The sequence below is a fragment of the Nyctereutes procyonoides genome, unplaced genomic scaffold (assembly GCF_905146905.1).
Source record: "Nyctereutes procyonoides isolate TBG_1078 unplaced genomic scaffold, NYPRO_anot_genome, whole genome shotgun sequence".
Classification (NCBI taxonomy): domain Eukaryota; kingdom Metazoa; phylum Chordata; class Mammalia; order Carnivora; family Canidae; genus Nyctereutes; species Nyctereutes procyonoides.
Window position 1 is genome coordinate 11,448,522 of NW_026575047.1, and position 576,716 is coordinate 12,025,237.

Below are 576,716 nucleotides of genomic sequence, written 5' to 3' on the forward strand. Positions count from 1 at the left end.
AGAATTGATAAAGATATTTAAATAAATATCACTTTCATTTATATTTAAAGTTATAATGTCTGTTCTTGTCGTTATGCCAAATGAAATTTTATCTGAAATCACATTTTGGTTTATACTTCTTAAATAATATATACTATTGTGTTATTTATTAGTTTTATTCATCTATTTACTTATGCCTCCATTCTACTTCAGGAACTTTCCATAGTAGTGAAATTTCAATGCAATAAAAATATGGTTGGTAATTCATCAGATACGAAACAGTAAATAGAAATGTATATAAAACATTAACAATGGTCTCCAAAGAAATCATATCCCACCTAACCACTCATGATGTTTGAATGAAAATAAACTCAATTCAATGCTCTAAAAATCTATTCAACACACACACACATAGTCTTTAGTATATATATTTTTGGTTTTTTCAAATCAACGCTTCTCAGTGCCTAGAATAGCACTGGTAGACCATAAGTACTCAATATTTCTTGTTAAATTATTACTACAGGAAAGAGAAGATAGAAAGAAAAACTAGAAATATCCAAACTTAAAGAATATATATTCAGTAGTATGCCCACATTATTACATGAATTGAATAAAAATGTTTTGTTTTGATAATTTGGATAATTGATTAACAATGGCAATGATTCAAAAGTAAAAATTGGCTAAAGGACTGTCTGTCTAAATTGCCATATTCATTATGAAATAGTGTTTAGACATGCAGTTAATCTCATAGTTGTTCTTCTGGTTCTTGAATAAATTTAATGGAACCAGTAACATATTTCCTTGGTTTTAATTGTGCACAGTGTGTATTTTTGATGTTGCCAATTTCCCCCAAAGAATAGCAAGTGTTGCCTTTTACTCAATAGCTTTGATTTTGTGCATTATATGCTAAACATTTTCTTTTTCCTATAGCAACTATTAAGCATACTGACACCCACAATGTCCTAGCATCCCAGGCATCCCCTGGGATATCTTTAGTAAGAAGAACACAATTTTAAGTGTTCACTTAAAAAAAACAGTATATAATTATAACTTATGTTAAATATTAAAACTAAAGCAATCCTAATGGAAATTTGTGAGAAAGAGATGGTGGAAACATCTAGTGCTGACTTTTAAAAATATCTGTGCTTTGAACCCTGTATTCTTTTTCTCTTTTACTGTTTATTCAAATATACTTGCAGATGCCTGTATGATATGTGGGTCAGTGTATTTGTATGTGTTTGTGTGTGTGTGTATGTGTGTTTGTGTATCTCTGTGTGTGTATCTGTCTGAGTGTGCATCATGGAGGCAGCCAATTTTATTGTGACTCAGGTATTCAAGGCATCATTCTTATAAGATGCCTTATTCTTCGGAAGTCATGGTGTTATTGATGTCTGTTACTGATGTACTGTTACTCAATATATTGGTTTATACCCTTCCCCTACTCCCAAAAGTAAAACATTCTCTCCATCTTGATTTCTTTCTCCCTCACATATTCATTCACCGACAAGCTAATAAATGTGGACGTAAAGCTAAAGTATTACATACATTTAAATACTGTTTTATGGTGTCTTCTGAATGATCATTCATTCCCTTTGCTTTCTGAATAATGGGAACACTATATGAGCTACATAAAACCCACATGAAATAGACATATTTCAAATTAATGAGGATGACCCTTTTTTTCTCAAGTAGCATCAAGAATTGTTAAGAAACTCTAGACAAAGTTTTGTTTTAATTACTCTTTCTAAATGCAACTCTCCAACAGCCTTTCTAAAACCTTATCCGTAAATGTCATGGTCAGTTGTGTGAAAACATTTACAAATGGCTTTGTTCCATGGGAGGCAGGTGTCAGGAGGAGGAAAAAGGAAAAGCTTTACCCAAGGTCTCAAAATGCATGCGAGGTTCTCAGTGTTGGAGGAGTCAGAATCATATATTAAAGTGGAGTGCAAATTGGCAGTGTGGTTCAAACATAAAGTCAAACTAAAATAGAAGGGACTGTTGTGTGTGGGGGCGTTAGGAATAGATCATTTGCAATTAAAATATGATAGATGATAGATTAGATAGACAGATGAATAGGTAGATGAATACATTCATACATACGTAGACTAATAGACTTGGAATTATATCCAAAAAACAGACATAAATAAGGTTGAGAATTCAGGACTCCGGGAAGGAAGTGTGCTATTTTAGCTGGTTTCCAATTCCTGTTGCTAAGGCTGGCTGACATGTAGAAAGAAGCCTCATAGGTGAATATTAACAGTTCATATAAAATTAATAATAATTCTTTGAACACATATATATGCAAATACTGTGCTATATATTTTATCCTTAATCTTTAACAATAGTATTGCAAGGGATGTACCAATTTCATCTCCACTGTACAGATAATGAAACAGAAGCTTGAAGAAGTCAAATATCTTGCTCGAGGTCATATAGCTACTAAGTAAATGGCAGAGTCACAATTTGAACTCAGGTCTCTCTGACTCCTGCACTGTCAAACACTCACTAGCCATGTGTGGCTATTTATATTTAAACTAATTAAAAGTCAATAAAATTACAAATTCAGTTCCTCATTTTCAAATGTTCAATAGCTCAATGGGTTTAGTGATTCCTATATTGGACAGTCTAGGTATAGATTCTCTCTTTACATAAATCCCTTGCATCAGTGCTGCAATAGACTGAATTGCTTGGTCAGAAACTACTAGTCTCCTACCTGATGGAATAGGGCTTATTTCAAAAACAAATAACTCCCATCCTTCTCCAAAAGGTACAGTTCAGAATGACATATTCTCTTTCCCTATTCAGGGCTTCTCAGTCTCAACACTATTGACATTTGGGGCTGAATCGTTCTTTGTTATGAGAGGCTGTCCTGTGCATTGTAGGATATTTAATAGCAGCATCCCTGGTCTCCATCACTAGATGCCAGTAGCATCCCCTCCTAGTTGGACAGTCAAAAATATCACCAGAAACTGTCAAATATCTTCTAGGACCAAAGTCATTCCTAGTTGAAATCCACTTCAGGGGCAGCCCGGGTGGCTCAGGGGCTTAGGGCCATTGCCTTTGGCCCAGGTTATAATCCTGGAGACGTGGGATCGCGTCCCATGTCAGGCTCCCTGCATGGAGCCTGCTTCTCCCTCTGCCTGTGTCTCTGCCTCTCTCTCTCTCTCTCATAAATAAATAAAATCTTTAAGATTATTATTATCATTATTATTATTATTATTATTATAAGAAGAAGAAGAAGAAGAAGAAGGAGGAGGAGAAGGAGAAGAAGAAAATCAGAGGTACCTGGGTGACTTAGTCAGTTAAGCAGCCAACTTTTGGTGTAGACTCAGGTCATGATCTCAGGGTCATAGGATCAAGCCTTGCATTAGGCTCCCCACTCAGAGATCTCTCTCCCTCCGCCCCTCCTGCTCATGCTCTCTTTTTCTCTCTCAAATAAATAAATAAATCTTTAAAAAGAAAATATAAAAACATTGGCACTGCCTGTGCTGTGGAAGTGGGTAGCCAGAGACAGGGAGGCCACCAGAAAGCTTCTTTTCTCATCAACAGTTGCAGCTCTCAGGGCTGTGCTGCTCTTAGCCAGCCTGCTGGACTGCTGTCTGAAACCCTGTGGATCTGTGAAGTGATACACTGACCTACTAACTTCAAAAAATGAATCAATGAATGAAAAAAAAAAAGAAAGAAATGTACAAATATGTACCATGTGCCAGGAGCTGACTCTCTGTGACCTTTTCACAATAAGTTGTGTTCTCATAGCATCGTTGTTAGTTCAGTTTCCCCCAGAAGCAGACCCTGAAACAAGGGATTTGTGTGCAAGTCGTTCCTGTGGAAGGTGGTCTCAGGGAAAACCAACAGTGGAGTGGGTTGGAGAGCTAAGAAGGGAATACAAGAAATACAGTGTGTGTTACCATAATGGGTAACTGGAGTGTAATCCCACTAAGCCATTCTGAGTCAGTGAGGATTGTACCTCAGGGTTATCCTACACAACTCATACAGGCGGCAAGAGAACTAGGGTGTTTGTACACCAACTCTAGTCAGCCACAAAGGGAAGACTCCAAGGATGTGGCAGGTCATTTATCAATTCTTCAGCACCTCTAGCTTACCCTGGACAAACAGAAGAATTCCAAGTCAAAGAAAACTCTCTGGTGGTTGGCAGTCCCCATGTAATTAAAGAGCTCCAGGCCATGGGGCAGGGCACAGACAGCCTATGAGAACAGCCAACAGTAAGTAGAATAAATATTATTGGTAAACATTTCTAAATCTCTATCTATAGATCTACCCCGGACGCAGGTGATTAATATAGAAGTCAACAATATGTGATGTCAGACCCAGATGCAAGTCTTTAAAGCACTTTTCTTGGTGCCTGGCATACACTGAGCACTAAGTAATCATGTCAAGGGGGGGGGAATCTTCAAATAGAGAAGACTCAGTGCAGATCTTTATCTCCTGATGCTTCCACCCTGTTCTCCATATGCTCAGGCCAAATTAGGTTCCCTCTTGGTTGTATCTGTTTTGTACGGATTACTGCTATTCAATCATCACAATCTCTAGGGTGGGCGTTTTTGAGATCATAATTTTTACAGATGACCATATCAAGGCTTAGAGTGGTTTGTCAAGGATCACACCACACAGGGTTCACAAGGAACAGACCTCAGGAATCTACCCTGAGGAGCCATGTTCTTTTTGTCTTCCAGTAGAAGGAATGGATACATATGGTGAATTATGCTGTGTCGAATGAGTAAGTGATGTCTGGAACCCTTGTACCACAGAATGTCACGAGCAAGAGAGACAAGACACACAAAGAATCTTCAGGGTCAGTACAGAAAAGAAGAACCTAGTTTCCATCTTTGGGAAGAGCTGTATCTGTGGGGTCAAGATGTGGCAGTCAAGGAAATGAAAATGACAAAACTTAAGACAGAAGGCTTCAATTCAGAGCGACAGTTAGACATGTTTAAGCAAAATTGCTGCATAAATATTTTAAAGTATGTGATAAGTGTCATTCTTAAAGACTTCCTCTCCAGGAAGCTCTAGACCCCTCAAAATATGAGGAAGAGAGTGTCCCACATTCATAGATTTAGGGTACAGAGATTCAGGACATCAGAGCAGACAGCAGACCATCCACTGAAAATCAAAAAGCCAGGAAACCAGGGGGCAGATAGGCTGACCTGGGGAAACTATCACACAGGGAAGGTCTTCTTCCAGGAAAGAGAAGTAGATTCCAGGATTCGATATTACAGGCGGCTACACCTCATCCCCTATTCTTACGAAAAAGCAAAGACTTTTTTCATCTGGAGAGCACAACAAGCCCAGGTCATACTTTATTCATATCTCTTGCCCTTTAATGTTTTGCAGGTATACATCAAGCTCCAGGAACAGCTCCAGAGTCCATGGTTGCCCAAGGTATGTGTGCAAATTAGTGCTTAATAATGGCCCTCTACTGAATATTTAAATAAAATTTAAATAACATTTAAATGGCTCTCAAAAATATAAGCTGTCCACTAAGAAACAACAAGGAAGGTCTTTAAGGATTTCTCAGAAATAATCAGGCTTTAAACGTCTGTTTGAGCCACAATATTTTGACAAAGTGTCAAAAGGAGTCAAATTATACATAAGCATCCCCTGCCCCCTCACCCCCGGCCCCACAGGCATCCGTCCACTTAGCTGCCTTTGCCTTTCCTGCTGGCATTTTACCAGGGTTTTTGATCCTAGTTTTGTGACACTCAGGAGTCTCCAAGTACCTTAAGGACTATCAGATTCCCATAATGAGATTAATTTTAGTTCCCTTCAATTTAAAAAGCAAATATATGTCAGACTGTACTTTCTGGAAGGGAAAATGACACCATGAAATTAAAGGTCTTTGCCTCCTGGCAGGCTGACAGGGCTGACCTTGAGCAGGAGCAGACGATATTTTCTCTGGGGTGTCTTTCCCACCTCATTCTAATCAGCATCCACTTCTCAGGAGTCTACTGCTGTCCCTTGGCTTGCTAGAACTGCAATGACTGGGACAGCGAGTGTTCATGCGACATTACTCCATGCTAGGTGCTGCCCTAGGAAAGCCACATTTCTCATCCTCACAGCAACCCTGCAAGTCAGCAGTTGAACCCCCATTTTACAGATCAAGAAAATCTTTCAAAGAAGTTAGTCATCTTGCCTAAGGGTCTTGAGTCATGAATGCATTGGCTAGGAATGAAAAATTCCTCTGGCTCCAAATCCCTTCTTATGTGCTAATGAGGAGAGAAAAATTGTTAGTTATTGTTCTTTTGCTTAGTAAGAGCTAGTTATACATTACAGTCTATCTCCAAAGCATTTCAAGGCAGGCTAGCCTTTCCAGAAATCCCAAACAGAAGTGATGAAAAATTAAGGTTTGAAATCAAGAAGTCAAGCACAATGCAGGTTGATTGGTAAGGTATAGGATTCCTTTAGAGCATTCCCCATACAGCATTCCCCTGACACACAGGACTGGTACGGAATCTGGAACTGAGTAATCAATAAACTAAAGAGCTTCAACCTAATGTTCTTCAAAAGGAAATCTCATAATGGAGCAGAAGCAGCAAAGAGGAAGAGTTTAAGCTAACAGAGTTGAGAGGCAGACATGATTAGAAAAAGTAACGTTAGGCTGATGAAAAGTCAGGGGGAAGAAAGCAGGTATCACACCACCAGCTCTCATTCAACGAGTACTTACAATGCATCAGGCTCCATGAACCACGTTAACGTTCATCATCTCTTACAACCATCAGAAATGTTATTAGAATGCCCAAGGCTCCTCTGCTGGGGTTTGAACCTAGATATATCTGATTCCAGGATATTTCATAACCCCCACAATAATTAGAAATGGAAGAAGGTCCACTAATGAAATCAGATTTAAAAATGATCAATTCTTTTGTGACTGGTCCCTTTAAGGGTACAGATAATGAGGAATCAGCTCCCTTATACTATGTAATCATGTTCATAATATCTGAATTTATTAAAAATCTCATGTCACCAGGCAAAGTTTGTACTTTGTGTAGCCACCTTCTCTTTCAAAAGAAAGAGTTTCATCTAATGTACCTAAGAAAGTTTTCCATGTTTATTATGTTTACTTAATATTGACACTTTTAAAAACAAACTTCAGTCTGGAGGAGGAAGTCAGGGGTGACTTTTTTTTTTTTCACAGCTATAGAGAATAGTCTTCCACTGTGGCTGAATAACATACCTCATTTACTCCTGGTTCTTTATCTCATATAACAAACCCTTGATGTTCCAAAGCTCAAATCAGAATCTAAGTCTTAGGCTCCTCTGTAGCTGGGTGCAGGCACATGACCAAGCTGCTGACAGTTAGAAGCCCCCATAGAGACATGGATTTGGAGGAGAGCAACAGAAAAGTAGACACAGGGGCAGCCGATTTTTGGACTACGGAAGTCTGCACCCCCATTCACCTTACTTCTACCCATTTCCACCAATGCCCTCTCCTTTCATGGTTTGGCATCTGTCATAGAGGAGTAACTTCCTAGTCTGGCTCTAGCCCTCCAGGAAATTCTAACCTGATAGATATATCTGCTTAAACCTAATATATTTGTCTGCTTGATGTAGCCAGCAGAGAGTCTACTGTTTATAGCAAAGAACCCTGTGACCGACTTTCAGACACAGCCTCATAAAAGAGGTGCTGTCGACCTAGCTTTTGAAGCACTAATGGATCAAAGGAGGATACTGGTTAGTGAAAAACATGATTTCTGGACATAATATTGAGGAAACATTCTGTCTTAAGATTTTAAACTCATGGAAAGTTGGGGTCTTAAAAGATTTAAGTGATTGGCCTAGTTTTTAGACTCTTGTTCTATGGACTAAAAGTACCACAAATCAAAGAGATCCAATGACTTGGCCAGAAGCACTTCCACGGACTTCACACAGAGCAGGAACCAAAAGCCAGTTCTGTGACTCGTGGTTGGCGTTCTTCTTTCTGCTGCCCATGGGTCCTCTACTTTGCTCGGGTTCAAGGCTGAATAAGAATCACGTCTTCAAGTTCTTTCATTGAGGTGAGCTCAATATGGAGCAACTAGGGCTCCAGAGAAAACTGCCTCGTTTCTGCTATTGATCCCAAATTACTTGATGGCATTCTGTGATTGAACTATAAATGAGTAGAAAGACATTCAAAGGGAAGACCAAAAAATGTGGGCAATGAGGAAACGAGGTGTTTTTTGTTTGTTTCTCTTTTTTTTTTCCTTAAAGTACAAGGTAAGTTCCTGAGCTCTCTATGGAGACTCAAATCTATATAAATTAAAGATGTCTGGATGTGTCATTTTGTTCATCACAGCCCCTTGTCAGAATGTGTGTGGCTGTATCTGAAGATTGGTGCCAGCTCCTATCAGATGGAGCATTGGAGAAGAGATATTACCTAGGATGCTGGGACCCAGGTATTGGGTGCCAGAGTTACCTGTGTCCATAGAAAAAAGAAAGAAACACATCTCTGCTCGCTCGACTGCGGAATATCCCATTCCTGGGGGTCCACATGCCCATGGCACAGAAAGTCGGAGTGCTTGATCCAAATGCTCATGAATGTTCCTTCCTCCTCCCTTGATTGCGTTCCAATAAGGACCTAACAGGGTTACAGCATTAGCAAGTTCATCTTGTCTCCTCCAGTTGCTTCTACGTTCATTATAATAAAAAGAGGAGATGAGAAGAGCATTTAGGTTAGATATGAGTTATATTTATAGAGAGCAGCACACTGTTTCCATATATCAGAGGTCACTACCACCCCAGGGAGAGGATGGCACCGCCTTTCACTTTGATTGATAGGGAGAGTTCTATTCTATATCGGAGGGAACACATTGCATTGTGCTTAACAAATGGCTCAGGACCTCTATCAATAATTAATTATGTCCCCTTGAGCGTGTTATTACTTAGTCTTTTGCAAGCCTTGGTTTCTTTCCTTGTAAATTGGGACTAAAATATCACTTATCTCATAAAGATATTTATGAGAAACAATTCATATAGAGTGCCACATATATAGTAAGCACTTTACAAATGCTGGATGTGCTGTACAAATATATATTTATAACAGCCATTTACCTTCTTAAGCAGTTCTAATTTAACGTTGTTTTGAGAATACGCCTGCCTCTCTGATCTGCTACCACAGCATCTGGCCAAGTTCAGGCTACATGTAGCAGGCAGTCTCTCGCTTAGAATACATCTAGAATATTGTAAATTCTCCACAGCTGCCCTGTTCCCCGGCAGAGTTTGCTCTGACAGCTCTGTACAAGGAACAGTGGGCACATGGGGGTGGAATGGGGTTAGGTGGGGTGGGGGGAGGGCAAAAGCAATTTCAAACATTACACATAAAAAAAATGTTTAAGCTCTTAGACCCATTGTTCCGAAGATGCCACAGTTGGGCACCAATCTTTAATGTGACAACAATAGTCAATACCACTGTACACAGATGTTTGGCTCTGTATTGAGTTAGAATAAGGCCATAATTGCCTAATTTAGGTAAGACTTCCCTCCGCATCCGACATGACTTGAGTATGAGGCTACATGTGCTCTGTCTTTTCTTCCAGTCTGCAGACTTCAATGCAGAGCCCTGCTGAGTTGGCCTTCTCATCCTAGGGCTTTTTACCTTGCTTACTAAAGTGAACTTTCCTCTCAGCTATAGAAAAGAGTAGATCAGAGTAGGTCAGGATGTTTACCAAAGGCAGGTAAATGTCCTCTTTACCAGGCTGTAACCTTCCCTAATAGTACAGAGGAACAGCAGCCAACCTTTCAGAGGTTTGGGCTGCTGGCATGTTCTGATCAGATGGACACACATCTTCGTTATGCAAGATTCGTAAAGAGTAAGATGATGTGGCTTCTCTTAGTAAGATACTATGTTTAACAATTTGCATTGTTAGAAAACAGCTGGTTTAACTTCCACCAGCCAGTGATTATCCATACTAATGAACCAGGCCTAGATGTCAAGAAAGTTAGCTTGAGTATATTTAGCAATTGGCAAATTTTGGTGTATATATACTTGTTATTCTTGTTGCCCACAAGCCTAATTAATCTGTGTGTAAATTATAACCCGACTTACTTCTGTTTCACTGTGAGGATTTTCCCAGCATCACCATTTACACTAAGGAAATAATTTGGTTTGGAACAGTCTTCCTTGTTGGCTGAAGTTAGGCTTGAATTTACAATCCACTTTTCTGACCCGTATCTTTCTCCTTTGTTATGCATCTAGATCTGAGCTCCCCAATACAGTAGCCACTAGTCATATGTAGCTATTTGTGTTTAGATTTAAATTAATTAAAATGAAGTAAAACATGAAGTGCCTCAGTTGCACTAACCACAGTTCAAGTGCTCACCAAGCTGAATGTGGCTGGTGGTGGCTAACTTCATTGGACAGTACAGAAAACATTCCTATCAAAAAAGAAAGAAAAGAAAATAAAGGAAGAAAGAAAGAAAGAAAGAAAGAAAGAAAGAAAGAAAGAAAGAAGAAAGAAAGAAAGAAAGAAAGAAAGAAAGAAAGAAAGAAAGAAAGAAAGAGAAAACATTCCTATCTACAGAACTTAGATTCAACAATATCGTTCTAGAAGATATGTGAACAACTGTAAAAGCAAAGTGATAGTAATAACATTAATTTAAAGTACTCATTATTTGTTAGGCAGTTGAGAAACTTACTACAGCAATTCTGCGGATGGGATGCCATTATTATTCCCATTTCAGAATTTGGAGACCCATGACTAGTGGGACATAATTCTGAACAATTTAAATTGTATCTCCTATTATCTTCTAAATACACTCAGTGGGGCTGTTCTTATTTTTCTCATCTCCCATGTGAAAGCTGAGACTAGTTTTTCTGGTCACTCTAAGAAAATTGGACAATGACTTTAATTTACAAAACACAGTATCAATTCAATAACTAGAATTTCTGATCCCAAGTAATTACCAAAGCTCTGATATTGATTTAAGGAGTCTCGGTGTCCATCGAAAGATGAATGGATAAAGAAGATGTGGTTTATGTATACAATGGAATATTACTCAGCCATTAGAAACGACAAATACCCACCATTTGCTTCAACGTGGGTGGACCTGGAGGGTATTATGCTGAGTGAAGTAAGTCAATAGGAGAAGGACAAACATTATATGGTCTCATTCATTTGGGGAATATAAATAATAGTGAAAGGGAATAGAGAGGAAGGGAGAAGAAATGGGTAGGAAATATCAGAAAGGGAGACAGAACATAAAGATTCCTAACTCTGGGAAACGAACTAGGGGTGGTTGATGGGGAGGTGGGCGGGTGGGGGTGAATCGGTGACGGGCACTGAGCAGGGCACTTGACGGGATGAGCACTGGTTGTTATTCTGTATGTTGGCAAATTGAACACCAATAAAAATAAATGTATTATTAAAAAAATAAATAAATAAATAAAGTTGAGGCTTCTCCCCTGTTGGGGTTTAGGCCCATAGTTGGCAGAAAGACGTTATGTGATAAGGGGAGTTTGGTTGGCTTCTCCTTTTCCTCTGCTTAGCACAGCTTTTCCTCCTCTTTCAACTTGAATATAACAGCTGGTTGAATATAAGAGATAACATGTCTACTACATCTCAATGTCTGTGTCCCCCAAAATTCATACGTCGAAAGCTATGTTCAATATGACTGTATTAGAAGGTGGAATTTTTGGAAGGTTGATTATATCATGGGGTGGAGCCCTCATAAATGAGATTGGTGCCTTAATAAAAGCAGCTGAGGAAAGCTCCCTCCCCCCTTCCCCTCTTCCACTCTTCCACTGTGTGTGGTTACAGTTGGCACCAGCTATGAATCAGGAAGTGAGCTCTCATCAGATGCTACCATGATCTGGGACTTCCCATCCTCCAAAACTATGAGAAATAAATATTTGTTGTTTATTAGCCACCCGGTTAATGATATTTTTGTCTTAGCAGACTGAACTAAGAGTACTTTCTTTGACATTTCTATAGGTGTTCTAGTGATTTCCCTCCCCATAGTTCAGGACATTTCTACATCTCCTTTGTCAAGGAAGGTCCAATACATATCTATGCCATGAGTTGAGGGGATGGGATATAACTTTTTCATTTTTGTTCCTAGGAGTGTGCCTAGGGTCCCATTTCCTCTGTGGAGGTCTGTTTGTCCCTCCAGATAAGGTAGTTTCACTAGGACAAGGCCAGCGATTATTCTATATCATATTCTTCATGCTCATGATTAACCTCTGATCATTAGGAGACTGGGAGACATTCACACATCCTTTTCCCTGAATAAACTCAACTCCGGCTATTTCAATTACTAAATAAAGCAGCAAGCTCTCCTCTATTTTTACCATCAGAGTGGCTAGCCAGCCAGTTTTTCACCCTTTAGATTAAACAAACTTGTTGCAGATACCCAGCCCACTGTGTCCTCCAAAATCCTGGAGATACATGTTAATAAGTCTTCAGAATAGTTAATAAGCCATTTAACAGGGTTTTTGAGTAGATCCTCTTTTTTTTAAGTTTACACTTCAATAATTTTTAATGTAGTCAGAGACTTGTGCAACCATCACCGTATTAAATTCTACATTTCATACCCCAAAAGAAATGCTGCATACATTGGTATTCATTCTCCATTCCTCTTCATTGCCCCAGCTCTAGGCAACAACTTACCTACTTTTGCCTCTCCAGATTTCCCTATTCTGGATATTTCATTTAAATAAAACATACAATATATTGTCGTTGGTAACTGGCTTCTTTCATTTAATCGGGTTTTCAAGGTTTATCCATATGATAGGATGTTTAAATACCCCATTCTTTTTCATTGTCAAGTAACATTGCATTGTATGGACGCACCACATTTTTGTTACCCGTTATCAAGGACATTTAGGTTGTTTCCACATTTTGCCTATAATAAATGGTGCTGCTATGAACATTGGTGTAAAAGTTTTTGTGAAGACATATGTTTTCACTTCTCCCGGGAATATACATAGAAGTAGAGTTGTGGAGTCGTATGATAACTCTATGTTTAATATTTTGAGGAGTTGCCCAAGTGTTTCCTAAAGGATCTATGTTGTTTTACATTCTGATCAGCCACGTATGAAAATTTTTATTTCTCTATATCCTTGTCAGCACTTATGATCTGTCTTTATTATAGTCACCCTAGTGAATGTGAAGTAGTACCCCATGTGGTTTTGATTTGCATTTCCCTTTTAGCTAGTGATGTTGAGTATCTTTTCATTTGCTTATTGGATATTTGCATATCTTCTTTGAAGCAATGTCTATCCAGAACCTTTAGCCATTTTTTTTTAAATTTACTTATCTATCTTCTTAAAATGTATTAAAGTTTTATTTATATATTCTGGATATAAATCCTTTATCAGATACACGATTTGCAAATATTTTATCCTATGATGTGTGTTGTCTTTCTACTCTTGATGATGTTGTTTGTAGCACAAAGTTTTGGTTGTGGCAAAGTCTAATCTATCTACTTTTTCTTTGGTTGCTTATGCTTTTGGTGTCATATATAAGGTTTGCCTAACCCCAGGTCACAAAGATAAACTCATAATTTTTTAAGAGTCTTATATTTTTAGCTCTTATATTTAGGTCTTTGATCCATCTTGAGGTATTTTTGTATCTGATTTAAAGAAGGGGTCCAACTTCATTCTCCTACATATGGATATCCAGTTGTCCCACTACCATGTGTTGAAAAGACTATTTTCTTTACCATTTTGAATTGTCATAGCACCCTTGTTGAAAATCATTTGACCATAAATATAAGAGTTTATTTCTGGCCCCTCAATCGTGTTTCATTGATCTATATGTCTGTACTTATGCCAGTACCATACTGTCTTAATTGCTGTAACTCTGTAAGAAGTTTTGAAATCAGGAAGTGTGAGTTCTCCTACTTTGTTCTTCTTTTTAAAGATTACATTGACTATTCATTTCCATGTGAATTTTAGGAATGGCTTGTCAATTTCTATAGAAAAGGAAATTGGAATTTTGATAGGGATACATTGAATCTGTAGATTATTTAGAAGAATACTACTATCTTAATAATACTGGTTCTTTGATCCAGGAATATGGAAAGTCTTTCCATATATTTAGGTTTTCTTTTATTTTTTAACAATGTTTTGTAGTTTTCAGAATACATATTTTATATTTATTTTTTGTTGAATTTTTCCCAAGCATTTTATTTTTGATGTTCTTTTATAGGAGACTTTCTTATTTCATGTTTTGGTTGTTTTTTTCTAGTGTACAAAAAAACAAATGATTTTTGCATACTGATCTTGCATTCTTCAGTCTTTTAGAACTCCCTTATTATTTCAAATAGTTTTTTGTGCATTCTTAAGGATTTTTTTTTTATATTCAAGATCATGTCATTTGCCAGTAGAAATAGTTTTCCTTCGTCCTTTCATCCTGAATGGATGAATGGGTGGATAGATTGATTCATTAATTCATTAATTTATCTGAATTACCCTGCTGGAACCTTAGCACAATGTTAAAGAAAAGTTGTAAGAGCAGAGTACCTTGCCTTGTTCCTTGGGGAAAGCACACAGACTTTCATCAGTTTGTATAATGCTTACTGAGTGTGTGTGTGTGTGTGTGTGTGTGTGTGTGTGTGTTTAATATATGCCTTTTATCTGGTTGAGAAAGTATCCTTTTATTCCAATTCTGTTGTGTGTTTTAATCATAAACAGCATCAGATTTGGTCAAGTGCTTTTTCTGTTTCTACTGAAATGATCATGTGTTATTTTTGCTTTATTCTGTTATATAATGCATTACATTAATTGATTTTCAGATGATAAATACTCTTGCATTCTTGGGATAAACCTCACTTTGGTACAGAGTATAATTGTTTTTACACGTTGCTGAATTTGATTTGCTGGTATTTTGCTTAGGATTTCTGCATATATGTTAATAAGGATATTTGTCAGTAATTTCTTTTTTGTAATTTTTTTGGTCTGGTTTTGATATTGGAATAATATTGATCTTAAGGAATGATTTTAGAAGTAGTCTCTTCTTTATATTTTGAAAGTTTGTTGTGTTCATATTAATTGTTCTTTAAAAATTTGGTAGAATTCACCAATGAAACCATCTGGGCCTGGAATATTTTATGAAAAGTCTTAAAAATTACCAGTCTCCTGGTGTGCCTGGGTGACTTAGTCTGTTAAGCATCTGCCTTTGGCTCAGATCATGATCTAGGGGTTCTGGGATGGAGGACCCATTTGTTGGGCTCCCTGCTCAGTGGGGCATCTGCCTCTCCCTCTTCTTCTCCCCCCACCCCGTGCTTGCTCTTTCTCTCTCAAATAAATAAAATCTTCTTAAAAAATGGGTTCTTAAAAAAAATTACCAATCTCCTTACTTGTTATAGATCTATTCACATTTTCTATTTCTTCATAAATTGATTTTTGTAGTTGTAATGTCTGCATGGGGACTTCTTCTGTGACTTATCCTACATAACCCAGCACCCCAACCTGCACGAAGGCAGGAAGGCTAAAGCATGCTGTTTGTGAGACAGGCCACATAAGTGACATCAGGAGCCTGGCTAGTTGATATTAGCGGGCTGCCAGGTCAGAAATGGCCCTTCTGATCTGGATGCCAAGAGTTATAAAATTTGCCTTGCATCTCCTCCAGCTCCAGGCTGGGCTGCCCTCCCACCCCTCCACCCCCAGTGGAATCCTGGCAGAGGGTGGGAAGGGGGGATGGCAAACACATCTAGCTCAGACTCCCTGAAGATATAAAGACATGATAATATAGGAATGCAGCTCGCTCGAAACTGCATGTAGGCAAATACATGATTAACTTTGGACTCCATCATTTGCTCTATAAGTACGGACTTGATGGGGATGGTCCAAAGGCCTCTCCATAGGGACCTGAGCCTGGCTGTCTCTTCGGAGCTTCCCCAGCTGATGAGGTTGGAGGTGGTTAAGAACCCCATCTGATGTAACTTTGTCTCATTCTCCTTCACTGCTCACTGTTGCCCTTAGCTATGTGTAGATTTTTCTCTTCTTCTTTCTATTTCCACTAGGTTTTTACTTTATAATATCAATAAAATCTTTTTTCCCCTTTGAAACGGAGACTAAGGCTGCTGGGAATCTTTTCTTCAGAACAGTAGTTTGTACTTTTCTAGGCATTTGTCCATCTCTTCTAGGCTATCTCATTCTTTTGGCATACAGTTCCTTTTAAGATTCTCTAACATTGATTTTTATTTCTGTAAGGTGGGTAGTAATGTCACTCTAATTTCTGATTTTAGTAGTTTGAGTGTTTTCTTTGTTCTTAGTCTGTCTACCTAAAGTTTTGTCAATTTTTTGATCTTCATAAAGAGACAAATTTCATTTTCATTGATTTTTTCTGTCACTTTTCTAAATTCTATTTTCTTCATTTTCACTCCAATCCATATTATTTTCTTTCTTCCATTTGCTTTAGGTTTTATTTTTTTCTTCTTTTTCCCAGTGTTTAATGGTAGAATTATTATTTGAGATACTCCTTTTAAATTAAATTTAAATTTCTCTCAAAGAACTCCATTCATTGCATTTCCTAAGTTTGGATTGTGTTTTAATTTTCTTGTGTCTCAGAGTATTATCTGATTTCCTTGGTGATTCCTTCTTTGATTCACTGGTCATTTAAGATTGTATTATATAATTTCCATGTATTTGTGATTTTCCCAATTTTTCTCTTATTGATTTCTAACATACATTATATGATTTTATCCCTTTTAATTTATTAAGGCTTTTTCCTATGGCTTTGACATAAAAACATCCTCCAGGTTCTATGCTGGAGAATGTTCCATGTGCATGTGCACTTTCGAGAAAAAGTGTTTTGCTGTTTTGAGGTGTAGTGTTCTATACATATTCTACAGATATCTATCAGGTGTAGTTGCTTTCTAGTCTTGTTGGAATCTTCTATTTGCTTACTGATATTCTCCATAGTAGTAGTTAAATTCCTTATTAAAAATGAGATACTAAAAAATGAGATATTGACATCTCCAACTATTATTAGTACATTGTTTCTTTCTTTCTTCAATCCTATCATTTCACTCTATTTGGGGACTTAGCTACATGCCTATGTGTTGTTAAGATTTGTATCTTCTTGGGCAGCCCTGATGGCTCAGTGGTTTAGCACTGCCTTTGGCCCAAGGTGTGATCCTAGAGACCCGGGATTGAGTCCCACATCGGGCTCCCTGCATGGAGCCTGCTTCTCCCTCTGCCTGTGTCTCTGCATCTCTCTCTCTGTGTGTCTCTCATAAATAAATAAATAAAATCTTTTAAAAAAAGATTTATGTCTTCTTGATGGATTATCCCATCTATAAATCTTTGAATACCTCCTTTGAAAATGTGCTCCATGGTCTGAAACTACATTTTGACATATGGTGCTTTGGTACATTTCATTTTAACATTCCAATTTAATATTCTGTGATAGAGATTGTTACTTGCCTAGTGTTTGGCACCTAGAAAGGAAAATAGGTTACCTACTGCTGTGCTAATTATTTATATAGCTCCTACTTTTTCTCTGACTCCAAGCCATTTGGTGAGAACCTAAATATCTGACATCACTTAATGTTCTTGGGAAACAATTGGTTGCAGTTGAATGAAAATGCTTTAGAATCAAAGGCTTGGATGCTCATTCCATTCCTTTATGTAGTGATCTCTTCATTCCTTCATGTATAACACAGAAGAAAAAATTATCCTTCTTAAAGTCCCTATGAGAGCCACATGAAATAATATATGTAAGATTCATAATTTATCAAAGTAATTTGAATATCATAATTCATAAACTATTAGTGTCCTTGACATTTCTTCTTATCTGGGCTAATCACTCTAATTTCTTTATTACTTCAAATTAAAAGAAAAGAAAGTGATATAAGCAAGATAGAAAAATCAATTGAAGAATACATTGAGATTTGATCAGATATATATTAATCTGTGACAAAGAGTAGAATAAGTAAAATTAAAAGACAATTTCTGGGAAACATGATTATCAGCGTATTTCCTCAAACATCTTAGAATCAAAAACAAAATGCAAATGACTAAAAATAAAAACTGGAAAAAATAAAGCAGGGATTTCAGAGAAGGAAAAATGCAATGATATCATGAAAAAATCCTAGTTTTTAAAATAAAATATATTCATGCAATAATATACTAGCAAACAATTAAAGATATAAAGAATATACAAAACAGAACATAGGGAAATGGGAATTCTTAGATTTTTATAGAGGAAATGTGCATTGCTTAAGTCAATTTGAAAATTAATCTGACATACCTATTAAAATTTAAATTGTTACTATATTTTAGTCACTCCCACTTTTGGAACCCATCCTACAGAAGTAAAAGCACTAGCAATATACTGGTATGGAAGTAAGCATCTTTTCTGGCATTAAAATCCTACCAATATATTGAATTCTTTTTGTATGTAGAATGAATAAAATATAACACATCCAGACTATAGAATATTACACATATTACACTATAATAAAATAAGCTCATATTGACTTGGAGGAAGTTTCATTTGTAAGCAAAGAAGGAATTTTATTGAGCACAGTGTTTGATACAATTTATTTTTTTAAAGAATAAGAATGTGTATATATATGTATATATATGTATATATACATATATATATATACAACTTGTATGTTTGTATGAAATTAGAATAAAATGGAGGAAAGCTACACCTCCAATGTGTTAGCATTTGTTCACTCAGAGGATGACACTAGAAGAGAAACGGATATTACTTATTTATTTTTATTTTATACATTTGTATTCTTGGACTTTGATAATAAGAAAGTATTATAACTTAAAAAACCAATATATTTGTTAAAAAAAAAGAGGAAGAGAAGAAAAAGAGATGAGGGCAAAGGAATAAAGAACAGCAGGAGAAGACAATAAGAGAAATATCACAAGATAGGCCTAAATCACAAGATAGGCCTAAAATAGAATGGAAGTGAAGTCTGAAAAACTCAGCGCTAGATCATGCACTTTGAGTCACTTAGGACTGTCAGGGAGGAAAGAGGAACATCTAGTAGTGATCTTCACTTGGAAGATTTGCTTCAGCTACTGTGGACATCTCACCATACCTATAATCTTGCATTTTTACTCTGCTCTTGTCAAACAGTACTTCTGATTTTTGTGGCAAGTGTTGTTCTGCATTTCACTGCCCTTGAAGAAAGACACTCATGGCATCAGAGACATCAAATTCCAATCAAGTTTCCTCCTGGAAATTAAACACATGAGCACTTGGTTTTTAAATCAATCAATAGGTTTCCATAAGAGGGGACCATCATGGAAGCTAATTTGGTAGCTGGTCATAAATCTCAACCCCATTAGATCTGTTCATCCCTAGATGATATTTAAAAATCATGAAATATTAGTCTGTCTTTTGCACTTAAAAATGGCAAAGGCAGTAAAGAAAAGAAACAAGGGACGGGCTTAATATGCATTCATTTTCTCTGAAGCATCCCTACAATAACAATTGGCTTATTATTTATCAAAGCAATACACACAGGGAGACACACACACAATATCTACAAAAAAAATAAGCTAGAAGTATGCTTTTGCAGATTTGAAGCATTAACCATACTGTGTCATTAAATGTTTTTTTTTTTTCATTATAATGTTAAGGTGTAGAAAAGTCTTTATCTGGAAAGTGATTTTAGATACTATATGGAAAAAAAGAATATCTTTTCTTTAGCACAAATATAAATACCATCTTTTACAAATATTAACATACAGTGTTATTTAATAAATGTGATACAAGTAATTTTTATTTTCATCTTTTCCAAGAAAAGTCATTAGGAGTTTTTCCTTAGTACAAACACATGTGGTTCTTATAGATCTTTTGGAATCAAGAGTTCTGATGCAGGCTAGAAAATGCCGAGAAACAATTCTAGTGGTAAGTGCTATGATTATTTTAGTATAGTTCTTCATATTTTTTACTTTATATATTTCCACAAATGTATTTATTACTTATATTCACTTTTTTAAATGCTCTAAAAAATGAAAACAGCAACAGTAGTAATTAGTGTTCCACTAATTTTTTAAAATGTGATTTAGCTTCTAAATCAAATTATGCTTCCAACATATTTTAAGTCCTATCTTGTATCTCAATATTTACTTATGATGCTCCCGGTCTGTCCTTGTCAGAGTGTTGATATTGTGACTAAGGGTTCTTTCTATTCTTAGTAATGTCTCTTATATGATGTTCAAAAGTATCATTGACTCTTTTACTCCATTCCTTGTCTGGGATAACATAAATCACAGTTGCTTCTAGACATAATTTCCTCCAAATATAAGTATTTAATACTTTTGAGACTTCCCATTTAAATATATTCACAAATAAATATATGTATATATATTTAGGTGTATCTAAGTACTACAAATTCAACAAAATATCTTGATAAAAATATTAACATTTCTATAATTAGGTGACAAATTGCCCACAAACTGACACAGAAGGAAATTTCTAATTTAAGATGGCTGGCAGGGATCTTAAATTAGATCCCTGGGTGGCTCAGTGGTTTAGCGCCGCCTTCAGCCCAGGGTGTGGTCCTGGAGACCCGGGATCAAGTCCCACGTCGGGCTCCCTGCATGGAGCCTGCTTCTCCTTCTACTTGTGTCTCTGCCTCTCTGTGTGTGTGTGTCTCTCATGAATAAATAAATAAATAAATAATCTAAAAAAAAAGCTGACAAACAATACAATTCAAAAAGAATAATACCATCTTCTAAAAAGAAATCAAAACACACTTAAAATATGCCAGAACCTTTCTGGTTTATAACTTCTAGTTCACAATCAGTCCTTTTACTTGCCACATGATCCCGTATATTTGTTCTTCTGTCGGTGTATATTGTTAGTATCACTAATTCATATTCACAGCTGCATTTTTAATTCGTTTTCTATCTTCGTTTATTTCCAGTAACAGTTGTGCTTCCTATGCTAGTGATAGGATGATAATAACAAAATGAATTGAGCACTGTCAATGGGCCAGCACAAGTTTACACACTTTATATAGATTTTATTTTTTGTTTGTCCTGTGGCTAGTTTCTATATTTATTATTTCCATTTATAGATAAGAAATCTGAGTCACAGAGAAGTTGAGAAAATTGGCTAAAGTCACAAAGTTAAGTATCAGAAGACTCTACTCCAGAGCTTCAACAACTGGTTAAAAACTAAGATCTAGGGGCTCCTGGGTGGCTCAGGGGTTGGGCGCCTGCCTTCCGCTCAGGTCATGATCCTGGGATCGGGGATGGAGTCCCACATCGAACTCCCTGTGAGGAGCCTGCTTCTCCCTCTGCCTGTGTCTCTGCCTCTCTCTTGATCTGTGTCTCTCATGAATAAATAAATAAATATTTTTAAAAAATAACTAAGATCTACTATATGAACTAGATGCCTAAAGTATAAAGAATTTGTAGTCCTATATATTAGATGTCTCATTCTGTTATAACGTGATACCCCAAAACTTAGTGGCTTTGATCAATAAAATTTTTTCACCTCACAGTTTCCCCAAGTCAGGAATGTTGCAGTGGCTTAGCTGCTGCCTCTGGCTCAGGATCTATCACAATAGTACAATCAAGACTCTGCTTATTCTCAATGGAATGTGTGACTGGGAAACAATCTTCTTCCAAGCTCACTCACATGACATTTGTCAGGCTCAGAGGATCCAAGCTCAGCTATGTGACTGTTGGCAGTCTTAAGGTCCTTGCTAGATGTTGGCTAGATGTAATAGTTCATGTTCATATGGGCCTCTCCACAGGGTTACTCAAAACATGGCAGAGGATTTCCTCAGAGAAAGCAAAGGAAAGAACAAGAGAGAGTCTAAGATGAAAGGCACAGTCTCTTTTTAACCTAATGTTGGAAGTGATATTGATTACTTTCACCATAATCTGCTTATTAAAAGTGAGTCACTAGGTCCAGCCCACACAACAAGATACTATAGAAGGACATAAATACCAAGAGGCAAGGATAATTGGGTGTTTCTTTCAGGCAATCCACCAATCATGGGATTTTTATTTTGATTTAGACTCTGGTACAAAATAGTTTTATGACTTCAGTAAGTCACAGCCACTAATTTTCTCATCAAGTACTTGATGATAATAACTTGCCTGACCAAAGTCTTGGGGCTATTCAAGGGATAAAAGAAAAATCATAGATATGAAAAGTTAAGAGCTTGATATAAATATGACTTTACTATATTATTATTTTTCAAAGACAAGGGATTATGACTAACTCATTTTGATTAGATCATATCTCTTCTCTATTTCTTTCCTCATTATACTGCACATCAATGCTAAATTATTCATTTTCATCTTATATCCACAGCTATGCAAATAATCAGCAAACGTGTGAAATGGCCAGAGGAAATAAAACTAATATTTATGGAGCATAAGTCATATGTTGATTTCTGTGCTGGACATTTTATATACATGATTTCATTAAATCCTCATAATTACACTCTTAGGGAGTAGCCCCTCTATTCCTTCTCCAGGACGCTGGTTCTTAACAGAGTACATGGAATACTTCTATTTTCCCCTTCACTTGCTCTCCAAGGCAAGTCCATAACACTATCTTTCATTTGTCCCATTTAGAAAGTTTTAGAGGTGTAGAAAGGACCTCATATTACTCTTGTTAATTTTTTAATCTCCAGGCAATACTATAGCCAGAAAGAAAGAAAGAAAGAAAGAAAGAAAGAAAGAAAGAAAGAAAGAAAGAAAGAGAAATAAGAGGAAAACAAATCAACCAATAAATATCCATCTGTTGTTTTCTTTAAAATCTCTAGGAGGGTGGGGATCTAGGTGGCTTAGCTGGTTAAGCATCTGCCTTTGGTTTGGGTCATGATCTCAGGGTCCTGGGATTGAACCCCACTTTGGGCTCCCTGCTCAGTGAGGAGTTGTTTCTCCCTTCCCTCTGCCCCTTCTCCCAGTCATGATTTCTCTCTCTCTCTCTCTCTCTCTCTCTCTCTCAAATAAATACTTAAAAAATCTTTTAAAAAATAAAACAAAATACCTAAAGAAAGAAACCTCCTTGTTTGATGTCATACCACATTGGTTCAATACCAGCAGTATAGTGGCTCAGGCTTCCCTATATTTTGCTTTGTATGTATTTATCTCTTGGTTCCTCAAGTCAAATCAAAATGCTTCGAGAATAGAGATAACACCTTTCATAAAGTATGAAATAATGAATCTCTCTCTCATACACACATATACTCGCACACAACATTCATTCTATATACACTCAGATGCACACATACAGTTAAATCAATCTTTAGATGATTAACCATAAATAGTCTGTTGGATACTATAGGTGATTCCAATGATTCTGATATAATTTGACATTCCTAAGGGATACTCTTTTAATGATTACCTTCAAAACCACTTTTATAAACCATGAAAGACTCAAAATAAGACATTTCAACTTATCACTTGAATAAATGCAATATTGTCCAGTTCTCTTTCTTTTTGTCCAGTTCTATTACATTTTTAATTCACATAAAAAGACTCTGAATGGCCATTTCTAGTAATCAATAGCACCTTCAAAGGATGAAAGCAATAGTCACAAAAAGGCCTCAAGTACTCTGAAGAGGAAATCCAAGAATGCTCAGAGCACTTGCAGTGTCATAGGAGTAATTGCACAACTTCTCAAATGACAAATTTGAATCGTTGACTTAAGAGATGATGGATCCCAATTTGCTAGTTCTTAAGAAGCAGTCTTTAATAATTGATATCTTAGTTAGCCCTATCCTAGAGGAGTGCTATTCTCCAATAAGAAGACAAAGTATGAATTCGTTGATATTAACCAAATTAAATGTGTGATTTCTGTGCGACTATATCCCATGCTAGTTAAGTTAAAATTAATGAAATTACCTTAGTCACATGATATACTTCCATATGTCCTATAGTACTTTGCTAAATTCTAGGTGCGAAGTAGGTAAATAACATGAATTTAGATTGAATTTTATGTGTGAAACTATTGACCAGCTACTCGGGCATTTTCAAATGATACACCCTAAACATTGCCGTAACAATCAATTAATTTCAAAATCAAAATCACTCCCAAATAAGCTTTATATTTTAACGTTTGTTTTGAAGCATGGCTGAGTTTAAAAGAGCATGAGTCAGTGTAATGGAAAAGATTACTAGGTAGATAATTAGAAAACCGTGGTTCTGGCCCCAGAATTCCATCTAACGAGCTGAGTGGCCTTGGGTATAGTTGTTTTGCTCTCACATGATTGAGTTTCTGTTTTTGAATTTGGGAAACTGAAAATCATTGAATGCAAATTTTGTAAGTGACCTTAGAAACATGCAGTTAAAATCCCACATCTTACAGATTAAAAGATTATAGCCATCAGAATTTGTTAGATCATGCCCCTGAAACAAATATACCCTAAATCTCAAGAATGTAAAACAGCAAGGGTTTATTTCCCATTTCTACAAAAAGTATTTCAAGTTTGCCTGACTATCCAAGACACCCATATTAGATAACTTACTAAGGCTATAATTAATTAGGTACTACTAAAAACCCCATGCATTTGGGTTTTTTTTTTTTTTTCAGTCTTTCATCTCTAAATCCCATGTTCAGTTGATATAATGTAAGACTTAGGGAAACTGGGCTATTTGAGTGGATTTGTCATTTAAGACCTACTCATCCACAATGGAGAGGTCCAAAAGACACCCTTTTCATTAATATTTGGAGTAAGGTGAGGGGACTATCATTATAGAGCTCTATCATTACTCTTCTCTGCAGGCCAGACCTTAGAGTTGGAACTGTGGTCACTGGATTGGGAATCCTAAATGCAAATATCAGAATTGGATCTTCCAGTGACAGGGGCCAAGTGGCGTGCTCAACTGTCAAAGGCAAGGTGGGAGTAATTACGGTAATAGACAGGGGAATCAAAACAGCAATCAGAATAGTCTGACTCACTCAGACCTAAGGTATTGACTAGTTGATTTTGGGATTCCTAGAAATGAAATAAGAAGCTTACTAAATTCTTACTTATTTTGTATAAGCAGAAAAGTTCTAAGTGAGCAAAAGCCAAACACGAATCACAAAAACGGGGAGTAACTGCCCCTCAATCAATCCCCAGACATAAACCAGTTTATAAACCCAGAACCAGGGCAGCCCGGGTAGCTCAGTGGTTTAGCGCCACCTTCAGCCCAGGGCCTGATCCTGGAGACCTGGGATCAAGTCCCACGTTGAGCTCCCTGCATGGAGCCTGCTTCTCCCTCTGCCTGTGTCTCTGCCTCTCTCTCTCTCTGTGCCTCTCATGAATAAATAAATAAAATCTTAAAAAAAAAATAAACCCAGAGCCATTTGAATTATATGGCAGACAGCTGGGTCCCCTTGCGGAAGGACCCACTACACCACCCAAAATGTGTACTGTTGGAGCACCTGGATGGCTCAGTTGGTTAAAGCATCCAGCTCTTGGTTTTGGCTGAGGTCACCATCTCATGGGTGGTGAGATGGAGCCCCAAGCCAGGTTTCCCACTCAGCAGGGAGTCTGCTTGGGACTCTTGCCCTGTGTCCCCACCCCCATTTGCACCCTAAATAAATAAACAAACAAACAAAAAATAAATACATATTTTTAAAAAATGTGTGCTGTTAATTTTTCTTCCAGCCTTTTCTTCCTATGACCTTTACCAAGGCAGTTCTTCACTGGGAAAAAGGAAATAATTGGAACTTTGGGGAACTACTGGGCACTGGCTCTGAATTGGCATACATTTCAAGAGACCCAAAACATCACTGCAGTTCACAGTCAGAATAGAGGCTTAAAAGGTCAGGTGATCAATGGAGCTGGCAAGAATGGGGAGGTGGACATTATACCTTTATTCTCCTACCTCAGAGCTATAACAACTCTCGTTCTATGCCGCAAATTAGTTCAGAGATTTCGATCATCTTTCCCTTCGGTGTAGTATCATACTGGTACGTTACATTGATGCTCTTATGCTGATTGGACTAATGGCCAAAAGTAGAAAATACTCTGGACTTATTAAGACATTTGTGCATCAGAGAGTAGGAAATACATCTGACAAAAATCATGGGTCTTCTACCTCAGTAAGATTTCTAGGGGTCCAGTGGTTTGGAGCATGTTACGATATCCCTTTTAAGATGAAGGATAAGTTGTTGCACCCGCTTCTACTACAACCAAGAAAGTCACAACACCTAGCAGGCATCTTTGGATTTTTGAGGCAACAACTTCCTAATTGGGGTGTGTTACTCCTGCTAATTGACTGAGTGACCCAACAAGCTGCTAGTTTTAAGTAGAACCGAGAGTAAAAGAAAGCTCTGAAACAGATCCTGGCTGCTGTACAAGTTGTTCTGCTATTTGGGCCATATAATCCAGTAGTAACTGAAGTATCTGTGGCAGATAGGAATACTGTTTGGATCCTTAGCAGACCTCTATAGGTGAACCACAGCACAGACCCTCTGGATATTGGAGCAAAGCCCTGCCATTATTTCCGAATAGCTACTATCCTTTTTAGAAACAACTCTTGGCCTGCTATTGGGCTTTAGTAGAAATTGAACAATTGGCCATGGGCCACCAAGTTACCATGTAACCTGAGCTGCCAGATTGAACTGTTACCTGACCCACTAAGCCATAAAGCTGGGTGCATACAGCAACACTCTATCATCAAATGAAATGGAATATGTAATCAAGTAGCAGGCCCTGATGGCATAGAGAAATTACATAAAGAAGTAGCCCAAATGCCCATGATCCTCACTCTTGTCACCTTACCTTCTCTCTCCCAGTCTGCATCTCTAGCCTTATAGGGGGTTCCCTACAATCAGATGACGGAGGAAGAGAAAACTTGGGTATTTATAAATGGTTCTGCATAAATTCAGGCACCACCTGAGAGTGCGTGGTTATAGAACTACAACCCCTTATGGGACATTCCTAAGGGAGAAGGGTGAAGGGAAATCTAACCAGTGGTCAGAATGTTAAGAAGAACACCTGTTTTTCACTTGATACAGAAGAAGAAATGGCCCAGTGTATGATTATATTGATTCATGAGCTATGGCCAAAGGGTTAGCTGAATGGTCACAGACTTGGAAGGAACATGACTAGAAAACTATAATAGGAAAATCTGAGGAAGAGGTGTGTGGATAGATATCTCTGAATCAGCAAAGAGGAAGAAGAAGAGAAGAGGAAGAAAATGAAGAAAATGTTTGCGTCCCATATGAATTCTCACCAAAAAGTGACATCATTGGAGGATGATTTGGACAATCAAGTGGATAAGATGACCTGTTCTGTGGCTACCAGCAGGATTACGTTGGACTGCTTCCATCATGGAAGGGGTGCTGTTTTGTTCTTACCTGAACAAACAGTTACTCTGGATACAGATTTGCTTTCCCTGCACACAGTGCTTCTGCCAAAACTATGATCCATCAACGTACAGAATGCTTACCCACCATCATATGATCCACGCAGCAATGCTTTTGATCTGGGACTCACTTCACAGCAAGTGAAGTATGGCAGTGGCTACATGCTCAAGAAATGCACTGGTGTTATCATATTACTTATTTGGAAAGGCAGTTTCATGTGTGCAGTGTCTCTATACTTGCTGAGCCACATAGAAATGGGCCTTGGGGCCTGAAACACTTCTTACAAAGAGAGAAAGAGCCCACACAGCCCGTGCCAGACGTATCGCCATGTGTGAGAATATATGTCTCTTTCTGCCTCAAGAAGAGTTCCTTTTTCTTTTTTTAATTTTATTTATTTAGTTTTCAGAGAGAGAACAAGCAGGAGGAGGAGGAGAGGGAGAAGTAGGCTCCCTGCTGAGCAGGGAGCCTGATGAAGGGCTGGAGTCCAATCCTAGCACCCTGTGCTCGTGACCTGAGTCAAAGACAGACACTTAACCAACTGAGCCACTCAGGGGCCCCAAGAGTTCTTTTGTTCTGCTTAGGCGCATATATCAGTGGCTTTCAGGCAGGTGTCCTCATTTTAGTACTTCTGATGCCACAGAGGAAGTGTCAGAGTCCTTCTACTGCAGCACAAGAAGTGTGCATGTATGTATATGACCCTACGTCAGCCGCTGAGGTGGTGAGGCGAGGGTGGCGGGGGGGGGGGGTTGTACTGGCTCTTAAATATCTCTGCTGGGAAGAGATCCACATCATTTCTGTTCAGATTAGCTTTGACCAGAGCAATTCACATGGCCACTGACTTCTAGATATCATGGAACTCTATTTCTTCTTATGCTTGAATATAGTCAGGAATGCACTTTGGAGTATAATGAATAATGACTAGCACGGAAATTTAGGCCACTTACGTATAAGACACTCCTGGTTTGCAGTAGACAACTGTTCCTGTCACATTACTTGTCTATCCTTCAGGCATATAATGAAGGTCAAAGCCATAACAGAAGATGTGGACTCAAAAGGAGGCCAAAAAGTAGAAAGGTACATACAAATTAAAGGCTTATGAATATTAATTCACTAGTATCTTTATTAAATATTTTAATATATGTAAAGAACTAAGGGGCACCTAGGTGGTTCAGTCGGTTAAATGTCTGCCTTCAGCTCAGGTCGTGGTCCCAGGGTGCTAGGATCAAACGCCATGTAGGGCTCTCTGCTCAGTGGGGAGTAAGCTTCTTCCTCTCCCTCAGCTCATGCTCTCTCTCTCAAATAAATAAATAAAATCCAAAAAAAAAAAAGAACCCAAAACTTATTTTAAAAAAATAAGAAACTTAGAATTTTCCCTGGTATATTATGTGTCCAATCAATATTGCCAATTGCTCTTATCATTGTTACAAAATGGTGCTCTATAGACAAAAATTAGATTATCAGTAACCCTCTTAAAGAAAGGCTCTTTTGAAAAATCCCAGGAGAACTCACTATAACACTATTTGTGTGGCAGGGATCATCACAAAGATAAAGAAAACATTACAGTAAGGCTGAAATGAAATACCAATGAATGACATTTTTCCATAAACATTGATTGTGTGTCATCTTTGGAAATAAAGCTCCTTGGATTGAGTATTTCCTTTAAAACATTTTGAATTAAGTACAGTGCCCTTGAAAGTTAGGGACAAATGGCACATTTTCTGTGATCTGACATAAAGGAGATAGGCGCATTTAAATACAGCCCTCCTCTGGGTTTCAGTCCACAGAACTCTGAGCAGATTGTCAGTTAAAGTCAGCTGCACTGAAGACAGATTTTTATAAGACAAACGCATAAGATTAATTAAATAAAGTAATATAAACAAGAAAGACGTTTGGTGCATGTGCTTACGGGTAAAACTGCATAAACTAATTAGATCAGTTCCCCATTATAATGTTAGGTATTATTTATAATAGATCAGAGCCAGGGTTTTCATTATGAATGAATTGAATTGGATCCCCCAGCCTCAGGCACTTAGTAACTGTGATATCTCTTTATTCCTTAACCTTTTCAACCTCCTTACATCTCAGTGTCCTCATCTTACTATGGATAAAATAATCCTTGTAATCTAATAACTTCATAGGGTTATTAGGAACTTAACCTCCTTAAGTCTCCATCTCCTCTTCTGTGCCACGTACAAAATAATCTCCATAATGTAATAACTTCATAGGGTTATTAAATGATAATCTTCAAAGATTAAATGATAACCTTATGAAATGGGTTGAGAATGGTATCTGGTACATAGAGGAGCCACAATGCAATAGCAATTATCATTATTAAATCTAGAACTGACATTCAGCCTCCATTAAATTTTCAAACAGAAACTCATGTTCCAGCTATCTATTGTTGGGTAACAAACAACCTTGAAATAGAGGGCCTAAAATAATGATAACCTATTATATCTTACCCGTATTTGGTGGGTCAGAATTTGGCCAGGGCTTAGGTGATCATTGGCTCTCTATGATGTTCACTGCAATATCAACACTCAGTGGTATTCAGTTGCCAGGTGGACTGGTCCAGAAGGTCTAAGATGGCTTGACTCACGTGTCTAGTGCCTTAGAGGGGATGCCTAGAAGGCCAGGCTCAGCTGAGAGTATCCCCTACTATGCATATAGGCCATGGGACCTCTCCTCTCTACCATGATGGTCACAGTGTAATTGGACTTTTCATATGACAGTTTACTGCTTCTGTGAGAATGTTTCATCAGACAGGAACTGGCTGAGTGTTACTCCCATTGTGTCCAACTGATAAAATCAGTCACAGAATCTGTCCACATTCAAAGGGAGAGAGAATCAACCTGTCTGTGGGAAGAATTAGTATCTTTAATGCATTACAAGGCACACAATAGGTTCTTTGTGTCGTAATGAAGGCAGCATATTACTATATATGGGTTATGTAATGTAATGTGGGGTACACTTGAGTTAGAGCTTAGTGGATCTGGAGCTGTACATCGGAGCTTAACAACATATATTTCATCTGTGCACTCGCATGTCATAGTAGTTCCTTCCTCACAGGTAACAATGAACCACTGCATTTTTCAGTATTGTCACAATACTCATGAAGTTGATATTCCAAAGCAGGTGTCAGAAAACTTCTCCTGTTAAGGGCCAGATAGTAAACATTTTAGGCTTTGCAGACCATATCCTGACCCCAGTTCTATATTATTTGTTTTTTTAATGACGTTTTAAATGTGTTCAAAAAATTAAAAATAAACAACCCAACGCACGCCAAACCTTCATGGTTTAGGAGACCATACAAAAATAAGCCACGGGCTAGATTTGGCCTCTAGGCTGTAGTTTGTTTACCCTGAACAAATGAGGAGCAGTGTAAATGTAAATAAGTAGAATTCTAAGCTATAAAAATGCACACAAAATAGGAAAATCCTACAAAATCTAGGACATTTGACCCTAAGTCTGTAGAAGACCATTGGGAGGAGTACAGAATAAATAACTTTCATTAAGAATTTAATTTGTTTCTGGCAGTGTTAGGTTCTCTTATAAAATTATCATATTTAGGGCACCCCAGGTGGCTCAGCGGTTTAGCGCCACCTTCAGCCCAGGGCCTGATCCTGGAGACCCAGGATCGAGTCCCACATAAGGCTCCTTGCATGGAGCCTGCTTCTCCCTCTGCCTCTCTCTCTCTGTGTATCTAATGAATAAATAAAATCTTAAAAATATATATATATCATATTTACTACCCACAACAACTTTAAAAGTGACCTACTATTCCCATTATATACATAGAATTAAAATATGAACTATTTATTTAAGGACAAGGATTTGGATTTTACAAAATCTAACACAGGGTCTGATATAAAATAGAATTTAAATACATGCTAGAGGAATTGAATTAAATGATAAAACATGGGGTCTTAGGGAGATTTATCAAAATCATAGAGGTCCAAAATGAAGATCTTGGAATTCAAAGCCAGTTTCTTCAATTCCCAATTCTGCACCCATCTTTTTTAACCCCACTGCCATTTCCGCGAGTTCTAGCACCAACGATGTAGTTCAATAATTATTCGTTATAGCAATATGTTTATTATCCTTAGGAAAATATCATTCAGCAGTATTTGTTTATAAATTTTGGTGTGTAAAGTCTTAACATTTATTTAATTTTGTGGAATTTAATTTGTGGTTTTGGGGAATCTTTGATGTCCACGTTTTACTCATTATAACCTCTTAATTGTTGCACACAAGGAGAGAATCAGGTTTTGTAGGGCCTGAAGTTTATATAATCTGGTCGACCTTTTTTAAGAAAAAGAATATGAAACATGATAGAAAAATAACTACAAAATAAATACCTACTTAAAAATCGTAAAAATGTTACAATAAACTTCACATTTAAAAAATCCAATTAGGGATGCCTGGGTGGCTCAGAGGTTGAGTGTCTGCTTCGGCTCAGGGCCCAATCCTAGGATCCAGGATCGAGTCCCTCCATGGAATCTGCATCTCCCTCTGCCTGTGTCTCTGCCTCTCTCTCTCTCTCTCTCTGTCTCTCATGAATAAATAAATCTTTTTTAAAAAATAAAAATAAAAAATCCAATTAAAAAAGCATCAAATGTCTTTCCCAAGTCATAATTTCCTAATTAATATACTGACACATCTCTATAGTTCTCCCTTTTTTGAACTTTGGTGTGAAAAACACTTCTTAAAAAAAGATATATAGACTCAGTCCGAAACTAAGACGTATAGAAGAGCAATTGGAATTAGCTTTTAAAGCAATGCACCATAGCCAGGTTCCTAATTGTGTAAATACAGCATAATTTGACTTATTTATGAATAGTTGTAAGGGTGCCACTGAAACACAGTTTTTTTTTTTTTTTAGGATATCTTTACTGCATTGGTAGATATAGGGTGTCATTTTATAGCAAAGTGCCAGACAGTCAGAAAAAGATATCTATGTGCTAACTCCAATATACAAGGATGTAAGTCACCCACTACACATACACACACATACACACACACACACACACACACACACTTTGCAGTACTACTATATATTTGTGCCCTCAAACGCAGGTATGCTGATAAATTCTGTATTTACACAATTTCTGTTTAGAAATTGCACGCACGTGACTCAAAAGCATAATATTTTTCAATTGTGTCTTGTGGTTTATCAACTAATTCCTCACAAGAGAGTATTTTCGTTTTGATGAGACTTGAGTGAGAAGCATATTCTTCGCTTGGGATTTAACATGTTCAACGCAGGTTTTCCCTGCTATCCAATAGTAGTGTGTTCCTATGAAAGCTTTTGGAACCTGGAAAGGCAGAAAGTGAAGAAACAATTACCATTAATTTCTTTGGAAAGAATTTTGAATGTTCCTAGCCTCAAAAAATAAACTCTCTTAGGCTTTTCTGATACGTTAGGACATATCTCACTAATGGATGCACAAAATAACTTGCAATAAAGCGTAGATGCTCACCGACACAGTTCAAAGCTATGGCAGCTTGAGGCTGAGAGTGTAGTTCCTGGGGAAGGACGCTGGTGGTGCCACTCTCACATCTGCCTCTAGAACGGCTTGCTGAAAAACAAATGCTCGACTCCTTTTGCTTTCTTTTATAAGGCAAAGATCCTCTTTGGATTTCTTTTGTTAGTGAAAAGAAGGGCTAATGGAGGTCTTTCATAAAAGCAAAGTGGTGTAACTGGAACTTTGAAAAACTGCGGATAACTGTAATTGGAAGATCTTCTTCTACAGACTTGTTTCTGGCTGCACACACGTAAGCCTTGATGCCAGTTCACCTCACCACCCTTATACCTCCAGGAACCCACGCTGGGGGAATCTTCTATCACTCTAGAACCTCTCGCATCATATCTTTGTGCCAATACAGTGGATGTTGAGCAAATTCTTGGAGGCCTTGGTTGTCAGCAATGACTCAGCTATGACTGAGAGATTGAATCCACAAAACTACACCTTAACACACCCAAATTAGATGTAGCCCCAGCTTAAGTTCCCCTTAACTATTCTGTGTCCCCATCTGAATTTCCCCATAACTAGATCCCCAATGTGCTTGGGACACCCGGACACCATTTAAAGGAGAAGTGTGATCAAGGAAATTGGAGTGGATGGGGCAGTGTTCTGAACATATTGCACTTACAATTCTGACTGTTGCAAATTTCAAAACCACGAGGCTGTGCAAACACAGCACTGCATCCTTCTCACCCCAAGGTCTTGGAAGAGGTTGATCAAAGGAAAGAGACCCTGAAAGCTTAAGCTTCATCAGCATCACATTAAGCCTGCCTGGGAAAGTAATTCAGAAACTAAAGAGCACTGATCAGGACACCAATAGAGAGGAACTTTGGGTCTTTGAAGGTGATATTGGCTTATAGATCTTTGGCAAGTACTATTTTACATGGCAAAACAAAACAGAAACTGGGGCATGTCTTGAGTTTGGCCCTACTTTTTTTTAAGTTTATTGTGTTTTTCTCTCACCTTCTCTCTTATGTTTTAAATAAATCTGTTTGACCAGCAAGATAGAAGCAATGCTTCCTCTTTGTTAGTTGAAAAGGGAAACTTTATATCAGATGTCACCAAAAAGGTAGGGGTAGATACTATCTCTGCCTTCCAAATAGGCCGACATGATTAGGCTGTACCTAAAATCTGGAGAGAAACAAGGAAACACTCGGAAACAGAAAAATCTAGTAAACCTCTCAGTGTGGAGTTCAGATATACACTATTGATGATATGCACTGTTACTAATCATGGCTGTTAGCTTCATAATGCATCAAAACACTTAATATTTTATACCGAAGTTAGCTGAGTTAAAAGCTTATATTTACATCCTTATAGAGGGTTTTTTATCCGGTCATTTTGGAGACAATGATGATAATCTCTTTATGCAGCCAAACGGGATATAATAACCATAAATACACAGAAGAGTTATTATCTTTCCATCTCACTGCAAGTCAACAGTACTTTATCAAAAGTCCTGTTCAAATCATTAAATAACGCTACACCAGGTACTAGGGGAAAAAACAAAAACAAAAACAAAGTATGTTTTTTTAATATTAAGAATCACCAGATACAAATTTATACAGCTTTATGAAGAGCTTGCCTTGCTGATGGAACTGTATTTTCACCTGGCTAAATAGCACAACTGGTGATTTGTAGGGTTTACAGTTGAAACACATATTGTCTACTTTGTAAGCCTTTCAATCAGATTTACTTGAATAACACATCAAATAAGTATTTAAATGGCATTGAAAACACCACTAGCTTCAAAAGTGAGTATTAGTCTGAAGTTTTTTTTGACGGGTTCCAGGTATTGGTCCTAGGTCAGGTTAATAATCAGTTTGACTGATGAAGTTGAACAGTGGTTCATTTCAGGCATCCATGTTCCCTTTGGAAGCGAACCTAGGCTTCTACTCCCGGTTGCCCAGACCTAGTCAATGGCCTCATCAAGGCACAAGGGGGCCAGGAAGTGCAATCCCACTCTAGGTCCAGAAGTTGGAAGTATCTGGGGAAAGGTCCAATGATCTCCATGTACGGATCAACATCTATGATTGGAAAATTCCATTGCTGTTAGTCAGTCAAATTCACGAAATTACCTACTCTAGATACATTTCATGTTTTGAATTTTCTAAATGCAACGGGTTCAATTTGATCGACTAATGAACGTTTTGTGCCACCTGGTATTGGTAATTAACATAAGACGTGATCTGTTAGCATAGGTCAATGCAGTCAGGGGCTAAAACGTACAAAGCTAATTCATAATTTTCAACGATTCTTCCTACAAGCAAGGCCATTTATTTGAGTATTATATTCATACAAGCCATTATAATGAGATTTTCCCCCCAAATCCTCAATACATTATCTAGCTTAGAGGTCATTATTCACAGCAGCATTTGATATATCCTGCCACGGTAGTAAAGAAATGCCAAATGTCTCAAGTTCATGCTGCAAAGGGCATTGGAATGTTCAATTTTACCGTAGATAGTGACAGAAGAGCTTCAGATGACCACAAATAATAGGATGCACGGTCCTGACCCCCCCAGGGTCTTTTTCCCAGAACTCACCCAGATTTTGCAAAATACTGTATTTTCCTCCCAAACTTGGATTTTTGTGACTATATAAAAATTAGTATAAAGTTGGGATAAAAATCACAAATCATCTTGTAAAAGACCATGTGTTTGCCAGCTATCGTAACTGACTAGATTTTTATTTACATATAAACTACAAAGCTATGCTGCTTATGTTTTGGCATTTTAAAACTTAAATCGATAAAAATCAACCATTAATCTGTGCGTAAAAAGTGAAAATCATTTCTATTAAGTGGCATTTTAAAAACTAAGGCATTCTCTTCAACAGGCAAATCATAGACCCTATGAATTAGTACTTAAACACTTAAAACATTACTTTCTTGAGTTTTTTTTTTTATTCTCCGTGAAGTTTTTTTTTTTTTTTTTATACTGTCCTTTTAGGAATGTTTTCTTGTTATCCAATCGATGGTATAAATCAACTTAGTTTACTTCTCGTGTTGTCTCTTATCAATACGTTGTAATACTGTATATGGCTTCGCATAACATGATTGCATGATTTAAACAGCACAACTGATTCTCCTTCTTGGCTGGAGACCAATTAAATAACCACTGAGGCAAGCAGTTATTACCTGCTTAAAAGGAAATCTGTGGTTTCCTTATTTAAACTGCTGAGTTTTAATGTCCATCAAAAAGTCTGTTATTGCAATGAATAATTTAGCTTTTTCAGTCTGCTACTCATTTTAATACTACAGGAATGGATTTAAGGCTGCAAAATCTGCCCAAAGTTTCTCAGAGCCCCAAGAATCAGAACCAAACTTGCTATAAGGCAAGAGCCTTGCAGTTACAGTTTACTGCTTCAAATATGTGTAAGGTACAATAATTTCTAATAATTACTTGGAAAAGGGAGACTACAGTATCAACTTTATCAAAAGTAGCGGAGAAACGATTGATCACAAAGGCCTCAAAAACGTATAGGCACGTGCAAGTGGATACAGAGGACCCTTTTTTAAAAAGACTAAAGGTCAATGGATTTGCAGATCTAGGAGTGTCATTTCCTCTGTCTGTCCCTTGGTGGAGTTCTCGAGTCACTTTCTCCCTTCCCGTCAACCTGCTTTATATTTCTTTCCAGAACTGGCTATCATGTTTACTGTATTTAACCTTTTTCTTGTACTATTGTGAATACAGCGCCCATAATAAATGAAAGCCCCCCCCCCGGGATAGTATCTCCGGCACTTACTTCTTGATATCCTTACCCATACACTTTTGTGGTCGTCCCTTCTTCCCTTCCTGTCTTCTTGAGGCTTAAACTACCCTCCCGGACCCGGAATGCTGTTTTTCAGCTCACTCACCGAAATTTCTCAACTGCAAAGCAGTTGTAAGATGGCAGGGTTATAGGTAGATTTAAAACAACAACAGAAAAACTACCGAATACGGTGAGTATAGGGCAGGATATTTGGCAGAGGAAAAAAAGGAAAAAAAAAAAAAAAGAAAGAAAGAAAGGAATCGTTGGCCAAGCTTTGATCAAATGTCTATTGGAACGGGGGACAGATAGCATTGCTGTTTTAATCAATTTTAATTTTCATATCTTGGTTGCAGGGGGTCGTTTCCCTTTGCATTTCTTTTAAAGAAAAAAAAAAGCAACAACAAGGAGAACATACACACACGCGCGCCCAACATTTCAACCTTCTCTCAAATACTTGGCTTGGTGCAAGCGGTGAGGAGCTCGCGCTCGGATCACCTCCGGCTTTAGCAAACTGTGATCTCGACTCCCCTCCTGGGCTCTGGCCGCCCGAGCCGGCCGCCGCGGGCTCTTTAATTTATTGCAGCCGGTTACACTTTCGATCCCATTTCCTTCGGAGCCCCCTTCCTCCCAGGTGGAGAAGAGAAAGGCCGCCGCGAGTCTGAAAACCCGGGCGGGGTTTGCGGGCGGGAGCGAATCCGGATAGCACGTTCCCGCGGTGAGGTCCGGTACCGGGGGGGGGGGGGGGGGCGGGGGGACCGAGTGTTCCCCCCCCCCCAAGTCGCATTTAATGAAACTGCTGAGCGCTTGTGACACTATAGCTGTAAGGCTGCGGAAATGGGGCGGGCGCGGGGGCGACAGCTTCTCGCCTCCATTCATCCTCCGCGCCGGCGGGAGGGAGGCTGCAGCCGAGCGTCAGTCCCCAGACAGGGGGCGGAGGACGACCGGGGGCTGCGACCGCGGCCGGGGCGCCCCGCCCCCACGCCCCGCCCCGGGATCGCTCCCCGGGCCGAGCAGCGGGCGGCTGGTCGCCCCCGCGGACGGGTCGCGGGCGGGGGAGAGCCGGGGGGAGGGGAGAGCCGAGGGGTCCCCGGCCCCGGCGGCCGTGCGCGCTGCTCGCCATGCCGCACACGTCGGACCCATTTCCCACGCCGGCTTGGCTCGGCGGCGGAGTTGGTAGGGATGAGCAGGGAGGGCGGGCTGGAGACCGCCTCCGGCTCGCGAGGGGGAAACCACTCCACTGTGAAGGACGCGCTGCACCCCCCCCCCCGCCACCACCCCCACCCCCACCCCCGGGAAGAAATCCGCGGCGCTCGGGGCGGGGGGAGCCTCCCACTCCTGCGCCCTCGCGGGGGTGCGCCCGAGGGCTGCGCGCCGCAGCGGGGGGTGGGGGGTGGGTGGGGGGCGAGCGTTCCCCGAGCCCCCGGGCTTGCTCAAGTTGCGGTCTGGCGAGGGGAGGGGGAAGCGGACGACGCTTCTGCCCACGCGGCTGCCAGAAGTTTTGCAGAATCTTAGTCCGGGCGCGCAGGGGAGGGAGCGCACTGCACCATATTGCCGCGCATCGGAATGCACGGGCGCAAGGCCGCGGAGGAGAAACGGCTTCCCTCGTTCGCCTTGCACCGTGGAAAGAAAAAAAATAATAATAATAAGAAGAAGGTGGGGGGCGGCCGGGTGTCGTGGGAGGCAAGGATTCTGATAAACCAGAGTTTTCCAAATAGAAGGGGATTTAGCACTACAGCCACTTGGCGGGCCAAGAGAACGCTGCGGCGCCCGCCCCCGCCCCCGCCCCCCGGCTCCAGACTGCGGCGGTGCGCACTGAGTCTGCGCGCCGGGCTTTTCTCGCTGATGCTGCAGATCTGGAGCCGGGAGGCTCGGGAGGCTCGGGAGGCTCGGGAGGCTCGGGAGGCGGCCGGCCTGGGGGATGTGGGGGTGGCCGGGGGCCTGGCCCGGCCCCGAGGAGAGGCCACTACGCCCTGAGCGCAGCTGCCTTAGCGGACTGGAAAATACTCGCTCGCTGGCACTTTGATCCCCCGCGCCGCCACGATCCCCTACAGGGAGACCTTGGGAATCTCAGCCGCCTCCCCCCCCACCCCCCCACCCCCCCACCCCGGCTGCGCCCGCCCAAACAACCGCGCGCTACAGCTGCTCGTAGACTTTATTGGTGTTTGTCTTGTTTAAATCATTTCGCCTCCTCGCACCGGTCTGGTAAAGGCGGAGTACCCACTCTGGACGGATTCCTTTCTCTTTTCTTCTTTTCGTCTTAAATTTTCCTTTAAGGGGAGGCCCTTGGATGCCTATAGATCGGGCAGACGAGCTGAGGACCGGTTGCAAATCGCAGCGGCAGCCGGGTTTCTCTTTAGAGATGCTCAGAGTGTCCCCAAATATCTCCTGCCTGCCTCAGCCCCCTGCACCCTGGCGGGCCCCCTTGGCCACTGAAATAAAAGGATGAGCAAATGGCTACAGTTTAAAAACAACACACACACACACACACAAACCCACAACCAGAACTGAGATCGGCTGAGGCTGGCTGCGGTGGCAGCGACTGAAAACCGGGGAAGCCTCGCGTGGGGGCGGGGGGGGAGGGATACCGTGTACGACCGAGTGGCACAAAGTCAAAAGAAGGAGAGACGCGGAACTAGGGACGCTTCGGTACACAAAGTTGCCATCAAAGTTTATTTCCCTTTTATCCAGATAGGTGACGCTACACTTTGCCAGTCACTAAAGGCTGCAGGTTTCTGCTCGGAAAATAACACCGAGGCTTCCAACATGTGTTTGTTCCCCAGGCGCGCGCGCACGCCCGGTCCACCCCCAAGGCAAGCGCGGAGCCACGAACGCCAAGCATTTCAACAAAGACAGGCACCACCCCAACCCCCCAACCCCAGCCCTCGGGAGTCCGCACTCCCCAAAAAGGACCCCTCGCTCGCTCGCTCGCTCGCGCTCTCCGGAGTTCGAGGTTCTCTCTTAACCACTGCAGCCCATCATGGTGTCTCCGAACACCAGCGTGGCTCCCTGGGCGCACGAGGGATCCCCCAAGCCAGCGTTAACCATGCCCTAACCGAGATGCTAAATCGCGAAACCGAGACACGGGGTGGAGGGGGGGGGAGGGATAGGGGGTGGGGAATGTCGTCTGAGAAGGGAGAGGAGAAACAGAAACCTTTCCCGGCGCCCGCTTCTGCGCTCCCGGGCGCGCACTCGGCATCCGTCAGGAGACGAGGACATTGAGCAGCCCCGGGGAGGGAAAGCGAGTCCCCCGGGAAGACGGCGGCTGCGCTCGCTGGGGGGACGGGGGAGGGCTTGGGGTGCAAGGGGGACGGGGCCGGCTGGGGTTGCGCCCGCGACGACTGGCCCCCGGGGGTGACGCTGGGCTTTCCGGAGCGGGGCGGCCGGCCAGCACCCCCTCCCGCCGGCCTCCCCGCAAGCCTGCTCCCCCCCGCCCCCCGCGAGCGTGTAGTTTCCGCGGCCAGGCCGCCGCCGCCGCCGCCGCCGCCGCTTAAGGGACCAGCTCGAGCCGCGAGCCAGCCAGCGAGCTCCCGGCAGCAACCGCCACTTTGGGCAAACTTGCGGGTTTCCGGCTCGCGGCCAGCGAGCGGGAGCTCCCCCCTCGCCGCTCGGGGGCTTGCAGCCCGGGCAGCCCGAGGGGCGGCGAGCGCGCCCGCACCAGACTCTCCCAGACGCGAAAGGGGACGAGACAAGTGCGGAATTCACCCGCCGTGCCAGGGCACTTCCGAGGCAACAACCGACTGGCACTTTTTCTCCCCTTGGCAAACTGGATTTTTTTTTTTTTTTTTTGAAAAAGCTACTTGGCAGCTGTCTCTGACTCCACCTCCCGCTCAACCCGCCCCCCCCTCCCTCCCCAGTGCCTTTGGGCTTTTCTTCGGAAATCCGGACAGCATTGGGCATCTTTGTTTTAATTGCCGTTGGGGGAGCCCGGCCGGCCCCGGGGGGGCTTGTCGCCAGGCCAGCGTCGCCTGAGCACCGAGCCTGCTTCTTCGCTCACCTTTGAACTGCAAAGGGATCAAGTTCAGCTCGAGTTGCCAGCCCTGGGACTGGGAGGAAGGAGAGGGAGCGTGCAGGAGAGAGAGAGTGGGAGAAGGGGAAAGGGGAAAGGAGAGGAGGGAGGAGAGAGAGAGGAGGAGGAGGAGGAGGAGGGAGGAGAGAGAGGGAGGGAGGGGAGGGATCGAGAGAGAGCGGGGAGAGAGGGAGCGAGAGAGAGAGGCTGCAATCTCCTCCCTGAATCGCGCACAGCGCTGCAGATCCCAGGGCTCCGAATTGCGGGCCGAATGCAGGTGAGGAAAGGCGCGGACTCTGCGGCTGCGAACCCAAACTTGGGCACCGCGCGGTGCGCACGGCTCAGCCTTCGCCCCCGCGGGCGCACGGCTGCTGCGGTTTCAGGCGGCGGCTTCGTGACTAATGACCTTGCGCAGAGTTGTTAAGAGAAAAAGAGAAACCCGAGCTCTTGGGGGTGAGAAGGGACTGACTCTCCGGGCGTCTCTGAAGATGGCTCGGGCTGCTCTTCGGCGCGCGGGGGGGACCCGGACGCGGACCGCCGAGTGACGCGAGTGGTCTCCACTGCACGGTGCCCGAAGCGACCGACCTGCCAGGGATTTTTTTTTTCTTTCTTTTTCTTTTTTCTTTTCTTTCTTTTTTTTTCCCCCCACCGTTTCATTCTCGATCTGTTGCCTGGCTCCCCCGCTGCCAGAGCGGAGTCAGAGTTCAGACCGGCTTGTTGCTGGCCCCGGCGCCTCGTGCAGGAAGCAACTCACGTTTGCCTGGGCAGCCGGAGCAGGAGCTGGGTCTGGAGTGAGCGGCTGAATCGTGAATTGGACTCAACTCGAGTAGCAGCGACGACGAACGGGGTTGGCAGGCGGGGGAGGAGGCTGCAAGCTCGCTCCCCGCCGCTTCCCGGCTCCAGCGCCCGCCTGCCCGAGCGGTTCCGGCCCCATCCGGCCGAGCGCGGCTTCGGGAGCCCGGGATCCTCCGCCCGCCGCGGGGATGACTCTGGAGGGGGGCGGGGGGGGCGCCGAGCCCGCGGCGCGCAGTGTCCCGTGAACTGTGAGTACTGCGCCTGAACGGCGGCCGGCGAGCGGGCGATTAGCACCCGTTGCATGAATTATGGAACAATAACTTTCGGAAGAAGCAGAAGAAGGCGGAAGAAAAAAAAGAAGAGGAAGAAGAAGAAGAAGGATCTGTCGCCGGTCCCCCCCCACCCCCCGCGCCCCGGCGACTCCGCACGCTGCTCTCGCCCCCTCCCTCCTCTCCCTTCCTCCTTTCCCGGAGCCAGAAGAGGACCGGGAGGAGGGCCGGCGGCCGGCCCCGGAGGAGGGGGGCGCCGAGGGGGCCGTGCCTAGAAGGAGCAGTAGCAGCAGCAGCAGGAGAAGATGCTGAGGATGCGGACCGCGGGGTGGGCGCGCGGCTGGTGCCTGGGTTGCTGCCTCCTCTTGCCGCTGTCGCTCAGCCTGGCGGCCGCCAAGCAACTGCTCCGGTACCGACTGGCCGAGGAGGGCCCGGCGGACGTCCGCATCGGCAACGTCGCCTCGGACCTGGGCATCGTGACGGGCTCGGGCGAGGTGACTTTCAGCCTCGAGTCGGGCTCGGAGTACCTGAAGATCGACAACCTCACGGGCGAGCTGAGCACCAGCGAGCGGCGCATCGACCGCGAGAAGCTGCCCCAGTGTCAGATGATCTTCGACGAGAACGAGTGCTTCCTGGACTTCGAGGTGTCGGTGATCGGGCCCTCGCAGAGCTGGGTGGACCTGTTCGAGGGTCGGGTCATCGTGCTCGACATCAACGACAACACGCCCACCTTCCCGTCGCCCGTGCTCACGCTCACGGTGGAGGAGAACCGGCCGGTGGGCACGCTCTACCTGCTCCCCACCGCCACCGACCGTGACTTCGGCCGCAACGGCATCGAGCGCTACGAGCTGCTGCAGGAGCCCGGGGGCGGCGGCGGCGGCGGCGGCGGCGGCGGCGGCGGCGGCGGCGAGGGCCGGCGAGCCGGGCCTGCCGACAGCGCCCCCTACCCCGGGGGCGGCGGGAACGGCGCGAGCGGCGGCGGCCCCGGGGGCTCCAGGAGGCGCCCGGACGCCGCGGAGGGCGGCGGCGGCGGCGGCGGCGGCGGCGGCGGCGGCGGCCCCCCCAACCCCAGCCCCGGCGGCCGCAGCAGCGTGTTCGAGCTGCAGGTGGCCGACACCCCGGATGGCGAGAAGCAGCCGCAGCTGATCGTGAAGGGGGCGCTGGACCGCGAGCAGCGCGACTCCTACGAGCTGACCCTGCGGGTGCGGGACGGCGGCGACCCGCCGCGCTCCTCCCAGGCCATCCTGCGGGTGCTCATCACCGACGTGAACGACAACAGCCCCCGCTTCGAGAAGAGCGTGTACGAAGCCGACCTGGCGGAGAACAGCGCCCCCGGCACCCCCATCCTGCAGCTGCGCGCCGCCGACCTGGACGTGGGGGTCAACGGGCAGATCGAGTACGTGTTCGGGGCGGCCACCGAGTCGGTGCGGCGGCTGCTGCGCCTCGACGAGACGTCGGGCTGGCTCAGCGTCCTGCACCGCATCGACCGCGAGGAGGTGAACCAGCTGCGCTTCACCGTCATGGCCCGCGACCGCGGGCAGCCCCCCAAGACCGACAAGGCCACGGTGGTGCTCAGCATCAAGGACGAGAACGACAACGTGCCGTCCATCGAGATCCGCAAGATCGGGCGTATCCCGCTCAAGGACGGGGTGGCCAACGTGGCCGAGGATGTGCTGGTCGACACCCCCATCGCGCTGGTGCAGGTGTCCGACCGCGACCAAGGCGAGAACGGGGTGGTCACCTGCACCGTGGTGGGGGACGTGCCCTTCCAGCTCAAGCCGGCCAGCGACACGGAGGGCGACCAGAACAAGAAAAAGTACTTCCTGCACACCTCGGCCCCCCTGGACTACGAGACCACCCGGGAATTCAACGTGGTCATCGTGGCGGTGGACTCGGGCAGCCCCAGCCTCTCCAGCAACAACTCCCTGGTCGTCAAGGTCGGAGACACCAATGACAACCCGCCCGTCTTCGGCCAGTCGGTGGTGGAGGTCTACTTCCCCGAGAACAACGTCCCTGGGGAGAGGGTGGCCACGGTGCTGGCGACCGACGCCGACAGTGGGAAGAACGCAGAGATCGCCTACTCTCTGGATTCCGCCGTGATGGGGACCTTTGCCATCGACCCCGATTCTGGGGACATCCTGGTCAACACCGTGCTGGACCGCGAGCAGACGGACAGGTACGAGTTTAAAGTCAACGCCAAAGACAAAGGCCTCCCAGTGCTGCAGGGCAGCACCACGGTGATCGTGCAGGTGGCTGACAGGAATGACAATGACCCTAAGTTTATGCAGGACGTCTTTACCTTTTATGTGAAAGAAAACTTGCAGCCCAACAGCCCTGTGGGGATGGTCACGGTGATGGATGCCGACAAGGGGCGCAATGCGGAGATGAGCCTCTACATAGAGGAAAACAGCAACATTTTTTCCATCGAAAACGACACGGGGACCATTTACTCCACCATGTCCTTCGACCGGGAACACCAGACCACATACACGTTCAGGGTCAAGGCTGTGGATGGGGGAGATCCTCCCAGGTCGGCCACGGCCACCGTCTCTCTCTTTGTGATGGACGAGAACGACAACGCTCCCACAGTCACCCTTCCCAGAAACATTTCCTACACTTTACTGCCACCTTCGAGTAATGTCAGGACAGTGGTAGCCACCGTGCTGGCAACGGACAGCGACGATGGCATCAACGCAGACCTCAACTACAGCATTGTGGGAGGGAATCCCTTCAAGCTGTTTGAGATTGATTCCACCAGTGGTGTGGTTTCCTTGGTGGGGAAGCTCACCCAAAAGCATTACGGCTTGCACAGGTTGGTGGTGCAAGTGAATGACAGCGGGCAGCCCTCCCAGTCCACCACGACTCTGGTGCACGTGTTTGTCAATGAAAGTGTTTCCAACGCGACTGTGATTGACTCCCAGATAGCCAGAAGTTTGCACACCCCGCTCACCCAGGATATAGCCGGTGACCCAAGTTATGAAATCAGCAAACAGAGACTCAGTATTGTCATTGGGGTGGTTGCTGGAATTATGACAGTGATTCTGATCATCCTAATTGTAGTGATGGCAAGGTACTGCCGGTCCAAAAATAAAAATGGGTACGAAGCTGGCAAAAAGGACCACGAGGACTTTTTTACACCCCAGCAGCACGACAAATCTAAAAAGCCTAAAAAGGACAAGAAAAACAAAAAATCTAAGCAGCCTCTCTACAGCAGCATCGTCACTGTGGAAGCTTCTAAACCAAATGGACAGAGGTATGATAGTGTGAACGAGAAGCTGTCAGACAGCCCAAGCATGGGGCGATACCGATCCGTTAATGGTGGGCCTGGCAGTCCTGACCTGGCCAGGCATTACAAGTCTAGTTCTCCATTGCCTACTGTCCAGCTTCACCCCCAGTCACCAACTGCAGGAAAAAAACACCAGGCCGTACAAGATCTACCACCAGCCAACACATTTGTGGGAGCAGGAGACAACATCTCAATTGGATCAGATCACTGCTCTGAATACAGCTGTCAGACCAATAACAAGTACAGCAAACAGGTAAGATGTGTTCCAGATACATTTAAGTATCCCAGAAAAAGGCTAATAACTCTGAGACAGAGCACCTTCTGTGAAGTTTTGTTTTCTCTCTCTTAAAGCCATCATTTACAAATTTAATAGGGGTAATTTAACGTTAATTCATTAGATCATCAGTTGGGTACGAGCCATCTACGCGAGGTGCACCTCTGTATTTTGCAGGTGCCCAGACCGGTGTAAGCTACCAGGCTATTCAAAGCCAGGCAGTGTCTTTGCACATCTCTTTGTGCTTGCCAGGACTAATTCATCCTAGTTTTCTGTTTTCAGGATAAATGTGTATATATTGTTTGGATGGTGAGCTTTAACCCGAAATTATGGTGTTCTGTGGCTGCTTAGTGGGTAATTACGTCCAGAGAGAAAACTTCTCAAGTTACTACAGGTGCCTGTGCAAACTGGACACTCTAAAAGTTTTAGCTATGTTATGTGTTATGGAGGATTTTACGGGATCATGGAGGCTGGTTCATGCAAATAGAGTACCAAGTCTGAGATACTTAAATACTACTTTGACAAAAAATGTTGGGTTAAAGATATGTGATGATATGCAAATACCATGCAAAACTACATTTTTAATAACTTCGCTCTCTGTAACAATTAGACTTCTGTGGGGATACACAGTTAGCACTTGCATTCCTCGGGTTTGGTATTAAAAGCCCGTAAGCAAAAGTAAAGTGCATTGACCCATTTATTATTTAAGCCAAGCAACAGAAGTGTCCTTGTTTGGTGCACTGTGTGCCAGAAAATTTCGGTCTGCGTTGTGATATCCTGACGCTGTGAAGGTGATATGGAATATTTGATACCGTTGTCTCTCAGTGAAATGTGGAAACAGTTTGAAAAGGCATGTGAACTTTGAGATGAACTTCAGAAAACAGAAAATTTATTCTCAGAAGTTTTGCTTGTGTGATACATGTAATGCTCACAGAGTTCACTTTTCACACCCACCAAGGTCTGACCCTGAGCAAGTAAAATCTTTCGGAAACTGCTGTGTCTGATGCTGTGGCAACCCCATTAATAAAATACCACATATATCTTATCAAGAGAACTCATCTCAAAAAAACACTTTTATGACTGTCAAATAATATCCAATCATAGTTATTCTATTAAGTATGCTTTGCGTGTGGACGTGTGCAATCTGAGAAGAATTAAAGCAGAAGAAAAACGTGTTTTATGGCATCATTAAAGATGTTATTGATGGGCTCATTTAAGATGGTAAAGGAAAGAGATATTAAATCCTTACTGCTCTCATACTTTTAAAAATCAATTTCCTAAAGAGATATTTGGTACTTATAGTACTCTACTGCAGCTATTTGGATAAGGAGAAAGAGACCTAACATGATTTTATACCCAATAATCAAAGCAATCCAAGAAAATACAGGCTTGGACTTCATTAAATGGCTTTCGAAAATATGTGATGCCCTTGAGCCGGAGTTACTTATTTCTTTTAACCGGAAATTTACTACCTGGAGGGTTTATATCTGTTGTGTTACTGCTTTACCTGAAGTTAGAAGGAGATTTTGGTTTTGGTTTTGGCACTTTTATTGGTTTGGTAAACAAGGACCCTTCTAGTTACAATAATATTACTTTTCCAAGATGACTTATAAACACAGACAAATAAATTTGGATCTATAGGAATGTCCTTGGAAAATTCTGTAGCGCAAAAGTGTGTGAAGAGATCTTTCTGCAGAATGTTTACTTTTTCCGCAGTCAGCCTGATGGGATGTTTTGTCCCGTGGCTGAATGACATTTGCATTCTAAATTGTGTAATCTTAAACTTTGGAGCGGACGTGTCAAGTGGCAGATTTATAGATATTTTATACAGCCACCTCATATGTTCTGTGCTGTCACTTAAGCTTTATTTGGCTCATCAAAGGAGGTTGGCTCTATATTCTGATTATTTAAGACAGCCAGTATGAAGACTGTTGTGGCATGCTGTTTAAAAGGCAAAGTGATATGCTTATAAATAAACTAATGTACGGTGTTAGGCTCTTCACAGAGCAAAGAAGTTCATATACCAGAATAGAAAACCTGCGAAGCCATCATTATACATCATGCAGTTTGCCAGAAGTAACTGGACAACTTACGTTGTCGTCGTTAGGTATTCAAAAGATGTGCAAAGTTTTAACCATAATGAATAGCTGAACCAAAATAAAATACAGGAGAATGAAACACATCCCCCTTAATGTGATTAGTAATAGTAATTGATACTCTTCATCTCTTCCAATATTGCTGTCAGGGGACAAGGGATCCATTTACAAAGTTACATTCTGTTTAGACATCTGACATAATAAACAGGATCTTTTTTTTTTTTGTCCTGATTTTTGTTTGTACCACTAGTAGATGATTTTCTATTTTTATTTTAAAAAATAAAGTGTTATAAAGCTACCAGAATGTTTTTCTTTTCTGTGATTAAATTTGATATAAGATAAAATAAAGAACACGAGGTTTTGTTATAATTCACCCCTTTGATACTGAATTTATCTAGGGAAAACCCTGAGGGGATGCCATCTTTTAATTCCTTATGGTAGGGATTAATTAAAAATCAGAGATTTCATCGGACATAAAGACTTCATTTTATTTATAATTTTCTTGAATTGTCTTATCATAGTTCTTTGCTTGTGATATAATGGAAGTGGCGTCTGTTTACAGTGTTCTTATCCTTACGAGAATTAGACATTTCAAAGTGTTGCTCCTAAATCCTGTTAATGGTTATATTCTAATAAATTAAGCAGCTTTGGGGAAATAAGTTTGTAAAAACTGCCCCTCCCCCCTTTTTGGTTTGTTTTCACAGGATCTAGAAATTTTCAAATCAAGCTTCTGTACTTAGTCCTTGGCAGAATGCAGATGTATGGTTGCGGAGTTGCTATATTTTCTTTTTTTTCTGAAATTCACACCTGAGCAAAAGTGATGATATAACCCAGGTTTCCATAGCTCAGACCTTTGCAGTTCAAACAAAAGTCTTTGCTCTCAACTAAGTAATGTGTCTAGTTGAGCAGAATGTGGATCATTGACAGCATTATTGAGATTAAGTGTCCACCTTTCCTTTGCCTGGTCTTAGTGGTTGCTCAGGTTTTGTGACTTGAAAGTACAATAGCTCATTTGACTTGTAAAATAAAGACAGAGGCATTCTATATTTCTATTTATTTTTAAATCTTCAAACTTTCGCTATGTGTTAAATATTTTTCAATTTTCTTAAAGAACGATGTAATTCTAAAAGATTGATAAACATATAAAAGTATAGTTACTACTTTATCGTTTTCAGGTCCTGCTGAGTTTATTCATGCCATGCTATTATTATTTAGGTAATGCACTGGCAAGTAAAAATTTTATTGTATTTAGTAAATGGAAAGTAAAGTACTTTATTTTTGGCAAGAGTAGGGAAGATACAGCTTGAATAAACATTAATTTAAAAATCCATTTGTAGCTCATGCAGAAATACTCAAGAAAAATTCATATCAAGTCCAGTGATAGTTTCCCTTGCTTCTTTGGAACTGTGGAATGTAGCCTGAATAATGTTCTCTTTAATTGATCAAATTGTGCCCAATATAGTCATTGTATACTTTGTAAAAAAAATATGGCAGAGATTATTTTTTAAATTACTTGTAGTCTGGAAACAAATGGATGACTTGCCATCAACTATTAGGGCTTTCAGGACTGAGAACACTAAGTATCAGTTTGTTGGTGTACATACATTACACCATACATACTCTAGTGGAAATGCATCTGCAGAGTGATGCCAGCTACAGCTTCTAGTTTCAATTTGATAGGCATAATTTCTACAATATGATGCTTCTGTGTATAACCAAAAACACCCTCAAGAGGTACAGTCAGCCTGCATATGGTGGAATTTCTGTTACATTCGGCCTGATAATAGACAAGAGGCTAAAAACCGATGAAGGGTTATGTCTTCAGTCAGGAGAGATCTACTAAAGCAACATTACCCGGATCTCTCGATGTCTATGAATAAGGATGGGGTCATCCGCTGATTTGATCTACTTTGAACATAGACATTTTTTATGGAAGACCAGGTATAACAGTTTGAAACTTATCCCAAACTTATCCCACATTGGAAGACCAGGTATAACAGTTTGAAACTTATCCCAAACTTATCCCACGTTGATTAGTAACTTAGACATGAGACCACAAAGTCAATTTATAGATTTTAAGTCAATCATCCAAGTCAAGTTGGATAAATATAGCAAAATCATTCTCTCGTGTCATCTTTTCTATTTTTGAGTAATTACATATCTTATATGTGGAAAAGTATACACCTGGTATCTCTTTTTCTCATTCTCCACACACACAAACACATGCAGATATATTCTTATAAACCAACGATGGGGCCTTTAGACTTTTATTTCATTGTGATATTCATACATTAACATATGGAACATATTTGAACTTTAAACACATTCAAAACTGAAATAAAATGTCATCAGTCATTCAGTGTTTGTATCTAAAATCACTGGAGTCATCACATTTTAGAATTAAAAGATAGCGTTCAAACCAGTTTCCTCATTTTATATGAGGAGACACTGAGGCCTTTCTCTCTCTGAACCTTTGGGGTGTAAATTTGGTTGTCTGCTGGTACCTTGACTGATGCAAGGAAATTTAAGAAGTTGAGGCCTTTATGAAAAAGTAATTTGGTTGAGATCACAAGATTATCGAGGATACAACGTGGATCCAAGTCCTGGAATGCAGAAGCCACTGTTGTTGGTTTTGATCATACTACCCCTAGGAATAAAATTGAATTTATGTAACTTTGTACGTATTTCAATAGAGACAAAAATCTGTTGAGATTTACCTTTGTAAGTATAACTATATATTTGGCTATGAAGACTGAAGTTTTTGTAAGAGATTATAACTCTGCTTTGGGCTCTAGCTTTTATCTGTAAATTGCTGGGGACATTATAATTCAAATTTTACAGATTTTCAAAAGAAATTGATGGTTCTTTTCCCCTCTGTAAACTAGCAGTTGATGACACACTGAAGTAACTTAACATTGTTTAGAACATGTATGCAACAAGTTAATTGACATGATTTTTAGTTTAGCAGAATCTTGATAACAAATGTAAGCTCCTATCTGGGATTAGTATATCCTCAATAAAAACATAATTTTATAATAATTTGGAAATTAATAGAAGTTTTCTATAAAATGTGTTGGAAAGTTTATATGCATTCTAATTGGGATAATTTCTTACTTTTTTCATTGATATGGATGATTCTTTTTGGCTTCTATGCTCCTTTGCATTTTGCCAGCTTTGCAGGCGCACTCTACCTTCACAGCATCCTTACCACACAATCGTGAACTAATTTTCCCTCTAAATTTGTTTTCTAGCAAATTTTTTAAAGAATGTGACATTTTTAATTTTTTCAGTTCGATTGCCTCCTAGTGTATTGTATTTTAAATTTAAATAGTGATAAAAATAAAAATGCTAAGGATTGAGTTTATTAATTTCAAGAATCAAATTTGAACATTTTTAAAAACAATATAATGTGACGAAACCATTGCTTCACCATAGCCACCAATGCTATTAGATATTTTACCCTCATTTCTTTTCCTGGGAGAGGATGGTGGTGGAGGTTATGTTGGAAATTTGATATAATAATTGTTTAGAGGTTTATATTTAAGCTGTATGTAAGCAATTCCGAGGCTGTAGCAAGGTTCCCCATCCATTTATTTACTATGACTCTATAGAAATAGTAAGATCTGTTCATATAGATCTTGAGTCAGCTTTACTTTTCTCTCTTATTTATTTTAAAAGCCCTTAGAATCTTTTCTAAAGTAGGGACTCTGTTTCGGAACATTACACAGTGCTTTATTTAGCATTAGTGTTGTGGGAGAAATCACATTCCAAGAAGAATTGAGCTGAAACCACTAAAACTAATCTTAATTATCACTTCTGGTGAATTAATGTTTTAAAGGCGGAATAAAGGTTTATTTTCAGGAATTTGGTGATGTTTGTATTGAACTCTGATGCTGTGTACAAACAAAAAAAACTGTTAAAGCTTCCGAGTAGGATTCATCTGACAAGTTAACTTTTTTTTTCCCCCGAGCATATTTATTATTTACAAACACATAATTTGTAAATAAAATTTCTCTGCACCAAAACTTCTACTACAGCATTCTGATTGGGTATAAGACATTGGGGAGAAATTTTTCATCGCACTTTTTTTTTTTACCTGCATAAATCTTTATTTTCCTTCTTTCAGATGCGTCTACATCCATACATTACTGTGTTTGGCTGAATTCCACTCTAATATGATGCTCCATTATGCACCATACTCTGATGACCTTGCTACTACGAAACCTGCTGGAGCCTGCCCTTGGCCGTGGGGTGTCAGCCAATCACTGCTTGTTTCACTTGTTGTACATTTGATTTTCAAGGTTTTTTTTTTTTTTCCCTCCTCATATAAGGAAAAATACTATTGAAATAAATAAACTTATAAAAGAAACAGTATTAATAAAGAAATGTGCTACTAATGGATGTCTAAGTCACCACTAATTCCATTCTCAAAGAAGTGGTTAGCAGAAATTAAAAAATATATATATATATCCCAAGGCACATTTCAACAACAATTTTGAGATTCTAGCATTGTGTGGACCCAGGAAAATTAAGTCTATTGAGTGTTTGTCTGTAGTACATGAAATACTGACTTTTGCTAAAACCTTAAACTGAACATTATTAAGGACTGTGGAACCACAATCCTTCCAAGCCAGTGAGATAGTGTGTTAGAGGAAAAGACAGTGTCTGTTGCTCCTTCTGTGTGTGTATTTCTAAATGTCACTGTGTGTATTCGTGCGTGTTCCTACACATCTATATGCAAGGACTTTGAACAATATTTATAGAAACTATTGTCTATAAAACAAATTTGAGAGATTAATTTTGTATTAAGCACTTATTGCCAATGGACTGTTTTTTCCTTAATCTTGAGATATTGACCAAAGATTCTGTACTATCTATAGAATTTTTACGTTTTTGTTGTTGTTGAATTCCTTAAGAAAATTTGGAATCTTTCAGTTAGATTTACTGAAGTCACTGTAGTCACATTCAGAAGGAATTTGTGGCTTTCTGTTTTTGTGGTACATTTATCTGAAGGCTATTCTATTTGATGTCAGATAACATAAATTCAAGCTACTTCCGAGAACTCAGAATTTAGATATTGTTGAGAGAGAGAGAGAGAGAGAGTGGCTGAATTTTAGTTTTGTAAGTAATATTCTAAGTAAGTCAGGCAATCCCTCGGGTGGTCCCTCCAATTATCTATGTTTATATATTTATGTCTCTATTTATTGTATGTGTTTTTGCACCTAAAAATAAGTGTTCCGTGTGTAAAGTTTGATAAATTTATAATACACTTACCACATCATCTGCCCTACTAAGTTTTCCACAATTTTTGAAATACTAAGTATACCAGATTCTTGGGATTTCTTTTGGTGAATTATTGTCAATAGAAGAGACCTTTAATAAAAATAAAATAAATACTTGAAGAATACTGGGGCGCCTGGGTGGCTCAGTGGGTTAAGCGTCCAAATCTTGTTTTCAGTTCAGGTCATGATCTCAGGGTCATGAGATAGAGCCTCATGTTGGGCTCCACACTGGGCGTGGACCCTGCTTAAGATTCTCTCCCCGCCCTGTCTTCCCCTACCCTCCACCACACGCACACATGCACATGCTCTCTCTCTCTTTCCATCTCTCTCAAAAATAATAAATAAATACATTGGAAGAATGCTAAAACATAGAGTGATAGGACATGTACTCTAACCCATGCAAATCTCTAATGTATATATTTCAAGATTTTTATTCTATTAGCCGTTTAATTTTGCAAAAATGAAATTTTCAGAAATATTGAAACTGTAGTGAAATTCCTGAATAAAACCTAATTATCCTCAACTTCTCAATTTGTTTTGAGCACAAGTACCAGTGTAAGAAGCTGGCAAAAGAAGCCTTACCACTCTTTGATTCTTGAAGATGTCATGTTTCCTTATCAAAAGTAGTAAACTTCCTTACGTGTGCTTAAAGTGTGAATCGTGTAACAAATCATATCAATTCAAAATTATAGAGGGAAAAAGTCCAGAATTTTGAGATAGTCTAAGTGCAACCACATAGAGAGGAGATACATAAATACTTTCGGAAAGAAGAACATTCTAAGGCAGCATTTTGAAAACTTAGGTTGCAACACATTATTGAGGCTTGAATCAATTTAGAGCATCTCCACCACAATAAGAAAAATACGAAATGAAACAGAACCATTCCAAGTACATCACCCGTACTGTAAGGTAAATGTTGTCCTGTGCAATCCCTATTTCAGTTGTGTGTGTGTGTGTGTGTGTGTGTGTGTGTTCCTGTTCTTGGTTGCCATGGAAAAAATGTGTTTTGTTGCGGAAGCAATTGAAAAGTGTTCAGAACCACCACTGCAGTTTGTTTGGGGTGGAAAACTATGGCTGTTATTGGAAAAACATAATAAATCAAAACAAAAAAAATAACATTCCCAAACATTTTGATGTACTATTTAGCTGACTCTGAATAATCAACAGCAACTATTACAGCAGGATTCATCAACAGCAAAAAGCTATTATCATTTCTCTGTGTGTGTGTGTTTTATTCTTTGAACATGTCACCGTGTTCCTATTTTGCACAGACTTCCCTTCTTTCCCCACCTTCTTGCTCCCAATTGGCATCCACCTCAGGTCTCCTGATAAGTCTCCTTTGTAATTCCTGGAATTCACCGCGTAGGGATGTGCCTGTGGATAGATGGAGTGAGACTCAGAACAAACCATCTATTACCCTGTAAATTCAGCGTTTGGACATTTTGTTTTAAATGATAAGATAATAATTTATTTTCCATCACAGAATCGAAAGAAAAAATATGAGAATGTTAGAGGTTGACTTAATATCTTTCAACACATCTACTATCAGCACTGGTACTGAATATTCCAAAAGTAATAAGATACAGTCTTTGTCCTCATGGAATTAATATATTATATAAAAGATTAGGGAGCAGAAAATGATAGATTATATTCGCATCATGCTTCTTAAGTTTCAAAACGTTGATTGCATGTTTGCTCATTTGCTCCTCAGAGCAATCTGTGAGGAAAAGCGCCATTGTTATTTCTGAGGTGAGGAAACTGAAGTAAGGAACCAGCTTATTGATGACTGATGGAATTAGCTTCAGAACTTTATAGAGTCTTTTAATAAATATCAGGTCAGATTTCAAGTGTACTGCAAGCACTTGGGGAAAGTTGTGAAATCTGTGCTTTTGAATACAGTCTTGTTTTCTGATTTATCTGGGTAAAATCACCTCAGAAGAACTCCGTAGAATATGCCTCAGGTTTTCAAACTTTTTTGCAGTCATAAACTGCAATTTAATACTACCAAAACCAAACCAAAGCAAACAAAAAAGCTGTGGGTATAACGTGCAGATCTAATTAATTAACTGGATTTGTACATAACCCCATATGTGATTTAAAAACAAACAAATCCCTTAAGAATTGAATAAGTCACTTTAACCCTAACTATATTTTTGAGGCTGGAAATATATAGCCTCTGGAAAAACTCAAGACCCTTACGAAGTAATTCCGCAGTTTGAAATATGTCTCTGGGAGTGATTTTCAATCTATAACTTTGCAAAACACGTTTCTTGGATGTCTGTGAGTTTTTTTTTTCCATTCCTTTTATAGAGATTGTGTTCATTTGCTCTATCTTTAATACACAGTGCAAGGCTTTGGGGTGTAATTAAAACGATGGCTAGAACAAGTCTCTTTATAGATAGGCCAGTGCAAAAATAGGCAAAGTAGGCAAGATACATACATGAAACCCACAGGGCCTGCCTCCGAGTCTGTCTTGTCCATCAATGGTATTCTCAGTGCTTAGTAGAGATACTCCTAGGAGCCCATGGGAGATACTCATAAATATTTGTTGAATGACAAACAAGAGGCCTGAGCTTTGGTGCTAAATAGCCTCAAGATCCCTTCATAGTGAAACACTGGACTGTGGTACCTCCACTGTTATATCAGACTCTGGGCGTCCTAATTGTTATTTTCTTTCCCTGCTGGGTGGATGTCTCCACAATAAAAGGCTACCTGCGGTGCTGGCTAGAGTCCCTGCCCTCTCTGTGTGGGTATGACTCTCATTTCAGTAGCAAATGAGCAGTGCTCATTTCCTCTCCTTACTCCTTGGTGGTGTTGTTAACACCAAACCCTTAAAAAAAAAAAAGATAAAATTAAACTACTAAGCAAATATGCCAGGCAAGTAAGGGAGGTACTGGCCACTCAGTAGGGTTCTGATATATTTTGAAGGGGTATGAAGAAACAGGCAAACGTACTGGTTTTCAGTATTTTTTCTTGAGATCCTTATTCTAATCTTCTACAGATTGTAGAATCTGTTTTTTATTGTATTTATTAATTTGAGAGAGAGAGAGAGAGCGCACAAGCCAGGGGGAGAGGCAGAGGGAGAGGGAGACACAGGCTCCCCACTGAGCAGGGAACCCACCATGGGACTCTATCCCAGGACTCTGGGATCATGACCTGAGCCACCCAGGTGCCCCCAGATTGTTATCCTTATCTTTATCTCTTTCCTTATGGGGAAAAAAAAAATAGGTACATTAATGCCCAAGCACAGGTGCAAGTATCTGTCAGTTTATATGTTCTGGCAGATATTGTCCATTCACTGAACCAACCCATGCTCACCAATAAAGGGTGAGCATTTTCACATTTCCATTTTTATTCTGAAAGCCCATGGTGAGCATCACTTTTAAAGGTGAGAGTCTAGAATATCAGAGAAACATGCACTTAGTTTACTAGGGAAAGAAATCTAGAAGAGAGAATATGCTTGCTCTTGGGAGTGGCAGGCACTGAGGTAGGAGCTGAGGGATGTCTTACAACTCCTTCTTGTTGAATCACTATGTTGTACACATGAGGCCACTATAACATTGTGTGTCAACTCTTCTCAAACAAGCAAACAAAACAGAAGGGGGTGGGGAGGAGGACAAAAAGAAGAAAGAAAAAAAACCACAACACCTTAGGAGCCCATATTTGAAGGACCACTCTTTTAAATTGCAAATGCAAATTGCAGTCTTCTGAAGGAGTTGGGTTTAGTCTTTGTCACACCCTGGTGTAAGTTGCTTAAGCAGGTAACTAGGTCAGCACCTCACAAAGATCACCAGTCCTAAAGAAATGCAGATTCTGCACTGAGGGCCTTGGAGAAGGATGAGTAGCCTTCAGTAGTTTCAAAGCCCAGAGCTCTGTTAAGGCACCAAGTGTCTCCAACCCTAGCTAGGCTTCCAGGAAATAATGAGATTATATCAGAAAAAGGAATTTCAAGTTTGACAAAAGCAAATGTTTGAGGCCTTGAATTCTGGCCCAAGGCCTTGGTAACCCTAAGAGTGGTACATGGCTCAATATGATTGCAAGATTAGTGTCAAAAAGTAGTAAACATCTACTTCTTTCCATTCAGACCAGGTGTTTTGGTTTGGTTTGGATTTTGGTTTTAGTCAGGAATATCATCATGTCCAACTCCTCTGTTTCCATTCATTTGCTGCTCCTCTACTTTTGATAGAAAGATAAGAACACAGAAGGGGGAAAAAGGAAAAGAAAACCCACAATCACTGCATAGCAACATACTCTCCTCCTCCCTAGTATTATTAGACTACTGTAATAATAATAATAATAATAATAATAATAATAATAATAAAGTGGCCACATTATTGACGTGTAGTTGATTCTTATTCTAATTTCATTCAATTCGGGCAGCCCGGGTGGCTCAGCGGTTTAGCGCCGCCTTCAGCCCAGGGCCTGAACCTGGAGCCCCGGATCGAGTCCCGTGTCGGGCTCCCTGAGTGGAGCCTGCTTCTCCCTCTGCCTGTGTCTCTGCCTCTCTCTTTCTCAGGAATAAATAAATAAAATCTTTAAAAAATAATAATAATTTCATTCAATTCTCAGAAATTGAAATCCTAGTAGGTCTGTACAGAAACCTGAATTTTTAACACTTACCCGTCCTCAATTCTCATTACAGATTATAGGTCAAGCTACAACAATTTTGGGTTAGAGCCCCCGAAATTCCTAACTTCTGTTTCATAGCACACTTCTTGAAGGCCTCTGGCAAAATAGAAAATGAACTGGATAAGGCAATCTGAACATCTGCCTTCTTGTCCTGGTTCTGTCCCTGATTGGCCAGTGTGACCTTGTGTAAGGCCTTGGAGTCCAGAAACCTGTTGAAACTGTCCTCTTGTCATTTTACATAACAACCCCTGCTCTGATTACATGACAGGGTTTGGGGCGGGGAGGAGTCACAAAAAACAGTTGGGGCTTTGTAAAGCATTACCACAATTTAAGATAATATTTCTAGTCATCCATGAATTTCTCTACACCTTTTGAAGATGCATTTACACTTTTGGAGTATTTTCAGTACCATTATATTAAAAAGTTTCTTCATTTTGTTTTTTTTTTGGTTTTGTTTTCTTTTGTTTTGTTTTTGGGGCGGGGGGTGCTGTTTGTTTTAATTTGTCCTACTGCTTGTTTGAGGCATCTCATATTCTCTTGCTCTGATTCATTTCTTCCAAGTTATACTGATCCCCGATCAAGGTGCAACATATGGCAATAGGCCCTGTAGATAATCAGAAAGGCTTTCGGTGCCTGCTGAGGTCTTGATGGTGAAGGGGGAACAGAAATAGCTCATGGCTGTAAAGCAAGTGGTTTAGGAATGGCTTGTAACAGTTTGATATTATCTGACATTATCCATTTTGACACTTAAAAAAGATTCCATCATTTTTTTTTTCAGTTATTTCTTCTTCCGTGCAATCTTTCCTGGGAATTTTTAGTTCACACATCACACCCAGTGTCTAAGAGCCACGAGTTACTGAGCTTTTATTCTGTGGCAATCACTCTGCTAAGGGGTATACTACATTATTTTATTTACCCCTTTCTAATAACTCTGAGAGGCGAGTCCTATTATTGTCTCCATGCGACATATGTAACTGGGGAAAAGCAAAACAGAACTTCTCCTAGATCCCATCCACTCTACATACAACAGGGTTCGCTAACTACTTAAAGTCATTTCCCCTCCAACATACTGCTCTCTCCAAATCTGAGAATTTTTATTAGGATAATATCCCTGAGAGATTTTAATGTACATATTTAGGCTGTGGTTTGCATTGTAGTCTAGCCCACAATACCTCCTATGCATTCTTAGCAGGTTGAAAAGAGAGTCCGTTTCAGCTTGCTAGCACTGCCATTCAAAATACTGTAGACTGGATGGCTTAAATGGCAGAAGTTGATTTTCTCACAATTCTGAACACCAGAAGTCTCAGATCAACATACTGGCAAGTTCCACTTCTGATGAGGACTCTCTTCCCGGTTGTAGGCCACTATGTGCTCACTGTGTCCTCAAACGACCTTCTTTCCTCCCCTCCTCTTTCTAAGGACACCAGTTCTATCAGATGAGAGCCTCACCTTCCAACTTCATGCGACCATAATCACCTCCAGAAAGGTCATAACTCCAAATCAGTCACATTGGGGTTTAAAGCCTCAGCATATGAATTTTGGGAGGACACATTTGAAGTTCATTTTTTAGCTTATAACCTTTAACTTTTTACGCATATCTTTGAATGCTTTCTGCAATTTTCAGCTTTCACAGGGATTTGAGCTATTAAGTAACATCTTAGTTATTTTAATTTTGCCAACCGATAAGTGCATCTAGGTGTATTAATTGAGGTAAGATAATATTTATATTGAAAAGTCCAAGATTTTTTCCACAAATGTAGGAGGTCTTTCTTAATGATGATCGTAATATGTAGTCTTACATTTCTAGTGTATTTTCAGCATTAAGATCCAAGTGAAAAGCAGTAGGAGTTAAGTGGAGAAGGAGTCAGTTGAAACTATAATAATGTAGGTTTAATAATCTTTCTTTTCTAAGAACAGTCTCAGTGGATTTTCATGCACAGTGGCATAATTGGTCTGACAAAGACCCAATGGGTCTGATTTCTCATGGCCTGTGGAAACTGCCAAGCAGGTACTGAGGCTGGCACCACACTCTGAGTGACTCTTCACCAACTATTGATATGTAGGCATCCAATATATTGCATCATTACACAATCCATGGACACATTGAGGATTTTTTTTATTGTGCTTTTTTATTTACCTAATAAAATTAAAAATTCATGTGATAAAATCTGTAATGAGCAGTCTAGGAACTGTATATATGTCCAGTGAGATGTAGGAAGTGGTGATTTTGTTAGGGTAATACAGGGTAAACTCATCAAAAGTTGGGAAAAGGAACTCCTTCTTTTCTGCCCTTTGGTCAGAATTTCTAGGCAGTGGACCATAACAGCCGAATAGACCTTTTCTAAGAATTACCCTTCTAAGCTTCTAGAGCTGATTTTACATTTGACCTCCTATATAAAAATGTCAGATTAATCAGTCCTTTTTTTCAGGAAAATGACAATAATTATGGCATGAACTTAAAGGTTGTTTTTTTTATTGCATCTGAATCTACTTTTGATTGAATTTAACTGTTGATCACAAGGTTCAATTTTAGATAGAGATGGCATTTCTATACGGCATTAGGAATGAAAAATGGTAATACCTATTTTTTCCACACCAGTGCACACACTATTAGGTCAGCGACATTTAATTTATTTTATTACAAAAACTTCTTGCCTTTTTCTCTAATGTTTTACCTTTAATAAGAAATTAGCATCTCTGTGCATGTACATGTGCATATCCTATGTGTATGCATTTATACATGTGCGTACACAGAGGTAACGCAGTTACCATTTCAGAGCAAACCCTGAATGAGTGATTACTGTATGCCAATCATGTAATTATCTGCAAAGCCTTGTTCTGAACACTGGAGAAGCAACAGTAATGAAAACAGGCAAAAATCATCCCCCATTGTGATTCAATTTCAGTGGGATACTACATAAATAATAATAGCTAAACTTACATTGCATGCCATATCCTATGCATGGGTCAGCATATTTTACATATATTAACTGGTTAAATAGGTGATAGAGCTAATTATTTTTATTTTGTAGATGTGCAAAGGGACACACAGCAGGGTTGACTGATCAACAGTTTGTACAGTGGCCGAGCAGAGGGTCAAATACAGACAGTGTGACCACAGGGGCCATACCCTCAACCACTGCGTATATGTGAACACGTCTAATTTAGAGTCAACTAGTTCTCGGAGAAGGAAATTGGATTCACCTATTTCTCATAAAGTCCTCAGTGATATTTCAACCTTCTTATTTTAATACCTTTTATACTATGTTTGTGAAATTAGGTCACTCAGTCCAGTGTTTTTAACAGTACCGTCTTATGCCTTAGTCAAAGTTAAAATCAAAATACGGGAAGGTAGATTTTAGACTAGTAGGTGCTTCTTCCTTCTACCCACTCTCTGCTTTTGGGAACACCTCACAAATATGTTTTCCTTTTTTGTTATTTAGTATTCTTCACTTCACTCAGTATTCACGTAGTCTGTTTTGTATATTATTAATACAAGTAGGAAACATAAACTCATTATTTTTATAAATCACCATTTTATTTAGGATAGGAAATGTCTTTTTATAGAGAAAAAAATTGTACCTTAGAGGATTTGTTAGATATTCATTTTTTATTTCTGTTTTACCAGAAAGAAAGTACATGTTTTTATTTTGAGTCTTTGGTTTGTGTTTTCTAAATATTCACAACACTTGAAAGACAGCAAAGTAGAAGTGAATTCCTTAAAATTTTTTTTTGATAATTTTTTCTGGTTTTCCTCCACTTAGTTGCTCATTATTAAACATTCATTTATTTTTTTTTAATTTTTATTTATTTATGATAGTCACACAGAGAGAGAGGCAGAGACACAGGCAGAGGGAGAAGCAGGCTCCATGCACTGGGAGCCCGACGTGGGATTCAATCCCGGGTCTCCAGGATCGCGCCCTGGGCCAAAGGCAAGCGCCAAACCTCTGCGCCACCCAGGGATCCCTAAACATTCATTTAAAATATGACCTACATCATGTCATAGTTTTCCTTTTAAAATATATTATTATCCTATTTCTTTATGAAACATGATTTCAGTCCCCTAAAATGCGAGTGAGTACCACCAAAGCCCATTTGAAATACATTCTTTATGAAAATAATTATGTGTTAACTTTTTGCTATGACAGCGTTTTCTTAATGTGTTGATTACACTTTTATTATAGGATATTTATTCAACTGAATAAATGTCTCTGAACATGTATCTTTGTACTATAATTCTGGGTTCTGTTATATAGTAATTCTGTATCTTATGCTCTGAAATGATCTTTGCATACTACTGGAATGATTTAAACTTTTTAAGCTTCAAAAACTATTGAAGCAAATTGTTGAGGTGCTTGTTTCCGTAGTCTAACTTAAAAATTTGTAGGACTTTGTTTCATCAACAATAGGTATTAAAAATGTTGCCAACATTACAGTTATTGCTAAATATATTTGGGAAAGAAAGTAGGATGCAATGGGAAGGAATCCACCTCCTCTCTTCTGGGCCACACTTGAATTCTTATGGAACCCAAAAGACCGCCTCTTTAACATTCTCTTAAAAGCTTCACTCTTCCTTTGGAAACAACCAACTTAAAGCCAAACTATTCTGGAAATTAGTCTCTGCTTGTTAGTGGCTTACTGAATGCCCGCATCATTAGTACATTCTAAAATTACTACATCAATAGCTTATAAGTAAAGTAGGTACAGTTTGGTTTGAAGTAGAAAGCTGTTTCAAATTTAGTGTCTGAAAATAGACAATCAGTTATGAAATCTATAAACATCAATGTAGATATATTGGTACACTTTCAGGGAGGGAAAAATAGAAGAAAACACAAAAGAGCATAACCACATTACAAGAATGTGGAGAAATTCTATATATGATGCCATCACTCTAAAAAAAATGTTTCCTGGATACACTTTGTGAGTTGTGATTTTCTTTTCTATTCACATAGACAAATGAGGGTTGTGTTGAGTGTCCAGGATTAAATAGTATGAATATTTACTTTAAACAGTAAGCAAGTAATAGTAATGCGTGTTTATGTGTCCCTGAGAATTCACTGCCATTAACTTTTACCTTTTTAATTTTACTATTATTATTATTATTATTAGTATTATTATAAAACAAGAGCAATTGTTGCTACAGCACGAAAGCACGAGGCAGGGACTTCCAACGGCAAAGAAGCATTTATAATCATGCAACTGCTCTAAACAGCCAGAGAAGTGGTTTCATGTAGAACTATGTTTTCCTGTATGTTTCTAGTTTCAAATATTACATATACTATTGTTTTCTAATCCTTAGACGATGTTACATCCTTGAGGAGTGTAAAGTATCTTACGTCCCCACTGTGTCACATTGCAGTTCATAGAGATACTCAGTGTGAAGGAAGAACGGATATGGCTTATAAAATAAATTCACTCGTACATAGTACCTTTATAATCTACATAAATATGTCTGTATACCTTTCTCTCCTCAACATCAGCAATGCTCAGCTCTATATTTCAGGTACAGAGATGCCATGCAAAGAAAAGGAGAGGTTTGTGTGAAACCTAAACAAAGGACATCTAGCCACATTTCTAGCCCTCAATTATTGTGTCCTGCATGCTTGTGCAACTTACCTTGTGTTCATAGTTGACCTGTGTGGTGCTTTTCGGATTTGTAGCATTAGTAAGAGTGCTGCCATTTGAGCTGTGAATTTAGTTTTGCTTTTGTTAAGGGTCAGAAAGAAAGAAACTATTCATCACATTCTGCTTCCTATAAAGAGACATTGAAATGCAGAAAGATCCTCACATCTAAAAGCATGCCTTACCATACAATATGCCTCCGCATTAGTGGCTGCAATCTGGCTGAGAGGCAGATGCAGATTTTATAAGATTTATTTTGGTCTCGATCTCTGAGTTTGAGCCGATCACTCAACTTTATGTTGTGTTTCTAACTTCTTTATCACTCCATGGGAAATGTAAGACACTGGAAAAATCAAACAGCGAATCATTGGCTATTGGGTGAATGTAATTTTTATTACCTATTACAGCAAACAAACTGTTTTTGAGGAGGTTGGAGGGAGATTAAGCAAAAATGAAGTGATGGTGCTAAAAGCTGCAGCCAACCTATTTTCTTAGAAAATTTAGGGTCGTTTTTTTTTTTTTTTTTCTTAAAGACTATTTTGCTATCAAAAATAAGTGTTATGTTGTCATTTTATTCCTAGCACTCTACTGCAGGAGAATTGAAGACATATTATTTTATCTGGTTTAGTAAAAGTAGAAATGTCCTATTGAGGCGGGAGAAAAAACATACTTCAGAACTGGAGAGGAAGGCCTCAAGGTGCAAAAAGAAAAATAAAAGGAGGGTTTTGTTCAGGGAGCCAAAAAATATTTGGCTGATTTCTTATTTAAACTGGTTTCTTATTGGTCCTGTTTATTGACTGATTAAAAAAAAAAATGGGTGGGGAGGAAGTTTTTCATCAAAGGATAGTAAAAAATAAAAGTATGAATGCACTAGAGATAGGAAGTTGTATCTTTTTGTACTTCCATGATTGTCTACAATGCCTCTTTAAATTTATACTTGAAAAGCTCTGGAAAAAAAAAAAAACAAACTTTGAGGAAAGTGCTAGAGAGTAAAAGATAACATTCTGTGCTTTTTCACCCCCCCAACACACACTCAGAAGTGCACAAGTGCATACCCTCACTAAGTCAAGCTATTTTGTTTTAAATTAGTCACACATTTATTTTTGCAAACTAAAAATAAAAATAATAATGATAATGATAATAATAGTTCAGTGACCATTGAAATTTTGAGGGCATACTGAGTTTTAGAAAGATGCTTTTAAAGAAAAGTTATTAGCCATCTCACTAGGTTTCAAGTTGTGGAGGGAGATTGCTAGAATAATGATAGGGAAGTGGACTTTCCGTACTCAGCAGTCTCCTAGAAGACACTAGACTGCAGGCAATCTGTGTCTCCTTCCATCCTTTAGCATCCTCTACAGCAGAATCAGTTTACGATATCTGAGATATCTGCTCTTTTCTTTCCTCAGTGGCATCCTGAACCTTTACACTTTCTTCATTTTCCCCACCAAGCAGGCTGAGTTTTCTCACTGTCTCAGAGGAAGTCAGATGTCAGTAAGTACCAGGCAGAGAAGTGATAAGAATATTTTAAAAACTGAGTGCTTTTTTTTTTCTTAAGTTTTTGTATCTCATCTGCACTGAGAAAGCTACAAAGGACTAACACGTGGGATTTGCAATATTCCTTGATGGCATAACTAAAAAATTTTGAAAAGCAAAGAGAGAACTCAAAGTTTACCTAAGATGTATTCCCACCAACGTCTATGATCGTAAATCATGAAGGATGTTGAGTAAGACCAGCAGAGGTTACATGTCCTAATGAATCTTGTTCATTCATTTATTTAATGCCCGATTATTGATGTCCCATTATATTTGGGACAAAGGCAGGGACTCAGAGGAGACAGACTTGCAAAGGAATAATTATACTGTAGTATGGTTGAGGGTTATAGTAGGAGCTACAGGTACCCTGGGAAGGATGTAGTGACTCCTGGGGATGTTGGCAATTGACCAGGACCCCACAAGGAGGTTATAATGTCGCTTTAATTTATTTCTCCTGCGTCAAGTCTTGCAACCTCGGCCATAAGGCCTTAACTATTCCCCTTGGAGCTGAATTGGAATGCATTTTCTCCACACCCCATCCTCCCTTACATTTCAACAGGTTTTTGCTTTTGATGCATCTCTAATGGATTTTTTTCCTTGATTGTTAAAATTAGAACCACTTAATGAGCAATTCAGTTAGCCTCGCTGCTTTTTTAGTCATTCTGCGACTTTGACCAAAAAACGAACTTATTCACTGTACTGTTCACTCTGAATTCTTCACACTTGGCTCTGAATGACTTTTAGTAATTTGCTCATGTCAAATCACCTTCAAATGGGAACTATTACTATCATTGAGGAGATTGAAAGAAAAGAGACACAGGCTGCCAAGTGATTTCCAAAAGAGGAGTTATATAGATGCTTTTAATCACGGCAACATTACTGGAATATTTACACCCTCTCCAGGCAACTTTGAAAAATACAGCCACTCATCTGAGTCATATTTTCCTAAAAATAGTCATGTAAGCTTGTATTTTTATACCTTGTATTTATTTTATGCATTGATTATCAGAGTGTCATAGCCCTGGGATTTCCCAAGAAAAATCATGATGATTTTTTTTTATTACAATTTCTAATTATTTTTAGGTCCTTTTTATTTCTTCTCATGGTCTCCTTGTTCCATGTGCACCTTTCATGTCTTCTATTAGCACTGGTACTTGTTATCAACTGGCTTTCAGATAGTCATGGTTAAGTGACTGGTTGATGACAGCTTTTAAGATGTTGCCTCTCCAAGTTATATTTCTAATCATGGTGGATTCTGGATGAACAAAAAGCGTGATGTGAGGCTTTCTAATGAAAAGATTCGTATGAGACACTATCCAGAATACAAAGGAAAACACTGGAAGACTAAACAACCCTGGTTGAATTTTCTCCTATCATTCTTGACCCTCTGATCTCTTAAAGATGTCACTTTACAACAGACCTCTGATTTTGTGTCCAGGTGACAGAAAAATAGTCCTTGTTTAGTGCTGATGGCACTTAGATACTCAGGGTCAAGTTACACACTCATGTATATACATATACGTATATATACTAGTTCACATAAATATAAATATAAACATAGACATAAATATATACACATAGATAATTATTCTCCTCTAAAAAAATAATAGTGCTTTTTTAAAATCCTAGGGTAAATTTTGGTCTGGGAGCACCATACCTCTAGGAGGTAAGAGAGGCTGATAACCCTCACTTAGATGATAATTTAAAAATTCTAAATATATTTCTATCATTTCTAAATAATATTAGAAAGAAGGAGCAGCAGGACTACATTTGTAAAATGTCCTCATTCAGCCTCATAGTAAAAGACCCAAAAAGGAAGTTACTTATTGGAAGAACAACCAGATTGATTTTGAGGGAATTAGCTTCAGTTGTGAGGCCTGCGGCATGAAAAGAGAAAACAGGAGTAAATGTTCTGGAATGGGCAACACAGGGGAAAAAAAATACCCGATTATCGATGTCCCATTATATTTGAGAAAAAGGCGGGGACTCAGAGTCTTGTAAAGGAGACAGACTTGCCAAGGAATAATTATACTGTAGTATGGTTGAGGGTTATAGTAGGAGTTAGCCTTGGTTGTAATCCTTCCTTTAATTTTTGACATCTCTGGGACGCCTGGGTGGGTCAGTGGTTGAGCGTCTGCCTTTGGTTCAGGTTGTGATCCCAGGGTCCTGGGATCGAGTCCTGCCTCAGGTTCCCCGCAGGGAGCTTGCTTCTCCCTCTGCCTATGTCTCTGTCTCTCTCTGTGTGTCTCTCATGAATGAATAAATAATCTTAAAAAAAAAAAAAACATTTTGGCATCTCTGTTCCATAGTGTTTTAAAATTCTATGATATCCACTTCTCCAGTCTCCTGAGGCTTTATTTTCAGTAACTGTTCCTGAAACCTACCTCATTTACTTTCTACAAAACCTTGCAGGATCATATTCTATTAAGAGTACATTTACACTGGTGGATTTGTGGTTTAATATGCTAATATTAATAGCAACTATTTGTAGGCATTGGAAATTAATTCACTTGCAAAAACAGTCCAGCTAACAATGGCTACTTCAACTAAGTCTGGCTGAAGGAAGAAGCATCTTTTTTTTTTTTTTTCTTTTCCTTCCTTCCTTTCCTTCATTCTTTTTTCCCTTTCTTTTTCTCTTTTTTCCAAGTTTTTAATTGGGTAGAGTCTAGCAAACCATACATAGATGTTTGTTGCAGTAGACTTTTGAAGATTTAATAATCCAGGTTATTTTTATCACTGGGTCATTTATACCGTTGCTATCATGGTGGATTCTTTCATGAATCATAATAGAGCAGTATAATTAATCATTTGAACAAGATATATGATGTGTCTTAATACTTTAAGTATTTCAATGCATTTTTTAGTGTTTCTCCATTATGGCAATCTATATTATGGTTTTTAAGAAAGTGTTGGCTAAAACCATCTGCATAAAGATAAAATGGTGCAATATATTTTATATAGTTAACTTTAAACTGTGTCGAAGAAAACAGAGGCATTGGGGTACAATTTAACCAGGAAACTCTGTCCCCTGGGATGTTGGCTGATGTATCTAATCATAATTTTCCAGGTGTCTTCCAGGCCTTACTGTAGTGTAACATTAGTTTCCCACTGTCCTTGTGACAAATTATGGTGAACATGTGGTTTAAACAACAAATATTTATTTCTTGGGGCTCTGATGGTCAGAAGTCTGGAATGGATCTCACTAGGCTGTAATCAATGTGTTGGCGGGGCTCTGTTTCTTCTTTGGAATGTGGAGGGAAGAAGCTGTTTTATTTTCTTTTCTAGCTTCCAGAGGCGGCCTGCATGCTTTGGCTCTTGACCATCTTCCATCTTCATAGCCGGCAATAGCTGGTAGTCTTTTTCACGTCCGTACCATTCTGACACTGTGCTGCCTTTGTTTCATATTTAAGGGCACTGTGATTGCATTGGGCTACTTGGATAATCCAGGAAAATCTCCTTATTTTAAGGTCAGTTGTTTAGAACTTTAATTCCATCTACAGTTTTAATTCCCCTTTGTCATGTAAGGCAACCTATTCCTACATTCACAGGATAGGATGTGGACACCTTCACCATGGGGAGGGGATGCAGTGGAGAGCAGGAATCATTCTGCTCACTGAAGGAATGATTGGCAAACGTTCCAAAAATTTGATAACCACGTTTTATCAACCACAAAATATTATTTGGGCAGTCTCTAGTTCGACTTTTTTTCTTTGTGTAATCTCAACCGTTTTATTTATTACCCAACAGATATTTTATTATCACCTCTAGCATATCTTAATTTTCCCCCAAAACAATTTGTCTGTATTTGAAAAAAGTTTCATAATAGAAAAAGCTGAAATGATCAGTTTTCTTATTTCGGTAAGATGAAAAGCTTACTTTCATAAGTAGAGCCATCATGTTTTTCAGATGTGGCCAGAAATATGATACCCAATTTCGTGATTTCGCCCTTAACTGTAATAGGATCATAAGACTGGGGCAATTTTTCAAACTGTTTATTTACTCAACATATTAAGTGTCTATCATGTACAAATAATACGGTTGTTGATAGGTAGGGTCTGACTTACTCAACCAGAGGCAGTGAAGGGGTGAGACTAGTCTTGAGGTAGAGTAGACCTGAGTCTTCTTTGGACTTCGATATCCTAATCTGTAATTGGAGTATACCAATGTCTGCTTTGTAAGGACGTTGTGAGGGTTAAATGAGATGATGGCTACACAGATTCTGGGACATACAGCAACTCAACAAAGGAGAGTGACTTTACTTTCTAGGATCTGACCTGACAGTGATGCCACCAGAGGGACAACATGAAAGCAGGGCTATCTTGAGGGCAGGAGGTTGTAATTATATCTGGCACTGGTCATAATTTCTCTCTCTCTAACTACCCTGGCTTATGATCTGTTGGACTGCAGAGCCCATACTAACTATGACTGGACTAGTAGTTATCGACAGAGGAAATGATAAGTTTTGACTTAAAAAAGACCATTCAGTCACAGCTTACATGCATTCAGTTTGCTCTATTTATTTTCTTTGGAGACTGTGAATCCAAGATAGTGACCCACTCCAAAAGAAAGAAAGGAAGAAGAAAGAAAGAAAGAAAGAAAGAAAGAAAGAAAGAAAGAAAGAAAGAAAGAAAAAGGAAAAAGAAGAAAAAGAAAAGTTGACTCTGGAGTAAAGATTTGGTTTCACCCAGTCTCATCAATCAGTACTCCCTGAGGGGATCCCTGGGTGGCTCAGTGATTGGGGATCCCTGGGTGGCTCGGAGATTTAGTGCCTGCCTTTGGCCCAGGGTGCAATCCTGGAGTCCCAGGATAGAGTCCCGCGTCGGGCTCCTGGCATGGAGCCTGCTTCTCCCTCCTCCTGTGTCTCTGCCTCTCTATCTCTCTCTCTTTATGTCTATCATAAATAAATAAATAAATCTTAAAAAAAAATCAGTAGTCCCTGAGATCCTAATGGAAACATTACCTCCTCTTCCTTTGATGTCTAACCTTCTCAAGGCACATATGTGCTAACATCACTTAGTTTCTTAAAGTCCAATAGCAGATTTTGTCTCTGAATGAGCAAATTTCAATGGGTCCAAGTTTTCTACAATAGTAGTAGTAGTGGGCAGAAGACAGGAAAGATAGAAGCAGTCTCTGAAACTCGAAAATGCATTTAGCATCTTTCTTGATTTAACATAAAATGATCAAATATGTGAGCATGCCTGGAGTTATTTTTCTATTGTAATCCTGGTGGGCATTTTTGTAGACGAGGTTCAGAATACATTACCTTTGAAGAAGACTCCAATTGTCAATACAACATGACTGCAACATTATCCATCTAAGCAGAAGAAAAAGGGATAATAGATGGCTAACTATATGACTCACATTTAATATAATGTCCAGAGAACTCCATTATGACTTTTGCATTTCATATGAAACTTAATGGCCCTAGTGATGCCTGGAATTTAGGTAAGTAGTAATATAAGGATGTTTAGTTCAAAGCGAGTATGAAATGAGATTATTTGGATAAAAGAAATTCTGTACATATTATTGCTTTATAGGGTTTTTAGGTATAGGTTTGTTAGTTACTGTATATATGGGTTTTCTCATTGGTAAAAAAAAATCCTTTTTTAAAAAAAATTTGTGTTTATTTTAGAGAGAGAAAGAGAATTGTGGTCGGGGGAGGGGCAGAGGGAGAGGGAGAGACAAAATCTCACGCAGTCTCTACGGTAAATGCAGATCCTACATCTCAGGATCCTAAGATCATGACCTGAGCCAAAACCAAGAGTCAGATGCTCAACTGACTGTGCCACTCAGGTGCCCCCCCAAATAAACATTCTAATAATATTTTAAAGAATTATTAAGCTCAAGTGATATTGAATAGGTGAAAGTAATCTATGAGTTGTAAATTGCTATACAAAGATTATTTCGATCTATTGGGTTGATTCCAGGGATGCCACTAGACATCCTATAGGGCACAAGATTGCTTCTCACGGTATTGAAATATGGTGCCCAATTTGGCAATAATGTCAAAGTAGAGAGCTCCCACCCTAAGTGGTCCTGTAGGCTGGGAGAATGAATACTCTGACTTTGTTCTCCCTTCTTTAGTCTGGACCAGGAATTCCCATTGGCCAAACATAGCTATAAACCAGAGAAAAATTTGTTCTGTGAATGCAAGCAGCATTGCTCAGCCTCCTAGGTATGGAGCGTGATCGTAATGAATAAGGACGAGACTGGACAGGAACAGGTGTGTGGGTAAGGGGCAAAAAATAGAAAATATGTAACCCCAACCATCAATTGCTGTCTCAAATTAGTATTCACATCTGTGAGTCCGTGAGGAAACGATGTCTGTGAGTAGGTTCATCTGTATGCAGACGGACAAGTCAGCCATGGGTACAAATTTGGAGAGTAGGGAAATTCAGAAATACATCTGCAATTACGTGCTGCCCCAGAGATATTTTGTGTTTGTCCATCATATTAAAAACACAGTAAGCATCTGGTTTTGCCTTTTTCTATGATATGCCTTTATCTATTTACGTCCATTCATTCATTTACCAAGTTGAGAATATGCCGCAGCCAGGTATTGCTTCTAATACAGAAAGTACAACAAATAGGTATGAAATGTGCCCACTACAGAAGCTGCTTTGAATGTAGCAGAAGACACCATCCTATAAACAAATGGCTGCAACTCTTGGGACATTTATGTAGAAAGTAGCAGGGGAGAGAAGGGAGCTACTAATTTTTCCTGGAACGTAGATAGACCTTGCAGAGAAGTGACCTTGACAGAGTCTTCAAGGCTAAGAAGGTGCTTTCCGGACAGGGAAATGGAACAGTTAGTATATGACTTAGAGGTGTCCTTTGTGATGGAGTGGAAACACTGAGCAATTAAATGAGGTGGAGTTTCTATTTCTAAGGACTTCATATGCCATGCGAAGATATTGGAGCTGTAACTTCAGAGTAGTCGAGAATCATTGGCTATACGAGCAATGCTTGTGCAAACTGACTTAATTAAAAAAAAAAATTCCAACTTCTATACCCTTGTGTGATATAAGCCATTCAGAATTTTGTCTTTAAATTAAAATCTTTTAAAATAATATCCTAAAATTGATGCTGCACAGATTCAATTACTTCTGGGTAAGCTTAATTTAGTGGAGATTTTACTGAGGCATTTTGATGTTCAAAAGTGAGAGCACTTAACAAATGTCCTTTGCTGGACTATTCTGATTAGAGTGTTAGAGGATCAAAGATCTCAGAAATATGTTGAGCATAAGAGTCCCTCTTCTGTTTCTCAACTATTAACATCCCTTCAATCATCACATACGCGCTGGGGAATATTTCTTACATCGTTGTCTTTTAGAAAGTTGTGAAATAATCATAGTGAAATAATGATAGTGAAATAATCATAAATCTAATAATCAATATTAGATTTAGAGAAAGTTTATAAGATATAGAATTAGAACCCTAGTTTTATATTATGTGGATGCTCCTAAATTTGATGGTATTTACATATGAGTACATATCTATTTTGTTTGGTCTGTATAAAATTTGTTAAGCATTGTGTACCTCACAGAACTAAGCCCTTCATTTTGTGAATGAAGATGCTTTGTTAGTACTAAATGATGATTTTGCCTGGGGTGCCTGGGTGGCTCACTGGGTTAAGCATCTGGCTCTTGATGTTGGCTTAGGTCATGATCTCAGGGTCATGAGATCAAGCCCCATGTCGTGCGTGCTCTGTGCTCAGCATGGAATCTGCTTAAGATTCTCTCCCTCCCCACCTCTGCCCTTCCACCCGTGCATGCTCCCTCTCTCTCTCTCTCATAAATAAATCAAATCTTTAAAAAAAAATGTTTTTGAGTTAACATTGTAGACCACTTTCAGGAAACATTTAGATAGTGAAGGAGCTTCCATTTAGAAAGTATCTTTAGATAGCACTCTACATTTTTTCCCCATAGGATATCTATTTGTATATCTCCCATTTGCCCAAGCAAATATTGGGAGAGGGGGCAAATTGAGGAATATGTTTTTGTCATGTTGTTTTCTTCCTTCCCACTACCATTTTTAAAATGCAATTTTTCATTGTTTTAAAATGGTGAACCTGTGCCCATAAGGATTTTTGAGGGTAGAATATGGTATGTTCTGTAGTTTATGTTAGAGAGGACACTGAAATAACTGAAATAAATAACATGATTCTCTTTAAAGATGAAGAGTATATTTAGTTAGTTCCTACTCTTCCACTCCTCTCCAGCTACCTTCTTTACCTTGTTTTCTGTGTTGGTTGGTTTTCTTGGCCTAATAGAGCAGAGCCACTTATTTTTTCAAATGTCTCTAAACCAGGGGTTGACCCCAGGAGTGAGAGGGTAGCAGCAATTATCTGCTTTCTCTTCTTTATTTTGGAACCTGAAACTTGAAGAAAAAAAAAATCCTTGCAATTGAGTAATTAGCCTCAGTATGTCCACTTCTTAAAATAATAAATGTTCAAACCCATCTTTTGATCTGAAAGTGAGGAATGTTAAAAATGCAAATAAATATTAGAAGATGTGGGCTCCTTCTTTGCTGTTGACACTTTTTGCAAATCTTTCTTACTTGTCTGTCAGTGAAAATCAGAATGTTGATGATCTCTGGTGGCTGCAGAAATTTGACCCAGATGCTTCTAAAACTAGTCTCTTGTTTCCTCTTACATGTTGCTTTCTTGTTTGGGGCTGAAAATACTTGGAAATCAATGAGACAAATTTTGTGAATGAAGATGTTTGGCCCCACACACTCTGTTGTTATTTAAATCAATGGTAATTTATTTTGCAAGGGGTGAAGTAAATGACATCTTACTGTAAGTCAGTTGAAAATATTGGGGCTTCAGAATGGGAGCATTTGAACTTGGTGTCATGGATTTTGGGAAGTTCTGAAAGGAATAAGTAGTGTTTAGATTCCAGGAATCTCTGATTAAAATATATTAATGAAAGTGGAAGATTTCTCAGCTGGTTGGTATGGAAGATAAAGTACCATAAATGTCAGCTTCATGCCTGAGCAACTCTTTAAGTCATTATAAACAATAATGGGCACCATAAAAGACAAGGTCAGAGCATTTCTCTTAACTCTTCCATACAGATTCTTTTTATTTCTGGTACATATCTCATTTCCTTTCAAGTATCTTTAACTGTAAAGAGAGAGATAACCTTTCTAACTCCCTCTTTTATTGATAAGGCAGCAGAAGGAAAGTCCTTCAGTTTATACACAGTTGCTGTAATCTGTGTACAGCATATTTTCCTGAGCAGTAATATGGTTACGTGAATGAGAATCATATAAGAAGTATGTGTTCACATAAATTACAAATTTTGCTAAGTTAATGTGTGTTAGTGCATTGTAGGCAAACAGGGACATTTTTTCAGGCAGGCAGTTAATACAGGGGAGAAGAACAGCAGGACACTAGCCAAGGTTGCATCCCATGTGCCATGCGACCTCTGGCTTTTTAATACAGGGCTCAGGCTCAGTTTGAGATGGGCTTCCATGACAATGACCTTTCTAGGCTCTGTTAGAAGACAAATGGGGAACCTGGGTGGCTCAGTGGTTAAGCGTCTACCTTTGGCTCAGATCATGATCCTGGGGTCCTGGGATTGAGTCCCACATCAGGCTCCCTACAGGGAGCCTGCTTCTCCCTCTACCTATGTCTCTGCCCTTCTCTCTCTGTCTCTTATGGATAAATAAAAATAAAATCTTAGAAAAAAAAAAGAAGACAAATGGATTCTTCTATCATTCAACAAATATTTATTAAACACACTCTTTGGGGGCCCATCCCTTATATTCTAATTTAGAATGAAGACATAAAAAATATTACATATGTGATGCATTAAAAAAAAAAAAAAGATTGTGAAGGAGCCTCTTCCAAGTATTCTTCCCAAAGGAGTAATTACTAGTACGTGCTGACTTCATTGAACCTGTAAATAAGGAGTTGTATTGGAAAAGACAAATGATATCTAGAATTCAAAATAAGGTCTGAATTAAATTTGACTGTTAGGAAATTTAGAGATAGAAACCTTGATTTTTTTTTTTCTGAAAGTGTTTCTGATAATAGAAACTACAAAACTTAACAGCCCTCTGTTTCAGAAAAACATTTCCGTAAGCTACGTTGACCGCCTTTCTATCTACAGGCTTGTCAAATCGGTCGGGTTGGGCAGTCAGTGTTAACTTAAATTTAAATCTCCTCAAGCTGCTAACCCTTCTGAATTCCTCAAAACCATCAAGATCTGATGCAAATACTGGGCAGAGAGAAGAGGCAGTAGCAGAAAGGGTTACCATTAGCCTCTACCATGACTCATTAGAACATGTCCCGAAATAAGTTTAGCTCCCTATCAGGCAAGCGACTGAGCATTCCCTAGTCGTTTATCAAGTGAAAAGGAAGAAGGTTGTCATATCCAAGCAGCCCTAGCAATGTAGCAGAAATGTATCACTTTATTATTTTCCCTTTCTTCTGCAGAAAACATGATATATTGATTTACTTTAGATTGTTTAGGGTCTAAGGTGTTTTATGCTTGCAAAAATTACGTGTTAAAAGCCCTAAACTGTGAGGTGTTAATGGGAATGAAATTCACACCCGACGCAGGAGATCTTAGTTGGAAACAATAAATCTTGTCAGGATTGAGGTACTTTTATTACTGTAAAAAAAAATGAAGGTCACAAGATAATACTATTCAGGGACGTATGTAAGACATTTAAAGAGATTCATCATTTTTCATATGACATACAGATACCCTTTTAAAAGATTTCAATATTTTATCTCTGATTTGATTTGGTATTTAAATATTTTAAGTCAACCCTTTTAGAAACCCATATGTATTTTTTTTTTTTTACATTATCTAATTGCGTGGTTTAACAAGTAGATGGGTGGTCAGGATTTTGGATGGTGTCCTTAATTGTTTGGTGGTGTTCAGATGGCTTCAACAATTTTATTTACAATGATCGTTTAGGGAAATCCACATTGACAGAGGATCTATTATGTACCAGACACTATGCCACATGTGTTGAGGCTGAGCAGGTCATCTCATTTTTATGGTGTTGAAGGATATTATTTTTGTGCCATCTTCTCAGGTGAAAAAAACTGAAGCTCAACGTTTACTAACTTGGTAAGGTCATGTAGTTAGTAAGGAAGAGAACCCAACTGGAGGCCCAGGGCTCTGACTTTAGAGCTTCCCTCGGTTTAAAATTAGTGCCAGGCCTCACATGGCACTTGACAGTATTTGTACTCATCCGTAACAACAATGGGGGTAGTAAAGCTCAAATGTACTTGATCTGAGAAGTCTAAACAACCCAAGTGTTTACAATTACAAATGCATCTCTATTTTTAAACTGGTAAGAATCTGAAGGCTCTGTGTGTCTGTGTGTAAAGCAAAATTTATTTTTATTAATTTTACACCAAGCTACTATTCTCCCCATCTGTTACTGGTGGCTGGAGGTGATGGCACCATTTGGGTTATCTCTATGATTGTTTATAGGGATAGAAATTTAGACATGAAAGCCTGTTACATATAAGCTTCCCCATAGACCCTGAATGCTGCTTTCACCTTCCCACATTCCTGCCTCACTGTTCCTCACAGGAAAAAGAGAGGCTTCTAGGCCTGAACCTTTAAAATACCTTCACCCTCCTAAGTTATTGTCTCAATAGATACTTAGATAGTGATGAAGTAGTGGCAGACACTGTCTTAAGAACTTTACAGGAAGGGGGCTGACTCTCGGGTTCTTCATAACAGCCCAGTGAGTAAGGAGTCCTTGGCATCCCCACAGAGCAGACGAGGAGGCTAAGGCACAGGGAGTTCAGTAACTTGCCAATGCCTATGTAGCCAGGAGGTGGTAAAGATGGAACTTGAACCTAGCGCATCTGATGCCGGAGACCTGGATCTTAACCATTACTCTATGCAGACAACCTCAATGATTGCAACCTCTTCTTACCTTGTATTTTCCCATATCAGGTCACAAAAAAAAAAAAAAATTGCTAAAGCTAAAGTCTTTATCCATGTATGTCATGCCACCCTCTATATTTGTTCTCCAATATTGCTTCGTTAATCATTCTCTACCTGAGTTATATTCACTCTTTCTCTCCGCATTAGTTCTCTTTCCTCTACTTGTAAATGTGACCAGATGTCTAACATCTTAAATAGTATCAACTTCTTCATATCCCTCTGTTCATGAAACAGAATCTTTAACACATAATATTCCTTTCTTCTTTTTCCTTTCAGCGGTCACCTGTCAGCTCACTGCTCTCTGGTTTATGCCCTAACCCCCGCTCCTACAACTCTTCTTGTTAAGCCACCTCCACCTGAGAAGTTTGTGCCTTTCAACTTTGCTGGACCACAGTTTTTATCAAGTTCTACCCCGAGAGCATACAGTAAGAGCTGTCACTACATACTAGGTGTACCCAGACGTCCCTGGACGTTTCCTCATCTTTCTCATCCCTTTCATGTTTTGTCGCCAAAGCTTCTATCAAGGGTTACATGCTTTATTTTAGAAGTCACTGCCTACCAGAAGAGCTGTTTTCAAATGACAATTGGTTTCTATATTTCTGTCCCTCAGGTCTCAATGTAAAATGTGCAAAATTGAACTCATTATCTTCCTTTACCAGAACATCACCTCTGCTTCTCTTTCTGGCGTTCATCCACAGACCATCGATCTTTCATGCTGCCCTCACAGTGATCATTCCAAAAAAGAGATCTTGCCTTCTGGATCACTCAGGTAGCATCTCTGTGTATAATCCTCCAGGAGCATCTATTGGATAAAGTGAACACTGATGAGCAGAGCAAATAGATTTTTAGCAAATGAAGTAATCCATCTATATTTCTTATTTTCCAAGTATTCTTTGCTCTAGTCACACTAAACTATTTGCTACTTGTCCTACTTTCCTTTAAAAAAAAAAAGTGTGTGTGTGGGGGAATCCCTGGGTGGCTCCGCGGTTTAGATCCTGCCTTCGGCCCAGGGCGTGATCCTGGAGTCCCGGGATCGAATCCCATGTCGAGCTCCCTGCATGGGGTCTGCTTCTCCCTCTGCCTGTGTCTCTGCCTCTCTCTCTCTCTCTCTCTAATGAATAAATAAAATCTTAAAAAAAAAGATTGATTTGAGAGACAGAGAGACAGCATGAGCAGGAGGGACAGGGGGAGAGGGAGAGAGAATCTCAAGCAGACTCTGTGCTGAGCATGACAGAGCCTGATGAGGGACTGGATCTCATGATTCTGAGATCATGACCTGAACCTAAACCAAGAGTCGGTTGCTTAACTGACTGTACCACCTAGGTGCCCCCATCCTACATTCCTTTTATCAGCTCGAGCCTTGGTACATTCCTTTTTCTCTGTCTACAGTGTCCTTTGATCCTTCTTTATTCCTCAGAAACACTTATATTCATGACTCAGTGACTCAGCTCAAATGTCACTTCCTATGCGATGCTTTCCCTGCCTCCCATACTTCATGGGTTGTTCTACTTTTGGTCTTTATTCAACATACACTAATCACTTTGCTTTGCAATTAATTTTTTATACTCCTATTCCCACAATAATGTGACCTTTGCAGGAAAAAGGAATTATATCTAATTTATTATTGACTACACAAAGCCCTCTACATACTAGGCTCTGAGTGAAAGCTTGTAGAATGGTTTGTGTGACCTTCTGTGTGTATGCAAGCAATACATTTTCGTTTAATACGTATTAACATGCTCTGTGCCAGGCAGCACTGAAGGCACAGAGATATGGCAAATCAAGCACTGATAAAAATCGCTGCTATCACCTGCAGCTTACATTCTACTGGAGGGATGCAGACAATTATTAAGATGTGCATAAATAAAGGGTAAACTTAGATGGTGCAAGTACTGTGTAAAAAAAAATGCAGATGCAAGAGATGAGAAATGCCAAGGGACAGTGAGGGAGGGCTGTCATTTTCAATATGATGGTCAATGAAGGCCTTAAAAAAGAAAGTCATACTCGAGAAAGACCTAAAGAAGAAAAGAGAGGACACTATTTAAGACTTGAAGGTCTCTCCAGGCAGAGGGAACATCAAGGGTAGTTTAGAAACATGCATAGGATACTTGAGGCATAGCACCAGAGACATGATAGGAGGAAAGGGGGAGTAGTGGGGGCGGAGGGGGTGCAGAAGCTGTATTACAGATCAGGTCAGAGAGAACCAGAGGCTAGATGGTTTTACTCTGAGTACATAGGAAGCCATTGGACGACTGGTAGACAAGTGGGATACCTTGAAAGAATTTAAAACATTTATCTTACAGTGCCATTATGAGCTGTTACCGCGGGTAAATTTGCAACATTGGTTGTGAAAATTGCCTTGAAGGCTCTTGATATTGCAGTTATTATCCTCACACATATATATTTGAAGAAAGCCAATATTCACAAAGATAAAAACCGCATCTCCATCTGCAAGAGCATGACAGCTGTGTGCGTAGTTAAGGGCAGATAGGATAAATGCACCTGTCTGCTTCTGCGGACACAGGAAGGGAGAAAAGCATGGCTGGGAGTGTGTGGGATTGCACTGATGCGACTTAGCAGCTGTGGATTGGTTCCTGCTCTTTCATATGCTGTTTAACTTGCAGGGAAGAGAACATGCTGAGAAGTTATAGATGCAGTTATTCTAATTAATTTAATAGATGTATATCTTAGAAACTCTAGCACATTCAGATAAATTTTTTGTATCTGTGTTGCTTTCCTTTGTTTTATTTCTTTGGCAGGAGCTTTTGAGGTGATCATATCAAGGATGTCAGCATTCTTCTTTATGGATAGGTACAGAAATCATTCCATTTATTCTCTATCCTGATTCCTTGTTGCAATTTTATAGTTACTTTGAGGTCATACATTTTTATGATAAAACAGAGGATATTGAGTTTCCTAGAATTGGATGGATCAGCTCTTAGGAAATTCTGAAAGTAAAGGTTCTTTGAAAGACAAAAGATACCCAATCAAACAGCCAACTTTATGCTAATCTGTGTTCTATAGAGAAAGATAAAGCTCCTGTTTTCTAGGAAGAGTCAAAAGATAGAACTTGAATGTGAAATTATCAGGTACTAGAGGTTTATCTTTATGTGAAGAGAAAAAAATGAACTGTAATTTTTTTGTTGTCTTAACTATAGCTTTATAGAAATATAACTAAATGCATTAAAATATATAAAGTATAGTTGTATGTACATATGTTAAATACATACACCTAGAAAGAATAGATTTCAGATGATTTTCTGAAAAGGTATAATCTAATTTAGATGAAACGTTTTTATATGAGGTAATGAGCAAATGCTAGATTATTTTAAAAAGTACCATCATTGTATCTGTGACGTATGAATCTGCATTGTTTTTAAGATTTTTATTTTTAAGTAATCTCTACACCCAACATGGGGCTCAAACCTACAACCTCGAGATCAAGAGTTGCACGTTCTACCAACTGAGCCAGCCAGGCGCCCCTAAGTCTACATTCTAAGGACAGATTTAAAAAAAAATAAGAACAGATCTATCCTACATGTTATTTTTGGATCATAGAGTGGCTCAAAAGGTTAGGGTTATATTTCCCTTGATTTAATCCCCACTCTCCGAATCCCCCATAATGAAACCTAGGCCTATCTTTTCATTAAAATCTTCCTTGAAAACATTGGCATCCCCTCTCTGCAGGAGAAATAGATGGTCACAGTATATCCAAAGACTGAAAAGAAAAAAACAAACAAACTCAAGAAATAGATCAGTTAAGCGTCAAGGTCCATTGTTTCCTTCTCAAGGTCAGCATTCCCCAGCATTTCTACATATTTGTGGTTCTCTCTTTGCCAAAATTCCTCCCATGATGTCTATCTTACAGCTCTTACTGAAAGGGTGGGACATTTAAGAGGAGGAACAGAGAAATTGGGAAAGGGGTTTTCCACTCACAAAACACGTGTCAACATTAGCATCCCCGTGTCATCACCCCACTCTGCTAGCACAACCTCCTGAGAGTTGTGACTCTTCTTTTCTCCCAGGATTCTTATTTCCTTGTCTCCAGTCTTCTCTCCATTTTCCAAGAATCTAAGAAGTTGTTGGCTACCATTAGACTATCTTGGAGAAAAAAAAAAAAAAAAGACTATCTTGGAGAGAATGTGGAGAATGTGCTGGCTTCTCTCTTGATCAGTGACTGCGTCTCTTTATGTTGATGGCAGGTGGTTCTGATAGTATCTGGAATTAGACTGAGCTATTCTATGTCTAAAAAATACTACTTTTCAATTTATCGGAACAATAATGAATATATATTTTTTAATTTTTATTTTTCTTCTATACATTCTGCTTATGCTTCTGCTGCCTCTTATCACTTCTTTGCTGGTTCTGGCACATGAGAGAATAAAATACACAAATTGAATAAACAATGGGCAAACTTGTATTTTGCTTGGAAAAACTGAGACCTTTTCTCAAGTCACATAATGCTTGTCATACAGTTTTAAATTGAACAAGTTTAATATATTAGTTTTTTACCTGTAAATTGTTTTTTATTCTTAATTAGATTAACTTCTAAAAGACTTCACTATACTAGGATATTCCTCAAAGGACAGTGACACGGGACGAACCCTCCCAACCAAGCACACGTAAGAATCACAACTCCTACAGCATCTATTTGTTTTGACTCTTCTCGCCTCCTTTTACAGCTCAACCATGTGTCTTATGCGGAAACATATCCAGCAATGTATCACGTGGGATCATACAGATTGCCCCTTCCCTATCATCCTCCTTATAGTTCTTTTTCTTTTTTTTTTAAAGATTTTTATATTTACTTATGATAGACATAGTGAGAGAGAGAGAGAGGCAGAGTCACAGGCAGAGGGAGAGGCAGGCTCCATACCGGGAGCCCGACGCGGGATTCGATCCCGGGACTCCAGGATTGCACCCTGGGCCAAAGGCAGGCGCTAAACTGCTGAGCCACCCAGGGATCCCTTCGTCCTCCTTATAGTTCTGTTTGTGCCCTATCTTAAGAAAGATCCGCATATTTCAACTTAACTTGTAAAATGAGATGTCTTCAAGTTCCCCTTAACCTTGAGGTTGGCTATTTGATTGGGTGCTTGCCTAGAGGAACTGCCTAGAGGATTCAATAGACATCTCTGACTTGAATCTTACTCTAAACTCATTAGACATTAAGTAGGAATAGTCAAATCTTTCAGGACTCTTAGGTAGGTCTTAGGTGAGGCTGGAATCTTGGCAACATCCAACGTGTGAAAACCTCAAGAAATGGTTTTCAAATTTTTGTCTGCAAAAGCTTCACAGGGGAGTTTTTAGGAAATGCAGTTCCATTTTTGTGGACCTCAGATAATGCACCTACATTAAAAAAAAAAGTATCCTGGGTCATTGTTATGGAAAATCTTTAGAGCAACATTGTCCACTATGAATAGAATGCAAACTAAACATGTAATTTTATATTTTCTACTAGCCACATTAATACAATTAAAAAAGGAAGCGAAATTAACTTTATGTTTGATTTAGCCCCATATATCAAATATTATCATTCAATATTTAATCCACACAAAATTATTAATGAGATATTTTCCATTCTTTTGTAAAAATAGTCTTAAAAATCTGGTGTGTATTTTACAATGACAGTGCCTCATCTCATCTCAGACTAGCCTCATTGCAAATGCTCAATAACCACATGGAGCTAATGACTGCCATATCGGACAACACAGCTTTAGAGAATTGCTTTCAAATCTAGTAAATAAGCTTGTGATACTAAATAAGCATATGCTTTATTTTGTGCTTATCATGTGGTTGGCTCTAAGCTAAGTTCGTAAAATGCATCATATTATAAAATTCATGCAACAGAAATGTGAGTTGGGTATGCTATTTTACCTATCTAGTAAGAGAACATACTCAAGTTTCAGAGTTTGGTATGTACATCTAAAACTGTGAATGAGGTGAGAAACAGAATCACTTTGACACGATCTCAGGGCACACTTGCTAACCCCCCGAGCATGCCCTTTCACACTATGCTGATTTCTTACACAATTAAATGAAATACACGCTTCTTTTTTTTTTTTTAAGAATGTATATATATATATATTTTTTTATTTATGATAGTCACAGAGAGAGAAAGAGAGAGAGGCAGAGACACAGGCAGAGGGAGAAGCAGGCTCCATGCACCGGGAGCCCGACGTGGGATTCGATCCCGGGTCTCCAGGATCGCGCCCTGGGCCAAAGGCAGGCGCCAAACCGCTGCGCCACCCAGGGATCCCCTACACGCTTCTTTCTAATAGTAAAGTCTTAGATATACGTGTTCAAGGTATTGTGCATTATACGTATATCATAAAATAGATTTCAGAGGTAACTGGATTATACTTATATATTAATCTTTCATGTCACTTAACCTCCCAGAATTGGAATAAGCATCCTTGGCATGGGATGGTAAGGAGAACTTAGAAAACATGAAAAGAGAGAAACTTAACAGGACATAAAAGCCATGTATTACAAAAATGCCAAAACTTTACATGAGTGGCTTTTTCTTAAGAATTTTGATTTTTTTTAAGATTGGGGCTTTTTTATTTGGGGGCAATAGGAAACATTATAATCAATGGACATTACAATCAAAGGCCACTTACTGACAATTATTCATTATCTTACATGTATGAATGAACAAATAAATAACTAGATGGGGCCAATGTGTAATAAAACTATTAGAGCTACAGCTTTTAAAGGGCAGCATGCTATCATCATTTGTTCAAAGAAGTTTATTTGTCTAAAGTTATTTACTCTTCTTTTCCCTTGCTTCCTGAACTCATGTTATGAATATCTTCATTTATTTTAGTTCTAACTTGGTTGATTAAAAAAAAAAAGGCTCTCTTTGCTTTTAATATTGCTGAATATTTGAAGATCAATTGCAGCTATTAAATTAAAATAGTTTACCCCTCGAGGACTTTCAAAGACCAAAGAAAATATTATCTTAAATGGAAAACATTAGTCTTCTATTATTACTGTCTTGGACTGGATTGCATTAGATCTTCAGATTAAGGCAGCAAGTACTTTGAAAATTTAAAACCAGTTGTAAAATGTGAAATTAAAGTAAACACACAATCTAACAAGCTGGTTATTTCTCGCTGTCATTTTAGGCAGAATCAACCTTCTGGATCTGTACTTATCTATCATTAGAATGAACCTACTTACAATCAAACATCCCAAACTTCGTTATTCTCCCTAATAAGAAGGGCGTAGGTAATTGGCAAATAGCGATTGGGCCTAAAATGGGCATATCGTTTTTCAGTTTTCATTTTCTAATCCTGATTGTAGAGTCATCGGGCAGATGAGTAAGATTTCTTAGAAACATACCAATATAGAGGAAGTCAAACTCGACTTCCATGTCTTTTTTTTTTTCATGTGATTCATAATGGGGATCGCTCCTATGTAGACAATTCAATGGCGAATATCAATGGCTTTCTTAAATTGTTCATATAAAATCATCTACCCATCTATAACTTGAATGTGGAGGCTTCGAAACCTTTCTTCATGTTGAGTCTGCATTTGTTACTGAGTCAGTAAATCACAGTGTTACATCAAGTGCCCCTGTTACCTCATGGGTATAGCTGTCTAGTCAGAAGTAGGAAGTATAATCCCAGAGTGCTCTGTTAGCCTGGGATTTCAGGATCAGTTTTGTTTTTTTTATCCCGGTATTTCTCAAATCCCTTTTCATTAATGATGAAATAGGGTCTCAATATCCTAAGCTGCCATTTGGAAAGAGAAAAAGAAAGATTATGCTGTTCACATCCTAGCTGCATGCAATCTAAGTTTCTTCATGCTTTGCTACAAATACTTACTTGCATTCTGGTGAATTTACACATTTTTAACAGGAATTCACTATACATAACCCTTTACTATTTGGGATAGGAACGAAATTTCGGAAAAAAAAAAACAAGGAGGAGCACTGAGTAATTAAAAATAGGTGCTACCAAATGTACTTGGGAAACCTCTCGTAGTTCACTTCTAAGTCCTCACTTGGAAACTACTTACTGAATCCAGACTTGTACCAAATATGCTTACTTATTTTCCCACTCCTAACTTGGTTAAAGTAGCCAGTTATAATCCAAATGAAGAGACATTCATAAGGCATACATGTATCATGACATCAGTAGTAAATGACACTCAAATGTAAAGAAAAAAAATGGTATCCTAGAGGGAATCTTTATCTGATCCAGAAAGTAAAGTCACACATATTATCATTGATGTGTGATAAAGTTAACTCAGGTAGTTTAGTTAGGATTTACAATGACCATGGAGTCTTCGTGCATCCTATAAGAATTCAGGTCAGTATGGAACAGCTTTTGGGAAAATTTCACCCAAAATAGTTAAATGTGTGCTCAATGGCTATGTTACTATATAGACTTAATTTTCATGAGCATCAATGGTCTATCCTTATACCTAATTTTAAGTAATGATTCAAGAATTTAGTATCATAAAATGTTTATAGCATATAATTTACTCTAACATATGTATCTATGCAACAATTCCCAACCACTTGGTGACTGAAGATTTTTCAAAGATGTAAAAGTAAATGTCACCATTAAATCTTTATATGAAACTGAAAGAAATGAAGTGTGTGAGTGAAACGTGTCAGCCTTAAAATCCTGACCTTAGGTTTCACCACATTTTTATTGTCATGCGAGACAAAGACCGCAGTCCTAATTCTACTTAAATGGCCACAGTCGACCAGATTTAATGTTGGTCTTTTTATTTCATCTGTATTTTTGCATGTATGATCAGCTCAGGGAGTTTCTTTTGCAATTAAGAAGAGGTGGCTTAAGGAAAAGAAGAGTGGTCTGCAGATACACTGGATTCAAGTACCTGGGTCCAAGTAAGAAGCATAGTAAAGTGGTGTTTATGAGTCAAGGTGTCTCCTTTCCTGCATCTTATTTCTGCAGACTATCTGGAATGATAAACTTAAAGTCGAGGATACAGTTGGATAACCAACTTGAAAAGGCCTCCAATCTTGATATTCAAATCCCATTTTTCCATTTTAAGTTGAAGAGCAAATGGCCTCTTGTCAATGGTATCTGATGGTTTTATATGTAACAATCATAGCCTTCTGGTCTGAAATAGAGGCTATCAGTTGTCTCATGGAGATTTTTCTCTATTTTTAGCACTCTGAAATATTTATTTATTTATTTATTTATTTATTTATTTATTTATTTGCATTTTGATAGTTATCTTTAGGTTCTCATAACCTCTGGCACCTTTAGGTATTCTTCAGAACGTCTGGTACATGGTTCTGTTCTTCCTGATTATGTGTTTTAAGGGGCTTCTGTTGTTCTAGCAGAGCCTTTGGAATGAACAGATACTCCATGAACCAAAGGAACACACTTTTGTTTATGATCACAATTGTATTTTCTAGACTTTACAATTGTTTAAAACAGAGGGCCCAATGGTAAAATCTAGGCTGCCAAGGGGAAAAAAAAGTCGGTTATATACGTGTGTATGCACATGTATTTTATCTGAAAAATCTATGCAATTTTAAAAGCCTGTACCATGCTCTCTGATGAGAGTGTGGGGTGTGCAGGTGGGCAAGAGGGTGGGGGTGTTTTAATAGGTGAGAGAGTTGAAAAAGGTACCCAAGGATTTGAGTCAATAATGAACTCACATATTGAGGTTGATTAATTAGCACTTCCTCTCCCACCTGTTGTTTGTGGCTTACTAGAAGATAGTCTGTTTCATTTAGTCAGCACGTGAGTCAAGGGGGTAGATCAATTATCTAACCTGCATATTTATAATTGGGAGGGAATGGGGAGGAGCCCAACTCCTTTGAGACAGAGAAGAGAAACAAATGACGCCTGATAAAAGACACTAGTGGGCTTGGAAAAGACGTCACCAGAAAGAGTAGCTGGGGACTCCATACCAATGGGATCTTTCCCTTTACATGTAGAAAAAAAAATGAATCTAATTTTCATGACCCCCTTTAATTATAAAATGTTCCTGTGTTATAGGTTTGATCTCATACTACAACTATCAAATTTGAGAGAGTATTTCTATACAATTTTAAAATAGGCAACTAAAATTCAAATTTTGGCTACTATTTTCTTTTTCTTTTGTAAGAATTGACTTGCAAAACAATTTGATCTAACAGGAGTTGTGATGTGCTAAATGACAATACATGATTTGGAAATTTAATTATATGATAACTGCATTAGTGTGTGGAGGGCAAACGCATGTTTTGAAATCCACCCAACTGAGATACTTGTTTTTATAAATATCATATAATAATGTCTTTTTTGTAAAATTACTGTATTCTCTAAAATCTCAGAGGACACATTTGATATATATAGATGACATATGTATATACATATATAGGTAAACTAGGAAAACAATGACCCATTTACATGTGAAAGAGCAAGCAGAAAATTGTCTTCCATATTTTCGTATAAATATTCGATTAAAAATATGCAAAAAAGGCATTTTCTAGAATGTTACATCTGATTTATTTGTATTGCAGTTATTGCCATTTTTATCACATTCTCTTCACATTACAATAGTTTGGAATTAACCAGTAGAATTCTATTTCAGTTTACAAATATGTATAAAAATGTACTGTCAAAAAGACTTTAAAGGATGGATTTACAAGTGGGAAAGAAATATTTTTTTAAAGATTTTATTTAGTTATTCATGAGAAACACACACACACACAGAGAGAGAGAGAGAGAGAGAGAGAGAGAGAGAGACAGGCAGAGGGAGAAGCAGGTTCCATGCAGGGATCCCTATGCGGGACTCGATCCCAGGTCTCCAAGATCAGGCCCTGGACTGAAGGCGGCGCTAAACCACTGAGCCACCCGGGCTGCCTCCCCACCTTTTAAAAAATATTTTATTTATTTATTCATGAGAAACACACACAGAGAGAGAGGGAGGGAAATTAATATTTTTGATGGTGTTTAATACTCTCAAATATTCGATAAATTATTTAAAAATCTTTGTTGGGTGCGTTTGGCCCATAATACATTGTTATTGACATAAACCTGCTGCTGGTACATTTTTATAAGGCCACATCAAGTTTTAAAATTAGTAGTGGGCTGTTAATAGCCTAGCCAGTAGGAATTCCCATAGTAATCACAGATGGCCCCTGAAATCTTTTTAGTATCTTTCCCCTGAACAGCTAAACTCAGCATGGTTTCACATTTAATGATACAATAGCAAGGTATAGATTTGTTCAAAGGGAAGATAAAACATACTTCTGAATATGTAGTCTTTGTTCACTATGTTGTCAGGTAAAAATTAGCAGACTGCAGTTATCCACTTTAAACTATGATCTAATCGGAACTCAAGAGCTAAATAAAAACACGGGTGATTAGCCCTTAGTTGGTAGGAACCCCTAGGGAAAACTTCAGTGCTACAGGAAGTGATGCTAATGATTTATCAAGTGGCACACTTGCCTCTGAGAAAATACTGAACGGGTAACTTCACAGCACAGGGTAGTGTCTATTGGATATTCCAGCCCATCTGAAATCCTTTGATAGCAGAAGTCCAAGGTACATTTTTAAAAGGGAAAGGGATGGTAACATGAGCTGTGAAGGTTTGTTGGTAAAAAGTCAGACTCTGATGAAAATCTTCCTTTCATTGGAGCTACAGATCTTTAGTCGCTCTGCCAACAGCCAGGAAACCCTTACTCTCCCAGAGGCACTCAGTGAAAAGGGGTTTTGGAATGTAAGTAAAACAGCAAAATCAGAGCTTACCAGCAAGACAGGATTCATTATTTATCGTGCAACTTAGAACACTGAACTGGAAACTCGAGAAAATTAAACTTCTTAGAAAAATCTTCTCATCGCCCATCTACTGGCGAGACACATCGTCAGAAAGGAAAATTAAAGCTGGAAGACTCTAAAAACCGTTAAGGGAGCTGGCAAATTTCCAATTTGGGTAACTCATCTCCAATCCTTCTTTCTTCTTAGGTTCATCAGTCGAAATTGATATTTACTTCCGCTTTATGTTGGAGATGGTTGTCTAGTAATAGTACCCTGGCAATGTGATAGAATCAGAAAGACTAAACAGAATAATGAAAAAAAATATATAGTACATTTTTACCTTATTTTTGGATAGATCAGTCTTAGTAGATGTACATATGTGGCTGCCATTACAATAAATCTCATGACATGCACCAATCAACTGATGAGCGGTTAAAGAGCCGGCAATTGTCTCATTTGATTTCCGAATTTATTGTTTCATGCCCCAATTGGATATGCATTTACTAAATTTACTGGCTATCACAAGTTGTATGTTTACATCTGCATCTTTTATTTGCTTAACCCTGGAAATGCGGAAATATGGGAACCTTTGAAGAAAAGCGAATACAATTTGTCACCAAAAGAAGGTCAGGTGAACAGCCCCAGCTGTGAAACATTTGGTTCTTTTTCAGCTTCCCCGGGAAGCTCCATTTGCAGAGGAGATATGAACAGAAGACTTCGCTCAGCCTGAATCTGAGATTAACTCCCTGCAATTCCGTCAATCCTAAAGCAGGAAATTGGGCTCAATAAATATCGTAACTAAGTGAAAGTTTCAGAGTAGGAAGTTTTCAAGTAAGAGAAAAGTGTTTTACAGACACTATTTTGCTTTTTACGATGCCAATGAATATATTTAACCAGATGCTGGTGGGTTATATATATTTTTTCCATCCTACCCATGACTTGATTTTCAATTTCTGTTATTCTGCTCCTTCCCATGCATCTTTAAAAGCATCTAGAGACCTCTCTTCAAGGGACTTGTGTTTAGCCACACGTTTGGACCAATGGGGCCGTGATACTTGCTGTGAAAACAAATTGAAATAAAGCATCATTTTAAACGAAAATTTCTAAAATCAAGTATTAGGGGAGCAAATCATGTTTAGGAGACAAATACCCACCGTTTGCTTCAACGTGGATGGACCTGGAGGGTGTTATGCTGAGTGAAATAAGTCAATCAGAGAAGGACAAACATTATATGGTCTTATTCATTTGGGGAATATAAAAAATAGTGAAAGGGAATAAAGGGGAAAGGAGAAAAATGAGTGGGAAATATCAGAAAGGGAGACAGAACATGAGAGACTCCTAACTCTGGGAAACGAACTAGGGGTGGTGGAAGGGGAGGTGGGCGGGGGGTGGGGGTGACTGGGTGACGGGCACTGAGGTGGCACTTGATGGCATGAGCACTGGGTGTTATTATATATGTTGACAAATCAAACACCAATAAAAAATAAATTTATAAAAAAAATCATGTTTAGGAGGTGATGACAGTTTCAGGTGGCTTTAAAAAATGTTGGTTTCTTTTTTTTTTTCTTTTTTCTTTTTTTGCAGCCAAACGAATCTAATATTGGCAATGAGCTTATTTCCACCCTCAGGTATTATTTAAAGGAATTGGATCTCGTGAGCAACGTGGATCCGGGTCAAATACATGTTTTCATAGGAACTATTGGCAGACGTTGCCTTTCTGTTACGTTCCCCCCAAATAGGAATATAATTTGCATCCAGTGAAGTGTCGAGGAGTCCAGTAGCGGGTTTTGATGTTTATGTGGTTCCGCAGCCCCACTTGCAGAGCTGCAGGCCTGCGGGCCCAGGACTTCCCGCGCACACCTCCGGGCCTGACACATCTGCCCAAGGACCCCGCTGACTTGGCTGCGGCGTGGCCCCGTAGGCCCTGCTGCCAGGTCAGGTGTGGAGACACCGCCGAGCTGTCACTCCGCATGGTTTCCTGCAAGTCAGCTCTCTCCTTCCCATCTGTGTTGATATTCTTTCAAGGCTTTTTTTCCACCGCCTGCCTGGCACGCATATATTTGTCTCTTAGCCTCAGTTTGGCTTTCCGACTTGCCTTCCCAGGTCTCAACGCAAAATGAAATTTCTCCATTGGGTGTGTTTTCCCTTTCGTCCTGTTCATTATTATTTCTGGATTCTTAGTTTTGAGATGCACTCTCTCATGTCCTCTCGGGTCCTTTTGTATGTCGTCTGTCCCATTTTGAGGATCTCAACCCGTGACGATCTACCGTGTAGCAAGGTGTGTGTGCTTTTCCGAAGCGTAGTCATCGCAAAATGAGAGGACTTAAATATATAATGGCAATTTTTTTTCCCCACTTCACCTTGATCTTGCATATTTCTCTGCAGCCAAGAGGTCACTTCTCATGCAGCATTTACTTTTCAGCAAGAATTTATTTGGATAGCTTTGATTGTTAATATTCTGGTGTGTCATCTTGCAGAGTCAGGGGTGGATTACCTAGGTGATATTTTTAGTCCGTAAAGGGCTTTTCTGATAGCTGAAGTTTTATTATTTGTGCTTTGTACTATTAATTGGCATTTGCAGCGATATTCCTGATTATGCATGGCAAATATAGCCTGAAAGGTCCATTCCTGAAGGTTTTGTTCCTGCAAAACACCCACTGAATTTATGAAGCGTGGCGCACTTATAATGGTCACTGCAGCAGGTTTAGTAGATGATCTGAGTTGAAAAATGAAAGGATGGGTGATATGATTACTCCATGTTCTGATTAGACGGCTACAAACAGCTTCCTCCACTTGCAGATTAACACCATTTCACGCTGTTTTCAAACAAGGAATATCTGTTCTAAAAGTAGATCCCACAGATCCTGCTAATGCACGAAGTTCCACTTGTCTTTGCTTGAAATAGTCCAGTAGCTTCTCTTTTCTTTCAAGAAATAAATCATTACTGTTTTCACCTATTTGGGCAGATTTCCTTAGTTATGGGCTGCGGTTTGAGACTGGTTTATGACTTCGTGCTTCTTCACTGTAGGACCTAGCACTGTTTGTCTTAGCCTCGTTACCCAATGTGTTTGTTATGGAAACTGTTTGGGGTGAAGTAAATCGGAGGAGAAATATGAAACTCAGGTGGGAATATAGTGCTCAGTGACAGCGGGCACTACTTTTCTCTCTTTATAGAGTCATCCACCCCATGAATACTAATTGAGTGTCTGTATCATGCTAACTACTTCTCTACCATAGAAGTTATAATTACAGCTGCAATCTGTGCTTCAGATCATTATAAATTAGAAGACTGTCAAAATTGCTATTAAATACATAAGAACACAATTGGAAAATTGAACAAAAGGTTTATTGAATGATTAGCACAAGATGCCATCGGTTATTGCTGAAATTATGCAACGAACCAAATTTTGAGGGGAAAAAAAACCAAAGATAGTTTGTCTTTCATTCGTCTTTGAGAAACAATCGGTATACACGTCAAGATTGATTATTGCAGAAGCTATGCAAGGTATAAGCTTCAAGATTTCTGTTATATCGCTAGACTTTTTTGCCAGTGAATCCCAAAAGTGAGCAGGTGGCTTAGATCTAAGCTGTGACAATTGAAAGTGAGTGTAAACACACTAAATATGGGTCTTCTCTGTTTCAAGAAGGTCGTGTCATAAAACTTCTCTCCACCGGAAGCTAATATTTCTTTGACAGAATAAGTTACCCAAATGTCTTGAACAGGACATATGTGTTCTTTGATCTGTTTATTGTCACCAGATGGAAATATCCCCCCACATTTTTTGTATTTAATATGTACTTCTTATTTTGAACAAATTTATGATTTTGTTCTGGTGACATAAAACTGTCCATATTTGACCAATACTACATCTGAGAAATGACTATTGTTAAAGTAGGATTATGGTGAAACCCAAGAGTTTTTCTTCACTGTCAACAAAACAAAACAAGGCCATGCACATAAACCCTCACATTCTGGGACTCCATCCAAAAGCATTTAACAGTTTGGCTGTGCTCACCTTCAGAAAACCCATACTTTGATTCTAGAGTTTGGATACCAAGGTGTACTCAGAGGATCCTACCATTTAAGAAATAGGGAGGGCTTTGAAATTGGCCAGCTCCATTTTTCCTAAAATCTCTATTTTCTTTCTCAGGCTGCTTGCTCTTCACAGGAGAGGAAAGTGGAAAATTGTATATATAAGTGTGGTTTTGTTTGATTTATTTCTCAAGAAGACACTCGGATTAGAAATTTCAAGGCAATACTTCGCACCTTCAGGATTTTAACTAATCTCATATTTTCTTTAATGATTGCAGCCATTAGGAATGACAAATAAATCGGAAAGTACTTTCCGTTTCATATCGTATATGTCTTTTTTTAGTAAAATCCTTTATGAAATCAAAATCATAGAGCTCACATAAAATTGTAGAAACAGAAAGGAATTATGTGTGACCTTATAAAGCTTTCATAGATTCAGATTTTTTGTAACTGACTTGGCAACGCATTTCAATGCCAAAAGCCAAAACAAATGTATTTACTTAGTTAGCAACTCCTTGATTGCCAGTAGAGAAGTTAGCTCTAGATTTATTATGGTGCCATGAAGAATAGATGGGACCCAATCTTCAGAAGCGAATTGGAGGTTCAATTCCACCAGCACCGCTTTCCAAAAATTTCCCTGACCCTGCATCTCTTATGTCTCTGCATTCACTTTCTCTCCCTGCATTGGAGATACCTGTTTTATTTTTTTCTACTCTACTCTTGATTGTAAACTATGGCCGACAACTCCCTACTTCCTGAATGCGCATGCTCCCCCCCCCATCTACTAATAAGACTAGTACTTTTTCTGGGTGCCAATTTCAAATGCCAGAGAGAGAAACTCTGGCTCTGCCGAGTTTAAGAATTGACTCTTACTTCAATCGACCATGAGCCAGAGACATGAGGCAGAAGGGATATGCTGAGGGTCTGCTTCTGTGGCAAGATATTCTAGAAAAGAAGATAATATACACAGACACTGTGAAATCCTAACAAGAGTGATAATAATAATATATAAGCATCTACTGTGTTTCAGACTTAAGTATTTTTACTTATGTCATTTCATATAAACGACTACTGGCAAAGCACTTAGTTGTCTCTGCACACTTTGTATTGTTAATCCTAACAATCTCCTTATCAACTAAATGCTATGACTTCCATTTCATATTGCAGGAACTCTTGCTAAAAGTTAAGTGAGTTATTAAGTGACAGAGCCAGAATTAAAATGCATATCTTCTGATTCTTGGTTTAAAGCTTCTTACACTGAAAAGCTGCCTCCTTTCTGCAGAGCATCAGTGATATAAAATTTTGTGAAACGTGGTAGTTGATCAGACCAAAGTCACCTACAGCTTTGTATTTGGTATCTAAGAGTAATATCAAGGGCCTTACAATCATATTTTTCATAATTTTTTTCTTATTTTTCTTTTCTAATCCTTCTGTTTTTTTTTTCTTAAGCACATATATCATTTAATAATGCACTCAGCTGCAAGTAATACATTCAGCATAATCAAATGAGGGGCTTACTTTTCCCTTATAGTAAGATTCAGGAAGTCATCAGCCAGAAAGTTCTACTGAGCAGTCATGATACTGCTGTCCTCCTGTTCCACTATCCTTGGGTTTTGGTTTTCCCTCCTGAATTCCCAAATTGGTTGCTGCCTCTCTAGCCACTCTGTCCCTGTTTCAGGCAGGGAGAAGGAGGAAGTACAATAAGGAAAAGGAGAAACTTTCCTTGATCGCCTGAGAGATTTCCTTTATATGGACTTTTTTTCTGTATCTTAATTGGTCAGAATTTTGTCACACAGCTTCCTCTAAGGGAAAGCTGGATGGGAGTGTGTTTCTCTTTTTAGTACCATAGGAAGACAAGGGAGTGAGCCAACTTGTACTGTCTGCATTAGTGGGACTGGAAATAGTAACTCAGGTCTCGGTACCACATGCCTGTAAGACCCCATCCCTAGTTTGCTTCACTTGGGCATTTTCAGTGTTTTCTTTGTTCAGTTGAAGAACTCCAATTTCCTTTAACTCTTTTTAATAAGATTGCTTTCTAGCTTTTCTCTGACCTGTAGAGCCACTTTCATTGATTTCTTTTGAGTCTCTATCTCACATACATATTCCCAAGAGTGTACCCAAGGACCATCCTGTTCTCTCGATATCCCTCCTTTACATTTTATAGATGTGACTAGAGAGGTCTGGAGAGGCAAAGTTCCGTAGCAACTTAGTGAACCTGAACTACACTCCATGTGTCCTGACTCAGGCCTGGCTCTTCTAAGCTTTACAAAATAATAAGTCTTTGTGCTTATATATGTCAGAATTTAGGAGCAAGATAAAACCACTGATATATAAAGTATATATTACAGAAAAAAAAAACCCTTTCGAAATCATCATTCTATACTTGCAATTCCACAGAGTACTAGAAAGTGACTAGTAAAAGAGGAGGCATTCTCTATCCATTCAAAACAAACGCTTATTGAGTACCTGCTATGTGTGAGGCACCGTGGAAGCCACGATACAGCTGTGAACAAGAAAGAAGAAGCCTTTGCCTTCAATAGAGTTTAGGTACCAGATTACATGTAACACATTCATTGATTTTCATATGCTAATGAAATACATACTAAGGGCTTACTCTATGTAAGCCCTAAAAAATGGTCCATTCTAGGTACATGATATATAGTTTATAACAAGAAAGACAAGGTTCCTGCTCATTCTGAGCTGTGAAGCCAACAGTTATCCTATTTTCTAGGGATACACAATAAAGAAGTCAGAAACCATCCTTTCCCTGCTGGTTATTAACTAACGCAATGAAGGAAACATAGACACACGTACGCACGTAAAATTAATTAATAGTGTTTCTTAATCTGGGGATTAGGGGAATTTCTAAGCTTATTTTTAATTTCTGGTACGTACCTTTTGACTGAGTGTGAAGTTTAGTTGGATTTACAAATGGATCTAGATTTCAGTGTAAATGCATTGGACTGAATTCTAACAACTTTGCCTCTCTCTACCTTTATTCCTTTGTTTTATTGAATTTAACTTGAATGAAATCTTTTTTTATTTGTCTAAGTCTATTTCTGTCTAGTAAGGAAGTTGAAATTGATCATGCCTTGACTTTGTGGGCCATCAGAGAACCATGACATTCCAGGGTATTGATTTTGTGGTGTTAAAGGGTGACAGATCTAGTGTTAAAGTGCCAAGAGAGAACCGGTTTCAGATTGTAGACCATAAGCAGTCTTGGCTTTTGCTGAGACATGACTAGCTTTTTAAAGTAATGGAAGGAATTGAAAGTCTTAGGTAATTTTTACTGCATAAACTTGGAGAGAGAAATTTAAGCCAGAATTGTGTAATCATACACACATGGAAAAAGGTTCACCTGTGATAAATATATATGCTACATATCTAAATATACACAACTGAGAAAATGTATGTGTGCGTCCAGAAAATACACTCTGTGTTAAGAATATTGAGTCGTATTTCAGGTCAATATGACTGAATCTTTTAAACACATGTTTCTTCTCACATATTGGAAGTTGCTTAGTAATAACTGAAGTTTTCTTGTCTTTTAAACCATTTTTGGAATCATTATTTTGCATTTTGTCTATGCTGTGTTTTCACTTAGATATTGTAGGATCTGAATTATGCTCACAACTCAGAAAAGCTAGAGGTCTCCAAGTGTAATGCTTGGCGATTTTCTGTTACCCCCTGGGACAGAGAATGTTGACAAGTACATTATAATAGCTGCTACAGACATGAATTGAGGAAGAGTATCCATGGTCATCTTTCAATGTCCCATTTTCCTCTGAATTTGTTCTTTTTCGATTTAATGACCTTTAGTGAATGCAATGAAAATAACATTTTGATTATACGATTATTGTGTGGAAAACTCTACTGAGCTAAGTCCAAGTGTATCTCTGGAAACTAATCGGAAGTGCACCAGATTCATTGACTTAAGCCAATCCATCATAGTCATCTTTTAATTTATTTCCACATGCTCTTCCAAGTTCCCATTCTTGAATGAGACTTTGACCTGCAAAAAAGAATAGAATGTATCTTATAATGTATGTTTGTTCTGTTTTCTAACAACATAAGTATTTTGCTTAAGCAGATTTGCTAGGAAGTGACAGCTTTGAAAAATTGGACACAGGAGCTGCTGGAAGCATTTCAGTTCCAGGCAATCTAAATAGTGCAGAGGGGAAAATGAAATATCACCGTGTTTTAAAGATGACAGTTTTGTCAAAGATTCCCTTTCACTCTTTGGCTTAAAACAAATGGAGTAAATCAAGTGTATCTGTTCACAACATACATGTGCACTCACAGAGGAAGCACTTCCTAGGAGTCTTTCTTTAGAGGGAACCAATGAGAATTCTCTTCAAAAAAATGTATCATGGGTTGGGAAGACTATCATTTTCTCGGCCTAATGATCAGTTTGGCACCTTTGACGATCAATGAGATTTCATAAGATCTGCCTTTAATAAGAGAGCAAAACATAGTCTCAACACTGAGTATAGCATTACACATATTGGGGGTTCTTCAGAAATGTAATAATCTAATTATCATTTTGTTGTGGTGTGTGTGTGAGTGATTAAGAGAGAGAGCAAGTGAGAGGGAGTTTTAATAAACCTAAGATTAGATGCTGAACTTTTTATGGATATAGTAAAAATTTGACAATATTCTCTACCTAAAAAAAAATGCTGTTTGGTGTATTTGAAAAAGTATAGCAAGTTTGACAAAGCCTGCTTTAAGAACAATGTCATCACTAATTGGAGAGACAATGGAGTGCAGTCTAGTTAAGAGCAAGATACCAGGTTGAAACTTCTTGGCTTAAAATTTCAATGCTGCCATTTTTTTTTTTTTTTTTGCTGCCATTTTTTTAGATCTGTAATTTGGAACAAGTTAATACCTCAGTTCCTGAATCCCTTCCTTGTTAAATGGGGTTAATGATGGTATCGACTTCCTAGGACCATGTCAGTTAGCCTGAGATCTCATAAACATGCAAAAGAATGTTAGTTATTATTAGTAATTAAAAACTTTTAATGTTATGAGTCCAAGAATAGAAGCAGAAATTTTTAAAACAATGCAATTCAGTAACTTAAGTTCAATTTTCCAGAAGTCTGTAATATATAGATTATATTCATTCTAGGATAGTATAGTGATCACATTTTTAAATTATTTTTAGCAAAAGAAGCACTGCTCATTATCACTTATGTCCTATACATATTCTATAATATACTTTAGGAATTATACTGTAAGAAAATCCTGGTAATTTCCATCTTTAGATTCTAAAATTAGTTAATTGATTTCATGTTCACAGGTTATTCTGTTTTTGTTATACTATGTTGGAGGTGGTTATGTCTTGTAAATGAATGCATATTTTAATTATTATTTGTTCCAGCTCACTTTTGGAAGAAGGGTTATGTTAATCTGTTACTTCCTGAAACAACTTCCATTGAATATGATACATTTATTAATTCTCTGTTCATTGTGTCCTTAATTTGTCTCTTATCAAAGAGATACTTAGTAGTATACTTTATCTGGATTATCACCTAAATCTGTCCCATAAAAAAGATTGATTCATTATGCTTTACACTAAAAAAAAAACTTATAACATGATCTATTTATACATTTTACTTCATTTTAGGGCCTATCAGCTTTTCATATTAATGGGATTGTCATTTTTATATATCGTAGGATTCTTAGTATGGTTTGGCTCTGTGCCATAATATTACCTATCCTCTTAACTCTTTGGAAACATTGACATATTTTCATTGCATTAGTGCAGGCTTAATTTTATTTCATGTCCAAGATGACAAAGGTCACTTCATTAGGCACCCCATTTGCCTTTACTCTCTGTAGTTTTCTGGTATCTTATACTAAGTATCATAAAAAAAAAAAAAAAAGTGTTCTGCTTCCATTAACAAAAAGTGAGCAGGGAACAAAAAGCCAATTATTTGCAGCACATAAAATCCTTATGATAATTTGGTAGACTTTAATTAAACTAATACATCACACTGCACTTATAAGACAAAGGAGCAAAAGAGAAGCAAATAATCTTTTTTTTTATTCAGTTAGGAAACACCATATTGCTTTTTGATTAAGTGCTTTAAGACGTGTGACCTATTTTAAAGGGTAAGATTTACTGTCCTTTTCATACAAGGCATATTAAAAAAGTTCTGTATAATGGGAATTGGGACCACACCCCCCAAAATCTGAAATAAAACCATAAAAAAGTTTGGCTTAATTTTTTATTAATTTCTTAAGCATTTTCAAATTCTTCAAAATAAAAAGAGAGTCTAAAAAATAAAAAGAGATTCTGCAAATTTAGCACATGCAGATATGTTTTTATTACAAAGAATTTAGTTTTGGTATTTAACGTATTTTGCTGGCTTTCTCTGCATTGCCATTTGTTCTTTTTGATGAACCCACTGCCATTCTTAATGTCAAATGTAGTGTGAATTACAAGGATGTCTATGCAATTTATACATCTTCCTTGCATTTCACACCTGAAATGTAGTGGAATTAGAGATACTGCATCTTTAAATAATCTCATTCCAAAATCTTTTTTTTTAAGTTGTCATTTTCATAATTTAATTGGTAATAAATTGCTGAATTGGAAGTGAGGGCATTTAGTTTTAATCCTAGGCCTGCAGCATAATCCTGAATGTGTTTTGTCACCCTTCTGGGCCTCAGGATTATTATTGGTAAAAGGCAGTTGGTAGAAGGTGATTCCAGGTGACTTCTTTCTCTCTGCAATTATATGTGTACATTAGCTATTAATGAAATGTCTTTCTGTGTACTAAAAGTCAACATTTTAATATGCTCATATCAATTTTTAAATCAGTGCTACTTAGTATTTACAAAAGTATTTATGAAAACATTTTTAGAAATTTCTAATTACCAGAAAGCGTAAAATTTTGAACCTGTTCAACCACAAATAATATTAAAAGAGAATTATATTCAACTTAGAAATTCATCAATTATTAACCAAAGGACCACATAATCACTGGGCCAATTCTTAAGCTTTCAATGTAGGTTCCATAAGCAGGAAACTGGATGGCTGGATTTTGTAATTTTGTCCGATCTCACATTTACTTTTTCGAGACTCAATTAACTCCTTGGACATTTTACTTCATTTCCTTGTTAGTGGATCAAACTCTTAGTGAGTTTATCTATCACCTGGTAACATTTTGACTACTTTCTGCTCCTTTCTGTGGGTGTTTAAGGCTCCCCAAGCAGCTCTCAATTTTTCAGGCGCACGATTGCAATTTCAGGAGCATTTAAGAACAGCCGAGTTTGCTATTCACTTCATCTTCTCATTAACATCTAGTCCCTGTCCAGGGAGCTTATTGCTTTGGCACATGAACACTAGCCAGTACTGCTCTTGTTTCCAGAGGTGGCCAATATTATGGTCTGAAGAGGATAATGATGATGGCTTAAGTTTGCAACATTTTACATTTTTATTATGAGCTTTAAAAATGGAAATACATTAATGCTCAATTTTGGCCAGATGTAATTGGAACTGTGAAGCTGGGTTCCATTTTAGTGTTTTTGCTTCTCTAGTAGTCTTTTTTGTATTGAGCTCTCTTGCTCCCTGGTTTAGGAAACGTGTTTCTTTAAAATATTTATTTAAAAGAAAAACAAGAAAAAATAAAATAACAAATTAAGACACACAGGATTTAACATTTAAGAATAGGCTATTCTAGAGCAGGGATCCTCAAATACATAATTAGTTTTAACAAATAGTTGTTTTAATGGCGTACTCTGGCTTTTGACAGTTAACTTAGTTTATGTATGTCTCTTTTTTTTTTTTCAATGAACTTAGGATTTTATTTCCTTTTTACATTTGCTTCTGTGAATGGACCTTTCATCTAAAGTTTGGAATATGCAAATTATATATATTTTAATACAGTTAATTTGCATTTACAGTCAGACAATTATTCTGGTAAAACTTACTGCATTAGGGGCGCCTGCGTGGCTCAGTTGGTTAAGCATCCACCTCTTGGTTTTGGCTCAGGTTATTATCTCAGGGTCATGAGATTGAGTCCTACATTGGGAGGTCTGTGCTCAGTGGGGAGTCTGCCTGAGATTATTTCCCCCCTCCCTGTCCCTGCCCCCCTGCTCCCCCCTCCCCTCTCTTACACACTCTCTCTCTGTCACTCCCTAAAATAGATAAATAAAAGTTTTTAAAAACTACCCGAATTGTCTTTTTCTTTAGTGGGTAAAGTCAAGCATAGTCTTCATCCTTTTCTCAGATGACATAACTATTTCTAAAATGCTAGCAGGAGGCTTTTATAAAGAAGACATCTTTGCAGACAATATACATTTACTTTTCCTCTCCAAGACTCTTTACAACTCACAGCAGGGATCTGAATTTCTATTTACTTACTTATTTTTTGTTTATTTTTATTTTTTAACTTTTTTTTTCTGAATACTGAAGTAATACACAGTTGTTATAACAATTTAAGTAGAGAAATGTGTATCTTAGAATGTAGAAATCTGTTATCAACTCCACCCCCAAAAGACAATTAATGTATATATATATATATATATATATATATATATATATATATATATATAAAACAGGTGTATGTTCTATTTTTTTCGATGTTAATACAGGTGACCCTTGAACAGCATAGGTTTAAACTGTGTGAGTCCACTTATGTTTTTGCCGTACAGCACTGCAAATATATTTTCTCTTCCTTATGATTTGCTTTTGTTTGTGTGTTTCTAATTTAGGTTGTTTGTGTGTTTCTAATTTAGGTTGTTAGAGAGTTTTGTCATTTGTTTTTGTAGTTACCAAACTGGTTCTTCATTACATGAAGACTTGAGTTAAGTAAAGAAAGTAGAGAAAATACCTTACAATGGCGTTGGGTGGAATTCTGGAAATCTCCAGGGTTGAGGCAGAGGAATCTGTTCACTCTCTCCTGACTTCACGGGTATCTGCCTCACAGCTCCACCTCTTCTTGACCAGTTTCCCTCACTTGTGTAGATATTAAGCTAACCCTTCCTGACAGGCCAAGTTTAGGTTCAGTCAGTCAGTGAGCACTCTGCCTACTGCCCTCACCACTGTCCCCTCTCACTCTTCGGAGCTCTCACAGTTTTACCTCCTTGGCTCTTCTCTCTTCCTCCCACTGCTAGTAATCTTTTGATGTATGTGTTTGTATGTCTCTTCAATTAAAAAAAAAATGCCTCAGAATCAAGACTGTGCTAGTTGTTGCTTTGGATTTCTTTCCACATCTTCCATACTGCCTCTTACATGATTGGGCTCTGTAACCCCTGGCATTCTTCCTAACTCTGAGATTCCATGATTCTCACAGGCAGTCAGTCAATAAATATTGATTTCTTGGCTGTCCAACCTAAGGCATTCTTTTGTTAGGCCAAATCATCCATTTTCTGAAGTCAGGGCAAAGTGCGTAGATGAAGAATTGATACGAAAGTATCTATCCCCTTTCCTTCCATGGCCAGTTCAGTGGTGGACTCACAGTAGAAGAGGCTTCTGTTCTTAAGCATGTTGTTCAAACAGGGCTAGTGAATGGCCTATGTGTGTGTGTGTGTGTGTGTGTGTGTGTGTGTGTTCTCACATGTAAATGGGTATAGGCTTTCCTTTGGTTGGATAGAATTTGTCTTGTTTGTCTTTTTCAATTTTTTTGGCAATTTAGATAACTTTTGCGTATGTTTAAGTGGTTTCTTGCGTGTTCATAAATTTAAACAATTATGATAGAATCCTGAGTATGATAAAAACATAGTTTAGGAAGCTTACATAAGTTTGCTTATTATTCCTTACACCATGGCGAAACTGGAGACATTTGCAGTTGTAACTTAGCTTGCGTATTTTTAAAAGATTCAAAGTTGGATAAAAAATAATTATGAGAAAACATAATATATGGAAAAAATATTTGATTAGGCACCAAAAGTCTTGGTTTAGAGCCCTGATTCTTATCTGTGTGATTTTCTGTAAGAAGATTAAGCTCTCTGAATTTCAATTCCCTCCTATGTACAAAATTACAATTTCTACTTCACGTGTACTTTGCGAAGTAAAATTAGTTAAGTGCAATCTGGAAATAAACGTTCCTATGGGTGTTGCAGTAACTAATAATTATTATAACTTATGGTTTAGGTATATCACTTATAAAAATCAAAAGGAAGTAAAAGGCAAAATACTGTCCAGAATTTTCCTTCTCATAGTCCTCCACACTCACCAAAACCCATGTTTCTGTTATGTCCCATTTTCTGTATCAAATGATTTTCTAATATTTTTAAAAAGTAACAGATAAACTTTCAGTGCTGTTAAGTGGCTGTGCCCCGATTCAGCTACTATGATGTACATTGATGCTCTAAAATATGAGTATCAACTTCCTATTCCTGGGTTACAGAAACTACCATCAGTCGGCTTTCTATGGCATGGTATAGACTCTGCTCTTCATATGATACCTTTCTCTTTTCTCCAGATTTGAGCAGCAGTGAAAGAGAAAATCATGAATATTCATAGCATCTTTTACATATCGCCGACTATATGCAAACAAGTGCAACAGATACTTGTACATAATCTCACCAATTACATAGGTGCATGATTTAGTTTTGAAGTATGTCTAATAAAAATAAATAGAAAAACTGACATATATTCCTTTCAAAATATGTATTTCCTTATGGTTTTGAAATGCTTGTTTTTTTGTTTTTTTATTTTTATTTTTTTTTTGTATTTTTTTAATAATAAGGGCATGTCTGTCTGTTCCTATATATGAGGGTTGAGAGTATTCTTGAACCTAAATCTGAACCTTATTCTTATTGTCTGCATAATTCAGTTTCCTTTTCCTAGCACACTAGTCACCCCTTGTTGGGAAGTCTGAAAAAGAAGAACATAGCTTTGATAAGTTGCCTTTTTACCGATAAATTTCATTAATTAAATTCCCAGGTTATTTCAGTGTTTTTTGGTCAGGAAATGGAAACTGAGCGAGATATAAGGATGGCCTTGTAGAACATTTTCCAGAATGACTTGATTTCATCTTGCTCTGTGTGTGTGTGTGTGTGTGTGTGTGTGTTTGAGAGAGAGAGAGAGAGATAGACAGACAGACTTGCAGACTTGTTGCCTGGGTAATAGAACAAATTGAGGAGCAAGGTTGAGAAGCAGAGACAAAGGCTATGTCTATTCAACCTCATCTGAATTGCACCTGACTGAAAGGTTGGTTTGGTCGGATTTACTGGAGCCTCTCTCCTCAGTGGCAGGGATCTGAAAATCGCTTCCAGGGCCATTTTAATTAGCTGATTCAAATCAAAACAAATACATCCAGGTAACATCCATTTCTACTCTGACCCTCACCAATGACAGTTTTCAGAATGCTGATTCTTAAGTAGTTCTCCACGAACTCAATAAGTGATCTGAAGTATGCACCTTTGCTTTTAAACATTAATCTTTAATGGTAAGGAAAGAATCCATTTTTCTTGGCTTCAGTGACAGGTGAATATTAGTGCACAGATGCATTTGTTCAGTGCATCAAAGCTTAAAACGACAAGAACACGAAACCTGCCCCTACATAGTTAATTTATGAAATGAAACTTATGAAACATTATTCCTCAATGACATATTAATATAAGAATTTCATTAGGCTGCATGGCTCTTTGGTGACTTTATTACTTCAGTGCATTCTATTTCTTGGGTGTGCTTTTAAGTTAAAAGTATGTCAGGTCTTGAAAACAGAAAACAAAACACTTTGATACTTCTGATTTCCAGTGTCTGTCTTAATTGTTTTACCTGTGTATTTACTTATTAAAAACCTTGTAAGCAATTTTATGTAGTATATTTCCTTGGAGAAAAGAAAAGAATATGGGAAAGGATGAGGAGGTCGTGAAATTTTAGAAATTTTAGGTGGAAAACAGTTTAAGACAGAATTATAGAAGAAAAAATGGGAAAATTAATATGCTAGTAAAATAAAGAGCATTGGCTGCAATTCAAGAAATATCTGTTCCATAATCATATGACAAATAATAGAAAGTCAATGATAACCACATGACTTCAAAATATTAAAATTAGATAATGCGATACTATGATGTGACAGTATGATTTCCTTAATTAGCTATTCTCAAACATGCATTCATTCATTAAATCAATTTTCACTGAGGGCCAACCATGTGCCAACACTGAGAATGTAGCGATAAACAGAATGGACATGACATTTGCCTTCAGGGAGCACATCGTAGCCTTGAATAGGATGTGAGAATTAAATGAGGGACTTCATGAAAGTAGTGAAATATTTGATAAATGCTATCCCAAAACATCACAAACAGTAAAAGTACATCACAGGAAGATCACAGGAAGGTCTAATGTAGTCTTGGCATGCATTATGGCTACATCATTGTGGTTGGTTTGGGAATAAAAAACAATATCTGAAACTTTCAGATATTAAACTTTCACTTTTTATAGGCAGTTCTGAAATGAAACATGCAATCATATCACTTGTGTAAAATAAGAGAAACTGTTTATCTTAAACTTATAACTTAAATTATGAAGATTCACTTATCAGTGTGCCTTGGTAAACATGTGCTGCTTGTGTAGTTGGCCAGAGCATCCCAAGTGATGTTAGCTTTTAGAGCTGCTACACAAAGAAAAAAAAAATTCATTTCTAGGAAAAGATAAAAATTAATTTTAAAAATGAACACATTTTAAAGCTGCCTAAATTTATACAGCTAATATTAATAATCTGCAATTAGAGCAATGTTTAAATATTTTCTGCTCTTGAATCTGAACAATTTATTTCAAGATTAGACATCACTTGTTTGGCTTTTTTTTTTTTACACCATTTTTTTTAAAGTGAATTGGTCCATTATTATTGAAATAGATCATTTACTTCTTTTCTAACTTTGATTCTTGTGTCCTGATGCATTATTACATTGGAAATTAGGTGGAATATTTCTCTTTACTGATTTTAATTCTTAAAGGTATATACTTTTAGTAGTGGACAGTAGCATTTTTATTCTATGGAAGTGATTTATTATCTATTTTGGCAATATTCAAACTTAATAGAGATTTTACTAACATGAAATGTACCATCAAACTAGAAGACAATACTCTGTGTACCTTTTGGAGCTGAGAGCAGAAATCAGCCTAATGGTCAAATTCAGAGAAATATTTAACACTATTTAAAACTCACATAAGCACCAAAATATTTTGGAAGAATGTTGCCATCACTTTTATTTGTGCAGCTAGATACAAAGTTGGAAAACATTGTCCTTTTAGGGTCAAGACTTTGAAGGGGAGACTAACCCATCCTTGCCCGGATATCAGCAGACCATTTGTTGATAGCATGCAAATTGCTCAGATCTCTGTAAAGAGACCCTGAGCTATCTAAAGATTGTGTTTGGAGACAAGAGAGCTGCTTTGAAGAGTGTGAACACTCCGATCAAGAGCACATCCCAGAGATCTTAAGGACTTGCAAATTGTAAAAGCTGCGACAACAATATTACCATTTCATTTTTCTTTGTATTTGTAGTGTAAACAAAGCCAGCAACCCTCACTAGCCCTCCACCCCTTTTCTGGTGACATTTTCATAGCCTTGAAAGGCTTGAAAACCTGAAAACACAATTAATTCAATGTTTCTTTTACCATGCAAATATCTCTTGTCAGAGATAGCATCCCTGAGATTAGCCAGCAGTGTTGATTTAGATGCCCCAGGGTGGTTAATTCTAGGGAACTGTTCTGTCTCTATGACTTCTCAGAGGTGATGGCCATTGCAGATACATCTTAAAGAAGGAGTGAATACTGTCAGCCAAGATGTGCACCCGAGCTTTGGAACTAGGCTCGCAAAACCCTACTCACATCCCTGTAAAGCAGACATATATTTTTGTATTTTTTATAGGTGGATACAGTGCAGACCACGAACCCCCCCTGGCCACATTGAGGAATCGTGTAAAATGAATGTATATGCTCGTAAGTGAAATACATGTAATGTTCCAACTCAGTGTGTTGGATCCTAATAGACCTGAATTGTCTTGTGTAAAAACAAATCGATTCCCAAGGGGCAGGACCACTATCTGATTAAAATGAAGCTCTGATTTTGAAGGAAACAAAAATGGACTTAAAATAAAATCTCTGCACAAAGGAATCAAACTATACTTGGCAAACAAACTGAAAAAAAAAATCAAGCTCTCAATATGGAATAAAGGAGGGATGTGAGAGAGGTTTTGCAATCTTATCAATTACTGTGGAGAAGCAGAATCAAATATCATCATACTCAGGAGTGTGAAAAGAAGAACAGGAAATCCTCTTCCTTCAGTTTGCACTTGAATGGACTCAAGCTAAGAGTGGAGACGTATCCTGTTACTGTTTATAGTTAATAATGTGGAGATTAGTATAGACGTGATTTCATTTGCCTTGCTTGAACTAATTGGATGCATTATGTAGAAATCACCTGAGCCTGTGCTAGATCAACAAAGAAAGTGGAAATGTATACCTCAGGACTGAATTCCGGGAAAATCAGACTGTTCAATGCTATTTAATAAGGCGTTAAGGAAAAATACTACTGCCAGTCAGGGAAAGTAGAAACTAGTGGACAGGAAAGAAGATAAAATTTAGGCCGTTCTGATACTTGCTGAAATATAATTTATTATGGTGTAAATGCAGAGGATAGATCACAATATATCTCACAGACATTTTACACAATTTCTGCTTGAATTTAGGGTGAACCACGTACATGTTCAAGGAATGTATGGCCATGATATCAATAGGAAACTGGCCTTTAAAATCTGCGGTCCTATGCATTCACGTATGCAGGGAAGGGCTTTTGTGTTTTGTTAAGGATGAATTGCATGCAGGAAGTACCTCTTTGCATTGTAGCTACTTGCTCAACTGAAGATACTGTATAAAGTCAAATTTTTGTATGAGTGTGAATGTATGTGGATGCATTTGTGTGTATGCATATGTAAGTGGAAGGAGGTAAAATTTAACGGTTGACATTTGCACTTTGGTTTGTTACCTAGAATGTAAAGAGGTAGAGTAAACTGTCTTAAGCCATTTCATATGTGGTGTCATTATTAAAGATAGTTATTCACAAACGAAGCCATTCTGACCTAGAATGGCTACTGCAAAGGCTCTCCAATTAAGTATAATATTTATGATCACCGAGCCATTTAAATTAATACAGTTCCAATGTCTGAAAATAATGAGAGTAGGCTCCTGTGAAATCAGTTTGAAGACAGTTGGAAAGTCCGTGATAGTCCTTCGGGCTACGTCCCTCAGTGACAGTGGATGTGCATCATGGATGCTCTTACAGAAGAGATTTGGGAAATATTTGTTTTTTAACTCTTTTTAACCTACCTATAGGTTATAGTTTTTTTCACTTTTCCTCAACCTAAATTAATAACAGGTAATCATATATTAACATAGGTAAGACAGTAAATATTTAAAACAGATTTACATATTTTTTTGTAGTCACCATGTGCCATAATAATTTTGGAACTATTGTTCCCCGGTATTTGTATTCAGTTTTCTTTATCTTGCTGATTAACTTTATAGTAGAAATTTTTACCTCTTCTTTCTATGTGACAATCACCTAAAGTTGATACCCTATCTATACTGTTACAGGGATTTTTGTCTTTATTTATGCTATTATAATAAATTATAAGTCTATAAACTGTATAATTCTATGGTATTGAATATTTTTCTGTGACCAAAATAATAAAAAAAATCCTGCTTTATAAGATGACTATATTTCCTGTTTTAATACTCTCTTAAAACATAGTGTGACATAAAATAGGCTCATGTTGCTGGGTTTTGGCATATAGTCGCCTCATCTTCACAATTTGAGAGTGAAGAGTTTAGCCACTTTAGATTAAAAGGTTTGACAGAGATGATTTCAAGGGTGTGAGAAGAAAAGTACCCTGAATTGACTGACTCAGGAGTTTTGATGTCAAATTTTGCTCTACCACTAAACAGCCAGATCTGATGAAGAATTTTTGTTTATTTTTTAATTTTTATTTCATTTTATTTTTTGGTTGCTCGGATTTCTTATCTATAAAGGATAGATTTGGATTGTGCTGTCAATTTTTAGATCATTTTCATTCTAAACCCCTAAGGTTTTGATAGCTTGGAAACATTACAGGGCGACACTTAATACGGATCATATTAATACTCAATAGTGATCATTAGTATTAAGGGAATGGCATGCTGTTTTCCACTCCAAGTGACCTAAAGCTGAACGTGTGCCTTTAGAGCAAGGGAGGATACTAATTTACAGTTGTTACTGTTCATCCTTAGTTTGACTTAATGGAAATATGTACTGAAGTATAAATAATCATGTACTGGGATCAATAGGTATCTCTAAGCTAATTGAACCAAGAGGCACCCAAGTACAAAATCACTCAATTTGTAACAGAGAAAATCCTTTTTTGTTCTGCACTGAGTTGAATGCCTTCCCTGGCAGATTGTTAAAGTGCCAGAACCAGTTTTTCTTGCTCTTTACCCCCCAAGGATTGATCAGCACATGAAGCTCTCTTTGACTTCAAAGGCATTCTGGACTTGGATCTGCCTGGTTGGGTTCAGGAGAGAAGGAAACCCTAGCCCCTGATATTTACTGCTGTGGGCCCTTTCATCCTATAGTCCTCTGCTTGGGGGAAGCAACAGGCAGAGGAGTCTTGCAACTGTTATAATTTCGGGATTAATGTTTAGTCACAAAGTGCCTCACGCAGAAAAACAGTGCTTTTATTTCAGTTTCCCACTGCTACTCCAACTGGGAAAGGTCAGAGGAACAGTATGAAGCAAAATGAGAGCATATACACTATGTCAGTTTTGGGGAGGAGGGCACATCCATACTTGCAAGATGGTGTCACTTTCAAAATCACAAAGGGGGCATGGATGAACTTCAGGAATCCTTATGTAAAGAACTGGTCACACTGAACATTTTTTTTTTTTCATTTTGATGAAACTTCTGGTCTTTTTGGAACAGATTTAGGTAATAAAATTTAACTTTGCCAGTTTATTCTTTGTTATACGAGATTAGAAATTTAGATGGGAGACTACCTACCAAGCATCTCCCATGACCCACTCTCTTTAAATAAAACGTTTACTCTTGCCTTTGACTGTTCCCATCAAAGAGACAAAAAAAGGCATAAAGAAAGAAAGTGGTTCTCAAGAGACGCGTGGAGCAACTGTGAATGACTGTCATCTGAAAGTTATGTTCAGAATCCATCATCAGATTGGACTCACATAAATAAAAATTTCACTGAAACATAACAACAAAAGCTTTCAAAAATATTATTGAGGATTAAAAGACTGGCTTTTTGTTTTGTTCTGGTTATTATTTTTTGTATGCTACTATTCCACTTCCTGGTTTTGATAAATATTAATTGGTTGAACCGATGTTAATATTGCTTTGATGATGTAGTCAATTATTTTTTAATGTTTGGTTTTCATTCCAATGGAGTTAAAAAAAAACAGTTATATTTGTTTCAAGTGTTCAAAATAGCGCTTCGACAGTTCCATATATTAGTCGGTGCTCATCAAGATAAGTGAACTCTTAATTCCCTTCACCTGTTTCACTCGATTTATGTTACCAAGTGTTGACTCTATGCAGATAATATATTAATTGCTCTACTTAATATTCATATCAGCCTCATGAAGCAGGTATCATTATTGTCATACCATCCATTTTACAGATGAGGGAAATTAGGCACAGGGAGTTTGGGTAGATTTGCAAAGATACAGAACCAGCAGGAGGTAGAACTGGGCTCCCAGGCCTGCCACTCTGGTTGCAGAGGCTCCACTTGGCAGGTGCATCACGGAGCTTTCTGGCCAGACGCTGTAAAAGATGGGGGTACAAGTTAGGTTCTGGAATTATTTCACGGTACAGAGGTGGATTTTTTGGTTCTTTAGATCACGCACCTGTTAATGTGAGTGAGGCAGATTCAACAGGCATGGCTTGGATGTGAAAGGCATTCCGAAGTTCTAGCACATAGAAGTACTGGATACGGATGGAATCTGTGATAGAACGTTGGTTTCAAATACTGGTTTCAGGGAAGAAGAAATTCTTTTCTAACTCACTTGCTTTACAGGCTTAAAATATGTTACTACCTATTTGCATCAAACATTATTTGAAAAGGAAGCCTGCCGTGGACTGAGGCCAATAACAACTGCATTCTTTGGACAAGAGGAGCTCACGGTCTAATGGGAATTCCAGCCACACAGGCTAATTATTACAATGCCATGTGCTACGTGAAGGACTATGATAGTGGCTAAGAGTGCAGTGTCTGCAATCCAGGTTGCCTGGGTTTGAACCATGATTCAGACACTTTACCAACTGAGTGGCCTTTGAACAAATTACTCCACTCTGCCTCCATTTCTTCAGATGTAATATAAAGGTAATAACAGTATCTACATCATACATTGATTGTGATTATTAAATGAGAATTAGCCAGGTGATGTGACTATGGCATGACAAGAACTCAATAAATGCTGGCAATTGTTAATTTCCTTGTTGTTGTCCTATAATTAACATACGAATAGACTGTAGTTGTTCCTGACTGAGATGTTCAGGGGCTAAAATAAACTGAATATCACTGTCACTAATGAAAGAAAAGGCACCTCGCAGAAAAGCAGCGCCAAGCCCTCGACATACTTCATATACTATGGCGTGAAGCTCAGCAAAATTGTGCAGCTATGGGTTCTCCAGGGGCATTCATCAGTTACTGGTCTGCTACAATTCAAATCTTAGAGCTCTCTGAGCTGTAATTTTTTTTTTTCAAGCATAGACAAGTGAAAGGAAGCTGTGAAAACTGAAATCAAACCTGTCACAATCCAATGATGAAAGTTGCTAAAAGGTCAAAGAACAGTTTTTGAAGGATCACTTTATCTATAATCATAAGGGAGTATAATTTTCCCCAATTCTTAGTAGCTTAAAAATTATGAAACTTAAGAATGATAAAGTATTTGTCAGATTATCCTAAGAACTAAGGATGATGTTGATTTGATACCCAATCCATAAATAAGTGGCTGTTATTCTTTGCAAATGTTTAATAAGTATCTATTAAATATGATGAGAGTTTTATTTTCAAAGTCCTCTATTAAGCAGAAAATGTGCTTTGTAATAAATAATAAAGATGGGATTCGAATGTGTGGAATATAAACCAAATAAACACTGGCTACGTTGAACTGGATAATATTTAACACTTGGAAAGTCAGTGGCTTTCATTTTAAACATTGTAATTGGCTAACTAAGCATGCTGGAGAGGATAAAACAAATAAACTATCATTGAAAATGCTGTTTTGCCCATCTGAAACTGCATTTTGGATAAAATGCATCGAATACCAATTGTGACAGGAAAAATCTAGACCTCAGAAACAGCTCTGTGTTCTTGGGCACACACAGCGTTGCTTGTGAAAACATGAGGAAGTTGTATTTTTATTTCACAACTTAGGAACTGAGCATCTGAAAAGAAACAAAGCCAACTACAGATTTTTCTTAGGGTATATACTTCAATGATTTTACCTTTTCCATGAAAGGGCGGGCGACTCTATAGTTTTATGGATGTTAATACCGCCATAGTAACCTACCTCATGCTTCTTTTTGTGCATTTGTAAAGAGGAGTTAAGATTAATGTAATTAAAAATAAATACCTTCCTGGATTGTATCCCTAGATGTTAGGTGGGAAATGAACATGTCCTGTTTTAAGAGACTGGAGTTTTGAGAGCAGGTCCAGCTCAGCCTGTTTTCTAATTGCTACTGCCCAACAGTGTCAGTGGAAATTCTGCTGTCTCAGTAGCTCATGAGGGGGACCCAGGTCTCTCATCTTTCTTCCTCTCTCTGTGTCTAGCTGTTAAAAGGCGGGTCTGGAAGGATTCTTTTTTCCCCTCTTATGTGTCAGGCTCATGAAAGTAGCAGATATTTCGTATATGCATTCTAGAAAGATCAGAAACTGGCTGCCTCCTGATAATACATTTCAAGCGGATATAGTGCATTTTAACTTTATGCTGGTTGACTTTTTAAAGTCCCTGCATATTTAGTACGTAAAAATCTGCCCTGTCTTGAATCCCAAATTGAAACTTGATTGTTAAAGTCATGTAACTGAAAAACAAAAAATCCGTGTTAAGAAAGACACCAATAGCGTTAAGGAAACAATTTTTCCCATGAGCCTTTTTAATCAAAATTCTATAATGGCTCGTCACATAAATGCCTTACTAGTCACATGGAGAAGTTTGTGAAAATGTTTATGAGGATGACTTCCAATTAGTCCTACTTTTTTTTTAAATTTTTTTCAATTAGTCCTACTTTAAGAGAGGTTATATTCAAATGCATATCAAGGATCTATAAACATAAGATCTTTTTACCTTTCAAGAAACCATTTTCAATACCAGGAAGAAATGCAACACATATCTTGTACCAAGACCTCCCTAATAATCACGTGCTCTTGTCATCTGAGATTAACATTTGGATTAAAGAACATGATTAAAGGATGCTAAATTAGTGGTTACCAAGTTGAAATGGCACAAAAGTTAAAACGGTGTAATACAGCAATCTATTTCATGTGATATATTGCTTATACCAATTAATTAGTTTAATTAGCATGATGTTTCATGTTGTGACCTAAGCCATTGTACTCCCCGTGGGTCTAATGGAGACAATGAAGGAAAGAAGAAAGCTTCAGAATTGTTGATGGCTATCTCACATGGCACCAGAATTAAAAATAATTCTTCATTTAGGGATGCCTGGCTGGGTCAGTCTGTAAAGCATGCAACTCTTGATCTTGGAGTCTTGACTTGGAGCCCCACAATAGGGGTATTTTTTTAATGCTTAAAAAAATTCCTCATTTTAAAATAAAAGAATATGCATATGCTTTTTTCCCCTCTACTCAGAACATATTTTTTAACGCATTTCAATGGTATGAAATACATGAATTAAAAGCATATCAAGTAACTAAATGTGCAATAGCATTAAATGAACTACATTTGAAGCAGCAAGTGACCACAAATAACTGCCTAAAGGCTTCACTTGAATAAAACAGAAGTACCTCTCACAATTTTGAGAGCAAACATAAAAGATATGTATTAGGGTGATCATATTTTTGAATATATAATGTGATTCAGAGGATTCTATTAAGGGCCATTGAAATTACTTACAAAGGATTGCATTTTGGAAAGCCACAATGGAACTCTGCCTTTGGATAGGCCCGAGCAGAAAAAAAAAATATGCATCTTAGAAATAATTTATCAAGTGCATGACATGAAAGGGGTCTCTCATCCTTTCTTCCCTCCCCAGTGAGAACATATTCAGATTGTGTGTGTTTGTCTTTATCACATAAAATGAAAGTTTCTGCAGGGCCAAAGACAGTCATCCGGCAGCAGATTGGTTCTGCCTTTTAACAACACCATGAAGAATGGGCACAGTTGTTATGAATATGGGGCTAGAAAGCACAACAAACCTTCTGGAGGTGCTTTTATACTGCTGACAATTCAGAATATACAGAGAAATAAAATAATTTAAGGATCTGACTAATATCCCTAGATTTTGTCAAGCTCTCTTTCCCAATCACTGAAATCTGTTGGCTTCTTTCATGGCTATATAATTAGGCTATTCGTTTCCTTTGAGCTTGCGTACTACACTAGGTCCAGAGGGCTCTTTTTTCCCTTTCAAAAATTGTTCCGTAGCCTCTTTTGGCAGTTAATGTATGGATGCCATTTGGAACATTGCTGGTTATTATGTTGCTCACAAATATTTTATTGTACACAGAACTGAGTATTTATGGAAGTCTAAAGTCTCTGTTATGCAAAACCTTATAAAGAGAAAGCTGTTTAAGCTTTATTTTTTTTTCGAAACCCTGACTCATTCTCTCGTCTAACACATCAATTCAAATTGCTCCTTTTTCATTTAGTAGAAATTGTTGGCAAATGGAATAGAAAGCATATATAAATTATGGAGTTTTAATTGATAATATAAAATCACTGGTAGCTTCTACTTTCTAAAATAAGGACAAATTTGTAGTTGTGGTGCAAAATAATTCAGCAATCGTGTTCCTAAGATGTTCCTAAACTTTTCTATTTCTTTTTTTTTTTTTGTAGTAGTAGTAGTATGTCTTCAGGTGATCAGAATATTACAATTTAATTTTTGCTCTGATAGTTACCTGGGAATAATCTGATCTGAGTGATCTTTTAGTTTGTATGTATTTATTAAGAATTTGATTTGTTCCATTTTGTCCCTTCTTGGATTTCCTATGAAAATACACAATTTAAAGGTATATATCATTTATAAATTAAAAGGGCACCAATTATGTACTAGTCTTTGAGACTTTGAATAACTTACTTAATCTTTCCTGCATTTAAATGAAGATAATAGTCTCATAGCATTATTGGGCAATGAGGATGCATTAATATGCTATGGAAGTTATATGTCATATAATAAGATATACCATTTATTTAAAAAATGTATACCATTTGCTGCAACTACCTGGCATAAAGTGAGCCAGTGTAAATTACAGTACTATTAAAGAAAGGTTCAGAAATGAGACACAGCTCACATAGCTTTTCACCAGTGAAAAGATCCTAGAAGTGGTCTTAATGCAATACAGGATGGTGCCTGCCACATCGTGGCTGTCTTTAAGAGTTATCTGCTATTAAAAACAGACAAATAGGTTTTTCCAGATGTCTTATACTAGTCACAAGTTAGACTAAGGAGCCAAATTGCAGATGTGTCTGATTTTAAACCCTGATTTCCTTAAAACGTTGCAGGAATCTAGACGTGATTTTAGGACTATTTGTTGGTAGAGACTTTACAACTTTTATGAACAAGCTTTCTGTTTAGCGTGGCTTTGAAAAGATGTTTTTGGGAGTTATTTAGAAAATGCAGACAGTTTATAACATATGAGAATATAAATATAATTTAAAATAGGATCTATTATCAATGAATACTCTGAGCTGTTCTTTACGTATCTCTTTGGATTTAGAGAGGATTATTTAAAACAAACACTGGGAAGTATGAAATAGGTTTATTTATTTTCTAGTAAATTGCAGTGGAGTCTTTAGGTAAACTCATAATCCCACCTCCACGTCCACTGTCTTTGAATGTTTGGAATTCCACTAATCCACGGTGTCAGGCTGCATTGGGAAGCACCTTTAGCACAGTGATACGCTCTTTTAGGTTATTGCCACGTCAGTTGTGTTGCCATTCGGTTTGTTTGACTGTGAGGTTTGGGAATGCTTTATTTCAGTTTTCCTCAAATATTTTCCTGCAATTTTTTTTCTTTCAACTTGTTTTAAAAGATATGTTACCATTGGATCTTTAAAATTGATTACTTTTCATGTAGGTGGCTGTAAGGTCTACCAGCGTCCTCCAGTAGTTGCCATTACTCATTGTTTAGTTGAATTTGAAATTGATACACCCTAATGACTGTTATTAGAAATTATCCCATTCACTGTACCATCTAGGAATATTGGATCATAACAATATGTATTTAAAAAGAAAAAGCTCTCTCTCTCTCTCTCTCTCTGTGTGTGTGTGTGTGTGTGTGTGTGTGTGCTACTAGTAATTGTTCAAGGCTATAAAATAAAATAGACCATGGATAGGCATGGAAAGTATAGTTGAAGTCTTATTCATGTTTGTGTACAAATTACACACAGCGGATTGAGATATTACAGTGAAGGCTGAAGTATTGAGTACAGTGCTGCCCAAAGTCTTGCAAGGACAGGACAACTACTGCTTCTTAGGCCATGCTCAGGAACACTAAGTGCCTATAAATTTCTAGTAACTAAATTTCAGATCCCTTAATTTAGAATTATATTCCTCTGACTCTAATTCTCCTCTCCCATTCTTACTTTCCATTCATCCTTTCCCTGAACCCTATTTTCCAGCTAAGCCTGGTGACTTTCAAGTGACTTTACCCTCTTTATGCTTTCCTGCTAGTTCATCTTTTTTTTTTTTTCCTGCTAGTTTATCTTAACCTATACTACTACTCCTACAGCAATTCTCTGGCTTTCTAACTTTACATGCATGAATCCTACCTTCCCTCTTTTCCTGGTGAGCAAGTTGTTAGTGATAATTTTAAGCCACTTTCCTCTGTGATTTTACGCTACCTGACTCTTCCCGTCTTTAATGATGGAATATTTTGTGCTTATGCATATTTCTTTCCTACACTATAATAATCTCTTCACTGGGAAGGTTCAAGTCTGATTCATATTTACTGTCTCCTTCCAGTTTTTAACAAAGTGCCTTGCTTATAGTAGATTAGCAGATGCTTGATTGAATTCATTTGATACTATAAATGGGAATTTTATGTGATTCTTAGGCATTCAATAAAGTGTATAACTATTAGTCATTCAATAAATATTTATTGAGTTCCTACACTAGATTAGGTAGTGGGGATATTGCCTTAATACAAAATATTAAATGCTGCATAACCCAGGTGAGGTAATATGCACATATTTATATGTACCTACATATATCCCAAATCACATGAACACTGTTAGAGCTTGCAATCCTCTGCGTCACCCAGGATCTACTTTATTGCAGGAACTCTGTTGCTAGCAAGATAAATTTGTGTTTCCCAGATGTGAGAACTACATGGTGCTGAAAGGAAGGCATGTCCTCTGGTGGACAACGAGCGGCTGCCAAGGCAGGATGGTATACAAGGAGGCTGGAAAATAGATCAAAATGTATAAGGCATTAGATTCATGTTATGGAGATACAACTTGATGTGAGGAGAAATGGAGTCCAACAGTTGAGTTCTTTAAAGACAGGGGAGCGGAGATCCTGATTTGTTAGGGAAATTACTTTCAAAGCAGTGTGAAGGAGCCCCAGAGAGAGAAGAAACAAATAAACCTAAAGGGACTTGGGTTGCACTTTAACTGAAACATATTTCTCTTAGACTCGGAACGCTGTGCCATTAGTTGCCATACTTTATGTGGAATATGAAGTTGTGGAGACTACTGCTCTCTTTGAGCCTTTCTTAGCACCAGTATAGTGCTCTACCCTAGAGACTTATTTCTGTAGTAGAGGGATTAGTAGAATTATTACCAAAATAAATGCATTTTATTTATTTAAATATTTTATTTATTTATTTGATGGAGAGAGAGAGAAAACACAAGCAGGGGGGTGCAACAGGCAGAGAGATAGAGAGGAGCAGTCTCCCCACTGAGAAAGGATTCCTCTGTGGGGCTCCATCCCAGGACCCCGGGATCATGACCTGAGCTGAAGGCAACCGCCTAACCGACTGAGCTATCCAGGAGCCCACAAAATACATTTTAATGCATGGTTTCTAAAATCAATATACACAGAACCATTCTTTGCACATGGAGTTCAGTTCAACTTGAACGGTTTATGTGTGACAATATGCCAAGTCTCTGATATTTCAGGATAGACATAAAGCATGATTTTAACATAAATTATTTTTCTCTAATACTGTCAAAAGAGACTTTCCTTGATGTCAAGCTATGATCTCAAATGAAGTCATGCCATGGAGGCTATCTTGAGGTGGAAGGCAAAAGAATCGTCACTCATCAAATCTATGGAATCTGTGTTTACCTCTGTCATTGCCGAACTCACTGCCCAAGTTATAAGCTGGATTTATTTCACACCTTATCCAGAAGTATTTTTATTTGTTTTTTATTTTGCAGCATATTATTAAAGTATTTTCAATGATTTCTGTTTGCCTTTTGTGCTTCATAGCATTACAAAAAAAGAATTTATGCCACAAATAGTGCGGATATGATTTTCACAGTCCTGTAGTTTATGGGATTTGCTGTTTTCTTTGAAAAAAAATTCATAAGATTTCATTTGTAGTAAGACAATTCTGGCAGTTCCATGACAGTGAAATTTTAAGGATCATCAATATTGAAGGGCACAGGCTGTGGAGTTACTCTTTTTTTTCCCTCTATTTCTCTCTTTTCACCTTTAATTCCAATTAGAAGATATCCTATTAGATTAGATGCTTTTTGCCTGGATGTTTTCTTTCTGGTCTTTGACTTGCAATCAAGGAAAGTCAGCTGCCTCCTGTTAGAGCTGAAAGGGCCCAGAGCCTGCCAGGGGCTATCTAGTGTTTCAAGAATTTAGTAAACCCTGCTCTATGAATAATGATTAATGTGTGGTACTTATATTGTTAAATCTTTCAAGAAAAGTGTCTTGTAAAGTCATTCTGTGTTGCTGAAGCCATTATTAATATTCCACGTATTGCAGAGGTTGCACATAATGTATGTATGCAAAGTGTTTAACCCGTGATTCTATATATAAATGTCCACATTTGTCATATACAATATTCAAAATACCTGTTTTATGCTTTATCATGAAATTTATGTAAAATCCTGTATAAATCATATTCGGTATACTTTATCATATAATTTTTTACAAGAGATGGTATTTTTGTTTGAAATGTTTATTGTTTTTGATGGGTTTCAGGAGGAATGCCATCATGCCTTTAATGTTGCTGTCACCTATGGTGTGACAATTTAAAATTTTCTAGCTAATATCAGTATGAAAGGGTACAACCTCTGATATAACATATTGTCAGAATATCTTATCATTGGGTACAATTTAGGATTTCCTTAATGCTTGGTTTGCAAATTCAGAATATAACCTTTTTTGGTATGTATCATCAGTAATGTCTATCAGGAATACTAATGTCTGTGTTTAGTCACTTATTGACTAGCAGAAGCATTAACCAATGGAATATAAAGGTATAAACGTGTTAGATTATTTTGGATGCACACACAGTATCTATTTAGATATCTATCTGTATAAAATATTTTGAAACATATATTTCCTTCACATACACCTTCCGTATATATTCAAATGTATATTTGAATATGCATTTATATATATTTCAGAATGTATTTTTCTATTCTGAAGATCACCAGACTTGATAGTATTTAATACATGATTTAGCCCAGAAACTGTGCTTGAGGGTGGAAATATAAATATGGGAAAGATACTATCTATGCTTTCAACAAACCAAGAGAGTCAGATGTGTCATACATATAGGACGACAAAGTTTAAGAGGGAAAGTGAAGACATTTGGGACATATTTCATGTCTGGGTGGCTCAGTAGATTAAGCATCTACCTTCGGCTCAGGCCATCATCCCAGGCTAGTGGGATCGAGCCCTGCCTCTGGCTCCATGCACAGCCTGGAGTCTTCTTCTTCCTTTCCCTCTGCCCCTCCCCCTCATTTGTGTTCTCTCTTTCTCTCTTGGTGGCTCTCTCTTTCTCTCTCGGTGGCTCTCTCTCTCTCTATCTCTCTCTCAAATAAATTTAAAAAAATAAAAAAAGAACCTATTTAGTTGGACCCTCAATAGTTAATAGTTCACTTACACTAAGCAGGAAAGAAAGACATTTTAACTGGAGAAGATATCAGGAACAAAATAACGAAAACATCAAAATTCTTTGTATATTTGGTAAAGTTACATAACTCAGTGTGGTTGGAGTGTAGGAGACATGGGATGCATGACTCAATATGAACTGGAAAGAGCAAATAGATTCAGCTGAAGAAGAGCCTTGAATTTTATGTCTAGCGGTGTGGGTTTCTACTATAAGTATTTGAAAGTCACTGAAAGTTTTCGAGCCAAGGTATAACACAGTAAGTGTTTTAAAATGATGGCACTGTTGGTGGAATGGAGGGCAGTTTATAATAAAAGTGATAGAGAAAAGAGACTTGTTGAGGGACTAGTACAATTGGATAAAGCCTCTCATGTGATTCTGTTGCATGCTGTGGACATAGCTCAAGATGTGTATGGAAGGAAGGATACACAGTATTTGGTATGTGATTGGAGGTTGGAGAAGAAAGAAGAGAGAAAAATAAGATGGAGAAGAAGTTTGTTTCAGATTTTCATTTTGAACGTTTTAATTAAAAAGTGGAATTTGAAAAAAAAAGGTGGAATTTGAAATGTAGGAAGGTAAGATTGGGAAGGGAATAAGTTGAAGAGCTTATGTACATTTAGTGACAGGTGACTCCCTACAAGTATATGAGTGCCCTGGGGAATATAGGCAGAGGGTGAAAACGGAAGGAGGCAAAGGGCCAATCTCGATGAGCCATAGCGAGGATCACATAAAGGAGAACCAAAGTAAATGTGGAATCTGGAGAAACTGTGTGATGAAAAGCCAAGGTGGAAAGTGTTTCAGTATGAGTGGAGTAGACATACTATTAATAACAATATCAAAAACAATAATAATAGTAAAAAATGACTTACCTGTTATTAGGCACTGGATTTTACACTAAAAATATTGCACAGATCAGCTTGTATAGTACTAATAACACAATTTGTGTTCAAGCAATAGAAACCAAATTTAGAACTTAATGTTTTAAACCAAAGATAGCTTTGGGAACAATGAGATGGACCTCTAATGGTACTAATGGAGGATGAAGGAACATGCTCTGGAAAATGAGGGTGGAGATAAGTTCAGGGTTTAGTAGGAATTGGTAAACTCTCTCTTTCAGATACTACTCCTGGAATGGCCTAAAGCCAATTATGCTAATGTATTTCATCACTATGTTTACTTTTCAGGCTCCAAAGAGGGAATGCCAAAATGTCCTTTTGGAGCGGCTTATCAACCCTTTGGTTAAGGAAGGGCAACACTGAATAACAGTCTTTTTTTTTTTTTTTTTTTTATTTATGATAGTCACAGAGAGAGAGGCAGAGACACAGGCAGAGGGAGAAGCAGGCTCCATGCACCGGGAGCCCGACGTGGGATTCGATCACGGGTCTCCAGGATCGTGCCCTGGGCCAAAGGCAGGCGCTAAACCGCTGTGCCACCAGGGATCCCTGAATAACAGTCTTACTAGCCTGAATTCAGTGGGTAAAAAGTAATTTGCTCAATGAAACCTGGCTATCTTTAAAAGTGACCCATGCATCTCTAATTTAAAAATGAGGGAGGTAAATCTTAGAGAAGTTAAATACCTTGCCCAACTTTAAGCAATTAGTACGTGAATGAATTGCTGTTAAAACCAAACTCCCAGCATTCAGAATGACAAAATTGAAGAGTGAGAAAACACTCCTAATACAGCATTTCTAATAGATGGACCAGTATGGCAGCCAGGTAAGAGTACGTCGGGTTTCATGGAGACAGTTTTAAGTAAGCAGAACCACTGAATGCAAGGTATTTTGCCAAGAAATTTGCAGGAGGGAAAAGGAAACAGCAATTTGGTGGTGGAAAAAATGAGGAAGATTTTTTTTTTTTACAAAGTAGAGAAATGTAGATAGGTTTATAGGTTGAAAGAAAGAGGTTTATAGGTTAAACAGAAAAGAGAGCCCAGTGATGAAATAAGATCCTGTCAGAGGCAGTAAGGAGTGGAATCAAAAGGTCAAATGGATAACATAAGGAGGATTCTTCTGAGTTGCAAAATGAAGCTCCAATGAGTAAAGATGCAGGCAAATTTGGAGAAGTAGAGGACGGAAGTGGAGGGGGGTTCACGCCTGATGGCCACAATCTTCTCAGCAGTAGGAGGTGAAATAGTGTGTTGATGTTGAGGGGAGTGAGGGTGAAAGGGGAGCATCTGATGAGGGTGTGGTGGGAACAGCTGCTCTGTGGAATGGGGAGGCCAGCCAAGTAGGAGTGAGTAACAGGGCTGCTGAGCACCGAGAGTTCAGCTGACAGTGGAAATCATAAATTTGTAGCAGAGTCAATCAGCGTGGTTATTCGATTTTCTCACTAACTCTTGGCAGTCTGGGAGGAGGAGGAGAGCAAACAGATGGTGGTATGATTTGGTAATGGGATTGGCAAGGCAGCTGTGAGAGGAGGTCAAAGAAGGGAAGAATCAATTGCACCCATGAAAGTATGGTGTTTGGGGCAGTCAAGCCAGGAAGAATTGGAGATTGCCAGAAAATGGAGAGGCAAAGCTTCTGAAGCCTATGAAGAGCTTTTGTGGGTGTGAGCAAGTGGGGTAGGGGATTAGAGGAGAGAATTGCACAATTATGCATATAATAGTGGAACACTTTTTGTGTAGAAACACTCCATTTTGTATCTATGGATGTGGATTGTCAAAGCTGAGCAGAAATGATTGTCACTAGAATATAGGGGAAAAAGAATTTTGAAGCTAAATAGATGAGTGAGTCATCCAAATTATCTAGCAAAGTGACAAGTGATAGAAGGGGGGAAAAAAAAGACGTAAACAAGCCAGTCCCCAAATTAATCAAGTGAATTGATGAAATACTTGTAGATAACAAGATTTTGAAGAGAGTTAGACAGTTTGATTGTTGGGGCTTTGTAGATATAGGGCTTATTGAATTAAGATAATAGAACAAAGTCCCAGTTCAAGGGAATGCCCCTCTTTCTTTTATGGCCTGAGATAGGAAGATGATTACTGGTTTCAACAGTGTTCTAGCATGTAGTGAAATCTACGTGAATAAAACTTAACACTCCTATACATGGAATTCCCATGCATCGGAAACTTAATTTGCATTCACCCTAAGATAGGTTCTAGTAGATACATTTCTTCTCTGTTAGGTCATGCTGATTTTTATTTAAACATGTGGCGGTAACCTATCTTAAACACAAAGAAGCCAAGTAACCATACACACGTGCACACCGATCTGTCACTTAGGTGCCCCCTCCAGTTACAGTTTCTGATTTCCTTCACCCAAACTTGTCAGAGTGGTGCCCACATGGTCATTCCCCACTTGCTCACATAGGAAAGTTTTGAAATCCATGATATGGGTGTCTGGTCTTTCCATTCCACTGACTAGGCTCTATCAGGTTCATCAGAATTTGTTGTACTGAATCCGGTGGTCAATTCAGTCTCCCAGTCTAAATCTTGGCATTTGAACCCATTGTTCACTCCCTCTCCCTTGATTAATTCATTTCACTGCATTCACTTGGTTTTCCTCTTCCATTGCGGACTATGGCTGCTTAGTGCCCTATACTGCTTCGATGAGATGTATAAATCGTGTATTACTCCAGGATTTTGTTCACATATATCACCATCCCAGATTTCTCTCTGGGATCCATACTCAGCGCAGCTACCTACTTGGATTTTCCACTGGTAAAGGCAGTAGTTTCTACAATAGTTCTAGGCGGTGCTTCTGGAGTAGGTTCTGGCACCAGATTCTGCTTGGCTGACTAGGGCACGTTTCTCCATACTTTCCTTTTTTTTTATGTCTAAAATGAGAATAACAATAACTACTTCCCAGGGTCCTTGGGAGGATTAAATAAGTAAGCAACATAAAGTGAGATATATATATATATTTATATTTATAATATAATAAAGTAATAATATTTATAAATAAATCCACTTGACTTAGAATATTAAGTGCTCGACCAATGTTAGTTTTTTATTTTTTATTTTTTAAAAAGATTTATTTATTTGTTTATTTATTTATTCATGATAAACATAGAGAAAGAGAGAGAGAGGCAGACACACAGGCAGAGGGAGAAGCAGGCTCCATGAAGGGAGCCCGATGCAGGACTCGATCCTGGGACTCCAGGATCGTGCCCTGGGCCAAAGGCAGGCGCTAAACCCCTGAGCCACCCAGGGATCCCCTAGTTTTTTTTTTTATATTTTATTTATTTATTCATGAAAGACACACATACACAGAGGCAGAGACATAGACAGAGGGAGAAGCAGGCTCCATGCAGGAAGCCCGATGTGGGACTCGATCCCTGGATTCCGGGATCATGCCCTGAGACAAAGGCAGGTGCCCAACCACTGAGCCACCCAGGCGTCACCAATGCTAGTTATTAATGTCATCACCAACACAACAGATCAAAGGCAGAACCATTAATTTTCCCCTCAATTACCTTAATTTGTTCTCTTCATAAATCTTTCTGAGTGCATAGTACTGATATCCTTTGGCTTTGTTTAGGGTAACAAACAAACAAACACAGAGATCATCTTTTGTTCTTTTCCCTCTGTAATGCCACCCCAACCGATCAGTAGTTTCTCTTACCTTTACCTCAAAAACCTATATGAAATCTCATCACTTTTCACCACCTCAGCTTCTAAACTGTAGCTCAAGTCACCAACATCTGTTGTGTCTCTGATTCTACTGTAATGGCCACAATACAGTCTCCTGTGGAGTGATCCTTCTAATGTGTCAATGTAAATTTATCTTTCCACTATTTAAAATTCTCCAGTGGTTTTCCATTGCAAGGAGAATAAAATCCAGTCTCCCAAAGTGTTCTGCAAGCATGCCCTGGTTGAGACGCAGTGTGCCTCTGAGACCCCAAGTCTTCCACTGTCAGCAGAACCACTCTGACTCTTTTTTCTGTCACTCAAACAGGCCAAAAGATTTCCCCTGTCAAAGCCTTTGAATGTGGAATTAGACTTTCAAAATGGAATCTGAAGCCACAAATACTATATATCTGGATTCTGGTTGTTGATTTAAAAATCTGATGAAGCAAAGCATTCTGACTAAATATTGCATTCCTAGGCCTTACCCAGCACATATTGTCACAATCTCCAATCTATTTGTGAAAAGGGAAATTTGGTGATTCCTGGAACGTTTTCAAAATTCCAATTGAGGGAAGCTTCCTGATCTGAAATATTTTGTAAATTCCAGAGTGAGATGCCTAAATAGAGCCTAATTTTTTGAGACTTACAAGCAAGGGAGGTCTCAACCTAGGTCTTTTTTTTTTTTTTCCCAAAAGGACAAAAACATGTGCAGTGACAGTGGGCCCCCTGGGGAGCCTACAGTGACAGGGGTGGTTTCTTTTCTCAGCTGATGTGGGAGAGAGAGGTGGGCAGACATGGAGGCACGTCTCTGTGTTGGTGTCTGCAGAAGATGAGTGAGCGCCAAACATGTACAAGGGCTGTGGGTTGGGTAGAAGAGATGCCAGCACTGAAGAAATAAATAAGCATATCAAGAAGAGGTTAAATGAAATTATCATTGATTGGAAAGAGAGAGAGAGAGAGAGAGAGAGAGAGAGAGAGAGAGAGAGAATAATTGATAGATTTCAAATATCACAAAAAAGTCACTCTAAGTTGTATTTCCTGGTCTAAAATATTCAGTAGTTGTTTGTCTTTTCTTTTCTTTTCTTTTCTTTTCTTTTCTTTTCTTTTCTTTTCTTTTCTTTTCTTTTCTTTTCTTTTCTTCTTTTCTTTTCTTTTCTTTCTTTTCTTTTCTTTTCTTTCTTTTCTTTTCTTTTTCTTTTCTTTTCTTTCTTTTCTTTTTTTCTTTTCTTTTCTTTCTTTTTCTTTTTTTCTTTCCTTTTATAGATTTGTTAAGATGTTTGAATTAGAACTGTTTTCTGCTTCTTTATTGACAAGTAAAGCAGAAAACTTTTTCAGGGCATCCTGTTGGAGTCTCCCTCTCTTTCTTCTTATTTTTTTTTTCCCTTCAGGATAACTTAGGCACAATTCCTAAAAGAACACCATTTGGCCGATTTCCATCTGGCATCCTTCCCCTCTTATTTTCGCTGAAAAGTGTGGAATCGAGTTTTTAATGCTATTTCTGACTAAACTCAGGCTCTCAGTTCAACACCCATCCTCCGCCTGTTTTTCATAAAAGCAGTTACCTCTTTTTGTGGGAAAAATAAACACAACTCTGGACTCTGGGTAGAATGAGATAAAAACAAATTGTAGAAATATGGCCTCACTAATTTCTAGTAATCTTTTGTAGGCTTTGGAGTACAAATGTGTCATGTGAGAAGTTCCGTCTCTGCAGAAGAAATTGAGTGTTTTACACACAGATAATTAGAAAATTGTCAAGACATATGTTGCTTTTTACAAACGTTTTTGTATTTATTGTTTTGCAGATGATACCAAAAATTATCATAGTGCTGAATTATGAAAAACCTCTCAACTTAGAGGTCTTCATCAATGACTAATTGCTACTATTTGTAACCACTTTAAAAGCAAATAAAGCACCCATCTGGTAATTCTATTAATGGTTTCCATATTAAATGGCTATTGGCCCCCAAAAAGAAAATATGCAATTATGAAATATTCATATTTGACTCACTATTGAAAAGCTTACAAATGTATCTGGAAAAATAGAGTTTATCATTTCTTTTCTCATTCCCTATTAAGCCTCTAACCTTTGAAAAAAATCAAATTGGATTAATGATGTAGCTACATATACTCAACAAAATGGAAGATTAAAGGAATTATCTAAATAAATTAAGACAAAGAATGTTCAAAATTAATAATTTGGGGAGCAGTATCAGCTCCCCCCTGGCCTCCAATTCTCTGAGTTTTCCACTGCAGGACTCTTAGGCCTTGAATATTAAGGTCTCTGCACTGAAAAGAGGGAAAAGGAAATGCTAGTTCTGATTCTGGTAGTTTGAAACTCTGACCTGGAGCCAAATTCTGCACTTCTCTGAGACTTCATTTCTGTGATGATCAAGTGGGATGAATCTCTCTGCTAGTCTTCATTAGTTTGAACTTTTACTTTTTAAAACTAGAGCAGTTGACCATTTTATCTTCACATTTCATAATACAAATGAAAATTGGTGTTTTTTTTTTGATCCTGCCAACTTCCCTGAAAAAATTGTTCTCTCTTTGATAAGAAGGGGGAACAAGTCTTCCTTGTCATGCTGTTAGAAAACACCCAAGGCTATAACACCATGATCTCCTGGTGAAGTAGAACAAATAATATAAAGTAGGTGTAGGGGTGTGTAGGTGGCTCAGCTGGTTAAGTGTCTGCCTTCGGCTCAGGTCTTGACCCCGGGGTCCTGGGATTGAGCTGGGGGTGGGGGTCCTTGCTCATCAGGAAGTCTACTTCTCTGTCTCCCTCTCTCTCTCCCTCAGCTGGTGCTCTGCCTTGGTCTCTCCCTCAAATAAATAAATAAAATCTTTAAAAAAATGGATATAAAGAGGTTCCATCTCTGTCTGTCTGGTTGAGTCATTCCTGGCCAGGTGGGCACCATCATGGGACAGGGGAGTGGTCTCATCTTTGGGAGCTCCAGCGTCATTGGCATATGGCCTCCCATAGGCAGCCTCATTCCAGGGGCAGGTCCCACTGGCATCATCGGAGGGGGAGGAGGGCCCTTCATTGGCATCATGGGAAGTCCCCCTATATAGGGTGCTGGCTTCATACCAGGGTGAAGAGGACCCAGGAGACTGGGAGGTGGTGGGATCATTGCCCCTGCAGGAGGAGGAGCAGCAATGGAGTTGGGAGATAGCTTCTCCTGCTGCAATGCAGTGGTTTTGTTGATGAGGCTCTGCACCTGCTCCTCCATCCATTCCTGACAGTAGTCTTTCACAATTTCTTTGTGTTTCCTATCACTGCAGTGTGTCTTTCTCACAGATGGAGGTTCACGGTGAGGTATGTGATGCAGTAGTCACAATAAAATTTAGGCATATTGCTCTGCAGGCCGCTGGCCCCTCGCTCCCACCCCCCAGCCCCCACCTGCTGCCCGGAAATGACCTCTCTGTTGGTCTTTAGTGCTGACATGAAGAATTAAGGAAATGAAAAATGTGAACGTATTTTGTAAAAGTCCCTTGCAGAAGGCAGAGAGAGTTATCACGCGCGGCCTGCTGAAATAGGACAATCTTCATCGTCCGCCTCGCCTGAAATATCTTCTCACCGAGGAGGAAGAAGACGTAGAGTTGCTCCAGCTCTGCTTTATTCTGAGCTTTGGTCCCTTGGAAGTCTGTGAATATTCACTAACTTCACCCCTCCTGAGGCATGGGGGGCTTTTGTGCAGACCCACAGGGAGAAACCAATTCTCCTGCTTGCCTTCTGCTTTGATCCCAGAATGACCCGCTCCACAGAGGCTGAGTGGGTGGATCTGGTTTACATTATATATGAGGCCGACTATGCCCTTGGCTCTAATGTTCTAGCACCTTTTCTGGCTTCGTGATGCCATCCCTTGCCTATTTGCCTTTGTACATGCCTGGAATGCATATCTCTTTTTCATTGTTCTTCAGTATGTAGCTCAAGTCTGTATGGTGGGATTAGGTGACAAGTTTTTTCTTCTTTATACTTTGCTTTTTTAGCTCTTTCTTCATGACTTTTATAGTCAGAAATGTCATTTGATGGTTTAAAAAAACAAACAAACCTGATGGTTTTGGAAGAAAAAAACAACAGCAAAAAACACCTGAAGTTCCCCACTTGCAACTTGAATCAGAGTTAGGAGCTTCTCATGTTTCTCCGGCACAAATGTTCACCTCTCCTAATAATTATCAAAATGTAATGCAAGGGACTGCTTGTCTCACTGGATTGAGATCTGTTATAACATGTAATTCTTCATACCTGCCATGATACCTGTAATAGGCATTTATTACATGTCAGTTAAATGAATGAGTATACAAGTAGGTTATGTATGTAGTTTATTTTATTTTTAAAGATTTATTTATTTATTTATTTATTTATTTATTTATTTATTTATTTATTTAAGAGGGAGAGAGAGAGAGAGTACATGGGTGGCAGGAGGGGCAGAAGGAGAGGGAAAGAATCTCAAGTAGACCGCCTGCTGAGCGCAGAGCCCATGACGGGGGTCAATCTCATGACCCTGAGATCATGACCTGAGCCAAACCAAGAGTCAGACGCCCAACCGCCTGAGCCACCCAGGAACCTGTGTAGTTTATTTTAAAGTAGTAAGTTGATATAGGACAATGTTAAATAGCTCCTAGTTAATTAGATTGGCAGTTACTATTACATCCCACATACAAGATCTTAGATATTTTTTGTGCTTTTATACTCATTGGAAATAAATGATAAAAATAAATTTTATTATTATAACGAATACATAAATATATAATAAAGAATCGATGCGAGCTCTTGTAAATTATAAGTTGTAAGACAGTTTCTCATTCTGTCATTTCTTTTTTGTATTTTCGTTTTGAGACTTATGGCTAACCCTTAGCAGTCAAGGTAAAGGCACTATGGCGATATAAGGACGTGACTCATAAAATCCAGTGATGACTCTGTAATGGATTGCAGCTAGGAATAATTTCTAGCTGTTCGGCCATTTCAAGTCAAATCTGGGGTTGGGACAACTGAATACATCTGATTGACAACCAGAAACTTCACACATTCCTCTCAATGGGAAGGTTGCTGTACCTTCTACTTGAAAGAATATTTCTTTCAGAGTGGCAGTCAGTGGCATCTGGTAGGAGTTGGCAGAGATAAGCACAACTTCATTCAATTTGAATCAACAGATATTTACTGTATACCAAATAATTTATGAGTCTGTAGATATACAAAAGTGCATAAGGCCTTGGCCCTTTCTTTGCGGAACTTACAAGTTTTAGGGAGGTAAGACATAATCATTACCTATTAAGAAAGGGTGAAATATTGATCAACATTCAACAAACATTTCTTAGGGGCTACTCTTGGCTTGGCACTGTTCTGAGTACTGATAAAGTGCTTTGGGGATAACGTCGTGTAGAATCTTTAACTCTGGCATCAGGAGGGATGTACTGAGGTGTCTTTCCTTGGGCGTGGTAGGTACAATATTTGGACCCACAGTACTTTTAAAAACCCATGACGATGATTTAATTTATTTTTTTAAAGAATTTATTTATTTATTCATGAGACACACACACAGAGAGAGAGAGAGAGAGAGAGAGAGAGAGAGAGAGAGGCGGAGACACAGGCAGAGAGAGAAGCAGGCTCCATGCAGGGAGCCGGATGTGGGACTTGATCCCAGGACTCCAGGATCACGCCCTGGGCTGAAGGCAGATGCTCAACTGCTGAGCCACCCAGGTGTCCCCATTTAATTTCTTTTAAAATCATAAGAAAACAAGAACTTCTTAGGTCAAATAAAATGTTTTAATATGCAATATTAGCATATTCATCTTTATATCCACAGAATCATAATATGTAATTTGTAAGATTTTCTAAAGATGAAAGTATTTCACAAAGGCAAAAGAGCCGAGGGTCTGTGAAAGTCCCACTATGGCTCTCTTTGGAGACAAGTGGAAGTCTGAAAGGGGTCAGGAAAAGATTCAGAGCACCTGCAGGGGACCTTAAAATAATAGGACCATTTCCCTAGGAAGAGGACAGGAGAAAGATTAGACAAAGCCAAGGCCCAGACTTGCAAAAGAGTAGAGTGAGATAATTAAGAGGTGCACAAATCATGTCCCCTAATTAATGTTTTCAGTTCACTGGACAGAAGCAAGTATATGCAAAGGACAACGTACATAAGAGAAGACGTGCCTATTCCAAGAATGGGGAATAAAACACCTGCTTCTAAATCTTTAAGATTCCTGAGAATTAAAGCTTTAGAACTAGATGGTTAAAGCAAATACAACTGTTTAAACGTCTACCATTGGAAAATTCTCAATTGTCTCCTCTGTGACATCTGTTTGGGAGTAGGGTGGGTGGTATAGTATGGCTTACAGACTGTCTTCAAGGCCCAAAGTCTTTACATATCAGTAACTATAAGTTTACCACTATTTATCACTCTCCATATACATTTTGGAAATATTTCCAACACTGTAGCATCTCAAAATTACATTTAAGGTAATGAAATCATTTTTGCCCCAGAAATTCAATCGGAATTACCTCAACGCTCTAGTCAAAATATGAATTCTTATGTATATTGTGTACAGTGTTTGCTAATAAATCAATGAACTTTCTAGGGCAAATTCAAAACCCAAATTCGACAAGTGAGTCCTATCATAGTTTATACTGGTAAATTCTGTTAAGCTATTTTCAAACTTTTAGAGCGTAAAGTAAAATTTCAATCAAGCTGTAAACTATTGTTTTTATTCCATTCCAGTTTTACTTAGTTCCTTGAAAGGTATCTTCTCTCCTCATTCTCTAAACCCTATTCTCTGTCCTCTCTTTTCTTTCCCCTCTCATGTAATGAAGGGAAAACATTATTCATCTCATATATTTTGAGAGAATAACATTAAGGCTACCTACATTTTTCTTATTATTATAAAAGTGGTAGTGAATAGTATGTGAGCTGATGAATTTCATTTTTCGACTAAGTACACATGCACATGCACATATTAAATTCTCTGTCATAAATATAATCAGGCTCTTAATTAGAAAATGAAGGAAACATAATTCTAAGCATTATGAAGATATATTGGGCTACTGGTGGTGAACACATCTAAGATGAGGCAACTCAATCAGAATCTTGTATTCTAGTTCTACTCTGAATAGAACTTTTACAGCTCTGTCATACTGAGTGTATAGGGGAGCCAAAAGGCTGTGCCATTTTTATGGTAGGTGGTAGCATCATCTTCAGACCTAAAGGATACTAGCCCTTCCTATGAAAAAGTAATTGGACTGTTGGTTATTGAAATTGATGTTTTTAAACATGGAGAAAAATCTAGTTTTTTTAAAACATTACTTTTCATTGGTTGCATATTTATTTGCAACTCTGAAATTTTTAAAAGGGAGGCAGACCAAGGCATTAGTAAAAAATTGAACTATTCATTTTGGGATGCCATTCACTGAGTAAGTTTGCAAGAATTCTATCAGTCTCTGGTTCCCTCTAAGTAATGTCATCTGTTTACTCCAAAAAAGTATGGACATAGTAAAACATTACACTAGAGATAAGGAGTGTAGGGCTGTGTAAGGCACTATCCCTGCATTCAAGAAGTTCATAACCTCAGTAGGGGAAACAGAGCACAATGGAAACATTGTGGACGTCACTAGGAGAATACCCCTAGTACTGCTTCCTAGAGTGTCGAGAAGAGACACTGAACTGAGGTGTATAGAGCAGGGAAGTAAATTTCACTCTGTCTACATTTTTTTTAAGACTTGGGTAAATTTTTCAAAGTCACATAACTAGATTTATCTAGGTCCGAACTTAGCATAAAAATTTAACCTCTGCTCTATATTATTTTTCATATTTGGATAAGTAGATGTGCTTTAATGCCATAGTTTCTTATTACCTGTTTTTTCACGTAGGTAAACTTACTTATACTACATATGGCTACTGTTTACATATGTATGTAAATATCTATATTTACATCTATATTACCGATATAGTTTTACATATATAGATTTTATGGGTGTATACATATATTAAGTGTGTAATGCATATATATGCATATATATATGAAGAAAGCAAATGACATTTGAACTACACTTTGAAAAATTTTTCATTATGGTTTTCCAAATTTTTCTGTGAGATTTAAATTACATACAAGATCCACAGTAAAAATTTCACTCATCATATGACTTTCTATTGTTGACTCATTTAGTTATGATTTCCTTTAGTTTCATTATTCAGTGAATTGTTTTAAAATGGTGTGAAATGCAGCAACAATTCAGTTTTCTCTATTCTTTCTTCTCTGAACATAATTGTTGGTGGTACTTTTGCTTTGTTCTGGCATACAAAAAGTATTTCCTTTACCTACTAATTCTTTTTACATGAAGAAGCCCTTTTGTATTAGAAATCTCTGTTGACTCTTGTTTCGTATTCATTGCACTGTGCTTAATAGCTGGTACAAAGACATATGGAAGCAAATCACGTGGATCCTAACTCCTTGTGAAAGATATCTGAGGCTTAAAATATGATATAAACTTTATGTGAATTTATTAGCTAAATATATTCTTCAGGTTTTGGAATAAGTTACTAGCTCTTCACATTTAATTCCCAATTTGATTCCCAATGCAAGGGTAAAAGAGTAGATTAGAGTCTATTTTTTCCATAATTTTTATTAAAACAAATGTGTTAATTAAGACTCATGAATTTAGCATCTGCTTTCCTGTATTATGTTTGGCGTGATGGGAATGTAAAAAATAGTGCAAGACTCTATCTCTGTACTAGGTGGGCTTTAGAGAGTACAGCTTTGAGACAGATTAACAAGTATGAAATAAATAGCACTACAGTAATAAAGAGAATAAACCTAACTTGTAAGTTATATGAAGACCATAAAAATGCATGTGTGTGTGTGTGTGTGTGTGTGTATGCGTGCATGTATATATAAAATACAATGAAAAAGTTAGGGAAATAGATGCAGGATCTCACTACAGATTGAACTTTGAGAAAAGGTATTAAAGCAATGCAAATGGATTCATTAAATGTATTACTAAGCAGATCTCTAAATTATATAGGGGCAGTGTCCTGATTAAGTATTAATTATTAAATTATTAATTTGCAATGGTTTGTAGGTGAATCAGTTGTTTTATCCCTTAATATTGTCTTTTTTTATAGTGAACTCAGAAAAAATACTTCCAGTTTAATTTTGCCAAATGGTCTTCAAATGTATTTTAAAATATATTGTACACATTTAAAGAGATTCAAATGATGTCAGGTTCTCTCTTGAGTTTTTGTATAATGCTGCTAGTAGCCTATTTTGCTTTAAGATATATTTTCAGTTCTAAAATCCCTGAAGTACTTCTCTCCTGCAGTGACTGACTTTGTAGAGAATGGTTAAAGAGGAATTTAAATTTAAAAGGTGCAATTTGAAACACATTTTCTTGTGTCAAGTTTTGACACTGACCTTTTAAAACACATAAGCAGGGACTTTCCTCTTTAATTATGTTACTTCTTTTAAATTAAATCTCTATTGAAATTCTTTTACAAAATAAAGTAAAATTTTAGAATGATATTTATTTTACCTCTCTAAGATTTGGGGAGTGGGAAGAGTCTATGTCTATCATGGGAATTCAGCATTATTATCATTATTTTTAAATATTTTATTTATTTATGAGAGAGAGGGAGAGAGAGAGAGAGAGAGAGAGAGAGAGAGAGAGAGAGAGAGAGAGAGATACAGGCAGAGGGAGGAGCAGGCTCCATGCAGGGAGCCTGACTTGGGACTCGATCCTGGGTCTCCAGGATCATGCCCCGGGCTGAAGGTGGCGCTAAACCGCTGAGCTACCCAGGCTGCCCTCAGCATTATTTTTGAAACTTTTTTTTTTTTTTTAATCTCTTCATTTAGGTAGTGGAAGACAAAACATTTGTTCTCCAAATCATGGAAATTTACAAAAATGTATACCTGCCTTTCAAGATAAGTTTCAATTAAGTGAATTTAAATCAGGATTTTACTATAAAGAGCTAGAAGAGAAAAAAAGATACTAACGGATAGGACATTCTTCAGAAAAACTGGAGAAGGGGACATTTTGGGAGTTTCTCTTCAATGTTTTTATTAATGGCCTTTTGTTTGCATTTAAATATAGAGGAACCTCATCAGCCCGCTTCATCATGAGTTAGAAGAACCTCTGTTCCTGCATCACGTTGCCTGAAATACAATGAACAAACTAATAGAACACAGATTGGCCAAATTAAAGCCAGTTATGGACAGTACTGACCATTATTAGATATTAGGTTGTTTGGCCGTGCAATCTCTACTTTGAGAAAACTTATAGAAAAAAAAAATGCCTTAAGAAAGACCATGGCAGCTGTGATATAAGAGAAGAAAACAAGATCTAGAATTAGACACCTGGATCTGAATCAATGTCTGATATTTACTTGCTCTGTTATGTAACATCTTGAAGCTTTGGGTTTCTCATCTCTATTTGTCTTCTAGGATTTTGCAAGGGCTCAATGGAGTATGGATCCTGAGACTCTTACTCGCAGTGCTTAATACTTTTACATCCTTTCTTTATGTTCCAGTACCCTGAGTTGTTACATACGATTTTCATATTTTAAATTTAGTTTTTAGGCCTTACTTTATTTTTTTATTTATTTTTTATTTTTTATAATAAATTTATTTTTTATTGGTGTTCAATTTACCAACATACAGAATAACACCCAGTGCTCATCCCGTCAAGTGCCCCCCTCAGTGCCTGTCACCCATTCACCCCCACCCCTGTCCTCCTCTTCTTCCACCCTTACTTTAATTATTAGTGTATCCTGAGACCCGAGAGGCTACATTATACATAAAAAAGCATTTGGATTTCAATTTTCCCTTTTGTCTGCATGTATCTGCTTTATAAATTTCATTATGTAGGTATAGAAAAATATACGTGGGAATGCTATAAAGCAAATCAAGGATTAGGGACTTAGATCATCTGTTAAAGAACTTGCATTTTTAAATCCACATTGCCTTTTCCCTTTCAGTATGAGTATTCATACCATGAGAACATTAACTGGTCAGTGATTCCAATTTTTCAGGATGCTGGGGATTTTTGTTAAACAGCTTTTGTTGTTATTTTGTTTTGTTTTGTTTTTATACAGGGGCATGCATGCTATTGCATTGTTTTGTTTAATTTTCTGCTATCTCTTCCGCATGGCAAAAAGTGTCTAAAGACTCTTAATTAGTCTCCCTGCTTCTAACCCTGACCCCTGCTGCAATCTATTTTTAAAACTGTAGTCAGAGTAATTCTTGCAAAATATGATTCAAATTGCTCCTCTGTTCAGAAGCCTCCAGCGACTCCCCATCTTACTTCAAGTTAAAGCCAAAAACTTCAAGACCCTGCATGATTTGACTCACATCTCTAAAGACATCTCTGACCACATTCCTCTCATTCAGCTTCAGCTACACGTACCTCTTCCCTCTTCTTGCAGCAAGGCCAGGTTCACTTGCTGCTCCGAATCCTTAAATCTGCCCTGCTTCCTGGGGTGTTTCTTCCAAATTCCCACATACCTCAGCCTTTTTTCTTCTTCTGGTCAAGTGAGGAGTGAGGACTTCCTCACCTATTTTATTTTATTTTTTCTTAAAGATTTTATTTATTTATTCATGAAAGACACACAGAGAGAGAGGCAGAGACACAGGCAGAGGGAGAAGCAGGCTCCATGCAGGGAGCCCGATGTGGGACTGGATCCTGGGTCTCCAGGATCACGCCCTGGGCCAAAGGCAGGCGCTAAATCGCTGGCTGAACCCCCCAGGGATCCCCTCACCACCCTATTTAAATAGCACTTTCCTCCTGATCCCAGACACCCCACCTTTCTCCTCTTCCCTTCAATCCCGCTTGGGATATGAATGTATGTATGCATGCATGCGAGTATGTGTCTATGTACTGTGTGTGCGTGTAGAATATTTACAAAATAAGTTTGGCTTATTTCTCTCTCCCTCATTGGAATGAAAGTTTAAGCAGTTTAAGATGTTTTGTATTATTTTTCACTGCTGTATCCTTCATATACATGGCAGTACCTAGTTGAGAGTAAGAGCTGATTAGTAAGTATTGTGTTGAAAAGGAAAATTATTTGTTTTGAAGTCTCCATATCACCATTTTTAAATCAACTTAAGGAATGCTTTGGAACTCACAAAGTGAGCTTTTATATTTTATTTTTATTTATTTTTATTTTTATTTTTAATTTTCCATAGTATGAAGTTTGGCCCTTGTTAATTCCCCAACACCAGATGATTTCTTTCTGCAATGAGAGAGCAGCCCTTTCCCTTTGAGGAGAACCCAACAATTGCATTTGTCATCATTAATTTCATATATTTGTAAATGTCACCAGATAGCTAGCGTAAGCTATCAATTGACCCCACAGACCTGGCCAGTCAGGATTTCCTTACCAGTAAATAAAAACTTAAGGAAGTATATGTCTAAGGCCCCTGTCTCAAACATACCCACTCTTCTGGGGGAGTTGAAATTAGAGTCTAGAACACCAGGTTCCCAGGGCAATGTTCTTTTCAATATTCGTAGCTTAATGATCCCAGGGAACCAAGGAACCCTGAAGGAATAGCATGACTAATAAGGAAAGATGCCAACACCTGGAAACCAAAAAATTACTTCAGGAAAGATTGCAAAATAGAGCCCAACAACGAGATTTATAACCTCTTCTTTTTCCCCTCTGCCTATAGTCGTAAAACTTACTCTTATTGATTTTTACTGTAATTATTTCTATTCCTAACCGTTTTGGGTTTCTATATGCTGACTGGAAAAGGAAGGACACTTTTCAGAGTCCATCATTCCTGGTGTCACAGGATGAGACAGAGGTGGTTGAGTGATGGCCCACAGAACACAGAACACTAATGAGTGGTTCTTTTCTTTCTTTTTTCTTTCTTTCTTCTTTCTTTCTTTCTTTCTTTCTTTCTTTCTTTCTTCTTCTTCTTTCTTTCTTTCTTTCTTTCTTTCTTTCTTCTTTCTTTTTCTTTCTTTTCTTTCTTCTTTCTTTCTTTTTTTTTCTGAAGGTGATGTGTTTCTTGTTCTTTATGAAGATGGAGGAACCATGCCTCATCATGCATGAGCTCTTTTAGAAATTTCCCATCATACTCGTACCAACGCCTTCAATGTAAACTGTTTTCCAGGGAGCAAAATCAGTATCAAGAGTATAAAAGGAATGATGGGGAGTCTATGTCTGGCTGGCTGTGCTGCTGCCTTGAAATTAGAGATTTAACTGGTTGGCAGGGCTGTGCTTCTTTTTCTACATCATTTAGATATGCCCTGATTTGAATGTGTTGCATAAAGACTTTATTTAAGTGTGTGTGTATATGTATTACACACACACACACACACACACACACACACACACTTTTTCATCTCCTGGGATCTGATGATGTTTGGGTGGATTGTGTGATTGATTAAGTGCAGATGGCTTTGTGCTTGTACAGGAATTTCACATTGTTAGGGGGAAATTGAATAGATAAAGTAAAAATAGACTCCATTACTATTTGGCTAAGGATATGTTAAGTGATTCATCTTCGGATTGTCTATCCCTGCCATTAATTTGATGGGGGTGTTATGTTATGATAATTCCTTGACTAATGAAGTTAAACTTGGTTATGGGATCATTTATTTGGTGAATTTTGCTTAAAAAATTTTCAGTATATAAAACTTTTCTCAAGCAAGGTATGGTGAATAAATTCCTATAACTGGGCTTGACCAAAGAGCTCATCTCTTTTTGGAAAATAAATCCTCCAGAAAATTATTTGGGAAGGGGTTGGGGCTGAAAATGGGTAATCGGGCCTTTTCTGCCTTGCAGTGAGCTTACCAGAGATAGTTTATTGTAAACAAGTTCTGAATAGGGCCTGCATGGAGGCATAGGATCCATAACGTGACATGCCCTGTCTTTTAAAGGTGTTCCAAATGTGTTCATAGCATCTTGACTTCTAAAAACATTGACCAGAACAATTAGGATAGTAAGCATTCTAAAGGGTTAATATTTAATATATAAAGTCATACTCTTGGATTTATTTCATTTAGCAATTTTAGGTAGCTTGATAATAGGAAAATATTTCTGTTAAAACAATGGTGACATGGGGCGTCTGTGTGGCTCCGTTAGTTAAGTGTCTGACTTGGTTTTGGCTCAGGTCATGATCTCAGGGTTATGGGATCAAGCCCCACTTTGGGCTCTGTGCTCAGTGAGCAGTCTGGTTGAGATTCTCTCTTCCTCTGTCTCCCCCAATTCTCTCTCTCTCTTTAAAATGAATAAATAGGGATCCCTGGGTGGCGCAGTGGTTTGGCGCCTGCCTTTGGCCCAGGGCACGATCCTGGAGACCCGGGATCGAATCCCACGTCGGGCTCCCGGTGCATGGAGCCTGCTTCTCCCTCTGCCTGTGTCTCTGCCTCTCTCTCTCTCACTGTGTGCCTATCATAAATAAATAAAAAAATTAAAAAAAAAATTAAAAAAAAATAAAATGAATAAATAAATCTTTAAAACCGCAGCAGCAATAGCATAATAACAAATAAAATAGCACAAAATAGAGAAAAATATAAAATAATCCGAGCACTTTCAAAACAGTTGCAAAAGATATAATAAAATGCAATACATTTCTGTAGAGAGAATGTCTCCATGTATAAAATGTCCCAGAAAAAAAATGCAAGTCCCTAGTTTATCTTTGTTTTCATACTTTTGACTCAGGTACTTTTTTTAAAAAATGAAAACAGTTCTTTTTGCATCCCTGAGGAATATCTAAAAAGTGACATATTAACCCAGTGATTTCTCAAATTTATTTAAGTCTGACCCTGAAAAAAGATTCTGTTCTATAAGGAGTCCTGTATTTGACCAGCACTTGCCTATGAATAACATATGGGCAACAACATGTGAAATATGATAGATCATATTCAAATTGATTTAAAAATAGTGATATTATTCTGATGAGAAACTGAGCATATTACTGTGAAAAAAGAAAACTTATGCTAAGTAAACAGCACTAGTTTTTTTTTTTTTTTTAAGGAATAAAGAAGTTTTGTGATTATGTAGGTTAGAGCCAACACAACCAACACATCTTATGTAAAAATGGCATAAGAATATCAAATATACAGTTCATTTCAGAGCAAATGGGGTTGTGGGGAGGGAGGGACACATTGTAATGTGAACGTGAAAATTGTGTTTGAAATGCGATCTGCTGATTATTTGGCACATTTGCAAAAACACAACAGACTACAGGGATTTACTGGAGATGACACTTGAGGGAAATGCAATATTTATAAAAAGGAACAACAGTGGAGAAAAGTCAGGAGGTCATTACAGAGTTTTGCAGGGTATTTTAAGCACGTGGTCCCATCATCGCTCTCCTCACAACTCGATGTATTTCTAGGCCTCATTAAAAAAAAAAAAAAAAAAAAAAGATGAGTGGACCAATGCTTGTTTTTTTTTTTCAATGCTTGTTTTGATATTACAGTATCCTCGTGACAGTGCAGATTCCTTGAGCAGGCATTTGTGCTAGGACCCCTGAATCGTCACAGTGTTTGGCCCACTTTACAGATGACATTAAGTAACTTGTCCTACAGCCTGGAACTAGTCAGTTGCAGTGGTGGATTCAAACTCAGGTCTGTCTCATGGCGAAGACATCTGCAGATACTGGGAAATCACCAAAAGGGATTTCTCTGCATTCTCAGCCAAGCCCTGGTCCAAAAATCAGACTTTCATCCCTTTCTTTGTAGTTCCGGGCTTCCAGAAGGGGTGATACCATGCAGAGGAAAGGGGTCAGCCCAGGTTAGGTACCAGAGAGGGGGACGTGCAGTTCCACTTGTGCAGTTGACTCATGGTGTTTAGTGTGTCTCTAGCTTGGCCCAATGTCCAGAAAATGTGAATGTGGCTAATCTGGTTTTGAGATAAAGCAAAGGACTGTGGCTGGGCATAGATAACCCTGTCCACTGAAGATTTCCACCACTTAGGTTCGCCTGAAATACATATAAGGGAACAGTCCTCTGCTGCAAATACACTTGTCTTCTTAAACTTAAACAAAGAGACACCTGTGTTTCCTCCAGGATTTCCTTCATAATCTCTGGTGACAAATGACCTGTGTTCGTGGATGCCCACGGTTTCCCCTGTGCTGGCGCTATACGCATGTATGAATTGCCAGAATTTGCAACTCCTGATTTAAACCCAAACCTATCTTTCTATGTACAGTGTTATTGTGTCTAGGAATATTCAGTTGAAATGGCTTCTGCATACTGATGTAACCAGAATAGAAACAGTGGGAAGGATAAAATGTGTATCCCAGAGGCACTATTCCGAACCTCGTGAGCTATGTTCCTTGATGCTCAGCTTTTATTAACGGTTAAATTAAGAGTTAGAGAAATCGAGTTAAGCCCCATCACATAACAGCATAGTAACTGATGAAGGCGAAGGATCAGTATCTCAGATATCGGGTGATAACACAGAGTAAGTTCTTAAAGGGCAAGCCAGTAACCCGAGAGTGTCCTCCCTCTCCCAGGCATGATTAATTAAACTCTTTGGTAGTGAGGTCATGGGAGTGCCCTCCACCCCCACTCCCAACCTAAGCAAATCCATTTTCAGAGAGCATCCCCCCTTTTTTTTTTTAACATTTATTCGCAGGAATCTTCTATTATTTAATTTCATTTTTTGCTCACAATGATGAGTAAATTTGAAGCTGTGCCTAACGGGGGGTTGGATGCTATAAATGTTTTACGGTGCAGGCCAGGGAATGGTAGGCTTGGAATGTCACCCGCCACATCCAGAAACATTTTCTCATTGTTGTGTTGCATTGAACAGCCCCAGCCTGGCCCAGACTAACAGTGAGCTGTGTAAAAGGTCAGGTGTTGTGTTTTCATCTTTTGTTTGTGTTATTATTTTCCTGGCTGATAAATGGTACTGCAAGCCTTAAATAGCTATTTTGCATTCCTGTGGGGATACCGTGTGCATTTTTATGAATCCATCTCGGTTTACTTGTTTTGTGCTTCTACTTCTTTATATTAAAAATTTATGTTTTCAGTGAGACATTTCAAGTACGTGGCTTTTAGGCATCGGTGCTTCTTGTGGTCATTGCCCAGGGACCGTGCTTTATTACAGAGTGCAACTCTGGGGAGTGCTGATGAGCACCTACGTGAAGATAACCCGAGGCTTTAGGATCCTGGCATTACTCCTGGTCTGGCTCCCAGTTTTGCAGAAAACCCGTGTGATCCTCCTCCTTCCAGTGGTAGCAGTGGGAGCCCTTAGAAAGAGCGTGAAGAATGAACTCCCCTTTAAAAGCAACAGAATCTTTCTCATGCATTATCCTTCCCTTCACTTGCCTGGCTTTGGGTGTTCTACATGAGCAAGAAGAAGCAAGAAAAGTAAGCATTACATAACAAAGATCGGAGCCTCAGAGCAGATGACAAAGCAGGCATGCCTAGAACTGAGCCTTGGCCTGCTAGTCACATAGTGAAGAATTTGGTTGCACAGTGTGATGTTTGTAGCAAATGAAATGTGGTGATTGTCCTGAGCAAGCGTTTTGGCACACTTCTGTGTGATAGGTCTGATAGGTGGTTCACAGAGTTAACTGTGTTAGATTTGATGACATGGTTAACTTAACTTTCAGCCAATAAAAATGTGGAGGCGTGATTCAGGTGTTCTGATTTATCTCCTTTTATTGTGTGGTTGCTCTCTTCTTCTCCCTTCCACTCTGATGCTCCTGTCCTTTGGTATTTTTCATAGCTTGACATGCAGCAGTAATGGTTCTATTAGCTGCAGTGAATCTGCTGAGCTTGCCTTTTCCAACGAGCATGGCGTCACCGGTACCTTTTTTGCAGTTCCTTATTAGTACGTGCCCTTTACTGACTCTGCAGGAGCCATCACCTAGAATTAAACATTTTCTGCTAGACCTGTCCTTACTCTGTGCAAAATGATTATAGTCCATTATACCACCTTCTTGCTGACAGCCAGATACTGCTGAGATTACAATAAAGTCCCTGCAAATTTAAATATGATGCCACCTGGGTGGATGGGGGTCTTTGATAACAGGAACCATTTGAAGAAATGACACTCAGAGAACAGAATGTGATGGAGCCTCCTGGAAATCATATTATGGAAACTCCTGTTTTCTATTAACTTGAAAATATCAGGAGCCAGGATCTTGGTGTGTAGAGTAGTTGAAAACCTAACATACCCCCAATGATCCCAGAACGGGACAGGCTAACTCAGAACAGGTTCTGAGAGTGCTCCCTCTGCAGGATGTCCGGAGCACCCAAATAAAAATGAGAATTTTCAGTTTCTCTAATTTTAGGGTTATCATCTCCATCTCTCTCCAAAAGCGATCTCACTTTTCTTCTTGTTTTGCTCATCATCATCAGCAGCAGCAGAGGATTCCTTTTTATTCTTCAGCAAATTTGGAGTAAAGAACCTAGAATCTGGAATGGCCCATAAGTCAGGAAACTTCTTGAGAAAGCTCAATCACAGCAAAGGCAACACCTCTCTTGATGGCTGCCTGTCTGATCCTGTGTGATTAAAATGAGGTTTCTTTTCTTTTCTTTTCTTTTCTTTTCTTTTTATTTCCCCCATATACATGTTTCCTCCTTCACCATCTGGGAAATGTTTCTCATTTAGCTCTTCTCTGCGACAGCATTAGAAGCCTTCATTATCGTTTCTCAGGGTCATTGCCCGCCCAGTGTTCTCTGGGTCATTTGCCCACCAAGGCTATGTGTGTTCTCTGTCCATTCCGAAGAGTGGACAGTATGACACTACATGCTCTGAGATCCAACCTTCCGTTCTTCTGGAAAGCCTCAGATTTGTGGTTGCGGTATTCTTCAGACATACAGTGAAGGCAATTCAGAGACATTTTTTTCCCTTAAAAAAATGAATAAGCAAAATTGTGCACTCCTTCTGTGTAAGGGTGGTGTACATTCCTTTGGCGAGTCAGAGATGAAGCTCCCCAAACCTACCACACCCTGTTAATAGAGATACATGCCAAGTTACTGAAGGACAGAGTCATGAGCTATTGGCTTGCCTTGGGGGAGAGGTCTGCTCCAGAGATGAGAGGAAGAGAGGGTACTTGACCATGACCATGAGTGAAATTTTATAAGACAGAGTCAGAGGAAATAATAAAAACACGGTTTGGGAGCAGGGAAATGGTTTTGAACTCTGAGTGTTCTGTGGTGCTGAAGGAAGCTGAAGTGTAGGTCACAGTATTGGGGATGAGACCAAGAGGTAACTGGGAACCATCTGAGTACCATGAAAAGGTGTTTTGACTTTATCCTGCAGGAAACAGGAAGTCATCAACAGTTTAGAAAGAGTAAATATTTGACATGTGTATTCTAGGAAGATAATTCTGGCAGCAGATGGATTAGGAGGACTAAGATTAGTGGCAAAGAGACTAGAGTAGGCTACAGGAGACATACGATGAGTGACGTAACAGATCTAGTGGCGATGGTGAAGGAGGGACAGGTGAAGGGGGACACACACAGGCACATGTAAAGATGACTGGATGGAGTTTGGGCAGTGGATGGGGATATGTGGTGTCCATGAAGGCAGATTCATAAAGGTCATTCTGTGGTTCCTATCTTGGATGATGGAGCAGATGGTGATGCCAATAACCGAGTTGAAGAGGACCACATCAGACACTAGGTCATATTACCAGTACATTTCTTTCTCCATCTCCTTATTTGACCTGGTTGAACCATGTCTGGGCCTATGGGCAAGGCATGTTATTCATGGGACTCATTTTTCAATGTTGACTTGGAGCATCTGCGATAAGAACCAAAAGACTATTCAACCATGTTGTATTTACATGCAGAGTAGCCCAATTTCTAATCTGCACTTTACAGAATGTTTGTAAGTGAGCCCTTAGTTGGATACTAGGCCCTCCTTTGGCTTTTCCTTCCCAGCTATGAGTTCTCTCCTAGTGCATCACCCAGGAACCTTTAGGAACCCGAAGATAGTCCAATGCTGTATTAAAATTTGAGGAACTGCTTCATCAAAAACCACATGTTTCATTTCCTGAGGATTGTCAGCAAACCAGGGAAAAGAAAACATGTTCGATCTGTTTTGCTGTGGCTGGTGCTTCTTCTTGAACTGCTGCTTTGCCATGGGGTGGCTCTGAGTAGCTGCTCCTCTACAGAAGCCCAAAGAACACATGCGGCAATGAGGAAAATGTCAAAACTTTGTTGGGAGTTTTGAGAAAGGGCGACAGTGGTTTAAGCGCTTAAGCCCTTGGATCATTTCAAACATATCAAACAATATTAATGTGCTTTTGTGTGGCTATTTTTTCTCTCTCTTTTTTTTTTTTTTTGAAATTCTAAAATGGCAGGTCAGACTAAGCCAAGCATTGACTGGGTTTTTGAATTAATGTTTAATAAGATGAAGTGGCTGCCAGCACCTTAAAATAATAGGGCACGTGGCTTGGGCAAAGATAGAATTTTCTTCTAATTTGGCTTCTGGTTTGTATCTGACTAGAGAAGCTATTATTTTCTTCTATCTTCCATCCTGCTTCTTTTTTCCCCTCTGTCTCTCCCTCCCTTCTTTCTTCTTTCTTTCCCTTAAAGCATTATTCTTATATCCTTCTCATTATTCATGCCCCATAGAGGGCCTCGCTCTGGGCTGACCATTCTTTAAAACCTAATGGCAAATCTTAAGTTCTACTCCATTTGATAACCTCATTAAAGGCATGGAAGCACTATCATGTATTTATTTATTTATTTTGAGGACCTATATTGAGTTTTAGAATCATAAATATTCATTGTGAAGTTTTTGGAAGGGAAGCAGGACTCACAGTAAGTCAGCATATCGTGTCATTTTGTGGTCAGGAGTCTCTGGGACAGGGATCATATACGCAAATAAAACAAATGCACCGACATTGAGACAAATTGGAACAGCACCTTATAGGAGTAAACGTACGCTTTTAAAAATGCATCACAGTAATACAGTTTGTCAATAATCCATCATTAGTGCAATTGAGACTCTAGCATATCTAGTATATTAAAAGCCATTCCGGAGCTTATTCCTGGCATGCTCCTCTTTAGGCAATATTGACTTGTAGCATCACTCTTGAAAATGAGAATCAGAAAGTTTCTTTTTTTGGACCTGTACCCAGAAGTGGATCCATCCCATCTAAGAACATCTAGAGATTTGCGAATCACCAAACGCTGCAGACCATGCCACTTAGAAGAGGACGTCATTAGAGAAATCTTAGGGGTCCTGTTATCTGATTAGTGGCTATTCTCAGGAAATTTTAATTTTCAACTTGATGCCCCGGTGCTACTCTAGATTTTTCTCTTATGTGCCCCACCTCTAATGGTCAATGTGTATATAAGCAACACAAATACGTTTCCACTTTAGTATTCCAAAGATAAAAGTATAGAGAAAATTCACATAGCCAGCCCAAATAAAGTTACAGCTAAACTTTGTTCACACATTTAATGGTTTTAAATTTATATCTCACCAACCTTATAAAAGCCTGTGAAGCAATTAACACACTTACTATATGATGCTTACTTTCTGCCCACTATTATTTTGTTTTATTTACTCCTCCCCACCACTTTATAAGTAGCTTTTGGAATTTCTGTTTGAAAGCTAAGGCAGGGGCACGTGGGTGGATCAGTGGTTGAGTGTCTGCCTTTGGCTCAGGTCGTGATCCCGGGGTCCTGGGATCGAGTCCCTCTGCCTGTCTCTCTGCTTCTCTCTCTCTCTGTGTCTCTCGTGAATCAATAAATAAAATCTTAAAAAAAAAAAAAAAAAAGCTAAGGCAACTGAAACTCATAGAGGTTAAGTGGCTTTTCCAGAACACACAGCTAGTACCACTCACATTACTAGAATTGCAGCGCAAACCAAGTCAGTAAAGGTGGCAGTATTTATTTTTCAAAAAGTACAAAAATATGAATATAGGATCATCAGGGCACTTTTTAAAGAGTAGTTTTGGGAATATTAAGTGCAGAAAGAGTGGTCATTGGTATCTAGCTGTTATCTACTCAGAAATATAAATAAATAAGAGGATAATTAAACTGGTATTTATATGGTTAAGCATAAAATATTCGATGTATCTTAAAGTTTTAAAGTTAAAACATTATCTTTTTGGGTGCCTGGTGGCTCAGTTGGGTAAGCAGCTGCCTTTGGCTTAGGTCATGGTCCCAGGGTCCTGGGATTGAATCCTGCATGGGGCTCCCTGCTCAGTGGGGAGTTTCCTTCTTCCTTTATCCCTCTCTCCTGCTCATGCTCTCTTTCTCTCACTCGAATAAACAAAATCTTTTTCTTTTTAAAGAACATTATCATTTTGCACTATACTCACAAGACCATCAATCTATATGGGCATCTGTGTATCTACCATGTGTCTGCTGTGTGTGGATCAGTGTAGAAGTACCCTAGAAGAGAAGACCATGTAACAGAATATGGTTTGTGTACTCAAGAAGCCTCTGGTCTAGTATGTATATAGATATAAATTCTGGAAAGTTCTGGAAGAGGTGTTTAGGATCAAGTTGTTGGAGGAAAATCCACGCAAATCTTTGTGAAATGGCAAAGCATGTTTGCGTGGTTAAGAAGGTAGGCTTTGGAATTAAACTGCTGGTGTTTTAAGTCTAATTCCAGCACGTGTTAGCTCATGAGTTCCTTAATCTAGCTCTGCTACCATTGCCTCAATTGTAAAATGCGAATAACAAATACAACCTATTTTATATGATTGTTTGGCAAACACGTACATAGATAGCAATCTCTATGTTCTGTGTAGTGTCCTGAGCACTCTCCAAATTGCAAGCTATTGAATTCTCAAAAGTACTAGGTAGATATGATTATTGCTAGTATTGAGAGAATGAAAGGAGTTGATGTGTATAAAGTATTCAGAGCAATGCCTGGCACATAGTAAGTACTCAGTAAACATCACCTCAATAAATATTATCTGAAGCAAAGAAGCAGGAAAAGATATTGGAAGCAGAGGAAATGTCATGTGCATAAGCTACAGAGACGAGAGTAAATACAGAACATATCCTTGCAGAAGCCACAATCATGAATTTGCTTTTGGTGAACAATAAAGAGAAACTCTCAAGTGGAATGTGGCTCAATGACCTTAATTTCCATTGTCAATATTTGAGATATGCCCAGTTATTCACATTTTAGTGGCTCGAAAGCAATGCCAATTATCTCATTTATATATTTCTTTTTGGTTAAATAGCTAATCTACATTGTGAAAATATGTGTATTCATCATGGAGTGTTACAGCGATGTGAAAGAAAACAATGAAAAAGATGTGGCTCATAGATGTGTGTTTCTCTGAATTAACTCATGGAGGGAAAAAATAAGTGACTAATATTGCTGACTAAAGTTCCAAGAGCATGGACTTCTAGTAGAGTGGCTCTTTTAAAATGATTGTTCACTTTCCTTGACGCACAATATACACATTTGCTATCAGGTAAAATTGTGGGTACCCAAGATATTTCCCGCTTTGCCGAGCATTCACAGGGCTCTGTCCCTTTACTTTGACCCTGAATTTTTTAAAGTATTTTATTTATTTGAGAAGAGAGAATGTGTGTGTGTGTGTGTGAGAGAGAGAGAGAGAGAGAGAGAGAGAGAGAGAGAGCGAGAGAGAGCGAGCACACTAGCAGGGTGAGGGGCAGAGGAAGAAGCAGACTCTCTGCTGAGCCCCACATGGGGCTCAATCTCGGGACTCTGGGATCATGACCTGAGCTGACAGCAGATGTTTAACCAATTGAGCCACACAAGTACCCCTTAACTCTAGAGTCTTTGTGCATTTTTTATACCATAGATATCAATAGCTTTCTTATTCATTTGTAATAGTCATCTGTCTATGTTTTATAAACATTCACAATGGCCTTGTGAGAGCTTTTTCAATATTGCCATTATGACTTTTTTTGGGGTGGTGGTGGTGGTTAACTAGCTTGGACACGGAGCTTGATGCCTGAGTTTAATCCTGATCTAACCCACATGTGTGCAGATGCGCATGTATCTGCTCTTTGTTTTGTTACTTCATCTTTTCAAAGTGGAGTAATCTGTCCAGCCACCATTCTGTTCTATTTAGTTCTGGATGGAAAGGGGGTTGGGAGGAACTGATAGTAGGATTTGCGCGTGATGAAGCAGAGTGGACTCTACCTAGGGAACCCCATTATAGACAGGAAAAATGAATGTATAATTCCACATGTCATCCCACAAGCATTAGTTAAATATCTGATGTAAATTAAATATATATAAATTTATGAGTATGGAAAATAATCCCTTTGTTTTTCCTAGCACCAAAAGTAAAACCCCGTTGTATACAATAGATTGAGAAAGTAAATGGTATGGATGGGCAGAGAGGAAGCTCAGGGGTGGTTTTCACATTTTCCAAATTGTAAGCAAATCTGGAGGGTAAAATTTCGATGAATAAATCAGATTTTGCTCTTCAGAAGTAAAGTGGTTGGTGGGTAGAGTATCAGCATATCCATATTAGGAAGCAACAGCCTGAGCCCACAGATACAGCTTTATTTCATGAAGCAATTGGAAACAGTAAACTAACGGATGTCTGCAAAGTAACTCTTCAAATGCCAACCATTAAGAAACATGCTCAGAACTCTCAACAGCCATAAAGAGTAATTCTTCTACATCCAGGTGTCTAGATTGAAATCTTACCACGTGTCATAATTTTAAGTAGGCAAGAATATTACAATACTACCAACCTTAGTTTTTAATAAACTGAGAGAAAAAAAGAACCAAATAATTTGCATGGTCCAGTTTTAAGAAATATGGCTACTAAAATGTCGACCATTATCATCTTATTGCACATAGTTTGCTCTAAAATAGAAGGGGGATGGAAACATGTTGAAGATATATTGTCATGTGGGCCACTTTATGGCCTGCATTCTTTATGATATGACAGTTGCTCCATTGACACCATGTTATTTATTGGCTAGCAGAGCAAACAGGCTAGTAAATCATGATTGCATGTCTAGCCAATCAGAATCTGCCCTGGTTTCGTGGCACGCTAATTTTTTTTTAACTTATTTATTCTGCTTCCTTTCATTTTTCTCTTTATCAGCCTCTGTTTTATGGCAATCTTTTCTTTAATAGACTCTCATCCTGAGACATTTTAAAATGCACTGCATGTCAAATCCAATTCAGCTAAGATACCTAAATGCACGTTATTTAAATTAAATATGAATGCTTTGAAAAGTGTATACTTATATCATAATTGCCTGAAACTACATTTCCACATTATGTATGTTGTAGACTTGAATCTTGTCAATGCATTCAAGACCCAAAGTTAGGTTTAAAAAAACCCAGAAAATAAATTATTCATATCACATACGTCTATACATCTGATAGTGTAATTAGCAATCAAAAGTACTACATATGGTGATGTAATAGAGACATTATAATTTTGTACATCCTGCTGTTGATGGATTTAGGTACCACATTTTGCACATTTTCTATTTCATTATTTTGGGCTAAAAAAAGATAAAAATAAAATAACATGTTTTCTTTATTTTAGTTCCTTTTTAAAATCATCCTTCATGCTTTTTTTGCTTTCCTTCCATTTCTGGCTCTCATTTCCTCAGTTTAGGTAGGACTTATTCTTCTTCATTTCTCTTTACTATTTCCTGCTCTGCAGCACTAATACTAAATAATAACAATAGAAATCTTGGGCCCAGATCTGGGGGATTTCAGAGGTCACTGAGGTTATTTCTCTGCTTTTAGTTAGCTTTCTAGCCATTTCAGAATGAAAATTGTTTATGCTCTTTTCAACATCCCTATGAATTTCTTGTATTTCTCAAAAATTGTTTGTTCTTATTTTTCTAAATGTTTTATGTATTCCAACATAACTTTCTTCTAGCTAATATATTCCACTCTAATTCTTATTTCCTCATAATGCCTCCAAAATGTCACTACTTTCTTCTGCTTCAACTCATTTCAATTTTTCTCTGTATTTACTAGATTGTTGAACTTCGTTGTATTTAGTAAAAGTGTCATCGTTATTAGCAAAGTGAGAACATGTCATCAAATCATCTTTCTGAAAGTGTATGTATGTTCAGGCATCCCATTATCTCACATTTTCCCACAAGCAGCCTTATGTTAGTGACTGCACTTTTCTTTGCTCTCATTTGCACGGCTGGATCTCTTGTTCATCCATCCTGTTATCTGTGATGTTTCAATTTCCTCTCCAACTGACCAGATTTTATCCCTCATAAGCTTCCTCCATTTGTGCCTGAGCAATTAAAAAAAAAAAAAAAACAAAGAGAACCATAATTGGAATTTAGTCATATGAGATATGCTTCTGCTCTATGCTGCCATCTTAAGAACTACTCTAGAAAGAAAGAGGAGTATGGACTTGATTAGCTCAAAGAACTGAGTCCAAATTTTGATCCTGACATTTAGGAGCTATGAGATTAAAGTCTCTTCTGTGAAATGGGTGTAACGGTTTTGTGTGGAGTAACATAAGTTTTAAACTGAATGAGGTAAATAACTTCTGTAAAATTCTGGGCTCAAGTTCCTGGTGTGACAGTAGGGTCATGGATATGAGTATGCCAGTCGATTTTAAAAACAAATTTTCTTCCATCGTTTCAGCATTTGATAAGATTATTCCTAATTGATTGGTGAAAACAAAAACAAGTATAAAAACATAAGGGCCTCCACTCATGGTGAACACCTTCCCTCAGGCTGACTCTGAACCAAGAAGAAATGAATTGGAGTCAGACTCAGCGACAATTTACCCAGTAAATAGTAGGCTGTTGGAAGGCCCATTTTCCTTCCTGCATGTAGGAACAAGTCTCATCTGTGTAAAAAGGCCATGAAACACCTATCCATAGGGTCATTACTGATACGGCCATCAATAAAATGTCTTTGTCATGCTCTGCTAGGAAGTGTTCTTTCTGCTAATGAATTCTGTCCCTAAAATGAAAGTCGTATAGATGGTTCCTATTTCAGATGTCTTGTAATTTTCATGTTTAAAAAAACTTTTTAATGTATGCTCCCTCATTGAAATCTAGCCACATGTGAATCAGTACTTAAGGGATTTGTCATTTTAGTAAACACTCAAAAGTGGCACTTCGAAAAAACACAGTAACTGACACATGACTCAATGGGACTTGTTAAATTTCTTTTGGAGAAAATACAAATTTATTCACACCTAGAAGTGAGCTCAGCATCACAAGTTTAGGCAGAATTGTGAGCTTTTGTTTCTGCTGTGGCTGAATGAAACTGGGTTTTGGCTAAAAATGATACAACCTATAACATAAAAATAGATCCTGCAACTCTACTGTTGGAGAATTTTATCTCACTTATCCATCTACATGCAGTAGGAACAGTGTCTAACTTTTAGGCTCCTGAAAATATTTTTTTTTCTTCCTTTCTTTTACATGATCAGGTGTGTTCTGCATACCCTGAAATTAGGTATCTTGTGAGCATTGGCTGATTTTTGGTTAATGTGTTGTTATATTAACTAAGAGCAGTGAAGCCTGTTGCTCTTTTATTGATCACTTCAAACTGTGATTAGAAAGCTCTAATGATTCCTGGTCACAAGCCTAATATTTCTGAATCTAACTTTACTACCCACTGCTACCATTACTGACTAACATAGTGCTTATCTCATAACATTGTTGTTAGGAATAAATAAAATCAAAGTATAAATTTGCCCTGATGTATATGTGGGCACACATGTGCCTGCTTAAAGAAATTTTTAGCCATCCATTCATTAATCTAAATCAAGAAATATTGATGAGTCTGGTGTATGCCAGGCATTGTCATGCCATGAATATGAAGATATGAATAAGGATGCAGTTCCTTTCCTGCAGGCTATCCCTGTCTCGTAAAACAGATAAGGATATTGACCATCACCTAATGTGATCAACACAGTAATGGAGAAGTAGATTCAGTGCAGTAGAACCAGTGTGGAGGGTCAACATTTTCAGTCTAGGTCAAGAAAAGCAGACTGTTTGCATTCTCTACCACAATGTATCTGTAGCCTAAAGGTAGAAGCTTGTTGGCATCTAGTGAGGAGGGTGATTCCTCACTGACTGAAGCGAGGGCAGTCTGCATTTATGAGGGTGTTTACTGGACCTTCAGGACTGCCTTTCTCAATGCTCAGAAGTATGTCTGGAGTGTGTGTGTGTGGCTGTGTGTGCACGCGTGTATGCATAGATATACACGGATAGATGTTTTGTTGCTTTCCTATTGCTGCTGTAACAGTTACCACAAATTGAGCATCTTAAAACACCCCAAATATATTATCTTAGAATTCTGGAGGTCAGAAGTCTGAAATGTGTCTCAGTGGGCTAAAATCAAGGCACAAGAAGGGTTGGAGTCCTCTCTGAAGGCTTAGGGAGAGGATCTGTTCTTGCCTTTCTAGCTTTTAGCTCATGGCCACATTTCTGGGCTCAGAACCCCTTCCCCATCTTTGAAATCAGCAATGGACAATGCATGGCCATGGCACTGATGTCTTGGGCCTCCTTTTCCATATGGAGGAGACCATGTGGCTACAGTAGCCTACTTGGGTAATGCAGGGTAATTTCCCCTCTTACGGTCAGCTGCTTGGCAACTGTAATTCTGACTGCAACCTTAATATTACCTTACCCCCAACTTCCAGATAATGCCACATGACATATTCATGGATTTCGGGCTTATGGTGTGGACATCTTTGAGTGGGCTTCTATTTGGATACCACAGAAGTGTATTTTTTGTACACTTCTGGATTGGACATTAGGGAGAAAATATGAAATAAAAAATAATAAGCAATGAACTGAGAGTACTTTCCATCTGCACAGTAGAGAGACCAGGACTTGGAATCTCTTGTTAAGAAACTTCCCTGTTACATATACCGTGTGCTATGCTGAGACAAAAATCATGCAGGTAAACATGGAGGGTGTCATATAAATCTCATAGAAAAAGGATGGAACTCACATTCTGTGCATTTGATGTGAAGGACAGATACAGAATGACCTCTGGGAAGTAAATATGAAGTGATCCCTTTTAGTGATGGGACCTCAAATCCAGGGCAGATGAGAACATTGTTAAAAATTTTAGAGCTCATTCAAAATTGAGATCTATCCTGCATTTAAAAAAATATTTTTCAAAAAAATTATTTTTCTTTATATTTTGTACATGTTCAGTGAAACTTCAATATTAATAAACTAACACTACATTATAACACTCACCAAGTGCCAAGCATTTTTTTTTTAAGATTTTATTTATTTGACAGAGAGAGAGAGAGAGAACATAAGCAGGGGTAGTGGCAAGCAGTCAAGCGCACATAAGAGGGAGAAGGAGAAACAGTCTTCCTGCTGAGCAAGGAGCCCAATGTTGGACTTGATCCCAGGACCCTGGGATCATGATCTGAGCTCAAGGCAGAGGCTTAACCGACTGAGCCACCCAGGCACCCCTGCCAGGCACTCTTCTAACTGCTTTTTGTATATTAATCATTTACTTATCACCAAGTGGCTGGCTGCTTAGGAATCAGCTGGGTAGTCACGCAAGGCCCCTTACTGAGATGGGTCTCTACCTGGTTTAATTCTCTGTTTTCATCATCTTGAAATTCTCAATCATTTTTGAACAAGGCATCCTTTACTTGCATTTGGCACTAGGCCCCATAAATGATGTAGTTGGTTCTGCTCATTGCAACAAAGCAATGCACTAGATAAAATTATTATCAACATTCTGTAGAAGAGAAATTGAGGCACAGAAGGATTACCTTGCCAAAGTTAGCCTGTTAGTCTGCAGGAGAGCCGAGATTTGAACCCAAGGAGGATGAGCTCTGAACCACTCCCAATTTCCTGCTGCTTTGAAGGCAGAGATAATGTCTTTGGAAGTATGTCTCCTTCCCAACTGTGACCCACTGTCTGCTACATGTTTGGCTTTCACTAAGTGCCTGTTGAATTGAATTATATTTGATGGGCTTTGGTAAAAATATTCGTTTCATTTTCAATAGAGATGAAAGTTAAAAAAAATCCTGAAATTCTTCCAAGGCATTTGTTCAAACAGACCCAAATCGGCTTTTTCCCTTTGCATAATCATCTGTCTAAGGATATTCCCTTGTTCAAGGTCCATTATTTATTATTTATTAGATTTATATGGCAAGATATTCTGGAGAAATCTGATAAAACTGCAAAAAGCAGCATTTCACCGCTGTCCTAATTTATCCTTGAAATATTTAGACCTTCGGGGGAAAATATTTAGACCTTAGAAACAGTGGTTTTATAGAAATCCATTAATAAAATTACTTTGAGAAGTGTAATTACATGTACATTTATTAGGGTGAGACACAGAAAAGACATATATAATAATAAACCAGTAGGTGGGAGGTACAGTTGAGAGAGTTTGTTGGTTGTTAGGCTTCCAATAAATTTAATATGCATCTTCCGGGGTCTGTTATGTGCCACATGCTAGGTTGTGTGAGGGAAATTTAGTGATCATTTTATTAGTAATAACAATAAAAAGTCATCCTCAGGGAGCATAGACTCCCAGGGGCGGAGAGATTCGATCAAACAGAGGTCTCATCACAGAGTCTATGCAAGTGCTGGAAGAGAGGATATGGTAAGAGCCCTGGGCCAGGACTTGGACTTTTTAATGTTTATTCTACTCATTGATAATACAGGTCAATTTGGGCAGCTCATAGCCATTCTTTATCTCTGTTTCATCATCTATAAAGTGGGGCTAATATCTGTTCTACCTATTTCACGGGGTGATGTATGTACTAAATGGACCCATGAATATGAAGGCATCTTGACTATTTTTTTTTAAGGGGAGGAGGAAGTAGATGTTAAACTGAGGCATTTTTTTTTCTTTCGCTAGGTATAGTTTTGAATAAGACACGGGCAATAACATCACAAAATATAAAAAAAAAGAGAAGCCTTATTTCACATGAAGCACAGCTACATTATTTTAATCCCTACTTTACTACCTTATGTAATCTATATTTGGTTGACTCAGATAGTTATTGGACCAAAACAAAAAGATTGAAGATGTTAGCAGTGCTAATTTATTTTAATCCTTGATTTACTGTTTTATGTGATCCACATTTGCTTGACTCAGATAATAAAGCCAAAACATGAAGCCAACTTATTTGATTTATTTCGTCACTTTCTTGAGTATTTATTTTTTATAAAGTACTGCAGGTAAAGCAGAGATGAATAAGATGTAGTCTATGCTTTGACAAAGAGCACGGTCTACTTGGTGATAACAGAGACAAAATGCATGCATACACAACTTACCGTATTAAGTGCTATGGAAAAGAGATTCACAGGATGAAGTGAGCATATGAACTAGAAATGTATATAACCAACAATCTGGATGTTATATATATATGTACTTGTGGTAAGAAAAAAAAAAACAGCTTAAAATCAAGCAGTGTAGAAGAAGCAGAAAGTGTAGGGGAAGGTACTATCATGTGATTGAAAACTCCTATTATTTTATAAGGAATAACCAATGCTGCCCAGGAGATTATACGTATTAGCGAACTCTTCCGTAGCAACATTTACTGTGGTTTGTAAAAATTTAAATTTCTCTCCTGAAAGTTTTATGGTGAAGAGTAATAGTTCTGAAAACGTGATCAGTAGATCCAGGAATAAAATAATATTATGATAAAAACCCATGGCCTGGAGGTTATGATAATGGAAAAAAAATATTTAGCTCTCGCTGGTTCAGATCATTTCAAGATGGTATTACAATACTTGCAGGTCTCAGGCACCAGAGAGAAAATCGCTGAAGAATACACCCATTTACATTATTGTGACCTTGAATACATGTCAGATTTCTTTGCAGGTTAACTGCAGGAGCTGCCCCGAGTGCCTCGGCGTTCATGGTAGCAGACTCACTCCCAGCCGTGCTGGCTAGCACGGTAGGGCATGCTAGGCTCCTCATGGACACACAACACATTTAACACCGAGAAACTAGCCTTTTTGGTTGTCAGTATTTTCGAAAAGAGACAACCAAGTGACAGACACATAAAGTCTAGAATAGTTGGGAATATAAGAACTGCAACTTTTTATTAATTTTTTAAGTGATGAATCAGCAATTGTATGGCAAGTAGTCAAACAAGGATTTCAGCAACAAATACTCCCCAAAGCAGCGGATTAGACCTGTACAGAAATTATTAAAATTACTTGGGGCCAAGGGCTTTGTTCTTGCTGGCCACCTGCAGTGTGTGGTAATGCCCTTTTAACGTTCTATCAGGAGCCCTGCATGGACTGTCTGACTTGACATTGGACATTACCACGAGGAGACAAGCATGTGGGTAGAGTGATTAATGTAAGCCCTTCTGGAACTAGCCAGAGGCTTAAGGAATTCTTTTCTGCAGCATTCCAGAGATAATTGCCCACCATTTTATCCAGGAAAATGTTAAGTCATTAAAAAAAAAAAAAAAGAATATAGCACACTGTGACACTCGAGACCTTAGTGTTACACAAGGCAGGAAATCAGAAATAAAATGGAAAAGGGGGAGGGGAGTAAAAAAAGGACATACGTGAGTCTGTAGACTCTTTGAGGGTGGGCAGAGTTCATTTCACCAATGTCCATCAGTTTTTCAGATTGATAAGCTCGGAGGTGTTGTGCAGTTTGTCCTTGACAGCCTGGCAAACTTGCCTGAGTTCTCTGAAGAGGTACCGTCATATAAGGTGAATCCAGTATGCTTGCCAGGAGACAACTGCTTATCTCAAAATTCTACGAATTAATTCTCACTCTATTGTTAATGTCTCTATGAATGAAGCTGGAATGCAAGACACTAAAACGAAGTGCAGACTTTAAAGGTAATTGATTAGAAGACGTATGTATGACATTATTGTGTTCGAATCTATTACTGTCTTACATGAGACTAATTCGGTTCCAATTTGGCATCCACAATCCATGAGAGCATCTTAGGTTCCAAAATATTGTAGCCAAATATCCTCTTCATCACGCTGGGGCTGGGGGCTAGGGGAGATAATCGACTTCAGTTGTGTTCTGAATGCCTGGGCGCTCCATATGGCCTATTTTCCATTGGCAAGTGAGTCCTTAAAATCTTAGGGGATTCCACTACATATGCATAAGTATTATAAATTAATGTTCTAATGTGCTTTGAGGCTCTTGCTGGATGAATGGCAGGCAAAAGGAAAGAAAACGAAAAACATATTTTTTAAAGAAACCATAGGCATGTGGTTCTCCCCAGGCATCGGAATTAGGGAGTTTGAAGAGACTCAAGAACTAGATCCTTCCTTTTCTGGAATTAACTCTTGGGAGATGGATAGAAATAATGCAGTTTCTTGATACTTTCACTTTCAGAAGTGCTGTGATCATCCCAGACTCCTTGCCTCATTCTTATCACCATTTTTCAAACACATTTGAAAGGTATTTTTTCTTTGCAGTGTTAAATAAAAACAGAAAAAAAAATGCATTTAGCTGCATGGAGAGGATCCATCAGAAGGCTCATTTGGGGGAAAAAAAAACAAAACCTACACTTATTTAACAAGCTAGTCCCTGGCTTGAGTAAAGCAGCCGAGAAGTCCAAGAATCCTTTCTTTTCTCCCTTCCCTCCCTCCCGCCCTCCCTCTGTCCTTCCTCCCTCCCTCCATCCCTCTCTTCCTCCTTCTTACCCTCCCTCTCCCCCTCCCTCCTCCCTCCCTCCCCTCCTCTGTTCTTTTCTGTCTTTAGCAAAGATTCAGATTCCTTCTCTTTATATGCTCCCTGGAACTGTAACGCACCGTGGATCTTATTTTTTGTTGCAGAACAGTGACTTATGGGGAAAATTCAACAAAGGACCATCAAATAATGTCTAGCATCCAGGAGTGTACTCTCAAATCAGGGGCCAACTTTTCTTGCAAATGAATTGGTCATCGAGGCCTTTAGAGATCTAACAGTAACTTACAGACTGTGGGAGCAAAGCAGCCTCCCTTTCTTTCTTCTTCTGGGTATTTGTTTTCAAGTGATACAGCAATAGGCATAGACCAAATAAAACCAAGTGGCAGTGGAAACTAGTGCTGTAGGACCAGCCTGAATTTACAACACTGTATCACCAATTAATAATTTATATGTATATGTTACATGTGGGATTATATAATTACTATATATGTAGTAATCACTGTATATTATAAAGTGTACATAGTTACTATATATAATATAACCAAAGAATTATAAACATCTTGATCTTAATTATTAGATCTTAATTATTTACTAGCAGATATCCAGTTGCATCAAGGAAAGAAAAAGGGACTTGTGGTTTGTGGTCAGGCCCATCCCAGTTCAAGTCCTCAAACTTCTTTTTTTTTTTAAGATTTTATTTAGTCATTCACGAGAGACACAGAGGCAGAGACAGAGGCAGAGGGAGAAGCAGGCAGGGAGCCCGATAGGGGACTCGATCCCAAGAACTGAATCAGTTGCTCAACCACTGAGCCACCCAGGTGTCCCAGGTCCTCAAACTTCTTGAGCCTCATTTCTTCATCTAGAAGACGAAGTTAACTATTCAGAGTTTGTATGGCTTGTGGTGGGGTTTAAAAGCCACAAAACAGGCTAAGGACCTGACATAGCTCTGGCTCATGGAAATGCCTAATAAATGGTAGATAATATTACTATTTCATATTATGCAAATTGAGTGATAATTACTAGTCTCCTCAGTGCATCCTTAGGGGCGTGGGTCGGGGTAATCTTTATTTTTTGCCATAGAAACTGCGATGAGGGAAATGTAACACTTACTCAAGGTCACCCAGTAAGTCACTCTCTGTCATTAGGACTTAAGGGTTTTCAGCTTCCCTGTCTAATTTCAGTCCATTAGGCCACAAAGTCATCAAAACAAACCAGAAAAGAGCACCATCAAAAAGCAAAAGTAATAAAATCAAAGGATCCTGGAGCAGTATTGTACTAAAAGCCATCTGCTATCTTCGTCCGCATTCTCAACCCTCTTGAAATGTTATTTGTAAGGTCTTAAAAGGCTTGACTGGAAACCTTCATGCCTTTTTAAAGATACAGTATATCTTCTGCTGACTCATGCATGCTGAATAAAGAATTGTAATATAGATTTTTGAATATACATCAGAGAGATGTCAATACTTTTTACATTGCCAAAGCCCTTAGGCTTTTGCTGTTCAGAAAGCAGCTTTATGATTAGCTAAGCAAATCATCGTTGATACGGCGGCGATGGGGATAGGGCAGGGGGGTGTATTTGGGTGTGTGCTAGTGTGTCTGTGTGTGGAGGTGTGGGGATGATTGAATAAAATATCGGGAACATTTAAATGATTATAAATACGGTCATGCATATTATTTCCGTTCTTTTTTTACATCCAGTGTTCTTACCAGTGTGCTAAAATTTCTGTGCCATAATCAGGTGAAGGGGAAAAAAAGGCACAAAATGCTGTCTTAGCATTTCCACTTGACTTTGGTGCCTTGTCTGCCTGCCTCGCTCTCTCAGATGCCCTCATTCGTCCCACTCCTTTCCTCCTTTGGGCTTGGCAGGAACACTTTTGCTTGGTGCCAGTGTGGGAAGCTTAAACTCGCTTACTTAAGTGGCTGATCTCATCTCTTCCTTTATGTGGTTTGTGGGATCCCCCCCCATTTGGGCTTATTACTTCCTTCTACCCCCTTGTAGATTCACCTCTCTCATTGTATTTCCATTATTGTGTTGTCTTTTAAAAATAAAACAATAAATATTTAAAACGTAAAGCCTTTTTAGTTTCAGTTGTGGGGCAGATATTTTTATATGAACAAAAATGAGGAGGGGAAAAATGGATTTCTCCAAGGTTTATAAAGGCCCAATGAGGCAAAGGGCACATTCTCAAGTTACAGGATTTTACTTGTCCTATTTCTGAGGAGCAGAGCAAAAAAAATTTTTTTTTGCAGATATTTTAAGAGATGGCAAAACAGGGAAGCAAACCAAAGTCATCACAAAAGGCTCCCAGTGTAGACCCAGCCATCTGCATATAGTTCACAGAACTCTTCTGTTTATTTATGAGTCGTGGAATGTGTAAAGCCAACTTCTAGCTGTAAAAGGACATACAGTTGCTCTCATATAATTTCTTTGGCCTTTTTTTTTTTTTCTGCAAAATCAAGAGTTTGCTTTCTCATATGTAGGAAAGCACTGCCATGCATAAGGACCTGGTTTTGGGGAATTAGAATTTCTTTCCTAAAACATTTAAAATGATTAATAAAAATAAGCATTTTATGTGTTTAAAACATGAACATAGAATTCAAATTAATGCAACTGATCTTGGTATGTACACACTGAAGTACTGCACCTGCCAAGAATACTTTAGACTTGCTCTAATGTACTCCTGAAAAGAAACAGAATTAAATTGAAGATAGAAACATTAATTTTCTGCTATAATTTGGTTCTTTTCAAGATAACAATCTTCGATTAAGACAGGCACAAAGGAAGACAATGAAAGAAGCTATATATTTTACTTTAAGATTTCACAATCTGTTTCCTCGTAAGATTTTTCCAGAGGTTTTTATAGGGAAAAATGATTTCTCAAATTTCATCATGGTATAATGAGTTCATGGAGCTAAATTGTTTATACATTAAAAAATTAAATGTCTCTGCCATTCTCGTTCAGCAATTCTGTGCTCTTTCTAGTTAAAAAGAACATTATGTTTTGCAGGCCAGCAACTTCCTTGATATGATGTTTTAGTTTAATCCATCCAAAACATTACCCTCCAGACATTCTAAGAAAGTTGTTTCTCTGACATGATGTGATTTTATGATCTCTTTGAAACATTCTCAGCCTTAAGCATTAAACACAAATAGATGGAAGTAGGTGATAGCTTGAGTGTTTGACCTCTAAACGTGGGTTTGGAATTACCCCTCTGAAGATGTGAAAACGTAAAGTGATACATATACCCAGGAATATCAGAATATAAACAAATGTCGTATCAGGCCAGGCCAGATTATCTAACTCGTAATCTGAAACCGAATTTTCTTTGTCTCCCTATAATTTCCAGTGGATCTTGGCCACCATCTAGGGATGAATACACACAAAGATGTCACTTCCCACAAAAGGGGGTGAAGTGAGTTTAATAGTCTCCAGAGTTTTCTATTGCCAGACAGAAAGTCTTCCTATCTATACATCTAAGACTTTTACCCCTAGAGGAGGTGTCAACAGGTAGATATACATCCTTTAGGAATGCGGAGTCTGAGGAAGAATTTCATGGAACATTGGAAGGAAGACATAAAGACCATTGGTCACATGAGTTGGCTGTGATATGGAAAACAAACATGACAATAGTAAAAACTAGGCTTCGCTTTTTCTTTTCTTTTCTTTTTTTTTTGCCTCTGCTTTTAGCTGCAATCTCAGCTACCTATAATATATTAGGGATGATATAAAGCCATTGGAAATTATTACCTTATCATTTGTAATATTTTATATAGTGTGGTATGTACTACGTTGTGGAACCAGAAATAACCTGCCTTTGAGTGCAGAAATTTATTGAACATTGAACACATAGAAACACATTGTTAGGTTATATTAAGATACATGCAAGCAGATGCCCAGTTGTTACTTCTTCCAGGGTCGTATCCCCTTTTATTCATTTTGATGATACCATTTTTCTCTTTTGAAAGACTTTTCACATCAACAATTAGTAGTTTCTTTGGGATTTGATTAATGTCTGTTTTCTGTACCTGATTGTAAGTTTTTGTGATGGAAAGGACCATGAATATTTATACTCAACATGTGTCTGCAGCACATACAGACATCCCAATAAAAATCTTTCTGAATAGGTGAATATATGAAGGAATGAAGGAATGAATGAATGAGTGAATGAAAGTTCTATACTATGTGACACAGTACACTTCGTATGGAAGATGAAGTTGGAAGGGGACCAGGTAGGAAAGTCAGTTTATGAAGCATCTGGGATACTCTAGGTATTAGTTTGTGTTCTATAGGAGGCAATAGAATAATTTTAGCAGGAATGTGACCCAATGAGATTGATGATTTAGCGCCCACCTTGAAGGTTATGAGGAGAAAAAGTTGTGAGAATGATGGCAGCGTGAAGCATATTGACAGTGTACCTGCAGTGATTACTTTTTTCTTAGTACTTTCTACTCCCTGGTATTTGCTTATTTATACCCTTATTATCTCCCAACTCCTGCTTATCCTCCTATCAGAGAAGAGATAGTGTCTCTGTCTCATTAGATGCGATAGCCCCAGGGTCTCCTGAGTGGCTCAGTAGGTTGGTTGAGCATCTGCCTTTGGTTTAGGAGTCCTGGTCCAGGGGTCCTGGGGGTCCTGAGATGGAGCCTCCTCTCTCAGCCTGCTACTCCTCCTGCTTGTATTCTTTCCCCCTCTCTCCCTGTCAAGTAAAATAAATAAAATCTTTAAAAAAAAATGCTGTAGCCCCAGCAATTACGGCTACTGGCATAAGGTAGTGCCTCAATTAATGTTTATTGAATGAGTGAATACTTTTTTTTTTAACTGGAACATAGTGAACAGTTTTTAAATGTCAGCTGAGCTATATATCTTATTTCTGCCTATCCTTTTCTTAAGCATTCACTTTTTTTTTTTAAGATTTTATTTATTTATTCGGGAGAGACACAGAGAGAGAGGCAGACACACAGGCAGAGGGAGAAGCAGGCTCCTTGCAGGGAGCCCGATGTGGGACTCGATCCCAGGCCCATGATCATGACCTGAGTCCAAGACAGATGCTCAACCACTGAGCCACCCAGGTGGCCCTTGAATATTCACCTTTTTAATCTACTTTCCATTTTTTGGATGTGGGGTGAGGAGCTCTGGCATTTGTTTATTTATTTATTTATTTATTTATTTATTTTATTTATTTATTTGAGCTCTGGCACTTTAAATAAAATAGGCATAATTTTTTTTTTGCAGTTGAGGACATAGCAATTATTTTCAAAGACTGTCACAGTTTCTGATTTCTGTCTTCATGTTTCTTTGTGTTCTGTTAAACATGAAGCAAACAAACAAATTAGCTATCTGAGCTAATTTTAACATATAATTCTAAAGAACAAGCTTGCTCCTGTAGCCCCCTGAATGTTTTTCTTTAGAGATGTGTGGTACATTTGGGCTGAGATTCCAATTTACCCTTTCATCAAGATTAGAATAGCTTCTTCTTACCAGTACAAAAATCTGTTTATAGAAGTTTACGTGAACTGAACTTCCTTCTGGTGGCAAAAATACTTCTCTGTGCTTAGACACTTAAAATTCTTTTAAAACCTCAGGAAGCAATTCACAATGGTGATTTTCTTGCAGGTCTCTGTGGTAAAAGGAGTCATGGTGTCCAGAAGCAAATAAATGATCTTGACAACCAAATTCTATTTCATATTAAAAATCACTGCATGGGATGCCTGGGTGGCTCAGTGGTTGAGCATCTGCCTTTGGCTCAGGGTCTTGGGATCGAGTCCCACATCGGGCTCCCAGAGGAGAGCCTGCTCCCTCTGCCTATGTCTCTGCCTCTCTGTGTCTCGTTAATGAATAAATAAAATCTTTTAAAAAAAATTACTGCACTGTGTGGTTCTATTTTCTTCAATGTCTAGGAATTTTTTAGCTGGAAAGTTGGGAAAATCAGTTTCTTTACAAACGTGGCTCATTTTGTGGATGAGTCTGTCTACATTGTGGATGGTTCCCAAGTACTAGATTCTTACATGTAGTATGCAGACATATTTGTTAGCTCTTACCAGATAATTACATATAAACTAAATATGGGCAATATGATCTGAAAAACTAATATATGTCTTTAAGTAGGTTCCACGCCCAACATGGGGCTTGAATTCACAACCCTGAGATTAGGAGTCACATGCTCCATCTACTGAGCCAGCCAGGCACCCCAAAAAACTAATAATTTGTGTAGCTTCCTGAGTCTTGTAGCATTACCAAGAGACACAAATAAAAAACTTATTTTTGCAAAATTTCCACTGTGGGAGTAATCAGAGTATAATAAACAAATTAATTTTTTCTATATAGTTGTCTATAATTATCAGAAAAATAAGCTTTCAAATAGTTACATTTTATTTTTTTATTTTTTATTTTTTTTAAATTTTTATTTATTTATTTACGATAGTCACAGAGAGACAGAGAGAGAGAGAGAGGCAGAGACACAGGCAGAGGGAGAAGCAGGCTCCATGCACCGGGAGCCCGATGTGGGATTCCATCCCGGGTCTCCTGGATCGCGCCCTGGGCCAAAGGCAGGTGCTAAACTGCTGCGCCACCCAGGGATCCCCAAATAGTTACATTTTAATCAATTATCTATGAACTCTGGATTGTAGGTATATATTGAATTTCATGATTTTCATTGGCTACTCTTTATTTCACACTTGGGCCTTCCTAACTTTTTAAAGCCTAACTGGAAAGAAGTTCTGGGAACATATAGTTTTAAGTTTTTTTTCCTCAAATCAAGTATTCATATGATTCACATTATCTGCATGTGTGTGTCTATCTATCCAAAATATCCTTTGTTTCAAAAATAATTTGAGCATACTTAAATTTGCATATCATGAAATAGGAAAACTTTTTTGGGAGTAATGATGGGAAATATTGGAAAAAAGTGAAAATGATTATAACTAATATAACTAAGATTTAGTCATTCCAGCTGTGTTCCAGCGGGTTAAAATCCATGCTACCTCTGCGTGGAAGTTAGAAGCACAGCAGATGTCCTTACAAAATCTGTGTATGATTTGGCCACTAAAAGTGCATCTTAGAATGTGAACTACCCCCTTCTCCTTCTTTTCACCTACCACGGGCACCAATACTACTAATCTTTGGGAGAATTTTGTAGATAGTCATTACTTTATCAGAGAAGTCCTTCTAAAGAGCTTAAATACTTAAGTGATTTCCCTTGGAGCAGTAATGGTGAATTATGTGGTGCTCTAATTGTGCTATTAGTTTATCTAAGCTAAAATGCAATCTACTTAATTTGAGGGTTTTATTACACATTGGTCTCAAAAGGTGAAACACATTAAAAGCATATTGGTTCTTCTAACAGGAGGTTAAGCCTTTTCAGATGCTGCATTTGATGGAAATATTGTCTCTCCCATTTACTGTGAATGTTAGTGTGAGATGTTTTTATTGATGCAGAACTGTAACTTGGGAAATTTGCAGCTTACTTGTTTAATATTTATTAATTTGTTATCATCTGTGGAGTCAAAGTTATCGTTCTTTTGGTAAAACTATTCCAACCTCATGGTACATCTAATTAATATATGAATTTATTATGAAATTATGCCACTTAGGTTGTAGTGTGTTTAAAACTTAAAAGCACAAGTCTATTTATTCCAAAGGAAATTATGTGTAAACAGAGCAGAGAGGATTTTTAAAGCAGTTTACCTATTCTGTGTGATATTTTAATGGTGGATATGTGCCATTATAAATTTGTCAAAACCCATAGAATGTATGACACCAAGTCCTAAGATAAACTATGGACATTAGGTGATAATGATGCATTGATGTAGGATCATAATTTGTAATAGATAGACCACTCTGGTGGAGGTTGTTGATAATGGGGCATGTTGTGTGTTGGGGGGCAGGAGATACATGGAAATCTCATACTTTCTGCTCAATTTTTCAGTAAACCTAATACCATTCTAAAAAATAAAATCTTATCTTTTTAAAGGAAAAAAAAACAGGTCTACATAAAGTTAAAATGGAAGGAGAGATTTCCCATCTCTTCTTATCTGAATACTAGAAAATTAGAAACTGACTCAGCCCTGAAATTGATTGACTCAACGCTATGCTTTAAAAATGCTGTATTTTTAAAATTTTACTTTCATCTTGAAATTATCTTTATTTATTTTTTAAGATTTTATTTATTCAGGAGAGACACACACAGAGAGAGGCAGAGACACAGGCAGAGGGAGAAGCAGGTTCCTTGCAGGGAGCCCTATGTGGAACTGGATCCCAGGACCCCGGGATCATGACCTGAGCCCAAGGCAGACGCTCAACTGCTGAGCCACCCAGGTGTCCCTTGAAATTATCTTTTAAATGATAATTGAGTTGGCAGACATAACATTTATCAATACACTAAATTTTTACTTATGTAGTGACACTACAGTACCTGGGGGGTATAGCTCAGGGGCAGAGCATTTGACTGCAGATGTAGTGACACTACAGGTCTGAATATGTTTACTGTAGTTTCATAGTTATAAGTTATTGTTTACTATTATAAATCTATTGCTTGTAAGTGGCTGACCTGTGTATCATACGATGTTTAGTGGCACCCTTTGGTATCTATTTATGAGATGTCAATAGTGCCACCCAAGTTGGGAAAACCAAAACTGTCTCCTGACATTGCCCATGTCACTTGAGGGGAAATTGCCTTCTGTCAAGAATCATTGTTTGTAAGGTAAATGTACACAAATCTTATTTTATTGTTCAAAATATGTAGTGTGTACATATGTGTATGTGTATTTGGCTTCACAGTTCTTAGTGTATAAATCAGGTTTTGCAAAAACAAGAGTGCAGACATAAAAAGGAAATTCCTTTACTTTGTTCATAATTCATAATGTTACTACTCAAGGGTGCCTGGCTGGCTCAGTTAGTCGAGCATGTGACTTCTTGACCTTGGGGTCATGCGTTCAAGCTCCACCATGTTGCATAGAGCTTACCTTAAAAACAAAACAAAAACAAAAAAGAAAAGAAAAGAAAGAAAAGAAAAACAGTACTGCTTATAATGCTACTGTTCAGATTATGTGCTTTTAACCTCTCTTTGTAAATTAACAAAGAATGGGTACACATTTGTACCCTCTTGCTCAAACAATATACACAACTGAGCACTCCTCATTAGTAGTTTTAGCTTCCTGCATTAGGGGCTTATTCATGCTACTTTTGCAGCAGACCTCCCCTTGTGCTTCACACCAGAAGGCTTTAGAATAAACATTTGGCTGAAAAGTCTTTATAGGACTCATCCAGCTGTCCTGTGAAAGAACTGTTGCCCACACTCACATGCATTAATGTATGACTTGCCAAAATGTTTGTTTGCCTTCACATAGACAAAGGCACAATGCAAATGTGAAGAGTATACTGTTAAATTATCACTTCTTGAGCCAACCAAGTGAACTTGGAAGTTTTCCATATATAAGATAGATAGTTTACTAAACCATTTTTTAAAAGAATGATGGAGATTATTAGCTAACATTTGCTAAAAATTATAATTCTAAATTAATCTTATAGTGGATTTTAATAATGCAAAGGAATTTTATAAATAAACTACCATATGATTTTTATCTCTCTTTTGGAACTACATTATGTATTCTACAGAGAGTTTTCTAATTTTTCTCCTATCTTCTTAGTCTTTCCTGTCTCCCATCTTTCATTTATTGCTTTGCTCCTATTTCTACCATTGAATCTTTACAGGTAGTGATATATCAATACGAACTTGAAATTTGGAACTGACCCAAAAAAGCTTGTATATGTATTACTTTAAAGTAATTTCAAGATAGAAATGCAAACCTGTTTCCATGTTGCTACTATTAATATATATTTAATGAATTACCTTGACATATGCCTGCTTTGTCTTTAATGAACAATACTAATTTCAGTCCCATAAAATATACATCCAATCAATTGTATATAAATGATTAATTTACATATGCTTTACACACAAACTTACACAATTGTGCCTTCACATTACCTTCTTCACATCAGCTGCCTTCTGAAATAGTTTCAGGGTGTGTAGCAGCACCAATCTGAAATCTTTAGTAGAACATAAAACGTTGCAGGGAGCTAAACCTTTGACTAGGTAGCAACTTTAAAAAACATTTTAAAATTGAGGATTATTTGTTTTTCCCTGATGGCAAGTGATGCAGAGCATTTTCTCATGTGCATGTTGCCATTCTATGTCTTCCTCTTAATATCTCTTCATGGTCGTTGCACCATTTCAGATTGGATTGTTAGTTTCTTGGTTTGATTTAATAATTGTCGTTATAATTTTGGAAACTAGCCCTTATCTGTTATGTTATTTGCAAAGAGCTCTCCCATGCTGTAGTTTTCTTGATTTTGTTGACTGTATCCGTTGCTGTGCAAAAGCTTCGTATCTTGATGTAGTCCCAATAGTTCGCATTTTTGCTTTTGTTTCTTTTGCCTTCGTGATGTATCTCAAGAAGTTACGTGGCCAAGTACCAAAAAGGGTGTTGGCCTGTTGTCTCTCTAGGATTTATGATGAGTTCTTGTCTCAAACCATTTACATCTTTTTTCATCTCCCATTTTGAGTTTATCTTTGTGTATGGGCAAGAGAGGGTCTAGTTCATTCTTCTGCATGTGATACCATTTGTTCAAACCACAATGAGATACCACATCACACCATGCGAAAGGGAAAATTAACAAGCGGAAACAACAAATGTTTGAGAGGATGCGGAGAAAAGGGAACCCTCATACACTGTTTGTGGGAATGTAACTGGAGCAAAGCCACTCTGGAAAACTTGTGGATGCCTCCAAAGAATTAAAATAGCCCTGCCCTACCCTACCCAGCAATATCGCACTGGTTAGGATTTACCCCGAAGATATCATATGCAGATGCAACGCCGGGCAAGCCCACCTGCACCCCGATGTTCTAGCAGCCATGTCCACAATATACAAAACTGTGGAGGAGCCTCGTGCCCATCGAAAGATGATGGAATAAAGAAGAAGTGGTTTATGTATACAATGAATATTCCCCCATTAGAAACAACACTACCCACCATTTGCTATCAACTTGATGAACTGTAGGTATTTATGCAAGAGTGAAGTAAGTCATCGGAGAAGGACAAACAGTGTAAAGTTCTCACTTAATTGGGGAATATTAATAATAGTGAACGGTGAATAAAGGAAAGGAGAAGAAAATGTGTGGAAGATATAGAAAGAGACAGAACAAAAGACTTCAACTCCTGGGAACTGAACTAGGTGGTGGACAGGGGAGAGGGCGGGGGGTGGGGTGAAATGGGTGGACCGGGGCACTGAGGGCACTTGACGGATGAGCACTGTGTGTTATCCTGATGATGGTAAATTGAACACCAAAAAAATTACTTTATAAAATAAATAAATAAATAAAATAAATAAATACATAAATAAATAAATAAATAAATAAATAAAATTTGAGGGGATTCGAGAAACAACGATGAGACCCCCTATTGGAAAACAAAAGAAATGGTTAAGGTGATATATCATCAGGTAATTCTCTGGATAATTATGTTTTTAATGTGTATTTATCACGGTGCCAGCATACTAAATGGTGATTTTTGAGCATTTTTAAAGATTTCTGTAACAAAGAGCGTTCCTTCCTTTTTTTATTTAGTTTTTCTTCTTTTCAGATGAGGACAGATGCAGTGAGGGCTGTGTGCCTAAATGAACACTTTTACTAAATTAGTCTGGCATAAACACAACACTGCTAGCTTTCAGTACAATTGAAAATAAGCGTGGGGGTTTAGAGGTCTTTCTTTTCATAGTTCTGTTAAATCATGCTTAAAGTTCAGTTTGTATTCCAACAGTAGCATTTAAGACAGCATAGTTAAGAATCTCTTAACATTTCCATTTACAACTTCCCTCTCCCTCTAACATTTTCTTTAATGATTGTAGGATGTTTCATGGTAACAGCTCATCGGCAGTTAGAGCCAATGACCTAAATATGCAATTAAAATTGCAGTAGCCTTGCTAGGTGATAAACTGGCCCTCACTGTGGGCTTTGGAAATACTATTTTCTTTCCTCAAGACCTCTTCTTTTTACTATTTATAAAATGGAAAAGCACACTACTGGGGCTGAATCCTCTCGAGAAATCACATTAAAGGGTCTTTACAGATTTAAAAATGAAGCTGTTGAAACGTTTTTTTTTTTTTTTTTTTTTTTACATTGTTGATAAGACTTACTGGCCCTGGATATACCCTTTAAACTAAAATCATTCATTTATTTGTAGTTTGTGGGTAGCAAAAGATGGCATGGGGATGTCTGTGCTTTCGTAACTCAAGGGGGCACATGTAAAACTGCCATCCTGGACAGTGTGCCTTAGATGGCACTTGGCCTTTTGGCAGTCATGTGCGTGTGTACCAGAGAGGACTGACCCTCCAAACACCATGCTTGGGGAAATCATGGGCTCTTATAATGAAGAATCATCTTAGTTCAACTTCCTCTTTTTAACATTGAGGCGATTTCCTTCAGATCACGCAGATAATGGTATAGGAGCTGTCAAATCATAACATGAGTTTCCTGATTCTCAATACAACCTCTGGTGCTTCAGGGCTTTATCTTTTTCCATTTCATGTTACTTCCCGCCTTCCCTCTGACTGCCATAGGTATCATAGGACAGATTTTCAGCAATTTAAAGGATTCTACTTTATTAATGGTAGACACAGACTTAGACTATAACGTGTGTGTGTGTATGTGTGTGCAGGCACGCAGGTGCGCGGTGATACGAATTAGATTAGTTCTAGGTGTATAACTCCTGCTTACTCAAAATAAACTGGCTCCATGATTTTGTTACCTTATTTTACCTTTTTGGTTTCATTTCCTGGGTGTGTAAAATATAACCTGCTGAATGTACTGAGAGATCTAATTTACTAAACTCAAAGCATTGATAATTTTCTTCCACTAACCATACCCTTCCATGTGAGGCTCCTCCTCCTCAAGCCCCAAACCACTTGAGGTCACTGTTCTTTCCAGTTATTTCTTTGTTGATGTCTCATTCCTGAACCCTAAGCAGAATAGATCTCCGCTGTCTGTGAGCACAGATGTGTCTGTGTTAGTTTGGGACCTAGATCTGTACTTTGCAGCTTCAATTTAGAATCAGTGTCTTGAAAGCTAAAATTCTATAGAGTTCTTAGTCTCGTCCACAGTATTACTCTGCCCATAGCATAGTGTTCTTTACTGTGTGAAAGAACAAGTTTCCTCTGGTTCCTTTGGCTAGTTCTTCTCTTCCAGGTCCTTTATTTTCTCCTTACCTTGTTTTCACACAGTTTCCAACTGTCTTTCTCCATAGACACTAACTATCATCTCCTCTTATATAATCCTGGATTATTATAAGTTAAATTAAGTTACACTTTTTTGAGTGTAAAGACTTCAACTGAGAAGGTATTCAAGATGCATGTACATATTATTTGTGGTTGGAGGGCATGGTTTTACTGTATCTTGATGTCTGTGCTCGGTCTTCAGGGAAAAAAATGGGAACGGGCTTTTAAACTTCAACTTGATGGCTAAGCATCGAGTCTGCTTTGATACCTTCACTCTACCTTCAATTTTAATAACTATTCTTCTCCTCATTCCTCTGATCAAGTCATAGTCTAGTGCTAGAAATAGCTTTTGAGATAATTTGCTCTTATCTCATATATATGAGAAAACTGAGATTCAGAGAGCCTAAATGATTTGTCCTGAACCCATTCAGTCAAGTCAAGAAATCAGGTTTTTTTGGTTTGATTTTATTTCTAGCATTTCTAACTGCTTATCCTCTCTAGCTCTGTATCCTTGTGCTGTATCTAGTTGTTTAACCAGGCTGCTACCTTTGATATATATTTTTGATGCATGATTTTTCTCTTTCTGAGCTTCAGAGGAATAGGGAGCCTATAGCAGGACCCTACCCCATGGTTGCGGACTCAGCACCAGGCACTATACCTCATGCCCACTGCCTCCTTACTTCTAGTATGTGGACATTCCCTTCCTGGTAATTCTATGTGGGCTCCATGAGGCCTTCTTGGTTTTATCCCAGTATCACCTGCCACAGTACCTTAGATACCATGCTTCCTTTCCTGAATTCTGAATTCTCTCCAACTGCCTGCTCAAGAGAAATATTATGTATTTCCGGCCTCTACTTTTGATTTATCTCTTGTTCTAACTGATGAAGAAACAGAAGGAAACCAAGGGACTTCCCTGGAAATTCTTTTTGTAAAGGGACTTTGAGATTGCTTTTGGAACGTGCAGTCTTGTTCCGGATGAAGAACATGTTTTTCATGGTCTTGCAACTCTCCTTCAGTTCTTCTGAGACTGAGAAAGTATGCGTGTGTGTGTGTGTGTGTGTGTGTGTGTGTGCTCGCACACACACTTATGTTCAAATACCACAAAAGTGACTAAAGAAAAACTTATGTCATTGGAGGAATTCCTTTGAAGGCATTATGGTATGATGGAATAAGTTTGGACCTGGGATCAGATTCACCTCATTTAGAAATGAGTTCTTCTAATTACTAAATATCTGACCCTGAAAAAAAAGTTGTATATTAAATCCCAGAGTGAGAATTAAAACACAGGTTTACCAAGCTCTAAAATTTGTTTTTTATTCACCATGCATAACACATTCTCTGCTTCAGAATGTTCATTCAACATAACTGACAAGGGGAATGTTCCTGTTTTTCTGTCTTTAGCAGGAAGGGCCAATGGATTTTATCTTGCCTGAAGGTCAATGATTAAAGGCTGAGTAGTCAAATTATGTTATTTTTTGAAGATTTTTTTTTATTTATGTGAAAGACAGAGCATGTGCAGAGGAGGGGGCAGAGGGAGAGAGAGAAGCAGACTCTCTCCGGAGCAGGGAGCCCAATGTGGTTCTCAATCCCAGGACCCTGGGATCATGACCCCAGCCAAAGGCAGACACTTAACGGGCTGAGCCACTCAGGCACCCGGTCAAATGATTTAATGTCTCTAAGCTCCAGTTGCCTCAGCTGTACCACTGAGGTAAAGATAGTTGTATGGCTAAAATAAGATCATTCATGTGAAAGATACATTTTAGAAATAGCAGTAGTAGCACTATCATTCTACCTTTTCTCCATCTTAGGAACCTGAGTAGGGTAGAGTTTTCTATAAGTAATGATGATGTCATAGTCTGTTCAGGCTGCTATGTAACAAAATACCAGAATGAGTAGCTTATAAACAGCAGAGATCTATTTCTTGCAGTTCTGGAGGCTGGAAGTCTGAGATCATGGTGCCAGCATGGTGGGATGGGGACTTTCTTCTGGGTCACAGATTGTTCATTGTACCCTACCGTGGTAGAAGGGGCGAGGACGCTCTGTGGGGTCTCTTTTGTAAGACCATGAATTCCATTCATGAAAGTGCCACTCCTGTGACCTGATTACTTCCCAAAGGCCCTACTTCTTAACGCCATCACCGTGGGCATTAGGATTCCACCATGTGAATTTTGAGGGAGAAACAAACATTCAGATCATAGCAGGGTGTAACATTAATTTTGGATCCTTGAGGTGATCAATCTGAGGCCGCTGACGTCAAATACATCACTACTGAGAGATATTTAGATAGGGATGGTAAATTACAATAGTTTACTCCTGAAAACTCACACTCAGATATACCTAAAATCAGCTTACATGGTATGCAGTTACCCGTTATTACTAGAAGTAATGAAATTTAGTGTTTTTCCTTCAAAGAAAACCTAAGTTATAACCTAGGAAAAGAGATTTGTGATGGAAAGTAAATGTGATAAGGAAAGTAGATAAAATATGCAGAAACTGCCATTTCTGCTTTGCTATTTTATGTTGTTTACTTCAACAGAACACCTAAGAATAGTGTTTGCCTATCTAAAAAGGATTGTGATGTAAGCATCTCGATTTATGGCCAAGGAGCTGGGTGTCTTTAATGTTTTATGTTAAGAGGCTATGACAAAATACATGAATTAGCAAGTTTTAGAGTCCTATCAGATGCAATTACAGCTATTTGTTTATATGTAGATATATGCAGATTCACGTACTATGCAATTTAGCAATTGTGTCAAAGTCAGGGAAGCTGGCTGGGTGTGGGGGAGAGGCTGAGGTGGGTAGAGGATGGGAAAATAATTATTCCCAGACCTGAGGCAGTAGCCCAAGCTTCTAAAGGCTTCGGATACGTCAGAGGAGAATCTCTCCTTCAGTAATATTACTTCATCTAATCAGCCGGAATCCTAATCTCTTGAGACTCCTTGAAGGAGTTGCAAGTTATTAATATGTTAACCAAAACAGTGGTAGAGTAGAAAAACCTCTTGGCGATCAAATCAAACAGCACTACTTGATGATCTTTATTGAATCATAATAGTCCTTCTGAAAAAATCCCCAAAGGAGGAAGGATTTTGAAACTTTGCACATGAAACACATTTAATAAAGTGCCCTCCAAATTCGTATAGACTTCCTCACAGAATTCCAGTTACTCTAGCCTGAGTAGACTAGAGGCTACTCAGTGGGAGGCTAAGGTGAAGCAATTCGGAGAAATTAATCTGGAACAGTCAGAACCAGAGATTAAACTCAGGTCTACTGATCTCAAGGAAAAAAAAAAATCTATTCAAGAATGTTGATTCAGCCTTACTGAACAGCAAAGTGTTCCTCGTTTATGCTCTAATGTTTTTCAGAGATGGCAAATAGGTTTCATTCAACCTGTTGCTTCATAAGGATTGATTCATAATGGCCTCTCAAGTGGCTACACTGAGAAGGACTTTATGATGGATCCATATTATTGGGAAATTGACCTTAGTGATTATAGAGATGTGCCTTGAAATGGGAGGGGGTGGATGCCTGCCAGTATTTGCCATTTCTGGGTTAGAAATAAAATGTCTAGGAGAGTGCTTGGTGAATATTAGGTATTTGAGACATGTTACTTCTCTTCTATTTATCGTTGACCATCTCTTCTAGGTATAACCACAAGACCCTTCTTACAGTCGGTATCGGTAGTGTCCAATCTGAGAGTCCCAGAAGGCTTAGTTGGTTGAGCCAGAAATTAGACACATAACATGGTGCCATGTCAGCCACCATACTGGCTTCTAAGAGGACTAGTACACGTTTCATATATTTATATTTGTTTTTTAATCAAACATGGATACTCATAAGAGGCATATTTTCTGAAATATGGACAATAAGTTGAAGCTATATTTTCTTCTGTGTCACAGAATGCTTAAGATATTCAGGACAGATATCCAGTGTAAATGATGTTACATTCTATTCTTCTATTAGCATTTTTTTTTCCTGACTTAAAGTTAAAAGTCATTTTAGATGTAAAAGTGTAACTACCAAATCAGCCAAGATTTTTTTTTTTTTTTTTCTAAATCATTGTGTACTCAAAAGCCTATTTTCCCTCTGAGGAGCTATGGAAGAATGGACTCCTAAGAGACTAGATTAATCAAATTTAAAAGCAAATGTAAATTTAAATCAACCATGGAGCCCTGCTGTACTGCAATTAACATTTCAAGGTAAATGAAATGTGATGATAGTAAATACCAGTTCTATTCAGAATTGGAAACATATTCTGTTTCATGGTGTATTTGGGCAGAGAATGGAAATTTGAAAGGAAAACCATTGTTAACACACTAGCTTTGACATTTCAGGTTGTAATTTAAACTTGATTACAACTTCTATTAAAAAAAAATCGCAATTTCCCCATCTGATAGTCTAGAGAAGAGTTTCTCAGTCTTGGCACTATTCACATTTCTGTGTATTTTTTTTTCTTTTGGGGCATATAGGATATTTCACAGCATCTCTGGACTCCATGCACTAAATATACCAGGAACAATTTGTTCCTTCCTACCATTAGCAGTTGTGAAAACCAAAAATGTCTCCAGATAGCAAGCACTGATTTGGAAATTAAGAGAACTACATTACCGTTCATTGGCTTTAACACCCACTAACTGTATAATTTTTTTGTGGTTACCTATTCTCTCTGGGCCACATTTCAACTTAAATAAGTGAGGAATAGTCTCATCCACTTCTAAAATTCCGTGGTTCGATCTTCCTATCACTCTCTTAAAAGATAAAACAACGTTCCAGAGTCAGAAAGTCCTTGGGGATAGTCCTGGGGGTGACACAGAAAGGTCTGTGAAGAAACAGGTTAAAATTGGTGCAGCAAAAGCAAAACTACTGGAGCCGTGCAGGTTTTTTATGAATGTCACCCAGGAGTCTGGGTTTTTATAGGTCTTATTTACCATGGAAATGTGTTTGAAGAAATCCAGAGAAGAAGAAGGGGAGGGTGGGAGGGTGTAAGTGGGTGGGAGGAGGATAATAAACTTGTAGGAACATTCGAGAAATAAAGAATTGCCTTTTATGTAATGTTTGTAGTTCTTATTCTTGTTTGCAGACAAAACAAGTACTATCAGTTATACCTTCCTGATTAGGATCTCTGTGGTTGGGAGGTAAGGGACTCACCTAAAATCATGATCTAGCCATTACCTGGGTTCAAGCCTCTTTTCTTCTGCTCAAGCAGTGGAGGTCGAGCATTGGCCTTCTGAAGCCGGAAGGCTCATTGCTGATTTTCAACGTCCACGAAATCTGCTGTTGTGTTATTTCTGGGTCTGCTGACAAGGACAGGAAGCTGCACGTCGGTGAGGTGCCTGTGCATAGGCAGCACTATTGCTGGATAATGGAGATTCTAATTTAATCAGCCTGAGTTAGGGAAAGCTTTCTAAAGATGTTTAATTTGTCATGCTCAGAGCAAAACATCAAGGTAGACCTGCTGCTTCTTCATTTACAGTTGGGCTTTGTGTCTGTTTCTCAACCCTTGTCCTTTCCTAAGACATCCGTTACCCATCGTCTCTTTAGCCAGACGCTCCAGCATGACTGTGACCCGCACATTTGGTGTGGCTGTCACTCACAGTCTGGCTGGCCGGTGGGCACTTTTGCTTTGTGCAGCAAACACGCTCTGCCTCCCTGATGAGAAATCACTTTTACTGCAGGTTCTCCTTAATCACCAGTCAAATGAGCCTCTCCTGAAATCTGGCCTCTCTGTAACCTGCTGGTACCACCTTACTGTATTGGCATCGGATAGGGTCATATATCAGTGCAAGTTAATTTCTTGAAATCTGTTAAATAGCATGATCTTTTGCTCCGTGGCATGCAGATTATGTTGGTAAACTTGGTAATAATACATGAGAGTTAGCACAGGGATAGTCCAATCTGGCTCTTTTTCTTGTTACAGAGCTAGGGGACAGGTAATTTATTATACACTTATTCACCCTGAATAGGTCAGAACCATGAAATTTGAGAATCCTTCATTGGAGGCTAGGGAGAGATTAAATCTACATTCTGCTTTAATCTGCTGGATGGCCATTGCCATCAGTAAAATGTCCGATCTGTCGGCATTGTTAATGTAAGGGGCACTGTCTGGGTAATCATCAGCGGAATGCGGTGACAAGTAATTTTATTGAAGGACCAAGTGAGAACTTCACCCTCTTGGTTTTTTTTTTTTTTTTTTTTCCTTGAACCCATTTTCTTGCTTTTGACGGAATGAGGACATTTTTAGTAAATACAGTGAGTTCTTTGTTAGAGTTAAACAAAATGTTTCTCACTCTTACACCTAAATTTAGTCCCTCTGAGAGGTCATGCCAAGAAAAATTAACAGATTACAAAAAGAAAAAAAAGAAGAAGAAGAAAGTAATTTTACAAGGTTCAAAGCACTCTCTTTCTATTTTGGGCTAAAATCACTATTTCTTATCGTGATCTTTTGGAATATTTACATTTTATTTTTGAACAGAGTGGAGCTCTTCCCCTGCCATGGATACAGAGGAGTTGTATTAATCTTGGATATTGCTCGAAGCAACTTTATTCTCTTTCTTTTTTAGGCTGAGAATTTAGGCAGGTAAAGAAGAAACTATAGATTAAATTTGGAGCTTCTTAAATAATTCAAGATTATGAGATGTTCCCAAAGCTTAGAAGTCAGATATTGAAGACAAAACCCATATTCTGCAGTTGTCATCTACCAATATAAGATTGGTAACACATTTTTGTTTTTAAAAAATGTGAAATAGCAATTTGATGCATATGTGTATATGCATTCTGTTAATGCTCGAGAAATTATAACTGAGGTGAATTTTAGGTCGTTTTACAGGTACTTGCTATATTCCGATCTATATGTTTTAAACCGGTGTAAACCAGGACTATAATTTGTTCACATAAGATTAAACAGAGGTGTGTGTGTATATATATATATATATGACTTGCTGAAAACATGAGCCTAATGACTCTCAAAACTCAGATTTTTAATGCTAGAAAGAAAAAATAATTCGATTTAAATTCTAAACACAAAATCTTGCGATATTTGACTATATTTGATATTGATTGATATTTGATATACAGTACAACTGTATATCTGACTCTTACAATAATTTTAGGAGCTTTTTTTAATTTTTTTTGAATTTTCAAGTGACTCCGCTTTGTCAGGTATTTCAATTGCCAAAGAACAGCGGTGGTGGTGGTGAGTCAACGGGAAGGTTGAAATCGAGAGGTAATGAAATACTTTCTGAAATTAGAAAACAAGTTTAATGGTGATGTTTGAATGAAACCTTTTCAAACCCACTGTCAAAACATAACTTCTTTTCCCCTTTTGTTTGAATCTCATGGCAACCTTGTTACCTTTTACAGTGACTTCTCTTCTGGGATGTGTTTTCTGAATGCCTTTCATTTAATAGGCATATTTTAGAAATCTAATTTCACTGTCTGCTTCAGTTCAGGGATGCTGTGGAAACCTAACCATTTTAGACTGTCTGGATGCTGTTTTCATCAAGTCATTAACATTATTATTGAGGGTGACACTGGGAAGTTATCTCCCCTCACTTAGAGCGTCTTATTTGTTAAAGACCACAACCTCTTAACCTTTATAAAGGATGTGGTTTCACCAAGTTAACTTTTTATGTGGAGCTGTTTTCCACTATAATTTCAGTTTATTTCTGTCTGCCGTGCTTCCTGCAAAACTTACAAGGTTTTTTTCGTGTCAGTAAAGCCTGGCTGGGTTATGAATAGGTGTTTTGGGGGTCTTAGCTCCTTATGCAACAGAATGGAGCCCAGACACCTCATTTCAGAGATAAGGGAACTGAAGCCCAGGTTGTCCTGCTGGGTAGCATCATCATAACAAGGTCAATTATGATCCGTAGTGAGTATGCCAGTATTTCATAGAGCGCTTCACCTCTTCCACATCTTGCACCTTTGCACTAGTCTTAGCTTTGTTAGAACTTTAGTTTGAGACCTTGAAAACCAGGTAATTTCTATTAGCCCTTTTGTTCTTGGACCGTTGCTTTTTTGCTTATGTTGAATTACAGCCTTCTGCTCAGTCTTCTGCTTTGTGCCATGGTTCATTTGGGCTGAACTCTAACAAGAACAGTTGCAGTTCATTATACAAGTAGCATTATTGCTTTTGTGAAAATGATACATACTTGAGTATAGATTTAAAATCTTACAAACTTCAGGGGTGTCTGGGTGGCTCAGTGGTTGAGCCTTTGGCTCAGGTTGTGATCTTGGGGTCCTGGGATCGAGTTCCGCATCAGGCTCCAGACAGGGAGCCTGCTTCTCCCTTAGCCTATGTCTCTGACTCTCTCTTTGTGTCTCTCACGAATAAATAAAATCTTTAAAAAAAAATGTTACAAATTTCAATGAAGAAAATTCTAAAAATGGATAGAAATTTACACCAGTCACTCCAACCGGAGGGTAATGTTTTGGCCAACACAGTCAGTCATATCTTTACTAAGCAAAGATTTACTTAGTTATGTACATAGGAATTTTGTCTGCACTGGTTCATACCCTAATACAGCACCAATGCCCGAGGGAGCCATTTCTTTTAAAGTGTCTCATATTGTTAATATTTAAAATTTTGACCATTCTGACCTACATCAAGGAAAAAAAATCTCTTTCTTCTTCTTTTTTTTTTTTTTTAATTGTACCTCAACAGAAGCCTTTACAATCACCTTTTCATGCCTTTATGCTCTTATTTCTATTGGCACAACACTGTTGTTCTTTTAGTCCTTATTGACTTGGAATATCTCTCAGTTATTAGGCTATTTACTTTATATATGTGATATTTTCTAAATATTTTTCTCAGCTTAAAAAAAAAACATTCCAGCTGGTTATGGTTTTTTTGTTTGTTTGTTTGTTTTTGGTCTTCTGTGTTTGTCGTTTTGTTTTGTTGCTATCTATTGTAAGTTTTCCTTTGCAGTGAAGACAAAGTTTAGTATTGTAAATCATGCAGGTAATTAATTCCTGAAATTGTATTCGAAGGTAGGCCTATGGATGAGCAGGTTAATAGTAAATAATACCATAAATTATTTAAAAAATATCTGCGTGAGTAAGTAATATTGCTAATATCTCTGTTAGAAGGAGAGGGTCTTTTATTAAGTAAGAATGGCAAATGTCCAAGTATAGGTAACCAGGCTAATTAGCTGTTTACTGATTTCCTACAACTGGGTTAGTATCCCTTGGGCATTTAGTTCTTTATCTTGTTATTGTGCTAATACTCCACATGAAGATTTTTTTTTAAGTGAGCCCTGTGTGAGAGTAGTTTCTGAGCTGAATATATTAAACTCTTGTATTGAGTTCTTTCAACTTACCATAAGCAATTTTATTATTGAATAATGGAAATAGCATCATTTGCCTAGAGGAATTGTGCTTTGTCCAAAGGACAGTTGCCACAGGTAGGTTTGGCCAACAGTGTGAGTGCTCTGTGTCTTTCATGCTGAACCCTACATCTTATAGGTCTTGATGCTTCTTACCAATAATTTTCCTATTTATCCTTTTCTCTTTCATTCTTTACTATTGTTACTTCTGTTGTAGTGAAGTTAGTTTGTTTTTATTATTCTTTTTTTTTTTTTTTTGGACTTTCTTTTTGCCTATCCAAAACTTTGTTTTTTTCATCCTTGGCTCCTTCCAACACCAGTGATGTAAAGTTGAATGCTAGTAACAAAAACACGAAGGGTTAATGTGTAATAATGATTCAGCATTTAAAAATGTTATCAACTTTTTGGTTACAATTAGTAGATCACATTGACATCAGATGATGCCAATAAATCTGGTTTAGTACTTGCAGACTGCCCTCTCAGCGTGTGATATTAAAAACAATAGCTATTGGGACACCTGGGTGGCTCAGTGGTTGAGCTTTTGATCCCGGAGTCCCAGATGGAGTCCCACATTGGGCTCTCTGCATGGAGCCTGCTTCTCCCTCTGCCTATGTCTCTGCCTTTTTCTCTGAGTGCCTTTCATGCATAAATAAATAAAAAATATTTTTTTAAAAATAAAAAACAATACTATTAATTTTGTTCCTCTGTCTATGCAATGAAGAGGGCTCTGATTCTTTAGAAGGCAAAATCATTCCTGGTTAGAAAAACAAAGACTTAGATCATTGAAAGGAAGCTAAAAGCCAGCAGGATTTTGTTTCCACCTGATACAGGAAAGTGTAAAGGCTGAGTAAAGCTCAGTGAGAAGAGAAAGAAGTCTCACAATGAGTTGGTACTTTGCTAGTTCAGAAGAAAAAACAACAAAAAGTAAGCTTTTTATGAAGATGTGACTGAAGCTGGGAATCTTTTATGTTTTCTAGATGGTAAATACTAAAATTAGTAAACGAGAGCTAGCATTTGTTGGAGCATCTAGCATGCGTTAGATTCTTCTCAAGCCCAAATATGAATAAGACATTGGATTGTTAGAACTCTAAAAGGTGGCTCTCACTAATTCCATTTTGCAGATGGGGAAATCCAAGGTCAAAGCTGAGGTCAAAGAGGTCAAATACTTTGCAATGTGTTTGGTTAGTAGTGGAGTACCAGGCCTCTCTGATTTCAAAAGCATGACCTTTTTGTCTCCACCGAAAGTCTTAGAAAGAACAAAATTTCCCAGGGAACAAACAGGTTTGGTAAATTCTCTGATTGTTAAAGCGTGTACTCCTGAGGAGGGGAAAAAAAAATCTCTTTAGGATACTAAGAGGGGGTATTGATAAGTGTAAATGAATGATCACTTAGTTTTTTCTTACTTGTTTCCTTGTTTTAGTATCACCTATATTTCAAACTGGAAAGTTTCAGGTTACATTCCCCAAATATGGTGTGTCTATTCATGGAAATTTTCAGATTATGTATCGTTCCTCACATATTTTGGGAGTCCACGTGAACAAGCACCAAATGTTATGATATTCTGCTTATCTGTCCAGAATCTTCTCTTCCCAAATGATTGCCTTCTTGTTCAATCGATCTCAGACCCTAGATCAGTATCATCTGCTCTTTTTTTAATATTCAAATTTTGAGGTGATAAAAATCTGTATTAAAAATTTTATGTGACAATAAATATGAATGTATTAGCTTTTTTTTTAATCTTTCAAAATTTAACATGTGACTCACAGTTCGGGATGCAGGCTAAATGCAGTTTTGATTATTAGGTTCTAGGCTCATGGAAGAAAGTAAACATTTTATACTCGTTTGAATCTCTAGCACCCAATATGTTGCCATCTGCTTTTGAATTGAAATTTTTTGATGCTGTTTAAATAGAACACTTTTCGGAATCAAAATCATTAATGTAAAACCTCTGGTGATCTACATATTATACAGTATATTAAATGCACCGGGTTTAGATAGACCTTTGGAGTTTGTGGCTAAAAGATCTTGCTTCATGATGATTTAGAAAAGGTGACTGCAAAGTGGCAAGAGAGACAAGAGACATTCATGGGTGGTCTACTGAATCAGTTGTATTACTTGACAGCCTCACCTTATACACTTAAAGTGCTGTTCTTTGAATGTGAGGATGATGCCTCTAATGATTCAACATCAGCATTACACGATCTTGAGTTGTTTTTCCGGTAGAGGTAATTACTTTTCCTCTGATTCATCCCCACTCGCTTGGTTCTGATTCCCTAGTGATATACTGCAAGCAGTATAACATCACTGGCCAGGTGATGGTTAGATTCTCTTGACAGTGCATCTGAGCAATTAATGCATGCATGCTTTTTGTCTTCACATTATGTTAAAATAACCTCTTTGGCAAAATAGCCATATATATGTGCGATGTTGAAAAAGCAACAGAATGTCAAAGAAAAAGACTAAAAAAAAAAAAAAAAATCCTTATTTTCTGCTGTGTAGCTCTTGTGTCATACCCAGCAGATGAGGGATTTAAATTAGATATTTTTTTACTATTCTCAAACTCTAAAAAAAAAAATTATTCAATGTAGTTTAATTAATAGATTAATTTCCACTCATTGTTTTCTCATGAAGCCCTATATTATTTAATATTTTTAGAAACTTTTGTATTCGTTTCTGTTCTTCTTTAGAAAATAATGCTAGCATTTCCTTTGGATAGATGTACATGTCAAAATAACATTTCCTGAATTATTTGTAGTTGGTATATTTTAAATGGTAGAAAAGAATCACATTTTAGCCAGAGGTCATGTTTAAGTAACATGGAAGTGGAGTGTTTTGTTTGGGTTTTACTTGATATCTTTTTTTTTTTTTCAAAGTTAAACTTCCGATTCACTTTGGCTTATATTAGTTTAAATGATAAGCAATGTATAATTCTGAGCGTGGAAACATATAATCTTATTAAGGGCGCTTGAAGGAGTGTGGTCTTCTATCTGCTAGTAAGGCTGAAAAAGTTCATGGAAATGATAGATACCTTTTAACTCCTCACTTTATGAACAAAAAAACTGAGGTCAGGATTAATGTACTGCTAGTTGGCTTCCTGAGTCCTCTGAATTCTAATCTTTAGTCTTTCAGTTTATCCAGGATACATTTCTTTAAACTGGGAAATAATTAATAATTAGGTGTTCATGATGATTAGTGTACAAACCCCGTGGAAATGCCTAGCAGTGATGCAAGCCAAAAATTGCTCTGTGCTCTCCAAGAATTTCAGAGAGAAATGCCAACAGTGTGAAATTCTCTGTAGCTTAACATATTTCCCTTATAGGATCCAGAATTCTCAGAAACATGTTATTCTCCCCACTTATAACGTCCTTGTCATTTACAACCTATCCCTCACAATGTATAAAATGGTGCCCAGGGTCCCCTTTTCATGTAGGCAGAGGGTTACGTCCCAATGGCTTGGCCATTTGTGAAATGTGAAAATTTCTTTCTGAAATAGTCCGTTTTTTTTAATAGTCCTTTTTGAGTGTGTGTATACTGAGATATCACAGAATTATATGTCAGAATTAAGAGTGTATTTTGTCCAGTGTTTTCACCAAGGTAACAACTTACTGCCAGTTGCAAATATCTTTTTAGGGTTTGCTGCTTCCGCTGAATTTTTAGTTACTGCAGGTTTTAAATAAAAACAGTGGGAAAAATCTTGCCTTTTGCTCTCTTTCCTCAGTAGTTTCTCTCAGCTAAACAGCAGAAAGGTCATAAGTGATACCAGGTGGTGCATCACTTGATTTAGTCTTTCTTATTTGAAATGAAAATACTTGTTCTCCTGACATCCTGATGTTTGCGGCACTACATTTGTTAAGGTTTAATATAGTACCATGAGGGTGATTTAGTGTAGCTCTGAACCACATGATTGTGGACACATAATTCTGATCATAAGAATTTACTGCCTAAAGTGAGTTAAGGGAATGAAGAAAAAACATAATTTTCTGATCTTATACAAGAGGAAAATACTAAAGTAAAAGAAATTCTTTCATATTTATTAAAACCAATTTGAGGAGATTTTTTTTTTTTTTGGCTTGAAAGGTTTAACATTATCAATACATATCTCCCTTTTGCAGCTTCAAAGCTTTTTTTCTGGTTTATATGTATTCTGGGATCAGAGTGCCACTAAGAGAAATTGGACTTTTGCCTGTTAGTTTTGGAATAACTTTCCCTTGCACCAAAATATTATGGAATGAAGAAGATATTGTATTGGTTTCCTGCCCGGAAAATGATGCCTCATTCTCTCATTATACACTTAGCTATTTTATTTGGTAACCCCAGATTGTTATATGTGGCTCTAAGGCAGTGGTTCTCAACCAGGGGTGATTGTACCCCTATGGGAACATTTGGCAATGTCTGGAGTCGTTTCTGGTTGTCACAGCCAAGGGTGGTGCTGTTGTCATTGTGTGAGTGGTATACTGTTAGACACCCTACAATGCACAAGCCAAACTCCTACAACAAAGAATTATCCAGCCCCAAATGTCAGTGGTGTGGAGGCCGAGAAGCCTGATCTGATGTTTATCGTAATGTATCACAACAATTTGTTTATATGTGTGTCACTTCAACTGGCTTGTAAGAGTTTTACTGGTCAAGGAGTAGTCTTCAGCTTCTGGAAGTATTCTCGTTGTGATAGGCATTCCGTGAATATTGAATGTTGAATGACTCTCAGATATAAGTCTGACTCACTGTTTTGTGTTTATATTTTTTCTCCGCATACTCATTGGTGAGGTTTGTGATACTTTTATTTTGACATTTGCACACAAAAAATTGCACAGACCTTAAGCGTACAGGTCATTAAGGCATCAGAAAATGAGCACATCAATTGAACTACTTCATAGACCAACATATAAATGAGGTCAGCCTCCCATAAATAATGTTTCCCAAACACTGCATCTTACCTCCTCTCCACTGGTAATTGCCATCTTGATTTCCAATACTAATGTTCCTGTCTTAAAAATTGCTTTCTGCTTCAAAATCATAGCATGTCTGTGAGATTCATCCAACTTATGTATAGCTCAGCTGTATATTGTCCATTTTCATTGCTTTAGACTTTACATATAAACATGATAATAGTGCAAGATGAGCAAAACAGTCCTTTTTCCTACTTCAGCTTAGGTATAACAAGGAATGCACTGCTACTTGTGAACTAAAAAAAAACCAAACCAACCAACTCTAATGTCAGTGACTTAGATAGAAATTTAACTGCAAAAGAGGCTTGTGTTTTATTATCTTCACAGGCTTCCGTTGTTTTAAGCCTTTCTGATTCTGCTGTGATAACACTGGCTTAGTCACTGTGACTTGGTTTCACAACAGCTAATGTTAAACAAGGGGCACTTATTACTTGATTTATGTCAATCAACCCCCCCCCCCACACACACACATAAATCTCCACTGTGCTCAACTTACTTACTGACCTATTTGGAACCTTCTGACCACATGTGTAGACCATTGTTTTTTTTTTTTTTTTTTTTTTTTTAATTTTCCTTATTCAGATCATCTTTTTTCCATCTCCTCAGGGTCATTAGTTCTTTTTTTTCCAATTCAATACTGTACTTCTACAGCCATAGATTAATAATATGTAGCATCTATGTATACATGGGGAGAGGAATCATTTAATATGTAGTGTTTAATTTCATAATGACTACCTAGAACATTATAATTTTATCATATAATACAATCATAGCATTTTAAGGCTTTATAAAAAAGACTTATGAGTAAATTAGCACAATACTCTAATTTTATTGTGGAAACCCAGGGGAAAATTAAAAGTGGCTTGCCAAAAAGGAAATGGCTACTCAGTAGAGGGACTGGAACCAGGACTCTGGAATTTGGACTTTTCACCACAGGTTCCTTCAAATTACATGAGAATTACAGATAAATAAAATGTGATGGAATGGCATAAAGGAATTATTTAATTTCTTAGAGAATCACATGATAAATAAAAAGAGATAGAAATGGCGTAAAGGAATTATTCAATTTCTTATGTAAAAGGCCATAATCTCTAGTAGCCAGAAAAAAATAATTGTGGAAGGAAATATGTCTTTTTCCACAGAAACAATAAACAGACATTTTTAATAGCTTTGCACAACTATAGGTACAGAATATCATCAGATTTAAATAACACACACGTACACACACACACGCACAATTAAGTTACTGATGCTGGAAGAAGAAATTCCAAAAGAGAAATGAAATTGATTTTTTTTTTCTATTTTATCAAGTATGTGTGCCTGTATGTAGGGGGATGGTAGTGGTGATAGTAAAGTGACCTGGATTACATTCTGAGGGTTTGTTGTTATTGTTATTTTTAAATGAGTGATGCTTGCACAGATCTATTTAAATAAATTAATTCCCCCATTATTATGGGGTCTTTGATGAGGACCATTAAAATCAAATTCAAATAGAAAAATAGGAAGAGGGACTAAAGGGTTTTAAAATTTCCCATACTAGCATTTTCCCTTTGACTAGCAGTTCCACTCAACAATTTAATATTTGCCACTGCTTATAGTCTAGAACACAGATAGAAAGTAGGCTTATTTTCCAATGCCAACTTCCTTCACTTTGCAATTGTTACAGGGTATGCTATTTTGAAAAGATTTCTGAGGCCAACTGCAAATTTATTAGGAAGGAGTGGCAGCAGACATGCTAAGTATGTGCCATCTTGCTGGAGACTAAAAGGCTAGTGTTTCAGTTTTGTTCGGACTGTGTCTATATGAATTTCTCATGGGCATCTCAAATTGAGCAGATCCAAAAAGGAACCTCTGATCTTTCTCTTGGCTGCTTCACCAACATGTTTTCCATCTCTATACATGTGTGAAACCACTGTCCATGTCATTCTTCATACCAGAAACTAGGAGTCATTGCTGCCAGCCCTTTTCTCATCCCACCTTGTAATAATCACCAGCTCCTAGAGAACTCTTCTCTCCAACTGATCCTGAATCCATCCCTTTCTCTACATTTTTTTTTTTCTGCATCTACCCTAGTACCAGCCTCCAATACCTCCTCCCATCTGTACCGGTGGGAGAGATCGTGCCCATCACGATCTTCCCATATTTACATGCTCTTTCTCAATTCAATTCATAAACCAGGAATGAACCCAAATGATCTTAAAATGCAAATCTGGTTCTATCTGTGTCCTGTATAAAGCCCTCTGAAGTGTGCAACTGACCAGAGGGTAAAGGTGAAAATCTGTAATATCGCCTATAAGGCCTTATTTAGTCTGATCTCCAGCTACTTCCCTATCATTGCCTTAGGCCTCCTCTCCACAGAAGCACTTTGCATCATCCCTACTGGCTGTTCAGGTTGTGAGTAATACCAGCTTTCTTCTCTCCTCAGATCATTCATGCATGCTCTTCTCTCTCTCTCTGCAAATCTCTTCCACATTCATTTCATTTAGTGTGAAATCTCTTTCTTCTCTTTCAAATCTCAGTTTAAAATGTCAGGGAAACTTTTCCAGAACACTGCCACTTCAGTAAAAGTGTTCCTAAGTACACACACATAACATTTACTTGCAGTCTTTATTCTACTTTATACAGTTGTGATGAATGTCTAATCTGATTGATGATTTAAGGGTTTTTTTTAATTTTTAAAGATTTTATTTATTTATTCATGAGACACACACACACACACACACACAGAGAGAGAGAGAGAGAGAGGCAGAAGGAGAAGCAGGCTCCCTGCATGGAGCCCGATGGACTCCATCTCTGGACCCCAGGATCATGACCTGAGCCAGAGGCAGATGCTCAACCACTGAGCCACCCGGGTGCCCCTATTTAAGGTTTGTATTAGTCTCCTATTGCTGCTTGAAAAAAAATACTACAAGTGTCATGGTGGCTTAAAACAACACAGATTTATTATTTCCCAGCCCTGTAGGTCAGAGAGCCTAAATGTGTCTTACAGGACTGAAATCAAGAGGTCGGCACCACGGTGTTTCTTTCTGGAGGCTATAGGAGAGAATCCAGTGCTTGTCTCTCCAAGTTCTAGAGGCTTCCAATATTCTGTGCCGTGGCCCCTTCCATCTTCAGAAGCCGCAACGACCAATCAAGTCTTCCTTCTGATGCCACCTCTCTGGTTCTGACATTTATGTGACTGTCTACCTCTTTTAAATACCCGTAAGATTACATAGGGCCCCCTCAGATAATCCAGGATCATCAGCCTATAGTAGGGTCAGTAAGGTCAGCTGTTTAGGAACTTTAATTCCATCTGCAACTCACTTCCCCCCTGACGTGTACATCACATGATCAAAAGTATCAAAGATAAGGGACATCTTTGGGGGACCTGTCCGCCTGCCCAGGGTCTACCTCAGTAGTAAATTTTAAGCTCCCTTAGGGCCGGAACCATACTTGTCTTGCCCATGCTAGATGTCTGACACCTAGCCCATGGCCCAGCAGAGTGAAGCACCTCAAAGCTACTTGTTGGATGAAAGACTGAATTAATAAAGTATACGTGTTATCAGTTATCAATGGCGCTAGAGGCAGGTCTCAGGGTGGGAAAGAAGCTGCGTGCTCTTGCTCATTATGCTACATTAAGTTCAATTGTTTGAAACTTTCTATCCCAGTCATCTCATATTCTTTGGGAATTAGGAAAACCAACTCTGCAGTTTATTTTGGAATGCTTGGTGGTTCTCTTCAACCCCCACTAGAATGGATTTCATAATTACATATTCTGTACAGAAATATCAACATAAATGTGCTTTCCTGAAGCGGGCAGCTGCTATCACTGAGGCTGACTGAAACTCAGACATTAGGCTGGGTGGCAGCAGATAAGTTTGGAATTAGTTGTGATAGGTAATCCACAAAATAGCTGGACCGCGTGCCAGTAATCAAGAATTCACTGTAATTACTTTAATCTGTAATCGGCTCAACACAGTGCACAAAAGACTGGCAGAGGAATTCTGCAACCAGAGAGGAAGTTGGTTAATTATTCCAAGACCATTTCTTTGTTCCCATATTGATTTTGAATTATATGACCTTTTCATTCATTTATTTATATATTTATTCATTCAGTGGCATGTATTAATTACATTAGGAGCATATTAATCACACTGGAAACAAAAACCAATAAAACATGTCCCCTCACCTCACAGTACTTCCAGGCTCATAATGAGAGACAGACTCGTAAATAAATCCATAAGTGCAATCTTAATTCCCTTTCTTCCTTCCTTGGAAAAAAAAAAAAGAGGAAGTCGTAGGCTCAAAGTTAATAAACAGTTACGCTGAGGAAATCCTTTAATTCTGTATTAGAAAGACAAATTATTGGAAAACGCGCGCGCACACACACACACACACACACACACACACGTGACAACACATTGTTGCCAAGGCAGCAGCTTAGTTTGCTGGAGAAAATAGTGAGATTTAATTTTTTCTTATATTCTTGAATCTGTGGGCTATCTACTGTATACTAAACTTAAACAGATGACAGGCTATTTATTGCACAATACAATCAGTCCATACAAATCAGGTGCTTTTGTATTCTTCTCTTCAAACAGCCGTCTTTCACTGTTAATGGAAAAGTTTGCATTTTCCAAGTTCAGCTGAGGAAACTCCTGATGCTCCACATTCCAGGGTACCTAGTAACTGTGGCTTGGTCCAAAACATCTCGAAATGAACAAGTACAAAAGTTCTTACAGGCTGGATGGGGGTGGAGTCTTGCAAGATGCTCTTTAATATGGATAATAGGAAAAAAAACATTTAGAGGCAATGTTTAAATGCAGAATGAGGGAGATAAACTTTAAAGGCAACATGTATGAAAAAATCTTCAGAACTTCATAGGACCATATAACACAAATTAGCACTGAGTGTAGCTTTCGCCACAAAATGAGCTCATGTGATTTTAGACTGCTTGATTGAGATGATAGCACATGAGAAATAGATGCTGATAGGTGGTCCCATACTGGTCACATCCTACTAGAAGTATTGTTTTTAGAGGTCATAGAGAGCACATGACCACTGCTTGACTCGCAAGGTAGGCTCAGGAAATGAGACTTGTCACCCCCTCTCCTGTCCTTGGAATGCATGATGTGCTGTTTCCATTGTAGAAGCCATTTTCACTGATATAGCTTTGAGAGAACCATGTATAGTTGAGACTATCAAGAGGAATGTGGATTGAGCCCAGGCAAGGCCTCTGCATAAACTTTTAAGATTCTGGTGTTCTGGGCAGAGATCTACTTGTCTTGTGTCAACCCAAAACAGGCCTCATATGTAGGTTCCCTTACTCATTAAACCCATTGCCCACCAATCTGGAGTGATCTGCGTCTTTCTTTCAACTCTGTCTGCCCTCCATGTATGGGGGCCAGTTTACAAACTTCACCTGGAAAACTCCTGAGCTATCAAGCTAACAATGGTGCTTATTTTTAAGGATCTCAGCAAATTATATAATACATTAAAAAATTGGAATTATTTTTAAGAGGTAGGAAAACATAGTGGTGAAAGGGCCATGCAAAGAAACATTAAAGATGTTAATGTTTGACTTGGAGAATATACAACTTGGGATGTTTATAAGGCATCATTTGTTTGAATTTCAAATATTTGAAGATTTATCATGTTCAGGAGGAATTAGTTCCTAGTGCACAGGGTATTAATAGAAAGTTATAAGAAGAGTATCATCTGATCAGTATTAGAGCATTTAAACCTGACGTTATCTAAAAATGAAATGGGAATCCTGGTAAGTAGTGAGTGCCCATCCCTTAGGGATTTTAAACAGAGGCTGGACTATCATTTGGTCTACCACTGAGGTTCAATGAGTCTCAGAGAGGGCTTGAGCATCTGAGCAACAGTTGCTTTAGTGATATTAAACATCAACTTGTAATCTTGTAGAGCCCTAAGAGCTCATGAAATTTAGGCCATGAGGGGTGACAGGTGGCTCCGTTGACTGGGCATCCAACTCTTGATTTTGGTTTGGGTCATGGTCTCACGGTCATGGGGTTGAGTCCCACGTATGGCTAGGCGTTCAGAGAGGAGTCTGCTTGAGATTCTGTCTCCCTCTCCCTCTGCCCTTCCTCATGCTCATGCACTCCCTCTGAAATAAGTAAATCTTTAGAAAAAAATTAGGCCATGAAACAATAGTTGAAGGCAAATGGTACTTTATAAATATTCTTAATGATTTATAATGGCATCATAGTTTGAGGAAAATTACCTTAGAAAACCTCATAGGGGACCCGTGGCTGGCTCAGTGATTGAGCGTCTGCCTTTGGTTCAGGGTATGATCCTGGGATCCTGGGATCAAGTCCCGCATCGGGCTCCCTACGTGGAGCCTGCTTCCGTCTCTGCCTATGTCTCTGCCTTTCTCTCTATCTCTCATGAATTAATAAATAAAATCTTACAAATAAAGCACCTCATGGAAGAAGAACTGTTAGAAATGTACACGTCTTCTATCTTTCCAACACAGCCAATTATTTTCTGTAGTAATGAATAAATAACTCCAGTTAGGGACCAGCTGAAGTAGTTGGCATACATGTAAAATACAGTTCATGAAGCTATGTGTTTTTTGACAATTGAATCACACTTGGCATGGAGAGAGTCTCTCGTGCTGGGCAAAGGATAGAAGCAAGGTGACTGAAGGAAGAGCAGATTTGTTTCTATCATCTCACTCATGTGGGCGATATATACTCACACAGTGGAATATTGGACAAAATCTTGTACACAGTCCAATCTTTCTCTTTTTTTTTTCTGACCTCATATATCTAAATTTCCGTTTGCTAAGTAATATCTACTCTTGTCTTTTTAAAGTTCTCTTATTGGGACACCTGGGTGGCTCAGTGGTTGAGCATCTGCCTTTGGCTCAGGGCATGATCCTGGAGTCCCGGGATCGAGTCCCACATCGAGCTCCCCTGCAGGGAGCTTGCTTCTCCCTCTGTATGTCTCCTCTCTCCCTGTCTCTCATGAATAAATAAATAAAATCTTTAAAAGAAATAAAGTTCTCTTATTAGCAGGTACTCTTGAACTATTTCTGCCCATTATCACATGTCTCCTTCCCGGTCCTTCCATTTCCCTCATTGCTTTACTTGGTACAATGAATGATGCTGCTATTTCCATGCTGAAGGACTGTATCAGGAAGCTTAACTTTATTTATATGCTGGTAATGAGGGGTTGGTTGAGAAATTTAATTTCACTTATTACATAACAGGTTTACTTACTACCTAACAAATCTAAATAATTTCATTAACTTCTCAAACTTCCCCAAGAAAGAAGTATTATTATTACTATCATTGAAAATTTAAGGTAATAGATGCTTAGCTAGTTTGTGGAGCTAAGTCTGAACCAGAAAAACTGAGATTTGTTTGATCCCAAAGTCCATGTGCTTTCCATTACACACTGCTGCCTTCCTTATTAGACTTAGGCGTTTTTAATAGACACATTTTTAGGCTGATTGGTATAATGTTAGAGCAAATTTGCTGCAGTTTCTAACATTTCTGTTCAATTTTTTCAGGTTGCATTTTTGTGAAATGAAGTGAATGGGTATTTTGCTTGGCGAAGCAATAATTTGCTTTCTAGCCATGACCATAAAAGGAAAATGCTTTCCACAAATAGAATCTTGGGGAAAAAAAAAAAAAAAAAAAAAAAGAAAAAAGAAAAAAAGTATTGTTCCTTTTGATGTGTTTTTACTCCTTTCTCTGTAATCCTTACATGGTAAACTGGAATAAGACAATAGCTTCCAGAGAAAGAGGGCTTGAAAAGGGCCAATAAAGCCCTTATCAGTGGCCAATAAAGATGTTTCTGCATGTGGCCTTCATTTGATAGGAAGGGAACTGGCTGTTGTCCCCCCTCCCCCACCAGTACAGAAAGCTAGAGAAAAAGAGAAACAAGGAAGAAATACAGCCCTGCCCTTAAGTGTAAGTTAAAACTAAGATCCATGGGGTAGAAACGGGAAATTTCTTTTCAGCACCTTTCCTTGCTACTATTTAGATGGAACTGGAGAATCTGTTTGCCTAGGGTGATGAGATCAAATTGATATGTCAACCCAGGCTGTCTGTGCAGGTCCTAGATCAGAGCTCTGTGGCTTTCCAGAAACACAAACCATAGATTGAGAATTATTGCCGGTTTGAACTTTCAGTTCTGATTTGATTCGTTTATCCCAAGTAGAATTAGCCTCTTTGTGTTCAGGTAGGAAAAGGTGGGGCTGGAGGCGAGGGGCCAATTTAATTTTTCCCAAAGGCCCCCTTCCAGGAAATTATTTTATTTTTAAAGAATATCTTCCAAAGCAGGGAGAGAGAAAAAATTATATATATATATATATATAAGGTTTGTGATAAGCTTTGTGATTATCTAGAACATTTGTCACACGATCCAGGGCACCTAACAATAAGACAGTTGTTTTAACAAGAGCAATGGAAGAGCCTCTGTTGATATGGTGCATGATATATTCGATAGCTTTTGCATTGATACTTTTCATGTTTTTCTCCTGGGTTTCATTACCTAAGCTCCGTGGGGGTAGGAAAGGCACATTTTATACATCCGTGTATCCATCTGAGAGACTGGCACGGTGCCTTCCGCTTGGTGGGAGCCCAAGAAGGTTTGGTGATTCATTGGTATTGCCATTTTCCTTGTGGGAAAGGAAAAGACAAAATGCACGGAGTGGATGTGGAATATGCCCATTTTCCCCCATCACCCATGTGGATCACCTGCGGGAAAAATAACATTCATTTTCTAGTCCGATTGCAGGGCTATTGAGAAAGGCCGTTTGAATTTTATCGGGGATGGAATTCACATTTTGAGGAAGTAACATATAGTCCCAGATTAGGACGCGGTTTAAAAATTGCATGGTATTTTTAATATATGTTAAAATTTAGGGCTGTCAGTCATGCTGGTGTTTCTATAAGAGGATGTCACAAAACCTTTCTCAAAAGGAGGCTCAAATTTGAAGCCACATTAGTTATTATTAATAGTTATTATCCATCATTACATGTCTTGTAAAATCCATCATTTTCACTACTTTTCAGTTAGTGCTGTCAGAAATGTACTCTGACAGAAATAAAAATTCATGCGCTACTAACTAAGACTTCAGTTAATGATACCAACTGTTATGAATATTCACTTTTTAAAGCTACCATTTCTGGCGAAATTCTATATGCCAGGCATGGTGCTAAGTGTTTTACATACATCACCTCGTTTAATCTCTATTATAATGCTATTTTAAAGATGAAGAAATGGTGGTTTAGGTTCATTTGCATGTTAGGATCCTACAAAATGGTACAGCTTGCAAAACCCCAATGTTAAACATTGCACTGTTGACTTAAGTTCCTTGCTGAATTGTCGGCCTCTTCCTGAGAACATAGGGGCGGGAATTGTCTATTTTCTTTTTTTTTTTTTAATTTATTTATTCATGATAGTCACACAGAGAGAGACAGAGAGGCAGAGACACAGGCAGAGGGAGAAGCAGGCTCCATGCACCGGGAGCCCGACGTGGGATTCGATCCCGGGTCCCCAGGATCGCGCCCTGGGCCAAAGGCAGGCGCCAAACCGCTGCGCCACCCAGGGATCCCAAATTGTCTATTTTCTGATTTAGCTACTTAGAGGAGTTACCTTTGGTGCCTTCTATTTTATGATGCTTAGTCAAGTACCTCTGTTCATGTAATGACAATTCCTTGTGGTTAATTTTTTCCCCTATCCTTTTGTGCCCTGTGTGTATTTAAACCATAAAACTGAATGATAAACCCTCTGATGGAAAGAAGATAAATCTATGCTTATGTAAGTGAGGCTGATGAAAGCCAGTATCTAATATTGAAAATTCTTGATCCCTAGCGTAGGCCTGTTGTTTTAGAATCAAGAAAACAAAAACAATTTGTTCTTTTACTCAAGAGCACATCCAACGTAAAGCTGTCAAACCCAAAAGTGTTGCAATGCATCTGCATAGCCATATGTTGACAGATGTTTTTGTCTGGAGCTCTAGCTTCCCGATGTATAGTGTGACTTCCACTCAAAGATTTTTTTTTCTTTACTTTTTCAGGTTTTATCTGCAAAAATAGTTCACCCATATGAAAAAGAATTAGTAAAAAAGAAAAACAGTGAATTAAAAATATACTAAATCAGAAGAAAGCCAAGGATGTTAAGCAACTTTTTTTTTTCTCCAGCTAGTCATGGAGAACAACATGATAATCTTGGATTCCTTCTGTCAGATAGCACGGAAATATTATAAGATATTGTGCCAGTTTCAGGGTGGTAGTATAACCGCTGATTCTGCAGCGGCATGCCTCCCCAGGAATATATAAATCTGTCATCTCTTTAGGACTTATTCTAAAAAATAAAATCTGTCACCAAGGACAAGGGAAATCTTATCAAAAAATCAATTGATAAATTGTAGTTTAGCCTATGCAAATTCAGAAAATAATCAAGTTGACTTACTCTAAAAAAAGATCGAAACTTAGAATATCTCGTTTGCAAATGTTTGCATTTGGCATCTCATCTTCCTTTGTTCAAGGCAGATAAATGTTCCTTCTAATCTTAAGTAGCTTCCGTGGAGTTGCAGGTTAAAGACCCATCCTTGACAGACACTGCTCTCTAAGTGTGTTATTCCGTCTAGGAAGTACAAAAATAACATCAATTCGTTTCCCCATTACACCCAGGGGAAGATCACATTTTGGTGGCATCACTTGGAAGCCATTGTTTGCAGAAGAGGAAGCTGTCTGTGACTCATTTATCCTCACCTCTTGTCTAGCACTGGTTTCAAGCAGTCTTGGCTGTGCATCACATTGATCTTTGGGCTGCCTTTCTTTTTCAGTTGTCCACAGCTAAGTCATATTGCTAGCTTTTGAGTTTCATGGTATCGGTCAACATCTCCGATGGTCAAAATTCTGAGTTCTCAGTTTTTGTTCACCATAGAGCAGTTCACCTGTCATGTATTTTATTTGGCTCCACTACGGGGTTTCTGTTGATGGCAACTGTTGCTTGAACTTGGGTTATTATGCTCGTGAACTTACATTGGCCATGTTCTTCCTCATTTGGTTTTAAAAATATTTGTAGGGCAATCATAATATAATCCCTATGAAGAGTTCAAGTTGAGATGATCAGAAGCTGAGTTTTCCGTTTCATAGTTAATATAGTTGAAGTAACGTTAGCTGATATAACGTAAAAACATTTCAGGGGCTGAAACTAATAGAAGTTTACTTTTCTCCTGCATAGGGACCCGTCGGCAGAGAGTAGAGTTTTATTTTATTAATATTTTCAGGGTCCAGCCTCCTTCACCTTGTGACTCCACCACTCCTAGGGCTGGTGAGCCATCTGCTAGATCTTCTGCATCCAATTTGAAGAAAGTAGATTGCTTTCTTTGTTGCTTTGGCCATTTTGTTCCCATTAATCCTCTGTTGACAGGTGTGAGTTACATGGCCTTGGCTAAAGTCAATGGCAGTAGACACAGATAATCTCTGGCTGGGAAGCCACCTCTTTATTATGAGTCTACTGAAAAATACAAATTATTGATGGGTAGCTGACAACCCTTTGATAAAGGGTTTAAAACAAGTAAGGTAGTGCTATTTCTGTCTCTACCGTTCCTAGAGGGCATTTATGTTAGTTTCTTAGGGCTACCATAATGACCCACCACAAAAATAGTACCTCAAAGCTGCAGAAATTTCTTTTCATAGAGCAGTTCTTGAGGCTAAAAGTCTGAAATCAAGGTGTCTCAAGATCATAATCCCTCTGAGACTCTGGATAGCATCCTTCCTTGCCTCTTACTAGCTTCTGGTAGTGTCAATCCTTGGAGTTCCTTGGCTTGTAGCTACATTAGTCCAATCTTTCCCTCCACAATTTCATGACATTCCCTCTCTGTGTCTCTGTCTTTACATGGTGTTTTCTTCCTATAAGGGCACCATGTTGGATTAGATTCCTTCATTTTAATGGCCTCATCTTAACTTGATTACATTTGCACAGGCCCTATTTTCCAGATAATGTTACATTTATAGGTAGGGGAGTGTAGGACTTAAGCATCTCTTTTAGGGGGACATAATTCAACCCATAATAGGCATATTTGGCTCTTTTGTTTCCTCTTCTAAAAATTTATTTAGTTGGGATGGCTGGGTGGCTCAGCAGTTGGGTGCCTGCCTTCGGCTCAGGTCGTCATCCCGGGATCCAGGATCAGGTCCGGCATCGGGCTCCCTGTGGGGAAACTGCTTCTCCCTCTGCCTGTGTCTCTGCCTCTCTCTCTCTCTCTCTCTCTCTCTCTCTCTCTCTTTTTTTTCTTTTTATTTATTTATTTTTGTATTGGTGTTCAATTTGCCAACATATAGAATAACACCCAGTGCTCATCCCATCAAGTGCCCCCCTCAGTGCCCATCACCCAGTCACCCCCACCCCCTCCCACCTCCCCTTCTACCACCCCTTGTTCATTTCCCAGAGTTAGGAGTCTCTCATGTTCTGTCTCCCTTTCTGATATTTCCCACTCATTTTTCTTCTTTCCCCTTTATTCCCTTTCACTATTTTTTATATTCCCCAAATGAATGAGACCATATAATGTTTGTCCTTCTCCGATTGACTTAGTCTGTGTCTGTCATGAATAAATAAATCTTTAAAAATACAAAAATAAACATTTATTTAGCAATTTTGCCTACTAATAAACTACATATAAAAGATGGTGATGATAATCATAACACAGTTCTTTTCATTTATGCGAGGATCTAAACCAGTGACATCCTAGACCAAGGGTCAGCAAATTTTTTTTTGGTAAAGATCCAAACAGCAAATCCAAACAGGCTTTGTGACCCATATATTCTCTGTCACAATTACTTCACTCTTCTATGTAAAGCAACCATAGACTGCTAACAAAGTGAGAATGGTTTATATATGGTTCAATAAAACTTTATTTACAAAAACTGGTGGTATGCTGGATTTGGCAGGTGGGCAGTAGTTCTCAAACCCCTGAACCAGACTCTGGTCAATTAGAATCTGCTGTGAACACTGTGAAATGAACCCCAGCTTTGAATTCAGACACACATACATTCAGATTCCAGCCAGCATTGAATAGCTGAAAGGCTTAACCTTGGTCAGCCCATCCTTCATCAATAAAATGAGGACAATTCGCATAAATCATCTACATATTGCCTAACTCATTGGAGGCATTCACCTGTAGCCATCTACATAGATCTTCCCCTGCAAAGAAGGCAGCATATCAAAATGAATACAAAGCAAGAACTGTGAAGCCAGAATGACCCTTTCTGGTGTTTGATCTTGGGCAGGTTCTTTTATACCGCGGTGCCTCATTTTTCTCATTATTAAAATAGCGATAATGATAGAGCCTACCTTTTAGCTTGCTTGTGAGAATTCAGTGAGTTAATTCATGTAAAGCAATTAGACCAGTGCCTGGCACTTAATAAGCACTCAGTAAATGTTACCTGCTCATATTGGCCATCATTGTTATAATTGGCATCCCTTGTCACTCAGCAATAGGATGCATTATTGAATTTTATTTTTGTTGAATTTATGTCAAAGAGTGAACTCACTGGTTATATGATGATTGTTGGGGCTTAAGTAATTTTGTTTTTCTGATTTATCAGTTATATTACAATGAAAGAATAGTTTCTCTTTTATTCTCTATGCTACTTCTGCACAAGGGAGGATAAAGGCATTAGACTGTTAAGGCAACCACTTTGAGTTCCAGCTACATGATACCTGAAGTGTTTCCCTTGTGTTACAATAAGGATTTAAAGGAAAATGGAATTCAATGAAATGAAGTTTCCTTTCACGAAAATTTTTAAAACAGTATTTATCTATTATTATCTGAGGATTTTGATGCCATTTTAAAGTCCTTTCAATTAAAACAAATGTATGAAGTTGGATAAAATTTTGCTAACGTATACTTGAGAAGTCTTCGTGAATATATGACAGAGATAAACCTCTCAGCTACTATATTTTCCTTTGTTATGTTGACTTAATGATCTTCAGAAGCTTGCCTTCTTCTATTGGAAACAAATGGGGATAAAGATTTATCAGAAGAATTAGGGTATAATTTAGAATTAGAATGAGAGTCGTAAATCAGAAAACTGCTGATTAAAAATGTAAAATTTGATATTAATAAAATAAAAATATAAATCTAATATAGAGATATGTATTTCCTTTAAAATTTGATTTCATCTAATTAAAATTTTATTAGTGAAAAATAGTTGACATACAATGTTATATTAATTTCAGGTGCACAGCACAGTGATTTGACAATTCTGTAGATTACACAGTGCTCATCAAGGCAAGTGTAGTTACCATCCATCACCATATAACATTATTCCAGTACTATTGACTTTACTCTCTATGTCGTACTTTTCATCCCTGTGACTTATTTATTTTATAAACTGGAATTTTGTACCTCTTAATTCTCTTCACCTATTTCCCCATACCCCAGCTGCCTTCCTTCTAAAAGCCATGAGTTTGTTCTCTCTATTTATGAGTCAGTTTCTGGTTTTGTCTGTTTGTTAATTTGGTTTATTTTTTAGATTCCACCAGTAAGTGAAATCGTATGATATTTGTCTTTCTCTGTCTAATATGATAATATAATATAATATAATATAATATAATATAATATAATATAATATATATTCCATATCTTCTTTATCCATTCATCTATTGATGGACACAGATTATTTCCATATCTTGATTATTGTAAATAATGCTGCAATTAATTTAGGGGTGCATATATCTCTTTGAATTAGTATTTTTGTTTTCTTTGGGTAAATAATCAGTAGTGGAATTATTGAATCACATGATATTTCTATTTTTAATTTTCTGAGCTATCTCCACAGTGTTTTCTAAATATATTTCTAAATAATGAGAACTACCTACAGAGAACTAATTATGATGATCATTTACCTAGTTTCTCACTTTCCTTAAAGTGAGAGGAAATGTTGGACATATTTCCTATTGTTCAATCGGAGGTTCAGTTTAAAATAAAATATTTCTGTTTCTATTTGTTGAATATGACTTGTAATATGACCCATGTTCATAATATAGATCCACCTGGCACTGGTTTAGATAAATTTAAATCCATAGATATGCAGTTTTGTGTTCTTGCTACTTATTTATATTTGGGGATTTTACAAAAAAAATTAAGGAATAAAAGTTTGAGGGACGCCTGGGTGGCTCAGTGGTTGAGCATCTGCCTTCGGCTCAGGGCATGATCCCGGAGTCCTGGGATCCAGTCCCATATCAGCTTCTTGCGTGGAGCCTGCTTCTCCTGTCTCTGTCCCTCTCTCTGCCTCTCTCTGTGTCTCTCATGAATAAATAAATAAAATCTTAAAAAAAAAGGAATACAAGTTTGATTCATCTTAATAGTACTTGAAAGCTCTCTATAAATTAATGTCTCAGAAAGTCCCTAGTTGTTTTAGTTGTAGTAAGTAAATTTTAAAATATTGAACCTGGAAAAAAATTAAATATTAAACCTATTGTTTACTTTGTTTGGAGAATTTGTGACTCTTTAGCTATCTTCTCATGTTGATTTTTTAAGGCATCTCCCCATTTCTATCACAGCAGATACCATTTTTGGCTACTTTGGCCTCATTAAGAGCATTTAGCATTTGCTCTTCATTTATGGTCATTGGAGCTTTGTATTAATCCATTTATATTATTTGTTCATTTGTTTGTTGACTGTGGCTCTTGAATATATATTATTGCTTGTGTTAGCTCTCAGACTTAGTATATCATACACATCCCCCCATCCTCACCCATTATTTTTTTTTTCTAGTCTGCAGTCAATTGTTTCTTGTTTTCTTTTCTTTCCATTCGTTGAAATCTCAATTCCTCCTGAACCATAGTATTTTAGAGTTAGAGAATTCATTAATTTGCTAGGGCTGCTATAACAAACTACTACAGACTGGGCATTCTAAATTAAAAAAAATATATTTTATTTTTAAGAAATATCTACACCTAATGTGGCGCATGAACATACAACGCCGAGATCGAGAATTGCACACTCCACCAACTGAGCCAGTCAGGTGCCCACAGACTGGGTGTTTTAAATAACAAAGATTTATTATCTCACAGTTCTGGAGGCTGGACATCTGAAATGGAGGGCTGGTTCCTTCTGAAGGTTTTGGGGCAAGGGGCTGTTCTGGGTTTCTCTCCTTGATTTGTAAGGCCATCTTCCCATTCATGTATGCATATATATCTCTCAGCCTCACATTTCCCATTTTTAAAAAGACTTTATTTATTTGAGAGAGAGAGAGAGAGAGAGAGAGAACATGGGGGGAAGAGAAGAGGGAGAAGCAGATTCCTGCTAAGCAGGGAGCCCGACATAGGGCTCGATCCCAGGACCCCGGGATCATGACCTGAACTGAAGGCATGTGCTTAACCGACTGAGCCCCCAAGGTGTCCCTAAATTTCCCTTTTTAATTTTTTCCCTTTTTAATTTTTTAAAAAGGTTTTATTTTTTATTCATGAGAGACACATAGAAAGAGGCAGAAACATAATATCCAACTTATTTTGAATTACAGTTCACCCTTATGAGCTCATTTCAACTTGATTACCCCTGTGAAGACCTTATTTCCAAGAAAGATCACATTTTGAGGTGCTGGGGGTTAGGACTTAACACATGAATTTAGGGGAGGCACAATTCAACCCACAACAAAAACTCCATATCTACTTCTTCAATGTTAAAGATGAGATGAGAGAAGCTAACTGACTTGTTGAAGCTTACACATTCTGTTTGTGGGTGAATCAGAATAAGAATCTCCAATATTTTTACACTTTCCAGAACATTCTGTTGCCCTTCTCACAGATTAAAGTATCAGTCTATTCTACTCAAAGCTGAGGGCTTCTCAGCACAAGACTCACTCAGGTAACTTTGAATTTATATAAAAGTGATTGAGGGTCTTTTGGATCTACATTTGCTTTGTGGGTTCTTACCTTAAGATTCTTACTTAGAGAATTCATTAATCCAATTCCCTGTGTATCTTCTATGCATAGTTACCCTTTATTCATTCATCAGAGATTTATAAAGAAGCCAGTAGTCCTGGTGCTGGCTAGACATTAGGCTTTTAATTTCAACCGGGCCTGTGAATGTTCTCCTCTGTCATATGCTCTTCTCTGTAAATAGGGTGAAAATTAGTTTCACTGGTTTTAAGTAGCATGCTATTGAACAGTTATGTAAGTAGTTTCTGAGCTTGTAATTGTTCTCCAAAGAGCATGTGTGACTTCTAACCAAGAACCTAGGTAACATTCCTAAATACTGATGGTGCTTCTGTGACGTCTGTGAAACATGCCAGTCATCTAAAATTCAAACCACCTCATCCTTGGCCATTCACATATTTATCAGCCAGAGAAGGTATAACAGAGTGCAATATGCATTAACATCTACTTATTCTATTAACACCCTTATTTTTTATCATCTAGGGAATACTAGGAAAGCACATTAAAATGGAAATGATTGGGGATCCCTGGTGGCTCAGCGGTTTAGCACCGCCTTCGGCCCAGGGCCTGATCCTGGAGACTCGGGATCGAGTCCCACATCGGGCTCCCTGCATGGGGCCTGCTTCTCCCTCTGCCTGTGTCTCTGCCTCTCTCTCTCTCTCTCTCTGTGTGTCTCTCCTGAATAAATAAATAAAATCTTTAAAAAATAAAATAAAATGGAAATGATTTATAGGCAAATTTGCAGTAAACATATGCCAAGTGTGTAGTATCTTAAATGTATACTTATTTGGTGCTTAATGTACCTAGGATGTGAGAACTCAAAACAACTGTTTTTATTATTACTTTTTTGATATTTAAGATCCAAAAATATATTACAGACTGTGTAGCTGATAATAGTGTAGACGTGCCCATTATGCTTAACACACCTGGAAGGATAACTTGTTATAATACTATACATTTGCATTATAATATTATATGCAAATTTTAAGGTACATTTGTTAAGAGCTTTAGTTTAAAAATACTTCAGACCCCAGAGAACAGATATTTACTTGTAAAACGTAAGATAGAGATGTACGTCATTTACATGTGATGCATATTTTGTAATATATTCTGCACCACCCCTGACAGATATAAATGTTTTCTTGTTTTCAGTTTCTTTCCTTCATAAAGTCTCCTTAGTAATGATTGAGGGATATTTGAAAGGTCAAAGAAGTGTCTTGTGAGGACACAGACTATAGCATATAGTTTTGGGAGGGGGACAGGAGTAAAAGCAAAAGGAGAAAAAGAAAAAAAAAAAGAAGAAAAGAAAAGCTTGACAGGCCAGGACTGAGCAGAAGAGGTTGGACCAATGTGTGGAGAGCAAATGCCTGTTAGCGAGGACAAGAACTCTCTATCTTGTGTCAAAATCAGAAAATAATTAGGGAAGAAATGTGAAAAGTGTCAGGAAGTGGTAAGAGTCTTATAAAAAGGAAATTACTCTGGCACCTCATTGTGTATTGATTAGTGAGAAATGAGTGGTAAGAAGAGGAAGTTGTAGGTATCAAAGAAAAATATGCCTAAGGCAACAATGCTTGTGCTTAATAAAACTAAACTAAAATAAAATAAAATAAGGCTTGACCTGAAAGAAACTAGGCAGCAAGCCAATGATGAAGACAGATCAGTGGTCTCTGTCTCTTCAGGCCCTGCCCTCTGTCCACTACTGTAGCTCCACACACATAATGTAAATCTTGGACACTAGCGCTCAGGAATATTGCTTTAATATCGGTATCCTATTCCCTTTCTCATAATCTATTTTTTTAAGATTTCATTATTCTTATTTTTATGCTGGTTGCTACGTGGAATTTGGTAGAAAATTCAGTACGTATAGCTTTAGGCAAAATTTCTCTCTTCAAGACACTTTACCCTGGAATCAATACTTGGGGATGGAAATACGTCACTGCTAATTCTTGCCTGGATACAGAAATTCGGTTGATTAGATAAGTAAAATTTTGGAGACAATTATTTATTTGGAAATGGAAATTCTAAATGTCTAAGGTGCTTTAATTTATTTTGCTGATAGCAGAGACAATCTAACATGAATAAAAGGGATCACTGGAGCTCGGAAGTTCGCTCGCATTAGGAGGAAGACAGTGTGAGGAAGGGCAGCAAATACTATATTGATGCAAAAGGATATGGGCTTATTTGTTGTGGCACATGCCCAAATAATGTCTGCTTAAACAAAAGTAGAATGTTCTTTCTCTCTCACAGAAAAACACAATATACTGGTACGATTGCTTGATTCTATGGTGGTAGGCAGTGGGCTCCTGCTTTGATGCTTCCTCGCCTATATTGGGTTGCTGTGGATCTCATGGCTCTTTATGATGTCTTTATCTCAGCCAGGGGTAAGAGAGTAAAAGGCAAGGGAGGGTACAAGGGAGGGTACCTCTGGTCCTTTAGAAGCATGATCCAATGATCTTGTATTCCGTCTACAAATGTGCCATTGCCCATAAATTAATCAAATGATTTTACATACCTACAAGGGAGGTTGGAAAATGAGGTCTTTCTGACCTTTCAGTGTATTCCTGTGTTGAAGAAGAGACTAGAATGGATATTGTAGGATAGCCAGTGGCCCTGGCACAAATCAAGCTTTTGGACGGTGTGGTAGGAGAATCTGGGCACCCAGTGACCAGCTGAACCAGAGCTAAGCTACCAGCTTGGATCACTTACCTCTAGAATTTGATATAAAACAAATAGACTTTTTTTTTTCTATTTTAAGCGACTTTTTTGTTTTGGTTTGGTTTGGTTTTGGTTTTGGTTTCAGTGGCCTTGTCACCAGGGTCCTAACTAACCATAGCTAGGTGGGCAAAATTATCAAACGTATATCCTTTAACAATAATCAGTAAAGTATATTAAATATTATAAGACAATTAGAGAAGGGAGCAGGGATACCTGGGTGGTGCAGCGGTTTGGCGCCTGCCTTTGGCCCAGGGTGCGATCCTGGAGACCCGGGATCGAATCCCACGTCGGGCTCCCGGTGCATGGAGCCTGCTTCTCCCTCTGCCTATGTCTCTGCCTCTCTCTCTTTCTCTCTGTGTGACTATCATAAATAAATTTTAAAAAAAAATTAAAAAAAAGAGAAGGGAGCAAATGTAAAACAGCTAAGCTTAGAAGAGATGGGAGCTTCTCTGCAAATTTGTGGTTAATATAAAATACACTCTCTTCCATTATTCCTCCTTCTCTCCACAACTCCTTCTTCCTCCCTGTCCCTCCCCACCCTCTCTTTCTTTCTCCCTTCCTCTGTCCATCTCTCCCTTCATTCCTTCTTTCCTCCCATCTTGTTTTTTTTTTTTCTTTTGTTCTTCAGTAAATGACTTGAATCAGTGATCTGACCCTGATTTCAGGACATAAAAACACCAAGAGGGATTATTTTCCAGGATTAACATATATGAATGCCCATGAAGAAGAAAATCTTTATGTAAGCTAATTTTAAAGTTTAGAACTATAATCACATAAGTCATACTAGTGTATTTTTGCAAAATTTCATCCTCAAGTACTGGATTCTTACCATTTATGTGCCAATATCCTTGAAAGTTTATAAATTGGCCTCGAAGTTTCGGGTCTGTCTATACTGAGCTTAATTGTGATATCATGGAGATATGCTTCTTGCATTTAATTCTCATTTGGATTATGCTTCCTGGCAGGGACCCTGACCACTGAACAATAAAGCAATTATTGCCATGATGATATGCAATATTGAGCAGATTATGTCATGGTGAATTTTACATATTCATAACCCTGCCACCTGCAGATACTGACATTATACTAAAGCTGGTTTTCCACAAGATAACTAGAAAATGGAAATCTTGAAAACTGTAGCCTCCTTTTCCCCTTGATTTTCTCTTTAAAGATCAAAATTCCTCTGCTTACTCCTATTTAATAACCTTTCTTTCTTTCTTTCTTTCTTTCTTTCTTTCTTTCTTTCTTTCTTTCTTTTCTTTCTTCTTTCTTCTTTCTTTTTTAAATTATAGACCTTGAGAGTTTAAAAAATGCTAGGATCTTTCCCCAGGCCGGTAGGGGGGGTGGGGTGGGGGTGTTGGCGTTGGGGCGGGGAGGAGGAGAGATGACCAGGCATACAGTTCTGAAATATCTTTCATACGACTTCAGTGGTTAACATATTCCAGAAGCCTGATTCATAATTTCCATTTCAAAACCTAAAGTTGGGAACCCCCACTCTTAATATATTAAATTGACTGATGGAATATTCAAATGCCCTTTCGGATTAATTTTAAACTCTTGGCAAAATGTAATACCTAGGACTAGTTAAAAAAAAGCTGAGGTCTCAACTAACTATGCTAAAAGAGTCAGTGAAAAAAAATGGTCTATACGTGGTTCACTATAAGGGTGTGTAATGTGTAAATTGTTGTCATCCATAGTACAGAAAAAGACAACTATGTAGGGAAAAAAAAAACAGCTTTTAAGTGCTCTATAGAAAGTTAATATTGCAAAGGACTTTTCATACAAACAGCTTAATTAAAATAGTCTAACTAACCAAATCTTCATGTAGAGTTTTAAAGCCATATGTGGAATTTGTGTAACTGTTATGGGACACAGAGGTATCATAGCTGTGATTCATGGAAAAACAGTGAAATCAGTATTAGCATAGTTCAATATAAACACCTCTACATTGAATTCCTAATAAAGTTCTGTATCCACTGAGGTATCATTTGCTTTGTGTCATACAACTTGAAGCAAACAAAACAAAACAAACACAAGAGCAGGAGTTCTTTTATCTCATGAGAAGTTTGTTTCTGTATTTTTCCTTTATTGCCCTACTTATTTCCTTAAGTTCCCTGAAGCCTCATAGGCTAACCAATCCTTTTTAGCAAAGATGCAAGCAAATAGTTTACTCTTTGAGTAACAAAGGGAAAGACAGAATAACAACAGTCCGAAGAGAGAGAAGCAGAATAGTATAAAGCAAACACAGAGGGTACCTCGTTGAATTGACTGGCAAACTTAAATGAAAGTCTGGAGGCCATCTTGCCACAGGTTGGCTGGATGTGGGGACACAGACAATACCCATAAGACGTGGCAGCTTTCTCTGTTCTCCTCCTCTTCTCCGTGTTGGCCTCTCCATCTCTCTTCCATTGTGGTGTCCATAAACCCAGGTTTATATCTTCTCAACTCCCAGAACATCAGATTAGCTTTCTTTTTTCTTTTTTTTTTTTAAACAATTCTTTTTTTTTTTAATTTTTATTTATTTTATGATAGTCACACAGAGAGAGAGAAAGAGGCAGAGACATAGGCAGAGGGAGAAGCAGGCTCCATGCACCGGGAGCCCGACGTGGGATTCGATCCCGGGTCTCCAGGATCGCGCCCTGGGCCAAAGGCAGGCGCCAAACCGCTGCGCCACCCAGGGATCCCAGATTAGCTTTCATTGAACCAACGCAGATCACATACCTTCTCTGGATCAATTTATTTGAGCAAGATCAGTATGGATTAGCAGGACGTTTCCTCAAACTAGACTAATCACTGTGGCAAAGGGGATGGGAAGGAAAGATGGACAGGTACTGCTGTACATCCTGGGGGTGCTACTGGGATCAGCACAGCATTACCGCAGGCCCAGAGAGTAGGAAAGGAGTGGTTGAAGTCTTGTACCAGAACAAAAAAGATGGCTGTGGGGCAAGTCAAAAGAACAACCTTCCACCCATGGGTGGAAATAAACATACACATTTTACAACAACCACAGATCATTGAAGGATTTGTGTTAACCCTCACCCAAATTAGGAGGCAATTTCTCTGAGTTCTAGTTGTCTTTTGCCACCATTTCTAGCTCTGTGACTGCAGTTAGGTCTCTTAACAGCTTTGGAAAGAGATTTTTGTGTGCCTAAAGGAGCCCTTTCATTTAAGAAATTGCTTTGCCCAGAAAATTGAAAAGTACTTTCAATAAGTCACACCATCTGCTGTTCTCATATTAAGTTAAAACTGGCTAAAATTGAATCTTCATTTATGTGACTTGTACTTTTCACCTTCACATTTTTTTTTTTTAGCAGTGTGTTTGAAACTCTTTAGAAATAGTCCTTAATTGATGGGATTGGGTTTTTGCACATTTTCTTGAATCTGAAGTTATTGTGGTTTTCCCTCATCTTTTTTTTTTTACTTTTTTTTTATTTTAACAAGGCTGAGATATAAATATGGATCATGTATAAAGTAACATAAATTTTTTTTAAAAAATATTTTTTATTTATTTGAGAGAGAGTGAGCACAAAGGGCAGGAGCGGGGAGAGGGAGAGGAATAAGCAGAAAGAGAGCAGGAAGCCCTACACCAGGCTCTTTCCCAGGACCCCAGGATCATGGTCTGAGCAAAAGTCAGACACTTAAAGAACTATACCTACTCAGGTTCCCCTGATAAAAACTTTTTTAACACTAGGAACATAACTGGCCAAAAAGCAGAAGGATAGACTTAGAGGCCACCAAATGGAGACCTTAGTTACTCTGGAGGCTGAAATTTGAGGCCAACAATGCTGGGAATGCTTATTCTCCATTGCTTTAGAGGATTTTAGCTAGAAACCATTTTTCTTTGTAGCAGTTGGTAAAATAAATAAAATATGCACTTGGTGAATCTACCCTCTCTGAGCTTTAGTCATGTGGGGAAATCAATCTTTCATTGCATGCTTAGTCTTTGAAGAGTTGAAAGAAGATAAAGACGAAGTAAAACTTTTGCTTACGGAAGTCACTGCCTTCCAAGAGCTGCAATTACTGAGGAGTGAACCCATGCCAGAGGTTAGCAGGCAATGCTCTCAGCTGGCAACCAATATTTTTCCACACCTGTGGGGACCACCTCATTTCACAAGCAGTTTATATTTTCTTTTTTTTAATAAATTTATTTTTTATTGGTGTTCAATCTACCAACATAACAGATTTTCCAGTTTATTACCAGTGACTCTTGCTGTCCACAAGTCTAGCCAGATGAAGGGATATCTCACGATCTCAAGAAGCTGTGATTTCTCTTTCAGTGTGACAGAAACTTTGGCTTGTTATCATACACTTCGCCGTTCTTCTTGTCAGCATTGGTGTCTTCCAATTAAGCCTGTGTGTGTGTGCGCGCACACACACACACACACACACATGCACACACGCATACACTCATACCTCTCCCTTGACTGTTTCTCTAAATCACTGCTCTGACTTTTGCCTAAATAGCTCAGAGTCCCACGGAGGTAATTAGAAAGAAGGAATTGTTACCTTCTTTTTTTATAGAGGAAAAACTCAAGGAACATAAAATTTAATAGATGTATCAACCCACTCAGCTTGTTAGTGACTGTATAACCCATCAAGGCAAATTTTCCTCATACTTCCTGAGAATGTGAGGCAGAGCAGAAAGCTACGCACTATCTATACGCCTGTCTGTGCACCTATCTGTACATATTTTGATTTTTTTTCTTCTTTTTCTTGAGATACTTTCAGAAAATGTAGAGGTTTAAGCAATTATTGGATCGTGACCTCAGTAGTTTGGGCACCAACCAATATCTGTTTGACTGTTATCAACATGAGGAATGGGACATGATACTATGTGTTTCTAAATTTTTTTTGAATGCTGCAGACATTGAGAAATGCAATTTCCATGGCAACTCAGTCGACCCATGGATATACACATGCACATGAGTTCAACACTTCCATCAAATAGCGTTTGCTTTTACTTCATGTGATGCGCACTAATGTTTTCTCCTGTCTTCTATTTTTTTTTTAATCCTGGCTGCAATCTGTTAAAATGATTTTATGATTCTCTAACTTGTGACCTATAGTATGAAAAGTACTGGTGTAGTGAGAGAATAAAAGCTGTGATATCAGGGATATAGTTTCAGATCTGCCTGGTTTTGCCATTTACTGACTGTGTGATTTTGCATAATCAACAAGACTCTGTTTTCCTGAGTGTAATGTGGGAGCAAGAACAGTTTTGTTGTAAGTTTAAAGTGAACAGTAGCTGTGAAAGGCGCCAATATTCTATACACTGTCCTTTTTATTTTTTAACAGTTTTTTTAAAGTAGGCTCCACACCCAATGTGAAGCCCAACTTAGGGCTGGAACTCACAACCCTGAGATCAAGACCTGAGCTGAGATCAGGAATTAGACACTTAACAGACTGAGCCACAAAAAAGCCCCACTTTGTTCTCTCTTGACAAATTGGTTTTCTTTACCATTTTCTCTCTCCTTTTATAACTTTTTATTCCTATGGAAGGAAGGAGAAGAAATATTTCCCTGTGTATACTTCATTTTCTATTTATTTTAATATTATATGAGACATACGGTGGCTGCTTTCTTTCGGAACAAATTCTAAATACCGTAACCTATGTTTGGGCATAAAATGATAAATATGATAGCTAGCATTTTTGAACACCTCACTACTTGCCAAATACTATACACACCGTTTTTGTAAATCCTTACAGAATTTGTGTGAGGCAAGTACTGTCAACATCCACATTTTACAGACAGAAGGAGACATGAAGTATATTGCACAAGGTCACAGAGCCAGAATCCAGCCAACCTGACTCCAGTCCAGATGACACATTTAGTTGTTTCTTTTTTGTTTCTCACTTACGTGGTGTGATTAAGGGGCAGTGTGCCATAGTGGTTGAAACACAGACTCTGCAGTCACATTGCCAAAATGTGTCTCTTATCAGTGTGAGACGTCAGACAAGCTGCTGAAACTGAGTTTTCTTATATACAGTAATTTGTATCATGATATGTATTGTGTTCAGTAAATTAGATGAGTTAATAGGGGCAAAACACTTGTAATAACACATAGATCACAATAAGCCATATGTAAGTGTTATTATTTTCTCTGTCTCTTGTCTCTTTCAAGGAATTTTATCCTCTTTTGAGGTGTGTGTGTATGTGTGTATCAGATTTAAGAGCCATGAATAGTTTAAAATCTTATTCTTGGCAAATAAGGCAGTAATATGATAAGGTAGTTATGATTAAATAATAATCCTCTATTGATAGCAAGAATATCAGGTTTCTTGAAATAACCATTGTTTCTCTTCAACCTGAATCTTCGAAGCTGAGGTTGTTATAAGCACATTGATACCATAGTAGGTCTGCAGCAATCATTCATGTGTTTATATTTCTTTTCATACTATACTGAATACTTCTCAAGTTCATCTTTATATTCTCAGAGTCCAGAACAGTAGAATACAGTAGGCTTTCAATAAATGGCTATTGTCCTGCCCCTCACGTAATGAACCACATTGTCAAGTGTCAAATGCAGTTGAAGGCTATAGAAAAAGTGAGATATATATTCATTATCTAAAGTACACCATGTTTTGCCGTAGTACTTCATGAAATACATAAGAGGCGTTCCGTCCATTTTTAGGGACTTTTTTTATCACCATAAAAATTTTTAAATATTACTATGATTTGGTCTAAATAATTTTGTTAATTTCATATTCAACACTTTGGGTGCAAATTCAGTCTTGCCTATGAAAGTTTTGGTATGCCAGAATGTGTAGAAAAATTAACTTGCATTCAGTAAAATTTATAAATCTACATTCATGTAGCACTCATCTTATTTTCATAATAGAAGCAAAAAGGAAGTTTTCTAAATGGACTTATGTAATGGATTCTCCACAATTTAAAAATTCAAACGTTGGAAATATTGTAGATACTTCCTCTTAAGTAATGTTATAAAACATGTACATGATCTGATAAGCCTATATATCCATAGAGTAGAGGTAAATGTTGAACTTGACCATGAGAAGCAATTAGCAAAATCTGGACTATGAGGTAATACAACTAACCAATAGATAGATAAATAGATGATAGATAGATAGATAGATAGATAGATGATAGATAGATAGATAGATAGATAGATAGATAGATAGATAGATAATAGATCTGTTTCTCTTCAAAAAATAGGTGGCAGGATGAAAAATAGAGATAGAAAACCTATAATTGAAAGAGAAATAGCAATCAATTCTCATGTTATCACATATGGAATTTATTTTAGTTCTACTTAAAAAACATAGAACAAATTATTACATATATGACACAATTGGACATGTGAACACGGACTGGAAATTTGATGATATTAAGGAATTATTGTTAATTATTAAAGAGTGATAATGGTGTTGTGGTTTGGTTAAAATAGTGCATATTTTATAGATACTAGTAGTAAAATATGGATGAAATGAAGTATCTGAGAGTTGCTTCCAGTCGTTGCGAGTAAGAGAAGTGTACAGAAGAGAGATTAGGGCAGGCGTGCTCTTGAGATGACACTTGTAGGGACTGGCCAGTGTATGCATGGGAGCATATTATACAATTTTGTTGTAAATTGTATAATAACTTTACAATGTTTGAAATTATCCATAGTAAAACAAGTTTGAGAATATTAGGGTTTTAGTTTCATCTTAAATTGACTTGACTTAATAAATTTAAAAGGGACAACACTTTAATGAAACACAGGGTAGTTTGAAAGTAGCCAGGTATTTGATAAAATAAAGTAAAGGTGGTTCGGGAAAAATAAAGGCAATATATTTCACTACTGGTTTCTTTACAAAGGAAAAATAAACTATGGCAAGTTGATCTTAGACCACGTTACAAAATTTTTGGAACCTAAAATACTAAAAATACTAAGAGAACTTTCTTAACGATGCTCAATAGAAGAGACTTAAAGACATTTTAATAAACTTCATAGTGTTATACTACAAAAAAATGGAATATCTGTTTTGTGCTTGTTCAGCAGCAGATAAAAAAAATGGCCCTAATTTTACTAAATGAAAAGTCATAGTGGGCAGATAAATGATGAATAAATAATTGCAAGACAATGAATAAGTACAGTAATAGGGCTGTGTATAGAATATAGAAGAATGATCAATGCAGCTTGAGTATTAATATAGACATCAAAGAAAATATTACATGTTTTTGCTATATTATACGTGCAGCTTTTGCTCGTGGTGATTTAAACCGTAAACTAAGGAGACATTGTTGGCAGACTTTTAGAAATAAAAACTTTAGAGTAAAATTTGCCACTGACCAGTATTTATAGGGATATCCTTTAAAACACACAAAATAAAAATCACTGCAAAGAGAGCTATAATTTATATGCCAAATGTGTCCGATTTTCATTTAATGCAATTCATACTCATTTAATTTGAAGAATTCTGAAGCTGAGGTGATAGAAAAAAATGTCCTACACACTTAACATACTTTCATTTTAATTGCATGCTCAACATAAATACTCAGACTACCACATGATTTATAATGCACTTTGTTTTATGTGTCTGCTAAAACATAGAATTGCATTAGATTTCACCATTTGTTATTTTTCTTAATCATTGTGTAGTCAATATTGACTGCTGAAAATCAAATGTTTTGAACACTTAGCCCTAAATACATGATCAACTCTATTCCTGTACATTTGAGAATCTTCTAAAAGAGTTAATCTGTTTTGATGCACATTAATGGAGTTCAAGTCACTAGTTTATCTTAATGGTTTTTCAAGGTCAGAGGGAAAAAGGAATCGATAATCTGATAGATTTCTTGGAAAAATGGCATGCGCAACATATTTATGTAGAAGTGCATGGTACAAACACTCTTTTCAAAATCATATCATTTCTAAGGATAGATTTAAAACCTTATATTTACCTTATTTAATAAATGACTATCAATATTATGTCAGTAATAGCCCCTAAAAGAGGCAACATTTTTTTTTACAATTATTGTAGCAAGCCAGTTAGGTGGAAGCCTCCATGTTACTCATCACACTGAAGCAACATGGATAGAAAGTTCCTCAAGATTAGGCATAGGCTCACAGTGGCTGCTCCACAAATGCCTGATGAAAAATGAAAGCTCTCTTTGTGTCCATACTTGGTACATCCTCTGCCTGCATTTTTTTTTAAATCACTTTCTCTAGTTCTGTTTAAATGAGAGAGAGGCCTATAATTACCAACTGTCATTTTGGATCCTCTATTAACCCCTCTCTAGTTATTACAATCGTTAATTGGGTTGCTAAGTTAGTTTAATCTCATGATATAGTAAACAATTTATCTCCATCTTACCAGGGCTAGGAGAACACATTGATTACATTTTGGAGGCATGATGACCGTTTTGAGCCACTCAGGAAACAGGAGCAGGCTCTTTACTAAATGGACTGAGAGTGTTGCTTGCTTTTCTCTGAAAGGATCTGGATTCTGGTGCTGTAATTTCAGTCTTTCATTTGTCAATATGCATTGTGGCGTAGAAATATTAAGCCTGCTTTTGACCTAAGCCAGAAAGCCATTTACTGCAGATAACTATGTGGAATAATTTATATAATTAGAACACCGAGTTACATGTGGATTAAGTGAATGATTGGTTAGGCCCTTGGCATCTGTAGACTTTCTCTCCCCCATAATGAAGAAAGGATGACTCCCTGTGAGTGAAAGCACCACAGTGTCTGATCCAAATCCACTGTTTTTTAAACTTTAACTGAGTAAAACAACTGCAGCAGCAACAAACTTTACAAAGGAGGAAAGATGACCAAAGGTCACTTACTGATTAATATGAAAGTCTTAACTACTTACATGTAACCAGCTGGTGGACTGTGTACCTGCCTCTCCCCCTTCCAGTTTATAGTCGCAAATTTTTATTAAGAATTAAACTGCACTTTCCAGTTTCCTGCACATAAATCACTTCAGAAAAACTCTGGGGGTGATTTTATTATTTTGTACCTATGTGAACTCTCAGACCTTCAGTCAATTTGTTCAGGGGAAAATTTTCCCAAGAATTTACATGGACTGACTTGCCCTTTACATGGAATTACATTGGGAAAAGAGAGAGGTTCTATTAAACAAGTGTGAATGTTGAAGAAGTTAATGGCTTTTTATTTGGTATTACCCTAAAACATCTTATTAGGCAAAATACAGAAATTATTAACTGTTGGTTGTAAAAAGGACTAATGTGGAAAGGCAGGCTCCCTGAACTGCATATTGATGCAGTGTACCTGAAAAGAGAAGAAAATTCAGAAGAGTGATCCCATATCCAGCTATTCCCCAATTAATTGAGAAGGTATTAAAACTTATTGGAATGTTTCACAGTGAATTAGAAACCAAATCAAATAATGCTTACAGAGAAAAATAGTCACTCTAAGCAGAATTCTGAAGTGGAGCTTTTTTTATGCAATAAATTGTACTGCATAGATTTGTGGAGAATTGAATATTTTAAGAAATTATATATTGAAGTATATATTCATCAGTAATTTTTTTCTGATGAATTTAAACAGTGAATCAGTGGTAAATGAAGAATCTATTTTGTGAGATGAATAATCACATCCTAGTATGTTATTCAGATGTTTTTTTCTTCATATTGAATATGCGTGTAGGAAATGAAATAACACAGAACTTGTCTGTTTGTTTGTTTGTTTATTTATTTAGTGATTGTATCCTGTTTCCCAAATGGAGGAAACATATATGATAGGCTCTTTCATAGATTAGGACACAGAACAAATGTCAGTTAAACAGTATTACTGACCTCTCCCACCGATTTGCTATTTTTTTTTTACCTCAACCATTTCTTTTTGCCATGATTTAAAAAAACAAAAACACACATTTCTTCCCACAAATAATCACTCTGTGCCATTTGGTTGCTTCCTACTCATCAAATCTGACTATTCAATTGAAGTGTGATTATCATTGTTTAAAATGTTATATGTGTAGAGTCATTTTTCCGAATACATGTTATATGTTATTTATAGAAAATTATATTTTATTACATTCTGGATGTTGTTTTTAAAAATATTTATTTATTTATTTATTTATTTATTTATTTATTTATTTATTTATTTAAAGAGAAAGAGCATGTGCAAGTCGGGGGAAGAGAGAGAGAGACAGAGAGAGAGAGAGAGAGAAAATTTCAAGCAGACTCTGCGCTCAGCATGGAGCCGGAAGCTGGGTTTGATCTCATGACCCTGAGATTATGACCTGAGCCCAAATCCAGGGTCAGACACTTAATCAACTGAGCCACCCAGCACTCCACATTCTGTATGTTCTATGTCACATCCTATATAGTCCTAAAATTGAAAGTTTCAGCTAGATTGTTTTCCATGACAAAAGGAATAGACAATACTTTTGTCTAAAAAATAATTTTATATTTTCCTAGCTGCTATTGTTGCTGTTTTCCAAAGTATGTGATAATTTAATAAATACGTTCCCACCCCCCCAAAAAAATCTAACCTAAATTAAGCATGTAGGAATTGGCATTTATTTGTCCTGATGGGTGTGTGTGTGTGTGTGTGTGTGTGTGTTTATATGTATATATTTGGAGTGATATTTATATATACACACACATATATTAAAGTTACTTGAGTCACTATTAAATTTCAAAGTACTACCAAATATCAGCATTCAGGAGATTGCAATGGAGGTAGCAATATCTATCTTCCAAATTCTTGACTCACTTAAGGCTACTTCCATTTTTGGATTTAAAGTTAGCAGTTTAGCACATACTCAGGTTTGCAGATATGTGAGCTAATACCCTGCAGAAATGTGATTTGCTGTATGTGTGATCTGGAAGGTTCATCTCCTGGAGATAAGGCTCATTTAGCTGAGTATGAATATCTAGCAAAGAAATGCTACCATGCTTCCAGAAATGATAATCCCATTTGTGGATTAAAACCATAGGTGAATTTCATTTGCAATAAAATGTCCTATTTATTCCACTAATTGGTCCTCCATGTATTATTTCTCATTGCAGAGAAAGAGGCAAAATTAACTTCCATATGAAAAATGGACTCTACTGCTTACATATACCTGCTTTTGTCACCATGGCTGAATGTACTAGATTAAGTGTCCAGGAAGTGGTAAATTTTAGGTCATTGTAACTAAAGATTTGGGTAATAAATATGGTAGAAGAGGGCCACTGATGGCTAAAGCCAGTCATATTCCTCTATGTGACAGTGAAAGGTACTGAGCAGACATCTGTATGCTCCCTGGGAGAATTGGATCTAGAGTCTTTGAGTCTTTTTTTTTTTAATTTTTATTTATTTATGATAGTCACACAGAGAGAGAGAGAGGCAGAGACACAGGCAGAGGGAGAAGCAGGCTCCATGCACCAGGAGCCTGACGTGGGATTCGATCCCGAGTCTCCAGGATCGCGCCCTGGGCCAAAAGCAGGCGCCAAACTGCTGCGCCACCCAGGGATCCCGAATCTTTGAGTCTTGATAATGAATTATTAACTGCCTGGGCTATTTTATTTTGTTTTAAAGAAATTATTCCTTCAGGAAAATGAGCCTCAACATTCTAAAGTATCATTCCAGCAGAAGTGCAGGATGTTTGAAGTTTACTTTGCAGCCAGTTTACCCAGGCTTTGGAATGCCCTCAAAGCAGAAAACAGCACCCGGGAGTTAACTCCTACCTCGAAGAACAATTCTGCTATATTAAAGTCTTATCAAGTGTGGAGTTGTCAGGAGAAAATCTTCGCAATGTCTGTGGCAAAGGAGGCACCAGTGAATAATATTTATCAGTCTCCCTGAAATTTCAACTTCCCAGAGAAACTTAATTGATTAGAATGTGATATTAGTGAGGTCAAGGCCATGACCTAGAGACCAGTTGCCTTTGGGAAAAGAAGATCCTGTGTTTTAAGGGTATAATCTTATTATTTAATCCAGGTATATGATCCGCTAATGTGGGCATTGGTCACTAGCAATATTTGATGAAAAAGTACAGATTTTTTTTTATATGGACCACATAACTGCTGCCAGATTAGAGACCAGCTCCAAAGGTGGAATGATCCAGAACCTATCCTTGCATTTTGACCCTGCCCCTTTCAGCTTCAATTTTAGAAGATTATCCAACCTCTCTGAAACTCAGATTCATCCTCTAAAATGGAGGTAATAATTCATATGCCATATGGTTCTTGTGAGAAATAAACGAAGTGACATATGTAAAACTTCTAGCATTATACTTAGCAAGTTTGTAGGTGCTAAATAAATTATACTTATTTTTATTATATTGTTATTTTATTTTTATCATAGTATTATGTCATGCATCAATTTTGTCTTCTTATACTAAGGGGTGATATATATCCTCTCTACTGAATTTTAAATCAATATATATTTTTAAGTTTAAACAGATTTTCAATATGAACATGAACATTTCAGCAAAAACAATGAGTATTAACTCTGTGCCAATGGTGGTGGAGGATACAAAAGAAGACAAATCTTTTTTGGAGAATCTTTTAGTCTATTCAGGAGGACATATATTACATAATCAGGTGTATGTTTCACTATTTTACTGTACCTTCTTTTGCATTGATCTGTAGTATCCATAACATGATCTCAGCTATGGAGAGCAATAGAAATACTTATGCACCCTCTGTAAAGTAATCAGAAAATGCAAGTGTTATTTTAAATATCAGTATAGTGCTTTGAAATAGATTGGCTGTAAGAACACAGGATGCATTTCCAAGGTGTGGTATAGTATATCTGGATTTCACAATAGTGTCCATCTCAACCAGTTTCCCACCTACTTTCACATTGCGAATGTGATCTTTCCCTAGTTATTATGCTTCCAAGAGGAGGCAAACAGCACTTCCTTTTTTAGATAGCCACTGGCAAAAATTTGAGGAAGTCATTTTCTGTCCTGCTACCTTGCAGACCACCCCAGGGTGTGGAAAATACAATCCCCACTCCACTCACAAAAAAAAAAAAAAAAAAAAAAGAAGGAAGGAAGGAAGGAAGGAAGGAAGGAAGGAAGGAAGGAAGGAAGGAAGAAAAAAAGAAAGAAAGAAAGATGTAAGAAAACTGATACTAGTCGCCCTAAGGACTGGCTTTGGCACCTCATTAGATGTCACTTTACTCAGATTGAGTTTATATGACAAACACATCTAAATGACAGAGTGAAACTGAGCACATGAAGGGAGATGGGCAATGAAGATGCCTGCTTTGTGCAATGAATATATCATGAATTCAAAACCCTATAAGGCTTTATTTTTGCCATAAGGGACCCGACGTGGAACTCTGGCTCAGTGTGAAAGGTATTCAAAGGGTCCCATCCAATCTTGTAAGCAAGAATGCTTTATAATCCATAAGTGATAAGGGATTGCAAGGGTTATTATTTCTTTCCGAACTCCATGACATAACTCTAAATATCCTAATGACATTTTTCGCCTTTCACTATATCATAAAAAATTTCTGGCTAAATCCGATTATATTTGCATTTTAGACTGCAAATTTGATATGTCTAGAGAGCATTTAATTTACAATTTAGTTATATGGGTTTGAACAAGCACTAAATTCCTACTGTGAAATTGGAAACTAAACAAAAAATAAAACACTGTTTGTTGAAATTTTTATTTATTCCAATGCAGCTTAATTGCGTTTGTTGATTTGGACAGCTATTCCAATGCTGACCTCTCAGTGTGCTTATTTCTATAAATGTTTTTTTTTCCTCTTGGGCTTTAAAACACACCATGATAATAAAAATAACAAAATTCCATTTTTATAAATGTTATGAATTATCTTGTACTTTGAATGTGTAGTACAAATGTTATCACTGGAACAAAGAATGATTTTTTGTCAAGTCGTACAGATGAATGATTTAGATAGCAATTTAACAAATCAGGTATAGCAAAATCACACTAATTCAGACTAATTGTGTGGAAAATTTTAATGAAGAAGTGAAAAATTTGATAAAGAAGTTTTAAATAAAGTTTTATTTCTTCAAAATATTTACTAGATCTTGTAGTAATAGATAATTAGGTGTCATTATACTGAATTTGGATCCTTTAAAGCAAACGTGAATTATTGCAGTTTACACATATCTTTGACCCTACACGGACAGTGGCATGCTTTTGAACAGTAGGCAAACACTTCCCACTTCTGCTCTCTACCAGTCCTTTTGTTTGCGCCACTAAATTGCCTTACAAACTCCTTTTTAATAGATATTGCAAATATTTAAAATGCTAGAAGATATGAGGTTGAAAAATCAGTTTTCTCACTTGTTACTTCATTCAACAATATTTTTTGGTACAACGTACTAAATCATGACCATGATTTAATAACTTTAAATATTTTCTCTATGCCAAATTTTGTGGCGATTTTGAGGTGATTCTAAAGAACTCCCAGTGTAAAATGTTTCTTCAGCTACATAATGATCTCCTTTAATTATTCATATAAAATAACTGCTTAATCTAAATGTTTTAATAAGACCATTCAAAGTTATTTGATTTAGGTATTAGTTGGGTATATTTCTATCGATTACAGACTTTCAATAGACGGATAAACCCCTATTTTCCTAAATTCCTTAACAGAAGCTATGTGAGTTCATAATTTTGTTCTTGATGATAGAGAGTGTATATAATCAGGCAAGCTAAACTGATTAAAACACATATTAGCTGTTTGTCCCTCTAAAGTCATAAATATCAATATTGTACACAAATACAATGGATTGTATTTACTTTTCTGTAGTGATATGTGAATGGTAGCAAAATTGCTTGTAGTTTTATTTGAGAAATTGTTTCAAATTTTAGCCAATTAGTTCAATATATGTGCTTCTCTGGCAGTAATAGGAAATGTCTTTACAACTTGTGGTACAATCACCTCTCCAGCCCTATAATCCTCTCCTTTACATGATACTACTCCAGAGTACACTGGAAATGCTCTTTCTTTCCCCCAAAGGTACATTTGTAGTTGAACTTTAATAAGAAAATGGAGAAGTTAAGTTTCCCAATTTGTGGTGAGATAAATATACATTAAAAGTACAGTTTGGTCAAATTGGTTTAACATGTTTTTATTTGCTACCCATAGAAGTAGCCTCCAGGGAAACTCTGCATGATGTAAATCATAAATTGCATTTGAGAAGATTTTGGTTTTGCTTTTGTTTTGTTTAATGTATTATCGAGATCTGTGAAAGAATTTAAAAACTAGTGGATTCTGAAAAGGGTTGTACACTATATCCAGGACTTCTCTCTGGGGCTCAGTTTATTCATCTGTTAAAGATGGTGCAAGGTATGGGGTTGAGTTAGGTCTAAGGTTGGCTCCAGTTCTGTTTTATGGTAGAGGAGAAGCATATATGAACAGGAAGATGGAAGGCTTCAGGCAAAGGTGAAATCACCTTTGAAATCAGCTTAAACTGAATGCAGTTTTTGACTCTATAGGTCACAGTATTTCTAGAAATCAGAATCACCTGAGACGCTTATAAAATGCACATTCTTGACTCCTACCCCAGGACTGTTAAATGTCTAATTTGAGACGGAGCTGGGGCTGAAATCTCCATTTTTAACAAATGCCACTTTTTCTTACACTGTAGTAAAGACCCAGTAATGGGGGCAGCCCAGGTGGCACAGTGGTTTAGCGCCGCCTTCAGCCTGGAGCCTGATCCTGGAGACCCGGGATCGAGTCCTAAGTCAGGCTCCCTGTATGGAGCCTGCTTCTCCCTGTGCCTCTCTCTCTCTCTCTCTCTCTCTCTCTCTCCCTCTCTCATGAGTAAATAAATAAAATCTAAAAAAAAAAGACCCAGAAATGGGTCATACAGTTAATTTAGTGGATCTTAACCAGTATTTTTAAATTAGAGAATGGAATGAGCTGGAATATGGCTATATACGTACACACACACACACACACACACACATATATACTTATGTATATATATCTATTTATGTACATATTATATATATATATATATATATATATATATATATCTCAAAGTGCACTGCATGAAGTAAAGGAAAATAGGGATTGGCGCCTGCCTTTGGCCCAGGGCGCGATCCTGGAGACCCCGGGATCGAATCCCACGTCGGGCTTCCGGTGCATGGAGCCTGCTTCTCCCTCTGCCTGCATCTCTGCCTCTCTCTCTCTCTCTGTGACTATCATAAAAAAAAAAAGAAGTAAAGGAAAATATCATATGATACTTTCCTCTGTGTGTGTGTGTGTGTGTGTGTGTGTATACAGGATAAGAATGTGAAATGTATTTCTTACTATTGGTAATGATCAAAAAACAAAAACAAAAAAAATTTGAAAGCCACTACTCCAGGGTTTACTTACTCTATAGATTTTGAAAATGGCTATCTAAAACCATGCAAATTCTCAGACATTCCTCCCTTACCCACTTTGAATATAGCCAAATTCACTTTATTAAAGAGAAGTCTTTGAGACATTACAGCATGCCAGGTTTTACAGTATAAAAAGTATTTTTACTTTGACTTTCCTGGCATGTGTATTTTGTACAGATGTAAAATTTTTTTATTGTTTTTGTTTAAATAATCACTCCTTGCTTAATTCCCCATGCCTTTGTGATCCTCAGTTCCTTAGATGACAATATGTAGGTCCTTCTTGTAAAGCAAATCCCATCTGATCCTGCCCTATGTGAGGTAGGATCTCTCTCATCTGCCATTGCTTTCAGTTAGGCCTTTCAGCCTGTAGGAAGCAATAGTGTGTCCTCCAGGACAAGGCTCAGTCATCAGGTCATTTCCAAGAGGTTCTGTTTTGGACTTGCCTCTGCTGTTGACTACATCCTTTGATGTCTGTCTCCCTAACTTTCTCCAGAATCTTTCTAGACTAAAACCCATTTGGCTATGCTACTGTACCCTGCTGTATTTCATCAACTCCTCACCACATACATTTGTATGTCTGTGTGTTGGCAAGGAGGGGGTTGAGGGAGCAGTAAATGACTGCAGTTCTTTGTATCGGTTTTTGCCATAACTAAATTTCCTGGCAATGGGTGGCCCTGACTGCCTCTTTTGCTCGCTGTTAGGAGCATCTCAGTGTTAGCCGTAATAACGATGATGTTGATAACAACTGTAATACTGATAAAACAAATAATGGGATGAATGTTTTACATGATTTTTATGAGTGATTCTCAAAAATTGGTGTGTGTCACAATCATCTAGGTTTTTGTTTGGTTGGTTATTTACCCAAATGACCAGATTCTCTGGTTGTGGGGCAGCAGGTTTTGAGTACTGAACAATTTCCTAAGAGATTGCCATGCACACAAAGAGTAGAACTCACTAGATTGCCTAACTTAAATCTCTTGGGTATCCTCTGGTATAAGTATTCCCAGGTTTCTCCCACACTGGGAGTTAGGAACCAGACTCAGGGGAATTAAGGATCTTGCTTTATATCATAGAGCTTATGAATGGTAAAGCCAGTGTGAGCAAAGTATAGAGATCTAAGAAACACTTCCGAATTGCTGTTGAAATGAGAAGGTTTAGGTATCAACTCCCGTTCCAGTGCTATTTTCAGTTGAACAAAGAATAGGTGAAATAATTATGATTTGAGGAGTTCCATCTACCTCCTCAAATTCTCCCAACCCTAATATACACAATTCTTGAAATATATACCACTAATGAAAGATTTTTCTTCAGGCATAAGTATTTTAATTAGATTAAGACACTGTTATCTGAGGGGAACAACACACTATCTATAAGGCAATATAAATATTCTGGTTATTATTTCCATAGATATTCACAAATTAGTGCATGGAAATCTTGGAAATCACAGAACAGAGATTTGTCCTAGATTATTGATGCAGTATATCAGCAGAATGACTTAAGCTACATGAGAGAAAAAGAAAGTGAAAAAAAATGGCATAAGAAATGCTGAAAGAAGGAAAAAGCGGTAAAGACATGGTTTTAGGAAGACTTCATAATGCTGCCTAGTGATGGCTTCATGTCTCAGGATTTCCTAGTGCTAAAGAAAGAATTAATATATAATCATATGGAAATAAAGTCATGGATAGCAATATACATTTGAAACATGATGATGAAAAACAGAGCTATCACCAGTCATACAAGACTAATTGGTAATTGAGGAGCAAAATAAGTCTTATATATCTCATGATAAGTGTTAGAAAACTTCATAAAGATGAATTTCCCTGTGTCTCTAATGGCATATTGGTCATTCCCATACTAACTAATAAATAAAACTCTATTAGTCAATTTTTTTCTGCATAAAACCACAAGTATGGCTGATTTTAATTACAAATTACTTTCTCTAAAATATAATATAGCTTTAAAGAAAATAACACCCAAGCCATTTTTCTCCAAAGCTGCCAAAGTGAATGATAAATAACTCATTTTAAGTTTTTCTATAATCATTTGCAAAATGTAGGTTATCTGCCTCCAAAAAGATTGAGATATTTTACGATAAAACATGTAATGAGATTATTAAAATAGAATGAGCACCTCAGAAACCACATAGAGTGAATAAGAAAATATACCTATCCTACTTAGGCTTATAAATATATGGTAACTGAGTACTGAGATTCCTGGCAGCCAAAGCAGATGGAAAGTAGGATGATTTCCCATTATATTTTAGGATCAGAGTGAATTGTCAACCCTGCTGACATAGATACCGAGCTCTATCACAAAATAATTTTGGGATGTAGTTCAAGCATAAATTCTTTAAATTTCCCAGAGAATTCAAATATGCAGCAAGAGAAGGGGACAGTTGTCCTGAGTAGGGCAAGGAAGGGAAGGAGTTTATTGTACTTAAAAAAAAAATAGACTTAATCTGACATGGTGAAAGGTGAAGTATGTATCTTTTGCTTTAGAAGTGGCTTAAAAGCAATGATGAACTACAGAGGATGTCCAGTGGGGTTCAAATCTGAATGTCTAATTATTGAGCCTAAGGAACCTGTGAAAAACCAAGATCAGAAGTGGCTGAAATAATTGATTTTATTCTGTTGAGGATTTATTTTTTGTGTAGTCCAGGTTTACTTTTAAATTAGCTCATCTGGGGACACCTGGGTGGCTCAGCGGTTGAGCATCTGCCTTCAGCTCAGGGCGTAATCCCACAGTCCTGGGATCGAGTCCCACGTCAGGCTCCTGCATGGAGCCTGCTTCTCCCTCTGCCTGTGTCTCTGCCTCTCTCTCTCTGTGTGTGTCTCTCATGAATAAGTAAATAAAATCTTTTAAAAAAAATAGCTTGTCTGCGCTAGATTATGTTTAGTTATACCAGTGCTCTGGTCAATATATGCAGAAGTCTCATTGTCTGTTTATTAACTTCTCCGGATTCCATCAAGGCCAAACTATTGCTTGGTGAGTAAGAAACAATCTGTGGATCACTTAGCACCTGTGCGACTAGGAGCAAGTTACTTCCAGGGGCATTGGTTTCCTCATTTATTCCACAGTGCTATTGTGACAATTAAATAAGCTTTTAATGGGCACATAGTAAGCAATTAATGAGTGTTAGAGAATATCACTATGCATCTTTTTAAAGATTTGTTTATTTTAGAGAGACAGTGTGTGTGTGTGTGTGTGTGTGTGTGTGTGTGTGTTCACTTGAGAGAGCAGGTTGAGGAGGGGTAGGGGGCAAGGAAGAGAGAGAATCTTCAAGCAGACTCCCCCACTGAGTATGGAGCCTGACACAGGGCTTGATCCCATGATGCATGAGATCATGACCTTAGCTGAAACCATGAATCAGAGGCTCAACTGACTGAGGCCACCCAGGTGCCTCAGCTCCCATCACTATGCATTTTAAGTACACTTACTTTATCAACTAAATCATTAAGGAGGCTTTGCCTTCTTTCAATTTATTGAAGAAAATGACTGCTACCAATTACTGATTACCCCCTAGAAGGGTTTCTCTTTCTATTGATCAATTGCAATGTGTAAGTCTCTTGCTCAGTTGTGTTTTACTTCAGGGTTCTCTGTCAAACTGGGCAAAGATAACACATGCCATCCTTAGTGAATTCACAGTCTTCCCATATAAGTAGTGGTCATTAAAAAACTGAAACAAGAGAGAAAGAGAGGTGCCAAAACTGTATTGCTTCTCCCCGGATATGGGTTAACTTAATTACATAGCTCATTATTGCTATTTCTTAATACATAGAATGCATATCATGAGATCCAAGGAGCAGAAGCATTGGTGAGTTGAACACTTTAATATACCATAATGTATTTTACAAACTGTGGGTGCCTCAAATGTAATCATTTTGGCGCTTCTAAAGTGAAAATTAAGAAATCATTGAAGCAATGTGTACAAAATGGCAATGTATATAAACCTCTGTGAGAGGAAAAGAGTCAGAGATTTGAAAAAATCGTAAGGTTAAAAAAAAGCAATAAAAACATTTTAATTTTGATATAGCTCAACAAGTACCTCCCAAATATGAAATGTAAAAATGCTTAGAAAGTCAAACAGTAGTAGTAATAAAATATGATTGGGCTATAACATTATTGTCTTGTGAACTTGCTGGTGTTTCTCTCATACTTAAAAATGCTCCTTATCCCTAAGACTAAGAATTAAGTCATATTTTCTCAAGAAAGCAGTAAATGAAATAAGTTGTTTTTGTGGCATGTAACATTAAAATTATATATGGTGAATATTGGACAATCTAGGTTACATTCTCAAATTATGCCTAAAAATTAAATTCCTGCTAGTGTCTCTGAAAACCTGTCATACTACATAAGAATTACTTTTGAAGCTTTCTGTTAGGGTCAGGTTGTGAGTATCTTCATTTCCCCTAAGGAATCATGAAATGCCAACATGCTAACTTATTACTTATTTGGTGAATTCATTTCTTTCCTTTCCTCTGAAAAGCTTAAGTTGTTATACAAAGAATTCAACCTCCTAAAAAGTTTCTTTAATATACAAACACAAAACAAAGAGGAAATAAGAAAGAAGATAGCAGACAAGAGGCAACGTCTACAAATATGGTAACTGCAATTTGGCACCAATTAGGATTTATTAACTCTTCCCTTGTAGATTAAGGTGATTTCTTGAAAATCAAGATGTCCATTATCAGGTTTATTTTCTCATGTTAGTATGGTGGGAAGCATTTATTTCTTCCAAGTTCATGGATTTCTTCAGTGCCTCTATCTGCTCCTAAATCTTTGGCCTATTCACAATTTTGGGCTCATTCACCATTATCCTTTATGAGCACACTCTATGGCACAAAATCTATTACATGTAGGAGATGAAATTGGATCTTCATTGCATCTTTAAAATAGATCATCCTTTGAAGTGGTTTTCCCCCAAATGTCTAAGTGGACAGGGAGTTAGTCTGCTTCATTTTTTGATTTGTTGGTTTGGTATTGGTATTTTCACTGTAATCAAAGAATGACAAATGTGAAAATAGGGTTAAGATAATTTTATCATGTTTACCCTTACTGAGCCCTCTCAACATAAAATATGCAACACAGTGTATTTGAGTGTTTTATAAAATAAGTATAATTATTAGAATGACATGCTAATTCTCAGTGGTCCTCTAGGTGGGGTGATCCAGGAATAGAACACCGATGTACATTTGACTTATGAGTCTAACCTCTTTCATAAACGTAAACCCGAGGCCCTGATGCTTCACTTCTACTCCCTACTCCCCCCCCCCCACCATATGTCAGGGTCATGGTTAACTCTCTAAGTTTCCTATTGCTGCTGTGACAAATAGCCTAAAAATTAGTGGCTTGAAACTGTGCTAATTTGTTATCTTATAGCTTTTCAGGTCAGAGATCAAAAATGGTTCTCCTTGGGCTAGAAATCAGGGTGTTGGTAGGTAGTGTTTATTCTGGAGACACTGAAAATCAATCTTTTCCCTTCTTTGCTTTAATAATAGCTTCTAGAGGCCACCTGTATGACTTGGCCTGTAGCCCCTTCCTCTCTCTTCAGAGCTGTCAAAGTAGAGGACAGTTCCCCACTGAATTGTTGATCTCCTTTTCTGCCTTTCCTGTCTATGTTTTAAGAATCCTTGAGATTACATTGGGCCCACCAGGTAATCCAATATAATCTCCTAATTTTAAAGTCAGTTGATTAGCAACCTTAATTCTATCTACAATTTTAAATACCCCTTTCCACATCAGGTCACCTCTTCACAGGTTCCGGGGATTAGGGCCCATTAGGGTCTATTTCTTTGCCCACCACACCCACTTCCACTGATTTTTCTGTAATCATTTGACTTGTACTGAGGAATAAAAATTACCATATACTGGCCATTGAATACTTTTTTTTTTCCTTGTGGACACAGGTGGTTTTGCTTTTTTAACAAAGTGCAGATAAATCAAGATAAAACAAGTAAGCTGGCAGGAACAGCAGAGAAAATGGGTTTACCCAGGTAGCAGAAAGTTCACCTGTGGAGCAGACTATTCTGGCTCAAGCGTCAGGTCTCAACTCAGTTTAATAATTAAATGTTTAAGTAACATTTCAGAGCCTTACTCCATTTGTCTGTCTTGTTTCCTGTCAGACTTTCTAATCCATCCAGACCAAGGAAAACTACGTTAGGACCCAAAACTTCATTCTGTAGAAAAGGAAAAAGTAAATGTTGTTAAATGTATAGAGTTTCCCAACCCGATTTGCCAGGTGCAGTTTGGATGAAATGTCTAAGATGGAAAAGAAAAAAGGAGACAAGAATCCGGAGCATCTGTTTGAGGGCATCAGAAAATGCACAATTCATTTTCCTTCACTTCAGCCCAGGAAACTGAAGCCGGGTGCTCAGAACTGAGTCGGGTGCTCGTGAGGCAGGCTTCTATCTGCGCTTCTAAGCATCTGTGTATTTTAGGAGGTAGCTTTTGAAAGGCTATTTTTCATTTTTGTTATTGTTGTCTATTTGTTCATTTTATGGTGTTTTAGTAGGTGGAAACCTGGGCGGTTTTCCTGCAGTTCCACTTGGTTCTTCAGCCTTGCTCCCTTGAACTGCTACAGACTAACTCCAGCTGCGTAGTCTAAGACATAGGTTTATCGACCTCATTCAGCTGCTTCTGGAACTCCATGGGTGTGTAGAGTAGTCATGCAAAGCAACTGAGCGGCATGTGAGCTGAGCTTTTGATGATTATCACAATAGCAAAGGAAAAGGAAATGAAAAAGAAAAAAAAGAAACCTTTTTTTCTTGTATTCTGAGTGCTTTTGCGTGATTAATCTACACTTACCCAACTGAGCTTAATGCCTGAAATTTGCAGCATGTAGATTTTTCAGCACAGTGGTAGGCACAAAGCAAGTGCTTAATAAGTCTTTGTTGGATTGAATGTCATTGTGAAGACAGTGTTTTTCTCATTAGTTGCTTGTCAATATTCTCTTTTCCTAACTAGGACTCCCTCTGATTTCCTGCTTCTCTGTGAGTGTAAACATAGGAACTTACAAGGGTCTAGGTAGGGTCTCAAATGAAGTGGGAGGTGTAATCCAATCAGGGCCCAGCATGCCTTCACCATCCTATTTCGTACCAACCTTGCTAACCTCTGCCATCTGAATCATACATTTGAGAGATGAGCGAGATCTCTCAGCCTTTAGCACATGGTAGGAATGCAACATTTTTTTTAAGATGTATTTATTTGTTTTATAGAGAGGAAGTGAGAGAGAGAATGTGCACCCAACCAACAAGAGGAGGGTCAGGGGGAGAGGTAAAGGGACAGAAGCAGACTCCTCACTGAGCCCAGAGCCCCACCTGGGGCTCAATCTCAGGACCCTGAGATCATGCCCTGAGCCACAATCAAGAGTTGGACTCTCAAATGACTGAGCCACTGAGGCGCCCTGGAACTCATCATTTTCATGTGGTTCAGTGAAGAAGTGGTTTCAGAGGATAGGGAAGAATTAGGCCAAAACATATGTCATGGAGCTGACATTTCAAATGAATGTTTCTACTTTTCACAAAAATGGTAAGCCTGAGGGAACCAAACCATCTTTGTAGCTTTTCATTAAGGTAATTGACTAAAATGTTTGATTATTATGCGTATTTTTGTACATGATCTTTATTCGATGAGTAAATGCGTTTCAATATGCATTAGTATTTGCCTGCAGTGTTCTAAGGAATTCCTTAATGGGTGAGCAGAGTCTGTTTTAAAATCACTGATTTCAGCCATTAATTCACTGATCCAATACACCTATCTTCTTACAGTTTCTGAGAATTAAAGAACTGGAAAAGATATTAAATATCATCTGTGGTACTTCTTCATTTGAAGGTTGAAGATGCTAAAGCTGAAAGATGAGTCTTTTCCCGAGATTTCACACTATCAGAGCCAGTACTTGAATCCAGTTCTCCTGATTCCCCAGTTCAGTTATTTCCAAAAAGGACAAGAAATATCAAAGTGTGTTCATAAATGACAATCAAATATAAACTGTTTTCAAGGCACTGTCATTGAAACAGAGGTATAATGGGTAAACAGTGTTCATGAAGCCTTTACACACTAGTTGAAAACTCTACAATGACGTTTACAAATGTTTCTACAACAGCAAAGTTGTATTTTTTACATTTAATGTTTTACATTTTTAGATGGTTGAAAAAAATTTTAAAAGGAACATTTCGCAGAGTGGGAAATTATATGAAATTCAAATTTCCATTTCCATAAGTAAAGTATTATTGGAACACGGCCATCTGCATTAATGCATATATCTTCAGTGGCTCTTTTTGCACTACAACAGCAGAGTTGGGTAGCTGTGGCAGAGACCTATGACCTACAAAGCCTAAAATATTTACTTTCTGGCCCTTTACAGAAAAAAGTTTGTTAATTCTGGGCTAAGTATAATAGAAGGCAGCAAACAGAGCAAAAGATCGGTCAAGCAAGTGTGTCTGCAGTATGGGGGACCCACAATTTGTGTTTTAGAGCAAAATATCTATTTTCAGAGTTTTAGAAAAAGAAGGTTTGCATACATTTACTAAGAATTTTAGGCTCTGGCTCTTCTGTTTGCTGATGTTTTTCATTATGGTGGGGGGGGCGGATAGGAGACCCATTTATATTTTAAGGCTAGAGTAGGTCTTGCAATAAATACCCAAATTCATTATTTTTTCTCATTCCCCAAATCAGAATACAATAAGACCCACATAAGGATAGCATGAGGAGAAGTGACAGCATAAGTAAAATAAATAGCACTGTTCTAGTACATTGTGGCTGATGTTTGGGTACAATTTGATAACCTTTGTTTTGTTTTTTTTTGTGTGTGTGTGACATTAAATATTATGTAATCTACTGGACTAAGAACTACCAAGTATCATCTGCATTTTTAGTTTCCTGTGGAACAAATATACACAATAATGTCCAACATGAAATTGCATGCAGTCAAAAGAAATAAATACAGTTAGTGGCCTTCTCTTTCCCCAAATGAGTGTCTTAATTAACCAGTCCAAACGTTTCAACATGTTTCTTTTTAATATCCTTTCATCTGCTATTGACTTGAAAGAAAGGAAAACTGTTTGAAGTATGGAAAAATGTGGAGATGTGAGCAAAAGAAGATGCCCTAAAAAGTTTAAAAGACCCGATCAAAGTTTGTTTGAAGGTCCTGCCAGACATGCTCCATCTTAAGTGCTTTGGAATCCTAGATATGTTTGCACGGTAGCCACTGACGTCAGTTGAAAATGTTTGCAGATTAATCAACTACCTGTGCCCGTGCAAAAGAAGAGCTCACAGTCTTAGATAGGTCCTCTTTAAAAAGAAAATGTAGTGTTTCTCGTGAATGCTGCAATGTTCTGCTGCATGACTGTTTCAGGGCTTTATGACTGACAAAGAGAGTCATTAGAAGTCTGTTTGATGGACGTAACTAAGTGAATTGGAAAAAATAAAAAAGCCTTTTCAGCCCATTCAGAAATAATTGATGTGACGGAGACAGCTGTATGTGAGTTCCAGATAAGGAGGCGATTTATGAAGAAGCTATTGAAGCTAAAAAGGAAGGTGCAGATTTAAAGTTCTCAATAAAGTTGTCTGTAAGACACAGAACAGTATTCAACAATGAAAGACATTTAACCTGAAGTTCTTTGCACTGGCATCTCTCTGTAGGGTCCTTTCCTCTTGCAAATAAAATCCCCACAAACGTGGTGTCACTAGGTTATAAGAAATGAACTGCAAGGGGAAAGTTTCTGCACTCTTAGCCCAATGCTGTGTTTTCCCTTTTACTGTAAGTAGAGTCTATGATGGGATTATCCTGAAGCTCACCTTCTGATCAAAGAAAACAGTCAGTTTTTATTGTGTGGGTTGTAACTTGGAAGATTTTGCAGGTAGAAGGCAAAGAGTTTCAAATATGTCTGATTGTGGGACGTAATATATGCTTTTTTTTTCTGGCGTGGTAGTCACCGTTTTAATCAATCTAACAAGAATGAATAAAAACAGGGTACCTGGGTGGCTCAGTGTGAGCATCTGCCTTTGGTACAGGTCGTGATCCCGGGCTCTCATCGGGAGCCTGCTTCTCCCTCTGCATGTATCCCTCTCGCTGTGTCTCTCATGAATAAGTAAATAAAATCTTTAAAACAATGAATAAAAATAAAAGTTTTGTTATTGCCCATATATTTGTGAATATGCATGTGGTCTCTATTGCTTTTCTTAGAAACTATCAATGGACTTCCTCATGAAGATTTTTTTAAAAAAATAGGCTGCACCTAGTGATATCATATATATTTGGCAATGATTATATTCTGAAAACAGAATGGCATATTCATTAGTTTCAAAATTAATTTTCTCCAAGTTTCAGGTTATAAGTAGTGCATGTTCTTATGTCAATACTTTCAAAAAGATGTGATTTTATAGGTCTTTAAAATTAAACAGAAAATAATGATCCTGCAAGATAAAATAAAAATGAGGCAATTATACTTATGGTAAAATTTGACATATGCTTTCTAGATAATTTTTTTTTCTTTTAGAAAATTGCTTCAGTCCTCTCTCTTATGAATGTGACATGTATTGACTTGACCTCCTTGGAACCCTCTGAATACGAGCAGGATGAAATCTGGTGGTAGTTCATATTTGAAATAGAAAGTGTGATAGCATCTTGTGTGACCTGTAAACCTGTTAGACTGCCTAGATTTAAGTTTACTGTTTGGTAATTTGCACTATCAATTAAAGAGATGCAATTTTATAAAAAAGAATAGTGAACCAAACCCTCACCACATTTTCCCTTCGTGAATCCTTTACTCATAATGTCATTAGATAATAAGCCTTATTCTATAACTAAGATATAGTCTAGCTCCCTTCCTCATCCAGCAGGCTATCTTTCTCCTAATCCTAAATGTACTGATCTATCAGTTTTTGCCTCTGTTCACATGTTCCGGGGAAAAAAAGTATCAAAAATCTTAGTGAGCAAATGCATTGATTGAATATGCTGCATTGTGTGCTCCACAGCACCCAACTTAAATACTTATTTGCTGTGTTCGTCTTTTCCAGTCTGTGAGATTAATTTCATATAGAAATGTTCACTGCACTCATCCATCTCTTAAAACAGAAGCTCAGGAGCATTTCCAATGAATAGGGGAGAGAAGAAAAGGGGCACCCATCTTGGGCTCTCCTCAGCAGACAAATAGAAGATAGAAGACTCCCCATCAACACTTCTGCCTATTTCCCATGTGACCTCCAAATTTTCAGAAAATAAGATGAATACAATTATACAAGAATGGAGAGTGCTTATTCTAAGTCTGTAGGACTTTTTTTTTTTAATTTTTATTTATTTACGATAGTCACACAGAGACAGAGCTAGAGAGAGAGGCAGAGACATAGGCAGAGGGAGAAGCAGGCTCCATGCACCGGGAGCCCGACGTGGGATTCGATCCCGGGTCTCCAGGATCACGCCCTGGGCCAAAGGCAGGCGCCAAACCGCTGCGCCACCCAGGGATCCCTGTAGGACTTTTTTTTTTAATATTTTATTTATTTATTCATGAGAGACACACAGAGAGAGGCAGAGACACAGGCAGAGGGAGAAGCAGGCTCCATGAGGGAAGCCCGATATGAGACTCGATCCCAGGACTCCAGGATCACGCTCTGCAGGTGCTCAACCGCTGAGCCACCCAGGCATCCCTAAGTCTGTAGGAATTCATTTATTTATTTATTTATTTATTTATTTATTTATTTATTGGACTTTTTAAAAAAATAAATTTATTTTTTATTGGTGTTCAATTTGTCAACATACAGAAGCCAATTCGAATGTACTTCTGTACGCTGGAGATTAGGATGACAATGAAGATACATTTAATGCCCCAGGAATTGTATATTATTTGAAGCTACCTTTGAATATATTTGTAACAACCTCTAAAATATCTGAGAAGTCCCTATAGTGGGGTGTGTCTCCAAGTGAAACTCTCCTCTGTTTCATAATGGGGACAAAACACTGTTGATAAATGACATTCCAAAATAAGTGACTGTAGAGATAGTCATGCCCAACAGATGATTAGATTCAAATGCTTTTTGAAAAATTGACGTCACTGTATGCACATATTTGCTTTACAAATAACTTGCATGTAGAACTATCAAAGCACCGCATTAACAGATTTAGGTCTGAAATTTCATACGAATTTAAAAAATTCCATTTAGAAACTTTGTGAATTACTGAGCCAGCTCTATATTAAAAACAACAATGATGACAACAAAAACCACAAACATAAGAAAAAAAAAAACATAATGGGACGTATCGCTCTAGTTATATAGCTGTGGCCTGAGGTATGATACCTTTTATAGTATATGTCTTTGAGGGAGCTTAAGGCTCTTTTTATAAACTATCTCATTATTTCTCAGAGACTTTAAGTTAGTGAGGGGCAAGTATTATTAGCTCCATTTTACAGACCTTGAGCCTACGGCATAAGAACCAAAGGTCAGCTAACTTCTCTGAGGTCAACCGAGAGTAAATCTAGAGGGTGGTTTGGAATAAAATCCTTTCCTTTTTCTATTATTTCTAACAAACCATTTTTTTCTCATTACACACACACACACACACACACACACCATGCATGCAATTACTCAACGTTTTACTATTTACCTTACCTTTATAATTTTATTTTTAATTTCTCTCTTAATTCTTACTTATCTTCTCTGATTTCATTCATTCCCAGTGCACCTTATGTTATGAGGCTTTTTGCTTGTGTCTTCAAATATTTGTCTTAAAGCAGATGTTTTCAGTAATAATGAAGAAAGATACAAATAAGCATAAATAAATAGAACTCTTTATGCAAGTCTTTCTTTTAACTGCAATCCTACTTCTCTCTTATGTCACGCTTTAAAAATTAGTAGTCTGAAAAAAAATAGTAGTCTGTCCCCACTTGTTCCATTTCCCCCTAAATTGACAAATTGATCTTTTACATTCTTTACTGTTATCTCATAGAAGTATTCTCCAGATTTTAGAGACTAAGATTAAAGACGATGACCCTCCAATGGATGAATCACCTCTGTGCTGTCCTATGACAACTTCTGGTGGAACCAGCATTTGACTACAGTTTCTAAGTTTACTACTTTCACCTAAATATCACCCTCTTTTCTATTTTTATATCAGAACATTTCTCATAATTTCTTATATACTTTCCTTTGTCAATCTATTAGTACAAATTATGTATTTCTGTCTTCCTTTTGCTCTTTCCTCTTGGGTTAATGAAGACTGATTCTAAAAGATTTGAGAATCATTGAAGTAGAATCAAGGAAAGCATGTGACCCAGCTTTCTGTCCCTTTCTTTGTATATGTATATATAAAGAATATGTTCATATATATATTAACCCATTGCTATGTCTTGAAGTGATATGTCTGAATGACCATTGGAGTTCTTTCCTAGATTCAGCATTGTTATTTAAAGCTCATTGTTCAATGGTATTTACTGAGTATCTTCTTTGGGCAGAACAATGTGGTTTTAGGAAAACTATCACAGCCTTGTTTCTGAGGTGAGACTGAAGAAATCCAGATAATATGCTGGGAGTGATAAATAGGAAAAAAATTAAAAATATATGCACGTAAGATAAAGCATAGTAAACACAAACTGATTTCTATACTTCCTTATCTATGTATGAAACATCGTACTATTGTAAAGAAATGTGAGAATTATAAGTCAAATAACCGTAATGTTTCTAGAATTTATCGCCAGTAAATTTGGGACCATGATGTGTATATTATTTGCACCTCCAATTCAGTGAAACATTATAAAGAAGAGAATATGCTTTAAATATTTTCCTTTTACGATGATTCAGTGGTTTTAGAAGTTTGATTTTGAACTAGAATAAGTGATAGGATTTTATAAAGACTGTACATGCCAAATAAGTACATGGAGGGTAAGGTACTGAGTTAGAAATCCCAAAAGTGGACATTATCCCTGACCAGTCTTCTGAAACAAAATAAAAGGAAGATTTGCAGAAGCATGTATTTTTCTCTAGCAACACCAGTTTATAAATTTGGGGGAGATTCCATAAATCTTCTTAGCTTTCCCTTTAATAGCCTACCTGTGTAGATTATCCTTAACACTTTAAGAAACAGACTGGTCCCAGTTATGACTAGTAATTTGTACCATTAGTATTCAAGTTATAAAAATGCACTATTTTAGCTTTCTCACTATTTTCTGGCAACATTAGTTTTATGCCTCATATTAATAAGAACCAATCTGAGTTATAGATTTAAAAAATACATATGGCATTTTCGAATCATCCAAGTGTTTTTAATGGATATAATTATCACCAAGAAAAATCTCAGACACATATTGCGGAATCTTTTTGTATTTTTCCCCCAAATACTACGTATGTAGCACGATCAATGCATGACATTGGTTCCCTTAGTGAGTCTAAAGTTTTAAATTTATTTAATTTATTCTGTAGCTGCAATAATCTGTAAATTCCATACATAGTAAATCTTCAGTGCAGCCAACTTCAGTATCACAGCAATTTGTGAAACCCAACTGGTTAAGAATAGGCAACAGTTTGAAGATAGAACTTAAAGACAGTACGTTATATAACTTTTTGTTTTTGAATATTAACAGTCATAGTAAATGCATACAAGTATGCTTTTTGGTTTATTTTCTACTCCCTGGTGAAAGAAACTTTTATCTGTTATTTTAATACCACCCTTTCAATTTCAAGGTCAAGGGGTAATATTTTTCATATGAATAAAGTAAGAAATATATTCCTGTTTCCTAGCTCTGCATCTACATTCCTATTTATCAGTTGTACCTTTAATAGCTTAAGTCAACTGTAAGGACATTCATTTGAACACCATTATCGCATACAGACAAACTTTTTAAAGATCAAGTCTTTAAAAAATGAATTCTTAACAAAGATGACATCCATATTTACTGCCTCCTGAAATCAGTGACACTTGTTTTAGAGAGTCTATTTGAAGCGAAGACTACAGGATAGAAAATGGTTGAATATGTGGTACTAACATTGGCTTCAATGGGTGTTTGAGTGGAAATTGCTGTTTTCTTATCTCTGTCTCAGAGGGGGAATTTTTGGGTTTTTTCCATGCTGAAATCACAGTTCCAGGCCTTGCCACAGATAATGCAGTTAACTGCCTCGCTTTCAGCATCCTCTAAGCATTTGGTATTGTATTAGTCGTCAGTAGTCCTTGATACTGTATGTAATTGATGTGTTTTTTTGATAAGATCGTTTACAGTCTTATATTTTAGTGACATTCAGAATCTTTTCTTTTGCAGCCATTTCGTAGAGTGACGTTTTCTGTTGTGAGTCAGCCTCAGGACCCACATCAGGGGTCACTGCAGAGTTGCTATGACAGCGGGCTGGAGGAGTCAGAGACACCAAGCAGTAAGAGCTCATCAGGGCCAAGGCTGGGTGCCCTTCCACTCCCAGAGGACAACTATGAGAGGACCACGCCGGATGGCAGTGTTGGTGAGGCAGAGCATATGGAAAATGGTAGGGGCAAACACAGCATCCACACACAGAATCACGCTAGCAGCCATCAGGAGTAGACTCGCGAGGGTCCGTCTAAAACCCAAGTAAAACAGCTGACACTAAAACAATTCCATCTAAAATAAATAAATAAATAGTTGCTAAAGGACAGAAATGCCAACTAAAGGAACATAACCGTAGAGATAAAATTCACCAAACTTGCACCATCATTTTAAAACAGCCTGATCAGAAATAAACACATTGCCCAATAAATCAGAGTAGTACCTGCTATGAAAAACAAAACAAAACAACAACAACAAAACCCTAAATGAATTCATAATACCTAAACAACAGCAACTGAGAAAGGTCTTGTGTTATTGGTTTCTTCTGTTCATTTTTGTCATGCAACTATTTCTTCCACTGCGATTGTCCAGCCTTAGTGAAAGGGAATGGCAGTAAGCACACCCAGCTCTTTCTTTTCCTAGGTATTTATTAAAACATTTCGAACTTCTCCTTTCGAGTATAGCTGAAATGGAGTCAAACGAGGAGAACAGTGTTATCTTACTCTCCAAAAATATATTGTAAATACCATTATAACTCCCCTCTCATTTAAGTATATGTTGTGATTTTTTTTCCCTCATTTTTGTGCAGGGGGAAGAGAAGAAAGCCAATTTTAGCCTTATGTTCTTATCCTGTTGTGAAATGATTCTCATGAGGACCACAACAATTGGCCTCCTGTACACTTCCTTTTAGGTTATAAAGTTAGACTGCAAACAGTATTTATAAATCTTTTCACATTTGTTTATGATCCCCTAAACAATTAAATGATGTGTTTTTTGGATTTCAGGTTATAAGGAAATGCCTGAGGAGTAGATTTGTGTGAAATAATGGAATGGTAAAGTTCATACTAATTTTATTATTATTATCTCAAGTATAAAAAGAGACTCAGTTGTATAGGAAAGAGAATTGCACACATTTTATCTCTAGTGAAAACTCGAAATGGATTTGTCTTTCACTGTCCTGTCCCTTAAATGAAATAAGACATTCTACCGTTCTGTTATATACAGTTTCTTTAGTGATGGTATGCAAATAGAGCATATTAATGCAGGAAAAGTCTGATTTTTTTTCTTGAAGTTTACCTATGAATATTAAAATCCAACCTTAGAGAGTAATATATTATAAATGACCTGAAGTGAAATTATGGCTAAACTAAATCACGTTAAATAATTATTTTTCCACATTGTTATCTGGGTGAGAGGATGTGATATCAGGGTCTGATGATTGAAATCCCTATTAATTAATAATCCAGAGTTCAAATGGCATTTTGCCCTATGGCTATAAAGGCATGCTTATTTGTGTGTATGGTGGTGTATGCATATGTGGATGGGAGTTTGATGTGGTTTTTAAGAATTAAGTTTTTTAGTATCTATTTAAAAATTTGGAATGAATTGCATTGGTCATGAATATATTTCTAAAGCAAATATGTTTGAAATTCTTTGCCCCAAAGTAAAAGTTAAAATAGTATAATAATATTACACACACACACACACACACACACACACACACATACACACACATACACATACACCCCCCTAGGAAGGCAAGATTGATCTAATTTAAGGACATTCCTATACCTTTTGATGATATAATATGATTTTATTTGTGTTTTTAAAAAGTATTTATCTCACAATAAACAATATAAAGTATAATTAAGGCTTTATTTTTGGTTGTCAGCTATATTAACAGAAAGGACTTTATATCATTGGCATTATAATCACATTTTAATGTTTTTTTTTTGAGTAAGAGGGGATTCAGCACTTTTAAAATAAGTCAGAAATGATGAGTTATAAACATAATTATATATGTCAAATGCATATTGGTTACTTTTTAGGAAAACATACATGATAAACTTAATAGGTGAGCTCATTAGGAAATTAGAAAGTTTACTGAGAAACATTTCCCAAATAAGGCTTTTAGTTATTTTTGATAATCATGTTTTCAGTCTTGTCAACAGTAAAGACTATTATAATAGAACTGATTTTTCTGATTTTGTATGTGACTGACACTTGAAATTCAGTTTTATATAATCATTTGTCATCTGCTAGCTGTGATTCATGTTAGCCCTAATCTATAGGTAATGACAGAAGGGGATGTGATTCACTTTGGGTGATCCAAATGTAGCAATTGACATTTGAATAAGTTTTGTTGGGTCCAAGTTTTCAGACTACTATCTAGCCATAAAGTACAATTGTATTGCTTGAATTCTGGTAATTTCATCTTCAATATTAATGGATCATTCTGACATAAATAGAATTGGAATTGAAACTTGTCAAGTATTCATTTGTCACATTTAATTGGAATCCAGGTAATCTGCAGCGTTTTGCTTGGTTAGGTTTTAATCAGGATTTGTATTGGATTTTCCATGAAAATACCATTTTGGATGCTGTACTAGTTCCTAATTATTATTACCTCAAATATTTTCTTTGAATTTTAACCTGTGTGAAACAATGCAGTTATAACTGATTTTTGGATTAACTTCCATTGTAAAGTTTAGAAGGTAATTTTCAGTACAATAATATAACATCCCAATGTCATAATGCTACCTGGGTATACGTTAGAACAGCTAATGATAAAAATAAGTTGTCACAGACTCTGTAGTACAGAACTAACTAAAAATAACTAAAATAACTAAAAGGAAAATTTAAGTAGATAAGCAGTGAAATGCACTTATGTTTTACAAAAGCTTTATTTGCTTCCTATGCTTGAGCGTAATAAACACAATTCCGTAACGAGGGCCTGTGGATTAATAAGCTTTATAATCAGCCTTATCCTACATTCCAACCCACCTTACTGCCAGATGATGAATGATGTTTTATTCTCTTATTAATTTAGGAAAAAGAATACATTGTAAGAATCAACATAATTTCATGAAACTTGAATCTAATCGTTGGAATGAGTCCCACCATTTTCATAATTTCAGATCTGGGTACTTACATCCATGGGTCTCTGGAAAGCAGTAATGGAAATGATCTCATTAAAAATATTTTAAGAATTCTTTTTATGAATTCTTTTTATGAAACATTTATTCATGAAAAAGATCACTAATATTTTTTCTTTGTTCTTCATTAATTCTTATCAGTATTATGATTTTGTGTTGATTCTTTGATAAGATTGGGGAAATTGGTTATTTATTATTTCAATAAGATACACCTGATGGGATTAGATATTTTATTTTATTATTTATTATAGAGAGAGGGGCACAGGGAGAGGGAAAGATAGAATTTTAAGCAGGATCCATGCTATGCATGGAGCCTGATGTAGGGCTCAATCTCACAGCCCTGAGATCATAACCTGACCCAAAGAGATATTTTAAACTACTTGTTCATGATAGGAAGTTGAGTAATGATAAAATATTTGATAATGAAAATGTTAAAATTATTGAAGCCTACTGCAAAGAATTTATAATTCAGGTAAAAACCAAGTATTAAGCTTAACACCATCATCACATTAAGGGCATAAATTGACTATGCAAGAACTTGCCCTTGTCTACATCATGCAGTTGTCTTCAGATTTTTTCTTGGAGTGGTATTTAACAGTTTCTTTAGTTCTATTGTCAGTGTTTATCTTGGCCTTTGAGTTCATGCCATAGTCTACTTATTCTTCTCAGTCACCTCCTGAATTACCTTTGCAAGTCCAGTTTGGCTTTGCTATGTATCATGTAACCATATATAGTGTTTAACAACTCAAATATAAGAAACATCCCACTTGCCCTTCAATCCCAATTTTGCCATTGGGATTGAGTAGGTCACTTACTTCTTCTGGATCTGCTTCTAATCATCTATAAGGCAGTTAATGCTCTTAACTAAAATTTTTATTCAGATCCAACAATCAGTGATTTTCTCTTTATATCCAATTTTTCCTATATATTCTACTCTCCAAATCAGAAAGAGAACTTTGGGTCTATTAGTGAGACAGCAAATGAATTTGATAATATGTGTTAATGTGCACACATTAATTCTAGGCATTGTTATTAATTCTAGGCATTCCTTGCAATCTGCAAAACATATGTACACTTGAGTAGTAAATAATGCATGTATGATATAAGAAGTGGACTGAATGAAGTTGTGTGATTTCTGGTGAGGTGGGGAAAACGGTTGGCACCCAGCAAGCCATGTGGGAGATAGTTTTGGAGCCCCCTTCAAGTTACACCATGAGCAATCTATAGATTTGATCTGGCCCTGGGTGTAATGCCTTTCAAAAACATTAATTGTAATTAAGTGATCTCACAATAGAATAAGCATGTTTATTTTCTTGTTTGACAGAGTAAACTTTGGTCACAGTAAAAATGAACAAAGGGTAGAAAACAGTTTATATTTTCCTCTACATAAACTTCCAAATGGTATAATATAGAAATAAATTAAAATTGGAAAACAGTAGTTGATCTGTAACGCAAATTTTAAAAAGTTAAATGAGGTAAAAAATTTGGCCACTCTAAATGCCTAGTTAATTTTATGTCTCTTGACTTTCTCAGACATTTAAAAGATAATTTTGATTTTTATACACTCATATTTCTGAGCCCCCCAATTCGTACATTTTCAGAATTATGTGTTAGGCTTGATCATTGTTTTATTCATTTTATTCATTTTCCTCATTCCACATTCAATACTGCTTAGAGTACGCTTTTTTTTTTTGAGGGTTAAAACATGGTATAGTCCATCGTGAACCCATTTTTGTCTCTGCCATAGACTTTTCACATTGCTTTCAGAAATAAAAATATAATTGAAATATCAATTGGAAATGAAGCACCATTTTTATATGACCAAGAGTAATGAGAATGGAGACTAAACTCAAATTTTGTGTGGGATAGAGGGTGCTCTCTCTCTACTTTCCTCCCACCTACCCAATTTCCAACAGTCATTTTTAAGGCCCTGCCATTAGTCATTATGGGTTTGTACTGTTGGCATTTAGATTGAATTAAGTAGCAAAATTGTGTCTTTCATCTTTCCAGAGATGCTCAAACACTTGTTCACGGTATAAGTGTAATACCTTAGGACAAGTGCCCTGCAAATGCCTTATTTTTTTTTTAATTTCTCCAGGAAGAGACTAACATACCCTGAAAAGGATTCATTTCTATGGTTCTGCTTTTTAGCATGGCATATGGACTCCATTTTCTACTTTTCTAGCCAACTGTGAAATGGCCTTGTGCTTCCTAAGCATTCCCAAGGCCACGTGTCCCCACTTCCAGAGGGCTTTCCTCACTTCTGCTCCTTCATGGGGATTCGAGGTAGAAAGTAATTAGAACACTTGTCTCCAGTCAGAATGTGAGCTGTAGCAGTCTTCCAGTCCACGAGCAGAACACTCTGAAAGAATCCAAAAAAAAAAAAAAAAAAAAAAAGATACTATCCTACAGAAGAGGCAGTATTGTGGACAGAGCATAGTGGTTTAAAAAGCAGGCTTTGAAATCCAAAGACGTTGGTTTGATTCCTGGTTATTCTTCTTACTAGCAGCACAACTTTCTGACCTCTCTTAGTCCCACTTTTACTAACGCATATCATTGGGGAAGCAACTAAATGAAATAATAGCACCTAACGATCTATAGATAAAGAACGAGTAGCAATAATGTCACCATATTAATTGATGATAGAATTATTTACTATACTCAACTAGTAATGATAAGTAATTTTGTCATTAACTTCAGGTAGATTTGACATAACCTAGTAACAGTGATGAACACATCATAAAAGTGTTTAGTCTCAGAAAGGTAGCCGTTCCAAAATTAGCGGTAGGAACTGTATTCTCACTTTGGATACCAATTAGTCAATTTCTCCTTTTTGGGTGGCATCATGGGGTAGCACCCAGGAACAAATATGTTTAAATATATGGAAGATCTAAACTGAAGGGAAAAGAAGAGTCTATCCTCTGGCATCAAATCAACCCTACTCTTTGTGCTCTTTGTCATTCAAGGTGGGGAGACACCATTACCTTCCTATATTCTTTTCTCACTTTTTAAATGTTTTTATATTTATACTCAGGGTTCTAGTTGAATGCATACTCTTCAGGTACATATTTCCCTTTGAATCACTGTAAAATATTCACACTGACAGGGAAAACAAGCTGAAAAAGTCTCCAATTAGTATGCTTACCGAACCCTCAGCCCTTTCTTTTTTAATCTCAGTATTAATAATTAACACTGATAAAATGTGTGGCCATATTACCCTTTTATTCTAATTTGGTCCTTTAAAACTAGATCATTTTGCTGAACCCTTATGACATTTGAGGACAGAATGAGCTCTCATCAAATCTCAAAGTGACTTGCAGGGTCAGTTTGTTGCCTCCAGACTCTCAAATCATTTGCTTATCTGAATTTTAGCACACTTGTAAGATAATGCATTCTATGGTTAGCTCCTTATTTAGTTAGGGTATTATCTCCATATTTTTTGCATTCTTTTTTTGCCGATAGACTCTTTATACTTCCATTCCTTCTCTGAGGTTTTTCTAGAGATACGTCTAAAAAATTTAGTGTTGCTGAAATATGACAACACTCTTAACCATCTTTTATGTGGTAAAGAAACACTAGAACTCATCTCTTAAAGTATAGTTAGCACTCAACGTCAGAGGTTAGTCCACTTATTGAGAAACTGTTTTACTGCAATATTCCTCTTCGAGGATAAAACACTCTCTACTGCTAGCTCTTCTACTGCAGGGATTTTTCTTTCTCTTTCTTTCTTTCTTTCTTTCTTTCTTTCTTTCTTTCTTTCTTTCATCTTAAGTAAAGGAAGGTGGAATAATATTATTCCTGGCTCTTGTCTAATGTGGTAATTATATATTGACAAATCTGCAGTTATTCATTTGGTTCAACAAACATGTGTTGAAAATAAAATATGACTGAGGCTCTCTGAGGAAGTTGAAGTGAATGCGGAAGAGTCTCTGCCCTGATGGTGCAAGTCCTTATGTTGAGGAGATACAACCTCGATTTCAACACATTTACTATAATGTGAAAAGGAGAAAACTCACTTGAAAAGTTTAGAGCAGTGTGAAGTACAGAAAAGGGAGAGGAAAATTATACAGAAGAAATGATTTTAAAGGCACTAACTGAAATTTTTCCATTATAAATAATATCTTGCACTGAAAGAAGGCCTTGAAATGGCATCTGCATCAAATGCTCTTACTCTACCGACACATTCTCTACATCGCTTAAAAATAATTATGAAATTGACCAGGCTTCATGTTAAGCTAAATAAAGTGAAATTATTTGTTTAAATTTTCTTATCAACTAATTGTTTTTTTTTCTTTTATCTTCCTTTGGTGGTTGTTGTTGCTAAACATAATTGCTTCAAAAACTCTACAATTTATCAGCGATGAAATTGGCAGTGCACACTAAATGCAGGCTGAAACTATAGAACAGATTAATTTTATGTCTCTGTTCTCTCTCTGCTTATAAATATGGATAATTAATAAAAAATATATGTGTTTTAAATAAGGTTTTCAAACTTAGTAAGGGCCTATAAATAATCTTTTGAAGTTATTGTTATTTATTTTCAAAAGACCAATTATATTACTTACATTAAGTAGATGATTAGACTAGATTACAGGAGATTGGAGTAGATGAGTTTTATTTTTGCAAAACTAATGCATTCCTATGCTTAAAAAAAAAAAACTAATGCATTCCTTGTGTTGTGGTTGCAAATTGTTTTTGTGATTTCTATTTTAAGATTCAAGTTAAGTTCATGGATATTTGTCTTTATCTCACATTTCTAGCTGAAATATAGACAGTAGGTTGCCTTGTTTTTAAATCTCATTTCTGGTAAATTTTTACTTAATTTATGGAGGTTGATTTTGTGTTTGTTTTTTTTTTTTTGACATTATTCTTATTATTTTGCTTACCTTCTCATTACTTTCTGGGAAGTAGAATTATAAGTTTATTACAAAATGAGAATATGTTTGATAGACATGCAAATTTAATTGCTTCCTTTAGATAGATTTTCAACTACTTAAATATGATAATCTTAAAAAAAACTGAATTTTTTATCATGGGTGTTCAGACGAAACTGTGATGAGTGCTAGAAAATGTTTTGGTAATAAAAGATGTTAGAAGAGTATCTTGCTGCTTAAAAACTACTAATTAATTTCTATTGTAAGATATATTTTTAAAAATTTTATTTCTAAAAAAAGTATTTCTGCTCTACAATGCTTACCATCTATGCTGATGAGGTAATCAGGGGACCCACATATGATCTGAGAGTGGTATGCTTCTCTGAGGTAACATTCTTATGAGCCATAGTGCCTAGACTTGAATTATGCCCATTGTTTTTATTCAGTATGAGGCTGCATTTCACCAACCCAGCATTTGTAGCAAAAGGTCATAGCAGTCATAGCTGAAAACTTTATACAATGAACAGGAAATTTGGACTACTATGAGAATTCATTGAGTTCAATAACCTTTTGTTGAGCATTTACTCTGTGCAAATTCCCATGAAGGATCCAAAGGTGAATGAAACATCTTTTCTGCCTCTTAAGCATTTGAATATCATGATGAAGAATGATGTGTACAGATACTTAGATATTTAAAAGTAAAGGCTCTATGGAAAGGTTAAATGCTACCAGAACCACAGTATGATGAATTGGGGATATGAAAAACCACAACCAGGCTTTGAAGGATGGGTAAGTAAGGATTTGATAAGGGAACTGTGGATAAAGTTATAGAGACTAGTGAGTGATGCCAAGGAGACCAATCTGAGAGGGTGTGGAAAGAATGGTACTATTTTGTCAACTTGGGAAAAACAGAAAGACTAGCACATTTCCAGGAAAATGAATCTGATTAAGATATGTGGAGTTTAAAATACCTTTGAAAAATTCAGACAGTATCTAGCAGGCCATTGAAAATGGACATCTGAAACTGGGGAGTATACACAAGTAGTGGAAATATAGCTTTAAAAGCTATTAGCACCCTAGTGATTATGAAATCTTGGGAATAGTGAGATTAGCAATGAAGCCTATGCCACTAAGAAGAGATGATTCCCAAAACTGAATCCGAAAAAAAATATATAAAAGAACACAGAGAAGTAAATTACAGTGACGGTGCCTGAGAATGCTATTTTTTTAAAAGCAAAAACATAATGTGGCAGGGTGAGGGGAAATTTAGAATTAGGAAAGTAGTGGGTATCAAATATCCAGTGATGCAGACACATGATCATGCAGATCTTGATAAGGGGGAAAAATGACAATAACAACCCAGAAGACCCAACTGAAAGATATACTGCTTTTACATTCTTCTCTCCTATGATGCTGTAAGCTGTTTGAGGACAGAGCCTTTGACTTGTTCACCATAGCATGATATAACTGGAATAATCCCTACGCAGAGGTATCCCAAAAAAAAAAAATTGAATTTAGTTTCATGGTCTAAGGATCCAATGTTTCTGATAGAGATTCAGTAGAAGTAAGCAACTGAGAAAGCTGAATACCAGTAAATATAGTGTCAAAAAACACACTTGAGAAGACTTTTTTCAGATCAAACAAGCCCTTATAATGTCATTATCAAAGGAGGGGCATGGTTGTATCCCTTGAGAACAATCTTATTGAATTTTTTTAAAGACTTATTTATTATTTGAGAGACAGTGAAAGAGAGTAGAGGGAGAGGACAGGGAGAGAACCCTCAAGCAGGGAGAGAACCCTCAAGAACCCTTGCTGAGCAAGGAACCTAATGTGGGGCTCAATTCCAGGACCCTGAGATCATGACCTGAGCTGAAGCCAAGAATAAGATGCTCAACCAACTGAGCCACACAGATGTCCCTTAATGAATTTCTAATCAGCTATGCTCCCATTGTTCAGAATTATTATTTTATTTTTACAAAATTTACTGAAAGTCCTACCAAGTCTGAAATCTGTGTAATAGCTTTTGCTATATCTCCTTGAGTGATTTATTAATTACTCTTTTTTTTAAGATTTTATTTACTTATTCATGAGAGACACACACACAGAGAGGTAGAGGCACAGGCAGAGGGAGAAGCAGGCTCCATGCAGGGAGCCCGACGTGGGACTCGATCCCAGTTCTCCAGGATCACGCCCTGGGTTGAAGGCAGGCGCTCAACCGCTGAGCCACCCAGGCGTCCCTAATTACTCTTTTAAATGAGCTTTGACCTGTAATAAGACTTTTACATTTTACTTTGTACAAGGCCATCATTTGTCCATCTCACTGGCTTGAAATTTAAAGTATCTGACTAGTGTCACTTTTGTTGAGATCTGGTAATTGATCACATTTTCCTGGTCATCAAAATTTTTTATTTTGTAATTACAGGACTCCTGACACTGTAAGAGTGCTATCAATTGTTGGTACTACTGTGTAAATAAATATGCTTCAAAACAGAAAATAATGAAAATAGAATTTGCTTGACACATAAATTCAAGCAACATAGTACAAGGACTGTCTAAATCCAGTTTATTTTGTATGTGAAAAATACCACAGAAATTCAATGTCAAAGATGTTGACCACAGCTAGTACACCATGCAAGGGAAGAAATGTCTCCAAATATATTATGTGTGAAGACTTACTAATAATGATTTGCCAGGCAGATGTCACTTTTGACATTGTTTTTATCTAAGGAAGGTCAGAGGTCAATGCCAAATTTATTCTCCTTTCTCTGTGTTCATTGTTGCTTTGTAGGAATTATAAATAAGACTTTATTAATAAAACTTGTCTTCCAACCCAAGATAATCTAACCAGTTGCTGCATAATAATTTCCAAATAAAAATGCAGCTCCTTTAATCACACATATATTTATTTGGTTTACAAGATATCTCTAGAAATATCTTTTTTTTTTTTTTTTTTGGCTGGCATGTGCACTCTCCATTGTCCTGAAGCTTTGCATAGAGTATATGGAAATGTAGAGTGTGCCAAGAGAAGGCTACCTGTCTGGTTACCAGGTAGACTCTAGGTGGTACCTGGAACTTTTTTTTTCCCTCAAAAAAAATCAAAAATTTATCAGTGCACATGATTGTACAGAGACAAGATCAGTTCTCAATAATATTGCAGGATACCCATTTCAAACTTGAGCATTAGTTTCTTAAATTTTGAGCAGGAGAGTATCCCATTCAAAAAAAAAAAAAAAAGGAAAATTCCTGCTTCTTCTCCCTAAAGAGACCCAAGGCAAATAGCATACTTCTTAAAAAATTGCCTGGTGAGGGTAGAAGAGGGACTTCATCCTGACCCACTGAGGCCAGATGAAGTCTGCTGAAACACATCCACCATTGAATGATGGATCATGTCCTAAAAAAAAAGAGATTGTTTTGGCTCCCTAGATTCAGGACATCTTTTAAGACTGGGCACCAATTAAGATCCTGTACCCCTAACTTGTGTTTGTTGTTTTTGTTGCTTGTTTTCTCTTCTCTTTAAGGTCATCTCTTAAGGATTTTGCATATCTTTTCTTAGAATATGTAACTTATTTTTCCAATATCAACTTTAAGCATGTTTATATAGCTAGACTCCATTCCCCTCCTGGCTTCTGGTCCATTCTATAAGATGTCTTTGCATTACTAAATGTTCAATCAATTAGTCAAGTCTGTTGTTTACCTAGACTGTTACTTGCTGTTACTCTTGCATGCCTGATACTTGACACTGAAAAATGTGTAACAAAAACATTTCCCAGACTGATACGTAATTTTTAACATTTAACATTGTTATTTCTATACTCATAGTTTCTCAGATGATTCTCACCTACAATAAATTCAATCTTCAATTATACAGCTACTTGGCAGAAATTGAGTTTTAGGGACCAATCCTTATTTTTTCCCTTTACTTTGGTCAGAGCAATGTTAACCATACATCATCTTTAAATAGGTGATTGGGAGCAACATGTTCACACAGAACCATATTTTATCAGAGCTCTTCGCCTTAAGCTTCCTCCCTTTTATTCGGTGTGATCAATTGTGTTCAGCCTTCACTAGTTCTTTGAGAATTCAATTTTGAGAGGCACTTCTAGTCTCCTGGACAACATTGGTTCGTCTCTTTCTCCCGGAATAATGAAGATCTAAAATCTAATTCCTGCCTATTTCAGCCCCAGACTGTTTTTATCCTCTTTTGTGAAATCGAACCCACATGCTTTTCTTTTGTAGCCCATGTCTGAGTATTACCTATGTCCCCAGGATCAAGTAGCTATTAAATTAGTTCTATCAATTGTCCATGGGTTTAGAGGTCCCCATGTGTGTTTTTCTTAGGTAACTACATTTTATTTCAGAGCACAAAGTACAGGACTTTTGACTTGATTACTTAGCCTTTGCTTTTTTCTTTTATGTTTTTGAGAATATTAGGAAAAATACATTACTCTTCTTTACCCAAATGAAAAGTTCTGAGTTTCTCTGACATTTCATTCCTGAAGGAGGATTAAAGGACTGTCCCACAGATTGACTCTGAGGTTTCTTTTTTATTATTATTATTTTATGCATTCTAATAACTTTACTTCTTTTCCCTTTCTCAACTTCACTATCCCATGCACATTTTCTCCATTGTAGTACCTCATCCATGACACTTCGAGGGTCAAGTGATTCATTTTCTCTACCGAAAGTCATTATATTTGAGTCATTTCAGACTACCAACTTTTTGTATTCCTTTTGGGATAGCTTTTAGAAAAGTCTGTCTTATCACTTCTCAATTTTAAAACGTCCTTGCTAAATCTAACTTAATTCTTCTATGTTATAATATGTAATGCATAATAATCATAAATAATACATATGCCAATATTATATATAATTTTTATATATGTGTATATAATATATATATGTATATATTTGCAGAGATAGATGCCAGAAATTTGAGTCTTTGTTCAAGCTCCACCACATTTTCAGGGAGGAAAACTGGATCAATACACATATATCTCACTCACTGATAAAATGGGAACAAGAATTATAATAATTACTCTCCTGTCTTTCCTAAAGAGTCGTTGTACAGTTATGCATGAACATTTATTTTTAGGTAGTTAGAATTTAATAAAGTTATATCAAGTTACCGATTTACTATATTCACTTGTTTATGTATACTCTATAGTTTTTTTCTGGTTCTACAGCTTTTCCTTTTCCATGTCAAACTTGCAATCTTCATAATATTTCCTAAGTACATAATTGTTTTCTTCCTACAAAAATGTTCACATATTTTGCCCCAAAGGTAAGTTGTTTCCTGGCCCTTTTTGAAATCCGTATCAGTTTTTAAGGTTAAGAGCACACGGTTCTCTATGTACTGTGAATAAATGACAATATTTATAATATGGTTCTGTGAAAACCATAGACAAAGGAAACTTAGGAACAGTTTCAAATTTATTTTCTGCAGCTAAATGGCTTCTGTCTTTAAGAGGCCTGCATATATTTTCCTGGATTTATTGTGAAAGGGTAGTAAATGACAGAAACCAGTAACTCACAGAGATATTCATCAAATAATTATTAAAGATCATTCAGTGCCCAGCAGCAGAACAGTTCTCAAAACTCTGAGATTACAGACGACTCTCAAATATTCATGGCAGGAAGAAAAGCCTTGTAAAGATGATCGCCAATCAGAGTATGGATAGATTCTGCTAATTAGGCACCGATTCATAGCACTTATTCACTTCTTCACTTAAGCTGCTAATTAAGCCAAATATATTTATAAATGTAGAAATCAACTTTAATGGAGTATTTGAGATCATTTTCAGAGTATAGTACAAAACACCCCGATTACAATACAATTCAGGCATAAAGGACTGAAAGGATTTTAAAGGGAAGTCATCATGAAGTATCTCTAATGTCAGAGACAATTGAATTACAGACTTATTCAGTCCGTCTTGCACATAAACACACAAAGTGAGAAACACCAGAAAAGAACAATCTACCATAAAGTGGGTGTTACACCTACATTAAGGCGTATTGGAATGATGAAACAATATCCTTATTAAGTATCGAAAATATGATAAAAAGGGTAAGGAAAATTGAAATAATAAACTAATACTTTTATGGTACATTAGTGCTAACCTGAGGATTCTACATATTTGCTTTGTAGAATCACTGAGGAAGGTAATATTATCTGTATTTTATAGATGATGAGACTGGGAAGAAGGTATGTAAAATTATGGTTAATAACTGATAACACTAGATGTTCAATACATAGGAGCTTTTATTATTTATCATTCTTGCTTTTTGCTCTTAGCTCCACAGGGCTATCTTTGCATGATGGCATTCAAAGTTCCTGAGACCTGTTGCAGCTATGATAACTATTTCTATTTCAAAAACACCTTTAAGTAGAAAATTAGTTTTGTATTTAATAGAAGCATTAATTTATCATGTAGTGTTGAGCAAATCATTGATCTTGTGTTATTATCTAAGGCAGGCAGAAAGCCATTCCTTACCCATTTTTCAGGGACATTAAGAGAATCTCTCTTTTTATTTGTGTGACTTATAAAACACAATGCATTTCTTTTGTAATTTTGGCAAAGCAACATCATATTTCATCATTAAAACCCACTCTAAATCATGGTTTGACATAGATATTGAGACCTGTGAAATAGTGACATAGTCAAGTTTTTATATCATAAAAGTCAGGAAAAAGGCTAATAGATTATTATTTTTTTTCTCTTCAGAATAACAGAATGATAGACTCAATAACATGAGCTGCTTAAAGAAATACAGTATTCAAAATAGGGTAAGGATTAATGCAAGGTGCTCTATTCACTGGTTAAACTTGATAGTTCTGTTCCTTATGCTTGTATCTCATTGGTAGTTTGTTCTACACACACACACACACACATACACATGACTGTGCACACACACACGAGTTGATCTCATGACTTCCAAAGATTGTAGAAACAAGCAAATTAACTTTTTTTTAAGATTTTATTTATTTATTCATGAGAGACACAGATAGAGAGAGACAGAGACACAGGCAAAGGGAGAACCAGGCTTTATGCAGGGAGCCCGATATGGGACTTGATCCCAAGAGCCCGATGTGGGACTTGATCCCAGGACCCCGGGATCACACCCTGAGCCAAAGTCAGACGCTCAACCACTGAGCCACCCAGGCGTCCCAAGCAATTAACTTTTTAATTATGCAAACCATTCAATAAAGTAAGCACTAAAAAGATGTTTAAACAGTTTAATACTTTTTTTATTATTGTCTTAGTAATGTTGGAAATTTCAAAATAAGCTAAAATCTTGCACTAAATGCATAAACTCTCAGAGTTTTTTTAAAATATCCTCTTTGCAGAATAAATATAGGAAAAAATACTTTCATACCCATATTGCTACCTTCCGAACTATTAGTTTGTGTTCAATATGATTTGTACATTATATAATCAAATTAGAAAGTATCCTAGCTCTTTCAAGACCTGGGCACACATATTTTTAACTGCAACACAAGCCCCTGGCCTCCATAGGGAGTATTTATCTTAAATATGCTTATCTGTTGCTCTAAATTATTGAACTTGATTAAACTTGTTTAAGAATAAGAAGGTTTCTTAGGTACAGTAACAAATTAAGATAAATTGGAAGAGAATTTTGAAATCACTGGCATAACAAGTTAAAGGGCATATATATCATCTGCAAGAAAGAATTTCCAAGTTCCTCTTACTCAAGTATTATACCCTGTTAAATCTTTCAATAGTAGCGAGAAGAGATGGTTTACAAAGGTAGGTTAAGGACTCCATTGGTGCTAGCATTTATAATATTGTAATTTGTTTTTTATACTAAAATAGACTATAAATTCTTAATTTGACATATGGAGTCACTTCATGAATTTAGGAATATCTAGGCATAAAAGATGGTGCCTATTTCAATGTGGGATAAAGTAAAATTATCTATTTTCACTGAGAAGTCATGGCATATGTAGTTCCCTAATAATTGACCTAGTCATTAAGGAACTGAGAGCCCCCAGCTGCCCCTGCTGCTCATTTTAATGATCATATATGTTTTAGCATCAGTACCATGGCCTTCATTTCCTTCTATGGGAAGAAGCCATGACATTTCTGAAGTGGTTAAGGCAGTTCTCTTGCCTCGATAGGGGAAAAAAAGAACAGAAATGTAATATAGCTACATGGAGAGATGCCTGCCTCTGAGCTTTTTTCATTTGAGCAGCTCAAGAAATATTGCTGCGTGTTACTGCTCAGACACACATTCTTTCTAAATGCAGGTTACTATCATTGATTTCAAAGAGCAAAAGGATCCATTATAATATTTTTTGCACTTCATTTAGCTAGTCTCCTTATTGATTGAGTTTCATGAACTACCTTCTACCTCATGTGCCTTCCTAAACAATTTTGAGAACAAATATTTTACTTAATGGCTCCACATGTGGAGAATTTGACTTCCCAGTTACTGTATATTTTAGATGCTCATTGTGAAATTTATAAGCAGACTTTAGGAAATCTCAGCATTCCTCGCTTGGGAAACACATACACAGACACACGTACACACTCATGCATATGCACGGATTATCCTTGATATGCGGGGCTGAGAAGGCTAAAGAGTATATTGGAGATAATTTAAATAATAAATTATGCCTTCAGGAAGATGTTATTTTAGAAATGTTCTTTTAAAGTTAATGCTTTCACTAGTTGTAAACTCTTAACATATTGAGATTTTGTATTTTAAAATGAGTAATATTTTCTCTATTAAAGTAAATTTTATTAAATTGCAAACAGAAAGCGTGTAGTACTTATTTTTTTTACAGTTTGGATCATTTTCTCTCACTGCTTAACATGCCAACCTGGAATTCAATATAATTCTTTAAATAATATGCCAACAAAAAGGGGATCCCTGGGTGGCTCAGCGGTTTAGTGCCTGCCCTCATCCCAGGGCGTGAGCCTAGAGTCCTGGGATCGAGTTCCGCATTGGACTTCCTGCATGGGGCCTGCTTCTCCCTCTGCCTGTGTCTCTGCCTCTCTCATTCTCTCTCTCTCTCTCTCTCTCTCTCTCTCTCTCTCTCTCTGCCTCTCATAAATAAATAGATAAAATAACCAACAAAAAGACTGTAAGGTTAACTTATGGCTATGGTTTTCTAATGCCTTCTACTGCTTTTCTCCTCTCAAGAATAAGGTATATATCTATGTTTTCACAATAGGAATTTATGGATTGCGCTGGTTAAATTAAAATAGCTGTATGCTAATTTAGGGTATTCCCAAATGTTGCTTCAAGGTTTTTTCACTGGATTGCTCAAATATTTCATCATTTCAGACTATCCTTTATACCTAAAGGCCCGGTTTTCTTTATAAGCCTAAAAGAGCATGTAGGCCTGGCACCGCTAATACTGAGCAACAGGTCTCAACAAGAAACTGTGCCTGAGACTAACTGGAGCTGACGGAATTTGTATTTCAAGTTTCTGTTGAAAATGTATGGAAATATGATGTAAATGTACCAGTTATTTATAATAACAATTTCAGCATGATGGCATATTAGGCTTTTCATGCTCTTTCTCTCTGCAGTAGAAGCCAGCCCTAACTGTCCTTGGCTTCTGCAGTGCTTGTTAAAATAACGTCCTTCTGATACTACTCGTAATAAACCTTCATGGAGGCAATCCAAGATAGATCCTACTGATAATGGAGTTCTCTTTAGTAGTGAATTGTATTCTTGTGAGACTCCAGCATAGTTATTTTCTTTAGGAGTTAAGGGTTTTATGTTGAAATCATATTTATTTATTTATTTATATTATTGAACAGTCTCACTGCTATGACTAAGAAAATTGCTCCATAAAATACTTGGTAATGTAAATGTGAGAATGAAAGTTATATATCTGGTGATTTATTAAATTTATGGCTTGTAGGAACATGACTGTCTCTATAAAGAAATCTAATATACACATCGGAGAATATTCTAGTAATGCCTTGTAAAAATGGGATGGTGTTGTAATTTGAAATCTCAAAAGCATGAACCACTATAGAGGTATGCCTTCAGCATTTCTAATCATGCACGGCCTGACTTTGCAAATCTAAATTTGATGTAGGAAAATTTAGAATATGCATTTATTTTGGAAATACTTGCTTTCCCACAGAATGTAACATTCATATGTTCCTCTCTTTTGATGTACTGTATTCCCTTACCTGTTTCTTTTATTGGCAAGGAGTAGAAGGGTCACCCAAGAGTAGGAAGTTAATTGGATTTATGTGAGAGGAAAAATGGACGAAGGTTGATGAGCACAAGCCTAGAATTTGAGACCAATGATTACCCCAGAATGAAGAATATTGGCCTGTAGGCCAAGAGGGACTCAGGGCTATAACCAGTGCTCTGGAAGTACATTTGTCACAGCGAAATATCTTTAACTTCTTTCTTCATCTCCTAGGAATTACTTTAAAAGTTTTAGTCCACATTTCTAAGACTATATTTTGTTTTGTCTTAAACTTTTAAAAAGTTTTTATCATCACATTTTCTGAATTGATTTTGAGTGAAACTCTGTTGAGAAGTTTAGTGTATTTGGCCAGTAAAATTTTAACTTTCAAAGAAGTGACTTCATGATTCTTAAAATGAACCCCCATTAATTGATATATTAATGGAGTATTTGAAAGACCCAAAAAGATTTAGCCACACAACATAAGATTTTATAAAATTGTATTTTTATAAACAGAAAAAATATACAACAGCAAAATACAAAAGCATATTTGTGCATTATATACAAATACAGTACACCACAATAAATATTTTGTTTCTTTTTATGCAATATGCTTAAAATAAACATAGCTGTGCTTTTTACAATAAAATCCACGTGGTATATGGTTTATTTTCAAGTCCCCCTCCCATCCAGGAAATGTATTACTTAACTGACATATAAAAGAGCATATATGTTGGAGGTGAGGAAGAAAGAACAGGTTCTTCACATATATTAGCAGGCCCATATGCTGTTTATTGAATTTGATACTAGTCAACCAATTCAGAGAGCTGATTGAAATAAAAAGAAATCCATAAATTTGCAGAAGTATGAAAACATGTGCACATGTACTGCTCATGCAGTTTTATCATCTGTCAGATTTCTCAAGAGTATACCATATTTTATAGGTTTGAACTAAAACATTATGAATTCACCCATATATAATGGAACAAGATATATGCTTTGAGGGAATAGCATTATCCATAGTTGACATTTTACATCCTGTCATTTAAAAGACAGTATTAAAAAAAAGGGTGTTCTTATGTATTAACTGAATTCTCTTTGATTGTATATGAATGTGTTGAAAAGAAAATACCACAAAAAAAGAAAGAAGGCTTTTGCAAGCATCTGAGATGTTTCATAGTCAAAGAACAACTTGTGTTTTAAAAATAAATTAAAATACATTAGGAACCGTATGCAAGTATTTCGAATAAAGGATAGGGTGAACAGACTGTTTTATTTTCCTTCCATTCTACATATCTATGAATCATCATTCCTTGAGGTTCAAAATTATAAATAACACTACAGAGTGGAGTTATTTCAACTTTCCAAAGGAAATCATCCTTTTTTTCATGTTTATATTAGTAAACTCAAAATGGCTTTGCATAGTTTCTGGTAATTTTATTCAAGACTGAAAGGTTTTTGGCAGAAAATGTTCCCTGATTTTTTTTTAAGATTTAATTATTTATTCATGAGCAACACACAGAGAATGAGGCAGAGACACAGGTAGAGGGAGAAGCAGGCTCCATGCAGGGAGGCTGATGTGGGACTTGATCCTGGGACCCTGGGATCATGACCTGAGCCAAAGGCAGATGCTCAACCACTAAGCCACTTAGGCATCCCGTATTTCCTGATTGTTAGTAGATTATTACATTTATGTGGCCAAATTCACTCAGAATTGACAACTATTGCTTGACTTGGCCAGGTTACAATATGGCAGTTGGTACTAAAAGGGGAGAAATAGCAAAAATGAGTTGTAAAGAAAAAAAATTCAAGGAGTAAATTATTAGCAAATCATGCTGTAGGGAAGGATGGTTAAGTAGGGAGATTTTTATACTCTAGTTATCACTGAAAGTTGGTAATATCAACCCCTTATATACAGGCACACAAACGTGATACCAGGAAATGAGGGTAAAAAATTATCATCTATTATTTAATTTCAGCTATTAGGACGCTCATTTATAGGTCTTAGATGATGAGAGCTAGGTGGAGTTAGGTACCTGCCAATTTGGATACAGAGCTTTATTATATTTACAAAGTTAGGATTTGAGAGGTTATAAGGAACATTGTTTAATTTTTATGATATGTGATTTTTGCTACAAAATTCTCTTGAAAATAAGCTCTAGAATTATTTATATATGCATTGAGTAGAATAGAGGTCTTTCCTTTCTTTCTTTCTTTCTTTCTTTCTTTCTTTCTTTCTTTCTTTCTTCTTTCTTTCTTTTTTTTCTTTCTTTCCTGATTCTTTTAGTAAATATCTTACCATCTAGACTTTATGCTACAGGAGGACAAAGACCATGTTTTCATGTTTATTGTATCTCCAGCTACTAGTGCAGTGCCTGGAAAAGAGTAGATGTTCAGTAAATATTCACCAAATTAATTAAAGAATATATTAATATTTTCTGGGCCAAGGTCTACCCGTGATTTCCATTATTACCTTGGATTTTATGCTTTTTCTTTGCTTGTTCTTCTGATAAAGGTGTGTACTGAACTGTGGTGCTGAAGAAATCAACCAAAATGAGTAGTATAAAGCATACCATATCTAAAAAGCGACAGGATAATTATAAAGTCTTTGTAAAGTATTACAAACCTCCTCACCTAAAATTCATATTATTCTTACTGATCATTGGTGTGTACTACAGGTAGTATTTATACATGAGATAGGATATTTATTATTTTTCATAAAGTTCTAAACCTGGGCCTTGGGCAGCCCGGTGGCTCAGCGGTTTAGCATCGCCTTCTGCCCCGGGGTCTGATCCTGGAGTCCTGGGATCAAGTCCCGCATCGGGCTCCCTGCATGGAGCCTGCTTCTCCCTCTGCCTGTGTCTCTGCCTCTCTCTCTCTCTCTCTCTTTCTCTCTCTCTCTGTGCCTCTCATGAATAAATAAATAAAATCTTAAAAAACAAAAAAAAAAGACCTAAACCTGGGTCTTGTGAAGAGTATATTCTTTATTTCAAAACCATACTTCTCCAAGTATATTTTTTCTCCTTTCTGTCCTAGTTGATAGAACTAAGGTGTATTAACAGAAATCTGTATTTTGTAGTTGAGAAATTGTTCTTTTGTAGCCATCTTGAACATCAAAGATAGCATCTGGATAGTATATACCTAACATAGGGAAAAATTGTAATATTCTTTACATACCACACTCAATAAAAGTGTTTTCTAGATAAATTGACATTAATTAGTGGACTTTATGAATCTGCTAATTATCATCTGAAAGTTGAGAACATCACAATTGCTAGTTCAAATTCTTAATAATTTCTCACATGGGATTAACTATATTTTTATTTATATATTCATTCATTTATTACTAAAATATAATTGAAATCTGATTTCAAAGACAACTATAAAATTCAGGTCAAGGACACCTCTATAAGCCATAGATAAAATTTCTGATTAAATTTCTGTTTTAAGTAAATTTTCTATCATCTATGTTATTCTTTACATATTTCGTTCTATATTTATGAAGATGCTGGAATATGCATTTTTCTTCTAAAATTTCAGTTTGTTTTACTTCCCCCCCTTCTCTCGTCCTCCCACCCCCACCCCCAGGAGAGGCTAGGAAGACTGGGCAGAAATTAAGATTTTTGATGGGTTTGAAAAGGTCTGCATGAAAAGTGGTTCTCTTTGAAGTTTTCAAGGTAATTATATTTGTATCACTGTATTTCTGGGTTTTTTAAAAAGTCATTTATGTCCACCTTGAACCTGTGTAACGGTTCTACTTCATTGCTGCCCCTTTCACTCTTGTTTAAAACTTCTATCCTCTCTCCTTCACCTCACTGTATTCTATATTCTCTGCATGGTAACCAATTCACTATCCTTAAATATACAACAAAAGGGATCCCTGGGTGGCGCAGTGGTTTGGCGCCTGCCTTTGGCCCAGGGCGCGATCCTGGAGACCCAGGATCGAATCCCATGTCGGGCTTCCGGTGCATGGAGCCTGCTTCTGTCTCTGCCTCTCTCTCTCTCTCTCTCTGTGACTATCATAAATAAATAAAAAAATTACAACAAAAATGGTATATTACTTAGTGTGCTGCTTAACTGCCACACGTGAAAATACATCTTTTAATTCTTAGAACATTCCTAATACATAGATTTTATTAGTTCACAGGAGAGCAAATTTTGGTTCATCACAGATATTAGGTGATTTGCTCAAAGTCACACATCCAGCAAGTAGCTGAGATAGAGTTTGAAGAAAATCTGTCAAACAAAAGCATGTGTTTTTTCTATTACAACCTGCTGTGTCTAGCCGTGCCCTTCTTTCACTGAAATGGTCTTAATCTCTTTCATCTGCATCACTTTCCTATGGACCATTTTTTTTCTTTAAAGTTGACTGCAACTATGACCTCTTCTGTGAGGCCTTGCTGATGCTCTCATCCTTAGCTCAATTGTGTATCACACATCTGTATTAACATATATCGCAGTGTCATTCTTATGGAGGATTTTTTGGTTTTAAAAAATGTAATATTTTTTCATAAAAATATTTTATTTATGTCAACTTCTTATGGGTGCTTTGCAATATATTTACAATTAATTATTTTCAAGTGTCAAAATTTAGATTTTGTATATGATGAGAATCAATGATGATATACTTCGCATAAAGACAAAAAGCACTTTGAGTCCTCTGTTTTTCAGAGTTTAAAGATGTCCTGAAACTCAATGTTTAAGTTCCACTGACTAAATCAGTGGGTGGCACAGATTGAACACTCATGAAATATGTGATGAGCAAAATTGAATTATCAAATTGATATAATAACCTTCAGTTGCAGAGGCTATAAATGTCTTGCATGAGGACTTAGTCTTTCTATAATTTTATAAATTGACCAAGCAATTACAAGTCAAGAAGAGAATGAACAGAATCCACGTTAAAATATATTTTAAGTAAAAAGTAAACTGAATATTAATTATATCAATGGAATGAAATCATGTATTAATTAAAATTAAAATTGTAAGTGAACATTATTCAATGCATTAATCAACAATTAACCAGGTATTCAGAGGCTATTACCTTGTCTAATGGACAGACTGTTTCCTACTATTATAGCTATTATACAGTTTTAGAGACAGCAGATCTGTAAAACATTAGAAATTTGAAAATAAGCAAAATATTATAGATTTGCTAGAAGCTCTATAAAATGTTTTTAATACAACTAAATATTGAAATTTTAATAAAATTGTCAAAAAGTGTATCACAACTCCAGATCTGTATATAGCAAAACTCTAATTGTCATAGTTAATCTGTAGAAAGTAGAGTGTAATATTGAATAAATGGATGAGCATCTTCATTTAAAAATTTAAAAAAGGATATTTCATATTTTTACTCCAGTGTTAAGAAAACTTACACATCATATGCTAGCATGAATATACCCTACTTTAAATGCATATATATCAGACTCATTTAAAATTTACTTCAGAAAAAAAATGTACTTCAGTATTAGTAGGTAAAGTTTTCACTTAAATTTTTTTTTATGGGAGATCCCTGGGTGGCGCAGCGGTTTGGCGCCTGCCTTTGGCCCAGGGCCCGATCCTGGAGACCCGGGATCGAATCCCACCTCAGGCTCCTGGTGCATGGAGCCTGCTTCTCCCTCTGCCTGTGTCTCTGCCTCTCTCTCTCTCTCTCTCTGTGTGACTATCATAAATAAATAAAAATAAAAAAAATTTAAAAAATGTATGCTATTTCCTGATTTTTTCATTGTACAATCATTTTACCAAAGCTAGATGCTAGTAATAGTAAATATTTTTACTTAGGTGATTTTGATTGCCACGAAGCTATACAGTCTATGCCTTTAAATCTTAGGCGTACAAAATATAATGCAGGATTCTAGAAACACATCATTAGCACTTACTAATGAGAGCTGAATAAAGGATTAACAACTATTCTTTTATCTTAGATCACTTATTATTTTTACTGATTTAAAAAAAAAAAAAAAGCTTCAGGTGATACCTACACAGTAACATTTTTCCCCTTCATGTTTTCTGGTTTTTCCTTCCTTGTGGTCTCAATAGTTAAGTTTGACTAATAACTTCATTCAGGGCTTATATGGTTGTTTATTGTATACTTAAAAAGTGCATTGGGCGATGTCATATTTGCAGTGGTGCAGTTTCACGAGTGCTGTAAGAACACATAGGCTTCCTTTCTCTGGAAAAGTTCCCAGGTTCCACCTCTTTCCATGGCCACCAGGGCAGATTTTAATCCTGTCACTCAAGACTTGGCATAGCCAGGTTAACCTCTCTACACTCCAGCCTTTCCCTTCCACACTATGGACGCTAATATCGTGACTATTAAAATGCCCCTTTTGATCGTTGCTTAGCCACTCTTAGCAAGAAGGAGGATGAAAGAAAATCAGACCCATCTCATTGCCTGGAGTAAGGCTTCCTCATAGGAAGAGGCTGGATGGCTCATCTTCAGCAAGGCCCTAGGTATGAGTGTGAGAGACATTGGGAAGCTTTAGAGCCAGACTCAGAGTTAAAATATGTCTTCTAATTGTTAGAGAAAATTTGCTTCTAAGATGGACCTTACAAATAGGATAACGAAAGCAGTACTATTATCAGGAATGTTTATGCAATGTGGCAATAGCCTTTTCTCCTATGTCCTTGTACCAGGCACACTGGGATTTGAGAAAGGCTTAAGACATTAAATAAGTAGAGAACAGCAGTATCACGGCCTAATCATTCTCTTTATATTGTTTGATGTGTCTCCTCAACACACCCAGCTGTCTTCTACTGTTCCTTCCACCGCACAATCCATTCTGGTTGGACTCACTTCAGACCTGCCAGCCCTCCATGGCCTCTTTGCCACCATCCTGCATTAGATTGCATCAGCTTCCCTTTCTGCAAACTGCTTCTTTTCTTCTTGTACCCATATCCTTCTCAGTCGTTGAGAAGAAGCTTGGTATGTGTCTTGTCAAAGACTGCTCCCCTCATCTCTTCTCTTTTAACTTCCAAGCACTACACTGTGTGACCCCTCCTTTGGTTCCCCACCGAAAGATTGTAATCTTTTGGGAAATGAAGCAAGCCTTGAGCCTTATTCTTCTCTGTGACAGTTCAACGTTGGGTGTTTACTCAATCACACAACCTTTAGTATCTGTAGCTTCATATCAGCTTTACCTTGATTATGCATTTTTCCAAAAATAGAAATTAGAAGTCTGACTTTACAATGGGTAGACCAGTAGTTTTCTCTAGGATGTCATTGCCCTTTCATCTACATGACAGAGAATTCCGATCCTTTCGGAATACCAAATTCATTACAAACTCTGTAATGTCAATGCTGTTCAACGATAATCTATCCACTTTTCATTTTCATGTATTATATCCCCCCCCCTTTTTATCCAGGTGAAAATCTAGCTCACATCATTGTCCATAAGCAGATTCCTACCATATACCCCTGTAGTACCAGGGACCATTTTATTATCCTGGCCTTTATCATTCATATCTGAAGGAGAATATGTCCTAATTTCATATTTCTTAATCCATAAAGCTCTGTTCTCCACTCCATGAATTCATGACTCTTTAAAATTCTAATTTAATCATTTTGATGACTATTCTATTTTGTTTCAGTTATTTACAAACTCAGCTATTTATAAAATCATTTTATATTACTTGTTACATCTTGATGAATTGTATTATTAGTATTTTTCTGTGTCTTATGTATGTGTATTTATTTTCTAAAGTTTTTCATAAGTGTACCCTTGGTTATTTTTTTTCTCCCACAATATAGTACTAATTTTCAAATATATTTATGATATTCAAATATCATAACAATCTGCCCTTCTTAAGGTCAAAGTAAGAATTTACTATATGTAAAATCCTTAGGATATTGGGGAGCCATATACAAAAAAGAAAAAAAATACTGTATTTCATGCTGGATGCAAGAATCTTGTCCCAAATTAAGAGCATGTAGATCTTTATCCTTCTGTCTTGCAAAATTCCCACATGTGATTCTTCCAAAGACAAAATATTGATCCCAAAATACTCACTCAGGAATATTTAAATATAGGAATATTTAGGTTTACTTTTTTTACTTTGATATTACTGGAATATGTAGGTTTTAATTTTAAAGGGGGATTTAAATTGTAAAATATTATGTGTAATAACAATATTTTAAATATTAAATACAAAATAAAAATAAAAAGTTATAAAATATCACGTTTAATCATATCAGATAAAAATTAAGTTTTCTACTTTGAATTGCCTTTTTTTTTTTAAATTTCAACAGGCCTAGACTTCATATGCCTTTAGAATTCTTTGATCCTAATCTCTTATGATAACCAATTAGTTTCTAAATTTCTCAAGGGCTGACTAATACTGTTGCCTAAGCATTAGGTGGGTCATGTTATTTTAAACAGAGATGATGGCTAATAGTAAGCAGTGTGTCAAGGACCAGAGGAATTGAGAAATTGGAAAAATTTGAGACATCTTGTCTAAACAAGATTAAGACAAGACCAAAAGGATTATCATGCTTCTAACCCCAAAGATCGTTGTGATAGCTACATTCCTAAACATCAGGATTAAAGGGTAGAATCACATTCAGAATGCAAACATGTATTCACAAAAATCCCTGTCTTTAAACAAAAATTCAAGAATGTCCCAGACTGTCCATAAATAATACACTGAGAAACACATTGAATGAGGGGTCAGATGTTTTAAAAGTTAATTCCCACTTATTTTTAAATATTTTCCAATATTTATTTACCATTTTTTATTAAGACTTAATTTTTAAAGGAGTTTGGCTCACAAAGTTGAGAGAAAGATACAGAGATTCCCCTTATACCCTTGCCCCTACACACGCAGTCTCCCCTGTTATCAGCATCCCCCAAACAGTGGCATACCTCTTCTTTTCCTCATAAAATATACATATATTTTATAAGTTTATTTCCACTTTTATAAGCTTTGTAGGCTTCTCTAGGTAGTGCAAACCATCATTTTTCCTATGTAATTTGTATCTAAATCTAAATATACAAAGCTAAAAATTTCTTCAAAAATATGTACTAAGAGCAAAATCAGGTAGCAGTGTTTGGTATTTAGGTGTGGTATCCTCTCATATATTGATATTATTAAAGCAGTTGATCATTATTAAGATTCAGATCATATACTGTTATCAACTATTAAACATTTTCATTCTGTTTCTTTTTATACATTTCTATATATTCACTCTTCAGAATTTACATATAATCTAGATTAAATCATGTCCTGGGAACATATAATTAGAACATGAGCTTTTTTGCAAGTTTGATTACTTTGATCTCTTTCTAAATCTATTACATTTAATTCTTTTTTATTAACTTACCAAGTGAAAGTTGTTTTGATATCAGAGCTACATACCCTTAAGAGAATATAAAAAGGAAAAGTGTATCGTGAGCCAGTTATATAGCAAGGAGGTAGAGAAAGAACGAGAAAATGGTAATAATCCTGTTGTGGAGGGGGGCAAAACACGTATATATTTGGTATTGTTTATCCTACATAGTTTTTTCTTAAATATATTGTTAAAAAAAATCTATACCTACACCTGTATATCCCAATGAGAATAAGATAGTAGTTCATTTTTATGATTTTTAAAAATGTATTTATTCATGAGAGGCACAGAGAGAGAGGCAGAGACATAGGCAGAGGGAGAAGCAGGCTCCCTGCAGGGAACCTGATGTAGGACTCGATTCCAGGACCCAGGGGTCATGACCTGAGCCAAAGGCAGATGCTCAACCACTGAGCCACTCAGGTGCCCCAAGATAGTAGCTGATTATGTGTAGCAGCTCCCTGTGTCCCTAGATTTGGATGATTCTTGTAAGAATGTTTGTATTGACAACTTCCGAAATAACTAATTTGCATAAATTATGTTTGAAATGCATCTGGATTTTTTTAAAAAGGCAAGAAAGAAACTGAACTCAGGGTTTTTGGAAATTGTTTTATTGGCCAGATCTATGGATGGTCACCATTGTATAGGGGCTGCTGATTTTCCCTTCACATCTTTCCCCGTCTCCCTTCCCCAGGTGTTGCTGCCATCACTACCTTTCCCTTCCTCCCCTTTCCTCATGGCAAGACGCATGGAAGAAGAGTGCTGTTAAGGCCTCTCCATTAATCAACAGGTATGGTGGTTCTCATGAAGCAGTACCGCTGCCCCTCTTCTGCACTCTTCATTAAGAGTCTGACTCTTTGACATTCAGAAGACGCATTTATACACTACACAGGGTCTATTGATGTGGAGGATTTATTCAACTTGCGTATATATATCTTTACCCATTTCGGCATACTATGCATTTCAGGATTCCCTGCACAGCTAGAATTTTTTTTTTTAATGTAAAGACTACAGCAGAATTGATGATACAGTTTTCAGAGAAGGGTGTTACACAGTTTCCTCAACTGATTATCTAGGAAAGAAAAGGAACTGGTATGTGTATGCTACTTTCAACCTTCTACAAACAATTGTTAGATAACATACCTTTAAAAAGTACAAAATGAGAATGTTGTGTGAATTTTAACTCAGAATTCAATTATTATCACATTTGGATTTTTGAAGGCATTGTGCAAAATTGCATGCACATGAATAATGCTTACTCATTTGCTTATAGAAAATGAGATATAAGCCAGATCAAATAAGTCTAAAAGCCCCACAAAGCCCTGTCATTCAGATGTGAGAGCCAAATGTATTCTAATCGCTTTCTGAAAAAAAAAAATTGTCAACCTAGTTGGTGGCATTTGAGGGAGATGAAGGCAACGGTTTCCTCTAGCAGTCTCATGATTACCTCTGTTCAGGTTGCTGTAGTTTGAAAGGAGCTAGGTCCCTCAGGGCTCAAACTCCAGCAGAGTCATAACCTATAAAATATAAACACTTATTCATCACAGGGAAACACCCACTTTCTTGATTTCCTTTTTCACTAGAAGAACTGGTCCTTCTAGCTCCTGCAGGGGCTTGTTTTGGGGATGTGTCAGGTTCTGCGTTACACCTTTGTGACTCTCTCAGATTTTTGAGACATGTGACTAGAACATTACCTTTGGGCTAGGAAAATTATTGGCACACGCTCTAAGATAGTAAGGGTGTCTCTAGGTGTGCATTTGTGGCACCATTATTTGTGATGTTCTTTAAAGTGGTAGCATAATTAAGACTTGTTTGTGTCAGTAAACAAAACAAACCATTTTTATTTACGAGCACTTTTTACCAATGAGACCCTTCGCCACTGAAGGCTGAGCCATTAATCTTTATTCAAGAATGTATAGTCTCTTTTTGGATAAAGCTCTGAAGTCATTGGCTGTCCTTCATAATCCTATTTCTATACATGGTGTTGGTCTTTCATGTCCACAGGCCTTCGCATAATTGGGTCTCTCCATCTGGAGGGCCTTTTTCCCAGGTCTGTTTGGGAAACTCACAACAGTAATATCAGACATGGGCTGAGAGTTTAATGTGTGTCAGGCATCATGTTAATGAGTTTAATCTCCATTTCCTTAATTTATCTACACAAAGGAACATAGAGGTAGATGTTATTATCATTGTCCATATCTAATAGGAAAAAAAAATGAGGCTTGGAGAAATCGAATGTGGTCAGGATGACTCAGAATTGACAGAAGTGGGATGTACCTTCTGTAATTTCTCCTGATTCCTGCCATGCAAAGCTGCGACTCTAATTCACGCTTGACTCTTGAGTTACTAGAGGGCAATGATTTCATCTTATCTTTTCTAAACTCTTCTGTGTCCACAGTGTTTGTTACTCACTAAATATTGGACAAATGAGTGAATGTTTATAAAACAGTCAGCTTTTTTTACCTGCATATGGATGCTTCCCCTCATCCATACTCCCCTCAATTCTGTTTTTATTTCCCTTAGTATGTGCCTCTTGACCATTGTTAGCCTCACAGATTACTCACAATGTATTGTAAGAAATATATTATGCAACGTAATTCATTATTTTCTTCCAAATTTGGGACCTATAATTAAAAACCAAGTAGTATTAAACAATTGCAAATGCAGGAAAAAGCTAATTTAAATGTTATAAAAGTTACCAAATCTAGAGGTAAGAAGTGTAGATATACTTGTATCTCATATGGGAAAGAAAAAAAAATCAACCAACACATCCTAAGATTTTGTGGAAAGGTAACCAGAAAAATTCTTTTTTACATTATAGGAAAATGAAAGAAATACATACCATATAGGTAAGCACCTTATCAGTCTACCAGAAAAGGAAAGGAAAAAAAAAAGTAAAGATTAAAATATAGATGAGATTAAGAGGATTAATCATGAAGGAAAAAATTTGAGAAAAAATAAACCACAAGATTCTGGAAAAATGAAAAAATTGAAAAGCAATAAAAAATTGAAGAACACATATCATTGAAAACCACAGACATTGAGAGAACTTTAAAAAAATATGAAATCAAACTAGGAGGGAAAACAAAATCAATGCAGGAAGAGAAAAAGACCTTTATTTATGAATTTGTATTTCCTTCATCCTTAGAAAACCCTTTGAAGTAAAAGTGCTGGAAAGAAAAAGAGCAAGTTAAGATACATTGATTTGGGAACACTGTATATTTATAGCACTTTTTTCTAGTGCTTTTGGGAGCAAGATAAGGGTTTCAGCCTTAGCTTGGAGTATTTAGAACTAAAAAGATTGTGCCTAGAGAATACAGTTGAGTCAAAGCTTGATGGAAAATTAGAATACAAGTCAAAATATCCTTCCTCACCATACTTTCTAACAAGATAATCATGGAATTAATATCAATCTGTTAGTTCTGTGAATATTGTTCCTATCTTTTTTTCTTTTTTTTTTCCTTTTTTTTCTTTTAATGTGGAGTGCCTAGAACATAGAATAAGTGTTTGCTGAATTAGTCATGGGCGTTTCAGAGACATTATGGTCAACCAGTCTAGCCTTAGATTGTGCATGCATCCCTTAACACCATTGTAAGGATCACTCATCTCTGCTTTAATAATTCCAGTGACACAAAATCCAGAGGTAGCTCACTCTATCTTGGGACATCTTTAACTTCTCAGCTTTTTCTTATTTTCAGTCAAAGTCTGTCTTCCTGTAACTTGAATCCATTTATCCTGGATTTCCTCCTTGGGAAAACACATAATAAGTTATATTCCTTTTCCAAATGAAAGTATTTCCAAGACATAAATTCAGACATGTCCTCTGTTAGAGTGTCTACATATATAGTGTCTCTTTATATATTATTTCCTAGATTAAAGCCCCAGTTCGTCTAATTGCTCTATGTTGCTTGGTTGCAAATCCTTTCAGCATTCATTTAGTGCAAATATTTTTTTCTTTTTTTAATAAAACAAGGAATTCAGGATGGGCACCCACAGTTTAGATTCTCATATTTGGTCAATTTGAAGAGCCTAGAAAATCAATCTAAATACCTTCAGAAAAAAAAAAAAGAGAGAGGTGCAGTTTAAAACACCATATGGGGGATCCCTGGGTGGCGCAGCGGTTTGGCGCCTGCCTTTGGCCCAGGGCGCGATCCTGGAGACCCGGGATCGAATCCCACATCGGGATCCCGGTGCATGGAGCCTGCTTCTGCCTCTGCCACTCTCTCTTTCTCTCTCTGTGACTATCATAAATAAATAAATTAAAAAAAAATAAAACGCCATATGGCTTTGACCTGAATTTTTACATTAATAAAGGCATGGTTTGGATAGTGTATAGTATTGTATGAAAATAAAATAAATACCACTATGTATAAAAAGGGCTGGAAAAAGATAGGAAAATGAATTAATATTTGAAAAATAACATTTGATGAAGGTAAAAGAATTTTCAGTCTTTTTATTCTTAATTGAATATATATTGGTTGATGCCTGAGATAGAAAACCTGAAAAACCTGTTCAGCATTCTAATAAATTTGGCCCCCACACACGAAAAATCCCTAAGTGGATAATAATATAAGTGGATCAGTAGAGGTAAAAGACAAAACAGAATCAAAACAAAACAGAAGCTATTTTATTTTCTCAATAAAATTGTTGATTTTATTGACTAATAACATGTGCTAACATGTAACAATAGGTTACACAGAGGTCAAAGTAGAACAAAATAAGATTGAAAGATGTATAAAGGACTCCCTGTCAGATATGGACTTTCCCTAATAAAAGTTACTGCAAAGTAAATTTTTCATTTATGTAGTGTTCCTTAATGCCAAACTGCTGTCAATGTTCCTTGGTGAGTTCTATTTATGAGTAGATTATGGCAGTCTCTCAGAGGCCCTGCACATCTGACTTTCAGTGAATGCCTACACAGAATATATGGCCTTTACTAGAACCTGGAAATTTAATTAATTTGCTGGCAGAGAATATTTTTTTTATGCCACATGGCTTTTTCCTGACCCTACCCAAGATTTCCATTTTCAGATGTGGTTCATATATTATGAACCTATATAATCTTAATGAACATTTTCCATATGGTAATTATAATGTTTGACTTTATATTCTCAGAAGCTCCGGTGCCTACATATAAAGTCTTTCTCTTTAATACTAAATGTTGCTTTGTAAATTGTATGAATGTATGCCCTTCATTCTGCTTTTCTTAGATTCAATTCCCAAAGCAATATCCTTGGGTTATTTGATTATATGTAAGATTCTTAAGCAATATTCTCAAGAACAGAAAACCTCTATCTGCTTTGTCTATCGCTGCTATTGAAGATTGTATTCTATGCGCAACATGTCCAATTTAATATCTTTCACTCTGTCTTCTAGTATTTTAGAAAGAGGAGAGTGAAATGCAGGATATTCGAATTAATCACTTAACCTCTCAAGACCTCATGTACTTCACTAAAATGAGGAATTTGACTAGCTTGGTTTTAAAGTAAGTTCCAACTTTCTACAGAATATGGGAGACAAGGAATTTTTAGAAATTAGAGTTTTGTTCTAGATTTGCCAATAAACTATATATCACCTCCCAAAGATATAATTTGCTCATCTGTAAAATACAATGACCAAGTTAAATCAGGGATGTAATATTTAAGGTTAACATATTCTGACTTATTTTTCTTTCTGGAGCTTTCTCTTGAGAAGGATTCTGATAATTGTGTTTTTAAAAATAGATGAATCCAAGAAAATGTTTGGTGCTCTAAGGAAGACAGGTTGAAGAGAGGACCACCACTTGAGATCATTGAAGGACTTTAATGCAAAAAAGGGACAAAGGATTGAACTCAACCTTTGTGATTTTTGAGGGTGGAAAGAATTCCAGTAGGCTTCAATGGGAGAAAATTGCTTCCATATAAGGATGAAATTTATTACCTTATGAAATAATAAAATCCGCTCCATAGAATAGTCCGTGTTCTGAAATCGTATCACTAAGGATGTTGAAACTAAGGTCGCATGTTTAACCTCTCAAAACCATTATTAAAGGAACTCATTCATAAGATAGCAAGTTAGACAAAACGAATTCCAATGCTAATGGTCTGTGATTACATGATAATCATCAGACGTAATAATACTGATAACTTTGTCCTGGAACTTAGTAACATAAGTCTCAAAGATTTCACTGGAGTTGATGATTGATAATTTTCAGTACAATTCATTGTAATTTCAGCCAATGCCCGTAGTGTCCTAGAGAAGTGCTTTTATCTTACCAGAGCTAGTATTCTGGAGAGAAAGTCACTAATTTTTATTTGTGGAACCATCACTTCTTTTGTATCCAGAGACTCTACCTTCTATCGTTATTGTGGATGCTATTTCCTTATTGCAATGTAACTGGCTATAATAAAAATTGTAATAAAGACAGCTTGCAAAAGTAATCTCATGATTTGTTGTTTTCAATTTATTAAGGTGTGGAACATAAAGCATTCACATAGAATCATAAATTATTTTATCTGGAAGAGACTCTGAAAATTCCTCATTTTGAAATCCCAAACTAAGTAACTTTTCAAGGTCATTCAGTTAGTGAGAGAGCTGTGATCCAGATTTCCTGAATTCCAGTATGGAGGCAACCAAATTTATTGCAGTAGCTCGCTTAAAAGTATAGATCTTAGTGAGTTGACACTTTCTTTTGTGTCCTTAGATGCACTACTTATCTTGAATCAGCAGGATGAAATAGGAAAGCAAACACACAATTTTATTTATAAGAAACAGAAAAACACTAGGTAGTACACAGCCTGCTGTGTTCCTGGAGGGGCATGGAAGTTGGCATCCTTTTGTAAAGCTTGACATGACAAACATTCTTTGTAATCGACTAACAACTTTTGCCAGAAGTGAACCCAGTCAAAAATATATTCCAACTTAAAGTCAGGAGCTGCATAATATGATCTTATCACCACAATATTGTGGCTGGAGACACCACAATATGCAACATCCCCAGAGTTTATAGTCAATAAAGCAGAGCAAGTTACCAAAGATTTCCGATCATAAGCATTAACCAAATTCAACTATCATTATTTAAGCTTGCCTGTCCACTCTAATCAGGACAACAGGCATCAATTAAATAAATACAACATCCGATTATAAAGAGAATTGTTAACACAGCCACATTAGCTGATTGTAATGGGATATTAGCTAATTGACCGGAGAGGGGGAGATATTCTTACACACCATATGCAGATTGCACAGGATTTAATTTTTTGTGATCATTGTTGAGCATAGCTAGCACCATGATAAACCAGTGTGTTCAAGTAATACAGAAAATGTGAATGAATATTTTTAAAATAACAAAAAATGTAGATCTAATTTTGAAATTGTGCCAATCTTGTGAGGTAATTAAAAATGTAATCATTATGCTAGTTTTATTGATTTCTGTATTTTTTTTTAAAGATTTCATTTATTTTCAAGAGAGACACATTGAGAGAGAGAGAGAGAGAAAGAGAGGCAGAGACACAGGCAGAGGGAGAAGCAGTCTCCATGTGGGGAGCCCGATGTAGGAATCGATACTGGGACTCCAGGATCATGCCCTGGGCCAGAGGCAGGTGTTAAACCACTGAGCCACCCAGGGATCCCTGATTTCTATATTTATAACAAGAACAAGAAAATGAGATTGGGAGGTCTGATGGCTTTACAAAGGTGTTTTAGATTATTTATTTTATTTTATTTTATTTATTTTTATTTTTTAAGATTTTATTTATTTATTCATGAGAGACACACAGAGAAAGAGAGAGAGAGAGAGAGAGATGCAGAGATATAGGCAAAGGGAGAAGCAGGCTCCACGGAGGGAGCCCGACACGGGACTCGATCCAGGGTCTCCAGGATCAGACCCTAGATTATTTATTTTAGTTTTTACCAACAAGTCACCATACTGTCAGTGACTTTTCTCCTTATTTCTGAGCTGGTTATCAAAAAGGCATACATTATAAGTCTTTAAATATGTGAATTTAAAAGGTTTTGCATAGTATCTTCCAGTATATCTAGAAGACATTTTCTTCTGAAAGACTGAAGTCTAATTTTATCACAGAAATCAACAGAAAAGTAACTTTCAGATAACATACTAATTTGCTTTACTGCAAACTCTGCTGGATTGCATTAGGTTAGAGGAGAATATCCAAATATTTTTGGCTTCAGTAGGAGTGAGAAAAGAAGCAAGAATCAAATCATTTGGTTATGTTTTCCAACAATTGAACTTAAAAAAAATGTGGTTATGCCTCAGATACTAAAAACATATGCTGAACTGTGATAGGTAGAAGATATTTTTATAAGAAAGTGAAGAGAGGAGGAGGTAGATTAAGATTCAGCAGCACAAACTACATGTGCATGGAACAAATCCTAAGTGAAGGAGGCAGGAAATTTCTAGTACCCTGTCAGACCTGCCCAAGGATCCTTCTTCAACGGCTTTATGGCTCACTGGGCAGAAAGCCTCTTTTTTACATTTCCAGAATATATGTCTTGGATATGTGAGTGTTATGTAAACATAACAACATATCAAATATCTATAAAATACATGGACTCTATTTATGACCATCCACGTTGCCTTAATAGTGGTATTAAGGTACTATATATCAAAAAAGAAATACAACCATGGATATTTAAAGCTACAATTCATTATTTTGGATTTAAAAAATAATGAAAATTTAGAAAGTGAAATGTATTTTATGTACAAAAGCCTCCTTTTAACAAGCCTTTTTTATTTTTTTTAAATTTAAATTTCAATTAGTTAAGATACAGTGTAGTATTAGTTTCAGGCGTGCAATGTAGTGATTCAGCACATCCCTACTGCACCTGGTGCTCATCACAACATGTGCCCTCCTTAATCCTCATCACCTATTTCACTCATCCCCCCACCCACCTCCCCTCTGGTAACCATCAGCTTGTTTTCTGTAGTTAAGAGTCTGTTTCTTGGATTGTGTCTCTTTGTTTCCCCCTTAGCTCAGTTGTTTTGTTTCTTCAATTCTACAGATGACTGAAATCATATTGTATTTGTCTGTCTCTGACTGACCTGTTTCACTTAACATAATACTCTCTAGCTCTGTCCATGTCATTGCAAATGGTTAAGATCCCATTTTGTTTTTTTATGGCTGAGTAATATTCCATTTAACAAGCCTGATTCAGTTTTCAGAAGAGTTTGTTATAAGTTATGAGATAAAAAAAATATGTAATTTTGGCCAAGCATTTTAAAGTTCTAATAATACTTTAACAGAATAAACTAGTTCCATCTGGAAGTGAAATCGTTTACAATTGAATAAATGATTATGAGCTATCATAGTCCTTTTAATGACTATAGCATTTTTTTCTGTTTTTTTTAAGAGAGAATTATGTTTATATCATTTAATCAAGAAAAAGTATATCAATACTTTTGTATAATAAATCATCACTATCTCTAAAATAATGACTGGCCAAAGAAGGTAATTAATTATTTTATTACTAATTTAAGAATACATTTTTAAGAAAGAAAAAGCATAATGAACAGATAAACCATGAAAGTATTTTACTAAGTATGTAATAATATATCTTTCCAAACAAAGTTATATATACTCACCATTTTATTTTAATGTAATCCTTCAGAGTGAAGACTACTTCAAAAAGATATCAATTATTTAAACGTTTGTTTGCTTTTTTTTTTAGGGGATAAAAAAGCCTGCATACTGTTTCAAGAGTGTGAAGCTCAAAGCATCAGATTAGTAAAATTAGGTGGTTCAGAAAGTGTAAGAAAGTAATGAATCATCTACAATGTGGTATAAATATCACATTTTCCAAAGATGTCATTTATTCAGGCATTGCGATGATGCCTTCGTATACATTCTGCTTTTACCTCCAATTGCAGTTTGTTAATGAGATTCAGTAATGAGAATGACTATGTTTTTTGAGTTTTACTCATAAATTGAGGGGCACTAAAGCGAGCGTTTTTGTAATATGGGATTCTTTTTTTATATACCAAGGATTTATTATAAATAACTGTGAGATTTCAAAGTGGTTTTCTCTAAGGAAATATGCGATATATACAGCACCATTCGTAATTAAAATGATGAACTATTTTCAGGGCTCTCGTACAGTCCAAATGTCACAGATATAAATTATTCTGTCTTATTGTATGAGTTACATTTTTTAAAAAACAGAATAAACCTTGTAACTACTCATTGCCAGAGCATTTTTGGGAAAAGAAAAAACACAAATTACTACTGCTAAGTGTTACAGAGTTTACTCTGTCATGAAAGCATGTGTCCTGTAGTTGAATGAATAATGTATTTATAAGGGAAAAATATATTTATTGTTCCAGAACTCTAGTGGCATTAAATCAATTTTCAAGTGTTTGTGGGTTACTCTAATACTTAGGACCTGGCACCTAAGGATTTACTTTGTTGGCAGTGAAACTCTTAGAGAAGCTACAAATGGAAGTTGTTTTTTATCTGAAATAGTTTACGGTGCTAAAAATGTGTACCTTTATCTATTTTATGAAGTGGTTATTTATCTCTTTTACTTTAAATAATTGAGTTTCCTTTTTATTTAGCATAAATCCTAGGTGAAAGGAGACATAGACTTTATGAGTAAATTGGCTTACAGAGTGAAACACTTGCATTGAATTGTCATCTATTAAATTTTGATAGACAGTCTAACTACTCCATGTTCTGTTTCCTCACCTGTGAAATGATAACATAGTAATATACATTAAGTTCCCAATAGCTCATGTGGAGCATTATATAAATGGCTTGAAAGAGAGTGAGGGAAGGAGGGAGGGATAGAAGGGGAAAGAGAGGGAGGGAGGGACAGAAGGGAAAAGAGAGGAAGAGAGGGAAGGAAGGAGGAAAGGAGGAAGAAAGAAATGAAGGAAGGAAGAAAGGGAGGGAAGGATGGAGGGAGGGAGAAGAGAAAGGATGGAAGGAGGGAGAGATATATTTCTACTGATTTCCTACTGATATATAAAAGAGTCAGTCCCCCAGTGCAATTTGGAGAGGTTGCATCCAAGTGGAGAGGGCATAGAAAATGCATATAATAGAATATTTTTCAATTAAAAAATGAATCTCTATTTGATGCATTTGAGAAATGCTTTTAGAATGAATTGGAAAATGAGAATTAGCTGTGGCCAGGTCACGTTACAAGGCACTATTCACACCTGTAAGCCAGCAGTTTATGAATCAGCAAAACGCTGCCCTGTAACACTACTTCTACTGCTAACAATAGGTGGAACCCCTTTCACATGGCCACCTTTTTTTGGAGAATTCTTACACAATAGTTACAGAAAAGATCTGGTGAAGAAACTACAGGATGAATTTCATGCTAAATGTTACAGGAGCAATCCTTACACATGTGATTGCTTATTTCTGGATAAAAGAAAATAAATCAAGTGTGAAAAATGTTGGGGTACAAATAATTTGCAAATATAGATAAATAGAAAAAAATGTAAATGTGAGACTGAAAATTAGGTGAGAACTGTTAATTCTCTGATAGCAGTTAATTAAAATGTCATTTATCTTTCTTTCATCTCATTTTCTGTCTTTGGATTTACTGGATGTTATTGATGCAAATCAACTTTGGCTGCTAAGGCGACTGCAGATATAGTCACATGATTTTATACAATATAAAGTGAGAAAATCACAGTTGGACTGTAAATAAAACCGAAACTATCTCTACTGAGTTGAAGAAAAGGGAAATAAAATTCATGTTTAAAATGTATTTATCTGAGTAAACTGAATTAGAGCCCCTTAAATATAGAATTTTTAAAATTAGAGTTGATTCCACAGGGAAAAAGAACGCATAGCTGTGATTTGACATTAAAATGAAAATATATGGGTTTATAGGTCTTCTAGGTGGACTGTTTTATCTTTTAACTGATCTTCTTTTGCCAAATGAATAGTCACTTATGTCTTTTATGTGATCCTTTATAAAATATTTACTATATTCTTAACACTTTTAAATTGATGTTTTCATTCATATTCTATCTTATTCAAAAAATAATTTAAATGTAAAATATTGACAACTAGTCATAGGTACATTATGATTGAAACATATCTGAGTCTACCAAAAACACCCTGCTCTTTCCCCCGATGTATTCTTCTTAATTTGAAAATGTAATCATGTCGATTGCTCGCCATATAAGAGTGTTGTCAACTGATACTGATAAGTATTGCGCTTCTATAAAACTTACGTTTTAGTATCCTTACCTGATATTATCTCATTGTTTTTACTGTCATCTGTCTACTGCAAAAAGAACCAAACCAACTCACCTGTCCTAGAGGATATATATACGATGTCTGCTGCTACTTTGGTCAAATAGAACATGCCCAGAGGGTGTTGTTTCAAAATTTGTCTCAATGGCTTTAAAGCAGTTTCTCTGACCTAACTAATCTCCCTCACTCACCTCTGTACCCACAACGTAATCTGTTTTCCAGGGTTGGTAATTTGCGTCTTCCTTTCCTCAGTCAGCACACACATTTATGTGGTGCCAGAAACAACAGAATTCAGTTGGACAAATGCACATTGGGTTTATGAACAACTCGAGTTGCTCTTGGAGGAAACAAATTATTGGAGCTGAATTCCTTCTTGTATATGAAAGACTCTTAGGATACTGGAATAGAGATATTTGCAGTTTAAAAAATATTTACTAAACAGATGTCTCTCTAACTGATAGAATTTGAAAAAGTGTGCGAAATGATGGGGAAATTTATGATATTGGGTTAATGACAGCACCAGAGGTGTGTGACAAGGGACATCAGCTAGACTTGTTCAGGTTGTACAGCCGAAGTCACTGTTTTCTTAAATTATTGGCCTTCAGGTCCTTGAAGATCTACAAGATGTATATGTTTGTGCACATGTTTGTGCACTCATGCATGTATGTTTCCAACTGAGGTAGGAAGGTGTTCAGTTAAGTCATTCTGTGTAAATGGGAGCAAGAGACTTGAGATTGCATTGAGAGTTTTGACTTCATGTTAATATTTCTCTCAGTAGCTATTCCACTTGTGCATTGTCTCTGCTTAAGCAGTAGCCACTCAGCTGGACTTCCACTGCGCAGGTCATAAGCTTGCAGACCAAGTTGTATTATCAATAGTCTTCTAATCAACAAAGTCCTCTTACCACTTACATTTCAGGTATTTGTCAGTCATGGGAAGTGGGGAAGTAGGATGTTATTATAGCTTTTGGCAGGGTGAGAAACACAGGAGAGGTAAGCCATTGACCCACTATTGAAACCAGCACATGAAACTCAAACCTTGGCTAATGGCAGCTATAATCAAGAAGATCTGATAGGGGCTCTCTAACAGATTCTTCTGGCTTTTGGTTTAAATCTGGTCAACCAAAAAAAAAAAAGCCTTCCGAGTATAAAATACCATGCCATATGTGACTAAGCATATGCTTTGAGGCTAAAAAGTCATTGGAGATTTCCTATGCCTTTCTAATTTTGCTGAGTTTCTTTTCCTGGATAATATAATTTTGTCACTTTTCATATATATGCTACCTATCACTCTTTGAGATCCCTAAATTGTGAATATGGTCTCCCAGTTCTTGGTGATTGTTTAATACCAAGTAATACATTTGCATTGTTACAATGATATGCCTTTTCAAAAATTTTGGTAATTAAATACATCTAACAAGAATAAAATACTTTCTTTATGCGTAATCTGTGCTACGTGCTAGATTGAATTCATAGGATTCATTCTATTGCTTATGTTATTTCCCTTCCGCCCCCTCCCCCTTTTTTTCTGTTTCTTACAAATGGATTGGCTGGTTATTCCTGCATTTTTCAGAGTTCATAGATGGTGAAATGATATAGATAGTGCATTTTAGAATTTAGGATACTTGCCAAATAGGACTGAAATGCCAGAAAAGAGTAAAAAAAGAAACCGCACAACCAAGCAAGGTACCCCTTCTTCACATTTCCAAAGTAATTTTTTTAGGCCTAAGGAAATTTTGACATGAATGAAAACCTTTCTCAACTCTGCAAACCAAACTTAATTCAGAAGATCACTCTGAGTCTTATGGATTGTGACAGTATCAGAGGGGCCATATTTTTACATGGAAGAACCACAGCAGGACAATTTCGGAAATATATTAGACACAAACATATTACCTTTCCATCTCAAACACATATGTCTTATCTTGGTCCCTTGGTGGATCTTCAGCAAATGCCTGTATTCTGGCTTTATAAGAAATAGTCCATTTTCAACTAACATTAAATTGTCTACACATTATCTTCTCCCAATAACGGTGTAAAGCAGAGTCTACCCTGTACTTCAGACTTCATTTTCTTTGGGGAACGTCTCATTCAGTGTTAGTTTGCCATAGGAGAAACGACAGAGCATATTAAGCTCCTTCAGTGGCAGTAGTTATATTTATTTATACTGCATTTCATTTTTCATATATTTGCATAGAAGAACCTCAAATGTACTTTCTTTCCCCTACCCCCCTGGGGTAAGCAGAAATAATAGTAGAAGATATGCAGTTTCAGCTTTGCACAACAAACGTGGCAGTACTAGGAGCCCCAGACTATCATAGACTAAAATGTCATTGTTCTACCCCCATGTCTACTAACTCCGGCAATTTAGGCAGTAACTAGGAAGGCCTTTCCCTTTTCCACATTTTCAATGAAGTGCTGCGAAGGGTTTGTTTTTTTCTTTTGTTTGTTTCTTAATGTGATTCCCAGTGATGGAGAGTAAAGGGGCTCTTTCCATCCACTCCCTAAAATTCCCTTTCAGGGAAATTGAGAGATACTCAGTTACTGCTCTAACTTTTGCTCAAGTGCTTGTTTTTATATTCATATTTATGCCATGCCTTTTCCACACAAAGGACTAGAGGCATTCTCTAGAATCTATAAGAAAGGAATATATGTTAATTAGCTTATATTCAGCTATTTTAAATTCAACAACTCTTAGTTTCCCTTGGCTGGTATTCTAATATAATTTGCAATCCTTGTGTGGTATATTTAGTAGGTGGTCTGTAAGGTACAGACATTTATATTTTATTTATATATGAGTATATGTAGAATAATGAAATACAATAGGTAGTTTCTGCAATGTAAATTTATGTTTGACTATCCTGACTCACGGTGGAAAACAATAAGTAATTTGGATCCACCAAAGCACACAGATACGGGAATTAATTCAGCAATCTGTAGTTCCATAATTTGACATCTTTAAAATAAATGGCTAATTTTGAGAAAAAAAACATGAAAGTTCATTTTTCTAGCCTTTTTGAAGTACAACAAATGACTGTCACCAAAATAGTTTTATTTTGAATGTGTTTGACTAGAGTATTTTATCAATCCTCTCCTTTTACCTGAAGCTATTACCTCTGTAGATCACATAAGATATCAAATCACCTTGCACCAATCATGCAAAACCAAAGATCTTCAAAATTCTAAGCACTTCTCCCTCCTGAGCAATGTTACCTCACGCTGGTGAATCTTCCTATGCAGATTAGGTTTCTTCCTCATTCTACACCAGCCCTGAAAGAAAATTAAAGAGAAGAAAGTGCAGAACTTGCCAGTTGGAGCTAGTCATGTTAAATATTTTGCCCTTTTGTGTTCTTTCATCTGTATCCTTCCATCAAAAACAAAATAATCTTTGAAGTTTTGTGGAACTTCAAGAAGAAAATTTTTAAAAAGAGAAAAAAAATAATCTTATCCTAAATTCAGAAGCAGCCACGACCAAATTATTGTGGATAATCTTCAAGCAATATCCAGACAGGATGACCATTTTCACCCAAAGTATCAGTGTGGAGTAAAAATGCATCCCCCCCCCCCGGAGTCTTTCAAGACAATTATTTTGCGGTGTACACAGATGATTTAGGTGGATAATCTGGCTGTGTTAACCGTGTACACGGTTTCTGACCATCAACATTATAACTCATCAGGCTTTCCAAAGCAAGAGCTGGTTTAATCAAAGGACTTTCATTGCAGATCCCTGACTGTTGCTGGCGAGATGTCAGAGCTTGGAAGATACTTGCTAAGTAATTGTAAAGCACTGTTCTCAATCAGCATATATTATTGCAGAGCCGGAATTACACTGTCAGAATTTCTATTGAAGTTATACCTCGATCATTTGAACTTTGAGTCACATGTGCTTCAGTATCTCTACTGGATTATAAGCATGTTACATCCTTTCCATTTTATAATGGTGTTTAGGACAAAAATGCACTTTTTTGAGTTCCCTAGTAACCCACTGGGGATAAATGTCATTGTTTTTGTGATAGGATTTCATATCCATAAAAAGTTTCATGATTGTTTTCATGTTAGCCTTCAAACGTAGAGGAAACACTCTCAAAGGACAGGAAAACTTGAAGACCTCTTTGAGTTGGACAGTAAAGGTTTGGTTTGGTCTTTTGTTTATTAATTTTTTTTTCTTTTTTTGAGGGGAGTGGGATAAGGGTTGAATAAGCAGGTTTTTTTTGGTTTGGGTTTTGTTTTGCCTCCAACTCTCAAGGAAAACTAGGAGAAATCACACATAGAATCCCCATCAACCTTCTCCCAAAGGCCTCGTGTCATTAGTAGTAGAAAAAGAAGGCGAGGTACCCTATGTTGAGACTTGACCCTGTTGCAAATAGGGAGCAAAGGGTACTTGGAGATCATGTTAAAGCTGAAATAAAAGTCCAGGTTATCAAAATTGCTTTCGGGACAGAATCCTATTATTCCTGTGGGAGAACGTAATTTAGTAGGAAGAGCACCAAAATGGGAACTAAGAATCTTCATTCTAATCCTTCTTAGGAAATAAACAAGGCAATAAATCAGCCTCTCTATCCCTCAATCTCCATATTGTGAAATTACAGAATTGGACTAAAGACTTGTAAAATCCACCTCGTTTCAAATTTGACATTTTTCTATGTGCTGTGTATTTTTAAATTAGCCAATAGTGTACGTATTTAAAGTAGAAAAAAATTATCATAAAAAATTATAATAATTTTAAAGTGGTTTTAAATCCACATAAGGGTTGTGACTGAGAAGAATGTCAAACTGCAAGAGAAAGCAATGACTGACATTACAAAAAGAAAAAAAAATATGTCTAAGTCATTAACGCAATTGATTTTTATCCTCTTGCTTTTTTGGTTTTGTTTGAATTGTAATTTCAGACTGTATTTTCAAAACCAATCATAAAAGAGCCTAATAGCTGGCAATAGATATTTTCAAAAATCGGGCCAAATATAATTTCCTGCACATTTACAATCTAGCAATTCTTATAGTTTATATTATTCTCTTCAATGGACAGTCTTTCTGACTTTGTTTTCTCTGTGTTTAAAATTATAGTTTATGCTTTACCAAGAAAACTACACAGGCTGTGATTGGCAGAAAATACAGACAATTGTATAAACCAAAGTACTTTCAACTGTAGAAAACAGCTAGTCCTAAAGAAGCTCATAAGATCCTAGCAGTATTCTTAAATATTCTTCTATCTCTCTCTCTACACACACACACACACGCACACACACACTCAACCTGAACCGTTTAACAATAACATTAAAAATAAATACATTAAAAATAAATAAATTAATTAACTAATATTAGCCTTCAGAGCCAAATGCTTTGAGTAGCATTTCCCAAACCCAAGAATCAAAGAATTTAATAAATGAGGCATCAGTATCCTCTGAGTTCAAACATTCAGTGTCTAATTTATAGGAGTATCCCCACTGAAAACCCATTGTTGCAGACTTTTGTCCTAGAACCAATGAAGTGAACTGCACAGCTGCATTTTAAACATACTTCCTGCAAAGCCCAGATCACAGCTCAGATGAGCTTTGGTCTGTGTGTCTGACTCTTGCATTAGACTGAAAACCTTGGGAGAAGATACCCTGTCTCCATTCACATCACATTCTAATAGTTAGAAGATCCTAAAAAGTCCCAATATACATTTGAGGAATAGATGCATTTCCTTTTTAAAAAATATGTCTTTAAAGGGGCGCCTGGGTGGCTCAGTCAGTTGGACATTTGCTTTCGGCTCAGGTCATGGTCCCAATGACCTGGGATCGAGCCCCGCATTGGGCTCCCTGCATGGTGGAAAGCCTCCTTCTCCCTCTCCTTCTGCCTGCTGCACCCTCTGCTTGTATTCTCTCTTTCTCCATCTGTTAAATAAATATCTTTTAAAAAATATGACTTTAAAAAACAAATATAAGACAAAAAGAACATTATTCTCTATATAGTCTTTACTGTTCCTCTTTGACTTTGTTTTGCAAATATTTTTTGAGTGGACGTTGGGTTCCAAGAATCACTTAGCCTCCAGGAAAACAAAAACAAAAACAAAAAATTATAGAGTCCTTGTCCTGTGCAAATTCAGGATTCAGTGGGAAGAAAACATAAAAAATGTTATTAGGAAAAAGTTGTCATCATAAATGTATAGAAAGGAGATTATGACAGTAAAAAAAGGAATGGTTTGTAGACTTTTTGATGGGGAAACACATAAGCATCATCTTTTTGCTTCTTTCATATTTTAATCTCCTAAAATAACCTTTAGGCCCCATACTTCTCACCCTGAATATTCTATTCACATATTTATGTATACTTTTTTTTCCACAAAGAATCATTAATTTTTTTTTAATCAGGGATTTTGAAAGGCTAGAAGTTCACTCACCAGTGACGTTACATTGAGCTTTCGTAAGAATTGACTAAAATTATAAATATTTATGCCTCTGTGTGAACAAGTATGTCACCTGGGTTAAAATAATTCTCATTAAATGTGGTAGAACCAAAAATGGCACATAATAGTCTATGGTGTCACAAGATAACTCCAAGTTTCTCAAGCCTGTGTGTGCCTGCATACCTCTGTGTTTCCTTTGCCCTGTTACAGTGTTTCTCTGGTTCTTTCTGGACAATTCCTATTCATACATTAATGTCCACCAATATTATCTCTTCCCACGAACTTATGTAACAGCTCCAGGATCCTGCATAAAAACGATAATCTCCCCTTCTCTTTATAACATTTGGTATGCATCTCGGTCAGGGAATATTTACTGAGAGCCTGTTTTGTTTAAAGCACTGTGCCAGAAACAAAGAGTCATTTCAGCCCCACAGACAGGGCTGTTTTAGGTCAGAATGCAGAGCATAGACTTGCTGGTTATTTACAGCCAGTGTCCATTCTGAATGCCCCGTGCCCTTGCTTTACCAGTTTGTTAAATATTTTGCATGTCGCCCCATGCAATGCATAAAGAGTCCCTGGACCCTTTCAGACTTGCCATTCGTGCTTCTGTCCTTGAAGCTGTACTGCAGCTCCCCCAATTCTTAGATAAGAAAGTTTAGTTTTGTTTCACTTTTTCCCCTCAGAGGTTCCCCAGAGGAGTGTCAATTCCTGTACTGTGAATCCTTCAGGATCCAAAGGAAACTTGGAGAAAGCAATTTAGGAAATATGTTGACAAACCCCAAGGAAGTGGCGTGGGCGCCTCTACCTAGAGTCTTCAGTGAAGACTGACACATTGAAAAAATGCAGGGATCTAGAAGCTCATCCACATTCGCAAGCCATTTCCTAAGCCTCATCTTTAAGAGCATATGCTGAATTTATGTTGAGTCTCATGAAGTCAAGACTGCTTGGGAAGAAAGATGGGAGAGGTGGGAAGGTCAGAGTAGGAGAGGGGAGAGACAGAGACAGACAGAAGAAATACCTGTAGCTAAAAACTCTGAAATACGTGGTTTTATTGTAGGCCCATTCACTTTGCCTCCTTCACCTGCCAAATATTTTCACCCCGGGTGGTCAGATCACAGAGTCTGCGCTTTCCCTGCTCCTGAGTCTCACACATGTCTTTCATGCAGTACCTGGCACATAGTAAGTGTTGTATAAATAGGGTTTTTAAAAATAACAATTTTGAAATAGATTCATTATGCCCCAGGCATTATATTGTAAATTATGCAGCACAGAAGTGTGACAAAGTGGTAGTTTCGCTTTTTTCCTGGCACAAATAATACTTCCCATGAGTTGAATGATACCGTTTAAGTACCAGACTTATTTATTTATTTATTTATTTTTAGATTTTATTTATTTATTCATGAGAGACACAAAGAGAGAGGTAGATACACAGGCAGAGGGAGAAGCAGGCTCCCTGTGGGGAACCTGATGCGGGATTCGATCCCGGGTCACCAGGATCACGACCTGAGCTGAAGGCAGATGCTCAAACGCTGAGCCACCCAGGTACCCCAAGTGCTAGACATTTCCCCCCTCCATTGCATTTTAGAAGCTGAGGAGAAAGCATTGTTTTCTTTACTACTTCTATGTATCCCAGGCTCTCAACACTGCTTTACAAAACATATTTCTAACCATTAACTAGATTTGTCAAGTGGAGGAGGGATTTATTATATTTCCTATAGCTACAGAGCACTATAAAAGGGTGTCATTGTAGCATGAAGTGTTAAGAGTCCAGGTTTTTAGATACTGTTTTGTGAAGTAGTGAAAGTCATCACATCTCCCTAAGCTTCAGGTTCCTCATATGTAAAATGTAGAGTAGGTTCAAACACAAATGACATTTCTAGCTCTAAGGTCAGTGGTCCTGTAGTTTGGTAGGTGAAGTCCTGGGAAGAAATATTACATGCTCCTCATTAGGATTATTCAGGTTATCCAAATATAGAATTATCTACTTTTTAAAGTTATCAGATCCACATTATTCGAAATACTCAAAAGAATCCCCAGCCAGAGCTGATTTAGACGGTACAACTGTGTGGAGTTGAAGGGTGGTAGCTCTTAAAGAAAGTTTGCTTCTGAGTTTCTTAACTTTTTTTGTATGAACTAAATGCATAGATAGTCAGAGAAGCCTTAAGAAAGGACAAGCAGAGGTGATATTCAGGTCTCTTAGTCTGGGAAACAAAACAAAACAACATCCCAAGTAGACTGAAACCAAGGCTCCAATTACTCTGCAAATTCTGGCAGCAAAGCAATAAGAAAATAAACACCTGCTGTGTGTTTATGTAAATCAAGTTTAGGCAGGATTATTTCTCTAAAATATCCCAGGTAATTGTGACTCAGTAATTCCAGCTTTATCGGTAACTACTGTAAATTTGATCAGTGTTTTTTTTTTTTTCTTTTTTAAATGTAGTCCTCAGGCCATCTGCATCAGAATCACCTCATTAATATTGTAGATCCCTGGGCCCCCCAAATTTTGAATCAGAATATCTGTCCCTGTCTCTCTCTTCCTCCTTGCTCCCCATCTCTCTCCATCTGTCTCTTTCTCTTTGCTGAAACAAGCATCCTTGTCAGTGGTTTTTACATATTTTTGACCAAGATGCCCAGTAAGTGGCACATTTTAGGTCAATATCTCCTTTTAATGATGGCCTGGCAGCAGCCCCATGAACCATTAGTTCCCCATTAAAAGTCAATAGTGATTAAAATAGTAAGCTACAAAGTTCATCTGGCTAGTAAAATATTGAAATGACTTTACTTATAATTTGCTTAACATTTATGGAAAATCTAAGAAGCCCTAGTCTCTGTGATAATACATGTTTCTCATATCACTTTTTTAGGACAAAAGAAAGATCTCTTTATAACTAAAATAATTCTCTCTGTAATTGTTAGAATTCTTATTATGGAAATGAAAAGTGTCCTAATTTTCCCTTTATCTGAACACCAATATTTCATTTGGGGTTGCTAAAACTTGTGGGCTATTAAGGCAATTTAACATAGCGTTTCTTTTGATGTGAGTCAGTTCGCTGACTTGGTACAGATGGCTTTTAACTTTACAGGCATACCTGAGAGATTGTGGGTTGGGTTCTAAACCCCTGCGATAAAGCAAGTTGAATGGACTTTTTTGGTTTCCTGGTACATAAAAATGTATGTTTACGCTCTATTATAGTCTCTTCGGTGCATAATGGCATTATGTCTAAAAACAATGTGCATATCTCAATTTAAAAAATTCTTTATCATTAAAAAATACTAGCCATTTTTTGAGCTTTCAGCAAGTCATAATCTTTTTTGCTGGTGGAGGTTCTTGGAGGGTCTTAGATGTTGATGGCTGCCACTGACTGATGAGGGTGGCGGCTGCTGAAGCTTGGGGTGGCTGTGGCCAGTTCTTCAAGTAAGACAACACTGAAATCTGTCGTGTCATTCGACTCTTCCTTTTAGGAAAAATTTCCATGGAGCACGGGATGCTTCTGATAGCATTTCACCCCCAGCAGCACTTTTTTTCATAACTGGAGTCAGTCCTCTCAAACCCCGCCCCTGCTTTCTCAACTAAGCTTGTGTGATGTTCTAAATCTTCTGTTGTCTGAAATGACAATGGATTCTTTCTAAGAGCAACTTTCTTTGCTCATCCATAAGCAACAGCATCTCATCCGTTCAAGTTTTATCATGAGGCGACAGCAATCCAGGCCCATCTTCAGGCCCCACGTCTCATTCCTATTCTCCTGCTGTTTCCACTACAGCTACTTCCTGATGTCTTGAACCCCTCAATGTCATCCATAAGGGTTGGAATCACCTTCCCCCAAACTTCTATTAATGTTGATATTTTGATCTCCTCCCATGAATCATGAATATTCTTTTTTTTTCTTTATATATATATATATATATATATATATATATATATATATATATATATTATTGGAGTTCAATTTGCCAACATGCAGTATAACACCCAGTGCTCATCCCATCAAGTGCCCCCCTCAGTGCCCGTCACCCAATCACCCCATCCTCCCTGCCTACCTCCCCTTCTACTACCCCTTGTTCATTTCCCAGAGTTAGGAGTCTCTCATGTTTTGTCACTAATGGCATCTAAAACAGTGAATCCTTTCCAGAAACTTTTCAATTTACCTTGCCCAGATCCATTGGAGGGATCACTGCCTGCAACAGCTATAGCTACAAAATGTGTTTCTTAAATAATAAGACCGAGAACTCAAATTTATTCCTAGATCCATGTGCTATAGAATGGATTTTGTGTTAGTGGGCATAAAAACAATGTTAATGTCATCCATTCCATTAGAGCTTATAGGTGACCAGATGCATTGTCAAGGAGCAGTAATATTTTCAAAGAAATATTCTTTCTTTCTTTCTTTCTTTCTTTCTTTCTTTCTTTCTTTCTTTCTTCTTCTTCTTCCTTCCTTCCTTCCTTCTCTTTCTTTTCTTTCTTTCTTTCTTTCTTTCTTTCTTTCTTTCTTTCTTTCTTTCTTTCTTTTTTTCTTTCTTTCTTTTTTTTTCCTAAGCAGTACATCTCCATAGTGGGCCTAAAATATTCAGTAAACCATGCTATAAGCAAATGTGTTGTCACCCAGGCTTTGTTGTTCTATTTATGGAGCACAGGCCCGGTAGATTTAACATCATTCTCAAGGGCTCAAAGATTTTCAGGATGGTAAATGAGCATTGCCTTCAACATAAAGTCACCAGCTGCATTAGCCCCTAACAGGAGGGCCAGCCTGTCTTGAGGCCAGGCATTAACTTCTCTGCTCTAGCTATGTAAATCCTAGATGAAATCTTCTTCCAGTAGATGGTTGTTTCATCTACATTGAAAATCTGCTGTTTAGTGCAACCACCTTAGTGAATGATCCTGGCTAGATCTTCTGCAGTTTCTGTATCAGCACCTGCTGTTTCACTTTGCCCTCTTCTATGCTAGAGACGGCTTCTTTTCTTAAATCTCATGAACCGACCTCTGCTAGTTTCAGACTTTTCTTCCGCAGCTTCTTCACCTTTCTCGGCCTTCACAGAATTGCAGAGAGTCAGGGCCTTGCTCTGGATTAGGCTTTGGTTTAGGGAGCTGTTGTGTCTGATTTGATCCCTCCAGACCACTCAGATTTTCTCCATATCAGCAAGAAGGCTGTTTTGCTTTCTTATCATTTGTGTGTTCACTGGAGTGGCACTTTTAATTTCCTTTAAAAGCTCTTCCTTTGCATTCACAACTCAGTTAACTGGGGCAAGAGGCCTAGCTTGCAACCTGTTTTGGCCCTTGACAAGTCTCCCTTAATAAGCTTAATCATTTCTAGCTTTTGATTGAAAGTGAGAGATGTGTGGCCATCTTCCTTTCACTTGAGTCCTTAGAAGCCAATCCTAGAGTTACTAACTGGCCTCATTTCCATATTGCTGCATCTTGGGGCAATAACACAGCCTGAGGAGAAGGAGGAGGATAGGGAAACAGTCTATCTGTCAGAACATACCCATCTATTGCCTACTTTCCCCATCTTACATGGACATGGTTCATGGCGCCCAAAGCAATTATCATAGTAACATCAAAGATCATTGATCCCAGATCACCATAACAATTTTAATAATAATGTAAGACTTTGAAATACTGCAAGAATTACCAAAATGTGCCCAGAGACATGAAGTGAGCAATGCGGTTGGAAAAAATGGCTCCAATAAACTTGCTTAATGCAGAGTTGCCACAAACCCTCAGTTTGTAAAAGATACAGTACCTGTGAAATGCAATAAAGAAAAACCCAGGAAAACAAGGTACACTTGTATTGGTTTTATTTGGTTTTTTAATACTTTGTGTGTAAGTTTGTTTCCCCGGCCCTCGAGGCTATTTCCATTCTAAGTCTCTCCCATAGTTAAGATGGTGACTGTAAGAGGTAAACATCGGGAGGCCACCTGTCATCTAGAAAATAAAGTTTAGTGTGACCTATCCAAGTCCCTTCCAAAGTTTAAAGTCAGGAACACATTCAACAGATCTTCCAATGAGCATATACTCTTACAAAGAATGAGCTAATCGAAACTATTATAATGCCCAGCCTATTTTTAATGTAGTTGCCCTCTACAGCACAAATTATCTCTAAAACTCTGTTACACTTCACAGATCTTATTTTGCTCATAAAATCACTGGCCTCACCCACATCATCCCACACCCAAAGCTTTATACCACCTAGCATGACATATAATTACTTAGGCACAATCAGGCCTTGTCTATCTCATCTGTGCTCCACCCCACCCCACCCCACCCCACAGAGTTGGACTCACTTGACAGCATAAACTCATACTCCTCTTCAAATGAACTAATTCTAAAATGTACCTCTCACCACCTTGTGTGCCATTGTGTTTATTTCGTCCTAGTGTAGGTAGTTTCATTCTTACAAATATTTCTTGAACACATGCAAATCAATATTCAGTGTGACTACAAGATGTGAGGAAATGGTTGAAATCTTTGCTGACCTCTCAAAAGATGACACGATTGAGAAAATAAGACACTCAGCAACAAATTCCCTAAAATATATGGGGGCATACTGTTGGCCACAAATGAAACTCCTAGTAAATTTGCTCTTAAGTGACCAAGTATATGATAGAGACAAAAATTAAAAAGGATGGCAAGTGTAGGGAGAGATGGTGGGAAATGCCAGAAACAGCCTGGCTAGGATGTTGGATAGGTGAAAGGTTAAATGGAAGGGACTCAAAGAGTGAGTCTAAGCGGAGTTTGGGAAATGCTCTGATATATTGGAGAACAAGAGGGGAGATTGGTTTGGAGAGAGTAGTATTTGGGGAGATGAGTTTGGATAAATGTGTTTCAGTTAAAACCTAGACCCCTTCACAGGACAGCAAGAGGATTAACTTTGAGTCTGATGAAGGACAGCCTGCAGTTCTTGAAGAGAAAACTATGGTATTGGAAGTTTAGGCAGATTGTTTTCGTTGCATGCCAAAAGAAAAATAAATCATAATTGAGACTTGAGGAGGGAGCCAAAAAATTGAATGTACTAAATGGGAGGCTGGTGGTGGTAATGGCAGCAGGGTAGTGGGTAAAAGGATGTAAGTGTGAACAAACTGCACTGAACAAGATTTACCAGGACCCCTGTGGTACTGGAGGTCAGCTCTCCCATTCTTCCTCCCCCTTCTCTCTCTCTCTCTCTTTTTCTCCCTCTCTTTTTCTTAAAGCTTAGTTCGTATCCCCTTGTATCTAGTTTATACTTGAGGGTGGAGATTTTAGTAATTTCTATTAAAATAACTCTCCATTTTGCCTTGGCAAAATTACCCAAATAGGTTGAGTTACTTTCCCTCTAAGGAAAAAAAAAAAAAGTAATAAATATCACCTGAAATTTGCTGGAAAACATTGCTTTTTCCATCTGTCTTTTAGAAAAAGCAAGGCTTGTTCGATCTCTAGCCTACCAGCAATGACAAGGAGTATCTATGGGGGTGGAAGGTCCAAACCTGTGGCAGATACCCCTGTCACTTAACCCAAGTGTCCTGGACAATCGCTTTGAAGAAAAAACGCTCCTACATGCCTTCTTGTTTCTCCAGCCAAGTCCTAAGTTCAGGTGTCTGTGGAAGAAATCTGATCCTGGCACTCTTCCTTTCTTTCTTTGTTTTTTAAATGTGGCCTCCTCTCTTCTGGTCACCAGAAATATAACTTTGGGTCAGCTGGGGAGGAAAACAAAACAGAAATTCTCCGTTAAAGCTTAATACTTTCTCACTAAATATGAAAGATTTTTTTTTTTTAATTCGAGCTGTCTTTATTTCACAGCCAAAGTTAGATATCTAATGAAATAAATTGGCTCACAGATGCTTTCACCTCGTAAGCTTCCCATTTTCCTTGATCATGCTAGGAAGTAGTGGAAGCCGTCAAGGGGCTGGCCTAACTAGAAACGACCAGTTGTGTGTTGGCTAAGTAAAAAAGATTAATCTTTCCCTCAAGCTAATTTCTGATAATTAACCAAAATATCCAGGAGTGCCAAGGCAAATTAAGCATGTGAGTTAGTATTTTACAACCTCCTTTGGAAAGGAGAGGCCCACTCAGAAGTCTCTGTAGTGGGGCTGCATTTAATGTAAGCAAACCTGTAAAAAATGCTGGAGTATCACTCTTTTTTAATGATATTTTATGGGGGCTATTTTGGAGGCAGAGCTGTTGGGGTGGGGGGGGCAGGTGGAGGACAAGAAACTGGAAGGAATTAGTAACAGCTACACAAGAAAGAGTCCCTGTATTTAGTCGGCTTCTATTTCTCTCCTAGTCTTTCTTGCTCTTAATAGCTTAAGTTCAGCACAGAGATGCTATCTCTCCAGAAGAATCATCAGGGCAAGGAGGCAGCTGCACTCTACTTCTGCAGCCTGTGACTGTCTGATTTTGGAGCTGTCAGCCAGCCTGACTGTCAGCAGAGAGATTTCAAGGAGCAGAACAATCTTCGGAGAAGTGGAGAGACAAAGGAGCACTTTTCAAATCCATTCTGGTTTTTTTTTTCCCCTTTCATTCACTCTCCCTCCCCTACCTGACCCCTGCCTGCCTCTCTCTCTCTCACTCTCTCTCTCTCCCCCTCTCTTCCTCTCTCTCTCTCTCTTTTTCCCCCTGGTGTGTGTATGTGTGTGTATCCTCCCACCAGGAACTGGGGAAGGCTTAAAGTTCACTTAAAACACTGACTGCCTCAAACCTCTCCTAGATTGGCTTATAAAACAGCCCTGAAGAAGATCCCCAGAGAGGACGTATCCCTTTGGCATGCTCTAAAAAAAGGAGTAATTACTGCATATTCAAAATCACTCAAATCCTTTTTCTCTGTGATTACTAATAAAAATACAGGCCCTCTCTTTACAGGTGGTGGGGGGGAGGGAATCATTGTGGTCTAAGAATACTTTTACTCCTGCAAACCCCCCCTGATACTCTCAGCGTTTTTCTATAGCCCAGGAAGTCTTCTAACTGTCCATGCGATCAGCAGCAGACGTTCCTTGGAGGTGATAATATTACCTGTGCCTCTTTGTTTTATGTTTTTAAGCTACATGTATTTTACAAAAGAGATGATCCTAGTTTTCCCGACTTGTCTTGTTCATTCATTCATTTTCAGCTACTGAACACTTCATACTCTGATAGTACCTTAGAATCGATTTGCTTTTCATGTCACAATTGTGAAAAATGCCCTTTGACCTGCCTGAAACTGCAATTATTTTAAAATTTATCAGTGCTTATTGTCTATAAATGTTAAAGCTGCCCCATCCTACACGTCACTGAGTGTATTTAAACCAGATAGGAACTTCAGTGCTTCCCAGGCAGTCCTATGTTCTCTGGCCACACACCCCCAACACCCCTGCAGCATTTCCATTAGTCTTTCAAACCCTTTCAGCCTTGGTCAATCCCTACTTGCTCAGGTGAGCGTTTATCCTACTTTGAAAAAAATCATGACCCTCATAATGTGTTTATTCATAAGTGCCCATCACCTGGCAATTAGGATTTCCCTGGTTAACAAATGCAATAGCAGTATCTCTGGGCTTAATATCTAACATTTCCAAAAATCAATCTCTTAAATCACACACTGATTTGTAGCACCTCCAGGAGGGCTGATATATGCTTTTAATATAAAATGCCTAAGGGAAAGCCAGTAAATACAACTCCATGGGAAAATGTTTGGTTGCCATTGACAAAGTCCTATAGCCGATATCTAATCTCATTCTTAGAATTACAACAAAAGTCATTGTTAAGTAAGAGAAAAGCAATTCTAGAGCTTGATCTTCAAGAATTGTTTTATTTCATTAAAGATCATTAATAGCTCACCTGGAAACTGAGTAACTGCTAAATTAAGTCAATTTATTAAATTTTGTTTCATAAGGAATAGCAAGTTATTTAAATACACGCTGTGTTTGTCAGTTTTCATTGCCAATGAAAATGTGTGGTTATTTTACTTTTATCTGGATAAATTTAAGTTTAAAGACCTCCACCTCATGAAACAGATGATATTGGTAAGTAAGCAGGCACCATTATTTTCCTTTAATAGCCTCCAGTATACACAGATATGAAAAAAAGTCCTAACAATACTGAGATCAGTTTTTGTATCTGTAGAAGTTAGAACTAGGTTCCTTTCTCCTTGTCACCTTTGTATTTGTCCTAAATCTTCTTAGCCCCTCTTTTCATTCTCTCTTGTCCCTCTACCTCGTTCCCCAGGTCATTTGGCTGGCCCACTGCCAAATGTAGCGTCCCCAGTTAGGTGTTTTGAAGTCAGGGTAGGACCAGTCTCATCTAACAAAGGAAGACTTTCTTCTGGAGACAAGATTTTTCTTCTTCCTCTCTCTCCTTACCTCCCGTATCTGGGTGGAGTGCGTGTGTTTGGAAATTATGACTTGAGTTTCAGCCAGCTTTGGAATATGGGAGTAGTATAAGAGATAAGAAATATCACAAATGCAAAACTGCCAGCACTGTGTTGTTCTCAGAATGTCTCTATCTGAATTCCACTTCAGGATTCCAGTTACTCATTCTGTCTTTTCCTCATTACAGTGAGAGGCAGGGAGGTTTCATGGAGGCCTGTGGCTCTTTATCATGAAGCCTAAATTCTGGTTTTCTCCTCCTTCCCTGATCCTGTCAGTATTGCTGGCAAGTTATCTAATCAGATGCTTTCAATGTGTTAAGAACTTTGAACAATTGTCTTTTCCCTCTTAAAGACCCATGTTAACCATTTTGAAATGAGTATTATTTGGTACTTAAATAATATGGTGGTGACCATTGCACATATACTGATGGAGACATGCATGGGCCCCTTATCTTCATGTAAATATGAAACTTTCTAGTTCATTATTTCTCTTGGATACTCTGAATTTTTGTTGCTGATTGGCTGTATTTTATGAGCATCATCCAAAGGTCATTTATAATCCTGCATTGAACTAAATGTTACATATATGGCCCAATTTATATATATATATATATATATATATATATATATATATATATATATAGTAGGGGTATTATTTTAAAAATCTGAGTTCACATGTTCTGACTTTCTTATCCTATGAATGCATAAGAAAATCTATTTTAAATTTATCAACAGCTATTAGTACCCAGGAGAACTGGTTTTCAACTCTGGCTCAGCCTCCAGAATACTTGTGACCTTGAGCAACAGACTTACCCTTTCTGAGCCTGAATTTCCTCATCTGTAAAATGAAATGAATGTCTATAGATCCCTGATTATTTTCCAAATATCGTTTCCATACCACATTCTATGGTAAGAAGTATTTCAAGCCTCAATGGTAGAACCTTAGCACTGGGTTTGACAGTTGATACAACTGCACTGTCAGAAGAATGCAAACATTTTTATTTATGAAAATATTCTTGTATTGAGGGGTCCTGGGTGGCTCAGTTGGTTAAGTGTCTGGCTTCAGCTCAGGTCATGATCCCAGTGTCCTGGGATCAAGCTTTGGGTCAGGTCTGGCCCTCTGCTCAGCAGGAACCCTGCTTCTCCCTCTCTTTCTCTCTCTCTCTGCCTGCTGCTCCCCCTTCTTGTTCTTTCTCTCTCTTTCTTTGTGAAATAAATAAATAAATAAGCAAACAAAATTTTTGAAATAAAAATAAAATATTCTTGTATTGAAAAGTGCTGTGATTTAGTGAGAAATGATGATTTGGTTCAAAGTTACCTATGTTCAAATCTTAGCTATGTGACCTCAGGCAAGTTATTTAATCTTTCTGAGCTTTGATTTCATTATCTGCAAAAAAATTGGAATAATAACATGTTCAAAGTTGTGAGGGTTAAAAGTACCAATCACATTATGCAATAATATCTAGCATTTAGTAAATGTCCATATACTTCTTTTGCTTTAGCAATGTCTGTAATAAAATACATCCATAATTAATATATGACATGTGAATGATTGCCAAAAATTCAAGCTATTTTGTTCACTTTTTGGTAAATAATAAAGACTCAGCTTTCATGGAAATTAAATAAAGGGATGAAAAGCCAGTCTTAAATATAGCAAGAGAAATTATCTCCAGATATTAATTAAAATAATTTCATTATTAAGCAAAACCACAAAACAAATTATGTCTAATATTTGGGACTCTTCAGTTTTTATGGATGAGGAAAGATCAGGGCATCATCAAATAGTTGGAATGAAGGATCCCTTAAAAAGTATGTTGGCTTGACCTGAAAGCTGAATCTTTGACTGATAATTTGTTTAATACTATTGCCAAATAAGAAAATGTTAAAAATGAGAATTGATCATGAGATGACCAATGTCACAAACTTCAGTGCTGGTTGACTATCACAATCAGAGGTCAAAAATGGTTTGAGTTTTGTATTTTAATGTAATCTAAATACAAAATATAAATTTCTATTTAGATAATAGAAAAATGTGTTCTGTTCCAAATCACACCAGAGACTTTGTTCACTCTCAGACAATACTCTCCTGGCACATACCGTATGGCAGGCAATATCATATGATCTGGAGTTCCAGTCTTGATTTTAGTCTCATTGCCTAATATTTTTGCCTACTCCTCACTTCGTGTCCAATTAGATGGAAAGGCCCTCGAAGTCAGGCACTACTTTATTACCTTTGTATCTCTCCCAGTATCTGATCATAAGCCTGCACACAATGAATTATGTTCTTTAGTACTTGTCGGACCACGCTTTTCAGTAGTGAATGTTCTTTCCACACAGACTGCTTCTCCTGTTACCCTCTAGCAAGTTTTTAGTCACAACCCTCAGTCCGATGATGTTCATTTTCCTATACCCTGATATGGCATAACGGCCCCCACCCTGAGAACATGTTGGAACATTGCTATAAAAGATAATTGTTGCCACAGTGATGTTAACAGTTGTAACAACTGTACCTCCTGTGTTTGGACTATTAGATCAATAGTGTTACTCGTTTTCAGAAATAAGAGACCTTCTGATTTCTTTGTTTCCTCATATAGAGGCTAAAGATGCTTCTGGCTTTAAGATAATATGGGATGTTAATATTCACTTAACACTTTATGAGCCTCACTTAAAATAACAGTAGGTTAAAAGTATTCAACATGACTATTTACACTAGAGCCTTATGGTAACAAAATACATATTTTCCTAAGTATCAGACTAATAATTCAAACATGCTAATCTGAAACTCACAAGATCATTATTAAAACTGAGATGTTATAACGCATATAACGCATAGTTTTTTACTCTTTTTTTTTCCCCTGAGAAGAATATATTTAGCTACTAGGGACAAACATGGGATTTTTTTCTATGCCTCACAAAATTTAGTCTAGGCAATAGATAGTGACAGATGTAAAAGAAGCCAAACATGAACATTAAGATTTGTTCCTAATTTCAATATTCATATTGTATTTTCTTCAATGGATTCTGAAGAGAAAAAACACAAGGCTTATAAAGAAAAGAATGGGCTACCATAGTCACCCAGATACAAGTCAATTCATTCATTGTTGAGGGGAGGGGGAATTCATAATTGTAGTTAAAACTGCTTTTTTTTTTCATTCCTAAAAGTTACTTCAAGTTTTTCAACAATTCTTAATTTTGTTTAAAAATGGAATCAATTTTGGTTAATTTTGTGTAGACTAAATAAAAATTCTAAGAGAATGTGCATTTACCCATGATTTTGTTTGTTTATAATTATGAAATATTAAAGAAAAGTAGAATTCCAATGGCTAGAACAAATTAATCCTCCCCGTACCTCATCTTCCTATTTGTAGATTATTATTACTATCATCTTCAACTTTCAAGATCAATAATTTATTTGAGAAGCATTTTAAAACCACCAGAAAGTGGTGTATCATTTGAAGGCTTTATTAAGTTTATTGACAGTAGATTATTGTTAGGAAACATATTTCATTTTTGGATGCCTAGATTTATGACAGATTTGGTTACAAGGGAAATGAATTTGATGGATAACATGGGAGGCTTTGAGCTGCATGAAAAAGTACCACAATTTTTCATAATATTACTGTCTCACATTGAACTATCTGCTGCCTTGCTGCCCAAGGTTGAAGCAAATATTTTATTAGAAATCAAATCAATTTTAGACAATAAAAAGCCCGTCTTCTATCACTGAATAAAGTACAAGCTCCTCAAAGATCCTCTTTTAAATTAATAGAATATATCAGTTTATGTATTATAATACAGCATCCAAGAATAATAAAGGATTCAGTCTTCACCCTTCTTAACCTTGATCCTTTCTGTGAAGACTTCTGATGCCAATGCCGATCTGATATGGAAAATGCTTTGTGCTCTATGTCACTGAGGTTTTCTTTTTTTTAAATGTTAACTCTCATTCATTTTATACCCAGCATAGAGATAGGCAGAATTCATATCTTTTGCACTTTAGAGTAGCATTCACCTTTGTGGGCCAGGCTCTGTTCTCTTTCTATTGCTGGTGCACAAACAGAGAAATGCAGGGGCATCAGAGCAAAGGGGAGTGTGCGGAGGAAAAATTGGAGAGGCCGGTCGAGTCATTCTCCACTTTCCTCCCTTTCATGAACACCTCTCCTTAGAAATCTTCACAAGCTTTTCCAGCAAGTTCCCCCACCTCCAACTTCTCTCCCCATTTCTGCTCATATCTCTCCTTCATGTCACTTTTCCTGGTGGGTCCATGAACGCTCTAGTGTTTCCTGTTAGGAGGGTGTTTGGTACTTTCTCATCCAGCTGAGGCAGAACCCTGGTCCCACTCAGGCCTGACCCTGAGGTTTGATTTGATCTTCCTGTGGAAGCTCTCATTACTACTCAGACTTCTAATTCCGGAATTGCTTTTCAAATGTTCTCCTCTTCAAATTAATTAGCAAAATGGCTCCTAATCCTTTGCCTAATGTGTAAGACATGCTCTACGTAATGTGTAAGATGCCATGGAGGGTGTCAGCATTTCTGGGTTGTGTTTTTTTTTCCAGCAACTTTACTGACCTCACTCACATTTAACAGTAACTTCCCCTCACCTGCTCTTCCCCTACTGTCATCTCTTCTCCAGTCTTTCACAACTCCAGGATTGGACAAACACTTGAGTCTAGTTCTGATAAGCACCTAGAACATTCCTGCCTCTACACTTAATCCAGACATCTTTTGCCTCTTGCTAGGATCAGGAAGGTAGCTGCAGGTGCCCCTTTTGTAGCTTTACTTTCAGTTCTGACTACTTCTACCCAAGAAGTTAAGTTGGACTTACACTGGCCAGGTAACTTAGAAAAAAAAGATTACAACAGTTCTTATAGACACACAGATATCTGTATGCATGCATGTATATTTTCATCTCTCTCTTCATCTGTCTAATCTATAATTTAGTTTTATTTTCAATGGAAAAGGAAAAAAGTAACCGTTTTATTTTAAACTATGCTTTCTATGAACTAAGATATGTTTGGTATTCACTGGACAAAGATGAAAACTAATCTCCAAATATTTAAGGGCCAGTGATAATTCTAAAGTCAGTACATGGGTTACCATCAAACCTTCAAATCAACTATACTGTTTGTCTCCTAAAGAGGTAATTTAACTTATGGAATGTCAAAAACTGTCCATTGTCACTGATTGTCATCAAAACTCCTCACTGATTTTACATTTTCCAAAATAAAAGGAAAGCAAACTTACCAGGATGAAACCTTTAGACAAATTGCATGACAGGAAACATTTTCTATTCAGAAAAATATTGTCATTGTACATTTGGATTATCATTGATAGTTTTATTTCTCATCAGTTTCTTTTTTTTATTGCAAGCAATGTAGGTGAGATTTCTTAACCATAAACTGTTAACATATTTTTATTTCTAAATGTATATATCTGACCTAGTCCAATCAAGTGGCCATAATCAGTATGCATTTCTTGTAGAATGGAAACATAAGTGACATTTTGAAATATTTTAATTGCATGTTCAGAAGTGCTAGTGGATATGCCAAAGTGAGAATAAGATCTTGAAACTAATTAATGTGGCTTCATTTATCAAGAGCACTAGAGCTGTTATAAATACTAATAATAGCATTGTAACAGTATATTTCCGTTTGTCTGTTGATAGTCAGTGCTGTCATGGTGCACCACACCACTGAGTTGAAGAAAGTCTTTGCGTGGATTTAACAAAAAGCATTCCACTTGCTCTGTAATAAATTCATGAGACTGCCTATACAAAGGCTTCTTACGGTAGCAAGTAATGATCTTGCACTAGTATCTATGGTGCTGAGATTGTTGGACTTGAAGAAAATAATTATGTTCATTGTTTACAGAGCTCAAGGATTAAGGGAATCAGTAAAACACACCCTAAGTTCAAATACATTAATTGATAATAGTATATAAAATACACAAAATAACTGCATGACTCTGAGGGAGGTAAAGATGAGCTGAGGGGAAGGGATCAATATGCAGAAGTTAGTTTTAATGTAGAGTCTGGTGTTGTAACCAGAGACTACACTGAAGCAGAAAAGTCTCTGAAGTGGATAAAGGTTGGCCTTCATTTCTCTCCTATAAACATCTAGGTATCTTTGCCATTGGAGTGTTTTCCTACCCCTGCTGTTGTAACAACATGTACTGGATTAGGAACTCTAGATTTGGTCTTGAATCTTCTATTTCTTGGAAATGCATTGTACCATAGTTCCTACCACAGAATAGACCATCACCCATTCTCAGTTGATTTTCCTTCAGCTTACTGATTCTCGTATCAAAATAAGCATAACTCCCTATTCCTGGAATTAGTAAAACTGTGATTGATTCCTGGCTCTGCTGTAGGATGTGTGGCCCTGAGCAAAGCATTAACTATTATGGCTTTCATTTCCTTTGCAAAAGGAAAATTTGAGCTATCTAATCTTAAATAGTCCATTACCTTGTCATCTTATTTTTATTTTTTCTAGTCTATTTAGTTTTTTAAATAACCAATGAATGTACTACCATTTTTCTATCCTGTGATAAACTACAATGGTTTTCAATGCAAAACTTCATCATCCAAGAATGTACTAATTATTGTAACCTTTTAAACCAAAGCTTAGTCTTATGTGAGAATCATCTTGAAAAACTTCATAATTTCTGCTTGGAATAGTCAAGAGATTTGAGATGGGTATTTTTAATATTTCTAAAAACAAGAAAAATTTAATTCATATATTGAGTTCTTTAAAAGCTGAAATTTCCCTTCTATTATTAATAATTTCTATTGAGTTGTAGACATCTAAGTTTCAGTTTTGTTTGGCCTGCAGTGGATTTTTCCTTGTCTTCTAAGTGACAGCTACTGATTACATTAATATGCATATCTCTGTCCTGTCTTCCCAAAAGGTCAATTTTGGTCTTTTTTAAACAATTGTCTTCATATTCCTGAGAATAGAATTATTATTATCTCCCACAAAAATGGCTGGTAGCCATGAGGGTCTTAGGTAAAGCATACAAACAAATATCACTGTTATATTAAAATCAAATCAAAAGCTGTGAGAAATGTATAGACAATCCTTACTCACTTGCCTCCTGCCAAAAAACAAATAAATAATTTTATATCATTATGAAGAAATGGTTGAACAATGACAAAGGTGATCCTTGAACAATTCAATTTTTATTATCTAAAATTTAAAATTATTCTAATATAGTCAGAATGCATTTGAGAATATCTTTGTCTTTGGGCTTAAAATTCCATAATACGTTGTGATATTTCACACCTACATGGAAATTAGTCTCATAGGTTGTAGATTAGAGAGATTGATTCCTTCAGTCCATTCCTTTTTGATTTTGTCATGGAGAAAACTAATTAATGTTGTTCTACCAAACCCCCATATCTTCCCCTTTTCCAACTCACTGGGAAAAGCAAGCAAACAAACAAAAAACAATAGCAATAGTAACAAAACTTAAAGGATAAAATTATTTCATTAATAAGTGAAAGTAATACTCATTATTTTGCCCTCTTATCCATCTGAATATTATTTAATAACTTACAGAGCACTTGAAAACTGGAAGTTAGAAGAAGGTGATAAACTGTTTCTATTTTGTCCCAAGTTTCCACTTGAAAATCCTTTATTTTTCTTGTTTACTTATTTCTGATATTTCTTTTCTGTAAGAACACCTGGCTAGTACCTCAAATGTTTCCAATTATAGATGTCAAATTAGCTCCATGAACCTCATTTAGTAGCTATAAAATGTTATGGATACTATTTATAGTATCTCTGGGAAATTTTGTCATTAGCATATCTCAAATTATATGTTACATAGTTTAAAACCACGAGAATGGCTCATAAAATAGCATTTTCTTTCTTTTCCAAATACACACATAATATTAAAAAATAAAATATATCTGAATACATTTAGTTATTTTGTTTTTTAGATATATTTCAAAGTAGTACCATAGGAATATGTTTTAGTTTAAATATTAGAATATGAAACAACAAAGTAAAATATTGGTGCACAGTTATTTACTAATGACCTAGAAAATACTTCTCATACATATTAGGGTAATTTAGGAGTGTATGCTAGGGAAGAAAGAGCATAATGCCCCCTAGATACATTAAGGAATATTTAATTTCCAGGGAAGGCATTATATTACAAGTGATGGTCATTCACTAAATCACTGTCAAGATGAGACTGAGCTAAAAGAAAGCATGAATGTGAATTATTTTAAAGGACAAATTTGCAGCTTTGAAAACATGTTATTCCTTAGAAAGCACGTAGACATGAACTGCACAAAAATATCCATTCATAAAAATTTTGTGTTTCTCCCAATTTGGCCATATGAATTACCACACAAGTAGGGAATATGAAAACCTTAGTCATTGTGACAAGCAGATGGAAATTTCATGAAAATCTCTGTGATAAAAGGAGGAATCCTTTTTTTGGAAATCACATTAATTTGGCATGTTTATCCCCACAACTATTTCAAAGCCATTATATGTCCCCACATGGTGAAATATTGAGAATAATTAGGCTCAAAATACTATGCGCTAGATAGAAAATAGATATATAGATATAGAATTATCACCTACATACTCTGAGTTATCACCTACATACTCTCGGTTATAAATAGCTGTAAACACTATAGTCTGAATTAAATTTAAACAATTCTCAGAATATGAGAAACCCAACATTTTCCATATGCACTGTCATATTCCATTCTTTTTCTGATATTCATTTTTCATTAGCATTTAGTACATAGGCCTTGAGATTTTTTTGAAAATATAAATATATTTAATTTTGATATTTGTGAACTATTTATCATTTAATTTACCATCAAGGCCTACTTAATTTTGTTTAAGACCCTAAATTAACTTAAATCCCACCTCTTTTACTTTTTGATATGCAAATATTTTTACTTTGATGTTGTAGCAATACAAATTGAAGTTTGCAACATGAATCTCTAATTCTAATTTGATTACTTCTGTATTAGTGTTGAGTGCTACAAAAATAGCAAGATATTGTTTAAAAAATGAAACTGGGAATGGAAGAACTCTTTCTCTGCAGGCCCTCTGCAATGATGGTAGTATTAATGCATGTACATTAATGCTTGATGATTCTCATAGAGCAATGAATGCAATTTTGAAGGCAAGTAATTTAGGATTTTTAGAAAACTTGACAACTTGATTTTTTCTTTAAATTTGATTTCACCAAAAAGTCCTCATTTACTTTTTAATAACTCAGAGAGTTTGCATCTATTTAAAATATTTATTGCAGATGATTTAGATCATGATTTATTTTTAGCAGTAAAGATGTTTATCTAATATAGTGGAGACAATGTGCCTGAAATGTGCATTTAATACTTTTTGGATGTAAGTGAATCAGGCTTTCTTTAAAAATAATTATTTTAGAGAAAACGAACTAGGATTGATTGATTGATTGATCTATTTATCTATTTAATAAAGTTGAGGAGATTTCTAATGACTTGTAACAAAAAGGATAATATAAATATTTGGTTGCAATGCAAGCTAAATATATACTAGGATACCTAAAAACTGTTGAAAAACAATTTTCTCCCTCTTTTAAAAATAGTACTTGAAAATGGTATCTCACTAAGTTGGAAAAAAAATAGATAATATATTTTTCTGTAAGATATGCCAATGCTAGAGCTGCAGTAATATCTGCCACCTGTAGTGTGCCTGCAGCGTGCATGTTGCTTGTCTGTATATCGATGTCTGTGTAGTGTCTGTCTGTAATTTGCATTATGCCTGAAAGTCTCTATGCTCATTAACCTTTTCCAGGTGCCGCACCATTCCAAGGAACTGCAGGTACTAAAAGAATGGGCAGTACTTATACAGGCAATGCACAGCACATATGTCAGTTCCAACCTCTCCTCATGCCTACCCTCTGGCAATGTTTTGGAGGCCACTCAATCAATGAGTTAGACATTTGTGACCAAGGAAATAGAGGACTATTTAATAATTGAATGAGGCAAACGTTGTATATTTCCAATACACTACCAAGCAACTTTCCAATATAAAAACAAAAAAGATTTAATATAAAAAGAGAGATTGAGAGATAACGGATCAATCATTACTTTATGTAATCATCACAAATTTTTCTTCAAGATATGACTAGAGAAATATTTTAGAATGCATACACATGCTATGTGATTTTTTTAAGTTTCTCAATAGTGTATGTAGTATATGAACATACAATGCAGGTATTATACTATAATGTTGATGGATAGAGATTAATAGGCTAACAGATCATAAACAAAGTTAATTATATAAAGGATTAAATATTGAATGTTGTTTGGCTCTTTCTGTTTATAATTATAATAGAATTTTCATGAAATGTAGTCAATTAAAAAATACCAAGCATTAGGCATTATTCCGCACTTATGGAAATTCACAACTTGTATATGAGGGAGGAAAAATGTATACAATGATAACCTCAAAGTAGTAGGGCAATATTTATACACACACACACACAAACATACTATAGAAATGTTTTTAACATAAAAACCTTAATAGCAGATAATTTCTTCCAGCGTGCTGTGGTTTTGACATAATATTCTTAACTTCCATGTGAAGAAAGAAAGAAAGAAAGAAAGAAAGAAAGAAAGAAAGAAAGAAAGAAAGACAAGAAAGAAAGACAAGAAAGAAAGAAAGAAAGAAAGAAAGAAAGAAAGAAAGAGAATTCTCACACATTCTAACCACTACCTCCAAATAACCAATTTTCTTTTTCTTTTGAAATAGACACAAAATCTTTTTTTTTGAAATTTATTTTACAAATTTTTAATATACTATACAATGTTTTTTAAAGAATTTAAGTCAAACATCTTGCATAAAAACCTTATTAAGTAGATATTAAATAGACTTAAGCAAACCACTTGCAAACTCCAAAGCCCTTATTAGAGTTGATGAATGTTATTGTGATTATCAAAATCATTAATGCTATTTAGAATAATGATGCCACTGATACCAGTCTTTATCACTGAAACCACTTTCAACTCCTAAAAATGGGACAAAGCATAACATGAGCCTACTCCTGCTTAATGGGTTCACAATCTAAATTACCATCTTGCTCAACCTCCCATTTTAAAAATGCAAACTCCTTTATAACTCATTTATAGAAATTGTTAAGTATAATAATCCCATCCGCTTGTTTTCATAATGGGTATAAAATAATTATCTAACATTCTTTACATGTATAATAAAAATTGGGATTGAGTAGAATAAGGAAAGAAGCCATCCTATTTACCACACTTTACAAAAAGATTTTATAGTTGTAAATTCTCATTGCTTTGTTCATCTCTGCATCTTGTTCTTACCTCACAGTATTTCTTTCAGTTCAGATGTCATGCTTTTCAAAAAGCTGTCTGTTTTGAAACTCTTCCTCTTCCCATGTAATCTGGAAGCACTCAAGTCACCAATGAAATATGTGTTCTCAATGATGTCTCCTGAAATATGCCATTGGCTGATGTTAAAAGAGCCCCAGTCCTCACCCTTAAGTCTTAATGTCAGTTCCTATTTTGCCAGCCTTTATCTTCATTTGAACAGACAACTTGTCCACTGGATCCTGTTAAAGATAATGTGAAAATGACAAACAGTTTACTTCTTCCAAAGGGCGTAGCTGTGAGAAGGGGTAGGAGGACAGAGACTGTGCATGGGGGAGAGACATAGGGTAGAGCATCCTTGATAAAAGCATTACTTTCTTAGTTCTTTGTTCCAATTGGATCAGCACTTGTATGACTGAAAAACTAATGTTTAAAAGTTTTATTCTGGGGATCCCTGGATGGCTCAGCAGTTTAGTACCTGCCTTTGGCCCAGGGTGTGGTCCTGGAGTCCCAGGATCAAGTCCCACATCGGGCTCCTGCATGGAGCCTGCCTGTGTCTCTGCCTCTCTCTCTCTGTGTCTCATGAATAAATAAATAAAATATTAAAAAAATAAAAATAAATAAAAGTTTTATTCTATCTTACTTTAAATTTAAATAGCCACATTTGGCCGGCGGATGCCATATTCGTATGGATTTAGATACATTCTTATCTTACTTTAAAAGGGAAATATTAAATGTTTCAAATTTAGTGAATTTGAAATCAACCCCAAAGAATAAAACTGGTCATCATTCTTTTGGAGATTCAGTGTTCCTTCTGCTGATTCCAGATGACTTATATTGGTTTCTGCATGTTTAATCTCCTCCTTCAGCGAACATAATTAAAATACATCTTTCAAATTAGGATTATATACATGTAGAAGTGTATAATTATATGTATCTACAACTTTTCTCTCTTAGTGGAATTTTGATAAAAAATTTATAAAGGTTGTTTTTTTTTTTTTTTTAATTAGCCATGAAACTGTCCTTAACATTTCTCTGGTGTGAGGATTAAGACCATGGCTTTGGAGTCAAACAGACATGGGACCAAGTTCTAGTTCTCTGACCAGTTGAGTGACTTTGGGTGAATAAGCTTTTTAATTCCTCCATTTCTTTATCACTAGAGATAATAATGCTTTATACGTTGTAGAATTGTGGTGGAGATTAAATGAGCTAGTAATAGAAAGCATGGAGCATGGTGTTTATTTAGTAAATGTCAGCATGTCAGCTGGTCTCATTCTGAATGCTATATAAAGGGTCATGAGTACAACATGTCCTCAAAAGGAAAATTTTTTTAGGTGGCTAAAAATTCCTAACCCAGCTAAAATCAGTGCCAGTAGGTTTTAGCATTTCCTTCTCTGCAGCCTACACAAAGATACAGGGTGATCTTAAAGGCTGCTTCAGTATAACAATCTTGTACAGTTTGGGGAAAATGATACTATTTTCAAGTATTTAAAGAATTGTCCCAAGAAGAAGAAATGAATTTAATACAATGATGCTTCCTCTTGAGCTTCTAGTTTTTACTTCTAGTAGTAAAATTGTTGAGCAATGTACCCCGTTGGCTTTCAGATAGGACCAATTTCTTTATTATAGCCAAACTTAGGGAACAGTCCTCGTGATATGAGAGGGCTTCAAACTGTGATCTTACAAGTCACATCAGCTGAAAGGGAAGGATGTGACCATTTCCAACTGGAACAGAAAAAAGGAAAAAATGACTAACCCTAAAACACATATAATATGTACTTCATTCCCACTCCTCTAACTACTGTCATTAATGTCAATGCCCAATGAGGGCAATTGTCTCACTCTTTTTGAACAAACAATCCCCGGGTCTCCAACAGCGATTCAGAGCTTTCTAAGATGTTCACTTCTGCTCACTTCATCTGTGTGTAAAGATGGAGGAACTGAGATAGAGGCCAGCGTATGCTTCTTCTGACCCGAGTTTCCACATTTCCCATGGATAGAAACTACTTGACATTTTTTTAAGTAAATCTAAGAAATAAGGTGTTCATATACTTCGAAATCAGGTTGTGATGTTTTGCCTTTCCAAAGTGAGTCATGGTGCTCAGTGTCCAATGAATCCATAATCTAGACTGAATTAAAATATATAGAGAAATATATAGAGAACCATCAAAATAGCGAAATACTATGGAGACTGATAATGATGATGAATGACCTCATTCATAAAGTGTAATACATTCTTAATTGTAGGGTAAACCTGTTCCTAACACATGTATTAGACAATTGTCAAAAAACAGCATGTCCGTATCTGGGGATCAGATACACGCTTAGATATTATTACAGCTTTACAAGAAAAGTAAATTAAAGCCAGGTCCAAGAAAACTAAACCAAACCAAACCAAAAACCCATGTAGGAGTTTATTTTAATATATTTTTACAGAAAAGAAAATATTTTAAGAGTTTTGAAGAGCACCTTCGATTTAAGGGTTTTGTCAAATAGTGATGATGCTTAGAAAAAAAAGTCTAAGGTTGGAAGATTTAGTTCATTGCAAATTAAATAGAAGATTAGGATAAACTTGAAATAAAAAAAACAGCTGTACTGCCCAACAAATGTTTAGAAGAGGGTGTGCCTGTGTGGGTGTATGTTCACAGCTTATAACATCCCCCCAAATTTTTAAATACGGAAACTAGAAAAGGTAAAAAAAAAATGCTAGGCTGCTAGTTATTTGAATAGAATGTATACATAGGCAGTGAAAAAGATTGCATTGCCTGGCTGATATTTTCAAATACTAGTAGAATTATTTAAAATGCTGGTAGAGGGACGCCTGAGTGGCTCAGGGGTTGAGCGACTACCTTCAGTTCAGGGCGTGATCCTGGGGTCCGGGAGTCCCACATCCGGTTCCCTGGGGGGAGCCTGCTTCTCCCTCTGCCTGTGTCTCTGCCTCTCTCTCTGTGTCTCTCATGAATAAATAAATAAAATCTTAAAAAATAAAATAAAATAAAATAAAATAAAATAAAATAAAATGCTGGTAGAAGTATCAGCACTATTTAGAAAAACAAGCAAAATGGGGAAAATCCTCATACCTGCTTCCATTGAAATAAAATTCCTCAGAACGATTATAAATTCTCATAATCTATAATTACTATTTTTTTTGTAAAATGTCTAAAGTCTCACTAAGAACAAACTATGCATTTTGTCTTTATGTAAATTATCCCACATTATAAGATTCAGAATCTGTGGAATTAGCACCCATGGGAGAGGATGAAGTATCTTTTTCACCTGGAGTACTCTGGGTATTTTACCTTCGTCTCTCTGAATAGACACCATGACCCATGACAGCTCTGTGGCAGCAAGGCTGTGATATGAATAAGCGGCCATTCAGAAGTAGATATAAAGAAGCAAGTTCATCTTATTTTAGTTTATTTTGTGCCACAAAAATGTGATTTCTAGCTTTTAAGAGTGAAACTAGAGTAGGTAAACAGAAATTCAAATTGGAAAAGATAAGTGATAAAAAAACAAATTTGAATGAAACTCAAAGATCTGCTTTCCAGCATGCTCACCTAAATGCATACCATAAATTCCTACTTAGTTATTTGAAAATAATTCATAGCTTGAGATGGTCCTGTTAGCATTTTGTCAATGTTTGGACAAAAGTCAAAGTGCATGCACTTTGAAACATATAAAAAGCCACTATCTTTTATTAATAACAGATACATTATTAAAATTGTAGTTTTAATTATATTGATATATTCAAAACCATCACCAAAATTGGCTTCAGAAAGCTAAAACATCTCTCTATATAGATCTGTGCTGTCCAATACAGCAGCTATTAGCCAATTTTGACAACTGAGCAATTGATAATGTGGCCAGTTCAAATTCAGATGTGATATGAATATAACACACATTTCAGATTCAAAACACCTAGTAGAAATAAAAAGAATGTAAAATATCTCATTAATAATCCAATCATGATTACATATTGACATAATAATATTTTGGATATATTAGGTTGAATAAAACACATTAGTATTAATCTTACTTATTTCCCCTTATTTTTTTTTAATTTGCTACAAGAAAATTTTAAATTATGTTTGTGGCTTTTATGGGTGATCTGTGTTGGTCAACATCGATTCAGTGTTTATCCTTAATCACAAAAGGATGAGTAAACAATGAGGCAAGTGTACATATGCATATGTCCAATTTAGTATTGCTGCTTTAACAGATTTTACTACAAACTTAATGTCTTAAAACAAAACAAATGTATTATCTTACAGTCCTGGAGTTCAGAAGCCCAAAATGGATCTCACTGAGCTAAAATCAAAGTATCAGCAAAATTGTATGCCTTTTGGAAACTCTAAGGTAGAAGCCTTTTTCTTGCCTTTTCCAGCTGCTAGTGGCCACTCCCCACATTCTTCCGCCAATGGCCCCTTCCTCCATCTTCAAAGCAATGTTGCCAAATACTTCTAAGGCTGTCATCCTTTAATTCTTTCTCTGGATTTTTCTTCCACTTTAAAAGACATTATTATTATTACATTGGGTTCATCTGGATAATCCAGGATAATCTCCCCATCTTAAAGTCAAGTGATCTGCTATTTTAATCCTCCTCTTGCCATTAACCTGAAGGACTCACAGATTCCTAGAATTAGACCTGGTTAGTCTGCCTACCACAATGTGTATGTATACATATATTTGTATTTATTTATTTATTTATTTATTTATTTATTTTTTTTTTTTAATTTTTTTTTTATTTATTTATGATAGTCACACACAGAGAGAGAGAGAGAGAGAGGCAGAGACACAGGCAGAGGGAGAAGCAGGCTCCATGCACCGGGAGCCTGACGTGGGATTCGATCCCGGGTCTCCAGGATCGCGCCCTGGGCCAAAGGCAGGCGCTAAACCGCTGCGCCACCCAGGAATCCCATATATTTGTATTTAAAGAAATATATAAATATGCAAAAATCTATCTACCTTCCTGTTTGTCTTCTCCATTTCACATACATATGCCTGTGTGTACACACGCACAAATCAATGTATTTCCTTAGATTCCCCCCCCACTTTGTTTTCCTCTTAGTACTACATTTTCCTATCACTTAAGTCTCCTAAAAACTTCACATAGTTGTCACCTCCACCCAAACAGTCTTAGCCAAAGGCCAGTGCACAATGACATAGGAAAACTGAGTTGTTCATTTTAATTTGCTGATTATAATTAGGGAACATCTCCTCAGAATTTGGAATCATTTGCTATGTTCCTAACTAACACAGCAGCCATACAAGAAAGAAAGGCATCCAGTTCCTGTCCATTTTTTTTTTTCCCCAGCATGGATAGAAAGAGGATAACTTCCATGAAAAAGAAAAGGCTCTGAAACAAAACCAAATAAAGGAAAGAGGAAAGGCGATTTTCTGCCTCTCCAAGAGACTTCGTTAGCTTAACACACCTGCTCAGACCTTTTGAGATGATCTTGGGCCATGCCACTGTTAGTTGAAGAGCAGCTCCAGAAACTAAAAACATAGCAGAGGTTTGGTAACACCTTTTCACCTTGTCAGATACCAGAAAGATTCTGTCTTAGTTGTAAATATAATTGATTAGACGTTGTTCTCACCATTGCTTTTGTAATATCGGGAAGTAACACAGCTCGATTTTAAGATAAGAGATGAGCGTAGTGGTTAAGAGTTAGAATTTGGCTGTTTGTGTATTTACATCAAACAACTCAAAGACTTTTCCAAAGCTAATGATTTGGAGTTTTAAATCAAACCCATCTTTTAAGATACACTGTGAATTGAAATACGTAAATTGTTTTCCTCTTTTCGATGATGAAAATGGTTTGACTGGACTCAGAAAACCTTGATTTACACTATGTATTGGACAAAGGTAAAATGGCTGCTAATTGCCACAGACATATAACAATAAAACTAGTGAACTTTAAACATGATATAAACACATGCTGGGCATTTTCTTTCTTCCTTTTTTTTTTTTTTCTTCAAGCCAGATCAATTGAAAGAGCAGTTTTTCAGAAACCTTATTTTTGAAAGCTTTATATTATTTCCATGCAGGTAACTTTTATTGGAAAATGTACCAGCTAAAGATAGATATAATAAAATTAAATGATCGAGGAAGACAAAATAAATTTATTTTACAATTTTCTGTAACTTATATCATTCTTTTTAGCATTTTATAAATAATATTAAAATTATAAGAGTAATATTAGTAATAAGTTGTGATATGGAAGGAAATTATTTTTGCTATAAATTTAGTCCATAATAATTTCAAGCCCTGGTTGGATGAAGCTTTCATTAGGTTAAAAATGCATTTAGTATAGGAGATGTGTTTTGATAGACTGAGTGTTCAGACTTTGCCTATATTGTGTAAAGTATAAATGTGGATGGCAGTAAATTTGACACATTCATATATCAGGTAAAAATCTTAAAACTGAGGGTGTAGACAGGCCAAATCTTGAAGCACTGATCAAGACAAAATCTGTATATATTAAAAGACAGTGACTTAAATTACACAAAAATAACTATTGATTTAGATATTTGCGCCTCAGAGACACATGCCTACACAAGTTGTTTTTCTAAAATCATGCAGATAATGTTGAACTCTTTCCTCAGTACAGTTCTGCATTAACATAGAGTGTTGGAGGTGATAATGTATGCTGAATGATATATTTGTAATCAAGACATTTTTAAAGAACACTTAATAAAGGAAAGTCAGCAGGCCAAACAAATGATCTGTTTTTTCTCCTAACTTTTATTGGGCAATGGGAGACAGAAGTAATCATAAAGTACCCAGAGAAATTTATTTTTTTTTTTTTAGTGGAAGATGAGGTACATAAAAAAAAAAATCCTTAAAGGGACCAAAGTGATCATTAAACACAGTATGATTCAATTGAACTAGTACTAAGCACAGTAGGAAATCAGTGTAGGGCATTATGAACTTTGCCAAGGGAGTCTGGATATAGTCCTCAGAGAATATGAAAGGTAAGTATGAATGAGATTAAGGTGAGCACTTTACGCAAGGGAAACATCCTAGACAAACAGAAGAGCATGGTAGATGAAAACTATGAAATGAATGTGATCATCTTGCTTTCTGGGCAGTGATGTACCATTGGAGAGATCCAAGAGATGTAAATTAGTTTGCTAAACTTATCAGATTAGTGGTTTTATGTAGTAAAGTTGTACAAGATGGATAGGAGACAGGGATGGGAAAGGTGATGATTGTTTTTTGTGGTTGTCTGGCCAAGACATGATGAGAGTATGATGTGATACTGTGGACAGGAGTGAAAGGGTGCCCTAGAACAGTGCATATTCTCAACATGTGGTTCTCGGACCAGAATAGCCATTACCTGGCAACTTGCCAAAAACACCAAATGCCTGGGGAATCATCCCAGACCTTATTGAATCTAACTTCTGATGTGGGGTCCAGCAACTTATTTTTTAGTCATAAATGGATATGCGAAGAATTGTATATGTTCAATGTATCCATCTTACTAAGTTTGGACATATGAATATACCTGTGATACCATCACCACAAACAAGGTACTAAACATATCTATTACCTCCAGCAACTTATGTTTTAACAAGTTCTCCAGGGAATCCAAAGCACATTAATATTTGAAAAGAGCTGCCTTAAATATATATTTCCAGAGTTGAACCCCCAGAATTGAGGAATTGATTGGATTTGAGGATATGGAAGATGGAGGAATGAGGAACAGCTAAAATTTCTCTTAGAGGCAACTAGATGGAGAGTGGTATCATTCAATGAGAAATGATATATGAAAAGAAAGTCAGATTAGGCCAAAAAAAGTAGTTTTGAAAATATTTAATTTAAAAAAAAGAAGAAAATATTTAATTTTTAAAGAAGCTGTTATTCTCCCCACAAAATTATGGGTCTCTGGTCAAATGCCAGGAATTGATCTTGATTAGGCCAATTTTTGGTCTTTCACTGGATAGGAAAGCTTGTTATTAATTGTTTATAGTTTTCCTCTCCAAAGAATGGCTGGATAGAGGCTGGAACACCATCAGAATGGTGTAGAGGAAAGAGCCTCGGACCTGGGGTCAGAGGACCTGAACTATGGTTATGACCTAGAACATCTATAACACTAGCTGGATGTGAACGTGAACACTAGCTATGTTACCTTCAGAAAGACACTAAACTTCTCAGAGCTCTAAGTATGTATGTATATATGTATTTATTTCATTTTTCCTCCCATCAGAACAATAAGGAAATATTGCCTGTCTTTCATACTGTGAAAACATAATGTGTGTAAAACCAACTCAGTCACTGGCGTAGCAGACATTTAATAAATGGTAGATTCCTTTCTTCTTCCTTGGCAATTACATACCATGCCCTTTGCATCACCCCAAAATTTAGTCAAGAGTTGGTGAATTTCAAAGAAAAGGGTGGAGGAGCGAGATATTTTTTTTTTTTTTTTAGGATATTCTCAAACATTCACAGGAACTCAACACCAAATAGTTACTCAGAAACGTATTTGAATAGTGCATCCTTAATATAGCCTCACATAGTTATTTTCCTAAAGAAAATTCTTGAGCAATACATCTGAAAATATTTACTAAGGGATTGCAGAAAAAAATGGGTAAGGTTCTTTTGGAGAGACATGAGACCAAAAGATGTATTACATTTCAAATATAAAATAGCAATGCACTGTAATGTTTTGCTATCAGCTACACCAATTAATGCAGATGATGCTAATTAAAAGTAAATTTAGAGAGTGATTAGGTTCTCTCACCATTGTTAGGGAGAATTGATTCTTCTATAGATCTAATATGTTAAAGTAAGAAGTTAATGATATATTGATGCATTTTAAAGCACCTAATTTAGATTATAATTCTGAGGAAAACATTTGTGTTAATACTGAATATTAAATGACAAACGTTTTCTCTTGGAAAAGGAATGGCACCATTTGTGTAACCCTAGAGCAACGCACATGTTGATGTTTCAAATAAATTATTGTGTATGGCTGTATAATCTCAATTTTAGTCTTATAAAACTTATAATACAAGAATTCGATTGCACATGTGCTCATTTATATGGCAGTATACAGCTGTGTGTGGCATAATAACTTTATTGAACAAAATTATGTGCTGTAGAACTTGCTGCAAAAATTTCATGGTTCCATCTGGACTAACTTTGCAATTGAGAAGGCTGAAGTGGGCAAAGATTTTATGGAATTACAGAAGACAGCAGTAGATTTCTGCTGTCAACTTTAACAAGGCTAGTAGGTATTCAATCTAAAAGAATGTATTTTTCATCCTGAAAAACGGTTCTCAATTTGGAACAAAGGTATTCTCTAAGAGGCCTCAAATATAGATAGGTATCTGGTTCATATCTAGGTGAATTTGCCTTCACTCACAATGCCCCTAACACCTTCTATCTTAAACACAACCAGCTGATTTTTATATTTTACCAACATAGGCAGTTAAAATATCTAGGATCCTGGAAAACTATTTTCTGAAGACGTCAACTTGTCTAACATTATATGGGACTTAATTATGTGATTTGGTTTTTGCTGGGAAAGAGGAAAGGCTAAAATAAGTCTACGGTCGATGAGATGGCAATATACAGCCATTCATTGCTTTCTTCTAGTACTTTCCAGCTTACTTTCATTCCCTTCTGTCCTTCCATTCTCTTTACCTTCCACTTTCCATCTTCCCAGAAAAACATGTGACACAAAATAAAGGAAAAAGGAACAGCACAAGGTCCATCTACATAAAATCCAGTAAAATTGAATTTGAAACAAGAAAATGGTGTATTTTTAAAAGATGATTTTTCTTCTACCTAGCAAAATGGTAACGAGATGGAGGTGCTAATGTTGTCTTCAGTCTTGACCAATTTTTATATTGTGATGGTGTATTTGAGGTTTTGTGGAGTCTATGTATACACATATATACACTTTCTTGAATATGGTGAAACCAGAAAATATATTAATTAGATGAAGCTAGGACTGTGAGCAGTGGTAGAGTGAACAAAAGCACATTGATGATTAAAACATGTGTCTAATAATTTTGTAAACCCAATATAAGCTACTATTTTCTTTTTTTTAAGATTTCATTTATTTATTCATGAAAGACACACACACACACACACAGAGAGAGAGAGAGAGAGAGAGAGAGAGAGAGAGAGAGGCAGAGACACAGGCAGAGGGAGAAGCAGGCTCCATGCAGGGAGCCGGACATGGGACTCTATCTGTATCCCTGGTCTCCAGGATCAGGCCCTGGGCTGAAGGCAGCGCTAAACCACTGAGCCACCAGGGCTGCCCTAAGCTGCTATTTTCAAGGTTTATGGTAAAGATAAATTGGCTAGATATAAAACCACTTATAAAAGAGGCCTGTGGGGATCCCTGGGTGGCGCAGCGGTTTGGCGCCTGCCTTTGGCCCAGGGCGCGATCCTGGAGACCCGGGATCGAATCCCACGTCGGGCTCCCGGTGCATGGAGCCTGCTTCTCCCTCTGCCTGTATCTCTGCGCCTCTCTCTCTGTGATTACCATAAAGAAATAAAAATTAAAAAAAAAAACATTAAAAAAAATAAAAGAGGCCTGTGGGTAAAAAAAAAAATAAAAAAATAAAAAATAAAAAATAAAAAAATCTTTGGGTTAAAAAAAAAAGTTCCACAGCTTGACTCATATGCTCTCATTAAAAAATATTAAATTAGACAAAGCCAGATAATATATTTTATTATAAAAACAAAATAATAATATAAATATTGTGTATTTATAAATACAAGCTCTGATATTTTCTTTAGAATATATTTTAAAATTGGTTTCTTTTTTATTTTTTTAAAGATTTTATTTATTTATTCATGAGAGACAGCGAGAGAGGCAGAGGGAGAAGCAGGCTCCACGCAAGGAGCCCGATGTGGGACTCATCCCAGGACCCCGGGATCACACCCTGAGCCAAAGGCAGATGCTCAACCACTGAGCCACCCAGTCGTCCCTAAAATTGGTTTAAACGTTAGTTTAATTTTCTCATGATAAAACATTAAACACACAGTTGTATATACATAATGAGATTAATAAGAGCATTTGTGTATATATATATATATATATATATATGTGCATATATACCCATAGACACCACACACACACACCATCACATATAGTCAATGTATAATTACACTCATACTTAAGGAGTGCTTTCACTGAATTGGACCTCAAATTTTGTTAACTTTATGATGTTTTTATGTATATAGATACATAACTGATATGCTTGACAATCATCCATATATATACTTTTCAAATATATAGAGATTCACACACTTTTATTTAATCAAACACAGTTGGCACACACATTTACCAGTATGGATTTACTTTTTATTTTATTTTTATTTATTTATTTTTTTAAAGATTTTACTTATTTATTCATTCATGATAGAGAAAGGCAGAGACTCAGGCAGAGGGAGAAGCAGGCTCCATGCAGGGAGCCTAACGTGGGACTGGATCCCGGGTCTCCCGGGTCTCCAGGGTCTCCAGGATCAGGCCCTGGGCCACAAGCAGGCGCTGAACCACTGAGCCATCCAGGGATTCCCCATGGATTTACATTTTATTTATTTATTTATTTATTTATTTATTTATTTATTTATTGACTGGGTACAGTATACTTTATTGATGGTACATGACAAGGTAGGGCTCCCCAAGCCCCTCCCCTTCCTCGGGGTCTAGGATGTAAATTGGAGGTCAGGAGATTCTCAGTGTGTTGGGGGATTAAGTTGGGGCAGGGACTCCCCAGCAGCTGAGGGCCTCTCTCTTCCTCTTGTTCTTGCTGAGGCTGGTGGTCCAGGAAGCTCTTACTCCTTGGAGGCCATGTGGACCATGAGGTCCACCACCCGGTTGCTGTAGCCCAATTCATTGTCATAACAGGAAATGAGTTTGACGATGTGGTCATTGAGGGCAACGGCAGCCCCTGCATCGAAGGTCGAAAAGTGGGTGTCACTGTTGAAGTCACAGGAGACAACCTGGTCTTCAGTGTAGCCCAGGATGCCCTTGAGGGGGCCCTCCGATGCCTGCTTCACTACCTTCTTGATGTCATCATATTTGGCAGCTTTCTCCAGGCGGCAGGTCAGATCCACAACTGACACATTGGGGGTGGGGACAGGGAAGGCCATGCCAGTGAGCTTCCCGTTTAGCTCAGGGATGACCTTGCCCACAGCCTTGGATTTACATTTTAAAAGGAAGTTAAAAAGCACTCCTACTAACACATTCATTAATGATGTAGGCTAGGTGCTAGGGTTCAAAGCCAACAGCCAAGAAAGGATTCTTTTTTTTTTTTTTTAGATTTTGCTTTTTGGTTGTTTTTTTGTTTGTTTTGTTTTGTATATTTTTTTATTGGAGTTCAGTTTGCCAACATATAGCATAACCCCCATCCTTGAGACATCTTGGGTGCAAAAAGGTGGTGTTATTAAAGCTCGGGACAGAGCCCAAGAGCAGAAAGAGCTCCCCTGGGGTCAGGAGGAGTGGCCAGTTATATACTTGCAAGTTGGAAGGGGGTTAGGGCCAGAACAAACCTCCAAGGTATTTTGGAAACAAGGTTTCTAGGACCCTGAGGGGGCTAGCTATTGTTAGGAAAGGTAATTTATTATTATTTAGTAAACTCTCAGTCCTGAGACCCTTCAGATGTTTATCAGTGGGCCTTATGCTTTAAGGATGATTCCTAACAAGTATTTGGAGGTGAAAGCTGGTAGAGATAAAGGGAGCTTCCAAAGGAATTTCTATATATTTAATTTCTATATATTTAAAGTAGATCTCAGGATCCTGGAGGGGCTGGCTAAGACTGCCTTTAGCTCTTAGCAAAGTGTCAACATCCAGGCAGTTGAGTCCCTAGACGAATGTCACTCTGCCTGTTTCAAGGACTTGTCAATGAAGGTAGTAAGGAAATTCAATTTTTCTTTTGCCTTTGTCTCCCACATCAATTAAATTACGAAGTGAAGAAAGAGTGAGTCTTCTGATTATAGAGAAGCTATTTGGAACAACTTCTTGTTGTTATTTTTATTGTTGAGAATAGTTACATAAGTGAAGGGGAAAATCTAGTAATATGTTCATATTTGATGTTGGGAACAGAAATATTTACCCCTGCTTCTCTGGTCAACAGAGTAATTATTTTCTTAACAAGTATAATATTGAAATCCAATTAACCAACTGTACACAACAATAAAACAACAAAAGCATTGTTTGGATTGTACTACTTAAACTAATTATAAACTTCTAAAAAAAAATGAGCCAGTATGATAGAATATAGCTTCTTCAAATATGTAGAGCAAGCTGCTTTGCTGCTGTCAACAACCTTAGCAAACCACTCCTCCCCCACCCCTGCAAATTCTGTTCATTTGGCTTTTCATCTAATAGAGAATAATCCACATACTGATAAATGCACATATTTTTAAAATGCTAACTGAAAAATAAATGAGATAGTCTTTATTTGATCTATACAGGCAAAAAGAATACACATGATTTGGGTCAAAATTTAGTTCTGGGGTTATTTAACCTCTCAAGACAATAAGAAGATAAGCTTTCGGGCACAGTGTACATTTCACCAGTGGGACCTATTCACACAGTTCCAAATCAGTCACATTGTACCTACTAGAAACAATGTGCACCATTGAGTATCATTGAAAAGCCCAGAGATTTCACTGCACCTTTGAAATTACTCCAATATTTAACTTAGACCTGTTTTTTAAAATAAATTGGTATAAATAAGCCTGCTAGAGTTATAAGCTTTATTTAGATGGGTCTTGAGGATAGAGGCCAAGATTTGCAATTATGGTAAAAAAAAAAAATTCTCATGCATGCCTTGAATAGAAATAGAGATATAATCCAAGAAAACTGGAAAATATACTAAACCAATAACAAAATTTCATTAAAGTAGAATATTTCTTTAAATGAAACAATGTTCTACTAATTAATGCAAATTTTACTGCAATTTTGGCATGAAATAATTATTCTTTGAGGTATTCTCAGCTCAACTTAATAGAAAAATCAAGGGGGTGAATGATGCTCGTGTCTGTTATATTGATTCTGTCTTTAGTTGTAGCCCCAAATATTTTGACATGTGCATTCCTGTAATATGTGAAGCTCTGCTCCATTTATAATCATAATTCTCCTGCTGAGACCACAGCTCGAGCTGCTGCCAGCCTGTGTCTCTCTCCTTGAGGTCACAAGAAAAGTAATTTATATATTTTAATTAGTTTAAACTTTAGCTCTGAGTAGAAGACTTTATCTTAAACTATAACACTTTCATAATAAATGTACCCCTTTTAAAGTAATAACTATTTTCACATTATTCATTTGCATGTAGCATTTTTTAAAAGTCATAGTTCTAAGAAGAAATAAGTCATACTTGTTTAAAATTTCTTTTACAATACCTCCCGAGTATTTATGTGTATTAAGCCTCTTGATCACCTCCCAACCTCCCTGCCAGAAGCAGACTTTCATTTAAATGTGTCACTTTTAGATTCTTTTTCTTTGCCGCCTTTCCAGCTGAAAGATTTTACTTTTAAGGACAATGAATACGTACAAAGTGAATCTTAAATAGTAGTATCTGCCTCACTAAGAAACTTTTCTGTCTAGGGCGATAATGACACCTGAAAGAAGCTTCCACACTATAAATAAACATTTCACCATAAAAAAAATGTTAAATGTTTTTATTTAGAAATTTCAACTTCTAACCATTTTTTTTTTTTACTGCCCATAAACTATATTAAACTAGTTCCTTCACTTTAAGGTAACATTCATCGAAATAGTTTATTTCTTTCTTCCTGTCTTCCCTCCTTCTCTCTCTTTCTTTCTTCCTTTTTTTTTTCTTTCTTTCAGATCCAGCACTAGGATTTTGGGTTGTATAGGCAAATACTATTCTCCTCAAACTCATTTGAGACCCAGAAGCATGGATATAAAAACCTTGCGAAGGTTTTGAATGAAGAATTTCTTTTTAGCCTTAAAGCTTTACTTCAGAACTACCAAGACCATATTTCCTATTGTCTAATGGCTGAGGAAAATCTTTCCCGTCTATAAAAAATGGCACATTATACACATTTAATTTTACTCTGTATATAATTGGTGGTTATAGTCTATGTGCTACATTATACTAAGTTGTACAGTATGTAAGTAAATAATAAATGGCAGAACTCTGGCCTAAAATAGAAATGCTGCAAGAAATCATACTTGCCCATGGTAGCTAATTCCCAATGCAAGGCAGAGTATCCTTTATTTACTAGAGTATGGGGTATAGATGGTACAAAACAAGGAGTGAGACTAATAAGAATAATAAAAGCCACAGCAATATCCAATGTTTGATGAGCATTTACTATATGTCAGGCTCTGTTGGATGTACCTCCTATTAACTCAATATTCTTAGCAATTTTATGAGTTAGGAATTGTATCTTTTGTATTTTAGAGATGAAGAAACAGAAGCTCCAAGTGATTAATTACTTTGTCAAGGTCACTCAGCTAAATGGTTGAAATAATAAAAACCAGACAGTCTAGCTTCAGAGCACACAGGATGACCTAGTGTAAGGAGGGGTCAAAGTGAAACAACAAAAAGCAAGACTAAACAAAACCCTCTTAAACCTTTACTGGTAACTTCACCATGTGGAAGTATTTCTGTGAAAACTGGGCAACTCAAATTTCTGAGTGTGACTTCCACCTCAAAGAGGAGTTTAGTTAATCATATTTGGCCTACTGTTTGCAGGGTTTCTTGGCTTTCTGATGGGTGGTCTTTTAAGAGTACTGGATAAAATCGCTCTGCAGATTTTAGTTGTTTTATCTGTTGTTGAAGTTTTTTTTTTTTTCCTAATGAGGAACTAAGTGTTGCTTGGACTATTTATAATGAGAAGTTTTGGGAAGCTGGAAGCCACACTCTTTTGCATTTCTTTGCTCTGAACCTCTCCCTTGTCACAGGGTTTAACAGGGGAAGGAAGGTGGAAGGAAGGAAATGCACAGGAATGGAGGTGCCACAGGCTCCCACTTTTGCAGGGGAGCGGTAGCTGTCTTTCTGCAAACGCGTAAGGGACCTGCCTCCACTTCTGCATCACTGCCCTTTTCTCAAGGAGGGATAAGTTTTGGAAGGGAAAAAAACAGGTTCCAAATAAGTTTTATACGAAAAAAAAAAAAAAGGTTAACCTAGGGAAGGAATGATTTTTAAGGATTTCCACACTAGGAGCATATTCTGTAAGGTTATCAGCATGACATGATTTCAGACATAAGATTTTCCCCACTATGTTAACATTGTTTTGTCGAGAATCAGATGCAGAACTTTAACCATTTTACTAGTAGAAGCAAAAACGGGCCCGATGTATATATTTGTGTAAAACAAAACAACAAACGGTGTCACGGCACTGTTCAATGTGGTAAACACGAGCCCACATACTGCTATTATTTCTGAATTAATTAAATGCAATTAAAAATTCATTTCCTCAGTCACACTAGCCACAAATTTTGTAGCATTCATCACTGCAGAACCTTCTTACTGGATGGCCTTTGTATAGAGTTAAGGTTAACAGATCGAGCTGGAATCTAATTTCCTGGGCTTCAGTGAAACTTCATCACTTACTAGCATTGCGACCTTGGTCAAGTTCATTGGGAGCCTCATCCTTCATCTGCAAAACAGTGAAACCTATCTCAAGTAGTTGCCATGAGGATTAAATGAGATAGCGTGTGTAATACTTAGGTATCAGTGTGCAGCATAAAGCATTTAATACATGTTGGCTATTATTTTTAGGGATTATCATGTATTTTGGAGTCATGACGTATCATTAATTGGTTGAGAAGGATCAGCTGTGCATTTTAGGATTCAAATCAATAAGATAGGGGCACTTGGATGGATCATGGGGTTAAGTGACCAACTCTTGATTTTGGCTCAGGTCATGATTTCAAGGTCATGAGATAGAGCCCTGTGTAGGCTCTACTCTCCCTCTCACTGTGCCCCTCCCTCCCCCTCTCTCTTCCTCTCTAGAAAATGTAATACATAAAATAATAAAATAAAATTGATAAGATAATAGGCCCTATAAAGTTTAGTGGTAACACATTTCGCTTTCATATATTCATGTATTTTGTGCCCATTTTCTAAAGATATTTGATGCTAAAAAATCTCTCAAGGACAAATACAAAAGAGCTGAGTAACCTAATTTTATAAAGAAAAAAAGAATCGATGATGAAGGTGGGCTCATATGGAAGACCACAGTTGAAGGAAGCTGTGGCAACTGGACAACAAATCTTTACTGAGGCTGCTGGTAGCTCTGGGCAAAAGATGTCTCTGTTTAGGCACAGTCTCAGTTTAACTTCTTTTATTTTAATTGTGATTAAGATCCAAATAGAGGTGAGGAAAGCTTCAAAGTTACATTCACTTTCACGATGTGAATCTGATTTATTTATCAGTAACAAAACCTTAAAGAATTGGTAGAAACATCCAGGGGATCCCTGGGTGGCTCAGCGGTTTAGCACCTGCCTTCGGCTCAGGGTGTGATCCTGGAGTCCCGGGATCGAGTTCCGCATTGGGCTGGGCTCCCTGCTTGGAGACTGCTTCTCCCTCTGCCTGTGCATCTGCCTTTCTCTCTGTGTGTCTCTCGTGAATAAATACGTAAAATCTTTATTAAAAAATCCAATTACACAGAACTACTTTAATAATCTATTATTGCTCATGGATTTTTTTTTAAGCAAATGTAATAAATAAGTTCTACTCATCACCTAGGGGAAAGCTACCAGAAATTAGCTTGGGGAAATCTGAAATATCAGCTTAGACATGGGGACTAGTAGAACACAGTGGTCACAGCGCTGGGTGTAGCGTCCTCTTGGACAAAATCATTCTCCTCGGTTCCAAGATGAGGAACCTGGAAGACTCCTTACTCTATCTGTATCTCAATTTCCTATCTGTAAAATGGAGATAATCGATGTAACATTCTTGTGAGCTTTTGTGGAAAGTTAGTTAACTGATGCTAATTAGGCAGACTGCCTGATAGTGCAGAAGCAATACGTGCCATTATTCAATATTAGCAAGGATTATTGCATGGCTGACTATGATTTTGGAGATTTCTCTTAATTCTGCTCTTCCTTCATTTTCCTCCCGAAAATTTGGTGAAGAAGCAGACTTTTGTCAATTGCCTGCACTGTAAAAATTATCACAGTATAAAAGAATACATGGTACAACTTTAGCGTGCAACTGTAAGAACTTAAGCCCAGTTTTAATTTTCATATTTTTCCTAGAAACGTGATGCAGTATTTCTTGTGTTTTCACGCAGTTTCTAGAGGATACGGTTTTATGTGCTTTTGCTGTTGTCTTGTTTCTATTTTTTAATATTTGGGCACACTTTGGGATAATTGTCTGAAGAGTTTTTCAACTTCAGGGAAAAAGGAAGAGAGTGAAAATGTATGCTAATGGAAATTACTCAGAGAAACCTGAGTAAATCTCGTAATTGCATGCCATCTGTGGTAAGGAAATTAAATAGTGCACTTAAAGTGATTCAATAATTAAATATGTATTTATTAAATCATTTGTAATAGCTTTAGTATATGACCTCAGGACTCAAAGGCAACCACATCATGATTACCCTTGAAGCTTCTCTGAAAAGTGAATTACAGAATCAGCTTTCTTTTCTTTTACTGCCTGCACATGCTTTACCTTGAAACCTCGTTGTAAAAGGAACTTTCCTGTTACAACTTTGGCACAGAGCTTCATCACTGCGGTGTGACATGGGGTGGGAGTTATGGGGCTGGGGAGGGGGAATGTCATGAAAAGTTGACAATAAACAGAAACAGTCAGAAAATTACCTGTGGGAGATGGCAGATGACGAGATATTAAGGCAGAAGGCAGACACTCTGCACAGCAGCTGGAGAGCAGAAAAAGGTGCATTAGTCAAATGAATTATGAAAAAAAAATGAAATCAAATTCCAGAGAGGTGCTAACATTTTCTTCACACTATTGGTTTTTTTCAGACTTTGAGATGTATTCATTAGTCGGTTCTTTTGTTTTGTTCTGGTCAGTGTGTTACTTATGAAAAGAAAGCAATTTGAATTTTAGCTTTTGGGGAAGAATATGGAACTCAAGTGATTAATTTAGGAAATGACATCATGTTTCATAAAACGTAGCCTGATTTTAACTTGGTTAACTCAAATGATTCACTTTTAAAAATCACATTCTCACAAATCATGTCCAAATGTTTATATTATAAATCCATGAATTAACCCTCAGGGTGCATTTTCTTATGTCGTAAGCAAGATTTCCAGGGCAATATGGTGAAAATAAAAGTAGTACAGTTTTTAAATGAATGCTAGTGTTTCTTTCCCTTCCGGACTTTCTCTTGTTAATTTACAGGATTTCCTCTTAAAGAATAACAGCTATAAAATATCCTTTGAAGCTCCAATTTAACCTATTTGTCCTATTTCCTATGACTGAATGGACAGTGTTTTATTACTCAGTCCTACACCCATGGTTTCCCATGCTAGTTTGTCCATCCTCTTTATTTTCTACAGCTCTACAGTGAAGTTTCTATTAAGGGAAATCCTTTCCAAAAGTAATTTTAAGGAAAAAGTTTCCCTTAAGCTAATATAGTTTGTATTTCTTCTATTTTCAACTTCAGCACTTAACTTCTTTCCACCCACATTCTCAAATTTGGAGAGTTATATAATTTTAGGTAAGTCTCTTGACCATTACCTACCTACTGTGCCACACTTTACATTCCATCAAATAAGATACTAAATCATTCTGTAGCAATGACACAGTTCAATCTTGGTGCTTTAATAATCAAAATAAAGAGGTATTTCGGAAAATCATTGACATATAAGTGAGAGTCATTGAAAAGGAATCCAATTTTCTATAACACTGATTCTGTGCAATTAAATATAAAATAGTGTTGACATTGAAATGTTGTGTGATGTCTAATATCTTATAGATTTAAAATGGCAGATCAACTTAAGCAATACATTGTCAAACATACCACATTTTAGCAAGACAACATTTCTTTTAGGATATTTATTCTAGTTGCTTCCACTTTTTGATATTGGAAAACCTCACTTCAATTAGTGAAAATAGTGAAGCAGCTGTGTGCAAAGTCAGAGAAATATTTTTATTTTTGTTGAAAGCAAGTAATTGATTCATATGAAGATTAAAGTTTCACACACATGCAAACACACACACACACACACACACACACACACACTATGTATCTTTGTTAGTATAAAGAAAACAATTTCTGCACAAGACCTGACTTGAGCCATAGCAGAAACCACTATCAATGTGATAGTAAGTTCAGCAACTTCTAATTGAGCAAAATTCCTATCACTAAACTAGATATATCCTGAGAATTGGAGGTTAGTCATTAATTTGAATTAATTACATTGTTATAAGGAAGTCATTTCCTACATCTATGTATATTTACCATCTCCACTCCTGGTCTACATAGCAAATATGTATTAGGATATTTTCAGATAATTTGATTTGGCTGACTTCCCTAATAACTAGCCATAAAGATTTTCTCTGACCTGAAACAAACCCCACCTTTAGTTTTGCCCGAATTATATTGCTGCCGATGGTAAAGACAGAGCTGAATAGTTGATATTCATTGACTGCTGAGGTAAAGATGAATTTCCCAGTAAAACTCCAGAGAGCAATTCTTAGGAGGTAAAACTTCTTTATTGACATAAGGCCACAGGTGAATATTTTTAGGAGCTTAGATAAAGCTAGCTTTGCCACTCTTGAATTATATGCTAGAAAGGGGGTAGGGGGGAGATGAGTTCCCTACTAAACCATAAGACTTTTTTTGCCTGCAAAATTCAAAAGTGCCTTGTGGTATAAACCTCAAACTTGGAATATTGTCCTCCTTATTGTATTGAGAAAAATGTATTGAAAGCAAAAGCAATCCACATTCACATTTATAAAGCTGTGAGGGTTTTGAAATTCATGCCTGGATGAGCACCCTATAAGCATTTTTCCTGACTTCTCAAACTGGCATTTCTACAATGGGACTGTATTAAGCATTAGAAACTTCAGGAGATCAAAGGTTTAAATGTAAAGAACATATTTGTGCAAACTCCCTTTTGTCCGGACCTAATGGAGTTTTTAATTTATTTACATGTTTTGTGCTTTCTGTACATATTTACAGTTTTCTTTACTTTTTAAAAATAAAATAAGTAAATTAAGTCAACATTTTACTTAATGATTGCAACAGGTCTAAATAAATTGTAATCTGTAAGGCTATGGGAGGTTCATCAGTAAGAATCAACTTGAACTTGATTATCTCTACTGTTTGACACAGTGAGTTAGAAGTTAAAGGCACATTTTTAGAAGGGCTCTAAGAGCTTGTACTTTTATATTAAAAACATATTTGTATTTCTTTAAATGTAAAAGCAATATTCATAAGCAATCTGGAAGAAAATTTGTCTGTATCCTAACCGTCTCGTTTTCAACTTTTGTCACATGCTTTAAATAGATGTAATAGTTTCTAGTTTCAAAACAGTGTAGCTTAGAAGCATGTTTAATGAGACTTTCATTGACAGGAAAAATAAGAAAAATGGGGAGAAAATAATTTGGGAATTTTAAGCCTCATTTTTCTCAACTATATTTAAATAAATAAAAAGATTAGGATGATAATTCTAACCTTTAGAGCAATTTGGAAATAAACATATTACACAGACATGAGAGAAAATAAATACCAATTTCTTTCTCTTTCCCTAATAAATATGTGGAAACTTTTTTTTCTCTCTATCTAAATAGCTGACTTCTTTCCTCTCTTGGAGCTGCACAAATACCAAGCCTATTATCTTTTGGTGGGTTCTTGTAAAATACATCATATCTTTCTGTTAACCATTGTGGTCAAAATAAGTCAAGGTAAAGAGCAAGTAGTAGGTTCGATTGACAAGGGCAACCATAAGGTCATAGTTTTGAGGCAGGTGTGGAATATATTGATAGATTATCCATCAAAGAAATCAAATAGGAAGATAAAAAATGCATTAATCCATTTTATAAGAATGTATTAAAGAACTGGGCTTTTATAAGAAATTGTATCAAATTGCTTTTTCATTCAGTACGTCAATTGAAGTATGGACACTATTCTTGGAACTTGGTCTGTTTGTAAAATTCAACAGGGATCTTTTATTCCTGATATTTGGCTCCTTTCCAAGAATGAAAGTGTCTGGTAAAGTATCTTGAATTACAAGCTAATAACTGACACTTTTAATAGAGTCCTAGGCCTTAAGACCATTTCTTTTCCTCCTCTTCTTTGCTCTCCTCTCCCTTCTGCTCAACAAAGGCATTTTCTAATGTTGAATTACATTTTAAATCAGAAACTCTATAGCAGATGGAGGTGGGAACCATGAAATGAGAACCACAGAAGAGAATAGGGCATAAATGGATTATTAGAAATTTTTAAAAAAATGAATAATCAAGCACATTTTAGTCAACTCTCGACTTTATAAGTAATTAGCTTTCAAATAACTACCACATTTCAAAATTATAGACATGATTCATTTTCTTAAAATTAATCTTTGAGACTCTGCTAGTCAAGGAAATTTGCAAATCATATCTGGAAAAAATACAACATGTTTCCTAAATTCTTGAGAGAAGTATACCTTCTATATAATGATTTCTTGAGGTCCATTTTCCAATGATAATGTCATTTGAATTAAAAGAAAGGAAGTATCATTTTTATGATAACACTCTTGCCCTTTAGTTAAATACTTTAATTATATAAGCATTTACTAAGAATAGCGTATACTGTATTCATGCCTGAAGTGAATTCACAACATTTGACCATCACCTGACAGTCTTGGTAGAAACTGTAGTTTACAGTATTAAATTCAATGTTCTCATTTGAAGTTTCAAAAAATAGATTAAGAGCTGGATAACAGTCTCTTGTTAGACTTTGTTCTTTGTGAGAGATATGTTTATATACACACACACACACACACATATATATATATATATATATATCATGATCTTTCACTGGGAAAATAAACTAAAATATACACAAAAAGCTAGTATGACTAATATGTCACATACATTTTATATGTCTATTACATGTTTTATAATTACCATGGATATATGTTAAGGGAAGACCCTATCCTGAAGAAAAAGAATAATTCTGGAATTTTATAATTTGCATATAGAATAAATGAGATTTTAAAAAGTATCCCTATCACGAAATTTCATTGTTACTTCCATACTCATGTTGCTTATGACCTCTTTTAAGCGAAATAGCTTGTTTCCTGAGTTTTTCCAGTTTAGGCTATGATTTGCAACTAATTATCTCAGGATTTTAAGCCAATACTTGCAAAGGAATAATAGAGCAAAGAAAATGTATGAAAAAGTCTAAAAAATTGTTATTTTAACTATGATATGGGGGATGATAAGTTTGTTTTCAGTGCTAAAGCACATAATAATATAGTTTGAATTCATTTAAAATCCTGATTGATGAAAAAATTTACATTGCTGTAGAAAAGAGGAAGTGGCCTATTTAAATTTTAGAGCAAAAATCTAGCCAGGGGAAAAGAGCAGGAAAAAAAAAAGGAATAAAAAAGCATAATTATAAAAATGTTTGGGATGCCACTATTATGTATTAGTAAAATACATATAGAGACATTTAACTTGTGTATCATAAAAAGGGACATTAATAGTGATGTATACTTGGTTCTTTTTCAGAAGGCAAATGAAATCATCTTTGTACGAATTCCCAAAAAGGCTTATACGAATGTATTTTGAATTTTTGTGGTTTTATATCAAATCTAGTATAAGCAGCTTGAATTATGCCTAGTGAGATATTTAGAGAGGAAAAAACAAGAAAAAGAAGAATGTACAAAAAGACAATAGAAGAGAAGTGAGGAAGAGAGGGGAGAGGTAGGCAGTTGCTGGCCTTCAGAGAGAGGAGGAAAGGGAAAGGAAGACATAACAGCAATAAATTAGCAGAAGAATCACACATTTCTTTTGCAATTCTACATTCATTTTATCTTTAAAAATTTATGGCCAGGGGTACCTGGGTGGCCGAGGCGGTTAAGGGTTTGACTCTTGGTTTTGGCTCCCGGCATGATCTCAGGGTGATGAGATGGAGCCCCACGTTGGGCTCTGAGCTCAGCATGGAGTCTGCATGGGATTCTTTTCCCTCCCTGTGCTTCTCTCCCTGCACACGCTCTCTCTCTTTCTAAACTAAATAAATAAATAAAATCTAAAAAAAATATATGGCCAAAATATTAAATGAGAATACATTTTGTTCTATTACTTCCTGATGATGCTCAGAAAGTATGTAAAACTTGAGAAGTGTAACATTTCTTAAAAACATACTCATATACTTTCCTTAGGTGATCTCACAGGAAAGTTACGTGATAGACAAAACAGAGATATTTAGTTGGTAAGTAAACATCACTATAAAAAGGCCTCTCTGGCTCTGATTCATTTTCCATTCTGTTACCCAATTTTAACTTTCTATAAAGAATATATCACTACCTGGTAAATATTTGTTTATTTATGTATTTTTTATGAGTCCACTACTAGCATGTAGGCTAATGAGAGGAGATAAATTGTCCTGCATGGCCTATTTAAGACAATCAATATTTATTGAATGAATGGAAAAGATAAATAAATATATATTTCAAAATTTGACTCAGTTCCTTTCCAATAAAGATGCATTTTGCCATGTCATTGATGCTGGTACCTTGACACCATTTTTGTACCTGAATACGCATTGATGGCTGACTCTCCAGATGGGTGTTGAGAAAGTTCTTTTAGGTTTCCTATCTGTTCTTCCTCAGTACGGCAACAGCTCCACTTCATGTCCTATCTTTTAATGCCAGAAAATCAGAACGCATAAACTCAGCAAACTACCAGTTGCTTTATTGTGCAAACAAATACAATCTGGCTATTCTGGATTCGCATCTGCACTTTATGATGAAATGCCAAATCCATGACAGTTGTATAATACGATCTTAGAGAAGTGTACTCTGAATGCCCAGGTGATGATTTCCAGTGTGTTTTGGAGATTTTATTGACATAATAAATGATATGTCTGTCAAACACAAATGCACAACACAAACCATGCAATACTTTGTCCCTATCAATCAAGAATTGCCATGAAAATACACATATGATAACATATTTTTCAAACTTGACATAGAAAATCCATGGGCATCCATTAAGACCCCGTACAAATTTTGCCTCTTCCATTAATTCTTCTAAAATCTTACACTGCCTGGAATCTGTCTCTCAACTCCCACGTAAGCCTTCATCTATGTCTGCCTTATATCACCTAACACATTCTTTTCTAGTAGAGTAAAACTATTAATATATGATTTTTTTGTAAAACTAGGCCTTTTCACGGTAGTATAAATCCTTAAAAGTAGTGACTGTGCTGGTTTCATCTTTGCCCTTCTAAAGCTACCTCGCATAATTTCTTATCCATAGGAAGATCTTTAGAAATACTTAATTGAATTATGGATCACATGTGTAAGAACAGATTTCAGTTAAAACATAAAATGTCAAAATCTAAAAAAATAAAATAAAATAAAATGTCAAAATCTAATTTACATTTATTTTACAATAAAATCTATTAATTATGTTCATATATGCAGTCATTAATTTCTCCAGATTAATTCTGTGGTGTGATTATGGTTACCAAGATACAAAGCTTATGGCAGCAGAAAGAATGGACCTGGAATGGTGGGTGTAACATAATCCATTATATTTTGTGCAATTAAACTACTCCAGGCCAGCATTCCACCTGCCAATTCCAACCAATTATTACAAAAATGTAATGAAGTGGTTTTTAAATTTCCAAGGATATTAAAGCAAAACCTAGTAGAGGCCAATGTTCAGGTTTTTCTTACAAGTTCAAGTTAATGTGCAAAACATGTTTAAATTCCCAAATGACCGAATAAAAATATATGTATGTGTATATCTATAATTGGTAATGCTATATCTACACATATTAGATTGCAAAGATAATATGGGTTTTTAAAACCACTTCATAGAGAGAGTGATTTGAATAAGAAGTGGGTTTTGAAACATTCTTTTGGGTGTTTTAAAATAATACTTTCTATAAATTGACTGCTGGTATTTTTATAAGCATATGATCTACTATAGGAGCTTGCAAAACAAGTAACTGAAAAGACAGCCGCTGTTGAGAGAGTACCACTACTGAATTGGGCCCCAAGAGAAGGGGCATCATTTGAGCCTGTGGTTCACCTATAGGTTGTTCATTAAACAACTCCAAGGGATGCTATTTATATAGGCTAGAGGCACCCTTGGATCCATACAGTGCAGTGACTTCAGTGAGAAGTGAGCAGCTACTATGAGTAGTGTATAATAAGATAGGGAGGATTTGTTGAGGAAATTATTATTTTGTTGTCTCCATATGTCAAATTAAATTTAAGAACCTTGGAATCAATCTATGGGATAATTTAGATGAAAAAAACTCTTACGTATACCATCTCCGTACAGTGTTTCAAGGCAATAGTTGAGTATTAGGTTTATTTTGCGATATGTGGGAGTGTCTGTGTGTGTGTGTGTGTGTGTCATATTCCTTTGGTTTACAACACTGAGCTCTTCTATACTGTGTATGGCTTATCACTTTTACTTAATGTGAAAGCCCACTTAATAAAAGTGATTAGAAATCTGGATTTAGGTGTAAGAAAGCAGGGCTGGCTGGTGAACACAGTGTAAAAACTACCCAGAAAAATATTATTATGCACCTTCTAGGCATTTTCTAGATGCTGCTATCCTCCAAAATTCTACTTTTAATTCTATCTTTTGAATTATATTTAACAGAAGAGATTATTTATGTGGCTAATGAAAAATTGAACTGTGATTGTTATTATTTTTAAATTATTTAAATGCGTTTTGTGCATGGAATTGTAAGGGCTATAATGTAAGCTCAGTGAGGGCCTGGACTTTATTAGCTGTGCTCACTCTATACACAGGTATGTATGAGAACATATAAACCGTTACCAGTACCTGCTGCATTGTGGGCACTTAGAATCACTTACTGACTGAAAGAAGGTATTCTGAATAGGAGAAATTAAGGAGAGTATCTTTGGTTTCCTGAAGCTTATGGTATACAGATACATTTAACATATATATATATATTTATAAAATATATATATAATATAAATAAATATATAACACATATGTAATAAATATATATGGATACAAATAGATCAGTTAATTGATAGACTCAATTATACATGATGAGGGAGGTCTATGTAATGCATGTCACCTGACACTCTAAGTATGAACTCACACACACACATACACACAAAAAAAATTATTTCATCAAAATGCAACAGTATGCACATTCATCATCATCACCACCACCATCACCATCACCATCCAACAATTTTACAACACATGGGGTGTGGCTTTTTGGTTTAGTTGCTGTGATGAAAACAATATAGAACAGAAAGATATAAAATAATACTTAGATCAAAGTGGGAACAAATAAGAATTCTTCTAGAGTTGAATTCACTTTGATTTTGTCCTTGAATATAGGTACAATGTTGATCTCTATATAGCTTGTAATGGTGGCAGTACAAAAGTGTAATTACTATTACAAGAGACTTTATTTCTTACCCAAAATAAATACAATGATGTTTCTACCCAATAAGGTTACAGCAATACAACTTTTCATTTACCTAAGTAAGTTAAAGCCAGTTTTAGCCTTGTTTTAATTAGAAATTAGACAGTTTTAATAATTCCCAGATTTGTAACATCAAAGCATGGAACTTTATTTTTTAAACCTTTGGCATTTATGAATATTTGGAAATCTTAATTAACTTGGTGAAAAGGCTGGAAAAGAAGATTATCAGCATGTGGTGATTGACAGGATAATGAAAATTTTCTTCTGCAGAATTCTGATATATTTAGCCTGACTTGGGTTTCTTCCTGTATCATCAGTCATCTCAGTTTATTTTTAGTTCAGCTGAATCAATAAAAGGAAAATACTCACCAATGTAATTTGTGAAAAAAAATTCCGATTAGAAAACAAAGGTCACTGAACCTAGAGCAAATCACAAGTATAGGTGAACTAAGTTTGTTCACGATTACATTTTTGATTCTTCTCAACATTTTTTTCTTCCTTACTACCAGCATTTCCTCTAGTACTTTTCCACAACAGCTTCACTGTCATGCACCTGTCTCCATACCATGACCCGACCTAGCATCTTTCATTTCAGGACCTAGAGATGACATCTAGCCTTCTCCTCTGTTGTTTTACTCATTTGCAATCTCACTTATACCAAAGTAAAACCTTGAAACTGTGCTAACTTTTCTCTACATTTCTATAACCTTTGAGCTAAAGTATTGATAAGTTAGGTGTATTTTGGTGAAATTAGAAATTTGACCCAATATCGGCAGCCAGCCAGGAGTTTTACATAAGGGCTCTAAATTCACTGAAACTTATAGTAGCTCACATATGTTACCTGACACAAATTGAGGCAGTTGTTTCCTTATGAATTTGGTTTTGCAACTTGCTTCTCCATGATTTTCTTATATCTCCTATCCAGTTCGTGAAAAGACCAGGATATATTTTGAAGCTAAAGTAATCTGCAAGCACACACACATACATGCGTGTGCACACATGCACACACAAACTCAGAAAATGCTGCAGAGTATAGGAATATAACTGAGTATCTGTAAATCTGGATTTTTCTCCCACATAAATAACAAAGGTGCAAAAATAGGTATAGTTTCCAGTTACATCAGAACTGAAGAGATAAAAAAAAAAGAACTGAAGAGATATAGGCACTTTCATTTATAGTTGGTGAGAATGTATAAATCTACACAACCTTTAATGGGATAGTTCAAACATATGTATCACAGGTAGGTATGTATGAATATTAATACAGCATTCCAGTTTGAGTCATTTATCTTAAGAAGGAGATAAGTGCTCAAGAATATATATACTAAAAAAATTAAATTAAATTAAAAAAAAGAATATATATACTGGTTTCCAGTTGTTAGTAACTGAAAAAAAAAAATAAAGAAATCAATGTCTATGTGAGAGCATTGTTAAATAGATCACAATATGTCCACAAATGAAATATACAATCTTAAATTTTGCTGAGTTGTATTTATTGACATAAGACATTTTAAACGATTTTAAGAGGACAACTAATTATATGTCATTAATTTAGTCATTAAAAATATTTATTGTATTCTACTTTGTATCAAATAATATGTTTTGTAAACAGAGTTGATGGAGAGAAGTGTGTCGGGATGGGCTAAATGAGTGATGGAAATTAAGGAGGGAACTTGTGATGAGCACCGGGTCTTATACCTAAGTGATGAATCACTAAATTTTACTCCTGAAAACAATATTACACTGTGTGTTAACTAACTAGAATTTAAATAAAAATTTGGGGAAAAGTGGACAATGTGTTCTGTACCAGAAGATAAATGAGGGCTTCTGCTTTTGTGGAGCCCAGAGTTAACAAGAAGAACATATATTTCTCACACGTAACACAACACAAATTAACTTAAGAGTAAAATTTTGATAAGTGCCTAGAAGAATAGCACATGGTATGCTAGGAAAAGGGAGCTTGAGCTCCTGACCAGAGAAGGAAAAATGAAGGTGGATGTGCAGCAGGAGAAAAGTTAAACTAAGGTAATGGCAGGAGGAGTTCTGGAAGGCTATTTACCTAAAGTTTAATAGGACCTCTATGGGGAGTTGGATTTCTGATAATTTTCACTTGTGAAAACACTTTCGGTGGTGTTTGACATTTCAATAGTGAGAACAGATTGTATTTATAACCAGAAAAGTATTGTTCATCTTGATGATAGTTTGGTAAACAATATGATATAACGTATTATTAAAATCAGAGATAATTATTTTTTAAATATTTATTTATTTATTTATTTTAGTGTGGGGGGTGTAGAGGGAGAGAGAAGATCTCCAGCAGACTCCCCACTGAGCCCAGAGTCCAGTGAGGCCCAGTGTCAGGACCCTGAGATCATGACCTGAGCTGAAATCAAAAGTCCATACTCATCAACTGAGCCACCCAGGCACCTCCAGCTTGGTGCTGACTTAAAAAGAAGAAAGGTGGGGTGTCTGGCTGGCTTGGTCGGAAGAGCAGGAGGCTCTTGATCTCAGGGTCATGTGAGGTGTAAATATTTACCCATGTGAGGTGTAAATATTACTTAAATAAAACTTTAAAAAATAAAGATTTTAAAAAAACATAAAAAGAAGAAAGGTAAAAGTTGGGGTACCTGGGTGGCTCAGTCAGTTAAGAGTCTAATTCTTGATTTTGGTTCAGGTGATGATCTCAGTGCCTTCAGATCAAGCCCCAAATCAGGCTCCACTAGGTGTGGAGTCTGCTTAAAATTCTCTGTCCCCCTCCCTCTGCCCCCCCCCACATAACCTCTCTCTTTCTCTCTTATAAAAAAAGAAAAAAGAAAAAGAAGAATGATATATGTTGTCTACATGTAAAAACGATATAAATAGGCTCCCAAAGCCTCATTGGTTCTGTGCATCCCAAAAACACAAACAAGAAGGAAGTTAATTCTGAATCTACATCGTTATTTCAACGTGGTAAAAACTGACCAAATGTGAGCATCAACAGTGACATTCCTCAGAGGGTCCAAACACACATCAGAATGAATGGACTCTCTTATTTGCGGATCCTCTCATTCGGGAACTACACTATCTATGGATATTAAAGTAGCTTCCAAAGGTGCTATGGGAAATCAAGCTCCATTTCATCATTTAACAGTGAACTTGGGAGACACTGCAGCTGGCCATGGCCCTTGAGCTCTCTCTCCAGCTTCCAGGGCTACCTTTTAGAACAAAGAAAGCAATGAAAGGGCCGAGAAATACTTCAGGTTTGCAGAGGAGGTGTGGAATCAGAAGCTACATTTTCTATCGGCTATAAAGTGGCACCACCTGTAAGACCCCAGCAGTCTTGGTTTAGTAAATTAATAGTAGGACTCTGTCCGCTTTAATACAGATGTAATGTGGGCCTCATTACAGTCGTTCACAGCAGCGCTAACCATTTGTTTGAGGAATGCGGGCTGTATATATTCCCACTGTGAAATCTAGGTTTGACTAGGATTCACATTGATTTTTACCCACTGATAGTGTGCAAATATTCTAATCCAAATTGATTGGGTTTTTTCCTCCTCCCCCTCCTCCTTCCCTTTATCTTGCCTTCTGAATGGTAGGATTCAAGGATGGTATTTGCGTTCTTCAAAAACATTATTTATCTAGAAAGGCTACATTTAATAATAAATTAACTCAATAGAAAATGATTCTGAGAAATGCAGGGAACAACAAACATCTCACACACATTTAATCAAGCTGTACTGATAAAACCATGCATGGCAAAAGAAAAACAAAATCTCGATGTAAATTTGCCAGTTTTGTGTGACAAGTATTGGGCATGAGCAAGGGGTCCAATGGCACAAGGCCCAGAGAATTAGACGTCCTTCCTTGTAATTCATTAAGACACTTTGAATTGTTTTCCTAAGTGGACTCATGCAGCCTCTAGGGAAATGCACGACTAACATATACTAGATCCATTGCAGCTCAAACAAAAACCTGTAATTTGCCCATTCCCCTTTCAGACATTCTTCAGGGAATTATCTATAATCAGAATGGACTAGGAAAAAAATCCTCATCAAATAAGAAAACTGCATGCCTTTGAAAAGCATTTCTGAAGTTTTAGTGGTCAACATAGATTAACTGTTGTATTAAACAGTCCCACTATTTAGGGATTTAACCCAATAGACATTGATTCTTTGTTTACATAATAATCGCTGATATTCTGGGAGTGGCTTTTCAGTGGGTTTAGAGACCCAGGCTCTTTCCATCACGTAGTTCCAGCCTCCCTGAAGATCTTAGTCCTTTTTTATTCCTCAAGGAGATAAGGAAAGAGAAGAGAAGCAGCACCCTTGCCTTTTTTTTTTTTAATGGGTCAGTTCTGGAAATGGCACACATCTCTAGGCCCCCCATCTCGTTAGCTAGTCAACCATATGCCCATGTCTGATTTCAAGGGAAGTGGGGACATATGATCTAGGCTGGAGCCCTGAAAGAGGGGAAAAAAATGGTTGGGTGAGCATCTAATTAGTTGCTATCACAAAAGAAAATTCTTTGAGAAAGTTATTTACTTTTTTAAAGGAAATAGACACAAAATAAACATTTTTAATTTTTATGAAGTATATCTCTAGTTGTTTTAAAATTATAAAGTGCATGGGTCTTGGATTAGGAATCTCGCACATTTTATTTTGTTTAATTGATGTTTGGGGGATAATTATTTTTATATAAAGATGTGAATTACAGAACATTTCCTTTGAATTACCTTTTATGAAGCCAGTGTTTAAATTGGGAAGGCTTCTTAATAGTTAATAGCAACGAGTCTTTGATTTTCTGTAGTGACAGACTCTGCTTACAACTGATTGTTTCAGGTGCATTTTGGGTATTAATAATAATTTTTACAAGTCTTATGTGTTCTGCATGGAAAATAACTCCTAAGTTTACTGATAAAGGTATTCTTGGCACTGCAGAGATTTTGTGATTTTGCACAGTTGATGTCTGATTATTTCTAATGGTAGAGTACGTAATGACTTTGAAAATTCACACTATAAGCTCTAAAATTCCTAGTGTTTAGTTTTATTGTACATAATTTTGCTTACTCTATAATTAAATCTATTTAGGTAATGAAGCAAAACATTTTCTGAAGCATGGTGGGAAAGTAGAAGAATACATTAAGAATAACGCATGACTGAATATTTTGTATGTTTCTTATATGTTTATTTCATAAAAACACACTCTTGGATGAAAGGTAGACCACCTGGATGTTTAAAGTGATCGCAATCCGGGATCCCTGGGTGGCGCAGCGGTTTGGCGCCTGCCTTTGGCCCAGGGCGCGATCCTGGAGACCCGGGATCGAATCCCACATCGGGCTTCCGGTGCATGGAGCCTGCTTCTCCCTCTGCCTGTGTCTCTGCTTCTCTCTCTCTCTCTGTGACTATCATAAATAAGTAAAAATTAAAAAAAAAAACATTGAGCTCCTTAAAAAAAAAATAAAGTGATCGCAATCCAAATATTTAATCTTTAAATAGATCTATAGTTTGTCAGTTTGAGAAGTGGAATTTTTAAATTCTCTTCCATTCATAAGCTTAATTTTTCTCAGAAAGTGACATGTAAATACTTAATTTATCTATATTTTGGTGAGTATTGCCTGCAAACTTAGGCATAAGCTTCACATTAGGCCTTGAGAGAAATACAATACGGAATCAAACTTGGACCTTGCCTTTCAAAAGTAGTAGAAATAAAAAAAAAATAAAAAAAGTAGTAGAAATAACATATAAGCACCATAAGGTGTGGTGCAAAGTAGACATGATGAATATGATAAGGAGAATGAAGAGAATCAATTAAGATTTGAAAAGAAATAAAAGGATGGGAAGATAAAGGGAAAAAAGAACATTTGAGAGAAAATATAAGTTTGAAGTGACAAGGAAATGAAAGTAAGATGATCAGGAAAATAATGTCCAACATCTTTGCTTAGAACAAAGGGCTTGAGTCAGTAAGGCAAAGCAAATGCAAATCAGAAAGTAGAGAGTTTGGCAACAGACATTGGAACAAAATTTAGGAAATGTTAGCATAACACGTACAAATTTAAGGAGACAGCAGGTTGGGTGGTGAGATCAAGGTCTAACAGGAGAGAATGAACTGATCAGGCTGTTGCAGTCAGAAGTAGTAGAGTCTTGGACTCTCACATTTAGACTTGATTATTGGCAAGGCCAGAGCCACTGATTGCATGGAAGCTGGCCATGGTTCAAAATGCTCTGACCATTGTAAAACCAGACCATGGAACTCAGATGAGGCTCCTGCACATAGTGTATGTTCCATCATCTCTATTCTTATCCTGACATCTCACCTTCCCGCTTCTAAGAGAATTGGCAAGAAGAATAAGAGTTTAGGGGACAGATTGGGATCAAATGCCAGCTCTATCATACATTAACCGTATATTTCGACATTTCTTTTTCTCAGCCTAAAATTACTCTTAAATAAAACTGAGGAGAATTCCTAATTTGCAGGTCTGCTGCTTGGAGTAAGTGAAATAATATGTATGTGTGCAGGAAACAAACCAAAACAATATAAGGACAAAGGCGTTCTGGAGTAATTTCACATTCTATTGCTTGCTTACTTTCACAAGGCTCTTTTTTTCCTTCCTGCCTTTCTGCCTTCCTTCCCTCCCCCCCCCCCTTTTTTTTTGGAATTACAGAAGAATGGCCATGTGTGAAATATATGCTACAGGTTTTCTCTGGCTTAGATTACAGTAACAGAAGACTGAATCCAAAGCAAAACTCTTAGGAATTGTACATGGGATTTAGCAGGAGGCGGGTACAGAAGAAATGCCCAGAGACATATAAAAGGCAGAGAGTTCTAAACCCAGCAAGGATAATGTCTTAGAAATCAAGGTCACAGAATGTAATGAGGCATGGCTTAAAGAGAAGCCCTGTCAGTAGCTTTGTAGACCTTGGTGTCCATTTGGACAGAGCATGGATTGATGCTTGTCAGTAAGAAGACCATTAAAACTTTGAAATGATAATTTCTGCAGTGTGGATGGGTGGTCAGTTGAAGAGGAAAGTTCTATGTTTTAGGAGAGATAAACTGCAGAAAATTGAAGCGGTGTGGAGAACTGTGGAAAGTAATATTTGAAGGGCATGTACTTTTTTGGAGGAGGGGGCACTACCAGTCATTGAATAAAAAACATAATTTCCTTTAATATTTGAAAAAACTTGCTAGGTAGATATTGTTTATATTTTAGTTTCCTTTTTCCTCTTAGCTTCAGTTTCAATATCTGTTTAAAAAAGATAGGATAATAATACCTATTTAACAGGCTTATTGAAAAAACTCGAGTCTATTATGCACAGCACTGAATACAGTGCTGAAACATATTAGGTTCTCCTCAATAAATTATAGTTTTTATAATTATTCATGTTATTCTTGTTTAAGAAACAGAATCTGAGGCTTAGGAGAACTTTATAACCCAAGATCATGACACCAGTAAATATCAGAGTCAGTACCAGAATCCAAACCTATGTGAGTAAAATATTTGTACTCTTTCCATCTTATCACATATATTTCTTACTTTCTGGACTCTCTTAAAGCATTTAGGCCTTGAAACTATCCACCAAAGCAATATTTTTTTTTCCACCAAAGCAATATTACTCAGAGGAAGGATATGTGCTTTTACTCAATAATTATTAAGAAAATTCTAGTAGGTACTTTGGCTTTCTGTGATTATAGATCTTGTTATATAATAAATAATTTTGCTAAAAAATTATTTATGATGCTGGTAGTATCTTGTCCTTTGGGGAGGGCAGTTTAATGAAATACACAATTTGAGACCATTTTTCTATCAAGAGGTATCCAAGGAAAGAGTGTAACATAAATTTCACAGAATTTTCAGAGAAAATGCCTCACATACAGGACACATTGCATTTAACATCTTGCATAGCATCTGCCCTTAATATTCAGCCATGAGAAGCTAAATGAAATGGCTATTAGCGTGCAAACAGACTAGAAGGGTGACTTGTTTCTCAATGTAGTTCTAGTAAGAGTTAGAAGTGGGGATCCCTGGGTGGCTCAGCGGTTTAGCGCCTGCCTTAGACCCAGGGCATGATCCTGGAGTCCTGGGATCCTGGAGTCCCGGGATCGAGTCCCTCATTGGGCTCCCTGCATGGAGCCTGCTTCTCCCTCTGCCTGTGTCTCTGTCTTTCTGTCTCTGTCTCTCTCTCTCTCTGTCTCTGTGTCTCTCATGAATAAATGAATAAAATCTTTTATTAAAAAAAAGAGTTGGAAGAAATCTCGACTCTGGCAAAGAGTATAAGGATTTGGAGGAATTTTTGTTTGCTTGTCATTCAGCTGAAATGTTTTGATCCCATTTAGCTAGGATTTAGTGTCGTATTGTTCTTTAATACCAAGCAAATCTATAAGATTGTTTTGGTAGTGGATGACTTATTTCCTAATTATTAGATTAGCACGTTAGCAGATGAATGAGGGAGAAATGTTTTCATTCGCCTACTATGTAATAGAAAATTTCTAAATTTCTCTATTCCTGCTATAATATACAGCCCCAGATACTTATTTTTAAGTCATTCTTTCCCAGATAAATTAAGATACAGTGTCCCCATAATTTCATAGATTGTAAACCCAGTGAATTTTAATTATAGTTGGATTTTGGAAGTCCAGTCTTTAAGTAAAACAACAATATATTCTGTGGCACCACTGAAAATCTGAATATTCCCCAAATCTTTCATCTGCTAAAATCTTTGGGAAGCATGCTAATAGTTTTCACGCCATACACTCCAAAAAAATAATGGTGTTTAACAGGTGAGCTACAGATATTCTTAGACAACCTCTTGTGAATGTATACAGGTTTCTAGAAATTCATACAGTTAAAGGCAATAGTATATATGAAGTAGTCTATCAAGCACTGTTATGTGACGTGTCTTACACTGACATTATTGACAATCCAAGTAGCATTGAGGTGTCATTGACTTGGCTATACCAAAATATTTGCTATTTCCCTTTATGCCCGGTCCTGTGGGAGAGTCTTCTTGCTCCTAATCCTAGCCATTTTGTTGGAATTTGCTTTCCAAGTACAGTTGTATCCTCCTCTACTTTGTTCAAGTCATACCCTTGATATATTTAAATTTAAACTTCTCATTTTGATGTGAAAGTGCAGGAACAAGAATTCCTCAGGCTATGATCTGAAAGCCAACAGTCAGGCTTAGCAGCAAGAGAAGTCGAGATAACCACGGTGGGCACACCAAAGTGAGCATGCTGTTAAGACACGTGTTCCTCGTTTTATGAACATATTATGGAACTGACAGATGCTATGATAAATTCGTATAAAGACATTGTCTGCAGCATAATTTTTATGTATTCCCTTTAAAGCTCTAAGTGCATGTGTCTGTGAGCAAATATGTATTAGCATACGTGCCGTGCTGCCTGCCTCGTTTTCTTTCTTTGGGACACAACATTCTGCTACCTTGGCATCCCACAGAATTAAAAAGTCTCTACACATTGCTGATACTTGTAACACCTCTTATTTCCACCAGGAAAATATGTTGCATTATTTGGCTTCTTTTTTGAGGGTGGGGGGGAGAAGTAAAAACACATACATGCACACATAACAAACACACACACACCTGTGGATTTGTGTTCTCACTTCCTGGCCTGATGTTGCACGTCCACAGTGTTAAAAAAAAAAATGCATTCAGCGATGCCACAAAGCTGATTGGTTTGGGCTGATTTGCAATTTGGTTAATTAATAAAAGTAATCTGCCTGATGGCCTTCTCACAAGAGCTTCAAATTACTGAATATTAAATAAAAGTGAGAGTAAGCAGCTAATCTCTAAGCTTTTTTAAAAAGGCGAAGCTAATGTGATTATGGTGCTGCAATCCTCTACCCAAGTCACACAGAACTTGCATGATTTGCCATACGACACCCAGCCCTAGCTTTGCTGACCCTTAAGATACAGTTATCTTTTCCAGATTCAATGCTCAGAGCCTCTCTGCTGAGTCTTGAAGTAACTAAATTAATCCTTTATTGCCAGTTGAGCATCTTTGGGACCTTCTCACAAATAGGCATTATATTCTGTGTGAAGAAAATTTTGCTTTGCATTGCATCAATCACCTTGGTTACTTGGGTGTTGATATAGTATCCTACACTATTCTTTACTGTATTCTATATTATTCTTTTTAAAATTTCTGAAAAATCCCCTAGGTTTACATTTATAAATATGAATATATATGAATGTATATATATATATATATATATATATAAATACATATAAGTATATACGTTCACTATAAATGTATGTTATATATATATATATATGTATTTCCATTCATTAAAATGTATTATTAAGGTGACCATGGCTCTGACTGTAAGCTCCATTACAACTTTTTGCATTGTTACCAAACTTGCTTTGTATCAGTCCTGATTATTCTTTATTGGTGTTTCATTACCTTGATTCAATTTAACTGAAGAAATGTTTGAATTTCCTGTGGAAATTAAATTATCCAATTGAATTTTAGGTATAGTGACTCTATTTATATTTAGGTGATATATTAATGGCCATAATCTTGTATATCTTTTATTCCTTTTAGTATTGATTTAATTTTTTTCTTTTAAGGTATAAGAGAAGTACTCTAGACAGTGTTCTTTGTCCAGCCAAATTATTTATATTGTAGGATATTGACTTTGAGTAGGTTAACATAATGTCCACTAACATGGCGAGTATATTAGGACACATAAAAATTTGATATCATACGTAGTGTTATACATAGAGACATTCTTGGAGTAAAAGAGTTTAAGGAAAGTCTTTAAAAACCCTGTTTGTTTCTTTGTTTCAATGCTCTTGCAGTACATCACACTCAAATTTGATTATTTAAATGTGAAAATTTCTTTTAAATAAGAAGAGAGGAAGATAAATATTTCATTTCATAATTACCCCAAATTTAGGATTAATAATAGAGTTGTCTAACTGGCATGTTTTAATTTTAGCCTTACTTCAACTACAGTTCTTCATAATAGAAAACACATGAGATAAATAAAATTGAGAAATGCGCTAATCTTGCAAAAAAAAGAAGCTAAGACAGCTTATTCAAGAATAATCTGAAGATTTGGGAAGTGTAATGGGTGTGGAAAAAATAGAAAAAATCCTTATGTCACAAAACATAACTACGCTGGTGATCAGAAGCAACCCCAAACTGGTTGTGTGGCTTTGATTTATTTTGATAATTGACTATGCCCAGAACAGCTAATTAAGCAAGTCTGCAGAAATGTTGTAATTTGGTACAGGTGGCAGTAATTTTCATAGATGATTACAAAATTTTATCTTCTACCCTCTGAAATGTAGCAAATATTAAATATATCTTTGATTTTGAAGGCCTAGCTAATTCATTTTGCTTTTAATCACTGGTGTTTTTGTGACCAGGAAAAAACAACTTTACCAAAAGTAAAAGCATGCAAGTCAGTTTTTTTGGTGTAGAAATGCTATGCCTATTTTAATTAACATATCATTAACTGATCATAAAGTAAAAATGGTAGTCTTCTGAAGATTGTGTGTCTTAAATATGAAAACAGGGTCAGCAGTGTCCTAGACATCCAGACATCTGGTGAGATCCCCACAGATGGGAGCCGATGGAATCTACAGGAAGTTCCTTTGACTCGGGTGGATCCGGGTGCTGTGTGAAGACTTGATATCTGCAAGCATAGCTGGGGGTCTTGAGGGGACACAACTCCAGCATTATTGGGAGAACATAGCAGCCCTCGGGTATTACAAGGCTCTTAGTATTACAAGACTTAGTTCCTAGCTATAGCAAGGAAGTTTATGGAGAACTTTGAATTCAGGTATATTTGGGTTTGCACATAAGATCTGCCACTCTTAATTTCTATTATGTTCCATGTGACGTGGTTCAGAATTCCAATAATTCAGTACAATGCTGGTATAGGGAACCTAGGCAAAACTTGGAAATCCCAGGAAGGCAGATAGGTCTGATAGCGGAGAAGAACTGGACTTGGATTCAAGTACAAGAACTTAGTGCCTCGGAGTCATATCTTGGTGTAAGCAGATTTTGGTATCCAGGTAGTTTAAGAGAATAAAGAAAGAGAAACAAAGACTAATAAGAGAGTAGTTTTGAAACAAAACAATACAATACAAAGGTAACTACTATACCAGGGGTAGGTTATACTAACTCTTGGAAAAAAAAAAAAAAAAAAAAAAAAAGCTTTGTTGTCTAGTCATGAATGAATCAGCTCCCCCAAAGACCCAATGTGAGTGGCAAACTGAAATTTAGTATCAGTGGCTGTGACTATGAGGATAAACTGAGTCTTCCTTGGGCATGTGTGAGGTGGGTAGTTAATGGCAAGATTGCTGTTTGTACTCACTTGTTCTGTAAAACCCCAGACTTGTATTTTACCAGCAATCCTTCATTGTACGCTCAAATTGCTTTGTCTTCCTTGGGGCTCTCACCTGGGGCTAGAGAACCTGGAAACCACATCCTTCACCTGTGTCAATATCCATAGAGGGAGGGGGCTGAAAACATCCCTCTTCTGGTTCCTTCATTTGTTTTAAAAAAGACTTACCTAACCTTTCTTTTTCCATTTGATTCAAAACTTCATTCATTCTCTGTCTTCCCCCTTTAACCTGATTTCAGCAATTACCTAGATCTTAGTCCTAGGATGTTGTTTCTTCACAAATAATAGAGCAAGACATGAGTTATCTGCTCTACGACCTATCATAAGCCAAAGTTCTGTATTTAAGAAATCTATCCAAGCACTAACCAGGCTTAACCAAAGACTTAGAAAGAAAAGGGAAAAGAGAGAAAGAAAAGAAAATGAAGTTTGTTATCCAAATTATTTGTCTTCAGGCTAAAAGCCATGTTTCATTTTTTATTCATATATATATATATTTTTAATCATGAGCAGCATAATTTCATCTTATTTTAAATTGTTAGTGCTTAGAAAAGAACAACTGGAAAAAAAAGACTATGAAAGTTTCAGTGAATTCCAATTACTTATGGCTTAGCAGCAGTAATTGAAAAGCTAATTTGTTTAGTAATGAACTTTATCTGCAGAGAGAAAAGACAACAAGACCATTACTGAATTCAACAGCAATGACTTACTCTCCAGTTTTAAGAAAAAAAAAAAAAAAAGGAATAGAATTTCCCTGTACCATTCTTCAGATTGGTTAATATTAATAATGTTCTGCTTTTTCAAAATCTATGGTACGTACATTCCCTGGTCAGTTTCCTATAAAAGCCCTCAGATGCAACCCTGTCGGGACTCCTCTTACTTCTAAGAGCTTTCTCTGTATCTCTGCTTAATAAACTTCTTTGCTTTGCTAAAGAAAATTAAAAAATTAAAAAACATTAGGGTACAGACAGTGACATAGAGGCTCAGAATATTTTGGTGATAATAATATTGACTGCTATAGAATAAATGCTCAACAATTTTTCAGCAGTTACGAGGTATAGGGCCTTATTCTGAAATCGCTTCCTAGGAGGTACCAAGGAAGAAAATGTGTGATCCCAACATTCAACCAGATTTTGTTCTAATGAAGTAGATAAGATTTGTACATAAATACTTGTAACATAAGGCAGAATGAGCTAGTTAGAATAAGGTACAAGTGGGAGGTAGTATAAGGAGGATGGGAAGACCATATTTGATCTTGGTCTGGAAGGAGAAGGATGGTTAAGGGGATTTGATAAGTATGTACCAAGGAATTAAACAGTGATTACTGCCAGGAGGCAGTTTTGACCCACATTCTCCCCTCCCATAAGGAATATTTGGCAAGGTCTAGAGACATCTATGTGTGTGACAACTGGGAGTATTGCACATGGCATTTAATGAGTAGAGGTCAAGAACGCTACTAAACATCCTATCATTCATAAGACAGCCCCCCAACCAGAAAAAATGACCAGGTCCAAATTCTCAATATCCTGAGATTGAGAACCCTGGGATAAAGAACATCCCAGGTAGTAGGACTAGGAACTTTGGGAAATCACAAGTGGTCTAGTTTGCCTGAAGTGTAGACTGTATGTATAGTTTAAGGTAAGTGAAGTCCGGGAAGGTTCCTTACTACCAGATGTGAACAAACTTGATGCCAGATTAAAGCATTTCAATTTCTTAGTTCTTGGTCTTCCAGCACCACTAATGAAAATGTTTCACATCTGATAGAATGCAAAATATTATCTGTCATTATTTTTAAAATATGATTTCCAATATTCAATAGACTTCATTATTTTCAAATATTTCTTCCTTTCTTAGTGTAAAGAATTAACAAGGCATTTGGAAACATGGTCAAATACCTCCTTGGAAAAATACTGATATTATGTGCCAGTTTCCTTCAAAATTATTTACGAAGAAGAGATTGTTTCCTCAGATACATACTAGAAATCTAACTTAAGACTTTCATGATTGTGGCATGACTTTCTTCTCTTAAATGTTTAATTGTTTTTTATGACATTTTCATGATTATTTTAATTATACATAAGTAGTGTGTAGTATCTATACAGGGCTAACTAGTTTTGTTGCTCAATCTCAAAAAGAACCAAGATAAAATGTATAGTTACTTGTTTCATTTCCAATTAAGTTAAAAAAAAAAAAGCTTTACCATATCCGCCTTAGTAAAATTATTTGTTCATGATTATCTTTATGTGTCAAATTATGATAAACAGTCTCTGAAGATCAGAGAGACTTTTTATCAGATGTACAGTCTTCTTAAAAGGCTTGGCCTCTAATTACAGAATTATGCATGTGTATATTATATATAATATCATATATCTAGAAAGTTCTCATATGGCCCATATTCTCTTTCAAAAAACAAAATGACTTTTATCAATATATAAGTATGATGAGATTTAGGAAATAATACATGTCATTTTGAACATTTATCTTTATACATATTATTAAATCAAAATACATTATTTTAAAACTAAAATTTAAATGTTAAACTTTTTACATGAGATTGGAAGATCTAAATTTTGCCATAAAATTAATAAATGTTAAAAATAATAAGATGTTAAAAAAGATAAAATGTTTTATCTTAGACTCTACATAATAGACAGTAATAAAAAATAGTAATAAATAACAATTAATAAATGTTAAAAATAATAAGATGTTAAAAAAGATAAAATGTTTTATCTTAGACTCTACATAATAGACAGTAATAAAAAATAGTAATAAATAACAAATAGATTATATGCTTCCTATCAACAAGATTGTGTCTTTTTAGATATTTATTTGCATAATAGTATTTATTATTTTCCTTTGAAATTCCTCTCTCTTGTCTTCTCTGGAAGATAGGAAGCATGGTTAATTTAATAGCTAGTGTTCATAGACATTCAGAAATGTTTACAGAATAAATAATTTTAAAGTGATGTTATCTGTTTTTTTTCAAAAGACAGTTTTCCAAAAATGCAAAGTGTAAACATTAAATGCAAAATAATGATATTGAAGTTTCATTAGTCCCCTTTTCACTTAGTTATTTTTCAACTTGATGCTGTGGAAAGCCAACGTGTTTGTAACTGAATGTATTGGTGATGGGCCTCAGATGATGATAACTCAAACAACATGCATCACTAATAGATCTATCAGACCATGTGAAGCAACCTAATAATAGAGCTATGAAATATTGCTCATAGTTATGTCGTTTACAACAGTGCTGAGAAAAAAATACTAAAATTGGAGACTTTTTACTCTGATAATACAAGTAATGTTTCAGCATGTTTATCTCTATTTATTTACTTTTTAAAATATTTTATTTATTTATTCATGAGAAAAATGGAGACAGAGAGAGAAAGAGAGAGAGAGGCAGAGACACGGGCAGAGGGAGAAGCAGGCTCCATGCAGGGAGCCTGACGTGGGACTCGATCCCAGGTCTCCAGGATCAGGCCCTGGACTGAAGGCGGCACCAAACCGCTGAGCCACATGGGCTGCCCCTGTTTCAGCATGTTTTATTTAAAAAATAGAAATAGAGTAAAAAAGGACCATGGAGTGGAAGACACAGCAGAGTGGATTATTTTTGCTGTAGAATTTGCTGTGGATGCTCCCTTGAATTTCATCGTGTTATACTGCTGGAATCTCCATCTGCTTCAAAAACTCTATATGAGATCTTAAACTTTCTACAGTTCCTTTGATTCATCTGTCCCCCCTTACGTGCATCGTCAATTTAACAATCATAGGCATTAATTTCGGCCCTTTATGTTTTGCAATTTTTTTTATCCAATCCTTTGTTCCCACAGTCTATGCTTCCTAGAGCTCTCACCTCCTCTTTTATAGCCACTCTCATATCCAGCTGCTAGCTTTTCTGTAGCTCTGTTTCTTTTATATTAAAACCTGTCTAGGTTTATCTCATCCAGCAAAAACCCAACTCCACTCTATTGCCCTGGTAGTCCTCATCCTAATCAATTTCTCCCTCCTCAAAGTGTGACTTTTAAGTCTCTGTTCTACTTCAATTGGGTTTTCAAGCCTTCCCCTTAGAAGCCTATTGAATATGCCTTCCTTTTTTGTAAAGGACATCTTTACAGTTTAAGGGAATTCCTTTCTTTTTCATCAGTTGTCCCAATTTACCATAATGCTCCATGCCTTCCCTTTCTCGTCCTATTCCTTCCCTTCTTCACACCAGATTGGACACCTGGACTTCAAAGGTACTGCATTAAAATGCATCTCTTCACAGAAAATTATCTCCCCTCGTAATCAACCTCAGGGATGAAACAGAGTTACTTAATTAAGAAGGGAAATAATTACTCACCATTAGTAAAATATGTTAACAACGGTTACGATGTAAACGACGATTGTGTGCATTAAAACATTTAGGTATTTGACTTTCACATTTTATTCTAAATATCCGCATGAGCAATGACGTCTATTTTAAAAACACATTTTTAGAATGAGGGCGACTGAAGCCTCGATGCTCAGTGCCTTTTCAAAAATGCAGATAAACATCTGAATTTAGAAATTGCCATTATCTAAGTCTCATTTACCTACTGGTAATGCTATTCCCGAACTTTTTTAGGGTTGTAAAAATCTATCGTCATTTCCGTGCCCATTGCTTCCACATTCATCCTGTAATCTCGCCATCTGTTTCACTGAAATGGCAGACCCAGAGGGCAGGGAGCATATCTTATCTGTGCAATGCGGTATGTAAGTGTGAATTCTCTGTCAGCATTTAAAAAATAATAGAACTTCAAATAGGGTTGATTTAAGCCTCCCTAGTCAGCATTTAGTCTTGGTGACATGAATCACTCTTTCAAATGGTAATTTGCACCTGTTACCTTCATCCACAGGTTGGAAAATGCTTACACCTTAATTAATTACACCCTTGCAATGTGGGAGATTGTATCCTCAACTCAGACAGGGAGGCTGGGCCATAGAGAATCAACAGCTTTTCTGATATTTCAAAGCAGATACTTGGAGAAGAAAATTAGAATTCAGGTCACTTTTCCTTAAGTGATCGATGAGGTTCTTTAGGAATCTGTGTCTCCTGTGGCAGAAAACATAGTGATCGCATCCCTTCCAGTAAGAGATGTGCTTGTCCTTAGCTTATTCCGTAGCATCAATTCACTATGACCTCAGAGAACATCTATGCTTCCTAATGACACCCCCCCACACCCCCCATTTCTGCAGTGGCTGATGTCATCCACAGAGCCAAAGAGCAGCTGCCATGCAAATTACTTTTAGGTGAGCATGACATTAGACTAGAATTCCCCAAATGGTGATGCTGCCTTGTAATTAAGGGACTAAGTGACCAGTATCTGACATCACCTAATCATTTAATAGAGGAAAATGAGAAGCAGCTTGTTATCTTGAGATGTATTTTCTTAAAATTTCCTTGAGGGTGTGGAAGCATTTTTGGGGGGCATAAAGATGATCTTAAAATATTTGTGTGTAATTATTTTTGGCATATTTAGTGAAATGTTTATGATAGTGATAAGTGTTTCCTTGGCATACATACATAAAAGTTGTTAAGTGGACTTTTGCCTTTGAATTTTTTACTGTGAGGGAAAGTGCTATCTGGATTGATATGCTTTTTTCATTCCTTGAAGTTGAGCAAAAGCCTTAGGAAGTACTAAGATGGACTACTTATAAGGTATTACAAGTATCTTTGGCATCAATATGTGCAGTATGATATTATGGTTTTAATTGAAATGACCCCTTAATCAGTATTTTCCTCCATAGCATTTGGTCTTTTTCACTTAACTTAGAAGCAAGAAATCATAGTACTTAAAGTGTAATAATAGTAGTAGATTCCATCTCCAAAAGACTTTGAAACTAACATTTTAATATATATTAAATTTGTTAAATTATAAAGAAGAAAATTGAGCTAGGAAGCAAACCATGTAATACTCATTCTTTCATTAAAAATATTTCTCTGTAATGAATTACATGCAAAACGCTGCCGTAGCAACTCAAAATTAGACTTTTAAAATTCCGTACTCATTGCCATCTTTCCCTCTCATCCCCTACGTCATCCCTCTCATTTTGAATTAACTTTAGTTAGTCCTTAATTATCTTGGCGCCATTTTCTTCCTTGTTGCAAATTCCTTCTCTGCGCCATCCCAAACCCTGTTCTCCATCCCTGAAAACTCTTACTTGATCTCTGAAACTCACTTTCTTCACCTGCATATTGGGAATAACAATGCAACCTAACAATCACTTGGGAATTAAATCAAATCATATTTAAAAATTATTTGACTTAATTATTGGCAAATACTAGTTAGCAATTATTTGCAAGTTTTATTGCCACTGTTGATATTATTCACGATTCAGCTTAGATATCATGAACTCTCCTGGAAGGGATCTCCCCAGGTCTTCACTGTGCTGTGTTCATACTTTCATGGCAGTTCTAGCCAAGTTCCACATTATTCCTCTCATGTAATTATTAATGAGCGCCTTGAGAGAATGGGCCTAGTGTTATTCATCTCAGAACTTTTAATGATTAAAACATTCAAGAGAAAAAAAAAAAAAAGGATCCCTGGGTGGCGCAGCGGTTTGGCGCCTGCCTTTGGCCCAGGGTGCGATCCTGGAGACCTGGGATCGAATCCCACATCGGGCTCCCGGTGCATGGACCCGGCTTCTCCCTCTGCCTATGTCTCTGCCTCTCTCTCTCTCTCTCTGTGTGACTATCATAAAAAAAAAAAAAAAAACAAAAAAAAAAACATTCAAGAGTCTCTAAATGCTGGTTAATTAAATGACTGAAGAAATGCTCTTAAAAAACTACCTAGAGCTGTCATTAGTTGGGAATATTTCTACCTTCTCATATAGAATGCAATAATTTTCTCTTGCTTATTGCTTCTTTTCTAGAAGAAATGTTGAAGAGTGCTCTTCAGAGAATATTTAGGCAGTTGTCACTTTCCCCACCATTTCTCTGCTATATGCCCCTCATTTGCAGTGTAGATTTTGCTTTAAATGGTAGAAACTCAGATGAACTATGATATCATGATAGTGTATTGATAAAAGGAGACAGTGGCTTAAACAGGTAGATGATGGGTGACATGTGTTTCTTAGCTGATGATCAGATTTCATTCACAGAAGTAGATGGCAACAAGCAATATTCAGAATTTGGGGAAGCAAGTAAATGGATTCAGTCATGTCTGGCAGCCGATGGATGGTTGGGGCCCAGGCCAAGACTTCTGAGAGCAAGCCTTGGACCTGCAATTCTGGAAATATGGTCAAAGCAGAGATCTAGCTGTGAGACTAAATTATAAGATATGGAAAAGAAGGGAGTTATCAAGGATTTAACTAAACTACTTGACCCTGGGGAAAAATTTACAGCAAACTGATGTCTACTAAATCATTCTATCTCAGGCTTTGACACTAGCAAAGGAACTTGGCACATACCATTTTTAAACATTGTCCCACATGCTTAATTTCTGATAGTTTGTTAAAATTTTACTGTAATTATCACTTTTACATTTTCCACGTATGAATTGCATATAGATGTTATCATACTTTACATATTCTTCTATGACTTGATTTACACACCAGAAATATTTTTTCAGAAATTTTTTTTTATGATATTAATCCATGTTGTTAAGGGTAGCTAGCTGTGGTTCACTGATTTTCAGTTGTAGGTCATGTATCATTGAAGGCCTATGTGAGAGTTTATCAACTCTTCTATTGACGGACATTAGAATTATTCCACTTTTTTTCTATAACTAACAATGTTCCTATGTATACTCTTACACAGTATTCAGGGCCCATACATTTTAATATCCCAGCTCCACCACAGATCTCCTGTTAAACCGGGGATAAACTACTTAATGTCTCTGAGCTGCATACTCCTTGTGTGTTATTTAGGAATGATCAGAGTAAACTACTACATATAGCTTTTGCAAAGAAAAATATTAGATACTATATACCAAGTACTTAGAACAGCACCTGCTCATAAGAGCAAAAACACATATTAACTTTCAAGAGTAGTATTACCTCAAAACCTTGATAACATTTCCCTGTGGATCAGTGACCCTAAAGATCAGCAGATACTAGCTTTGTACTCAGTGTGGTTTGAAGCAGCAAAATCATAAAGTCAATTTGGCATTTGTCTTCAGTTTTTTAGAGGTCACTATATTTTGTGAAAGTATGAGGATATTTGAGAGTTCGTCACAACTTTCTCTAGCTGTGAACATTATAGCCTTTAAAGTCTGAGGGCCAGCTGAAGGCTCTTCCCCCGTGGGAAGAGGGGACATGTCTTGAAGGAGAATAATCTGTTGTCCACAGCTTATAGCTCTGATGTCTCTTCTCGACAGACCCAAATTTACCTCCTCTTTGCCTTCCACATTCTCATCCTTACTCTTATTTCTTGGACAACATAAAAGAAGTCCTTGACTCTGTGCAATCTAACTTTGTTAGAAGAGTAATTGAAAGGCTTATTTTTTTTCTACATGTTTTGCTGATTGGGGTGTGTGTGTGTGTGTGTGTGTGTGTGTGTGTATGTAAGCATACTTCCTAACAGAAAGAAAGAAAGAAAGAAAGAAAGAAAGAAAGAAAGAAAGAGAAAATTCAGCCACATTTCCTTTTAAGCAAAGAAAGTAAATTAGAAGCAACAGTCGGATGATTATCCTCAAAGCAGGATAGGTACATACATTAATGCAGGAGCCAACAGACAGGTCTGTGAGGGGTTGCAGACTAAGGTCATGATCCTCTAACCTAGAATCTGCACTCAGTTTAAAAATCATTGGCTTAGATATATGCAGAGCTTCCAAAAGGGTTCTAGTATTATATGGTTTTGCCTTCAGTATCAGGACAGCAAATGGCCAGGGCTGGATTTTTTTTTTTAATAAATCAGGTTTATTAAGTTGTAATTTGCATAACATACAATTAAATGCACAGATTTTTTTTATTGTATGTCTTGGTGAGTTTTGACAAATACAACCATATAACCACCAGTCAATCAAGATATAGAATATTTCTATCACCTCAGGGAGTTTTTTACGGCCTCTTTGCAGTCTCCCCTCCATCCCTCTCCACAGGTCTCTCACCAATCTTGGCAGTCACTATTGTAAGTTTTATGACCATCTACAAGTTGTATCTGTTATCCTGTTGTGGAACTTTGGGCAAATGGAAGCATACTTATGTAAACTGTTTTTTTTTTCACTAAAGAAATTGTGTATGGCATTCATAAAAAGAAAGAATGCTTTTTAATTGCCTTTTGCTATAAAAATATATTCACTTAAAATTTGTACCTGTATCTTTATTTAAGTCACTTTAGTTCAAGTCACTTTGGTATATTGAATTAATTGAAAAAATGACCAAGTGCTTCACTTGAGTGCATAGAGCATATACCCCTTTAATCCAAAACTGAAATGTTTCTTGAGTTAAGTAGGCCAAACCAAAACAAGGCAAAAGTGTAGCCATTCAGCAATTCATTAGGTAGGTCTTTATCATCTCATGCTCTATCGTCCTCAAAATTTGGTAATATTCTCATAATCTGAATCACTTAGGTTAAACTACTGTCATTAAAAACACAAATTGCCCAGATAAATAGCTTCCTGTATATATATATATATATATATATATATTGGTTTGGAAAAGAAAAGTCAGTGGCACCTGGGTGGTTCAGTGGTTGAGTGTCTGCCTTTGGCTCAGGTCGTGATCCCTGGTCCTGGGATCGAGTCTCACATCAGGCTCCCTGCAGGGAGCCTGCTTCTCCCTCTGCCTATGTCTCTGCCTCTCTTTCTGTGTCTCTCCTGAATAAATGAATAAAATCTTAAAAAAAAAAGAAAAGAAAAGTCAAATGAAGAGAAACTAAATTATATACCACTTAGTAAGGAAAAGCATTTTTCCCAAGTCATCATTTGGATAACATGTGTGATATGAATATATCCCTGGACCAGAAAAGCACATGGGATAAGGAGTGAGGTTGGAAAGAATATCTCAACTTTTCTGAGAAAGGAAAACCTCAAGAGATTTTTGGTAGTATGGACTTCCATTTAACAGGGCTCACGTTATGATATCCATGATTAAACGTTTGAAGTTCCATAATGCTAAACAAGTTAGGAACAACAACTCTGTGGGGAATTTGTTTTGTGTTTGCTCATCCATTTATATGACTGGTAGGATGAAATTCTAAAATCAAATGCTGCTGAAAGAAGATGCAATATACATTTGCTTCTGAAATGTGTTTCTTCACAAGGGGATTACCTAGTGCGTGGGACTATCTAGCTAAGATTACTATGGTTTGTTTGGTTATTCTTCTGGGTGTGCTTTAGGAGTGATGAAAATATTCTAGCAAAACATTGACTTAGTATTCAGACGCCAGTACTTTTTTTTCTTCACGTCACTTTCTCTTACTCAGGGCATTTTGAGAGCAAGCTCCTTGTTTAACATGTTGAAATCCAATCACTGCTAATTATCACAGCTACAATTTTTAACCTCACTAGTGAAAATCAATTCATGGAGTCTTGAGTACTGGAAGCCATGTGATTCTAGGAAAATCCCAGAAGAAATATAGCATAGCATATAAGTTAAAGTCCAGTCAGTCAGGCCCTTGCATGGAACAGTCCTGCAAAGAAGAGAATTGCCCCCAAGAGGACCATTGCTTCAGTTGGCATTGCTTCGTTAGTTACTCGCATTTTCACTAGGCAGGAAAATTTCCCCTCGACAAGCAGTTCCAATTTGCTTCTGTAGCTTTTTAACCCAAGCAATGTGGTTCTTCATGTTGAAGAAGATGTAGAAATGCCAAGGAGTGATTTGAGCTATTTCTTGAAAGGTAATTCTGCTTTATAAATGCATACTTTAATATTTCTAAAGAATAAATAGATGCCATCCCTGGGGCATAAAAATAAACCAAGACTATACAAGCTTTCTGTTCGTGGAAGTCTTTATTTTTTTTCCTTCAAGAGTTGTGTGGGACAAATGGTAGCAAGGGGAGTATAGGAAAGTTAATCCAAAAGGTGATCATGCGTATCCAGGCATCATTTTCACTGCAACTAGACACTAGCATTTCTGATCAACAGACCGTTTAGTGAGTTAGGGCTCGGAGGTTCCCACCAGCTAAGTGCAGATTTCTCTCAGTAATGTAGAAAGGTAGAGTGTTCAGTTCTTCATAGCATTTGTATATGTGTAAGTGTTGCAAGGCTTCTTTTCTACTCACATATTTTTGAGTGATTGCCATTTTCTTTCTTTGTTTTTAAGTAGGAACAGAAGAATGCAAAGCCTAGCAATGCTTTCCCTGGTAATCATTAAATTCTTAGAGTAAGAGTAATAAGTCTTTTCCCAACAGAAGTGTCTAATTTCCTTTCAATCTTTGTATATTGCATTGAAGACTGTTAATTACACTGACATGAAGCATATGTGACTTTTTCGATGAACAGTGTTGCGGTAATTCATCAAAACCATCATATGTATGTAAATACATATGATATGCACATATATGTATGTGTGTATCATATTTATGAGTAGTTTATGCAGTTTGTTTCAAATAAGTAGAGACTTGTAAATTAATTCCAAGTCTATTTTCTTTGGAGCATTACACTAAGCATTGAAGAAAGAGAATATATGGATGTTAAGTTCAAGGATTTTATTCTATCGGGAGAGAAAACCACAGAAAAATAAATGTGATGCTCAGCAAAGTGTAATAACTGCCATAAGAAAAGCACGGATAATATGCAGTTATGGATAACAGAAAAATGAGATTGCTTTCAATAAAACATGCACAGAAAAAACTTACTGTGCAATGCTTAAAGTAGTGTGAGTAACTTGCATTCTTTTACGGCAGGAATTAAAGATGTTTTCATAGCGTAAGTGGCATTCACCTGCAGGAAAAAAAAACAAAACAAGACAAAAACAGAATTAGGATAGGTGAACATTGAGAAGGGCATTGCAATAGTCAGGGGAAGCTTGGAAAGATGAACAAAGGTGAAGGGAAAACACTGAACTTGTGTCAAAGGATATTACATTTGCATGATGGCAGGACATACAAAATATTGAAAATGTAAAATGGGGCTGATTATACAAGATCTTGTATGTCAGCTTAAAGACAACTGGACTTTAACTTATATGCAATAGCAGGTTGTTGTACATTTCTCAGCTTTAGAAAGACTAATCTGACACCCATAATAGACGAAATAGAGTGGAGTGAAGAAAAACATGAGAAGGAAGGCTATTTAGAAGGTATTATAATATTTCTGGAAGAACGCGGGAAGACTATGAAACAGTAACGAGGTAAGAGGAAATTACATATGAGACAGGTAGTAAAAAACATACCATGGACAAAATAGGATAGCTCATCTGAGAATGACAAATTAAAGGGAAATTTCCAAGAAAATTCTTGGTGTTTTGATGGCCTTTAAAACATTTCAAGAACAGGAAATAGAAGGCTGATTTATGGAAGCATTTGGTGTATTTAACTTTTGATATAGTATTTGAGGTATATAAGCATGTTGTAAGCAGAGACAGATCATCTGGAGAATAGGGAAAGGATGGGGAATAATGAACTAAAATCTAAGACAAAGGTACCTTTAGAGGGGCACCTGGGTGGTTCAGTCTGTCAAGCCATCTGCCTTCGGCTTAGGTGGTGATCTCAGGGTCCTGGGATGGAGCCCCAGGTCAGGCTCCCTGCTCAGCGGGAAGTGTGCCTCTCCTTCTCCCTCTTTCTGCTCCTACTCCAGCTCATGCTTTCTCTCTGGGTCAAATTAATTAATTAATTAATTAATTAATTAATTAATTTAAAAATTCTTAAAAATTTCAAAAGATACCTTAGAAATATAGATATGCAAACCCTCTTCATGGAAGCAGTGTTTGAAGCTATAGCATTGCTAAAATGATGATTATAGAGAACAGAAGAAATATTACAGAGAAGAATTAAGCTTAGAGTATGTGTGAGGTGGGTGGAGGTGGGTGGAGATTGGCACTGGCGCAAGAGGAACACTCAAAGAAGGAAAATCAGGAAACTATGATGTCATGAAGGCCAAGGATTTTTCATCTCTTTCAATATTTTCAGGAGATTAAGAGGGTATGAGACTCGAACAACTATTGAATTTATAAAGTAGATCCTTGTAAACCTTCAAGGGAACAACTCTGGCAATCATAAGGCAAAGGTCAAAGGGTAAAGAGCTTAAAATTTATGAGACATGAGAAGATGGAGATTGTGGGATGGAGTTTACATTTCTTTCAGGATGTCTACTGATCAGGCGAAGGAAAGAAGATGCAGTTTCTATTGAAACCCAGGCCTGAAAGTTGCATGTTCGTTAATAGACAATATCTGCCTACTTAAATAAAGAAATAAATAGGTAAGTAAGTAAATAATAATAGTAGTGCCTGTCATTGAGACAAAATAATGAGAAGATTCATGGACTAGAACAGATTCCATATTTTAGGAGTGGCAAGAAATTAGCAGTTTGTGCAGAAGATCGGGTGTTCTCAGGATTCCAGAATTTTTGTTCAAGGCTGTGCAGAGAAAAGCCAAAAGGTATAGCTCTACTGACCAACATTTAAACAGTGCACTTTTAAAAATCAGTATATTATTAATCTCACATCCCACATTTCTATAAAAATAGGAAGTATGTGGCAAAAATATATCATGTTTCCTCTCTTCTCATTTGTTTTCTTAATTTAATTAGCAGCAGCCCAAACATATAAATAAAAAAAAAAACTAACAAGATACTTGTTTCATATTTTGTTGTTTTATATTTTTATGTTTCCTTAGGCTAGGGGGCCATAGACTCTCAATTTTATGTATTTTATCTGGATTTTAAAATATAATAATCATTTATTAAACCCAAGATAATTAAGTACTGCCATATTTGTAAACTATTGAGTAATTCCTAATACTAAGTGGTGAAACCATAAAAATATGTTAGTGTTCCTAGCAATATAATTTGCTGTTTTAAGACATGATAATAAAAGGATCTCTAAGATAATAAATTGGCTTTTTTTAATGAGCTTGGAGCAATTTTCCAGCACTGAAATTCAATGAACAGAGAAAACATAGTGGCTTTTGGCCTTTTGCTTTTTTGCCTCAGGTTTGATGCCCAGCTACCGAGGTTTGGAGAATGAGTTCCTCCCAAGCATATTGTTTTAGCTTTCACCTCTTTTATATCTCTTCCATGGCCTAGAAGAAATCTGGGTAAAGACCTAGATTTTTCAGGAAGTAAGCCAGTTTACAAAGGAATGACATGTAATTTGCACGCATTTTATGAAATTGTTCTAGAACAGGTGACACATAGGAATTGCGGTGACTTTAAGAAAAAAGATCCACTTGAATTTTAGAGTTTCTTTCCCTGCTTCTTAATTTTTGATACATTCCCTCCAATGGAATCTCTAAATCCCTGTATTTTTGAAACAACTGAGACTGCTTTTTATTTTTTGTTTCCTCTTTTTTCTTTGCAGTTTTTTTTTTAGATTACTCCAAAGTTATTTCATTTGTATTTGTATTTTGATTGTAAACCTTCTATGATATCAGATTTAGGGAGGAACTGTACTGCGTGTGTGTGTGTGTGTGTGTGTGTGTGTGTGTGTGTCCAGGCAACAATATGAAGAGCCGCAGTACACTCACTTCCTATGTAGGAGGCATAGAAGATCTAGACCAAAGAACTAAGAGTTTCACAAAACATTCACACTGGCTGTTACCTTCTTCCTGTTACAAATCATAGCATGATAAACAGAATCACAGGCAAATACAAGTAACATATTTGGAATCTTTAGTTGCATACAGTCCCTGATTTGCTAACATTTTTAGCGTGGATATTTGATAAAACATTTTTGGTTGAAATCCTCAGTACTGAGACATACTGCTCTCTGTATGTTCAATTATTCCAATGTACCTTTCCTATAGTTATGGAAATGAAAACTATACCATCTGTACCCGTGCATTAAATTTGATAGTGAGTGTTACAAAGTCTGGCTTTTGATGAAAAGTTTGAAGAACCAGTGTGAGCAGTTCTTTCATTGTGCTATATACTCTTAAAATTGAAAGAACAAAAGGCAGCAATTCCATGATATAGAAAAGAATGTCGATTTACTTGGAGAATTCTTGAATAGGTAGCCGGTGTCAGATTTCAGTAGTGTCCTCAAGAGGGCACTATCACCTGTTTTATATAGTTTATAATGTGTATCTTTTATTGATAAGACCCCTTGCAATACTTGAAGAGTGATTTTAATCTATTTCTATCTAAAAGGCAATGTTGCATTCTATACATCAGACACGATCCTTCCGTCTATAGCCACCCCAGTCTATCCATTATTACATATCATAGGCGAACTTGTGTATCAGTAAGTTAGAAACTTTTGACTGGCTTTTTATTGGTGACATTTTGTAGATCGTTCAACCTATCAAGATAGTGAAGACTATTTAATCTTAACTATCAACTAATCAAAAAGCGTATTCTGCGTACCTTTTCTATTTTATTTGTGAAATTGATATGGGTTAGGTAGTTCAGTTCTGTTTATGAAATTTGAGGGTTTACTAGAATAAATAGTCCAGTGTAGGCCTGCTTCTAAGGTACTTTTGAAACATTCCCACTTAACATTGATTTTTTTTCCCCACTTTTCTATTAGGATGTAGCTTGTAAACGAATTTACTTTCCGTAACATGTATACACATGCCATGCTTGACTCTGGAATCAGACTTCTTGTGTTTAAATAGTAGCACCACTATTTAGAGAATGTGAATATAGTCAAATGACTCCTCTTTGGGTTGTTATGAGGACTATATGAGTTTTATTTGTACTATATTAAGATAATCTCATCAGTATCATATATTTTAAAAGGTTCTCCACTGCCCTTACCATAACTCAAATCATCAAGCTTGTGGTTTGTGTAAAGTGTCGTTAGTCTCAATATTGAAATGGCTGATTATTTTTTCAAACTATTATACAGTGCTTTTAATTACTTAGGCATAGACTTAAAATATTCTCAAGTTTTGAAGACATTTCTAAAAGTATATACACATGTATACTATGTATATACTATATATATGATGTATATATGACTGCATATATATGTACACACACACACAGTTTTGTGGAGATTTTGTTCTAAAATGACTTAGATGTAGTTATTTAAGAAGCAAACCAACCCCTTGGGAATTATGTATTCCAAAGCGTAAAATATTAAACATTTTCAAATTATTTTTGTTTAAATTATATCCATCACAATACAGTATTTCCTTTACAAATGGTATATAATAGGGAGAAAATTCTAACATAAGTTTTAGTTTTGCACAGAAATAGCTATAAATTCATACATTATAAATCCAACATAAATTTATAAGCACAGACATGGATTGTTTATTTAATAATTGATAAAAAGAGATAAAAAAGAATGAAAGGATTACAATTGCTGCTATAACTTTCTGTACACAATAATGCTTGTTTATGTTAACTTTTGACAGAATGTGGATAGTCAGATTTTAATGGTTTAGAGTTAGCTGATACACTTAAAATTTAAAAAATATGCTTAATCTTCAAATTGTCTAAACTTTTTTTTTTTCTCTGATTATACAAATACTACATTACAGCAGTTTTAAAAACCAGATGAAATGGACTCGAAATGTTCTTGAAGATTAAACTAATGAATAACTTCACGTGGGTTTCTCCTCAGCTGTTGTTGAGGGCAAATATTCATAAGCCAATCTCCCCTGCATCTGTTCACTATCCTAGAACATGATTACCAATTTATAAACTTCAAAATGCAAACCAGTGCTCTCAAACCTTGGTCATCGCTTACACTTTTTTTCGTTTTTTAGTTTTGGGATTATAAATCGTGGGGCATATACAGCTGCATCTTTTGGACAAATGCTCACTGTCATAGAAGACACTGCCTCTGCCTTTCCCCAATTATGTAATTTCTATTTCTCCAAAGGAGTTCAAACAATTGTCATTTCTCCTTTCTGGAAATTCACTTCTCAAAATTCACTCATCTATATCGAAAGAGAAGTGCCCTACAATTGAGGAGCAAGACTGCTCAGTTAATGTATTGATTGATTGGATGGCTGATTGATTTCAGAGCCTCTTTTATGAGTTCATCATTTCTACATTTGGAAAACAACGTTGCTTTATCAAGTTCTAATCTAGTTGTATTTAATTGAATGTCTCATGTTTGTAAAGGCAAATGAGTCAGATGTCTTTACCTACACTTCATTCATTTTGACCATTTTTTTTCCTTAAGGCTGGTACTTATTTCTGCACTCAGAACTAACCCAAGAGACTTTCTTAGACAAGTGGTAGGTTCCCATTCAATAGAAAGTCTGTTCAATTTAATATGTGTAGTGGCTTCTTCACTTATTTTAATTATTTTATTATATATTTCTATATTACATGTTGATGTATTATTTTATTTCACTTGAATATCTTTTAATATATAGGGTTTTCATTCTGGCCCATATTTTACATGTTAGTTTATATTTGAGACAAATCTTGCTTGCAAAGAAGTGGCACCACAACCCCATATTTGTTTTGTGTTTTTTTCCCAGGTTTTCTAGAGTCAGGGATTGTCAGCACTATGAAGGAAGAGTAAATAAGACTCTGTTTTTTTCCTGCTTCTAGCCATCCCTCTTTAATGATTTACTCTGATGCTTTGCGTTCTTTACTTCATGCTTGATTAGGACTATACCATCATGCCTGATGTGGGAAACACCACTTAATCTATCTCAGTCAAAAAACATTCAGATGAATTCCTCCCACCTAAATTTGTTGACAAAATTGTAAAATATTTATTTATTTTTAATTGTAAAATATTTAAACTACTCCAATTAACATTTTTAAAGTTTCATCAGCATAGGTGATTTGTGACTTGCTTATGTATTTTAACAATAATAAATATAGTTGCATAGTATTTGAACTCCTCTAAACTTTAGGCAATTATTTGTGTGAGCATTTCTGGAAATGTGTGTTCCATAAGGAATGGGACCCTATCTTTCCCTTTCACATAATTGTATTTATACTATTCAGTTCAAGATTGGTGGTAGTAATGGGTGCTTAATAAACACATTTTTAAATAAATAGCTGTATAACAAAACTATTTCTAATTACTAAACACCATTAAATGACAGGTAAAAGAATAAGAATATCTCAGGAGTTTTGAAAATTGGGGTATTAATGGAAAATGTTTCTGGCTTTTTTAACTACACCTGAGTCTCCAGTTAGGAAAGTGTATATTTATCAAGTCCAAAAGTATGCTTATAATCAAAGTATTATAATATTGGGTATAACTCATTCTATTTTTAATAAAGATTACATCTTCTGAAGGAATATACATAGTGAGACTTTCTAATCCATAGTAATACAATTATTACTAGTCCTTAGGCTTGATGCCAGTTAGAATCTTTCCATGTCAGTAGAATCCAAGACTAATTTTCTCTGATTAGCAGAGAATTACTTTGTAGACTTTCTGTTCACTTATGTAAGGAAAAGACCTGTTAATTCCAACCCAGTGAGCTTATTATTGGATGCCCGCAAACATTGTCAGAAGCCTCAAGCGTTTACTACAAATAGTTGATGTTTTCATATGCCAGAGACTCAGTTTTTCAGAAGAAAGCATCCCACTGGTGCCGTTGAGAAAGAGAAACAATGATAAGCTTAATTCCTTAAGTAAGACTGCTGTTGACACCCAACAAAGGAAATGCACTTAACCCATTGTAAGCTTTTCTTCCAAAAGATCTAGTAAAAAACACCATACCGGAATGTTGTCCTAACAGAGCTCCACGAGGTAAAAAGACAAAATACCCTTTGAGAACAAAAATACTAGTGAGAGGAGAGACAAGAATGAGGACATGCTATAATACATCTTTAAACTAGAAATGGAAAAGCAGGCGTGGGTATAATTTAAAAGCATATTTTTTTATTGCCACTTGAAAGGGGCTTCAAGGCAAGCAAACTAAAAGGAAAAATGAGTAACTCTGAGTCAGGTCACATGAAAGACCATTCGGTTATGAATAAGCATCACTCGTTGTCAGCACAGGATGAAGCAGTTTGGAGATGGCCTTTGAATGGGCTTGGAGTTGGGAGGAGCCAGCTGTGGAGACACAAGAGGGCCTCAGACAATTCAGGGTAGCCAGGGAAGGTACCGTCAAGAAAAACAAAACAAAACAAACAAAAAAACAAAAAAACAAAAAACAAACAAAAAAACGTATTTTGTTGTTCTTGCTTGCAACAGGGTTAAGAACCTAAATTGTCAATATTGAGTGTACCTGTTGAGTTGTAAGTGACAGAAAACTGACCCAAATTAGCTTCAATCGCATGGAAGTTCATCATCTTATGTATCTGAAAAGTTTGGAATTTGACCTTGCTCAACTGGATATATATGGTCAAATGTGGTCCCTAGGGCCCTCCTTGCCTGTCCATCTCTTGGTCTCTGTTTCCATCCTCAGACAAATCATTTCATTCTGCAATTCAAACATAGTAACTGTAGCCTTCCAGCACAGTCCCACTGTCCCCAGCAGGGCCGCATGGACCTACCTGAACCCCTAGCATGCGTGGCAGAAAGTGATATTCTTCTGGGTGGTTTAGGCCTGAGTCCGGTGTCTACCTAAGAACTCGGGATGGAACTAACCCCACAGAAACAGCATGGGCTAAAATCTGACAGGGAATAGTGTATTCATCCTAAAAATAGGGGAAGTGGTTGCCGGCAGCAAAAACACAACAAATCCCTACTACACCAGTCGATAAATCCATACTTACCGTGAGGGACCACCTCTGGCTGTGACACTAGGTGCTCAACATTTTCTTTTGAAGTTCTCTTGTTCAGTCTCCGATGTGGCTTCAAGAGTATGTTTCAGGAAGATGGAGACAGAGAAAACTACCCTCAGGCAGGCTCTTGCCAAAAGCTGGGTTTGTGTCAGATTCATTGTGCATCAGTTTCAAGAAATATCTTCTAGAAATATTCTATTTTGGAATTGGGTGTTGATTTTGTCACTCCTGCTCTCTGTCAGGTAGACTACAATGTTATTATTTGTTATACTGACTGTATATGGGTAGGAGTAAGCATAAAAAATAATTTTCATATGATATAATAATTGTGCTTACAAAGGCATAAGATCATAAATAAAATAAAAGTCCGGGAAAAAGAAAAATATATGTACCAAATTAGATTGCAGGGATGATAATCTGTTCAGGTGCTACTTGGTTGTAAATGATATCTCCTAAACGTGATCCACGCTTTATCCTGAATTGCTCTTGTTCAAGAATTAATTAGCTTCACAAGTATTAATGGCAATAACATAATATGAAGAGACGTTACTTTGTGACCCTCATGTTTTACTGAAATAATACTTATGTTAAAAGAGAATTGTGAAATTTGCCTCTTGGCCTTGCTGTTTCTAAGAAGCACATCTTCATAATTAAGTGACCGTGGCTTCTAACACTCACTAGACAAAATTGAGTCTAATTAGGTAAATAACATTTGTAAGGTGCTTCAGAACTCACAGAACAGATTCATATACTTTCCTCAGGAACCCTGTGCATCCAAATACTTAATCTACATGTTAGAAAATGAAAATGGAGCTATATAAATTTTCCAGGGCCACTTCACCATCCTGCATTTATGGCCAAGTCTTTTGCCTTCACGTCCCCTTCCTTTATTATTCACCCGATTATTATATTTCAGGCTGGATATTTTTTTTGTGACTCGCACGTGAACCTTGGTCACTTAGTTCATCTAACTATTTATCATTTTCTTTCATTGATTTTTATTGAACCTGGCCTTAGAAACTCTAATTCTTTCTTCAAAATATTGCTCACACTCCACTATTCTGTTTCAGGCTTCTTGAGTCCCCAAGCAAATGTGCCTTGTCTATCATCACAGACCTATTGTACAAGCATCTGTCAGCACGTCTCACTCTATTATAATGATTTGTTTACATGACTGTCTCTCCACCTGAGCTGTGAGTTTCTTGAAGACAGAGATTGTGTCTTACGCATCTGTGCATCCCTAATTCCTGTACTCCAGGAGTTTGTCACTTGAGGGTTCAACAATCAATATATGATGAATTAATGAATGAACCAGACGTATTGAAGACAGAGTCCCAAAGCTATATGAATAAAGTGCCCTTGCTGGAGCATATCGAAGTGAGAGATGAGTGATCTAATTTCTAGCCAGCATGCAATAATCCCTGAATTTTATATGTGGTCTTCTTTCCTATTTTTTCTCATATTGTTAAGTTGCCATCCCAGAATTATACTAGAATGTGATTCTATTTCTTAATCTAGATATTAAAGCCTGGAGATAATGGCCTTTGTTTTAAATTTAATTCTTAACAAGTACAATGAAACAGCACTAAATCACATGTTTTTCCTGCATAGCAGCAGAACTTAAACCTTCACTGCACAAAAATAGCAGCCTTGAGTTGACACTTCATCGGGTACACAATCCTCTAAAGAAAAATCTTACTTATTGTCCTCAGTAGGAGCAGCTCTGATTGTTATAAAACTACAGTATTGGTCTGTGTCTGGAGTGGGGGGGGCGATGAGGGGGACAGGAGCCATGAAATTTAATTCATTTGATATATTTTCAGCAGAAAACCGATGACCTCTAGTTCTGCGATGCTTGTATTTTACTATTATGACATTAATTGGCTGATCAGTGGTATCCTAGTACACCGTTTTCTATGGTTTCCTATAAAGAGATGACTGTTAATTCAACAAGTATATAAACTAAGTGTGAAGGTTATTGTTTTATATACTAGTAGGAGGTTAATGGGATTTTGTGCCTTGGTACTGAACACAACTGCCAGTTTTGTGTTTAAGACACTAGAAAAGTGTTGAATTGGTGTAGGAGGGAAAGTGTCCTCATGCCAGTCCCTTATCAACCTTAGCTTGATCAACAGTGTCTTTTCCTTGCCCTGATCCCAGGACCAATGTTTTGAGTTTTTGTTAAACTGATACAGAATTCCTTCTATGCTCAGTAGCATCGACCTTTGAGTAGCAATATCATCCTCACCACTAAACATTTCAGAACTACACAAAGGAATTTATCACTGTACTATTGAACATCAAGAATTTCATAGACTCTTGCCTTGGAGTTTGCAATGTAGATGAGTTTCTTGTTTGTTCGTGTTTGTTTTTTTGCCTTTATTGAGAGACAGTAGATAATAATGCAACGAATTCAATCTAAAACCATTTTGTTAATAAAATACTTAAATTACATATATTTTTTTCCTGAAGGACATAGAGTCCCAATATTCTATTCTTTGCCTCAAGTCACTCTGCCAGATATAAAAGGCTCTTCAAGAAACAAAAATATATATTAGGTAACCAGGAATCAGAAAACCATAACAAGCACGAGTGATTCTGAAAAATCTATATATAATGCAATTACAAAGGGGCCTTTGTTACCATCACACTGTAAACATTGTTGAATATGATGAGCTTCTGATGATGCTAGCAACTGACTGTGTGGCTTATCATAGCGATCCCTTGTATTAGACTCAGTTTCAGGCTCTTCTAAAGGAAAAGAAAAAAAAAATGAAAATAATATCATCAAACTATGTCCCTTAAGAATAAAGATAAGCATTTCATAATTATTTATATTTAATGATTTTTCTCCTCTTCTACCTCAACTTTTTTTTTTTTTTTACTTTTAAGTAGTCAAATACTATGTTTTGATTCTTATTTATTCCTCAGGAATTGAGTTACATTTTTAGGAGAGCTTTAATAACTTTTTTTTTTTCAATCATTTGTCACATCCCTTGCTTTGCAACAGTTAAGAAACTTTTTCTATTGGCAATTTATGGTTTTCTTTATAGATTCTAAAAACTAGATATGTTTGATAAAAGCCAAAAGGAAGCCGCACACTCTGTTTTATCTCATGCCCTTCAATGCCCGATGACCACATGTATTCTTTCAGAGTCCCCCAGGCAGCCTCCCTACAACCCCCTCCTCTCAGTTCCCCAACTCAGCATACCAATTGCCATTTTCACAGAGCAACTCCTTACCCGAGTCCTTCACTCATTGGTGTTGTGCAATCCCCATCGTGTATGTAGTCCTTCGGACTCTCCCAGCCTATCTTTCCAAACTCTAACCTGTCCTTCAGTCATAACTCTTCTTTTGCTTCATTGCATTTGTTCCTGATGTTTCCCCATCCTACACCATCCTCTCGACACTACAGACTTGGATCCTTTGTATATGTCAAAACCCAGTTTGATTTCTTAACCTTCTGGAGGTATTTCCCTGCTTTCCTCATGCCACTGCACTCTCTTTTTATTTTAATTTAATGGTCCTCTGTAGGTTAACACTTACTTGCTGTTTGTCACCTACCGACTATGACTGTCCCACTGCCATGTAAGCATGTTCCGTCCTTACAAATGAATTTCATTCCCTAAGAGTTGGTAGATACATTTTATAATTTTGTTGATCCCCCTCTGAGCCATTAAGTGAAATGTATTTTAAAAAATAATAGGTTGTCCAATTAAAATGTACTCGTTATTTGAAATTACTTTCAGCGGTACTGATAATAAAATCTTCACCTGGAACCGAAAGAACACTAGAACAGCTTTTGATCCAACAATCAAAACACAATTTCTTGGGAGCAACATGCAAAATGAAAATAGCCAGAGTAAATTTAACATCTCTGAGGAGTGAAGATAAACATGTTCAGGTTAATATGTCCAAAAAAGTGTTGATGGCTATTAATCTTACAGCTGAAGTTACAAGAAGCAAGGTGATACAGACTGACCTCTTGTAATGGGTAGAAATTTCAAAAAGTGAGAGAGACTTCTAGTTTAAACCAAATTTTAAATCAACTTTGTAAGGAGCTGCTTTGCTTTATAAATATCGAGGTCCAGTGCTTCGAATATATTTTTAAAATGTTCAGTGCCACTGTTCTGTGTAAGGAGATAAGAAAATAACAGAAAAACGAAGCTTGATTGACATAAAGAAAATAATTTGAATGCCATTAGATCAGCAAGACTAAAGATTCTATTTAGTTGCCATTATATCAGCAAAGCAGAATGGTGAAAGGTGCCAGATGGGTGCATCTGGACTGATATGTCCCTCAGTGCCTTTTTGTTGATCCAATTAGGCTAATTTATCTGCAGATTTCTCTTTACATCTGCAATTCATTTGAATATTTTCTGTTATGTTTATTATTTAACATTTTTATCTTATTTTTTAAAATGTGGAGTGTAAGGTATTTATCAAATGTTTCTATAAACCTGCCATAATTTTACTTCTATCAGTGTCTTATATTGGCTATTTTTCTTATTATTAAATATGGAAGTATCTCTACATGTTTTGTCCCTAGATGCCATGGAAACATATGAATAACAAAACACATATTTCCTAGTAGCAAATATGGATTTGACATAGAAACCCACTAATTTGGAATTCACATTTTTGCTACTTTTCTCAAGTGATTTTTTAATTTCTTCCTTTGTGTGATTCTTCTTCAAGTGAAATATTGTTTTTATACCTTCCTCCCACAAAAAAAAAAAGTGTTAGCTTTGTTTTTAGACACAATATTTTTCAGGTGCATAAAGCATTTTCTTTGTTAAGTTTTTTTTTAATTTCAGAGAAATTAGTATATTCTAATTGACATACTAAACTCAAAATTTACAAATACTTATTTTTAAGATGTCTTCTATAGAGCTGTATATTTTGAGGCTGAAAAAAAATCTTTGGTTGATGATAGGTTTTTAAAGATCTAATTATGGACTGCAATGGCTTTGAACAGTAGCACATTCTTAAAAATCTCAAATGGCAACTATTTCATTCACCTCAGTAAACATCGGGATTCATATCAGGTCCTAGAGTTGAGCCTTACAATGTTAAGAATATAATATAAATATAATTTTCTTTAAGTACTCTCACAGGAAGCACCTCCTTACATTTGTTAAAGAGGAAACACTAGACAAATTATTGCACAGTAATATAATTTTCACATTTTAGAACTAAGTTATAGTCACTAGTGTTTTTTTCTTTGAGGATAAGAATGCATCCTCTAAATGAACTAATGAAATAATGAATCAAAAAGATGTGTTTACTCACTTGCAAATTTCACATTATTTTTAAGGTAGATGAATTTGAGATGAAGAGGATATCCAGTGTTTTTGTTGTGTCTTGTTTATAAAAGAAAAGTTAGATTTCCACTTAATTTTTCATGTTAGTCATCACTGGGACTCTATTTGGAGATAATTCACCCACTTGGAATATACCTGAGCTCAAGTGGAAAGAGGAGACATGTATTTCATGCAGATTCTAGATGTCATCTTCATCTTTACAGACATTAGGTGTCTCTATTCTATATCCATGACATTTTTTAACTTTCTGTCCATTAAACAAAAATCCAAATGAGATGAACCTTTATAAATAAGTGTTCATCAAAGAATATCCCAATTTATCTATTTATATATTAAGAATTTGCTTATTTTTGAAAACTTTAGTATTTACAAAAATGTTATTTAATATTGAGTTTGGTCTCTGGTTAAGCCCATTTATAAAAGCACAGCCAAATGTGAATAAACATTGTCATTTTTAACAGTACTGTTTCAGAGAGAACCCAGGCATTCAGGGGTTAATTGCATGAATTTCTACTCATAAACATATATTAGCTCCTCTGTGTTGGTGATAAATACATCAGCAAATAAAACTTTGCTGATGAGTCTGTGAGTTCAGCTCTGATGATACACCTTCACCTCTGATGTGAAGTCCACAGGCCAGTTTGCTCTGTGGAAATTCAATGCTGTCACTGAATTCAACCACCAAAGTAACAACACATACTCTAAAAGAAAACTAAAACAATCAGAAAAAAATCCACCATTTAAAAATTTTGCTTGGTTTAGAAGAATTCTTGTATGAAAAATCACATTAGTAAATTCACTTGTATATATATATATATACATATATATATATATCCATCACCGCAACCAGTTATTTCTCCATCCATTCTTTTTTTTTTTCTTTTTTTTTAGGAAGTACCTACTCAGTACCTACTGAAAACACAAATACAGTCAGAATGGTGAAGTCTATGAACACCATTGGAAGGGTCCTTACACTCTCAGAAGTGAGATGCACCCCCAAAAATTAAATTTTCTAAATACCCCTAAGAATCATAGAAAGGATGAAAGGAGTTAAAGAAGAGAGAAATCTAGTAAATACTCACAGGAAATTATTAGGATTTAAATACCTAAATAAATGAATTTTGATAACAGAAGGCAGTAAGATTACGAACAAGAATCTGTCATGAAACAAGAATTTGCAGCACTGAACATTTTTGTATAGGAGCACTAAAGGAAATTTTAGCTTGCTGTGACACAGCAGAAATCTCCTCCACCTGCCCCTCCCCACACTCATACAGAAAAAAAAAAAACCGACAAAAAAAAAAAAGACAGAAAGACTTCCACAAATTAATTCCATAAAAGACATATACCTGCAGTAAGAAATTATGTAATTTTCACTTAAAGAGTTATTACTGTATTTGTTTTAATCTATTCTGTTTAATAGAATATTCCCCCACAGTCAGGTTCTTTGGAGTTCATCCCAAATAGTGTTGATGGTTACTGTAAGTAATATTAATTTCTTTGCTAGATATTCATTTACCTGTGCCAGTCCTTCAAAACAAATTTTAACCAAAAACTTATAAATCCAATATGCAAATGGATACCCATCATCTCATTAAGCAGAATGCCTTTACCTGAGAAGTAAATGATATATGACATTTAGTTACAAAGATGATTTTATAAATTTTTATTGCTTTTATTTTAATGACCTTCCTGAGGACAATAAATATAATCTGACAAGTGCTTTAATTAAGGAGGTAAAAGACCTTCTTATAATCTAGGTCATATTTTTGAAAATTACTGAATGAAGTTAATTGCCTGGCAGCCTTTCGCACCAACTGTGCTGGCAATCTAGTGGCAAACCTAATAAATACTCTCTCATGTAGACAAATGTGCTTCAGATAATGACAGAGTCTTTGAGTAGAGGAGTCTAGATACAGTCATTCCAAGGGGGGACAATAGAATAAGCAAATCCAAGTAGAAGAATCAACAGAGGCAGTGATGCACAGAATTGTGAAGCTATTTGTGGACTGATACTCACTGCCACATGTAACTGGCTGCAGACTGAGAACTTTTGTTCCATTTTTATTGGGCAAATAACATAGGCCCTGGTACAAGAATCAACAGAAAGTGAAACAACTTCTCTTACACAGAGGAGTGCAATGATTAGGAAACATTTCAAATTTCTCTCAGAATTTACTCTTGAAAATTGAGATGTTTGTCTTGACTTTACATATCATGCCATTATTCTTTAAGACCATTTTCGTATTTGCTTGCTTTCATTTTTATTTTAGGAGTCTACAGTTATATATATTTGAATTAACTTGAAATGGCAATCAATTTTGATGGAAATCTTCAATCTGAGAAGAAATGTCCCATGAATCCTTGAGCACAATTAGCATCCATATGACTTTCAAAACTTAAGTAGTCTGTTCTTAAAACAATATAAATGGAACAATTTTTTACCTAATAACATTTCTGACAGCATTGTGAAATTATTATTGTCTAAAAAATCATTTTGGATATAGTCCTTCTACCTTATTTTGACACTCATTAAGAACATGATTGTAGAATTGTATAAAAGGAAAATACTTGTCACATTTATTTATAATCTCCATTATAACTTATGTAAAAATTTTTACTTCTAAAGATTAAGCTCCATGTCATTTCCATGTTTTATTTGTTCCCCAAATGATACAAGTTCAGTAGTTTTGAATATACAATAAAATAACATAATCCTCATGGATTTACATGAACATCATTCTGCATATTTACCATGTAAGCTAGTATTTTCCTACATGTATAATATATTGAGCTGAATATAACCTTTGAGATCATTTATACTAGGTTTCTTCTACAAATTGAAGAGATTGAGGAATTGCAAAGCAAAAATACTTAGATAACTACACAATTATTCAGGCATAATGAATGCGACAATCAGCTTGCCTTTCTGTGATCATAACAGCACATGCGTGTGGTCAGGCATATGGGACCAAAAAATGTAGGGATTGTGTTAATTTCCATTAAAAGGAGTACTTAAGGGGCACCTGGGTGCCTCAGTAGTTGAGCATCTGCCTTCGGCTCATGTCGTAATCCCAGGGTCCTGGGATGGAGTCCTGCATCAGGCCCTCCCTCCCCTCTGAGGGAGCCTGCTTCTCCCTCTGCCTGTGTCTCTGCCTCTTTCTCTGTGTCTCTCATGAATAAACAAATACAATCTTTTTTTTTTTTTTTCAAACGAGTCCTTAAGGGTTTGTACTGGTTAGGCTAAATTCTGTCAAGAATAAATCCACTCTATCTGCTAGCAAGTTCAGTTTGCCTTTGCTCAGATTTAGAGATAAAATGTAGATTTTTTTTTTTTTTTTGTGGATGCACAGGCTCCAAACTTGGTTATGGGACTAGATATTTTCCTACGATAATAAATTATTTCCCTTAACATTTAAATAACCAAGAGCCCACCCACAGAGAGTTAATTTATTTAAGGTCACTTAATTATACTTTTGCTAGCATTTAATTTTCAAAGAAACCCCTACTTCTTGAATCTCCAAAGAACTCTCAGTACCATTAGGTTCTTAAATGGTTTTGTCTTGTGTAATGCCATATTGTTTGGATAGCCCTTAGTGGCCAAACATTTAATTAAAGTCCCTTGAGAGGACAGTTTTTATGATTTGTTATTGGATATATGCCAGAGCTTGTTTTACCAAGTCTTTGCCATCTACTTAGGCTAATTCTTAGCATATTTTTAATACTCTCCATATGCCTTAAGTTTTAAAAACTCCCCAAGGGCCAAGCATTTCATACCATCTCCAAAACCTAAAAATATTCAATTTCAGCTATTTGAAGGCTACTGTGTAATTTCGTCTTATAATCTGATTATAATTTTTTAATTAGTAATTTTTCATTATGGTTTTCTTAGAAGAACAAGAGCTCTCCTTCATGTTAATAAACTGTTGATTTATTTAACTTACATAATGTCCCATTAACGATAATAGCTATCCTTTATTGAATGACAATTTTAAAACATTCTCTGAAATAAGCACATGGCACACATTATTTTTGCTTAAAGATCACTACAAATTTAGGGAAAGCTTTCATATTCTCAAGAAAACCAGACAGGCTGTTAAATGCCTCGCTCAAGTGTATGGCACTTAAAAGAGGAAATCTTGGGGAGGGGGGTGTGGGCTGGGTTGCTCAGTTAAACATCTGACTCTTGATCTCAACTTAGGTGTCGATCTTAGGGTGGCAAGTTCAAGCTCTATGTTGGGCTCCATGCATAACATGGATCCTACTTAGAAAAAAAAAAAAAAAGAGGAAATCTTGATTTCTGTCCAGACAGAAGTCCAGGCAGTAACCATGTCACAGTACAAACTTCTTTGAAAGAACATGCCTGTGCTCTTCACTGACATCCATTTATTGTCAGGTTGATTTCTATGGAATGTAAATTTTTAAAACATGCATAGTTTCCAAGAAGGCATTAAGTTACAGTTTTCATGTTATCTTGCAAGTTTGTGTTTTATGTATTTGTTGTGTCCCCTAGATTGCATATTTGTGATCTTATTATAAATCTATTTTAGCAGAAGCTACCTGGTGGTAACAGGTGCATTAGGTTTGTCTCTGACCAATATGAATTTTTTTACTTGCTTATTTGATGATTTTTAAAAATCATATAAATTTCATGTAATGAATTTTTTTACTTGCTTATTTGTTTTTTTTTAAATCATATGATGTAAATGGTATTCAGACAGTGATATGATGATGCAAAAATCCAAAGATTATAGGTTTTATTTTCTGTTAGAGGGTTATTTTTTTCCCTAACAGATCTTATCTTTCTTTGTCTGAGACTGTAACTATTAGAAAATATAAAATCTGAGATCAGAAAATATAAAACCATACTTGTTTTCTTTCATTATAAAACTTATCCAGATTTTTCTTAAAGGTCAGTATGTCTGCTTGCACTTGAATTAATTTTTCTTTTGCAGTAAAATAATATATATAACATTGCAGTGATATTAAATATAATATATGTGCATATCTATATATCTATATCTCCTGAGACAAGAAGGAGTAAAAAGAATCTTTTACAAAACAAATCTAAAACTCACTAACCTTAAAACTCAGTATTACATAATTAGAGTGTTTTTTTCTTCTTCTTTTGTACAGTAAGTAATTGCATCACCTGTAATAGTCAAAGCACACAAATTGAAAGTGAAAGTTTTTACTGATTTTCTTTGAATTGATTGCTGGTTTGACTGAGCTGACCTTTGCTTTAAATTAGAATTGATTGACCAATTGAGTCAACATGGTTAAATTGGTTGTGCATATACACAGAGAGTTTGTTTATTGAATTTAGGATATTCTGAGTAACATAATTTCCCTCTGCTTCTCTTCTGCTCCAGGAAACACTCTGCTTTATGATTGCATTTAATAATGTGTCAGAAAGCAAATGGAAATAGAACCATACACAAGGGAGAGTAACAGTGGATTCTGCAACTGTTTAACATCCAAAGAAACAATCCTTACAAATCGTTTCAGATTCTCATATAGTTTGTGTGATACTCTTATTTGTTATATTAAAGATGGTATCTGAAATTTGGCTTTTGTAAAGTTATCAGAAAACCAAAAGCCAATGGCAGTGTGATAACCATCTATTATAACTGTATAATTTCCAACATTTAAAAAAATAGAGTGCATCCTAGAACAATAGGATAAATCTGAATGCACTAAGGATATTACATTTTATCTCTATGTTTCCAAGTCAAATTTTTATTGTTGTAACAGGGTAGCATTGTATGGGAAAAAATTAAATAATATATAAAAGAACCAATATAGATTCTAAGATCTTGGTACAGGATGTTTCTAAAAAATAATAGTTTTCTTGTTCATTTAAAATACCTAGTATCCGTTATTTTATCCTGGTTCTTATCACTTGGACATCTGAAACAGGCCTGAGAGCCAGAAATTAATAATCACAAGGATATGAGAGCCAAACTTTTGAGTCATAAAGGTAACCTGCTTCTCACTGCCAAATCAACTGATTTCATAAATTTAGTCCTCATGTTATGAACTGTACTGCCAATGAAAATCAATAAAAACAATTTCTTTCTACATTCATGATCCTCTCCTCATACTCTTTCTTCATATTCTTTTCAGGACCATTTTGTCAAAATGCCACAGGGCCATACAAAATGTAATTTTGTGTTTCTATGTGTATGTCCCGTGAAACCTGATGTGTGTGTGTGTGTGTGTGTGTGTGTGTGAGAGCACTTTTTATCAGTATGAAGTGCCAGGGAGGCCTTTGGCAAAAATTTTTTTTAAAAATCATGCTTTCATACAACATTAAAGTAACCGTCAGGTTTTGTGGTTGTTATTTTTGCATAAAATTTGAGGCTGCATATAACTTATATACCCTGTATGGTATATTCATATAGAGAGTATGTGTATGTGTATAATTATATATGTGCATATTTGTTGAGTTAATCCTTAATGGATGTCTAACATGAAACTGAGAGAACAAAGATTAAAATGCAATTTTAGGGACACCTCGGTGACTCAGTGGTTTGGCACCTGCCTTCTGACCAGGGCGTGATCCTGAAATCTCGGGCTTGGGTCCCGCATTGGGCTCCTTGCGTGGAGGCTGTGTCTCCTTCTGCCTATGTCTCTGCCTCTCTGTGTGTGTGTCTCTCATGAATAAATAAAAAAAAATCTTTTAAAAAATGCAATTTTAAAAAGAAAGACCTTGGTGAGCCTACAAATCTTAAAGCTAACTGAAAATTCAGATACCACTAAACACATTATTATTCACTCATTAGTTCTCTCACTTGTGAATGTATTCACTTATTCAAAACATTTATCACAGCTGTGGACTCTGTAGATTACTGTAATGGCAGGAAGTATATATGTATATCTTTTCTTTCAAAAGGCTCATTTAGATATTTAGAAGATAGTATAATTCAAGTAGGTACATAATATTTCTTGTTTTCTTATACCAGCCAATTACTCCACTAGATTCATGTGGTTCTCCTATATTTAACCCCTAGGGATTTATTCCTCAAAATAATTTGCAAATATTTTGCAAGAACTGAATCTGCTACTATGTGTACAGTGTTTAATCTAGGGCCTAACACATCATTAGGACTCAATATATAATAGTAGTTGTTAGCATTATTATTATTATTCCAAAACTACTCAAATGAAATAGGTATTTTTTTTAAACTTCATAGTTGAGCAAACTGATTCTCAGGGTAAGTAACTGCTAAAAGACCACAAATTAAGGGCAATGCTTATATTCAAGTGATGGATAATTGATTTTAAAGAATGATGTTTTCTCCTTCATGACAAAAGACTAGATATTCAAAGTACTATGTTCATTATTTAAATTGATTGTCCCACTCTAGAGAGTATAATGGTATCTACTACTTAATGAACATATAAATTCATTGGATATAAGGTGGATAGTGAACTAAGCAGTTCCCATATGTTATCTCTTTTATACATCATGACAACTCAGGGAGTATAGGGTTTTTTTTTTTTTAAATAAATGTCTAAATTTTATATATGAAGAAACTGAATCTCTTAGGAATTTGCCCCAAATCAAATAGCTGGTAGTAACTGGAGAAGAGATTCAACCCAGTTCCAATTGAAAAGTGTATATTACTATCAAGCTTGATGTTGTTCTGGCACGAAGTCTATAAAAATGTATTGAAAGATCAAAACAGTTTAAGGTGTCTTTCTTTGCTTTTGTTTTTAATGTGACGACTACAGTATACTATGTATCAAGCAGCCGGTAAAAAGGCCCAACAGTATGTTTTGGGCCATGTAATAAGTATTAGTACTGTTTTCAAAATGAAAAGTTAGGATGTGATCTACCAAGACATGTAAGTCATCAATAGAAGAAAATCAGATTAAATTGTGTTTCTGCCCCTTTTCCACATCTAAGACAAGCCCTTCTTCTATGATTGTTCATTCCTTCTTACTTTATTACAATAGAATTACATATTTAATATGGACAATTTGGAAACATATGTTCAAGAAGCCACCTTCCAAAAAAAATTTAAAAAAAAACAGAAAACAAAAACAAAAAGTCACCTTCCCTCCAATCACACAGAGATATCAACTTGTAACATTGGCACATGTCCCTGTAGTCTCATATACACCAATGATATGAACACGATTAGAAGCTCAGTTTACATATTATTTCATAGCTTTTTTTTTCCTCCTTGTCTATTGTGAATGACTCACATTGACATTAATTAAGATAATTACCTTTTGATTAGAGTTCTCAAGTTGACTTACTTTGATTTTGACTGTGGTCGTTAAAGATTTTTAATTTAGAATTTCATTTGTCAAATAGTGCGGTAATGTATTTTATCACCCCAGGGTGCTTTTGCGAGGAAGTAGGACACCTCTTTGAGGGACGTTGTGTAAACCCGGTGTGTTATTATTTTCCTCTAGCAATGCAAGAACACTAGACATTTGACTTAGTCTCATCCTTCCCCCTGCATATTGGCAATAAATATAAGATCCATGTGGCAGTTCAGTGTAGTGTACTTGGCTCTGAGTCATTGTAACAACCAGGAGAGCAATTCTTGGTGAGGTGGAATGAGCAGCACTTTAATAGCAGTGCTTAGTGGTAAGGCTGTCTGAGAGGCAGAAAAGAGATTTTAAATTAAATGGACTTTACAGAAAATTGTCTTCACTTTGTAGTTTGGAGTCAGGGTTGCAATTTTCAACTTTCTTTTCCTTCACTTACCTGTTGCTAAGAGATCACATTCAGGGTAAAATTAATGCTTCTCCAATTACAAAGCATGTCGCGGGCAGCGGGAGAGGCAATGTGATGTGCAGTATGTTGGTTAGGCCTTTAGAACATATGTGGCGTTGGAAGCAAAACCATGCATACAATAGGGATGTGACAAATGATTATTAAACGAATCAGCAGATACAGAGTAGTAAGTCACTGAAGATCTGTCCTTGTAATCGCATGCAATTTGCCTTATTTTCTTTGCTTCTGCTTCTTTAGCTTTTGAACTCTTAAGAAAATGGAGAAGTCTTCTATCAAGGTGGAATTAACAGTTATTATTACCCACTAGGGTTCATCATACCATTAACAGAAATCTCCTATGGCTGTGGAATCTTTTGAAACTGGAAAAACAAAAATTACTTTATGTCAGGACACTTTTGATTGTGCGATACAGTATCAGAGTTAAAAACAAGAGTTCCACTGATGATAGGAGGTGAAACTGGGAGATTCACCATATATGGTGATGAAGATAGGGCTCCTGAGAGTTCTGTCTCCTATGTGAGTGTTTCCTCTATTCTCAGAAAAACCATGCTAACTATTGACCAATATCCAGGGGCCGAACAGCCGTATTGTTCGCTCGGGGAATATTCACATCTAATTCAAGTAATTCGGGGCTGTGATACTACAGTGCAATGTGACATGGGGCTATTTTTCCTTAAGATTCACTATCTAATTTAGGAGATGATACCTGCAAATAATTAGAAGGAAATGCTCCATTTCTTCCATGTTAAAGGAAGGGCTTAGAGCTAGTCTGGCTTAAATATTTTTTTTAATATGAAGAGTCCTATAATGTAGTATTAATGATCTATTCCATGAAGAGATGAATGTACTCATAAACTATCACCCCACCACCAAAGATTTACAGTCTGATTTTTCTCTGCCCAGACACTAAAAAGCATTCAGAAAATTCACATTCCTTTAATTTTTCTCTTCATATTTAATATAGGCATATAAACAAACTGAGAATTCAAGTGGGAAATTAGCTCGGGTATCATTATTAGCCATTCTCACTCACCAAAGGAACACTCTCAAAATGTAACAGTGTCTCAAACACCTTCTAATGGGCTCTATTAACCTGTTTTGTGCACTCCCCCTTTGGAATTTCACTCTGCAATTGTTCTTTCAAGGTGCTTTGACTTGAAATTTGATTTTAAATGGGGTTTAATATGTTCTGGTCAGGCCACTGACACACTTCTTAACAACCCAAATATGCTTTCCCATATGGAGAGTACCATCTGTGGTATTATTTACTTATTTTTTTTTATTTTTTTTACAAAGGTTCAATCGGTCCATTTCCTTTAACAAAAATAAGAATAGCAAAAGCACAGTGTTGTTTGAACAATTTTAGGCAGGTATCTCCCAACAAATGCCTTAACTTCATTCACAATTTCCTAAAGAAAAATGACTAAAGGCAACACAAGAGAAATAAAATCACAATTCTGCAAACCCCAGGGACAGTCACTACGCACAAGAACTAGTTGCTGCCCGTGATGGAGTAAAAGGATTGATATGAGGGTCAGAAGCCTGGGCTTTTTCCCTCTCATCATCACAGTCACTAGTGTCAGTCATCTCATCTCTAAATAAAGACCTAGGGGACATTCATGCTTTGCAAATCCACTGTGCATGGATTCCTCAGTGAAGCATGTTCAAGATGCCATAAACACCACAGGTCCACCCCACTCCAGAGGAATCTGAATTTAGGACCAGTGCCCAAGAACCTGTGGGGTTTTACTTACTGCACAGCAATTTAGATGCACAACAAGATTTGGGAATGATTTTTCCTGTGATCTCTAAGTTCTATTTCAGTTCAACAGACTGGACTCTCAAAGTCTAATTTGGAGAAATGTCATCCCTGGGATACAATGTCTGTAACTGGAATGAGAAGAACCAGGATTTCAGTCTGGGCTCTGTTGTATACCTGCCTTGTGAGGAAGGACTTTAGACTGTTAAGACTCAATTTCTTTCTCAGAAAACTGAGAATAGTTGTTAGTTTGGGCCACCATTGACTTATTGCAGATATTCCCGTACTTTGCATAGTGTCCATAAATATTGGCTAAAGGGACATAGAGAGTGAGAGAAAAATAGTGACCAGACCACTAATGAAATATGATCAGGGAACCAGAAAGAAATATAAGCATATGAAATGAGTGTGGAATAAAATAATGTTTGCTAAGCTTTCGTTATTTCACCAGGTTAATTCATTCTTTGATGGGCTTACAATGCCTTTTTAGAAAAATTCAATAGAACAAACAGGCTTCTTCCTTTTAAGATCTGTGGGGAATCTTGATAACTTCATTCTAAGATATAATAGAAGATTGTCCACAGCAAAAGATATTAAATTGTTAGAAATAAATAACACATACAATGAAATAATGAGAACAGCAAAAATACCCTTCCATTCTGAAAGAAAGAATATTTTAAGCCTCACAATCTCTCTTATACCAAAAGAAGCTTTTCAGTATTTGTTATCCACTCTTTAATGATCTAATTGTTCATGACAGTTTTAATAATAGTCTTTTCTTTCCATGAGCGTACATTTGATACAGGCCACATATACTTACTTACAGAGAGACTGAATATGGAGACAGGACATTCCAAATGTATTGCTAGGTTTGTCTTATGGGCAAATGGGATTTGATTTTTTTTTCCTATTTTTGAAACTACAAGGCTCATAATTTTGGTCTTCTTTCTTTCCTTTGATTCTATTAACTGAAGAGAAAAGAGAAAAATATTGAGCGACATTCAACTAATACATTGTTGGTCTATAAAAATTTCCACACAGCAAGATGACTTATAAGCTGAAGGCAGACAGAATGTATAGGAACTGTATTTTGCTTGTAGGGTCCAATATATACACCCTTGTACACTGCACATTTCAGCACAAAGAATTCAATAATCTGACACTTCTCTTGTGAAGTGAATTATTTTGCTGTAGAGAAAATTGCTATGGCCAAATTTTTCAGTAGGATCCAATTCTGTATAATAGCCCAGCAAGGTCATACCTCAAACGAATCTGTGACCTATCTGCATGTCCCCTCATAACTACTGAGGGCTTCCAGGGAGACAGGATGTCTCCCTAACCTATCTGTTGGGATACTTAAGTTTCGTTGGAGTTACAAGAAAGGAGGTTGTGGCCGTTGAACTCTACCTGACATAGTTCTTTGTCATCGTTTCCTTAACTTTTGAATATTTGTCCTGGGGCTAGAGTATAAATAGGACGAACAGTGCCTAGAGCAGCCTCCATGACTCATAGAAGCCGTAATTACACTGGCCATGCTACTATTTCCAGAACAGACATAAGGCCTATAATTCAGTGAATAACATTTGTCTTTAAGTATGCTTCCAGATACTTCCTTGACTTAGTCCTAGAAATGTTGGGGCAACAAAAAAGATGACCTCTTTTAAGTACGTGTAACTTCTTAGTATGTGTGCATTTTTACAAATCGAAATAGCTGTTATGTCTGCACTGAAGGCTGAACTCACAGACAACAGAAATGCCTTGAAAATACTCTACTGTTTCCTCCTCGGTCTTTATTTTTAGGGATAAATGGGAACTTCTAAAAAAAAAAAAAAAGGAGTTTGCTTTAACCATAAGGCAGCCCTCTGCCAATTGTTGCAGAAGAGGCCCTTCTGATTCAGAAATACTGAACGGTGGCAGACTCGCTTCCTTTAGTTCAACCTGAGGTTCAAAACTTCTCCCAATTCATTAACTTTGCTGAAATAAGCAAGTCTCCATGGTACCTCCTGCCTCAGGTTTCTTTGTGAAAACACCTTCCCTTCACATGGAATTTAGGGCATTCTCAGTGATCATTTGAAAGATTTTTTTTTAAAGCAAAAAATTAGCAGAGAAATCTCAGAAGAAATGTGCATCATTTTATATGTATCATAAAAAATGTTTAAGGAAAGCAAAAATAATAATGTTGCAATATATTTCCTTAAAAATGATACTTTAAAGATTCGAATTCTTATAGAATAACCTCTTGTTTTTCCATAGTTTGCCAAGCAAGTGACAATAAAATTTAGATGTTATTATACTAAAGTCTCCTTATCTATACTAAAGTCTCCTTAAACTTGAAAAGTTTATGTGAATAAAAGGCAAGGATATTTTTCTTATTGGGCCATCTGTCAAGTGGGCATGTTTTGTTTTTTTGTTTTGTTTTTTTTCTAATTTCGTTTAAAGATTTGTTTAAGGGAGAGAGAGCAAGAAGAGGGGCAGAGGGAGAAGCAGACTCCCTGCTGAGCATGGAGTATGACTCAGGTCTTGATCTCAGGACCCTGAGATCATGACCTGAGCTGAAATCAAGAGTCAGACACTCAACTGACTGAGCCACCAGGGGCTCCCCTAATATTTTTGTCAAGGTTATATTCATGTTAATGAGATAGCATTAGCTATTTTTTGGGGAGGGTGTATTTGTTCTTCTGTCATTGTTTCTTCTTTCTTTCCTTTTTTTTTTTTTTTTTTGTTGTTGTTGTATAAATGACATATTATATTAGTTTCAGGAGTAGAACATAGTGATTAGGTGTTTGTATATATTGCAAAATGATGACCACAATGAGGCTAGTTAACCTCCATCACCACATAGTTACATTTTTTTTTCCTTGTGGTGAGAACTTTTAAGATCTACTCTCTTGGCATCTTGCAAATATGCAGTACAGTGTTATTAATTATAGTTACCATGCTGCATATTATATCCCCCTACCTTATTTAATTTATAATGAGAGGTTTATAACTTTTGATCCCCTTCAAGCATTTTGTGTATTTTCTAAGAATATAAATTAATATAAAATTTCCTCAATTTTAGTTTATTTTCAGTGGGCAGTTCTCTCAACAAATCAGCTCCGAGCTGAATTTCTGAGGTTTGGCCACCTGAAACTGAAACATTACGGAGTAGTCTTCCATGGCCCCAATACTCTGACTCTATCATTGGAATATTTAAAGTAACTGATCTGGTTTTCGGTCTGAAACCGAACTGATCTAGTCAGATTTTAATTTAAAAAGGTAAAAGTAGCCCAAGCCTAAAGTGAATTTTCCTTTCCATTGAAGACAGAAATGGTACAAAGTGACTTCTAGGAAAAGTGGGAAATACGCACGCATGTGTGAGAATGAATGCTTTTTATCTACCACCAATTGCCCCTCTGGGTTCTCAAGAGTTCACTTGACCTGTAGTATGATTTATCGATTGGCCAACACACAAAATCACTTAACAGTATAATTTTTTAGTTATTTCATTTAAACAAAATGGCCATAATTATTTAGGCAGACATCTGACGATGAATACTTTTCAAACTGGTTGGGTAATGTTTTTAGCATCATTGATCCAGCAAGATCCAATAATAAGACTGACTTTTTGTTTAATAGAATTCTCTCTACAACGTTCCACTCCATTAGTGAAAAGGGAGTTGCTCGAGTTACATAGATATGTTCTCAAGGACATTGGCTAATAAAATACAGACATCTGTGTGGAGATGTTGAATGTTTATATGTAGGCATTTGCTCAAGCAAACCATTTTGTATTAACGAAATGACCATTGTGTGTTAAACGTAGGCCTCCATGGGCCTGATCAGAATTTTAAAATCACTGTAGCCTGTAAAAAATATTTCTTCAATGATACCAAATCACGTCATTTTGAGTTTCTCTATAAAAACTATGAGACCATACATAAAAATGTCAAATATACTCTGATAATCGTAATCAGAAGTTACCATGTAGAAAACAGAGTAAATTTTGTTTTTCTTCTGACCTTTGCATTTTAAAACTGGGTGCGCTAGATCGTGGAGATGCACAAATCCATGTATTTGTTAATGCACTACTGCAAGGTTGGAATCATATCAGAATCATATCAGACACAATTTATATAGAGTGCTCCCCAAAAAAGACATTATGTACTGTTTTGCTGAGTTTGTATAAAATACTACAGCTGTCTCTAGGATGCCTTTCCCTTGTGGAAAAGAAGCTTCATTCTGCCAAGGCAAGAGTGCAGGGCCCCTTCTTGCCCTTATTTGCTTTTAGAGACTCACACTGTCAGGTTGATAAATGGGCTTTGACAGAAGCAAAGGTAATTCAAAACTCATTCACAGGTAGAATAGTCTTTAACAGATTCTTTTTTAAGTGTCTGTGGTGGAGGAAAAATATATAGAGAAAATGCATAGCATTCATTCACTGTGAGGCCATTATTCTCCCCAAAGCTGAAAATTCATCAGCTCTCTGGAGCTACGTTTTACATTCTTCTGTGCTTACTGTGTACCTATGTGACTGTTTATTTACAAACAAGATTATTTGTGTGCATATGAAAGAAAATCAGTTATTCATGAGGAAAAAAAATTACTGGTAGGATATATGGTGTGTTTTTCTGGGAGGTAGCGTGTATGAACTGCATAGTACTGAACACATCTTTCCCTAGAGCGCCCTATCAGAATGACACTTTGGAATTACAGAAAAGATTTGAAGGTTTTAGCAAATGTGGATAAATTTCAGTTCTATTCTTTCGGCTTTTGATGTTTGACAAATCAATTCATTAGTGCTAAAATAATGGGGTAAGTCTGCAGCGAGGGCTCAATTCATTGCATTTATCCCACCCACCTTGGTTCATCTGCAGAGTCTTTGCTCTGATTTTGTGAGAACATACTTCCATTATCTTCCCAGGCATAAATCCCTCACCTTTCACTTAGGATTGTCATATTAAGTGAACTGTTTTTTTTTTCTCTTTGCTCTTTTAAAACACAAAATAATACAGAATGTAGAAAGATGGTTTCCTGCAGTGTAAAAGAAATTCTGTAATTAATGGTGGATACCCATAATAGGATATCTTCAGTCCTGTGTATTCCAAAAAGAGGGAGAACACTTTCTTTGGTTGTTATTACTTTTAGATTAGCTCATATAAATAACTACTTTTCGTTCTAAACTAGTGTCAGAGCTGTGACTCACTTTTACTATCTTGGTTCTTCTAAGTTTAGAAATGTAACAAAGCTACTTTTCTTTGGAAGACAGTATTGGAACAACCAAAAACACACATATGGAGGCACATTAGCACACCTCTAGATTAAAAAACAACAACAACAACAAAAACTGCATAGAATTCTAGGAAATCCTTTAGACAAATAAAATCCCAAATCAGTGAAGGTTTTTGCTGGCAGAAATAAGATGTGAAACCTATTTGGAAAAAAAAATGCAGACAGGATAAAATATATTACTACATCAGTTATTCTTTGCTGAGTTTTGCTGTTGCACTGCCTAAGATATGTACTCCTATGCATGCAAGACAGTGGCATAAAGAACATCACATATGAGCTCATTTGAAACGCTTATAATTGCATGCAAGCGTACATACTTGTGCACAAAGAACAAGGATCTAACGTAAACAGAACAATGTAGAAAAAGATAAAAAACAAAGGAAGTGCCCACAATGTGTGAAGGAATACAGAGGAGGGAGGGATGGCACTTGGATTAGGAGCCAGGAGAGGCTTTGTGGAGGAGTAACCATTGCAGAGGGTTTTGGAATATGTGTAAGACTTAACAGGAAGTGTTGTTAGTGGAAGGAGGCAACTATAAGAAAAGGGAACAGGATGGGGCTCCTGGGTGGCTCGTGGTTGAGCATCTGCCTTTGGCTCTGGTTGTGATCCTGGGGTCGTGGGATCGAGTCCCGCATCAGGATCCCCTCAGGGAGCCTGCTTCTCCCTCTGCCTATGTCTCAGCCTCTCTCTCTGTGTGTCTCTCATGAATAAATAAATAAAAGCTAAAAAGAAAACCAAAACCAAAAACAAAAAAAAAAAGAAAGAAAGAAAGAAAGAAAGAAAGAAAGAAAGAAAGAAAGAAAGAAAGAAAGAAAGAAAAAGGGAACAGCATTGAGTGAAGACCACAAAGGCTAGAAATCTAAAGCCATTTCAGGGAGTAGTTTTACCTTAATCATGCTACACATTAGGGGGTTGAATCAAATATAAGCTGACGAGCATTCCATCCATTCCTTCAGTCATCCATTTAAGTCATTGAGTTTCTACAATGAGTTAGTCACTGGCATAGCACTAACAATAAATTCAGAAAAAAAGTGAACATTTGCTTTGTTTCTTAAATTTCACATATGAGTGAAATCATGATATTTGTCTTTCTGTGACTGACTTATTTCACTTAGCATAATACTCTCTAGCTCCATCCCTGTTGTTGCAAATGGCAAGATTTATTTATTTTTTGCTGGCTGAGTAATATTCCATTATATGTATACCGTATCTTCTTTATCCATTCATCAGTTGATGGACACTTGGGCTCTTTCCATAATTTGGTTATTATTAATAATACTGCTATGAATATCGGGGTGTACACACTCCTTTGAATATTTATGTTGGCATCCTTTGGATAAATATCTGGTAGTGCAATTGCTGGGTTGTAGGGTAGTTCTAGTTTTAACTTTTTGAGGAAACTCCATATTGTTTTCCAGGGTGGTGGCACCAGTTTTCATTCCCACCAACAGTGTAACCTCTTACTTGTTCCTCTTTCTCCACATCTTTGCCAACATCTGTTGTTTCCTGAGTTGTTGATTTTAGCCATCCTGACAGGTATGATGTAGTATCTCATTGTAGTTTTGATATTTATTTCCCTGATGATGAGTGACGTTGAGCATTTTTTTGTGGGTCTTTTGGCCATGTGTATATCTTTGGAGAAATATCTGTTCATGTCATCTGCCACTTTTTATATGGATTATTTATTTTTTGGGTGTTGAGTTTTATAACTTCTTCATGTATTTTGGATACTAACCATTTATCAGATATGTCATTTGCAAATATCTTCTGTAAGTTGCCTTTTAGTTTTGTTGGTTGTTTCCTTCACTGTGCAAAAGCTTTTTATTTTAATTATGGAGGGCGAAAGAGAGGCAAACCAAGAAACAGATCTTAACTATCGAGAAGTTGATGGTTATGAGATTGGAGGAATGGGGTGAGAGGTTCAATGGATGATGGGGATTAAAGGCACTTGTGATGAGCACCAGGTATTGTAAGTGTTGAAGCGTTAAGTTGTACACCTGAAACTAATATTAACCTGTGTGTTAACTAACTGGAATTTAAATAAAAACTTAAAAAGCAGAAAAAAGTGACTAAAATGTAATGCCTGTCCAAGAGGGAATAATTCTTTATTGTGAGGTATGGAAATAAAAACAGACAATTACAAGACAATGTCATAAATTCTTCAATTGGAGCCTTCACAGTATAATAGGAGTAAAACGCATGCATCAACTAAATCTACTTGAGAGAATTAGGAAAAATTTGACAGAGAAGCCGACATTTGGCCTGGATCCTGAAGGGTATGTAAATATTAGGGTGGATAGGGAGTGTAAGATGAATTGACACAGCAGATAGAGTAAATATTTGTAAATGAAAGCAAGTATAGAAGGGCATAATTGGTCCAGATGGAAGGCTTGAGTGCTGTGCTTAAGGGATTGGACTTTATTCCATAGCCCTACAGTCTTTACAAGAATTTGAGTAGAGAAGTGCAAGACCTTAGCTGAATTTTATCACCACTAGTGAGTGCTGATTTATAGCATACATAGACAAACAAAACACAGCGTAACTGTGAACCAGCCCACTGACATCTAGTACCTTCTACATTATACTGATATCTTAGGTCAAGTTTATAATGTGTCAATCATTAAAAAGAATTGAAGTATTCATCTGCTATCCTGTTAGCACAATTGCTTCATCACTATTTACTCAGTCTGAAATGAGCCTCTTAATTTCAAGAACAGAGTACCTGAAAAGATAATAACTCATTAAAAGTCATAAGCAATTCAATGGCCAGATGAAAGATAAGCCCTCTGAATATAGGAATCTAAAAAGAAGCACGTCTGCTATACATAGTAAAATAATAGTTTCTCTGACCTCTGTCCCACCTCATATCAAACTCAATACTTATCAATGAAATACAGTGCTTACGTGGAGGGACTGTCTCACTGTTTGCATATATTATCTTATAGAACAAAATATAGTATTTGGTTTATGTAAATATATATATATATAAATAAATATTTATATATATATAAATTTATATATACATTTAAATATATTTAAATTGAAATCCTTTTCAATGTATTTTCAAATTCTTTGTACCAAATTTCCAATCCATATCTTTGAGAAAGACATCTAAATACCTAGCCATGTTTTATAGATAACCAAGTACCCTGCAAACTCCTGATTTCATTTTCTTTTACTCTCTCCTGGGCTCTTCGTATTCCAGGCAACTTACCTTTCTGTGTATTCCTCTAATACATCAAGCTCAGCACCCCAGGCTCTTTGCACTTGCCATTTCTACTGCCCAATTCTTTTTCCAAAGATGCACATGACTATTTTGTCTTTAAGATCCTAGCCCAAAGACCACCACCCTGGCCATCTATTCTAAATTAGCTACAGTCCCCAACTCCAAAGCCTTAGCCATCCTCAACGACATCACCCCTATTATTCGAAACCTTTCCATTTATCTCCTTATTTATACATTTATTCTAACCCCCACTCCTCCCATGTCCCCTCTCCAACATACACTCTAGATTGCAAACTATGAGAAAAGTAACTTGTCCATCTAGCTCATGACTGTTTTCTGAGGGGCTAGGACAGTAGGTGTTCAGTTAAATGAATGAACATATGGCATTCCCATATACTTAGATTACTATTTTCAAAGATGATATTAATGACAATGAGTACAGTGTTTTTTGGCTTGGCTAAAAAGAACAATTTATACCTCACTCCTTTATATACTGTGCAAAGGTTGTTTGGTAAAAAGTTTCATCTATTTGAGCGGCCTAGCCATGCCACTCTACTACATAGAGTAGATTTATTCCTACCGGTACATTGCTCATCATTTGTACCACGAAAATTAATAGGAATTAGGAGGAAACATTAGTAGCCTTTCTTCTTCTCCTCCTGCTCTAGCATGTAATCAACCATGTCCTTCTCTTCTGCAGACTACTAATTAAGGCTCTACCAAAAAAGACTTTGAAAGGGAGCCTGCATAAAAGAAATTATATGACTGTTCGGACCTTGCCCTTTCTCACAAACAGAGACAGATGTGGATAAAAGTGATGGCATCGTATTTGTTATGTACATCCTCTTGTAACAATATGTTGTCATCAACAAGCTTTTATTATTCTTGTTACTTTAGTTTGATTTACTCAGTTCTGTTCTATAATCATGCATAAGACCTTCGCATTTGCCTGGAAATGCTCCTTTTACGTGGGGTGATACTAATTATAGCGATGATATAGTGCTGTTTATAGATGAGCAGTGTGCTAGGTTAGAAATAGCTAGAGATTAAGAGTAAATATAAGGAGAAAGTAGCTGAGATCACACAGCTTGTTCTGCTACCTGGCCAGCTTGGACTCTGGGCGTGTATGTCTCTTAGTCTCACAGAGTCTTCATTTCTGCCTTGATAGCATCTTCCCTCACAAATTAAAGGAAAACATGTATAACCTAAATGAAGATCTGGATTCTTTATATCTGAGTTATGCATATTTCATTAAAGATTCATAGGTAATTGAGCCAGGCACTGAGATTGTGAACCGGAGATCTGGATTATGGCTGGAGAACTTCAGGGCAGGTGGCCAACTCTGTTTCTCTTTAGGTAACGGTCGCTCTTTCACAACAGTGAGCAAAAGTCAGTGTCTGACTGTCTCGATTTGGGCCCTGTTGTGTCTCAGGAGCAGAGGCATCTGTAACTACATTAAATTCAATGAGGAATATTACTTGTCAATAGCTTTTTATATCCAAAGTTTCTTTCCTCCATTCCCTCCTTCTTTTCTTTCTGTCTTTAGCTATTCTTTTAATGAGCTTCAGCTTCACAACTCCACTTCTTCATGATTTTTTTTTTCAATTCACCTCCATGTATCCCAGGAGCAAAATGCAAAGAGGTTTAAACTCAAAGGGTTGCCACATACTCCAGCAAGCCCTGGCTTAGTTGCACAGGTGTGAAATTAAGTGTGTGTGTTCCAATGTATGTTTTGACCTCATAGGAATATTTGTATCTCTAAAATCTCCATAAGGTTAAATGCAGGCAAATAATATTTGGCATATATATTTTAGTCTACTAAGGCAGTTATTTTGCTTGTCCCTGTGTAAGCTGAAGCCTGAAAGCCATGCTGTTTTTAAAGCTCTTAGAATGGAGTGGAATGAAGGTATCTGTTGTGACACAGTATGTCTGAGGGATCACCTCTGGCGTACTCATCAACAAGTTCATGTTACCAACTGTCTCACTATGTAATAAATTATGTCAATTAATCCTACATCCAGGAACAATATGTTAACTCTTGGTGGTAGCACCCTTTATCAAAAAGGATTGTTTTAATTCATATTTTATTTAATTGCTTTTTGTGGCCTATTAGAAATACCTTTAAAAATGCTTCTTTCATAAAGAAAGATTTTCTAAAGGAAAATCTTAAAGATAGAAACTTGTTTCTTTCCACTTTCTTAAAAAAACAAATAAGAAATTAATTTGAAGCAGTGGTACTACCTAAAATATATTGCTAGCATGAATGTTTTCACACCTAAATTGGCTTATATATCTCTATATTTATATAGAGTCTTATGCTTTATGCAAACAAATGAGTAAGATACATTTTATTCTTATTTTATCAAACTATTTATATGCCAAAGGAAAAAGCCAAAATTGCACTTTATCAGCATTTCAACACAGTTAATACTAGAGATACTACTTTATGATGATCTAAAACATTAAGGGTGATCTAGTATGTAACATTATTACACCGATTGTCTATTAATGTAATTCATCACATTAAGAGATTAAAGGAGGAGAAAATAATGATCATATCAAGACATGATGAAACATCTCTCATTTATGTCAAACAAAATTTTGGCAAACTAGGAATAAAAAGGAATTTCCTTAATCCTTATGAAATATTATATTTGGTGCTGAAACATTGAAAGAACTCTTTTAAAATTTGAAAGTGGGCAAAAATGCTCATTATCACTGCTTCAATAAATCTTGTTAGAGGTCACTGTGCAAAAATAAAAGAAAATGTAATGATTAAAATGTTATCTATCTATATCTATATCTATATATATACTAATCTGGTGACATATATATATTGCACTTACATACATATAAATGTAATGCCATTATGCAAGACTTTTGGGGAAAAAAAATGTTAAATTATAAGATTTGAATGAGTTGCAGAGACAATAGATACCAGATACCAAAGAGAGCAGTAGACAAATCAATTACAAATTTTCAAAGGAAACATTCAAAATGATTTATTGCCTGTCTATGAATATCCTTTGCCATGACATGTTTATGAAAAAGGTTTGAAAGAGAATTGTGGTATGGTACAGACTTGTTACAAGCTAGCTCTGGTGAGACCTGATAACATATGGGCTTCTTATCTATCCTCTAAAGTGGAATTGATAAGGAAAGTACATTCTATATGCTGAGAAGCCCCAAATGAAAGTCTTTAATGATCCTATTTGGAGAATTTGATATTATGACCCTGATATGTAGAAGGCATGTTGTCCACTGGCTGAGTCCTAGACAGAAATCTGCAGAACAAGAGAGAAGAGCAAACAAGCTGCTTTGATGGAAGAATTAAAATGAGGTGGCTGATTTAGGATCAACCTGCATCCCAAAGTTTTTTAGGTTAAAGACATAAATAATCCCAAGAATTAGATGTGAAGCATAAGGAAAAGAGAGCTGGCTTGTGTCTGTTTTTACTTCTGTTCAACAAGGGTCCAAATGATGGAATATTACAGTAAGAATCTGTACCACCCTGGAAAACTAGTGGCTAAGGCCAGATATAGAAATGGGAAAGAAAGGATGTGTCACTTATATCATAGTAGTTGCAGAAAGATGGGGATCCAGCAAGAGAGCTAATGTGGAATTAATGAAAGATGCTACAATAGATTCAACTTTGAACATCTGCCATGCTCAAGACAATTCTTCTCGAAGGAATTTTTTTTAATATAAAGCAATAAAACACTTGAATGCATGTGTCAGATAATCTGACAATCCAGTCCCCAAATTTAGTTAGGATTAAAAGGTCCAAGACTTGCCAGCATAAATTTTAAAAACAAATATGGTGATCGGAGGAAACACTCAGATATAAGACGGCAAACTTAATCAATGAACGTGTGTATTTGTGTATATATTGTATGCATGATGTGTGTGGTGGAGCAGACTGCTCCACCGACTGGCCATTCCTTAGTCCCTTTCCCTCTCCTGAGGCCTCCCTATTCCCTGAGACACAACAGTATTGAAAGTAGGCCAATTAATAATCTTACAATGACTCAGGGCACATGAGTGGTTCAGTTGTTTAAGCCTCTATCTTCAGCTCAGGTCCTTGGATTAAGCCCTACATTGGGCACCTGCTCAGCGGGGAGTCTGTTTCTCCTCCTCCCTCTGACCCTCCCCCCTGCTCATGCTCTTGCTCACTCTGTCTCTCTCAAATGAATAAATAAAAAAAAAAAATCTTTAAGAAAAGATAATAATCTTATAATGCCTCTAAGTGTTCAAGTGAAAGGAAGAGTCAAAAATTACTCATTTTCAATCAAAAACTAGAAATGATTAAGCTTCATGAGGAAGGCCCATCAAAAGCCAAGACAGGCTGAAAGGTCGGCCTTCTGTGTCAAACAATTCACCAAATTATAAATGCAAAGGAAAATTTCTTGAAAGAAATTAAAAGCGCTACTCTAGTGAACACACAAATGATACCAAAGCAAAACAGACTTATTGCTGTATAGAGAAAGCTCTAGAATCTGGACAGAAGATCAAACTAAACACAACATTCTTTTAAACCAAAACCTAATCCAGAGCAAAGCCCTGACTCTCTTCAATTCTGTGAAGGCTGAGAGAGGTGAGGAAGCTCAGATAAAAGTTTGCAGTTAGCAGAAGTTGGTTCATGGGGTTTAGGAAAGAGACCTAAAACATAGGTTTTTATCTCATAACATAAACGTGCAAGATGAAGTAAAAAGTGTTTATGCAGAAGCTGCAGAAGACCTCATTAAGATAATTCATTAAGGTGGCTGTAACGGGTAACAGATTTTCAGTGTAGGCAAACCAGCCATACTTTGGAAGAAGATACCATCTAGGACTTTCATAGTTAGAAAGAAGTCAAAACTTCAACGGACAGTCTGGCTCTTTTGTTAGGGGCTAATGCAGCTGATGACCTTCAGCTGAAGCCAGTGTTCATCTACTATTATGAAAATCCTAGCCCCTTAAGAATGATGCTAAATCCACTCTACCTATGCTCTGTAAATGAACAACAAAGCCTAGATGACAGCACATGGTTACAACATAGTTTGCTGAATATTTTAAGTTCACTGTTGAAAACTACTCCTCAGGAAAAAAAATAGATTCCTTTCAAAATATGACTGCTCACTGATGGTGTATCTGGTCATCGAAGAGCTCTGATGGAGATGTACAACAGGATTATTGTTTTCATGTTCATGTGCTAACAAAATATCCATTCTGAAACCCATGGATCATGGAGTCATTTTAACTTTCAACTCTTTTTATTTCAGAAATATGTTTCATATGGGTGCTATAGATAGTGATTCATCAGATGGATCTGGGCAAGGTGAATTGAAAACCTCTGGAAATAATTCACCATGTTAGATGCCATTAAGAACATTCATGTTTCAGGGAAAGAGGCCAAAGTAGTGACATTCACAGGAGTTTGGAAGAAGGTGATTCCAGCCCTCATGGATGACTTTGAGGGGCTCAAAATGTCAGTGGAGGAAGTAACTACAGATGTTGTGGAAACAGCAAAACAACTAGAATGAGAAGTGGAGCCTGAAGATAGGAGTGACTGAATTGCTGCCATCTCATGATAAAGCTTGAAAGGATGAGGAGGAGTTCCCTCTTATGGATGAACAAAGAAAATAGTTTCTTGAAATGAATCTACACTTGACGAAGATGTTGTGAAGACTGTGGAAATGACAAAAAAAAAGATGTAAAGTATTATATAAACTTAGTTGATAAAGCAGGGATAAGGTTTGAGAGGACTGACTCCAATTATGAAAAAAGTTCCACTGTGGGTGAAATGCTAGCAAACAGCATCAAGCAGTATGCTACAGAGATAGTTTTCATGAAAGGAAGGATCAATTGATACGACAGATTTCATAGTTGTGTTACTCTAAGAACTTGCCACAGCCACCCCAACCTTCAGCAGCCACCCCCCTGAACAGTCAGCAGCCATCAACATCAAGGCAAGAAGATGATGACTCTGTGAAAGCTCAGATGATGGTTAGCCATTTTTTAGCAATAAAGTATTTCTTCTAACTGAGGTATACATATGGGGGAGTTTTTTAGACACAAAGCTATTGCACATTTAATAGATTGCAGTACAGTGTAAATATAACTTTTGTATGCACTGAGAAACCAAAAAAAAAAAAAAATGCATTTGACTCGCTCTATTGCGGTGTCCTGGAATCGAATCTTCAAGATCTTTGATGTATGTCTATATTAGATGTCAGTGGATAATAATGATCTACTGACTCCAATAAATGATCCTAGGAAAATTGGGGGTGGGAGTGTTTGATAGAACTCTACCTCAGAGAATTCACAAAATAGATTCTGAGTACATTAAAGACCTGCATTTAAGGACAAACCTGAAAAACTTATAGCTTACAATGGAAAACATGACCTCAGAATGACAATTTTTTTCAAAAAAGACACTAAAAGCACAAACTGCAAAGAAAGTTTCTAATAAATTTGACTTCATTAATATTAGAAATTTTGATACAATTAAATTTCTCCATAAGCTGAGTGAAAAAAGAATGCCACAGAGGATGAGAAAAGATATGTGCAAAACTGAGATGTATAAATCAATTGTTAAAACTAGACAAAATAGCAGTTGATGTGAGAAGATATTTAAATAGCCAATAAATGTGGAAAGAGACTCCGTCTTACTAGTGATCAAGTCAAGGTTGATTGAAACTATATTCAAATACTATTTCACAACGATCAAAATCCAAAGAAGGCTAATATGTAGGTAATACCACGAGCACGATGAAGATGTGGAGAAACACTATTTGTTTGACAAGTAACAGTTTGGAGTACAATTTTATAGAATCACATTAGAGAAAAACTTGACAATAGATAGTAAAATTCAAGATATCCATAGCCTACCACACACTAATTCTTATCCTAGATAGACCTTGGAAAATCTCCTAGGCATTAACGCATTGAGATATGCCCAGGAATGTGAACTACAACTTTGGAAATAACTCAAATGTCCATTATCAGAAACTTAGATCAGTACATTTGGGGCACCTGGGTAGCTCAGTCGGTTAAGCGTGGGACTCTTGATTTTGGCTCAGGTGATGATCTCGGGGCCCTGAGACTGAGCCCCGTGGTGGGCTCTGTGCTCACTAGGGAGCCTGCTTGGGATTGTATCTCTTCCTCTCCCTCTCCCTCTGCCCCTGCCTTCCACCTCACTTGTGTTCTCCTTCTCTCTAAAAAATTAAAATAAATAAATAAATAATCTAGATTAGTGCATTTGGGTGGATTCATACAATGTAATATTCTACTGCAGCTGAAATGAGTGAACCTAGGGCACCTAGGTGGCTCATTTGATTAAGTGTCTGCCTTCGGCTTAGGTCATGATCTCAGGGTCCTGAGATCAAGCCCCACATTGGGTTCCCTGCTCAGCAAGGAGTCTGTTTGTCCCTTTGCCCCTCACTTCTGCTTGTGTTCTCTCTCTCACTCTGTGCTCTCTCTCTCAAATAAATAAAATAAAATCCTTAAAAAAAAAAGAGTGAACCTAGAAATAGAAGAGAGGATGTTACACGTTGCCAGAAAAAGGAATGATGATTAAAGGAATACAAAAGGATGAGGAAAAAGAATAGAATACAAAGAAAATATCCTATAAGAAAGTTTTAAGAGTAAGCATTGTGTAAGAAGTGCCTTGTCCTTCCTTGAACTTTATAATGCCTTCCAAAAATCCTATAATTATTTGGAAACATTTATATATAACTGGATAAAAACTCATTTACTTTAAAGAATACTGTTAAATGTTCAAGTTGTAAAGTGTCACCTGACTCTACCTTTCTTTCCCAAAAATCTATAGATATTTTTTAACGTGCTTAGAAAGTTGTGTTTAACTAGAGTATTTCATCTCTGGCCCATCTTTGACTAATTAATTTGATTTTTAAAAATGCTAATATAGGTAATATGATGAAACTATCAGAATTTCATGATTACTTAAAAAATGACAATACCCAATTATATTTTAATTATAAATAAGAGAAAATTAGTGTGAGAAGTCATTAGTGAGTTGAAAATGTGCTATTAAAACTCATATTATTTGATCACTTGATCACTTAATTATATGAAGAAGCCCTTATGTATATTTATATATTTTGATATTTTATATCCTATTTTATAAGTGGAAATGTGATAGATTTGGAAGCATTATAATACAATAGTTTCTTAATATGGCCTTTAGGTTTCTTTTGCTTAGAACCTCACTAAAATTGCCAGTGATACACCTCTACAATGGCTCATATTTCTGTCTCTTTCAATATTGCAACATTATTATTTTGAGTTTCCTTATATGATTTTTGGCCAAGATAGCTGAGATTATATGAGCTTATCTCAAGAATGTTACCAAGGTTCATTTTTCCCATTCCCCAACTTCTTATTTAAAAAAAAAAAAAAAAAAAGTCAGAACAATCAGATAGCTTTGTAACAAATCTCTTAAAAAAAAACTTAAGAACTTACTTTTTACTTTCCTTTTATTTTAATTAAGAGTGAATTTATGGAAACTGGGAGAATAGATACAGAGTAGTAGGTAAAACTAACTGAACTATCTTTGAAAGTCTTGGACTTGGGATCCCTGGGTGGCGCAGCGGTTTGGCGCCTGACTTTGGCCCAGGGCCGATCCTGGAGTCCCGGAATCGAATCCCACGTCGGGCTCCGGTGCATGGAGCCTGCTTCTCCCTCTGCCTGTGTCTCTGGCTCTCTCTCTCTCTCTCTGTGTGACTATCATAAATAAAAATAGAAAAAAAATTTAAAAAAAAAGATTCTCTCTCTAAAGAAAAAAAAAAAGGAAAGTCTTGGACTTGAGATGCAAGTCTTAAATAATCCACATTATTTCTAGACTAAACAAAGTCCAAGCTTAGAACAAATTTCCTGTGCTAACAAATCAATATTATCAAAATTCAAAGTTGTAACCATGATTAAAACTATCCTAAGGGGAGAACCAGATACTAAAAGTGCATATGAAACATTATACATAAAAAAAAGAAACACTATACATTACAATTATTTTTCCCCAACTATAAAACATAGGTTTTATTCTGATTATATACATGAAATATGGTAAAATAAGGATTTGGCCAGCCATACCTAACATAATTCAGATATTTACTAATTTTTAGATGGAATTAAACCTGGAACTGAAAGTGTTAGTGTCTGAATGTTTGGTAGATACTGATGAGAAAGAGCCTTTAAAACAGTAAATATACAAATCTTGTAACACATCTTGCAGTAGCAGAATTTAGTTTTAGTTTAGTTTCAATAGAACATATGATTGGTATTTAGAAACTATTCTTCATCTTGTGACATCTTTTGCACAATGTAGATATGATCTATATAACTTGTTATAATCAATTTTCAGAAAGACGATTTAAATTAAGTCATTTTTACCTTTCTGACACACCACTTGAATTGTTTTGCTTTCAAAATCCTCTTTTCCTTGAAAGTTACCTATAGAGTATCTTTTTGCCAGCCTTTTTAAAAAGTGAAGGACCTAACTTCACTTTTGTGTGTGTCTGAGCCAAATTTTAAAGGATTACGTTCTTAATCTTGACATTCAAAGGAGACATCCCGCGATGTTGTAAATGTTCCAACAGGATTAAGGAGAGAGACTGCAGTGTCTCTAAGAGCGCTCCAACCTGTCTTCAATATGCTCATTTCTCAGCAGTGGGGCAGGGCGGGGCACAATCTCTAAGTCCTTGACCTCATCAAAGAAGTCAGCTGTGTCAAACTGTGACTGCCTTTAATTTATTAAGTAATACAGAGGGAATTGATGTGGCATCTTTTGCTTGTAGCATTGTCTTCCCCAGCCTTATTCAGAGATGCTGAAATAATAAATAGGAAATATCTAATGTCATGAATATTTTTCTTTAAAAATCGTAGGTGGAAATTAAATAACAGTACATGTGAAAAATCCGTAATCATTTATTACATATACTGTGCTCTGAACCAACAGTTTTGCCATTTACTCTATTCATTATATTTATTATACTCAAAGAATAAAATTATCCAGGAACTCTATCTAAAGGTTTCATGTATAGTTTTGATTCAGGCTATTAAGAAATACCACTACACTCTCTGACATGAGTAGACTGAAGCTGAGCTGCCTATATCAGAGGTACATAAAATACTAATGAGAAAAAAAAGCCTCCATTTGGTTTCCAATAATGAATATGTAGGCAGATTGCAGGGAAATATTTAAAAGTTGAGAAATAATATGATAGATCCATTTACAGGGACAGGAATTTAATTTCCCTGCATCAATAGCCTGAGATGTGAAATTAGTTAAATGTATTATCATTGAGCTGTGTTAATAGAGAAGTTAGCATTGTGGTTGAGCGCAATCATTGGGTTTCCTGTAAACAAGTGTAGGGCATTTTCATCAACTTTTCTAATTATACAATTGATGGCTACAAGCATTAATGTAATATCTTGACTTGGCAACTGCTAAAATTGATTATAAAGTCAAAAACGTATTGTGACAAGCCTACCTGTCCGATTCTGTTTTTCATCTTTCCCACTTCACTAAGAAATCACAGGCTTTTGTCTTCAGATGACCATGTCAAATCTGCTGATAGCAGATTTAATGCCTAACAGGAAGATATTCTTTAAAGAAAGCCAGAAAGTTAAAAAAAAAAAAAAAAAAGTAAGTTGAAAAGAAAAATAGTGGATTTTGCCAGCTAGGAAAGCATCAGGAAACTGAAGGCTTTTGAATCAGTTAATCCAGTTCACTCTTGGCTTTGCTTTGTTTGGAAAAATAGAATCTTTCTGTTGTAGCCTTGTGGAAGCTTGTTAGATGAGGCAGAAAAATGAATGAAGTTTGAGTTTCTGCTTTCTGCAAAGCCGATACTGTGCCCATCATTTTCTCCTGCCATTCATTCGTCTTTTAACATCCAGAGGTATGAAGGAAGAATGCAGAGGAGAATTGCTTTTATTGGTTCTAAGTAAGTAAATTAAAATTGCTGCAAAAAAAAAAAAATTCTTGACCTGGAACATTTCAAAAGACTTTTCAGATGATGATCTCCCACAGGTATTTTTAAGAAGTCTGTTTTCTCCTTCAGTGTGTATATGTGTAGGTCTCTACTTCCTGCCATTATATATACAGACATATTGTCCATACTCACAGGGATTTGTAGGTTAAAAAAGGGATGCTTAATCCTAAATACATTGCCATGTGTAATAAGCATCTTGCTTTGGTTTTCAAGATTGAAGATATGTATATATATATATATATATATATATATATATATATATATATATAGTATTGTTTGCATATAGAAAAATAGTGTTGAGAACATTTAACTTTCCGGAAAAAATAGTCCTTGTAGGACTATTCATGTGTATACTCATGTGTATATGTTTCTGTCTCTGTAAGTAAACATATATTTTTATCTGTGCCTATAAAACCTATAATTTTGAGCATATCTTTTAAGACAGGACCATAGAATAATACATTCTTATAATAATAATAAGAATGCTATCTTCCTAGTTCACGCTAGAGATCAGAATTCCAGAAGGGTCAGAGCTAAAGCACAAGGAATAATAGAGATTTGATCAAAATTCATTTGTAGGCTAAGAGATGATTGGCAGAAAACAAGCAATATTAAGCCCTCAGCTCTGCTCAGAGAAAGCACAATGAACATATAGCCAAGAATACCATCTGTTGAATATGAAATTCTTGGATCAAGACATTATAGATACATTTCCCCAAACAGCAGGGACAGAAGTCTTTCTGGAAACAAAATCACAATAGGGTTGCAGAAACGCCAAGTGTGAGAGAAGCAAATAACTGTTCACTGCATTGTGGGGAGCAGACTTCCTTACTGCTAGTGCAGAGCGTGATTAATTATATGGCAGGGTTTGTGATGCTGGTAGTAAATAAATGTACGGCAGGTAGTCACCCTGTTCAAATAATTTCTAAATCAGTATGTCAACTACTAGCCATGGCTAGATCAAAATCTTTTTGCCATATGTGGTGTCTGCACCTTTATTCACTCAGAATTCATTGTGCTCCCTGTCACTCATTATGCTGTATAAAGATAATGGAATGGTGGCTGTGTAATATTCAATGGGAGGATTTATATTAAAAAAAGATCGATGAATGATAGTTGTCCTTAAGGTAAAAGTCAAAATTCTATGCCTTATATTTGGATCTGGTACTCTTAGGGAAAAAAGACTCATTATCTATCTATCTATCATCTATCTATCAATCATCTATCTATCTACCTATCTATAAAATTTTCCCTTGCTAGAATGAGCCCGCATCTCTGTTAGGAAAGTGACCTGGCATCTAGAGATAGATGACTGTTGATGTGGAATGACCTATGCTAGTGAGAAGTGGAATAGAACAGCAGATAGAAACCATGACAGGAGAAAGAACAGTGGATGTACAGATGTTAATGAAAGGACCCTGATTCCTTTAACTAGACCTATGGAAAAAAGTTAGAAATCAATGTGAAAGAGACTACAATGTTGATTAATTCAGAATTTCTTATCACTTTTTTTTCCATTAAAACGATTATACGCTTTCTTTCCCCCTGTATTTCCCTTCAGTTTCCTGGAGCATCATCGATTGCTATTAAGCAACAATGATTATTAACATATAGCAGGTGCTCAATGATTAGTCGATGGAGGAACTCGGATGGTGGGTGATCTAATAAAAACTCCCCTTTTAGCACTTTAATATGTATAAACTCATTTAATTCTCATAACAATTCTAAGAAGTGGATGCAGTTAGGATCCCAACTGTTTCTGTAAGGAAACTGAGGCAGAGGTTCTAGGCAAAATGCCAAAGTTGCTCAGTTAGTAAATTCATTTGAACCCATCCCCCTTTCTTCAGATGCTGTGCTCCTAACCACCTTTCAAAAAGCCATGGTATCCTTATAATGTGTAGTGTATATGAAATGTATTATTTTTAGGTCCATAGCAGACCATATATTTATAATGAGGTTGTTTGTCTTCATACTTGGACAGAATATCTATTGGGGCAGTGCCCGGTTATTATTTATGTAGAGAGATCTAACAGAAAAGCACATACGCTTCATGATTTTGAGAGATGCCTATGACTTTAAGAATTCCTGTCAGTGCCTCTCTGTTAATGGATCACAAGCAACCCCAAATCAGTGGGGTTATTTAGGTGAATTCAGATTAAAAAAAAAAAAACAACCACTTAAAGAATATTGAGGGACTTAATTCTTGATTTTCCCCGAGCCTTCCTTTATATATTATACATGCCATAAATTTTGTTTCGTGTTTAACATTTATACCTTCTCTCTCTTTTTATGTTTCTTGAAGGAGTCATTATTTGATGATCTTTATAATTTCAACCATTGCTAGTTAAAAAAAAGACATGAGTCGGGGCTATCAGGGATAATTCCCCAAATTAGCAATGAAAAGAACATCTTACATTGCAATTTGACTTAAAACCTTATTGCTGAATCCTTTAAAAGGCATATTTGTTAAAGAGGGTAACAAAAAAGCACATCTGCTCCCTTAGAATCTCTGTACCCATGTCTGACATCTTTTCAATGTGATCGACTTATGAAATGTCAACTTTTGAAAATAAGTAGTCATAATTCTTTTCACCTACCAAGTAAGGTGTAGGGAAAGCTTCCAGAACCCTAAATGTTTTCAATGATATTATTAAAATATGGCTTTTTGCTCCACTACCTATTTTAGTTACATGATACACTATCATGTGTAACACCCCCAAATATCTTACACTTTAAGTATTCTATCTTTACTTCCTAATATGGTGCATTTGCACTACATTTTGGAACTATTTCAGATACGTTATCTTGTAATTCTGACTCAGCCAGAAAACAGCTAAGGGTACCACTTGTTTGCTTTAGATAAATGAGTTCCTAGTCATTCATCACCTCTTACACGGAAAATGACCACACTGTAGTGACATCATGTTGTTGGCAAAAGTTGGCAAAATTATGCTAGTAATTATAATTGGACCATGTCCTCAAAATACTATTTTTATAGTTTAAACTGTAAGAATGGTATACTTTATATGGAACACAATATAATGTATTTTAGGAACAGAAAAATAATTTGTAATAAATACAGAAAAAAAAATATACGTCTGTCTTTTAAAGGCCACCCTGCTATTTTAACAATTTAAGGATTTTTTGGGCTACTTTACCAAAATATGAAATGCCAAGAAAATTTTTTCTTTTTTTTTTTTTTTCCCTTTCTTGGCATTACTGGTGTGTGAAGTTGAGTAAGATTACAAATTAATCTCTGTACTGCTAGGTGCTGTATTGAATGCTGTGTATGAAATATCAAAAAACAGCTTAAATCATAACTGTGTTTTCACATTCTTCGACTCCCAGTATGGAAATATTAAGGTTAAATTTAGAATAGTGACATATTTGGATATGTTTTCTTACTTGAGGATCTCTTTAAAGCAATTTACAGAAGCTCCCTATAACGATTTTCATTTTTCCCCATAATTCTACTTAATGATGCTCTTTGAATAGTAATTTTAGCTAATGGAGAAGTAACATTATATTTCAGAGAACCATCAACTAACTATCAGGGTCTCACAATAAGGGAAGATCCTAAAAGCGGCTATGTTAATGAGCTCAGCATTTTAGCTTTCATGCATTTTTTGTTGAGTAAAGTGAGCTAATTTTCTTTTGCAGGCCTGAGATAACTTAGTAAGATTTTAGAGCTGCTTGTCAAGTGTAATTTGACCTAATAATTACCCCTAAAGATGTGATTAAAAAACACCTGACTCAGATGTCATGTACATATGCAAACCACGAGTCATCACCCTTTCTCTCCTTTGATTTGAGTGGCTAAATGCCAAGTGCAGGCCAAGAACCAGCCCTGAGGAGGAACCTGCCAGTTCACAGTTTATTCACGTCCTTGAACTTATGCCAAATGTGCCTAACAAGAGGAGGGTCCTTGATGTGTGCAAGCATTAAATGTACGCATTGTTCTGAAAGCCTTTATGGGGGAGGGCGAGGAAGGATTCCTGAAAGCTGTCTTTAATCTAAATGCTAACAAATTCTAAAAAAGTAATTCAAACAGGAAGAATATTTGCAGTTACCCTAAAGTGGATATATACTCTAAGGCTGCCAAGAAAGATTTTTTTTCCCCTCTAGAACATCTACATTAGTATATGAGGTTATTTTTTAGTCTTTGAGGCTGACAAATTGATGAGAAACATTCTATTTGCACATCCATTCTTTCCTATTTTCTGTTCTGAATCCATTGATGAATGTTTAAATAAAAAATGAGCTCCATGTCTCCTTTTGAGACTATCTCTGAGAAGTGTTATCTAGATCTACTTTTATGCCTCCGCAAAGCTCATGATATATCAAAATGTTTAAGAATCCAAAGTTAGTTCAGTTAAAAAAAAATCTTTTAAAATACACTTGACAAGTAACATTATTAGAGTTTATCACTTAATATCAATTCAATTCAAAATTGAATATTGAAAATATTCAATGAGATTATGATTGGTAATTTTCAACATTCATTTCTAGCTTTCATTTTTTTAAACTCTTATTTTCCAGAAAAAAATCTGGACATGCCGTTATTATATCCTGTCACCAAAGTCTGAAGGCAACTTTCTGAGTTTGCTGATGGGTTATGACCCACCTGTGGAAAATAATTAAATGCCTACACTCACCGATAGTTGCATCAAACATATTAAGAATACCAATGGAGATATCAAATTCATAATTTAAAGTACATTTAAAATGTACATTATTTAGCTTATTGCTTACCTGAAAATAATCGCAAATCTCTAAATGTCCTTCATATATATGCTTATGGTTTTCAACTATTTCGGATTGTGCAGAAAAAAATAGAAAAATAGTTACAGAAAATGTTTTTAAATTAAAAATAACTGAAACTCAGCTTGTTGAGATTAAGGATATGAAAATAGATTCTTGTATGAAAATAGATTATTGTCATTCTATTTAACATGTAGCTTCACAGTGATTTTTCAAGCTTTTATTAATCAGTAATTGGTTGATGGTCTGTATTTTGAATGAATCCTAGTATTAAATATTACTAAAATGAGGGCAGCCTGGGTGGCTCAGCGGTTTAGCGCCACCTTCAGCCCAGGGCCTGATCCTGAAGACCCAGGATTGAGTCCCATGTCGGGCTCCCTGCATGGGGCCTACTTCTCCCTCTGCCTGTGTCTCTGCCTCTCTCTCTCTCTCTCTCTCTCTGTTTCTCATGAATAAATGAATAAAATCTTTAAAAACATTAAAAAAATAAATATTACTAAAATGAAAAAATAACAATGAGTTTAATGAAAAAGATAACTTTATATCCTGGTTAAACTCCCGTTTATTCTCACAATCATTTTGAGGAAGGTTTACTCAACCAAAAACATAATATATAATTATAATTATATAATGTATATAATATATAATATTATATATATATATATATATATAAAGTTCCACTTACACATTCGTGAATAAAGTTTCCACTTAACTCAAGAAGAATTTCACAATTTAGCAACACAGAGAGTGAGATTCTGGATGTATATAATTAAAGAGTGTAGCTAAATGCTTGCATGATTAAAGGAAATGAAAAATTAGAAGTATTTATAATGGTTGAATTGTGAAATTATAATCAGGCTCAATCTGAAGTACTATGATTTCCATTCCGGTGGTCGTTTCAGTAATCTCTTGCCTGATGGAGTTACTATTCTTTCCCCATGCACGTGTTCAAATTTTCTGCATACTTCACATTATGAGAAACTGCCTAATTCCATGTTCTTAGAATGCTTGGTACAATGTTGATGTGCAATAAGGTTTCTTTATGAATAAAAAAAAAGTGATGTACAAATATTTTCCGTAGATACACACTCTAAAATATACATATTTCTGTATCTCTAAGAAATGAGATTATCCTTTTCCAAATAAATATAAAAAGGCAAATGTCAGATCTTCATCTTTGTTAGATAGGAAGATGAAATAATAAATGAAACTAGAAGAATTTCATAGGGAGAGACATTGAAGAAAAAAAAAGTGGATTAGAAAAAGCTGCAAACGAGGTATGTTTTGGATTGGGTTCTAATCTATCAGCAGTGGTAACATTTCTGTTTTCCAGAAACATTTGGTTACACCTCTTTGAAACCATTTGTTGTATTCAAATCAGAGAACAACATTGTTAAAAGGGCCCTAACAGATCATCTACTTTAGTGGTTCTTAACTGATTTGAGTTACGAGACACTCTGAATATTACCATGGGTAAAGACCTTTTCATTGGAAAAGTACATGTTTGCCTAGAATCATGGTTTTGTACAATTCTGCATACCTTTCCAGGAATTTCCATTAAGCCAGGCAACCCATAGACACAATTTAGGAGCCTCTGATTGTGCATGGTTCATTTTATAAATGAGTTGAGTAAACTAGAGACCAAGAGAGGAACCAGATTCCTTAATGCCAATTCCACTGACCTTTCCATACCTCTCCAGGAGTCCAGACATCCACACAGATGATGTCCCAAACAGATTCCCGCTCAAGCTATTTTTTTTCTATTTCTGTGACCAAATAGGAATGGAAATGTGTGGAAGCAACTTCCACTTTCCATCAGTGGCTCGTTGGTTTTACTGCCTAATTTTGTCTTTATAGGGGGAAAAGTATTTGGTCCTTCTCTTGTGCAAATGTGTGTGTGTGTGTGTGTGTGTGTGCAGACACACATCTCCGTTTCAGAGCTTTGAAGTAGGCTGTCCCACCCATCTTTTAAGTGTGGTTTCTTCTGTGTCATTCCGCCAAGGGATAATGTACAGTGGGGAATTTGTGGCCCAGTGACAGGCACTTGGGTGCTGTATTCTTACTTCCCACAGAATTCTTACTTCCCTGATTTTCAGCCAGGATGGAATGGTCTTTCGCTATAAACATCAAGGAATTATTCTGCACCTCTTAGAATAAGAGCTTTGTGACAACTAAAAATATCAGGAAGATCTGTTTTCATTATATTCATTTAATTACATTTATGAAGGTGTCCTTGTGGCACTGCTTGCTTCCCTCTTACTCTGAGTAATAGTCAAAAGACATGTAGTACTATTTGTATCACTTTTGTTAAAAACACAAAACAAAACAGATGCTCAGTGAAATTTGGTCTGGAGAAAATGATTTCAGGCTTGTCCTAATTCTTTGTGTTCCTTAAAAGCATCCATCACTGAGCTCATCTCTTGAGATGGTACACTACTCTACAGAGCTAGGATTTTCCTGAGCCACATGGCAAAACTTTTTGTCTTCTACAGATTCCTTTGGAAGTTATAAAGATGAAATTGCAAGGTGTAGTGAAATTTCTATCTGTATACTATCTGGAAGAGAAATCATTGAACTGCAAATTTCAAACATAAGCTTTTCTTAAAAGCATCACTGCAGATACAGCCACTACACTGTGATTCATCTCTGGTTCCTCCTATAACCAAGTTAATAACTGTGTGATTTTGGATGAGTTACACTTCTGAGACTTTGAAAGGCCACAGTGTGAGGCAGAGTCCCTCCCTCCTTCGGAGGTTGTGAAGTTTAAATGGGATTTAATTTTAACATTAAAATCCTATTGTAAACAAAAGATCTCAAGACCATATAGAAGGTGTTTATAAATCTTTATTAGTCGTTTGGGTTTATCTGCACCTAATAACTGGAATTGTAAATGAATTTCCCACTTCCATTCTTTTTTCCCCCACTTATGGAGGGTGTGTCTTTAGAAGATGTGAATTTGAGGCTTAGATTTGCCACCCCTTTAGGGGGGACATCCTGTAACTTCTACCTGCACAATTTCTGCATTCCCAAATAGTGATCATAATATCTGCCTCTTTAATGCTTTAAGAATGGTTGAGTGAAATAATGAATGTGAAAACCATTGGTAAATTACCATTGCCAAAGAGAAAATGAGAGGATAGTTCCACTCTGTAGAAAATCTCTTGGTAAATAAAGTCATCAAAGCTAATTTGATCTGCAGTACCAAATATTTGAATCTGTGCAGATATCTGCAATGATCTCTAGCATAGAAACATCCCAGGCATCCTGAAACAGAGCTGAACCAGTCCATTTAGATTTTGCGTTAAAAAGAGAGATGGCTGCATGACCATCGTTTTGCCAGCTATTATGTACATGTTAAAACAAATCAATGAAAGGCTACAAAATCGGCAAGTCATGTCTTAAAGACTGAAAAATCTTCACCACGGATTATGAGGAAAAATGTGCATTTTCCTTGGTAAGAAATGTTTTACTTTACCCTGAAGAATCACAAACAGGTCATACTGAGATAACAGAAAGCATTTCTGATAAACAGAAGCAAATCAGCAAGCCACAACCAGCAGTGGGACTGGGAGCAGTTTCACAGAGTCTGTTAGAGGCAAATGGAACTGCAGAGGGCATTAGCGAAATTCCTGCCTTTCATCCAAATACCACTGATAAGGAACACACAAACAACAACAACAAATGCATGGTTCAGCTGAAGGCCAGCTCCTCCAAAACATTGTCTGCCACCAATGCACATTTTCCTTTAAATCCTCCAAAAATTCAAGTTAAGTTTTATGATCAATTTTACCAAAAACATTGTGCTTCGGGGACAAGTTATTCAGAGTTAGCATAAAATGTCAATTTGCCATATACTTCCTTTATGATTTGAAGAAACAGGATCCTTGAGCTTAAATAGTAAGAGCCAAACTAGTAATCTTTTGAGTGAAGATGTAGTTTTGAGGTGAAAAATCAAATCCAGTGGTTAGGTATTTTCGGACACAAGAAAGACCTTGACCTGTATGAAAGCCAGAGATATAATAAAGAACTGAATTATAGAGCTAATAGGCAGGGTATTTTTATGGTTGAAGCTTTAGCTTTAAATATCCCCCGATGCCATTTTCTTTCTTTTTATCTTAGGCTATTAATTATGGTTATAAGGATTAGTCCCATGGTAGATTTTGTACCGAGCTTAAATTACATTTCTTTGGTCTAGTGAGTCCCTCCCTGCCACCCTCACCTTAACCCTAGAGTATTGAATCTGAGGATGATTAAGGATAGGAACCAAAGAGGATGGGAGTAGCTCATCTTGTTCTATACTTCTTCTATCTGTATTTGTTCTGTCTTCCAAAATAACTTCAGTTGGTGTCTTTTGTCTAGGCCTGTTTTGCGATGGGGCATTATAAGAAATCATTCATTCTGATTTTTTTAAAGGTTGACTTCAGTATAAATATTTATTAAAATCATCAAAAAATAAGTATTTGCTAAAAATATCTAAAATATAAAAATATCTTCCAAAGGTAAAAAAAAAAAAAAAGCCTCATCTTGACAGAGAGCCAAGTACTGGTGGGTTGAGGCTTGGGAGTGAACCCATCCACAGATTTTGTGCAAGGGTAAAATATGCATTAAAGTAGAAAAAAAATATAAGCAGGTCTGTACACTACTGTAGTGTTTAAGAAATTTTCTCTTAATTTGTAACCTTCCTCTGTTTGGTATTTTTTCTAATAATTATTATAGAATGATTGTCTCATGCTTGACCATTTACCAATATATTGCTGCTTTGTTAGCTTTAAGCAGGATATTTTACATTCTTACCTCATTAAGCTTGAAGCAGTCTTCCTATGGTGCTCCCATCATTGGATGCTCCATTTTACATGGTGCTGGTGACCCAGGATAAATAGAAAACTATTGTATGGAAATAACCTGCCTAACATTTCAAGCCCCTAATAAGTATTTAAATATTACATTACATAACTTATCTAATAATATACGCATAGCATGCAACAAAGGCCAATCATGCAAAAGATGCTCTCTAGGTCCTAAAATATTCTCAGTTATTTGCATTGTATAAAATTGATCTCCTGCTATGAGAAGTTTGGGACAGGCAGATAGAATTATTTCTGCTATTTGGAATGTATTTAGTTTAAATGTTCAAGGAAATATGTTTTACATTTACCTTTTTCTAAGATTTGAGTCACCTTTCGAATATAGAAGGGGGTGTGATCAAGCTTACATGAAAATAGAAAGTTGGATCACTTCCTCTGGAGGAAAAAAAATTAGGAAGTAATTGAGAAATATAAAAAGGACCCAGAGAAGAACCTCCTTTTCACCTTGTCCCAAAATGCAGGGTAATAGTAGACACATTCAATTAAATTAAAGGGTAGCAGATTTAGAATTTCTTTTTGTAGCATATAATCAACCTGTGGAGGGTGAGTTAAATCTATATCTAGAATTGAAAAACAGATCATTTCATGGCAAAAGTTTAGGTGATGGTGTAGGAGGAATCAAATCTCATGCTTTCAAGCATAAAATGACATAGGGACAAGGAAAACCTTTTCTCAATGTAAAACACAACCAGAGACGTGTTGTTTGCTCAAACATTAGACATTTGTCAGTGTGAGGAAATGAGCAATCCAGATGAGTAGATTCTATGGTTCTTGCTCTCTTTGGGTCATAAAATTTGTTATTGAGTTTATAGTGCCCTAGAAGAAATAAACAACAACTTCTACTCCCATTCCCCCCCAAAAAAACCATAAGTATACTCTCTCTCAAGTGTACAATTGATCACTGTGAAAATATTAATAAAAAACTAAATACATTAATTTTTTTCTATCAGTCGGTTTTTTGGTCAGCGTGTCTATGAATGTGCTTTTCCATTAGAGAGAGAAAAGGGAATGGAAAGAATTTTATACCACTATGATGTAGCTTTTGTTTTAGATAAAACAAGTTTTCTCAAGTCTCTTATCCTGCCATCCACTAAACTATGTCATATGGATGATATGTGCCTGCCAGTTTTTATACTATCACACAGTGAAATATTTCTATCTTTAAAGAACTAAAAACAAACTTATTTTCTCAGGTAATGCATAGGAGCTGATTGTGTGGCTAAGAGTGTTTCTTTTTCTCCAAAAATATGTAATTGGTCTTTTTTTTTCCTATAATTTCCCTAGTGAGGCTTAATGAATTTATGTTCAAGTTGTTATCTACCTGATAAATCCAGGAAGTATAATAAAAGTATAAGGAGAAAACTGCTGGCCTTGTTCAAAGGCAGGCTAGGTCCTGTGACCTTTATATGTATATATTTCACCTTTTCAAATGTTAACTGTAAGTACTTGCTTTTTTTCCTAATAATGAAATATATTTCTTTTAAACTGGGGCAAAATTCTCTACTGAAGGTATAGGGCACCATTATTTTCTCCAACTAAGGAAATTTATATTTTAAGATAATGTAATTTTTAATTCAAATGAATGATTTCCTAGGAAAAGTCTTCCAGACCATGGATTATCCTAAAGGGATGTATTTGAGAGTAGAACTGTAACCCCAAATTCTTCATAAACTTCTCTCTAGGTAACCCTAGGCTTGCTTCTTTGCCCATTTACGCAGGGGAAATAAAAATGAATCAAGATCTTGGATTTATCCTCCAGCAGCTGCTGATTCCCCTACACAGTGATGTCACTGCCCACTGCTTGGGCAGGCTAGGGACACCAGTTAGCTTTCCTGTTCCCACATTTAAACTCTATTATCATCTCTGGGGGTGTTTCAGTTTCTAGCTCTCATAGATGACCACTGGAAAAAGTCAGGCTTAATCTTAGGCTATTTTTGTGAAACGTATTTGTAGCACCACTTGACTCAGCATTTAGAAAACACCACATAATAATCATTATCCTATATTGAGCACCTCGTGTTTACCAGCTTATATACATTATTTCTCATCTTCCTAATAACTCCACGGTGCAAGCACTTTTACTCTTAGTCTGCAAGGACTCAAAGAGGTTGACCAGTCTTTCCAGACCCACAAAGCTTACCTTGCAGGAACTGGTAGGAGCAAGGGTGCTGTGGGGCTCCGATACCGGACTGGTTCCCTTGTGCACATCAGTTTGGTCACGTTAGCTTTATGATTATTGCAAACTTACCTCACAGGTAGGTAGCATGCAAATGTTGCTTCTCTTTCTTGCTTTGGTTATCAGGAAAGTTAACCTGGGTTCTAGCAGTCTGCCCTGCCTCTAAAATAGAATAGATTAGCGTGAAACATATCTGGTCCGTATTTTAATACAGACTGTATTAGTTGGCTGTGGCCACCATCACAAAATACCACAGACCGAGTGGCTTTTACAACAGAAATTTGTTTTCTCCCAGTTCTGGAGGCTGGAAGTCCCAGATCAAGCTGTTCGAAGATTTGGCTTCTCCTGAGGCCTCTTTCTCTGGCTTGCAGACGGCTGCCTTCTCCCTGCGTCCTCACACGGCCTCTCTCTGGGCATGTGCACTACACTCCTGGTGGCTCTTTCTCTTCTTAGAAGGATATCAGCCTGATTGATTAGACCCTACTCTTATGACTCACTTAACTTTAATGATCTCCTTAAAGGAAGCACCTCTAAGTGCAGTCATGTTGGAGGTTAGGGCTGCAATATATCAATTAGAGGAGAACACAATTCTGTCCCTAATCCAGACAGAGAGGTAACTATTTCATTTGCCGTGGGCATTGTCTTGATATTGCTGGACTACTCCATTACATGGCATAGATATTACATTAGTTATGCAGCCTGAGAGAGGCAAAGGTGAAATTACTATTTCCCTGTATTGTGAGTCTGAGTTGAACTCAGCCTGCCTTCTGGGTGAAGCAGATTTCCTTTATTCAGGCAGCATGTGTCTGCAGAGGGAATCTGCCTAACGCTGTTTGCCTTGGTCAGATGGGCAGATCACACACTCAGAAAAATGTCAAGGAAACTTGCAAAGACATATATGTATCCTAAGTAGTAAAGTGTTCAAGTATTTATTAGGTATCCAGTACATGCAAGATATGTGTTAGGGTTAATTAATGATAACGGATGAGAGGCTTTGCCCCCAAGATCTGTTTGGCTCTTACTAAAGGCTGAGGAGGAGAATATCATTTTCCATATTTCACCTGTGGAGAAGATGAGCACCTAAGAAGCTAAGAAACTTCTTCGAGGGATCCCTGGTTGGCGCAGCGGTTTGGCGCCTGCCTTTGGCCCAGGGCGTGATCCTGGAGACCCGGGATCAAATCCCACGTCGGGCTCCCGGTGCATGGAGCCTGCTTCTCCCTCTGCCTCTTTCTCTCTCTCTCTCTCTCTTTCTGTGTGTGACTACCATAAATAAATAAAAATTAAAAAAAAAAACTCTTTAAAAAAAAAAAAAGAAACTTCTTCGAGACTGAACAGCTAGTGAGTAGGGTAGACAGGTGTTTGCTTTTGTTTTTGTTTTGTATTTTTTTTACCTTCCTAAATTCATGCTTTCACTCACCAAACTGACTGATAACCCCAAATATAAAAAGGTTACTTGGCCCATGTCTCTGTTAGCATTTGTAGTAACGTATCGTAATTATTTCGACATGTACCTGTCCCTTCTTGTGGGAAGGGAATGTGATGGATTCATCTTTACACTAATAGTGTTTAATCCTGTACCTATATCATGATAAGACCAAGGTAAATGCTGGATGAAACAAAGGGAGGAAGGAAGGAAGAAAAGAGGAAGGAAGGAAGGAAGGAAGGAAGGAAGGAAGGAAGGAAGGAAGAAAGGAAGGAAGGAAAAAGGAAGAAAGGAAGATGGCTGACTGTGGAGATACCCTAATACCACCACAACTGCCCTACAAATGCACACAAATTCATACATATTACAGCTTGAAGTTTGATCAAGTAATAGCTCAGATTTCTTTAGCTCAAAAAAAGGCCCCAAGGAGAAGATAAAAATTGTAACTGAGGGTCGACAGTAGGTTTTGATGGATAGTTTGTCAAAGAAGAATGGTGCGGCTGATATACAGGGTGCAGTAAGGAGATGAGTGGGCTGAAACAGGTTTGGAGAGCAGGAGTGGGAGGTGAGTTACGTCAGTTATCAAACAAAAATGTAAATAAAAGGCAAAGCATTTCTGTAGGCAAAGAACTTCAGTAGGACTGAGATGAGCTAATCAATCCCAGATGAAATGTGCTATCATATGATTCTTTTACTTGAGTATGTGATACATTCACTCTTGGTTTCTGAAGTATAGCTCCTGGGGAAATCCTGATAGAAAACAGGTTATCATCAGGCAAGAGACTGGTGCTTTCTCATATGGTTAGCACTGGAAGCCAGAAGCAGACTTTTCGAGCTCCTGGATACTTTAGGGATAATCTACTTTATCCATGCGTTGGAGAGACTTCGAGCTGTAGAGAGATAACACTGGCTAATTCAAGTTTCTGGAGAAGCAACAGAAACGGGTCTCATCCTCTGGTTCCCTCTTCCCTGCTTTTTCCATTTCAGTACAAGTCGTGAGTGGATGAGTCAGGGAAATAGAACATGGCCTAATATAAATTGTTTGTACTTAAAGTTACAGAAAAACAGTCTTTTATCTAGATAGTTCTGCACATGCATTTACTTCTATCTTTGGCATGTGGAAAATTGGTTTCATAATCTCCAGAGAAAAATTGTTAATTTCTGCCTGAAGCGTTCTCTCTGCAGATTCCTATCAGAATATTTGCAACTCTAAAATTAATTTTACCCTATTTACTGTGTTGGTTGTAATGAATCATATTCAAAATCACCAAAACCTTGTACAAAAGACTGCACAGGAGAGGAGAAAAAAATGCATTTGGTTTTCCCAAGCTGCTTCTCTGTTGATTATTAGCAGGTAGCTTTTTTTTTTTTTTCTCCGCATTTCTCCTTCTCATTTGTATGAAAATCCAGATAGAAATGAAAGTAATGTATTAGCTGTTTTGGAAAAAAATGTTAAGTCAATTATACTCTTGCAAGATTTATAAGAACTAAAGTGAGTTTAAATTTGAATTGTCAAAGGAAATTTTACATGCATTAAGCACTCAGTAAAATCCATCATATGTATTTAATTATGTACTGGGTTTTGAACTGCTATATCTAAAATGATATTTTTAATAAAAAAAAGATTTTTCAGAGAACTTATTCTAGGCATCACTGTAAATTATACTTGTAAGTATAATTCAGGTATTCATGAATTTTAGTGGGAAGATTTGGGGGAAGCGTGTGTGTGTGTGTGTGTGTGTGTGGCACAACTAAACCCATTTTTCTTTCCTCTTTGTAATAAGCATGCATGGGAAAAGCAGTTAACAACTGTCAAGTCTGCTGAAGTGCAAGTGCCTTAAACCTTATATGTTTAGGTGTTCTGGAAATCCTACTACTCTTTGTTATCATTTAGATTCCTAACGATATGTGAGTGTTGAATTTCTGCATGTTGGGGTATTATTTCTAAGTATGAAAAGTCCAATCTTAGCAGAGTAAGCATTGACCTTTAAATCTATCCTTCAAGTGAAATATTTAAAAACCGAGCATATTACATAAATGCATCGAGCATACTTTTTATAAATGCAAGGCACTGCAAAGCATATTGAACGATTCAAAGATATATGAGATGGTCCCTGTGTGTGCACATTGCATCTGTACGCTCGCCCAGTAAAATATGGATGAACCAACCATAATTCTCCATTACAAATGAAAGGACATGGTAGGAATACTTTGTAGTAACAAACTCATCTCTTTATGCATGAGAAACTTCTCTTGGCTCTGACCCTAATAACTTAAATATTACCCCTGTGGAGCGTTTCTCAAGCCCTATTAATGTTTTCATATCTGCCAGTCACAGAGAATTATTTAAAAATGTAATAAGACGGTGAGAAGTCTAGCAATAGTCACCATCCTTAAGAGTCGTTACTTTAAATGAAAACTGGTAGGTATGGTGGCCCCCAAATGTAGCCACTTTGAAATGATAATTTTATCCTTTAGTTTACTCTCCTCTTCCCTAAACATCTGAAACCCAAAGTAATAATGTCACCTGGTATCAGTCTAAGCCAAGTCAAGTGCAAAACATAGAAATGAAAGGCTTTATTTTGCTAGCCTCTCTGGGGCTATGGAGATTAACAGGAAAAGGCGACATTCCTGGGAGCATCAGCATTCAGGATGCTGAAGATTGACTCTGAAAGTGGAATAATGAGGAAAAGCTTTTGTAATCAAAAGCAAAGTGAAAAGGGCTTGTGAAAAGGATATTAGAGTGATAGTCTGGTATCACACGCGAAGCCACATGTGTGTATCTTTATACATAATTTGAGCATATGATTTTCATTTTCCTGTGACTTTATTGGATTTTAAATATTAGAAGTAATAATGGCAATCTACCTTTTAGAGACATAATTTAGTTATCATGAGATCTAGATTATTCACATTCAATAATACAGACTTTTTATCCATTATGTAGTACATAGAATTATCTAATAAAAATCTGATTTAATTTGGATAATGTATAATCACTGGAGGTTTGTTAATGTTTGGGGATAAGTTTATTTTTTAATTTGATGCTTATATTTGTATCATCATGTGGCACACAGAAAAAAAAAAGTCCCCAATACTATCTTCATGGTGAAATATTTAATATTAGCTATAATAAAGGTCTCCTTATGAGGCATATGACTAATTGCCAGATCAATGACCTTTACCTTTTTGATAATTACATCACTTGAGAAATATAATGTTATTTTACACACCTATTTTCTCATATTTTTTGTAATGTTTCTATAATTAGAAAATTTAGATAATGGTAAATATTATTTTTTTTTATTTTGGAGAAAATGTTGTATAGTCCTTTCAATTCTGTACCAGTTAAATACCATTAACATATTACCATTTTTTCACTTTTTAAAAAATATATATTAATTAATTTGGGGGGGGAGGGGCATAAGGAGAAGAAGAGAGAGAGAAGCCTCGAGTAGACTGCCTGCTGAGCTCAGAGCCCTACACAGGGCTTGATCCCAGGACCCTGAAATCATGACCAGAGCCGAAATCAAAAGTCAGCCACTTAACCCTTAACCCACTGAGCCACCGTGGCACCCCACCATTCCTTTACTTTCAAAAAAACTGTTTGATTTAAAGTCTTCTTTGACTCTTTATTCTACTTTACTCTCTCTGTTTCCAATTTCTATCTTCAAAAATGTTTTTCCAATCTCCTGTTCCTTTCCAGCTGTGCTGCCAACACTCTCTTACCTGAATTACTAGAGTTTCCTCTTAGCTGTTCCAACCTCTTCTTCTCTGTGAAGTAAGAAAGTAAGAATGTTCTTCCCAAAATCTATTTCATCATACCACATGCTACATATTTAGAAACATTAGTGACTTAGAAGCATTGGGGATAGCACTAGCATAGAAGTAAAGAACCTTAACTACATTCCCTTCTAAACTTATTCCTTCCTATAATCTGAAATATCCATCTGGACCATGTTAAGGACCTCAAATACAGGATATCATTTCTTGCCTGCGTGTGTTAACTTGTGCTGCTCCATTTACTGGAGTGCTTTCATCACCCCTCACCCACTCCTTAGTAGGTAAAAGCGGATCATTTCGAAATCCAGATTAAATGTCAACTCTTTAGGTGAAAAACCTCCCTCAGATATGGCTCCTATAGTATAGTGCCTTGTGCTTTTACAGTTTCTCAATATTCGTGCTATCTGGTATATTATAAGCTCTTCCAGTGCAAACATCAAATTCTACTTATACGTCTACCATCACAGGACCTGGAGTAGTGACTGTGTATTGAATATGCTCAAAGAGCGTTCTCATTCTACAAAATAAACTGTACATGAGGTTTACAGATGATACATTCATTTTTAATTGCACTAAATTATATTTTCCACCAAAACATTTATAACAAGTGGGGGAAAAATCTATTTGTCTCATATACACCTCTTATGTCCTCAACTTCCGTGATTTAAATTGGAAAGAAATCAGTTTGTTCTTATAGGTAAATGATATACTACTTAATTGAATCAATGCTCAATGCTTCTTGCCAGAATGTTATCATTTGCTATAGCATTGGTCTTGTCCGAGAAAATGTTAGTATTTATGTGTAAAAATACATTACCATGCACTCTGTCTTCCCAAACTATTTTGAGCAACTACTTATAATGATTTAATTTGCAGGACTGTGTGCCTAATAAGCTTTCTGTTGAAAATCCTAGCACTGAGCTTTCTAAGAGCGACGTGGTCTACATGTAAACTCTTTGCAAACAGCATCTGAATTACAGGCAGAGACACACATTAGGAGCTGCCAGGATTGTGTTTGTTGTGGCTGCCTGGTTAGCTGCTGCTTGAACAGCTGAAGTATGAGCGTATTGATCGATTAGTGCCAGCTCAAACAAGAATTGCGCCAACCTAAAGGGAAGTCAGAGTTGTATGCAGAGCTGGGTTGGCCAAATTTGGCAGGGGGAGGTGGTGAGAAGGTGAGACAGGCTCCCTAATATAAAGATACCAGTGTACCTTGAGAGATCTAGGGCAATTTGTAGATATTTCAAAGATAGCAGTTTGTGGTACTTAATAAAATGGAAAAGAGTTTCATTTTGGCCCAAAGAACAATGTCCACTTTCATATACAAAGTGGGATGGGAAATGAAGTTGCTCGTGGGCAGAGTCCAATGGGAAACCTAGCTTTGAATTGCACTAGGTGCTCTAACTGAATAATCGTCGTAATTCATGTATCACTTTATGTATAAATAGCAACTTTCATATAAAGCTAATAACCCAGACTTATAACAATTACTTTATGAGGTTTACAACAACAACTTAGGTTTTGAATCTGGCTCATATGAATGACTATAATAAAATATTATATTTAAAATAATGCATATGGGTGAGTCATAAAATCAAGGATGGCTATGTTACAATCTGCCTGGGTATAAGTCAGAGATATAACAAGAGAACTTCCTAGAAACCACTCAAATATGCATGAGAACTGTTAAGTAAAAGAGTGAGAAACTCCCTGGCAGGAATATTCCTGTTAGGACTATATTCTCTGGAGGTGCTTGTTCTAGAAACTTACTCTAGTCACTCTGGGGAACAGCAACCTTAATTGTGATGAAAAAGGAAAAGGGGGGGGGGTTCGCTATTCCAGAATTCTTTTGATAACACTACCTATAAATGTGTGTGTGTTAGTGTGTATTAAACTCGGTGCTCTAAAGATTATTAATAGAGAATTACAGAGTTCATTCTATGGATTTAAGCCCAAGCCTGGAATGTAGATTTTTAGTACTTCTAACGGTATGTGGTAGAAGTATTATGTTGATTTTATGTTAAGATGGAAACTAGTTAAAACAAACAAACACAAAACTTCACCACATTTGCTTAAGGCAACCCACCATGTGCCAGTCCAGCGTGGAATCCTTGTTTTCCTGAGGTTGTCTCATGTCCCTCCTCTTCCCACCTTCTCTGATCTTGTTCTGTGCTGGGAAGTGGCCTTCTGGAGTCGAACCCTTAACATTATTTGCAGAAATGTTCGACATTTTTATCAGTGACTGTGCAAAAATTCCCTGAAAACACAGGATCTTTCTAGTGCTTCTATGAAGGATCTGCTTGTCTTTCTTTAGTCTCTGCAGTATGCTAGCCACCAGGTACATATCACGCATGGAACAGAGAGCTTCTCTTGCTGTATGCATGGAGCCTTCTGAGTTTGATGAAGTGAGACTTCCCTGTGTCCTCTGGTGATGAAAAAAAGGTTTTATACTCTGCTACTTTAGACAGAAGAATCACTTCCTGATTGGGATCTGGGCTAAAAGTGGATCTGCCTTTGGGCTAAAATATGAATGCTATAATACTTCCTGTTTAACATTATTAACCATACTTCCTGGTCCCAGAAAGCCAGAGTGTGACTATTTATTTCACATCCGTTGTCATGAAATTATTTGTAATGGAAGAAAAAAAGATAGTGGGTAGAATGGCCACATTCTTGTTAAAGCGACCTCATGTAGACTTACCCTACTAATTCAGAAATAGGGCCCGCTTAGAATAGTATTTGCTTTTCAGAAGTGGCATGCAGTGTCATTTATGACAGAGTATGGATTTCATCCTTGACATTAGTCAGTAGATTAAGATGTTTAATTCAGGATGACCATTCCAGCCTCTCCTTAGTAATCCATTATGGTTTTCTTACTCCTTCAACTTCTTCATCCTACTTGTAATTGTAATTTCGCATAACTTTTGTATAGTTATTCGCTTAAGATAACTATGTATAGTACAGAAAACTAATATCGCTTACTTATTTTCTATATTCCTTTTCTCTTTTTAGTTTGCAAATTGTTCTTCTATAATATTCCTCTTTGTAAAACTTAACCCTATTGATAATCTATATATATTCTCAAAGCAGTATCTATAACTATATATATATCTGATAAAATTACCCAGACAATTTTTTATAATGAAGCACTAAAGTATACAAGTAATGACATGAATACATGGGTGATAGAATGTAAATTGAAGGCTAAATGGCAGTAGAGATGCATTTTGCATTTGCACTTTTTTTATTTTTTTTTCATTTGCACTTTTTTTAATATTTCACAATGAATCGGGGAAGAGCGATACAAGTATATGTGATAGAAGGACCATTAACTGGCATACAAAATCGCTGAAGCAATGTAGTTCAGCAGAGAGACCAAAGCCATGTAATGAGAGTGAGAAAGCAGTTTTGATAATTAGAATGAGTCAAAAGCAATCTCCTGCCTGCTTTAGCTCGCACAGATGACAGGGGAAGGAAAATGTTCTTTTCTTCTGAGACAGAAACAGGACATCAGTCAAAATGATAAGAGATGTCAGTATAATATTCCTCTGAGTCAGGTACCACTGAGCTAAGCATCTGAGACTAGAGTTTCTAATCTTTTTCTTTGCTTCAGTTTTACTCTGGGCTTTGGGGTAATAGATTCCATATCAATATATATTTTTAAAAGTTCACAGTTCTTAATGGGGAGAAATAAAAGTAGTTTATAATCCAGTGGGAAAAATATAGTCTTTGAAGTCAGTAAAATTAAAGACTTTCTAGGCTTTTTTTCTTATGTTAACTTGAATAAGAAATTTATATTCCTTAAAATGGGCATGAAATTACCTTTCTCATAGGAATTTTGTATGTATTTATAATTAAATATATGTAAAATGCCTTTGCACGGAAGAGCTTAACAAAGAATTTATATTAGCAGCTGCTATTAAATTCACTTATGGGACAACCAAAAAAAAAATCACTAGTTTTTATGCTAGCAAAATGAACCAGCTTTTAAGGTAAAAGTCTAACATAAATATATATTTCCAAATAAAACTACAGAAAGGGAAATTTCTATATTACTGATGTCAGCCAAAGGAAAACATATTTTAAAATTATCTTAATCTCAAAGCCTAGAAGAGATCACAGTCATATTTATAGTATGAAGTCAGTAAATATTCACTCTACTTCTATGTTCTATCCTGCTAAGAACTAAACTTTTCTTTTTACATATTAAATCCAGGGTATTGGAGACTTCTGAAAAAAGTTACTAATGAGAAAAATGTAGAATTAAGTAGTTATATACTGATGTTCTAAACATAGAGCTACTACCACAGAAGACTGTAACATAAGGCATCCAGTAAAAAATACACTCTCTAATTATATTAAAGAGAGAGGGGGAAAAGGTGCCAAGTCATTGAATAATCCTCTTAACTAAGTTAACTGCTAATTCAGTGATTCAGTGTTTATGCCAATAGATGTCCACCATCCTCAGTAAAAATTTCACGAGAGACAAACCCTATTTTTGTGATTGCATAAGCACCAACCTCATAGCCAGAAAAGGGCTCACGATTGCTATTTTTACTGGGCAGGAAATTAACTAAGATAATTCATGTAAAATGTTTGAAATATTTCTGGCACAAAGTAACTGTGCAATAAATTGTAGATAGAATGTCTTAGTAAATATCGATTGATTCATTCACTTCCCTCACAATTGCATGCTGAGCATTCTATGCATTAGTCACATAATGAGAAAGTGTGGAGAGAAGACGCTGACAGTCTGTCGTTGTCATTGTTAAATGACAAACCAACCCAAGACTTGGGTAGCTTAAGTTAATCAGCATTTATCAGCAGTTGGGCCATGGTGAGCTGTCATTGGTGGGGCTCAGTCCGCTCCTGTGGTCCACTGTGGGTTGCCTGGGGGTTGCTTTGCTGACCTCGGCTGGAATCTTCCATTTTTCTCTGCTAGGACAACAGGGCAACTCTATCCCAATAGGCTAGCTCAGGCTTATTTTCATGGCATGGCAGAAATACAACAAGAGCAGGAACACCCAAGATTGGCCATGTTGCAGGGTTGCTCCCACCCTGTTTCATTGACTACAGCAAGTTCCAAGGTCAGACCTGATTTAAAGTGTGGCGAAGTAGACCACAATGTGATGGGAGAAGTTGCACATTGCAAAATAGGGATGGGTACCCAGGAGGGCAGAGCAGAAAGTCATGGTTACTTTAGCAATTTCACATGAAGACCATACAAAAAGAATCACTGATAAATCTGCCTTAGGAATCTCTTTAACCACTTTTATTGATATAGGATTGTCCAGTTTCAATTCTTTTTTCCACATAAACCAAACAAACAAACAACAACAACAACAACAACAACAAAAAGCAAGAAATAATGGGCCACAAAACCGGCAAATTTATCAAGGACATAAGATCAAATTTGTTAAAATTTTACAAGATGGAAATTTATTTATTTATTTAAAGGTAAAAGTACTGTAATGAATATTATTAGCTCCTTCCTACCTCTAGATTTAAATGTATTTCATTGCTATAATTCTATATAGTACTTCTATAATTAGCATTTCCCCAATATAATTGAGATATAATTGATACATAACATTGAATATGTTTAAGGCATATAATAGAATCATTTGATATATATGTAATGTGAAATTATTACTGCAGTAAGTTTAGCTAATATCCCTCACTTTGCATAGTTATATATATATTTTTTTCTTTTAATATCTACTTTTTAAACAAATTTCAAATGTACAATATGGTATTACAAACTATAGTCACTATAATGTACATTACATCCCTATAACTTATTAACCTTATAACTAGAAGCTTGTACCATTTTTTAAGATTTATTTTTTTATTTGAGAGAGAGAGAGAGAGAGAGTGTGTGTGTGTGTGTGTGTGTGTGTGTGTGCAGGGCGTAGGGACAGAGGGAGAGGGAGAGAGAATTCCAAGGAGACTCCATGTGGAGCACAGAGCCTGATGCTGGGCTCCATCTCATGATCCTTAGATCAGGACCTGAGCTGAAAGCAAGTCAGGCACCCCCTGGAAGTTTGTACCTTTTGACCATCTTCACCCATTTCCTCCACTTCCCACTCTCTCTTCTCTGACAACCAATTTGTTCTGTTTTTATGAGTTCATCATTATTATTATTATTTTTTTAGATTCCACATACAAATGAGATTGTATAGTATTTGTCTTTCTCTGTCTGATTTATTTCACTTAGTATAACGCCTTTAACTTTCATCTATGTTGTTGCAAACGGCAGTAATTCCCTTCTTTTTTTGATGGCTGGGTATTCCATGTGTATATATATCATAATTACCTTACTCATTCATCTGCGGATAGAAACTTAGGTTATTTCCATGTCTTGTCTACTGAAAATAAGGCTGCGATGAACATAGGCGTGCAGTTGTGGCTTTGAGCTAGTGATTTCATTTCCTTTGGACATACATCCAGAAGTGGAATTTCTGGACCATATTTTTAATTTTTTGAGGCACATCCATTTAGTTTCTGAGTGAGAGAACAAGAAGAGTTCTCCTTTCTTCACATACCTACCAGCACTTGTTGTCCCTTGTCATTTTGTTAAATTGAAGTATATTTGACACACAGTGTTACATACATTAACTTTAGGTGCACAGCATCCTGATTCCATAACTGTGCATTATACTGTGGTCACAAGAGTAGCTACCATCTGTCACCATACAATGCTGTTACAATATCATTGACTATATTTCCCATGTTGTATCTTTTATGCTATGGCTTGTTCATTCCATAACTAGAAACCTGTATTTGTAATACCCTTCACCCATTTTTGTCCGTTTGCCACTCCCCTATTCTCTGGCAATCACCATTTTGATCTCTGTATTTATGGCTCTCTTTCTGTTTTTTTTTGTTTGTTCATTTGTTGTTGTGAGTATTTAGATTCCACATACAAGTGAAATCACATGGTATTCGTCTTTCCTTATCTGACTTCTATCACTTAGTATAATCCCCTTCAGGTCCATCCATATTGTTACAGATGGTAAAATCTAGTTCTTACTTATAGTTGAGTAATATTAATATATATTAACATATATATTAATTATATATTTATCACTTCTTCTTTATCCATTCATGTATAAGTGGATGCTTAGGTTGCTTCCACATCTAGACTATTGTAAATAATGCTGCAGTAAACATAAGGATGCCTGTATCTTTTCGAATTAGTATTTCGTTATGTTCTGTTTTGTTTGGGTAAATATCCAGTAACAGAATAACTGGATAGTAAGATGGTTCTATTTTTTAATATTTTGAGGAGTCTCCATACTTTTGTCCACTTTTGAACTAATTTGCATTCCCATCAAAAGTGTATAGGGTTCCCTTTTTTCCACATCTTCATCCATACTTGTTCTCGTCTTTTTCTGATACTAGACATTCTGACAGGTATAAGGTGATATCCCACTGTGGGTTTTTAATATACATTTTATTTAAATTCAATTTGCCAACATGTAGTATGACACCCATTTAGTTTCTGAGTGCCTCTACCAACTTAAATTCCCACCAACGGTGTACAAGTTATTGTACCATCCCCCCGCCCCCCTCTCCTTCTGCAACCCTTTGTTTGTTTCCCAAAGTTAGGAGTCGCTCATGGTTTGTTTCCTTTACCTGGGGATACTTATCTATAAATACATTGCTAAGGCAATGTCCAAGAGATTACTGCCTCCATTTTCTCTTAGGAATTTTATGGTTTCAGGTCTCGTATTTAAGTCTTTAATCTACTTTGAGTTTGTTTTTGTATATGATGTAAGAAAGTGGTCCAGTTTTGTTTTTTGGCATATACCTGTCCAGTTTTCCCAATACTATGTATTGAAAAGACTCTTTATTCCCCATTGGATATTCTTGCCTCTTTTTGTCATTGCTCTCATAGATTAACTATATAGGCGTGAATTTAATTTTGAGCTCCCTATCCTGTTCCATTGATCTATGTGTCTAGTTTTGTGCCAGTACCATGCTGTTTTGATTACTATAGCTTTGTACTACACTTTAAAATCTGGAATTGTGATACTTCTAGCTTTGTTACTCTTTCCCAATATTGCTTTGGCTATTACAGCATCTTTTGTGATTCCATACCAGTTTTAGGATTATATATTCTAGTTCTTTGAAAAATGCCATTGGTATTTTGATAGGAATTGCATTGACTGTGGATTGCTTTGGGTAATTGCACATTTTAGCCATAGTAAATCTACCAACTCATGAGCATATCTTTTCATTTGTTTGTGGCGTCTTCAATTCTTTCATCAGTGTTTTATAGTTTTCAGAGTATAGGTCTTTTACCTCCTTGGTTAAGTTTATTCCTACATATTTTATTCTTTATGGTACAGTTATAAATGGGATTGTTTTATTAATTTCTCTTTTTTGCTAGTTTGTTATTAGTGTATAGAAATGCAAAAAATGGGATGCCTTGAGTGTCTCAGTGATTGCACATCCACCTTCAGCTCAGGGTGTGATCCCAGAGTCCCAGGATCGAGTCCCACATCAGGCTCCCTGTGGGAAGCCTGCTTCTCCCTCTGTCTGTGTCTACCTCTCTGTGTCTCTCATGAATAAATAAATAAAATCTTTAAAAAAAAGAATTGCAAAAGATATCTATACTGATTTCTAACTTTACTGAGTTCATTTATTAATTCTAATTGTTTTTTGATGGAATCTTTAGCATTTTCTCTATATAGTTTTACATCAACTGCAAATAGAGACAGTTTTACTTCTTCCATACGTTTGGATGTCTTTTATTTCTTTTTCTTGTCTGATTGCTATGACAATAGCCATCAGGACTGTGCTGAATTAAAGTGGTGAGAGTGGACGCCCTTGTATTATTCCTGATGTTAGAGGGAAAGTGTTCATTTTTTTACCATTCAGTATGATGTTAGCTTAGTATGATGTTAGTTGTCAGTATGATGTTAGGTTTGACACATATGAGCTTTATTGGCAGTTTTTATCATAAACAGATGTTATATTTATTTGTTTTAAATGCAGAGGGCAGGAAAAATACATGTTTACTCTTGTGTGCTTCTCAAGTAGAACAATTTCAGGGACTTCTCTCTGAAAATCCTAACCAGATTGATAGTTCCATAGTTTAAACCATGGAAGATGTGTATTTTTTTCTTAAATATGTGTTACTAAATATAGATATGGTACTCTGCCATTCACACACATAGGGCCATTGGTAGGAACATTCAGTGCTTTACCTGATATTGTTAATGTAAATGATAGATTCATAAATCCAATTCTCTATAAATCAGACAGATTCCATTATACTCTTACCTCATACTCACTGATAGCCATTCTAAAATTTTTATCTTCGAGATAACCTTACTGGTGCCCAAAGGTATGTGCAGCTAAAGGATTAATTTTATTAATTAGAAATGAAGAGTATAGATATAATATCAGAGGATAGTGTCAGAATTGCCTTGTTTTCTGAATATATAAAACATGCCTGGCTGCCTGGGCTTGCTCTTTGTTCTGTGTATTATTTATTTTGTTTAATATTCACAGCAACCTTGGGAGCTAGGTATTATTTTTAGGACAACTTGCAGCTGAGGAAACTGAGGCAAAATATTAAAAATATTCCAAGGCCACAAATCTTATTGACAGAACTATGATTCCAACATTCCAATACAGACTCTCTGGCTCCAAAGTGAAAACACTCTCACAATCCACAATATACTGCCTCCCCTTACAAATAACCACTTATGAAACCAGTCGTTTGTTGTTAATTATTTAGTATTTTCTTGCCAAGAAAACTGATGCCAGACATTTATGTGTGACCAAGATTAACTTCAATTAGTGACTCTCTACTGCCATTGAAGTTTACCATGTCAGGAAATTTGAACGAGAAATATGGAGCATAGAATGTGTTTATTCAGTTAGGTTGTTTAGTGGAAAGAGAAGAAAAGGCTAATCGTATGTCTGATACCTTCTTACAAGTTTTGGATTGTGTTAATGACTTGTTGGCAACCCTTACACTTTCTCATCTTTTCCTGAAAAGCATCTGCAAAGGTTTTATTTGTTCAATTATGAAATCTACAAGATGTGAAGTTCCATTAGACATAAAATGAGTTTTGCTGATTAAGCTGAAATACTTAAAAGTAGCTTTTCACCACATGTATACCGCAAAAGATATTGTTGAAGGATTTTTTTTTTCTTTTGACTAAGTATTAGTTCATGTCTTTGGATATGAGAGAACAAACCTTAAAGCTTAGAACACCAAAAACAACTTTTATCTAAGGGTCTTTACATTAATATAGGAAATGTTGCCATTGTATGTTTAAAATCAGTGTTAAATTTAACTCTACACTTATGGACAGAATTCCATATTGAGACTTGCATTACAGATATCATAGAATCTCTTTTGCTCTACTCTACTGTGGTTGAGGTTTAGTTTTAGTATATTTGTGATTTCATATTCAATCCCAAAAATATATGGTTTATAATTATTCTAAAATATTAACTTATTCTTACAAGTTACAAATATTCTCAACATAACTTATGCATTAACAAATGCATACGTTGTAATTTTCAGTATATTTTCTAGTAATTTACTGTTTTAAATAATGTGGGTATTTATTCCAAATTTTCATGTGTGGACATGGTCTCCACCTATTATAAAATAAACAAACAAGAATCACAATAACTCCTCCAGGAGGCACAGAAATGTAAAACATGATATATTCTAACAACAATAAGCAATTCTTGTTGTAGACACTCTGGGAGCAAGTAGCGGAAGATAAGACACTTCCCAAACTTAATGTCCCTTATAATTATCTCAGAATTGTGCCAGTATCATGTCATTCCTGCAAAGGGCGATGATTTTTATATATTTTTTTCTTATGCCCTAACTATCGCCTTCAACTTTATTCTTTGTACGCCATACACTCAGAAGATAGACTGAGTATAAACGTGGGCTTGGGCGTTTACTAGCACAGCTATCTGGGCAAGTGACTTAACCTTGTAGGGACTCATCCCTAAAATGAGGATAAAAAATTAAATGGGTTAATAATGAAACATTTAAAACCATGACTGGCAATCAGCATTGTATGACTATTGTTCTTGTAAATTCCAGAAGTCAGAATGGGGACAAATGCTGATTAACTGTGATCTTTATTTTTCTGCAGTTTCTTTGAATCCAATTTGTCTGCCTTTTCATATACTAACCTGCAAGAAACAATGGAAAACTTCCCTCAGTTGACTAAACCGATTAGGTTCGTTGACCTTACCTACCTTTCCTTAAGCAGATAAGGTTTTGTTGCTTGTATGTGGTATGGGAAACGTAAGAGACATTTCGTCATTCTAAAAATTATTCACAGTTTTGAAGGCTTGTGTTCTACGTTCTTTCTTATCCAAATATTTTCTTTGGACTTCATGTACCAAAGAGGTAGGATTGATGTGTTATGTATGTATTATGATGTATTTGATTGATACAATGGTTTGTATTTCCATGAAAACTATCATTAGGACAGCAAAGAAAAATATGATATTTGTAAATACTACTAAGAATAAGAGCCATTTCAGTCGCTACTTAAGGTCTTTCATGAGGCAAAACATTTTGAAATGAGAATCTATCTTTATCAATATTGTATGTTCAGTTGGTATAACATGCTGTGAGCTCTCAGGGTGAACAGGAATCTCAAATCCATGAAGCAGAGCCTCTCTGTTGTTTACAGTATTTAAAATAAATTGTTTCAGTTCTCTGTGGGATTGTTTCCTGTTGAGAAGAGCTTCATAATTAAAAACAGCAACTGGATTGGAATTATAATGCAGGTATTTTGACAATGTGGGCACCTGGTATATTATCTTGAAATAAACTGACCTATGGCTATTATCGATAGTGTTCTTTCTAGGCGGGATTTGCATAACTACAGAGAATTAGTCCCTCTGCCCATCCTTTTGAAAAGATCATAGAGTATTTAGTAGAGAGAAGATAATTATGCTATTTGGGATAATAGTCAGATTTACTGTCTAGGACTGCTATTCTTTACACTACATGAATTTCAGTATAATTGCTCAGATCCTGTTTAGATGAAAGCGGATTTATTTTTTTCAGGTTTTCCTTTATACTCCCTTTTTTTCTTCTTTTTTAAGCAAACAGGTCTAGCATTGTGAGCAAAAATGCTATTTAGTATTAAAATTGACCTTCTTTTGTCTGCATTCAGAAGTTGTTTTTTAGAAAATTTTTGAGTTGTCATAAATCACTTTTTTTTCAAATTATGACTGCTTTTTTTTTTTGTCCGGCATTTCATTAGCAAGTCTGTTGTCTAATATTTCTGATATAAATAAATTCTAGAAGTTCTATTTTTATATGGAATATTTGATAACTCTATATATATATTCCTTCTTCAGAGTGAATCAATTGTACATCAGCAAAGTCAAGTGACAAGCTGAAGGAATCTTTTCAGTTGACTTTCTGTTAAAAGACAATCACATTATTTGTATTATTAAGGTTAGATATATTTTGTTATATTTTAATTGTAGTGATGCTTGCATATTATGTCTTAAAAACTTTACTTAGCCAGAATAAATCCTCATCCCAAGGACTATGTCACACATTTTTTCCTCCTCTTCTACATAAATTAACTTATTATTATTTTTTTTAACAAGAGGGAGCTAAGCATTTAGCATCTTGTATTGCTGATCCTGTAAATTATCCATTTATAGTATTATACTGCAGAAGCAAATCCAAAATTGTACAATGTGTCACATATTAATAAATTTTTAATAAGTTTATTTTCATTTGCATGGTTTCAAGAATTATTTTTAATATGTTTTCAGAAATAAAACAGGATATTTTATGTATTGAGTTTTGACTACATGACTATGAGACATTTTGCAAAATCACAAAATAACTCTTAGTCACGATCTGCCATGTTCTTATTTTGTTGTCACTTAACTTATGGAAAATTTAAAAAGTTTCAAGTTAGACATTTTTTAGTACATACACCTACCATTGAAATGGTTTTCATATTATTCTGTCTTCATTTTTCAACTAAAAATATTCCTAGTCAACAGAAATCACGTAATATAATTACAAACATACTACTACTGTTGACATTTAACTGATGAATTATTACATATTTGTGAGGCATCTGTGGGTAAATAATAAATCAGTCTATTGCTCTAAGTTAAAATGTCCAGAATCTATTGAGACACTGCCTTCTAGGTAAAATTATCATAATGTAGATATTGGCCTATATATCATCCACAATCTGTGCTCAAAATACTCTTCTGATAGTACAAAATTGGGCTTGTTTTGAGGCCTCCCATGAAATTTCACAATGAAAGCATAAAAGTAGTGGATTTATTTTGGCAGTGTTCATCTCTAACTCAGCCACCTCAAACATACACACATGCACATACACATGCACACCACACACACTCACTCCTTACTAAAATCAGAAAGGAAGAAACAGGGAGAAAAGGAGGGAGGGTCGGGAGGAAGGGGAGAGAGAGAGAAAGAGAGACTTGAACATGTACGACTGTGACAACAAGCAAAATTCCTATTATTAAATCAGATTCTTTACATAAAAAAAAATGTGAGAGCTGTCTTTCAAAGACTTCTCTTAAAGCATGAAATGGTTATATGGCATCCTAATTTAGCCAGTCCACAAAGCTATCTGTGATGGCAGAAAAAGGTTCTTTCTTGAAATGGATGCTTCATTCTTTTTTTCCCAGTAGCTATTCAACGCCCTTTGTCTATTTATATTCATTATTGCCACTGTAAGAACAGTGCGGTTTTTCATTACTTCATTGGCATGGGATGCACTGATTCAGTTTTGCTGTCCGTTCTGACCCCTTTCTTTCCCTCCTCCACTTTCCCTTACTGAAAATCTACAAACAGGAGACACGCCATACACGGCGTAAGATAGTACAAAATAAATAGCACATCACAAATTAAGTTGTCATGTTTAGTTTGAATTTAACAGAATTGAATGCATTGAACAAAGAACTCAAAGAAGCTTATGAACAGACAGTATATTTTGATGATTTTTTGGGGTAGGGAATGATTTTTTAAAGTGTGCTAAGTAGTATTATCAATCCTCTGAATTTTTGCTGTATTATTATTAGGGATAATCTTTATTTCCCTTAAGATATTCAGCTGAGAAAGAAAAAGCAGTTTGGTAAGATGATTGACATGATAACTTCCCAGTTTTGTTTTTGAAATACATGCTGGTCTTTAGTATGAATTTGTTATTTTCTGCTCGTTTCTTAATTTTCTAAGGCTAGTGTGATCATCTCATGAGTTTTGTTTTTAAATGTTTCTCATGTTGTATAAGCTACATTCATTCACTGTCTGAAAAACTGTAGGATTCTTGTTTTTCTTACATTTTACACTAAATAATTACAGCGGTATAATATAATGGATTCTTTATTATGACTTGAATAACTAGGAGAAGAATTCTTGAAAAATACATATTCTGTGCTTTCCTTCCTTCTAATCATCATGGATAGGAGGAAGTGATATTGAATTTTAAAGCAGTTTAACAAAAGTAATTGGATCTCACACAACAGAAAATCAGTTTAAAATATACATTTTGCCAGCTCAGAGAATTCAGTCTGTTATCACTATTGAATTCACATTTATTCTTTTTCTTGCAAAATGCATAAGAAATACCTCCATTGTATCCAAATGCCTTAGGTATAGTTTAATGGCTTCTCTCGCTTTCTCTTCCCCCAAATACTTTTATTTACAAAGAACCTAGAAAAGAGAATGATGTGACAACTCTTCATTCTCTTATTCCTGGAAGGAGAATATATAAAAATCCCTCTCTAAATGCAGTTTCAAAAGGTTTTTATAAGACCAGGCCTGGTCAGTGGAGGAAACTGGAATAATCTTAAGATGTCTAACCCCTCTTGTAAGTAAGTGCCTCAGACCCTGGGACAGTCCGTCTTGTGCTCAAAATCTCTTGCATCTTCCCATGTTTTTTGAAACCCTGCAGGCATTATTGTATTTGACACCCTTATAGTAGTAATTCTGTAGAAAAGCATGAGACATCTTTGGTTTATCAAAAGTGAGTTTGGTTATAGAAAGGTCCATAAACACTGTTTATAGACTTTCCTGGCTGTTATAGGCAGTAACCAAAACACTACTGTTTTATTATTATTATTATTATTATTATTATTATTATTATTATTGGAGTTCAATTTGCCAACATATAGCATATCACTCAGTGCTCATCCCATCAAGTGTCCCCCTCAGTGCCCATCACCCAGTCACCCCAACCCCCCGCCCACCTCCCTTTCCACTATCCCTTGTTCATCAAAACACTACTTTTATGAGCATCTTGTGTTTCTTTTTTTTTTTTTTTCATAGAAACTTATCATGAAAGCCTACCAATGTACCGAAAGCTTTAGCTAGGCTGTATTGATGTCATCATTCCGCATGTGAGAGAACTGGGGTGGACATAGTTTGTGTCTTAAACCCTAATGTAGCATTGTCCATGGCATCGGCACCATGGTTTGCTCAAGTCACTTATGAGGCTGCTTTAGAAACTCCATTCTTGATGACTGTGTCATCCCTGGATAAATCTTGCCCCTTACTCTCTTCTCTCAGTAAAGTTTCAAATGAAAGTTGAAGAGAGGAGGCTATGTAGGATAAAAGGGGCGGGGGTGGGGGGAGGAAGAGTGAGCCTTAATACAATTGTAAAATATGTAAACCGAGGTAAGTGTAAGCATCAATGACACCATAAATTATAAGGCATTCTGACTGAAAATCTGTAAATTGTATCTCATGTTTTCTAAATTGTGTTTTAATTTTTAGCCAACTAGAAAAAAGTTAAAGGTACTTTGGAGTCTGTCTTGAGTAAAAATTCAGTAAATGAACTGACCTGGGTTAGACTCTCACATGCTGTCATAGATTCCAACTCAGTTCACCAACTGGTGCTGGATTGAGCTCTAGCTCCATTTCCTCTAGCTCCATTAAAGCCTCTGAGCTTTTCATGAAAAACATTCAAGATTCCTGTACATATTTGAAGCATTTAATAGAGCAATAAGTATTATGATGCTGAGACATAGTTAATATTTTAGTATCCAGTAATTCATGTATCCCACAACTGTTCATCATGTACCTAAAATGTGCCAAGTGATTTTCTAGGAAGGTTATTTATCAAGCCAATATGGTATTTTTTTCCCCGCAAGTATATTAGCATCATTATAATATTGCTAAAACACAAATTTTCTAGTTTGGATGAAGCTATATCTGTTTCTCTATAGAATAGAATGACAGATGGAGATAATTGGCTGAAATTTACAAGAAATAAATTCCCTTTCACCATATTCAGGGATGGAAAAAAAAAAAGGCTTCATCTTTCATCCAATACTGGGTAATGATATTTGGAAGGATGTGGAAGTAGAGGTCAGCCTCTGATGGGAAGAGTGCGTAGGAACTTTGTGAACCAGCGTTGCCATTTCTAATGACAGGCTCAATGACGAAAGCTAAATTTTATTCTTCCTTTACATTTCACATAACTTATTGTATTTCTTTTATGGAAGTCATGGCTTTCTAAAAAGATTAAAGCTACTTATGTACTTGTCTCCCTTTTTTAGATGCTCTGTACCCTAAAGACAGGATCCATGTTTAAATTAACCCCACAATCCATTGGTAGGGAATACCAACTGACTATTTGTTGAATAAATTACTGTAAAATCCTGCCTTTATGTCAAATGACCCCTCAAAAACTTATACAAACCCATCATTCTCTTTTAAATCCATGTCCAGCATTGCAAGAAAGTAGCAAAGCTTGTGTAAATTATGATAAGAGCTCTGCTGTCATTATAGCACTCAGATTTACTTTGAAAGGGAATTGAAATCAGCCACTGGGAACATTCTAAATTCTCTACTAATTTTAGGTCATTAGTTGTACTTCTTTTGGAACATTAAACAATTCTCAAATAACATTTTTTAATGTTGTTCTAAAATATATGCCTCTGCCTAGCCAAGTCATTTGGAAGTTTTTCCTTCCTGGGAAGCTAATCCATCATATTTCTAGTTTAAAAAGGATTTTAGTTGAAAGCAGGTTTAATGGTTAGTTAAAAAAAAAAAAAAAAAGAACAGGATGTCATCAACCTGAGTAGTGTCCAATTTAAAATCTGTTTTTGGTGCTTCGGCCCTTAAATGAAAGCCATAATTTGGGTACTTATGGTGCAAACGAACAAGAACTAAAGATAAAGGGGGTGAGGACCTTCTGATCAATAGTGCTATTTACTTAAAATATTTAAGACACTAAAATTAAACAGAACTTAAAGTGTATGTTCTATACCATAGTAAAAACAAAACAAAAAAAACAAAATAGTTAAAACATCCAGAAAAGTCTAGATTGGATCCTCAAGAATCAAACAGAAATGAAAGAAAAAAAATGCAAATCTCTCTATATATTTAACAGCTCCTGTTAGCTTACTCTTCTTTTTTGAACGGTTAGAGTCATACTAAAATATTTTTGAAGTTAAGAGTAGGTAATACAAAATGTTCCACTGTTCTGCATCATTGATCTACACTTTTTTTCTCGTAATACGGTGTTTTTGTTTCTTGCTGGGCCATAGTTTTTTATTAACTTGTCTACCATGTACCAGCTTTAGATTCATTTCATAGGCTTTTGTACATTTTCTTTGTTCATAATAGGAAATGATTGATCAACTCATTCATTCTCTGTTATTTTTCATGCCGATGTGCTAATATCCTGTAGAGTCATTTTTTAAATTGTATTTCAGCCTTATGTTCCAGCCTGCCTGGACACATAGGAAGGAAGGGGAGTTCTGGCTCTAACGGAGCTTCTTGTGGCTCTAATCGAGATTAATTTGTCATAAATCAATGACCAGTGAGAGTCAATATTGATAATGAATCCTCACCCTATACCTCAAAACAGAGCTGAAAATCTGTATCATGTTAATGTAAATATAAATTCTTCCACAAGTCACACATCAAGCTGAGACTCATTATGTTTCTCTTTTATTTTTCCTGTTTTTTGCCTTCCATTTCCTTCCTCCTTACCTCATATTCTTTTCTCCTTTTCTTTCCATCCTTTCTTTCCTTCCCCTTTACTCTCCCATCTTCCTCCCTCTCCCCTTGTTCCATATGTACCTTCATTTTTTTTTATCACTTCTGCTTTTTCTTCCCTAACTTTCCACCATTTTTCTTTTCTTCAGTCTTTTTTAATTGTCTTTTTCTTTCTTTGTATTTTCTCAGTCTCTATGTTGTAGTTACCATATGTTCACTGAAAACTAGTTAGGTATAAAGGAGGGAATAGAGAAAATAGATGACAAAATGAGGATTCAGCCTTTCTTCCCTTACTCCTACCTTCTTTCCTTTCTCAAGCACATATATATTGAAAACTTCTTATTGCATCTACCTAAGAATTTGAGGCACAGAGTCATGTTCATTTTTTCAGTGTGTCAATTAGCTTGTATACGCTCATAGAATGAGTGATAAGAAAGCAGGTATGTTTACTAGCTTAGTCAATTCTTTATACCTCTTTCACTTTCTAGATTTTTTTTTTTCTTCTGACAAATCCCTTAGCAGTTGTTTCTTACTTTTAACATCTGGGAAATGGACACAATGACACTTGCTCTTTTCTCTTCTCACTCAGTAAGAAAGATGCCCTAAATTATGCCAGGCGCTAATAAATCAATTCCTATTATGTTGGTAGCTTACGCTTAATATGGCCTTCTGTGCATCCACAGCTATCCTTGCCACTGCATGGATAAATGCCTGCCATTCATAATAACAGCTTAGCTATTTATCTTAATGAACATCGGTATGCCAAGTATAATCAGCACATGGTCACTATTCACAAGACCGTATTAAAGCAAAGAGACCTCTTTTGGGCTGTTATGTCCTTTGTCTTTATTTTCACATCCAGGTGCTATAAAAAAAAAAAAGGCATCTTTAACCAAACTCAACTCAGGTTGAATAAAATGTTCATTTAAGACAAATTTTGAGGGACTCCTGGGTGGCTCAGTGGTTGAGTGCCTCCTTTTGGCCAAGAGCATGATCCTGGAATCCCAGAAAGATAAATTTTGAGCAGAGAAGGCAGTGTATAGGAACTAGCAGGCAAAAAAATAATAAATAAATAAATAAATAAATAAATAAATAAATAAATAATAAACATAATAGAATAGCACTAGGAAGGAAGGAAGAGTAGAAGAGAAGTATCCATGACTATAATTTGTTTCCTTAATTGTAAAGGAACAAATTAGAAGGGCTATCATGTTAAAGATTGTTTAAAATTTTTTAAAGAATTGATTTAAGAATAATTTATATAGGGATCCCTGGGTGGCGCAGCGGTTTGGCGCCTGCCTTTGGCCCAGGGCGCGATCCTGGAGACCCGGGATCGAATCCCACATCGGGCTCCCGGTGCATGGAGCCTGCTTCTCCCTCTGCCTGTGTCTCTGCCTCTCTCTCTCTCTGTGTGTGTGACTATCATAAATAAATAAAAATTTAAAAAAAAACTTTTAAGAATAATTTATATAATACTGATATCTCAATTTGCAACAAGCAGCAATATAATTAATATTCTGTGGATGCTTAGCCATTTGAAATAGTTTATCTCATAGACTTTTTATGTCCCTGTATCTTTTCAATACACTCAGGGAAATATAATTACTAAGGAGAATTTGTATTTGTTATTAGTTTTTTATATAGAAAGAAAAACACTCCCAAACTCCAAATAGGAATGCCATTGAATACTTTGCAGCAATGGTCAGGGGAGGGAAAAAAAAAAAAAACATATCTCTCATAATAACTCTTTTGTTTTAAGTTACTCCAACTTAGTTTAAAATAATCTAATCTAGCATAGTGATAGTGGCTTGCTTGGTGATTCACCTCTACGTGCTTCTATTTTGTAGAAGAAAAAAAAAAGGTGGGGGGATCTCTTTAGTTATCCGCAAGATAGCAGATTTAATTATATCTTTCCCAGCAGGAAAAAGTTTATAGTACTTCTCCTGGTTGGTAGCCCTGAGGTTAAATATTCAATATGATCATTATTACATCTGATTCTCTAATTACTCAAAAGTTTTTGTTTTTGTTTTGTTTTGTTTTTAATTCAGAGAAGATAAATCCAGTCTGATGCTGACTATTTTGAAATATTTAGCCCTAACTATCTGGACACACCATAAGCAGAATATTTTATTTTACTAGTTTCCCATATTCATGAATAATGTATGACTAGTCATACTTCTCAGATCAACTTATTCTGAATCCTCAACCTGACTGCAATTCGAAATGCATTTAATCATACCAAATCCCCGTGTGTCCTTTGGAAGCCATATAGGCATATCATGAGCAGATAATTAGTCCTTATTTTGACTGGACAACATTTTTAATAGTTAAATGACACTCCTTAATACACCCTAAAGGATAAATGAATCCCTTAAGTCATTGCTCACTTTTATTCAGAGAGGCAAGTTCTCCTTGACAGTTACTTTAAAAGACAAGTTGTCTCAAGATATTTGTTTTCCCTTTTAAATTCTCTTGCTTTTGCACTTAAGCTCTGCATTATTTAGGCTAGTTAACATGCAAAGCAGAAAGCCGTTTCTTAACTTTTTCCCCCTCTTTTTGAAGATAATTTAATGCACATTAACTGGAATTCTGCACCTTTTATACTTTCTAATCTGTTTAAAGATTCTTTAGATTAAATTATTTTTAATGCTTATAAAGCCACCCAAGTAATGGGCTAGATATTATACTGTGTTGAAAGTATACACTTTTTAAATTTCTCAATTTTACCATTTTCTTATGTCCCCATAGAAAAAAACAGAATTTAAGCAGTAAAAAAATGTGATTTTGTACAAAACAGTAATTATGTGAAAATTGTTTCTTTAGGGGAAATGAGAGATTATACCTAGTTAAGTAAATGACAGAGTACTAATTATTATTTATAGCCTTTATTATTATATACCTGCGAGTCACAATAGATTAAGTTTCAGTTAACTTTGAACAGCTAGTAATTATAAAATACAATGTTGTCAGAAAAATCATTAACTTAGGTACACCTAATCTTTGAAATTAAATTACTTTGCATTTCTTCTTCTAAGCTTCTTGTAGTATGCATTTTAATACTCATTAATTTAAATAATTTTAAATTTATTGGGGCTTTGTTTTAAGATATGTATTTGGTACTATAACCTATGATGCAAAGACGTGAATCTGTAACTATTTATGTGTGAAAACTTGTGTTTCTGTACTTAATTGGTAAATATTCTAAAAATGTAAGGTTTTGACTTTTTAAATTTATGCCAAGCAGAGAGGATATCGAGTAAAAATAATAATTTTCAATAATTTAGAATCAATATTCTATCATTCAAATGTATGTGTGGAAAAGAAACTGGAATAGCAGTTAGGCCAATAGTAGCAGTAACGGTAGAAAAATATATCAAGTGCTTCTATATATAGATCATTACACCAAGCACTTAACATGCATTAGAAAATTTAATTATCAAAACAACCCAATAAAATAGACTCAGAGTTAAGTAACTTACTCAAGGTTACACTATGGGTAAATGAGAGAAGTGGACTCAAATCAGACTTCCTTTGCTCAGATCCCAGTGTGTTAATCAGTCTGATTCATTGATCATATCCAATGAAGAGAGTGAAAGTAAAGGTCTTCACAGAGTGAAAATAAAGGTTTACACAGTGCATGATTCCCTGGTTTTTAATCTCCAAGATACAATTATAAAAAAAGTACAAGGTATATAAGTGTTCTTAAAGTTACCACTCTTTTTACTGCATTATCTTCTAATTTACACAGCTTTTCCCCATTTCTAGAGATTAAATCTCAGCTTCACGGGTTGCAGCTATATATTCCCCAATAAGCTAAAAATTTGGATATTAATCACTATGATTCCCTGATTAATACAGGGAATCAACTTGGATAAGTATACTTCGAGTATTGCCTTGTGTTCGTTTTCTCTTAAGAAATCAATACAGTCAGTATTTATCTCCCAATTTAACCAACCCAATTGTGATTAATACATCCTACAGAAACTCTTTGGTGCTTTGTTTGCCAGAATAACTGTCCACACTTCTTTTTTTCTGTTGTGAAAGCATTTATTTTGACTTCTCACATTCAATTCACCAAGGAGTGGTTCTGCATCTCCCGTTCTCAGAAGTTCATCCCAGCACACTGTGGTTTCCAAACATGGTTTTACTGTCTCTGGAATGACAATGATCTGAAACCTCATAATTGAGGTGTTTTTCTATCATGCAGAATTCAAAATAGACCTGTATTATGAAGATGAAACTTTTTCTTAGCTGAATATGGTTTTAATAATAGAAGTTTGAGGCTTTTTCCAACACCGTAATTTAGTCTCCTTATTTTGACTTGGACACAAAACTCTTCATCTCGAAGATCAACTGGGAGAGAAAACCCCAAGGGAACACATTCTATCCGATGTCATTCTGGCCCTGGAACCTCCACCCACACATGCTTTTTGAGTTTTCACCTCTCTACCTGTCTAAACTAAAAATGTCCCCCTTATTTCAGGGTAAGACTGTTGAGATTCTAGCTATATCTGACATTCAGGGACACTATTTTTTCTAACTTTCTTCTGTACAGAGAGTGCTTTTCTGCTTTAATTCAGCTTAGACAAAGATGATTTCTTTTCCTAGCACATGACATGAGTGTCTGGGTGTTATTATTTAGGGATAATATGGTACAGTGAGTGAGAGCACAGCTCTGGGGTCGGACTGCCTGGGTTTGCAACCTCATTCTATCACTCACTAGATGCAGACTCTTGGGTAACTCATTTAACTTCCCTGTGCCTCAGTTACCTCACCTGTAACATAGAGTAATATACAACCTTTCCCACAGGGCTGCTGTGAGAAGAGAATGAATTAATAGATGGACGGTTTTAGAATAGTGCACACAATATCAAAATATTTTGCATGAATGAATAATATACTTTTGCACGTTACGTAACCCCACCAGTGGGACATGTAACCTTCATGCCAGCCTTGTTCAGTAAAGTCTGTCTTTTATTTTCTCTCCTTCCTAGAATTGTCACTGAGTTCCTCTGTCCTACCATAACAAGCCCTAGTTCAACTAATCCTTGGCTTATTTGCAGAACAGAGAAGGCTGACAAATTAGCAAGATTCCCATCACATGATTCACTTAAGTACTTACAGAATATAATGAAATGGTTAATACGGTACACATAAATTTTAAGTACATCATTTAAAGGAAGCTCCCAAAGCACATGTTTCAGTGATGATTTTCATTGTTCCAATACTTGTAGTTTTATCTTTTTTTGTTTCTTATAGAGAAATATTCATTTGAGTTGTACAAGACACTGGCCAGTACACAAAAGCTTTCTAAAATTAATTCCCTCCAGCCAGCCTTCTCTGCCCGAGAGCTGCAGAACAGCCAGTGAAGCTAATTCATTGAACACATGGGAAAATCTGTTTGCACCATGAAACCTGTTTTCCTATGTGATGCCCACTGCTGGCAAAGTCAAAACTGAAAACATTGGGGGAAAAAGACTTAAGTAACAAGCATGCACGGCAGATGGTGGGGATAAATAGCTGATCGTCACTGTCTGCTAATCTCACTGTATTGCCTTTGAGTTGTTGCAGTACCATAATTTCACCACGATTAACTATGAAATTATGTTGGACTGTTAAGCTCTGATTCATGCTTTTCTTAAGTCATCTGCAGAAGACATGACATTCTAATTGCACTCATGAATTTTTTACACTATGAGTTTGTTAAGTGCAGACACATTTTAGTAAAAAAAAAAAAAAGCCTAAATGTATGTAATTTGACATTGTGACAGATTAATTCTTAGGCATTAGACCAGCAGTACAATTAGACAGCTTAAATGTGTCCTACATCTTAATGTCGATATGACTTTAAGAAGTCACATTAAGTCCTCCTTTTCGAAAGGGTCTATTGCCATTTTGCTGATTGAAATAAATCAAAGTCTATCAAAGGATTTAAGTGAATTATGAGAAAGCTCATCACAATTACACATAATTCTGGAAAATTGGAATCTAGGGAATTAACTGTAAATTCAGAATGTCTCAAGGTAAGAAACTGTATTTACAGTAGATTTCTTGAAGTGGTTATTGAGGATGTGAATAACTCCTATGTTTTGAATCATCTGAATTCCTTTTAAATAAGGGTAAAACTTTTCTGAAGTATCATTTGAAACAACAATTAAAAGCACAATTTAAAATTCACATGACATTGCGTGCACATTAAAATTGTATTTTGTATTAGAGATCATATAATATATAGCTTACTCAGGAATAGGCAAGAATACACACACTTCCATGTGATAGATTTAAATTATAGACTTACGATCATTTCCAGTGTGATCTAAAATAAAAATCCCACTTTTTATAGGACTGAGTATATACATATAAATATCTATACTCATATCAAAAGCTGTAACAAAATCTTCACAAACTAATGTGAGCATGATGTAAACGGATTATAACTCCCTGGATGAGTTCAAGCACAAATGTGAATCATGGTCTTCAGTTAGAAAAGTACTTGTCTTAATTTCCTATGATCTTACCTTCTTAAAATGTACCCATCAGCCTGCTACCAAATGGCAAATAAAATCTGTTGAACTAAAATAGGTTGGCACACTGCCTACAATTGTTCTTATTAAAATACACCCACATTACAAGAATAACAGAAGAGAACCTTCTGCTTTTCAGTTTTGCTATCACGGAGAATACCATTCAAACAAGGAGTCATGACTCCTTGTTTTGAAAATAGTCATTTATGATATAAGTTGTGTATAAGCCAAACATAAATTTTATTTTCCAAGTTTATTATTGAAAGATTTGTATAACTGCCAGCCAGAGGTCCTGGCAGCACTAAAGTACTCTAAAATAGCCACCATCCATTAGCAAAGAAGCTTAACAAATTCTTTCATATGGAGCCTTGTGACCAGTAAGTATAGGATTTTCCCATTAAAAAAAAAAAAAAAGGATTTTCCCATTAGACTCAGTCTTTGCACCTACTACTGCCACCACCGAACCCACCACCCTGACCCAGATTGAGCATGAAGCCTCCATTTTGTTCTATAAAAATATATCCATGGATTATTTCAATTAACTACAATGCTCTGTTAGAAAACAAATCTCAGCTGGAGAAACAGGCCCTAAAAGGGGATAAGGAGAGTGAATAGTAGAGAAGTCTATTCAGATCTGCAGATATCAAATAAAGAAAAATCCCTTCACCTTTTTCTGATTGGCCAATTACATTGAGAAGAAATCAAGATAAATCACAATTAGGCTAGTTAGAAGAAATCTCAAAGGAGACATATTGGAACTGTATTTTGAATGGTTTAGTTTAGGGTAGATGGGTGACAAGGCAAGGATTAATAGAAGACACAACACATTAATATCATTAATATCATGAACACATGGAGAAGCAAGAGGCTTTCTGGAATTGGCAACTCCATTAGGTCTGTTGAAGTGGCAAATGGGAGCAAATAAGAATGGAAAGAGATTAAGGACAAGAGGTAGACAGGATCCAGATCTGAAGGGCCTTCTGTGGAAAAACAACAACAATAACAACAACAACAACAACAACAACAACACAAAAACGTGGAATTGGAAATGTATACTGAAATTTACAGAAGAGGGTTTTCAACTTGTTACCCTACTTACTGTGCTTAAAATAATGGTAAAGATGTTTTTATTAGACATGTTTATTAGGCCCACTAGGAGTGAAGCAGGCTACACAAACACAAAACCAAACACAAAAGTGATACTCAAGTAATAAATGTCAGGAAGTCACAAAAGCTCCATAAATCTGACAAAACCCCTTTTAGGGTTGTGCCCTAGTACCTGCCTCTCCTTCTTAGATGTTATGCCAAGTGCTCTCTCTCTCCACCCCCCCCCATCTCTCCCTTTCTGTCTTTCTGTTTTTGGGAATCACACCACCCAAATATAGAATGACTTAAAGTCTCTCCCAGGTAATGATCCCAGAGACAGCTAGCACTGTGGGATGGAGCAAGAGGAAGTGATCATTCAAAAAAAGTGAGTTGTTAGTACTTTCCTGGACAACGAAGAAATGGGATTTTGTTGAGCAGATGCTCAAAATTTAGGTAAACGTGAGTCAGCAAAAACTTTGCAAATCAAAAATCTTCCGTTCTATTCCCTTTTGTGGGTGAGATATAGCTGGAAAGGGTCAAATACATCAATCCTACACTGTCCTTACTCTAGCCAGAAAATAGGTGGGAGTGTTCTTCTTGAAACTGTAACCAGGTACCACAAATTGAGTGTCTTAGAAAAACAAAAAAATATCCTCTTACAGTTCTGTAGGTCAGAGGTTTGACAGTGGGTCTTCATGAGCTAAAATCAGTCTCAAGAGGGTCGCATTCCTTTCTAGAGGCTGGAGGGAGAATCTGTTGCCTTGCCTTTTCAAGGTTCTAAAGCTTGCTCACATTCCTTGGTTTGTATCCTAACCCCCTAAACTCCCCCTGTTTAAAATATTGGCAACCTCAAAGCCATCTGAAACCTTAATTCCCCTACCCTCCTGTAAGCTAATGTGTTCACGTCATTAAGATAACATGGGGATTATGATGTAGAGTTCTTGGAGGGAGCCTTTGCTCTGCCCACCACAGAGAGCTATGCAGGGTGGCTCTTTCAGTGTCACATCCAGCATTAGAAGTGCCTCTGAATCCGCGTATAGTGGATTCAAAGCTATAGTGCAGATAGGAGAGGCTCTCCAGGGCTTGCCTTTCTGCCAATCACAGGCTCCAGGGGAGGTTCAACAGTGAGACTTTGCCACTCTCCAAGAAAGAGGAAGTAAATAAAGGAAAACATTTCAATGAGCAGCAAAAATCAATGAAGCAAACTGATCTAGTGTTACTCCATTGATTCCCTGCTCTTCCAGTCCTGTTTGCTAATCATCAGAGAACATTTTCTTCCTCCTCTTGCCTTTTATTTACCTGCTCTGCACTTTCAGGCTGTTCAACCCTCTTTTGGTCCTAATTGTGATTGCCAAATTTAGTTTCAACTGATCAACTTATTGACCAGAGTAAGGAGCCAGCATTCCAGCTGTTTTAAAACTCTCCCCATAAATGGTTTTTCAGCTCCTGCTAAAAGCTTTCAGAACCTCATCTCTCAAAAGTACCTCGAAACAAAGTTTTTTTGTGAAAACTTCCTTAGTAAGGAACACAAAGGAGAACCTTTTGGTCTTTGTCCCAAAGCACAGTAACTAATGAGATTCTGTTACAACAGAGCTGTTATTACAGAAGTACTTCCAATCGGACGAGCTTTTCTGTCTGACTTGTGAAATATTTCAATAGGTAATCCCAAGCACAGAGTTTGAGAATATATTTGGAAATGGCCATATCATTAGAATAATTGCATAGTTCCTCAAGGTTACTACATTGAGGGAGAAAAAATGCATGGGTACTATGGTTTTGTGCCACATTAAAAAAATTAATTATATTTCTTCAGTAAATCTAAATTGCTACAATTTGCCCCTGTGCCAAAAGTAATCACATTACATTATAGTTTTACTTCATACATGATTTGAGCTTTAATATAGTTTATTTTAGACTTCTCAAAAAAATAAGACAAAAAAATACTCAGAAATATCTTCTATTTCATTATAGCCACTATCGTGATGCTCTTCTAACTTAAGACATTACCACATACTGAGTTAATTTGTTTTAATATGTATCATACTTGCATTAAGTATTTAAATATTTAGTACCAGCTCCTTATTACAGGAATTATTTGTTAATTTCTCACTTACTTACAAAAAATGCTTGTTGTGGTTCATGTTGGATGAAAGTTTGAGAAAATTATATCCCTTAGTGTACTTTTTCGATTTTCTTTTTTTTTAATTTCTTTATTTATATAGAATTATGTGGGGAAGCAAAGATAAAATGAACACTGCCTTTAAGAACACAATCCAAGGGTGATATTTGAATAGTTATTAGAGCTTTATATACTATTTTTAGAATAAAAATACATTCCTAAAGACAGTGTTAATATTTATTGTAGAATATCTTCTACAACTTAAAAATATATATATATTTTATTTATTTATTCATGAAAGACACAGAGAGGCAGAGACATAGGCAAAGGGAGAAGCAGGCTCTCTGCAGGGAGCCTGATGTGGGACACATCCCAGGACCCCAGGATCATGCCCTGAGTCGACAGCAGATGCTCAAGCACTAAGCCACTCAAGCATATCAGATTCTACAACTTTATGGTTAATTATGAAAACCGAAGACTTTAGACCAGAAAATGGAAAATGATTCTAAGTTGATGCTTGCAACTCTTTCACATGTTACTCATGTCACATTTTACAATAACACCAATATAAAGTGGCTAACACATTTCATTAACTTAAAAAAAAGAAAACTCATCTGGATCATTATTGCTTTTGTATAAATTTTCATAATAAGAAGAATTCACTTCCCATCTTCTGGTAAGTGAATGAGGATCTGGTGGCTGGCAATCCAAGAGACCGATTTGAAGCAAACTTTGGATAAAGATTTTAGGAAAGGACACATTTTCCATCCGGTGATCAGCAATCACTTAAATCCAGCCCCAAACATTACTTTACTCTTTATATAAAGCCTTATAAATTATTGGGGCTTTTAGATTTGAACATTTTCACAACCAACCTAAAATATTAACGTATTAACATCATCAAACCTCAATTATTTTCCTTATTTCTAAATGTTTCATAATTTGTTTTTGTTTTAAATGTTTCTGTCAGGTTGGAATGGTAATTTATTTACTGTCTATAATTTTTATTTTTTGAAGACGCGTATCACATTGTTAAATATATCTCAACTCTTGGCTGAACTCAAAGGGGGAAAAAAGTCAAGTATAAAAATAGATCCTCTCTCTCCCACCCACCAGGAGGCTGGCAGTAGACTGTGACTCTAACTCAAGTATCTTGAACCTCACTGAAACTATGCAATTCTGGGGTGTACATTTCTACATTTATGGAAGGAGGTAATATTCCTAGTTTTCATCTGATTATTGAAGCCTATGACACCCAAAGTAAATAATTTCTAATATACGAAAATCCAAGAGACTAGAAGAAAAATTATGAAACATAGGATTTTCGCAGTGGAAGATAAGCAATAAATGGCTGAAAAACTAAAATTGGGTTTTAGTGGAATAATCAATTGCTACTTTGTGAAACAAATGCCCTCAATCTTTTCCTGGGTTTTATGAACTCTTTTGATCAATATTGGGACATCTCATTTCCAGCCTTTTCCTTCCTGTCTTTCCACTCTGCTCCCTAACACTCCCTTAACCTCCACCACCTCCAATTTTCACGTGTGAAGAGAGAAATCAAAGTGAAACCACATCTCTGATGTGCATAAATTGATCACTCCGAAGCAGTCACCATACATTTTTCTGCTGTAGTGCGGTTTTCATGTGCCAACCAGCAGATTCATGTTTGAGTTGATTCAGCAAGACTGCTTGAAACATGGCATGCACAGTCTCCACCGTAGATGATAATGCCACATTCAGAATGACAGTGGTCTAAGCCGCAGGGCAGTAAATGCTTCTTGAGCTACATTCAATCGCTGTTTAACTGAGTTTAGCCTAATACGGGGAAAAGTTGCTGATGCTTTCAAACATGTTTAAACATTTTAATATTGTCTTGGCATGCCAGCTTAAACTGGAACACTCCTAGGTATAAAATGCAGTGAAATCCTGTAATTGCAGACCCAAAATTCCCAGAGCTTTCTATAGTAGCCCTCAGCTTGAACTTGTTAATTAAATGTGCTTACATCTCTGAAAGTGTTCTTTGGCAGAGTTATACTTTCAGCAATATTGGTCAGTTGGTTACTCATGATAAGAAAACATAAAGGAAGTAACGTATATTATTCCCAGATTTCAGGCTACTTACAGCAGATAATATAATGAATCTATGATCATTATCTCAGAGATTCATCATTGCGTTGATGAACTCTCTCCCCCCACAGAGAAACAAAAACAAACAAATAAACATAATTTTGGTGCTTCAAACAACAAAGATTTATTTCTTTGGATTGGCTCACATTTCTGCGGATTGGCTGCGTGGTTCTCCTGCTCATGAGGCTGCATTTTCCTGGAGAATGAATAGAGCTTACCTGGGGGTAGGTTCTACAGCCGAGTTTTTGTTTGTTTGTTTGTTTGTTTGTTTCAAATTTCATCTTCAAAGAAGCTAGATTGTGGTTTCTCTTGGGGTAGAGATGGCCAAGTTCCAAGGACAAATGCAAAGAAAGTTGCTAGACTTCTTGAAACCTGGTGTGGAAATAGCTCATTATTACTTCTGTCACATTCTAATCATCAGAACTGGCCCATCTTCAAGAGGAACAGAGATGGAATCTACATCACATAGGAACAGTGATGTCACATTCCAAAGGAGTGTGAATAAGGAGATTGGAGGAATTTCTGGTCTTGAATCACAATTTGACACAATCATGTGCATACATCATGAAATCTGCAGAGCTCATTTGCTGAATGACTTTTTGTTTCATTATTTCCAATGTATGAAGGGTATGCTGAATTTTAGATGTTTACCCTATTATTTGTTGTTTTTCTTGATTTTAACCTCTTAGTCTTAGATTAGTTTATTGCTAACTTTTGGTTTATCTCAAAAATGGAGGTCTTTCTTATTTTGTGACCCATGCAAGCAAAGCAAGGTAGCAAGCTCACAACCAGTATTTTAGGAGTAACTCTCTTTCAAAAGAAAACGATTCATTGTGAGGTTGATCTGTTCAGGTTGTAAAGATAACTGCAAATAATAGAGCATTTCCTCTTTAGTTTTGAACAACCACAATGACGCATTTTGATTACATCTTCCCTTTTTTTTAATAATAAATTTATTTTTTACTGGTGTTCAATTTGCCAACATACAGAATAACACCCAGTGCTCATCCCGTCAAGTGCCACCCTCAGTGCATCTTCCCTAAAAAAGTATTAATAAATAAGTACCTGGCATTGAATATACATGATATAACAACCTGTGTTTTTTCCTAAGTAAATGGTAACTCTGGGATACTGCAGTCTGTCAGCATAAAGCTGTTAGTACTACTGAAAAGTAACTCAGAATTCACACCGTTTTGGCTGATGTTCAGTATTAATTCCATAATAACTTATCTGAAAACCTTTTAGCCAAATATGTCTCAAAATTCTGAGTCTTCCATATGTTAAAAAAGGCAATATCATGCATGTATCATACATTGTTTTAAAAATCTAAGATTCTGAGGTGCCCTTGATTAAACACGCTATTTCTACAGTAAAACATAAATATTTATATTTACACTATATCAGATAAAGATGACGAGCAGTTTTGTATTGAATGCCAGGGATATAAATTCATGGAAAAAAAAAACACTTTGGTTTTCAAAGCTTTTTTGATGACCCAATTGTGGGTGGGGAATGGCATACCTGAAGTAGTTAATATTTATTGAGGGCCATTGTGTGTCTAGAATCTTTACAAATACTTTACCTGCATTAACACACTTAATCCTTACAATAATCCTAAGAAGCTAATTTATTCTCATACCTCTTATACAGATGAGGTAATTTAAATCAATCAAGTAACTCATTCACAATTACATACCCACTAAAGTGACAAGATTAGGATTTGAAACCAAGAAGCCTAGCTCTTGAGCTTATTTCCCTAAATAATACACATTTCACGTATAGAAGACTTCAGGGGTAAAATAAATATGTATATCTACCTCCTTAAATATCTTCAGGGGCTATGGCCTACTGTTTACCGAACATCTATAGCACATCATAATAAGTATTATTTATATATTAATTCTTTTATCCCTTACAATGTAATCCTTACTTCCGTATGACGTATAAGGGAGTAGGGATTGTTATCTCACATAGGAGGATCTTGAGGCTCAGAGAAATTATATCCAAAGTCATAGAGCTTGTATAGGATGTACCCAGAATCACACTCAACAACGTTGAGACCTCAAATCTCCTGTCTTTTCACAGTCACTGTCTCATCAGGACTTGCTTAGGAGTGGCATTGGTAAGACTCAAGTTAAGGCTAGGTGCATGAGCCATTCTTATAGCCTCTTCTAATTTAGTTGGGTCAAGTGATTTTAGAAATCTTAAGCCCTTTGCTGGAGCCCTAGGTGACACATAACTACAAATATTCCCATCTTCCAAAGAGTAATCAAATACTTAAAGGATTGCAAACTGCTTGTTTGCATCAGTGATTCCTACCTTCTCTATTATCTGTTATGTGCTTGCCTTTCTAGTTTTCCCAACTTCCCCAAACAGGCAAAAAGGCAGGGATCTTTAGGTTATTTACATTAACAAAAAAAAAAAACAACAAGTCTAAAACACCTTTTGGATTTCATCCTCTTACACCAGTCTTTATTTGCTTCAGTAACAATTTTCCAGTAAAGGGTTTATTTAATTATTTGCTCTTAGTTCTATTAGATAAAGCAAAAGTAAAACATTTTCTGACAGCTATTTTAAAATAAAGCACTTTAATCACTTGAGTAAAAAAGATATTTTCATTTGGATTAAGAAACTAAAGGTAAAGTTAAGGTATTTGTTGGAAAACCATTACCAATTGTCTTTCTTTTTTCTAGTTAATCCTTTTGTAAATGCTTTTTCATTGTCCACCAAATTACACCATAACTTAGGCTTGCCTTTTGGAAAATAAATCTTCATATTACAGAAAGTCAAGACATGCAAAGAGAAGACTAAATACTTTAAAAAGAAGGAAAAGTACAAGGTAACTGTATGTGTTGTTTTTTTTTTTTTTTTTCTCTCCAAAAGGAGAGAATAACACAACTTTTCACTGTAGAATTTTCTCAAGTAATGTTAAAAATATCCTATTGCTTGAGATGCCTGGGTGGCTCAGCAGTTGAGCGTTTGCCTTTGGCTCAGGGTATGATCCCAGGGTCTGGGATTGAGTCTCACATCAGGCTCCTTGCACGGAGCCTGTTTCTCCCTATGTCTCTGCTTCTCTCTCTTTCTGTGTCTCTCATGAATAAATAAATGAAATCTTCAAAAAAAAAAAAAAAATCCCATTGCTTGCATGTAAAGAACAAATTGTGTGACCATCTACACATTGACCAATTACTCATTTATCACATGACCAGAGAATAAAGTAATTCATATGTTAAACAAATATGCAAACTATGCATATAGCATGAAATATCTGAGCTTTAAAAAAAACTCATTGGAAATATTTTAAAACTAAATGCAACATTTTCAAGCCTTCTCTTAAGGGATGAAAATAACCTTGTATCTTCAGCCCCCAGGCACGGGCCTGGAGTAGAGTGGGTGTCCAGGATTCCGGCAGAATGGGTAACTCAGCATGTGAGAATCCTTCCTGGTGCAGAGCTGTCTTTTCAAAAGTCTTAACCATTCAGTTCTCTTCTGTAATAAAGATGTCTAACGGTTTCTGAAATGTATAGGACAGCTTTTGGAGACATGAAATCCCTGCATAAACCTAAGCTTTCCTTGTTACTTCTGATGATTTCACATATTGTCTGTCTGTCACCTCTTGTTGAAGTTACTGCACCAGCATCTTCTGCAACCAACTCATCCACCGAGCCCAGTTAGGACAAATAACACTTTTCAGAGAAAGAGCTGGAATTCTTGAATCTGTTATCATTTCCTCCGCGTTAGAAAATGTAAGGAGGTTACACCATTGCTGGCATTAAGTGGTAAAAAATTTGTGATTTTGGCAGCATCTATCCACTGTGCTGCTCAGACACTTTTTTTTTTCTTCCTTTGGTAATTCTGCTCTTTCTTATGGCCTTGGGTAGCAGTAATTGACCTCTAACCACTCAGCTGTTACATTTTAAGAAGGAGCACTGTAGTGTTATGAGAAACACTAAAGTGAAAGTCAAAACACTTACTCTTTGGCCTCAGCTCTCCCACAGGCTGGACCCCCCATGGCTGCCATCCTCCTTTCTCTTTGGCTGAGATGATAAGTAAAAGCAATGAGTTGTGGGAAAGTACTTTCTTGTTATATAAATTGTTCTAAAATTCTTTGCCATTATGATGTCTTAAGACTGTTTTTTCAAAAGGAAATTAACTCTATGTATAAGAAAGGACTTTACTCCCCAAACAGATGTAATGGGTCTAGTAAATAGCAAAACTAGAACTGTCCAAGTAATGCTAAAGGAGCCATAGGGTCTAATGAATACCATTTCTACATCCAGTCTTCTCAGGCTGTGATGTGATTAAGCAGGGAGGTATGCAGGAGGGCTCAAAGGAACTGATTTTATTGTGGAAAATGCTGATAGAGAACACCACCATATTTTGATATAGAGTATTTCACCTTTTATTGATTTACTCAATGCCAACTGACAAGAGGCATAGAGTAAATCTTCTTCACTCAGGTCCAAATTTAAAGAAATAGTACTAAACTAAAGCATGAAATAATGTTCTTTGATATCAAGACCATATCTTCAGTGAAAGACTGAAAGACTACGAAGGGTTATTAGTTGATCCCAGGGTCTGGAATTGCTCTATAATTCCACCAAATAAGACATATTAAGAGGGTTTTTTGTTGTTGTTGTTTTTGTTTGTTTGTTTGTTTTTTTATGAAAGGGAGAAAGTAGTGTCTTTGATGATTCTTTAAGACCCTTTATAACTTTTGTGTTAAAAAAATAGACTTGCATAATTAAAATAAGAAAATTTAGAACACAGAAAAATACTATTCCACTCATGCCTTCCCTTAATAAATTGCATCATAATACAAATTGCATTTGTTAATCATTGGCATTTCTTTTGAGGATTCATTTGAGTCATCAAGATTGGAAGTTTTGATTGCTCGTGATGAATCTCTTATAGCCTTTCTTGATTATTTTCTAAATCTGATGACAAACACTGCAACATGTCTAAGCCAATTAGGCTTGTCAACTTCCACTGTGGTCCCCAATCAAGTGTTTGACTTTGGAAATGATGGGAGATCCTTATTAAAAGTCATGCTTCTTGGATAGAGACGTGGCAGCCAACATGTGGCTGATGGCAGAGAAGACAAGTTGTCTTTTGTTAAAAGCAGTAAGAGGAAACCGATTTTAGCAGGAGATAATCTAGACTATGAAGTAAGGGCTGAGGGAAGAAATTGAAGAGTCTCTCACGTCTAGCTGATGAGAAATTGAGTCGATCTAAAGAAATATAATTTCTCATGAGCTACACAGAGTTCAGGTACGTAAGTAAAAGAACAGGTAAGAAGAGTTGTTTGCATATCACACAGTTTTCTGGGCTGTCTCTAGATGCGTCTCAAACAAAGGAAAGACAAAATGCTACACATTTGAAACTGGAAACACAAATTAATCCCTGAAAATCAGGGAATTTGTAAGTCACTGTGTACGTGAACTGACACATTGTGTGAGCCTTTAGTAAACTCAGATGATTGGAGAACATTCTGGATCATTTCTGCAGGGAATGACAACCGCATTCAAAGGGATCTTTCCTATTTTGATACCTTTAGCCCTGATTATTTCTTTGTGTCTTTGATAAGCACTATCACATGAGAAAAAAACAAAAAAGTCTGAACTTGTTAAAGCAATGGGAAAAAAAAAGGAATATTTAGAGTAAGATAGGTCTGATCTTGCACTTTGCATTTCTATAAGGGTTTTTCCTGTTCACGGCATTTAGGTCAGCTTCAAATAAGTGAGTATCCCAAGATAGAAAATATTCCCCAAAGAACTCACATTCTGCTCATTTAGACTAGCCATATTACAAAAATCATTAATAAAATCTGCCAATAGTTTGATTTTTTAAATGCATCTAAAATATGTGTTGGAAAACACAAAGGAAATTTGGCATAAAAAATGAATAAAAAGTGCCTTTTTTCTTTTGATGATAAAATAGATAAGGTCTCCCCACTTAGAAGTCCGATAGCAGCACAACACGTGCCTCCAATAAATAATTATCTTTGCATTTTACCTTTGGGAAAAAGAAGTCATTCTAGATTTCCTATGAAGTACACTGGCATTTCCTCACTGTACTCTCTGCTCACTGCATACAAATCTCAGGCCATGGTGGTTCAAAAATCAATGGGCTGACAAATATCAATATTTCAGTTATCCATCACGGCAGGAAAAAATGGTATGCATTGGACTGCCTTAATTTAGGAGATTTGGTAGAGAAAAACTCCTGAAATAGTCTATACAAATGATAACCAAAATAGGAATGTTATGTTAAAGTACAGAGGAAGGTTTGTTAAGACAAAAGCAGAGTGTATAAATATTTGGGGGATAATTTAAATAACCCCTTCTTGTATTTTAATCCAAATCTATCCAGGATTATGTATAGACAAATCTCACTGATTACATCATTGTGACTTTATTTACAGAGGTTAAAATTTGTCAGTCTTTTACATCCAAAGCCTTATAAATATATATATTTATATACATGCCATATGATGTAAATTGGAGCACAGTCATATTATGTTCTTCTGTTTGGCAATAAAATAGACTACAAAACATATAAAATAAAACCCCAGAGGTTATTCTCTCTCTCTCTTTTTCAAATAAAAACAAAGTCTGTTAAAAAAAATTGTAGTAGCAAGAAAATACATACCTCTTCTCCAAAGACAGATGCATATTAACGATTTTACTTACATATACAGGTAATTCTTAATTTCCATCTGTAATCCTGATCCCTAAGCACTCTCTAAATATGACTTAGCTTCATAGTGACAGAAGATATTTCCCATTCCACTAGGCACCGACATTAATTAGGACTACATGCTATTTCATCAAAACTTTAGGAGCTTGACTGCATTTACCCAATACATTGCATTTCACATAATATTCCTATTCAGCAAACATGTTGGCAAGTATATTTCTATGCGAACATTTAAGGGATTATTCTACAGCACATATTAGGTCATTTGACATGTGGGTGGGAGGTGGGTGTGGGCTAGGGTGGGGTACGTGATGATATTGCTAGTATGTTCACGCCCATAACCTATTTGTACTTTGCTTTTTTTACTTTTTTACCACATGATGTGCTGTCAATTTAGATTCTACTTCTGAGTCACCCTGATGTTTTAGAATGTATTTTAAATATAAGGTTTTGCATATTTGCATTCTATGAATAATGTATAAGCAGGAAGGAATCCAATTGGCAAAAGTACACGATTTCTGGGATAATTTATAAATACAGAAAATTATCTATTTGGATTTAATAACTTTTCTTATGCATGTGGAAAAATTTATACCCAGACAAATATACATATGCGCTTTATTTCTACTTGAGACTAGACACACGTCCCTGTCCTGTAACAAATGCATATGTACCTGTCTTCTACATGCTTAAGTGTATTCATTTGTTCATTCCTCTCTTTCCACAATATTTGATGTTTTTGCAAAACCTTATCTGTAGAGGATATGAAATAAGAAAAAGTTCTATGGGCGTGATGAACTTTGGGGTGTTGATAAAAGGAATATAATGATAAATTTCATATTATATATGTATATATATACATATTATATATGTATATATATATCCCCTCCTTCCAATTTCAGAGAAATCAGGACAGCCTGTTGCAGAATGTCCAACTTTAACATCTCCTTCTCCTTGAATTTCAGATTCAAGACCTCTTCCAGATGTAGCCCTGACTGGGAAGTGTACCCGTGAGTGTGATGAATATGGCCACTCAGACTCCTGCTGGATGCCGGTCCGCACTTCTCCAGAGAGGAAGAAGAGCCAGCCCAAACTCTCCACTTTCATGCCTGTTGATGAACGAGGAAGCCAGGAAAAGCTGGCCAATGGCGAGGCTGCCATCATGGGTGACCGCAACAGAAACCTCCTGAACAAAAAGTTGACCTCGTCCTATGAGACCTTCAGTGCAGCTAGTTTCAGCAAAAATGAGGAAGCCAACCCTGAGGATATTCCCCTTACAAAAACGGGGGAATACAAGCCATCTCCTGTCAATACTCTCACTAGAAGAGAAGTTTACCTGTAGGCTATAAAGAAGAACAGCAAAGTTCTTTTCATGTATGAGGAGAATAAGGGGCAAAAAACCTTACAAAGAAAAACCGTTTAATCAAAAGAGGGGGCTACCAAAGAGACAAAGCTTTGCCTGCCACTTCTGCCTCCAGATCAGGCCTTTAGTGATACTGTTAGCCTGATTGTAATGTACAATGTAGAAACCATCCTTGTTACTTGCATGTTGAACCCCCTCACTGATTATTCCTGACACCCGCTATCCCTCTTCCCCATCCCCTTCCAAGGAGAAAAAAAAAAAAAAAAAAAGATGGTTGCAAGTTTCTTTCATGGTATCAAGCCTGATTAGCAGAACACAACACACTCTCATTATCCCTAAGCTGAAGCATGATTTAGTCACTTTGATTTCTTTCAAATGCCATCCGGCTGGTGAAAAAAACCCACAAACCCCCCTCCAAAAAAGCCAGATCAGGTAAATGTATTTCAGATATACCATCAGAATATGATTAATCACCATGAAAGGCAATCTCCCCCCAAAATGATAGAGTCCCTGTAAAGGTACAGTTCTTATTAAGGGGGACTCTATAAGAAGAATATTGAGACTCTCACAGCTTTAATATTCTAGCAAAGACTGCCAGCTGGACAATACCCAGTTGGAGATTGCTGTCCCAAATTGGCATACATTGTTCTTTTCAAGTCAGGGGTATCCACTTCAATCCCATGCATTCATCCAATATTCTTAGTATACACAAAATCTTGACCACATGTATCAATTACGCAAATTATAACTTGTAAAAATTATATATATATATTTTCAGAACAGCACCGCTGTTACCAACTAACTGGAACAATTGTGTCATTAAAAGGCCAAAGATCACACCGCAGATCAGGGAAATCATGAAGCAAATTTGGTCTTGACGTGGAAATCCATTAAGTAACAGAAGCAACTGAACCCACGCACACACAGAAATACACAAAAACTAGCTTATTTTACATTGTATCTATACCCAAAAACCTGCATTCTCTTTTAAAATGGATTTTCTTTGAAAGCTCAGAAAATGAAAAACTAAAGTGATGTATTTTTGGTATTATAGTAGGCAATTAGTTGAGGTTCAAGTTTAGTTTCAAAAAAATATCATCAGGGAAGATTCTACTCGTAAAAATCATATTTGTGGGAACGTAGGGAAAGAAGTGTATGTTGGCATACCGTCTTTTAAGTTACGATCACTATTATCATCTTAGAATTCAGGTTATGCTTGCTGGTCTTATGATTTACATTTCAAATTACCAATTGTATTTATGTGTCTAACGCACCCTTCTGTATAACACAAGTGCATTAATTCTGAATGCTGTGCAATATAGCACTACTTCAAGACTCAACATCGAAACAAGGTGACATCCTAATTGATCAGTCACCTATGTGATTCTGAACATTATTTAATATGTCTTAAAAACAAATCCAGATGGAACATGAAAGAAATGAGTTCTGGGTAGTGATGTGTCTCCTTGTATGTACATCTCAAAGTGGGAAAATATGCAGTTTTTTCAGTGTAAAAAAAAACCAGAATATGCAGATCTTGGGTCATTTGTTCTATACAGGATGATATAACATAATTGGAAACTGAGCTGAGACATTCAGACAAAAGTGACAATCCAGGGACAGAATAGGGGATAACAGGGGAAAAGAGCAAATGTTCCCAACACTGAATGTTTGCAACCTGGTTAAGACATAGCCTGATGGCTCTCTAGCAAACTGTAGAAATAATGTAGTTTTGGATAGTTTTATTCTTTACAGAGTTTCTTAGACTATAAGGTGAAGCAGCCTGGACAAGAGGTTGTAAACTCACTGTAGGTCAACAAAATGTTTATCTTTGAAAACCACTTCTCTTGTTTGGTGGGCTACTCTTTCGGGGTCATTTCCTTCTGCTCTTTCTTAAATGGAGTTTTCATTTTGATGTTAGTTTATGTAGAATAGTTAGGATGAAAGAAGATATGTAATTGAAATGAAAACATTGGACTAAAATATCAATAATTGAACATGGTTATGTTTGATTATTATTTACATGATGGAAAGATGCAATTCTAGTACTTTGTTAGGAAACTGCATTAAAGCAGTTCTGCCTTGTATAATCTGTAAGTACCTATTAAGACAAAAATGCTTCTAAAGATACTTATGAAATGTATACATATTTTTTCTTGCACGTTACAAAGCAAATACTCAATTGCATAACACAGGTGTTCAACAAACTTTTTTTAATGCATTTTTTTTCTTTCTTTCATGAGACACTTGAAACCATTAGATAGCTCATTTCACTCTATCTTAAAACCCTTCCGTTGTCTAGAAAGCTAATACGGGTCATACTGGACCTTCGGATTAATTGGATCCACATTCCCCAATGACGTTTGCACCACATTCAAGACAGCCATGTCATTGTCATTTAACTCGTGAGCCTCTCTTTAGAACTAAAATGGGTGTGAAAGAATAAAATTCAGTGTACTGTAAGTATTCTCAGTAATTCTAGTAGAATTAGCTCTCATAACATGTTTATTATATAATGAGCTGGCATGACACAGAAATATATTTTGTGTTTGTATGACTTTTATTTTGAATAGGCTAAATCTGGTGCCACTCCATATATAGAGTGCTTTTGAAAAAAATCAATAAAAAGAAACAAAAAAAAATAAATGAGTGAATGCAAAACAAGCAACTGTGCCTTTTATACCTGTTGTTATGGTAAAAAAAAACGGTTGTTGGGTTTGGACAATGAGGGAAAATGGGCTATTCCCAACTTTTTTGATCCTGTATATTTATCCATGTTTATTTTCTGAAGATAATAAATAATATATTAAAAATTTGCCTTCTGACAAACTCAGATAATGGACCAGTCTTAAATATCGTTCATTCATAAAACAAAATTAAGGCATTAACATGGGCTGTTGAATTCTGACTAGAAGGCTAAAGCATTTATTGTAATAGTAGCACAGAGAGAGATTATCAGGGGTGAAATCAGTCCATTTTGCAAGGTCAAATATTGATTTCGAATTTCTATTCTTTCTTCTTCGTTGTTATTTTTCCTTTAGCTGCTGTTTCATTTTGGTTGTACAGTATATAAACCATACTTCTTTTCTGTACACAAGACTCTCAAGTGAACTTTGCATGCATTATACATTAGGACACATTTATAAATTAATGAGTAACTATATAAATTTATGTGTATTAAAATTTAAGTGTACGTCTGTAGCTTCAGTCTAAAATCTAATGCTCATTCGGAACCTCCAGATATCACTTCTGTATGGTTTCTGACTGGCCTGCTGCCTGAGTTTCAGAAAACAAGGGAGGCATTATTTTTATGGGAAGAGAAACTAAGATGGTACTGAAGATGTCTGGCTGAAAGGCTACCCTAGGAAGCTCTCATAGGAAAATAAAATAGCACACAGACCAGAAGAAACCGCCAAGAATCAAGCCATCCTAAACACAGGCCCGAGAAAGCTGAAGACCCAAGTAGTTTTAGTTTTATTGTATCCATGATAAATATGCAATGTGTCCTTGGGGGGGGGGCAGTGGAGATGATCAAGAATATTCTAAAGCTGGTCAGTTGTGACTGAGGCAGAGGTAGATACAACATCTGGAGGAAGGCCTCATTCTTTTAGCTGCCTAGGGTTTACTTTCAGACAACTTTTCCTACATTTTAAGCACTTGCATTCAATGTGGTACGATCTGTTTGTAATGTTAATCATTGACTATTGTTCTGCTACTTGGATGTTGATAGTGAAGCAGAGAACAATTTATCATCGTTTATTATGAGTCACTATGCACGCAACTATGCTAAACATGGCGAAATGTATTAAACACTCGTCCAACTATTTATGAAATACTTTACATAATTTAATTTGCTTTTGTACAGTTTTATGTAAATAAATTGCTTGTCATTTTTGTCTCTGCAAATTAAAATATAACATGGTCAAATGGTTTCACACTTGTAAGCGTACTTCTCTGTTGACAGGTAATTCAGTTTTGATTGGACGAGAAGTGAATGGATGCATGTACCAGTTTGATTTAAAATCCTTTGATTTCTGCTAAATTAAGATGGAGTAGAGAAGATAATGCTGCAGCAATTGTTGATTTAGAGGACACCGTGCATAGCTGTCATCTTACTTTGCTTTTTAACAAAACAGAACTTGGATTCTTCAGTTTCATCAAAATAATTCCTAAGATAGTTACCTAGCTGGCTTTTACATGTTAAGTGGGCAGTAGAAGAACTTCTCATCGTTAATATAAAGAATGATTTATTCATGTGTTATCTAGAGAAATTTCACATTTCAGGCAAAACTAATTTAAGTCAAAATGTATCTCTGTTAAGAAAGTGTTTGTTTTTAAACTAAAATAGTGCTGAATACAGAAACATTAGAGACATAAAAAAGCCTTATATCATGTGAGATGTAGAGAAAAAATTTGAAGCAAAAAATAGTTTTTACCATACTCATTTTTTTCATTAAACTTTCTCCACTTTTTATATTTTTCCATCAACCAATATATATATATATATATATATATATATATATATATATATATATGCTTACTCTTTGTTATCAGATTATATCCATAATTGTAATGGCCATCTTCTTTATTTAATCTTATCTATTCAAACAGGTCAATTATCTTCTTTTATACAACTCAGAGACTTAAAAGAGAAAGAAAATACTTTCTACATGTACTAATAGATTCCGTGGAATTTTTGTCTCATCTCCCAACAGCACTGCTAACACCTACCTATGTGGGAAAATAGGCATTCTGAAGATCCTTGCATGGAAGTTTCTCTGTTTTTTCCTCTCTCTTGGATGAAAATCCAACATACTTTATATAGAATGGCATATTCTTTCTTAAAGATATCTTTGTAAATTGATTGTGGCTGGCAGCCTTCCTTCTCTGAAGAAGGAATTAAGAGTGAATTATGGTGAGAAAGTCTGCTGCAAGTTGTAATGAGGTGAACAAATGATATGTGCATTCATTTGGCTTTCTGCATTTCTAATGGTGAGAACCAAACATCAGTACTTAAGTCAGTGAAACAGTACATAAGATGAAATCACTATGTATTCTTGTTTTAAATTTTCTATTTAGATTTGACAAATATATATTTATCTCTACCCTAAAATTGCACCCTTAGGTTAAAAATATATTCTTTTAAAAACCTCAAACATGTAAAAACACAGTGATACATTTAGAAAGAAGGTAGACAGGAAGCAGGCCAACAAAAGTTGCACGCATTGCTTCCAAGACTTAGGTCTCATTATTCTACCAATTCTGATTCGTTGGAAGAATTTCATCGAGTTACTTAGAAGCTTGACTTAGCACAACAGTACCTTACATTTATAGCACACATTATGGTTTACAAATGTTTTATAAGTTTCATCACAAAATTCCCGTAATACTTGCAATAGAAGGTGAAACAAACCATTAGATGAGCCATGTATGAAGGATTTTACTTTCATTGAATTGTTCTCAGATTGAATAAAAACTGAACACAAAGTTCTGCCAATATTCACACTTTTCCCCTGCTAGCTAATGTACCAATCAAAACATTTTGCATGATTTAGCAGAGTGACAAGGGAAAGAATTCTCCTCATTTACCTGAATAAAATAGGCATCCGTAAGTGGGAATTTGGGGGATGGGGGCACTAATTATGCAGATTGGCAGGTAATTATCTTCACTTGACATTGCACAACATACCCTGGCAGGAATTGTAATTTGTATGGGATTTCTGACAGCAAATGTAAATTTTGCAAACAGAACAACCTAATTTCTTCCTGCCGAAAACCCCTGGTCTAATCTATCAGGCCATGAGGTTCTGACTGGACATTGGCTGGACAAATAGTTTAGGTGTGGGAATTTGAATGACCACAATTGACAGTCAACGCTATCAATATTGATTAGATAATCATAGAATTTCCAAATTTACGTTGATTTCAGCAAGCTGATTTCACAAAGAAATTCATTTACTGAGTTTTTGTCTTGTCCTTTTTCTGTTTTTACATTTAAACTTTTTTTGTGTGTCCCCATCTCAAAGCTTTTTGCTGTACTTTAAGTTATTTGCTCTGTGTTTTTCCCCTTTTGAAAGTAAACCTAATATTCTCTGGAGGTGGTAGGATGTTAGGTAGCCAACCAAAGACTAGAGGATTTGAAACCCAGTCAGCTTTATTTTAATGGAAATTTACAATATCACTACTTGAGCTCTTAGAAGGCAGAGTGAATAGGGACTGAACTTACATTTGTTTATTTTCTCTTATCTTTATCCCTACTCTAATACTTGTTTATAAACTGCATGGAGGAAGGTGATTAACAAAGATAATGTAAATTTTCCAAGCTGCAGGGAGTGAGGAAAGGATATGAATATAAAATGTGGAATACTAAACATTTATGTTCTTTTTTAACACTAACTTTATTTTTTCCTGTTGTGCGGTTGTTAAATGGAAATTTTATTCATTGGTTGAATTTAATATGTGTGACCCACACTGATATAATTTTGCCTATTTATTGAAACCCCTGTGGGAATATGTAGAAGATGCTTAATTGTTAATAAATGTAAAATTTGCCCCCTAACTCTCAGATGATGGTAAACAAAAATTATAGTTTACTCGTGACGTTCAGTTTTATTTTTTCCATTAAAAGTTATGATTCAAATGATCCATTACCAGAAAGGTCATAAGAAAGATACATGAGGTCAACAAATAAATGTCAGATATAATCTTAGAGATTAATACGGGCTTTGAAAAATAAAAATGTTAATCAATGCACCTAATTAAAAAAAAAAAAAAGAATTCACTAAAGAAGTACCTGAATAAGCAATCTAAAGATAGAGATAAAAACAAGATGTTTTATTTTGGTAATTTAATTGAAAGTACATTACAATATCCCAGACTTAGTAAAATTAGTAGTAACTTGATTGGATAATATCAGGGTTTTTTTCTAAGTGTGTTTTATAGAATATTATAAAGAACATTTTTACTGCAGTTTTATGGATTGTTATAAAAATTTGACTGTGTATTTAAACCATTTCATAATACCTTTATGGAAAGGAAGAGGGGGGAAAACCTAGAAAAAAATAAGAAAATAAAATAAGAAGACGGCGAGGTCTTCTCAGTTTTAACACCTGCCTTTAAGAGAGAAACAATTTTTTGAATGTTTTTCCAGACCATACAGTACCGCTGGAATATGATAGATTAGTATTTCTTAAACTGGAGTTTGTGATTCACTGACAGACGGTAGAGTTTTAGAGATCCAGGTATTCTATGATAATTTTTAAAGATTTGAGTTTTACCAAATGAGTCTAAATTATCTTTAGCATAAATAGTTTTCAGTGATAATTCTTAGCTGAAGCTGAATTTAATAATATGCTTACTTTGTAAGTCAGTATTTATCCATGTGTTGTGGGGACAATTATATTCTCTGGAGTTCAAAGGGATCTTTTTTCTTTTTCTTTACAGTGGTTGATATCTTAGTCTGTTGTGAAAAATGCCAAATAAAAGATTTGGATAGGAAGCAAAGTATTAAACAACATGAATGGTTAGACTAGAAGTATAAACCTATACAAAGGTTGGCAAACTTTTTCTCTAAAGAGAAAAGGGAATATTTCTAAGAGAAAAGGGAATATTTCTAAGAGAAAAGAAATATTTTAGGTTTTGCAATTTAAGAAGTAAAATCAGATATCATGTATGTATTTATATGATGAGAAAGAAAACACATTTCCAGTTTTTTAGTTTAATCATTTAAATGCATAAATATTATCCTTAACTGAGGAGATATACAAAAGCAAATGTTGGGCTGGATATGACCAGTAAATTATAGTTTGCTGACCCTAATATATACAAAAACTTCTTCAACTGATATTAATTTTTGAGAATCCATCACCAAAATTTCTCTTCTTATTCCTTACTTAATTATGTCCTTGTTTGACCAGGGCAGCACTCGTTCATGTCTTTGTCCAGTAAAGTCACTAATAATCACCCTCACTTTAGATAATGTGGTTACCCTAATTTTCAGGGTCATTTCTGTCCATTGACCAGAAATATAAAAATCTCATCCCTAGATCACAAAAAGTAGACTTTGTAAGAGATGCAGGTGGATGTGCATAAAGTCCTCAGGCAACCTGAAAAGAGCTCATAATCTTCTCATTTCAGGAATAATCATCGTCCACTTCATAAAAAATTAAAAAGTGTGTCTTACTCTGGAAGTTCTCAGTAGGAGATTTGCCTTTTTTCCATTGGATCAAAAGCTTTAAGCATATCTCCACTTAAATGCCACAGATAAAAGCTCACTATATTATGTTCAGCAAAAAATAGTATAAAGTTTTATATTAAAATAAACAGAAATACTGTGACAAATGTAATGGAATTCTTGAAGTGGAGTGGCTTTTTGTTCTCTTTTACGTTTTCCAAATTGCATACTTGACCAGGTCTTACATTAACAATATAAAAAAGTGAACATTTTGAGTGCTCGCTTTGGCAGCACATATACTAAAAAAGTGAACATTTTGAAGTATTCTAAAATTATGGGTGGTGGGCAAATTTAAGAGTAATAAAAGAAACAATTTAATTTTAAATGATTTAAAGATTGGACAGTTTTTATCTGCCCCCAAAGAAAACTGTATTTAAAAAAAAAATGTTAGATTACCATTCCAGTGTAACATTTGACATTAGCTATTTCCTATTCCAGTAAAATATACGATATGCTGCTACATATCTTCAGAGTTTGTTCTTACCAAACTAATGCAAAGGAATAATCTCCAAATCTCTAAATATAAACTCTGCTAAACCTGTAAATTAGATGTGAAATATATATTTTGAAGAAAGTAATACATAACCATGCAAAAAGAAAAAGACAACAATGGTGAACCTATAATTTAGTGTTTAATCAGCATAGAAAACACGGATGGGTTCTTCAGTATGTAAATTAGATTATTTCAGTATGGATTCTCCAATATGACTGTCTCTGAAGCCTCCAACTGGGAATGTTGGCAAATTTTGACTATAAAGTTGTCAGGGGTAGCTGATTTTGTTAAAACTCTGGAAATGAAGCTATTGAAAACGCTTTACTATAAAAGTCTATGTCTACTGTAAGAAACAATGGACATTTTTACTGACTAAAATACTCTGGGAACACAACTGGAGAAAAGAAAGTTGTCCGTCAAAATGGACAAGTACTATCTATCAGTCCATACATGATTTGAGAAATAAAAAGAGTAGTTGAGAATGCTGCTATATTGGAAAATTTGTTTCAAGGCTATAGAAGTTATTGGTAAAGAGGGTGAACAGGAGTCCTGATATAGCTCTTAGTCAAAGAAACTCATCCTTCAGCGAGTCTTTTTTTTTTTTTTTTTTTTTTTTTTTTGTAGTACTTAAGCTATGCTCCTGCTATGTCAATTACTGGGATGCATAGAGAGATGTTTAGTACACTGCCTGTTGACATCTTTCCTTAAATTGCCTGGCATGCTCTAGACTCACTTTTTTCTGTTTTTCTTCATCTTTTATTAGATGAAAACAAATAGTAAAACAGATGATTTGATTTTTCTCTCTGCTGAGGATTTATATGTACTTCACAGCCAGCATTTTGTTATCCTCAGGTTTAAAGGCTCTAAGTCATCAGAGAAACACTCCCACTTGACTATCAATGTAAGTCAGACGATTATAACGACAGTGTCACAGGTGGAAAAATAATCTTCACTCTATTGTAATCAGATCCAATACTGACAAAGAATCATACATCGCTTTGGTGTTTCACTGGAGATGAAGGCACCAATTTATATTTTAACTCTTTGGGAAGGGCAGGAAGATCCGTAAACAGAAGGATATACTGAGGTTTAGTTTCAACCTGTGTTACAAATATGTAAAAAATGATACCGAGTTAGAGCCAAATTACTAGAAGTAATTTGGAAGTGGCATTTGCATTGCTTGTTTCCATCAGACTCATGAATAAAAGACTTTGATCTCTGCAGCACCATGGCAAAAAAAAAAAAAAAAAAAAAAAAAAAAAACAAACAAACAAAAAAACCCACCCAGAGGTACCACTCCATCCACACAGATTTAAAGAAACCAGCACAGAGGAATCAGATGGGACACATTTATTTCACCCACGTCATGGTCAGCTTCAGTCTTGGAATGTCTAGATGTTCCCATTAGCTTTAAATTTATTTATTTATTTTTTGGCTATATTTGATTCAATTTTAACCAGTATGTTAGTTACAACCATCTCAGGCACAGTATAACATCCAGGCTAAGATTCAAATCAGAAAGTGTATTTCATTTTTTTTAAAGATTTTATTTTATTTATTCATGAGAGACACACACAAAGAGGGAGAGGGAGAGAGACAGAGAGACAGAGAGACAGAGACTGGAAGAGGGAGAAGCAGGCTCCTTGCAGGGAGCCCAATGTGGAACTCGATCCCAGGACTCCAGGACCACATTCTGGGCCGAAGATAGATGTTCAACCGCCAAGCCACCCGGGTGTCCCAAGTGGATTTCAATCATAGCTTCTCAAAGATGTGATACCACTTCTCAGTCTTTTCTAGTTGTGCAGGTAAACAAACTTCTGGAAAAGTCATCTATTAAAATGATCATTGCAGGGGCACCTGGGTGGTGCAGTTAGTTAAGCATCTGACTGTTGGTTTTGGCTCTGGTCATGATCTCAGGGTCATGAGATGGGAGCCCCACATCGGATTTTGTGCTCTGTGTAGAGTCTGCTTAAGTTTCCTTCTTCCTCTCCCTCTGACCCTCACCCTCTAAAATAAATAAATAAATTGTTAAAAAAAAAGAAAAAATCATTGCCATTATGACTCTCAAAGTTGTTTTTCCTTATTCTCAAATACTCCAGGAAATGCGAATGTAATTTATTTACTTACTAGAATTAAATGAGGCATATCAAACACAATGCCAGATATTTGGGGTATAGTGGTGATCAAGATATGAATGATCTCTTCTCTTATAGAGTTATATAATATGGGTCGGAGGCAGTCAGAGGAAAAATACATTGTGGTAATAAGAATCATACAGAACGTGGTACTTGGTATATTTGACAATAAGAAAATTGAAGTTGTTTAGGATAACTTGTGGGGCATCTATCTTAGAATAGCTGCTCAAAGGGGCATCCAAGTTTAGGAATGAAGATGAAGTTTTCAGGCAAAGATAATTGTGTCTACAGGCCAGAAGGTCTGAGAGAGTATAACGATTTGAAGAATTGAAAGAATTTCAGGATGGGGAAATAGAAAAGGAGTGGTTTAGTGGGTGTTTGGGAGTGGTGAGTGAAAGGTAGGGAGTCATAATATTAGGAATGGTAGTAAGAACAAAAACAAAAATAAAAATACCGAGTATTTAATGATTAAATAATTTTGCCCTTATGTTTCAAAGAACTGAGGCATTTGAAGGTTTTTGCAGTAATTATGAGAAAAAGGTTCTGGATCTAACTCAGCAGCCGAAGCACTACCTCTCAGGGAGCTGAATGGTTATTCATTATACCATCCAGTGTCAGTACTCTCTTCACCTCCTAACTGCCATGAATCTCTTCATCTCTTCCTGGCCACAGCTGTGACTTGGCCCATCTCTGCCTCCACTGCCATTCCTGCTGTTGCGACCAAGAGTTGTACTTATTAGACATGATCTGTTCAATATGATAGCCACTAGCCCCATGTGGGTATTTAAACATGAATTCAATTGACATTCTTTTTTTAAAAGGTTTTATTTATTTATTCATGACAGACACACAGAGAGAGGCAGAGACATAGGCAGAGGGAGAAGCAGAGCCCTGTGGGGAGCCTGATGTAGGACTCGATTTCAGGACCCAGGGTCATGACCTGAGCCAAAGGCAGAGGTGCTCAACCACTGAGCTGCCCAGGTGCCCCTCAATTGACATTCTTCAGTCTCAGTTCTGTTATGGTCTGACTGAATCGGGCAAAATGGTTATGTTCATAGGCTACTGGTCATCTTACTGGCTTCTTTTAGGTCATCCTGCGGCAATCTGTTGCGCCCAGGTGAAATGGAACAAAATGTGGTAACCTAACTAAAAGAAATCTTTAAATCTGTTGCTTTTAGTGGGAGGAAGAGGCTACAGGCATCATATCATATATAATAAATCTATTTCAACAAATATATATATATATATATATATATATGAAATGAAATATTTGCCGCTATGCTTGATACTGAAGATATAGAGTCGAATAAGATATGCCCCATGAGTTCAAGAAGAATGTTGCTTGGAACACTGGTAATACTAAATGTAATTACAAATACCACAGGAGAAAAATGCATATGGTTCTTAGGACATTAAAAAACCAAAAAAACAAGTCTGGCTGGGGCACCTGGGGAGGCTGATAAAGAAGGTTTATAAAGGTTAACATGGAAATATTGAGAGTAGTTAAACAGGCAATAAGAAGAAAATAAATATTCTGAGCATAGGAAATAGCAATGCTAAAGGCTAAAGGGAGGGAAACCGAGAAATCAGAGATTGTACCTGCAAGTGTTCGGTATTCCCAGAGTACAGTTAGGAGGAACAGGAGTCCCTACTCCCACAATGCAGCAGTCTTGCAAGTGCCCTACTCTGACTTCCATTTTTTTACACCCACCCTGTATAGGATTTAATCTTTCTTTCACATTATTTTGATACATCAACAATGGCAGCTACCTACTGTTTTCATCAATCAAACATTCCTTCTATCATATTTTATTTAAATACCCCAGTTTCCCTTTGCCAGTTGTCTGTAGTTAAGGTTCCCCATTTTCTTGTGGCCACATACTGGGTAGGTGATTCCTTTGGGAGCCAGTTTGGACCCTCTTCCCAATTCAGAGGAGGACCCAAGGAGAGAAAGTGGTTTGGATTTATTGATTCCCATTTTGATGCCCTAAGGATTATTCCATCACGTCTGCATCCTAGAGCACCATGGAGTTGTTTCTAAAGAGCCCTGAAGAATTTACCTACCACCTGCCTTTTATTGAACATTTTAATTCTAGCCCCTGCGGTATGTGCTTAATGACATTAAAGAGAAAATCAAATACTTGAAAACACGGAAAATGGATGTGTGTTCTCAGTGTTCTATTCATGCCGTTTTATCTTTCTACCTTTCCAGTTGTATCTGCCCCTAATTCCTCACAGCCACTGTGTGCCCCAGTTAGGTGTGTTCAATATTCCCCAACTTGCCTTATATCAGTCTCTACGTCATTTTTTCCCAATCCCCAAGGGTGTTTTACCCCAAACCCTGTCCAAATCCTGCACGTGGTACAATGTGTAGATCAAGCTTAGGTTCCCTACCACTTTTTCTGATTATCCAGCTCAAAATCATCTCTCTGTTCCTTGAAACTCTAATTTGAGAGATAGAGAACATTTCTTCATCCGTCATTTCCTACAGAAGAGAATTTCATAAAAATACTCCTGGCTTCTTGTCCCACATCCCACTCTTCCTCATGGCAGAAGAACAAATTGATCTATGGATGAGAGACATTTGCCCATTTTCTTTCTTGAATCCAAAGGAGCTTTTAAAAAAAAGTAATTAATAAATAAAAACCCACAAAGATTTCTTTTTTTTCACTTCCTTGTTGGAATCTTTGCTTCTTGCATTTATTTACAGCCCCATCCCGTGGATCTTGCTATATAGAGACAGGAATAGGGATAGAAATGAAGATGGAGATAGAGAGAATTTAGTGGTTTTTCTGCATCTTCCTCAGATTTCCTGTTATACAAACGTTGAGAGAATAGAGCCACTTAAGACTACTCAGATTGATAAAATCCCAAGACTCCCAAGATTTGTAAAACACCTTAATGTCTTGTCTTTGCTTTAGAGGCCTCTCTTTAATAGGAAAAATTATGTTCCAATACTAACGGTTTTCAAGATTGACATTACATGTCGTTATGGAATCATATTCTTGGAAGTAACAGAGCACATCTGCTAAATCATTCAGCATATTTCAACAGTCTCAACATTCACTAATGCACTAATTTTGAGTGACTGATTGCTGATTAATAGGTATCTTTATTCATTGTTCAGGAAAAGGTACTATGATCTGTAGTAATGCAAAGAGCCAAAAAAAAAAAAAAAAGTGGATCATAATAGCTTTCCTTAGAATCAGGACTGAATTAGATGTTCTAATTTATCTATTTATTTTTATTTTTTAAATATTTTATTTATTTATCCATGGGAAACACACAGAGAGAGGCAGAGACATAGGCTGAGGAAGAAGCAGGCTCCCTGCAGTGAGCCTGATGCAGGGCCTGATTCCAGGACCCAGGATCACAAACCTGAGTCAAAGGTAGATGCTCAACCACTGAGCCACCCAGACATCCTATGTTCTAAGTTTTGCATAGAACAATTAGAAGACCGCAAACACCCACCCACACTCTGATTGCTCTTTTTACTGTGCTTATGCATCTCAATGTCTACATACGTAATATGGCACAGCAGTGTTGAACAATTGTTCAAGATAAATAGCCCCCTGGATGCTTAGCTATAGTATGTTTTTTAATCTAGGTAATGACTATGAAGCTTATAATAAAGAAGAACATGTGTTAGTGGAACAGTAGAAGTCTCCAGATATGTGAAGAACTAGAAAGGAGTGAGCTAATGGCAAGTCCTTGTGCTTGTGATGAAAAATGAATTTGCTTAGATTTCCTTTTCACGAAGTGATGTGATTTTAGTTAACTTGGAGGTCAGGAGGATACTGGTGGAAAGCCTAGAAATTTCTTAACGCATGTTTAATTTCATGCTTTCAGAATAATAACGACAACAATAATACAAGCCATGGTAATTTATCAACTATGCATGTTCTAGGCTCTGAGCGTAATATCAAGCCACAATTATATCTAAGAAAATAGAAAAATTAGCTTTTATGATCTCCATTTTCAGATGGAGAGACTGAGTCTTGGTCAAGTTAAATTATTTGACCTAAAGGACCTAGGACTCCCAAACCACATCTGGATGACCCCAAGGTCCACACTTCTATATGCTTAACCACTGTCCCACTTTCCAATGAGAACTTTCAGATCTGCTTCAATAATTGTGTCTTGTGCAGAGAATTTTCCTTAACTGAGCACTCACTGTGAGGGCACAGCAAGGGTATTTTTTCTAAGCAAAATTTTTCAACAGTGACACTATTTACACTTCGGCCCAGATGAATTTGTGTTGTGAGAGGCTACCCTGGGCATTATGGGGTATTTAGGAGGATCCCTGGCTTCCACTCACTAGACACCAAGGGCACCTCCTCCTCAGTTATTTAATAAAAAATGTTTCTAAACATTGCAAAATGTCCCCACCCCACACCCTAGTGGGGGGGGGGTGTCAAAATTGTGCCTGGTTGAAAACTCTGCTCTAGAGGTTCATTCGCTCTTTAATCTGACCAAATTCCAGGCCAGAATGTTGACTATTGAGAAACACATGTTTTGTGGTATCTTACACGGTACACGATAATGTAGAATTTTTATGTGTAAACATAAAGGTATCTTTTTCCTAATTCAGTACGCCATTTAAGAGCAAAAGAATGCAGAAGCTTACTCTTGTTCTGAACAGAGTCAATTTCATATGCGTACATTTAAAAAAAATTCCTAGGAATCCCCTGCCCCATCTCTCTCTCTCTGTCTCTCTGTCTTGTACCTCCCTGGATCTCCACACTCACTCTTGACCCCTCTACATCCTTTATCTTTCTTCCTTGCCTTCCTACTTCCCTCCTCCCCTCCATTCTGATATCTCTCCCTCCTTTCTTTCCTTCTTTTGCTCCTCCCTCCCTTCCTTCCACTCTTCCCTGTTTCCCCCCCACCCTCTCTTCCCTTCCCTCATTTCTTCCTTTCTTCTTCCCTTGCCCAAGGTAGGTTAAAAAGACACAGTTTTCAGTAGTACATACTTTTAACTTGGTCTTGAATGTTCTAGGCAACCTTAGTAATTGACAACAACAACAATGACAACAAAAATAAGAGATTGTATCTGTGAAACTTTAGACTCCAGAATGATTTATATTAAATTTTTCCTCAAATAGTTTTGGAAATATATTTTAATAGGCAACTTCGTACTGCCATTGAGATTAAAATGAATCAATTGCTACCAATGATGCTTGAAGTTAAAAATCTGTCTGTACTGGCGATAATTTTGTATAGATAACATATTCCTGATATTTTTATGACATCTTCCTGATTTATTTATTTATTTATTTATTTATTTATTTATTTATTTACCAAGATAAATTCAGTAGAGAGTGCTAGGTCCAACAATTTAAATGACACATGTTAAACACAGTAAATCAAGGACATTCAGAACTATTTTGCTACCCGTTTAAAGAGCTGTTTTCTTCTCTCTGTATTCCTTCAAGTCAGAGGGAGTACCAACAGAGTTACAATGAGAAGAAATTGTACTTTCTTTCACATGTTGCTATCTTTTCTTATTTGATGAAGGAACTAAGAGTTTTTAGGTGATAAAAGGAATCTGTGTGCAGTAAATACAGGTAAATCGAAGGACAACCAACCATACATCTAGGCAACAAATGTAACAATTTGAAGTCAGAAGGATATTATTTTTTAAGATTTATTCATTTATTTGAGAGAGAGAGAGTGCAGAGGGGAGGGGCAAAGGGAAAGGGAGATAGAATCCTAAGTAGGCACATCCAGACACATCTCATGACTCTGGGACCAACAACCCCAGCTGAAACCAAGAGTTGGAGGCACAACCAACTGTGCCACTCAGGCATCCCATAGTCAGAAGGATATTTTGTTCACTTTTGATCACTTTAGCACCAACACACTGTGTTACAAAAATCATATAGCTATGACTGTCTGATATACATAGTAAATCCATTAATAGATTCTAGTAAAAAACTATCCCCTGAAATAATTTGAAATTGTAGCAAGTTATTGAGGGTGGGGGGAAGCCAATATTGCTCACAAACATAAAAAAGACCATATAGATCTACTCTTTTTGAATCTACTCTTTTCTCTTAATAAATTTACATTTAGAGATGATAATTTCACTTATATCTCTGAGCTGGGGCAGAAACAGAGATAAATCCTTATTCTATACAAAAACCACCAGTGGTCTTCTTGATTTTTTTGTGAATTTTGCTCAACTGCTCCTATGTCAGAAGAGTGGTCAGTAAAGAGATAACTTGAAGAGATTCCCTCCACCTAGAGCTAACTAGGATAATGCCTAAGAGAATAACACACCTCTGATCTGCATTTGGGGGAAAAAAATTACAGACATAATTATTACCCTCAAAATATTTTTCCAGAAAGAGATCAGTGGTGAATACTGTCTCTTCCTGCCAATACAATAAATAATCTGCAAAGGAAAGTTTTTAATGGCTTTTTCACTGTTTCATTCATTCTGTAACTGGAAGCCTGAATCTCCTACTTCCCTTCACCTATTTTCTCCATCCTCTCACCCACTCCCTCTGGCAACCGTCAGTTTTGTTCTCTGCATTTATGGGTCTGTTTCTGCTTTTTTATTCGCTCGTTTATTTTAGTTTTTAAATTTCACATGTAAGTGAAATCACAAGGTATTTGTCATTTTCTGTCCGACTTTTTCACTTAGCAAAATTGCCTTTTGGTCTATCCATGTTGTTGGAAATAACAAGATTTCATTCTTTTTTATGGCTGAGCAATATTCCATTGCATGTCTACACCACACCTTTATCCATTCATCCAACAATGGACACATAGGTGGCTTCCAAATCTTGGCTATTAAGTAAATAATGCTGCGATAAACATAAGGGTGCATATATCTTTTTGAATTACTGTTTTGGTTTTCTCTGGGTAAATAACCAGTGGTGGAATTACTGTACCATAGGATACTTCTATTTTTAACAGTCTGATGACACTCCATACTGTTTTCCACAGTAGGTGCACTGATTTACATTCCCACCAACAGTTCATGAGGGTTCCTTTTTCTCCACATCTTCATCAACACTTGCTATTTCTTGTCTTTTTGTTTCTAGTCATTCTGGCAGGTGTAAGGTGATATGTCATTGCAGTTTTGATGTGCATTTCTCTGATAATTAATTACTGATTTTGAACATCTTTTCATGTGTCTGTTGGCCATTTTATACGGCTTCTTTGGAAAAAAATGTTTATTCAGGGACTCTGCCTATTTCTTTCCCTCTGCCTATTTGTAATCAAATTATTTGTTTTATTTTGGTGTTGGGTTGTATAAGTTCTTCACATATTTTGTATATCAATCCCTTATTAGATACGTCTTTTACAAATATCTCATTCCATTCAATAGATTGCCTTTTCATTTTGTTGATTGTTTTCTTCACTGTGCAGAAGCTTTTTACTTTAGTGTAGTCCTAATAGTTTATCTTTTTCTGTTTCCCAAATGTGGCAGAGGCCAGTGTCCAAAAGGCTACTACCTATGTTTTCTTCTAGGAGTTTTATGGTTTCGGCTCTCACATTTAGGTCTTTAATCCATTTTGAGTTTATTTCTTGTGTGTGGTGTAAGAAAGTGGCCCAGTTTTATTCTTTTGCATATAGCTGTCCAGTTTTTCCAGTATCAGAAGAGACTGTCTTTTCCCCATTTATATTCTTCTCTCTTCTGTTATATATTAACTATGGTTTATTTCTAGGCTCTATTCTGTTCCATTGATCTATGCATCTATTTTTGTGCCATTACCACATTGCTTTGATTATTATATTCAGCTTGGTTTTTCTTAATGCTTCCATTCATTTAAGCAGGTGTGTCTGTAATAAAAGAAAGTTGAAGTTTAGACATGTGATCATTTAATTATTCCTGGATCCCTCTGTTCGATGACAGCTAATTTTCAAATTAGCATAAAGTAATTTAGTGTATACATATGTACACACATATACATACATACACATATACATATAACTTACTGTAAGTCTGACCCGATTTCAAGAGTTTTAATAATTTTAATTTATTTAATCCTGAAAACAACTCTATGAGAAAATTAATTATCATCTTTTCAGGTGAGCAACCAAGATATAGAAAGTTTCAGCAAGTTGCCCAAGGTCACCCAACAGTGAATTACAAATTCAAAATAAGGCCATGGCTTCTAGAGTCTGTACCTATCACCACTGTTTCAACCTCCTCCTTGACAAATGAAACCACATTTACTCCAGCCCTTCAGATGTAGAAGAAGAGTTGACTATTTGTACATATCCCTCTAGAAAATGGAATAGAGACTTTCTAATGCTCTGGATGAATAACTCCTTCAGAAAATGTCTTCTATAAATCAGAGATGTCCCACTGTCTTGAATAATCTAGCAGGACTTCAGAGGCCAGGGAGAAGCCAACTTCAGAAGGTGTCCCAGGGGAACAGAGTGCACAGCTTTGTGGAATTGCATCTTTGCAAGAAGTTTTAAATAATTCTGGAGATTCTATGAGCACCGTTCTTGGCCTACTTAACGCCACCACTGAATTTCTGTGAATTATAACTTCTATATGTGTTTGTTTATAATTAATATAGCTCAAACTTCAAAGCTGAGATTAATAAAAATTCAAGATACAGAGTTTGCAAAAAAATAAACCCAAGTCAATCAATATGAGTATTCAGATCTTAGAAATGTGTCAGATGGTCAACTTTGGAACTCTAAGGACCTCACTTAAATGTAAGCAAATCTGAAGCAAAGTTAAACTAATTAAATGGCTGCTATGCTCTTTCAGAGGTTGCAATGCTTTTTTTTTTTTCCCCCTGAATCCTAAAGAAAACCTTGAGGGAGACCTGAGGTCTTACTATTGGTGAATAAACAACATTTGAGATGAAGTAGAGCTGATTTCATTATTTATAAATGGAGTTAAAGTTTATTATGGGGGATCCCTGGGTGGCGCAGCGGTTTGGCACCTGCCTTTGGCCCAGGGCGTGATCCTGGAGACCCCGGATCGAATCCCACGTCGGGCTCCCGGTGCATGGAGCCTGCTTCTCCCTCTGCCTGTGTCTTTGCCCCTCTTTCTCTCTCTCTGTGACTCTCATAAAAAATAAAAATATTAAAAAAAAAGTTTATTATGGATGATGCTCACTTACTAACTGAAACGCTCAACAACTTAAAGAGGGAAGGTGTGATTTTTATTTTTGTAGTCTCCAAGATGGATTAAACTGGCCATTAGGATCAACAAAATGGACAGTCTCCTCAAACAGATTTTAAGTTCCCAGAGTACAGATAGTATGTATGCATTATTTAGTTTTATGTCACCAGGAACTAACCGAACTCATGGAATATAGCTAATGCCCAAGAACACGTGTTGAAGAAAGGAAGAAAGACAGACAGAAAGGGAGGGAGGAAGAGAGGAAATGTAGGAGAAAGGTAGACAGATTTTTAACTAATTTACAGAGAGCATTATAGGAAATGTTCTTAATAGTCTATTCTTTAATATAATCTTCATCCAAAGGAATGGTCTTGAAGTTTTTCAGTGTGAACGTGTTCAGAAATTTTGGCCTGTTTTAGAAGGAACAAATCACAAAATTACTTCTCTATTCTAAACTTTGTCCTATTATCTTGTAAAGAAAGCACTTCTCTGACAAACATCTATAGACATCTATCTTTTCCATGAGAGACATACACAATTATTGCAGTTAAATGCAATGATTTCTCTCTTTTTAGACTGGCCATAAAATTATAACTCCTAATATTAAAAAAAAAACTGAAGAGATAAACATGAGAGTATATAAAAACAATGAATACAGCAGATTGCAATTTAATGGATTTTGACTGAGGTTCCAGTAAAGTTCTTGTTAAGAGTCATAACGCCAAGTTTGAGTTTTTACATATTCCAGGCAAAATTCCATTATCCTATCCCATTCATTGAACTATTTAGAAACGTTATAGCCTATCCCAGATGCTCATCCAAGATTTGTTCAGGGTTTTTACAAGTAGTTTCTGTCTCCTAAGATAGAGGCTCTTTCTATGATTAAAGATATTTAAGCAAATAGAGAAGAAGCAGGCTCTTTGGGTCCATTTTGCATTCATGAGATCTTTCAGGTATTAAAAAAAAAAAAAAAAAGCAATCCTTTAATCCCATCATGACTGATGTAGTTCTGGGTTGTGGTCACAACACTCTGGGGGAAAAAAAATCAAACTCAGCTATAGATAGTTTTCCTTTTTGCTATGCCACCAGTGCAGATCCTTTTAAAGGCTTACTCAGGACAGGGCTTGTTTTACACAGTTTTCCTGTGAAAAAGCAGTGGGTGGAGGATCTTGAAGGTTAATACATGAACAGAGTTCAGTTACTTTTCTTCTTTTGGCTTCCAGTCATTTCATCTGAGTTATTTATAAATAGATGCATTAGATGTCCTGTTATTTTGAACAAGTGTCTAGTTTTAATTAGGCAAGGTACATAAGCATTTTAATTAGGTATCCAAATACATCATCTGAGATTTTTCCCCTCAGAAAATAAAAGTAATTTGATTTTTTTCTTCATTAAATATAAGGGCAGTAAAATTATATGAATAGATTTTTCAGCTCAAGAGATTGAGATCTTTTCCATAGAACTATAACATATGCACAGATTATTTCCCCTTAAATTTCTCTAAACTAATGAAGTGTATGAAAGTAATGAAGTTAAGCCACAACTTGTTAAGTGTAGTGCAGTTTTCTGACATGACAAAGGAAGAGTTTCTGGGTTAATGCTGATGCCCTGAATTAGAGCCCACTTCTCTATCTAGCTTTTCAAACTCAGTATAAAAGTGTAACTGTGTGTGTGTGTGTGTGTGTGTGTGTGCGTGTGCGTGTGTTTTATATGAAATGAAATGAGGAACTGCATCCTGTCATACCACTGGAATATATCTGATCCTTTCTTTTCTGTCGCTATGTTTAACTATAAAATTAGAGCATGGGGACAGAAGAAAAGATCTTTAACCATAAGAAATTAGACCCTGTAGATCTTGCCTTTTTCAGAAAGACCTTAATATATCCAAACTGTTGGGTTTTCACATATTTTTCATTGCACTCAGCTACTAAATTTTGCTGTGATATGGCTCATAATCCTCGGTGTTCCTACATGGAAGTTAAAGCATGGATGATACAGCAGCACAGCAGACACTGTCTTCTACGTGAGGGTAGTGATGGGAGGTGAGAAACAGTTCTGAAGCTTAGCTCTTCAGCTCTTCTGCTCACTGGCAGGGAGGCCTGAGACAAGTTATGTAACCCATTGAAAAGTCACTTTTATAATCTGCACAAAATGCAGATTATATCCACTTTGCGGCTGCAGTGCGGGTTATAAAGAATCGAAACAGGCATCGGATATCAAATGAGTGCTCATTAAATGATAGTTATTATTGGGGCATCTGGGCGGCTCAGTCAGTTAAGAGTCTGACTCTTGATTTCTGCTCAGGTCATGATCTCAGTTGTGACTTCAAGCCTCATGCCCAGCTCCATGCTCAACATGGGGCCTGCTTGAGATTCTCTCTCTCCCTCTGCCCCTTCCCTCCTAAAAAAATGGTAGCTATTGTCATTTTATCATCTTGGCTCTTCAATAATTTCTTTTTCCCTTTGTCTTCTTTCGATTTTATTTTATTGCCATTGGCTCAGCCTCCGGTCTCTGTTATACATCAATGATATCAAATGAATGAATAAATTTCCCTAGATACCAGGAATGGAGGGGAATATGATTTGGTGGGCCTAAACAATCTCCGGACATCCTCTAGGAATAAGCATTATGCGTTTTACAAAACTACTTTTAGAAGACATCTTTCCTCTTTTCATGGCCTATTTCAAGAGACACCTGTCTGAAACTAGCCTTGATGGTGAAGAATCAGTTACTCTTTCATCAAGTTCCTATAGTATAGTCTACATATTTTCCTTACAATATATATTACATCACATTTTGATGATTGGATACATGTATCTGCCTTACAAGATTTACCTTCCTAGAGGTAAGTGGTTGTTTGTTTTTTTTCTCTTCCTGCCCCAGGAGGGCATCCTGCCTGTGCATAACCCCTCTGTGAATATTTATCTTGTTGACATGATAGAAGTAGGTGTTTGGTTCCTCTTAAAATTGATACCTAACCTGTTGTCAGAGTACAATTCTATAAGTAACCACTGTGGAACATTTTGCAACAAGTAAGAATTTGTGCAGGATTTTATAGATTGGCATGCATTAGGGATTTAAGAATTATTTTACGAGGATGAAATTGTAAGCTCATTGTATTTACATATCTTCCCGTTCCTTAATCTTTTGCCACCTTAAATCGTCCAATATATTATGCATGCAAATAGAGCTATTTAATTCAAATTCTTGAACTAAATTGTGTTGTCTTAATTTCTCTTAGTTACAGAATAAGGATTTATTGATAACAGAGGAGAATTTCCCAGATATCCTCTGGTCCCTTTCCTGAGTTACTTTCCCAGGTAGAACCACAGGTTGTTGCATGTTTTTAGCAGCCCCTTGAGTCGTAAATAAACAAAACCTATCTGATTTTAGGGGCTTTTTAATGTTCTATAGGATTACTCCTAACAGTACACAAGCCCTCCCTAATAGCTGAGGCAATTAGATGCAGTAGGAAGGGATGGAATCAGGATAAGATCAAATTAAGCCATTTTGCTTTTTACACAGAGTCTTTCATATATTATCTCTTGATGCCCTCAAAAACTGAGTTTCCCAAACCTATTTTTTAATAGAACTGGAGATATTCTACAAAGTGAAATACCTGGTTTCTTTTAATGATTAAAGAGGCCAAAATATTAATATATTTAGTTCAACTTGGATATTTGATGGAGACAATTTCCTTTCTTTCTTTCTTTCTTTCTTTCTTTTGTTTTGTTTTTTCTTTTTAGGTTTTACAGGGATAAATCAATTTAATTAGCACTGGTTAAATTTCTATAGGATCCTGGGACTGGGTCCCTCTGTTCTAAGGTCAACAGCAGAATATTTATGATTAGACTTGCTTTTGTGCTCCATGTTAGGAAAGCCTCTGTTTTTGTCTGCTCTTCTCTCCTTTCATCCCCCCATGTGTATGTATATGTGATTTGCCCGTCTAATGTGAAACATGAGAACATTCTTATCTCTGTGGTTCAGCTAACTTTGAAAGAGATAGCAGCAGCCATAACATAAGGAGATATTTTTGGATTCAGACACTGAACTAAGCCAAATATTTCATGTAGTGCAGTATATCCACATGGAGCTGAAAAACACAGCTTTTATGTTTCATGGAGTCCCTTAAATTGAAGTAAATTTAAAGTAGGCTACAAGGTCAGTAGATAATATTTTTTTTATTTCCTTCTTTTTGTAGGGTTTTCTAGTTCACATAAAGGATTATTACATGTCCCCCGAAATAGCTTTCTTATATTAAACAACTTAAGGACTGATAGCATATTATATAGAGAAAGGCAATACCAGGAGGCTATTGCAAAGGTACATTATTTTGAGTATATTGAATGAAAAGCAAGAGATCTGAAGTTATGGGAAATAGAGGAAGAGTTAAAGAAATCATCATTGATGAGGAACGCAATGCCCTTGGGGGTGTAGAGGAGTTGAGTTGACACTCATGTGTCCATCATTTTTCCAAAAATTTTAAGACTTTCTGTTTCAAGTAATGTATGTCTTCATTATCAACTCATAACAAGTGTCTCTTGTGTTTCACCATGTCCCAGGCAGTGCTCGCTTTGGCAGCACATATACTAAAATTGTCCCAGGCAACGCTAGATGCAAGAGATAGAAAGATGAACAAGATCAATGTAATTCTTGTTCTTATAAAATTTGCAGTCATTAAATGTGTGAGTGTAGGTAAAGGGTGTATTAGCAATAATGTTAAGAGATATCTTGAGAAAAAAAAGATTTTTTTTTTTTCTGGTCACAACCAGAAAGTGACCAGCAGAAGACCTGAGTGACGATGGCCTTACCCCCATACCCAGAACAATCTCAGTCTTGACTAAACAGCACTGGTCTTAAAGCTTAATTCTTCCCATCTAGTTATGTCCTTGTGTCTTCTCAGCTGAATTCCCTCATTGTGGAATTCAGCCTCTCTACCCACAGCACCCATAGTGAACACAGCCATGCAGACGTTTTTCTTTGAAGAGGCCACCGATCTTCACATGAGGAAAAGGTAGGTAATAACAAAATTAACAGAGATTAAAAACTTCATGGAATACTGCTTCATTACCTACTGCTCCTCATTCTTTCAGAGGGTAAGTTAAAGCCATCACTAGGCTTCAGAATCCAATCTCCTTCCTCCTAATGTTGGTGAAGTCACAATGTTCTTTCCTCTCCTGATAATACTTCTTCTGAGATGAAGTCACCATACAGGCCAAACAATAGTTTCAAACCAGTGGCTGGAATCTCCAAGGTGAGCCAGTGCTCAACTCACTAAGCCTCTACCCTGATGAGAAATGATTTCTGTATAAATTGCTTCATCCTTACCCTTCTGAGAAACACTTAGGAGTTCTTACATTTTCAATCAACCTCTATATTAAAAACTTCTATCCTTTCCTCAAGACTTTTGAAGTGCTCTGCCTTCAACTGTGTGGCATTTCCTAAAGGGATTTTATTTTCCTTTCTAGATTTAGCTACTTAGGTTAAGCAACGAGACGTCATTTTAACTTTGCCTTTTTGTCAGGCATCCTTCAAAATATCTTAACACTACTGTCGATCTCTCTGATTGCAAGAGACCAGATGTGCATGGGGTATGTCAGGAATGCAGCATTTTTCAGATTTCCAATTGATAAAATAGCTAATAACAAAGCTTATGAACCTTATTCAGCTTTTAATTTTGATCTGAAGTTTTTTTCTTAGCTCACCCAGGATTGGAATTTAATAAAAGACATTCTCCCAACTCTGTTCATGGAGCAAGGGATTGTTTTTGATTTATTATATTAGACATACCCCGGAGGGCCAAAAAAGTTCAAGAAATGCATAAAAACAGACCAATAATCTTGAGTCTTATAAAAATCACTTGGCATATCTACTGCCCCCAAGAAACCCGCCGACCCTGATATCTCTAACACAGCATCAGCTGGAGAATGTGCCACACTCACCAGGGGTTATGAACTGGAATGTGTCTCTTAAACCCAGACATATCTGGATATTGATGAGAGCTGGTATACGGGCAGTCACATGTTTTTAATCATTTACTTAAGAGTTTTCTATATTTTGGACACATCCACCTACTGGATAAGAACTATAAACCCAAGCGTGGCTGTTTACATAAGTTAGAATATTTTTGTTGCAAATAGTAAAAGCATACTTGAGCTAGATCAAGCCACAAAGGAGAATTTATTCTAAGGTCATGGTGTGTTTTTTGGAACTCAAGGGAAGGCAGTGCAGGTACTGCAAAAGAAAACTAGGGTCTTCTGGAACTGGGAAATTCTTTCTCCTGCTCCCTGTCTCTCTCTCACTTAACCTCTCTTCTCTCCTTTTCCTGTGTCTTCCTAGGCATATGCTTCCTTCTTTCCCTACACTCCTGGTTGATCAGCCTTTTCCTGCTGCTTAGTCCACAGGGAGCATTGTGGCTCATCGTGTCTTCTGTTCAAGAGACAAACTCCAGCTGAGACTGGATTCTCAATTCTAAATCCCAGAGAAAGGACTTTTAATTGGTTTATCTTGAATCATCTGCCTGCCCCAGAGGGCAAGGCCTCAGGTACAGACTTGACTTCTGGGGACCAGTCCAATGAGTCAGACTTTGGCCAGATTATAAAAGCAATTCTAAGCATTTGGAGTTGGAAATAAAAGCATTTATAGGTACTAGAATTTGGGGAAACTGAAGGTCAGAAATGACCGTATTACATGAGAAATACTAAAAGCAACTGAAAATAGAGACTATCATCAATACCTTTTTCTGTCCTCACAGTGCCCTGTGAGTGTGTGCTGAGTAAGGAACTTCCTAGTGCTTAATTAACTGATAAGCTGACAGAGTCCCTGAACCTTGAATAATTGCCTTTATTTTTAAATACAAGTGGTAAACAGTGTCAAACTTGCCAAAGTGGATAGTCAGAACAGGAGCTTTTGGGAGACATAGGTCTTTGTCTAACATTAAAATAATCAACAATTACTAATAAATTGTAGCTCTTCAGTTCTGGATTCAGCTTCATAAAATGTTGCACAAGACAAATATGTATGGAAAGGAAGAATGGAAGAAGAAAAAAAACAAGTAAAAATATCAGGGAGAAAATAATTTGGTAAGGTGAAATGCATGCAAAATCTCCTGACTTCATTTTGTGTTTTAGTGTTAGTATACCTGGGATTATATGCTATCTACAATGAGGGTCCACTCCACATATTCAGTGAGATTTTTGATGGGTTAGAAATCACACATACATGGGTTTTTCTTATACTATAACAAATTATTTACAAAGGACTTTTAAGGATTTTTTAATATGTATATGTAGTATATTGTATGTTTATTTTAAATGACATTAGCTATTATAATGCTTTGATCATGCAATTTTTCTTTTTAAGTTGTTGATGTGCGAGATAACATGAACTGATTTTGAATGCTGGGCAAGCTTTGTGTACCTGTCTGGCATACATTCTACCCTGCCATACTTTATAATTCTCTTTTATACATCATTAGATTCAATTTGTTAATATTTTATTGAAGATTTTGCATCTATGTTCATGAGAAATATTGGTCTATAGTTTTCTTTTCTTGTCTGGTTTTGGTACTAGGGTAATGTTGGCCCTGGAATAAGTTAGGAAGTATGCTTTCTGCTTTTATCCTCTGAAATAAATTGTAGAGAATTGGTAAAATTTCATCCTTTAACGTTTGGGAGTATTCAGGAGTGAAACCATCTGGCCTTGTTCTTTCTGTATTGATAGGTTATCAATTGTGATTCAATTTCTTTAATAGGTATAGACCTATTTAAATTGTCTATATCTTCTTTTGCAAATTGCATTTTTTAAGAGGTTGGTCCATTTTATGTAGGTTATCAAATTTGTGGGTAGACCAAGTGTTTTTTTTTTTTAAGATTTTATTTATTTATTAATGAGAGATAGAGAGGCAGAGACACAGGCAGAGGGAGAAGCAGGCTCCACGCAGGGAGCCTGACATGGGACTCAATCCCGAGTCTCCAGGATCACACCCTGGGCTGAAGGCAGGCACTAAACCACTGAGCCACCCGGGCTGCCCTAGACCAAGTGTTTTAATCAACATTTTCTAACGTACAAATGACTAACTCTAGCTAAAATTTATTTTTCTCCCATTAGGATTATCTAGAACATTTTAATTAAAAATGACCATTCAAACAAAATAACCATTTCTATTCTTTAAAAACGAATAAATTCTGGTATAATTATCAGGTACCTCTAAAAGAAACATCAGTCTTCAATTAAATATATTTAATTGAATGCAATTATAATTGCATTTTACTTAGAAAATTAAACTATATATTGAACACACACACACACACACACACACATAAAAACACACAAGAGATAGAAAAAAAAATATCCTTTTAAAAGGTGCAGGGTATTTTCCCCAACACGTAACCCAATAAACAAAAATCCAGAATTACCATGAAGAGCTAGAATGGAAAGTCACTTTTCCATTATTTGGCCTTGGTTCCCACATATGTTTCACAGTGTGAACTAATCACCATACTGAGTAGGTTTCTAGTATTTAGATATATGCATTTTTGAAAATATGGTTCCTGAATATAATCCAACTACTTCACTTAGTGTTCAACTTGAAGAAACCACAATTTTTTCTAAGTAATAAGATGGAAGATGTACCTTCAACTTCATGCGGATTTGAATTTAACAAGAGGGAATGTAGATTTTCAAGGGTATTATTGATTTTATATATGTATATGTCTTTGTTTGACTCCATGATTTTACTGTAGAAAATCACAACTACTAATCTAATGTCTGTTGAAGGATATCGACTATAAGTAATGTACAAGGTATGATGATAAAATAATTCAACTTAGTTTTGGCAAATCTATTTATAAATAAGTGTGAACTAGCAAAAAGCACTTGTTTTCTTATTTTAAAATCCATATATATTAAGATATTTTCTAATTTCTTTTTTTGGAATATTTTTGAAGCTTGCTCAAATCATTTAAATTCAATTAATCTTGGCAGGTGGCCATTCTTAGCAAGTAGACTTGGTTTCTAGTAATAGTAGAAATTCATCTCGTGTAAGTGTTAGGCACTTAAATTGGCAAAATTATTTTAAGACAAAATGTGTTGTGCCTCTAAATTAACAAGACTGCTTCAGCCCTATGGCTCATAATGCACTTCTGAGAGCAAGTCACAGGAATAAATTACAAAATGCTTATGGTACTTCACTGGAATTAGTCAATAAATATGATGACCATTTTGAAGACACCACATATTTGGATGTAATAGTTCTAATACATTTACTTAAATCTTCATTCTCTGGTACCCAAATCTCCCCTACTTTATACATTAAAAAAAAAATCTTAGCTTTTTAGAAACAAGGAAGTATGGTATGAAATAGGTTGATGTCTTCATCTTCATGCTGTTCCTATTCATGAAAATAGGGCAATTCCACCCCCCCTTCCTATTCCTTCTAAGAAAACCCTTAGCACAGATTATTCCTTTTTATGATTTTTTTCTTTTGCAATTCTCCAAAGGAAAGACCACAATGTGTCCTTAAATCTCAGTTTTATAGAGAATGTCCATTGGGCATGCTTGAATATATGAATATATGAATCTTGACATATAAAATTAGAACAAATTCATAGTAGGACTGGGAGTAGTTGAAGTGAGTGGGACACTTACTTCAGGCACAAGGTTTAAGGAGCCCCAAGATATTTGTCAATTACGATAAATAACATTTAGTATTATAGATATAATATATAACACATAAATATGACCACAATTTATCATTTATAGTATATGTGTATATTAAATTTTCATACTTTACAAATCTATAAATATAAAATACTTATATTTTATATAATTTGGATTTACAAAATATATATTAATTTATATACATATATACTTGCTTATAAATGCATTTATGTAATATTTTAAAAATATTATACATAATTTATATATTTATATTTTATAATAGAATACTATTTTTTTAAAGATTCATTTATTTATTCATGAGAGACACAGACTGAGAGAGAGAGGCAGAGACACAGGCTGAGGGAGAAGTAGGCTCCCCGCAGGAAGCCTGATACAGGACTTGATCCCGGACCCTGGGATCACGGCCTGAACCGAAGGCAGGCATACCCAACTGCTGAGCCACCCAGGCATCCCAACAGAATACTATTTTAAAGCAAAGTATTGAGTCAGTTACTGCAAAGGTCCATAATGTACAAATCATCAAAATTTTAGAAAAAAAATAGGCATTTGTTTTGCTACACTACATTATTGTGCAAGGAAACACTCCTTTATAATCAGCCTAAAGTTCCTGGTCTCTGTACATATTATGTTTCAGCTGGACGGGTTTATGAAGGTTGACAATGGTGTGGGAACAGATTGGATAATATAGTCTGTAATACATACTGACATTTTTTGTTAGAGAAGTTTCATTAACTTTTTCCAATTGGCTCTAAGCATGAGAGAATATTTTGATATGTGTATATAATAGGGAAACACATTTTCCTCAGACTCCAGTTTTTTTCACAGCTGCCTTTGCTACCAAGAACTGGTAGAGGGGCATTTTAGCTCCCCAAAGGTTATGTGTGTGGTGTGTACCATCATCCTGTGTTATGATACATAATGAAGAGCCAGACATTATCATTGGTAGAAATCAACTTAGACAAAACTGTTATCACTGTTTCTTAGCTTGCTTATCAGAATAATGTGAAAGTACATAAAGAACAGAAATAATGTGAAAGCAAAAATATCAAGAGATAAATACTATGATGTATCATCCTAAATAGAAAATTCTGTTTGTTCTTCAATATTTAAATAAGTTTCCTGTTTATTCAGCATATGACCTAATTCAAATTATTTACAATTCAAGTATTTGTGTCTACTGTGGATCTTGTTTTGGCTGTTTAGTCTAAAATGGTTCTCCTTGTTATTTCTTGTATACTGTATACAACCTAGATTAGCATAATCACTGTGATTAACATTAATTGAGGAGCCGAAATGAAAATGGTTGCTGGAAACAGTTTGGCTGATATGTACAATGGTAAAATTTTGTATTGCATAAATAGTCAAATTATAACATTTGACTTTAGTCCTAAAATCTCTAAAGCATTAGTAGAGGAATAGAATTTGGGGCATAGATAAATATACAAATGTGTGTTAGATAAAAATGCAGATGTGATCTATATGGGAATATACCTTGCTGTACTAATACATTTACTAAAAGGGACTACCATATTATTGGATGTATAGACTTTATAATTATGTTAAGACATGAGTCATTCCTTACTTTGATTGGTAGCTGTGTAATTGTAAATTACTGTATTGCTCCAGGGCTGTTTTCCTGCTTGTAAAATGGTGATAAAGATATAACTAAGTTAGTAGGGTGGTTTCAAGTCTTAAATGTAATTCTAAATGCAAGGTTTTTTTTTGCACAATGTTAGATAAATGATCAATGTTTTCTAAATATTATATATGAGATATCACTTCTCTGATTTCTTCTTTGTTTCATTACTTAATGTCATATTCTTGTTCACAGTTATACATTTTATTTCATACTCTTTCCACTAATAGGTTTCACTGTTTGTACTATTCCTGGATTTCATAAATTTACTTTGTTTCATTTCTGTAGAGAAATTCTCTATAGGTTTTCCTTTTCTTATTTCTGTATATACCCTTCCATTTCTAATCCAGATTTACTGCAATAAGTGCCAGTTTTTCTTTTGGAAGCATTAAACTGTAATGTGTGTTAAATGAAAAATGGCCTCTCATTGTACATTTCAAGCAAATTTAAATTGGGCAAGTCTACCTCAAAACACAAAGTCTATCCACATCCAAAATATTAATTTGGGCCACATGGGTAATGAGACTTATCATGGGGATCATTTCTTATTGTATAAAAATATTGAATCACTCTGATGCACACCTGAAACTAATAGGATATTGTATGTCAGTTATATTCCAATAAAAAAAAATCAACTTTGGAAAAATAATCAATGTGGTTCATTACTAACTGCTAAAACTTATATATATATATATAATATATATATATAATATATGTATATATAATTCAGAAGATTAAAAGTAAACATAGGAAAGTAAAAATACCTATTGGTTTGACTTTTCTGATAATCAGATACATTCTGTGACAGATAGCAATAAAAGCGTAGAAAGAAAGTTGTCAGACTACAAACTGTACAGGAAGTTTTAATAAACTTCAGCACTGTGACCATAGAGGAGATAATCCTTCTTTCTGTTATCAATCACTAGGAGAAATGGCTAGGCTTAAAAACATTTCCTAACCTTTGTCTTCTAAGACTATATCATCAGGATCACATCCAATTGCAAGTAACATTTTCAAAAAGTAAAGTATCACTAAAAATATTCTTTTCTTCTATGCAACAAATTTGGAGGTGAAAAGTTGATAGTTCTGGTTCAACTATTTAGTAGTATCAAAAAGAACAACAACAACAACAAAAAAGAACCTAGGATTTTTCCTTCTTTCTACTCTATGATCCTTAGAATTTTGGTTGTTTAATTCTGTTTGTTCCTTCATGGTTATAAGAAGGATGTTGCAGCTCCAGATATCAAGACCTAATTCTTAAGAAGAGTACAAGTCAGGGCAGTAATACAACTTCTCATGCTGTTTTCCTCTTTGTGAAATTCCTTTTGTATAAAGACCCTTGCCAGAATTTTCCTTCACCCCTTTCATGAGAATGGATAGTAACCACTCCCTAACCAAGAGGTTTTAGGCCCACTTTCTCTGAGATCAAGGGATTTCTCCGGATACCTTAAGAAAATCAAGACTCGGGATCCCTGGGTGGCGCAGCGGTTTAGCGCCTGCCTTTGGCCCAGGGCGCGATTCTGGAGACCCCGGATCGAATCCCACATCGGGCTCCCGGTGCATGGAGCCTGCTTCTCCCTCTGCCTATGTCTCTGCCTCTCTCTCTCTCTCTCTGTGTGTGTGACTATCATAAAATAAATAAAAATTAAAAAAAAAAAAAGAAAAAAGAAAATCAAGACTCTGAGGTGCCTGGGTAGCTCAGTCAGTTAAACTTCTGAGTCTTGGCTTTGGCTCAGGTCATAATCTCATGAGCCTGTGATCTAGCCCCAAGGCAGGCTCCACATTCAATGGGGAGTCTACTTGAGATTCTCTCTTTCTCCCTCTTCCCTTGTCCCTCTTCCCTGCACGCTCCCTCTCTCTCTCAAATAAGTAAATCTTTGACAAAAAGTTATGGCTCTGTTAGCATAGAAGTGGTGTGTGAGCAATTATTATGCCTGTCATATAGGACTATCTATGCACTGACACACATGCACATACATAGAACACACAGCACACAATTTAACTCTACCTGAGGAAGCATGAGGTTTACAAGGAAATATCATCTCTCTTCACACTAACTTCCTAAATTTACCTATTTTTTTTCATTTGGCTCTAAAAATCTTAGAAACTGTGAGAAAATATTAGAGTGCTAATAAATTACAGTTAATACTTCCTTAATCAAAGTTTCTTCTAAAGTGAGGTTTTGTTGGAGATAAAGGTTTTGTACATTCAGCTTTGAATACATATCTGGTTTCTTAAGGTAACTTATATCCCTCCACTTTTCATAAATAAATAAGGAAAATAAAGAGCAAAGAGAAAATACATGCAGAAGATGATGAATACATAAAAGACATGTCAAACATGCTAATCTCCTAAAGGTTGATCATTATGTTGGCTTTAAGCTTCTTGGCAATGAACAGGAAAAGGAAAATATATCAAGTCAAGACATTCATAGTATCCATGAGACAGAAATGAACTTCTGATTCACAGGAAACCCAACTACTCTGGAAAAGTCCAGAGGCATTTCCCCAAGGTTCTGGTAAAAAGGATAATGTATAACCCAGTGAATCATGGTTTCACTAACATCCTTTCAGTAAACACATCACTGCATTTCTCAGGGGTGATTTCTTATGAGCTCCTTCAACTTGAACAATAGTAAACCACCCAAGTATAATTTAGTAAACACAATTCTTGGTCAAGGGCCTTAGACCTGGCAAATCCTGAAAGAGGAAGGATAATAGAACATGTAATAAATCTATCTTTCCCTGTCTCCTTTGCAAATTCATCTTCATAAATGAGAGTAACAGACACAGGAAACGTACAAACAAATCTATCCGGCCTCACAATTGACAACACATTTGGTTAGTTTGGGCTGGTTTATTATTTCTAAAGTTCTCAAGGTTTCAACAAGCTAATAGTTTTCTTAGATTTGTGCTGATGGTCTCTTAGCATCTATTAAATAGCACATTTGAAAAAACAATTGAGATAGAACAGAGACCATAAGATTCAAGTATTCTCAGAACAAACTAGATGTGCCGTTTGCTTATTTTTTCAAATTTACTTTCTTATAAATATTTCCTAAAAATAAATCAAAGATTTTAGTCATGAAAGACCCTGCTGAGCAATAGTATGTCAAAAGTTTACCTTTGATCCTGACCACTGACTTTTATATCTATAAGTAATTAAATATTTAAGGAGGTAATTCATTTCCAACCATTAATTTTCATCTCAGGTTAAGTGGTTTGTCTGTTTGACTTCATTTCAAATTACCAGGACTTGAACTTAGACATCACTTGGCAAAAGATGAAAATCTCAAGGGTCCAGGAGCCCCAATAATTAATTTCTCTTATGGAGGTGACCATTCAGGCTGCATAAAGAGCATCTTTGCAATGTAACTTTTGAACCTTCCATGGCACGTGTGAAGACAAAAAAACAGACAATTTATAACATTTATGAGTTATGCTATTTTTTGAAAAATAGCATTCTTTTCACATAATAGTTGTGTCTAACACCTAAAAATTGATCTCTAAGTTTCTTTTGTTTATTTGTAAGTACTCTTTCCTTGGAAAATGTCATTATTTATTTATTTAGCAATAAAAAGAACACAACTTTTTTGATTAGATCATTGTCAGCTATCTATTGCTTGTCTCCAAATTTACCTTGGAAACAAAAAAATGTCTTTGAACAGTTAAAGCAAAAAAACCACTATTGGTTAGCTTAGTAGTTAGAAATGTGAATAAAAGCATGAGTATTAACCTCAAAAGGTCACCAAAATTGCAGGTGCAAAAATGCAGGTGTACCTAATTAACCTCTTGAGCAAGCAATTGGTTGATTGCAGGTGCAATTAGTGAAACAGAAAAAAGAAGGAGGATGGAGGAATCTTGTTGAAAGCCTAATTTCAAGTTGCATGAGTTTTCAAACTACATTGCAATCAAGTTAAAAGTATCAACAATTAAACTTGCTAACAGTGGCCTTCATAGCATATGTCTATTTCATGGTGGTAAAGAAAAGAAATACTGTTGAGGAAAATCATAGGTTTTTCATTTACGGTCTCATTGTCAAAAAGCTTTTAATTCCACAAGGACAACGTTCCTCTGTATTTGGTTATAACAAAGATATAAAAAGAAGTTTGAATCTTTTCAAGTCTGAATCTGTGCTTACTACCATTGAAAAATTGAGACCCAATAGACGATATCCATTTCTTCCCCCATCCCAATGTTCCAGAGTTATTTCTTTTTTTAAATTAAATGACCACCAGAAACAATGTAGCTGCGTAAATTATGATCTATTTCCTTTCCTTCCAGGAACTCAAAAGATCAGAAAAAATATTTTAAGAAAAACTAGAAGAAAGATATAATTCACAGGCTTTAAAATAAGAGCAATACCTACTAAAAACATCTAAAATAGGGCAAAAAAAAAAAGAAAAAAGGGAACTGAAGGGGGAAAAAAAACAACCCTGAACTAGAAGTAAAGTGAACTTAAAAAAAAAAAAATACAGTGGAGAATAGACCAATTGGTGACAGATCTCAGACAAGACCAGTAAAACACACTTCCTGAAGGCAAGGGCATCATCATGAAGTGAAAACCCTGGATCTTTTGTAGACAAAAGAGATGTGGAAATTGGGGTGAGAAGGGCCAACAGGAAAAACCTCTGGGTGCTAAATAATAGGAAGAGAGGATGCAGAGTTACACAAAGTTTAACAAAGTTGCATTTGCAACTTGATTCCTTCACAAAGGGGGGAGGCGGCGGGAGAAAAAGCTTTGTTTTATGAAGCCTGCAAGGTGACCCTGGTGTCCTACTTTCCATACACTTCATGGAATTCTTCTGAAAAGGAAAGTCAGGGAAAGGCGACCCGTATGGTGAAGGGTGATAAGAAAGGTAACAAGTACGGCATCAAAGCAAAGATATAATAAGCAGTTAGAACAAAAAGGTGCAGAATTTTTAAAGAGACAGAACAAGAACAGCCAAAATTTATTATTTGAAGAACGCAGATGAAAATTATAAACTAACATTATTCTAAGAATTTTTAAGAAAAGAATGTAGCTTCTTTAATCATCTCTTATAGAAGGAAAACCAAGCAGCAGAGATGAAAAGTCTCAGGAAAGTGATGCTAGGTAACAGAATGAGATGAAACCAAAGTGCTGGAATAGAAATGAAGGAGAAGGAATAAATAACATCATTACTGAAAGAAAATGCAGAAGGATTTAAAGCATAAAGAACAATTAAAATGCAGATAAAAATAATAGATATAGGAAAAGCAGTAAGAGAGAAAAAAGAATTACTGAAGGTGCACATAGGAGGTCCAACATAAGCATGTGTGTGGTACCCAAAGAAGAAAGCCATAAAAAAATTTCATTAAAAGAGTATGTAAGGGGTGCCTGAGTGGCTCAGTCGGGTAAGCATCTGCCTTCGACTCAGGCCATGATCCCGGGGTCCTGGGATGGAGCCCCGTGTTGAACTCCTTGCTCAGTGGGGAGTCTGCTTCTCCCTCTGCCTCTGCCCCTCACCCCACCATTCTCTCTTTCTCTGAAATACATAAATAAAATCTTAAAAAAAATAAAAGAATATTTAAAGTATAAAAGTATATTTGAAGGCGAAACAATACATGTCAAGAAAAATTAAATAAAACCTAAAGACTATATAGACAAGATATAAAATACTATATTATTAGGTCAAGAGGGAACAAAAATTCACCAGGAAGGGTCAGCATCAAGATGCTTCAGAATAAAACAAAGGGATTTAAAGGCAGAATCTCTTCAAAGGGAGAAAGTGAAAGTTAACCTTATTTCCCTAGAACAATGTTCAACCACTGAAGTCAGAGAAGCAGCTTCCATGAAACCAAAGGGAAAAAACTGTGAGCCAAGACATTGTCTATAGTCATACTGTCTTTCCAGAATAAAGACTTCTCAAAACAGTTTTGACCATGTAAGATCCCAAACTAAATCTACACCTAGATAACATTTTTACCCTTTATACTGGCAAAAATCCAAAAGTGTATCAATATAATCTGCTAAATAAGTAGATAATTTTCATACACTAAGGGTAGAAGGATAAATGCTACAACCTTTGAGGAGGTCATATTAGCAAAATTAAAACTGCCTATATATTTCCACTTTAATAAAACAATTCTGAGAATGCATTCTACAAATATCTTTGCAGTACAGAAATTATGCATGGAAATGTCATTTATTAGAGATAATTTGACATGACAAATGATGGAAAATAAAATAGATGTCCATCAAAAGGGGACTATGGTTCATCCACAGAATGGAACGCTATGCAGCTATAAAAAATAAATGAGAAAGTTCTCTCTGTACCAATATAGAAGGATTGTTGAGAGATATTATGTGGAGGGAAAAAACTAAGTACAGAATAGCATGCATATTACTCTATCTTTTGCATAAAAATAGAGAATCTCATACTAATATTTACCTGCATAAAGACAAGAATGGTTAATAATAATGGTCACTGTACTTTTAGGGGGAGACCCAATAAATGGGAAGATACAGGGCAGAACTGAGAGATAATTTCCATTCTATACTTATTACTTTACATATTTTTTTGGTTTATTAACTTTTTAAATAAATTATCTCTTCAAATAGTCCAGAAATATAAACAAGAGTTGTCATAAAGTTGATGAATATTGTTCTAGAAACTATTTTCTTTTCTTTTTTTTTAAGTTTTTATTTATTCATTATGAGAGACACCCAGAGAGAGAGAGGGGCAGAGACACAGGCCGAGGGAGAAGCAGGCTCCCTGCAGGGAGCCCGATGTGGGACCCCATCCCTGGACTCCAGGATCACACCGTGAGTCGAAGGCAGATACTCAACCACTAAGCCATCCAGGCGTCCACAAAAACTATTTTCTAAGATCAATCAATATAGTTTAACATTGAGAATTTATCGTCTGTCTTCCTAGGTCCCTTGTAAAGCCAGATGGGACACTTCAAGTATTTATATAATTTTGGTTTTATCTTTTGCAAGAGTTCGATGAGATAGTTTTTATTTGGATTTTCCAGATAACACCTCACTGTTACACTTTAGATGATATTTTTAGGAATTCCTCGTAGACTATAAACACCTCTTGGGCTGAATCTTTTCCTACTATGTTCACTGCACTTTTCTCAGAGCCTGGAAGAGCATCTGGCACAACCTAAGGGCTTAACATACTTTGATAAAAGAATGAATTCATGTGGGAGTTAGGACTCTTCTGATGTCCGGGTATAATAGCCAAATGGGAATGTTTATATACCTTCGAGCCAATTTCTACTCTTTCTGTTAACAATCTCTCTCCAGGTTTGTATTCTCATCCAGGGGTTTTTACCTTCTTACTCCCAGCATTTGCTGCTGCTATTATTCAGCAGCATCTCCATTAAAAATCACCCTTATCTATGTCTAACAAGTTGTTCTGATAACTTAGCACATTCTAATATGATAATGGAATAGGCCTAGAAGGGCATACCTAGGTTACTTAAGTTTATTTTAATGAGGACTTTTGGAAACAATGCTCTTATATTCCTTTTTTTTTTTTTAAGAGATTACTAAAAAGGAGGATTCCAGGCTACATGGGAGAAGAATTTAATAAACAGCAGATGTAATTTTGGGATGAATGTCAAATCCAACTTCTTATGTGGCCACTGTTTTTTGGTTTGTTTTTGGCATATAGCTGGCTTTGTTCACTATAACCCTCAATGCGATGGCAGTCTGTCAGTAAGTCTCAGGATATTGGCCCTGATGGGATCCTTACAACCTCACAAGGCAATGATTGCTCAGCAACTCTTATTGAAAGCCCACATAATTAAATATAATCAATTTTTCTCTGATTTTTATTTAATAGTCCTTGGTCTACTCTTTGGCCTTCAAAATAAAAGATCCCTCCACAGTATAGCTTTTCAAAAATTCCAAGGAAAGTATCCTGTCTTCTACTAAAGTATTTTCTTTTCCTGGCTGGTACCCTATGCCTCTTCTTTGTTTTCCTTTTTTTTTTTTTTTTTTTCAGAAAAATAAGTTTCACTAATTTTGCAAATTTTTGAATAGATATGTGTGTGTGTGTGTGTGTGTGTGTATCCTTAAATTTAATTTGTAGAATTTGATTAGTTCTATATTAGTTAATTTGGTTTCAGAGAAATTTTTTATAGAAATTTTGTAAAATTGGGATGCCAGGTACTCAGTCAGTTAAGCATCTAAGTCTTGATTTCAGCTCAGGTCATGATCTCAGGGTGGTGAGACTGAGCTCTATGTTGGACTCCACAGTCAGCAAGGAGTCCACCTGGGATTTTTTCCCTCTGCCATTCCCCACCACATGTGCACTTTCTCACTAAAATAAATAAAGAAATATTTAATTAAAAAAAAAAGAAATTTACAGAGCTGTGAAAAATTAGTTTATATGAAAAATGCTAATGTTATCATGCATGCCTTCCTAATAAAATTAATTTGCATGCTTTAAATATATGTCAAAGAACAGATGCATAGAAGTGTCATCACTCTATTTTTTATTCACTTCGATACTTGAAACTTGCAGCCAGTTAACAAAGTAGAAAACAAAATAAGCCTGCAGTTCTAAAATTGCTTTGAAATATAAACTCAAGAAACAGAAGTCTCTAGTTTATAGCTACTAGAAACAAACATTAATGAAGAGGTACTTTATTATAAACAGACCTTGGAAATGCTATTAAAATTGAATTTGAAAAAAATTAAAATAAAAATAAACTTAAAAAATAAAAAATAAAATAAAATAGAATTTGTATAGGACAGGAAATGAGTTATTAGATTTAGAAATTTTACAATAAAATCATCTGTTATATATTTTAAGGTATCCTAGTGTTCCCACTTGATTACATGGTATGTGTTTTCAAAAATCATTTCTTGGATTTTGAAATCTCAGCATATAATGTCATACGGTTGTCACCAACTCAAACATAGTAAGTACAGTTCTTCTAAAAGTAGATTATATTTATGGGAAGTAGAGAAGTTATCACACTGCATGAAATGCCTGAGCAATGACAGCTAAACCCTACAAAGGGAAGAATTCCTTGCTCCTAAGGGTGTGGTGCCAGCTAGTCAGCTGGTCTGGAGGCAGGAGGCAAAAGAATTGGTTATGGCTTTGAGCCAGAACTTTTCAAAGAGAAAAGGAAACAAAGAGATAGTACTAGACTTTATAGTCAGGCCAACAGTCTAGTACATTCCACTGTCTAGTGGCTTTTTAAAATTTTTCAACTCATACCCAAGAGCTACGAAAGTAAGAACTTCTTAAAAGAACTCCTACAGTGTATTATTTGGAAATCTTTGGGATATGTTTTTATAAGCCAGGGATACAGATGACAGGAAATTCAAGGGGAAAAAAAAATGGAAAGGAAAGGAGATGGCTTGGGGAGACTTGGGAAAATATAGCAAAGATATTACATTGTGTTATACAAGTAGAGTGCCAGAGGTCACAAAAATTACTGGAGCTTTCTGATACTTCAGTGTAAAGACACAAAGTGTCTCAGGATATTTCACTGATATGTATAGAAGGGCATTTATATCACTCACCTTCCAAAGTTCTAATGAAAAACATGGGGGGGGGCATTTATGAGCTGGGCAAAAAAAAAGGCCAAGCAAGCTTTAGTCCTAGTGTAAATGCACACATATTTTGATTGTCAAATTCTTAATCCTTAAAGTCAAAGAAAATGAAATTTATTTTTAGGATCTAGGAGACAAAAAGCGATCAGTAATCATCAAAAGGAGAACTTATAAATTTAATTCAACAAGCAATTTTTAAATATTTAATCTGTGCAGACCACTATAGTTATGGCAATCAAAATTGTTCTTGAGGAAATGGTTCATTCATTCATTCATTTTTTTACTCAACCATTTGTTCAAAAATTTGAGTAACTAAAGTGTTTCAAATATTCCAGGCACTAGATCTTGTCCAATAAAACATATACAGTTTTTTTAATACTATTTAATGGTGTAAGTTAATTTTGAAATAAATGTGCAAATTCTTTTCCATAGGTTAAATGTCATAATACTGTAATTTTGATTCAATAAAGTTTTAAGACTTATATCAACAAGTATTTATCACTATTTGATTTTCTCAAGTAGGTTCATACATTGGACTCTTTTTGAAGACTTACTCTATCTTTAAAGATGTATAGTATATATATGTTAATTTTTTTTACCTTTTCATATAAAGAATATTTTTGAAGAGATAACAAAAGATATGAGAAAAGGCCATCTAAAGTGACTACAAATATAGTAAGTATTCTGATATAAAATTTTAATAAAATAGTAATTTTTAACAATAGGGTGGTTTACTCAAATTGTGTCTGTTGTCCTAGAAAGACTATGAACTTTGCAATCTAGTCATTAAAATTCTATTATACCAGACACTGCTACATGTCCAACAATATCCATTGTTTTCTTAGTACTTTTAATAATGGAAAAACAAATTCAATTCTATGGGCCTCTTTGTTATAGCAGCTTAGATTATACTGTAACTAAAAATTCAACTCTGTCATTATCCAGCTTTTATAATGTTGAGAAATTAGTTAGTCTCTTTGAATTTAAGTGGGCTACATGTACTCTAGGGATTTTTTCCAGCTTTAGAAGTCCATGTGCCTAAAGCTGAAAGTGGATATGCTATTGTAGAAAATTATTGGTATTTCTTAACACAATCACCCCAACCTCATAATAACTGAAGAATCAAATTAATTTAGTGAAATAATTGTCCTAGTAGTCCTTGGTGAGAAAGTTTTCATTTCAATGTCTACCTCTCTCCTCAGCCCCCTTTGAGCAATTTATATAGCCCGTGACCCATTCTTTGAAGCTATGCAATGTTAGCATATTTCAGGTTATGACCACTAATTGCCCCTTTTTGTTTTCCAATTTGGTGTCGTTTTTATTTGTTGGTTATGAACTGATAGCATGAAATACTTTCCCATATTTAGAAGCTAGTCAAACTACAACCCAAACTTCAGGGTTTCTAAATCATCAATTGGTCCTACATATTACGCATCCTTAGAATAGAGAGAGTCCCAGAGAAATATGGTCATCGTAAGCTAAGCTGAAGGAGAAAAATATTATTGGAGAAAAATAGAGGAAAAGGTAAGCAGCAGGTCTTTCTCTTACCAGAAATGAAAGAGATAAAAAGGGAACATTTAATATTTGTCATAGAGAATCTTTGGTCCGACACACTTAAGAAAGAGTATATTCATAGTGGCATATTGTTGCTGAGCATATTGTTGATTTTCAATAGAGCTGTTAGTGACTACCGAGTTCACCTGATTACAGTATATTACTAATGAGGCCAAAGTTCAGTCCCCATGTGAGCCAGCTAACTGCGCCCTGTTCCACAGCCACACAGCATGCCTCTAAGTTTGGCCAGCTGTCTCCAAATGCATGTTTTTTGTCAAAAAGGGACCAGGTGTATCTGGATCAGAGAAAACCTATTCTCACCACTAGGAAATATTCTCAAGGCAGATGGTAGGTCAGCAATGTCATGTTAGCTTATGAAGGGTGGCATGTGTTCTCATATTGCAAAGGAAAGTAGAGGTTTGTCAGTTATCCAATTGTAATTGAGTATCTCAGCTAGAATTCCAATGGAGTTTTGTTGATATAGTCAACAGGAGGGTTTATGTGATTTACTAAAGGTGGAACAACTTCAAGGGTCTCAGATTTAGTGATTGTGGCAACCAAAGAGATGCTCTGGTCTTCTATGTGACAATAAAGGTGTGGTGGAAATGGTGGTGAATTGGGCAATCAATGCTGCATCTAACGTTTGGAAAATATCTAAACAAAAGCTCAATCACTAGACTCCTGACCTATTTGGGTCTGGTCTCCAGAGGAATCAAAAAATCACATTGTGGGTGAGTTTTAAGTACCTTTTGATAGAACAAAAGATACTGATTTCATGAAAAACACTCATAATACTTAGTATTTGTATTGTAATTATTTGTTTAAACGTGTATTTCCTCAGTAGATAATGAATTCCACTAAGGAAGTAAAATGTCTTGGTTGTCTCTTCAATACTGGCACATATTATGAAATATGGCACCCCATTTATGAATATGGCACCCCATCTATGAATAGCAAAAGTTTTTGAAAGGAAAGGCTATAGTGTAAACACAAGATTATATAACAATCTCAGTTATCTATTATATTAATTTCACTTTCAGAAATGTATTTAAATTCTGGTGTGTTAGAAGTTTATTAACATAAATAGATTAAATTAGATATGCAAAAGCATATTCCCAGTAGTAGAGAACACAAAAATAAACGTTCGTTTAATCTATATAAATTACAACAATTGAAAAATAAATTCAGCCTTACTTTAAGTAGACTTTATCATGGAAATTAAATGGACTTCAGTTTTGTGTACATCTCAACAGAAACATTAAAGAAAACGATTTGCTTAGTTGCTAGATTTTATGTTAACTTAAAGCAGATGAAGATAAAACAGAAATAAACAGTAATTAAATCACGCAGAAATTTCTGGATGAAATAAAACAATTCTTTACAGTTTCTAGGTAATGGCAAAAGTGTTTCTGGCAAGAAAGCATAATTAACAGCAGTGTTAAAGCTTTGCTTTACATTCTTTTGGCAATTGAGTCTACTAAGTTGAAAGCTGTTAAGTAGAGTATTTGAGTTTCATATTAATTTGCATTTCACTTGACTGCTTTTTACTGTTTTGTAAGCATGAAACAGAGAGGTCTGGGTTCAGCACAACAAATTACTGTACAAAATAAAAAATTGCTACCCAAGCAGCTTTGTGTTTCTACTGGGTTTGTCATGCTGTGAGTAAAAAAGAAAAAAAAAAAAAGAAAGAAAGAAAAGAAAAGAAGTGTTGATTCTTAAGAGGCATTTCAGCACCAGATCTGCACTATCAAAAATAGTTCTCGAACACAGAGTTATCTAGAAATTCAGCAGTTTGCAAACAAGTGCACTAGGGAGTAGTTTTTTCACACTAAAATATTTTTGCTACACATCAGCAAGTCCTTGAGGAGAGCCTGCTGGCTCCAAAGGCCTGCAGTTTGCTATTGAAATAGCAAAGCAATAATATTTAGCCATTGCTAACACGGAAGCCATGATGTGTCTGCTCTTTATAGTGACTGCTATATTTGAGCAAAATAGTTTAACCACCGGACTTGAAAAGTATGGCTCTATTTTATTTTATTGTATTATTTTATTTTATTTTATTTAAGATTTTCTTTATTTATTCATGAGAGGCACAAAGAGGCAGAAACACAGGAAGAGGGAGAAGCAGGCTCCCTGCAGCGAGCCCATTGTGGGACTCGATCCCAGGGTCCTCGGATCACGCCCAGAGCTGAAGGCAGATGCTCAACTACTGAGCCACCCAGGCGTCCCAGCATGGCTGCATTTTAATATTTGTTCTTAACCCTTGATTCCCTTCATTATTATTATTTGGAAGTGCTAAGTGTACATGTTATCTGTTCTTTCTATGGATATGAGTCACAAAATACAAAAGATGAATGACTGCCAAAAACAATAAATCCTGTTGTGCGTGTGTGTGTGTGTGTGTGTGTGTGTGTTTGTGTCTGTATATGTGTGTTTATACAAGTTTGTGTATTTACTGTGTTTCGGTTAGCAGTTGGCAATGATCATAGTAGAAGCGAACAGAATCTTGGTATAAGTGAGGGAGTTATCTGGGCCTGTTGGTTCTCTGCCCTATTGGAAACTGTGTTATGGCATGATAATGTTCATGAAATCATTCGAATATTTCAGTTTCCTTTTCCCTATATCATCATCCTCCTACATATTAACATGAGCTACAACATGTATGATAATCTAATTAATTCATATGCCCATGAGGTAACCTAAAATATTTTAAGGTTGCTTGACTTCTGACCTTACTTTACTGTACTTGTATTTTTCACTAAGGTTCTGCAAAAGAACAGATATTTTATGGGACGCCTGGGTGGCTCAGCCAGTTAAGCATCTGCCTTCAGCTCAGGTCATGATCTCAGGGTCCTGGGTTCCATCCCAGGGTCAGGTACCATGCTCAACAGGTTGTCGGCTTCCTCCTCTGCCCCTCCTCTGCATGTGTGCATGCACTCTATCTCAAATTAAAAAAAAACAAAAAACAAAAAACAAAAAAAACCACTTTTTTTTAAATAAAACCTTTTTTAAAAAAACACAGATATTTTAAAAATATAATTTAATAAGCAAAGGGATAGCAACTCCTTATTGAAGGAGCTCTCATATTGGCAGCAGATCGGATAACAAATCCAGTTCTTTAAATATTTGCTCATTAGTGGAATAAAATGGTATCAGTTTAATTCATTTCCATTTCATGTTTCTTATGTTTCAAGGCAGTTTTTTTAATACACACTTGAAAGGTTTCTCTGGAGCTCTGTGTAATAACTTGTTTTCTTTTTCTAATGAGATACAAATTTATAAAGTCTTATAGAAAGAGCTGTTGGGCACCCCCTAAAATCTTTCTACTTATTTGAGAACTTAGCTGTAAATTCCAGTGACTGCAAAATAACCCGGTATGTACCACTCGCAGGACTCAGGGGCTGTGATATGTTAATGAAAGAGACTGTAGGTGTCAGATAGATGATATATTCCAGGACTGTTTAGGGGCACTAAGAGCCTGTCACAGTGGGAGAAGCTGCTGTGTAGCACTAGGTTTATCTTGAGACATTCAGACAGGGAGATAAAATGCATATTAATCCCTAAGGATAAACAGTCTTTACTGTTGTATTGGATAAGCATCTGTTTTGTCAGATTGAGCCTAAATGTGGGCAAATGGAGAGAAATCAGTGGTGAATTATTGAAGGAGAGATAGGGGCACAGGAGGGAAGCTAGAAGACTAGTAAACAGTGTCCACCTTCCTCTGGTTATACATTGCAGTGCTGTCCTCCATCCACCTTTACTGGGGCATCTGCATTTTGGGGAGTCATAAATAAACTTGATATGCTTATTTTTTTCTGACTCCCTTGTGTCCAGGATCTGCCTTGGAGAACACACAGAGCGAGAGGGTAACGAGCCGACATCTCCAAACGCCTACAGGCTCTGGGACCCTTCATGCTGAGTTCCTTGAGGTTAAGGACATCGTATTATTTTGCATGCTTCCTCCATAGTAACCAGCACCATTTTAGGGAAAATAAGTGCTGTGTACATATTTGTTGAATGAGTAGCTAGGGATCAAGAAGTTTATACCTTATGACTAATGCCAAAGTTGTCCTTTATTATTTTTATTTTCTCTGCAAAGGAACTTTGCTAAAATCAGATCATAAGCCTTTAGATGAAGCAGAGCAAAAGGATTTTTCTTTAATTAAACAACCCTGTCCTGCTCGCCAATGCCATGCATCACCTGCTTTCACTTAATGTTTGCAAAAGCTAAATAAATATACTTGTAACAATACAAGGACAGCATTAGCCTGGGGGCATCACAGCAGGTCACTGTTACTCCCAGCAAAAGGGAAGATTTGGAACAGAAATCCAAAGAATTACCCATTTATTTTGAATACTGCTTAGAAAAAACGTTAGATGACCTCTTACTTTCTTTTCAATGACAATTGCATAATGATAAATTTAGAGCCAAGGGGATTTTTTTTAAACACTGGCTAACTTCCCATGCAAACAATGCATTTTTGGAAAATGTGTTGAAATGACTCTTTAGATGCTGTGCTCATTTTTCTAAGATTAATTCTGTAAACACACAGTTGATAAATGCTGATTCAGAGTCTCATGTACTAGACATGAAGCAAATGTTTTTTTGTGGTTTAGATCTATTTTAACTTATATGCTTTACATATCAACAATATTCTATTTTCCATGAAGTCTTCTGCATACTTAGTCGTCTTCACCAAGGCAAACGTAAGCATAATTTTAGAAGACAGAATCAAAGTATTTTTTAATACTGACTTTAACCCTCGCTCTGCCTGCAGGAATCTGGTTCACAGCGGAATCTAGTACATTTTCCCATAAGTTCTATATTGCTCACTGTGGTAGCTGTACTTGTTGATTAGACTGGTTGTGATTTTACTTTTTCTTTGTTGTTTTTCTCCATGGAGGTGTACTTTATATAAAATCGAGTGCACATGTGTTAAGTGTTCATTTCAATGAGTTTCTTAAATTCATATGGCAATGCAACCACCATGCAAAGCAAGACATAAAGAGACTGAGATGCTTTTCATCATCTCAAAAGTTTTTCTGTGCATCTCAGAGTCAATTCCCATCCTCTAAGAAGCAATTCCTTTTTGACTTCTTTCATTCAGCAAAATGTTCATTACTAGTGGTATCTCATGCGATGGTTATAAGACAACTGTTTATCCTTTCTCTGTTGCCCAGTTAGGGGAGATATTTATTTAACTTCATTAGAAATTGATAACGTTAAAAAAATTGATAACGTTATCAGAACAGTACTCCCAAGTGAGCGTTTTATACTCCTGCCAACAGTGTAGGAGATTTCTAGGTGCTCCACATCCTTGTCCGTATTTGGTATTGTCAGACTTTTTAATTTTAGCTGGTCTAAAAAGAACGGAATTTTTTATCTCATTGTCACTTTAATTTTCATTTTCCTGACTAACAATGCTGAAGATGTTTTCAAGACGCTTGTATATCTTCTATTTCAAATGTCTGTTCAAGCCTGTAGGCCATTGTTACTGGATTGTTTGAAACTTCATTATTAATGTGTAGGAGTTATTTTAAAATGCTGGATACAATGTTTTGGCATTATATTTCCTATGACCCTCTGGCTTAATAGCCTTAACATTGTCTTTTGATAAGCTTTAAATTGTTTAATTTTGATGAAGCCCAATTTATCATTTATTTATTTTTATTTAATTCTTTTTGTGTCTAGGCTAAAACACGTCCAACTATTTTATGGTTCCAAAGATATTCTTCTCTGCTTTTTATCTCCTAGAGATCTATGATTTTAGCTTTAAATCTCTGATTCATCTCAAATTAGTTTTGAGGTATGGGGCAAAGCATGGAATAATGCTCTTTTTGATTTTTTTGCTCTTTTTTAAAAGTATAGTTGACTCACTATGTTACATTAATTTCAGGTGTGCAACATAGTGATTCAACAACTCAATACATTATGCTATGCTCACCACAAGTGTAGCTCCCATCTGTCACCATACAACCTATTGCATTATAATTGACTATATTCCCTGTGCTGTATCTTTTATATCTGTGACTTGCTTAATCCATAACTGGAAGCCTGGATCTCCCACTCCCCTTCACCCATCTTGCATCCTTCTACCTACCTCTTTTCTGGAAATCATCTAGTTTCTTTTCTGTATTTTTGGGTCTGTTTTTGGATCTGTTTCTGCTTTTCGTGTAGGTTTATTCTTTCTTTCTTTTTTTTTTTTTTTAGATCCCACATACAAGTGCAATGATATGGTACTTGTCTTTCTCAGTCTGATTTATTTCAATTAATAAAACATCCTCTAGGCCCATCGATGTTGTTACAAATGGCCAGATTTCATCCTTTTTGATGTCTGAGTAATATTTCAGTGTGTGCACATGTGTGTGTGTGCATGCATGCACGTGCAGGTGTGTGTAGCACATTTTCTTTTTCATTGATGGACACGTAGTTGTTTCTATGATTTGGCTAGTGCTGCTACAAATGTGGGGATGCAGATATATTTTTGTGTTAGTATCTTTGTTTCTTTTTGGCTATATACCCAGAAGTGGAACTGCTGAATCACATGGCAGGTCTATTTTTGACTTTTTGAGGATTCTTTATGCTGTTTTCCATAGTGGCTGCTCAGATTTACAATTTCTCCAACAGTCACAAGGGTCTCTTTTTCCACATCCACATCAGAGTTTGTTATCTCTTATCTTTTGATGATGGCCATCCTAACAGGTATGATGAGGTGATATCTCATTGTGGCTTTAATTTACATTTCTCTGATGATTAGTGATATTAAACATCTTTTCATGTATTTGTTGTTCTTTCCCACATCTTTCTTGGAAAAATGTCTACTCAAGTTTTTTTGCCCATCTTTAATTGGGTTATTTGTTGTTTGTTTTTTTTGTTTGTTTGTTTTATTTTGTTTCATTGCTATTGAGTTGTACAAGTTATTTATATCTTTTGAATATTAACCTCTCATCAGGTTACATAGTTTACAAATTATTTTTTCCCATTCTATAGGATATCTTTTCACTTTGTTGATGGTTTCTTTTGCTGTACAGTTTGATATAGTCCCAACTTATTTTTTATTTTGTTGCTTGTGTTTTAGATATTATATACCCAAAAAAGTCAAAACCAAGACCCATATCAAGGAATGTTCTTTCTTTTTCTTTTTTTTTTTTTTAACATTATATTTTCATTTTGAGAGAGAGCACACACACAGAGGGAGAATGAGAAGGAGAAGTTGACTCCTGGCTGAGCAGGGAGCCTGATGTGGGGCTCATCTCAGGACCCTGAGATTATGACCTGAGCTGAAGGCAGATGCTTAACCAACTAAGCCACCCAAGCACCCCAAGGAGCTTTATTTCTGCTTTCCTTTAGGAATTTTATGATTTTTAAGTCTTGTATTTCAGTCTTTAAACCATTTCAATTTAATTTTCAAGTGATACGAGATAGAAGTCCAGCTGCATTCTTTTACAGGTGAATATCCAATGCTTGTATTTGCAGAACTATTTCTTGAAGACACTGTCTTTTCTACATTGAATATTGTTGGCTCCCTTGTTAAATATTGGTTGACTATTTATGCTTGAATTTATTTCTGGGAACTTGGTTCTGTTCTATTAATCTGTTTGTCCATTTGTTATGCCAGTATCATAGTGGTTTTTCTTTTAATATTATGTTTATTTATTTGAGAAAGAGAATGAGAAGCATACCCCCCGCCCACTGAGTAGAGAGCCCAAAGCAGGGCTGGATCTCAGGACCCGAAGATCATGACCTGAGTCAAAGCAGACGCTTAACCAACAGAGCCACCCAGTTGTCCCGAGTATCATACTGTTTTGAAAACCACAGGTTTGTAGTATAGCTTGAGTTCAGGGAGCATGACACTTCCAGCTTTGTTCTTCTTTTTCAGGATTGTTTTTTTTTTTTTTTTTTTTTTTCTATTTAGGGTCTTCTGTGAAACCAGATAAATTTTAAAAGTGTTTTTTCTACCTTTGTGAAAAATGCCTTTGGACTCTTGATAGGAATTTCATTAAACCTGTAGATTGCTTTGGCGGTATTGAAATTTTAACAATATTAAATTTAGATTCTTCCAATCTAAACACAGGATACCTTTCCATTTATTTGTATCTTCTTTAATTTCTTTCATGAATATTTTAGTTTTCAGGGTAGATATCTTTATCTCCACAGTTAAACTGATTGCTAAGTATTTTATTGCTTTTGAGGCTAGTGTAAATGAGATTAACTTTTTTTCATAAAATTCAGTTAGTGCATAGAGACACTACTTATTTTTATGTAATTTTTTTATACTTCAGTTTTACTGAAATTGTTGGTAAGATCTAACAGTTCTTTGGTTGAGTCTTTAAGGATTTTCTCCATATAAAATCATATCATCTGAAAAAAGACAGTTTTACTTCTTCCTTTCCAACTCTGAAATATATTGTTTCTTTTTCTTTCCTGATTCTGGCTAGCACTTCCAGTACTATGTTGAATAGGAGTCTTGTTTCTGATCTTAGAGGAAAATCTTTCAATCTTTCACTATTGAACATGATATTAGCTATGGGCTTGTCACATATGGCCTTATTATGTTAAAATATGTTCCTTCTACACCTAATTTGTTTGTTTTTTTTTTTAAGATTTTATTTATTCATGAGAGACACAGAGAGAGAGGCAGACACAGACAGAGGGAGAAGTGGCCTCTCCGCAGGGAGCCTGATGCAGGACTCCATCCCAGGACCCGGGGATCACGCCCTGAGGTGAAGGCAGATCCTCAACGACTGAGCCACCCAGGCATCCTTCTATACCTAATTTGTAAGGACTTTTTATCATGACAGATGCTGAATTTTGTCAATTTTTTGTTTCTATTGAGATGAGCATATGGTTCTTTTTTCATTCTTTTAATACAAAGTAGTACATTGATTTGTACATGTTAAACCATCCTTGCCTCTCAAGGATAGGTTCCACATGATATGGTGAATAGCCCTTTTAATGTTTTGCTGATTTCAGTTTTCTAGTATTTTACTAAGAGTTTTTGCATCTATATTTATTAAGGTTATTGGCTTATAGTTTTCTTTTTTCATAATATCTTTTTGGGTTTTGGTGTCAGGATATCACTGGTCTCGTCAAATGAGTTTGGGAGTATTCCCTCTTCTTTCACTTTTGGAAGAATTTGAGAAGGATTGATGTTAACTTTTTAAATGTTTGGTAAAATTCACTAGTGAAACCATCTGGTACTGGACTTTCCTTCTTTGGGAGATTTTAGATTGCTGATTTATATATCTTTACTATTAATTGGTCTGTTCAGATTTTCTATTTTTTCTTGAATCAATCTTGGTAAATGGTATGTTTCTAAGATTTTTTTCTGTTTCGTCTAGTTTATTTCGTGTTGGCATAAAGTTTATAGTAGTCTCTTATGATTATTTAAATTTCCATATTATTAATTGCAATGTCTTCCTTTTCATTTATAATTTTGATTTGGGTCCTTTTTTAAATTTGGTTAGTCTAACTAATGTTTTATCATTTTTTTTTATTTTTTTCAAAGAATCAACTTTTAGTTTGGTTAATCGTTTATGTGGTTTTTTTCTTCTCGATTTCATTTATCTCTGCTCTAATATTTATTATGTTAATTTTCTTTGGGATGCCTGGGTGGCTTTTTAACACAGGTATTTATTGCCTTGAACTTCCCTCTTAAAAATGCTTTTGTCACATCTCAGAATTTCTGGTTTGTGTTTCCATTTTTGTTTATTTCAAGAAACTCTTTTATTTACCTTTTAATATCTTCTTTGATCCATTGGTCCTTCAGGAGAGTGTCGTTTAATTGCCATGTGCTTTGAATTTTCTTGTTTTTCTTTCTGATTATTAATTTCTAGTTTCATGCTATTGTGGTCAGAGAAGATACTTGGTATGATTTCAATCTTCTTCAATTTGCTAAGAGTTGTTTGGTGGTCTAATGTGTGGTTTATCTTGTTAGATAAGTTGTGCATATGCTTGAGAAAGGAGAATTTTCTGCTGTTGTTGGGTAAAGTATTGTGTATATGTCTGTTAGGCTCATTTGGTCTATAGTGTTGTTCAAATCTGCTGTTTCTTTATTGATTCTGTCTGGATAATCTATTCATTTTTGAAGTGGGGTATTGAAGTCCCTATCTGGTTATTGTATTACTAGTTATTTCTGCTATTGGCTCTGTTAGTTTTTGCTTTATATGTTAAGGTGCTCTGATGTGCATAAGTATTTACAGCTATAATATCTTCTTGATGGGTCAACCTCTTTATCATTACGTAATGACCTTCTTTGTTTCTTTTCACTATTTTTAGTTTAAAGCCTGTTTTGCCTGAAATAAGTAAAGCTATTTCTGCTTTTCCTAGTTATCTTTTGTTTGGAGTAACTTCTTCTATTCATTTACTCAGTCTATTTGTGTCTTTAAGGCTAAAGTAAGTCTCTTGTAGGCAGCATACAGTTGGATTTGTGTGTGTGTGTGTGTGTGTGTGTGTGTGTGTGTTTTAATCTATTCAGGCACTCTCTGTCTTTTGATTGGAGAATTGATGTATCTATTTTTGAAGTAATTACTGCCAGGTAAGGACGTGCTATTGCTATTTTAACTGTTTTCTGATTCTATATTCAATGGGTTCTATAAGCCCATTGTATCTTGTCTCTTATCCGCTGTTCTTTTCCATGCTTTGCTGCCTTTTGGTATGCTCTAACTTCTTTATCATATTCTTTTATGTAATTCCTACAGTCTTCCCTTATGATTACCATGAAACTTATGTAAATATGTTAAAATTATAGCTCCCCGTTTCAAGTAGATTGCAACTTAATTTCAATATAATTCCAAAAATTTATACCTTTGCTTTTTTTCTTTCTCATATTTTAAGTTACTGATGTTACCATTTATATATTTATATACTGCATAACTATTAACATACTATTATAAAATGATTATTTTTATTATGTTCATGTTTTTTTTTGCTACAACATTTTATTATGAAAGTTTTCAAACATACTTGAAAGAATTTTACATGAATACCTATCTGTTCACCACATAGATTTTATCTTTAACATTTTTTTATTTTTATTTTTTTCATTTTTCTTTTTTTTGTACAACATGGAAGATTTTTTTATTTTTTATAATAAATTTATTTTTTATTGGTGTTCTATTTACCAACATACATAATAACACCCAGTGCTCATCCTGTCACGTGCCCCCCTCAGTGCCCGTCACCCATTGACCCCCACCCCCTGCCCTCCTCCCCTTCCACCACCCCTAGTTCGTTTCCCAGAGTTAGGAGTCTTTATGTTCTGTCTCCCTTTCTGATATTTCCCACACATATGTTCATGTTTTTAACTTTTAAACTAGGGTTGTAAGTGAATTGTGCACCATCATTACCAAATTATAGAATTAAAATTTGACTATACAGTTTTTGGTATTTCAGTTAGTGTCCTTTTTCTTCCACTCAAAGAACTCCCTTTATCATTTCTTGTAAGGCAAGTTGCCTGGTGATGAATTCCTTCAGCTTTAGTTTGTTCAGGAAATTCTTTATCCCTCCTTTATTTTTGAAGAACTGCTTTGCTGGGTGTAGTATTCCCAGCTGACAGATTTTTTTTTTTTCCCAAAAATTTTGAGTATGTACTCCTATTCTCTCCTGGCCTGAAATGTTTCCTTTGAGAAATCTGCCTATAGTGCTATGGGGATTCTCTTGTACATAACTTCTCTTTTTTATCTTGCTGCTTTTAGAATTCTATTTTTGTCTTTGACTTTTGACAATTTAATTATGTTTCTCATTTTAGCCCTATTTGGGTTTAACCTATTTAGAGTTCTCTGGGCCTCCTAGATCTATATGTCCACTTCCCTTCCCAAGTTTGGGAAGTTTTCTGACATGATTGCTTTCAATATATTTTTTTGTCCCTTTCTCTTTCTCTTCTTCTTCCATAATGTCATTATTGTTTCTTTTTATTGCTGTAAGTCTCACAGGCTTTCTTCACTCTTTCATCTTGATGTCATTTTGTTGCTCTGATTGGATAGTTTGTGATGTTCTATTATCTGGATTGCTGATTCTTTCTTCTGCATGGTCAAGTCTGCTTTGAAACTCTCTCTTGAATTTTAAGTTTAGTTATTGTATTTTCACCTCTGTTTGGTTTTGATGCCTTCTATCACTTTGTCAGTCTCATGTGTCTCTGCATTGTTTTCCTAATTTCATTTAATTGTCTATGCTTTCTTGTAATTCATTAAATTTCCTTAAGAGGGGTATTGTGAATTCTTTATCTGGCAGTGCATAGATCTCCATTTCTTTAAGATCAGTTATTAGAGCTTTATTAGTTTTCTTTCGGGGTGCCATATTTACCTGTTTTTTCATAATCCTTGATTCCTTGTATTGGTATCTGTGCATTTGAATAATCAAGTTCCTCTTCCAGACTTTACATATTTGCTTTGGCAGAAAGAGATCTTCACTGGTCAGTTCTATTTGGGTTTCTTGCTATGTATAGTCATAAAATCCTTGGGCAGGTGGGGCCTGCAACTATGGTCATTTTTTGGGTAAGCCAATTGAGTTCTGAGGTTGAAGATGAGCAGGTGTGCCATTGGCTGAAAACAGATGGATAGAATTGCTGACTTCATTTCCTACCCAAGTAAAGTTGTAGGAGGACTCTATGATTGCCTTGATTCTCTGGTCAGGTTTACTAGATGGTCAGGACTAGGTACTACATTCAGTTATACACAGGGCTATACATTAATTAGTTTGCCTGCCTTGGCAGAGAGGTTTTGTATACCTTGTTGTTTAGGGACCTGAATCAAGTAAGAGTGTGCACTGGATTCCCTTGTTGGGTGAGGCTACTTGTTTTGCTTTGCAGATGGGGGAACCATGAGTTGTACTTTCTCTTCAAGTGCCATTGTAAGCAGTGCTGTTGGATAGGCTATCAAATTCCTGTGTGTTTTTGTTATATTCCCTGCTTAGGCTGACTCAAGGCTGTATTCGTTGATGAGTGGTGCTATAAATTAGTTTTCCTGCCTAGGTGCAATAGGAAAAGTAGGTCTAAAGTCAGTAAAACTCTCTGGTGTCTTAATTCAAGTCTACCCTTACTCCAAGTTCCCTGGCCAAACAGGTCCACTGACTTTGTTCTTCAAATTACTGGCTCACCTGCTCTGTCTCAACTCAAGCAGTGCTGAGATGCACAGTTTCCAGGTGTTCTCTGACCAAATGAGGCTAGGAGTCACAATAGGTGGGTGGAGCTATGTCTCAGCTCTCTTCCAGGCAACTCTCTATTTTGCAAACAGGCCCTCCAGTGGGGAGGAACTGAGAACTACCCATAGTCCTGGCTATCAACTAATCTCCCTTCTTATGCATGGCATAGGAATTATCCACCCCAGAACTGACTTTTTTTCTGGAGGTGATCAGCTCTGTCTGCCTGCCAATCAGCTCAAGCATTGCTGGAATATATAGCTTTCAAATATTCTTGCTGACCCCTCTATTAAGATGTGTCCAGGAGACATTCTCCACAATGGGTGGGGGGCCTGTGTGACTCAGTCTCTTGCTGAGGCATGGGCAAACCAGTCTCTAAAGCTGGCAAAATTCCTCATTTGAGGATGTGAATCAATATCTGTATCCCACTGAGCTCCCTGGTCAGTGTGCCACCAACTTGGTTCTGCATGTGAGCAAAACCACCAGTTGGGATTACTATTTGGGTGCTACCAAACTCTGGTATGCTAGTTTTTGCAAGCCCCTCCTCCCTTTTCCATCATAATCAGATTCCCAGTAGATGAGCTCTGCAGATTTCCTTGCAATCGCTGTAGTGTGAGATCAGAGTAGGGGCCCCTACAAAGTGACCCACAATGATGGGGGTGGGGAGTACTAGTTGTTCTTCCTGGATTCTCTTTTTCCACTGAAGGAGACAGAGAGTCAGAGGAGAACTCTCCACATGGGTGTGCTGGCCTGGGTGAAGGACAATGCAATCAATGTATAGCTACTTCTCGTCTTCTAATGCCATCTGTTTTGGTCTCTGTGGTGTAGGGAGATACTGTAGTCATCCCCATGTTCTAGGCTTCTCTCAGTGGTGTCCTGTTCTTGAATAGTTGTTCTTGTCAGGGAGATTAGAGTCAGGAACAACTTGCATTGCCATCTTGGTGATGTCACTCTACCCTATATTTTCTTTCTTTCTTTTTTCACTACCTAAATACATGTACAAACAGAAAATCACAGAGAATAATAAAACAATTTTTGTAATCATACTTTCTTTAAAACAATCCTTACCCATGTTTCCAGAGGCAAATATCATCAGGAAGTCAGTATATATATTTCCAGCCTACTTTTGTACGTTTATACACATGTACTTTTATTTGCAACAATTTAGTTTGGAGAGTGATATTCAAAAAGTATGGATGTTAATGTGATTTGTTTTTTTCACTTTTTATTTTGTCCCTGAAACCTCTTTCTCTTCTCATATTCTGTGTATATGTATGTGCATTGTGTGATATATATTATTTTAATATATAATATATATTTAATTTTTATTTACTATATTAAATATATATATCTTACATATTTTTAATATATATACATTTAACTATTATATATAACAATTTACTTATATATTAATATGTATATTATTATATTTAATTTAGTAAATAAATTAAATATATTTAACATAAATATAATGTATTAACAATATAATATTATATATTATTTTTTATTGTTCCATTAAGAGTCCACATTCTATTCCTCTATTCTTCTGATGATGGGTAGTTAGTTATTTCTAACTTTTAGTTACCACAAAAAATGTTGTAATTGAACACCCTCCCTAATTTCAGCCATCTGCTGTGATTTCTACCACCAGATGATTGTCATTATGGTTCTGGATCTGGCTTTCTAATTGAAAAGCTGGTTATTCTCCCATTATCTATTACCTGGACGTCTCCTCATGGGTCTGCCCTACCACAGTACGTGTCCTCAGCACTCAATTTCTAAGGAAGTCACCTTGGGAGATTCCTGAATTCAGTATCCTGAAACTGAAGCTTTCTCAGATATTGCTCAGATCAAGTAGTTGGTACAAATCATGGATTAACTAAAATCATCATCTAGGTTTGCTGCTCAACCTGTGGTTATCCTAGTCAAATATTCAGTTTGGGGGCACCTGGGCGGTTCAGTGATATAGTGTCTGCCTTTGTCTCAGGTCTTGATCCTGGGGTCCTGGGATCCAGTCCCGCATTGGGCTTCCCATGGGGACCCTGCTTCTCCCTCTGCCTAGGTCTCTGACCCTCTCTGTGTCTCTTGTGAACAAATAAATAAAATCTTAAAAAAAAAAATCAGTTTGTGTGCCTCATTTTGAAATGGCTTGGCTAGTAATTACTCTTCTTACTAATCTTTCTCATGAATTCAGTTTAGAAATAAGAGATACTATTGTCATTTCCCTAATATTTGTTTTTGATATTGTAGGTAGATCCAACTCAAGAAGCATAGGGCAGCCAGGCATTGTTTGAACAACTGTAGCTTCTTGTTTCTGCAATAATATGTGTGTGCATTTGTTAATCACTATCTATGTCCAATTCGCTTTGAAAAAAAAAATCAATGAGATCAGAATCACTAGGACCTTACAATTATGTTTGCATTATTACGGTCTTGTTCTATTTTACCATTGAATTTATGCCTGCAATTTCCCTGTTGGACTCTCACCCAGGGTGGTTTAAGATTTCATATCTAAAAACACATGCCCAGGCCCTGAAACATTTAAACATGTTAAAAATCAATTTTACGTATGTGATTCCCAGCTGAATGCCACTTCTGATGTACGTCAGCTTCAAAAGAAATTAAAAGATAAGTAACATGATTACAATCAGATTAGCTTGTCTAGGCAGACAAACAAGATTGCAGAGTTGTCTGAGTGAAGATACTCACTTCCTAGTGAGACCAGTTTACATTACATTAAATAAAAATGAGTTTCCAATATGTGTACTATGTAACAAAGTGGGTAAATGGAAAACTGCTCCTTTGTGACTGAATATGAGTCCTGTCTGTCTGTTATTTTGTGACTATTCATGAATTTACTGCCTATCAGTATACTTTAAGGTATTTTAGAAAAATATAAATTAGTCTCTGAGATTTGTTGCTCAAACTAAAAGAAGTATTTCTTTGATTAAAATAACCCTTGAAAGTCCAGAAAGAGGGAAATCTTGAATCTCAACTCATTCTACATTGTAGAATAAGATAATGAAAAATATTTGGAGGGTAACTCATGACAAGGGTCACATCTAACCAGAAAAGAGGAACATACGTTAATGAATACTTATCAGACAAAATACAAGAAATAGGATGGGATCACTGTCGGTTAATATGATATCCACAGTGGATAAAAAGCTCCTTACTATTTACCTTACTTATAAGATAATTTAGGAAAAAAGAGAAAGAAGAACAAGTAAAGCTTTATGGGACAAGTATAAAATAACTGGGCATTGTTTATTCAAGCAAGTGTGAGAATGCCAGCCTAGGCTGCTTTTTTTTAAATCTTTAATTATTTTAATTACAAAGTAAAGACGTGGAGGAAATGAAAATAATTTAAATGCCTTGATGATTGGACAATAATATAGGTGCCCTGATGATTGGACAATTCTATGAGTAAGAATGCTGTAGCAGCAAATTTTAAAAATAAAAAGCAAAGCACATAACGACTTATGTATTAGAGTAAGGGATCTGTCAAGAAAGAAAAGAGTAATGTATAAGTACTCCCTAAACTTGACTTATTTTACTCCACAATGGAATAGTCAATTCTTTAAATATTTAGTCTAAAATGCTTATTTTCCCAATTGCAAGTTTTTTTTAATATCTTTTGATCGCAGAGATCGTATAAAGATTTCTTCAAATTGTGCAGAGATATAGGAAAATATCTTTGAACTAATAGTGCATTTAGAATAATTTGCTAACAAAAATATTACCAAACATCTATGTATAATTTATGATATTTACTAATACTTGCATTATTCACAAAAAACCTCTATGTAGGTAAAACATCCGTTTTTGGCTTAAGTTGACCTTTTTTTGTGGAGAGTGCAACCAAATTCTTTCTTCACAGAAAATATGAAAGAAAAAGGAGAGTCAGAAATATGATTGTCAGGGACAAATCTTGAGAAATATTTCAAATAGACATTTTTCTCCTTCTAAATATAAAGCAGTTACCTTGTTTGCCTTAATTTCAGAAAAGACCAGTTGTACATATAACCTAAATAATCAGACTTCAATGTGCCAGCACTTAAGAAATTCTTATATTTCTGATTTAGATCTTTTTTCCCTTTAAACTGACTTTAGGGATGCCTGGGTGGCTCAGGCGTTGAGCATTTACCTTTGGCTCAGGGCGTGATCTTGGAGTTCAGGATTGAGTCGCACATTGGGCTCCCTGCATGGAGCCTGCTTCTCCCTCTGCCTATGTCTCTACCTCTCTGTGTGTGTCTCCATGAATAAATAAATCTTTAAATAAAGTGACTTTAATTATCAGAGAAATATGAAAAACTCAGCTAAATGCTCATCAGCCAAAAACAACATAGTTTTGACAAAGTGTAATGATCCTCATGAATATGTTTGATAAATAATGATCTCAATCATTGGTTACTCCTTTTGTGATCTAGGTATTTAATTTCTAGTAGTTATTTCCAGAATTCAATAGTTGTCTCACTTTTCAATAAATACCTTAAATGGAAGTCTTCCTAGAGTTAAATTAATCTTTTTTATGCCAGGTTGTATTTTATGAGCAGTTTGGAAGAGGAACAACCATCTTGGGATGTATCAGCCTAGAAGGAACAGCCAAAAAATATTATTTCAGGTTCATGGATCTTAGAACATAAGTCCACGTATTTTCTGATTCTCCAGCTTTCTTTCTTTTCCTTGTCTACTCTCTTGTTTTTCCTTCTGTTACAATTTGCTCATCTAAAATGGGGTTAATAACATCTCATGTTGTGATGATTAAATGAGTAAATCTGTGCCCTATTCTTTCTATCTTTTTTTAAGATTTCATTTATTTATTCATGAGAGACAGAGAGAGAGAGAGAGAGAGAGAGAGAGAGAGAGAGAGAGAGGCATAGACACAGGCAGAGGGAGAAGCAGGCTCCATACAGGGAGCCCCACATGGGACTCGATCCAGGGTCTCCAGGATCATGCATGTGTTGCCTAACACATGGTAAGCATTCAAAAAATGTCTATTGCCATTATTCTTTTTATCTAGCACAAACCAGGCTTGTTACCCATAATGTAATGTCAACTATACTGAATCTATGTGATGTGGTGCTGTCACAGGATTGCCTGAGATAACTAATTTTTTTTCTAGTATGTGTCAAACAGTGACGTTCACTTAGAACGACTTAAACACTGAGACAAATATAATTGAGATGCCCTTGTGATGTAAAGTCTTCTTGAATTATGGGTTGTCCACCATACTTTGAGAAGCAAGAAGCTAAACTATTTGGTATATACTCCAGGGCTTTCTCTATCTCTCTTTTTTGTTTTTTACTTCTATTTTGCATCGCATTTCATTCTTTATATTTCATTTTATTTAATTGGTTGAGGAATTCTATGTTACTAAACCAGGGTCTTGAGATATAAATTTATTTAGAAATTAGAAACTCTTGATTAAGATTACTTCATGCCTGGGTGCTCAGTTGGTTAACTGTCCAACTCTTGATTTCAAATCTGATTATGATCTCAGAGTTATGAGTTAAAGCTCCCCACACCGCCCCAGCAGGGAGTCTGCTTCTCTCTCTCCCTTTCCCGCCACCCCTCATGCATGCTCTCTCTTTCTCTATATATATATTTCTCTCAAATAAGCAAATAAATCTTAAAGAAAAATAAAAGATTACTTTGCTACATTTTGACCTATCCAAATCCCACCCCCATTCTAGGTTCTAGGCTTCTGAGCTGTTTTCTTAGGATAGAACTTTTGTCACTCTGGTTTTGTGTCTCTTTTGAAATATCAAGTTTAGTGAATGCTTTGCTTTGTCTACTATTTTCTTCACTTAGCGCTTCATATGTGGTGTTGTCTGTCCCAGGACTATGACTGCAGCAGAAGATAACTGTGGTGATTAATGGTAACTAGACTGACTTATTGTGGTGATCATTCCTCAGTGTATAAAAATATTGAATCATTATGTTGTATACCAGAAACTAATAGTATGTCAATTAAAATGTGGTAATAAAAATAACCATGGTCTCAGATTTCTGTCATTCAACATTTTAAATTGTAAAAAATTAGCCCTGAAAAGCAAATCTGGAGTTATTTCTTGATACTCCTTGTGTAATGTATCTTGGGCAAGAATAAAAATTAATTTTTCTCCTGGGATATGTGTCTACTATATTCACGCTGAAACCCAAAATATTTTGATTTATCTGAATACCTTAGTCTCTAGTCAATTCCTGTGTCTTCAAATGAAAGGTGAATTACTTTTTTCCTGTGATTCACTGATCATCAGAAAGTATGTCTGTATAATTGCTGAGTTTTTCTTTTTTTTTTTTTAAGATTTCATTTATTTATTCATGAGACACACACACACACACACAGAGAGAGAGAGAGAGAGAGAGAGAGAGAGGCAGAGACATAGGCAGAGGGAGAAGCAGGCTCCATGCAGGGAGCCCAACGCGGGACTCAATTCTGAGACTCCAGGATCATGTCCTGGGCTGAAGTCAGGTGCTAAACCACGGAGCCACCCGGGCTGCCCATAATTGCTATTTTTTTTTCTTTGAGTTCATTTGTGTGTTGAATTCTCACCTTCACCAATGTATATGCTATTAGAAAATGTCTTTTCCTTAGTAAAAATCTTCGTGTACATTATGTCACTTTTTCTTGAATCCCCCCCAAAAATCTTGATTTAACAGTTTATTTGCCTTGACTATATACAGCAATACAAAGTTCTAGTCCCTTAAAGAAATTTTGGAATAAGCATGAAACTGATTTCCCTCTGTCTTCCAGGTTATTAAACCCTTGAGACATAATTAGGGAGTGTAAGGGTTCAACTTACAGGTAAAAGAACTGTTAATGCTTAGCTCATTAATAAGGGGCTTTTTCAGAGAGTTTCAAGGAGAAAATTTCTCTGATTCTTATTCCTTTTTTTAAAAAAGATTTTATTTATTTATTCATGAGAGACACACAGAGGCAGAGACATAGGCAGGGGGAGAAGCAGGCTCCATGCAGGGAGCCTGATGTGGGACTCAATCTGATCCCAGGACTCCGGGATCATGCCCTGAGCTGAAGGCAGACACTCAGCCACTGAGCCACCCAGGTGCCCTGGTGAGACCCCCCCCCCTTTTTAATTTTTAAAACATTTCAATTGTAAAATCGACATAACATGAAATTTACCATCTTAACCATTTTTAAGTGGACAGTTTAGTGGCATTAAGTGCATTCACATTGCAACCCTTGCCACCATCCATCTCTAGAACTCTTCATTTTTCACAAACTGAACTCTGCCCTCAGAGAGAAGCAGGTTCCATGCAGGGAGCCCGATGTGGGACTCAAGCCCTGAATTCCGGGATCACGCCCGGAACCAAAGGCAGATGCTCAACCGCTGAACCATCCAAGCATCGCTCTCTGATTCTTATTCTAAAGGAAGTCCTTAAAATATCCCAAATTTCTCCTTTAAACACACTCACTGTAGTATTTCCAACAGTAGAAGATTGTTTGTGGTATTTTTTTTAAAAAGATGTATATTGGTACGTACAATCATAGAATATTTCCAAGAAATAGGACATAAAAATGGTAAGTTCCAGAAAAATACATAACAGGGATATTGTTTGTATGATAATAAAAATTATACATATACATTTTCTTTATTTATCATCTATCATCTCTATCTATCTATCTATCTATCTATCTATCTATCTATCTATCATCTACTTATCTATAACAAACCAAAATAGTAAGGATGCATCTGTGGACACATAGATATGTGTGTAAATGCAGAGAAAAACCTTAGAAAGAATATTCAAGTAACTGAAATCGAGCAGGGGCAGTGATAGTGGAACTGAGAGAAATCTGGGATTGCCAGCGGGAGACAATAGATTTATTTCCATTATTTTAATTTTTAAGGACTAGTTCATTTATGTATTACTTTAGTATTTTGAGATTAATTTGAGCAAAAAAAAAGTAAACATTTGCATAAAAGGTACTACATTTTAAACTGTTGTCTCCATATCTCCCAATATTTACTGAAGTTAGTAAATATTTGATTTGAAATGGACACTGTACTTGTAAGTTTAACTTAAAATTATAAGATTCTAGACAATGAAAGAGTTCATAAGAACCTGTTTTACATAACTGGTCATTCTAGTCAAAATTGTTCTTTTTTTATTATTATCAACATCAATCATTTTTGTTAAAATCATATATGATACACACATGCATATATGCGTATATATGTATTTGCTTGTGTATGTGTATAAAACAGAGGCTGTTTGAATACAAACAGTACATAAAAGTTTATCATTTGTTTTGTTTTGGGATATAAGGGCAGATACATTAAACACTAACTGAAAATAAGAAAGAACATATCCTAGCTCAAAAGGAGTAGTGAGCACAAACTTACGGGTGTTCTGAATTTTATGAAAAAGATATGATTGGCAGAGTGGTGCCATAAATTATATCTCAAACAACAGAAGAAACTTTCAAAGGTAGAGAGAATGGAAATGTGCTCCATTTAGGGTGTATGAAAGGAATCAAAGAATTGGTAGGAGGATGGTATATATTCAGAAGATGCTAAATAGACATTTTGATAGATCCTGGGTATTTGGACTGAAAACAATTTTAAAGTCTCATATCAATTAACTGTTGAAGGATGGTTAATAATATTTTCCTCTAAGACCAATGAAATAACCTATATTTTAGGAGAAAAGCAACTTTAAATTCCAGTGCCTTATAAGTTTCAGTAATATGTTATCTCTTGGCCTTAGGTTCCCTTTCCCTAAAATGTGAAGATTTCAACAGATAGTCACTATGGTTGCTGTTAGGAATGTAATTTTATGTAGAGGTTTTGTTTCAGATTTTGTTCTTAGATTCCCAAGTCGTGGGTTGAATATTTCAGAGAGTAATCAAACCTCAATATAGTTCAATGCTGATACAAAATATAGTCAGGAGATATTTGGGCCAGGAATCAGATTTGGATTCTAGTACCAGTTTAGCCTTCAACAGCTGTGAGGATTGAGGTTCGAGCCCTTAAAATCTTTGGACTTCTGTTTTTTCCCTTATAAAGCTGAGATAATAATCTCAAAGGTACTGCAGGCATGCTGTATGAATCAACACAAAAATATATGCAAACCCTTGGTAAATTTTAAAATGGTCTTATTTAAAGCATTTTTATTAAATCCAAACATCAGTGATAAAAAAAAAATAACAAAACACTCTAACCACACAGCCTCTTATTATTCCTTGACAATGATAAGCAAGATCCTATTTCTTTATTTTGCATTACTCTACCATCCGTTCTTGGTAGGCTCTTTGACGGGATTATCTGCAGGTCTCATTTTCTTTCTTACTTTAAATCTCTACTTAAATGTCACCTTATCAGGGAGGCTTCCCTCCCCTGATATCCTATATCAATTAGTGACACTCTTCCAGGTATCACTATCTCCCTTAACTTGCCTCATTTTATATCAACACAGAAACATTATCAGGTTATTCACATACCTAATTTTTGTAATACTCCCTTTCCCTAGCTCACAAAAGTATATAATCCATTAGACCAGTGATTTTGGTTTGGTTCACTGTGTATCTCTAGTCCCTCAAAAAGTGCCTCACGTGTTAATAAATAAATATTTATTGAATGACTAAACAAATGTATAAATTGTCTGCGGGAGATGTAAATAAAAATATAAGCAAAACTGACTTTGTGATTTTTTTTTAACCTTCAGCAGCTCACTTAGTAAGCTTTTACACTTACCAAGGAAGTATTGGAAGCTCACACAATGATACATCATGCCAAATTTCCAAAATTCCTCTTAGTTTTACTAATAGGATTTATTTGTAGAAAATTGCATAACAATGTTTATTGCAAAGAAATGGGCTGCTGCTTCTGTCATGTCAAAGTGTGAAACAAATACATATATCAAGAACTTTAGATATCTATAAGAATTAAGGGATCCTTCATTGTATAAAGGTCAATTATCTGAATGTAGAGAAATTCTAATTTTTGTGCAGTTTAAAAACACGTGGAAACAATTAATAAACAAGTAATCCACTTTAAATGCTATGCCATGAATACTAGAGATGTGTATATATGCATATGTTGAAACTATGTAAAATAACTTGAATGTTATATCTTTTATCTCAGGTTCTTCTAAAGAATAGAGAAATTGATAAGGCTAGAAAGAATTTATATAGAGGAATGTGAAGTAAGCCACAAAAGTAGTATGTTGACAAGATAACAATTCTAATAAATTGAAATTTGACTATAAATAGCAAATTTCTCTATTCTTTTTGGTATACTTTTAGGAGACAGCAGCTGGGATCCACACATCATTGATTAGGTAGTAGTCTTAAGAATAATGCATTATTTGGAAAGTCACATAATCTTAAAGCTATTATTTGTTGAATTTAAAAGCAAACCTTTTGGCAATTTGTAGCAATGTCAACAGAAATTGATCATCTCTTCAACAAAAATAGTTTTGACATTTCCAACTGAGTCCTGCCTCTTTACATTAATAAAATCCCAACATTTCTAGAAATACTAATGGAAAATGCCAACACATAAGCTGATATATGATACATACTGTTCTTTTATGTATCAAAATGCAGCAAATAAAACTCTTCCAATCTACATATAGGGAATCTAATAGCATATGAAGGATTGAGTTAGCATTTATTTTAACGCAAGCCTTTTGAAGACAAGAAGACACTAATAACAATACTTATAATCTAGATAAAGTCATGAACTGCATAAAAAATATAATGGTGTCCTTCTGAGAGTTAATGAAAGTTTAAAGAGGTTAATTTTTAAATTAACTGATAAAAGCTAAGCCTCAAATTGAAGGAGGTTTTGTTTTGTTTTTTTTTTTTTTTAAGATTTTATTTATTTATTTGAGAGAGAAAGGGAGTGAGAAAGAGACGGCACTAACAGGGGAGGGGCAGAGAGAGAGGGAGAAGCAGACTTTCCACCAAGCAGGGAGCCCTACTTGGGACTCCTTCGTACGACCCTGGGATTATGACCTGGGCCAAAGGCAGATACTCATGAAACTGAGTCATCCAGGTACCTCTTAAAGAGTTAAAAAAAAAAAAAAAAAAAAAAGACCTGGGTAGTAAAGAAGTTCTCACATGAAATCTGGGTAAAGACTGAATTTTATAATGTCATCAGTGAGCTTCCCATAATACCATCAGCTTCAACTATTAATTTTGATCTGCAAATGCTATAGAAAGGTGAGTATGTGAATGGATGGAGAAAGAAGTGGAAGGGATGATTTTCATTTATGTGTATGTCAGCCTTTGACATACCCAGAAAGTTTTTAACCCTATGGTTAATATGTATAGTGGCTGTATTGAGTGAGATGAGTCAGCTATCAAGACAAACTTGCAAAACAAAAGAAGTTAGAGAAATAATTTCAGAAATGATGTACTTGGAGGGCACCTAGGTGGCTCCATAGTTGAACATCTCTGCCTTTGGTTCAGGTCATAATCCTGGATCAGGTCCCACATTAGGCCCCTTACAGGGAGCCTGCTTCTCCCTCTGCCTATGTCTCTGCCTCTCTCTGTGTGTCTGTCATGAATAAATAAATAAAATCTTATTAAAAAATGATGTACTTTTTCCTGGAATCATGCTCATTAATGATACCTTACCCCCCTACACCCCAAACTTACAGGACCAATATAAATGCAACATCCTAAACACCCTCAGAGTGGTTGTTGGTTGTCTCTAACACATCTGGCTAGAAATGTACCCCCCAAACGATGTTTGACAAAAACACAGATAGCTGTGTTGACAAACATGCCTTGTATGTCTTAATTCAAATCTAAGTAGCCAAGGGGTTAAGCAACTCAAGTGCTGGGAATCTGAGGATTTAACATCTCTTATGAATATTGCAATATTGCAAGTCGGATGGTTCTAAGTTTTTCATGAAAAACATATGATGTTTGTTTTAATATACAATATTTTGAGTTATCAACAAATGGCCAGATGTTTCTTACTTTTTTTTCTGATAGTAAATGGAAGATTAGCTGTTACATTGAAAGTATCATCTAAGGAAAATAGGGGTTGGGATTAAAATAGGTGACATTATCTTAGCAATTTTTTTAAATTTTTATTTATTCATGATAGTCACACACACACACACACACAGAGAGAGAGAGAGAGAGAGAGAGAGAGAGAGAGAGAGGCAGAGACACAGGCAGAGGGAGAAGCAGGCTCCATGCACCGGGAGCCCGACATGGGATTCGATCCTGGGTCTCCAGGATCGTGCCCTGGGCCAAAGGCAGGCGCTAAACCGCGCGCCACCCAGGGTTCCCTATCTTAGCAATTTTTTCATTGCTATATTTTCACAATATTCTGATAAACTTAGCCTTACATTAATACATAACTATGAGTAACAACAGTGATTTTTTATTCAATATGCTCAGATAATTATTAGGGTGTGCTGCCTAAAAAACTGGCCAAGAAATGAAATATTAGGGGAATTTTAATTTAGGGAGGAGGAGGAGGGAGGAGAAAAGGGAAATGCAAAACTGTTTGCTATATGGTGAATTAAATGGTTCTTTGATCCACAGGTCAGTCTCTCTGAGTGCTTTAAGGCAATAATTACTGTCTTTTTTTCAGTGAGGAAAATTAATTGATGCTATTCATTACTTTCCCATTGAGTGTGTAATTTAAACCACAAATAAATAAATGAAGAGTTCCAATCAGAGCACAGTCCCTATAATCATTTCCCCTCATCCACTTTCTATATTTTATTGTTTTTATAGTTTTGTTGCCTGGTTTTTAAACCTTTGTTAATGCCATAATATATATATATATATATATATATATATATATATATATATATATATATATATATATTGCCTTAATGTTGTCCTTTAGGAGTATTAAACCTTGAAAATATATCCACAAAGCTTCTCAACTTAGTGGGGTATTGCTGACTGAGGTGAAGGAAGACTGAATTCATTCCATCAACTGAACTGTAAAGTTCTTTGCATTTCCTTATCACCCCACCCCTCTCCATCAGGAAGAAACTAAATCAGCAACAACAGTATAACTTCAGGTTCAAAATTGTCAGCATAGGGTATGGCAGCGTGACAGGGTGTAAAAAGGTGCTTTTGCAAATTTGCTTTCTACTTTATTATAACTCGGTTTCAAACATGAATGTTAAAAACACTGTGCTTTGCACAAGACTTCTGATTTTATCATTCCATTGATACCTTGGGATAATTAAGAGACAGTAAATTTGAGACATCATTGGTGATTTATGCAGGTAATAATCTGGGTTTACAAAGAATTTGCTTTGAGATGGCTGTCACATTATTTGGCTCCCCATAAATGTAGCTCCATCTTAGCATAATTCTAGCATTTATTATTATTTTTTAATGGTCATTTTGTTTGCTAAAAGAATTCACACATCCAGTTAAAATATCTTCAACATCTATTTTGCTGTAAAGCAACTTTCAAATTAATTGCCCTGTGGAGACTATCACTATAAATATAAACAAAAATATAAATACAAATTGCTACTATGAAGTGAGGAACTATATTTCAATTAATAGCTCAAGTATAACTTTTGAGGCTATTTAAATGCATCAGGTTTTGAAATAAGGTCATCTTTTTCAGCTGTTTTTTTGTTGTTGTTGTTTTTGTTTTTGTTTTTTTTTGGTGCAAAACTGATTCATCCATAAAAATAAAAATAAAAAAAAATTCTCCTATCAACATAAGGTTTTAAAGCCTTTAGGAAATCTGCATGTTGAATTGAACTTGAATTATTTCTATGCAAGACATCTCTCATTTAATTGAATAAAATTTTTATTTTTATTCAACTTCCAATTTTAATGAAAGTGGCATTCAAATGCTGCTGCAAAAGCAATGATTTCGTACATGTAGTAGATTGTCTTCAAATACATCTGCAGTAATTCCTCTCGTTCCTATGTCCACCCTTTGGCAAAATGACTTTGCTACTCATACCTTTATCAGGAAGTACAGGCTATATCTCCTGGCCATGGTAACAAATTACTATAAATTTGGACACTTAAAATAACAAAAGTTTATCCTGTCATGGTTCTGGAGACCAGAAGTCTGAAATCAAGGTGTCAACAAGCCACCGTCCCTCTGAAGTCTGTGCAGGAAGATTTTCCCTTGCCCCTTCCGGTTTCTGGTGGCTAGCAGCATTTGTTCGTTGCTGCTTCACTCCAACCTCTGCCTCCATCCTCACATGGTCTGTTCTCCTCTCTATCTGTGTCTTCTTTTCTGTCTGTTATAAGGACCCCTATCACTGGATTTAGGGTATACCCTGGATAATTCCAGGATGGTCTCATTACAAAATCCTTTGATTTAATTATATCTGCTAAAGTGCCTCCTTTCCTTTTTTTTTTTTTTTTTTTTTTCAAATAAGGTGACATTCACAGGGTCTAGTTATTAGGACATGGACATATCTTTTGAGAGGCCATCATTTAACCTACCACACCATCTTTTAAATCTGGACTTTGTGATGAGCTTTGACCATTAGTTTATGGCAGAATGGACTTAAATTCAGGTGACATTCTGCTTCTGTGTTTATCCTCCTTGAATGCAACCCTGAGGGTGTTATGTAAAAAAGTCTAGTATAGCCTATAAGAAAAGCCATATAAGTATAAATGGCATATAAGTATAGCCATAAGAAAAGTCATGTAGAACAGAGTCACATTTTTCCAGCAGAGCCCCCCTTCACACAAGACACATCACCGGCTCCCAGTTATGTGAGCGAAGCTACCACAGCCCATCCAGTCCCATTCAACTATCAGTTGGCTGTAGCTACATGTGGGAACACAAGTCAAGACCAGCAAAAGACCTGTCCATCTAGGGCCATCCCAAGTTGCCCATAGAATAATGAGCAAATGAAATAGTTTGTTTTAATCCATTACGTCTGGGGTGGTTTTTAAAGCATCAATGGATAACTGATACAGATACTAGGACCTAAGATGGTGCGCTAATAAAATTCCCAAGCAAGTGGCATTGGCTTTGAGGCAGGGTGTTAAGAATGGGATGGAGAAATTGAAAGACTGGAGGAATAGTGAACACATTTTTGGTAGGCACTTGAAAAACAGAAAAATGCCGAGACTGAAAAATATGTGACTCATGTTAAATATTTGAAAAAAATGTCTAACAGTCATCTGTAGTAAATTGAAAGATAGGAAATCCATTTAATGTAGATCTAAACAAGATTTCTAAGCCTAATGTTAAAGTCAATTAATTTGTTTTAGTGTGTTCTCATAGAGTTTTGATGTCTAATGAGACATGAATACTTGTGTTAGTTATCTATTGCTGTGTAACAAAACAACCTTTGTATTGGAAGATTAAATAGTAACTGTTCAGTTAGGATTCTGAAGGTCAGCTTGGGTTAGGTTCAGTGAGGCTAGGGCTTCTGCTGGTGTTTCCTTGGGTCATTCATGCAATTATAGATTTAACAGCTAAAATGGTAATTTTATTTTATTCTTGAAGATTGTATTTATTTATTTGACAGAAAGGACACATAAGCAGGGGGAGTGGTAGGCAGAAAGAGAGGGAGATGCAGGTTCCCCGTGGAGCATGGAGCTGTGTGTGTGGCTCAATCCCAGGACCCTGGGATCATGACCTGAGCCAAAGGCAGTTGCTAAACTGACTGAGCCACCTAGGTACCCCTAAAATGGTAATTTCATTTTTTTATTTTTATTTTTTTACGGTAATTTTAGATAATAGTTTAAGACAGCCTCATTTATGTATCTTGAAGTTTGTGACTGCTGTCAGATGGTTGATCTGGAGGCCTCTGGCTGAGTCAACTTGCCTTGCTCCATGTGGCTTTTCCTCCTTTAGGCAAGTTAGGACTTCTATATAGGGCGATCTCAAGGCAAATTTCCAACAGAGGTAAAATAAAAGCTGCAAGGTCTCTTGATGACAAGTCTCAGAAGTTGCACCGTATCGCTTACATTGAATTAGACTGATTTACATCTCCTCCATAATAAGTACATATGGTCAGCAAAATATACTATGTAGATTAACTGCCGCTTCTATAAATTCACTAACTATAGTTGCAATAGAGCTAAGAGATTCATTGTGAAATTCACTTCTTCTATTTGAGAGACTACAACATGCCTATTTAAACACTCAATGATTTAAAATAATTTTGAATTTCCCCAATTCATTTGAATAAGTTCATACTGAGCCTCCATTTTCTCAAACTTCCAGTCTTAATTTCTTATCTATGATCCCAGTGGAAAATATAATTTTAAGTGTACTCTAGCTTTAAAAAGTAAAAAGCAAATAAAGAAAAATATAATAAAGACAGATTTTTCAAAATTTAAATGAAATATTGACTCTTTTTAAAAGATTTTTATTTATCTATTCATGAGAGACACAGAGAGAGAGGCAAAGACATAGGCAGAGGGAGAAGCAGGTCCCTGCAGGGAGCCTGATGCAGGACTTGATCCCAGGACCCCAGAATCAAACCCAAGCTAAAGGCAGACACTCAACCACCCAGTCACCTGACTCACCTGAGTCATCCAGGTGTCCCAAATATTGACTATTTAATTATTATTTTTTTAAGATTTATTTATTTATTTGAGAGGGAGAGAGCAAGGGAGTACATGAGAGTGAGGTGAGGGAGGGAGAGAGAGAGAGAGAGAGAGGCAGAGAATCTCAGGTAGGCTCCCCTCTGAGCAAGCATGGAGCGCAACACGGGGCTTGATCTCACAAACCTGAGAACATGACTTGTGCCAAAATCAAGAGTCAGACACTCAACCAACTGAGCCACTCAGGTGCCCCTGACACCCAATTAATTTTTTAAACAAAAACTTGATAAAGCACAATTGTCAATGAGTTTTGGTTTGTGAATACTGTGTGTGTGTGTGTGTGTGTGTGGGCACACACGTGTGTCTATATGCATATGCATGTGTAATCATAAATGAAAATAACAACAATGGTTCATAAAATGATAAACTCAAAAAAATGCACTGGTGTTGTCTCCTGTGTTCAGTGTAATATAATTGGGTTTGGAGATGGGGAAGGGTGATTTGGTAGCCAGTGAAATAACACAGTTCATTCTGGCTGAATCAAAAGCACAGTATTAATGCCACTGATGCTATGTGATTCTTTGAAAGCACAAAAACACTCAAACTCCCAATATCTGATTGCATATAAATATTGGTATATTCATGAAAGATTTTTTAAAGGAAATATTGACAAAAACCAGAACAGGCTTCTAGAGTTTTGCTTGCCCAGATGTAATGGTAGTTTTTTTTTTTTTTTCTTTTTTCCTTGAGGTCTTTGAGTAAAACTGATATTTCCAGAAGATTATTTATGGAGATGGTATTCTTATCCCCAGGCTAGCCTCTGGACATGTCTGTTTTTAGCATATACTAGTTTGATAAATGTAGCTTTAGAAGATGAGCTGGGCTGTGGTCTTTGTGGAATACATGGCCAAAGAGAAATTATAGCTTTGAGATTGGTTTTAGAGGGTAGCATAAACACAGGCTTATGAACCCATACCCAGAACTGGGATAAAAATGCAAATATGACTGTCCAAATTCAGGCAGTGCAGCAGTGGTAACAATAGCAACGGTCACAACAGCATCAGAGGCAGGATCTTATGTTACAGCTAAATCTAGATGTTAAGGTTAAGGTTACCCTATCTTTTGAGATATATATAAAGTTGGCTCAATTCCTCCACTTCTATTCTCTGGACAAACCCAAGCTGTTTCCTGGTTTTCTATGTGTACTTGAGTCCTTATTCTTGTGGGTTCAATCCATAACCCACATCGTATCAAGGCTTCTATATTAGTTTCCTGTTGCTGTCATAACAAATGACCTCAAACACAGTACCTTAAGACAACATAAATTTATTATCTCAGGGTTACAGCAATCAGAAGAGTCACAGAGCTGAATCAAGGGGTAGGCTGGGCTGCATTCCATTCTGGAGGTTCTAGAGGAAAGATTGTTTCTTTGTACTTTCCAGCTTCTAGAAGCTGACCACACGCCTTGGGCCCTTCCTCTGTCTTCAAAGCCGGCAAGTGTGGGCTGAGACTTTCACATCATATCACTCTGATATCCTCTTTGACATCTCGCTTCCATTTTAAAGGGCCATTGGGATTACTTTACACCAGGTCTGCCCAGATAATCCAAGATATTAACTCTCTTTTAAGGTCAGCTGATTTAGCAATTTTATTTCATCTGCTCCCTTGACTTCTTTTTGCCAAGGAAGGTTATGGATTCATAGGTTCCAGGGATTACGGTTTGGACAGCTCTGCCTACTACATCTTCTATGGTTGTTTTCTTTTCCTTATACCCGTTTTGCAATATCTGGGCCTCAGCCACATATCCCTGATTTCCACAAATCATTTAGAGGAACAAAAGGCTGTTAGGAATGTTTGGGGTGACAATTTATACCAATGCAACTTTTTTTTCTACAACCAAATTCCTAAGTTTGAATTTTTTTTTATTTAAATTCAATTCATCAGCATCTGGTTTAACACATCTCATTATGTTACACTAATATAATTAAGCAAAATCAAACATTAAATGTTTTTGTTTCAAAAAGTAACATTTTGGAACCTAGAAAATAGTCTTTATTTTTCACTTTTATATGGCAGCAAAAGAATACTTTTATTTATTTAATAATTTGGAAATAGGACTTTGCAGAGAAACCATGGAGAAGAAATACAGTCTCCACATGACTATCATTTTGTACAAACATTCCTGGTAGCTGGAGAATGTGTGTCTCTATCCTGTAGCAGAGACAGGGATCACAGCATCCACGACAAGTTGGCAGGGCACTAATCAAACTAGTGTGAAAAGGCCCTAGTCCTGTTTGGAACTTTCTCATAGAATTTTTATTTTGTCACACTATAAAAAAAAAACAAAAACAAACACAAACAAAAACAACCCCACTTGGATTTAATCTTCATTTAAATCTAAGTCATGGTGCTGGTGTTTGTCAAAGTGCTGGTATTATCCTGACAGTGAGCTAGACTTGACATGTAACATAATATTAAATTCCCTTCAAATAGTGATGTTAATGAACCCCAATTTTGTTCTTTATCAATAGAATATCATTTTTGGTGGTAGGCTGAAAGCCAGGGTTCAAATGATTATTAGACGATCGTGGTAATTTCATTCCCCACTGCTCATAATTACCCTATTGTAGGTAAATATATGACTCACTTTATAGCTACAAACACAATTATTCTTTACACTTCTCTTCTTCCTGTTTTTGATGATATCTAGTCTGAACTTCAGCACAGAATCTGTCTTTCACATACAGATGGCCAACAGACACATGGAAAGAGGCTCAACATCACTCATCATCAGGGAAATACAAATCAAAACTACAATGAGATACCACATCACACCTGTCAGAATGGCTAAAATTAACAGCACAGGAAATAACAGATATTGGTGCAGATGCTGAAAAAGGGGAACCTTCTTACACTGTTGGTGAGAAAACAAACTGGTTCCAGCCACTCTGGAAAACAGTATGGAGTTTCCTCAAAAAGTTAAGTAAAGAACTACTCTATGACCCAGCAATTATACTTATAGGTATTTACCCAAAGGACGCAAAAATATTAATTTTGAAGGGTACATGTATTTATATATATAATTTCAAAAGGAATGAAATTTTGCCATTTGCAATGACATGGTTGGAATTAGAGAGTATTATGCTAAGTGAAATAGGTCAGTCAGAGAAAGACAAATACCGTACGATTTCACTCATATGTGGAATTTAGATGCAAAGCAAAAAATCACAGGGGAAACAAAGGAAAACCAAGAAACAGACTATTGACTATAGAGAACAAATTGATGGTTACTAGAGGGGAGGTGGGTGGGGGATGCGTTAAATAGCTGATGGGGATTTAGGAGTGCACTTGTGATGAGCACTAGGTGTTGTATGTAATTGTTGAATCACTAGATTGGACACCTGAAACTAATATTATACTGTATGCTAACTAACTAGAATTAAAATAAAAACTTAAAAAAAAAAACTCAACTCTTTCAACTCTGAGATTAAACAATCCTCTGAGGCTCACTGAGTGAAAGATGAGAAGAAATTTAGATCCTTCATGGTACCGCTGAGCCACTTCATGGACCAAGAGTGAATCTGCTTTTTACTAAACAGAGAACTGATTTCTCGTTGAGAAAATACATGTCTTTATAGTTCCACCTACATTTACTTGGTATTTTCAGACTTCTGCTACACTAGAATAAATGCTGCAAAGTTCCACTCAAAATAACCAAAAAAAAAAAAAATAACAAAATTTAAAAATGTAAAAAAAAAAAAATTGAAAATCTGGAAGAAGCTGTCTCAGCTTAAGCTGCCATAACAGAATACTATAGACTGGTGGGACTCAAACAACAGAAATTTATTTCTCACAGTTCTGGAGGCTGAGAATTCAACAAGGTTCCAACAGATTTGGTTCTGGTGAGACCTGACATCGTGGTTTGAGGAGGGACTCTTGCTTGCTGTGTCCTGACAAGGCCTTTCCTCTGTGTGCCCACAGAAAGGCAAGAGAGAGTGCTTGAATGTCTCTTCTTATAAGGACACACTAAGCCTATTAAATCGGAGCCCTATCCTTATGACCTCCCTTAAACTTAATTATCTCCTTAAAAACACTATCTCCAAATATAGTCACATTAGGGGTTAGGGTATCAACATATGAATTCTGGATGGACACAAATATTCAGTCTATAGCAGAAGCTAAATATAGTAAATATCATAAATCTAATCACATTTGATTGCATTATGTTTAGTAAACTTATAATCAAATATAGTAAATTTTGCATAATTTGGTATATAATACATATCATACACTACATTATCAAGAAAATATACTATATGTCTTAATTGATTAAAAGTGTACAGTATATACATTTTAGGTCTAACAGATAAGAGAATTTACAAAATAGGTTTTGGAGTATGTAATCTGTTATCTATTACATAAATTAAATATATTATGTGTACTAATTAAAATGCAACTAACAATTATATTCACGTATTTTGATCTCTTTTTTAAACTTGGAAATATGTTGAAAATATTCCACTTTAAATATTCCTATTTTTAATCATAAAATATATATTTTGCTATTAAAATAAGGTAGAATGAAAATTGTTGTATATATAGTTTCATTTGTATCTTTGAATATTATTTCCATATGCTGAATTCCTAGAAGTAAAATGATGATATTTTTACGAATTTTGAGATACAACCAAACTAGTTTCAGGAAAAAAGAAAAAAAGCATCAATGATGGAAATGAGCAATTTCTTGCCTCCATGCAAATACTAGGATTTTCATTATTTTTAACTGTTCATTTTGGTAGCAATAGAATAGCATCTCATATTTTTGTTTGTAGTACTTCAGTAACTGTGATATTGAATTCAATTTCATTAGATGGGGCACTATTTTTATTTCAATCCTTATATTTTTTTCTTTTTCTTTAGGATATTAAATGTCAGGAAATTTTCTGAGATGCTTACAGGGTGGGCTGTGGCCTTGCTATTATCAAAGAACTTGACTCAGGAAACTGCAGATCCTGATGTTTGTAAATATTCCCTTGAACAGAAGCATACCAATATTGTTTGTTTAAATGCAACCAGCAAATTATGTAAACCTGAGTATAAAAGTACAGTATGTAATAAGAATTGGACTGTATTTTCTCCTCTTGCAGGATCAACAATCATCTGCCCCCAAGTAACATATTGTATAATTTAGAAAAAGCACCCCCCCAACATCACACCTCATGATCTGCAATCTGCCAGTAAATTTTCTAGTAAAAAACTACAATATTCAAATCTGTAAATCTACAAACACTATGAATGCAAATTTTGTTCCTTAGAGTTGAGTCATACAATTTACACATATCAGGACCAATTAAGGATTTAGCACTTGGCCAACATGAATTTCAAAGTGTTTTCTGAGATTTTTGGTCTTTTAATTTATTTACTTATATATGTATTTAATTTGTTTCTATATATACTCACATATTTATGTACACGAACACACACGAATCAATGTTTGTATGTATGTGTATGTATATATATATGGACTAAATATTTGTGTCCCATTGAAATTCATATGTTGAAAAGTAATCACCGGGATCCCTGGGTGGCGCAGTGGTTTGGCACTTGCCTTTGGCCCAGGGCGCGATCCTGGAGACCCGGGATCGAATCCCACATCAGGCTCCTGGTGCATGGAGCCTGCTTCTCCCTCTGCCTGTGTCTCTGCCCCTCTCTCTCTCTCTCTCTGTAACTATCATAAATAAATAAAAATTAAAAAAAAAAAAGAAAAGTAATCACCAGTGTAATAGTATTTGGAGGTAGGATTTTGAGAGATAATTAGGTCATGAGGGTGGAGCCTCCATGAATGGAATTAGTGCCCTTATGGAAAGGGGCCAGAGAGCTGGCTCACTCTTTTTCACCAAGTGAAGACACAGCGAAAAGTCAGCCTGCTATAACCCTGAGAAGGGCTCTCAGCCTAACATAACCATGGACCTACAACCTATAGAACTGTGAGAAACAAATGGTTTTTTTAAGCCACTCAGTCTATGGTAAGTTGTTATGGTAGCCCCAGATCTCTCTCTCTCTCTCTCTCTCTCTCTCTCTCTCTCTCTCTCTCTCTCACACACACACACACACACACACACACACGTTTTTACATGTATCATATCTATTAATCTTTTCCTGAAATTTCCTATTTTTGTGTAGTACGAAAAAGACTCTCCTCATCCCATGAATAAATGTATGCAATTTGCTTCTCAGTCTTTTATGGTTTCTTAGTGAAAAACGAATTCATTTTAAAAGGAAGTAACATTTTTAAATTACTTTTTATTTTTTTCCTTGTTATTTACAGTTGCAGTTTGAAAAGAATTAGAGAAAAATTCATCCTTTTCCACATGGACACAGAAGTTCTTATTTCTCTCTCTGTCTCTTTGTACATATATTTATCTATGTCTTTATCTATCTGTGAGAACATTTGAGTTGTACCCTCTTTGCAAATTCCAGTTATATAATACAGTATCATCAGCTATAGTCATATATATATATATATATATATATATATATATATATATATATATAACAATACATGAATTTAAGGTTTGTTTTGTTTTGTTTTTATTGATGGATATATACAGAACCCAGACAACTCAATAGCAAAAAGACCCCAAACAATTTGACTGAAAAGTAGGAAGAAGAAATGAATAGACGTTTTTTTCAAAAAGGATATACATATGGCCAACAGATAGATTAAAGATGCTCAGCATCACGAATCATCAGGGAAATGCAAATAAAAGCCACCATGAGATACCACCTCACACTCATTAGAATGACTATTATGTAAAAGACAAGAGATAACAAGTGATGGCAAGAATCTAGAGAAAAGGGAAGCCTCGTGCACTATTGGTGTAAATGTAAGCTTGACTAGCCACTACAGAAAACAGTACAGGGATTTCTCAAAAAATCAAAAATAAAGCTACCATATGATCCAGCAATTCCACTTCTGGGTATATATCCAAAGGAAATGAAGATAGGAGATTAAAGAGATCTGTACTCCCATGATCATGACAGTGTTAATCACAATAGCTAAGATACGGAAACAACTTCAATGTCCATCAACGATTGAGTAGAAAATGAAATGTAAGTAAAGAAAATGAATACACACACACACATAGAATGGAATATTATTCAGCCGTATGAAAGAAAGAAATTGTGCTGTTTGCAACAGTATGGTTGGAACTTGAGGGCCTTATGTTAAGTGAAATAAAGTCAGACAGAGAAAGATAAATAGTGCATGCTATCATTTATATGTGGAATCTACACACACACACACACACACACAGAAACAAAAACTGTTGAACTCATAGAAATGGAGAGAAAGGGTTCCTCTTTTATATGTCGGAAGTAAACGAGGCTAGAAAGAATGGGGTAAGAAGGAATGAGAAGACCAGGCGAGGTCATTAGACATTTGATTGGGAAATGTTTTTGCTAAAGTCAGCTGATTTCAGGAGGAATGGCTAAAGAGAGATTTTTCCATTTTCCAAAGATTGCTCAAAGGAGTCTCAGGTCCCAGGGCTGCAGGATGGGAGGGGTGATGGGGGTGGGCCGAAGTCAGCCTTGGTAGGTTAAGTTAGTGGGTCTTTTGTGCAGACTGGTGAGTGAAGATAGTCTGGCTAATCATGAATCAAAGAAGAAGAACATTGAAGGTCTCTGTCTGGCCTCATCATAGGCAAACAATCCACAAGTCCCTAAATGATAAGGTGAAGGATGGTTCTTTGTAGTAGGCAGTTTCCTGAAACACAAAGTTGGGCGGATTTCATGATTAGTTTTTCAGGAGTAAAAGCCTTCAGTCAAGTTCACCATTGTTGGGTCCGTAAGTTTTTAGGACTTTGAAGTGGAAATTGTCCTTCATTATTTAAAGATGTGTCTCCTACTCAGCTTGATGACTTTTCACCTGATATAATTGTTGTTCAGCCTACTTTCTGGTTTTGCTTATAAACATCTGGATTTTCCTCCTGAGCCCTCACTTTGAATAATTTTAGTCATTTGCTTTAAAAATCTTCTCTGTGAGCAGCATTCAGATTTTTCAATAGGAAATGTTAACTCATGTATATACACTGAAATAATTTATTTCATTTGTGTCACTATTGCACATTTCCGACTCTACTTTTCCCACTGTTTGCCATTTTTTTATATATAGGGCCATTAATTTTACTTCAGTTAGCTTTTTTTCCTGATTATTTGGAAAGTGTACATTACATTTAGATTCTGTACTTAATAGGAACATAGTTAAAGTTCTATTCTCTGTTATTTGGCCTAATTTTTCTTCCTATTTAACATCATTTTTAAAAATACTTAAAGGATTTAAATCACTAAAGTATGTCTGGTTGGTCGTCAGAATAGATCCTTTTCTGGTTTGCAGTAAACTCCTTCTTCAATCAGCTAAATGCTAGTCTTCATTGAAATTAAAAATATATATATTTAAATATATTATCTGTTCTACTTTTCGTTCAAAAAACAAATAATTACCACTGTATTTTATGTCTTACTAGTTTTCTATATTTTTTATTTTCAAAATTCATAGTAGTGGTGTATATTGTAGAAGTGCTACATTTATAATAAATCTGAGTCACTTTTTTTGGCAATCAGCTATGATTATAGTTTTGTTTTGTTTCCTTTTTTTTTAAGGGTATGGTACAGGAAGGTTAGAGTCCATTATTATCTTTTTATCTTGATCATAATAAAATGGAAATGCTATGACCCCAACACAAAGAGATAAGTTTCCATGCGTTCTTTTACTGTATTTTAAATGCAATGACAAAATAAACCAGTTTATAGTACTTTTACTCAGTAATATGCTATAAGCAACATAGGTTATATCTGAGTACATACATGCATAAATGTTTAGACAGAGGTACATCTAAGTAAGTAAATGAAAAAAAATGAAATAACATTTGAAATGTGCAAAGACATCAGATACTTCTGTTCTCTTTAATTTTTTTAGTGCTGTCCTGACACAGTACATTTATTTCAAGATCCAGTATTTAGAGGTATCCTGTGGTACAACTGCATTAAATGTACTGAATGAGATCATGATACACTGTTTTTAGCACTCACAGAAATTTTAATTGTTAAAATATCTGGGGACCTTAACTGGCATTGCTCACTCTTAGCAAGGGCAAATGGAGAAGGGGGTTGTCACTAGCTTTCTGCTGAGTCTCAGTAGGAAATTTTGGTCTACCACTTTATTTTTTAAATTTTTTTTTTATTTTTATTTATTTATGATAGTCACAGAGAGAGAGAGGCAGAGACACAGGCAGAGGGAGAAGCAGGCTCCATGCACCGGGAGCCCGATGTGGGATTCGATCCCGGGTCTCCAGGATCGCGCCCTGGGCCAAAGGCAGGCGCCAAACCGCTGTGCCACCCAGGGATCCCTGGTCTACCACTTTAACTAGTCCTCTCAGTTTATTGGGTTCCCTGGGGTATAGTGAGCATCTAGATTGAGCTGATGAGGAATCTACTCACATTCCCCCTCCTCCTTAATAACATTTTCTAGGCAAATTCCCATTAAGCATTGCCCAGGGGATCCTCTTAGAGCTTAAAGAAAGGGATGGGCCCTGGCCTAAATAGCTTAAGTATACATAGAAGAATTACCAGGAAACAAGCATAAAGAAACCTCAAGCATGGAACTTTTTTTTTTTTTCAGTTCAAAACCATAGACCTCTTCAGTCATGTTATTTCAGAATTTTAGTTAGACCTATTAAGTTGTCAGAAAATAAAATCAATGAGTCTCAATCAGCATTGTTTTATTTTATTTTTTTAAAGATTTTATTTATTCATGAGAGACACAGGCAGAGGGAGAAGCAGGCTCCCTGTGGGGATCCTGATGTGGGACTGGACCCCAAGGACCCCGGGATCATGACCTGAGCCAAAGGCAGATGCTCAACCACTGAGCCACCCAGGTGCCCCATCAATCAGCATTATTTTATTTTATTTATTTTATTTTATTTTTATTTTTTTATTTTTATTTTTTTAGCATTATTTTAAATGAATGAGAAGCGAAGAGAAAATTCCAGAAAGCATTGCATGTAGTATTGTTTCAGAAGGATTTCCATCCTTGTGCATATGTATGTGTGTACATCATGATGTAAAATGACGTCCTCATTCTAGGTTGCAGTCGTCAAAGTTTGAGCGTCCCTGCCTTGTAAGAGATTGTATACAAGCTTTCACCCCATTTTGCTTCAGAAAAATATTGATGACATTATTTTTTCTATCCCCCAAATGGGAAAAGTTATTACATACCTAGAGCCAAAGGCATTTGTATCTATATTTTGGATATTTACCCTCAAATCCTGCTTCTTACATCACATACACTTTTTCTAAAGAATTGTTTCCTTAAGTTTCTTCCCTGACAGCCAATCTTCCATTTCAGTCTGTATATTGTCTGCCCATCTTTTATCTCCAACTTCATAAAGTACACATTTTGTTTAACCTCATGGGATTTCTAAGGAGATATTGCAGAAAATTTTTCTCTCTCAAGTATGATTTCCTTTCCTTCTATTACGTTACCTCAACTTTTTTTTATATTGATTTTTTTTTCTTTCTTTTCTCCTCCCCACGTCCCCTGGTAACCCATCCTTGAACATAATGAGACTATCCCACTATTTTATTACCTATCAAATACTATAAGAGGATTTCCCTTGATTCCTTTAAATATTTATCTGGATGTGTTAGATCTTTCATATCAGATCAAAAACTAGAGAGGTAATGGGTGTAGGTCAGTGTCAGCACCGTAGAGATCCATTCCAGGAGAGAACAGAACTATGGAAAAGTCATTTCTTAGGAGGAAAAAGTGTATGCTGGTATGTCTTCATAGACTTCTTTCCATCTTGTACTTTATAAAGTAGAAATTAAGAGATTTAGAAAGTGAGTGCTCTAAGTTCCTCAACATTTTTTTTTCCTTAGGAAATGTTTTCTTTCTCTTTCTTTACTCCTTTTTAAGAGTGGGGTACTTCTTCTTTTCAGATTTTTAATATCTGTTTTCATTATTTCTGGCAGTGGGAGATTACGTAGTGTTAAAACTTTACTGTTTTTCCAGAAGTAATCTTCATCTTACCTTTAATATGTCTGTGCCTATGTTTGAGTAAAATTTATCATAATGTTCAGTGTCCTGTTTATAAGAAATTTTGTTATCTACGGTTTAATTAAAATAATTTTCCATTTTACTTCTTAGAAGTTTAAACCCATTACGGTTTTGAGAGATAGCAGCAGATGAATTGAATGCAATTCGTGCCAGGCACTCTGCTAAGCCTTTTATGCACATGTGACAAAAATCACCAGCTAGGCACAGCATTGCCTCTCCATTCTTGGGTACATGGATTATGTTTCCCAGTATTGCTTGTAGATGGGCACAGTCATATGACTAGATCTCTCTGTAAGTAGAAGTGCATTGCCCACACAAGACTGCCATGTTTACTTCTCTCTTTTCTTTCTTTCTTTCTTTCTTTCTTTCTTTCTTTCTTTCTTTCTTTCTTTCTTTCTTCTTTCTTTCTTTCTTTCTTTCTTTCTTCTTCTTTCTTTCTTTCTCCTTTCTTTCTCTTTTCTTTTTTTTTCTTTTCTTTTCTTTTTCTTTTCTTTCTTCAGATTCATCTGCGGTTAACCTAGCTCCCTGGTAACCACATGCTGGAGAGCCACTCACCTGACCTGGATACCTATCCAATAGTTTTACATGAGTAGGAAAAAAACGTGCTAGTCTGTTAAACCACTAGAATAGGACCTTATTGTTTGAACAGCATTGTCTATTTTTGCTGTCTCATTCTGTTCTCAGGATAATATTGATTTTACCAACAGGGAATCTGTTGCAAATGTGCAAAAGTTCATATTTCAAACCCAGGTTGTTAACCCCAAAACCCATGTTCTAGCCTGTCTTATTTACAACTGTTTGTAACCAGCTTATTGAGGAGTGTCAACGTAGGGGAACAGAAACTTGAAATAGCTTCATTGTTTTCCCCCACAAATACCAAAACTCATGTTCTGATAAATCTTTGTTTCTCTACAAGGTATCAGAAAGGCATGACAATATCTGGTCCCAACTCTATCAATTTGCAAATATTGTTTATTATTAAAACAGAGACTTTCATTTTTAAGTGATTATTCTGTTTATTTGAAAAATTAAAAAATAAATCAACTCAAAATGTTTCTTCTGTGTTCACTTCACTGCAGTCTAGTTGTATTACTGGTTTTATGTACAGAAGAACATGGGCTTTACCTACCATGGTTTGAGCATGTCTCAGGAAAGAAACCAGCTGAGTTAGACCCCATCTCTGGCATTTACAAGCAGTGTGACCATGGACAAGTTATGTCAATTCTCTGAGCCTCAGTTTTTTCAGCAATAAAATATCAGGAATGAGGGGCTCCTGGGTGGCTCATTCTGTGAAGCTTCAGACTCTTAATCTAAGCTCAGATCTTGATTTCAGGGTCTGTGTTGGGCTCCATGCTGGGTGTGGAACCTATTAAAAAAATATATATATATATATATATATACTCACACACATATATGTACATATATATCGGTAATGAATCTATTCAATAGAGTGTGTGCGTGTGTAGATTAAATGAATTAGCTAAGTACAAAATCAAGCACATTATAAAGCTTCAGCAAATGTTAGAATTTTAAAATGTGTGATTGTTTGCCTTGTCTAGTGACCGACATCATGTTGGCCCCCTGCTAGGATCATCAAGATGAGGTTGTAGCACCAATCCTGTTATTTTCCAATGCCAACCCCTAGAACTATGGACTCATTCAATTCCTGCATTACTTATGAACTGTTCATTTACAGTGGAGAGCCATGGTCCTGCCTTGCTCTAGCTGTCTCTAACATGCTTTCCTGGATGTTTTTTACCACTTCTCAACATGACATATGGTATAATCACTTTTCCCCCCACTAGGAGAGGGAAAATGTTCACAACCCCCCCCCCAAAAATGTTTTATTTTCTGAGTCCTTGATCCTGGAATTTATAAAGGGAAAGAATCTCACCTCTTCTACGAGAAAGTAGGAAATAGATTGGCCTCTTGGGTTGCCTGGGTGGTTCAGCAGTTAAGCATCTGCCTTCGGCTCAGGGCGTGATCCTGGAGTTCAGGGATGGAGTCCCATATCGGGCTCCCTGCCTGGAGCCTGCTTCTCTCTTTGCCTGTGTCTCTTTGCCTGCCTCTCTCTCTGTGTGTCTCTCATGAATAAATAAATAAAATCTTAAAAAAGAATTTAAAAAAGGAAATAGAAGGGTCTCTCTGTACAAAATAAGTCTGTTTTCCCCCAAAATATGACCTCCTGTCTCCAAGCATTCCTCCTGCTTATATCAATAAGAGTGACGCAGTTAAGGGAATGCATTCACCCCATTACCAATTGTTCTCTTCTCAGTTGGTATGTGAGAAACTGAATGTCTTTTATTCTTAACTGTGGAGCTCAATCGTCATCTGCAGAGAAAAAAAGACCCCACTCAGAACTAACACTACCTGGTTACATTTTAATTAATCACTTGGTCAAATCAAAGTCAGGATTTCAGCTTGTGAGGTAGCTCGGCTTCAAAACCAGTCTCCAGGGGTGCCTGGTTCATGCCCTGCATTGGACACCATGCTGGGAGTGGAGCCTACTTTAAAAACAAAAAAACAAAACAAAATAAAAAAATAATCTCCAGGATTTCAGACAATGTTCTTTCTAGAACTTTATGAGTGCCTCCATGTTTTTAAGTAGAAACAAATAAAAAAGCAACCATATACATATATACATATAGCAATACATAAGTATGCATGCACAAACACACACACACACACACACACACACACACACACACACACATTTTTTTCTTTAAAGGAAAAAAAAGGTACCTCTACCTTTAGTTCACTTAATAGGGAAAAGAAAAGATTCCTCCCTGTAGGTGATGGCCGTGAAGAAGCACAACGTTTTTTTTTTTTTTTTTTTTTTTTTTTTTTTTTTTTTTAAGATTTACTTATTTATTTTAGAGAGAAGGAGCTTGAGTGGAGGAGGGACAAGAGAGAGAGAATCTCAAGCAGACTCCCCATTGAGTGCAGAGCTCCGTCCAGGGCTCAGACTGGGGCTCCATCTGGGGCTCAATCTCATGACCCTGAGATCACAACCTGAGCTGAAACCAAGAGTGGGTCACTCAGGACTGAGCCACGCAGGGTCCTGAGACACACAGCTTTTTTGAACGTGCCAAATGAAGGAGAGAAGGCAAGACAAAGTCAATGTTGCTGGTCTCTGATGCTTTTCATTAGCTCTGGAGCACATTTAGGATCAAGTCATCTTCCTATAATAGAGTTTAATATGGATTTCAGCATCACAATATTCACACACTTAACCTTTATTTAATGAGGACAGTTTCAAACTCTGGTCTTTTCCAGCTTCTCAGTAATCCCGTTAAATGTCAATTTGGGTTTAAAGCTGCCATCATGGTGCAGCACTAGAGGAACCAAATTTCTTTTCTCTAAGTATCCTAATGCTATAGTTTTTGCTGCTGTTCACAAATGCAGCACCTACGTATCTGAAATTTAGATCCAAAAAGGGCAACCTAAACTTAGCCTTTAGAAACATGTTTTGAATTTACATTTTCTTACAACATAGCTATAAATAACAACAACAACAACAAAACCCCAAAACAAACAAAAACAAAGCTGGTGGTTTAGTAGAAACATTTGAATTTATTCTTCCATATTTAAAATTTGAAATCAAAGATAGTATTTTTCTCCTAAAACTTGTATAAATATCTCAAAAGTCTGGAAGACATTAGAGACTATTTTGAGGGAAATTAATAGGTCACGCTAAATAATGATGCATCTCAGTATCTTCACCTCTCTGATTTATGAGTTAAGTATGGTTTTGTGAAACACTTGTTCATCTGGAGTTTGGGTACCATTTGACCTTCCAATCTCCTCTCTTTTGCCTGCCCTTTTTCTCAGACTACCTTAAAGAGATAAGTGTAGTCAGTAGGTTTTGATCTTACTATTAGACTATTCTTGTTTCAGTGAGTTTTCCATTTCCTGTGGATTTTGATAAAACTGTTTGTTCATATTAGTTGTGAAAAGATCACATGAGGGTTGAAAAAATTAAAACATATTTTGTGAAGAATTTTAGAGAAACCACTTTTAAGGAAACCAGCAGGGGGTGGGGGGTAATGAAGTGAAGTTGTTTTCTTTGGTTGTGCACTTTGTTATTTAGAAATCACCTTGAGTAAGAAAAAACAACGAGAAAACGATAAGGAAGACACCTTCAATATATCATCTTGTGATAATAATCAGTGAGCCAATGAGTATAAAGTAACAAAACAAATACAGTATTCTCAATTGAACACCATCTATTTTACTACAAATTGTGCTATTACTGTTTATGGGAGACATGAAATAATCTCTTTAAATAATATGTTCATACATGTTATGTATGCATGAAGTCTCATGCATTTTTCAGTACGAGAGCCTATAAATACACGACTGGGCATAATTACCATAAGCCAAACAATGTCTGTGCAACGAGTTACTGTAGAGAAAATATATTGAGTGCATCTCATATTTTGTAATTTTTTCCACAAATGTGGGCTCCTTAAGTCCCCCAAAGACTTCCCATGGCTCTTAGAATTAAAAATCCCAAATCTTGAACATATACAAATGGCTCACATAGCCTAGTCCTTGTCTCCCTGTATCTCCAGGCAGATATTGTGTTGCTGCTGTCCTCAGTTTCTTCCTTGTTCCCACCATGGACAGTTTTTCAGCTCCCAAAATTCATCAGTTCCCACCTCAGGGCCTTTACATATACTCCACAGATATCCTATTCTCTACCCATAATGCCTTCCTCTCTGCCTATCCCTTTAGCACTCACCCTACAGTTGCTTCTAAAGCTATCTTTTAATTTCACTCAAAAATGATGGGTTTGGTGAGACCCTCTGTGAATTCCACCCCAAATTTAAATTTGTTTTTCCTGGAAATGTGCTTTTTTAGACTTATAAATTTCCTGCCATAGCATTGTGTATTTACATGTAATATTATATGCTGAAAGTATTATTGACTACTAGGAGTAAATTTCTTTAAAACTTTTTTTTTTTTTAATTTTTATTTATTTATGATAGTCACAGAGAGAGAGAGAGAGAGGCGCAGAGACATAGGCAGAGGGAGAAGCAGGCTCCATGCACCGGGAGCCCGATGTGGGATTCGATCCCGGGTCTCCAGGATCGCGCCCTGGGCCAAAGGCAGGCGCCAAACCGCTGCGCCACCCAGGGATCCCACTAGGAGTAAATTTCTTGACAAGAATCCTGTCTATTGTGTTCATTAGGTTTTTTTTTGTTTGTTTTTGTTTTTGTTTTTGTTTTACTTAATGCTTAGCCTAGTATAGAAGAAGAAATCTATGCTTGCATTAACTAGGCAATAATTGAACCACACTTGAATTAAGTGATTTAGAAACAACTTGAAACTGAAATTTGTAAAGATTGAGATCACAAAGAGCAAGGGGATCTCCATATGGGGGTAGAACAAAAGTTGTTTGACAAGGAACAGGGATCAGCTTGGAGGAGGACTTTTTATGGGTGCATGGAATACCTACCTTTCTTCCAAAATTTCATCTGTTGGATCACATTTCTGACAAAGACTACTCTATCCAAATGCTGCCTTTAGTGGCATGCAGGCTGAAGTGTGAAAACAGCCCCAGAGAAGAAAATGTAGGTTGTTTCTTCTTCCAGAAGTTGGGGCATAATAGATATTTACAGTCACAAGTTTAAGTATTAAGCCAAAAAATTCTGTGGCTTTTTAAGAATTACTAATAAAATTTAAAAAATAATTTATCATTAATTTTTTAATGATTCAAAAACAAAACAAAACAAAACAAAACAAAACAAAACAAAAAAACCAGGCATGGCCCTTGCCTGGCACAAAGGGACTGAGCCAATTTCTAGGTCTCTTCTACTCTTTGTACATGATACTACTGCTCCATTCATCACTCTATGTTGTAACTTGTCTGTTTATCTTTTTTGTGTACTAGCTCTGAGCTCCTTTGAGAATAGAATTATATACTTTTTAATCAATGCATTTAGGGAATCCCTGGGTGGCTCAGCGGTTTAGAGCCTGCCTTCGGCCCAGGGCATGATCCTTGAGTCCCGGGATCGAGTCCCATGTTAGGCTCCCTGCATGGAGCCTGCTTCTCCCTCTGCCTGTGTCTCCGCCTCTCTCTCTCTCTCTCTCTCTCTCTCTCTCTCTCTCTGTGTGTGTGTGTGTGTGTCTTTCATGAATAAATAAAATCTTTCTTAAAAAAAATCAATGCATTCATATATCTGGATAAGCACTTTACAAACGTTTTAAAAGATGATGATGCTCTAGGAAAAGATCTATTTTACTCTTTCACCTAGTGTACCCCACATCCCCCCAAACAAACAATGATGCTAAAACAATAACATCAAAAAATAATACCATCCTTACTTTGTTTTAGGCAGGCTGATATTTTCCACTCACTTTTACTGTATTTTGAATTTTTTTTAAGGCTTTCTCATTTATTTTAGAGCTAGAGAGCAGGCATGAGCTGGAGGAAGGGCAGAGGGAGAGGTGGAGAGAGAATTTCAACCAGAGTCCACACTGAGAGCAGAGCCCAACCTGGAGCTCAATCTTGCGATGCCGATATCATGACCTGAGCCAAAATCAAAAGTCTGACACTCAAGCAACTGAGCCACGGAGGCACCTCCACCATTTATTTATTTATTTTTTTATTTATTTATTTATTTATTTATTTATTGAAGGAGGGGCAGAGGGAGAGGCAGAGTCTGCATTGTGCACAAAACCTGATATAATGCTCCATTTCAGGACCCATGAAATCATGACCTGAGCCAAAACCAAGAGTAGGACACTTAACCAACCGAACCACCCAGGCACTCCACTATATTTTGATTTTTGAAGTACAACAGTCATTATATGATCAATACAGTCAATTTAATTACCCAGCAATGGTTTGTAACCGCAGTTTGGAAAACACAGCATTAAATTATGAGCTACGTGAAGGCAGGTACCATGTCTATCCTCAATCATTAAACATTGACTGGCACAAAGTATATTTGATGAATAAATTAATGACTATCTTTAGCACTTAGAAACACTGTATGACATTTAATACCTGGATGTTGAATGAATGTGGAGAGAAAATTCCTTCTCAGACTTTGAAGGAGGCATGGGATACTTCTAGATTTTGAGTTTCCTGGTATAATATAAATAAATAAATTTCAAACAAAGTCATAACATTTTAGTCTATTAAAATGTATACTCTGAATGCATAAACATTTAATGTTAAATTAAAAATTAAATTAAAAGGTGCAGTTGAGCATGATATATAGATCATTTATAAGATCATTGTTTCAATGGCAAGCTGCATGGTGTTGAGACATAACACAAATTTAATGGTATTTGATGAACATCTCTTTAAACCCTGACAGCATAGTTCTGCACCCGTGTGACATTCTTGATGGGTATGTCCCAGTTCAAGTGTGAGAGCTTTCAAGAGTACGAGATACCCTTCACATAGTGGTTCCTTCCCTGACAGAACTTGATGCTTTAACTTACAACTTTAGGAAGAAACTTTCCAACTGAGGAATACTCTGGAAAATGTTTTTACTAAAATGCAAACATGTAAATTGAAAGTCACATCATAATGAGTAGTGAAGAGTGACACAAGCAAGTTGAGCTCGTTAAAAAAAAATCCTATATTAAAAAAGAAATACACAATCTCTTGTTCAGACACACAGCCCTTGCTAGGACACAACGACCATTTGGTAGAGCACTACCAGGGTGCCAGCGGTCATGAGCAACCTAGGGGAGACACTGACTTTTGGGAAAATTAAGAAAACTTTAGGTCCAGATATTTCTGCATACTTTCTCTTTAAACTTTTCTTGCAGTGTCCTCAATCATTAAATTGTGTCACAACCAATTTCTCACTCTAAACTCTTCCAGAATGAGTTCTTACGAATCCAAATCTGATTGTGGTATTCCCCAGCTCATAAAGTTTTAATTACCCTCCATAGCTCTGAAGGGGGAAAAGATCAAAACCACAGAATGACACAGGAAACCATGCTAAGTTTGGCATCTGTTGACCTCCCCTCCTTTTTCCTCCAGTTTCTCAAAAGCATCATGAGCATCACCAACAAAATCACTCATTTTGTCCTCTGAATATACTTTTTATTTGGAGCCTCTTCCCGGAAAAGTCTTCTTGCCCATGATTGCATTTCAGTTTTTATTTATCCTTTAAAGCTTAATTTACTCGAGCCTTCCCCGTGAAGTCTTCTCACCTCCTGCCCCTGGTCACTGAAGCAATAGGACTCCCTCAAATAGACACAGGCTGGTAGCTTGGTGCAACTGTACAGATATTAAGGAGAAGCAGTGCTATTCGATTTCAATTCTGTTACCATTATAACCGTGGAAACTTGAGCAAGTCACTGGACTTCTGTAAATTTCAGATTTCTCTATAAAGTGGGAATATAATGGTGTCACATTTTGAAATTTGTGGAGATAACATGTATACGAGCTAAATAGATTCATCATTTCAGAGTCACATTTTCAATTGGAGGAGATATCCACCTTCCAATCTTAATTTGCTTTGAAAAGATAGTTTGTCATCTTCTGTATCCCAGGCCTGTTTTTTCCTTCACAACAACAGTGATGGTAACAATACAGCAACAAACTCTTACTTAGCACCAATCGCCAGATGTTATTCTAAGTGTTTTGCACATAGTACCTCCTACAACACTGTGCAGTAGGGGCTATTATTATTTCCATTAATGGACAAGGAAACCAAATCCCAGGGATGTTAAGCACTTGCCCAAAGTCACAAATCTTAACATGTGCGGGTGCTGAGTTTGGGCTCTAGGTGGTCCATCTCCAGAGTTTGTGCTCCTAATCACTAGTCTTTTCTGTCTTTGCTCTTGGTCTCTTATCAGACTCTGACAGTCCTAGATAATAAGCCCACATCTCTTAAGACTCAGTTTCCTGATATGCGAAGTGGGAGAAACAAGACCTTTTGAGTAGTGGAGATAAAATGATAATGAGTGATGTGCACTTTGGTACAATACGTGGTAGGATATAGGTGCAAACTTATGCTGGTCCTCTTACATTTAAATGCCTCTTTCCAAATAATAATAATAATAATAATAATAATAATAATAAAATACCTCTTTCTCATCAGCTATAGATACTGGGAAGTATATGTGTATCTTGTTTCAAACTAACTTTATATGTAACTTAGATTCCTCAAAACACAGATTAGTAATTTAAGGAGAGGGTACTTTTACATTTCCAGATTTACTTACTAGCATGCCGCCTCCCTGTGTTCCATACACTGTAACTACTTAACAAAATAATGGCTTATGACTTTCTGGAACATGCCATGCAATATTATGCTTGTACCTTCATCCTGGATATTATCTCCGTTTTGAATTTTCTCTGCTCTCTTCAGTGACTTACAAATTACTCATTCTCTAAGGCCTGGAATTCTTCAGCTTGTCTGGGCAGAATCGAATGCTCTGTTCTACTCCCAAGCAGGTTAGCCTGCACAGAGCACAAATTCCTTTGCCAAACGTTCCTTGCTAGAATTTCTGTTTTTCTTATCTTATATAAATGACCTTCTTTTTGGAGTGGTCACGTCTTATCCATCCCTGTATTCCACACACCACCTACAGAGCCTGGCACATGATGACCATTTAATGAGTGACGATTTGGTGACCCTGGTCCACTGTCACTGTGGGGATAGACTGGTGGAAATAACTGTGTAAATGGACTTCTCTTCTCTAGTTTATTTTGTTGTTTAGATGCCTAGAATTTTGTAATTATTTCCATTCTAAAAATGTGTAACAGTTATTTGAGCAATGTGAATAAATCAAGTGATTACAAGGTATCATATATATTTTCTACCTATATTACTTCCAGAGGACTCTTCCATGAAGACATTTTCATAGATCCTGGCTAGTTCCAGGGTGGAATAAAATGAGAATGACAAATGGTGGCTTTGGTAATTGTTGATTCTCAATAGACCTCATGTCCAAACCTGTGTTGTACTTAGAATCTTATATTTTCCTAAGACTCCATGTAATTTTTTTATCGAAATCATCAGATGTTTTGTAAAGACCAATCTTATACTTCAAAGGGACTCTCTTTTATCTCAATCAACATTCAGAAGCCTCATATGTCTGCCCCGCCTCCAAAATATTATTTGTTTTTCAAAATGGAGTGATTTTTAAATATGCTGCTATGTCACACAGCAAAAAATGATTTAGAAAGGAAAGTAAAAAGTTTTCTGATAGAGCAGATGTATGATTTGATTTTATAAAATGATGAAAGGAAATTCACATTAAAAATGGTACTTAAAAGCTGTCTCTAAAATTTTTTTAAAAGCAATTTTATTTGAGAATGAGAGGTCCTATTATTAAGAGAATGTATTAAAATACTGTTTACTGTGGCGTGGTAATCCTGCAGTCTGCTTAAACCAGGGCTTCAGCTTTTTGAGATGAGGTCCAGTTGCCATAGTGTAATAATGGTTTGTCTTTATTTATGTGCCTACCCATTGTCTCTGAAGTCAGGTAATAGCTGCAGATCGAATGGCATATTGTCATTCCCTGTCACAGACTCTGCTCCTTAAGCTTTAGTATAAGCAGACGTGGCTTTACCAAAGCTATTGTCAGCAATATGCTACTTTCAGTGACAATCTTCCCATTAATGATATTAGGGAATAGAATTGGTCTTTTGCACTTTCTTCTTCCTCTGCTCTAGTTTAAGGCAAGGCTTTTGTAAACAAACACTTAAATAGTGCAGGGTACTACATGAGGGGAAATAAGCTTGATCCATTAGGATGTTGTAAGATTGGGCCTTAGAAAAAGAAGAGGAAATAATGTGATCAGTTCAGGAAGGGAAAAGAACGCTCTGTACAACACAAGCAAACCGACAAAAGGCAGAATGGTTTAGTTTTATTTATAAAAGCCTTTACATGTCCCAGCGTTTATTAAGAAGTGACCCTCTTGAACTCAGTCTGAATAGTATTAAAATGCTGACTGAGAGACGAGAAGGAAGAGTCTGCCAAAACATTTTTCCATCAATGGTGATGTTTTCCACTTATTTTACCCTAGATAAAAAAGAATAAGGGAAATGGAGAACTAGCTGCTTGTCATTTCAATAGCAAATAAAAGCCTACCTAATAATACCTCAGAGAAGGTTGGTAGAAATTTAGCTTTTATAAGCTCTCGTGCCATGTGGGGGAGAAAAGTTGGTTTACTTTGATAAATAAAATGTAAACCTTTTAATATTTCCTGTATGTAATAAAACAAGGGGGAAAAGGTCTGTTCTTCAGATTTGATCCATATCAAATGTAATGAAAAATGTGCAGAAGCTTTGCCTTACCTCCAACAACGCCCACGGCTTTTGGGAGCCAGTGATCAGGATGGGTTTCTACATTTTCCTCCCCCAGCCTCCTCTAGCTCCTCCTCTTCCTTCATTTCCTTCCTCCTTTTCTATTCAAAAGAAGCTCATTTTTATTTATTTATTTATTTATTTATTTATTTATTTATTTATTTATTTATTTAAAGAAGCTCATTTTTACAAAAGATTCAAGACAGTGTATTTGAGGGCTTCAAAAGTATAACAATTAACCAAAATTGTTAAAAGGCACTGGTCTGACATGCTGTCTTTCAGATCCGTTCCCTCCGCCAGAAGCCTTCCCTGCCTTTGATATTTCTGGCTCCTGTTCATCATTCAAGTTCAGCAAAAGAACCCCCCAAAGGCTTGGGTGTGGTTCTGCTGTGAGGACACACAGCACGCTGTGCCCATTCCCATCAGAGCACACAACACACAGGACCTGCTATTTTCCTACTGGTTTCTCCCCCTCAGTGGCAGCTTGAGAGCTGAGGACAGGACTGCTAGGAACATTTACGTTTGAGAGGAGGGACAATGTAGTAAAGAATAAATAAAGGGTTGACAGAGAAGGACCAGGAACGTGTCACACATGGGATCAAAGAATTCAAAGAGTTTACTGAAGGGAAGGGCTGTAGCAGCATCAAGTACCACAAGGAATCTGGAGAATGAAACCAATATGTCGACACCAAGATTTCTTTTACGAGAGCAATTTCTGTCTGATAAGGCGTGGAGAAAACACTGCAAAGCTTTTAAAGTAACTGAAGGAAAAACAAGCGAGACCACGAGGGCAAATTATTCTATTACAACATGTGGTGATGAAAGGAATGTAGTGTGCTAGTTTGTGGGAGACACATTTATAGGGATGACCAGAAAAATTTCTGTAAGCCATGGAAACTCAGCGTGGCATGAACAATGCGGAAGGGCTGAGTGAAACAAACCGAGGCATCCATTTAAAGGGAAGGATAACCATGGGAAGAGGTAGAGTTGGCTTTGACATGCAAGAAGGAAATTTGTTTCTCAGATTTGTGAGTAAACAGAAAGAAGGTGCTCAGCAAAGTCGCTGAGTCGCAGGGGAAGGCCTGGGCCTTCCTGTCATTGTATTGGCAACTGATTTTGTAGAAGAGTGTAAACGCATTAGGGATGGGCATGGAGGTTTGAGGTGAAGATGGGGCGAGCTTGGAGACATTTTTTTTTGGAGATTGGAGAGACAGGTAGTGGGAAATTGACGAGAAACATGAACAGACTAGGCGTGTTTAGAAAGCAATTATTTGCAGTCAGTTTAATTAGCAGAGTTTGTGCAAATTCCCAGCCTTATGGGGTAACTTGAGAGAGAGGAGTGGAGTTGGAAAACAGACTTTCCAGGGCTGCCAATTACCAGGAACAGTGGGATTCTAAGCTAGAGTGAATGCATTCTTTTTATCTTTTTAAGATAGATTTATTGATTGATTTATTTATTGATTGATTGATTCATAAGAGACTGATTCATAAGAGACACGGAGAGAGGCAGAGACACAGGCAGAGGGAGAAGCAGGCTCCACGCAGGGAGCCCGATGTGGGACTCCATCCTGGACCCCAGGGATCTCGCCCTGAGCAGAAGGCAGATGCCCAATCCCTGAGCCATCCAGGCCTCCCAAATGCTTTCTTTAAAAGGTTTCTCATCTGTACAGTCTAGAGGCAGAGTGAGGCACATTACAGGTCAAGGCCTGAAATGGCTTGAGGTTTTCAGTCTCACATTAAACTCCAGGTAGGAATCTGACTTGCAGTTATTGATAAGATTTCCCTGGCCCCACCACGGATTTGCTAATTCGGGAGGAATAAGGTACAGCCAGGATTCTGCATTGTAATAAGTACCCCAGGTGATCCTGACACAGGTGCTCTGAATTATGTATTGAGCAATATGACTCTAATCATGAGCTATTTTGCTCTAATTACATATTGAGAAATACTGGCCTAGGAGAATAGGGAGTAGGTCAAGGGGCTATAGGTCACAATGATAATGAATAAATTGGGTGGTAATTGGAGAGTAGATAAGGTAAAAGAAAGGAGTTGTAAAAGAGAGGTTAATTTCAAAGAGTGAGCATTGGAAATGGAGTTATTTTTAAAAAGCTTGTTATATTTTGGAGGAGAAGGAAAGCTCTTCTCCTTCTGCCCACCCCTCTGTCTTGCTTGCTACAATCCAAGAGGGACCTATTTTAGAGAATTTCAGGACAGTAAATTAGCCACATTTAGTAGTAGTTGGAGCTATATTGCATTAAACATTCAAACACATGGGTGTAGCATTATTCTTCTGCCAAGTAAGAGACTTGGGGCCTATTAAAAGGTTTGCCAAAGAGACGGGCATGTGGAAAGAGACACTACACCAGTTAATAGCAAAGTTGTACTTGTATTTTTCATTTCTCATTGCTCTTTTGTGTGCTGTTCTTCCTTCAGCAGACTGCATTTAAAAAGGAAAATCATGAATTTGAGGTTTCCGTGATCTTGCAACAAAATTCAATTTATTAAAATCTCAAATCATACCAGATACCTTTATTAGAGGTGAAAAACTTGTAATACAAATGTAAAATTGCCTTCTTTTCATCATTTTATCATTTTCCCTGAAAATAATTCATCAGAAATTATTACATGAGAGACAACATAGAAAGCACTAAACAGTGTGCCTCATAGGTAGTAAGCCCTCAGTAAACAATCCTGTAATGGGGCAAATTAATGGGAACTGGTGTTGGCATTACCCATATCCGTTCCAGTAAAGAGAAGACAGATCACTTGCTGCAACAGTGAGTGTGTTGATTTGGAGCTTTCTGACATAAAGTCATTCAAAGACATGCCTGTCATCTTAACATGTGCCTTCTGAGGCTGTCTCGTGCATTGGCACTTTACAAACAGGAGAGCAGAAGCAAGAGAATCGATCATGAGAGGCATGGGTGAGGTAAGTCTAGCCATGGTAGAGGGCACTTCAGTCTACACTCACAGGTCATTGGCCAGAACTCAGGGTCATGGCCGCACCTAACGGAGGGAGGCTGGGAGATATTGGGCACAAGAAGAAAAGGAAAATGATTTTGTTAAACATGTAACAGTCTCTGCAGAGTCATGACCTCAAGAGCACCCATTCAGATGCTCCTAATAGGACCTTTGAATGATATAAAGTCATTGTTAACTAGAGACTGTTCACTGTAGCTCTGGTGAAGCCAGGAGGCCAGCAGACAGGTAGAGAGGACCCACCGTGGACAACTCCATGTGGGACCTGGGCAGGTGGTTTCTGTGGCAGGAACTCAGGAGGATTTCGATGCCCCTCTGAGTCTGCAGCCTGGTGGTTTAGCCTTCCTGTTGTTTCTGCATGCTCCCTGTGAGATTCTTGTGAGATTTTTTCACAAATTTCATTTTCCAAAGAAGGTTTTATTGCCTATCATCACCCTCTTTCCTGAAAATTTTCCTCAACTTGCTGTTATTATAGAAACATGGAAAGTCCCCAAGGGTGGGCCTTGTCTTTTAGTCTCCTCAAGGAGTGGTTATGTTTTGCCTGCCGTATGGTATCTTGTACCCCTGGCTCTTCATTTTCTACATCAATTCTGCTGTTGAGCAGGAAATATCAGAAGCTGTTGAAAATTCATTCTACCAGATTTATGAGTTTGTTTTTTTTTAAGATTTTATTTATTTATTCATGAGACACACACACACACGAGAGAGAGAGAGAGAGAGAGAGGCAGAGACACAGGCAGAGGGAGAAGCAGACTCCATGCAGGAAGTCTGATGTGGGACTCGGTCCTGGGTCTCCAGGATCAGGTCCTGGGCTGAAGATGGCACTAAACCACTGAGCCCGGGCTGCCCAGATTTATGAATTTGTAATTTATAAGTGAATGTATCAAATTTGTAAAGTGGATCCTATATGGCATACAAGTTTTAAGAGAATATGGGAGACTGGGAGATGTTGGGTAGATACATAAATAGATGGAGATAGATAAAATATACACATGTATGTAATACACACATATGCATGCATGCATATGCATAAGTATAGAGAGATACATACATTTGTGCATGCATTCATACGTAGCCTGGAGCCTCCAGAATTAGAACTAAGTAGATCAAACTTTAATATTTGCCACAGGCAAGATTCAGGGATGGTTGATCACGTGACTCAACAATACTTCTCAGTCATCAGAACATTGACTTTATTCTCTACCTTGTAGTGAAATTACTCCCACAGTTGATGCCAACTCTGGACTTGATGACCGTGACTGAAAGAAACCTCTAACCTTGTGGATTACAGTTGAAATTAGAAAAATATTTTCCCCAAAGATCTTAACCAATTTTTCTCTGAAATTACCTTTGTGAGTTACCAACAAGCTCCATCACACAAAATCCAATGTCAATTTCTGTCCACATAGTCCTTCCTAAAATACTTTTCTTTCTAGAAGTTTTTATGAGGATTAAGTTAATATGCATTAAAATTGTAGAATAGAGTCTGACATGAGTACCCTATACATGAACTCTTATGTCTTCATGTATATGGAAGGCTGTTATATTGAATAGAATATGAACACATTTTTTGACATTGTTCTAACGAATAAAATTAGGCCAAATTGGTGTAAGTTAAAAGGAAAGAAACTTTGGATCATAACAATAATAGTAATAGTAGCACAATTATCACTATTATTATCATCCTTAGCTAGCCACTTGGCTTTAAATATAGCAGTTTTGCCCTTAATGTTTATTTTGAAAATGCAAATTTGTGCAATACAATTTGCATATTAGGAAACAATTTGAGCACAGTTGCTTGTGCATAATTTCATCATAGAGAAATACTAGGTGAATGCAGAAAACCACTCAGTTAAATGAGCAGAGTGGGTCTGCACAAAATGCACACATGCATAAATTTCATAAGGACAAGGAGCCACATTCATCCACATCCGTTGTTACAACATTCCTTCCAATTCCAATAACCTTCCTTACACCACTTTATAATAACCTATAAGCTACAACCCTTCCTGTGGCTACCCTGGCCTAGTGACTACTCCTCTCCTTTTAATTTTCTCCCTTTCCTCCCTCACTCTGTTTTTTTGTTTTTCTCCTCTTTTCTCTGTTATTTATCGCCCTGTGTGTCTTTTTTTATTTCAATCTTTTTTTATATTTCTTTTGTTCTCTTCTTTTTGCATATACAGGCACATTCCACAGGCAATGTTAATGAAATTCATGTCTTTTTCAAAGTAAAGTGCCATATTTATTAAACTAGTTACATATTTCTTAACCAAATAACTTGTATAGAAGTCTGCTACTGTTTATATCAGATTCCTATGGGTTTTTCAAATTATTATTGTGTTACTCATGAATTCTGTTTTTGTATTTCCATCAACTGTGGTATTCATTACATAATTTAACATAACCATAGTGCAGTAGTTTTTTCTTTTTTTTTTTTTTTTTAACACATATGTGGCATCATGAAAATACCATTTCTAGGCTGATTGGGTCCAAAGAGCAATATACACATCAGTTTCATACTTTAATACCCAATTATCTACAAAACATAGTCACTCATCAAAAGATATGTTCTGGGGTGCCTGGATGGCTCAGTCAGTTGAGTGTTTGACATTGACCTCAGCTCAGGTCTTGATCTCAGGGTTGAGTTCCAGCCCTACATGGGTGTGGAGCCTATTTAGAGAGAGAGAGAGAGAGAGAATCTTTATTTACCTACTAAACGTGGTTGTCTCACTTTTTCCCATGACTGCCAATAGCACCACTCTTAACTCAGTTGTGCAAATAAAAATCCAAAAGTCTTTCATGATTTCTCCTTTTTCTTTGTTTTTTCATCAAATTCTTGAGAAAGTCCTATTGATTATGCCTTTAATTTTTTTTTAAAGATTTTATTTATTTATTCATGAGAGACACAGAGAGAGAGAGAGAGAGAGAGAGAGAGAGAGAGAGGCAAAGACACAGGCAGAGAAAGAAGCAGGCTCCACGCAGGGAACCTGATATGGGACTCGATTCCAAATCTCCAGGATCAGGCCCTGGGCTGAAGGCAGTGGTAATCCACTAAGCCACCTGAGCTGCCCTGACTATGCCTTTAAAATTTATTTATAATTCAACTAGTTGTTTCATTTTTTACTTCTATAACTGGTCATAACTACTATCATCTCCTCCTCTGACCATGAAAAATGTTTTAATTGGTTTCATTGTTTCTATTATTTTCATCATCACCCTATGGCCCACACCATCAATTTATTTACACACAGTAATGGGAGTAATCTTTAAAAGTTAGATTATTTTATTCCTCTGCTTAGAATCCTCCAAAGAGGGGCATCTGGGTGGCTTAGTCAGTTAAGCATCTGCCTTTGGCTCAGGTCATGATCTCAGGGTCCTGGGATTGAGCCCCGCATTGGGCTCCCTGCTCAGTGGCAAGTCGGCTTCTCCCTGTTCCTTTCCCTCTGTGACCTCTCTCACTCTTGCTTTTTTTCAAATAAATAAATAAAATCTTTAAAAAAATTTTTTTTTCAAAGAAATTCAACCCCCATCAGATAAAATTCAATCTCCTTCATCTACACATCCTACTAATCTGACTACCGCTCTAACATCATCTTCTAACTCTCTTTCTCTCCTTATTTATGATCCAAGAGCACAGGCCTTTTGGCTCTTCTAGAAGAGTGAAGTCTAAATAATTTTGTGTGGCAAGAAAAAAGAATAAGGCAGGGTAAGATTTGACCCTGACAATAAAGCAGCAAGTACTCAAAGGTAGGAAATGTATTCAATCTTGCAGCTGAGGTTTGGCCTTGCCTGTGTCCTGTTAGATTATCTTTTGTTGGCCTTGCATGTTTGTTGGAAACATTGTTTATATTTCTTGGAAACACGGTGATTGGATTGAAAGAGGGATCTACTTTCCTTTCTTTAGTTCTTTAGAGAGGCCACCCCAGACTAGAATATTTTACCTCATCCTCAGTCTCTCTTGATCCCGTTTACTCTGATTCATTTCTTCATAATACTAAGTAAAGTAAGTCTTCCTTACTATGTCATTTTATTTGTTTCCATCTTTTCTAATGGAATATAAAAGCCATAATAGCAGCAATATTCCTTTTGTTTATTATCCACCAGCAAGAATAATGCCTGGCATCTAGGAGGTACTTAACAAATATTTGGTGAAAAAAATGAATATATGAAAACTTCCTTTGTGTAACCAGAACCTATATTAAAATCATAGGGCCCCCTTCTTTTAAAGTTTTATGACATTTAAACATTCTCCTCTCAGGACTTGACATCGAGAAATTTTAGAATTGAGAACTGGATCAGGGGAGTGTGACCATGAGCTTCTTCCCAGTTTCCACGCATGGATCGTTAATTCCTTCTTCTCCACTCATAGGGCTTTATTTGGGTCCTCCGAAGTTGGAGCTTTAGAAAAGAAGAAAAATAAAAATCTTCACTGGTCCCGTCATAATCCTGTGTGAGTGCAGCCTGGGTGAAGCAGATTGCAAAGTCTGATTCATTCTCTTGTGGGTTGTTTGGAAACCACAACCCGACTGTCTATGCAAAGTTCCACAGATGTACATATATCCTGCTGCTGGCCACTCAGGGCTTTCCATGCAGCCCTTTGGGTTCAGTGAGTCATTTCTCACTTCATTCTCCTGGGTCTTTCTGTGATCCTTGAGGTCATTTCATTTGCCTTTGGTAGACTCCATCATGCAGAAGAAATATACCTGTTGTTTTCTGGCCAATACTGGCAGGACAAGTCAAACTCAAGGCTTCCTCTTTTTTTCCACCAACAGGCAGAGCATGATCCAACCAAAGTCTCCAGTTTTTAGACTTTTCTAGATAGGTGAAAAGCAAAAATCCAGCTCTTTTTCCAGGATAACCCTAAAGCTCCCCACATTATTTTTCTTTAGTTTCCATCTCTGTCTCCTGCACTGAATTGAAATAGAAGTATACCCTCCTCCTGCCCTTGGGCAAAAGGGGTTGGGGAAACACAGTACAGGAACTAGTCTTTCCAAAGAAATCCTCCCCTCTGGCCCTTTCACATTCCAAAGAATGTTTTTTCTTCTCTCCCATAGCCTCAAGGTAAATGGTAAGTGCAGCCCAAAAGAGTGAGAACCTCATCTGAGGTTGTAGGATTTAAAGCTTTCTCCTCTATGGAGATCTGAGCACTGCAAAATTTGAGAGGGCAAAGCATGAAAGTTTTCTTTTAGCATTCTGTTACAGAAACATGCAATAGTGTTATTCAGTTTTATTTACTTACTTTTTATAAGATTTTATTTATTTATTCTTGAGAGACAAACAGAGAGAGAGGCAGAGACACCGTTGGAGGGAGAAGCAGGCTCCACACAGGAAGCCTGATACGGGACTCCATCCCAGGACCCCAGGATCATGCCCTGAATTGAAGGCAGATGCTCAACCACTGAGCCACCCAGGTGTCCCTGTCATCAGTTAAAGAGAGTTTACTGATTCTGGTAACTGTGAAGTCGATGGGGAGGGAAGTCTAGCTTTAGTTATAATCGGATCTGAGAATTCAAATGATGTGAACAATTGATGTGAACAATTCTCTCTCTCTCTCATTCTCTTTCCCTGAATTTATCTCTATCTCCATCTCTCTTTTTTTATTATTCATTGTTGTTTTCATTCTTTTCCTTTTTTTTTTTTTTTTTGGTGGAGGAGGGGCAGAGGGAAAGAAAGAGGGAGAATCTTGAGCAGGCTCCAAACCTGTGCTGAGCCTGGACATGGGACTTGATTTCAACCCTGAGATCCTGATCTGAGACCAAATCAAGAGTTAGGCACTTAACTGACTGGGCCACCCAGGTGGCCTTAGATTCTGTTTCTTGATGAATATTATCCCTGTTAAATGAAAAAGTCCTTCTATATAATGTAGAAGATTGTTGCCAAAAGGTTCACATTCATTTTACCTCGGTCTTATAATCATAGAAAGTTTAGAAGAACACCCACATGCCCACACACAATCTTTCTCCTAACAATCATTATCCTGACATCTTCTTTAACCCTCCAAAAATTCTATTTGGTCCTACTTGATTTATATACTCTTATGAATCAATATTCCAGAAATTCTAAGACTGACCTACATCAGGAAAGGTACCTAACTTTTGGCCAGGAGGAATGGGCACCATGACTGAAAAATACACCTGAACAGTACAGTGGTATGAAGGAAATTTTTCCAAAGAGTCACAAAAAGAAGGAAATTGTAAAAATTGTTGGCAGCAAAATTACAATAGCTAATAAATGTATATGGCATGTTTTTATGATATACTTGGTTCAGACTTTTCTAATCATTTACTTCTCCTTATCAAACAAATGATTGAAAAAAAGTGATACTGTTGTCTTTTTGATATTTAAACATTTAATATGCTGGGATATATGTAAACTAAATGAGTCAGTAATAGAATCTTGATTTCTCCATAAAAAGGAAAGATAGTACCAAACATAATTTACATATGTATTATCCATCTTGCATATTTTTTGGTAGACTCCTATTTCTTAAAAAACAAAATTTAAATACACTTTCTGGAAAAAAAATACACTTTCTGAAGGATCAAAAGGAGCGTAAAAGAAGGAAACAACATTACTAACATTAATAGGGTTTGGACAAGAAAAAAATGGATAAATCATGGTATTTTATTATGTTAAGGCATGAAACACCACTTGATTTACCAAGGGTTGTCATTGTCTTAATGTTTTATTAACCAGTAGAAATTAGTCCTGTTAATTATTTCTCTCATTTTTTGTTTAAAAGATAATGTAAATTGTTGCCAATTACAATATGTATTTTATAACATATTATAGGTATATTTGGTAAGAGATTATATATTAGCATACCATCAACCTTAAAAGTAGAACAAATAGTTATTTTACCAGCAAAACAGGTTTATTTGGGAATAATAGAAGAAAGGCAATTTGGGACATATAAACTATGGCGAACCATAAACAAGTTCAGAGATCAAAAGAACGGAACGCTATTTTGTAGAGAAAAGGAAGAAGTTCAGAAGGACTGTTGTGGTTTTTTTAAAGATTTTTATTTATTTTTTATTTGGTAGAGAGAGAGCACATACAAGCAGGGGGAGTGGCAAGCAGAGGCAGAGGGAGAAGCAGACTCCCCATTGAGCTGGGACCCCCAAATAGGGTTGGATCCCAGGATCTTGGGATCATGACCCAAGCTGAAGGCAGACTCTTAACCTGCTCAGCCACCCAGGCATTACCCATTCCCCCTTTTCTTTTTCTTTTTCTTTTTCTTTCTTTTTCCTTTCTTTCTTTTTTTTTTTTTCCAGAAGGACTGTTTTGAATGAAAGGCCATTGATGACAAGGGAGAGTTCAGGGTGGTGTTGATTTCTCATTGGCTACATGGCAATATTTTCCAAATGACTGAGCTTGTTGCTGGGCAAGGAGAAATTTTTTCTTCTTCCTGCTGGAGAAGCAAGTGGGGTTTTGGGGTTGGAAACACAAATGACATGAGGTCGGGTATGAGAGCTCCCCTTCTGGACCCCAACTCCATTATGAATGAGGTCTCCTTTACTGAGTTTCCCAACATTTATTATTATTAGCAAAATGAAAACAAAATTGTACTAAACCAGTCCAGTTGCTCCTTGTATAACTATTTCTTCTGAGACTCTTGTATTATTGCTCAGATATATTTGACAACATTTTAACAAAAGAAATATATTACAAACATACTAAGTGTGTTATAACCCAGAACTGGAATGTTTCCCCAGTGAGGATTTATTTTAAAAATTCTGTTGTCACTACAGGGGACTTTTTTTTTTTTTCTCAAACATTGCCCATGGTGCAGAAGCGCTGGTGACCATGGTCCCTAAAGAGAGAGAAAATATATTAGAGGAGAAATAAACACCTGCTGGTCTTATTTTTGTTTTGACCAAAGAGGCATTTTGATATTCAGCTAGAGGGAGGAATATGCAAGTGAAATACTGGAGACAGTGATTAAAACCATGTTTCCTTGCCAGCAGGGGTTTTATACAAGTTTTATCACTGTTTCTGGAGGTAAAACAGGAAGGTGTGTAACCTTTGTATCCCACTGCCACAGCATTAATCTCACCCAGAACGAAGACAGAAGGTCCCAGTGTGTGGTGCTTATAGAACAGATATATTTTAATAGGCCAGAGTTTGATGCTATCACAAAACACTAACATTTGCCAAGTTTAACTTGAAACAAAATCTAATCTTACAAATAACTGAAATAGAACAAAATGCATAAAACACCTGTTTTTAAATTATTTTAATGCTTCTAAACGAAGTGAACCACTTCCTGACTCAATCAACTTGTCCTTGTGAGTTAATAGTCTAATACCATGTTTTTATACTCAATCCATTTTAAGATGGTCTTCATAGACTTTAGCTAGATGATGCCTCTCTAGAAAGGTGAATTTATTTCCCAGAAATTTCGTTGGTACCATAGGATAGGAGAACTTTTTCCCTTCTTTATTTCTGGGTGGTTTTTTTGGGCTGATCTATTAATTAAATTGTTACAAGACATGTTAACCATAGAAAAACGAATGTAATGTTGTACATACCAAATTCCCACAAGACATGAGAGGCTCTAAGACAGTCAGGCAATTCACGCTTATACGGCATCTTGAGGTAACAAGAGGGTGGGGGTTCTGGGGCTTCAAAGGTAAGGAAGACAAGTCACGGGAAGATGGGAAAAGCAAATGTTTGGTAAACAAATATTTGTTATGCCGTGCAGAGACAATGAATGGTACATAGAGAAGAATTTAAATCAACAGTTCCCACCAAGCTCCCCACGTTTACCACACTTAGCCTACACTCTGCAGTTATCTCTGGTAATAGCTCTATTCTTGGACCAGGCCCCCATCTAAAATTTTAGAGGCAGTTAAGAGGGAAGTAAAAAGCTCTTCCTGTGTCTTTTTGGCTTTGTCTTCAGCTGGAAATAATTCACATGCCAAAGTGGCACATTCTGGGGAGACTATCTTGACCCTCTTCAGCACCTGCTTGCTCAGAAGTACTACACATAGTTTAGCAAGTATATGAACACCTAGTCTGGCTTGCTTGATGACTTGTTGGAAGAGGTGTATTAATAAGTTATTATTTAGAACATAACTAACACTGGAAATTAGGTAGAAGGGAGAAGCTTTTTAAAAAGGAGCCTCTTTTGGGTTCCAAGTTCTTGGTTTAAAAAGATCTCATTTATTCATCCTTGAATATGATTAACATTATCATTTCCCACCCCTTGTGGCAGAAAAAGTATTAAAGTTTATGGAGAGCTTTAAGTAACTTAAAAGAATTCATTTAATTAAAAATACTAAATTTCATAGGAACTGTGATATGATCCACAAAATCCAACACATAAAATATCCATCAAATAAATACTCATAAAAAATCAGGATATCTAAAGGCCATCAATATGCATTCTGTCTCCAATTTGATCCTCCTTAACCCTTCATTTGATTGCTGTACTGCTGACCACTTTGGAGTCCAATAATTCTCATTTTGGTACCTACTCTAATACCTTGGGTTGCTGTGGTGATAGTGTTCTTGACTCTGTGTCTGATATAGAGCAAGGAAAGTTAATAATTCTTCTAGGTATCATTGAAAGAATTCCAATGACCCCCTCTGCATTAGCCAGGATAAAGCACTGCTCACAGCCGCAAGTGGGGCTGATTCAGGCAGCTGTCTCATCCAGTGACTCAGATAGCTAGACTACTGTAGTCTTGTGTTTTGTTCCTCTTCACACGTGTCCATCGTGATCATCATGGCAGAGGAATAAAGTTCTGGAGTGTGAATTCCGTTCTCAGTTCATTGTCTAGAATGAACATTGGTCTGAAGTAACTGCAACCAGATTGGGAAATATGGGAGAGCATATAGAAATTCAATCAATAGAAAATATTTTGGTCACACAGGCTACATAGCAGGGAAATATTCATCTGATTAGTAGTGCCACTAATTTTCTCTACTTTAAATAACACTTTTATTTTAAATCCCTACATAGCAGTGATACATTCTGGAAATAAATGAATATAGAGTACATAAAGCATAATTTTCTCACTTATTTTTAGTTTCTGAAAAGGTGATGTTTCAAAATAGAAACCATGTTCTATGCTAAGCATTAAAATAGCTGACTTTATATTTCAAGTATCTCAACTGTTAAAAGCATATTGTAGATTTTTAACTGATAATTTGTGCTGTATAATATTATTCAGATTTGATTAGAGTAGCCTATGTTTACTTAAGTTATACATTTGATCTTTTTTCAATAAATATTGACTAATACATTTTAAGTTATTTAAAATGCAAAGCAATTTTAACACATACATAATATTAATGCTTTGACTTAAATTTCCATATATAAGTTTTTGAGTATTGCAAAGTTTTGAATAGGATTATTCTTTCCAGATACTGTTAATAGTCAGAGCTGCAACACAATGGATATCATAAGGTCAGAAATCTTCTTCCTGTATATTTTCATACAGGGTCTGAAGATAATCCAATAAAGATACTTTTCTCATTTTTGACTTACCTAGTAGCAGCCACTTGGATGCACACAGTGAAAAAGACAAGATAAATGAGGGAAAGGAGAATATCAACCTGTACATTACATTTGGTATCAGATAATATAAAATAGTTATTTAAAAATAGCACTAGTGTAGGGATGCTTGGGTGGCTCAGCAGTTGAGTGTCTGCCTTCGGCTTGGGGTATGATCCCAGGGTCTTGGGATAGAGTTTCATATCAGGCTCCCTGTGGGGAGCCTGCTTCTCCCTCTCCTTATGTCTCTGCCTCTCTCTGTGTGTCTCTCATGAATAAATAAATAAAATCTCTTTAAAAAAAAATACTACTAATGAAAAAAAACAAAAACCAATGTAAACAACAGGAAGGTAATCAAATATTTTTTATCAGTTTAAATAAGACAAAATGATTTACTTAAATTTGAAAAATAACATGCTATTTTCATTAGAGAGTATAACTTATCCTATCAATTCATGAGATCATATGTATTCTGAATGATTGTGATGAAATTGGTTTATATCTAGACATATACTAAATTTTCACTGTAAACATAATAATGATGATAAGAGTGAGATATCATTTATTGAAAGTTTACCATGTATTAAGTATTTTTAAAAGGCTGATTATGGATTGCATTATTTAAACTTTAGTACAGGGATGCCTGGGTGGCTCAGTGTTTGAGCATCTGCCTTTGGCTCAGGGTGTGGTCCTGGAGCTCTGGGATCAAGTCCCACATCAGGCCTCCTGAATGGAGCCTGCTTCTCCCTCTGCCTGTGTCTCTCTCTGCTTCTCTCTCTCTGTGTTTTTCATGAATAAATAAATAAAATCTTTAAAACAAAACAAAAAAAAATTAGTACAATCTTATGTATGAGGCTTATTATCATCCTCTTTTGCTTTTAAGAACATGGAGGCATGTAGATCAAATAATGGTGTTGCAATATTTGAAAATACTAATGTGATTTACATTTCAATCAGTCATATATGTTTCTTGTAGTTTTCTACTTATCAGGAGTAGGGCTAAACCCTGAGCTTGTCACTTCAGGGAAGGACAAGGGGATTCTACTCAGAATAAATTGCCATATCGACTAAGAAACCTAGAACTGACTTTCTGAGTCTATATTAAGACTATTAGAAAATTAGGCTTTCTGCAGAGAAAAAAAAAATAAATAAGCTCCAATTTGTTTTTCCACTATCCAGAACTTGCCTGAGGACTCAGATCAGTAAAGATTGACTAAAAATAACAGCAAGAACTCAGATTTTGATCAAAGATAAGTTCCTATTTAACAGAAAAATAAACAAAAGACCATCCATATAGGAAAAGACGGGGGTAGAAAAGGGATGTTGTTAGATTCTTGCAAATTTTGGTTTTTTATCACTTCCAACATACTGGGCTCAATGGAGTAGTGAGTATTCTTTTGAAGAGTCTGGAATAATCTGCAGTCTTGTGTAACTTCACCCTAATAAAACCTCAGTAAGAAAAAGAAAAACAGGTGGGAAGAAAGAAAAAGGAAGGATGGAAGGAAGGAAGGAAGGAAGGAAGGAAGGAAAGAAAGAAGGAAGGAAAAATAAGACAGATGATAGACAGAAGGAAAGAAAGAAAGAATAAGATCAATCACCTGCAAAATCTTTTCTTCTTCCCAAGAACAAGCTCTGAATAAATCATTATTTTTCAACCCTAAATATACATGAGAATCATCTGGAGAGGTTTTTACAGATACTGCCATGAAGGTTTAAAAACAAATCATTTCAGATAGTGACAGGATATAAAATGAATCAAACTACTTGGCTAGAGAATGACCATGAAATTTCTGAGAATGGGGTTATTAGATACTTGATGCCATTAAATTATAATTTTTGCATAATGATAATAAAGGTGATAGAGTTAAATTCCTACTGTTTTTAAATTGCAATAAATTTGAGTCATCATTATTTTAGGAGAATATCTTCATAATTTTTACTTCATAATATTTTTAGAGTGTGTTCATTCAAAACCAGTGTGGCCACCATAGATTTTTTGCTTAAGACAACAATATTACAAATTCACCTCAAATTAAAAAATTATGATTCAGCCAAACGTTGGAAGATTATTCATCTCTCAGTTTCCTTGGAGGCTATTAGTCTACTCAGGCTCCCGTAACAAAATACCACAGACTAGGTGACTAATTTATTTCCTCTCAGTTCTGGAAGTCAAAGGTCAAAGTGACAGCAGAGTGGCTTTGGGTGAGGCTTCTCTCCTTGGCGTGCAGATGACATCTTCTCATAGTGTGCTTCTGTGGCCTTTCTCTGGGTAAGTATGCAGAGAGAAGAGAAGCCTCTGGGGTCTCTTCTACTTGGAAGGCCACCGATTCTATCAGATTAAGATCTCACTCTTCTGTCTACATTTAACCTTAATTACCTGCTTAAATTATCTACTTGAAGGTCGTTTCTCCAAATACAGTTACATCAGGGGCTAGGGCTTCCACATATGAATTGGTGGTGGTGGTTGTTGGTTGTTGGGGAGCGGCAAATGAGTCCCTAACAAAGACTGTCTCATCCCATCACTTAGAAGATTCCTTTGCAACTCTTTAAGAACAATACCGTGGTTGATCTTTTCTCCAGTGTTATATCATGATCAATGAAATAAGCAAGTAGCATTCAAAATGCACATTGTTATACTATTTTTAATGGGTTTATTTAAATTGTTATATAACTTTAACTTCTATAGTATATTTAAAAAATGAAGAATGTTTTAGTTTCCTATAGCTGCTGTAACAAATTACCACAAACATAGTGGCTTAAAACAACACAAATATATTATCTTATGGTTCTTAAGGTCAGAAGTCCAAAATAGATGCATAGGTTAACATCAAGATGTTAGTAGAGGTGTGCTCCTTCTGGATACTCCGGGCAATACTCCGGGCAAGAATCTACTTCTTTGCCTTAGCGTCTAGAAACTTCCTCCTTTGGAGTGTGCCTCTTCTTCAATATTTCATCTTCTCCCTCCCTTCTTCTCTTTCTTGCTCTAGCTCTCTGTGACCTTTATTTCCATTGTCACATGTCCCTCACTGGCTCTGATTCTCTAGCTGTTCTCTTTCCTTTATATAGACACTTATAATCTGGAGAGTTAGGGTAATCTCCTCACCACAAGATCCTTAACTTCACATTTGCAAATTCTCTTTTTTCTCTGTATGGCAATATATTCATGTGTTATGAAGATGAGGTGTGGACATCTTTAGGGAGCCACCATTCTCTCCACTACTTGGTCACATGACTTCCTATGAAATGTTGCTACTTTAGGAAGTATGTCAACTTTCTTCCCATTAAAATTACACAAACTTTTGCTAAATTAATGATTCTACTAAAATGTCGAACTTACCATAGGCATTTTATCTTTCAGAATTTTGGAGGTAAAACTGAGGAAACTTTACTTCCCATATTAATTGAAACAAATGCTGGATTATTCATGACAAGTAACCAGAAACTCAGATTTAAAACATACTTTTTTACAAGTTAGACTATGCAAACCATAGAGTTAGCAAACAAGTGACAGACTCTTTACTTCACTTTTGAAATAAGAAGTCACATTTCTTTTCTACCTATGAACCAGAGATGGCCTGGATATTGGCTTCCAGGTTATTTGCTGCAGGTTGTTAGTGCAAAAGCTTGACCAGCAAACTCAACTTCCATACATCAGTTGTTTTATTTTTTTTTAAGATTTTATTTATTTATTCATTCATGAGAGACACAGAGAGAGAGGCAGAGACATAGGGAGAGGGAAAAGTAGGCTCCATGCAGGGAGTCCAATTCAGGACTTGATCCCAGGACTCAGGGATCATGACCTGGGCCAAAGGCAGATGCTCAAACGCTGAGCTACCCAGACGTCCCTACATCAGTTGTTTTAAAAATAGCCCAGTGAGATTTTAGTCATGTAGACCTGTTTGCTTTGTCTATCTCACAAAACATAACTCAGTGGCTCCTACCCTTGGAATTGTAGACTCCAGAACACTGCAACCCTTTGGTCCTGGGCCTTCAGAGTCTTTTGACCAGACACCCCATGTTGTTGAGTGCATCACCTACATAGGTAACCCTCTTGTATACCCCTCTACCCTGGCAGTTATCTTGCCCTCCTCCTCTTCTGGAGGGTGACCCCTTTCCTAAGCATCTTAACAATGTCACACTGTAAGGAACTTCACCATTGATACAACCCTGTCTAAGTGCCACCCAGTAAAACTTCCTAGTGTCTCACTGCTTGCTGTGATCATAGAATTTTTCTTGATTATCTTGTCAAAAGAGGAACTTAATTATATTAAAATTTTTAATAATTTACTTGAACAAAAATCAATCTGAATGGAGCAATGTCAAAACAGAAGTTCGTAGGTCTAAACCGTGGAATAGGAGCCAGGTTAAAGACTTATATAGACAAGGTGTACAAGCAAAGAAAGGAAATGATTTGATTGCTTATAGCTTAAAATCTAGTTGGCTGGTTGTGATTGTCATTAGGTTTGCTTTTTTTTTTTTTAAAGATTCTATTCATTTATTCATGAGAGACACACAGAGAGAGGCAGAAACATAGGCAGAGGGAGAAACAGACTCCCTGCAGGGAGCCTGATGCAAAACTGGATTCCAGGACTCCAGGATCATGACCTGAGCCAAAGGCAGACACTCAACCACTGAGCCACCCAGGCGCCCCTACGTTTAAATTTCTTAACCTTGATGCATTTACAGGCTTAAGTTTTGGTTTGCTCATGCAGGCCACTAAAGCTATATAGCCACTTCAGTCTCATGGCCTCCTTATTTAATTAATTTAACATCCCAAATCCGTTAAACACTCTAAAATGTCCCATCTCAACAACCAGATGTTGTTGAATTTCAGATTCTTCACTATACCTATGTCAATAGTAAGTTATCTAGTTAGGAATTGGAAAAATTTCTTTAAACATTTATACCATTGGGAGTTATTATTAACATGTAATTATTTATAATATTGGTATACACTATTAGGTACATTTTACCAGATGTCAGACATTTTACAAGGCAATTTGCAAATATCACATTCAGTTTTTATGATAGCAGAACAAGGCAGGTGCTATTATTTCTATTTTATACATAACAAAAATAAGATTTGGAAAGTTATTTAAACTGTCCCAAAAAAGGTAAAGTATTAAATTAAGTCTGTTTGATGATAAAATCTGTTTAGCAACTTTTTTCTTCCATTATCCCATGTCTCTTGGGCTGTTTTTGTTATTTTTGCAATCTTTTTTGGGTTTATATTATTTCATCAATCTAAGATATGCCTTGCCACTTTAATTGTCCATAACAGTATCTAATATTTTCTCTTTCACTTAAGAGATAAAAATGAAAAAAAAAACCTTCCTTGAGAATATTTCATTGACCCCACAGAAAATATCCATATTTTGTTGTTTTGTTTTGTATTCACATTCTATTTCATATAGTCTCCACAAATATTTTCCCTTAAATTGCCTTTCAGGTAATCAAATTTTCAGTGACTATAAACTACATACACATCTGGAATGAATGATAAATATGTTGCAACAAATGAAGCTACACAAATACCCTAATAGAGTCTATCTCATAGATATTTATACCGGGAAAGTTTAAAGAAATTGTCTTTATTTCATATTTTCATTGATGTAACCAGGTCATTTACTTGTTAGACTAAGTTAGCAATAAAATATATCCTTTTGTAACTGATATAAGTAAAAACTGGTAGAGTCAAATAACCAGAAATTTAGGGGCTTGCAAATTGGAGAGATCAGTGGAGGGTGATCCTTTGGTCCTAGAAAAGATTGATGGAATGTAGTTCTTGAAAAGTCAAAACAGAAACTAAAACAAACAAACCAAAAAAGAAAAGAAGAAAGAAGAAAGAAAGAGAGAAAGAAAGAAAGAAAGAAAGAAAGAAAGAAAGAAAGAAAGAAAGAAGAAAGAAAGAAAGAAAGGAAGAAAGAAAGAAAGAAAGAAAGAAAAGGAAGGAAGGAAGGAAGGAAGGAAAGAAGGAAGAAAGAAAGAAAGAAAGAAAGAAAGAAAGAAAGAAAGAAAGAAAGAAAAAAGTCCAGACAAAATTTAGTTGATATGCAGCAAAAATTTGACACTAGGTTGTTGAATCATACTTCACTAAAAAAACCTGTGAGACTGCAATAAATACCAGGATAAAAATGCTGTCACATGGTTCAGAATATTTGTGTCACCAAGTGCCAAGAGGGAAGACCTACATAATCAATAAGAAACAATGTTTTTGATTTTCTATGAAAATTTAAGAACATAGAGATAATAGGAAATACTAAAAAATGGATAATAATACTTCATAGTAAGTAGGTTTTATGGGAATTAGAAACTATATATTGAATGAATACTCAAAATAAAGGGAATTGGTTACATTGAATGTTTAATGACATCAGGTTATATTAGCTAGCCACAGGCATCTGATAATATGTACTGTCTTGTTAATATATGAGAAATAATTTTTACTGACCCCTGTGAGTTACAATCGGCACTGTCCTTCTGATAACCTGACATTAGAATGAGGAGTATTCAGGTTTCCAAGGGTGATACATCTAATACATCCAATTTGTTAGCCAATGGCTAAATTAAGCACTGAACTCAGGTATCTCTGACTTTCTCCATGGTTTTCTCATTTGATAAAATGAATTCTTCAGTGATATGCTAGCATTTTCAATGGGGCCCTACTGTTCAGAAAATCTCCTCCCCTTGGGTTGGTTGGCACTAAGATTTAATTTTCAAAAGGCTGTCTTATCTTCCTCATTTCCTAGCTTTAAGAGCACCTTGCCAGACCTCCTTCCTCAGTGCTTAACCAAACCAATGCTTTGATCCATTAAACAGTGACAAAGTGTTTCATGTAATTATTCATTGAGTGAGTGGTAGAGATGGGAATTTTCAACTCATTGACAATTTATGTCACTTATTAAAGGCTACCTCAGTAGACTTAAATAAATTATGTGTCTATTTTTTTAAAAGATTTTATTTATTTATTCATGAGAGACACAGAGAGAGAGAGGCAGAGACATAGGCAGAGAAAGAGGCAGGCTCCATGCAGGGAGCCTGATGTGGGACTCGATCCCAGGACTCCAGGATCACACCTGGGCCGAAGGCAGGCACTCAACTGAGCCACCCAGGCGTCCCAAATATGTGTTTATTTTTTATCTTCCTTCTTGGGTCATAAACGTCTTGACATAACTCATTTTAGTATTTCTGAGAGTGCCTAACACCATGTCATGCCCTGAGTATACACTCAATAAATGATTGCAGAACTAAACTGTAAGTCAACTAAACCATGATTAGATTAGACATTTCAAAAAAAAAAAAAAAAAGAGCCCAATGAAAGGAAAGGCATGTGTTTTCTTCTATATTTTGTTATTTTATAAAAGCAGAGACAAGATATCCAAAATTCAATGCAGATCAAGTCAATTAGAATTCAGACAATATGGATAAGGTATACTCTTACTAGTTTATCTTGTGGCTAAGAAGGGGAGATGTTTTATTGCTTGGAGTTCCAGAGTATGTACAGTTTTCTAACGTTAAGTGGCAAAATCCCTTAGAAATATATGTAACATTTTCAGAATATCTGTCTCCACGGAGAGTCATGCTTCAGATTCCCCAGGTTTAGATAAGCACTGGGTTTTATACTATATGTTGGCACTGTGAATTTAAATAAAATTAAAAAACAAAAAGATTCTCCATGTTTGTATGGAGCTATTTCTCAAAAAATGTGAAACTGGATACAAAAAAAAAAAAGACTACAATAAATGTGCTCTCTTTTATAGTGATTTTTCTTTGTTACTATTGAGGGTAACTTAGCATTGAAAGATTGAGAACTGAGAAGGGAACAAAGATTTAAGATGAAAACCTTTTCATTATGTTAACCATTAGGAGATTTGCAGAGTGAGAAGTCTGATAAATTACCACCATCCAGTTTCATCCACAGTTGACCTTTTTTATGTGTTGCAAGAAAATTTGGAAGAGGCTGACTCCCAAAAAATACAACTCCCTGCCAGAAAATCTGAATTTCATTTCCTGAAATGTCATTGGAATAAAGCATATCTTCATCGTTAAAGGATTTCTCATTGTAGCCGGACAAATGTGCTAGTGTGACATTCAGCAAAAATAACCTCTGATGTTTCAGAAACCACTGCATCCAACAGTGGGAAAGGGGGATTGTGTTGTCTCATCTGCTGTGAGTTGCAAACCCCAGAATCTCATTCTGGGGGGGGGGGGAATCACGTCACCATTGCTAACTACATGTCACGGAAAATTTTAACGGAAGACTCAGCAACAGCAAGCAGCTCTCAAGGTGAAGGGTGCCACAGTTTTACAACCTTAACCAGGCCTGCTTAATAAAACCATTACGGAGTCACGGTAAATATTGTAAATCATACATTCTTACCTCTACAAGTTTATAATGAACTGAGTATAAATATCACTGAAACACAGAATAACAAAACTACTCAAATACATAGTGCATATTAATGAAGATGGAAAGCAGTTCCTGACTTCTCCAGGGTGAAGCATAAAAGGCTGTTGCCAGCAGGAGAAACCCAGGGGGAAAAGGTAACAAATAGAGAATAGGCTGGAAAGCAGTGCAATCTCATAGAATAACATTGTCACCAATTTAGAGCAGATATATCAGTTTTCTCAGAATATAGGATTTATCCAATTTCTTTTGTTATTATATGTATTCACTTAAGAGTCGCTGAAGCAGAGGGCTGTTGCCCTCTCCTCTATTACTTCTTGTATATAGAACCCTGTATTTTTTCAAGTGTCTCTCTTGCTAGACCGTGACTCTGTCCTTCTCTCAGAGCTAAATCTTGATGAATTGTGACCCTGTTCTTTCAGAGCTAAATCTGATGGATTGTGAGCCTGTCCTTTCAGGGGTGAAGCGTGATGACACTATCCTAATCATGTAATTATATTTTTCTAGCCAGTGATTAGTTTAGGAGCATGTATGGAATCAGATTCAGTCAATGCCATGAAGGCGTAGGGCTTCTTTCCTAGATGATCTGTTTAATAAATATGATACCTTGAGTCAAGCAAATCCATGGTTAATGGTGACCATTTTATAACCATGAGTGGAATATGTTTTTGAATGAAGACAACATAGAAGGTTCATATAAAGACAAATATAAAGAATCTAAGTCCTTGATAATGCTAGCAAACTGCTGAATTGACTTACCTCACCTCTGAACATCTTCCAATGTGTGATAATAAGTTTTCTCCATGTTTTAATTGGTGAAGTCATGATTTGCTATTATTTGCAGTTAAAATCAGCCTCATTGATACAAGATTTTCAGGAGCAAATCATGATCTGTGGGAAATGCAAATTTCAAAGATAATCTGTGATATTCTTATATCAGAAAGTAGATAGCAGTGATAACTAGGCCTACTTGTGTTTTATGAACAAAGAACTTTAGACTACATAGATCCCACATCATTTCCTATAGGAAATGTTTTTATAGCATACATTATTAAAATATTTATTAATTAGCAATAGCTTTTTAGTTTTTAGAAAATCAGACATAGAATCCTGAGAAAATAAGTACTAGAACAATTTTAAATAAACTTTTCTTTTTTTTTTAATTTTATTTATTTATGATAGTCACAGAGAGAGAGAGAGAGAGAGAGGAGGCAGAGACACAGGCAGAGGGAGAAGCAGGCTCCATGCACCGGGAGCCCGACGTGGAATTCCATCCCAGGTCTCCAGGATCGCGCCCTGGGCCAAAGGCAGGCGCTAAACCGCTGTGCCACCCAGGGATCCCCTTAAATAAACTTTTGAGAAAAAAATTTTTTTTTCATTTGCTGGCATATCATTTTTAGCATTATCCCCTAAATCTTAATTTTAATGGATTAAATAAAAGGGTTATCTTAAGTTTTACAGAATTTTTGCTCAAATAATGATTTTATAGTGGTGCACCATTTTCTCCTGACTATGTTTTCAGGGCAACAAAACTGTAGAATCTCTACAAGTAAATTGCCAACACCTATACCATAGCTATTCTTGTATTCATGCTTAGGGATCTTGTTAACAATAAGCCCAGACAAAAGGAAGACATTGCATAGTTATGGAATTTCTCAGACTAAGAGCATGAAGTTGTCAGTTCAAGTCACAACCTTTATAACCAGGAAATTACAAAGGACATGACCTGAAATGGATTCATTTTCTTTCACCCTATAATTTTCTTAGATAATTTTCAGTTAAAAAAAAAAAGACAGATGCACCAGAAAGAAAAAAAAAAGTATTTTCTAGATGCAAGTTGATAACATTGATTCAGAAGTTGATTTTTAAAATTCTGATTAGTCGTTTTCATTGATGTTATTATGCCAGAGATAATGCCTAGTCCATAGACTTAAAGAATACATTGAGTTTTCATATAAAACATCTCTCTCTCTCCCTCTCTCTCTCTCTCTCTCTCTATATATATATATATATATAAATCTCGTTTCCACTATGAAATTGAATAAGCTCTAATAGTTGATAGATATAATTTATTAACTTAATAATTAATTATTATCATATCTACATATCTATTTATATCCCTAACTGGCTAGCTAGCTAGCTATCTCAGACACTGTGCTAAGTACTGAGGCATTAAAAATATAATTCTAAAACATATGAGAGAAACTATGGATATTTGTGATGAATGAGCAAAAATTAAAACCACTGCAAAATATGCTAATCACTTTAAATAAACCATTGCAATGCCTTCTGTCATACTTTCATTTATAAAATAACAGGGAGGGGAGTATAGTTTGACAGGTTTTGCAGAGAAGTCCCACCTGTGGAAATGGTATTTCTGGGACCCAGATGATAAAAAGGAGATGATCATGCAGGAGCAGAGGAATTGATCTAGAATGTGTGATCAGCACATCCAAAGGCCTCAGAGCTGGAAAAGGCACTTGGTCCATTTGAACATAAAGGAGTCCTGTGTGGATGGATCATAGTTCCCATACTTCTATTAGAATCAATCTCTCCCTTTCTCTCTGCCGTTCTCTTTTATACTCTCTCTTTCATTACAGAAATAAATAAATGAAAGCCATAGCAGCCTGATTTTTAAAATAATTGTGTGGTTGAGGTGTCAAGTTTAGAATGAGAAGAGTGAATAGAACTGGGCCAAGAGCATTTAGCTCCTTGCACTTCCAATCAGGTTCCGAGTTCCTTTCCTTTATGTTTGCCTTACCAGTTAATCTGCATCCATGTTTACATTTATAACCAGAATTATGTTTTTCTGTCTGAGTCTTGTCCAGGACTATTTCCAGTTCATGTCTTGGGGGAGGAAGAGTCGTTTAATGATGGTGAAGATTGGAGCCCAAAAGGAGGTGCAGACAAGATCTTACCTGTTACAGCCTGACAAATAGTATTTGGCAGCGCAGTCCTTATTATTTCAAAGGGAGTATTGAGTGTACAGGTTTGGGAGTTAGATGTGCCTTTGTTTGAATTCTGCTTCAGTCCACTTTCTGGGTGACCTTGTACTACATATTAGATCTCTGTATTTTCTTCATCTTTAAATAATCATCATAATAGTTACCATACAGGGATGTATAACAATGCCCAGTTTAGCACTTCCTATGGAGGCGATGTTCAGCATCTGGTAGTAATTACTTATCTTGATTATTTATCCATTTATTATTTTCTAGACTATACTGCAATTCCCCCAGGAAATTTTTATTTATTTATTTTTTATTTATTTTTTTAGTGTTTCAGGAGATGCCCCATTTCACAATGGCCAGACATTATAGCCAGCAATCCATGAAATGCTTTAAAAAGATTCATTACTTTTAACAAAATTATTGGAATTCATTAGAATATTAAACAAACGATTATTTATAGAGAAAAATGGAAACAAGTAGGACAAGTGGTAAAAAAGTTAATTATAAACATACTCAAAACTTTAGTTTTATTACCTATTCAGTAAATGTTTATTAAGTAGCTGCTATGCAACTAGAAAACTGTTAATGAAATTACTGTAAAAATATGGTTCTTACAAATGGAATAATCACAGAGTAATGATGGATTTTTATAACATTCTATATATATTTTTACCTGTAAAAGTATTTATTTCTTGATTTAGTAACTATAATTGAGCTCCTATGTGAAGTAAGTTTTGGATGGTCTGTTGGGGAAGAATCTCTGTCTTACCCCACTCTCCCCTTCTCTCTTTCACCCCTTTGGTAAGAGCAGAAAATTTGCTTGACAAAACTCTGTGATGAGGCAATTGGTTATATGGGAGGAGTTAGTAAGAATATGAAATTGTTGAAGATACTAGGTTTCTCACGGAAAGGAAAAGGAGTTGCTCATGTGTGAGGGAAATACGGAGAAATAAAAATAAACTTTTTCCAGTCAAATTTGAATTTGAGTAATCCATGAAAAGTCATGAGCAATCTCTCAATAGCTAGATAGGTATAGATATTTAGATTAACGTCTGCATGCATGTGTGTACACACGTGTGGGGGGGCACACATCTATGCACAGGTATGCATTTAGGAAATGTATCTTCTTACTGTCAACTGAAAAAATTTGGAAGCAATGACACCCCTATAGTATAGAGATGAGCATGTTTAATCTCATCTTGATTAATACTTGATTTCTGGATTCTGTTATCCACTAAAAGAAACGAAGAATCCTCAGAAAAACTTGGGTGGCTAAGTCAGCTAAGCATCTGCCTTCGGCTCAGGTCGTGATCCAGGTGCTGGGATCAAGCCCCTTAGGGCTCTCTGCTCAGCAGGGAGCCTGCTTCTCCCTCTGCCTACCACTCTGCCTACTTGTGCTTTCTCTCTGTCAAATAAATAAATAAAATCTTAAAAAAAAAAAGAAAGAAAAACAGCTTGTTCCAGAACTAGAGAGGGAAAGTACCAGAATCTAAGGAATTTCTTTTAAAAAAATTAATTAAGAAATACAAAAATCAGCTTGAAGAGAGTCCCCACTGACCATCTCTGGGACAATTTGAACATCAGAAGAAGGCAAGATACTCACAAATTATAACTCACTGAACAGAATAAAAATCTATAAGATTATGCTATTATACATTCAAAGAGGAATAAATGCCTAAATAAAATTTTAAGGGATGCCTGGGTGGCTCAAAGGTTGAGCATCTGCCTTTGGCTCAGGGCATGATCCTGGGGTCCCAGGATTGAGTCCCGCATCGAGCTCCCCGCAGGGAGCCTGCTTTTCCCTCTGCCTGTGTCTCTGCCTCTCTCTGTGTGTCTCTCATGAATAAATAAATAAAATCTTTAAAAAATAAAAATAAAATAGCAAAATAAAATAAAATTTTAAAAGGAGAAGGGAAAGGTTTCTTTACAGTGGAATATGAATGAATAAATATAATGAATGGTGAAATTAGGAAATTGCTGTTTGGGAATTCTTATGGTAATAATGATTTCAGGCAAGTAATAATGGATGTTAAATCAAGGGGATAAAATTTTTATGGAAAAATATATTTTCTCCTTATGGAAGTTATCAATAACTTATTGGTTAATAAGTCTAAAATAATTACCCACCATACCATGGAGAAACTTTCAGACACTATTATACTCTAGAGATAAAAGTGAACATTAGCAGCCATAGGACAAATCAGCATTGTGCGTCTCTGATATAATGTACTGAAAGAGACTCAGCAGCACTTCCATGATATTCCTGATAAAGGTACATGATCTGAATGCAACTGTCAGGAATCATCACATCAATCTGAACTGAGGGACATTCTACAAAGTTATTGGCCTGTACATTTTTTAAAAATGTGAAGATAACAAATGAGAAGAAAGGAGTAGGGAACTGTTCTCTTCTTTATTGAATAGAACTAAAGATATTACAACCAGATGCAACATATGATGATGGATGAGATCCTGGACCTGTGAGGGGGGAAACAGTGAAATTTGAATGGATTCTGTGGATTTGATGATAATATTACATCATTGTTAATCCCTGATTTTGAATATTGTTCCATTGTTATTTAAACAGTGTCATTGTACAGAATAGGCCCTGAACTATGAAGGGATAATGGGACATTATGTCAGCAAGTGACTCTCAAGGGGTTCAGAAAAAAATGTATTTTATATAAATATAGATGGGGGGAATAATGTGATACAATGTGATAAAATGTTAATGTTTGGGAATCTGGCTATAGGGGCTATGAAAGTTCTTTGTCCTCTTGTCCAGACGGTTTCCATATACTACTCCCTGAGCCTACAT

The 576,716-nt window shown here is 36.5% G+C and overlaps 1 protein-coding gene and 1 pseudogene across 7 annotated transcripts; one reads left to right on the forward strand and one right to left on the reverse strand.

Moving 5' to 3' along the window:
- Positions 1-41,735: 41,735 nt before the first annotated feature.
- PCDH7 (protocadherin 7) lies at positions 41,736-458,585 on the forward strand. 7 transcript variants are annotated; one of them, XM_055326223.1, is made up of 4 exons: positions 41,736-45,102; positions 236,957-237,173; positions 265,218-265,313; positions 454,255-454,378. In XM_055326223.1, the coding sequence occupies exons 1-3, from the start codon at positions 41,869-41,871 to the stop codon at positions 265,304-265,306; spliced, it is 3,540 nt and encodes a 1,179-aa protein (XP_055182198.1). In that variant the 5' UTR covers positions 41,736-41,868; the 3' UTR covers positions 265,307-265,313; positions 454,255-454,378. The 7 variants fall into 7 exon arrangements, with proteins under 7 accessions (XP_055182198.1, XP_055182197.1, XP_055182199.1 ...); XM_055326222.1 differs by lacking the exon at positions 454,255-454,378 and adding an exon at positions 270,247-270,835; XM_055326224.1 differs by lacking the exon at positions 454,255-454,378 and adding an exon at positions 270,247-270,835 and having other exon boundaries at positions 236,957-237,149.
- On the reverse strand, positions 126,679-127,154 carry LOC129510532 (U1 small nuclear ribonucleoprotein C-like; annotated as a pseudogene).
- Positions 458,586-576,716: the final 118,131 nt, after the last annotated feature.

What these genes read in the sequence shown, in the direction of transcription:
- PCDH7 (XM_055326220.1), top strand. Translation starts at nt 41,869, where the DNA reads ATGCTGAGGATGCGGACCGCGGGGTGGGCGCGCGGCTGGTGCCTGGGT. An exon ending in ATAACAAGTACAGCAAACAG is followed by an intron (nt 45,103 to 236,956) that starts GTAAGATGTGTT and finishes TTTCTTTTGCAG; the next exon opens with CCATTTCGTAGAGTGACGTT. An exon ending in GGCAGAGCATATGGAAAATG is followed by an intron (nt 237,174 to 454,254) that starts GTAGGGGCAAAC and finishes CTTGAATTTCAG; the next exon opens with ATTCAAGACCTCTTCCAGAT.